The sequence below is a fragment of the Gorilla gorilla genome, chromosome 17, assembly GCF_029281585.2.
Source record: "Gorilla gorilla gorilla isolate KB3781 chromosome 17, NHGRI_mGorGor1-v2.1_pri, whole genome shotgun sequence".
NCBI lineage: Eukaryota > Metazoa > Chordata > Mammalia > Primates > Hominidae > Gorilla > Gorilla gorilla.
In genome coordinates this window covers 73,821,839-74,398,554 of record NC_073241.2, presented here as the reverse complement: position 1 = coordinate 74,398,554, position 576,716 = coordinate 73,821,839, and the positions used below count along the sequence as shown (strand labels likewise).

The window sequence follows — 576,716 nt, the reverse complement described above, 5'->3', positions numbered from 1 at the left end:
AGATCTGACGTGCAGGGCTGTTCTGAGGCTTAATGTTGACTCAACTGAACATAAAAATCAACAAGAATAGTGATATCACTCAGTAGTATATGGTGTGTAGTAAAAAATAAACTGTCAATATGTTTGAAAGTCATTACGTCCCACACTGTCAACATAAAATATATCAAGAGGCTGATTGAGGCAATAACCTCTCTTTATAGAGCACTAGGAAGCAGAGATAAGGATGTTCTCTGAGCAGTTGTCACAATGCAGGGCCAGATGTTGCTAGCTGACTTTTCCCCCATTGACTATAACATCTCCCTAGGAATCCCGAAGGGCAGCTCCTGGTTCCTGACAGTAGCCTAATTCACCACATCAAGAGAGTTATGAGGCCTGACCAGAGAGCCACTGAACCTCACAGAGTCAGCCAGGCTGGTGCTGCCCTCTTTGGGCCTCTTGCCAAACCAGCTCAGGGACAGGGGCATAGGCTTGAGGCCTCGGGGAAACAGGATAAGTAACCACATCTAGTTTAGGGGGCATGAGAGTAACATTTAATGATCTTGCATTGGGAGTGAGTTTTGGTATTGGGAGCCGCCTCTGTATTTGCTGCTTCATTCTTCCCTGTTGTTACGAGATGTTGGCATTGCTATTTCTGCAGCAACTATGGCACATATGGGACTTACATGAACTGCTCCGATGCCACAAGTCTGGTGAGTCCTGAGACTGGAATTTGGCCTCAGTCTGTGGATATCAGAGCAGATCAGCATATTTACTGGGTCCAGCCAATTAAACTTAGAATAGAATCTGAGTCCGGGCCAAGAAAGATCTTGAGGACAATGTGTCTATGTGGTGCAATGTTTGTGTTATATCACATTTTAAAATACAGTTTATGAAAAGAAAGAAAACAATTATAAAAGACCTGAGCATACACTGTGAGTCAGATCATAAGTCCTATTACCATCCTATCTTGGAGAACCTTATCCTCAGACATGAGCACTGTTGCAAGTTTGACATTCTTGAGAGCAGGTTCCAATGCTGGTGAGGGGAATCCAGCCAAGCTGGAACTATCATGCAAATTCACTTCTAGATTAGTTTGTACAGTATTTTAAACTACTTAGGAAAGGCCACTAGAGACCTCCCAAAACATATATTCTCTCCTGCTTGAAGAAACACATGGAGTTAGTCTGACAACTCATTTATCTTGACTCCCATGATAATGTTTAGATGCTTCCTAGACATGTCTATCATCAAATGCTATGTGTTCCAGAAGAAATTTTTCCAGCTGACCTAAATCATGACTGTAGACAGTAACTGTTCAACACACTTTGTGGTTTCAGAAATTTGGAGGATGGTGTGCTCAGGAGCAAACCCTTTGATGGTCTATCACACACTCCATGCAACTCACTAACGAAAGTCAGTTTCCCTCTCAAATTCCCAGATTGGCTCAGTCCTGTTTTACCTGTTGAATCTTCCTGAAAATAGAGCAGAGACAGAATGAGAAACACCTAGACTCAGAGAGGAAGGATGAGCCAGTGTTGAAACAATCCTGCTGACGAGCGTTCTGTAAGACTTTCAACCCTTTCCTTTACGCAGTTTGTTCTCATTTTAATTCCTTTTCATCCTCTTTACGAAAATGTATTCCCAAGTGGCTTGGCATAAAATACTAATTCTTCAGGTGCAGGCTTCCCTGCACATACTGTCTACATGTTTTATCTCCACTATGCATCTGCTTGGTTCCCTCTGGCTTTGAGTTCTATCCCTGTGTATGTGTGCTGCTGCTGCTGAGGAGGGATATGAAGAGAGAAGTGAAAATCTGATTGCTCCTCAGTTTGCAACTTCTCACAGAAGTGATGGGGTGAGAGCATGGGTCAGGGAGGAGGAAATGGGTTTGTGTGTGCAATGTATAGGCAGGACAGAACTCCAGAAGCCTCTATCCAACCCAATTTCACAAGGGATGCTGGCAATTGGTTGTGTCCACCAGGGCCTCAGCAGCTTGTCTCAAAACTTAGGCAAGATTATTCTTTACTTGAAAGCACTAAGAGAGATTGTTTATAAAACATGATGATTTAAGCCAAAAGAATGATTAAAATGAACTATTAATGATAACTATGTATTTCATTACAAAATAAAGTTTATGAATAGTTAGCTATAATGTACAGTGGCATTCTAATATCATCTCCTAATTCTGCCTCATAAAGAGATATGCTGGTTGTTCTCACTCATAAGTGGGAGTTAAACAATGAGAACACATGGACACAGGGAGGGGAACATCACACAACAGGGTCTGTTGGGGCGGTGGAGAGTTAGGGGAGGGATAGCATTAGGAGAAATACCTAATGTAGATGATGGGTTGATGGGTGCAGCAAACTACCATGGCATGTGTATACCTATGTAACAAACCCGCATGTTCTGCACATGTATCCCAGAACATAAAGTATAATTAAAAAAAAGAGAAAAGAAAAACAGACATGTTAGTAACTTTTTCCTAAGGTCACCAACAACATTATTGTTTGTTTTGTATCAGACAGCAATGCCCCTTCTCCTACATCCCATTTCTGCTGATTCATTACAGTCTTTCCTCACTGGACTGATTGTTTTCCATTCCAGGGCTCTTATTAATAATTTTAATTTTTTCCATCTGCAGATGCCCAAACTTCAACGGGAGCTTAGGCTTCTGGAGGGAATGCTGACTTTCCTTCCTCTGTTGTGGAAAAGGCTAGCTGCCTGGTCTTCTTAATTCTAGGAATGACTTTGATGTGCCTGCAGTTCTCTTCCACTCCAGCTTTAGCATTCTGCCCTGCCTATATTCTCTCTGCTGAAATTTTTCTCTCCTCTTCACTGTGATGAAGTCAGGGACAGACTTCCTAATTGTCCTAAATTGGAACAGAGCTCAGGCCATAAAGCATCCTCCCTGAAGCCATCGATGGAGCAAGCATCTTCATCTCATCACATCCAATATTATGAGCTAAATAACAATAGAATCATAAGATTTCCTCAAGCCACATGTTAGTGTTAATAATGGCTTCCCTAAATATATTTTGTTAAAACATTTCAGCATTTTCTAATTATTTTCACACGTATTTCATTGCTTAAAGATACTAAACTAGTCAGGACCCATATTCTCATTTTGCAAATAAGAAAATGAAGTCTCAGAGAGGTGCACTATGTGTTTAAGTTCAAAACTGGTGTCAGAAACACAAGAATTATTGTCTTCTAAAACTTACTTCATGATTCTTCTTGCCAGATGTGCTTATGGAAAACTATTGTGTGCAATGACTTCTGGCAAATAAAATCAGTTGGCCCAGGGGAAACAGGCTATTTAAAGGAGTCCCACTGTGAATCATTTTGTGAAGTAAATATTCTCTAATGCATCCATTTTACAAATCTGGATTTTCAAACAATGTGTATCTGCTGAAAGTGGGGTACCTGTGAGCCTCCACGTTTCAGACATTAAATCATCCTTCACGTTCCTCCTGATTAGAGGTGGCTGTAGGCTGGCTGAGTCTGTGACGTGTATAAACGGCAGCAGCAGAGGGGCAGATAGAGCCTCCGACAGACACTTGAGCAAGTCTAGTTCCTGGATTTGGCTTTCAAATCAGCTGCTTTCTATTATCTGCCAGTAAATGATTCCTCCCAGGTCTGAAGAGCTGAAGAGCTTGGCCCAGGTCAGCACATAGCTTCTGTTCACTACCTCTTTGCTTGACCCTGTCTCACCTTCCTCTGTCTCCTGACCTCCTGGTGCCACCACTCCCAATTCCAATGGGGGATTTTGCTATAAATACGAACCCTTGATCATACTTTCCCCTTCTATGTTTTTGTCTAACCCTTTCCCCCAACCTTGTTTCTTCTGATCCCGCTAGTTGCAGGGTCCTCAGCTCAAATAGATTCTCAGCCCTGGATGTATATTAAACTAATCTGGGGAGCTTTCACAATTTTTCCAACACTGGGGCTCCATGATCAAAATTCCAACTTAATTGGTCTGTTATGGGGCTTGAATGCAGTGTTTTCTGTTGTTTGATTTTTATGCTATGTAGGTGAATTGAACATACAACAAAATGAAAGACTTATGATATACTTGATGGCCTGACCTTGACCCTGACTCCTGATTATCAAATGATCCTTGCATTGGGTTGAATTGTGTCTCCCAAACTTCATATGCTGAAGGTCTAACCCCTTCAGAATGTGACCTTATTTGGAGATAAGGTCTTCACAGAGATCATCAAATTAAAATGAAGTCATTAGGGTAGGCTTTAATCTAGTATGACTGGCACTCTTAAAAACAGGGGAAATTTGGAGGCAAACCCATATGCAGTGAGAATGCCACGTGAACATGAAGAAAGCCATCTATAAGCCAAGGGGAGGAGCCTGCAACAGATCCCTCCCTCACAGCCCTCAGAAAGAACTAAGTTTGCCTATACCTTGATTTTAGAGCTGTGGCCTCCAGAACTCTGAAACAACAATTTTCTGTTGTTTAAGCCAGCCAGTTTGTGATACTCTTTTACAGGAGCCCTAGCAAACAAACATTTCCCTTAAGACCTCATTGCAGTTGCCCTGATCCTGTAGCACAGCTGGAGTGACCAATTTGTTTCAGTTTGCCTAGGACATTCCTGGTTTTAGCAATGAACATTCTAGGTAACAGGAACCTGTTTATTTCTAGAGAAACCAGGACAGTTGATTACCCTAAACAAAGCATAATGATTATGTATGTAGGTTGCAGGACCAGACAATCTGGGTTTAAAATCCATCTCTGCTCATTCTTGGCTATGTTGCTTTCAGCCTCAGCTCCTATAGCTGCAAAACGACCTATTTTGTAGTGACATTGTGTGGATAACATGGACCAATGTGTGTAAAACTCACAGAATATTTCCTGGTACAGCATGAGTACTCAATAATATTTAGTAAGTTAATATTTTATATACAATTAAAATCAGAAAACAGTCATACAAATATATTTCCTTTTGTGATAGTAAGATAGTTAAATGGCCTTGCTTTAAGAGCTGAATGTAGTCAAAGTTACTTGACTTCCATTCACTCATTCCAATCCTGGTTTTTCTTCATGTATGACTGTAGTATAAGACATTTCTCAGTACTTCTGCTCTTTCTTACATGATGCATATTTACCTCAAGACTGGCTCTAGAAATCAAAACAAACAGAAAAAGGAATTGTCTTAACCATTTGGTATGTCTATTTCCCATCTCCTTGCAATACCATGAGGGAAACCACCCATGGGCAACAGGTAACAGGCATGACCTGGTCTGACAGTGAAACTTCTAACCAGTCAGAACCAAAAACGTTCACTCCAGAAAGAAGGCAGCCTTGCAAATGAGGAAGTGTCAGTTCTCTGAGGACAGATAGAGGTCAGGAAGAGAATTAACAGAGGGATGTTACTGAGGTAGAATTGGTCAGGAAGCAAAGGCATTGCTAGGCAGCTATGGAGGGTTGGGGTTAGTTCAGACAGAGGGAGCCACACCAGTAAAGACAGGAAGATATGAAACTGCCTGGCATGTTAGGAGACTGGAAGTAGAAGATCACTCATAAAGGGAAGAAGAGAAGTCATGTTCCTACATTCTGGCTTCTCTGGAGTGTAGGAACATGTAGGGAAACAGCAAGAGATGAATTCAACCAATCCTAACTTTTCCCTCTTTGGCATAAGGCTAAATCACATAATCAACACTTTGTGAGAACTGCCTCCAAAACCAGATTTTTAATTCACTGAGGATAGGGCAGTAATTTTTACTTTTAAAAAATCCTCCTAGTAAAATTTTGGTATAAGTCACTTACTAGTAAAAGTAGTTAATTATGTCAATAACTCTTTCAAGATGGACAGATGTTGAACATATATATATTCTAAAATTATTGTATTTGGAATCTGTGTGTTACCTTGTAGAATTTATTGTGACAACCCCCTTTCACCACCCTTCCCACCCTTGGGCTTATCTGGAATCTGAATCTGTCCAAACCTGCCTCACTATATTCCAGCTACAACTCCAAATTGACTTCCATGAGCCCTGGTAGAATATAAAACTAGGGCTTTGGGGAAAAAGGTCATATTTAGAATAAAGGTTGCATGGTGTTCACATCTAAAGCCATTTTTATAATTTTCCTTAGTTTAGTTGTCTCTTTATTGCTTGATTTTTAATTTTACTTTCATTCCTAGCAATTTTTGACTGTCTTTGATTTCTCTTTTCTGGACCTCTTTGCCTTTCTCCATATTAACTGGTCCCTGATCTGAACTTATGGATTTTTCTGGATGTGTAGTCACCGCTAAAGCCTTTCTATTCAAAAGGTATCAGGGATTCTTGCCCCTGGTTATGCATGACAGTAACATGTGAATCACACGTGCAGTTTGTTGCATAGCCTCTGCCCAGGAAATTTTAATTCAGTAGAAACAGAAGGAGTACAGGAACCTGTAAAACAAACAAAATACCAAACAAAGAACATTGAAAAGGAACAGGAGAAAACCCACAAATCATTCTCATGTGCAGGCTGGGATGAGAAGCATTTAATTGGACATAATATCTTAATTTCCATAGGCCTGCCATTTTCTATTGCTGCATAAATCCCAAATTGTATTGCTCATCACAATGTAGCAAACAGAAAGACAGAGGAGTCCGTATGTCTGCAGGTACCAGATATGGGACCACTACAAATTCACTATTCTTGCAAATTTTAGTGCAGAGACAACATCTGTAAGGAGAGAAGATGCAAACATCTTCTATTTCTATCTAGCCCACTAATTATACCTTGAATAAATATTAGGAGATTTGGGGATAAGGGGAGGGTCAGAACATAACCCTAATAATATAAAACCTGTTTGGAAAACCAGGTAAATTTTTAGTCCTGTGAGTTATTGTAAGCATCATTGAACATGAACATTCTTGGAAATCAGATGCTTTCAATGAAATCTTGAGATTCAAAGCTGTAGGCTTTTAGAAAAGAAAAACCAAAGAATGGTTTGGTTATCATGATGCCTTCAGTGGGGAAAATGGTCCAAGCATGAGAGGCCATGGTGACCTTCACTAAGCACAGCTCATCTCTTCTGCTGCCACTTCCCCTTGGTGTGGCTCTTTAATCTTCGAAGTGTGCTGACATTGTTCATTATCCCAGACACCAACAATATTCAATTGGTTTCTACAGGGATGTCCATTTTATGAAGCTGAATGTGAATGAAAGACCTTGGTGTAAGTGGTGCACTTATCAAACCAAGACTTTACCATGTTATTCATTAGGCAAATGAATTAACGTCAGGCCTCCTTATCTATTGGGCCATCACGGGAGAGGCCAGCTCCTTGACAGGATTCTTTCATGAACAGTTATTTGTGTGAGAGAGAAGATCTTAGTGAAAGCCTGAAGGGAAGTGCCAATGAATTAGAGTATTTTCTGCAGAGCAGATGCTCTATGAACAGGGAAGGAAAGCTACATTGTAAGACTTAATACTTCATGTGCTGCCTTGACAGCTTTGAGCCTCATAGGACCACAAGGCCCTAACTGTAAGTTCCTCTGCTCTCTCCAGAGATGTCCCCAACCCAGCAGAAAGGCTTCCCACCTGGCTAGTTCTACTATCAACTAGACAATCTGCACCCCTCCCAGCCCTTAACCTAATGGGTTTCACCTCCCTTCCAGCCAGCAGTTATGCAAACAAGCCAGTCACATCCTCCTGTGGGAACCAGGGGTCACCTTACCCTTGTTATTACAAAGCTTGCCTCCCACATCCCCTGATGGTTCCCTCTGTCCTGAGTGCAACCCCTAGGTGACCTTACATGACGTGTGGTGTCCTCTCCCCCGGCTCACCCCCTGGACTGTGAGTACACATGACTAATAAACTGCTGCCAGCCTCATCTACATGGTGTCAGTGTGGGTATGCAGTCATCTAGTATTAATTTAGGGTGGGGATGTCTTCCATCACCAAAGGGGTAAATAGGAGGCTCAAGTTCTCTCTGTCTGCAGAAGCACTTTGCCCTTGGTGATCACAAAATAGGCAGTCAGGGCCCTGGTTTCCAAGACAAGCATTTCCAATTAGGTCTGTAACATAAACCCCCTTAGACTCTCAGTTTTTCTGTCTGATACATAGACATCATAACATTGGTATCCACCTGCTGCATAGGTTTTTATGACATCTAATAATGGTGCTTTTGAACAATATAGGCACTAAAAATCTGTAGAGCTATTCTATAATGACTGAGTTGTGTTTTTAGAATAATTTTCTTCACTTAGTCTGGGATGGAATGGGGTTACAAAAGCAACTGAACAGTGCCTTCTGAGTGATCTAGAACATTCTTTCTTAGCCTTCCTATACCTTCCCCTGAGAAGTACCTGGAGGAGGAGGAGTGAGAGGAAGAGGGAAAGGAGGAGGAGAAAGGAGAGAGGACAGTATGCGGCCAAACTGACAGAGTAGTGTTATTTTCCTTTGCAATATTCTAAGAGAAATGTGCCTAATTGTACCGCCTCACCTCTGCATATAGAGCACGGTTTGGGCATGAGGTACAGGGATGAGCAAGAGTCAAGAATTAGACATGCACTCTGACTGTAAAGGACATTATAATATAACTTGGGTGACAGACAGCTTTAAGTGTCTTATAAAACATTTCGTGAACAAGCAAATATTGATATATCTTTTTCTCTCTGCTTTTTTCAAACTCTTTTATCTTTCAAATTTCTACAGCTACATCAAAAGTCTTCCCTAAAGCTCCATTCCTCAATGACTGCACAAATTGCTAGAAGTTTGAGATTGACACAGACTTTAAAGTTCAGTTATGCCAACCCTGATCTTCCCTTTCCAACTTGCATGGTGTGCAGATGTTAAAATAAGCAGGTGTGTGGGGTGAGAATAAAGTACCTATGACTAGAGGCTTGGGGGTGGGGAGAGAAAGTTGCATAATGGACGTCTGGGGGGGTTTGCCACATAATGGAGTGGGGAAAGAAGACTCGAGGGAGAGGGAAGATCACTCGTAAAGGGAAGAAGAGAAATCATGGAAGGCAAATGGCAAGGTCAGGAGGCTTAGAGGGTCAAGTCCATGTGAAAGGGAGCCCAAAAGTAAGATGGAAGCGTGGCTGATCCTAGAATGGCTTATTCTCTTTACTTAAAAAATATTAAATTTATATTGAAGATAATGGAGAAGCTTTAAAATATGTGCGTGCATGTGTGCGTGTTGTGATCAGACATGTGCTTTAAGAAGCTCACTGTGGCAGTGAGTAAAATGAGATCACACTGGCAAGTTGAAAACTAGGGAGGACTATTTAGAGACTCAAAGTCTGAAAGGGGGAGGGATCAATCCATACCTATAACTGCCATGAAAGGAAGAAGTGGGTTTGGTTTATGTACACTTTGTGTAAAAGTAGAATTCAGTGTATGCACTATGTACGGCTGTGTGCTCCTACACCAACTTTTCTATTTTGTACGTGGGTGACCTAGGGCAAGTTCTTCTCTTTCTTTAGGACTCTTCCTCCTCTGTAAAATGAGAGGCTTAAATTAGATGTATTATGATTGCTTCTAGCTCTTAACACTCTCTAAGACTATGATACTGGTCCAATTTGAATGGCATCCAAGGAAATTTGATTAGAGGAATTCCCAAAATAGCTCATTATAAAGTGGTCCCATAGATTACAGTCCCAGGGCAGCTATGGCAAGACTTAAGAAGACTATTACTAAAGATAATAATAGTGTTTTGTTTTTATACAACACTTTCACACCTATAATCAGCATTAATCTTCACCCCATCATTGTGAGGTAAAGTGGTATAATGATCATTATCCACATTTTAAAGAGGAGGCACTGAGTCCTTGAAAGCTCAACAGACCCGCCTGAGGTCCCAAACAAGTCATGTTTGAGCCTGGACTGGTATCCATGTCTCTGAGGCTGTAACACTGCTCTTCACATGCCCTGGAGCTGCCTCGGGGCCCTCCTAAGCCTTCCAGGTGCCTGCCTAATGAAGACTTCACCCAGTCCCCTCCAATGAGCCCTGAGGTCAACAGTCACCTGGGTCCACTTCAGCTTGGTTTGTTAGATTGGCAGGAATGGCCCTGAGTATTTATGACTTACTCACGGTAGAGAAATATTACTGTGAAGAGGTTCCAAGCAGCTTCATTTTGAGAAGAAGGGAACCCTCAATACAGTTACATGCAAACGAAGTCCGAAATGCTCTCATTTTCTATGTGAATTACAAGTCAAAAATGCAACTTCTTGGCATTTTTCCAAGTGGCTCAGAGAGCTTCACAGTTTATTTTCAGCCAAGTGTCCTGGCCTAGGAAATGAGATTTTGTAGGAGGGCGGTTGTAGAAACTTTTAAGATCAAGAATCCTTCCTTGTCCTTTCTTCTGCTTCTCCACCATATTGCAGGGAAGACCCATCAGAGGTCTGTGATGGGAGGTGAGAATAAATTTGTTACAGAATTCCTATTCCTTAACAGATGGGCAAGATCTTGGTAGATTGTTTTCCTGTCCTGCAGACTCTCTGGCTCCAGCTGAATCTATTGCTCACTCTATCCTCTGTCTCCTCCATTCCCTATCACAAGTTCCACATTGACTGATCAGAGATTAGGTGACTTTTATGGAAGGAAGAAAAAGAGGGGGAGGAAGAGGCGTTTATGTATATATAATATTTAATGAGTACCTAATAGGTGCCAGGCATTATGCAACTATTTTAGATATATATTATCTTTTTTAATCTTACAATAATCCTATGAGGTAAATATTATTTTAAAGATTAAATGAAGGAAGTGGAGTAACTTACTTAAGGATACATGGGTAAGTAAAGTGAGAATTTAAACCCAGGAATGTATGACCCCCATTTTTTTCCATCTCGCCATGCTATTTTTCGGTCCCATTGGTCAGCTTGTTGCTGACTTTGAAAATTTATCTGAGCAAACCACTTCAATTTTGCACAGTATGACTAAAATCTTGGAGTCATAAAGGACAGAAGAAAGAAGTCAGTGAAGTTTAGGTAAGAATCTGACTAATATTTATACAGATTTTTCCATACTCTTCAAATAACCTTATCTTGATTCCTCTTTTGTTACTTCTGATGTGAAAACTGAGGCAGGTAAGAGTTATGTGCAACAAAGTCAGTCAATTTCAGAACCAGGATTTGACCCCAAATATTGTGTCCCCATTGTGGGGCTAATTTCCCTTCACCATGCTCTTATCTCATGTAACTCTTTATCCATCCATGGTCAAGAGACAGTACTGGTGGCAAATACAGCTTCTATGACATTTTAATGATTCCAATGATAGTGGTATTCTTTAATTAAGACCTCTATAAATGCTGTTCTTGAAATTTCCCATGATAAAGATAATAACTTCACAGACCAAGCTGCAGGAGTGCATTCATTGGCATTTTTACCAATTTTCTTCTTGTTCCAGAGTGGTTCAAATAGTATAGGATTAAGAAATGTGTTTTTAGGGTAATTTGGTCCAGAAATTTCCGAAGGGATTTATAAGAAATGGTTTCCACACTCCAAGATCAAAAATATCCATCTTACTCACTTTAGGAAGGAAGTGAGGAAATGGCAGGAGAAGCTATAACAGAGTCTTCATGAAAAAGACTCAACCCTTGTAATTAGTGGGAACCTCCAAAATCAGAAGCCAAGGCCATTAATCATTCAACCAGCTCTCCATAAGGTTGGCATCATCCACTCACCCACATACCTGTAATGACTCAATTCACAACAGGCAAACTTGAACTGCAGGAATGGTCCTCAGAACAGCATTTTAAAACTGTTGTTAGTGAAATGTGGATGATCTCATTAAATCAATGAGTTTGTTCTCTTTCTAGTCCATAAATGTGGCTTAAAGGCCATTTTTAAGGCTGGACTTAGGGGAATTGCAATTGCTCTCAGGACTGGAAGTGATAGACAGGGAGATTTTTATCTCAATGTGTGGTAGGAATTCTTGGAGTGAGCTTGATATGCCTAAGTGCCCATGAGGCTGGAGGAAAGGAGTGCAGAAGAAAGGTCACCTATATTGGATGGGAGATAGGATTAGATTTCCTTCCAATTCAAAAGTATTGGTGTCTTAGTTATTTCTTGGCATGGTATAATTAATTGAGAGACACATAATGGAGCAAGCTCCTCCAGGGAGTTCCAGATGGATTGTAAGAGCACTGTGGCTCTCCCTGGAGAAAACTGACAGGAATAGAGGTTGTTTCAAACTAGATGACTCCCCTAGCCCAAGGTATTCTGTGCAAGGGTGGCCAGCAATCTTCTGGTGGAGGAAAAAATCTTGTCTGTTGCATCTGAATACTTCTGAGTTCTTCATTAAATCTTAGTAAGCTAGAGTTCTTTTGACTGGAGTGTTTAATTACATGGGCCTTACTGCATTGACTGAGCATTTAAATTTGTCAGTAAAGGGGAAAAAAATCTAGATGAAGAAATTTTTAAAAATATAGGTTGTTTGGAAGTCAGTATAGACTCAGTCTCTTCTTTTTCCAAAAGACATTTATAAAGCATGAACTACGAAATAGGGTTTGTGATAGATACTTTGTAGAAAATAACTGAAAACAGCATTATAAGACAGTTGTGATTATTTCCATTTTACAGTGGAGGATACAGAGATGCAAAGAAGTTGAATGACAATCCCGAGATGACTCTACAACCTTCTTCATGATTTTAGAAGAAATATTCACTCCTAGGTCCCAAGCACCCTCATTAGTGAGGAAAAATAAATACCGATAACCAACACACTAATTACATGGAACTAACATGGTGGAACCACTGGGATTTTCTACTTGACCTGCAATTATACAAAAAATTAAATTCATCAGGGGAACTCATAGCCTTCTAAGTATATCATGAGTTGGTTATATTTTCTTCAGTTGTAAGGACATTATCTATTATGAGCTAAATTGTGTTCCCTTAAAATTCATGTGTTGAATCCCTAACCGCCCAGTACCTTTAAATGTGACTGTATTTGGTGATAAGGCCTTTAAATAGCTGATTACGTTAAAATAAGGATGTTAGGGGGAGCCCTAATTCAATCTGACTGGTGTCCTTATAAGAAAAGAAAATATGGACAGGCATAAGAAATGGCAAGGATGAACCCACACTGAGCAAAGACCATGTGAAGAGGCAGCACGAGAATGGCCATCTGCAAGTCAAGCAGAGAGGAAGCCTCAGAGGATACAAACCCTGCTGGGTTCTTATCTTGGAGAGGGAGGTACAGAGCACAGACAGCAGTAGAGTTGAGACCACTCCAAATGGACTTGCACCAGTGAAGAACTCACAGCCCATTCATATGGTTTTAGCTAAAGGATCTAAACAAATATAGTCAAATATATTAAAAAACTGTGTTCTTAGTTTTTGCCAGTCATATTCCATATTGTTTACTGAAGAAATTCTGCATTATACATGAAATCTCTCTCTCTCTCTCACACACACACACACAAATACATACATTAGGAGAGATTCTGCTTATATCTCTGGAATCTCAATGATCCAAATAACTATGGCATCCAACAGAAATTTCTGTGATGATAAAAATGTTCTCTATCTGTGCTGTCCTTTGCGATAACTGCTATCCACTGGCTACCGAACCCTTGAAATGTGGCGAGTGTTACTAAGAAACCGAATTTTCAATTTTAGTTTAATTAAGTTAAATTTGAGTAGCCCTGGGTGGCTAGTGGCTATCGTATTGGATACAGCAATTCTAAATCACACGGAAAAATTAAACGTGGCATTGGTTTTGTTTGGAAATGAATAACAAATAAGGCTAAACACAAACCTCAAAAAAAAATTCAGTGTCCAGTAATATTTTAGTACAGACTCCATTGTGTTTTGCAAACACCAATTTGACTTTTTTTTTTTTTTTTTTTTTTTTTTGTTAGTGAGACGGGGTCTTGCTCTGTCACCCAGGCTAGAGTGCAGTGGCATCATCTCGGCTCACTGCAAGCTCCGCCTCCTGGGTTCACGCCATTCTCCTGCCTCAGCCTCCCGAGTAGCTGGGACTACAGGCGCCTGCCACCATGCCTGGCTAATTTTTTATATTTTTAGTAGAGACGGGGTTTCACCATGTTAGCCAGGATGGTCTCCATCTCCTGACCTCGTGATCCGCCTGCCTCAGCCTCCCAAAGTGCTGGGATTACAGGCGTGAGCTACCGCACCTGGCCCCAATTTGAACTTTTTAAGAAATAGAAAGCAAAAAGAAGATGTAAAACCCAGAAAATGTGCCTTAACATGTAGTTATATGCCTAAGGGAACATAAAGAATTATAACATTTTAGACATATAGGACATGTTAGAAAGAGGTAGTTTTGGATTTCTGATTTCTAAAAAATGGACTGGGTACTTCCTGAAATCTTCACTTCTTGCACAAAACCATTGCATATGTAAGAAAGAAATCAATTACTACAAAGCCATACTTTGTAGTATAAACAAAAAAATGAGGAAACTTCCTCAAAGAGATACAGATGGACAGGAGAAAACATGGTGGTGAAATGAGGACAGAACAGTATTGCTTTGCCACTTGACAGGGAGACTTTCACAGATAATGAAAATTTGAGTGGGAAAGTTATATGGAAAAATTTTCTTGAAGCTAAGCATTTAACTAACAGCTACCAATAATATGAAGAAAGCTAACACCATAAAAGGAAACAGAGATAACAGAGTAATTTGAAAGGCTCTTAAAATATTTAAATATCCTCAGAGAGATAGTGGATGAAATAATATTCTTGAAAAAACAGCCTATAAAACAAAAACAGGAGATTAAAATAAAAGTAGGTACCTGAGTGTCCATCAGTCAATGAGTGAATAAAGAAAATGTGGTATATATATGTATATATACCACATATATATATATATATATCAGGGAATACTACTCAGCCATAAAAAGGAATGAAATGATGGCATTTGCAGCAACCTGGATGGAACTGAAGAGCATTATTCGAAGTGAAGTGACTCAGGAATAGAAAACCAAACATCGTACATTCCCACTCGTAAGTGGGGAGCTAAGCTCTAAGGATGCAAAGAGTGATACAATGGACTTTGTGGACTTGGGGGAAGGAGGTGAGGGATAAAAGAGTACAAATTGGGTACAACGTATACTGCTTGGGTGATCGGTGCACCAAAATCTCAGAAATTACCACTAAAGAACTTACTCACGTAACTAAATACCACGTGTTTCCCAAAAACTAATGGGGGGAAAAAAGAGTAGGTACCTATGACAAAAAAAGAGTTTTAAAAATATAAATAAAAAAATATATATAATTAAAAAATCCAGACACAGCTGAAGGGCAAACCAGTAAGGTAGATGTTAGGTTGTATTCACACAGAAGATAGGGAAACAGAAACTACAGACCAAAATTAAGTGGTGTGGAAACTTGATCTAGAAATTCCAAATGCATTTACTAGGAGTTCTCAAAATAATTTCTTTAGCAATCATTATCCCTCCCATAGTTCTTTTTCATATCTAAATATCCTCTGAAGCATCTGAATACTCATGCCCTCTTTTTGACATTCCTGATATCAAGTTTCTATTCCAAGAAAGTGGATTTGCTCACTCACTGTCACACACTACACTTACCCTGATCTCGATGAAGATTCCCCTGCCTAAATTACGTGATCCCAGGTAGATGCTGATCAGAACTCCACCATCCTGCAAGGACCACCTGCAGGCACATCTCCTGCATGAAGTCACATCTTGCTCATAGTGTTCCTCTCCTTGGCTTTCAAAAATGTGATACTTATTTAATACATCATGGCATTTTCCACATTGTCTCAATGATCTCACTCATAACTGACACTAAATGCTTAGTTTGTGACTAATATTTTATATTTGCTTTAAACTTTATACTCAAAACAATGCTGTTAAGTGGACATAATTCTTCCATTTTTCAGGTAAGGAAGCAGCAGCTTAGGGAATAACTTGCTAAAGACCACAGGGCAAACAAGTATCAGAGCCAGGATAGACCAAAGACTGCAATATAGGCACTGTGCAGGTTAGGCACTGTGCAAAGCAGGGCAAGAAGAGGACACAACAACACAAGTGAGGCCTGATAACTTATTCTCTGCTCAACAAGCCAACATTGTGCCCCGCCTGGGGAAAAGGATGTCTTATTCTAATTTGTCAGAGGCAAGCTTGGGATTTTTACTGCAAGAGATCTGAGTCTATCTGCCTCTTACCTGTACCTACGCCCCTTATTTAAAAGATGGCATAATGAATCCCAGAGAAATAAAGTGATTTTCTGAAGCTTACAGAGCTAGTGGAGCCTGAGCTGGCATTTCAGACATTCCATTGCTCTGTCACCCTACTTGAATTGCATTTCACTTACATTTTGTTATACACTGTTTATCATTGCTTTATGATGGTCTGTTTGGTCTATATCTTACACCTACAGTAAACTGTGAACTCCTAGAGGTCAAGGACCATTTCTTATACTATCCCCCAGCACCATATACCCTACACTGAGGCATAGAGAAGATTCCAGCAGACATTCCTCAACTCGAATAGAATGCTTCTCAGAATGAAGTTGCCCCATGGACCTGTAGGTACCTCTGCAACAGCACTTGGTCATAGGGTCTTGAGAATACACCAATCTGTACTCATTCCTCTGGGAGTAAGATGTCACCAGCTCCTAGCCAAGTAGTTCTGTCATGTTGGGGTCTTTACTGTTGCCACTGGCTTCCAAACAGAGGCAGCCTTATCTGGAAAAAATTCTTTGAAAATTTCCTTTATCCTTTTCTTTTTGTTCATGCCCAATTCCATCTTTAAAGCAGTATAAAAAGGTATAAAGAATCACTGTGGAATCAGACCTTACAGATTCCAAGAATAATAACTTACATATGTCTTGAAAGGTTTAGGTGTTAAGATAAATGACATAAGCTCCAGGCATAGTTATGGAGTCAAGAAAAGCAACATTATTTTATATAAATATATGTATATATATATATATCCCCACATATTTATGTAATTTATGTAAGAATAAATGGGAGCTTTTAGTAGTTCTCATGCCTGAGGTTATGTGCTAATAAGTAGAAGATCTTGGAAGGAACTCCTAGTCTATCTAACTCTCAATCCAGTGTTTCCTTCTCTCATCACAGCTGCTGTGCCCTGAGGGGTGAGGGAAATGTGGTCGCCTAAAACACCATCAAAGGTTGCTGGTTAAACATTTCCCTCAGCCATATATGAAGGCTAAATCAGATAAAGATCCCAGGAAGTGTGCAACAGGTAAGGCATCTTGGAGAATTAAAAATAAATTCTTCTAATCGTCCTTTAGAATGTTAAAGGAAGAAATCATATCAGAGCCAGGTAAAAATTCAATAATATCTTCCCCACTAGTGAAGCAAAATGATCAAGAAATTCAGCTCTGATCCAACCCACAGGCAATTGCAGCCATTCTCAAAAGGATCCTGTCTTTCCAAAATAAATGTCTGCTCCACTTGAGTTAAAATTAGACATACGTCCATTCTGGCTGTTGACCCAGAAGCCTCTGGCAAGCAGGGTGGAATCCAGAATCTTCTACAGAAATGGCCAATCTCTATAGACATCCCCCAACATACCTGAGACTGAAGAAATAAAGTGTCTCACTATTTCTTCCACATCAGTATCCCCTATCCCTGCCCCACAACAAGCTACACTTAAACAAGCAGTGTAGTGTGAGAAAAAAACTTCCTCACTCTTTGTGAGTGATTTCTAACATGAAATGGCACAAATATGAGATAGCTTTATTTTTTTATAATGGTATTAATTTATAAGATGTGTAGACTTTTCTCAGCAATGTAATATTCATTGTCTCCTTTATCCATTCTTCGGACGGATATTTACTGATTGCCTACTATTACACATTGTGCTAAGTATTCGGATATAAGACAAGGTCCCAGTTCTCAGTAGCCCCATAACTAAGCTATGGAAAATATTATTATCCTTTCTTTGATGAATAAAGAAATAGACACTAGGAGAGGGTAAGCGACTTTCTAATGTTAGTGTTGGAGGAGAAGAAAAGCCCAAGCCCAACTCTTTCAGAGATGTGAGCTCCCTTTAATCCTCATTCCCTTCAAGGCAGAAAAACCTAATGGCAGTTCATTACTGACATATTCATACTGCTGTTATAGTTTTTCCCCAAGGGTATTAAAGATACGTGAATAATCATGGGAGGAACATTTATTTTTGGACTTGGGACAATAATTTTTCATGTGATAGGAAAGAAAGAAGTAAAATTTAACCAAAATTTCATTTTTATTTTTTTTTGAGATGGAGTCTTGCCCTGTCACCCAGGCTGGAGTGCAGTGGCGCTATCTTGGCTCACTGCAACCTCCACCTTCCAGGTTCAAGCGATTCTCCTGCCTCAGACTTCCGAGTAGCTGGGATTACAGGTGCGTGCCACCATGTCCAGCTAATGTTTTGTATCTTTAGTAGAGATAGGGTTTCACCATGTTGGCCAGGCTGGTCTCAAACTCCTGACCTCATGATCTGCCCGTCTCTACCTCCCAAGGTGCTGGGATTACAGGCGTGAGCCACCGCACTTGGCCCAAAACTTCACTTTAAACTTTTTTTTTTTTTCCTGCATGAGCTATTTTGATATGAAAAACAACCTGCTGAGACAACTCTTTTGGTTTTCTACTTGTTTACCATAATTCTGGTTCCTGTCATTCCAGCCCTTTGTCCTTACAACAGCTTCAGAACTGGTCTCGTTTCTAGTAACTTCTTATGCAAACCTAGACATAAAAGCATTCATATTCCTAGAAAATAATATCTATTTAATTCATTTGCTCAAGGAACTTAATTTTTTTTCTCTGTAGGACAAAGTCTTTGTAAGGGTTGGAGATCAAACTCCTTCAAAATTATTCCAGTAATCAGGCCCAATCTTCCCACTCGTTCAGTCAATATTCATTAAGAATTTAGGCTTGGGATACAACAGTATAAAACCCTGAGTCTTTGTACCCAAGGAACACCTGGGTTGGCAGGTAGGGAGAGTAAACGGGAGCAGAACGGTAAGCAAATAATTACAACACAGTCTGAAAATTCTGTAGTAGGAGCCCCTGGTAGGCAGAGAAAGAAGTCTTCGGGAGAAGTGATTAACTCAGCCTAAAGATGAGTGAATAAGAAAGGCCTCCTGCATATTGCCAAAGCAAATCTACAGATTCAATGCTAGTCCTATTAAACTACCAATTACATTCATCACAGAACTGGAAAAGACTACTTTAAAATTCATATGGAACCAAAAAAGAGCCCAACTTAAGAATGATACAATGGACTTTGGGGACTCAGGGAAAGGGGAGGAGGGAGAGGGATTACACACTGGGTACAGTGTACACTGCTTAGATGATGGGTGCACCAAAATCTCAGAAACCACCACTAAACAACTTATTCATGTAACCAAACACCACCTGTTCCCCAAAAACCCATTGAAATAAAAAAAAAAACAAAAATAAAAATAAAAAATAAAGCAGAAAAAAAAGAGCCCAAATAACCAAGGCAATTCTAAGCAAAAAGAACAATCCTGGAGGCATTGTGTTACCTGACTTCAAACTATACTACAAAGCTAAGTAACACAAATAGCATGACACTCATACAAAAACAGACACATAGACCAACAGAACAGAATAGTGAGCCCAGCAATAATGCTGCACATCTACAACACTCTGATCTTTAACAAAATCAACAAAAATAACCAATGGGGAAAGGAGTTTCTATTCAATAAATGGTGTTGGGATCACTGGCTAGCCATACACAGAAGATGGAAACTGGACCCCTTTCTTACACCATATACAAAAAATCAACTCAAGGTGGTTTGAAGACTTAAACATAAAACCTAAAACTATAAAAACTCTGGGAAGACATCCTAGGAAATACCATTCTGGACATAGGCCCTGCCAAAGTTTTCATGATGAAGATACTAAAAGCAATTGCAACAAAAACAGAAACTAATAAATGGGGCCTAATTAAACTAAAGAGCTTTTGCAAAGCAAAATAAACTATCAACAGAGTAGATAGACAACCAACAGAACGGGAGAAAATATTTGCCAACTATGTATCCATCAAAGGTCTAATATCCAGAAATCTACAAGGAACTTGAATAAATTTACAAGCAAAAAAAGAAACAACTCATTAAAATGTGGGCAAAGGACATGAACAGTTTTCAAAAGAAGACATACCCATGGCCAAAAAGCATATAAAAAATGCTCAACATCACTGATCAGTAGAAACATGCAAATCAACACCACAATGAGACACCATCTCACACCAGTCAGAATGGTTATTATTAAAAAATCAAACAATCACAGATGCTGGATTGTAGTGAGGTTGTGGAAAAAAGGAAACATTTATACACTTCTGGTTGGAAAGTAATTTAGTTCAGCCATCGTGGAAAGCAGTTTGGCAATTTCTCAAATAACTTAAAACAGAATTACTATTCAAGCCAGCAATCCCATTATTGGGTATATACCCTAAGGAATATAAATTGTTCTGCCATAAAGACACATGTATGCGTATGTTCATTGCAGCACTATTTACAATAGCAAAGACATGGAATCAACCTAAATGCCCATCAGTAGTGACTAAAATGAAAAAATGTGGTACATAACCACAATGGGATACTATGTAGCCATAAAAAATAATAAGATATGTCCTTTGCAGCAACATGGATGGAGCTGAAGGCCACTATCCTAAGCAAATTACCACAGGAACAGAAAGCCAAATATCACATGTTCTCACTTATGATTGGGAGCTAAACTTTGAGTACATATGAACACAAAGAAGGGAACAATAGCCACCACAACCTACTTGAGGGTGGAGGGTGGGAGGAGCGTGAGAATTTGAAAACTACCTATCAGATACTATGTTTATTATCTAGTTGACCAAATAATCTGTACACCAACTCCCACAATACACAATAACAAACCTGCACGTGTACCCCTGAACCTAAAATAAATGTTTAAACAAATTAAGTATACAAAAAATAAGTTTTTAAAAAAGAAAAGCTTCCTGAAAGAGGAAATGTTTGAATTCCTCTCCACCTAGTCTTCCTTTTCCGTCAAGCCAGTCTTCTTACTATTCAATGTGCCAGTTGTGTATATTTCTGCCTTTTATTTTGGCTTAATTCAATGACTACTACTTGTTGAACATTTATTATGTCCTAGACACTGTGTTATGGATACAAAGTTCTATCACATCATCCCTCAAAACACTTGACGTCATTGGGAAAACTAACTTTCCATATTCCTCATGCATTTACTCAATACATTTAAAAGACTTAAAATATATACAAAACATTGATGTCTGACATCATCATTTCCTTTGTCCAAATATCCATCTTCAAGGACAGGTCCTCCACGAGTTTATTATCTCCCAGGACTCAGAAATACCCCTGCATGTCTGGGGCCCCATTATATACTGTTTTATTCTCCTGTGGTGTTACCTATATAGATTGTATTTCTGTATGGTGTCATTGGTCAATGCTGAGGGATCTCATAAGAAAAGCTTCCAAGGAGTATGTGCTGTGTCACTACCCAAATGATTTTGTAAAGGGTGTTGTTAATTCTTTTACTCAGAGTCCTCTTTATGATGGCTAGTAGTCCTCTTTATGAGACATTCCTAGCTACTGTTAATGTTAGGAGAGTTCTGGGTATCCTGAACAAGTCATCTTTTTGAACCTGATAAGACACTATATAATTTGCACGATTCATCAGGCTTTTTTCAAGGTAAACTAAATTATGTCTTATAACCAAATTTGTGGCCAACGCATAGGAAGTATTTGTGAAATGTTTGGTTCCCTTTACTTCTTTCCTCTCTCTCTCCTCTTCCTTTCTTCCTTCATTCCTTCTTTCCTTTATTTACCATTTTGCTATTTTTTTTTTTACTTTTCCTGGTAAGGTACCTGAAGTCTCTTCTAGACCAAAAAAAAAAAAATCCCTTCTAAATAAATAAAAACAATATTTGCACTTTTCTTTAGTTATCTAATTCTATAACATAAAGCTATTATGGGACTAGGGTTTCACTGTAACTTTAAGGGTTAGATTTTCTGGGAAATGTCTGGCAGTTTTCCTGTACTATGAATGGTGGAAAACGTAAGCAGAGTTCTTTGTAGGAAAACAGGAGCAAAGCTCTTCTTTTGCTTCGTAATAGGAGCAAATTGAAACAAAGCTGAAGTATAAATTTCAAAGAACAATCCTGAAGTCATTGAGTCTGAGGAGCAAAAAGATAAATTCAGGCCTTGAAGTTCACACCTACTGGGAGAAGGTAGGGAATGGGGAAAACTGACCCTTATTAAGGTTCCTGATCTGCCAAGCTTTAATGATATTCCCTTCCTTAAACTTTATTGATTTTGATAAACTCTTAACTCTGTCTTGCTTTAGGGAAAGCCATAGAGGTATATATTTTTATGTAAAAAGTGTGTAGAATCAACATTTACTCCTTGCTGAAGACCTGCAGAAGATATGGAAAACACATTTATTGAAAAAGGATTCAGTAACCAACATTCAGAGAAGCACAGGGAACCAATGATTAGCTTCAGGCAGTGAGAATCAGGCCAGATCTCAGTAACCTTCTCTGTAGAGTGCATTCCATCTCATTGAAACTCCCAGCCTAGCCACTGAATAAAGTAATAATGCTGCCCACACACAGGTTTCTACCCTCCAGGTTTTAGACTATCTAGCAAGTTGTTGATCCAGCATCCAGCTCTCTTCTGTCTATAGTTTGCATTAAAGTTGGCCTTCTGGGCCAACAGTTACCTGGCTTTGTAAGAGAGATAGGTAGTAAGATAATGGAGGGTTCCGTGGAAGAGTCCCTCCTTGTCTCCCTTTTTTTCCATAGACTACTCCATTTAATAATCTCTGTGGAGATATATTTTATCATAAAGGATTGCTTCTTTGGATTCAAATATTTCTGTCCTTCTAAATCTCCATATGTCTGTATAAATGAGTTTCTCTAGTGTTTTATCCTGAAAGCTTTCCTTCCTGAAAGTAGAGGACAATTGCCTTATTAAAGAGAAGAAGGGAAAAGGGCAGTGGAGGGAAGGAAGAGGGAGAGAGAGAAAGAGAGTTTAATTCCAAGAGGACAGACTTTTATAAGGATATATGTCCCATCTTTTAATCCCTGGGATGATCAAAGAAACCAGAAACCATGCAAGAATAGATTTAAAGTGATTCTGAGCTTATGGCGCCCTGGGGATACAGAAAAAAAGTAAACTTTTTCTAGAGGAAAATATATTCATCCTAAGACTTTGGGAACCTACACAGGTATGTTTTTGAGAGAGAGGACTAGCCCACCATCAAAATAAACAGGGACACAAAACAAGTGAATACATCCACGAAGCAGCAGAAACAACAGAAAGAAAAAAAATATATTCACAAAGACTTTATAGTTGTATAAAATCACACAAATACTACAAAATAACCATGTTTACTACATCTATGTATAAAAATATTAAAAGCTTTAGAAAATATATTTAGGGAATAGGAGACCCCCCAAAAAAGCCTGGCAAATTAAACAATAGCTTACAAATAGCTGGCTTCGGCTTAGGATGCAGAAAACTGAAAAATGTCATCCTCACTCTTAGAATGAAGAAAAGCGGATAATCTATGAAAATATTATTTTTCTCGAAGACATCGGAGAGCTGAGTTTGCAGGACAACTGAGTAGCCTGAAATCCAAAGGAAGGGAGAAGTCTCCAAGGAAAGACAGGACACAGCACTTGCTTATTAGGGGCAGGTGCCAGGCATCCTGCAATCTGGTAAAAAGTACTCAGCTAAAATTTGTAACAATTGCTAAAGAAAAATCATTGCTAAAGGATGATTTAAAATATAGAAACATGGGAGACACAGACATAAAGAAAATGAGTACAAACTCTCAGGATCTTTTCCAGAGACCATACTGTTGACTCACAAGAAAGATGGGGGCAAGGTGAGAAATATTAGAGAAATCCTCCTGTGTGTTGCATGCCTGGAGGAGGGAAGCAGCAATAACTTTAGGAAAGGCAACAAGTCTCACCTGGATTCTACTCTTCTAGCTGCCCTGCAGAACAAAAGGCTTAAGCTGCTGGAGGAAGTACAGAAAACCTCTTACCTCTCAGGGCACAAGTGGAAACACATCATAGCTGGGAGAATAGAAGAGAAAAAAAAATCTTAACCCCTGGGGAAGGAAATAGGTCAGAACAACTTCACTTGGTTGGCGCAAAAGAACTTGTACTATTGAAGGAGAGGCAGGATCATGGAGAAGGACCTGCACATGAGACCCAGGGACAAAGAATTTTCCTAAGACTAAGGCTGAATAAGGACAACAGAGAATTCCCACCTGCTCTTCCCTCTGCAACCAGCCTAGCAAATACTGAGGAAGAAATAACAGCAGTTTAAGGGGAGGGGAGAAGCAAGAACAACCAGAGTGAGCTTCTCTGGGCCTTAGGCACAAAGGGAAGACCCAATACTAATGGTGAATTAGACATTGTCTTAGACCATTTATGTTGCTATAAAGGAATACCTGAGACTGGGTAATTAATAATAAGAAAATGGTTTATCTGGGTAACAATTCTGATGTCTGAAAAAGTTTAAGATTGGACATCTGAGGACGGCCACAGCCTGCTAATCCCATCTCTACTAAAAATTAAAAATTCATGGTCAGGCATGGTAGCTCATACTCGTAATCCCAGAACTTTGGGAGATCAAGGCAGGTGGATCACCTGAGGTCAGGAGTTTGAGTTTCATGGCAGAAGGTAAGAGGGGGCCAGCTGTGCAGGGATTACATGGCAAGAGAAGAAGTAAGAGATAGAGGTGCCAGGTTCTTTTTAACAACCAGCTCTTGTGGAAATGAGTAGAGAGAGTTCACTCATTATCATGAGTACAGCATAGAGGGAAACAAATCCTTCATGGGGGATGCACCCCCATGACCTGAACGTTTTCCATTAGGCCACGCCTCCAACATGAGACATCAAATTTTAACATAAGATTTGGAGCAGTCAGACAAACCAAATTATAGCAGACATTAAGAAAATAACCCTGACAAAACCAGTTTTTTTTTCTTTTTCACGTGCAAGCTAATGCTAGAGGAATTTGAAGCCTATGGTAAACAGAAGGTAAATACAGCAGTAACAAAATCCAAACCCAGGTCAATTCCAAACTAGATTGACTCAACATCTCCACCACCACCATTAAAGGCATGGGCATGATAAAGTTAAAAAGCATATCTATGTCTAACAAAAATACTATTTGTCTTAGCCTTTATAGTCCTACACAAATGCTCATCTTCCAAAAAATATTATAAAGCAAAAATTCAAATGGCACACTATCAAGAAAAAAAGATCAATAAAATCAGACTGAGATATGCCCCATATGCTTCAACTACCTGATAAGAAATTTAAAGTAACTGTAATTAATAGACTAAAGGCTTTAGTAGAAAAGGCAGGGATGTATGAACATATAGAAAAATTTTAGAGAACAGAAATAAAGATGGAAATTATATGATTGAATCAAATGAAAATGCCAAAAATAAAAGAGAAACAAAATATACAAAAACGTCTTTGATGAACTCATAAAAAGAGTAACAGAGAATAGAAAAACAATCAGTGAACTTGAAGGTAGGTCAACAAAAAGTACCCAAACTAAAACAGAAAGAAATAAGAATAGAAAAAGCAAGCAAGCAAAAAAAAAACCAAAAAACAAAAAACAAACAAAAAAAAAAACAAAACGGAGGAGCCAAGATGGCCGAATAGGAACAGCTCCGGTCTACAGCTCCCAGCGTGAGCGACGCAGAAGACGGGTGATTTCTGCATTTCCATCTGAGGTACCGGGTTCATCTCACTAGGGAGTGCCAGACAGTGGGCGCAGGTCAGTGGGTGCGCGCACCGTGCGGGAGCCGAAGCAGGGCGAGGCATTGCCTCACCTGGGAAGCGCAAGGGGTCAGGGAGTTCCCTTTCTGAGTCAAAGAAAGGTGTGACGGACGCACCTGGAAAATCTGGTCACTCCCACCCGAATATTGCGCTTTTCAGACCGGCTTAAAAAACGGCGCACCACGAGACTATATCCCACACCTGACTCGGAGGGTCCTACGCCCACGGAATCTCGCTGATTGCTAGCACAGCAGTCTGAGATCAAACTGCAAGGCGGCAGCGAGGCTGGGGGAGGGGCGCCCGCCATTGCCCAGGCTTGCTTAGGTAAACAAAGCAGCCAGGAAGCTCGAACTGGGTGGAGCCCACCACAGCTCAAGGAGGCCTGCCTGCCTCTGTAGGCTCCACCTCTGGGGGCAGGGCACAGACAAACAAAAAGACAGCAGTAACCTCTGCAGACTTAAATGTCCCTGTCTGACAGCTTTGAAGAGAGCAGTGGTTCTCCCAGCACGCAGCTGGAGATCTGAGAACGGGCAGACTGCCTCCTCAAGTGGGTCCCTGACCCCTGACCCCCAAGCAGCCTAACTGGGAGGCACCCCCCAGCAGGGGCACACTGACACCTCACAGGGCAGGGTATTCCAACAGACCTGCAGCTGAGGGTCCTGTCTGTTAGAAGGAAAACTAACAAACCGAAAGGACATCCACACCGAAAACCCATCTGTACATCACCATCATCAAAGACCAAAAGTAGATAAAACCACAAAGATGGGGAAAAAACAGAACAGAAAAACTGGAAACTCTAAAACGCAGAGCACCTCTCCTCCTCCAAACGAACACAGTTCCTCACCAGCAACGGAACAAAGCTGGATGGAGAATGATTTTGACGAGCTGAGAGAAGAAGGCTTCAGACGATCAAATTACTCTGAGCTACGGGAGGACATTCAAACCAAAGGCAAAGAAGTTGAAAACTTTGAAAAAAATTTAGACGAATGTATAACTAGAATAACCAATACAGAGAAGTGCTTAAAGGAGCTGATGGAGCTGAAAACCAAGGCTCGAGAACTACGTGAAGAATGCAGAAGCCTCAGGAGCCGATGCGATCAACTGGAAGAAAGGGTATCAGCAATGGAAGATGGAATGAATGAAATGAAGCGAGAAGGGAAGTCTAGAGAAAAAAGAATAAAAAGAAATGAGCAAAGCCTCCAAGAAATATGGGACTATGTGAAAAGACCAAATCTACGTCTGATTGGTGTACCTGAAAGTGATGCAGAGAATGGAACCAAGTTGGAAAACACTCTGCAGGATATTATCCAGGAGAACTTCCCCAATCTAGCAAGGCAGGCCAACATTCAGATTCAGGAAATACAGAGAACGCCACAAAGATACTCCTCAAGAAGAGCAACTCCAAGACACATAATTGTCAGATTCACCAAAGTTGAAATGAAGGAAAAAATGTTAAGGGCAGCCAGAGAGAAAGGTCGGGTTACCCTCAAAGGGAAGCCCATCAGACTAACAGCGGATTTCTCGGCAGAAACCCTACAAGCCAGAAGAGAGTGGGGGCCAATATTCAACATTCTTAAAGAAAAGAATTTTCAACCCAGAATTTCATATCCAGCCAAACTAAGCTTCATAAGTGAAGGAGGAATAAAATACTTTACAGACAAGCAAATGCTGAGAGATTTTGTCACCACCAGGCCTGCCCTAAAAGAGCTCCTGAAGGAAGCGCTAAACATGGAAAGGAACAACCAGTACCAGCTGCTGCAAAATCATGCCAAAATGTAAAGACCATCGAGACTAGGAAGAAACTGCATCAACTAATGAGCAAAATCACCAGCTAACATCATAATGACAGGATCAAATTCACACATAACAATATTGACTTTAAATGTAAATGGACTAAATTCTCCAATTAAAAGACACAGACTGGCAAGTTGGATAAAGAGTCAAGACCCATCAGTGTGCTGTATTCAGGAAACCCATCTCACGTGCAGAGACACACATAGGCTCAAAATAAAAGGATGGAGGAAGATCTACCAAGCAAATGGAAAACAAAAAAAGGCAGGGGTTGCAATCCTAGTCTCTGATAAAACAGACTTTAAACCAACAAAGATCAAAAGAGACAAAGAAGGCCATTACATAATGGTAAAGGGATCAATTCAACAAGAGGAGCTAACTATCCTAAATATATATGCACCCAATACAGGAGCACCCAGATTCATAAAGCAAGTCCTGAGTGACCTACAAAGAGACTTAGACTCCCACACATTAATAATGGGAGACTTTAACACCCCACTGTCAACATTAGACAGATCAACGAGACAGAAAGTCAACAAGGATACCCAGGAATTGAACTCAGCTCTGCACCAAGCGGACCTAATAGACATCTACAGAACTCTCCACCCCAAATCAACAGAATATACATTTTTTTCAGCACCACACCACACCTATTCCAAAATTGACCACATACTTGGAAGTAAAGCTCTCCTCAGCAAATGTAAAAGAACAGAAATTATAACAAACTATCTCTCAGACCACAGTGCAATCAAACTAGAACTCAGGATTAAAAATCTCACTCAAAGCCGCTCAACTACATGGAAACTGAACAACCTGCTCCTGAATGACTACTGGGTACATAACGAAATGAAGGCAGAAATAAAGATGTTCTTTGAAACCAACGAGAACAAAGACACAACATACCAGAATCTCTGGGATGCATTCAAAGCAGTGTGTAGAGGGAAATTTATAGCACTAAATGCCCACAAGAGAAAGCAGGAAAGATCCAAAATTGACACCCTAACATCACAATTAAAAGAACTAGAAAAGCAAGAGCAAACACATTCAAAAGCTAGCAGAAGGCAAGAAATAACTAAAATCAGAGCAGAACTGAAGGAAATAGAGACACAAAAAACCCTTCAAAAAATCAATGAATCCAGGAGCTGGTTTTTTGAAAGGATCAACAAAATTGATAGACCACTAGCAAGACTAATAAAGAAAAAAAGAGAGAAGAATCAAATAGACACAATAAAAAATGATAAAGGGGATATCACCACTGATCCCACAGAAATACAAACTACCATCAGAGAATACTACAAACACCTCTACGCAAATAAACTAGAAAATCTAGAAGAAATGGATACATTCCTCGACACATACACTCTCCCAAGACTAAACCAGGAAGAAGTTGAATCTCTGAATAGACCAATAACAGGAGCTGAAATTGTGGCAATAATCAATAGTTTACCAACCAAAAAGAGTCCAGGACCAGATGGATTCACAGCCGAATTCTACCAGAGGTACAAGGAGGAACTGGTACCATTGCTTCTGAAACTATTCCAATCAATAGAAAAAGAGGGAATCCTCCCTAACTCCTTTTATGAGGCCAGCATCATTCTGATACCAAAGCCGGGCAGAGACACAACCAAAAAAGAGAATTTTAGACCAATATCCTTGATGAACATTGATGCAAAAATCCTCAATAAAATACTGGCAAACCGAATCCAGCAGCACATCAAAAAGCTTATCCACCATGATCAAGTGGGCTTCATCCCTGGGATGCAAGGCTGGTTCAATATACGCAAATCAATAAATGTAATCCAGCATATAAACAGAGCCAAAGACAAAAACCACATGATTATCTCAATAGATGCAGAAAAAGCCTTTGACAAAATTCAACAACCCTTCATGCTAAAAACTCTCAATAAATTAGGTATTGATGGGACATATTTCAAAATAATAAGAGCTATCTATGACAAACCCACAGCCAATATCATACTGAATGGGCAAAAACTGGAAGCATTCCCTTTGAAAACTGGCACAAGACAGGGATGCCCTCTCTCACCGCTCCTATTCAACATAGTGTTGGAAGTTCTGGCCAGGGCAATCAGGCAGGAGAAGGAAATAAAGGGTATTCAATTAGGAAAAGAGGAAGTCAAATTGTCCCTGTTTGCAGACGACATGATTGTTTATCTAGAAAACCCCATTGTCTCAGCCCAAAATCTCCTTAAGCTGATAAGCAACTTCAGCAAAGTCTCAGGATACAAAATCAATGTACAAAAATCACAAGCATTCTTATACACCAACAACAGACAAACAGAGAGCCAAATCATGAGTGAACTCCCATTCACAATTGCTTCAAAGAGAATAAAATACCTAGGAATCCAACTTACAAGGGATGTGAAGGACCTCTTCAAGGAGAACTACAAACCACTGCTCAAGGAAATAAAAGAGGATACAAACAAATGGAAGAACATTCCATGCTCATGGGTAGGAAGAATCAATATCGTGAAAATGGCCATACTGCCCAAGGTAATTTACAGATTCAATGCCATCCCCATCAAGCTACCAATGACTTTCTTCACAGAATTGGAAAAAACTACTTTAAAGTTCATATGGAACCAAAAAAGAGCCCGCATTGCCAAGTCAATCCTAAGCCAAAAGAACAAAGCTGGAGGCATCACACTACCTGACTTCAAACTATACTACAAGGCTACAGTAACAAAAACAGCATGGTACTGGTACCAAAACAGAGATATAGATCAATGGAACAGAATAGAGCCCTCAGAAATAACGCCGCATACCTACAACTATCTGATCTTCGACAAACCTGAGAAAAACAAGCAATGGGGAAAGGATTCCCTATTTAATAAATGGTGCTGGGAAAACTGGCTAGCCATATGTAGAAAGCTGAAACTGGATCCCTTCCTTACACCTTATACAAAAATCAATTCAAGATGGATTAAAGATTTAAACGTTAGACCTAAAACCATAAAAACCCTAGAAGAAAACCTAGGTATTACCATTCAGGACATAGGCGTGGGCAAGGACTTCATGTCCAAAACACCAAAAGCAATGGCAACAAAAGACAAAATTGACAAACGGGATCTAATTAAACTAAAGAGCTTCTGTACAGCAAAAGAAACTACCATCAGAGTGAACAGGCAACCTACAACATGGGAGAAAATTTTCGCAACCTACTCATCTGACAAAGGGCTAATATCCAGAATCTACAATGAACTCAAACAAATTTACAAGAAAAAAACAAACAACCCCATCAAAAAGTGGGCGAAGGACATGAACAGACACTTCTCAAAAGAAGACATTTATGCAGCCAAAAAACACATGAAAAAATGCTCATCATCACTGGCCATCAGAGAAATGCAAATCAAAACCACTATGAGATACCATCTCACACCAGTTAGAATGGCAATCATTAAAAAGTCAGGAAACAACAGGTGCTGGAGAGGATGTGGAGAAATAGGAACACTTTTACACTGTTGGTGGGACTGTAAACTAGTTCAACCATTGTGGAAGTCAGTGTGGCGATTCCTCAGGGATCTAGAACTAGAAATACCATTTGACCCAGCCATCCCATTACTGGGTATATACCCAAAGGACTATAAATCATGCTGCTATAAAGACACATGCACACGTATGTTTATTGCAGCATTATTCACAATAGCAAAGACTTGGAACCAACCCAAATGTCCAACAATGATAGACTGGATTAAGAAAATGTGGCACATATACACCATGGAATACTATGCAGCCATAAAAAATGATGAGTTCATGTCCTTTGTAGGGACATGGATGAAATTGGAAACCATCATTCTCAGTAAACTATCGCAAGAACAAAAAACCAAACACCGCATATTCTCACTCATAGGTGGGAATTGAACAATGAGATCACATGGACACAGGAAGGGGAATATCACACTCTGGGGACTGTTGTGGGGTGGGGGGAGGGGGGAGGGATAGCATTGGGAGATATACCTAATGCTAGATGACGAGTTAGTGGGTGCAGCGCACCAGCATGGCACATGTATGCATATGTAACTAACCTGCACAATGTGCACATGTACCCTAAAACTTAAAGTATAATAAAAGAAAAAAAAAAAAACAAAAAACAAAACAAAACAAAACAAAACAAAAAAATAAGCAAGCAAGAAAAAGAAAAGAAAATAAAAGAAACAGAAGCATATACAAGAACTGTGGGACAATGTCAAACAGTCTAATGTATTTACAATTGAAATTTCAAAAAAAATAGGAAGAGAAAGGAGAAAAAAATGTGAAAGATATAATGACCAAAAATTTTTCAAAATTAATGAAAACATCCAAATCACAACTGCAAGAAGTACAGAGAAAATCAATCAAGATATTTATCTATACCCCCCAAAATACACCTAAACAAACCATATTTGGACTGTTGAAAATCAAAGATAAAGAGAAAACTCTAGAGGGAGCTGGTGGAACGTGGGTGGGAGATACATTACATATACTGAAAGAGAGATAAGAATTACAGAAGACTACTCATCAGAAAGTATGCAAGCTGCAAGAGAATGGAGAATAATTTCAAACTGCTAAATTTTTAAGACATCAATAGAGAGTTCTCTACCAAGTGAAAATATCTTTTAAAAATAAAACAAAAATAAAGCTAAAATAAATTTCTTATACAAGCAAAAATTGATAAAATTCACTACCACCAACACTGCAAGAAATGTTAAAAGAAGTTTTTTTGGCAGATGGAATATAATACCAGAGAGTAAACTAAATCTACAAAAAGAAATAAAAAGCAATGGAAATAACATACGGTAAGTATAAAATTTATTTTATTCTAATTTTTATTACTGTGGATATAATTTTCTAAGGCAAAATAGTAATAATGTATTTTGTGTTTATTGCATGTAGTAACAGCATAATGTATAATAACTATAGCATAAAAGACAGATGGAAAAAAGTGGGAGTATGGTGTCATAATGTGCTTACACTACACATGAAATGGCATACTATCATTTGAAGGCAGTCTGTGACTAATTAAAGTTGTGTACTATAAATCCTGGGGCAACTACTGAAAAGAAAATTTTAAGAGAGATATAAATAATGAGCCAATAGTAAAGATAAAATGGTATACAACAGAAACATAAACAAATGAAACAGCATAGAGAACCCAGAAATTAATCTATTATGTACAGCCAACTTATTTTTGACGAAGGCACCAAGAACATACATTGGGGAAAGAGTAATCTCTTCAGTAAATGGTGCTGGAAAACTGGATATTCATGTACAGAAGAATAAAACTAGACCCCCCACTTCTCATCCTACAAAAAATCAACTCAAAATGAATCAAAGACTTTAGTAAGACCTGAAACTGTAAAACTACTAGAAGAAAACATATAGAAAGCACTTTGGGGCATTGGTCTGAGAAAATATTTTATGAATAAGGCCTCAAAAGCACAGGCAACAAAAGCAAAAATGAACAAATGGATTATATGAATCTAAAAAGCGTCTACATAGCAAAGGAAGCAATCAATACAGTTAAAAGACAACCTACATAATGGGGGAAAATATTTGCAAAGTATACATCTGACAGGGAGTTAATATCTAGAATATACAAGGAACTCAAGTATCTCAACAGCAAAAAAAAAAAAAAAAATGGACAAATGATCTGAATGGACATTCCTCAGAAGGAGATATACAAATGGCCAACAAATATATTTTAAAAATGCTTAGTGTCACTAATCATCAGGGAAATGCAAATCGAAACCACAGTGAGGTGTCATCTCACCCCAGTTGGCCTGGCTATCATCAAAAAGACAAGAAAGAACAGATGCTGGTGAGGATGTGGAGAAAAGTGAACTCTTACACACCATTGATGGAAACGTAAACTAGTACAGCCACTATGAAGAACCATATGGATGTTCCTCAAAAAACTGCAAATAGAACTACCATATAATTCAGATACTGAGCATTTATCTAAAGAAAAGGAAATCAGTATCTTGAAGAGACCTCTGCGCCCGCATGTTTATCACAGCACTATTCACAATAGCCAAGATATGGAATCAACCTAGGTGTCCAACAACAGATGATTGAATAAAGAAAATTTGGTATACACAATGGGATACTATTCAGCCATAAAAAAGTGAAATCTTTTAATTCAAAGCAACATGGATGGGACTGGAGGACATCATGTTAAGTGAAATAAGCCAGGAACAGAAAGTTGAACATCATATATTCTCACTCATGTGTGGAAGCTAAAAATATTTGACCTTTCATCAGTAAAAAGTAGAACAGAGGATATTAGAGGTTGAAAACGGTGGGGGAAACGGGAATAAAGAGATATTTGCTAAAGGATTCAAAATTACAACATAATAAGGGGAATAAGTTCTAGTGTTGTATAGCACTGTAGGATGGCTATAGTTAACCATAATATATAGTTTCAAAGAGCTAGAAGGAGGATATCCAGGGCTGGGTATGGTAGCTCGCACTTGCAATCCTAGCACTTCGGGAGGTTGAGGTGGGAGAATTGCTTGAGCCCCTGAGTTCAAGACCAGCCTGGGCAACACAATGACTAAGGCTAAGGCTGAATAAGGACAACAGAGAATTCTGGCCTGCTCTTCACTCCCCAACCAGCCTAGCAAATATTGAGGAAGAAATAACAGCAGTTTAAGTGCAAGGGAGAGGCAAGAGCAAACAGAGTGAGACTTGCTGGGCCTTAGGCACAAAGACAAGACCGAATGCGAATGGTGAATTAGACATTGTCTTAGTCCATTTACATTTCTATAAAGGAATACCTGAGACTAGGTAATTAATAATAAAGAAAAAATGTTTATTTGGGTAACAATTCTGATGTCTGAAAAAGTTTAAGATTGAACATCTGAGGAGGGCCACAGGCTGCTAATACCGTCTCTATTAAAAATTAGCAGCTGGGCGCAGTGGCTCACACCTGTAATCCCAGTAATTTGGTAGGCCAAGGCAGGTGGATCACCTGAGGTCAGGAGTTGAAGATCAGCTTGGCCAACATGGCGAAACCCCGTTTCAACTAAAAATACAAAAATTAGCTGGGCATGGTGGGGGGTGCCTGTAATCCCAGCTACTTGGGAGGCTGAGGCAGGAGAATCATTTGAACCCAGGAAGCAGAGGTTGCAGTGAGCCAAGATTGCATCACTGCACTCCAGCCTGGGCAACAGAGCAAGACTCCGTCTCAAAAAAAAAAAAGTTAGCTTGGCATGGTTGCACATGTCTGTAGCTCCAGCTACTCAGGAGGCTGAGGCAATCCACATTCCTAAGCACCCTGGTCCTAGTATGAAAGAGAAATGCATTAGCCAACATTTTTTCAGCCTTATAGAAATGCTACATAAAACTGGGGGAGTACCAAATGGGCAGATGGCAGCTGATCCCAGTGTCCTAGTATTAACATTTTAACATGTCATACCTTAGCAAGCCTTTGGTATTTATCCCATTCTCTCTGAACCACATTTTGTCGTTGCTAGCTCTGAGGTCTAGATTTAAATCTCAAAAGCTCTAAAGCCTCTTGGGCATCTGTTCTTTTTGACTATTTGACTGTATCTCTAGATGCTGAGCCTGGTGATGATCCACACTCTGCCTGTTCATTCCTATCATGTGTAGGAATCAGTTTCTGCTCTCCTGCTGCCTCCACATTACTTGATATCCTCCCTAAGAGCCAACCTTTCCTCCTCACCTACTCAACTGTGTTGTCCTGCCTCAGCACATTACTCCATATCTTACCAACATTGTAGAATCCAATTATGTTGGTCCTTTTTTGGCTAACATCATCATTACACCACAGTAACCCAGTCCTATTTGAATCTTGAACCACAAGAATATACTAAGGAGAACAAAAAAATTAGGGGAATATAACATCCCAGCAATTTTTAATTATGAGATAATAAGAACTATAACATGGGACAGACAGTAATTCTGCTATTCATTTTTTCTAGGCTATATCTGTAGCAGGCAGTGAAGCATGTCTTTTTTTTTTTTAAAAAATAATTGGTAAGGGTGGGCGGTTGCATTCCCACAATATATCACACTGCAAGTCCCTGACATGCCTTTCTTTCTGGCTGCTCTAAACTGGAAGGAACTCATTTATTGCTATTATTATTGTGATTATTATTGATATTGTTTGTGACTTTATTTTTCTGTTTCATTAGCATTAACTAAAGGGTCCTGGGCTTTATCTAGGCAGAAATCTAGTCACAAGGTAGGCGTGATGTATGCCCCAGGCTCTCTGACAGCACAAAAGCAGAAGTTCAAATGAGAAGACATCAAACATAATTTTTCTAATTTGTAAGGACATAAGAATGCTTTGTGATTGTCCAGCTTCAGATAACAGGTGGGGAAGTCACTTGAGGACCCACCAGGACTGGGCATAATGGGGTTCTCAGCCCTGGTCAGGACACTCATCTATAATCAAGGAAGCTTGTGATATAATTAGCAGGTAAAAGAAGGGTGACAAGTTCAGTTTAGCAGCAGACAGGATGTGGGTGGTCCCGTGTTTCAGAGACATGCAAGAGTGAGAATAACACCCTATTAACCAGAGGAGAAGAAGAATTCCTATAGGATGTGTGAAGGTGAAGAAATAAGACTAAACATGCAGAAACCAGATGAGAATGTATGACCAATATTGTTCTTCACAAGAGATACTTTTGCATCTTGAAGTAGTGGAAAGAATATTTTTTCTAGGAATGAGTTCATCAGGGTTCTAATCCAGGGTTTGTGCTTGCATAATTATATGTCATGGAACAATCTACCTCTGCCCCTCTTTTGGTTGTAGTTTCTTCATTTGCAAAACTAAGAGTTTGTACCACGTGGTTTCTCAGTTCTCACTCCCCTTTCGCATGCTGCCATGCTACTCTCCTGACTCAATACAGTTCTCGAACCTCCCTTTTCCGTGCCTTCAGAGCTTATTTACATGCATGGCCATATGCACGCATGCACACATGGACACACACACACAGTTGAGGCAATCATTTTAGAGATACATCTTGTTTACTCATAACCCAAATTGTATCTCTAAGTCTGGTCATTCACCCTATTTCCATCTTGGCTTCAAGTGGCTTTTAATTTTCCTAGAAATTAAATCAGATATGGAATCAAATACCTTTTACTTAAATGCTTACTATATGCCAACATTCTGCCAGGAAGTTTATGTCCATTTTGACCATTCTCATATTATTAAAGACACACGAGACCAACAATACTACCCCCCCTTAATAAAGGAGGAAAACAAGGTTTAATATTTTGCAAAATTGTACAACTGCAAGGAATATATTTTAAATTATATTTTCTAACTACAAAGAATAAAGACTTATTTACTGATATTTATCAATATCTTAGAAATATTTTAGTGCCTACTGACAATTTCATCTCCAGTATGACATTCTCCCTGTCTATTTCAACTCTCTCTTCAGAAGTGATTGTTCTACCCATTGAGAATGTCTCCTATGTCTCCTACCATCTCAACATCTGGTACATGATTCCTTTAAAAAAAAAAAAACTCACTTCATTACCCAGGCTGGATTATGATGGCACCATCTCAGCTCACTGCAACCTCTGCTTCCCGGGCTTAAGTGATCCACCTACCTCAGCCATCCAAATAACTAGGAGCAGGTGCATGCCAGCAGGGCTTGCTATGTTTTTTGTTTGTTTGCTTTTTGGAGCTGGGGGAGTAGAGACAGGGTTTTGCCATGTTGCCCAGGCTGGTCTCGAACTACTGGCTCAAGTGATCTGCCCACCTCAGCTTCCTAAAGTTCTGGAATTACAAGTGTGACCCACCTAGCCTGGCTGTTACATGATTCTTATTCAAATGTGAGCTCCCTGAGGACAGAAGTTACATCTTACAACTTATCCTGGAGTCCCTAGTACAAATCACAAAACCAAGAAAATTATAGGTACCCAATAAAGAAGAGATGAATAACTGTGACTCTCCAGTGGCCTAGTAATATTCAAAGGTATATAAAGTTAAATTCTATTGTTTCTCATATGTGCTTAGCATCTTTCAATGAAAGCTATAAAAGAAAGCAGAAGTCCCAACATATTCATTGCAGAAACGTGAAAGAAGATATGAAGGTGAAGATTCTGATCATCTCTTTCTCTCTGTTAATGGGGTGGTGAAGGACAGAGCACAACACACTGTACTTAATGCAGATTCTGTTCAGTGAAACAATGATTACAATCAATTTGACTACTAATGTGACTTATCTTGTAAATTGCTGGGTCATTAACTTCAACAACATCAATGTGCTGTCACTATCCAATTCCACCAAATTAGTGTCCGAGGTAATAGGAGGACGAATGTATTAGTGCATTATTGGTGGCTAATAGAGATGGCAAGTCTTTAATGTGCTGCAGAGAGCAGCTGAGGCACCAGGGACCAAGACAACAAGGCTAAGAGAATGTGTGAAGAGATCAGAATCTACGGCATGGTGGTGCATCAGGGCTGCTGCAGGGACTTACCTGCCCTCTTTTCCTTGGTGCCTGAGATGGCAGAAAAGCTGGGTACTGGGGAGATCTCAATCTATGGCAGAAGGAGGGAACATTCCCACTTGGGGCAAAAATGCTAAAAGGCATAGCACTGGATCATCCAAGAATAACGGGCCTGTCTTAAAGTCAGGTTCTTAAAGCGGGATGTTTTCCTACCAGCCCTGCAGTCACAGAATGCAGGGGAGCACATACTCACGCTGCACACTCAGGTGCATTCCTCATAACCTTTAGATTCATAACCTGAATCTAAAGTCGTCATAGCAATACCAAGCTCTATCCTGGAAGTTACCATTTATCCTCCTTCTAGGAGGATTTGTAGCGCATCTGATTTCTGCATCTGAAAGGAAGAGTATTTTCTCCCCAGTTATAAAAGTTTTGGAATCAAGAAAAAGGTGGATAAAAGCCAACATCTTCCATGACGATCCTGAAACCTCACCCTTCTCTACCTGCAAACAAAGATTGCTCTAAAAGTTTGAACTGTTTAGGAATTGTTTTAGATTTTTCCTGAATTCATGTGTTTTCTTTACCTTCATTAATATACAGGGCAGAAAACCATCTTTGTGATTATATTTAGGTTTCAGTTAGTTTATTTTGGAATGTGCTCTTGTCCCTTACCTAAGGAAAAGATCCATTAGTATGTTGAGACTGAACATTGGCAGATGTCAGTATAATCAATGCATTTGTATCATGAGCAATTATCTATATCCAAGACCTATTCTATACAAGGTTTGTAGCATGTGGTGAAGCCAGCTGTCACAAAGTGTATCGCTTACAGTCATTGAGTGTGATAGATATAACTATTACATGTATTGTGGCTTAGGGCTTAAGGTTGATCCTGAATAGATTTTCCACATCCTAACAAAGAATTACCACCACAGAGGCTGCCACAAGGTGACAGATATGGCTCAGTATAGCTACTTGCCACAACGGATTAGACATATAGAAATTATAACACATAGATGCAAAGTTTTATAAAATTATTTATTGGGAAATAGCTATATATTCCAGAGGGCTGCAAAAAAAATGTACAGCGAAGTTCCAGTGCACCATTTCCCCAGCCCCTTCCAATATTAACATCTTACACAACTCTAGCACCATAGTAAAGCCAGAAACCTGATATTAGTATAATCCATAGTTTATTCATATTTTACCAGTTATAGATGGTAAATCTATAACTCATTTGTGTATGTTGAGGGATGCAAATTTATAGTTCTATGGAATATTATCACACATGTAGCTTTGCATAACCACCACCACAATCAAGACACTCGACTATACCATTACCACGAAGATTTCTCTTGTGCTATCCCTTTATAGCCACACTCACTCTTTCCTTTCTCAATATCCCTAATCCCTGGAAACCACAAATTTATTCTCCATCTCTTTAGGTATGTTATTGCATGAAAGTTACATAAATGGAACCAATACATATCCTTCTGAGACTGGCTTTTCACTTAGCATAATTTTCTTGAGGTTTGTCCAAGTTTTATTTATCAATAATTTGTTTGTTTTTCCTGCTGAATGGTATTCCATGGTATGGATAACCACAGTTTATTTAACTATGCACCCATTAAGGGATATATAGGTAGTTTCCAGTTTGAGATTATTATGAATAAATCTGCTATGAACATTTGTGCACATGAAAATAAGACTTTATTTCTCTGGAATAAATACCCAAGACTGAAAATTCTGGTTGAATGTTAAGTAGATTTTCAGTGTTGAAAGAAACTGCCAAACTTCTGAAGTAGCTGTATCAGTTTACATTCCCACCAGCAATGTATGAGTGATCTGGCTTCTTTGCATCCTGGCCAATATTTTCCCTTGCCATTATTTTTCATTTTAGCCATTCTGATAGGTATGTAGTGATATCTCATTGTAGTTTAAATTTACTTTTCACTAATGGCTAATGATGCCTACTATCTTTTCACGTGTCTACTTGGCATCTGTGTATCCTCTTTAATGAAATGTCTGTGCATGTTTTTTGCCCATTTTCTAGTTGGATTTTTAAAAATATTCAGTTTTGGGACACACAGTGTTTTTGCTTTTACTTCAAGCCTTCTATTTGGAAGATAATTTTAAAAAATATTTGTGTACTGCATTCTTGATAAAGTTTAATCTTGACCTGGTTATTCTTTAAAAAGTGATGTACAGTAATAGGCACTCACCTGTTTTCCTTTGCATTCACTTAGTAAATACCTAATGAGTACCCTGCCTACTTTCATAATTAACCATGTATCTAAATTACATTTTGAATCTCTAATTAATTGGTATGTCGCTCTACAATCTACTGCATCCTACTTCTCCAACTTCATCTTTCGCTACTCTATCCATTGACTGACTGTTGTGCTTAATTACCTTCAATTTCCAACTTCGCCTCAAACACTCCATATCTTTCTTGACTCTTCATTTAAACAGGCTGCTTTCTCGGGCTGGGATAGCTTTTGCTCCTTTCTTCATGAAGAAAACTCCTACTTGAACTTGAAGATCCAGTTCATATATCATTACCTCTATGAAACCTTCTCCAAATCTCCCCAGTCCTTTAGTCACTCTTACTCCATTTTGCTTGACCCTAGGTTACAGCATTTACCTAGCAAGCTTTTTGATGTCTCAAATGACAAAATTTTCACAATAACTTCTGGCTTTCTTCCCCTGTAAAATAGCTGACAGGGCACACTGAAAGTAGGAGGCTGGTACCCTCTGCCTAGTGCATACCTTGGTCCTGAGAACCGACTGTGTGTTCCCAGGTTTGGTAGTTGAACTTTTTCATTGTGATTATGTAATTAAATCATGTATTAAACTGATGATATGAGTGTGAAAAATAAGGATTGTTGTTTTTCTGAAAATTATGTTAATTGGTCTGGAAAGACTTGATAAAAGCAAGTCAAATTAGGTATGAGTGAAAAATTATACAAGAGTAGAGGTAAAAATGAAACATCCTAGAGGTATTCAGAATTCAGACTGTGTTGATGCAAATATTTTTAACTTTTCACTCTTCCTCAAAGCAAAAACACTAAAATTAGAAATTGAATATAATGCAGTGTAGACATGGTTTACATAAAAAGACCATGTAAAACACCAGCTATTGAACCCATATGCAAAAGGCATTGATGTTACATTATAATTGATTAATGATCTTTTTAAGCTAAACATACAGTATTTATAGCATTAGCAATTTTACAATTCTTTTTAACTTTCTCAATACACAAAATACTGGTTCAGATTATATCAGTCGACATGGCTTCTATTATGTTTTCCATTGAAGCTTATCATTCAAAAAGCCTTTTTGTTTACATGCTTCTCACTAGATTGAGAGCTCCTTAATGTCAGGAACCTGGCATTTTGCCTGACAAATCATGAGTACTCAATAAATTATTGTTGAATGAATGAAAAGAAATCTGTAAAACAAATTTATAAAAATCAAAAGAAAATTGTATCTTATGATCTTCATGCAATTATTTAATCCAATTCAAAGAAGTTATCAGTTTCAATTATCAATAGTCTGTTCAGAAGAGTTCATTCTCTTCCTTCTTTGCACAGCTCCACATGCCCAACAGAATTTGGACCTCTTTGATGGTGTTAACTAGTCTTGCTAACAGTGTGTGTGTGTGTGTGTGTGTGTGTGTGTAAAATATGGACCTATAAATTTAACTATATCTTACTATAAAAAAATCAGCCTTTCAACATAAAGATATTCTGTTTCTTAACTATTATTATTTTTCTACACACCTTCTGTAAGATGGTCGTGATATAGCTTAAAATAACCTGGATATCTAAAATGAAACATTTTAAAAAGCAAGCCTAAATCCAACCCTATGAATTTCATCCAGAGTATAGTGTGTTACTCATAAGCCAATTTTTAATCTAGACAGTTGCTCCAGGCAGCATCCATAATATCCATGTGCAATCCAACTAGCTATGTGAGGTGTTTTGCATCAGCTTTCTGCTAAGTGACAGAAACACCTTCAAGCTCTGAGGGGTCTCCTTAGCCCCATCATTGGTCCAATTAACATAGGATAGAAAAATTGAGGGTGCCTTTCTTTTTTATCTCTACCTCTGTCCAAGCGATTTGATTAGCCAAAGATTTTTAGGATCTCATTGCAAAAAGCAATTAAAAAAATGAATGGGGCCGTGTATTTTTTATCGTTTTGGCTCAGCTCCTGTTCTTACTTTCTCATACAGGAGAACCAGTGGCACAATCCACCTTGGTATGAGTGTCAGCCATCTTGTCTTTCAACTGGAAAGCTAGAAGTGACAGCATGGTATATTAAGAGGTCTCTGCTTGAATAAATTGATGTCAAGTTTTATTACATATAGACCAAGCTAGAAGGCACAAGACAACCACTCAACAACTATGTATTAAACAATGAAATCAACGAAATGGCATACAGCAGTATTTCAAATTCTTGAAATAAAGATAGGGACAGGCAAAAACTGTATTCTCTAGAAGGCTGAAGTCAGCCAAAGAAAATGCACAGTAAACACAAATCGAGATATTTATAAGATCCTTATGGTGTTAAAAGCAACTACTCTCTTGTCTTTATGGGTTGGAACATGGGCAAGATTCTTCAGAGATATCTCCTAGAAGGACTAAGACTTTCTAGACATTTAAAGAAACATAGAGCTGAAATAGAGTAAGCCTGAGGAAGTGGCTCATACTCATGACTTAGTTTAAGAAAGAAATAAATGAAATAAAAAAAATTTTCAAGTAAAACCATTTCTCGGGATGGCATAACACAAAGATACAAATCAATACCACTAGCATTAAAAAAAAAAGTGTAACTCTTACTAGATTCTAGAAGAATATTTTTTTCAGACTAAGGGTTGCAACCCAACAGAGAATTGCAAGATCACTATTTAAAAAAAAAAACATGAAGCAAAATAGAATAGAAAACATCAGAATATCTCACATGTAATAAAGGTAGATATTTCTTTATTTCAATTATGGGTGTGTGAGGCACTGGATCAGAATATAAAAATATATTCCTATGCACTGTAGCAGAAGAAATTTAAAATATTGCTCTAAGAAGTTCTTTGCAAACTTGGCTAATAATCAAAACTATCTAAGAGCTATAAAAATATACAATTTTTCAGGTCTCCTTGTAAGAAGAGGTCCAGAGATCTGTGGAGAATGCCTCAGAAAATGCTACAAACCATGAGTCATTTACTCTAATTAGAATGAGCAGTGAAAAAATTAACAGTAGTGAGAAAGCATGATACAACCTAAGCATCAGGACCCACAAGCAGCATTAAAGAGTCATGAGTGTGGGGAGAAGTTCATCACAGAAGACCGTTAGAGGAGAGTCAATGAACACCTGCCACAAGCAGTATTTGAAGATATTGAAGGCATTGCAGTTTGAGGAGGAAAAGATGAAACACTTACATACAAAAAGCTTGATGCTTCAAGATATTGTTAAGGTCATAAGTACCAATAAGTGAGGAAAAATAGGATTTCAGGACAGAGTTCACCAGGGATAAACACATGAAGGAGATAAGACTTGCCTTGGCTGAGCCTTGAAGAATGATTCAGACAAAGGTTTCTTGGGGGAAGGGAATCTCTTCCTTAAATTGTACACTGATTGCTGAGAACAAAATAACATGATAAGTGGTGGTGAAGTAGGGAAAGCTAGTGGAGGAAAAATAAGAAAATGAGTCAGAAAGGTAGATCTGGATGGAAAATTCAAACAAGATGAGAAAAATAAATGCAGGCAGGACAATTAAGTTTTCTATTTCTTCTCTTGGATTCTGCAACAAAATTATACATAAATATTTTTTAAAAAAAATAGAGAATCCAAATATATTTTCTAAAATACTTGGCTGGAAGAGGCTGGGAGCTCAGGTTTAACTGATGGGTTTGGAAAGGAGATTTTGTTTTAAGGCTATAAGAAAAGTCATACATATGGTGTTCCAGTACTGGTTTTAATATCCTCCATTGCAGCAATTGTTCTCAACCTAGAAGACGCTGTGAGCTTTTAAAATTCTCAGTGCTTTTTGCACATTGATTCTGTATCCTGAGATGTTGCTTATCAGCTTAAGGAGATTTTGGGCTGAGACAATGGGGTTTTCTAAATATATAATCATGTCATCTGCAAACAGAGACAATTTGACTTCCTCTCTTCCTATTTGAATGCCTTTTATTTCTTTCTCTTGCCTGATTACCCTAGCCAGAACTTCCAATACTGTGTTGAATGGGAGTGGTGAGAGAGGGCATGCTTGTCTTGTGCCTGTTTTCAAAGGGAATGCTTCCAGCTTTTGCCCATTCAGAAGGATATGAACAGAGTCTCAAAAGAAGACATTTATATGGCAACAAACATATGAAAAAAAGCTCATCATCACTGGTCATTAGAGAAACGCAAATCAAAACCACAATGAGATACCATCTCACACCAGTTAGAATGACGATCATTAAAAAGTCAGGAAACAGATACTGGAGGGGATATGGAGAAAGAGCAACACTTTTACACTGTTGGTGGGAGTGTAAATTAGTTCAACCATTGTGGAAGACAGTGTGGCAATTCCTCAAGGATCTAGAACCAGAAATACCATTTGACCCAGTAATCCTATTACTGGGCTTATACCTAAAGGATTATAAATCATTCTACTATAAAGACACATGCACATGTATGTGTATTGCAGCATTATTCACAATAGCAAAGATTTGGAATCAACCCAAATGCCCATCAATGATAGACTGCATAAAGAAAATGTGCCACATATAAACCATGGAATACTATGCAGCCATAAAAAAGGATGAGTTCAAGTCCTTTGCAGGGACATGGATGAAGCTGGAAACCATCATTTCAGCAAACTAACACAGGAACAGAAAACCAAATACCGCATGTTCTTACTCATTAATGGGCGTTGAACAATGAGAACACATGGACACAGGGAGGGGAACATCACACACAGGGGTCTGTCATGGGGTGGGGGGCTAGGGAAGGGATAGCATTAGGAGAGATACCTAATGTAGATGACTGGTTGATGGGTGCAGGAAACCACCATGGGACATGTATACCTACGTAACAAACCTACACATTCTGTACATGTATCCCAGAACATAAAGTGTGTGTGTATGTATGTATGTGTATGTGTGTGTGTGTATGTATGTATGTGTGTGTGTGTGTATGTATGTATGTGTGTGTGTGTGTATACATATATATATGATCCCAGTGCTTAGGCTCCTCCCCAAGGAAACTAAATCACAGTATCTGGGCATAGGTCAGGAGCATACACGCTTTTGAAAACTGCCCTAGGTAACTTAACACGCAACCAGGCTTCAGAACCATTGAAAGTGATTCCTAAAATTCACACTGCTAACACAGAGCAGAGTTTATGCTCTCTTCCTTGCTTTTCAACAGAATAAATGAGACTGACATTTATTTTTTTCAACCTTGCCCCAGGGCATAGCCACAATAGAACCATGGACAGCAATGATTCTTTTCCTTAACTCTGTAGGCAAAACCAAAGATGAGCTTTTAAACTGAAGCTCCTGACAGCTGCTCCTGCTCAGGGCCAATTATACTGACCTAGACATACTCCCCTTTCCAGCTTTATGGCACACCATTGTCAGACTTTCATATTCAGAAATATCTGATGGCCCTGAACTGTTTAAAGGCAAAGCCCAAACTCTTCATCCAGGCACTCCTGGCCCTTCTCAATCTGGCTCCAAACATTTGCTCTTGCTGTGGTCTCAGAATTCTGTCTATAGAGTTGCCTTACTGTTTCCATAAATACCATATCCTTCTATCTGTCTCTTGTTCTTGTCTGCATCTGAAATGACAACAGTTCTATTCTTATACTCAATTTATCCATGTGTTTTTATTCAATGTCAAAATTGAGTTTAAGTTCCTTCTTGACTCTCAATAGTCCAACACTCTACAATTTCTATGAAGCTTCTTTCTACTACTCCCAGCATCAGGAAAGATGTCAGATTTAATGGCAAAAAAAAGAACTTCAGTTTTTTGGCAAAGAAACTTCATTGTATTTGGATTATTATTCAGCTTTATGATTCTGTGATACAACTACTTGGGACCAAACCCTACTTCTTTTACTAGTTGATTGCATGATCTCTCAATTTCTTTGCATGTAAAGTGGATAATTTCACCTTATGAATAAGAGTTCCTACCTTAGAAGTGAGGATTAAATTAGATAATGAAACAAAATTCTTTAGCATAGTACTTGGTCCCTAGTGAATCTTCAATAAATTGTAGCTATTTTTGTTTGCCTGTGTGTTCATGTAGTCTGACAAATACATCTTGTCTGCTTAGTTCATTCTCACATGCTATAAATATACTACCTGAGACTGGGTAATTTATAAATGAAAGAGATTTAATTGACTCACAGTTCCACATGGCTGGGAAGGCCTCAGGAAACTTACAATCATGGCGGAGGGGAAGAAGCACATTTTCCATTGCAGCAGGCAAGATTAAGAGCCCGGAAAACTGCTTTATAAAACCATCAGATCTTGTGAGAACTCATTCACTATCACAAGAACAGCATGGGACATACTGCCCCCATGATCCAATCACTTTCCACCTGGTCCCTCCTTGGACACGTGGGGATTATGGGGATTACATTTCGAGATGAGATTTGGGTGGGGACACAGCAAAACCATACCATTGTCCCTTCAGCAAAACTGGAAGAATGCTTAATGGCAGAACATACTTTGTAAACTTTACCACCTGGATCCAAATACTATACAAAAACAAGGTTTTGAAATCAAAGCATTGAACTTCAAGTTTCAGCTCAGCTATCTAGTTCTTATTTGATTTTGGCATGTTGTTTCATTGAACTGAACCTCGATTACCTAATATCTAAAATTAAAATTATAGTAATAATAGTATTTACTATATTCTGGAGATTAAAGAAGCTAATTTACCAAAAAATTATTTATCTCTCAAGTATTACTCAAAAAAGTATAGCTGTACTTATAGTAGTCTATATGTTTATTGAATTATTCCACAACATCTAAATTTGATATTACACATCAATACATATATTCATTTACTAAAATATTGACTCTGTGTATTTGTTAATTGAAAAATCAAAAAGTGGATGTGAATTTCATGTCTTAATTTCTTCATCTGTAATATAATAGTGCTAAACAAGAAGAAAGATCTTTAAGTTCTTTTTTAAGTCTAATTTCTAGATTTTGGAAAGTGCTTATGCTTTTATCTGAGTTTAAAAATGCAGATAAATGTACATACATATACACACACAAATATCCATCTTATAAAAACTCCCCAAGCTTTTTATTTATATGTTATACATGAAAAAATAAATAGAAAAATAAAGGTATATGCTGTTAGTGGTTACCGCTGGATGAAGGGCTTACAGGTGATTTAAACATTTTCTACCAGTACTTCAAATGTTCTACAATGAGATTATAGTTACTTTAGATTTTTTAATGTTATTTTTAAAAATAGTCATTGAGACATCAAAGTCCATCCTAAATATTAACATATATTTGTCTATGCATGTGCATACAGAAATATCTTTTAGGACAAGCAACTGGCAGCATCCTATGACTGTGCCTCCTCACCAAACATTTATTTTCATTAATTGCTCATTATATTTAGAAAACTGAAGGGACAAAATGAATAGAGCGGGGCACACACTGTAAGTCTTACTTGATGTGTTGTGATGAGGTTATTACAATATCATGGTTGGAAATTTGACATCATACAAAAAATATAAAGCATAAGAACTGTTCCCAGAGAAGCCCAGCATATTACAGTGATTGGCAGGATGTGGTACAGTCACCAAGCTCCCTCAGAGATTACAACTCATAGGTCCATTGACTTTATAACTTGGTATCAAGGAGGCCAAAAGGAGTTCAAAGACAAAAGACTTAGGGTTATATTTGAAAGTATTGAAAAAGTATGAATCTATTTCAAAAGTAATTACTATGCTCTTATAAATAGAACAATATCTAACAATTTTCCCCTAAATGGGAACATGTCTCCCTCTTCAAAATGCTGCAGAAAATAGGTTTTTATTTTCCATAGAAATAAACTTCACAGACATCTTAGTTGGTAGCATATATCAAGCACAGCAAACAGTACCTATGTATTGTTCATCTGGTTTTATTTGGGGGCCTTTGAAGATCGTATTAATTCTTTAATGTGGATGTGTGAGTTTACTGTGCGAGCAACACACTTAAATGGACATGAAGTAATATGGGTCAAGGATTTTTAAGCAGTGATTTTGAATAGGCTATGGGGGTGCCTAATGTCCTAAAACGTAAGTTAAATTATTTCTGGAAAAATTAATTATAGCTTTCATCCTTTTGCAAGGAGTTTACTACCCAAAAATTCAGGATAGCCCTGGTTTATGTCTATTTATCTGGTATAATTTTACTTTTTTTTTTTTTTTGAGACAGGGTCTCACTCTGTCACCCAGGCTGGAGTGCAGTGGCACAACCTCGGCTAACTGCAGCCTTGGCCTCCCTACTCAGCCTCCTGAGTAGCTGGGAACACAGATGCGTGCCACCATGCCCAGCCAATGTCTGAGATAATTTTTGTTAGTATATTCTTTCACTCTCAAAATTGTCCCAGCCTAGATTATAAATCATAAGGTTACTCTATTTAAGGCCCATGGGTTAAGTCGTTGTTTTTTTTGTGAATGTCAATAACAAGTCAGCCATGATTTAACTTGTAAAAGACAGGGCAGCTTTGAGATAGGTTTCATGAAATTCTCAGAACACAAATGACACACACCAACCCTGGGTTTAAACTCTTTCATTTTATATTCTACTTAAATATGGAAAATATGACAGCTCAATACCTTAGCAATGGTGCATCCACCACCCCAGAATGTGTCTGTTCATTTTGTTCTTAGTTACATTTCATCTGGTTAGATACTAGAAATGGCAGGTAAAGAAATATTTAAGTTTTTGTGCATTCATTCAAGTAGCATTATCAAATACCCATTTAATAATAGTTCTGTAATAGTGAACACGGAGAAAATGTAAAACAAGGTTTCATTTCTCCCATCTCTTATAATCTGTGTGAAGAGATACAGCACATTTGTTTAAAGACAAAACATCTAATGAATGATAGACAGGTAATTAGTGATCTCAGAGTTTGAAGGCAGAGCTCACTATAAATTAGAATGGTTAGAAGGACTGAGTGGGACGAGTGTTTGAAAGACCTCAAGTGACAGCCAGTGTTCTGTGGGAAATATTATCCTCCAGACAATGGAACGCCCTTGGACATTTTTAAGCAAAAGCTAGAATGTACTAACATAACTTGAGAAATGACTTTGAGGCATGGCTTCCTGAAAATAAATTAATTCTTTAGTTTTCCAATGCAGAGTCTCAATAATTTTCAGGCATTATAGTGCCTTCCCAGCTCCATAGCACTTGTCTAATTGCTAAGTCTCTCCATTTTGGTTTTCTGTAGTCAGTTATTTAAGTATATTTTGATCTACAACCACTTGGGATTTTTCTGTCTTTCTAGGGAAGGCACTTTAAGGCCAGGGACAGTGCCTAGTTCTATTGTGCTTCTCTACGAAACATATCTATCTCTCTGTATCTGTCTATCTTTCTTTCTCTCAGGCACCACCCATCCCCCCGCCCCCGCCACACACACACACACACACACACACCCCCACCCACACACTAATTGATCCCAAACAGAAGCCATTCCCTAGCCTTCATGCAAGTGGTGGATGGCAGTGGACCAGAGCCTTAATTTCATTTTAGTGGTCATTTCTCACATTCAAATGAGCAGGAAAGGCTATTGATTAGAACCACAATTGCAAATAAGGGAAAAGAAAAGTTGCCTGCGTCACAATGGGTATTCTAAATAAAATCCCTTATCCTAGTAGACTTACCAGAATATGTATCATTTGATAGAGCTGATCACTCTCATCATCCTTCTGACCTTTAAGCGTCAGAGAGTCCCAGGGCTTAGTTTTTGGTCATCTTCCTCATCTATTTTATCTGGTGAATTTATTCAGTCTCATGGCTGAAATACTAGCTATGTGCTGGTGATGCCCAAATTTATATCTCTACCTTTGACCTCTTTCTGATCCCCAGATGCATGGCTATAATGTCCTTCTCCACACCCCTACTTGGAGATCTGAAAGGTAACTCAAGCTTTACATGTTTGAAACAGGACTCTTGATTTGAAGCCTTACACCAAAGCCCTCATGCTCTCACTCTATTTCCTATAACACAAATGGCATCTTCATTCTACCAGCTACTTGCTCAAAGAAAAAACTTTAAGTCTCCTTAATATGAGTCATCTTTAACATCTGTCTCTCTATGATGCCACACATATAATTCATCAGCACTGTTTGTCAGCTCAACCTTGGAAATGTATTTAGATTCCAGAACATGTCTCCCCATTTCCATTGCTGTGCCCTTAATCTGACGCCATCCATTCTCTCCCAAATTATTTAAATTGTCTCCCAACTGGTCTCTCTGCTTCCAGCCTTGCCTTCAGTGTTCTCCACGGTACAGCAGAGTGAGCCTTGTAAAACCTAGTCAGATCGTGGCACTCTTCCACTCAAAACCCTGCAATGGTTTCCATCTCACTCAGAATAAAAGCCCAAACACCTACCTTCCTATAAGATGCTATAATACTTGTCCCTGCCACTGCCCTGATCTCATTTCCCCCCTTTCCTTATTGTGCTCTCCACACACTTTGTGCTCTTAGTTGTCCCTCAAACATACCAAGTATGTCTAAAATAGCACCTTTCCTATTCCTCACTATATATCCTTTTCTACTCCATTTTCAGATTTCTTAAGCTTAGCTCATGTGTTATCTATTTATTATCTGTCACTACTGGAATATTGGAATATAAATCCTATGAAAGCCAGGATTATCTATTTTGTGTGCAGCTATATCCCCAGTGCAACAGTCCTTCATGCTCAACAGATATCTGTTGAACAATGAAGTAAATATGTAAATGATGAATAAATGCACATGTACTCACAAGTAAACATGCAAATAAATAAGCCTCCTGTCATGCTCATCTATGGAATCTCCACATTTGCCCAAGTAGAGTTCTGAAGGTTGCCTCACCAGAGCCTTAATTCTGCTGACATATAAATAACTACACAGATTTTTGTTTGTTTCTTTTTCCAGAAAAGAGTGCAAGAGTTAGTACACTTCCCATCACCACTCCCTGCGTACCTTCTTATAACTTACTACCTGTGATTTTTCCACTTGGAATCATTACATGGAAAGGGTCATTAGAGACTATCTAGTTCAAATAATCATTTCAGAAGCAAGGAAACTGAGGCTCAAGTTCATGAAATGACTTGCTCAAGCTTACAGAGCTGGTTAAGAGCAGAACTATAATTTGATTTCAGGTCTCTAAATTTTTATGCCTCTTTTTTTTTTTTTTACATCACCACAAGGATAAGGAATCAGTCTCTTTCTCTCTCTTTCCCCTTCTTTTTCTCTATCTCTCTCATATGTTGTCCTTGCTACCACTGTTGGTGATCAAAATTCAATAACAACAGTCTTTAAAGAGAGAGCCAGATTTGCAAGTGCTTTTGGAGCTCAATGATGACTTTCTCTGAGTGGGAGAGGCTGGTTATAGGGTCCCCCTCACTTTCACAGAACAGAAGAGGCAGGGACTCATCTGTGGGCATTGGCAGGGCTGGTGCTTACTGACAATCCCTGAGAATGGAAATATCCTGCTTGTCCTTTTAACAGGATTTCAGCCAGAGATTTGAGGGAAAAGTACCGCAGTCTAGTGGGCTGTGAATATGAGTGGAAATGTCAGAGCTATGAATCAGTTAACACATTTTTATTTAGCATCTTCCTGTGAAAGAGGATGAAAAGACATGGCTCCTGGGCTCAAATTCCTTATCACTTCAGGGTACAGTCCAGAATAGTACAAGACCCGGTTAGATCTTAGAGGTCCCAGCACTTCAGACATAAGAGGCATGACTTGGGTGGTAAGAATGGGGGTGGTTTGGGCTGGTGTGGTGGCTCATGCCTGTAATCCCAGCACTTTGAGAGGCCGAGTTGGATGGGTCACCTGAGGTCAGGAGTTCAAAACCAGCCTGGCCAACGTGGTGAAACCCCATCTCTACTAAAAATACAAAAAATTATCTGGGCATGGTGGTGTGTGCCTATAATCCCAGCTACTGGGGGGCTGGGCTGGAGGATTGCTGAACCTGGGAGGTAGAGGTTGCAGTGAGCCGAGATCGTGCCATTGAACTCCAGCCTGGGCAACAGAGCAAGACTCCATCTCAAAAAAAAAAAAAAAAAAAAAAAAAAAAGAAAGAATGAGGGTAGTTTTCATGGAAAACACAAAAACACAATGCTTAATCTTGTCATGGAATGGCTGTGATTTAAGTAGGTGAAGCGTATTGTGGTGCATTACTTGCTCCTGTTCTCTCTGGACTCAAGCAGTACATTCATATATTCTTCAGCTTATGGGATACTCCAATCCTCCCTGGAAGGCAGAAAAACCAAAGAGCATATGTTCCATCTTGCACAGAAAAACTGAGACTCCAAACCATATAATAGCCCAAGTTCTCCCATCTGGTTGGAGCCAGAGTTCCCCACACTCCTTCCCAGGATACCTTTGAGAATGTCCTGCTGGAAGATTGCTTCTCTGTGTTGTTCTCTGCATTCTGGAGATGCAGACACTAACCCAGTCTTAACAACTCTAAAGGAGGTCAAACTTGACTTCTGCCCTAAGTTCTGTGACATAATTTTTAAAACAAAAAAGAGTTCAAGGCATCCCAAGGTGTCAGTTTCCTCTTTGCTGTTCATAACCAAAATGTTTTAACAGCCCTGAGGAGCCGTCCACCCATGGGGCTCTGACTCTTTGAGGCCTATCTGCGGAGGGCGCACAATTGACCTGGCCCTGCTGATGAGAAAAGCACAGATGTCTACCATCTGGTCAGGGGTCCCTGTGCCTGTGCCAATTTCCTGTCACTGACAGCCAACACTTGATTGATGGAATTTAGTACTCCACCATTTTTTTTCCTTCGTACACTATAACCTCATGAATTCAGATGGCACTTAGCCAAACTGAAAGAATTTGAACTCGGGCAGGGTAAAGTTTACCATCAATGAAATGAGGGTCTGTTAAATAAATTACCAACGTAAACAGGATTGTAAAAGGGACAATTTACTTACAAGAATGAATTGTTTTCAAGCACTTAAGTTGCATAAATTTACATACAGTGTGCTAATTACAAATGATTGATATCCAGTCATTCAAACACATCTGGTAGGAGCCCTGTTCTCTAACAATTTATTAGACACTAGATTGCATTACCTGAAATATTTGAAAATGGTATAAATGTATCTTTTATATATGTGTATTCACACACATTTATATAAAAGACAATCGTTGCTTTTCATGGAGTCATGTCATTGGAAACCTCACCACAAAGATTATCAAGCACAGATCACTGAGAACCAAGTAACACTTTTAGGTACGAACAGTGTTATAATTAGGACTGGTGTGCCTGACCCAGGAATCACACCAAGTAAATCATGGAATCAATCAGCCTTATGTTATAACAACTTAACCTACAACAACCATGACTAGAGAAGACAACTAATATTTATTGAGCAGTTGCTACATCTGAATACCTTATGTACGTTATCTCAGTCACCAGGACTTGCCCATTAGGGAGCTACTGCTTCCATTTTGTGGGACACCGCGTTGAAACTCCAAGAGATTAAGTAATTTGCTGTCAACCACATAGCTGTAATCAGAGTTAGAAGTTAAATCTAGCTCTGATTCCAAATCCCATGTCTCCTTTTAGTACTATAGATCTATAAGCCTTCCAAACTGTTAGATTGTACATAGCTATGTGAAGTCTTTGTAATTTACAAAATGGGAATTAATATGCTGCCATCTTCTATGACCTGGATGAAATGTTAGCCCTCATGAAGATGCGATGTTAAAACAAATCCTCCTCCTTTTATGCAAGTATGTTTTCCAAACTGTGAAACTATTCATTACAATATATTAATTTAAATACAGCTGCAGTATCTTCAACATATATTAACTTCTACTTTTTTTTCAATTGTTGAAATACATGTCTTAGTTTTCTGATAGATATTAGGCTCATTAAAAGTAGAGACTAATATCACCAATCTTTATATATATCACGCTCATTTACTACCTAAAGTCTTGACCAGCAGGTGCTAAAATGTGTTTGTTGCCTGAATTAGTAAATGAATACATTTTATCTTATCACAAATTATAATATGCCATAAATTCAAAATCAATATGTGGCTAATAAATATTAGCATTTAATCTTAAAGATTAACTTACATTTTAGAAAGTTATCGCTAGTGGTAATGGGGAAACAAGGTGTTGGGAAATGATTCGGATGTCTAGGGAGTGTGAAAACCGTCTTCTCTTGAAAAAATTCCCTATAGCTAGCAATTCAGTTATAATGAATCCCTTGACTTCAGATTTAACATTCAAAAATTTAAGAAAAACTTTATTAAAACTGTGTTAACACAGAATATAAAATTCACCACTTTAACTATTTTTAAGTACACAATTTAGTGGCATTAAGTATATTCTCATGATGCAACCATCACCACCCTCATTCATCTCTCCAGAACTTTTTCATCATATCAAACAGAAACTCTGTACCTATTAAGCAATAACTCCTAGTGCCCTCTCCACCTGCCTCTGCTAACCTTTATTACACTTTGTGTCTCCATGAGTTTGCCTATTTTGGATACCTCATATAAATGGAATCCTACAATATTTTTTAAACTGCATTGGCATCATCTAAATATTTTAAAGCCTCATTATCGACTTCAAAATTGATACATTGGAGGACATAAATATTTTAACTCTGGTTCTTTAATTATTTATATTTGTTTTCTTCTCTTCTTGTATTTAATAATATAAAAAGCAGGCTTGCTGATAAAGAGTCAACAAAGGGAACCAGAAAGAAGTATATATTTACAAATAGAAACACTTGCCTGTGTGCTAGTTGTTCAGGGTAATGTTGAATATTCATCAATGATTACATGTGTATGACAGCCGGTTTCATATTCACCTTTCTCCTCCAGTCCCTGCCTCTTGTCTTTTCCTTTCCTTATTCAGTCATCATTAAAAACCATCAAGGAAACAGGCAATCATGGTAACGTGGGGTGTAGTCAATAGGCAGTGTTGAATAAGAAAAACAGCAAAAGTGGATGTCAATGTCCTACAAAGCATCAACATTTCTACTCATTCTGACTCTTCTTCCTTCATACTAGTTCACCTAAATCCAAGCTAAAAGGTGCTGAGTGAACCATTAAAAAATCACTCCATGAACTCTGAGCAGGTGACAAGCCACAGGAACTGAAAATGGGACTCAGCCATCAGGTCTAGTCATAAAGTGCCATATTGCTTCAACTCTTCGAAGTCGCAGAGTCTCCATTTTAAGCAAAGCCTTTAAGTTATCTGTTCCCCTCGGTTGAGGAAATGTTCTCTTTGTTAATGTCATCCCATTACTCCTCATCCCCTCTCCTTGTACTAGGTTGAGTAATTCCTTTGCCTCCTTAGAAGTTAAACACTTCAAATATTTATAGGCTGTAACTTGAAAAGTTTTGGGCTAATGGATCATGTTTCTACCTGAGGGACTCCTTCATTTTCCAAAATTACTGTAGGCACATAATCTTTAATCCTCCATTATTTCTGATTTCTCCAGGTTAAGCATCTGTGGGTGGCAGCAAATTTAACTGATATCTCCAAGCTGCCTTTTAAAGATAAAGACCTTTCTTCCCTACCTTTAACATTTGAGCTTTTAAGAGAACAAATTGGCTCTGTACTTTCTGGCATAGGAAGTCTGATTCAGCCAAACCAAACATTAAGACTGAAGAGATGCAGCTGTTTCTTGAACCGGACTATAGGTAAATTTTATTACAAAATATTGCTAGAGCTTTACATTGTTCATTGAATGAGCAGCTGTGACTCATCAAATGAGAGAATATCTATGAAAGGGGTTTATAAAATATAAAATTAATTAAATAAAACATATTAGTATTAACATGAATTGTGTCAGGTCGTTTGAATGTTTGACATTTATTTTATACCTAAACCTAAAAAGTAATAGCATTGGGTATTCGTAAAATTTACTGCACAGAATTTATCCTTTTATCTATAATATAAGGCCATCAAAATGAACATTATTGTAATAAGAGTAGTTCACATTTATTGAAGGTTTACTTCATGGCAGTACAGAAGGCTAAATATTGTACAAAGATTCTATCACTCCTCACAGTATCTCTCAGGACAAGACTTATTTCTCTAATGTACAAAGGAGCAATTGGGGGCTTGTAAACTTTGTTATCTGAAGTCACTTTACTAAAGTGAACTTGAACCCAGATCAGTTCAGTGACAATGTCTAGGTTCTTATAGTACTCTCCTTATGTATATTATGGTGCTTTTCAGTTACTAAATGCACTCAACTATTTCCTTAACTAAATGGGTGCAGCTTCCAGGTTACGAGTTCTTCAGAGAGTTTTGTCTTTTTCTTCCACTGTCAACTATGAGATGTCTCATCTTCCTCCTCTCAGTGACAGTCCCCTCCCTTTCCTAATCTAGTGCTGTAGGTCTCCTAAGGACGTGGAAACCAGATGAACATGTTAAAACTGTGCAGTAAATGAAAGTCAACACACACTGAGTGTGGGACTAAGAAGGCTGTCTGAGCAAGATGAGCTGTTGCATAAAGCTGTTGTTTTAAGCAGAAGCAGCTATCAAAATGCTGAAGGAGGGGTAGGAGCTGCATTAAGTGAAAAGTACGTGAGAGCCTTTCTGTGGGCTTCTCGGTTTAGGCATTTTATGACTATGAATGCAATTCTTGTAAGCCTATTGGAATGAACTATTTGTTCACTGATTCATTAATTCATTCATTCATTAATTCATTTCACACACTTTACTAAAAACCTGCTCTAAGCCAGTAGCTGTTCTGCCAATCAAACATATACTTGAGAGGAGAAAAAAATGGGACCCCACCCTCAAAGAGAGCATTCTCATGGGGAAGAAAGGGCTTAGACCATGACTGCACAAAAATCAAAATTGTTGCTGAAGAAAAATGCAATCTGAGAATGTAATGGAGCATGAAGGGTTATGGAAACCTAAGATGACTTTGGAAGTGAATCTTGAATGACAAGGAGAAGGAAAGATCTGAGGGAAGAGCTGTTCAGGCTCTTTCTTCAAATGAAAACAAAAAGTGAGATTTCCAAGGCAGAAACAAGCTGGGCTCCCAAACAGAAAGGTCAGCATGATTGGAGCTTGGAGATGGAGAGGAAGAAGACAGAGACCAGATCACCAGGTGCTGCTAGTCCAGTCTTCATGCAACAGGAAGACTTTGGAGGCTTTTAAGCTGTGATAAGCCATGATATGATTCACATTTTTAAAAGACAAATTTGACTGCTGTAAGAATACATTAATTTTTTCTTACCATACAGCTTTCTAGGATGTGTAAACACTTTCTAAGATGTATAAATAATTTTGTTAAACTTAGATCAGACTAATCATTTTATCAGCTTTTAAATTAAAAAAACATAAAGAATGAGCACCTCAGGGAGTTTCTTTTTCTCTTCATTTCACAAAGTCCCTTTATATAATCCTCCCTCCCTCTGGGATTGAAAATAGCCTCATCTCCAATGGACCTAGACTCAGAGTAGAATGTCAGGATTTTATCAATCTTGTGTTATTAGTCCCCAAGGATTCCACCATGGAGAATGACTTCCGAGATGCACAAAGACTTTTCTGCCTCCCCCTAAGCTTTGGCCCAATCCTCCTTCACTTACTCTCTAATGCTAGAAATGCCGCCTTTGGAATTTTGTTTCTTTAGCTCAAGGAGAAGATCCTTTGTTGAGATGCAAGTGTCTTCAAGGGGAGCAGATTTCAGCTTAATATCACTGGTTATTCTCACCTCAAATTGAGGTTTTATTGGGAATTGAGGGTTAGAAGACAGAATGGGAAGAATACTGAGAAGGCCTGAATGCTACCATTACTGGGACAAGATCAGATATAGAGAACAGGGAGGATAAGAAATAAAAGCCTCTGAACTGAAAAGTCGCTCAGGGCTGTGGTTCCTTTTCTACTTAATTCCAGCCTTTCCTTCTGGCTAAATGTTAGTTTTTCTTTTTATTCTTCACTCTGCTTGAGTGAATAATAGGCTTTTCTGTTTTGAGAAAGAATTAAAACAAAACTTGCTAAAGCTTATTCCTGAAACTAAGGCAGAGGGACAGAGTGGAATCTCCAGAGTGCTGCCTAGAACATCTCCATTAGCAGTCAATGCTTAGTGCAGCAAAGAACTATGTATCTGTGGAGTGAAGAATAGCAGAAAAAACCAATTCCTTCTTGAGACAGACAATTTGGCACAGCAGGAGGAGCACTGGAAGGGGAATGCAGAGACCTGTTTTGGAATGCCAGTTCTAGCCTTTACCCTTGTGGGACCTAGCTAGAAGGGGAGAGTATTTCAAGGAATTCACAGTAAGGAGTCAATGACTGGTGAACTAACCCTCAAGAAAATCCTCAATTAACAAAATATCTCTCCAATAGACTACCCAGCAGTGGGGAGGAAAATCTCTACCTTCTAACCACACAAAGCTAACTCTGCCTGCATGAATTAATCCTCAATTGCATTCATGTTTGTGTGTACATACTTATCCTCATACATTGTGTATATTTATAAGTAAACCTGTATGCATGTAGATATATAGATATATGTTCATTCATATGTGTGTGCATATCTACACACACAAGAAAACCTGAATGCATATATGCATATGCATACACACATATGTATGTGAGAATACAACTAAACCTGCATATTATGCATGTGTATAAATGAGTTTGAACTTCTCTTTAGTAGGGAGACTCTGGCCATGATGGAGTAACTGGTACTATATTCTCCTGCCTATCAGAAAACTATAAAACCTATATAAATTATATCAAATCATTTGTTTGCAGATATCAGAGAACAACCAAATAAAATGGTGTATTCTTTAAGAGAAGCAGGCATAGGAGATGATAGCCAGATTCACTCAGACTTTCTCCCAATGACTCTTTTGGGATTTGATGTATGAAAGAGGATCCCAATAAATGCTTAAGTGATCTTAACGGACAAAGGAAGCAAAATTAGAGTTTGGGCCTGCTAAGGTAACTGGACTTTTGAAGGTATATTGCCAGAGAAGGAGCATCTCAAAAGTCTGTATGGAAATATGCATCACACCCTAGACCGACTCCTTGCCTGTGCAAGTACAGCATGAGACTATAGGAAGCCTAGAGATAGCAGGTGCTGAGAGGTTGAGAGCTGACCAGTGATTCCAGAAGCCCCGCAGATGGCAGCCAGTGTAGCAGTACCTTGAGCAACACCCTCACCAGTTAGAGGTTCTAAAATGGCCGTTCTATAAAAGTAAGGGCTGTGCCTGAGAATAATAATTAAAAAAAAAAACAGAAATAGCTCTGTTCTACAAAACTTTTACTAGGCTTGAAAAGAATCGAAGGGGTTCATCAGTAATTAACGACCTGCCAGAATAAAATTCAATTTGCCTTAGAAGATAACATAATCTAAAACCTCTGCACTGCATTATAGACAATGTCCACTATACCATCAAAATTTACTAGACATAAAATCAAACAGAAAAAGTGACTCACAATAAAGAGATAAGACGAGTTAGCAGAGTAAAATGCAGAGAAAATCTAGGTGTTGGAATTAACAAACAAGGACTTCCAAAAAACTATGTTGAAGAAAATAGAGTGAAAAATGGGTGGGATAGATAAACAGATAAAATATTTCAGTAGCGAGTAAGAATCTACTAAGAAGTCATTAAATGAACATTCTAGGAGTACAAATATAATATCAAAAATTGCACGTGTTTAACAGCAGACTGGACACAACAGAGGACAGGATTATAGAATCTCAAGAGAGGTTACGGGAAAATACCTGAACCAAAACACGGGAAGAGTAAAAAGAACAAAACAGAAGGGAATATGTGACATGAATTAAGCCATTGAATATGCACGTAATTGTATTCTTAAGAGAATAGGAAAGAAATAGTATTTGAGGGGGAAAAGCTCAAGAACTTTCCAATACTGATGAAAGACACTAACCCACATATTTAAGAAGCTCAGTAAGCCATAAGTGGTAAAAACACAAAAATGTTATATCCAGGCACTATAGAGTCAAACTTCTGGAAATATAACTGAAGAGAAAATTTCCATAGAGAGAAATACTGGCATGAGGGAGGAAGTTTGATTTCTTTAAATAGCCTTTAGATACTGCTTTACTGAGAATCCTTGGCAAATCCTTTGACAATTTTTAAATGCTTGTTTTGATAAAATGGGAGAGCATATTATACACCCCTTTGGAAGTTACTCAATACCTGCCTCAATTTCACTTCCGTAGTATCTTATCTCACCATTCCAGCTCCCCTGAGAGCTGCAACAGAGCCAAGTGTCTCTTTTTCTTACTTCCACAGTGTTTTATGTCTATATAGATCATGCCTCTTCATCTCAATGCTCCCCTCCTTAAGGATGCAGGCTCTCTCATGAACATTTCACATAGCTCCTTCAAAGCTTGGCACAATGCTAGAACAAATTACACTCCCTATGAAATTTTGTCACATTGAATTAATTAAAGTGTATTAGTTCTCATAACACAAGACATCATGAAGTTTGCAAATTTTTTTACTCATATAATCTGTGCATTCTTTCAATCAATATTTATTATGCCCCTTCTATGTGTGAAGCACTTGTATCTAAAAAACAATTACCATTGTTCCATAAATTTTCAAAATGTACCTAAAATAGATCAGATAAATACCAAATTCAGTGTCCTGTTAAACATTATTATCCATTTGCAATATCTATTACCCTTTTAAAATTTCAATACCTAAGTCTTTTATAATCAATTGCGATTGCATAAATACACAATAACTTTTTTATTAAATCTGAATTTAAATATTTGTTGTACAGCCTTAATTTAAAATCTGACCCTCTTTTGAATGGAACGCCTTTATGAAATTTAATAAAACATGAAGGTCATAAAATGTATTAAACTATCGTACTTTCCATTTTTAATTCTGAACAGGCACAAGATTCAAAGGGAGCAGGCTGCTTTCTTGCAGCAAGACAAGGCAAGTTGGAAGAGAGGATTATTTTTCTTCTTCAAAGCTCTCACCCTCAGGAAGATTCCTATCAACTACTTTGGGAAAGAGTGAGTACAAAAAGACAGGGGACATACCAGATGACCTGGAACAAAAAGACAGGGGACATACCAGATGACCTCTCTGGGACCTTTAAGCCTGAAGATTTCATTACACATTCTCTTCTTGTGCAAATGTGCCCAGGGAAATTTTAATAATAGTGAGATCCCAGCTGCTTGTGGTTAAAAGACCATCAACACCATATGAAAGGTTTGTCGGAAACAAATACTCCAAGTGGAGCAAAACAACCTCCTCAGAGCATAACTGACCAGTTTTTGAGACACTGGATTTTTGGGAAGGGCTTTGAGAAGAAAAAAAAAGTTCTTAGTTGTAGCTTTTAAACTAGTGTCTATTCATTCCTTAATGTTCTCTCTAGCTGATTGTTTATGGTACTAGAGAACTTGATAGACAGTGAGTAAGTACTAATTGAAGAAACAGATACGCAGTCCTCTTCTGCAACATTTTCTCATGAGTATGATTCAACCTGAAGTGCTTCCACAACAATTTTGATCCCTTGAAAAATAGTGTTCTTTTTTTTTTTTTTTTTTTCCTCCAACATCTTGTAAAGAATTTCACTGAATAGCTTGGTTCTCAAACTTATGGTCTTGACCCAAATTAAAGTTGCTGATGCTCTACAAAATGGCTTGGAAGCATCCCCAGAAAAAGAAACACTTATCCTCCCTGTTCCCAGCCTCCAGGCCAACTGCAAAAGGGCAAGGAACATGGAGTCTTTACCAGAGGGAATCCCATTCTAGCATGTTCTCCACTCGCGCCACACAAACTGTGGTGGGGGCGGAGAGGAGCACAACAGTTTCTCTTATTAGACAACCACTAGCAGCCCACAGTTGATTGTTAATACCATCTTTTGCTTTTGACCTCTCATCTTGGAGACAGAACAGAAAGGGAAAGAAAGACAGGGTATTATTGCATTCTTAAATTGTTAGTTTATAATATGACAGACATTGTTCTGTGAAATATAAAGATGAGGAAAACGCTGCTGTCATTCACTTGAAGGAATGACTTACTATCTGGCAGAGAACTGTGCTGGATAGCTTCCACTCACCACTCCTGACTCACCATGCACCCTCTTCAGTGTCCCAGAAGGCTGACGGCAAAGACTATATCAAAAGGTTTTTTTGTCCTCTGCTTCCTGAAGGGTTCAGTTAATGAGGAACCTTGCAGTGAGAGAGAGGAGACAGAGAATGGAAAGGAGTTGGAGAATATTTATTCCCCTGGCTCCCTCCCTGCCTGTTCACCTGGGTTATCTGCATCCGTCAAGGGAACCATGGTCCCAATCAGTGGTGCTCTGCACATTCTCCTTATGCCTCCCCTCTCTTCTTCAGGCTTAGTGGGGTAACACCAAGATATTGCACTATCTGCTGTAGCTCACTGCACCCTGCACACACTTTGAAAATACTTTTGTTAGACTATCCTAAACTTATCCAATTTTATTTTGCCATCTGGGACTGATAACAGACTTTGACTTACTTGCAGTGTGACTCTGGCCACATTATCTAACCTCTCCATGCCTCATCACCTTGACTTATAAAATGGAGCTAATGATGTATATCTTGCATATGAATTTTAAAGATTAGAAAAGTGTACAAACACCTGACTCATAGTAACACCCCGTTGTCTTATTCAGGCATTGGACTTCAACTCAACTATATGGGCTTAGCCAAAATAGAGAAAGATCAACATTAAGCTACAAAATATGGTGATTCTGTAGCTCATTCCCCTTCATGAGTGTCTGGTCTGAGATAGTCTCAGTTTGCATGTGACCCTTTTTCTGTGGAAATCTTCCCACATTGACCAGGATTTTGCTGTTTGAGGGTCTTCATTTTTTTTTTCATGTTTTCATTTTGGTTTTGTTTTGTATTCTCAAGGCCCCTAAACAAAAGCCAATCATTTCATTGGTACTCAGCCAGGAAAGATCTCTCTAGTGGAAAAACTGGCTGAGATAAACTTACTAAAAAGTTGTAAGTTGGTTCTCACTGTGGTATTTCCTAAGATATTTCAAGCTAATGTTGATTTCTAATCATATTTTCTGGCTTTAGAAACTACTCCTCAGATAGGATGGCTCTTCGATATAAGTGTTCAACCACAGGGAGCTGTCCCTCTGCCTTTACTTCTTTACAGGTTGGACTCTATCACCAGAGTCCTGTCTCTCCCTTCTCCTTGTAGATCAAATTCCTAGCTTAGGTCTTTGCACAAAGCAGACAGATACTCAATACATATGTACTTCACAGATTTAAGACATGAAAGAGTGGATTATAAAATTCTTTACAAGATCATCACAACTCCTAGGGAACGATTCTTCTCTCTTTTCCCACCAGTGAAGAGCTGAAATGCATGATGAGTCAAGGAAAATCATAGTTTACTGGATGCTCACTTAAAATAAGAAAGCTTCAGTTCATTAGAACTTGTGGATGTGAGTAAGGGGTGTGGGGAATTCACAGACGTGATGAGAGATTTTTGGTGGCTGCTCTACTACGTGCACTAAGCAGATTTTATATATCAAAACTAGTTGGCCTCTCTGAATCCTTGATTTATTATTTTAAAATGGAAGACACCATACCACTTTCATTCCCTTTATTGTTGGTATCATTGAAGTAGCCTGAAGCTAAGTACTGCATTTTGGCACAACTGAGGTGACAGGAAAAGCTAGTGATGCAGCTATGGGTCCAGGCTGCCTTTCCTCCATCTCTTGAAGTGACCTTTCATTTATTGAGGTGTTTGCATCCCCACTCTCTGTCTCCTGACCTTGTGTTCCGCCGACCTTGGCCTCCCAAAGTGCTGGGATTACAGGCGTGAGCCACCACGCCTGACTCCCTTGATAGTTTCTGGCCCCCTGGTGTCATCTCCTAGGGTGGCAATCAGCTCTAAAGAACCTGCAGTTTGTAAACAATGCTAACAAGAAAATCCTGACAGAGGAGATTTTTTATTCACTTTCTTGACTTATTTACAAAGATCTCCTCCTCCCTGTGTTTGTGGTTGTCTGACGGGCATATTGTGTTAGCCAAGTTGTTCTGATGATCTTTCGGTGTTAAGTGCCAATGGTGAAGGAGAATATTCTGCTCTGAAAAATCAGTAGCTGAGCCAATCAACTTGGACTCTCAGTGGCCTCAATACTTTGGGACAGAAGTATTTCAGTAAGTTGATCCTTTAGCATCCTATTCAATTGATGACACTTCCATCTATTTAGAACATAAACTCACTTTATCTGGAAAATTATCTCATTAGCTATTTAAATTAGTTAAGTTAAATTTCTGGCTATGTACCACTCATTCATTCATTCATTCAACAAAGATGAATTGAATTCTGCTGAGTCAGGCCTTGTTATAGGAACTATAGCAGTGAATAGAACAAACAAGTTAGTAAAAGCCCCTGCCCTTATAGAGTTTATGTTCTATGAGAAGCAGATGAGGAATGAACCACACAATTTAAAAATTATGTAATATATTAAAAGATTTTAAGTGCTAGAGTGAAAAATAAAGTGGGAAGAGAATAGGAGTGGCTTGGGCAGAGACTTCTAGTTTTTAAAGGCAGTGCTGTAAAAGTCACCAAGATGGGGTGTGCTTGGCTTCTTACTGGCACAAGGATGCCAGTGTGGTTAAGAAGTGAGCAGGAGAAAGCATTGTTAGAGGTGAGATCAAAGAGGTGATGGGGTCAATGGTATAGGATTTCTGGGTCTTTCTAAATGAACTTTGAGTTTTACTCTGAGTAAAATAAAGGCACTGGAGGGTTTTGGATAAAGAAATGGCATAATTTGATTTATGTTTTAACAGAATCATGCTGTTGAAGCTAGAATGAAGAGTCCAAGGTTAGGAGTAGGAGAAGTTAAGAGAGCTCTACCATAATGTAGGCACAAGATGAAGAGATTTTAGTGGTTTAGGTGAGACGGTAACAGTGTGGGCAGTCAGAAGTGGTCATCTAAGCCAAAAGTTGCTGATGGATAGGATGTGGGGTAAGAGAAAGTGAGCAGTCAGTGATGACACTGAGGTATTTGGCATGAATCAGTACCAGAATGATGCTATCACTAATCAAGACAGAACTGCAGAGGAGTCAGTTTTTGGGGAAAGGTCAGAGCTCAGTTTTTGACATATCAGTACCTTTCTGGTGGATCCAGTGCTGTGTGAGAAGGAGTCCTTGCAAGAGCCTCAGCCAAGGGTTCCAAACTATGAATGAGCAGTTATTCAGTGAGTCAGTCTATCCATCAGAAAATATTTGTTGCACACTTACTGCATTCCAGGCAGTGTTCCAGGCTCTTAGGCTACAATAGTGACTAAGTCAAACAAATCCTCTTTTGTTATGGGCTTACCTTTTTGTGAAGGGATACAGAGGTAAAAGGTAGATGGTAAAAGATAAGATGGATGATAAAAAATAAGAATCTAGACCTTTATTCTCCTTATATTAGTCAGCTATCCTTTGGTTATGAGCACTAGAAGACAGATGGATGGATGGATGGATGGATGGATGAATATAGATGAGTAGATGGGTAAGTAGATAAAGATATAATATGATATAATATGGTAGATATACATGAGATGATTTCAGAAAGTGCTAATCCCTATGAAGAAAATGAAACAGAATGAAAATAAATACACTTTAAGAAGAAGGACCCATTGTGGAAGCCGCTTTAGGCAGGGTGGCCAGGAAAGAATTATCTTAGAAACTGATACACAAACTGAGATCTAAATGACAAGGAAGAGCCAGCTACAGCGAGATCTGGGAGAAAATATTCTAAGTTTAAAAGAGACGAAATCAAAGTCCTGAGCTGATGGTGTCCTTGGTGTGTCCAGGGCACAGAAGGAAGGCCAGTGAGGCTGGAGTGTGGTGAATATGGGACGGAGTGGTAGGAGGATTGGAAGAAGATACAGCGAAATAGGTAGGCAAGCGTCAGATCAGGTAGGACCTTCAGGCTGCAGGAGAAGTTTAGATTTTATTACAAATGTAAAGATAAATCACAGGAGGGATTTCAACAGGAGGGTTTCCTAAGCTGATTTGTATTTTTGAAGATCTCTCCCATAGCTTTGTGAAGACTGGCCATATAATGAAACAGCAGAGAGAAGAGAGGAACTGCTGGGCGGCTGTTGAAGTGGGTTGTAGCATTGAGATAACAGTTGTGGGATTTGGCAGCGTATTCTAGAGCCACTCTAGCCAATACAGTAGCTACGAGAGTGCCACATGTGACTCTTTCTATTTACATTTATGTTAATTAAAAATAAATTAAATTTTCAGTTTCTTAGTCACACTAGTCACATTGCAAGTGCTCCACAGCCACATGTGACTTGTGGCTTTTGTGTTGGCCAGATATAGAACATTTTTGTCATCACAGGAAGTTCTACTGGGCAGTGCTGCTGCAGTGGTAAAGCCACAGTGTCTCCATACCAACTAGCTGGAACAGCTGTAGATAAAGACAATGCAAGATTTTCATATCAGATAGATCATCAGGAAAGCAGAAACAGACCAAATGCTTCAGATTTTTTTTTTTAATCTAAAACAGGCAAAAGTTGATGTTGGTTTGATATCTTTCTTCTCCTATTTCTGTAAGATTATTGGATTATCACAGACTGGTGCTTTCTGACCTCCACAGTCCATATTCCCTCTGTATCTAGCCTTTTATCCTGATAAATTCCTAGTAAGAACCTAGACCTTTATTCTCCTTAGTCAGCTATCCTTTGGTTATGAGCACTAGAAGTCTATTCAAACTAGTTTAAATATTAGAAAGAAGTTATACATGTAAATATATAACTCATAGAACCCAATGGCTACATAATGGGGTATCATAGGACCTGCAGAGTTGGGAGGTACTAAGAATTTCTCATCTCTGCTTCATTTTTCTGTCACAGATGAGCTTCTCTACTTGTGCACTCATCACATAAATCAGAGCAGTACCCAAAAGTGGCCACACCCTTTTAATCTATATAGGTTTCTAGTTAAAGCACTGACACTGATTAATTTAATCTACTTAATCTAGGAGTTCCTTTTTAATTCTGAGAAGAGACATGGATTTCCTGAGCTTCATCTGGTGTAGTTAGCCATGGCATGGCTTGGGGAGCTTCTGGTACTTGGGGTTACATTTCAAAGAGGAGGTTCTCTAGAAGGTGGTGTGAATGAAGAAAAAACAGCAGTAAAGAAATGACTGCCATTTTTGCCAGTGTCCTGTTCTTACTCAGTATTCATGGAACCTAGTGAAGATTATACCAAAGCTACAACAGGCCAGACAGGCACCTATCAGTTATACATGTATTTAGCAATAAGCTCGGCATTCTAGAAGACATGAGTCCTATGCTGTAGGTATTTACTAATTGCTAGACATTCCTTAAGCAGAATCCTTACCTTCAGAGGAAGGAACCAAAAGGAATAAATCAGGCAATCAACCTTTGACTAGTGTTATTACAAGTAAAGGGAGAAGACTCAGAAAACTGGTAATTTCACAAAAGTATTGAGGGAGATAGATGTTCTTGTATCCATGACTACTCAGGCCTTCTCTGGTTTCATCCCTAATTCCTTGCTCTGAATTCAGATGGCTTCTTGTCATCTGACAAGATCACCTATGGTAACTTCTTGGTGGATGCTCATAACTAGCAGCTTGAAGACACAGGCTGTGGTTTCTTTATCCAAAGCACAGTTTCTGGCATAGTAGATGTCCCATAGATGTTAAATGCATGGGTGGATGGATGGATAACGATTAAAGCCTCAGTTGAAAAGTTTGGCATTCTTATGAATTCTGCTTAGTCCCCCTGGAGAGGCCAGATCCTCTTCTTCATCCACATCTTTATCCTTTTTTACCAGTCTTTTTCAAGAGCAGGGAATTTGTAGTGGTATTGAGGACTTTGACATTTGTATTACATGGGAAAAGCAAAAGACTAACAAGGGGATCATGTTCACATTAGCCTGAGGGACTGACTAGTTTTCAGTATTCAAGCTAAAACAAAACACCTTTCTCTAAGGGTGTAAATGCAGCTTTAATTTCAAAAATGTGCTTTTTCTTAGAGGCAGAGGGAGTTAAATAGTTTATAACAAAAGGTGAGGATTCCTGGTATTGAGTTCTAATGGTAATGACCATTACACAGGTCTTTGATTTGTGCTGGATTGTTGCTGAGCATTAAGGACATCCTACCAAAGTCCAGGAAACTGCTAATTAATCCTGCAGGAGACTGCAAAGACACACTTGCCATTCATCCAGCAAGTGCTATTTAAAAGCCTGTTGTGAGCATCTGAGTGCATTTGGGCTAAAGAGCTCATGGACTAGATGCAACAGGAGCTATACAGACTACCAGTGCACCACCAGCGTGCACCAGAATGCATGTCCCAGCAAACAACTCTCAATTGGCCAATTTGCAACAGGGCACCCTTTAGCCTCTTTGGCCCTGGTCATTTCCTTCCCACCCTGCCCTTTTGGAGGCATCAACATTGAGCTCCAAACATGTTCAGTGCATTCTGTGCAGTGTACCATTTGTACCTTCAACAGCTAAGCTGACATTTGTTAAGGTAATATAAGAATGCAGCAAATAGACAGGAAGCATGAACTTCGGGTCAGTGAATCCAAAATGCTCTCTCACTACAGCCTGTTTTCTGCACAGCAGGCTTTGGCTCTAATGACTGTTTCTCATTGAACCCCTAGAAGAGCAGCAGTCTCCCTTTCCTTCAGTATCTTGCCTGTTTCTCCTTGGGGGACAATCAGCCTCTTGTGCTTTTTTCATTCTAACGCAATGAGCCTCTAAGAGTTGGCCTCCCAAGCTCTTTGGGAGTAAATGCATCTTGAAGATATGAAGACACAAGCAACCACCTCAATAAGGAAGAGATACAGAAATGTACTGTGAAGTTTCATGTGACTAGATTCAGTTTAGTGAGCATTTACAGAGCATCTGGGCAGGTGTTCAAGGTAGTGAGGGGGCAAAACCTTTTGAGAGCTTACTACAACCTGGACACCAGCACTGGAGCATTACCTGAGCCAGCTTAATTCATACTTCCCCGCTCTGTGAGGACACACTAGAGGACACACTACAGTCTGAATTTTAGACACAAGAAATGGAGAGGTTCAACAACTGGCCCAAGTCCCACAGGTAGAAAAGGCTTTAAAGCCAGGACCTTGCATCTATATCAAAGCCTAAACTCATTCCACTTTTCCACTGTGTCTTCCTGAAGCTGAAAAGGCACAGGAGATAAGGAGACCACCCCTCATATTGTCTTATGCCGAATTTCTGCCTCCAAAGAAAAAAAGGAAGTAAAAACTAAAAGGCAGAAATGAAACCCACAGGCAGACAGCCCGGCGCCACAGCCTGGGCCTAGTAAAGATTGACCCCTGACCTAATTGGTTATGTTATCTATAGATTACGTTGTATGGAAAAGCACTGTGAAAATCCCTATCCTGTTCTGTTCCATTCTAATTACCAGTGCAGGTGTATGCAGCCCCCAGTCACGTACTCTCTGCTTGCTCAATCGATTAAGACCCTCTCACACAGACCCCCTTAGAGTTGTAAGGCCTTAAAAGGGACAGGAATTGCTCACTCAGGGAGCTCAGTTTTTGGAGACGTGAGTCTGCCAATGTTCCCAGCTGAATAAAGCCCTTTCCTTCTACAATTCAGTATCTGAGGGGTTCTTGTCTGCGGCTCGTCCTGCTACAGAGAGATGTAAGTCCAATCAACAAGTGATGGCTATACACATGTAGTTTAACAGAAAGAAAGGAGCAGAGCATCCCAGCAGGAGTCTAAAGAGGGAGGAAGTTGAGATAGGAGGGGCCTGAGTTTGAGGCTCAGTTCTGCTAATCTCTTGCCTTCCTACAAGGCAGTGTGGAGGTAAACCTGAGTGCTCTGTGAGCTGTCCCCACACTTCATAAAGTCTCCACCCTATGAGGCCAAATTCTCCCTGCACTTAAGGCTCCACAGATGATCTGCCTATCTCTCCTCAAAAGCGTCACCAATTCTTGCATTTTTAACTCAACAAGCATTCATTAAACAATTAATATGCATATTAAATGCATGCTTCCTTTTAAACACAACTGTTCAACGTCAAACATTTTATTTGCATGTGTGAAATAAAATATATCCAATTATTCATTAAGCAGTATCTTAATAACAAAACAGAAGTGGCTAAAATAAAGAACCTCTGTACAAGTGGTTATTCTCCAGCTATTTTAAAAGTTTCAAACAAAACCTTCAAGACGTATTACTAAATGAAAAAAGCAAAAGCAAGATACAGAACATTTAATAAGCTAGTGTGAGTGTGTGTGTGTGTGTGTGTAAAACACAGGAGACCAATAACATTGATTGCCTCCAGGAGGGAACTGGATAGCTGAGGAATAAGAACAAGAGGAAGACTTTCACCATACAGAAGTGCTTTCCAAGCAACCTGTGTGGGAGAAGGACCAATATTTTTCCCCTCATTCATTACAGACCAGTGCATGGTCCTATTATGTATGTTTCTATGCAGATTGCTTTATGTACCACTCACCACATGACTTTGACAATGTTCAAACCCATTTATTCCCTTTTCCTGGGCTAACATCCACTGGTTTTACACTTGGATGTAGAGAAAATGTCACATTGCTACAGAAGTTTCTAACTCTTACTTTTTACTCTGAATTTCTGTTGTGTACAAGAAATGAATGTGTACAATGTAGTTTAACAAAAAAGGAAGGACCTCACGTGAAAAAAAAGAAAACAGTTCCCAGAAAGTCACTGCCATACATCCTCCTGCACTTTTGACTTTGAATATATGATCTTTCCGGAGGAATTTGCTTTATAAAAAAATTGCCAGGGGAACACCCTTAGCAGAAGTGAGGACAGACTTGAGGATCTTCAATTCCCTTGGATGCTCTCTTGCAGCATCAGCTATCAGCAAAAGTGTGAGACTGTTCAAGTCCGTCTGTGGCTCTTTCACCACCTTCTGTAGTAAACAAGATGCTCCGTCCAGTCCTTTCACCTCCTTTCTGGAGGAATCTTATGGTTCCTTCCTCTGTACTCTCTGACACTTAATGTGGAGGCCAACTCACTCTTATGTAGGTACACAGTCCTAATACAAAAATACACTATTTCCCTTTCATGTAAACAGAGGAATTGAAAATATAGTTTTCCAGACTGAAGGAAACAAAGCCTCAGAATTGGATATCAGATTTGAGTATTTTCAGTTGGCCACCACTTACAGCTGGTCAGCTCTCAGGAAGAGTGCATGAAAAATCCTGGGAGTGGGGTCAGGAGACAGGGGTTCTGTAGAACGTTCATGGTAGGTGTGGCACGAAGTTCACAGGAAGGAGACACTAAAATTGGAGATTAAGGTAAATGAGGCTGGCCTTTGCAGGTTCATGTAATTCATTCAAGTAGTGATTAGAACTAAACTGTGCTAAGTCATCTTAAAGATCCAAATAGTCACCAGGTCAAACATAACCAGGCTGAACATTTTGACAGGTCTAAAGAGGGAGAACATGTCTATCAGAAGCATAACACTGTGGAGTTCCAGGGTCATCTAAGCCATGACCAAGGGAGATGTGTCCAGACCTGAGGACAGAACCTACCAGGTCCTGGTGGCACAGCTATTCCTACTGCAGAGATAGTAGTATCAACCTTGAACTACTGCTCACCAGCACAGAGCTCATCCACCCTGTTCTCACGACATATGGATTAAGCAATCTGTTAATACAGGTTGCACCACCATGTGTCTTTGCCTACGGGAGAGAATGTGTTGGCTCTTCTGTTATATGTCTCATTATAAATTACTAAGCTGGCTCTGTAGTTTATATTCCAGGCTCTTATAAACCTAGATAATGTGAATCTATTCTGGCCATACAGATCTACTTTTGGTCAAGAGGAAAACGAAAGTGAATGAGCATATGAGGCTGAAGAACTGACCATGGGCAGGGGTTATTCCAACGTGGCAAAACTACATGAGGCCTTGTGGCAGTCGGGTGGCTAAAGACTGGGAAGCTGGCCTCACAATGCCTCTCTCTCAAAGTCCTCATGTACTTTTGGTAAAAGCAGAAGCTCTAGACATAATCTTGAGGCTTCTGTACTGGTTTTGATTTGGCATGGCTCAACAATGAATAATTGCAGTATGCCTGACATGCAGTTATACAGTTATAATAGTTGTAATTAATGACCAGGTTAAAAAGGCCCCATGTCAAAATGGCCAAGACAAAAAGCCGTATACTTTGTAAACCCTGCTTTAAATGTAAAAAGATTGAGATAATCCATGTGTATGTTTCAAATTTTAACATGTATTTTTAAAGTACTGTGAGAAGTCTCCCACTCTTGCCTTATTTGCCAAGTTTCCAAAGTAATCCCTGTGATTAATTTACTGTCCATTCGTGTAAATAGTTTGGCATATTCAATCCAATAAAATATATGTTTTTATATATTTCTTTTTTTACACAAAGTCCCATGCCCTGGGCTGTCTTTTGCATATCGTGATGATCTTTTGTTAGTATATCTTGGGTGATTTTTCCATAACAATACAAAAACAAAGTTTCTTTCAGGAAGTCATATCATTCTTGTAGTAAACGAGGTAAGAACACAGGATTTGGCATCGGACAAACACAGCTTCAACAGTTACTATTTAAGTGCCTTAAGTGCGTTTTTTAACTCTAGTAAATTTTAAATTTCTAAATCTACAGAACCAGGAGAAAAATATCCTGTTTACAAGGTTTTTATTAGGTCTGAATATATAGGTGGAACCCTTCCCATGTTGTCATGCACAGACAGGGTCATAGGAAAGAAGAGGAAGGAAGCAAGAAAGTGGAAGAAGGAAGAGGATTTCATAGTAGCCTTATTTTCAGGTTCCTGCAAATCAACCAACTGGGCACTGGATAGATCAGTTTCCTCCAGTGAACTTCAGTGTCCTCGTTTTTTGTTGTTGTTGTTTGTTTTTTGAGACAGAGTCTCGCTCTGTCACCCAGGCTGGAGTACAGTGGCACAATCTTGGTTCACTGCAACCTCTGCCTCCTAGGTTCAAGGAATTCTCCTGCCTCAGCCTCCTGAGTAGCTGGGATTATAGGCACGCACCACCACGCCCGGCTAATTTTTTTGTATTTTTAGTAGAGACGGGATTTCACCATGTTGGTCAGGTTGTTCTCGAACTCCTGACCTGATGATCTGCCCACCTCAGCCTCCCAAAGTTCTGGGATTACAGGCATTAGCCACCATGCCCAGCCTTCAGTGTCCTCATTTCTAAGCAAGGAGAATTAGACTGGACAGTTTACAAAGCATTTTTGGTACAACTGTTGCAATTTAATACCGTCAAGGAATTCATTAAGCTTGCCACTTTAAAAATAATATTTAAAATATTTATATATTTCTTTAATGTGCATTTATGTGCCTGCTATATAAATATTTAAGATATTCAACGTGCATTTATTATGTGCCTGCTATATAAAAAGGAGTTAGAAAAAAGATGAGTAGAACATATCACTGCTCTTTGGAAAAATTTACAGGTTAGATATGGGCAGGGAAAATACAAACGAGGGGGTCAAGAAAAAGGGGAGAAAAGAAAATCTCTTAAAGCCTTCATTTGAATGAGATGGACAGAAGGTTCCACTGGGAACAATGAAGTTGGCTGAGAAACCTGTCCCAGTGGGTTTTCTGGCAGCAGAGAAGGCCTGGTTAATGACTTTGTTTTCAACTTTTATCTCAGAAATATGACGAGGGGAAGGGAACACCCTCTTGGATCTAAGGCATTATAAGCAGCAACACAGACACTGAGAAAAACTGGCTCAGTTCATCTTTGAACTCACAATTTAATCCCAATTGATTTACATGTATTAAGCACCTGCACATACTAGTTTTGTAAACTTGGGCGAATTGCCTTCTCAATACTTCAGTTTCCTCACCTGTAAAATAGGAATAGTAATAGAAGTCTACCTCCTGGGACTGTTGATAAGATTAAATTAATATGTGGAAAGCACTTGGAACAGTATTTGGCCCCTAATTAATTCTGCATAAATACTTGCTATCCTTGTTATTGTTATTTGGGGCCAGCAACAGAGCTTATTGCTAGAGGAGATATGAAGATCCATCAGATAGCTTGCTTTCAAAGAGAAGGATCCACATGATGGCTGAAGCTGCTGCTTTCTAGACTTACCTTAGTTACATAGGGTTGGGTTCACTACATTCTCTAAGATAAAGTCTTCTTGACTTAACTGGACAACCTGGGTGGTTAGTCTCTGTATCGTGGACTTCAGCCTAACTTAAATCTTTAGCATTGCTCATCAATCAGCTATTGTCCATGAGGTAGGGAAAGCTGGTTAGTACTTTCTAAAGAGACTGGAGAACTACAAGACAAAATGACTAGATATTTCTGGATTCAATACCAAAACGTTATGATTGCATTTTCACTGGGAGCCCATGAAGATAAAATACTCAGTACATTCCTTTCAAGATCATATAACCCATACCAAGATGGCACTAACCCACGTCTACAGTTTTAGGTCATTTATAAATATAACTCCAGAAAATTGAATAGTGTGGTGGTGGCATTGTTCTGGGGGGAACTCTTCATGGAGCTTTTTCTTGTGGTTGAAATAAAATAACTTTTTGAGCAACTCCAAGACAAATGGCCAATATCTCAATATACAGTGGGTTTTTTCTATCCTCGTATGTTTTTTTCTAAAGAGAATCAACAAGAAAAAAGGATAATTATGCATGTTATCCCTCCTCTGGCCTCCTCCAATCTCTGTCCCCCTGCCTTCCCCAAACCATCAGAAACACAAAAATGATCAGGAGTCAATTGCTGCAAAATCAGCTGAAAGTGAGTGATTTGCAGTTGGGTATGTGGGACCAATTGCTGTGATAAATGTTCTTTTAAGTAGCCAGTTCTGCAAAGGATATAGACTGTTTACAAATGATTAATTAAGAAATAATTATCTTTGACTGGAGGAATATGAGACAATAAATGGACCATAAAATCTAAATAAACACTCAGGCTTCTGCCTTTACTTTCAATTGGTGCCAAGGAGATTTATGATTTGTATAAAAAGACATGATAAACTCCCCCCACCGCCCGCCTGCAATCCACCCACCATTTCCAACATCCAAAGGCATTGTGAAATCACACTTGACACAATTCTTTGTTTATTCCATATTCACTGCCTGCTGGTGCATCACATCAAAAGAGCATAGTAATGCACAACTGCTATGATGCTCTCATTTTCCATGTGTTGAATAGCTGTGTCTTAGAGGTCATTATCAGTGTCTTTCTCCACCACATTTCCATTTGTTTATTGTTCTATAGAAGTGGTCTAGTAACGTGTTCCCAGGATCTAGTGCTCCCCATGTCAGTCCACCTTGCATACTGCTGCTAGTTACATCCACCTTGAACGTGGTACTCTTATGTGCAAAAGCAAGCCAAAAACCTCTCCAAAAGTTCAATGACTTTATGACTTTTTTTCCTTTTTTTTTTTTTTTTAAATCTAGGGAATAAAATCCAGACTGTTTAGTCTTGCCTTCAAGTCTCTGTCTTTCATGAATTCGTGCATTTAACAATCATTGAATCCTCACATGTGACAAGCATGCAGTAGGAATGTAAATACAAGCAATATGTGTTCGTTGACTCTTGGACCTTATACTTCTAATAGAAGGAAGAAGAAAGGTAAACAAACATAAGTGAACCAAAGTTGAGTTCAACAACAGAAAAATGTACAGGGCATGGTGCACGCACACACACAAAAAGAGCATGTAATTGCATTTTTCTTGGAAAAACCTAGAAAGCTTTCTACTAGGAGGTTGATAGTTTCAATGAGTAAGCTGAGCTGATTAATTTTGAATGACAGAGGTTCTCCAGAATACAAGTTAGAAAAGGGAATCCCAAGTGGAGGGTGCAGTGAGAAATAGGGAGGCAAGTTTGGGAGTGGCTAGGAGCTTGATATGGGGAGCAGATAGGAGTACGACAAGAAAATAAGCTGGAGGCAAAAGCAAATCAAACGAAAATGAGGTTTAAAGAGGTAAGAATGATCTCAGTGTGGCACCGATTTTTTTTAAACCAGGTAGTAACATGGACAGGTTTTAAGCCAAGTAGTAATATCCTTGAATTTTTGTTTTATACAAATTACTCTGATTCCATGTGTTGAGGAGAGATTAACAGAACAAGAAGGGCTGTAGGAAGACTGTTTAGAGAAAACATCGGAGTCCATAGGAAGGATGCTAAGATCTCAAACAGCATATTGCAACAGTGCTTTGGAAAGAGCATTGACTTAAGAACTAGATGAACCTGGGATGCTACTTAGAAACTATGTGAACCATGCTAAATCACTTAACCTAACTAAGCCTACATTTTATCAGCTGTAAAATAGAAATAATATTGCCTACCTCCCCAGATTGTTGTGAAGATAAACTAAAATAATCTTCAAAGAGGGTCTAGCTGGACACGGTGGCTCACACCTGTAATCCCAAGCACTTTGGGAGGCTGAGGCAGGCAGATCACCTGAGGTCAGAAGTTCGAGACCAGCCTGGCTAACATGGTGAAACCCTGTTTCTACTAAAAATACAAAAAAAAAGCTGGGCTTGGTGGCAGGTGCCTGTAATTCCAGCTACTCAGGAGGCTGAGGCAGGAGAATCGCTTGAACCTGGGAGGTGGAGGTTACAGTGAGTTGAGATGGCGTCATTGAACTCCAGCTTGGGCAACAAGAGCAAAACTCCATCTCAAAGAAAAAAAAAAGGGGATCTAAAAGCCAGGCATGGCGGCTCACGCCTGTAATCCCAGCACTTTGGGAGGCCGGGGCGGGGAGCAGATCAAAAGGTCTGGAGATCAAGATCATCCTGGCCAACATGGTGAAACCCTGTCTCTACTAAAATATAAAAAATTAGCCGGGCGTGGTGGCATGCAGCTGTAACCCCAGCTACTTGGGAGGCTGAGGCAGGGGAATCGCTTGAACCCAGGGGACAGAGGTTGCAGTCAGCTGAGATTGTACCACCGTACTCCAGCCTGGTGACAGAGCAAGACTCCATCTCAAAAAAAGAAAAAAAAAAGGTCTAACAATATCTCACAATATCTCATATGTAGGGACTCAACAAATAGTAGTTCCTATAAAGACATAGCAATGGGGATGGAGGATGTAAGGATGTGACAGATGCCAAAGAAATAGAGTATACTGGATAGGACTTGGTCTCTGTAGTAGGCCATTTTTATACTGCTATAAAGAACTGCTCGACACTGGGTAATTTACAAAGGAAGAGAGTTAATTGACTCACAGTTCAGCATGGTTGTGGAAGCCTCAGGAAACTTACAATCATGGAGGAAGACAAGACACATTCTCCACAAGGTAGCAGGAAGAAGTGCCAAGAAAAGAAGGAAGAGCCCTTTATAAAACCATCAGATCTCGTGAGAATTCACTCACTATTATGAGAATAGCATGAGGGAACTGCCCTCATGATTCAATTACCTCCACCTGGTCTCTCCCTTGACACCTGGGGATTACATTCAGGTTAGAAAGCTTGAAAGTCATTGATGATACGTGCTCAAGCAGTTTCCTTGGATTTCTAGGGGCCAAAGCCTTCTTATGGGGACAGAGAAGTGAGCAGATGAGGGAATGGCAAAGATGAGTGAAAAATGTTATCTGGAACAGGGTATAAAAAAGAGAAATGCATATGTAAGAGGGGATAAGGACTGACAGAGGGTTTTAAGAGCTGGAGAGAAACCAGTAGATGTGTACAGTCTTTGAGTAAGGATTCCTAGGGAAAGAGTTTATAAATATATGCAAAAGAGAAAATAATTGATGGATGAGGGCAGGAGAAGAAGAATCTAGACTACAGGTGAAAGGACTGGAAGGAGCAGGTGATGAAACAGGTCTTTAGTGTTGATAAAATAGTCCTATAAGCATGCCAGCTGTGACAGGCCAGAGTGAGTTCCCCAAGGGTGTCCACGCTCAAATCCCTGGAATCCTGTGAATATGTCATGTTACATGGCAAAAGGAACTCTCCGCAGGTGCACGTAAGGTTTTGAGCCTTTGAATAGGAGAGGCACCTGGATTCTCCCAGTGAGAACAACCTAATCACATGAGTCCTTAAAGCAGTGAACTTTCTCTGGTTAAAGTCAGACAGGTACAACAGAGAAAAGATGTTTCTGAAATTTGAAGTGTGAGAGGAACTTCACTCACTGTTACTGAAAGAGGCCGCATGGAAAGCATAAGAAATGCAGGCAGGTTCTAAGAGAAAAGATTGGCCCCTGGATGACAGCCACCAAGGAAACAGGGACCTCAGTCACCAAATTGCAAGGATCTGGATTTGGCCAATGATCTGAATGAACTTGGAATCGGATTTATTCCCAGGGCCTTAGAAACACAGCCTTTCTGACACTTTAATTTCAGCCTTGTGAGACTAAACAGAGAATCCGACTGAGCCACATTGTACCCAGACTTTCCCCACACAGGACTGATTGCTAAGTTTGTGGTAATTTGTTATGGCAGCAATAGAAAACTAATATAACAGCTGGCAGTCTGTGGGGAAGAGAGCTGAGGTGGCAATGAATGCCATGCCAGAGGACAACCAGACCCTTATACCCTTTTTTTTTTTTTTTCTGAGACAAAGTTTTGCTCTTGTTGGCGAGGCTAGAGTGCAGTGGTGTGATCTCGGCTCACTGCAACCTCCGCCTCCCAGGTTCAAACAATTCTCCTGCCTCAGCCCCACAAGTAGCTGGGATGATTACAGGCGCCTGCCACCACGCTGGCTAATTTTTTGTATGTTTAGTAGAGACGGGATTTCACCATGTTGGCCAGGCTGGTCTTGAACTCCTGACCTCAGGTGATCCGCCCACCTCCGCCTTCCAAAGTGCTGGGATTACAGGTGTGAGCCACCGTGCCTGGCCTCTTGTACCTATTTTTCAGTTTCTCACCCAGTAAAGCTTTTGACCTGCCCTGGTGGTCTGGGTTCTTGCTGCAGACTTACGGTACAAAATTCAGGCAATGATTGTCCCAGAGGAATGTTACTGCTGGAACAGGCAAGAGCTAAATGTAACATTTTTTTTAAAAAAAATTTATTGTAGATTCAGGGTACATGTGCAGGTTTGTTATATAGGTAAACTTACGTCATGAGGGCTTGCTGAACAGATTATTTTATTACCCAGGTACTAAGCCTAGTACCCAATAGTTATTTTTTCTAATCATCTCCCTCCTCCAACCCTCTACCCTCAAGTAAGCCTTAGTGTCTGTTGTTTCCCTCTTTGTGCCCATGTGTTCTCATTATTTAGCTCCTACTTATAAGTGAGAATATGCAGTATTTGGTTTTCTGTCACTGCATTAGTTTGCTGAGGATAATGGCCTCCAGCTTCATCCATGTTCCTGCAAAAGACATGATCTCGTTCTTTTTTTATGGCTACATAGTATTCCATGGTGTATATGTGCCATATTTTCTTTATTCAATCTGTCATGGATGGACATCAGGTTGATTCCATGCTTTGCTATTGTGAATAGTGCTGAACTGAACCTTTTTCTTCAATTTTACCTCCAGCTGTACCACATATCTCTCCATATTAGTCTCCCAGATATTCTTCACTTGTGGTTCTTATTATTTCCTGAAATCCATATTAACCTCTTGCTCCTACAGTTTTTCAAGAGTTGATCTGGGAGAGGAAACCAAAGACTGCCCAATTTCTCCATCTTGGCAGAATGGAACTGGTGAATTCACTTGATGTACCAGGATCTCACAATCTCATTTAACCAGTTACCAGCCCCACATGATAGGTGATGTACTACTGTTTAACAAAGAAGTAAACTAGATTACAGTTTTTAATAATTGTTGTAGTGTACACAGCTAGTAGGTGACAAGCCAGTTGATCTTGGATGTTTCTAAATATGAAAACTGTTCTCTTAATCATGGTAGCATGCTACCACATGAAGATCTGCATTTCCAGGCCTAGCACTTACTGAAGAAAGAAAGGTGTTGACCCTGGTAAAGGTATTTCAGGGGTTGGACGCCCTGTCGGGCTGAGAAGGTATTCATACCCTGTTGATAGCTTCCTATTTTGCCAACTCATGAGGCTGGCTCAATGAGGGAGGAGAAAACACCAACAGTTATGATACAAAACCCACCAGCTGATTGACCTTTTTCTACACCTTTCTCAAGCCCGGGGTAAAGGATATTTCACTGTTCCCTGCAACAGTAGTCCAGGATGCTTATGGATAAAAGTTAGACACTGCTTTCCACCTGGGATAGAGCTCTGGGTTGGAGCCTGTCGCCCAGCCTTTGTCAGTTGCATGATTATGGCTGGCTCGCTTACACTATTGTGCCTTAGTTTGCTTATCAGGAAATTGGGGATAATAATGGCAGTTTTTCAGCAGCAGAAGTCTGAAAAAGGTGATCCCTCAGGATCCTTCTACCCTTAATATGTGGAGCCCTATAATGAATGATTTAGCCTCGTGAAGGCTCTGCTACAGACAACTGGATTGGGAACGATGCCACAGGAGAAAGTCATCCCAACTAAAAAGTAAACTAATCTTTTCCATTTTGCATTTAAGCAAATCTGAGTTCTTAAACCTTTCCCTATACTTAATTCAGTTTCACAAGCAGGAATGAACTTCCAAGTTACCTCTCTGTGAATAATGTTCTATCACACATCTGCATCATCATTGCATGTCACAGAGGAACTCCATAAAGCTAACGTATGACCCAGGTGTCAAAATACCATTTCAGGAAATAACTCGGAAATGAATTTTGATCACCAGGACACAGTCCATCCATTCAGCACAGGGAGTCTCAGTGCTTCCTGTGGCTCACTCACCTCTTAAAATAGCATCTTACAGCAAATGTTGAGGAAGCAATTAATTGTGTAAAATAACACAAAGATTTTACCCTGAATTGAAGGATCACGTTTACTCAAATCCTCTTGGGACTTTTATAAGCGCTTTCTTTCTCCATATTGAGGAAGTCTAAGCCAGCTAAGAAAGTGACCACTGGTCAAACTGTTCCTGGCCTAGAGAAGTGGAGGAGGGAGGCCCTAACAAAACCTTAAACACTCTTTCTTTTTTTCTCCATGAGATTCTAAGTCCTAGAGAATGCTTTCCTTCTCTTTCTTTGCCCCTTTTTCTTTCCTTTTCATTTTTTTCCTCTTTAGGTTTAGGATTTTTATTCTACCACGTCTACCCTTTTTGTTTTGTTGACTGAGATCAAATCCTTTCCCAAGAGCAAGTTTGGATGGGAGAGACATGGAAGAGAATAGACAGACATTAGTTATGCTTAGGTGAATGCCATAGAAAAAATAAAATGAGAGATGCATATTAAATAGTAATTATGGTAATAAGGTTAATAGTTGATACAGAGTTAGACTAGCAAGAAGTTGGTTCTTTCTGATATCAAGAAGACTGCTACTACTAATGCTACTCCTATGGCAACTCCTAATACAAATATTGCTACTAATGAAAACATATCAAAAGTACTGTAACTTTCCATTTTTCAAAGTGTCCTTCCATTGTTAGTTTCGTCTGACTCTCACACTTGCACGAAATAAGAGAGAAGCTCTGGTTATATTATCCCTTGCTTGGCTGACACTGGAGGCAGCTGGGCTTAGAGATGGCAATGAAGTCACTCCAGTGCACAGTGGAAGACTAAAGACTAAACCCAAGTCATTCGATTCAATGTTTGGCTCATTGCTTTGCATGTCACTCTAAGGCTTCATTAATAATATCAAACTCTCAGGAAAGCAAATTTTGAGGAACCATAAGGGGAGAAAACAACGTTTAGAGGCAGAAGAGAGCAAAGGCATAAAAGGAAGGTTCATGGGCTTGGGGGTCCAATTTTGTTCTCTTGGCCATTTTGACTCTTGGTTAACTTATAATCATACTGCAGTTGAGCTTCCCTGACTAGAGGCTGCTCCTGCCAGTGGATGTTTATGTGACTGGGTGTCAGGGAGACCGCAGGGTAAACTTTGCAACCGATTTCTCCCGGCTCAGCATACCTCCTGTGTACTGTCAGCAAAAAAGGAACAGACAGAGGTGATGTTTTTATTGAAAATCAATTCACCCAATGAGCACAAGATCCCAACTACATGGCACCCAAATGGGCCAATTCCCTGCGATTTTCCACAGAATTACCCTCCATTTGTCTTCACGGTCAACTAAGCTTATCTCTTGGAGGAAACAGAGTACAGGGTGGCTGGGTTATACTCTCATGCCAACTCTAAAATTTCCTGTTGTCCTGACAGCTTGCGAGACAAGGAAAATGCTGCCCATGCTGGAGTCGCCAAGCAGAGCATCTGACATCAAAGCACCTGAAATCCCATGCCAAGCAAAGGAAAGGAGAATGCAGGCCTGGATCAGGCCAACCACCAATTTCCCAGGTGTAACTTAAAGATTGGAGGGAGGCAAATAAAACAAACCCAACCCAACAAAATTCAGTCTTTCCTTGGAAAGAAATTGAAAAATTTTAGGATAGTGCTTGGTGGTGCCCTAAGTAATGGTTACAAACCTAGTTGTCCTACTGTTGACTCATAATTATAAGGGACATGTCTGAATAGTGCTTTTATGTTTCCAAAGGACATGTACCTGCAGGATCTCACTTGGGTCCCACAATAAACACAGGAGCAAGTTATAAGGCAATTCATCCCTATCTTCTTGGTGAGCAAACTAAAACAGAAAAGTCTAGATGGTTGTCCAAGGCCACACATAAATTGGTTATGGAGCCAGGCTCTGAACCAGAACTCCTGACAACTGTACAGTGGCTTTTCTCTCCTGCCTATGCCTGGCTATTTCATCTTTCTGGAACTAGTTTTTTTCTGTTTCTGTAGTTAGTGGAGTTCAGTGGCATCTCTAAGGGTACAGAACAGGACATTAGCATAAAGCCAGAATTCTTGATTTTCAGGCATTCATTGCCAGACTACAATACATAGTACTGTTTTAAGAACACATTCTGACAAAAATAGGGCCAGATTCTATGAAATATAAATCCTACAGATCTGGAGGCAACTCACCCCTCTATGTGCCCCATGGCCCATGTCTACTTGTCTCCAGTCCTGTTCCCACGGCTGAATATTCTTCTATTTTTCAGACTTGAGCATACTCCTAAATTTCTGGATCTTGAATTTGTACTCTCCATAGCACTAAATTCCCTTCTGTCAACCCAGAACCTATTACCCAATTTTACTTTTTCAGCCTCCCTGTATCTACCTGTTAACTTTTATAGTGACTCCTATGAGTTTAGACTTTTTGACTTTGAGTTCCTTCCCTGTACAAGTATTTTTGGCTCTGCATTAGACCTACCACACAGTTTCTTTACCTCTATCCTCCCTAGTTCTTCCCTGCCCTTTTTAACTGGCTAGACCCATGGACTCTTAATTCATTCTGCAAATTCTCACGGGACACCTACTAGGCAATGCTGCATAAGCCAGTGCTGTCTCAGCAATGTTTGAAGGGACTAGCGTCTTTATTCTTGGTCTGGTGGAGAGAGAAGCCACTGAGGCATTGTATCTTAACATCTTGTCCTTATTTCAGCAGTCCCAAGGCAGAATAAATGGAGCTGGATAGCATTTCCCATTTGGAAGGATGTTGGTATGACTGCTTAATAGATCTGGGAGGAGGCTCTATTGCAATTCTTCATTTCCTTTGTCTATTGTTGCAGGTTTTCATTAACCTTTGAGGTTGTCTTCATTTTGTGGTTTGCATTTTAAGCATTTTCTGATTTTGAAACTGCCTAGCAAATAATTTATTTTGATCTAACTGCTTCCATCAATTAATATTATATTTAGCTCTTTTGTAAAATTGCAAACTCCACACTCTCTGCTTATCTCAGGCCATCATCCCACCTATTGGTGGCCCCTGAAGTTCAGGGTTTCATTTAGGAACTGAGCTTTGTGCGCTTGAGGAAATGATCTCCTAATGTTAGATTCCTGCTTCTCTTCTCAATGGGGCTGTTCTCTTTCTTCTTGTAGTCCTAATAGAAAAGAAGGAAGAAACAAAGAAATATGGAGAAAGGAAGAAAGGAAGAAGGGAAGGAAGGGGAAAAATAAGGAAGGAAGGAAAGGAGGAACAAAAGAAGATAGGAAGGGAGGGAGAAGATGAAGAGAGGGAAGGAGAAAGGGAGAAAAAATTAAAACAGATGAAGAGGTGAATAGATGGGTACATTGAATATTTGGCATGTGGTTGGTTAGAAGGGCATATTTGGCTTTTACTGGTTGCTCCTAAGTTGGAAGAAGGGTCAAAAATTAGGGAAAAGTCAGTTATTAATAGAGTCCTGGCCATTTTGGACTGATTGTTACAGAAGTTATTGTTTAGCATCCCAAGTTGTCACTAGAGACAGTGATCTGGCTTCCCATAAGTCTTACACTAGGTGTGTTTTTCCTGGGTTGTCAACAAGGGGTTGGTTTCCGGGCAGGTTACTGCTGGTCATGGGTTAAAGTTTTCCCTTTTTTCTTTTCTTTTTTTTTTTTTTGAGATGGCATCTCGCTCTGTTGCCCAGGCTGGAGTGCAGCGGCCCAGTCTCAGCTCACTGCTATCTCTGCCTCCTGGGTTCAAGCAATTCTCCCTGCCTCAGCCTTCCGTGTAGGTGGGATTACAGGTGCTCACCACCATGCATGGCTAATTTTTTTGTATTTTTAGTAGAGGCAGAGTTTCACCACGTTGGCCAGGCTGGTCTCAAACTTCTGACCTCAGGTGATCCACCTGTCTTGGCCTCCCAAAGTGCTCGGGTTACAGGTGTGAGCCACCGTACCCGGCCAAGTTTTCTCTTTTCATATATGGTCTGACCATTGTCCATTTGTATATTCAATCTCTGGCAGGGCAGTGGCCAAAATGTGGTGGAAGCATAGACTGTGGAAAGGGAAGGAATGGAGGCTAAGAAGGTGTCTAGAAGAACAGCCTTGAGAGTTTGGACTTAATCTTCCAGGCCAGTCATTACCAAATATTTTTGTCTGCACACAACTGTCTGTAAAACAATTTTGAGTAGGCATCTCAAATATATCGATCTTTAGGTATTTCTAAATTTTATACATGTTCCATTGAATTCATATTTTTAAGAAAATAGAAACAAGGATTCTATACATTGTTATTAATTTTAGTGACATTTTGCAAATAATTGAATTATTATATGACACTAAATTTTGCTACAGATTCATAGTTCGACATGGTGTTGTCAAAGCTGTTTTTTTCACTTAATGTTTTGAATAGTTAATAGAGTCATATTGTTCCAAAGTCACTGTGATTTCAGAAGGTATGAAATGAGAAGTCTCTCTCACCCCAGCCCCATCCATTCATCCTCTTTGCCCACACAGTGAACAACTTTTATTAGCTTTTAATATCTATTTATATAAATAAACCCTTTCTAATATTTATTTATGCAAATGAAGCAAATGCATATATATATAAATAGATACATATTATTATTTATCTTTTTCTTTTATGAAATGGTGACTCCTAAGGTTTTAAATGTCTTGTTAATTATCATATGATTATTAGATTATGTTTCAAGGCAGTTCATATGCTCAGGATATGATCTGAAGGAGTACTCTAGTGTTAATCGTGGTAGACATAAACACGCGTTTGGAGCAGAGTTCTCAAGGACTTAAAACGTGTTTTATCCTCCTTATCAGATGTCTTTAGGTTCTTGTTACTTAGGCTATTGTTATTGTTTAGGTTATTGTTATTACTTTGTACTGGAGCAGATGAAGGTCATATAGTGGGATAAGACCTGGGGAAACGACGATTCTATTTTATCTTGTTGTTTACTCATACGTTTCCTCATCTCTTCAACTAGCAAGAGTTTTTGAAGCAGCAAATTGTTTAAGCCAGTTGTTTATGTGTGGAGGCTGGATTAAATAGTTCAAATAGTATAACCTCAAATCCACTGAAGTGCAGTATGTCTCGGGCTCCTAATGCCAATAGATGCCTGGAGGGGGCCATCTTCTGGTATGTGCTACCTCCTTTTCATGTAAAGACCTCACCTGCCCTGATCTATATGTTAGCTCTATCAGTAAAGATTAATTTTTCTTACTTTTTAGGAAAACATATTCAGAGAAGTTCTAGTATTTCCTTCCCAGAGTCCTGGGGCGTGTATACTCCCTCTTGAAGACTGTGCTGTCGGCAGCAGTGAGCCACTGAAGGTTAGTCAGAAAGTGGCAGGCTTTTGAGGAGCTCCAGTGTTACAAAGATTTGCTGCTCAGACAGGCATGAGTTTTAGTAGGAGGTAAGAGGACTGGCGAGAGGTTGTTAGAACACATTGGGCAAGAGGAGGCAAGGCAGTTGTGGTGCAGGGGAGGAGAAAGAGCCAGGTGAAGTTTTAGGAGGGTGAACCTTCAGGAATTACCGAGCTTGGATTTGAGCAATAAGGAGGACTCCTGTCAGGAATGTTTGCATTTTAAGAGACGTTGCCTGGGAGAATTGCAGACTATCTTCAGGGCAAGAGAAGATGTATTTTAGACAGAGTAGGGTTACATCATCCTGTTTGCAGTCACCTGTGCCTGTGTGCAGGAACCCTGCTGTTCCCCTTGCAGGAGCTTCCTAGATGTCTTGGGGGCTTAGGGCTCTTTGTCTTTCAGGGACTCTCCTTGGAGGGCTGTTCTGGAAGTCCAGCTCTCAGAATAGCCATTACCTGAAACTCACTGGGGGAGGGCAAGCCATTTTCACCAAGGGAGAGCCACTGAGTAAGAAGAAGGGGTTCCTTGGGAATTGGAGGATTGTTTCACTACTCATTCCATACTGCCAGGGCCATTCTCTGCCAGGTTGGAGGGAGAATCAATGTACAAGGCCAAAAAAAAAAAAAAAAAAACAGGATATGAGTCAATTGTTCCCTTCTTCCCATTTAATCATATACCTGTGAAACTGTAGTGTTCTAAAAGAGAAATGATAGAAGTGATTAAAAAAAAATGGCTATAGTGATGCAGCATCGCCCTCCCATCCAGGGCCCTATGTAATGGACCATCTGTGAGTGCAAGAATCGGTTTTGTTCACTGTGGTGTTCTCAGTACTTACAAAGCACTGCCTGAGATTCAGAAGGCCATCAATAGACATTGTTATAGAAGTAAATCAATGACTGAATGACTGAAGGCTGTCTGTATAGATGTTCATCTCTCTCCTTTGGCATTTCCTAAGACAATGTCTTCACTGTGTCCTATGATGGTATTTTGCACTGTTTGACAATTATATTAAGAGCAAGTTCTCCTTGTCCTGTAATAAAATAGTTTTTGTTTACTTTCCAGTGAACAATTCTAATTCTAATCCTGATCTGTGGTCTTGAGTTTTTATTGGAGGCACTCGGGACAAAGCCACCTGCTACTCCACATGACAAACCTTTGCATCCTTGAAGATAGTTATTTTCCCACTGAGATGTTTCTACAGTCCAGTACCAGCTGGGTTATTCAGCCATTCCTCTGAGATATGATGTGGTTTCCAGATTCTTCACCTTGTCGTCCGTCCCTTTGATTGGCATATCTGGTAATATTTGCAGGGCTAGTGGCCATAGTCATAGTAGGTGTATCTGTAGCCACATACGTAGTACCCCAGGCTTCTTAGTCATGTTTTCTGCTTGAATAGCGGTGAATAAAGTACTTTCACAGACAGTGTCTGACTTAACTCTCAAGGTAGCACCAGGAGGTAGATACTATGGTCTCTCATTTTACAGAAGAAGGAACTGAACATAATTCTTGCCTAAGGTCTCACACCAGAGAACCTGCAGTTCAGCACCTTGCTGGCACAATGTTTGTGTGTGTGTGTGTTTTAAGTGCTTCGCCAAACCAGAACTCGGTACCTTGCTGGCATAATGTGTTTTTTGTGTGTGCTTTAAAAATGTGTCGCCAAACATCAAATACTCGATGTGTGGCCAGAAACACCACAAATATTGATGAGAAAAGAAGCAGAAAAGGGGGCAGTACCAAGATATCATTGCTGTGGGTGTGGGAGCGTGTGAAGGGGCCTGGGCTAGGTGTCTGGCTTACGAGTGTCCCCACTTCTCTCTTTCCTCTTCCTTCCCTCTTCCTCTATGCCGGGCCCCAGACTTTCCTTCCTCTGGTAGTTACGGGAGAGCCTTCAAAGTGGGCTGGCTGGGGAGTCACTTGCCAGTGACTTGCTACAAATTCCTCAGGTCTGACCTGGCCCCCTCCCTGGGCCCTGGTTTCATCCCAGCTCCACTCTGCAAGCAGCCACTCTGTGTTAATCCCTGGGCCACACACCTCTGGGTCTCCTTCTGGAAAATTCAAGCCATGAATTTATAATACATATTTCAGTTCACTCAAACATAGCACTGTGCAGTGTTGGGCAGCTTGTATTTTCTTCCAAAATTCTGAAAGGCAAGAGCTTTGGAAGCATAAAGCACATCTGACCTCACTGGCTGGCCCATCCTACCTGCGCTGGGAGAAGTCAAACCCCAGTGGCGCCGGATGTTCAGAAACACAATGTTCTCTTGTGATGAGGGTTTCAAAGCGTCCCTTTCCTGGAATAGGGGTAGGCGACCCGAACGGGGTGGCTGGAAAAGGCCCTCAGGATTTATGAGCCTGCCGAGACTCAGCGCGCTTGCTTGTGTAACAAGAGGAAGACAAAACGTCCTGTCACCACATCACGTTCTTATGCACCAGGCCTTCTGGAAATGTTTTCTCAGCCTTGGAATCGAAGGCAGATGGAGTTAAGTTGCTTTGGTTCACTTGCGCCACCTTCTCCCCTTCTCAAACGCCATTCAAATCCAGTGAACCCAGAAGCGGCATGAAGGAGAAAGAGCACAAAACTAATAGACACTTTCTGAGGCACAGCCCACATAAAGGCCTTTCTGATCGCTCCTCCTTTACCCCAGGCTGCTCCTCCACTAGCCCAGCTGCTCCATCAGTCCATCAACGAATCAATCAACAAATGCATGTTGATCATGTACTAATGCGCGTGGTGGCCCTAGGTAGGAGGGACAGAAAAAAGTGCTCAGGAGAGGCTCTTTCCTTGGAGGCGCTCCCCTCAGACTTCAGCAGACACTCAACACAGCTGACAGCAATGAGAAACAGTTCATTATTAATCAGGGCTAGATGATCTGACCTCGCAGCCTAAATGCTCCAGCAGGGCAGAAGGGCAACTGCTTCCATCTGGCAGAACACAGGTTAGGGTGGGATTCTAGAGGCCAGGAGGCTTTCACCGGACTGGAAGCCTGGACACAATTGAAACATTAAGGGGTTAGTGAGACCAGTCTAAATAAATACCAGCTTATGCAAGGAACGAGAAGCCTGCATGATTGAGGGATGCCGAAGAATGGTGTCCTGGCTTGGAAGAAAAGTGACTGAGTTGGAAGGTTATATTGTTTCCTCTCAGGAGCTGAGTAAAATGCTGCAAGGCAAATTTCATAATGAGCTGAATTACGTTAATACAATCTGTGTTTCAACTTTCTAGGGTCCCATGATTTGTGTTAGTCTACAGGTCAGCACCCTTTTTGTGCAAAGGGCCAGATAGTAAATATTTCAGGCTTTCCGGGCTATACGATCTCTTGTGCAACTATTCAAGTCTGTCGTGTCACAAATGCAGCTGCAGATAATATGTAAATGAATAAGTAAGCCCATGTTCAAATAAAGCTTTACTGATGGACACTGAAATTTGAATTTCATGTAACTCTTATGTGACATAAAAATATTATTATTCTTCTGATTTTTTTTCCCCAACCATATGAAAATATAAAAACCATTGGCTTGTGGGCCACACAAAATAGATAGCAGGCTGGATTTGGCCCAGGGGCCGATGTTTATCAGCCTCTGGTCTGGTAGGAACAGTATCACATTCATGTCGGAAAAAGAGAGAAGGAGAGAAAGAGGGGAAAAAATATCATTTATTAAGTGCTGACATCTACTTCTATCTGAGTTTAAACTCATTTGCTCTTTGCTTGCTTCACATATTTAGTGATTCTTGAAAATAACATTTCTTAAACATATGTTTAAAAGGTGTACTTTTTTTTTACGTTAAGCCATACTAATGGTCATTCACAGCCACGCTGATTTGTGAATTTTTTATCTCAACTGTCTTAGACATCATTGGCTATATTTTCCTTGAGGGCCAGCACCTGTTTTATGATCAGTGTATTTATATTGGTTCACAAATACCTTTTTTTTTTTTTTTTGGAGTATACCTACAGTAATTTCCTGTTGTGTAGAATCAGCAAATTTCAGAGCATTGTATGTGCAAGGTATTAGGTATAAAACGGAGCACATAATCAAAATAGAAGACTTGGCCCATAAACCACAAACCAATCTCTCTAGAATTTTGACTCCTGGTTTATTGTTTTTAAAATGTATCATAAATGCTAAGCAATTTCAGCCCAATTTTCTTTCTTTTTAACATTATGATCCCCTTCTATTTATTCACTTACATTCCCCATTGACCCCTCTCCTTCTTCCTTCTGTGGCACTTTACCTTACTAGCCAATCGTGTCTCCTCTCTGTTCCATAATTCTGTGTGGATGACTCCTTATTTTTTTTTTTTTTTCGAGAAAGAGTCTCTGTCACCCAGGCTGGGGTAATGCAGTGAGTGGTTCCATCTTGGCTCATCACAACCTCTACCTCCTGGGTTCAAGAGATTCTCGCACCTTAGCCTCCCATGTAGCTGGGATTACAGGCACCTGCCACCACACCCGGCTAATTTCTGGGTTTTTAATAGAGATGAGGTTTCACCGTGTTGGCCAGGCTGGTCTCGAACTCCTGGCCTCAAGTGATCTGCCCGCCTCAACCTCCCAAGGTGCTAGGATTACAGGCATGAGCCACCATGTCCGCTCCTGTGCATAAATCTTAACCACATATTTGCTTGTATTTTCATCCCCCACCCCACCCACTTCCCTGCATTTTTGGCACATGCCAGGGAATGCCTCACCTTTGCAAATGTTCTCAAGCTCAGTGAGACAGAACAGGCACACCACACGTGAAGCAAAACAAACTTTTCACTCACAGATAAGAACAAATAGAAGCCTAGGATCCCTGGGGAGCCAGACTCAAGGCTCTGGCAAGTTGCCCCAGGCGAATGGAGTTCCGTCTGCACATGCTCTATGTTTCACTGCAGCTGAGGGCCCCAGAAAGCACTCTGCTCTTGGGTTTTATACCCCGGGTGTCTCTTGGTTTGCTGAGCCCAAGTGTTGCAGAGCATCCTGTTTTACGAGGGATAAGGGCAGAGACTGTGTTGCCCTGGACACTTCCTCTTTATTTCAGGATGTCACATTCTTAGAACGTTCTACAGTTATTCTGAGAAATAAGAGCTGGAGGAAGGTGAGCTGGATTGGCCAGGGCCATCTGTAGACCTGTCTGCCTACATTCTTTACTTTTTCAGGCAGTCCATATCTACTCTTTAAGGTCAAACTCAGTTCCGATCTACATCTAGATATATTATTTTTCTCTCCTTAACTCTGCAAATGTGGGCAGTCTGGCCCATTTATTTTGTGTGGCATATCTACAATTAAACTTGGAAAGACCCTTAACTTGTGATCAGAGATGGGCTCTAGGCCGTCTTAACATCTACCAGCAAGTAGCACATGGTCAAGCCTTGAGAATACGCTTAATAGTCAAATCCTCATGTCATTTAAAATGACATAAGAGAAGTTAGGAACCATAGAAAGGATGGAAAGAGAAGGTTCAGATAAATGTGGGTGAGGGAAACAGAGCCAAGAAATCCTAGAAAGCAAACCAACATTTTTCACACCACAGGGAAACGACAGAAGATGGAGTGCTGCAAAATTAGAAAAACTATCTTGGACACTGTCTCTTTCTAAAAGTTTAGGAAAACTAATTTCAAATAAAAATTAGAAACAGAAAAGTATCAACTTCTAAATCCTATAAAAGTTATTAAAAGGAAAAGAGAAAAAGAGACAGAATTAAAAACATATCAATAACTTATGCCCACAAAACAAATCAAAATTCTAATTCACTGTTTCAAAATGAGGCAAAAGATATATGAAAATAATAAGAGACATGAAATAATAGCATAATTTATAATTAGGAAAACTCAGACATAAAGTGACAGAAGACAGGAGAAATTGAAAATGCAGTTGGCCCTTGAACAACATCGGGGTTGGGGTGCCGAGAGCCTAACGGTCAAAAATCTGTGTATAACTTTTGACTCCCCCTTCAACTTAACTAGTAATAGCCTACTGTTGGCTGGAAGCCTTACCAATAATATAAACAATTAACACATATTTTGTATGTCATACGTATTATATACTGTATTCTTATGATAAAGTTAGAGAAAAAATGTTACTAAGAAAATTGTAGGAAAGAAAAAATCTATTTACTATTCACTGAGTGGAAGTGAATCATCATAAAGTCCTTTATCTTCATCATCTTCACGTTGAGGATCCTGAGGAGTAGAGCTGTGAGAGATAACTTTTTACTGCGATATGCAATTTACTGGAGCGATGAACTGTTCATACGGTGATGATTAGTGTCATACGACATTTTAAGTGGATACTTGCAAAACTTGGGCTCACTACAATAGCAATAGGAGGTGGCTATGAAATTATTATAGTAGGCTATCCTGTACTATAGTCAATTTTATGCAGTTGTGATTTAATGCTGCATCTTTACATTTGTTTATATTTCCCTTGACTGTGAATAGTGTTGTGTATGGTCTATAAGTGTGCATAAGATTTGATGAGTTTTAACTTCTTATAATGGATTCGTGTATATTTTATGATAGCAAGTGATAAAATAGACTAGTATCTGCATATGTTTTATGCATTCATAATATATATTTTTGTCTTTTTTGATATCTCTAGGCTACTTGGTTCACCTGTCAGTTTTTGCAAATTGTCACAAATCTCCAAAAAAGTTTCCAATATACTTATTGAAAAACATCTGCATATAAGTAAACTGGCACAGTTCAAGTTCATGCTGTTCAAGGGTCAACTGTATATAAAAATATAATGTCAAAGATGAAGATGAAACCAGTAGGAATACAAGAGTGAATAAACTCAACAGAAAATACCTGAAGAGAAATAGAAGGTTGAATGGAGGAGAAGTTTTAAAATTAAAAACAAATGTGGGGGAAAGGGTGAAAAGAACTTAAGATTCTTAACAGTGACTAAAACTGAAGCCACAAGAAGAAGATCCCTGAAGGTAACAGAAATCCCTGAAGAAGAAAACCAACACAAGAAAAGGGAATAAATACTAAAATACATGATTCAGGAAAATGTTCCTTAACAAATATCGAATTAGTTATCTAAAGAGACCATTAACCAAACCAAAATATTTTCTAGTAAAACTATTGGATTTTAAGAAAAAAGAAAATATACTTTGTGTATCTAAACAGAAAGAACAAGTGACATAAGGGAAAGAAAATTAGATTATAATTAGGTTTTTCAAAAGCAGCATTTCATGCCAAATGAGAATGGAGGAACCTATTTAAAATACTTAAGGAAAGAAGTTGTGTGCCAAGGATTTTATATTCAGCCAATGGACTTTCAAGTATAAAGGGTACAACTCTTATTAACATGCAAGAACTCAGGAAGCTTTATTCCCATGAGCGTTTTCTTAGGGATTTGCTTGAGCATGAGTTTCAGGCAACCAACATGACTTGAAGCATTGACATAAGTCTGGTTGTGAGCACTAAATAGTTACTTTTAGAACTAAGATGAAATGTGTGTTGAAAGGGAGCAGATAGATATGCTCATTATGTTCTGAAAATGTAGATACAGAACAACTATAAAAATGGGAAAAGGCGGAAAACATATGCTATTTTTCTATGTTTTTAGTAATCATATTGATAATTGTATTATGGCTGTTTCACTTTTTATGGTTGTTTTTAAATTACGGTTGTTTATATCTTGTGTATATGATGTGGAGTAAATGAACCAAAAATAATATGTTTTTCTTTTGATTCTTTTAGAAGATACAGATGTAAGTTTTAGTTAAAACTTTTACAATTCCAGTACAAAAATTTAAAATAAATTTGAATTAGAAATATCAGTATGAATATACACATACACACATTCATACTGATATTTACAATTCAAATTTATTTCAGATTATATTTCTATGTATCTATGTATCTATCTATCTATCTATCATCTATCTATCTATCTATCCATCCATTCCTAGGGTCCAAATTGTGGTCTTGAAATACCATTTCCCAGTTAAAAAATGAAATAAGTATTCTTGAAAAGATGGCTCATTTCAGGTCTAACAGAAAAATCATAAGATGAGCTTAGAGCGTCTTGTAACATCATATATCCAAGAAGCCACCAAAGCTTACCAGATTATAAAAAACAGCTGGGATTATGGAAAAACGACTTAGGAACCAACTTGAATAGACTCCAATGTGCCACACATGGACGAATTTAAGCTTCAATAATGACAGTAATTACAATGATTGAAACCCTGCAAACATGGCTAAGTCCATGAGTTCAAGATGAGATTAAAATGAAAAGTCTAGTTGGTCATCTTTGGAGGACCATAGGGAATACATAATCTTGAAAATTAAAGAAAGAATCAAATATTTATCCTGCTCTTCCTGTGAGTTGTACCAAGAGGTAATCAAAGAGTTGACAAGGGGAAGCATCTCTTTATAAAAGCATACCAATTAATGAAAACATAATAATGTTAAAACATCATCACTTTGCAATCTCTCATAAATTAATATACCTAGGCATTAAAACATCAATGGCTGTGAACGTCACAGAGAAAGAACCAGACATATGTGCTACTTGATGTAAGAACACAATGCCACCTATAATCGTGCTAAAGGGATCAAACCTGCGTTTGATTCTATCTCTAGATCCAGGCAATTTTCAAGGAATTCTGAGGACAGAGGAGGGAGCATATTGAACTGCATCTTGAGTATGCATTCAGCAGTATCTACACTGGGGCAACCCTACAGGTCAAATAGTCTATGTTCTTCAACAGGTACATATCAGGAAAAGTAAGGAATGTGGGGGAGATGTAGATTCAGAGACTTAAAAGACATAACACATTTTAAAAGTGAGCAAGACTAACCATTGATGTCCAGGAATTCACTTGGATGATAAAACCATAATCATAAAAAACACATGAAAGCAAGTAACGAGAGAGCCTACCTTTGAAGTGAGGGCTGGGCTGGGATACGATGAGGTACATGGAGGGGCTTCTGGGGTAGTTTGATACGTTCTATTTCTTGACTTGAGCGGTGCTTATTAAAGGTTTACCTTATAATTCATAAAACCACATTTTGTATGGTTTGTACATTGATATTTTACTTTACAATGTAAGGATTTTAAAATAAAATATGTCCCCAAAGATGCAGAGAGTTCAGAGAGCCCTTGAGGGCTTCGTGATTATTTCTAAACTTGCACATTTCCCTGGTCCCCGTGGACAGAACCTTATAGCTTCCTAAGCCAAAGGCTTTGGCTCTGGCAGAATGAGAAGCAAAGCCTTTTCCCTAGCTTTGTGTCATCCCTACTCTACCTCAGCCTGGATCTAGATGTGTGTTTGCCTGGATGTGTGTGGGAAGGTGAGAGAGAGATGGTGGTGGTGATAAAGGGTACAACGGAAAGTATGGAAGTATGGGCATAAATTGCTGAACTGAGGAATAAGTATATTTTAGAAGTTTGAGTCAAGGTGATAGACAACTATTAGGCCTGAAAATACAGGCTCTATTATGATTGTCACAGATATTTCAGGGAAATAAATAACAAATCTGTCTTGGGGTACAGTGATGACATTCACAAGGCATTGGCAGTCCCCTTGCATTCTTACTGAAGAAATCTCTAAGATTCTCCTTGGTGACCACATGCCCATATCACTTCTTTTGGTGCCATTTGCTTTCTGCTGCACTTCTTCACTTTCCTTCACCCTCTCCAAGGTAAAGAGCTCCTTTCTGACCTCCTAGCTCATTATTGTTTTCCTTCCCTAACCTCTTAGGACATGGGCATGCTGGACACTGTGGGATTTGGGAAATACTGAGAAATGTGGTAGAGTAGGGAAAGAATCAGGTGGGGGAGTCCAGGCCTCAGACTCCAGCCTGGGAGCCACTGATAATTGATAAGCCATGTGAGTAGTGCAGGTTCACTTTATGTCCTTGTGCTTCAGTTTTTTCCATTATAAACTGAGGGACTTCAGCTATAAGCTTTCTAAGGTTCCTTCCAAAATCACAGTCTGTTATTAATTGAAAAGCTCTTTGGCATCACGAAAAGGAAACGAATGACCATATGAGATGTTACCAAGATTACTTTGCATTGTAGAAAAGTATTTGACTATGAATGTACTGAGTTCTAGTCCCAGCTATGCCCTTTATAGGTGTGTATTTCAAAAACAATTCACTTCATCGTGATAACCCTGTTCTGTCTCTCACACTAAAATGTGAGTAACATCACCGTTTCAGGGGTACTTTTTGACTTAAAATGTAAATGGAAAGACAAATTACAGACTGAAAAAAAATTTGCAAGTCACATGTACAACAAAAGCTTTATATTTAGCACATATAAAAAATTATCAAAAGCAGTATTTCAAAATCAAACAATCCTATCAGAAAATGAGTGAAATATATGCCAAAACATTTCACTGTAGAGGTTGTGCTAATGGCAAAAAACAAAACAATTAAAGAAAAAAACTGCATGATAACTTCTTCATCATCATTGGCCATTATAGAAATGCAAATTTAAACTACATGAGTTATTACTACTACTATGGTCCAAATGGTTGTGTTTCCCCTGTAAATTTACATGTAAAAATCCTAACCCCCAAGATGATGGCGTTAGGAGGTGGGGCCTTTTGGGAAGAGATTAGGTCATAAGGTTGGAGGTCTTATGAATAGAATGAGTGTTCTTATAAAGGAGGCCTATTTCCCCCTTCCACCACATGAGGATACAGCAAGAAGGCGCCATCCATGAACCAGAAAGTGAGGCCTTTACCAGACAATGAATCAGCTAGTGTCTTGATCTTGGACTTACCAGGCCCGAGAACTGTGAGAAATGAATGTTATTTATGAATCATCCAGTTTGTGCTATTTTGTAATAGCCACCTGAATGGACTAAGGCAGCTACATATCTATCAGAATGATTAAGATAAATAATAGTATTAACATCAAATACTGATGAGGATACAGAGAAGTTGGATCATTCATACATTGCTGGTAGGAATGTAAGATGGTATAACTACTCTGGAGAATAGTTTGGCAGTTCCCTTCAAAACTAAAAATGGACTTAACATATAGCCCAGAAATTACAGTTAGGGGAAATTTTCCAAGGAAATAAATTTTATTTTCCCATAAGTCCTTGTATATGAATGTTCATAGGAGCTTTATTTAAAAGAGCTCCAAAATCAATACTGCCCAAATGTCCTTGAATGAATGAAGAGTCAAATAAACCCTGGTATGGCCATGGTATGGAATACTACTCAATAATAAAAAGAAACCAACTATGGGTGCCCACAACAACTTGGGGGAACCTCAAGAAATTATGCTAAGTAAGAAAAGGATAGATATGTGTCAACTGTTCTGATACTGCTATACTGGAATTAAATACTTACTTAAGTAAATAAATGGCAGATGGTAAGATTTGCGTTTTTCATTATCAAGTGGGAGAGTATAGCTAAGCAAACGGAGGAGGCTAGAATGATCCATGGGGTAATAGACTAGAGTTAGAGGTAGCAGTTTAGACTCATGTTTATAACATGAGTCTAAATGAATACATATAGAAATGAATACATATAGAAATATTCATAGATTTGTGGTGAATATACATGAGGTAGTATACACACCTGTATTTCCTTGCTGTGTCAGCTGAGAGGTCCTAGAAGCAATAATACCCTAGTAGCAACAAGAATACCTGGCACTCAGAACTTGGTTTCTAACACCCTTCTCCCATAAAAAGAATCAGAGCTCTTAGAGAAATGACTAATTCTAGGACTGTCCCAGCATACACACAAAATGATGCTCCTTTGGTATGAGAAAGTAAAACAAAACAAATAAAACTAAAAACCCCACCATAATGATGGGAGTATGTCAAAGGGACAGAGGAATCCACAGAAAAAGCTTTCAATGGCCATAGCTCTACTAAGTTGAGCAACAAAATAGTGTTGGAATATAACCCAAAATATAAAACAGGTGTCCACGAGTCTATACCAATATAAATAAATCATCAAGTAAATGAATAAATGAAGGATAAGAGACAAGCCTCCTAAAGGAAAAATACTATATGATTCTACTTATCTGAGGTATCCAGAGTAGTCAAACTCATGGAGACAGAAGGAGAAAATTGTGGTTTCCAGGGGCTGGGGAGATGGGGAAATGGGGAGTTGTTTCATGGGTATAGAGTTTCAGTTTTGCAAGATGAAAAAGTTCTGGAGATTGGTTACACAATCTCCAGTGAATATAATTAACACTACTGAACTATACACTAAAATGGTTAAGATGATAAATTTTATGTTATGTGTATTTTACTGCAACTTAATATTTCTCCAAATGTTTTCAAAATGGCATAATTGGAAAAACTGGTGAAATGCAGTCTGCAGTGAGGCTAATAGTATTGTACCGCAGTTAATTTCTTAGTTTTAATCATTGTACTATGGTTATATAAGATGTTAACATCAGAGGAAGCTGGGTGAGGCATTAAATAGAATTCTGTACTGTTTTTGCATCTTCTCTGTAAGTCTAAAATTATTTCAAAATCAAAAGTGTTAAAAACCCAAATCTCCTGTGCATAAGAATTCCAAATAATTTATGTATAAATGCAGACCTTGAGGAGGTGGTGCATAACTCCACATTTCTTAAGTGTGGGCTCCATAAAGTGACTTCCTTCCAAAGAATACAGTTTCAAAATGGAGAGGGCCGGGTGCAGTGGCACATACCTGTAGTCTCAGTGATTTGGGAGGCCAAAGTGGGAGGATTGCTTGAGGCCAGAAATTCAAGACCATTCTGGGCTCCTGTTGTAGAACAGCCAGCTCTTGTTTCTACAAAAACTAAAAAAATTTAGCCAGGTGTGTTGGTGCACACCAGTAATCCCAGCTACTTGGGAGGCTGAGGCAGAAGCATCACTTGAGCACAGGAGTTTGAGGCTGCAGTGAGCTATGATTGCACCGCTGTCCTCTACCCTGGGCAACAGAGTAATACCCCATCTCTTAAAAAAAAGAAAAAAGAGAAAAGAAGAGCAACTTTACAGTGGATAAACTGAGCAGATACTACCTCAGCCAGGTGATCAAGGTTAACATCAACAATGATGCATCATATTGATAGTAGGTACCCCTGATAGGAAGTGAGGACAATCACACCTTTGTGGTCTTCCTCCTCAAAGCATATGACCCCATTCTAATCACGAGAAAATCATCAGGCAAACCCAATGGTGGGATATTCAACAAAATATCTGACCAGTGTTCCTCAAAACTGTCAAAGACATCACAAATATGGAAAGTCTGAAAAACTGATATAGCCGAGAGAAGCCTAAGGAGGCATGAGGATTAAATAAAATATGGTATCCTGGGTGGAAACTAAAAAAGGACATTGGCTAAAAACTAAGGCCATCTGAATATAGTGTGGACATTATTAATAATGATGTAATGATATTGTTTCATTAATTGTAACAAACAAATGTACCATACTATTGTATGAAGTTAATACTAAGGGAAACTAGGTGCAGGGTTCATGGGAACTCTCTGTACTATCTTCATAACTTTTTCTAAATCTAAAACTTTTCTAAAAATAGACTTTATTTTTAAAAGGATACATATTGCATGATTCCATTATGCAATACGTATGATCTTGAAATAACAAAATTGTAGAGATAGAGCAGGCATTCGTGGTTGCTAGGGGTTAAGGATGATGAGGGGAACTCAAAGGGAGGTTGCCACAGGGAAAGCTCTGCGGCTACGGTGCAATTGAATATCTTGACTGTGGTGGCTGTTTCACAAGGCTATACATGTGACAAAATTGCACAGATCTCTACACATACAACCACACTCACAAATACACACACATAAATGAAATCATATACATCTGGTGAAATCTGAATAAGCTCTACGGATTGTGCCAATATCAATGTTTTGATTTTTATATTGTACTGTGGTTGTGTGGGACATTGGCATGGGATGCGGAGAGTTGGGAGACACTTGCATAGGACTCAGTATATTCTTTAGCAACCTCCTGTGACTCTGTAATTATGCAAAAATAAAAATTTTAAAAGTCTTTGGAAAATTGAAGACTTGGGATGTCAGATGCCAGCATCTTAGTAAACTGTACTCACTAGGATGTGCCATTGAACCTAGCTGACTCATTTGTGCAGGGCTGTTTTCTGGTGTCATTATTTTCTCCCCACTTCTCCTGGCAGACAGCTGGGGCAATTGTTAAGTTTGGAAATGGATTCTGGAGTCTTCTAGAGTATGGAGTATTGCTGACTATAATGGTGGTGGTAGGATTTCCTGGATTTGTGAGTGGCTATTGAGGTCTTGAGGCAAGGGCAGCATGGACAGTTTGAGTGGGAAGGAGAGGCAGATACCATTCTGCTAGGAGTTTATTCTGCTTTACAAAGACACACAGTAGATCTTGAATTTTTTTTAAAGGGTTCTGTTCTCACAAAAGAAATTTTGTGAAAATGAGAAAAAGATGCCCACTCAGGGTGGACACCACACCAAGGGAGCAGATCTTGGCAAGATAAGTACAGGCTGGATTTTAGCCCTAATTTTTTCAGCCAAGTCCCCTTGTGCAGGGAGCAATTGGTGCAATCTTATATGACAGCCCTGGTTGACAATTATACTCTGTCATATGTGGAATTATTAAGGGCAGTTACCAAATGAGTGGTACAAGAGATAAAGAGGTGTTTCTGGACTGTGGTCGTAAGATTTCCTGGAGAAGGTGAAGTTGGAATTAAACCTTAAAAGTAGGTAGAATTTGGATAGGCAGAGAACGTATAGAGAATATTCATTATCTAGGAATGTTTGCTTGAATAAAATTCAACGAGGTCTTGTCTTTCTTGCTCATTCTTCCATCTTTGGTACCTGGCAATGTGCAAGCAGGGAAGGAAAGAAGGGAGAAAGGAATGAAGGGAGGGAAGAAGGAAGGAAAGATTTAACTGTATGTCCTCATTCTATTTTTTTCATTAACTTCTTTCATACTACCACATTGTATTGCTGGCTTTACACAATGGTGGGAATAAAGTTGGAAATCAAAGATAGGTTCTGTTGGGAAGGTACAAAGATGAGAGAATCAGAGATTTTTGACTTGAAGAACATTGGAGACACCATTGAGGGTTTAACCTCCCATCTTATAAAGTAGGCAGATGAGACTCAAAGAACTTTTGCTCTTGGATACAGTCTTTAGTGACCAAGCAGGAACATATTCCATGTCACTTGACCCTTATTCCAGTGCTCGGTCCCCTAAAAAGTAGAGAATTAAGCTTTAAAATATCAAGCTTTTTATAATGAGAGGATGTAGTTTCCAACTCTTTTGAGGTTTTAACACTTATCATTTGTTACTTCCCAATCTTCCCATATGTGAATGTAACACTTTGGAACTAGTTTTTTCTTTAATTAATCCAAAATGAAAGCCCTTATGACACTTTAGAAAAGTGTATTACCACGCTTTATAATGATTTAAAACTGGGTATTGGCATTTCCATAAAAGTGAAAATGTTAGTAATAAGGAATGGAAATGCACACACCACTGTTTTGCACCTACCCACTCCCTTTCATAGCCATTTGTTATTTCATCTGACCTGTAAAGAGTCTTTTTATGACTGTGGGCAAATCCTTTAGCCCTGAGCATCCCATTGTCCTCACTCCCTATTGCATGTGTGACAGGTTAAATTTTTCCACGTGGCAATTGATTTCCAGCATCCTCACTGTTCTAGTAGTTGCCTCTTCCCAGTACAGGCAGCGAGGTTGGTTTGTGCTTATCCCCTCAGGGCATGTTTCTGACAGCAGAAAGCAGGGAAAACATGAAAAATACTTTCTTTCTGGCTTCAAATGTCTAGAAACTTGGGAAATAGAAAGGAATTGGGCACAGAGAAACAATTTGGAAGAAAGTTGGAGCCAGGCTTTCCAGGATCCCTCCTTCCTTCCCCTTTGGATTAGAAAAATGATTCCCTGGCTCTGCAAGTAAGATTCTGCTATATGTTGGTGGAATGGAGCCTTACAAATTAATAAATATTGAGCTGGAGAAAAATTAAAAAGTATATATTCCTCCCACCCATCAATTTGTAGGCTGAGATTTGCACCAGCCACATGTGTGGATACATCCAACTTTCCTGAGAATCTTTGTCAGCACATTGCTCCGTTATGGACTGTTTAAAAACTTTAGAGTTGAGCCAATCCATTCCTAGGCAACAGCTTTGTCCCTGCATGAGAAGCTGGTAGGAAGAAATTAGGGCCACTCTCGGAAGTCATTGCTGATTTCAGAAGTATCAATGGAATTAATGAGCCCAAGTTAGAATGATGACTATAGAATGCTTTAAATTGTCCTAGTTCAGTGCAAGATAGTGGGAGGAGGAGAGGAGAAAGAAGGCAAGTCCTATTCTACTAGAGGTGGCTGACCAAATTCTCTGAGTCTCAGGAGACGAGCTGAGGTAGGAGTGCTTCACTCCTCCTGCAACGGCTCCCTAATACTCTACTCCTGAAGACTTCCATTGATGTCTATAATTCTACCGCAGGTGCTGCAAATACCGAAAGTCACAGTGGATGTTATGCTGGGTCAGATTCATGGCTAGGAGTGGGGAGCAGCTCATAACATTTCCTGACTATCTTGTTGGCTTTTGGAAGATGCACGTCCAAAGGTAAGACAAAGAAAGAAGGCAAAAAAATATATAAATGCCTGTATGTTCACATACAATTAAAGTATAATGTGCAAAGTGCTTAAGACAGGCTTTTAAAACCCACTTATAAATACAAACGAAAAAGTGGAATAGAATGGGTAGAAAAAACAGGCAGGAAAGCAGTAAAGACTCCACCTTTCTTTTGAGACCCCATCACTCTTTCACAGCTGGCCATATTCAGCTTCAAATTGCTAGTTTCATTTTTCAAATGGAGGCCTAGTAAGTCCCTTTAGAACAAGGACACTCAGCATAGGCACTGGGTAGGTAATCAGTAACTGTCTGTCATTTATTAAGTAGCCCCTCCTGTCACTACAGTAAAACCTTAAGTGCAGCCAGGGGTCCTTCCTTCAGATGTCTGACATCATGGGATATTTAGTAAGAAAGCTTAATCCCTATCTGTAATGCTCTTCTAAAAATTTAGGACAGGGTGGGTCTTCAATATCCTACAGTACCCTTTGATTGCTTTCAGCAGACGCCTAACCGGTTCTATGAATCAGCCCTATCTTGGTGGCCAGTTAGTGCAATACTCTGTGAACAGTAACCCAGTAAATCAGACTCAACTCTTACCCAGAATGTACTTCCCAGTATCATACAAAAGAGAGACGGTTGTTAAAATTTTCTCAATGATTCTGTATCCAGTTGGTGTGAGCAAAGACCCCCAAATGCTATTACACTCCTTAGTGATTAAACCAGATGGAAAATAAAACAAAAGAATTCACAACTCATGTTAGACTGAATTGAATGTCTTTAATTTCACACAATGAATAACATATGAATAGGATTAACTTTTTTTTTTAATAGTTAAGTGCTCTATACTGTGCTAACCTGATCTGGTAGCGAAAAAGACTGAGCTTTCTTTTAGAAAAAAATGTTTAAAACCCAACATCTAAGACCATGGAGGAGCATGACAGTAAGCATGCTAGATGTATCTACGCCTCAAATAACAGCAAGTCCATGTTCATTTTAAATGTACAAAAATGCTTTATGAATAAAAACTGTTACAAAAAGAACATTTCAAACAATGTACAATTTTCTTGCCTCTATATTCAATAAAATACAAATACATTTTTTGTTCTAAAATATGTTTACATACAATCAAAGTAGAACATGCAAATTACACTTTAAAAAAGGCTTTTAAAAACCACTTATGAATACAAACTAAAAATTAGCCAGCACGACTTGTAAGACAATCTTGTGCCCCATTTTTTCTTTTGAAATATATATGTACATATTTAACACATCATGTGCATTTATTATTATTTAAGAAATAGATTTTTTTTTTAAAAAAGGAAGAAAAAGAAAGACACCAATCTAGGGTGGAACTGCCCTTCCACGTTGACCAGTTGGCAGCTCCTTTCAATTTCCCCCCTTTAGTGTTTATTAGACCTGGGCAAGTGGGCAATAGATATCCAGGAAGTTTCTTCCTTGGTTGATATGTGCTTCTAAGACTGTTCCCCAAATGACTGAGTCCAACAGGGAAGGAAGACTCATCAGTGGGGTGAACTCTCCAAGAAACAAGAGGCAGAGAGGACCTTGTATTGTGGAAAGAAACTTTAAGAAACACCAAGAAAATGCTACGGTATATTACAGTTCGAGTTTCTAGGCACTGTGATGACATTATCTGTAAGCTCTGGCATTTGGACCACTGTGATACTATAGGGTAGTGTTAAGAATAACGTCTATATTTATCTACTTTTACATAACGAGAAGGACTGAAAATCCTGCAACGTAACACTTAAATGGCTTTTGAGGCATTTCAGCTTCTGCCACCCCTCTCTCTCCATGCTGCAGTTGGTATTTAAAGGCTTTGGAAATATGTGTGTAGACTTTAGACAGTTCCCAGGTAAATCTTTCTAGTGATAGGAAAAAGATATTCTCCAAAAGCTCATTATCTGAATATTGTTGGGTAATAAGCTAGGAGAGGGATTTTCTACTTAAGTCTTAAAACCAAATCCTTTATGATCTGCATGTAGTACATCACCTTATACTATAATTCTGTCACCACTTGCTTATCATATTTATAGACCCAGCAATGCGCAGAACACAAATTCTGACTGCCATTGAACATGGCCTCCTAGTCCGGACAGCAGCCAAATTAACATTCTAATCTTCTGCCAGCCCTTAGTCACCTTCTCTGGGCTGTCAGTGGCTGCTGTTTCCTGGTCCTGCCAAGTCACAAACCAGCCCCTGACATGCTTTCCCTTCCTTTGACCTTTCTTCTTTGGGTTTTAGCCAGAGCTGGGCTATTTGAGGAAGTTAAACTTCTGCTCCTCTCATTTGAGATGAGGGGCGGAAGAGCAAGTAGCTCTTCCAGACACTTAGTCAAGTGGATTAAAGATCCATCATCACCTTCAAGGAGGCTTTTGTATCTAGATTTCATCCTTTTCTCATCACTAACCAGACTCCTTACAAGTGGGTCCGCATCTGCTTACTGAAGGCAGGTAATCCAGAAAACAAAAGAAAAAGAAATAAAAATCAAGGGGTTTCTCTTATAATGAAATATTTTGTGAAGCTGTATGTGGAGCACCATGTATCCCAAAAGACCTCTTCTCAAAAAAAAAAAAAAAAATGCAGCCCCAGAAGGCAGTGTTGGGGGGCCAGAGACCTCCACGATCAGGGTTGGGAGAGCTGGGTTTTCTTCCTAGCTCTGCAACCGTCTGTAAGCTGCATTGGCCCACGGCAGGGCTGAGTTTGGACAGGTGGGGAGAGGCCAAAGGAATTGGGGGTAGTTAGAGAATAAGAAAATGGTTGTACTGATGAGATGAGTTAGGTTAATGGAAAGCAGAAGAAAAAAATAATGTGATACTGAGGGAGGAACTGGGTGGTGGAGAGAGGAAACTAAGTAGGTGACTGAACTTGCTTCCACCTCCAAGCGGCTGTTTAGCATGCCTCAGCTTTGGTCCTCTGCAGTATTACAATCTATTCCTAGGGTCATACAAGTAGAAGATTCGAATTTAACTCACATGACCACTATAGACCAGAATTCACGTGTAAGTTGCAACTCTGCTGTTAAATCTCCTGAAATATCTTTCAGACCTTTGGAAATTCTAATGTACCCCAAAGCTTTTTTGGAATTTCTCACCTACTAGAGGTTAATGTCAATTAAACTTTGGGTCCTTATTAAAGAAGTTTGCAGAGTGCCAGCTCATCTTCCTCTGCAAGAAGATTGAGTCTGCTTATATACGTGGTTGGAGAGATAGTACAACACAGGAAGGAAGAAGGGCAAACGAAAGAAAAAAGGAAATGATTTCAAAACCCAGTAAGAAGAGAAACCTCTTTATGGCTGAATTGGAATGAAAACGTTGCTGTTTTATAGCAATGGTGGGGTGAGAGGGACTAATTTAAACCTTCCTCTCAGGTGACTTTGGAACCACTCAGATAGGGCTTGGGAATGACGAATTAAAAATGGCTGCTTTGATTTTGCTGTTCAACTTGCGTGAAATGCCAAAGGTCAACCAAGGTCACAAACTGAGTATCTAGGATATAAGCTTTAAAGTAGAGGGGAATGCAGTCATTTAAACTTACATATTGCTAGGATTAAATGTGATTGAACTAGTGGGCAGCAAATGATGTGAAGTCCATGGTGACAGAGCACAAGAGTATGACTACGTGGGTAATTTCAACCAACTCTTGGTGCCATAACGCAGCAGTAATGTTTGCAAGCATATTAACTTAGAATTTAAAAATTTACTCACATAGATACCCCATCACTTATTCTTTTATGTTGCCAACAAAAATCCATCTCTCTCTAAGGAAGTAATATTGTGTTCCGAAATGATAATACAATTTCCAGCTGGTCCCAACTTCCTGTAAAGAAACTTAATTTGGAGGTAAACCAGATATTCTAATTCCCATTAGAAAATTTAATTCTCTCTCTCAGTGTCTCTTTCTATAATCTACCATGCCAGGTGTTTGATGTCTTGGGGAAGGTAAGGGGGAGTGAGGGAGGAAATTGAAAATACTTATTTGAAATTTCCACAATCTGACTTTTAGAAAACATCTACGGAAATGGAATTCTTCATATTCATTCTGAGCCTGCTTAACATATTTTATTCGGGCTGTGGAAATGGATAATAGAGATGGAATATCTGTCCACGCTAAACCAATGGCTAGAGTACAACTTGGATGAGAAATGTACAGCTGAAATTGACCATTTAAAAGACGATTTGTCACACACAGTTTGCATCCATGCAGACTGATAGATTTATAATTACATTATGTACAATAATGTTTTAGTTTATTAAGGCAACCACAATTTGGATACTTTGTCCAAGGTGGCTTGATAAAATTGAAGTGGTGATACCCTTTGAGCATTTTATTTATTTATTTTTCCAGATAAGAACACTTACTCCCATTTGCTTTTAAGAAATAATTATCAAGGGATAATGGACTTCTATTGTGTTTTTGTTTCCTTTTTTTTTTGAACAACCTATGACAATTATTTGAATGAAAAAGATCAGGTACCAAGGCATTGCTAGACACTTGTCTTCTGGTGGGTCTGGGGTTTCAGTTTTTGGTGGTTTGTCAGTTACTCTATTTGCTGTGGGGTATTAAAACCATTTTATTCTGCCTATGCTCTGCTGACATGTTTTAAGTATAAAAATAGCCTGGTTGACATCTGGGTCAACATATCCTTGGCTGCTCTGCGTCACTTATTAAAAAGGTTTTATCAATACTGAGTATGTTTCACAACGATTGGGATTCAAAGCCAGGTTCTTGGAACAGCATGCCAAGGGTGAACTTTACAGCACAGGTTAAGGATTACATTATTCAAATGTGTACCAAGAATAAAAAAAAAGGCAGCAAGTAAGTTAATGAAAAGATATATGGAAGTACAATGGGCAAAGGAAAAATAGGAATAGACAATGCTAAAAATCAGTGTATGTGCAATAGAAGAGGCACACAGAACATGAATGCGGGTCTGAGGTCGCCTATCACTAGAATTCCACCTTCTCATCACACAATTCCATCGAGAAACTGTACGGTTAAGGGAAAGATTCAGGTCACCTGAAGATGACGTTGGTACCCCAAAGCTTAGCAGAGCTTGAAAATCAAAAGAAATAAAAACCAATTAAATGGAACGGGTTACAGCAATGCCAGTTGAGCAATTTGCAGCTTTTCTCCCCTTGGAATGTTTCCTAATTGAGGGTGTTTCCCTTTCGATTTTCCTGGCCAGCAAATGAAATCGGGAGTCGGGGGCGCACCTTGGCAGCGGGAGGTCAGGAGAGCGCCACCAGCCTGCTCCTCCTGGGGGCCTTCCGCTCGCCTGCGGAGGATCCAGCCGTACTGAAGCGCCGCGTGGTGGGAGCTGCGGTGAAGCTCAGACAAGCTTCTTCTGAAGGTGTCTCCCTGCTTTGCTTTCCCAAGAGCTCCTGATGGCTCAGCCCCGTCGTCTGGCCGGATTCTGCCTGCCCGGCTTCTGGAGAGAAGGGCGTGGGTGTCCCTGCAGCGGGGATTCCGCCCCCGCCCCGGCTCACTGCGCTTCCCACGTGTCAGTTCCCTAGGCCCCAGGTGCAGACGCCCAGACCCGCCCTAGGGAAGGACCTCGCTCTCACTCCCTCGGGACTTCCTCTGCCTTTTGGCTTTCACCTCCTCTTCCTGGGGAAGGGGCTGCTGCGGGGGCGGCTGCTGCGGGGGCTGAGCGGGGGCCTGCGGTTTGTGTTTCCTCTTTCCGCCTCGGGGGGTCTTGGGTAGAGGGGGTGGCGGGGGTAGGGGTGGTGGCGGCGGTGGCGGCAGGGGCGGCGGCGGTGGCGGGGGCAGGGGCGGCGCCTCCCGGGCCATGTGGATGACCGCCTCGATGGTGGCCATGATGGTGTCTTGGCTGGCGGCGGGCTCCAGCACCAGCGGGCTCAGGCTGGGCTTCTGGCCCCTTTTGCTGGGCAGGTCGATGCATTTTTCCAGCACCGGCATTTGGTCTCTGGAGTCCTCATCGAACTGGGTTGGCTGCTTCCTGGGACGCCCGCGCCTCTTCTTCACGAAGTTGTTGCCTGTTTTTGATTGTCTCTGCAGCCGCTTGGCCTTCAGGATCTTGTTCACGTGGTCCAGGTTCTTCTTGGTGGACAGGATCTTGGTGTAGTTGCACATCTTCCGCACTTCGCACTGGATGGCTTCGATCTCCCGCCGCTTGAACCTCTTCTTCAGGGAGGAGCCGACTGCAGGAGGGGAAGAGATAAGAAAGTGAGCACAGGATGCAAGGTGCCTTCAACTCAGCCTCTTCACTGACAGCTAGCATTCTACTTGGCTATAAAGATTATGGAGAATTAATGCTATGGGTATGTCTCCGTGCCCAAGATGCATTATTCTTTTTTCTTTATTAAAATAAAAACAAACATTTCTCAAATACTCATTGTGCATGCAAAGTACTTCTATTGACATGATCTCAGTCCTCCCAACAATTATGTGAAATATTGTTGCTTCCGTTGTAAAGATGTGGAAACTGAGGCTCATACTGTGGAGGTAAACTGGCCTAGAGCCGTGGGACTCAATGGCAGAATCACAATATAAATCTTCCCATTATTTCTCTTATTATATAGGTAATTTTTTATTCACCTTTTTGACATTTGATCCGATTCAATTTAGCACAGGATTAGACTTTCTCTTTTTGTAGGTGTTAGATGAATAAAAAGGCACGTGGGCCTCCATATCAAGCAGATGTACTATCAATCTCATAGAAGAGATGCCTTGGCCTGATCAAGGATAAGAATATGTAACTGAACCATTTTATTCCTAATCCTTCTCCACTGACACAGGGAGGCTTATTTCCTGGAGCACTCTAGTTATCATGGCATAATCTCGCTGTGCTTTTCCCCCAGTGTTCTGGACTAGTCAAGTTCCCTGATGGCATTCAGTTAACCAGGTCCTTCATAACCAGTTCATCCTCTGAGAACCTCAAGGGAAGTATCAGCCAGGTGTTTCTGAATCATTTACACTACCCCTACCAGGCTGGCGTTTGCAAAGAGCTCTTTTCATGTCCTGTTGGCCAGCTGCACCTCGATTTTATGAGCCGAACTTCTTGTCTCAGGAAGTCCTGCGCTGCTGCCACTAAATGGCCTTCAGAACTGCTTAGTTTTGAAGTTCAGACACCATAAAGCGTGAATGGCTTCAAGATATAGCCAACCATTCCTCCTGCAGATCATTCTTTCTCCTTGTGTTGGTCATGAGCAGGCACATGTGTGATACCTGTGTGCACATGCACACACACACACACACACAAATGGGCACATACACTCACACAGACTCCATGGCTCCACCTTCAAGGTGGCCACTCCCCCTGGCTGTTTATAAACATAAGAAGTGTGTCTTCACTGAGTTCTTTGCCGCTATGATTTACGCTGCATGTTCAACCCGAAAGGAGCCCACGTGGAAGACCTACGCATAGAGGGGAGTGTGTTGCATTTTATCATTTTGGTTTGTCGTTTCCTCCCATTATTATTTTTGTATCTACTAATAGAGAAGCAGAATAAATATCTTAAGAGAGAGGAGGAAAAAAGATGCTTAAAACATGGATACCATTCTCACTTATTCTTGGGTACTCCCACTTGATTCTTTCCTCTGCTTTGTCCCATTTCTCTCTCATGCTGTGCCCAGCACAGATTGCCAGGAGGGTTTTATTTGAAGTCATTTACACCCCCAGCTTCATGGAGTGGAAAGAGCTGAGTCCCACAGGCCAGGTCAAAATGTTACCGCTTTTGGCCAAAGGTCGGTAAGACTGACCGAGCAATGAATAACTACTGAATGATCTTTAAAATAAGTTATAAAGATCAAAATAGAACAAAGCCAGAGTGAGCTTCTGACTATAAAAATAAAATTTTTGTAGTTAGTTTTGTAAAAGAAAAAGGTTGCCTGGTTGTAAGTTATCAGAGGCAAGAACCAATGCCTATCTGTCTTTATGTCCCTCAAAGGGCCTAGCAGGGTGCCTTGTATATAAAAGAGATTTAAGAATTGTTTCTGGACTGACAAATCAGTCTAATCAGGCCTTGTAGTCGTATTCCCTAGAAGAGTTCTAGTTTGGATTTTTAAAGTGATCATTGCAAATATAGTGATACTAAAACTTAGCCCACCTTCATGTCAGTGACAGGTAATTTACCTTGTCCACATAGTTCAGGAGTCAATGGCAACTAGTCAGTAGTAATATTCCACAAAACTTGACACTATTCCAAGCAAAGCTTTCATTTACAGTTTGCCCTCTCTTTAGTTTATATCAGTCATAGAGGAAGCAAATGCTATGTGATATATTATATAAAATAGCATGAAAGAATAAAGCAAATCACCTTGCTGACATGTAATATAGAATAGAAGTATAAAGTAAATCAATTAGTTGGCAATACTGTATTTGACCGAGTTAAGCTTGATGGAAATACTCCATGAGCTGCAGGTCATTTGGGGAAAATATAACCAATGGATTGTCGCTCTATGTGCTGTCTTTTTAAAGTGAAATGCCAAAATAAATAAGTAAACAAACCCCAAAAACAAAATCTCCAAACCAAAATAAATAAACAGAAACCTAGCAGATAGCAGATAATTCCATATTCAAAAACATGTGCTGAATAATTTATTAAGTCTTTGCATTAAAAAAGGATTATGAAATAAAAATTAATTCTGATAGTGTAAACTACCAAACAATCCTAAAAAATGACATAACCAACTCTTTTGTGCCTACCATTCACATTTAGCAAATGTTAACTTTTTGTCATTTTTTTTTTTTAATAAGAAAACATTACAGATGGAGCTAAGTCATGGCTCCCTTCTCCATTCCTTTCCCTTTTTTCTATGCTTGTTTTAATCCTTTTGTTGCACATATATGAGCTCATGTTGGTAAAAATTAAAAATCTGAATCTACCTAGTATTGGTAATGATGTAAGAAACTAGGAACACTCACATACTGTTGGTGGGAGTGTAAATTGTTATAATCATTTTGCAGAGTGATTGGGCAATAACTGTTAGAGTTGAAGATGTACACATTCAGTGTCCCAGCAATTTCATGTCAAGCTTGCCTGCTTTACTCATATATATCAGGAGGCAAAAGTCATATAAGGATGTTCCTTGAAGCTCAGTGTATGATACAGAAAACTGAGAACAATCTAATTAATCAACTGTGATACATAAAATAATGCAATATTATACATCCATTAAAATGAATAAACTACACATAAATATATCAACATGGTTAAATCTCATTTAAAGAGTTGGGTAAAAAAGGAAATCACAAAAACATGTTTAAGTATACTACTTACATAACTTTAAAAACACACATACATCTTGAACTTTTATTTTATCTTCAGAGTCCAGTTGTGGAGGTTTAAAGTGACTGCTGTGTAGGAGATCAACTGTGAGTCAAAGATTTGGTGGATGACTCACCTACTACTCAACATCTACTTCCCCCCAAGGCAACCTCATAGAGTTTTATTAAGCCACTAGAGTAGGGCTGTCCAACAGAGTTTTCTAAGATGGTGAAAATGTTCTCTATGTGTGTGCTGCCCCATAGAGCCACTAGCCACTTGTGGCTACTGAGCACTTGAAATGTGGCTGGTGTGACTGAGAAACTGAATTTTAATATCACCTAATTTTCATTTAAATAGCTACAGTGTGGCTAGTGGCTACCCTATGGGGCAGCACAGATCTAGAACTACCTACCTTGAACTACAGAGGACAGAAGACACACAGGGATTCATTCAGTAAATTGTGGACTGTGGGAGACTCTAGACAAACAACCTGGTGTCTTCAACAAATAAATCGCAGGGCAGGGGGAAGATGAAACTGTGCATCAAAAGAGACTAAAGAGATAAAGGACCTTATTTGGATGACAATTGGAACAAACTCTTAAAAGAGATCATGAAATAAATGGAAATTTGAACAATGGGCATTTCATGATATTATGTAACTACTGTTAATTTCCGTAGGTGTGATATTTGCATTGTGATTATGCTTTTTGAGTACCTATCTTTTAGAAATGCATACTAAAATATTAATAGATGAAATCACACTATCATCTGGGATTCATTTTAAAATACTAAGGAAGGGAGGAGGTAAGTGGAAGTATTGATGAAACAAGATTGACTGTAAGTTGATATTGTTGAAGCTGAAGTTGATATTGATGGGTACATGAGGTTTATTAATGGTATTCTGTCTACTTTGGTATATGTCTGACATTTTCGATAACACAGTGTTAAAAAAATTATAAATAAGTGGCAATAAAACATCTTAAAATCTTAGGGCTGGACAGTGCTCTAATTTTCACCCTCTTGGGGCTTTATTTCACCTAAATATTTTTTGAAGAATAAGAGGAGATGTTCCCAGTGAAGGTCATGCATCCACCATCTCCCTAGAAGGCTTAGCTTGTAGCTGCCCTCCTGTTTTAATGGCACAGAAACATGAATGACTTCTCTGTGTTTTATGCTTTCACCAACTGCATAAATAAATATATGCCATGAGCCAATCTCCATTGATGGCATCAGGCATTAGGACTTAGTATCCCTCGTTCTTTTGCACATTACAGTCTTTAGGGTTTTTCACATCTACCAAACATCTGAATTTCATTTATTTCTCCTTTATGCTTGTTATCCAAACTTTCAGTTCAGATTTGTCATTCCTCTGTGTGAATAATAGCAGAGTATGGTACAGTAGAAATGATTCTGTGTAGAAGAAGCTGGAAAACAAGGTGAACTGAGATAAACCCCTTAACCCCTCCATCTCTGTTTCTTCATCTGTTACATTGGACGGCTGAACCAGATGCTCTTGGAAGTTCCCTAATATATTTAGTTTGCCGTAATTCTTTTCTATACTCATTATTAATTGCATCCCCAAATGTGGGGTGGCTTTCTAAAACATTTATTTAATCGAATAATTCTAAAATCTTAGTGTGGGGGGAGGAGAACTTCAGACTTGGCAGGGTTTGATATTCACAAATCTTTCCCCTTATTGCTTATGATTTCACTGTCCCTCTAAATGTTTACAGATTTTTCTCTCTTCAAATTGTTTCATTATTGGACAGTCATTTCTGGGCTCTTGCTGCAAGATTGATTCCATATTTGCTCTCCTTCCTATAATTGTCCTATATCTTGCCTGCTCTTTGTTAGTTTTAAAGAATAATTATTGAGTGGCCCAGGCAAAATGCAAATTCATTTCTTCATAACTCGGCAATACAAATTTTCTTTCAGACCCTATCTATATTTGAAATTGCCATGCAAATGGTTGAGCTGGTTTTGGCCCAGATCTAGACATTCTATCTTTTCACTCCCATTATCAGAAGATTGGCTCATCAGCATTCTGTTGATTTTGTCAAGTCGTTTATGGTAACTAGAGAATGGACTTAGCACTGCTTTTTGGATGCAGAATTTGTACATATAGTAGGCCCCCTGAGCCAAAGGCTAACAAGGCTTAGTTATATAGAAGATTCCCAAGAAATAGATACACATGTTTGTGGACTGTACTTTGCCCATGTACAAGACACATCCTATTTTACAAGAAAGCTTTGGGTGGATTGTGGAGGGAGGCAAATTTACTTCTAGATTCCTTAGAATTTTTCTTGCTGTTTGAATGTTCCTAAGGGGAGGTGGAAAGATGTTGAGGAAAGCTGAACTGCCTGGAGTTGGGGTGCATTTCAGGGCAGATACAGCTGGAATATCTTGTGCTTCAATCAAGGCGGAGAGTTGCAGTATGAATTGCTCTGTGTGCTGATACATGTTAGAAGATTCTCTGAAGGCAAAGGCCACATCTTTTTTTCTCTACTTCCAGAGTTCCCAGCACAGGCCCATTGATACAGCAGTACCTGATCTGGTGCATACTATGTGATCAGCAAATACAAGCTCAATGGCATTCAGTTGTCTCATGTTCTCTAATGTAAATCCTGCATTTTATTTATTTATTTTACTTTGTACTTCTGCTTGCCTTGGTAATGGTCTCTTATTTTCCTAATGCTGCTTTTTATTTTTAATGGGGAGAATGAGGCAACCTACCTTGGCATGCAAACCTTCTTCTTCCATCCTTAGAATTTAAATTAACCTTCTACAGTCCTGGCCTTAAAAGCTCTTTTGAAAAAGATGGCAAGTTGCCTCTGCTAGTGAGGCCTCTGCAAGGTAGGGGGCATCTGAGTTGCTGCTGCTTGTTATCAACACAAGTGCTACAGAACTGCTAAGTTTAAAGCAGTAATTTAGAATTAAGAGTTAGCAGATGTGGGGGATTTGTCATATGATGGTGTTTTCACTCTGTTCTTAATATCATCTTAACATACTTTGGGGTTTCTTTGAAAACATGACTAGCTTGTTTAAAGCATAGTAACTGCTTGACTATTCAAACAACAACTTATTCTTAGGGTTTTATTGTGAAAGAACTTTTTATCTCAGTTGCAGTGGCTTGAAGGACTCTGGTCTGTGTTCTGCTCCTATTTCACATTTTTTCTTGGGACAAGGTAGGAGAGGTGGGCAGACTGGCTGATGGAGAGGTGAAGCAGTGGGGTATGTTAAGTGTGAGTATGTTTATGTGTGTGAGCTCTGAAGTGGGCTAGGCCACCAAACAGTTAGTGCCCCAGGGCAGCTCTCTAATCTTCTCAGGAAAGGTGTTGGATTTAGAAATCGGCCTAGTGCTCTCCTGCCCCTGCCACCTTGCCCACACTGTTCACCTCCTCTCTGCCTCTCTAAATTAAACCAGCAGCTTCCCAAGTGGGGTGCACATTCCCTCCAGAAGAAGCCAGACAATTTACTGAGCTGCAGAAAGAACACATTAATAATTTGTATTTACATTATTTATATTTTACCTAAATAATTCTAATGCTTAATAAATGGAACTCCAGCCATGCCCTTACTTGTGCTGCCCATCAGATGACAGGTCACCTGTCACACTTGGGCATGAGATTCCTGGGAGGAGGAGAGGCCATGTGCATTCAAGGGGTTGATGGGGGATCTCACTGGCTTTCAGGGTGCTGTCAGTGTCCCATATTTTAAATTTGTAGCAGGCCAGCCCACATGGTAATTTTAGAAAAGCAAGACTTTTCAACAGAAAAAAATTTCAAAATACTTTGTAATGAGATGAAGAAGACCCATACAATACTTTATATACCACATAGAGTTCTGTTGGTTATTTCACACCAAACTGTACACATGAGTTGCCATTTTCAAAGATGAATTTGGCAGTTTTCTTGTACAAAAAGACAAGGGTTCCAAATTTTCTTAACTCTTCTAGGCTGTCAATGGGCTGTCAGTAATGTTACCCTGCAGATGTTAAAAAACAAAACACTTAATGTCCCTTTACAGTAAACTGGGCCAGAAAGTAACTGCTTTTGGAAAGAAACTCATGCTATAGAAAGAGCAGTTTTAGAAATTTATTGCAAATGTTTCCACCATTTGGCAATTTTGTTGCTGAAAATAATATAACCTATAAAATCCCTTTAATCTGCAAATTTGAATACCTTGCAAACAGAACTACTTTCGAATGAAGAGTTGGACTAAAAAAAAATGGACCATCTAATTGTTAACAAAGAGGATGCTTTGCCAAGTTTCAACAAAAATCTTGTTTAACTGATAGATGAGATTGGAAAAAAATAGTACTGATTTCAGCACAGTCAACAATGTACTTTATTCTTTTGAATCTATGTGTACATGAAATATTCTTTATCCTACAACATCTACTAACAACAAGTATTGAAACAAACTGAATTCAGAAAGAGAACTTTAAATTACTTATCACAAGTGCTTAAAAAAAAACCCAAGATTTTCAAAAACAAGTATACAAACTCAATTGCTTGGCTCTCCTTAAAACACTATTAAAAATATTTAAATCAGTATAACATTTTGATAGTAACAAAAATATTTTTGTTTCATTAATAATAGGTAAAATGAAATTTAAAATTATTTTAAGAATATAATGTATTTCAAGTTTATCTCATCCTGTTAAAGTCTGTATTTAAGAAAAAGAGGGCACATATTTTTAGTATGTATTTAAATGGTGTGACTATTCAAAATTATGTTACTAATATCACTGCATGATCAAAAATCTGGAGCCCACTGCTTTAAAGTTGTCCTTTCTTTTTCAAAAAACTCCTCGAGAGTTTATTCACTCACTTGGTATTTAATCCTCAAAGATCTTCACTTTCTATGGCCTAGGAAGCATTAAAGCTTCTTGAAGACAGCATGTGTTGCCCTTTTTCATACCCTTCAAAACAAAGAACACAGTTCCTGTGTCATAGTAGATGTTTGATTAATATTTCCTGCTAGATTTTTTCAGACTGTAAACTCCTAGAGCCCAAATCCTGGAGAGCATTCATCTTTATATTCCCCAAAACACCTTTAATTGAGTTGCATGCAATTCCATGGCAGTGAGGGGTGCCCTATCCATGGAGAGCTCCTTGAATGGGATTTAATGCTGACATTCTTTATTTGATTAGGCAATTCACAGGTCCTGGTCTATAGGCTTCTCTGACCACAAGGAAATAACGCCAGTTATTTCATGGGCCCACGGGTTAGACAAACCACCTGGGACTTTGGACAGATAATGACAGTGGCGACTCATTCCAGAGATAATCTAAGCTGAGTGAAAACATCGCTAGGTTGCTCAAGGGACTTCTAAGGAGGGCAAGCCAGATTCTGGCAGTCCTGAAAAAACTGGGCAAAACAGAGACCTCAGAAATAAGAGAACCAGCAAAAGATGAGATTATAGCTCCCTGTAAGGTGCATCATGAATATTCATCACAAGGGGTTGCCCACCATGGATGAACAGAGGAGTGTTTTAAGTCTGGGAGATTTTCTGGAGATGCTATTTATTTGTCAGCCACTTATAAATAGTCAGCTGGGCACGGCGGCTCATGCCTGTAATCCCAGCACTTTGGGAGGCTGAGGCGGGCGGATTACGAGGTCAGGAGTTTGAGATGAGTCTGGCCAACATGGTGAAACCCCATTTCTACTAAAAATACAAAAAGTAGCCGGGTGTGGTGGCGCACGCCTGCAATCCCAGCTACTCAGGAGGCTGAAGCAGATAAATCACTTGAACCCTGGAGGCGGAGGGTGCAGTGAGCCAAGATTGTGCCACTGTACTCCAGCCTGGGCAACAGAGCCAGACTCCATCTCAAAAAAAAAAAAAAAATAGTAGCTTCCTAGGCTTTTGGTAAGGAGTGACTTGGGAATGGCAGCATTGGTAAACTGAGAAATACGAGGGCATTTAGCCGTCCTCTGTTTCATTCAACTTTGGCTTTTGTTTGTTGTAATATGGATCAAGTCCCAACACACTGATGAGACAACATGGAAGGCTGGATAGAAATGTAGTTAACGCCAAAAAGTTTGAAGCTACATCTGTTGAGTCTCACAGCATGCCAGTTGGTCACACAGTGGGGGTGGTTGCACCCTCTCAAAGGGTTCTTTATATTTCTTTTTTCTTTCCTCTCAAATGTGGTATCACTTTATCCTTAACCATAAATACCATCTCTTATATAATACCCCAACTATTGTGCATGCATGTTCTTACCTGATTGTGAGACATTTTCTTTGTCTCTTTAAAACTTTGAAAAAAAATACAGGGAAGAACAAAGAACCATATAGCAAACATGAACATAGGAAAATTTCCACATTTTAAATATTTAGGCTCAGATAAAATAAGTCCTGTTGACCATGCTAGAACTTCAAGAATTACATATAACGGTAAGTATCTCTGTTTTGTTTTTTTCCTGGTCTTAATAGTAACTGCATTTGTTTATGTATTAGCTAGCATACTTGGCAATCTGATGGAAAACATATTGACCAGGACATTAGAAGAATGAGGTTCCGATCTTAGCTTATCACCCCTCAGTTCTGTGTCTCTAGACAAATCTCTCAATTTCTTGAAAGGACCCTTGCTTCTCAATAAACATAATTCTACAAAAGTCATATACCTCCAAGTTTTCTGTGCTCTAGGTAAGACATCCTCAAATCCTTCATCTGTGTTTCCTATCAGATGAATTCTAGATCAAAACAAATGTTTCATTTTGATCACTCTCTGGAGATTATATCATCTGCTAAAGTTGATCTGAGATTTTAGTGCCTAGAATTGAACTGATTTTCTAGATATGAAGCGGTTAGTACAGAAAAATTGGTTTGATTATTTTCTGTGATCAAGGCACCACATTTATATTAAAAAAAGCTACATTTTTTAAAAACTGCATTTTTTTTTCCCCAACAACATTCTATGTTGGCTCGTGTTAAATGGAGGCTCAATTAACTCCCTTAAACACTTTCATATAAACAGCTGCCAACACTGGCCAAGGCTATGTGGAATTGGGTGTTAAGCTTAAATGCAAGCCTTCTATTTAAATCTGCAAAGTTTAATTTTATTAACTTCATGAATTAATATTCTAGTCTGTTGTGAAAATTTTGAAACTTAATTTTGTTTTCTCAAAGAGTTCTCAGATTTTTAGGAATTTTCAAAGGGCTCGAATACTCTAAAAGTTAATGCCTGTCCTTTTAACTACCTCTGGGCTGGATTCAAGTGACTAAAAGCCATGCTATCATTTTTTCTTTATTGAAGTTTTTAAAGAAAAAGATGTCAATTTACAAAATTAACTATCTTTGTATTCTCCCTAAAAACAACAAGCAATTCACACCAATTGCTTTCGACTTTCTCCTGTCTGTCTGGTTAGTAGATGATGGATGAACCACAGAAACAATAATTTTGCATAGCCTACAGGTGTGTGTGCCCAACACTATTATTTCTGTAAGTGTCAGAGAGGATATTACATCTGATGTTGAATAGGGAAAAAAGTCTTGCATTTTTCTTTTATCCAGAGGCAACTCTTCTGCCCTAGTGAGAAAAAAATAAAAGAAACAACACAAAGCAATACCAGGCATTGTTCCAGTGCTCCCAAATTTCCACTGGAATTCAGTTTATAATTCAGTCTTAAAGCTTTTCATGAACACTTCATATCTTTGTATATTCCACCCATTCTTTAAAAGTCCAATTAAGTCCTCTTCCTAAAAGCCATGCATGGACTCTCACTTCAGCATTCATCTGTTTGCTCCTCTCTATGTTGCCTGTATCTCTCTGATGGCACTTCACTTAGTCTGTCCTCTATTATGATTATGGGATTAATCTATATTAACACTCTTCTTAAACTGTATTTTTCCTAAGGGACAAGGACCATGTCTTAGCCCTTCATATTCATGCTTGGAATAAACATTGATTCAGGCCCAGTTTTTGCCAGGCACTGTACGGGGCATGGAATCTTGTGCCTTCCCCCTAGTGAGCAGCACAGAGTCTAGCTGACTTACTTGAAATCAATCTATGTGACTTGACTTAAACAGCACTTACGATCTATTTTGTAAAGTCTGTGTTTGAGGCATGAAAGGATGTTTTTGGAGATTCAAATCACTGTCAATTAAATTAGGTCCTCACATATTTCAGCTGTTCCCTACTCCGTTCAGAGCACCATTAACTGAAAGTCTCTCAGAACCAAGTACTGTGAAATATAGACCAACACCTAAACTTCATTCCATAAGAGAAGTGGAGTTTCAATGACAAAAACATGGACTAAAGCAAGTTTGGAATTTATTAAGAGTCACCAAGAAAACCAGCTTGAACATTTAAGGACATTAAGGATGTTAAGAACGTTAAGATTGACTGAAACGATGGGTCCCCTGGAAAAGGAACACATGTACATATTATACATTAGAGAGAGAGAGAGAGAAGCCGGGGAAGGAATGGTCTTTTTTGTTGTTTTTAAGTAGACTTTTATAGAGCAGTTTTAGATTCATAGCCAAATTAAACTGAAGGTACAGAGACAGAGGTTTCCCATATATTCCCTTGCCCCAGCACATGTATAGCCTCCACCATGAATGGGCTTTTCATTGCCAAGCATGTGAATCAGAATCATAATGGTTTATTATGGGAGAAGGGTCATATGCTCTCTTGGCAAATATATATACATTCACATTCTGAGTGCTATACTAGGAGTTTTTTGAAAAAAAAATTGCTTTAACTTTTTCTTTTTTTCAAGTATAAGCTTGAACAGACTCAAGACGGCAAACACTCCCTCCTCAATTTAAGATTTGACAATTTAAGAAGAAAAAGCTCATTCATCATCTTTCCCTTTTAGAGACCATAAATTATTGGCTCATACACCATGTGGCTTGGATTCTAGGAAAAGTTAGTGTAAACAAATCCAAGTTACAATGCGTGGAGTAGGAGAGTGAGTCATAAACAAAACACAGAGATATGCTCTCATATAAATAAGGGCCTGGATCATCAGCTTCCCAGAGTCTGCTTCCCATTAATTACACAACAAAATGAACTTTCCATATGTAAAGCCCAAATCACTTAACTCTGGCAACTTGTAAAAGACAAAGACCAGGATTGTGACTATGTAGGCACTAACAAAACTAGATTTCAAAATAAAAAATGTCCTCTCAAAATATCTTCAGGCATTGGAGAACAAGAAGATGCCCTGGAGGAGAATTTTTGAGTAACAAAACTATCCCCAGGTACTCCAGGAAGACTGCTTAGAGGCTGATATGGTAGTCAGCCTCTGAATTTATAGGTAGTATCAGGCATATTCTCTTTTGTTCTGAGTCCTGTCATTTTTCTGATGCTGGCTATCCCTGGATCCCGGCCACACAGTGTTCACACACATTGCTGGGACCACTGAAAAGTTACCATTCCTTCGATCAGTTCCTTCTCTCTGTCTTTTGAAACTATCCATTGGTAGCACTAACTCACATTTCCTGATTGTCTCATGAAGACTATCTGGTCTCTTTTAGTTTAAAGAGGTATCAAGGAAAACATAATTCCTGGGGAAGAGTGTTCTTCAATAGATCAGACACTCCAAGAGAGAGGGAAAGTGAGGTTTTTCCTTATGTTCCTTTCAAAAGCTGATTCCATAAAATAAACTAACAGAGTTAGTTCCAATGGACATTAAAACAACAGATCTTAAACTTTAGGCGTCCTGGATAGGGGAAAGAGGACGAAAAGGACTTTTACTCTTTACTAGTTGTGGGGGTGAGGAGGTAGCTTTCAACCATTCACAAACTCACGGACTATTTTTGTAACAGCTATGCTTTGTATCATACCTTACACCACACAAGGCAAGTAGAATGCATTGCTCTTGCCCTCAAATGAAGGCAAAGGGGGAAGGAACTAACATTTTTTGAAAACCTACAGTGTATATTGCAGTATTTCACGTATTTCCTCATTTAATTGTGATTACAACCACTTGAGGACCTTGATTAGTGTCCCTTAGTTTCTCTACAGTATAGAGATGAAAACCAAGTATTTTTTTCCTAAGAGCACACATCTCAGAAGTTGTGAAGGCAATAATTAAAGCAACGGCTGCCTCATTTCAAAGCTAATTTCATGCTATATTTCCTTAAGAAAGCAAAGAAGACAGGGAGCTAGAAAAAGACTGATAAAACCTGGGTTTCCTCATTAATTTTTACTCTTGTCTGTATTGGAGTGCCAAATTTCTCCGAATTTCACCATCTCGAAGGCCTTTTCCAACCCCCTAAATTCCATAATTAAATAACAGAAGATATTACTGCAGATGACACATCATTGCTGCTAGATTAACTGTTGCTGCACATTGTTTTGATTCTGCTCCAGTTCAATGCCTTCAATGGCTCCCTGTAGGGAGCCAGACATTCAAGGTACTGAGAGAAGCTGGTCAGGGTTATGAAGAAAGGTAGGAGGCAGGGCATGGTAAACACAAGAGACTATGGCACATTTAATGGGGAAAATTTATCCTATTCCAATCAATTGTTCCCAGTTAAAAATCTGAGCCCAAAGATGACACTTTCATAAAGCCAGAAACCTTGATTATTATGTAAATCTTCTGATGTTCATAAACTGCTAATTAATTTTTTAAAATTTATAACCTTCCATAGGCCAACCAAAACACAAGTGTAGACAGCAATTTGGCCATGGCTGTCATTTTGCTATCATTGCCGGTCAGAATAGTCACCCTGCCTTATTCTAGACTTTTGGGTACTCCATCTTCTGATCTCAAATTTCCTTTCCAGACTCATCTGCCATTATTTCCATATAAATGCTGTATTCCTATCTCCTAGCTTCTGTCTGCTTACCTAATTCAGTTTATCTTTAGAAGTCCATCTTAACTCTTCTCTTCCCAAAAGAGAAATCTCTTAGTACCATTCAGTTGAAAATTCATGACCAACCAATTGCTGAATAATAGTTTTCTTAGTATCTCAGATTGTTATTCGATCTATTCATCTAAAAATACTATTTGGTCATCTCATGTTTTGGAGGCAGGCCTTCCCATGTAGTGTTAAAGCTCCTCTGAGTCAGGGGCTAATCTTCTATTTGTATATATCATTCATAGAATTGAGTGCAGTGTGGCAAGTTCTTAAAAAAAAAAAAGGTTGACAATTTTTAACAAAGTCTTACAGATGTTTGAATAAGATGAGCTTGATATAGCCACTAATGCCCTCGAGGGTAGGGGACTTGGACTGTGTCCTGAGATAAGAGTATTTGGAAGGGGGAGTGAGGATACATATCATTTTCTAAAGGATAGTTAATGGATATTATGATCTAAGTCATCACATGGCTAAATTGTGACTTCACATGATTAAATCCTGACATGAGATAACTTTAGTTCTGACATGAGAGGGTTTCATAAAATACTTACATGTTAAGTTTTGAATATGTGATTGGTGTTTTCATCTGCTATTTCATTTCTTTCTTGCTCCTGCCTAGAAGGCAGAAATCACTTTTCTCATTTCATTGATGAGAAAACTAGAACTCAGAAGTCTCAGTGAGACTTTGTGACTTACCTAAGGGGATGGATTAAAAAGTATGGCAGTACTATAATGAGGACACTGCAATAACCCTGACCCTTGAATTTCAAATCCAGTTTCACTCTGCCTCAATGTGGTGGCCAGAAAGAGTCCAAGTTTCCAAGTTCCCAGTCAGGCAATATTTGTAACCCTTCTGGTCTCAATTTTCTCATCTGCAACATGAAGTGTTTGGCAAAAGTCCCTTGTAGTTTATTGTAATCCAGGTTTGTCTAGTCTGTTCCAATTGAAGCAGCAGGAGGAGACTCCTTGGGAGGATATGTTGGGATGACTCCAGTGTCTCCCAGGGAAAGAATGGAGAGAGCAGACAGGTGAGTGATCTCTCTCTCTCTCTCTCTCTCTGTCTTTGTCACACCTGTCTCACAATCCTTACTCTATTCTCTGTCCCTGCCTCCTTTCTCTCCATGCCTCTTCTCTGTCTCTCTGCTGTCTTAGACTGACTACAGCCTGCCTGGACCACTCAAGATCATTCTTAATGACAGTCATTACATAGTTCTTCTGCATTGCCTGAGACCATTTCTGCAGCAATGAATGGGAAAGATTTTGCCTTATCACCCCCTACTCCTGCAGCTGGGCTCACTATGCCAACTTTATTGGAACCAAGAAGTTTTTCAAAAACTCTCCATTAATTACAGAAAACCCAATGCACAATGCCCCCTTCTCATGAACACAGTTGCTTTCAGTTGCCACTAAATTATCTCGCCACCATGACACCAACAATCTAATTAGACTTCTGGAAATGGAAAGCGCCAGTGAACAAGGCAGGCACCACACTTTCATCTCAAAACTGATCATAAAATATTTGCACCCTTTCATTCTTTGCCACATAAACTCTGCCCCATAAGAGTCTCCTTCCATTGTCTCCCATTTATAAAGAGAAGCTTGAATATTTGATATAAAATGAGTATATTAATAGAAATCGCTTCACGTATGGGAGGTTTTCTTTTCCGAGTGTGAGGTCATTACAATAATCGCACCTGACTCCCTGGGCGTCTGATGCCTCACAGCCAAACCTACCACTGGGCTTCAATGGAGGTGTGAATGATACTATCACTGGGAAGAAGATAAAACGTGTTATTATCATTACTCTATTTTTAAGAGGGTCTGACTGTGGCATGAGGTGGTTGGGAGCATAATCTGTATGAAGCATTCAGAGAAGATAAATTGAGTTAAACTTCTCAAGACACAGCACTTTCAAACCTGTCATTAAACCTCTGTATTTCCTAAAATCTCAGCTCTGGAGAGAAAATAATTAGCTAAGTGAAGTCCAGGCATGTCTATTGAGTATCTTCTAAGCACCCAGCATCGTGCAAGATTCCTGACATTCAAATAAGATTATGAGTTGCTTAACAGCAAGGCTCCTGTTGCTTCTCTTATTTTCATTCCATACATCCCAAGGTTTTGGGAATTGAGATGCCCAATACTTACTGAGTGAGACAAAATCTAAATAGCAAATGGTTGCTGCCCTAGTGAAACCAATACTCTGGCCACAATGCAAGACTAACACATACAAAATAATTAAAGTACTGCATAGGCTGATGCACTCTCCCGTTTTCCATTGAGTGGCTTATCCTGAAACTCTCACAGAACTTCTGAGTGAAGGAAGACACATATGCGTGCATATTCCTTCTTCTCTGAATAAATACACACTTTGGTAGTGCAAGTACAATGCCATATAGGCTGAATCTTTAACTCAAGAATAATCATCTTCAATACGCTGGGGGACTAACTAAGGGCTGGGCTGCTATTAATGAACAAAGGAGGCTGGAGGGCTGCCAAGTTGTTCTAGGTTGCCCCATCTGGTGAACTTTCTTAGGATGGTTTGCTGCTTCTGGATATGATATAGAAACTGAAGGAAAATCACTGCCCCTTAACTCTAATGAATATTAGAGTTCATACACTCTTGAGTGTACCTTTTCATGAACCAAACACGTTTGTGCAGGAAACAGTTGTTCAATACACTTTGGCTAATATTTAGCAATTACTTATTGTTTGCCCACCTCAGTGCTAGGTAAAGTTGAATAAGATCTGGCCACAGGGACTATGCGATCCTCTGGTCCACTGTGGGACACAGGTGGAGCACAGACACTGTATTAAATGTAGGAATCAATGATCAATGAGCTTATAGGGAGCCAGGGAGGCACAGAGGATGTGGCATTCAACTTGACCTTGTTGTGGTTCTCAATATGAGTGTCAGGGAAGGCTCGTTAGAGCTGAAGGCACCTATGCTGAGGCTTGAAGAAGCATCATGAATTAGCCATTCAAAGGGCATGAGAGGTGGGCAAGGGGGAAAAAGATAAAAAAGTTCCAGGGAAGAAAACAGACAACATCAACAATAGCAGCAGCAAAAACAGCACCCACTTATCAAACTCTTACTATGTGTCAGGTACTTTGCTAAACTTTTCCCAAGGATTATCTCCATTATTACTCACCACGATCCTTGACACTAGGTCATATTCTTTTCCCCATTTTACAGACATGAACAGTGAAGTCTTGAGATCACCTAGCTGGTGAGTGGAGCACTGAGATTTCAACACAGGCAATATAAAGCCAGAACACATGCATTCAACCAGAGCATTTCATGGCCCATGTGTGGTGTGTAGAAAAAATGAGCCAAAACTTAGAAACAAGGCAAATGGAAGGAGACAAGTCCTTTTGGGCCTCCCCAAGGATTATTAACAGTCCAGGAAAATGTGCCCTTGTTGGGCTTGCTGTCCACTGCTGATTAAAGGCTTGGAATCTGCCAGCTTCTTTTTGGAGGGGAGGATGGATCTTGCTCTGTCACCCAGGCTGGAGTGCAGTGGTGAGATTTCGGCTCACTGCAACCTCCGCCTCCCAGGTTCAGCAGGTTCAAGTGATTCTCTTGCCTCAGCTTCCAGAGTAGCTGGTATTATAGGTGCCCGCCACTATGCCTGGCTAATTTTTGTATTTTTAGCAGAGAGCAGGTTTCTCCATCTTGGCCAGGCTGGTCTCGAACTCCTGACCTCGTGATCCACCTGCCTTGGCTTCCCAAGTGCTGGGATTACAGGTGTGAGCCACTGTGCCTGGCCTATATTTTTTTATTTTTATTTTTTTTTAGTAAAGACGGGGTTTCACCATGTTGGCCAGGCTGGTTTCGGACTCCTGACCTCAGGTGATCCATCTGCCTTGGCCTCCCAAAATGCTGGGATCAGGCATAAGCCACCGCACTTGGCCAATCTGCCAGCTTTTATGTTAACTTGTGGACTTTTGCCTAGCAAAGAAGCAAATGATTTTTGTTTGGTAGAAGAGATAAACCACGAGGTTATGATTTTATTGCCTGTTAGGACACTAACGGAACAACTTGCTCTATACGCTTTCTCCAGTGCCTGCATTCTCATAATGCCCTGTTGTCTAATTCTCCTTTGGGCTGGCTTTACCACCATGCTGTCTTCTGCATTAAAGAGTTGAATGAGCCTTTGAAATAACTTTAGTTTTTTGAAAATAATACTGTGGCAGTGGAAATCCCAAAGGAGTTGAAATTTGGTTGAGATTTCCAAGGAGATGAAGCTGGGGCAGAAGGCAGGGCCAGATTCTGGAAGGTTTGGTGCTTCCCTGGGCTTCCCTTGGCCATAGGAGAAGCTCAGCTGCTCTAGGAGGTTCAGATTAAATCAGAAAAGAGCTTATTTCTCCCTTAAGAGTGAAAATAACAACAAGTTTTGGAGGTTTTTCAGAAGGCTTTTGGTGTGTGATGGGGAAACACAGAAGCTTCCAACCCTGCCGAGTCCCTTGGTGGCCCAGAGCTGCGGGAGGGAGTGCCTTTCATGCACGTGCCATATTCAGCACAGCTTTCAGGACAAACGGGCTCATTTTGTGAGGCTTCAACATGAGCCCATAGGTAGCACTTTTCAGACAACTTGAACGATTGCTTTAAATTTAAGCTTTGTTTGCTCTGGATCTTCTTTGGGAGGTTTTCTACTAAATATTTTAAGTGATTAGACTGGGCACATAGGAATATATTTTACAATTTGGAGACTTCTTCAATGTATATATTTATGGTCCCTGGATGTTCCAAATCCTATTAAATTGCACCTTTATTTCTCCTATTTTGGTTCTTCTAAAGATAAGATTTTGGCTGACTTGACCTGGTATTTTGGTTAGGGGCTCCAGGTCATCATTCAACATAACAACAAAAGAAGTAAAATAAATAATTGCATCATTCTTAAATTCCTGTTCATTGCTCTTTTTTGTAGCTGGATATTACTTCATTATTCTGGGCCCCTTCCCACAGATGGCAGCTGGCTAAGAGAAAACTCAAGTATCATAGAATTTGGGAGCTGAAAGCAATTTTCACATCATTTTGTTCTAGCTACTAGTATACTGAATTTCATTCTGATTTCATAGTATTAAGAATTCCCACTATTATTTGTAATGGTAATTAATTTTTCAAGCTTAAGGTTTTGCATCTTGACTACAGGTATCAGTTAGTTCTGATTCGACTGATGGCTGGGCTAATAACAAAACGATTTCCCTAACATTAGTCCCTGCCATGAGAAGCAAAATGCCTAAAAATTTAACAGACTTATGAAATTTAAATATTTTTACTTATTCATGGGCTCTGGCAGTTTTAAACATGGTGATAATATAGTTTGAAATAATAATGGATTAGCCTTGATACAACAGATAGAAGCTAAGAGCTGTGCTCACTCTACTTCCTTGTTATCTCAAACTGAGCTATACCTCGAGCAGTTGAGATCCAATGATAGCATGGCTGATACACGTTTGCTTTTTCTTTTTTCTCCTTAGACTTAAGATTAGAGAATGTTGGTGTGTATGTGTTTGTGTGCATGCGTGTGTGAGTGTGTGAGTGTGAGAGAGAGAGAGAGAGAAAAAGGATATACTTGTCTTCCCATTATTGCTAGTCTAGTCTTTCAAGCGCAAAACCATACAGATTTTGTCGCCTTGATGTTTTACTGAGTTCTTACCACCATTTGGATTCTACTTATTCGTATAGACTCATCTTAAATATAAGGGGAAAAAACATGTTTCTGAAATGAAATCACAGATTCTCTATACATTACGTGATCTCCCTGAGAAGTTAGTTCAAAATCTAGAAAATCAGAAAAATCAGCCTGGCTTATTCAGGTATGGATTATCTGATATGATTATTAAGTCACGATTGGGCTAGTGTAATAGAAGTTGTTTCAAATTATGCCTCACTTTGAGCAAACTTTAGTGGCGCTTTTACTGCATTAGCCCTAATTACTCACAATAATGATGCTGTGCTCCCTTGAATCAGACCTCCTTGGCTGCACCAGGGGACTGCAGCTGATCAATAGCTATTGAGCAGTTTGACCACCGAGGCTGATCTGTTTGAGCACCTCCGGCAGCCACTGCCATCCTCCCTCCCAGTAGCTCACAAACTGACATGTTCCCAGCTCGCCACTCTCTCCTGCATCTTCTCGATGGCCCCCTTTTACAAATCAATAATGTCATAATCAGTATGTCTCTGAGACTCTGAGAAGGTAAAAAAATTGCCTGAAACAAAAAAATTGGGGGACCCATATAACACATGCATATATGCATACAAGCTGGAAAACACATATTTGTAAACCCCTGACCCATATTCATTTCTCCCATATTGTATTGTTGATAAAATAAGGTGGGAATGTTCCTTTGTTGTACTTTTACCAAAGATCACCTATTTGAAAAAAGTACTGTTCTTACTACAGGTTGATACATTATTTGGCAAGTATTTTCCAGCAGCCTACAAAGTGCCTGTCAAATGATTTCCATTTAATTGTCATTATGCCTATAATCCTAGCACTTTGGGAGGCCAAAGTGGGCGGATCACCTGAGGTCAGGAGTTCGAGACCAGCCTGGTCAACACGGTGAAACCCGGCCTCTATTAAAAATACAAAAATTAGTTGGGCATGGTGGCATATGCCTGTAATCCCAGCCACTTGGGAGGCTGAGGCAGGAGAATCGCTTGAACCTGGGAGGTGGAGGTTGCAGTGAGCCAAGATTGCACCACTGCATTCCAGCCTCGGTGACAGAGCAAGACTCCATTTCAAAAAAAAAAAAAAAAAGCAGTTTCAAGATTGAGTATGTTTTTCTCAGATGTCTCTCACAATATTTAATGCTGTAAAAGCATACAGCTACTGCCTCTCAACCATTTGCTTCACTCAGTGATTATTTACTGAGCATGTACTATGTGTCAGGAACTGTACTAGGTATTTTTGCATCCACTCTTTTTTTTTTAATTTTTTATTTTTTTTGAGATGGAGTTTCGCTTTGTCACCCAGGCTGGAGTGCAGTGGCGCAATCTCGGCTCACTGCACCCTCCGCCTCCCGGGTTCAAGCAATTCTCCTGCCTAAGACTCCCGAGTAGCTGGGATTACAGGAGCATGCCACCACACCTGGTTAATTTTTGTATTTTTAGTAGAGGTTTCACCATGTTGGCCAGGCTGGTTTTGAACTCCTGACCTCAGGTGATCCACCCACCTTGGCCTCTCAAAATGCTGGGATGACAGGTGTGATCCACCATGCCTGGCCTGCATCCATTATTTCTAAATAAAATTTCTAATTAATTGAATTACTTCAGTACCTTCTTATCTCAATACACGATTGCTTAAATTTGTTTTATAAGCCACCTAGTTTAACACTTCTTTCCTTTTTTTTTTCTCCCTGCAATTGTCTGGGTTTCCAAAACCATTCTGTAGGAATGATAACCTATTAGAAAATAAGCTGATCCCTGCCTTAAGCCAGAAGTAATTCTACCTTGCTTATAGTGAAAGATGAAGAAAGGCGCTCTAAAGAAAAAAAAATCAAGTGAGTTGTTTCATCAGAAATACATATTACTGTACTATATATGTTACTATATTTCAAGCACCTAATTAAATAAGATCAAATCCAGAAACTGTTAACTACCTACTTTGTGCTTGGCTTTGGCTAAAGCTATCTATCTACCCCATCAAATTATGAGTTTCATTCACTGTTCTCCAAAAGAAGTAGAAGTCCATATTTATGGAGAAAAAAAATCTGCCTTTGCTCATGTTGGGACTATGACAGAAGTGGGAATCCACTGGAAATCAGGCAGTAAATCAGGAAATTTGGGTTCCAATCCAACTGTATGACCTCAGGCAAATCTCTGAATCTCAAGAGGCCTCAGTTTCTTCACATGTAAAACAGAGCATTGGCCACAAGCCCAGCCTGTGTGTTCCTAGCTCTCCCAGGTTTGTGGGAAGCTTTTTATCTGTGGGGAGTGAAATCTCAGGAAGGTCTGTCTTCCAGCACCTGGGGTAGATATCTGGCCTATTTCCCCCCAAAAGTCCAGCTCAACAGCCAGAGACCCGGAAATGGACCAAATCTGTGAAATTCTCATGAGGGTCTCATTTAAGTACTGCCAAAAATAAACAGCCCATTCTTGCATCCTGCAACAGGGGAGTCTGGGCTCAGCTCTGATTACCAGGGAGGCAAGTATGAAAGTATAATATCACCTGTTTCTACTGCCCATTTGGCATATTTGTAAATTATTTACTGGATGCACTAGAGGAGGCAGGCCCATATAAGCACGTGATCCCAACAATAAGTTCTCTTATACTGAAGGGAAAGAGTGCAGGGGAGGAAAATGAGGGACCACCTGTCTTTGGCCTCAGAGAAATATCTGTGCATGGCCGGCAAAGGTGGAAACACAAAGGCTAATTTCTCAATCCATAAAGGGAGGTCTCCAGTGCTTAATCGACAAGGTTGAACAACCACTGATCTGGGTGGGTGCAGACCATAGCCCAAATCTTTTGCTTAAGCCAAATGATGTCTTTCTTGAAGTCAGCCACAGCACCAGTTCCCACTTCCAAGACTCTGCCCAACTTGCTCCCTTTGTTTGGACACCCTCCCACCAAGGTGCTACTAATCCATCAAGTCTCAGGAGTAACTTCCTCTGCATTTCTCTGTGACTTTCCCTCCTTTGTCTTCTTCTTGTACTCCTCACTGGCACCATTTACCTGGCCATTCCACCAAAAACTTTTTGTTTCACACCAAGTGAAGGCTCATGATCATATTGGAGAGATGACCCCATTCCTTCAGAGCAAGAGTTTTCAAATGGCTGGAGAGAACACCATTTCCAAGAGATGTTAGGAGACAGTCCCAGAAAAAAGGGTTGTGTGTTCAGATATGATTGTGTAATTCGGTGTCTCCCTCCTGCAACCTCCCAATGCACATTGGTCAACGCAAGGCCCTGGAAAGCCCTGCAGGAAGGAACCAGGGGTAAGGCAGCAGCTTTTCCTACACCTACTTTTCCATGAAAACATCCTTTATCACAAAACACCTACTAGTATTTTGCTGAATTCAATTGGGGAAGTGTCATTCCAAGTGTTTCTTTCTGTTATTTCAACTGGGCTCATTTTCTAATCACCAGTGATTTCCACGAAGGAGGTACGTATGTAGACAAGTTGAGTTCTTTGCTCAAAGCAAACTGCTAAATTGAAAAATGAATTTGGACTAAATATTAAGAATGAGTCTCTTCTTGGGTTTCTAACAGGCCTTTCTAAATGCTGCAATGTGCTTGCCACATTTACATTAATATGTTAATTCAAGAAATATGTATGTAACATTGTCATGCTGTATGTCAGCGAGATAGCAAGAATCTAAACGGTTGACTCTGCCTCTGAGGTATGTGCAATTTTGTTACATGGGAGAAGTTGCAGTCTATGAAATGAGGGGAACTGCATGGTAGAGATTCTGGATGTCCTGGAGGAGCTGTGACTAGCTGGGTTTTAAGGACTTGTAGGATGTGATTAGGAATTGAGTAAGGCTGTTTCCAAGTTCAGGTGTTAAGCCAAACCCAAGGCCTGTCTTCCTGGAGGCAGGGATGAGACTGACACAGTGGAGGTGGGCACAGGGGCTGGTGGGAGGCACTGTGGGGAACAGAGGTGGAAAGGACCAGGCTGTGGAGAACTTGAGATATCTAAATAAGGCATTTATATTTTATCCACTGTTGGCGAGGACTCTGGGAACTACTGAGAAATTCATCAATTCATGGGTAGAATGTATCAATGCATCAATAAATCAGTGATTACTGTCTTTCAACCCTGATGAGCAAGGGAGGCAGTGAAATGCACTGGTTGAGAGCATGGGCTTTGGAATCCTGACTGTCCACAGGTTCTTGGGGCAGGCTTCTTTACTGTTAGCTTCCTCTTCTGAAAATGAGGATACAACTGTTTATTTTATGAGTTACAAGAAATAACATATATAAGGCCCTTGATGCAGAGATTAGTAATTCCTAAGGCTTGATAAAGAGTGATTAATAATGTTAGCATTTAGTTGCTACTCAGTGGACCCATATTAGAATGAAGTGAAGAGCTTTCCAGAGTACCCACCCCTCCATATTCCCAGGAGATCTCCTTCTTTTCTCAGATCTCCTCCCACTTCAAAGAGCCAGTGCTGAAACAGCTCCCACGTTCAGAGTCTAGGGGAGGATGGCAAAACAGAGAACTCTTACCTGTATTCAACAGGCCATTCTCAGTGGGCTTTCTCCACATTCATCTTCCTTTTGGTGAACCCAAAGCATCTGAAAAGTGCTCACCTGCATCCGACGTTGCTGCAGATGCAGCAAGGAGAGATAACACTGGGGCTGGTGGAATTGTAACACTGTCAACTGCGGCTGGCTTCTTCCTGGTCATCATGGTGGGCACTGAGCCTTCGTTCTTACTATGCACCGCTGTCTGGTCCACTTTTAAGTGGGGACTTGGCATCCCTAAAAAATAACAACCCCAAAGCTTTCAGTCACTTTAAGGGAACAGGAAGATAGACAACATGTAACCTGGAAATGATCTGAGGAAATGGTCAAATGATTTGAACACCTCCTCCTGGTACAACAAGAATGAAATTTTAAAATGCTTAAAGATAAAAAATAGCTATGACTGGTTTTGCTTTTGTGGCTGAAGTTAGGAGTGATGTCATTCTAGGTTGGCTGCCTGGAAGTGGTGGGGTCACAGCATAGGCCTAATGAAGCAGAATAATCCATCAGGTGCCCCTTTGCCTTCTGAGGATGTGCATTTCCATCTTTACAGAGGCTGTGCTGTGTACAGCATGAAGGGGAGTTCAGAGTGGAAGAGACATGGCTCCCACCCTAGTAAGACTTCTCATCTCATCCAGCTGGGGAAAGAAGACTGAATGAGAAGTAAAAATTGGACAGCAAGCTCGTGCAGGCTTGTGTTTTACTTATCCTAGGTGTTTGGGGAGTTCTAAGGATGTAGAGATCAGTGTTGAAAGAAGTGAGGAAAGGCTCATGCTGAAGCTTCAAGGATGAAGGAAAGGCATTTTCAGTAAGGGCATAGGCTAAGGCATGGGTGGGGAGTAAACATGATCCAGATGAGGCCAGGATGCCGGAGGTGGAAGATGAACTGTGGGGATTAGTGTGTCATCAGCCTGTAGGGTAAGGAGAGCTGATTTGGGGGCCTTTGAGTGTCTGGTCATAACATGCATCATATGTCATGTCATGATGATGCTGAAAAGCCTGAGGAGTCAGGAGGTGCCCCTGTAAGGGCCTAGAAATTTCCTGTGTAACAAACAGTAAGAGCTATTCTGCATTCCCATTTCCTGAGCTTGAATCTAGGCTCTGCAACTTTCCAACTCTGTGATGATGAGCAAGTTACTTAATCTCTCCAGGTTTTAAACTTCTTTACTTGTAAAAATGGGGTGGTGATGATACTACCTTGTAGGGGCTGTTGTGAGCATCCAACAAGTCAATCCATGTAAAGAGCTTAGAACCGTGCCTAGTGCATATTCCGTGCTATAAAAGTGCTTAACATTATTATTATCCCTATTATTGCGACTATCATTACTATGACCTGCTGCTTCCTCAGAACCAATGGTAACCAGCAAGCAAAGGGTCAGTTCTTCTCCCTGACATGACTAAGAATATATGGGCACCTTCCCTCCAATCCCAATGCAAAAACAAGGCTCTCTAACTCATCCAAATGTAAGTCAAGAGGCTAAGGCTATGTGAATCCATTTCAAATGGTTACCTATTCAGTTTCTTCATCTGTAGGCTACATAACACTAACAGCAGCAACAACAAATTGGGCCTTACCATATTGGTTCTTGACTCATTTTTTCTATCCCAACTAACCTGACTGATCCAGTCCCCTCCCAGAGTAACACTATCTCACATAGTGAGATCAGCTTCTCTTGGGCCTCGTGGCAACCCTGTGAAGCATGTAGTGTGGATATTACCATTTTCTCAATTTTACAGATGAAGAGAACACATTTCTAAAAGGTTAAAGGAGACCTGAACTCACTCATACAGCTATTAATGTCAAAGCTGGAAGTTTCCAGGTAGCCAGACACTAAACCCAGGGATCACATTGGTCCACCTGGCCAAACTCTAATACCTGATCATGACCCCAGTCTGCTGACAGCATGTTTCATGCTGAGGATGAAGAGGCCCAGTATCACACCTGGATAAGGCATCTGTAACTACCTAAGGAAGACAGTCATGCTGACGTTTACCTCCTTCCTTCCTCCTGTTCTCCATTCCAGTCTCTGAAACTCCCAGTTGTGATACCATGAACAAAAATGCCATTTATGCTTTTCTTGGAGTTTATATTTCATAGCACTTTGAAGGTGGAGATAGGCAAACATCAAATTCTATGACAGACAGATTGCAAGGCACAACCATCAAGAAACTAGAAGGTGTAGCAAGTATGTATAATATGCCTTGTTTGTAAAATTTGCAGGTGTGCTCATCATGGGCTAGGTACAGACATATTTAAAATTCATTCAAAATCATCTGTAAAGCGACACATCCAAATAGGTAACAGTGGTTATTCTGAGGAAGGAGAGCTCAGAGACTGGTAAGGAAGAGGGAGTGTTTTTACTTCTTAGCCGTTCTTTTTTTTTTTTTTTTGAGACAGAGTCTCACTCTGTCACCCAGGCTGAAGTGCAGTGGTGCAATCTTGGCTTACTGCAACCTCCACCTCCTGGGTTCAAGCGATTCTCCTGCCTCAGCCTCCCGAGTAGCTGGGACTACAGGTACCTGCCACCACACCCGGCTAATTGTTTGTATTTTTAGTAGAGACGGGGTTTCACCATGTTGGCCAGGATGGTCTCGATCTCCTGACATTGTGATCTGCTCGCCTCGGCCTCCAAAAGTGTTGAGATTACAGGCATAAGCCATGGCGCCTGGCCACTTCTTAGCCTTCTTTATTGTTAATATTTAAAAAACCCACAAATATGTATTAAACTTTTCATTCCTTTCAGAAAACAAACACAGTTTGGAAAATATCCAGAAGCCTATGGGCACTGGGGCAGAATGACTGAGGTATTTTCACAACTTGGCTGCTAAAAAGTCTGATAATGGGCAGAGCAGGCATGAGTCTGATGAAAATTTCCCATTTTGGTACACTGCACCACCATGGCATTCCCACCGAATGGATGGAGGCAGAATTTCCATGGAACACCTCAGGAAATATAAGCGGTTAGATTTCTATTGCATAACAGCTCCTCTGGAAAAACTCACTGATAAGTCTTCTTTATACCTGTGGACACAAGTTGGGAAAGTAATTCTTTGTTCAAATTATGCTATGCTTGGGGCATGAAGGCCATAAACAGGATTAGCAGTCAGATATTTAACTCCCACTTGGGAGTAAACGGAGTCAAGTCACTTTAATTGTACCCATTTTTATGCAAATGCTCACAATCCAAATTAGTCTCAGTCCACATCAATTCATTAGAGTTGATCCAATCAGATCTCTCATGGGTGTACTTTGCTACTCAAGTGTTCATGTTACAGAATATACTAAAAGTAATAAAATGATATTTAAAACATTCTATAATTTAGATGGTCACTATTAGCTCTCTTGAAAACCCTAGATCCTTTAGAATTTTCTAGATTATAGTACGGCTTTCTAGTTACCACCCAATGATTTCAAAAACAAATTAAAAAAGAAAAAGAAAAGCCGGACATTTTTCTCAGCCATTTTTGGATTTTGAAAGGATAATGGAAACAATCCTAGAAATAACACAACAAGAATATTAAGTAAGCTTTAAACAAATGATAATCTATGAACACTCATTAATCCACAAAATCTGTCTGAGGGCAGAGGTGTCAGGAGACGGTGACGGGGTACTGGTCCTTGGGAGAGTGCATTGGGCAGGCTGGCCACTGGAAGTCTCTTCATTACCCTTCATTCCAGGTGGTGACTGATATTCTATGATGAGCAAAAGCAAAGTTGGGGGCGGGGGGGCATTTGAAACGTTTCTTCCCAGCATGAACCAGGCTTCTATCAATGGGAGGGAGATTTTTGATGCTAGAGGGTGATCATAAAGAAACCCAGATTTAACCTTGTACGGACTGGACCATTGAGATGTAGCACCACTGCTCACACAGAGACAATCTGTAATGCCACTGGTGTGCTCTGGGAAGGGATCACTGTCTCAAACTCAGAAAGTAGACTGTATGGATAGCACCCTTGGTAGGCGTGTTCAGAGCATCCCTAAACCCCAACACGAGACAAACTGCACTGAGGATTGCCTATTTGGAGGCCAGTAAGTTTTTAAAGAGGAAAATAACAATGCTAATAACTTTGTGGATCCAACATCTGTTCTTAATTAAAAGACACAGCCGGGAGGAAATACAAAAAATTTAAACCTATAGGAAAAACATTCCGCTATAACCTATTGACCTCTATTGATAATTTCTTTTTTTAAAAAAAAGTCTCTGAAACTGTGCTGTAGCCTATGTAGAAATAGTCACTCATTTTCAAAGGTAATTTCTCATAGACCACTTATCCCCTCAAACCTCTACCTGCACACCGTGTTTGCATTAGGGACTTGATTTATGGATTCCTGCTCCTTCGATGCAGAAGCTGACTTCCTGTTGCCTTGGTTACTTGGAGCTCAGTTCAAGGTTAAACTACTCCCAAATCAAAATCAGTGGCAGGCGCTGCATCTAGCGGCCAGGTTATTGACTGCCCCAGGATGCGAAAAGGTCAGAGACCAAAGCATTGTTTACTACCTTAAGGGTAAGTCAATAGCTTCAATATTTCGATTCTGTTTCTTCCAAAGTAGTAGTTGCTGCTCAATTACCTCTTCCCCAGGTTGCTCAAGGTCACAGAGGTCATGAAGGAAAAGTAGGGTCTATGGTGGCTGACTTTCCCAGGATCCCTTTAATGAGCTCTGCAACCTTGGATAATAAAAACCAGCCTCGCCTTAGAGAAGCTGTATGTTGTTCCATGGTTTATAAAGCTAGTTATCTACTTTATATCATTTCTCTATAGGAAGAAAAACAAACAAAAATCTTTGTGGGATGGCTACTATTTACTACCCTTTCCTAGATAAGAAAGTCAAGGGGTTCAGAGAGGTCATGTGATCTGTCTAAAATCACACAGCTGTAAGAGGTGGGATGATCTAGATTCTCTGATTCCCAGTTGGTTCTTTGTTCTGCATAGTTTCTTTAAAATAAAAGAGGTGATGGAGTCATCACCAAGGGATCCATATGCAATTCATTTTGTAACATCCGCTGCAGAGCACAATATATCTGGCAGATAGTATGTGATTAATATAGGCTTGTTGAACAGTTTAATTAATTTTGTAATTCTAAGATTTGCAAATGTAGATATTTCATGGTGAGAAAACCCAGGCTGGCATGGTGGAAGAGGCTGACACCACTGGGATGGTTGGTCCCTTTAATCATCTTCCTGGCTCCCTTTACACTGCAGAAGACAGATTTTGGCATAGACTGGGAGTTATACTGAGCAGTTAGTGGTTTTTAAGCTTGCAAAGAGCTTTGATATGCATTATGCTATTTGTCCCTTGCAGCATCCCTGTGGATGACAAGAGGCAAATGGTAAAACCTAATTTACGAACAAGGAAATAAAGGCACAGAAGACCAAGTGATTTGCCCAAGCTCACATATCATATGTGTGGACGAAGCGAAGCTGAAATCCATGTTTCTTGACTTAATTCAATGTTCTTTCTTTCCCTATAACAAATAGACTTTTGGGTAAACCAGTAAATGACATAGTTTTCACAAGGAAAAAACTACTTTTGAAAACTTGATAATAATTCCCTCGCTAATATATTGGTTGTCTATTCAGATTATTCTATTGTTCTTTTTTCTTGTTTGCAAATGAACTTCATTCATGGCAATAAGGGGAATCGACATTATAGAATAAAGTGAATCAAGTAATAGATAGCCGTAGGTTTTGGGAAATAATATTTTTTTGTGCCAAAGTCAATAAAAATTTTATTTTTAAATATGGCACTGGTCAAAACAATTAAAGGCCCTTTTCCCCAAGATTTACATTCTAATAATTTTTCTGTAGCATAAGGGTAGCTGTGGCTTTTTATAAGGGCAATGAAAGAGCCTAAAGCACTTTTTAATCATCAGAAGACAGAGCCTCTGCTACTATTCATATGGCATCTTTGGGTGAATTAGAAAAAGGCAAATTCCAGGTGAATACAGCTCCATGGACTCAGAGCTTAGTAAAGAGAGGGCACCTTTGGGCAAATTAGAAAAAGACACAGCTTTCTGTGTGCACGTGAACCCCAGGGTCTCATAGCTTGGGGAGAGGAACACAGGATGGATTTTATCCCCATTCTCCCCCCATGCCAGGCACCTGTGAACAACAAACAACCTGCTTAATCAGAGGTGGTGACCCTATCAGCATTAGTTTTATGTCAAATAAGTTTTACTTCATTCTAGGATGAGTGAAGAGATGAATGAAGGAAATTTATCATCATCACCTTCATTCTAAGATAAATTTCACCTTTTAGGATGAAGGTTACTCTTGGGCAGAATACTATTTACTGAGTCTAGAATAAATCATTTGGAATTTAACAATTATTTGAGAGTTGACTAGCAAAACTTGGAAGTTGTGATCTCTGTCTTCACAGAGATGGTTTAGAAGTGGAGAAGAGGGTAAGACAGAAACACCTATAAAATTGATAAACCAAACAACAAAGGATGTCCAACGAGTCCTTCACAAATTAGGAGGCAAATGAGATCTCAATGGGATCTGAGGTGACCTCCTTTCATCCATTTATTATTTCAATGTTTATTAAGAACCCATAGGTGACAAGCACCATCAGGCCTCAGGAACTTGAGTCCTTTCTGAACAGAGTCAACCATCCACTCAGGAAGATACACACAGGTACAGAACTCTCAATATTAAAAGTTGGGTAGAATTCCACAACTAGAAGCAGAAGGAGGGCCTGCCAGGGCTGGAAAATGACCAGAGCAAAAGCAGAAATTACATTTCTTTGTGCAGCTGCAAAAAGAGTGCTTTGGATGAGTTGTAAAAAAAACAAATACTGAGCTATGCCTGGAAAGGCAGCTGGGAAAAATTAAAACCACATCTTCTTGTCAGGTAGAGTTCAGGCCTCCTTCCCATTTGTCGTCTCACCATCCTGAACATACTTCTGTAACAGAATATACCTCCTGTTTCATACTTATTTGTTCATTTCTCTGCCAATTCTTCTAGGCAACTGTAAAAGTTTTGGGGTTACAAACCATGTCTCACTTCCTGTTGGTTCCCCGGCACCTAGCTTGGTAGATACTAGGTACTTAAAAATGTTAGATGGACACATCTATCATTCTAGGCTCAAACCTTTTAGGAAACTGCACTAACAACTTTAGCCTACATATTCCTCTATTCTTAAACTCTTTTTTTCCATTAAAGTGTGTATAGTATACATGCTATAAAATATAGCAAATAGGTAAAGAATATATTCTCTAGAGTGAGACTGCTGGTCTTACTAGCTGTGTGATCTTGGGAAAGTTACATTAGCTTTCCATGCCTCAATTTTTTTCATCTGTTAATGACGTTGTTGTGTGGATTAAAGGAGTTTACATATTGGGGTAAACAGAAAATAATGTTTCCCCTCCAAAGCTGTCCACATCCTAATTCCTAGAACCTGTGAATATGACAAAGGTAAATTAAGATTGCAAATAAAAATTAATGCTGCTAATCAGCTGACCTTAAGATAGAGCAAGTACTCTTAATTATCTAGATGGTCACAATACAATCACAAAATCCCATTCAAATGAAAGAAGGCAGAAGAGAAGAGTTAGTGAAAAAGAGATATGATGACAGAAACAGGGCAAGAGAAAGCAAGAAAGATCCAAAATTGACACCCTAACATCACAATTAAAAGAACTAGAAAAGCAAGAGCAAACACATTCAAAAGCTAGCAGAAGGCAAGAAATAACTAAGATCAGAGCAGAACTGAAGAAAATAGAGACACAAAAAACCCTTCAAAAAATTAATGAATCCAGGAGCTGGTTTTTTGAAAGGATCAACAAAATTGATAGACTGCTAGCAAGACTAATGAAGAAGAAAAGAGAGAAGAATCAAATAGACGCAATAAAAAATGATAAAGGGGATATCACCACTGATCCCACAGAAATACAAACTACCATCAGAGCATACTACAAACACCTCTATGCAAATAAACTAGAAAATCTAGAAGAAATGGATAAATTCCTCGACACATACACCCTCCCAAGACTAAACCAGGAAGAAGTTGAATCTCTGAATAGACCAATAACAGGCTCTGAAATTGTGGCAATAATCAATAGCTTACGAACCAAAAAGAGTCCAGGACGAGATGGATTCACAGCCGAATTCTACCAGAGGTACAAGGAGGAACTAGTACCATTCCTTCTGAAACTATTCCAATCAATAGAAAAAGAGGGAATCCTCCCTAACTCATTTTATGAGGCCAGCATCATCCTGATACCAAAGCCTGGCAGAGACACAAACAAAAAAGAGAATTTTAGGCCAATATCCTTGATGAACATTGATGCAAAAATCCTCAATAAAATACTGGCAAACCGAATCCAGCAGCACATCAAAAAGCTTATCCACCATGATCAAGTGGGCTTCATCCCTGGGGTGCAAGGCTGGTTCAATATATGCAAATCAATAAATATAATCCAGCATATAAACAGAACCAAAGACAAAAACCACATGATTATCTCAATAGATGCAGAAAAGGCCTTTGACAAAATTCAACTACCCTTCATGCTAAAAACTCTCAATAAATTAGGTATTGATGGGACATATCTCAAAATAATAAGAGCTATCTATGACAAACCCACAGCCAATATCATACTGAATGGGCAAAAACTGGAAGCATTCCCTTTGAAAACTGGCATAAGACAGGGATGCCCTCTCTCACCACTCTTATTCAACCTAGTGTTGGAAGTTCTGGCCAGGGCAATTAGGCAGGAGAAGGAAATAAAGGGTATTCAATTAGGAAAAGAGGAAGTCAAATTGTCCCTGTTTGCAGATGACATGATTGTATATCTAGAAAACCCCATTGTCTCAGCCCAAAATCTCCTTAAGCTGATAAGCAACTTCAGCAAAGTCTCAGGATACAAAATCAATGTATAAAAATCACAAGCATCCTTATACACCAATAACAGACAAACAGAGAGCCAAATCATGAGTGAACTCCCATCCACAATTGCTTCAAAGGGAATAAAATACCTAGGAATCCAACTTACAAGGGATATGAAGGACCTCTTCAAGGAGAACTACAAACCACTGCTCAATGAAATAAAAGAGGATACACACAAATGGAAGAACATTCCATGCTCATGGGTGGGAAGAATCAATATCATGAAAATGGCCATACTGCCCAAGGTAATTTATAGATTCAATGCCATCCCCATCAAGCTACCAATGACTTTCTTCACAGAATTGGAAAAAACTACTTTAAAGTTCATATGGAATCAAAAAAGAGCTTGCATCGCCAAGTCGGTCCTAAGCCAAAAGAACAAAGCTGGAGGCATCACGCTACCTGACTTCAAACTATACTACAAGGCTACAGTAACCAAAACAGCATGGTACTGGTACCAAAACAGAGATATAGATCAATGGAACAGAACAGAGCCCTCAGAAATAATGCCGCATATCTACAACTATCTGATCTTTGACAAACCTGAGAAAAACAAGCAATGGGGAAAGGATTCCCTATTTAATAAATGGTGCTGGGAAAACTGGCTAGCCATATGTAGAAAGCTGAAACTGGATCCCTTCCTTACACCTTATACAAAAATTAATTCAAGATGGATTAAAGACTTACATGTTAGACCTAAAACCATAAAAACCCTAGAAGAAAACCTAGGCATTACCACTCAGGACATAGGCATGGGCAAGGACTTCATGTCTAAAACACCAAAAACAATGGCAACAAAAGCCAAAATTGACAAATAGGATCTAATTAAACTAAAGAGCCTCTGCACATCAGAAGAAACTACCAGCAGAGTGAACAGGCAACCTACAAAATGGGAGAAAATTTTCGCAACCTACTCATCTGACAAAGGGCTAATATCCAGAATCTACAAAGAACTCAAACAAATTTACAAGAAAAAAACAAACAACCCCATCAAAAAGTAGGTGAAGGACATGAACAGACACTTCTCAAAAGAAGACATTTATGCAGCCAGAAAACACATGAAAAAATGCTCATCATCACTGGCCATTAGAGAAATGCAAATCAAAACCACAATGAGATACCATCTCACACCAGTTAGAATGGCAATCATTAAAAAGTCAGGAAACAACAGGTGCTGGAGAGGATATGGAGAAATAGGAACACTTTTACACTGTTGGTGGGACTGCAAACTAGTTCAGCCCTTGTGGAAGTCAGTGTGGCGATTCCTCGGGGATCTAGAACTAGAAATACCATTTGACCCAGCCATCCCATTACTGGGTATATACCCAAAGGACTATAAATCATGCTGCTATAAAGACACATGCACACATATGTTTATTGCAGCACTATTCACAACAGCAAAGACTTGGAACCAACCCAAATGTCCAACAATGATAGACTGGATTAAGAAAATGTGGCACATATACGCCATGGAATACTATGTAGCCATAAAAAATTATGAGTTCATGTCCTTTGTAGGGACATGGATGAAATTGGAAATCATCATTCTCAGTAAACTATCACAAGAACAAAAAACCAAACACCGCATATTCTCACTCACAGGTGGGAATTGAACAATGAGAACACATGGACACAGGAAGGGGAACATCACACTCTGGGGACTGTTGTGGGGTGGGGGGAGGGGGGAGGGATAGCTTTAGGAGATATACCTAATGCTAAATGATGGGTTAATGGGTGCAACACACCAGCATGGCACACGTATACATACGTAACTAACCTGCACGTTGTGCACATGTACCCTAAAACTTAAAGTATAATAATAATAAAATAAAATAAAGTAAAAAGAAAAAAGAAACAGGGTCAGAGAGATGCTATGTTGCTGGCCCTGAAGACTGAGGAAGGAAGTCATGATCACGGAATGCAGATGGCATCTAGAAGCTAGAAAACAAGGAAATGGATTATCTCCTACAGTTTCTAGAAAGAAATGGAGCTCTCCTTGATTTTAGCTCAATGAGTCCCATTTCAGACTTCTGTCCTCCAATACTGAAAGATGATGCATTTATGTTGTTTAAGCCACTAAGTTTGTGAAAATTTGTTATGGCAGCAAGAGAAAACTAACGCACATGTAAGAACACTTCCTTTGGTGCCCATTTATAGTAAACACTCAATTGTGTTAACCATGATTACTTCTTAGCACTACACTTAGTGATTGGCTCATTTTAAACTTATTTCTTACATATGTTAAAGTTAAGTGTGTCCCCTACAAGATTTTAATTCCTAGAAAGCAGAGACTTTATATTCTTTTCCTATATCTTGCTAGCGTAAGACTGATCCAAAGAAATTATTCAATGGATATTTATGGTTAATATCTTATATGAGAGAGAAATAATTTGCTAATATGAAAGTTAAGAGATTGAAATTGTGAGACATTGGGTTATTGCAAGCTCTTCCCCATGATTGTTAGATGAACTTGGACAAGACTTGGAATCTCATTCTGCTTTGGTTTCCTTCTGGTCAGAATAAATCACTATTCTGATTCTGAGCTTTCTAGATTCAGAGAAACCACTATACACGGTCTGGCTAGTTCTTGCCTTCTTAATTCAGAAGTGCAGAAATAGACTGAGGAGATAACATTTTTGTTCATTAGAAAATAATAGATTTACATTAAAGAGTATTTTACTGTATGCAGTAAATTCTAATAATGCAGAAGTCACTCTCTCTCGATTCTATAGTGGAAAGGTTAGGCCAGCTCAGACATGTTCTCTAGAAGTGTCCAATGACATCATTTAGAATGGAGAGGTATTAGACATAAAAATTGCAAAGAGGAGACATCCCAAGTTAAAGGTTTTAATTTTTCTGCATCTCCAACATCAGATTCTATTCTTCCCAGGTCAGTGGTGGTGGGGGAGGGAGAAGCACATATATACACACAGAACCCAGCTTAAAGTTCATAGATATTTTTAAGCTCAGGTTAGAATTCTTGCCTAAGTTGGTTTGTACACACACATACACACATGTGTACACGCACATGCACACACACACACACACATGCTACAGAAGGACAAAGCACAGATAGACAGAACCAAACAAAATGCTGATGTAATTGCAACCATGCTTTAAAAAGTGCAGAGACAATAGGGTGGTAACTATTCTCTGAAAAGTATAACAAACGGAGTTGCAAAAGGTACTAACAAGGAAAAAAACCAATGCGTGCATGTAAGTAAGACCAATTTAGTAGTATAATGTACCAAGTATGCACGTTACATCCTTGGCAATCAGGTAGGTTAAGAATTTGCTATAGTAATAGACATAAAGCATGTTACAGGCTATTGCTGAACATATTGGAGCTTCGGTAAAGTAAAATCAAGGTATGTTAAGGCTGGAAGAAAGCTAGTCCAGTCCTTCCTGGGTATCTGAGTCCCAGAAAGGGGATGTGACTTGCTGTGCCTAGTGTCACATACAGACGGTGGCAGAGGCATGATTCTGACACTAGTCACGTCCTTGGATCGTCTCAGGCCAGCATGCTGGCTTGGTGCTCAAAGGTTATATTCTGAGACTTCAAGAAACCAGTCTTCTTTTACTCCTGGTGTATGCTTGTTATGTCATACTCACAGCATGGCTTAGAAACAGACCAAGCCAAAAATGCCAGATGTGATACAAGCTGTAGGGCCACTGTCTCTAGAAGATTCTTCTCTAGATTCTTCCTAATGTGAAGGACTTAGTAATCAATGCTAGTTAATATAAGCATCTTTTGTAGTGTCTTCCTTTTTACCTCTAGAGCACATAGTCGCAGAGCACATCTGCATGGTAATACAAATCTCAATGCTAACTGGGTCACCTTATTTGCATTTTGATTACTGCTTATTTAGAAGCCACATTGAAAAAAGAGCTTGATATCAGGAGCTTAGTGCATGAGTGCACATAAATATATGTCTAAACAGATAAATGCACATTCACTGGCTTGCGAAAGATTAGCCCAACATGTCCTCACCTTTTATGGGCATATCTGTAGAAGTTTGGCCATGTATTGATGTTGGGATTATAAATAAGGTTATGGAATATAATTAGTCTTCTCAGCAAAAGATCACCCACTGTATATGGCTTGAGAAATCAATTCAGCATACATTCCCCTTGTTAAGTAGTCATGTCTTTTGAGATGAGAAAGTTGCATTGCTTTAAGTGCTTTATTGGGTGTTCTTTCTTCAAACCACCTACTTTATTTCACTGTTTGAATTCCTCCTGTAGAATACAAATACATAGTGATTGTGTGCAGGCATGCACATGTAGATACAGAATGTGTGATAGAAAAGCTCTCCTCTTTGCAATAGAAGTGAAAAAAAAATCAGAGAAACTCAGACCCATCATTAGATAGATCTCCTAATCTTTATCTCTAGTAGTTCAGTCAGACAAGCTAATACCATGATGATGGCTTTGAAATCTCTTAGGAATTGGATGAGGAGAAGCGATAGTGATGAACTCCCAGCTAATAAACACAGAGTGCTTATTTCGGCAGAATGATCAATTTCTAGATGTCCTGAGGCTTGTCTGATACAGTTGATTTACTCATCCTCGCTTACTTCACTAATAAAGCCAAAGTCCACCATCAGATTACAGAGGTGCCTGGGATTTCTTAAAGGGGCAGGAGAAAGCCAAGGTAGTATTCATCACCTCCCTTTAAGCATCTCTGAGCATCTGCAGCCCTTGAAACCCCAGCTGCCTTCCTTGTCTGATACTCTGTACTCAATAGACTTTGGGCTAGTACAGTAATACAGATAATTAATTTGTTATCTTGTTAGTGGAAATTTAATGCAATGATCTAAAAGAACTCTTACATATTGTGATAAACTTTAGTGCCTCCAGGCGGCTCCCTTCACATTGGGCTCATTTCACATCTCATCCATTATGTAAATGAGATTTGGAAATAGTTGAGTTTCACTAATGTAGCTCAACCCTGATGGATTGGAGAGAGCCAGTCCTACTGAAACTAATGAGGTTAAATGCATCTCAACATTTCTTTCTACTTGGTTGATTCTGTAAGCCCCTGTTTAAGAAATGGATGCAGTGCATTTCTTTCAACCCTCCTCTAAGGTAATTTCACTGTTGCCTGGCCCCAGAGTGGTCCAAAGTAAGTCTGATTTGGATGATGTCTGTGTTGGTTCCAACCACTGCATTGTGCGCAGAGCTAATGGACAGCCTGCCATTACATTGTAGCAAGACTGACGAGTTAAGATAAAAGGGAAGTATTTTAATAGTAACTGTGTCTGAGAAGGTCTTTAGGTCATCCAGAGAAGAGTAGTGGGAAGTTTACAGAAGTGTACAGTGAAGATGAAGAGCCCTCGGTGGGGCTTGAGCTAAGAGAGGAAACTGTCATTGGGGAGGTTTGGAACTGGTAGAGAGATATTGCCTGTGAGTCAAAGATTCACAGACTGCTATGGAGGCAGAATGCTATTAAAAAAGAAAGAAGCATTTCAGGAAAAGCAGCCTCACACTATTATTCAGCATCATGGAACCAGAGAGGTGAGTACAGGATGCTAGTTTGAATCAAAAATCTTTTTTTTGATTCTGAACTGGCATCTTGTCTCCAGTCTTTGAAACTCCCATTTCTCAGCCTTCCAAATGAAATCCCTATTACAGAAGTCCTTACTCTTTATGCCTGTCTCAAGACACAAGATACAGCCTGTGAAATTGTTTAGTCTTTATTTTAGAGGGGAGAGAGGTTAAGAGGAGGAGAGTAAAGCAAAGACATGGAGACAGAAGCATTCTGTGTAAGGATCAAAATCCAAATACGTTAGTCAGTAATTGGGAAATATGCCACTTATAAGAAAAGGAGTTTTCAGCTGGTGGATAAGGCCATGCCCCTGGAGCCAGACGGTCCTTGGTTTAAATCCCAGCTTTGTCACTTCACTAGGTATTTGACCTTGTTTAAATGATTTAACCTCTTAAAGCTTCAGTTTCCTTGTTTTTTAAAAGTGTAACAAACCTCCTACCTCAGAGGGCTATCGTAGGGATTAAATGAGATAATGCCAATAAAATGCTTAGCAAAGTGGCTGGCACAGAGAATATGCTCAGAACAGGCTAACCAGGAACAAAGCCAAAGAACTTTGAATATTTAAAAGGCATTTAGGGTGGACACTACCAAATGCCTGACTGGAGGGTTGCAATTTGGATGACAGGTTACTGGCCAACTAATTGCTCCATCTCTGCCATCCTAACTAACTTCAAACTCTCTGAACGCTGGAACCCCAATAAGCCAAGTTTTGTCATCATCTACATATTCAATTTGATGCTACATTCTCAATCAACGGCTGGTGGTTGGCTATAAGGAAGCAGTTTTGTGCACGTGTTAATTTATTCAGTAAAAGTTTCAGTGCCTACTGTGAATACAGCAACTCCGTGCCCTTTGGGGGACTGTAAAATATAAGAAACACTCTAGTCTTTGGGTAGCCGAATATCCAGTTGATGAAACAAGATGCTGGAACAAGAAATTTAAATAAAAATAACAATCTCCCCTGAGCCGAAAAGATCACCCATATTACCTTCCACTGTACCTGGGACCACACTAGAGATTTATGGAGGTGACTTGAACTAGCATATTCTAGCACAATCATTAAAAATGGAATTTATTTACTATATGTCTCAGATACAAACATAAATAATTGATTTGGTTGATTAAGAATCAGAATTTATGTTAATATAGATACCACAGTAAAAGTAACAAGGGAACCAGTATGATAATTTTTATGAAAAAGCAGCATTTCAAAACAGTTAAGAGGATAAGCTCTGAGCCCATTCTCAGTGTTCAAATCACAGTTCTACAAGCTACTGGTTATCCAGGCCTGGGTAAGTTATTTAATCTCTCTGTGCTTCAGTTTACTCATCAATAATAGAACTAATAGTAGTACCTATCCCCCAGGCTTAAATGTGAGGCTACTAAGATACAAAGACACATTTCTGTCTTCAAAGTGCCAGAGGCAAACATGTAAATGCTAATTTTATTTATTCTTATTTTTATTTTTTGAGATGGAGTCTCGCTCTGTTGCCCAGGCTGGAGTGCAGTGGTGTGATCTCGGCTCACTGCAACCTCTGCCTCCTGGGTTCCAGTGATGCTCCTGCCTCAGCCTCCCATGTAGCTGGGATTACAGGCACCTGCCACCATGCCTAGCTAGTTTTTGTATTTTTAGTAGAGATGGGGTTTCACCATGTTGGCCAGGCTGGTCTCGAACCCCTGACCTCACGTGATCTGCCCACCTTGGCCTCCCAAAGTGCTGGGATTACAGGCGTGGGCCACCGTGCCTGGCCTGTAAATGCTAATTTTAATACTCTGTGAGAAGGATCACAGGCTCAGGTGTAAGAGCCATGACTACTAGGAAAATGAGTGACTTCACTGTTGGGGAGGAAGGACATCACTGAGAAGGTGGTTGCACTCAGCTCTTATTTGGAAGCATTCACTGAAAGGAGATGAAAGACTTTCCAGGAAGAAAGGCCACCCAGCATAAAGGCATGAAGCACACAACAGTACCGCATGTTTGGGGAAACACAGAATTCTTGTGTGGCCAGACTGTAGGTTTCTGGGGTGGCCAGGTGAAGTATAACAGAAGACTGGGCTCAGGATCAGACAGGGAATAGTGCCTGGAGTTTGAATTTCACCTGTGGGTCATATGGAGTCATGAAGGATGTCTATGTAGAACCATAAACACTCAGCCATGGAGAAGAGGTGGTTTGTTCTCTATGTGTCCAACTTGGGACAAAATCTGCTCCTAGTAGGTTTTGAGAAGGTGGCCAAGCAATTTTAAGACACTTTTGAATCAAGGGTAGAAACTGAACTTTTGATATGGCATGGTTAACTCGTGTGCCCTACTGTACATCATTCTGACTTGCCTTCCCTTGATTTCCTTTTCTCTTCCTCAACATTTATTGGACAAATTCTACATTAGAAGTTTCTTTCTAGGCACTATGAGGGAAACACTAAGGAATAAGTTATGTTTTTTGCTCAGAAGACACCTAAACCCATGCTCAAATGATTATTTTTGCAAATCAAATCTTATTTGATTCATTAGGACAGCTCATGTTTAGAGAAAGCTGGAGAGGAGGGCTTAGAGAGAGTTATGTTTTCAAGAAAATAAGACCCTCCCTCTCTAGTGTATGTATTCTGCAAATGTGAATTTTTATATATTTGCTCCGGGGTTTTCAATTTTTATTCTTCTCTTTATGAGTTGTGTATCTGACATAGTTTTAAAGGACTTCATTCCCAGCACAAAATTTCCTATAATGCTCATTCTCCAATTATGAAAAAGCTTTGAACACACGAAAGAAAATGGGAGGTTTGGGAAGAGAAGAGAAACAACTGAATAATAATGACAGGGCGTGAACATTTCATTGGCGGTCTAAGAGGACAGATATGCAGATAGAAACCGTACAGGCAGTTTAACCAGGAGAGCGAGTTGGGGAGGCCATCAGACCAGGCTGGGGGATTAATGTCAGTTCCTAAAGAAGCAGATGCATTATAGATTTAAACCGTGGCATCCTAATAACTGATTAAAAATAGTCAAAATAGATGATAGTTGGCATACAGACCCAAAACTAAATTGTTTTACTAATTTCAAATTTTATGCCTTGTTTAATTTGCAAACTGAAGTCAGTCCAGTAAGTTATAGATACCACTGAATTGATATGTGTTGTGATATTTATGTATTTACTCATATTACCTATTTATTTGTTCAACAGATGTCTACTGAGCAACTATATTGAAGAAGGATGTCTGCCAGACCTTAGTAACAATGCCATTGCAAAACAAGATAAAGATGAAAAGAATTGGTATAATAACCAAGAAAGGGCAGTGATGATTATCACTCTAACTAAAGACAAACCACACATACTGAATTTCTGACTGCTATAGAAAGAAGAGTATTGAACATTGAGATTAGTTCAATACACAAACACCCCACATTTGCGGATGGATATGCAATAGAGAACAAAGCACATTGCACTGATGTCTGGAAAGTTTTGCACACCGAGTGATTCATTTACAGACCATGCTGGACAGGAGCATCTCCATACAGAGGTGACTTCAGGTGTTCAGTGCATGGTTTATGGTCATCAAAAAAAACTGCATGGCGAGAGGACAGAGATTCAGGACATGGGATTTCCAGACTCACTTATCTTTAGCTCTATGAGTTTGAGCATGTTACTGCTTTTTGTCCTGAGTTTCTTTATGGCCTCTAATTCCTTCTGATTCTGCATCTTGGGTAGATAGAAGAGTTTCCTCTGCTCCTAAACTGTAGGAAATTCACCTGGCCACCTTAAGGGAAGATCTGAGAGCCAAATGTGGGAAACATTCCTATTTTTTAGAAGATAACAAAGATCTCATTTTTTCTTTAGATAAACCAAATAAAGTGTAATGGGTTTTGGGCATGGAAAGGCCTGGAAAACCCAGTTAGGTCCAGGCTTGTCTGGGTGTTTCTATGATGTAAGTGTGGGTGCCTCATAGTAAAAGTGACTCAGAAGGACATGCCCTAGTGTTGCCTTTGAGGAGAAGCCACTTTTTTTTTTTTTTAAGACAGAGTCGTGCTCTGTCACCAGGCTAGAGTGCAGTGGTGTGATCTCGGCTCACTGCAACCTCCGCCTCCCAGGTTCAAGGGATCGAGGAGAAGCCACTTTTTAACAAAGTCCCTTTGGTTATTTCAGGACCAACTAACTGTCCACGGCTGAAGACCAAACAATTATATGAGTAACTTTAAATCTCAACCTGCCACAACCCTGGGAGGTAGATAATACCAACCACATTTTATATATAAGGAAACTGAGGCCGAAATGTTCAGAAGCATTCAAAGGTCTCACAACTAAATGTTACGAGGAATTTGAACCCAAGTCTCTATGGTGGGTGCTTTTTCTTAAGCAGCTTTCCTTTCCCATGGCCACTGGAAATACAAATTGACAATTTAGCGTGTGGACTCCAAAAACCGGCAGAGAGAATGAGAGGTGTTTTTTATGCATGTCCTTTAGGCAAAGGTATAAAAAAAAAATTCTTGTCAACAAATGGCTTGTTTCTTAATTCTGTTTAGTTAGCCCTGGGTTCAAACAGGTAATGGCCTAATGTGGGATTAAGAAGTTGCAGAACCTGTTGAAAAAAAAATACTAATTCTGACTGAATGTGCAATTAGGCCACAACTATGGAAAACATCCATGTACTCAGAGCTAAAAAATAACTGTCAGGTTTGACAGGAACCTGAGAATTAAGCTTCCCAAAGAGAAGAAAGGAAGCTGAAACCAGGATTCAGAGAGCAAATGAAATAGTCAAGAATTGCCAATGAGGCAAATGCCAGACTTTTAAAGAGATTTAAAAAAATTACTCACAAAAAATGATAAATACATGAGTCAATGTATGTTAATTAGCTCGATTTAGCCATTCCACAATATATACATCTTTCAAAACAACATGTTGTACAGGATAAATAAATATAATTTTTACTTGTCAAGTAAAAAGAAATTCCCCGACTGTATTCCCCAAACCTGGAAATTATTACATTTCCCAACTAACAAACCTGACAGTAAAACATTATTTTTTCCAGCCTTGGTTATGTGATATGTGGAATGTGTTTGTTTTTAAAAGTACCATTTTTAAAATCATCAAAGTTATCTGAGGGCAGCCCTTTTGTCAAGCCAAAAATGTGCTTGAAGGACATCCAGCCTAGAGAGTTCCTGGGTTCTAGGCTTGAGCAGGTGGAGGCTTCCTGTCTCCAGTGGTGTCATCAAAGGCTTGTCTGTTATTGAAGACACGGTGGGGTGGCAAGGCAATGGTTTTCCAGTGTTTGTTTGAAAATCTCTCATTAGGAGTCTATACTCTCCTTCTCACCTCTGGATCAGTGCCTCCTCTCCATTGTCCTAGGTTCCTTCCTGCTCATTCCTAATCAGGAGCAGGTAACCTCCCTTACTCAGAACTTCCACACCCGTGACCTTGCAGGGAGCATGAGCCTACGCCATAGCTCTGTAAATTTTGCTCGTAATCAGTTTAATACTTAGCCACATGACATTTCGAATTCATAGAATCAATCAGATACATCTTTAACCACTGCTCTGTTTTGAGCAGAAAAATTAACTTAAGCCTTAGATCCCCTGTCTGTAAAATGGGAATAAAATGAGATACCTTAAGGAATTTGTTGTGAGGCTTAAATGAAGTAAAAATCTATCCAGTACGTAACACATCACCTGGCTCCTAACTAGCATGCTGTTATTTTAACATTATTACTGTTACACATAACAATCCTGACTTCCCAATAAGATAATTAGTAAGTTGAGGAAAGAGACAATGTCATATATTTCTCATATGTTTCCAAGAGCGTCCACCCAGCAAAGGGCTAGTGAGAGGTCACATGATCAACACATATGTGTTTAATGGAAGTACACAGTGTTTGGTAAAGGGCACAGACAAGAACAGCTCAACACATACAAAACCACACAACTAACACTACCATCTGAAATGAAAACAAGATGGTAATTTTTCTCAGTCTGCATAAGGAATGTTTTACAAGTCTATAAATATTATAAATAAGAGAATTCAATTTTTATGATTTGAGGATTCACAGTAGAAATAAGGGCTATTTATTATTCCATTTCCCATTTAAAGAAAGTGAAAAACAGAGGAGGTGTTTAACTGTGAGTGTCTTTAATTCTGAAATGGAGGGTCAGATGTGGTAAGGGAGAATCACTCAAAAGCTGTAGCCCAGATGTTAGAATCCCAGACTATCAGGACTGGGAACGATCATTAAGTGGATTCCAATATTCCACTGATGAGGAAACTGAGGCTCCCAGAAGTCACACTACGTTGTTGGTGACACTGTCCCAGCTCAGACCTCTGCACCCTGGTCCTCTTACCAACTCACTGAGAGCAGCCAGGCCTTTCATGTGATTTTCTTGCCCAGGTTCCTAACTTTGCAGTTTCTTTGCTTATTTTGCCTAATGACTGTGAAGGCCCCATTAGGGAACGTGCTAAAGTGAGGTAGGGACGCAGTGTGGTGGGCAGACTCCTGCAGAGCAATGTGTGATTTGCTTTTGAGAGTAATTCGAAGACAGGAGGAACACATAGGGGCTTCTGACATCAATAAAAGTCACTGGTCATAATGGAAAAGATCAGACTATGGTTTGCACTTTAAAAGAAAAAAATTAGGTGGCAGTGTTCATTAGTAACGAGGCAGCACTTGCCAAAACATTGATAACCACCTTTACAGCCACCTCTTTGTCTCTGTCACCAGTGGAAAACCATATCCCAGTCCCTAAAATTGCCCTTCCCTGCAATGGTCCCTTGCTTCGGAGGAGTTTCTCAGATGCCAATCCATAATGCAGCTAAGTGTTCACAGTGGGCACAGGACTTTGGAGTTGCAGGTCCTTAGAGCTGGAGGGGTCTTAGTGATCATTTTCCTGCCAAAAGAGGCTGGGGCCACCCAAGGGGACACATTTTGCAGAGTCCACAGTTTTGCCCTATGTTGGCCATATTTACTGGAGGGTGGGGTCTGGAGTTGTGTGCCTCAGGTCTGCTGTCAGCCAGTTTCATCCTCCTCCCACTCCTTCTGAGAAAGTGTGTCGTGCCCAGACCACCTTGGCCTGGGTCCCCCTTCCTGTTTTTTTTTCTAGCTCTCCAAAGCCTGGAGCACTGGCTGTGTGGTTGTGGTGAAAATCAATTCAGAGTCCTTTTATCTCCACATTAAGCCTCCATAGCCAGCTGTTCTTATATGGAAGTCCCCACAGGCTGGGCCCGGTCTAGTGACCATTTGCAAGAAAACAAAGGACGAGACAAAAAGGCTGATGATGGCAGTTTTTAGAGGTGGGTACAGCAATTCCAATGGAGGGGGAAAAATTAAAAGATGGTACTTCCACGCAGCCGTGAAAGGAGACGGAGGAGTCCTTCCTCTCCTTGAACAATAAAAGGCTCCTGCTAATTTTTACCAGAGTCGGCTCTGAAAACCTGCCGTTTACTGTGAGTCACTGGCCCTCCGGGGAATAGGAGGTGGGGAGTTGGGGAGGTAGGGGTGGGGGTGGAGTGAGAGCTCCGTGTGTGTGTGTGTGTGTGTGTGTGTGTGTGTGCGCGCGCGCACCAATGTGTATAATCTCACAGTGCCCAGAGCCCTGGAGATCCTGGAACACTTCAGTAGCACAGGCCAGATTCATTAAAAACCCTGGCTACAGGCCAGCAGTTAAAATTGAAGCAGCATATTTATTGCATTTTGTTCAAATAAATCTGAAAACGTGTGAATCATATTCCTTGGAGAGATTGGGAGAAGAAGTAAACAACATTGGGCTAATACTTACAAGCCGTGGCGGAGAGAGAACAAAGATACAGAAGGTTCCGCCGCGACAGGGAACTCTGTGGGATGCTCCCCCTTCCTAGGTGGGGGCTGAAGGGGTCCACACTCTCCCCCACCACTTTCTCTATGGGCTGGGTCCTGACCTTGGTGTCACTTTAGGGCATGGGCTCTGCTCTCTTCCCTGGGTTTCTCAGTTGCACCCTGGCTTAGCCCGCCCTGCTGTTCTCCTAGACGCTGTGGCTGCCATCCTGCTTTCTAATGGCAGCTGCAGAAATTATATTCAATCATGGGTTTTCCTAAAATAGTGTATAAAGGAAAACCTCCCCCACCCTCACCAGCCCAGTTCATATGAAATTCGGCAACAGCTCAAACTAATTGTTTGCCTCTAGAAAGCAAAATAAAGTAGCTGGTCAGCTCTATCATGCATGGGCTGTATTTTCTTTTGTTGTTTGGTTTCTTTCAGTGATGCTAGGGTGGATTGTCTGTTTAGGAAGGAACCTCCTTGTGGGTGGAGGCTGCATGTAGGACTTTTGGCCTCAGTTTTCTGAAGTGTAAAATGGTAATACTTCTTCTCATATGGTAATTATGAGGACTGAATACATGTGACATCTTGTAAGAGCATGTAACTCAAGAACAGAATATCCCCATGACTAAATGTCACATCTCTTATCCTTCTCTCTGTAAAAGAAATGATTTATGGGCATATGTATGTCATACTTATGATCTATTTTTCTCTGTTCACCCCAAGATAGTTTCTATAACACAATTTTGCCACTGACTCCCTCCCTCATTGCCTTTTATCACACATGTGCTTGTTGGTGTGAAACATTGATAAAGGTAGACGCACAGGCATAAAGTATAATCCAACATTCTTCTCTTACTTCTCACAAACACGTTTGTGAGATGTTTAGACATCTCTAAAAACCCTCTGACCTTCTGCCAGTTTTATCAGGCTTGGGGCATGAGTGGATGTTTGGAGGCATGCTGAGGGTCACCCGAGAAAGGCAGGTGCATGTCTGTTGTATTTTAAGGCCCTGTGAAAGGTAAGTGTGCTTCTAAGCACCTTATACCTATTCACTGTAGTTAGGTTCTTAGGTGAAGATTTCATGGTGATGGAGGTAAAGGTAGTTCAAGACCTAGGCAGCAGTTGCCAATCCATAGATCTGGCAGAGGGGGCAGGTTTCTGAATTGGGGCCAAAATGTGAGATGGCCTGACACACCTCACCTGGTGGAACAACCCATCTTGCCCAGACCCCTAGAGTAGAGAGTGGAAATATGACTTTTGAGAAGTTGATTTTATTCTAGTACCTTGATACCTACTCCATCTCAGTGTTGAGGCTCCCCCTCTTCTGCTCTGGCCAGGCTTGGGGTCATTCCTTTCTACTCACTGTGCCTTAGACCCTGAAAAATCTAGGGCAAGTTGATCTAGCTCCAAGAACATCCTCCCCAAGCCCTGGCATGCTGGCCACTGATCAGGAGTCCCCTGATGTCGAGGCAGAGAGTCCAGAGCAGGCACCCCACTGGCTGTTTGAAGCATGCATTCCAGTTCCTGAAACTCTTTATCTCACACACTGTGCTGGTAATAGGTATAGCCAAGACTTCAATTGCAGGTACATCATGCTAAGGCACTCTCTAAGACCTTTTCATGTATTATTTAATTATTAATTATTATTTATTTAAATATCATTTAATACTTACAACAAGTCTGTTTGTTGGAGCATTATACTATATTATATTATATTATATTATATTATATTATATTATATTCATTCCCATTTTATGGAGGAGGAAACTGAGGCACAGAGAAGGTAAGTTATTCACCCTTTATTACCACAACTAGTAGGTGGTAGGGTCAGATTTTGAATGCACGCAACCTGGCTACAAAGTCTTAACCACTAAACAATGCCATACGGTCCTGGTTTCTTGACCCTGTCAAGAATCAGACATTGAGTTCCCTCGATGTTTTTGTTTCCTGAGTGTGTGCCAGGAGGAAATTCAGCAAGCCGTCCCTAGGCCAGAGCACTTTCCCAGTTAAACAACAGCATATTTATTAACTTATTCCATTCTACATGAACCTGTCTCTGGCTGTATGGGCTTAAATTGAAATGCGCTGCCCTGATCCAACAGCAGGAGGATGTAATCTGAATTATTTCTCCCTTGCTGGGGAATGTGCCCTGAGTCACCAGCACAGATTCCTCCTCCTTTGCTTCTTTCCTGCAGGGTGGCAGGTCAGAGCTAGAGGAAGTCTGTGGCCCACAAACTAAACCAGTCCTAACTAGATGGCCTGGGCTGAAACCGATTCCTCCGATCTCCACCTCCCTGCTATGGACAAGCTTTCCCTATGAAGCTCAGCTGTTTCTTAATGGATGGGCACAGGCTGTTTTACTACCTCCCTCAGCCTACATTCTGGCTGCTGATTGTACAGCAGGCACTGGCTTTCCACAGCCCTCCCACCTTGGAGAATTTGAGTCCCAATGCTCAATGATTCATTTTGCTGTACTGTCTCAGAATTCAGAATTTTTTTTTTTCTGCCGAACATCCTTTGCTTATTGAATGAAAGAGTGAATGGATTATTGAATTAAGGCAGAACCTGAGAAGAAACCAAGTTGTTTAAACACATCTGTGTATTCCCAAGTGTCTTGGACACCGCATGCCTTTTCCTGAAAGTAAATTTAAAAACACAGCAGAAAGAAACATGGTGGGTGAGTTTTGTCTGTCAACCACAACCATCAGAGCTTCAGACTTCATGTCAGGATTGGGGATGCCTGGGAACTGACACAGGGCACAGCCGCTCAGTGGCTGCTGCTCAGAAACAGTCAGGGCTGGGTGTGGTGGCTTATGCCTGTAATCCCTGCACTTTGGGAGGCCCAGGCAGGCGGATCATGAGGTCAGGAGTTCGAGACCAGTCTGGCCAATATGGTGAAACCCCATCTCTACTAAAAATACAAAAGTTCGTCGGGCATGGTGGCAGGCACCTGTAGTCCCAGCTACTTGGGAGGCTGAGGCAGGAGAATTGCTTGAACCCGGGAGGCGGAAGTTGCGGTGAGCCCAGGTCACGCCACTGCACTCCAGCCTGGGTGACAGAGCAAGACTCCGTCTCAAAAAACAAAAAACAAAAAACAAAAAAAAAAAAGAGAAAGAAAGAGTCAGAAACAGTCAGATATAATCCTAAATGGTCTGTGTCTGTGTCTAAGTGGACTGGAGCTCTACAAACAGGCCTTTGTTTGTTTGAGAGCAAATTTCCACTGGGCTGAGGCAACCGGATTTTCCTAGCATCCTTTGTGGTGTGTTATCAAAGGTAGAGCAGGTAGGCAGGGTGGGGGCCAAGGAGGTGAGCTCTGGGTCCCCCCATGTTATCTCAGCCTCCAGAAATGGCAGGAGGCTGCAGGGCCTGGGGCTGGCACAGACCCAGCATCCTGCTCTCTACTGTGCAGACACCACGGGGCTCAACCTAGAGTTTGTGTGAGGTGGTTGTGAGCTTGACAAAGCCATCACCTTGCCTTTCCTAAGTACTGACTCTACTCCTGTCGCCTTCCAGGACTGCAGTGCCAAGTGTATTATGCATGTTTTTTAAAACATTTGACTAAATCCAGGAGTTACAAAGTATAGCTTTATGACATGGCTATACTCTGTAATGGTGAAGTCTGGGATTTTAGTGGTAATTTTTCATCCCTCATCCCTCTCCCACTCACCTACCCTTTCAAGTCCTCAATGTCTATCAGTCCACAATCTATGTCCATGTGTACATATTATTTAGCTGTTGTTTATCATAGAGAACAGGCAGTAGTTGACTTTCTGATTCTGAGTTACTTCATTTAAGATAATGGCTGGTAGTTCCATCCATTTTGCTGCAAAAGACATGATTTTATTTTTTTTATGGCTGAGTAGTATTCCATTGTATGTGTGCATATATACCACATTTTCTTTTATTTTCTGTATTTTGTGATGCTTTGACAAATCCTGCTGATCCTGGAGAGGTGGCTCCTCCCAGGGCTAGTGAATTCCTAGAGCTAGCAAAGGACTCCCTTGAGAATGCATCTTTCACATGCAAAACAACCAATCCAGAGCCCACATCTACCAACCACTTCCTTTATGAGGCTCTCACAGGATGAGTCACTATTCCCCACACTAACACCACCCCAGGGCAAGGTACCAGACAACTGGGGGCAATCTCTACACCCTGGAGGCCCCTGAAATTATTCCAACTAGCCAATCCTAAATCTGCCTCCCCAGCCTCCCCGATTCCATCCCATGATAACCACAATACAGATTTTTGTCCACACTTTCCCTTCATCCTTTTGCCTCTTGATTGACCTAGTTCTTCCCCCAGTGGCCCTGCCTGGTGTGCCATGCCTCCTGTTCCCAGGAATACTGTGAGTATAAAAAACTCTTCCTTCATGACGGTCATTCCATAGTGCATCTCTTACCATATATGATTCAAACAAATCCTGACTGCATTGTATCACACCAGGATTCTGTCTGTCTCTCTTCAACTCCCCTGGGTCAAGCCTGGAGAATTATGAAGAAGTCCCTCTTCTAACATTTCTTGAGCCCTCAATATAAGATAAGATCTTTATTTTACTAGGATCTTTTCTTTTTTTAAAGAAACTTCTCTAGAGTTTCTAACAACATCATCGACAACCACAGCAATAAGAGCTACCAGGTACAAAGTCTTACTATGAGTTGGGCATTTTCTATGGATTATTTTCTTTAATTCGGATTATCTCCATCTTTCATCTTCTGAGACTGATTGCTCAAGATCACACAGCTGGACAGAGGTGGCATTCAGAACTAGGTGGTCTGACTCATGGGGCAGCGCAAAGAGCCAATGCACATGCAGGGGCAGCCACACCTGGGGAGTAGGTTTTAGAAGACTATTGGAACTCACATGCATAGCTCTAGAATAGCACAAAGCCTGGTTAGCAAACTGGCTGTTGGTCAGCAGACAATTACCTGGCCGCTGAGAGAAAGAGAGGCTACACCTGTGTGTAAATCAAGTATTATGCTGAGCAGGCTATTCAGCGCAGCAGTTACATTTTTTCCTAGTGAGACTCTGTGGATGAAGGAAGCAGCATGGTGATTTCCACTGAGACACCCTTTCCTTATCTTGCTGTCTTGGATCAGCACTTTGAATGCACCCTTGCTATAAGATGGCACAGGCTGCCCTAGTCTCTCTGAAGCCCTGGGGCTGCTGCTTTGAGAATTCCTGCACCAGAGAGGAGATTTATCTAGACGATCTTGTTGTTTTATTTGTTTAATCACTGACCAGATCTTTATCGGGGGGCCCATCTCAGGTCTGATAGGTGGTGCATGTTAGTGACACAACATACATCCCTGGAGAACAAGTTTCTTGTACCCTGGGAGTCTATGATTCTAACAACGTAGTCCTGTTCCAATCAAATCAGAATCATCATTTGTGATTTATGTTTTCACGTCTTTATATCTTATTTACCCTTAACAGATTGTAGACTCTTTAATCCTAGAACTGTGCTGCATATTTCCTTGGCATCCCCAAAGCATCCATATCAGTAAATTGTTTGATTTCACTTGATCACATGAATTATGTCTTCTTACTGAATATCATATGTAATCCTATCAATATCCAGTTATAAAATTATCATTTGCCTTTTAAAATTAGAACTTTGCTTTCCTTTAGACTCCAGAATAAGTCCACACCAGCTATGACGGCCATGACCTCGAGAAACTACTTAATCCCCTTAAGCCTGAATTTTCTCATCTGTAAATATTAGTAGTGTCCAACTTTACAGAGTTGTTGTAAGGAATGAATAAAACATGAGTATTTATTTATAAATGCATAGTATTAAGCACAATGTCTGGCTCATGGTAAATGCCCAATTAGTATTTGCTAGTATTACTGTCATTGTTTTCAGTTAGTTGTAAATTAAGAGAAGAGGAGAAATTCTAGAAATCATTTTCATAGTAACACCAATGAGAACCATTAAAGATACAGGCTGCCTCAGCATTATGTTTTGGAAAAATGTCTGCGATGCCTTTGTATGTGCTTAGTTATTTATTTAAGGAATGTAAACACATTTTAACACCTGCTTAATCCAAAAAATGTCATGACACATATCACTGTCAAGTTCCTAAGAAGTTACAGAAAAACGCTATAGGAAGCATTTGTGTGTGTGGGTGCACATATGTAATTTACAAAAGTAACTGGGGATTATCGGCTTTTAGGAATTTCCCAGGCCTATGCTTCCTCTTAAATTGAGAAGAATTAAAAGTTAACCATCTACTAGAGCGTGAATTTACCAATATGATGGAGGCAAAGGCATCAGATGATGTTTAACCAACATGCTTTTGGGTCCAGGAGTTAAGCCACCCTTGATGTCTCACTTAGCCTGAATCTCCAAGAGCCACAGCAGTTCATGTCAAAACAAGCTTCGTGGGGTGGGCTAGAAGCAGATGGAGATGGGGCCCGCAGTGCAGGAGAGCGCATGGAGTAAAGGGGCATGGTGCACAGGCAGAGATGCTTTTATAACTCAGGGTTTTTCCTTTCTTTTTCCTCCAGTTGTGCTCAGTAACAGAACCTCCCAGGCGAGGAACTGTGGTTAACAGGCATTGATCTGTGTACCAAAGGCAAGACCACAACCGATCAGAGGAAAGGACACGTGATTAAACAGTCCACTGCCAACTGGAAACAAAAACACAGGGCTAGCAGGAGGCATGAGCAGCATGGTAGATTGGAAAGAATAAGGCAGTGAGACTCAGAAGATCTGATCTGGGGTCCTAGCTCCAGAACAGGCATGGTATGCAACAAGGCAGGTCACTCTCTGAGCCTCAGTCTACACATCAAACAGAACAGGTTAGCAATTCCTAATCTGTCTATCTCTTGTTCTTTCTATTTCATAGAGAGGCCCAAATTAAGATCCTAGATATGAATCTTCCTGCAAAACATACAAATGCAGACTTGAGTTATCATGTGGCCAGAAGCAATGCCCTCCTGGAGTCATAAAAGTATTAGCCAAGGGCCTGAGCAAACCCATGAATGATAATGAATCAGACTGAATGATGACAACAAAAGTGAAAAAAAATCCCTCGAACAAAAAACAACAAGCATGTTACAATCTTCCATACCCTCTTAAAGCCACTGCTACTGCTGAACCACTCGTTGAGGTTATATAATGCCCCATAAAAACCAGCGCAGTCATTATCTTCCCACCACAGGGAAACGCAGCTCCGCTCCATGCTTTGGGCTACAGGCATCCGAGATGGAGGCCATTTCTCCAAGGCTAAGCTGCTAACCTGGCGTACACTGCGTTGCCACAGGGAACCTGGCAGCCAGCACCTGCCGCTGCAGCTGCAGCCCAAGCTTCCCTGTTGGCAAACTCCAAAAAGCATTTTGTGAGGTTGGCTGCAAGGCTCAGTGCTGAGAGTGAAACTCCTTCCGGTGCCCTGTGGGTACAGTTGGCGGCTGGGAGGGAACACACTTCTTCCTGCATCCCCCCATGTGAGAACACGACTTCTGAGGAGCCCTCATTACAAGGCATGTTGCCACCACAGCACACAGTGGCAATTGCCTCCCCAGTCTCCTGTTCGTTCATCTGTGAAAGCCAGCTCCACGTGAGGCACCATGTCCTGCTCCACAGCCGAGGGGACACTAGCTGTTCTGCTGCCTCATCTTCACTCTTCTGCTGCTAGAGCTGTCCTAAACACTCATCAGCTTCAAACCCAACCTAGACAGCAGAGAGAGTGCAGGGCTGGGCTTCCTCCTCCCCACCTGGCTGGCTCAGTGCTAACCACTAATCCCACACCAGGAGCTGGGGTCTGCTCTTATTAGCTTATAGGGCAGTCACAGCCTTGCCTTTACCTAGAAGAATGAAAACCATGGAGTTCTGGGATTTATTTTTGCTCCCTGCTTCATATCATGATTGTTTCCATTTCTCTGAAGAGGACATTGAGGCTTAGATATCCGAACTATTTTGCCTGAGGTCAGAGCTAGTAAAAAGTTGGAACCCAAAGTAGAAATCTGGTCTATCAAACTGCAAAGTCCTTTTTCTTTCCATCTCTGCAAACTGCTTTTTCTTTTGAGAGAGCAACAGCATGGAATCTTCAGCATCATTACTTCCCTGAGGGCAGACCCTGGGCCCTCATTCTTGGAAGTACATCTGGGTTTAACTCTGATACATTCATGAGAGAAGAGACACAAATCTCAGGGTAAAATTTCTGTCAGATTCATGATGGACATACATGGTCTTCGATGAAGACTACACATCATTTCAAAACTCAGCTTCTGGTCAGACCCCTCAGGATCCCTGTGAGTTATCACTGAGACTTTATACTTACTGATATATACTCAACACCCAAGAGATTGATGAAGAAAACCTCTTGTCCCCTAGGGACAAGATAGAACTGGGTTTCTGCTGCTCATACCACAAGAAAAAGGGGGCAAATCAAATAAGGATATCTAGAGAGGTGTCTTGAACTTTTTCTGAACCCTCATTGCATTAGCATATACTGGAGGGCTGTTGATTTCTTTGGAAGTCCTGGGAGGCTTCAGGGACTCACAGAGATAATGTAAAGCCAGCTTTGGTATCTCAGGAGCTCTGAAGAAGCCCTTGTCAAGTCTCAGGAAGCTCTGGAGGCATTACTGGATCATTCCTTCAGAAGGCTTGGGGCAAAAACTTGCCTTTTATATGACTTCTGGGCTCTGGATGGATAGATCCACTCTGACCTGAGGTGGGTCAGCCCTGGTTCAACTGGATGCATTCTTCATCCTCAGAATAGCTTCAAAGGTTACTGCATCATGTTAGATTCATGAAATGGTTTGGCCTTCACAAAGAGACAAAATATGGCCAGCTGACTCAATTTTGAAGAGGAAATTCCTCATTTCTGAGTGTTCTTAAGTATCAACATCTCCAGGTTAAATGTGCGAATTAATCCCAATGATGGTAGGAAAACTGGGAAATGGAAAAAATTCACAACTGTGAGACGGGAAAGACCAGATGGGAAAGATCAGGAGACTGCATCCTGGTGCAGAGGATTTATGTGGGTACATCATGGAAGATGGTAGGCAAGGTACATAGAGAATGGCCTGGAGGCCTCATAGGCTTTATCTAGTAGGCTCTTGGGAGCCCATGTAAATTTTCACAGTGGAGAATAATAATCAAAATGAGGATTTAAGCATTACTGCAGATCTTTTGTTCCATTTCATCAGCAAACCCTCAAGATGTGTATTGTTTTCTAGCAAGTACATTTAGAAGAAGACAGAACAAGACAAATGAAAAAACACCCATCTAATACAGTATGTGACTGCACAGGAGAAATGAAAGAGATAAAAGTAACAGTTGCATAAAACAAATATGATCCATTGACTAGGAGTGGCTGGAATTGGAAACTGATTCAGGAAGAGATATTGTGGGCCAGGCAAGTCGTTAGCTCAGGAGTGAGAGGACTGAGGGTGGAATGTTAACTTTTCCACTGGCAGCATGGTTGAGTCAGCTTTCCCAACTTCACAGTTTATACTGAGGAGGTTTATAACTGGGGGAAGTGGGGCATATTTTGACAGAACTTCTTAAATGATAATCTCTCGCAAACCAGCCCTCTACAGCTCCATGGGAGATGAGACCCTGAGCTGGACAGACCACATGTTTGTGGCTCTGCATTGTACTTCTGATCAACCAAGAAACTTGTTATGTGCTGTAGAGTTCACTTGGTGCAACAGAGGATGTGCGAATATAAGGCAATTCCTCTTCTTGAGACCTTAAGGTTTAGTTGCTATTGTGGGTTGAATTGTGTCCCCCTAAAAAGATGTATGGTCTTTTAACCCCTATTACCTCAGAAAGTGACCTTATGTGGAGAGAGTCTTTATAGAGTAATCAAAGTAAAATGAGGTCTTTATGGTGGACCCTAATCTGATATGACTGTTGTTCTTATAAGAAGAGAAAATTTTGACACAGGCCTGTACACAGGGCGAATGCCATAAGAAATGAAGGCAGAGTTAGGGGCAATGCATACATAAGCCAAAGAATGCCAGAGGTTGCCAGCAAACCACCAAATGCAAGGAGAGAAGCATGGAACAGCCTCTCTCAATGTCCTAAAAAGGAACCAATTCTGCAGACACTTTGATCTTGGACTTCCAGCCTCCAGAACTGTGAGACAATACATTTCAGTTATTTAAGCCCCCAGCTTGTGGAACTAGGTTACTACATCCCAAACTGATACAGTTGCAAAGACTCTGAACGAACCTACAAGGAACAATTAAAGAACAAGCTAGTAGGAACAGACATATATGAAGTAGGGGTGCTGAGTAAATGGGAGAAATACGCTGGTTAAGAAAGATTTTTGGCTGGGCATGGTGGCTCACGCCTGTAATCCCAGCACTTCAGGAGGCCAAGGCAGGAGGATCATGAGGTCAAGAGATTGAAACCATCCTGGCCAAAATGGTGAAACCCTGTCTCTACTAAAAATACAAAACTTAGCTGGGCATGGTGGCGCATGCCTGTAGTCCCAGCTACTCGGGAGGCTGAGGCAGGAGAATCACTTGAACCCGAGAGGTGGAGCTTGCAGTGAGCTGAGATCATGCCATTGCACTCCAGCCTGGGCAACAGAGTCAGACTTGGTCTCAAAAAAAAAAAAAAAAAAAAAAAAGGCTGGGTGCAGTGGCTCACACCTGTAATCCCAGCACTTTGGGAGGCTGAGGTGGGCGGATCACGAGGTCAGGAGATTGAGACCATCCTGGCTAACACAGTGAAACCCCGTCTCTACTAAAAATACAAAAAATAGCCGGGCGTGGTGGTGGGCGCCTGTAGTCCCAGCTACTTGAGAGGCTGCTGCAGCAGAATGGCGTGAACCCGGAAGGTGGGGCTTGCAGTGAGCTGAGATCATGCCACTGTACTCCAGCCTGGGTGACAGAGCAAGACTCTGTCTCAAAAAAAAAAAAAAAAAAGGAAGATTTTAAGACTTCACGGAGGCAGGAGGGCTTGAGTCAGGCCTGGAGTACCTTTGAAGGCTTATTGCCCGATTTGGTGAATCTGCAGGTGGTTTTGCATTCTGTTCCCTCTGAACACTGTTATAGAGTCTGCAGCTCTTTCCCTGAGTCACATTTCACAACTCCTCTTTTATCCAGTGCATACCTTCTGGATGCACTTAGAAATTCTTTCCCAATTTTAAGAATCTGTTGACCCCATGGTCTTATGACCCTATTACAGGCATCATCCTACACCAAACCCACCTTCTGGCTGGTGGGCTGAATATTCTTCTGTTCAGTTTTCCCACCAGAAAAATGATGACTGTATCTCCTTTCACTTACCTTGTGGTGAGTCTAAGAATGGATTGAAAAGCACCTTAATTTGGGAGACTTTTAAGGGTTAACCATCAAGACTCTCGTTTTAGTAAATGCCCAGGGAACACAATGTGACTATGTAGTATATGAGGTTGTATTTTCTTCCTATATATTATTTTTCTTGTGTAGTGATGATGGTTGGCATCTCTCTTGTCATAATATTAGTTTCATTCCTTCACTGAGATGCTGCGCCAAAGCCCTTATAGGACTCTGCAGATCACTTGGCTTCTTCTACTATTTACTTTGAAAATAACAATCACATCCCATGAAATTCGTTTGTCCCACACCAGCTATATTTCTGGTATGTTCCCTGACCATGATGATGGAGAAGCTTATCAGGATCACTCCCAATGTCAATTAATGATGTTTTAAAAAATGACATTGGGAGTGAAGTGAAGAAAGCAAACCATTCTCTAATCTTGGCAGAAAAGTCAGGGATTGAGCTTTGCCGTTCAGAGACTCTGCAGGGTCCAGCAGCTGAGGGAAATAAGCTCTCACCCATGAGTGAAGCCTGTGATTCACTGCCTAGGCCTGTAAATAGATATGTTATGAGCCAGAAACACTGGGCCTGGCTGGGGCTGCCACGCTCTCTGCCTAAAAGATGGAGGAGTGGTGGAAAGGCTGTCAGGTGGGCACCAGGTTAGATCTCAGGACACCTGGTCCTAACCCTGTTTCTTTTTCATTTACCTGAAGAGTTACCTACATTCTTATAATTCTTGTTTCCTCACAGGTAAGATAATCAGAAGAGACTCTTCTACTCTGATATTCTTTAATTCTGTAACAGGCAGCTGGTTACACAATAGAAAGTGAAGTTTACATAAACTTGGACAGTAGAGATGCTGTTTCTTCTACACAGTGCATGTGAAAGGATCCATCACACGCAAGGTACAATGAGGCCAATCATCACGCCAAACATCGGTGTAGAAAAGATGAATTTGGGATGCCAAGGACAACATCTACCTGGAGTATTCCTGTTTTTATGGCACGAATGGAAGAAAACCACAATAATTGGTCCCCATACTAAGTCATGCTCAAAGAAGGCAGGAGTGCATACATTTTGCCAGGGCTATGTTCACACCTATGCCATATGCTACCTTGGTGTTCATCAGGTGAGATTTATTCTGGTGCAGGATTTCTCCACTTCAGCACGCCTGACATTTAGATGAGATAATTCTTTGTTACAGGGTAGGGTAAAGGCTGTTCCACGCCTTGTAGGGTATTTAGCAGCATCCCTGGCTTCTACTCACTAGATGCCAGCAGAAGCCCCCACTTAGCTGTAATAAATACATCTCCAGACATTGCCAAAAGTCTCCTGGTGGGGGGCTAAATAAACCCAGGCAAGAATCACTGGCGCAGTGGGATACTATCTTATGAAAGGACTACCCACACCTAAGTCATAAAGCACAGTGATAAGAAATGTCACCCTTCCTGGAATTTAGAAGAGTGTCACCACATTTAGATGACGAAGGTCAACAGACATTTGGGTGCCTATGCAACTAGACCTTGTGAAGATTTAGGAAAAGAAAAAAAGACTTTCAGATTACTGCTGTTTTTTTTTTTTCCCATGACATTACTATTCTTCCAGCATCTAATGTGGAAAGAGGAGTGAAGTCTTTTATTGGACTCATATGAGGATGGTTTGGCTATGGAGATATGGGCAGGCTACTCGCTTGTTCACATGTTTACAGTGGGAAGCGCCTCCTGTCCTCGAGGCCATGCCTAGAGTAAATATTGCCCATGTAGCTGGTTCATGACGGCGTTGGGTGGCATAGACTGCTGTCTAATCACGCTCCTTGAATAGGACAAAGGCCCACTGAGTAGGCTTGAACTCACATACATACATTACTTGTAATGGAAGAGAGTAATCATGAAAAGCAAACTACTTACTGCAACGATACTGCCATTGTTCAAATGTCACTTGGAGTTTGAAACCAATAGAACCAGATTGTGAGCCAATCAATAAAGCCCAGGGTCCTGTATGATCATGGATGAGGAACTAAAAAATACACAGATTCCCTAGTATTGTGCACAAGTGATTTTTGAAAGTTTGCATATTTTTGTTTTCTCAGAGGATGAGGGTTTTCTCTGATGAATAATTTTAAAAGAAAATATACCAAAATCTCTGGAGATAATTTCAGAAATATTCCAAAGTATTTTGAGCAATGGCAGCTTTGTGGAATGTGATGTATCCTTTTGAGAAAAAGACCTATTTATTGAGTTTGGCACATATCAGTGTATTTCTTAAATGGATCAATCTATTTACTAGTTTCTCACATATACCAAGGTGCTCAGCTCCCACCTCCACCCCAACAACCCAAGTTCTTAACTATCAATCCTCAAAGAGGCGGTGAGTAGTTAAGAAGACCCACTGTTTCCATTTTTAGCCAAGTCTACACTGTCCCTTCTCAGATTACATTTTCAACTGAGCCCTTAAAACTAGCCTGAAAGGGTAAAACAAACGAACACCTTTCTATATAAAGAAAACAATCTCAATAATGTCTCTTCAGATGAGAGAGGTGCTGAAGTTTGAGCACCTTGGAGAAGGAACTGCAAAATGCCAGCAAAAGTGGAAGCTACAGGTATGAGGGCGAAGGCACCCACCAAAGGCAATAACAGGCAGTGCTTAGAATTCGGCATTGCCCTTGGAAACATTTACATGCTTAAAAATATAATTATAAAAGATCGAGGGTGTGGAGGGAGATAAGAAGGAAAACAGAAGAAGAATGAAAGAACTGTTCCATTCCTGGCCACCATTAATACCACCAAATTAAAATAAATCTCAAATGAATAGGACAAACAGTATTGAGGCAAACACTGAATTCCAGAAGGGACCAGGCCTGTGTTGTAAAAACAGGACCATGTGCTTTAGGAGGAATGCTGTGTGCTCAGCCTTGTTTATAACACGGCAAAGGATTCAAGAATGGAATCTGTTCCTCTTGACAAAAAAAAAAAAAAAAAAAAAGATTCTTCTCAACCCTTGCCCTCCACCATCTTCCACTCTTTGCCCTTTTCAGATCACAGATCTGAAAGCTGGGGTTCTAGGGTGAATTTTTGAAATGCTCTGTTTTGGCCTGTTTTCATCAGTGTAGCTAGAAGGTAGAGAGGGATGGGTGGCAGGGCAGGGAGCCAGGGAACTGAACTGTGGGGGAGAAGGCTTTGTTTTTTTCAAAGAGAGATCAATGTACGGAAGCGAAGCTTTTCTGAAGGAGCTTTCCAGACTTTTTGGATCTGTGGTATTTTCAGGCAGGTTATTATTATGATTATTATTTTGGTGGGGGAGCCTTGGATAATGCATGAGATCTGGAGATTCAAAAAGGAACAGCTCCCTCTCACTCTGTGGGATAAAATCCCACCCTGACTTTATTCTGTCTTAAGTAAGTTTCCTGAGGATCCTTTAGTCTCAGTATGAGTTAACCAAGCATGAAGGTAGTGCAGTGGAAAAAGCATGGATTTAGGGATCTAAGGTCTTTTCTACCTCTTCCTGGTTGTGGCATCTCGGTATGTTACCTGTCCCTGCAAAGCCAAAAGGAGAAGGGTAATATCTTCATTGCAGGAGTTTTGCAAGGCTCAAATTAGAACACATCTATAAAGTAATGAGCAGTAGGCCCAGCACAAATGGTACAAGAGAAATGGTAGGGTCCTTCCTGCTGCTCCTCCTCAAAGATGGGCCTCTTCTACAGTATCCCTAATATTGGAAGTCTAAGTTCTGCCTGAACACAGGCAGAGATGAACAGCTCCCCACCTCTTCGGGCAGCCTACTCTGTATAGGTAGCTCTACTTGTTGTTAAGCTCTTACTGGGAGTCAGTATTGGCTTTCCTCTACTTTCTACTGACATAGAATACTGTCATTTAACTGCAGCAACACAAACAACTAACACTTATTGTGCATTTACTTTGTACACTGGCCTAAGAGCTTTTCAGGCATTATAGAATTTAATCCTTACAATACTCAATAAAGTAGGAGTTAATATTGCCCTCATTTTACAGATGGGGAAACAGGCTTTGAGTGGTGACAAGGCTTACCAAAAATGTCTTACTCAACAAGTGGAAGAGCTGAGACTTGAACCTAAGTCACTGTCAGTTCCAATTCATGCTGCAATTCCAGACTACACTGCTGTCCTTGGTAGGGCAAGCATTTAGTGTGTTGGATTCAGAGGAGTTATTCAGCAAATGGAGAATGAATGAATGAATGAATGAGCAAATGGATGAATGAATGAATGACCATATCACACATACTAAGGAATCATTCTATTTGCAAAGTAGTCAGGACCTGGGCTGTTTCAACCTCTATTTTGTTGGGGTCCCACTTTCAATACATCCTGTCCTCATCTTTATTGCTTAGGATGTCTTCGTAACTCAGTACTGCTTTTAAGGCGACAAAAATGTAAAGCATGCACTCTGTCTAGTACAGAGCTTCCTAGGAGTGTGTGTGTGTGTGTGTGTGTGTGTGTGTGTGTGTGTGTTGTGTGCATTCCCGTTGATGTATGGCTCTAGTCACACAGATTTTTAGCAGCATCTTATTTACTGTTTAAGGTTTTCATCATATTCCCTTACAACTTCTCTGCTTTTTCTTCCATTTTTTCCAATGAAAAAATTATAAGATGAAAAGCTATGGAATTTTGGGAGGCTTCCTTATCAAGCCTAAAATATACATGTATATTTTTTATTTTAAGAGTATATTTAGCACAACTTAGACAGACACATTTTCAACAGATTTGGTGGTGGTGATGGAGGAGTGGGGCTTTGCAATGATCCACAGACCTCTAACTGCAGTCTCCAACCTCCCCCTACACTTACCATGCCCTGTTTCCAGGCAGGAACATGTTCAGAAGACCTCAGGGCAATACATGGGCTGCCCAACATCCTGGCTGCTCACTGTAGCCCCTGTTCTGTCCTTGGGCCTAGCTCTCACACCTGGGCTCTTGCTTTTTCCTTGTGACCCTATCTCTGCCTAATGACTTGATTCTACTAACATAAATGTGTTTTTGTCTATCCAAGTTCAAATGTCTTAGTGCCTAATAACCAAGACCAGCCTCCTCTTTCATCCTCTACTAAGGATAGGTGTCTTGGCTCAAAAGCCCAGTCTAGACAACTTTATGCCAAATCATATTCCTCTTAAACATCACCTGATTTCCTTTGTTGGCATTCATGCCAATGAGGAGGTTAGAGTGCACTGCTACTAGGACAGGCTGGTGTGCCAACAGTTCACTGTCATATAACGTAACATTGGACTACAGATGAGAAAATTTTGGAAAGAATAATCTGTGGTTAAAACAAGAAAGACACATGATTTTTGTGTTTTGCTTATTCTTTCTTTTGATTAAACATCTTAATTCGGCTGTATTTAATTTCACTATGATCAGTCACGAGCTCTCTTAGACTGTAAACTACTGGTGGCAGGGCATAACTATTATCTTATTAGTTTCATTGTCAATTATCCAGCATTACATGATTCAGAATTACATCCTTAAAAATAATTACGTGTGCTGTTGGGGGCTGTACATACACAGAAAAATTGAATCAACTGGTACGAAATGGATTCACCAGGTTTAGCTGACTTTAGCAATGCAGACAACATGATATCTATTACTTTCCTGTTTTGCTATGAGCATTAGTAAGAAGGGTCGTTGCGAGTTATCTCTGAGGTGGTTCTGACTTTGTATCTTATTGTGCCTATATGGACAAAGCACCAACTTCATGATCTATGCCAGTGACATGGATGTACTCTGAACATATCCCAGAGTTTTTTCTTCAGGTATCACTCAGTAGACAAGGTTAAGACCACAGACTTTTCACCTTCCCATCACGCACACTGCATAATATATAAAATGTTAAGAACAAAACAGGAGTGATTAAAATGAGATTTTTCTACTTTCAAAGGGTCATTCTTATGCTGGGTTCTGGAGGCTCTTCAATGCTTAACTGTCAAAAAATCATAACTTCCTGGAAACTTTTTTTTCACATCCTGGGTCAGCCACTATAGGGCTGAAAAGGAATGTGACACATGAGGACTTCAGATTCTAAATAACTAATAACCTGACTAGGGAGACCAGACTATTACCCCTAAGGTTATCATCCGATAACTTGGAATCACACATACATGAGTCTCATAGTGGCAACCAGAGCACTAGGAGTAAAAGAAAAAAAAAATTCTGTGAGCTCAAACAGTAGGACCTGCTTTACAGAAGAATGAGGCATTAGTTGAGGCCAGAAGGATGATCAGGATTGTTTTCTGTTGTTACATAAGAACCAGAAGGTTCTACATCCAAATAAATAAAGTTAACATTAGTAGCTTAAGATATCAGTAGCTCTGATTCCACTGGGTGTCTAGAAAGCTCTGTCCATGTCTTTTTGCTCATCAAGCCATCAAACCTGACATGTCAAAATGGTAGAGTAACAAGTGTTTTCTGTTAGGGCTATTTTAGAACTGTTTCTCATAAAACAACAGTGAATAATATTGTTTATGGAGTTCTAGTACTGTAGGTGGGTACACCATAAACCAACATCCTTGTGGATTTACTTCCCCATATCCAACCTTCCCCATCATCATCCTGAGTGCTTAACTTCAGACTGCTCCACAGCACAGACAGGAGGGCAGAAGACACATTGGTGGGTGAGCATATTTCTACTGCATCTTCCAATTGCGGCCTAGAGCGCTATCTACAGATCTAGCTGTATATGAAAAAGGAATGGCAGTCGTTGAGATCAGCGCTGGAAGCTGTGAATACAGCCAATATGTCTACTGAACGGTACATATGTTTGACTAGAAACAGACACATGGGTTTATGTGTATACAATTTTATTCTGTGCAGGGCAAGTGAAATCTCTGGGGTCTTTAATGCTCACCACTCAACCTTGAAGAGAAAAGCTCTGTAACTGGCCCAAGGTTGGGAAGAGGTCGCCACAGAGTCAAGTATGGGGCAAGTGCCTGGTGTGAGGAGAGATACCCCGGAAACGGGGCTACCACCCCACTCAGGTGTTTTCCATTCACAACTGTGACAGCTAGAAATGCTCCTGTCAAGGGTTAGCTTGGCCCTGGATTCCATGTTGTCCTCTCTGCCCCGAACCATCATTGTATTATAACAAGAACTTTCTCACCACAGTACCCACCCACCACTGGCCTGGCTTATTAAAAGCCCCAAAGAACTGTAACGGTCCCAATCTCCCTTCTCTTTAACTAGAACAGGGGCTGCTAAACGGCCTCTCGCTGCCTTTTGCGTGTGGTGCTAATTAACATGATCCAAGTTACAATATGTGCTAAAGATTCCAGTTTTGTTACTTATTTAATGAGCTTCGTGGGATTTGAACATGAGGCTCAAAGTAGCAGGGGAAACCTCATAATTAGTTTCAATTACAAGAAGTTCCTACGCATTAAGACTATTTGATGAACTGCAAAGGGAAGGAACTACCGACCAGATACAAATCACTAATTTTGTTTCATTTATTATTATACTTATTTTCTTCCTAATTAGTGCTGATTGGCTTATGATCCTAATTAATGCAAAGGAATTTGGAATGGTATACAATGGTATGGCTTAGAAGATGCCAGCATGTACAACTGCTAAATTATTGCTAATTGTTATTTACATGAGGCCTGGAAGACTAAGTAATGCAATGCCTAATTAGCATTAAAGATATGGTATCCATTTCCAATTTACACTAATGCAATGGAGATCAAATCATTAGTCTAAAAACCTCGATCTTTAGATCTCAAGAATTGCTCCATTGTATAGTGACCTCTACCTAAGGGGAAACTGTTTTGTCTTCAGTTGCATCTTGCCAGGGCTTGGCTAGAACTTTGCAGAAAAGTTACACAGGAATACTCAGCATAACACTGGCAATGGGCTGCAGTATTTAAGGATTAGAGCTGGGAGCCACCTGGCAAATAGGCCAAGCATAAGGCCTGGGTTTCTTCCAACGCTGGAAGGTGTGTGTGCTTGCTGGAGAGTGCAGTCCCGAGATGGCAGGTTTCTGGGAAGGCCTAAGGCCATCCTGACATCGTGGTGCCTATGAGTGATATCTACAGAGGACTAGGGAGGCCTATTTTGAAGGGCTGGTGGCTCAGCTAGTATCATAGGAGCAGAGGCTGCCAGCCTGATGGGGGATGCAGTGACACAAAGAACAAAGAGATGCTCCTGGAACTGGGAGACCTACACTTCAACTCTCTTAGTCCAAAACTCTCCCAAGATGTCCTCCTCATCCCTGATTACACCACCTGTGTTATGGCAAGTGTTTCCCCTCTTTCTCATCTGATCTTCCCTAGTCAATAAAGAGCCTTGAAGGAAACACTCTGGGATACCCCCGTCAGCTGAGAGCTGCCTGTACCCATCTCACTGCATTTTGCACAGGAGTGTCCATTATTTTGCCTTTTTCCTACCCTTTTTCTTCCACTAGCCTCATATCTTTTCCCTCTTTCCCTTTGTCTTCTCCCTTGCCTCTGCCTTAATCCAGTGCTCTGTGGGCTGGAAAAGAAGAGTATAGGAGTAGCAGCCCAAAGATCTGCCTGACTTGATGTTACAAGACTCATTTCACCTCTCAGGACTTGAGGTTCTCCATCTTGTAAAATGGAAATGCTAGTACCTACTGCTCTATCCCTTTCTCCCAGAGTGTGTGGAAGCACAAATGGGATAACATATGGGAAAGCCCTTTGGAAATCAGAAAGTTGGATATGAATGGGGAGGATTCTGAGAGTCAGTTTAAAAGTTTTATCTTCACGGGTAGTTTTTCAGTGCCTGACAGAGTTAAAATCCAGTCTGTAAATACTTCCTCTTTCACTGTCAGGCCTACACGTGGACAGAGAAGCACTCCTAGAGGTGACTCCACAGAGCTGAATGGAGCCAAGGAGAGAAAGCTGGCTCCGCCTAGACGCCTGAACTCCACCCCACAAGTTCCTCTTCTCCTAAGTACCTTGTAGATGGAGAGCCTTGCTTTATTGACAATCTGGCCCCGGGTGAGGAGGCTCTAGTCTCTGTAATTCTCTGAGACATTCTTTGGAGAAAACTTTTCATGTGCCCAGCAAATATTGCTCCTGGCTATCAGACTTCATTGAAACATGTATTCTCTACAGCCTCATAAGTATTTTATACTTTTTGAGAGAGAAGAAGAGAAAAGAGGGAGCGAGAGAGGAAGAAACAAGAACAGTAGCTACTTGATGTTCAGTAGACATAAACCCTGTATTGGGTTTTTGGGGTAGCTTCATTTGAATTTCACTGTGGACCTGTTGAAATTTGATTTCTCAAAGTTGGTAAAAACATTTTCCTAAAAAATATCAGTTCAAATCATTCGGTAAGTGTTATGGCCTATATGTGGACCATAAAATCCAGACGTTGGAAACAAGCCCCAGTGTAACGGTGTTGGGAGATGGGGCCTAATGGGAAGTGTTTAGGGCCCTGCCCTCATGAATGGATTAATGCTGCTATATAATATAACAAGGGCTTTTGGGAGTTGGTTTGCTTTCTTCTGCTATTCTGTCCTGTGAGGAGACAGTGTTCATTTTTGTTTTTTACCTTCCACCATGTGAGGATGCACCAAGAAGGTCCTTGGCAGACACTGATCCCAGCATCTTGATTTTGGACTTCCCAGCCTCCAGAACCATGATAAATAAATTTCTGTTTTTTACAAATTACTAGCAGCATAAATGGATGAAGACAGAAATGTTAAATTATCTATGTACATTTTATACACACACACACACACACACACACACACACACTAAAGCCTGCACATGTACATTTAAAAAACATGGTCTTCATATTAAGTCTGCATATTCACATTTAAAATGTACATTAAAAATGTAAATAATGACTGGGCGCAGTGGCTCACGCCTATAATCCCAGCACTTTGGGAGGCTGAGGTTGGCGGATCATGAAGTCAGGAGATCAAGACCGTCCTGGCTAACACTGTGAAACCCTGTCTCTACTAAAAATACAAAAAATTAGCCGGGCATGGTGGCAGGTGCCTGTAGTCTCAGCTACTTGGGAGGCTGAGGCAGAAGAATGGTGTGAACCCAGGAGGCGGAGCTTGCAGTGAGCCAAGATCGTGCCACTGCACTCCAGCCTGGGCAACAGAGCAAGACTCCATCTCAAAAAAAAAAAAAAGTAAATAACATGGTCAGTTGTCTATTGCCACTCAGCTTAAGACACATTATATTGCCAATACCTTTGACACTCACATGTGTGTTACTCCCAACATGCAAGAGGTGCCTTTGGGTAAACTTAAGAAAAGTACCTTTTTCTTCCTTGTGAGGTGAATTCCCACACCTGGGCAAAAGGCTTGGGAGTATCTTGAAGGGCTGATATTTAGCTCTAATTACTCCCTTGGCTGGAAATCCTTGTGCAATATCCAACCATACATGGCAACCCTGCCCAACCTCCCTTCTTTGCAGTTTTATCATACATATGGATCCCTGAATAGTATGTTATTTTTTCATATTTTTGAATTTTGTAGATATTAGGCCATGTATTCTCTTGCTCAACATGCTATTTCTAAGATTCAGCTGATATGTGTAGATGTGACTCATTCATTTTCTTGGATAATAATCTTCGTTTGTATGGATATTCCACCATGTACATATCTACATTATTGTCAATGGGCAACCAAGTTGTGTCTGGTGTTCAGCTATCACAAAAAAAATTTTCCCTATGAGCACATTGGTATTTATCTTCTACACATGTGGGCAAGAGTTTTGTGAGAACAGACATGGAGGAATGAAACTGTTGGGTAAGATGTGGGAAATGTGTATCTTTAATTTTACTATATAATGCCAAATTGTTTTTCAAAATTTTTGTGTCAACTGGTATTCCTCCTAGCAGAATAAAAAGGAATTATCATTAATCCCATAATTCTTTAATCCTTAGTATTCACAGATTTCAATTTTTGCCAGTGTGTGTGATTGTGGCTTTAATTTGGATTTTCCTGATTATAATTTTCCTGGATTACAAGAGTAATCCTATAATCTGATTATAATTTTCCTGGAATATAATCAGGAAAATTACTGAACTTTTTGTTGTGTGTGTTCTCTCATCTAAAATACCTTTTCATTTCTTTTACCCAGGCTGTTTATTTAAAAAAGTAAGGTTGAAAGTCTTTTCTTTATTAAACTCTAGCAGTTCTTTAAATATTCTGAATTCTCCTTTTTTGGTAATATAAAATGCAAATATTTTCACAGTTGATAGGCTATCATTATCTTTTTCATGTCTTTTGATAAATGAGTTTCATTAGGATAGTCAGATTTATTAATTTGTGTGATTTGCCTTTTTGTCTTAAGAATACTTTCCTATTCTGGGGCCGTAAAGTGTTGCTCTATATTTTCTAACAGGACAAAGTTTCAACTATCACAGTTAATAATGTAATCCATCTAAAAGTGGGTTTTGTATATTTTAATATGTGGTAGGGTAAGTCCTCCGCCTTTTCTTCTTCTTTAAGAGTATCTTAGTTATTCCTATAACTTTCATGTAGGCTTTTTATATTGAGTATAGAATTATCTTACAATGTTCCAAATCTGCTTGTTGAAATTTTGACTGGAATTTCATTAAAATCTATAGATAAATTTGAGGAAAATTGGTACTTTCATAATGCATCTTTCTATTCATCAACATATTTTTCTCAATTGTATTTTTTAATAAACTTCAATAAGACTCATTTTTAAAAATGAAATCCTATATGTATTTTGTTAGATGTATTTCTAGGTATCATATTACTTTTTGTTCTTTCAAGTATTCATTTCTATACATCAGCAATAAGTAGAAAAATATATCAAAAGGATTTTCTGTATTTAATCACTTTTAGTCTTATACTTTTATTAATTTTGATAACTTGTTTATATATTATTTCTGGATGTCATTGTAGTCATATCATAAGAAAATAATCAGTTTTATTTTTACTTTTCCAAACCTTTTATTTTTAATTTTCCAAACCTTTTATTTTTAATTTGTTTTACTTTCCTTAGCTTACTGGCTGAGACCTGTAATGTAACTTTGAATAGATGTGAGAACATTGCTCCTCTTTGCCTTGTTTCTGATAGTAAAGAGAAGGCTTTTAATGTCTCATTGTTAGGTTTGGTGCCTACTGCAGGGTTTTTTCTTGATATCTCTTATTAGGATAAAGAAGTTTATTTTTACTCTTAGTTTGCTGAGAACCTTTGTCATAAATGAACGTTGGCTGTCAGTGAATGACTTCTGTATCAATTGACATAATCATTTGTCTTTTTTTCCTTGTTCTGTTAATATGGGGAACTGTATTTATCTATTTTCTAATGTTAGATCAAAATTGCATTCCTGAGGTAAATCATAGTTGAAATGTATTATCTTTAAAATATATTTCTAGATTACGTTTGTTTTTATTTTGTTTGGAATTTTTATATCTATCTTTATAGGTACACTTGGCCCACTGTTATTTCTTTTTTCTCATTCTGTGTTTGAGAGTGATCAATGTTCCATCCTGAGAAAGTTCTTTCTTCTATAATCTAAGCAAGTTTGTGTAATAATGGAATTCTTGGCAGAACTAACTGTAAAACGTTTGGACCATTTTTATTTAAACGATTTTAAACTATTGATTCTATTTATTTAATGATTAAAGGGAAATGTGGGTTTTCTATTTCTCCTTGAATTGATATTTTTAAGTTATATTCTTTTCCCAAGCTATGTCTGTGCCATGTAAGTGTTCAAATATGTTGACATACAGTTGTTCCTAATACATTAGTCTTTTCATCTCAATTGCATTTGCAATTACATACTTTCCATAATACTTTTTCTTTTTACTTCTCTCCCTAATATTTTTCTTTGCATTCTATCCTTTCCCTTGCTCCTCAACTATTATTGCCATAATTTTATCAGTCTTGATCTTAATCATAATTTTAATCTTGATCATAATTTTTTATCACTTGATCTTAGCCAAAAGGCTGAGAAGCAATTTTTAAAAAATCGGTCTTTAAAAAAAATGTCAGCTTTATTGATCCTCTCTACAGCACCTGTTTTGCATTTTACTGATTTGTTTTTATCTTTATACATTCCTTTCTTCTACTTTTTTTGAGTATATTCCTTTAATAAACAATTTCCAATTTCTTAAGTCATATGGTAAGCCTTTCTTGTTTTAGCCTTTCTTATTTCCTAATGTAAATCTTTAAACTTCTAAACTTCTCTCCAAGAATCAACCTAGCTGCAGCCTACATGTTTTGACATGTTGTGTTTTCACTATTATTCAGCTCTAAATTTTTTGACCCATGAATTAAATATAAGTGTTTTCTAACTTCCAATGATTTGGGGCTTTTAATGTTATCTTTTGGTTACCGGGTTTAATCTAATTGTCTTTTGTTAGAGAATACAATCTCTATGACATTGACTCTTTGAAATTTGTTAGGCATGCTCTATAGCCCAGTATGTCATCAATTTTTATTATTGTTCTACATGTGCTTTGTTGTATTTTATATTAGTTGGATGTAGCACTTATGCGTGTTTATTACAATTAGATTTGGAAATTGTTTTTCTTTGATTTGCTATGTTCTTACTCATGTATGTTTTGTTTGTTTGATCCATTACTGAGAAAGATTTGTTAAAATGTTCCATTCGAAGATCAAGTTTGTGAATTTCTCCTTTGTCATCTTTACTTTATATAGTTGTAAACTATGTTATTATGCGCATATAAGTAGAAATTTTAAAATATTCTTGGTTTTAACTGAACATTCTATCATTTCAGCTGTGCTATGACCCTTTTTATAGTCAATAACTTTGTTTTAAGGAAAAAGACATTAAAGACTATTTTGGATGGTATTTATATAAGTATACAAACTTTCTATTCCTATTTATCTATCTTTTTTCATACCTTTTCAGTCATATATTTCCATATATTTTAGGTATATGTTTTACAACAAGCGCATTTCTAGATTATAAATTTGAAGATCCAATCTGGCCTTTTTAAAGCTTTTATGTTTACTGTCATTATTATTTTATTTCATGATTTATATCGTCCAATTTTCCGTTTCTTGTTTCTTCCTTTTTTCTTTCTTTTTTTTTTTTTTTTTGTGAGATGCAGTCTCGCTCTGTCACTCAGGCTGGAGTGCAGTGGCGCAACCTTGGTTCACTGCAACTTCCACCTCCCGGGATCAAGCAATTCTCTCGCCTTAGTCTCCTGAGTAGCTGGGACTACAGGCACGTGCTACCACTCTCAGCTAATTTTTGTATTTTTAGTAGAGACACTGTTTCACTATGTTGGTTTCAAATTCCTGACCTCAGGTGATCTGCCTGCCTTGGCCTCCCAAAGTGCTGGGATTACAGGCGTGAGCCACCACGCCCGTCCCGTTTCTTCTTTTTTGGTTTCATTTTTTTTTTTTCTCTCTCTCTCTGATGGTTTGTAAGTTATACCTTTAGTTCTATCTGTTTAGTGGCTAACTTAGATATTATAAAACCCAAATTTAATGTAACAACATGGAAAGTTAATACCTTTACACTTTTCTAAAACAATAAGGCAACTTTTGAATATTTTAACCTGATTACTCCTATTTACATTATTATTTAGTACTTCTATGCTATTCCTAGTATTACCAATTGAACATTATTTTTAGTGTTTTGTTTTGTAGAGCCAACGTGTGTGTGGGGGGGGTCTGTGTGTGTGTGTATGTTTTTTTTTTGTTTGTTTGTTTTTTGAGACAAGGTCTTTCTCTGTTGCCCAGGCTGGAGTGCAGTGACATGATTACAACTCACTGCAACCTTGAAATTCTGAGCTCCAGCAATCCTACCACCTCAGCCTCCTGAGTAGCTGGGACTACAGGCATGCACAACCATGCCTAGCTAATCTTTTATTTTTGTAAAGACAGGGTCTGATTATGTTGCCCAGGCTGGTCTTAAACTCCTGGCCTCAACTGATTCTCCCACCTTGCCGTCCTAAAGTGCTGGGATTTCAGGCATGAGCTCCTACCCCTGGCCAATGTTCAAATATTTAAATATAAGTTTATCCACATTTTTTTCTATTATTTTTGTTCACTATACCTTCTCACATCTCCAACCTTCTTTCTGGAAAATATTTTGTCTTTCTGCAGTATACGCTTGGGAAAACTCTCTTTAGGTGGAGTCTTTTGGTAGAAAATACTCTCAGTTTCGTTAGACTTAAAACATTATTCTTGCTTTTGAAAGATGATATTGCTCTGGATGTTTCTCTGGCTTCACAAGTTATTTTTCTCTATATACTTTGAAGATAGTTTTTAACCATATACTAGATTTCACTGTTACTGTTGAGATGTTGGCTAAAAGCCTAATGATTGTTTGTTTTGATGGTTATCTTTTCCTCCTGGCTTTTGTTTGATTACAGTGTGTCCACTTAGATAATTTTTTTTAATCCTGTTTGGAATTTCTTGGGCTTTCAGCTTCTGAGGATTGATGGCTTTCATCAATTCTAGAAATTCTTAAGGATTACATATTCAAATATCCTTTTCACTCTATTCCTTTTACTATCTCTTTTCTGGAGCGTCAATAAAATGTATGAAAAATCTGTTTTTTAACTTATGATTCTCTTAACCTTTGTTTCTACTGTTTTCTGTCTATATTACATATAATTTCTTTGGATCTATCTTCCAGTTCAGCAAGTCTCTCTTTAGCTATTCCTAATTTGCTACATCATCCATCATTGTGTTTCTAATTTAAATTATTATGTATTTCATTTTTAGACTTTCTATTTGGGCAGTTTTCAAATCTACCTTGCCATATTTCATAATCTGTTGTACTTATTCTTTTGATGTTCTTCTTTACTTTTTAAAACATATTGAGCTTACTTATCTTGTAGTTGAGGGGATTCATATTTTTCCAGATATAGTGGGTCTAATTTTACTCCTTGTTGCTTCTGCTGAGTCTTATAAAAACTTGTTTCCTCATGTATTTTGCATTATCATATTTTATCATGATTTATGTTTTTGGCATTTCTTCTATGAGAACTATTTGAGTCATGGTTACTAAGTGCATTTTTCCAGAGATAATATGCACTTCCACTTGTTAGGTGCCTAAGGGTTCCACCAAACCAGGAGAATTTTAAACTAAAATTTTCATTTGGTCATTTCTAGTCACAAAGCAAGTATCTATTTTGACCCCGCTCCCCTGCCCCCCTATTCATATGAGAACTGTCTTGAGATTAAGATTTCTCAGAGGTTACTGGCCCCTGCAACTATAGTGAAGACTATGATGGGCTATATGCTATTTCAGTCTTTTACTGAGGGTTTTGCCTTATAAAATACACTCTTTGAAAGGAATTTTTGGTCATACATCCTAGATTGCATGGGAATTACATTTGTTTTCTCTTCCCTATAAGCAACCAAATAAACCAAACAGTCTGAACATCCAGAAATAGGCAGATAGCTGCAGAAAAAGCCCACCAACTTTAAGGCTAGCTACCTCTTTGTATTAGAGGTTTCTTGTCAATTTCAGCATCTCAGAACCTGTACCCACATTTCTAACCTGAAAATGCGTGTAAACAGATATCTTACACCTCATTCAGCTTTTAAACATTTTATATCAGAAAGGTTTTGAAGTATTTCTTGCCTGCTGTATCTTGTAAACAGAAACCTTTTATATTATTTTAATCCCAACGTCAATACACAGTGACCCACTGACTTTTCTCCTTCTCCATTATCATCACTTATTTGTTCTTAGCCTTATTCAGGCAACCTGAAATTCAACTAATTAACTAGAGATGCTATATAATAATGTACAGTGTCTACTGAAAAGTCATTTTTAGCTTAGTTTTGTAAATATATCCTATGATGTGAATTTTATGCCGCTTTTCAAATCCTAGGTCGAAAGTTTTAAACATGATATTTGTGTCCCTTCTTTTCCAAATCGTATGAATGTGTATATATTTCTATTTTTTCTACAAAAGGGTGCATACTTTTCAGCAGATTCTAAAAGAACTGTGTAGCTGTAGCCTTTTAAAAAAAGGTTAAGAATTGCTTATCTTAGGAGAATATCAACAATTAAACAGGTTCACATTTATAGGAGAATTCTGGAAACTATGCCTGGGAAAAGGGAATGAAAAAATATCCCATGAGAAACAGTATATATAGCTGTATCTATATATGTCTGTCTATCTAGCTGTAGATTGATCTATTTACATATAATCAAACACACATGGGCACACTCTCATACATACAGGCACATGCTGCTGTGCTACAACATAATAGTAAATAGGGTGAGAGACTGGGATTATTATCGATATTAAATTTGTTTTAATTATGTGTATTTTTCCACAGCAAGCTTAAAGATAATAAACTGCTTTATCTTCACGGAGAACCAAACCAATCATTGCTGAGAAACCTCTGACAGCGCTCCTATCTAAAATGGGTAATTCTAAACTAACATTACCCATCTTGACCTCCCGGCCAGACTTGGCTCCAAGTGATTTGGCTGTTTCCATAAATCACATCTTCCTTTCAAAGGCAAAGACATTTCAGATATTTAGAAGAATGTGGCAGGGCTTGAAAGAATTTCCAAGAGAGCTCCAAAGCATTTTGAGCAGAGGCAGCTGAACCAGAATCTGCATTGTCTAGTGATTGTTATTGATGGACAGGCAATAATCCTAATTGGGGGTTTGCGTACCACTGACTTCATGAGTCTCTGTGTTTTATGCTATCTTATTGCTGTCTGTCTCAAACATGTGTGACTAGAGAGTGGTCAGCAGGAAAACTCTGGGGGCTCTTCTGGAGAAGGAGCTTTAAATACAGTCACATATGGCATAACATTGTTTTGGTCAATGACGGACCACATATATGTTAGTGGTCCCATAAAATTGTAGTGAAACTGAAAAACTCCTAAAATGCCTGGTGATGTTGTAAGCCACTATAATATCATAGAGGCTATTACACAATGCTTTACGCAAGTGTTTGTGGTGATGGTGGTATAAACAGATCTGTTGCACTGCTAGTCATGTGTAAGTTAGCACATAGGACTAGGTACAGTACATAATACTTAATAATGATAATAAACGACTATGTTACTGGTTTTAGTTACAATACAATACTATACTATACTATACTATACTATACTATACTATACTATACTATACTATACTATTGTTATTTTAGAGTACACTCCTTCTACTTATAAAAAAAAGTTAACAGCCTCAGGCAGGTCCTTTAGGAGGCATTCCAGAACAAGCAAGGCATTGTTATTATAGGAGATGACAGTACCATACGTGTTATTGCCCCTGAAGACCTTCCAGTGGGACAAGCTGTGGAGGTGGAAGTTGGTGATATTGATGATCTTGACGCTATGTAGGCCTAGGTGAATGTATCTGTTTGTGCCTCAGTTTTTAACCAAAAAGTTTAAAAGTAAAAAAAAAAAAATCAAAATAAGAAAAGGCTTATAGAATAAGAATATAAGAAATATTTTGCACAACTGTAGAATGTGTTTTAATATAAGTATTACAAAAGTGAAAAAGTTAAAAACAACTTAACCTTATAAAGTAAAAAGTCACAGTAAGCCACATTTCATTTATTAATGAAGAAAGAAATTTTTTTATACATTTAGTGTAGAGCATTTATAAAATCTATAATAGTAAATGGTAACGTCCTAGGCCTTCACAGTCACTCACCACTCACTCACTGACTCACTCAGAGCAACTTCCAGTCCTATAATCTCCATTCACAATAAGTGCGCTAGAGAGGCATACCATTATTTATCCTTGACACCATATTTTTGCTGTACCTTTTCTATGTTTAGATACTCAAATGCTTACCACTGTGTTACAGTTATCTACAGTATTCAGTACTCTAACATGCTGGGCAGGTTTGTATCCTAGGAGCAAAAGGCTACACCATATAGCTTAGGTGTGTAGCAGGCTATCCTATCTAGGTTTGACTAAGTACACTATGATGTTCGCACTGGGATGGAGAGGTCTGGCTACGCACACCAGAAGAAGCAACATCATTTTGTAGTTGTTCCTCAGCTACTCTCTGTCATAATGTATATTTTTCTAACTCACTTTAAAACTAAAAATCTATAAATTGGTTGCTCTTTCCCTCTGGGAACAAGACTCTAGTGGAGTATTGAGTACTCTGGTTCTTGGCTCCAAATATTGTTTCTAAATCAAAAAGTCTTACATTAGCTTCCCCTGCAGGATCTCTGTGGCCTTCATTGTAAATCTGTGAGGAAATCATGGTACTTTTGGCAATGTAGCTGGCTGAAGGTTGAACAGTGAAAATGAACAATGGAGAATTCATAGCCCTAAAAGCTGATTACAAGTAATCCTGCAGATACTAAATGGTGGATTACAGAGTGGTTACTGACAAACTGATAGACTGGTACCTAGACACTGTAAAAACTAAACAGTTGTACTGTAGATTTAAGTTAAGAACATTTAAAAGAAGAAAAAGAATAGTTACTCAAGTAACTGTGCCCTTGCGTGAGATTCATATGAAATAAATAAGACTGTGCTCCTTGATTGATTCCACAGCTTAAAATACTTCAACATTAATAAGTGTATTAAGCCCAAGCCAGAATTATTATTACTATTACATTATCACATGTACAGTTGTCTGGGCCACTTAAGACAGAGACAGAGGAATAGCATAGCTCTAGAGAAATAAAATCTGAACAAAACTAGACTCTGAACAAGTTACAAGTTTTCTGAAAATGGAAACAATAGTACCTACTGCTTAGCTCTGAGGCACTGCCCATTTCTGGCAAATTAAGCAAGTAAACTTTTTTTTTTAAGACTTTCTTGTCAATTTTAGCATCTCAGAACCCCTACCCACATTTGTAACCTGAAAGTACATGTAAACAGATCTCTTACACCTCATTCAGTTTTTAAACATTTTATGTTTAAAAGGCGACAGTCTCTGTCGCCCAGTCTGGAGTGCAATGGCATGATCTCCGCTCACTGCAACCTCTGTCTCCTGGGTTCAAGTGATTCTCCTGCTTCAGCCTCCCGAGTAGCTGGGATTATAGGTGCACGCCACCACGACTGGCTAGTTTTTGTATTTTTAGTAGAGATAGGGTTTCACCATGTTGCCCGGGCTGGTCTCGAACTCCTGACCTCAGGTGATCTGCCCGCCTTGGCCTCCCAAAGTGCTGAGATTACAGATGTGAACCACTGCGTCCGGCCTAAGCATGTAAACTTTGAATTATGTAAACTTAAAATTCGTGCCTTCTCTGCAAATTAAGCATGTAAACTTTAAATCACTGCAAGGTACATTAGCAATGATAATAATTAGTAACATGATAACCAACCAACTCATAGTGCCTCTTACATGTCAGGCACCATGACAGAAAAATGCTTTAGATGTGTGACCTCATTTAATCCACACCACATCCTGATGACATATAATAATAATGCCAACATCGCTTCAGCATTGTACATCATTCTGTAGTTATAGCATATATGGCAGGGGTCCCCAAACCCAAGGCCATGGACTGGTATGCTGTTAGGACCTGGGCTGGACAGCAGGAGGTAAGCGGCAGGTGCAGGAGGAGTGAGCATTACTGCCTGAGCTCCGCCTCCTGTCAGATCAACAGCAGCATTAGATTCTCATAGGAGCCTGAACCCTATTGTGAACTGCACATGTGAGGGATCTAGCTTGCATATTCCTAATCAGAATCTAATGTCTGATGATCTGAGGTGGAACAGTTTCTTCCTGAAATTATCCTCCCTTCTCCGCACCCCACTCCCCTGCCCTGCCTGTCTGTGAAGAAATTGTCTTCCACAAAACCAGTCCCTTAGCACTAAAAAAGTTGAGGACCACTGATACATGGTTTTTGTTTTTGTTTTTCCCAAGATGGAGTCTTGCTCTGTCTCCCAGGCTAGAGTGCAACCTCAGCTCACTGCAACCTCTGCCTCCCAGGTGCAAGCAATTCTCCTGCCTCAGCCTCCTGACTAGCTGAGATTACAGGCTCATGCAACCACGCCCGGCTAATTTTTGTATTTTTAGTAGAGACGGGGTTTCACCACGTTAGCCGGGGTGGTCTCGAACTCCTGACCTGTGATCCGCCCGCCTCAGCCTCCCAAAGTGCTGGGATTACAGGCATGAGCCACCGCACCCGGCCTATATGGTATTTTGATTCTGTACCTTTTCTAAGATGGCCAGGTCAGGAACAACAATCTTTTGACAAATGCAAAATTGAAGTTGAGAAAAGGTGAGTCACTTGTTCAGTGACAGACAGCAAACAGATATTTAGTCTCCGGGTTCTTCCCAAAGTTCCATACCATCACAGACCAAAGGAATGGAGTGGCAAGCAGGGGGTTATTTAACCAGGTGATGGCTCATGGCTGTTGCCAAGCCTAGAAGAAAGCACTCAGCTGGCATGAGCTGATTACCATTTCTGGTGTTACTCAGCAAGAAAAATAAGGCCTGCTGCTGCAGCAGGAGGGACTGAAAATGAGACTTGAAAATCTGCTCCTACAAGAAGGGCAATGGGACAGTGGTTAGGAGTATGGGCTTTGGAATTGGGCTGGCTTGGGGCAAATCCTGGCTCTACTCCATGTGGGCTCTATGACCTTGGAAAGCTACTTCTTCACTCCATGCCTCATGTCCCTGATTTGTATAATGGGGGTAAGAGTGTGCCTAGTTCTTAGAGCTGGTTGGCGGAAAAATAAAGTTATGCATACGAAACACTTAGAATAGCACCTAACATTTCACAAGCCCTCAAATTAATTATTATTGGAATGAACTTGACCATAACAGAAAATGCATCTGAAGGAGGCTACGTGTACCTGTTTTTCCCCAATCACGTCTTGATACGCACAAAATCTGTCTGCTTGAAGAAATGCATCCAACTCTATGATTCTATAAACTAAAATGCTTCTGTTCATGTTCTCTCTCCTCTCATTTTTCAATGTTCATAATCATGATTTACTCAATTGGCCTGGCTTCCACTGAATAAGTTCCCTACAAGGCCTGGTGGTCTGGAGGTTGAGGGTCCACAGGAAATATTAGACAAGGGTTTTCGGTGACTTCTCAGGGGGCCCACGTACCATAATTGCAGTTATAGTGAGGGCTGAAGTTAAGCATCCCATGACCTTGTCAAGTCCCTTAATTGTTCTAGGCCTTGGTGTCACCATCTATAAAATCAGCATAGAAACACGGCTGCCCTCAGGCCATGGACTGGGTTTAGCAGAGGAAACTAGTACTGAAACCCATGACTCCTCACTAAAGCTTGGAGTGTCCCCCATGATGTCATACTCACTTCCAAGCCTTTAAATGTAGAAGTCAAAAAGGGTTTTAAGATTAGCCTTCATAAACCAGCAGAGATTATATGACCCACTGGGAACAGAAATAAAATAAGAGGAAGCATCATATATTCTGCTGCAGAAGAAATACATAAATGATAGAGCTTTCAGTCTCTATATTTATCTATGTTGATGACTACTTCGCTTATCACTCACTAAATCTGTTATTTTACTTGTATGGATAAACTCAAAAAGCTATGCTCTTGCTTGATTGAATATGCTTTTCAACAACTCATGACAAACTCAGAAGAGGAGGGAAAAAAATGCAAGTCGAACCAGAGCCATAAATTTAAAAAGAGTTTAGGCAGGGAATACCCTAAATGATATAATAATCACAGAATCATCCAAATTAGATGTGGAAGCATGGAGCTCTGGCTCTGGCCCCCTGAGGCGACTGCTCCAGGAAGCCAAGGTGTGTGGATCTTCCAGCCGGCGGCCCGTGCCTCCCCAGCCCGGCACTCTGCCATATGCTTGCTTCCCAGGCTTTTTGCTTGTGCGCATTTCAATGATGCTACCATTTTCCTCACCCAATTTGTATATTTTACACCTGTATCTGATAATGTTATTGGAAGTGTCATTTATTCCAGAGCTATGAAACCACAAATGGTGACTTACTCTACAGCAACTTCAGTTCACACAATCAAGCAATTGAGAGGCTTTTACTACCTTCAACTCCACCCCACCTTCCCCAAACTTTCGCTTTATGGGGTGTTTTTTTATGCTCCCTACAATAAGCTTGCTCTGAATATAAATGCACATTTCCAATATATATGGCACTTTTGAACAGCGTGAATAGAAAATCTTGGAAAGATGCTACAGTGAAGCAACTGCAAACGTTAATACCCTGTTGTTTTTATTGCTAATTAGAAACAAAACACAAGTTCGACCTTATTGTAGGCTAATCAGCTATTAAAACTAAGTGCTTCTTAAAAAAAATCAAATCTGGTTGCCTTCTTTAGACATACGGAAAAGGGGGGGAAAAAGCAACCAAAAGGGGGCACATGCTTTAAAATTCTTCCCTTATTCTTCTCTATGCCGATGTAGATTCACTGAGTGGTTCTGATGTAAAAGGTAAATGTGAGCAAGGCAGCCAGTAGTCTCAGGGCAAAGATGTGGCTGCCATAATAACCCCTGGATGCTCTTCTCTTGCAAAGTCCTGTTATTGTCAGAAAGATGAATTCTAAAACAACTCTATATTGTGCAATCTGCAGATTTTATTGACAAAGGTGTCAAGTCCCACAGAACTGAAAGTTGTTTCCCTTGTCATGAAATAAATAAGCAGGTTTGCTGGTGCTTCCAGCTTTATTCAGTTTGCTTAGATACAAGGTGACTGTAAGCATTGATTCCATGTAAGACTGGATATAGATTTTTTAAGGGAGGTACATGTTCTGGGAGTTAGAGTCACCTCCTGAAGCCAACTGGCTCTGTAGCTTGGCTCAGGGATCCAAGGAGAGACAGAAAGAAACTGCTGGAACCTGAGAGATTACAGTGAGAGTGGGGGCAAGTGAGCTGGCTGCAGTTTTGGGCCTCTGCCTCAGGGATTCACAGGATGTTACGGCTGGAATTGAGGGCCTTGAAGATCACGCAGAATTATGTTTCTCAAACTTGAGGGTGCATCGGTTTTTAATAGATTATTGTTCTCCTGCTTCAGAGGTTCTCATTTAACAGGTCTGAGATGAGGCCTGAGAATTTGCATTTCAAACAAGTTCTCAAATGAGGCAGATGCTATATTGGTCTGGGGACCACTTTAACTTTGGGAACCACTGATTTAATGCAATTCTTTCTTTTTACAGATGCATAAACTGAGGCCCAGACAGAAGTACTGATCTGCGAAGGCCACAACCAACAGCCTGTCCATGAGAGCTAGGTCTAGAAGACCCATATTCCTTGCTTTCAAACCTGGGCTCCTACTGCTTCCCTAAGACTATGCTTTGCAACCTCTTACCCTGCTACACATGACCATAACCTTAACCTAGAGCTGTGGAAACTGCTTCTGAAACTGGCAGCAGGGATGGGCTCTTGTCTTCCTGCTGGAGGCCTGCACCTTCTGTGCCTTCAGTGAAGGTGAGCAGCCCCAGTGCTTGAGAAAAAGGAAAAAGCCTTTCAAGGCTCCTCAACCTCCCTGCCTCTCCCTTCTCTGACAAGGTTTCCGTTTGTAAGAGACGGGAGAGGCACGGGAGGTTGGGGCTATTTAGAACTGAACTTGGTTGTATTATAAAGTAATGAGTTTCTAGAGACTAGATTTTTTTTTTTTTTAAAGCAGAAGAATGTGCGAATCAGAGAAACTACTTGGGGCTGGATGACCTCTAAGCTTTCCTCTAACTTTGAGATTCTATGATCTATGAAATTGGCTCTTATAATACATATTGTAGTAAAATTTCCTCATTTCCAACCCTACTAAACCATGGTTTGTGACAAGACGCAAGTTGTAATCAAATAACGCTGAGCCCTAAAAACAGTTTACTGTGCAAACTAGCTATTTCTAGTCTTATTTCAGCAATCAATTTATAAAATACATGTCCTGACACCACTATCAAAATATTCCCAGCTCACCCAATCACTCTACATCTTCTCAATCTGCTTCACTGTATACTCAGTACTTATCAATATCTGAGATCATATTATAGGCTCCTGGCTTTGCTTATTGTCCGGTTCCACAGAAACAAGAATAGAGAACAAAGCATCACTTCTCGTGGTCACTGTTCTAACCACGACATTCAGACAGTGCTGGGCACACAGTGGCACTGGATCAACATTTGCTGAGTTGACTCCAAAATTTCCATACCTCCAAATTTACATCCACATGAATACATGAACTTAGTTATTAAGAAGGAACTGCTTTTTGTAAATGTATTAAATGAGGAACATGAATGAAGAACCAAGACAGTCACATGTTTCTGCTCTGTGAGCCAATATGTGCAATAGATGGTGTTAAGAAAATATAAGGAATATTCAATTGCATAGAGTGAGTTTTCTTGAGCCTTGACCATATTTCGTTTCTCTGAGAGCCTCCATATGTAAGAGTTATTTGTGATTTTTATAACAGTGTGGACCATTGGTTAGCACTTAGTTCTGGAATACTTTCTTCTCAAATTCTTAAATCAAAATGACCAGCTCAATCAATGACTCAAAATTTCAGGTTCATTCAACACACAAATATATTACCCCTGTATCCCCAGTAGAATCATACAGCTTTGTGATCACTTTCATGAGCCAAGCTTTACTAAATTATCTTTGAACTTATGGAGGATAATACTATACAGAAAATTTCACTGACTACCATTTTATTTCAAGATTGTGGATTGAGCATCGAACTGAACAAAATGTTATATGGATACAGCCAGTAGTACACTGAATTTCATTACAGTAAGGCAGCTCCTTTGAAATTATCCTAGAACAAAGGGCCAGGCAAATATGAAAGGCTTAGGGGCAAAGTTAAAACAGGCTGTTTCCAGGAATACAGTTTTAAAGCACAAAACTTTTAAACATACTGGAGTTGACCTCTCAGATTGCAAAGGAAAGCAAATGCAGATTCGGTGGGTTGGGCCCCTAATGGCCAAAAAGCCCTTAGAAGTCCTCTCAGGGTGTTGTGGTAGCAGTCACCAGACAGGAGAGGAAAAGCCTCCCTGGGCTCTCAGAGGTCTCCTACTCAACCTCTGTAAAATAAGTGAGTTGTTTAAATCAGCAGCTTGGTAGAGGAGAAAAAGCACCAACTCTGAAGTCAGCCAGATTTGAGTTCGAATTCTGGGTCAGCCCCTTGTGAGACACATGATTTTAGACAATTTATTCAATTCTTGAGGCTCAATATCCTCATCTTAAAATTGGGATAATTGTGTCTGCACAATCTTTAAGACATCCGGGATCATTAAATATTTTTTTTCAATGTAAAATGGCATCACGTCCTGTAGCTTTTAAAACTTAGCCAATAGCTCTAACTCACTGCAGGCCATCATGGGCAGCCACCCCATGTCTGCAGTGCAGGAAACAGAACAGGGCTTGGGAAACATACGTCTCTATGTCCATCTATAAAAGACTCACTATGGTTGGTGTTGCTGACTTTGTTAAGAATGACAGTAATGCAAGCTTCCATTTTGACATTCAGTAAGAGCCCCCGTTTGAAATATTGTCTCCTCATTTGTTAAATCTGTTAAATGGAGCTAATCACATTTAACCCAGTCCACCTTGGGCAGAGGCAGATATCATAAGAATCATGGCAGATAAAGCAGGTAAGTATAAATTAATACCAGGTAGTATAATACTATCAGGATTAGATTCCTATTGCTCACTCATTTGGGCTTCAGTTTATTTGGGCTTTGTGATTAATATCACTACAAGATATCATGTAAAATGTTACGGTTTCCCCTGCACGGGCAGACAACTTATCCCTGGGCCCAGCTTCCAGTTTCTCTCCTTGATCACTCTGCAGTCGGAACAAAAAAAAGAAAATGGCAGGAAATAAATGTGATGAGGGGCATCTTGGAAATTGGGGCCCGTGATGGTGAACTCCGTATTGACGCTCTTAAAATATGGGCCTGTCCTAGTGTTTTATGTCATCAATTGTGACTGTCAGTCTCCTTTGCAAGCTGAGGAATAATGGAGCTATGTTTCTTCCTTGCTCTTCCCAACCTAATGTTGGCCTGTGGGCTGGTTGCAACCCTGGCTGGCTGAGGTGGGAGGATGGATCTGTTTTCAGAATATGGGAAGTTTTATGATGCTGTGTAGTTATCTCAGACTCAAGAATAGAAAGAGTACAGGCCCCAGAGCTGAAAAATGCACCATGCCACTGAACTTTCTGATAGATGAAAACTGTTGGGGAAGTTGGGAAAGATTTTACTAATTCACCAGCTCTCCTTATATCAGTAGCAAGCAAAGATCAGTCACTCCTGAATAGATATAAGGGCTCGGAGATGAAAAGGCTGGAGGGCAAAGTGAAAGGTGTTCTCTCCTCTCAGCTGGGTCAGACTCTGGGCAGCAACTTCAGGAACACCCATGTTTATTGGCCACATTGGCCTCTGTGAATTGAGCCTGTCATCCCTAAAATCTGTCCCAGGCTATGGGATTATTCTGGGAAACAAGATTGTAACTTCTACCAAGGAAACATAAGAAGCACAGCGATCTACTAATAAATCAGAAGACAATTAAGGTTAGAAAGTCAATGTTCAGGAAACACTGAGTTCTGAATTAAACCAACATATCAGGGCAATTCCAAGTCTAGTGCCTGGAAGGCAGCATTTTATTCACAATCCTATTCATCCATCAAAAAGCATTTCCCCACTCACGGTCCCTCATTCTACAGAATGATTTGGGACATTTGCCAGCCACATCCAGCTTTTCTGGCAGGTGCTCCTTCTTGATTGTACATTGGCCAGGGTTTATAACCAAAGTTAGATCAGGCTTATCTGCCCTCTCTCCCTTCTTTGCTCCTTTTTTCCTCCTTTCCCTAGAATGTATCCGTTGCCCACACATACTTTCCCCATTTCTTTTTTGATATCTATCCAGAGTAGACCACAGCATGCCCAAAAGACATTTCCATGAGCTCTATCTGGGATCAGAAAGAACACATCTGGTGAGTACAGAAGGAAACCTTTTCAATGCCATGGGGGTTGGCCCCACAGTGAAGGTTAAGGACCATTTCAGGGCTGGAGATGGAGGAATCCTCAGAGGTAGTAAGAGTTGCCATATATTGATGATTTACTACAGGTTAGAAACTCTATATGTTCTTTACACATATCAACTCTTTCAATCCTGACAAGAAGTCCCAGAATAGACACAATTTTCCCCCATTTTAGAGATACAGAAACTGAAGCTTATAGTTCTTAAATTATGACTCTATGACTTACCAACAATAATAAAATATAAATACATGAATACTTTTTGAGCACTTCCTATATGCCAGGCTATGTTCTCAGCATCTTCTATGAAGTCACTCCTTTAATTCTCATAACACATCTACGCCTCTCTATATAATTATTCACATATTACAGACAAAAGGGCTGTGGCACAGAGAAGTAAATAACTCACCCATATCATCCAGCTAGCGAGTGACAGAGCTGGGATCCAAGTCTGGGCATTTGGAAGCCTGTGACTCTAATAGCTACTAACTATAACCATGATCAATTATTTCCCTCCTTGCCCTGAGCAGTATCTTTGCCCTGAGGACATGTACCTGGGTCACCATTCTTAGGCCCCAAACATGGGATGGCTCAGTCATGTGCTTCTGAGTTCTGGTGCCCAGACTAGGCACAGCAGGGTGGATGAGGGCCAGTTTACTTCCCAGCAGCCTGCCTTTCCTGAGTTTACACCAGACCATGCAAATCTTTTTTAATACTGGCTTTTTCTTTGTGGTTTATTTATTTACTCACTCAGGTTCATTTGCTTTGGAGCTTCTTGAATGTCAGAGCTTCGTATCTCAAATGCGAGCCAAGCTTTGGCCTTTGCAACAGCCCAGGGTTAATACGGACTGTAAACAAGGAGCCTCCAAAACCCACAGCGGCTCTCCTCTGCTGTTCCTCAGCACCTGCCGCCTGCTTGCTGCTCCAGCACATTTCCTGGGCCTTGTGCAAAAGGGGACTTAATACCGTCGAGAAGCTCTGGTGTCTATGTGCATAGGAGTATGAGTCTGTGTGTGTGTGTGTGTGAGTGTGAGTGTGTGTGTATCCCTCCCCAAAAGCTCAACTTACTCAACACTGAATATACATGCACAGTCTACTGAAGGTGGCAGTAGGTATTTTGAGAAATAATTCCTTAAGGTAGACAGAAAGTAGAAAGAGCCACAGGCTTGCAGACCTGTATTCTGGTCCAGGCTTGGCCACTACTGCTTCATGTCAGCAAGGACACTTAACCCTCTGAGCCTTGATTTTGGCATTTTTAATTTTAGGGGATTAAACTAGCTTAGTATTTCCCAAACCATCTTCTGCAGAATGTTAGTATTCTTTGATAGCTTAATGGGTGGATTTGGAGAAACAAGAGCTGTGCAGTCAGATAAATTGGGAAAAGATGACTTTTCCTTTATAGATAGATCCATATCACTCCTCATTATGTTGAAAGCTATGCGATGTTATGTAGTAATCATATATTTTTGCTTATTCGAGTATTTAATAATCTGATAATCAAACTCTTTTTTTTTCACAGAACACCTAACAATGCTTCTTGGGGTGCTGGATAATGCTGAATTAGTTTTAGGATATCAAGCTGTCCCAGGTACAGTATCTTCACATTCGAACCTCAGTAACTCAATGGTTACTACACTTATTAAATGATGGAATTGCTAACGTGAGAAAAACTATAACTGGCATTAAAAGTGAATTTATTTTAGTGTAGGGCAATTAATTAACAAGACTGTAGAATTGAAGCCTAAATTCCATCTCTATGTAAGTAGTGAATGGTCAATGGTCAATGAATGTTCCCCACAAGTAAGACTGTTAACAGTGCCCTGCGTCTAGTAGAACTGTAGCAGACAGGGTTTATTATACCCTATTCACAGGTTCTTAACCATAAATTTCTTTCTCAGTGCAGAAAGACTCTTAAGGCCAGAGAAGTGCGAACATTAAAACGGAAGAGGGCCTCTCTTCTTGGATCCGAAAATTTCTAATCATATCTTTGTACCCCTTACTGATCTTTACACACCTTGTGTGGCATTGATAAGACGGCCACGTGTATAGAAGTTAATAAACAGGTGTTGGTCAAATCAGATTTCAAAAAGTGCCTTTGTGAGGTCTACATGTTCACAAAGGGCAAAAGAACAATAACCCAGTGTTTAAAAAGAACCACTCACAGGCCAATTTAGTAAAAATGTATCCTATTTTTACTTAGGTGTCTTTGTTTTGTTGCTTTCCCTTTTCTCAATGTAGCATATTTTATACATAAATGGAAAGTGAAATTCATACAGTGACTGTGTTTTCTAGGTAAAACTGGTCTGCTTTTGACTCGTCTTGCTCTTAATATCGTGAGAGTTTGGGATGTTCTTATTTTGTTTTAAAAAGATGTACTGCCTTTCTCCTCTTTTAAATATATACAAATATATATTTGTGGTTTGTTTGGGTTTTGTGTTACCAGGCTTTGGTAAATCTAGTCACCCACCTGTGCACATGAGTCCACATCAGTCATTTGGGGAGGTCTACTGGATCTGAAGCAGGGAGCCTCTCTGGCTTTTAGTTTAGAACCTCAAATCCTTTTATGCAGTGAAAACACCATAGCAGGTGAGGGTGAATAATCCTAGACTCCTCCCTCCAGCTCCCTCCTCTTTGCCTTTCTGCAGTCCTGCAGTCTCTATCCTCAGCTACTCTCATCTCCCTCCCCTCCTTGCCAACCTTACTTAGCTACCTTGGTTTTGAGCTTCGGAATCTCTCGCCTGGATTATTGTAGTTGCTTCCCAGGTGGTCTTCCTGCTTCCCTCTTCCCTCTGAGATATATTCTTTATTCTTCTGGTAGAGCCATGGTTCTAAAGCAATGCCACTTAAATGTGGCCCATGACCAGGGCCCATACACAGGCTGTTATTGGCCTATGATAATTATGGAAATTGAGTGGAAACATTTGGAAACTTTCCTAACAATGTGATCAAATAATTTTATATTCATACAATCTAATAATAAGCAAATTTGAATTGTATTTTGTAAGCCATTGCACTTTATTTTTACTTCATTTTTAAAAATTTTCCTTTTAATTAAATTTTACATAGGTATTGACCAGCAATGAATTAGGGAATGGAAGAAGAAGAACAACAACAAAATGGTTCTGGACTACAGTCTAACAAGCCCTGTCCTAAGACATGACTCGGAGAATATTATCCCCCACCCCCCCCCCCCGCCAGCTTAAAACCTTTGTGTGGTATCCGAAAATGCAGTCTTAACAGTACCAACTCCTCTGTGTGGCGTGTCTGCCCCTCCTCTGTCTGCCTCTCCACTTACCGCGGCTATCCCTGCACATCATGCCCCAAGAGGCAGCCCTACCAGCATTTTCTTGCCTCTTTCAGAGCTGTTTGCCTCAGGGTTCCTGTCTTTCTTCTCACTGCTGCTCTGCCTTTATCAGCTCTTTTTCTATGTCTAGCCATTGGGCCCTCAAAACTTAATGAAATGCTGCCTTTTCTAGCCTTCCAGGAAGCATTGATGACTCTATCCATTTGCCCCCAATGGCCCCACACTGTCTCAGCACCAAAGACATCACAGTGCCCTTCTCTGTTTCTAAGTGCATCTCTCTCACTTGGAATGGCAGCCTCCAGAGGGCAGCAACTGCATCATTTGGGTCTCCGTGTATTAGATTCCTTGACACAAAATAAGTAGCTGCTTAATACACATTTGTTTGAGGCCAGCACTATCCTGATACCAAAGCCTGGCAGAAGCACAACAAAAAAAAGAGAATTTTAGACGAATATCCCTGATGAACATTGATACAAAAATCCTCAATAAAATATTGGCAAACCGAATCCAGCAGCACATCAAAAAGCTTATCCACCATGATCAAGTGGGCTTCATCCCTGGGATGCAAGGCTGGTTCAACATATGCAAATCAATAAACATAATCCAGCATATAAGGAGAACCAACGACAAAAACCAGATGATTATCTCAATAGATGCAGAAAAGGCCTTTGACAAAATTCAACTACCCTTTATGCTAAAAACTCTCAATAAATTAGGTATTGATGGGACATATCTCAAAATAATGAGAGCTATCTATGACAAACCGACAGCCAATATCATACTCAATAGGCAAAAACTGGAAGCATTCCCTTTGAAAACTGGCACAAGACAGGGATGCCCTCTCTCACCACTCCTATTCAACATAGTGTTGGAAGTTCTGGCCAGGGCAATCAGGCAGGAGAAGGAAATAAAGGGTATTCAATTAGGAAAAGAGGAAGTCAAATTGTCCCTGTCTGCAGATGACATGATTTTTTATGTAGAAAACCCCATCATCTCAGCCCAAAATCTTCTTAAGCTGATAGGCAACTTCAGCAAAGTCTCTGGATACAAAATCCATGTGAAAAAATCACAAGGATTCTTAAACACCAATAACAGACAAACAGGGAGCCAAATCATGAGTGAACTCCCATTCACAATTGCTTCAAGGAGAATAAAATACCTAGGAATCCAACTTAAAAGGGATGTGAAGGACCTCTTCAAGGAGAACTACAAACCACTGCTCAATGAAATAAAAGAGGATACAAACAAATAGAAGAACAGTCCATGCTCATGGATAGGAAGAATCAATATCATGAAAATGGCCATACTGCCCAAGGTAATTTCTAGATTCAATGCCATCCTCCTCAAGCTACCAATGACTTTCTTCACAGAATTGGAAAAAACTACTTTAAAGTTCATATGGAACCAAAAAAGAGCCCGCATCGCCAAGTCAATCCTAAGCCAAAAGAACAAAGCTGGAGGCATCACACTACCTGACTTCAAACTATACTACAAGGCTACAGTAACCAAAACAGCATGGGACTGGTACCAAAACAGAGATATAGACCAATGGAACAGGACAGAGCCCTCAGAAATAATGCCACATATCTACAACTATCTGATCTTTGACAAACCTGACAAAAAGAAGAAATGGGGAAAGGATTCCCTATTTAATAAATGGTGCTGGGAAAACTGCCTAGCCATATGTAGAAAGCTGAAACTGGATCCCTTCCTTACACCTTATACAAAAATTAATTCAAGATGCATAAAGACTTAAATGTTAGACCTAAAACCATAAAAACTCTAGAAGAAAACCTAGGCAATACCATTCAGGACATAGGCAAGGGCAAGGACTTCACGTCTAAAACACCAAAAGCAATGGCAACAAAAGCCAAAATTGACAAATGGGATCTAATTAAACTAAAGGGCTTCTGCACAGCAAAAGAAACTACCATCAGAGTGAACAGGCAACCTACAGAATGGGAGAAAATTTTTGCAATCTACTCATCTGACAAAGGGCTAATAGCCAGAATCTACAATGAACTCAAACAAATTTACAAGAAAAAAACAACCCCATCAAAAAGTGGGCAAATGATATGAACAGACACTTCTCAAAAGAAGATATTTATGCAGCCAAAAGACGTGAAAAAATGCTCGTCATCACTGGTCATCAGAGAAATGCAAATCAAAACCACAATGAGATACCATCTCACACCAGTTAGAATGGCGATCATTAAAAAGTCAGGAAACAACAGTTGCTGGAGAGGATGTGGAGAAATAGGAACACTTTTACACTGTTGGTGGGAGTGTAAACTAGCTCAACCATTGTGGAAGTCGGTGTGGCGATTCCTCAGGGATCTAGAACTAGAAATACCATTTGACCCAGCCATCCCATTTCTGGGTATATACCCAAAGGATTATAAAACATGCTGCTATAAAGACACATGCACACGTATGTCTACTGTGGCACTAGTCACAATAGCAAAGACTTGGAACCAACCCAAATGTCCAACAATGATAGACTGGATTAAGAAAGTGTGGCACATATACACCATGGAATACTATGCAGCCATAAAAAATGATGAGTTCGTGTCCTTTGTAGGGACATGGATGAAGCTGGAAACCATCATTCTCAGCAAACTATCACAAGGACAGAAAACCAAACACCGCATGTTCTCACTCATAGGTGAGAATTGAACAATGAGAATACATGGACACTGGAAGGGGAACATCACACACTGGGGCCTGTTGTGGGGTGGGGGAAGCGGGGAAGGGGGAGGCATAGCATTAGGAGATATACCTAATGTTAAATGAAGAGTTAATGGGTGCAGCACACCAACATGGCACATGTATACATATGTAACAAACCTGCACATTGTGCACATGTACCTTAATACTTAAAGTATAATTAAAAAAAAAAAAAGAAAAGAAAACAAGCCCAGCCGGGTGCGGTCGCTCAGGTCTGTAATCCCAGCACTTTGGGAGGCCGAGGCAGGTGGATCACTTGAGTTCAGGAGTTCGAGACCAGCCTGACCAACATGGTGAAACCCTGTCTCTACTAAAAATACAAAATTAGCTGGGTGTGGTGGCACATGCCTGTAATCCCAGCTACTTGGAAGGCTGAGGCAGGAGAATCGTTTGAACCCAGGAGGTGGAGGTTGCAGTAAGCCGAGATCGCCCCATTTCACTGCAGCCTGGGGAACAAGAGCAAAACTCTGTTCCAAAAAAAAAAAAAAAAGTCCTGTGCATTTGTAATTATACCAACAGTGATGTATTCTATTGAAAACCAACTAGAATCGTTGTAAACAAAATATGAAATAAAGGTTGGTATACTATAGGTGTTCAGTACATTAATAATAATCATTAATAACCACTAACATTTATGGTATATTTTCTATGAGTCAGGCATTCTGCTACATATAGGTACATATGCTACAACTTTATAAGCAGACACACCCCGTGAGTTACTAACTACTGTTATCTCTATTTTGGATTTGCAAACACAGACAGAGGTTGTTTAAATCACTTGCACAAGGCTGCCTGGCTGGATCTCTTTGGTCAGTCTCTTTCTTTTCCCATTTCCTTTCGGTGATAACTCACTGTACTAAGTCAGAGCCCATCATCACCTTTTTGGCTTGAGTCCCTGAGCAAAGCCACTGGGAATGCTCCCTGAGGATGTTATATGAGTGCTCAGCTCATGGGGCTATGATGGTCAAAGGAGAAAATGCACATGAATGTATTTTGAAAAATATGTCACTATCACGGAGCAGCCAAAATAACCAGATAAGGAGAATTAGGATTCTTTGACTCAAGGGCAGCAATAGGTTCAGGACATCTGCTTGCCTATGTGACCTCAAGTGGACATTATTTGGGTTTTTTCCAGGTGTACCTACACCTAAGGCCACACTGCTCTGCCTGCTGCAACAAAGTTTAAGGGGAGTGTTGTGTAGGTGGAATGAGGAGGTCAGCTATACACAGAAGAGGAGGCAGTGCAAGAAGCGGTAGAGTTTGATCTTCAGAATCATTTCACTTTCCAAACAATCAGGAGGATGTTGTGAGGGGTTGGGTAAAACTTCCTCTAGGCACAGAGCTATTAAATCGCAGCTTCCTGGAGTTGGTACTTGGTGTAGGAGGGACAGATGGGGTTTCACAAATAAAGTCAAACCTAGAACCTAGCCATGGAAGTGCGCCTGCTTTTCTTGGGGCTGTTTCTCTAGCATGCCCTCAGCAGAATCAACATGAAAGGGCCCAACCTAAAGTCCCTCCTTTATTTGCATAAGAACGTCTCTAAATGCTGAGATTTATAACTTCACAGGAAAGGCTTGGGAAGGAGGGAAAAGCTTAAAAGAACATTCTGTGTAGAGTTATGATGCTGCCAACAGTTCGCGGGTTGGACAGGGCACTGCGTTCCTAAAGATTAGACATAACTGAGGGCTTTTTCTTCTTTTTTAATAACAAGGAAATACAAATCCTCCCCTCTTGTCAGACTCTCAATTCTTCAGACGTTTTGTATCATTTTCCCCATTCAAGAGTAGCATTGAACTGAAGGGAAATTAGAAAAACTGCAGCTTTCTTCCCCCGCCTTGAAACCAAAAGAATGTAAAGATATCGAGTTTAGCTTTCTAATTACATTTCTGAGACTTCTATTTTTTAATGAGAGAAAGAATTTCAGTGGATATGAGGAGAAAGCACATGTTTTTGTGATTACTAGAATTTTGGTGGTTGGTATTTTATGAAAATGCCACAGAGCTGTAGCAGGAGGTATAGTAAGCATTCAGAGTGAACTCCCACCCCTGACTCCCACCAAAAAGAAATGTCAGCAAGAAATCCGAGCAAAGGAGTTATTTTACTTTTCACATGGAATAGAACAGAGATTCTGAACTGTGAAAAGAAATTAACAGTGAGAAATGTTTTGATTTTACACATGTTCCAAACCACCTCCTCCTAGCATGCAGGCTATTCCTGGATGACAAACAGGTTTTGGTTGCTGGTGTGTCTTGCTAGTGCACTCTCAAGGAGCAAGTCGTTGCAACTCAATCATTCAGGCAGGGATTTGAGAAAAACTCACTGTTGCCTACTTGGGAAGAAAGAATTTATGAAGCCATTGAGACATACAACAAAATTGAAAGATGGTCTGGAACTACTTAAACCATCAAGGTAAGTAACAGTATGGCCATACTAATCAGCATAAGACACAGTGATCACTATGCCATTCCTTTGCTCCTAGTGGTCTCCTCTTGCTGGCAGCGCCCTCTCAACGCCTACTACTTGGCAGTCCAGGCTGTCTGATAAGGCCATGCTTTACTTAGCTGGCTTCCCCCCAGGTCGTCCACACAGATGAATTTACCACTGAAGTACAGCAGATCATGCCCACTATCCAGCTTCCCTTTCCCAAAACTTATCACACTGAACCATTTAATTATTATATTTGCTTTTTCTTCTTCTTGTACATTTACTAATAGACTATAAAATCCATGAGTACAGGAGCCCTATCTTTTATCTTTCTTGTTCATTCTTGTATTCCCAGGAATTGTGTGTGTATGATGAATGAATAAATGCAATATTTTCTCAAAGAACACTATACATATATATTCATATTTTCCCTCAATGGTTCCTCTTTATTCCCAGTGTACCTAAATCCAACCAATTCTTTAGGACCAGGTATGGTACCACCTCCTTCATGGAGCATTCCATATGCTAGTCTAAAAATGAACTGTCCTTCTTTACCATCCTGCTGAGCAATTTGCAGTTCTAGAATTGATGTTTTTTTTCACTGCATTTTCAAACTTATCCACAAGGTAGACCTCCATCTACCAGATCACAGGGAGAAATATACAAAGAACACAGATACTTAGTCGTGAGGCAAAATGCTAGGATCTTCCTCTCTGCAAGGTGTTCTGGGAGAGAGAAATGGCATGTGCAAAGCCAGAAGGTGTGGGAGAATGTGGTACTTGCATTCAGAGAAGAGCAAGAAGTTCCCAGGGGCTGCGGTGTGGTGGGGGAGGAATGTCTAAGACTCACAGTGATTTGACTGTGTTGCTGGACGGGCCACATGGAAAAAATTAGAAGTAATGTGGGCAGCCCCTAGAAGCAAAGGCCAGCAAAAGGCCTCAGACCTAAAACCACAGGGAACTGAGTGGATCAACAATTAGACTGACCTCTGAGGTGGGTCCTTCTCCAGGGCCCCTAGTGAGGAACACAACCCTGACCACACCTGATTTCAGCTCCGTAAGACCATAAACAGAGGACTCACCTGTGCCCACTTGACTTCTGACATAAGAAATGGTGAAATAACACATTTGCATTGTTTTAAACTGCTAAATCTGTGGTTTGTTACGACAACGATAGAGTACCAATCCACATTTCATTATTTTTCTTATCACTGCATTTTTATGGCTGGGGTTAGCAGATACATTGGTCTATGAAACAAGTGCTACTGAATAGTCATACACATTCTTGCCGTGACAGTCCTGAAGCCAAGGGATGGTGATGACTGCCCTTTCCAGAGAATTCCCAAGTTCTACGGATAATGCGTACTCAGTGAGCTTTCCGTTATCTTTGGGTGAAATGTGTATTTTGTTACTTATCCACCATAACGGTATAATCCTGACACCTTATCTTCATCGTGAACTACAACTGTGGTCCAGCTAATTTCTGCCTTTCCCTGTGTGATTCAGAGTTGGATTTAACTTCATCCCAGTAAGAGTGTAATTGGGCAGGAAAGCCTGGTGTTTAAAGAAGACTTCTATACCAATCTGTTGTTTTGTATTTTCTGTTTGAATATATTATCTAAAGTGGAAGTGAAAGGAAATGAACATTATTGACAACTATATGGTAAGTGGTGTGCTGGATGCTCCTGTGTATATTTTACCCTTCTTTGGCTCTCATAAAACTCTGTGTGGTGGGTATTAACGGCTTCATTTTTTGGGCTAGGAAAGGGACATCTAAGAGCCTAAGTTGCCCAGGGTTGCACTATGAGCAAGTGGGATATTTAGCATCCAAATCTAGGTCTGAGTCTTTAACTCCTGAGCTTTCTTTGCTCTACTAAGCTGTGTTAGAAATTGTTCAATTTATTCTTAAGTTAGTGCTTCTTAAAGCATAAGTCAGGAAATGATGGTGGTCTGCAAGGATCAACAATCAGTTGGTCAGTAATATCTGTGCTCAGCACCATCCTAAGAATCGTATAAGCTATGAAAACGGTATGACATGACTGCGATTCTCCTACAACTCAAATTTGATTTGGGTGAATAAGACATCCCTACCTAATATAAAGGTAAACAATATAAGGCCATATAAAAATAAGCACTGAAATGAAAGTGAAAATATTAGTTATATCAGAGACGCAGGGGATGCCAGAATGGGTAAGAAAATTAGTAGGTGAGATTTGCAAGCCAGATGGAAAAGGAGAGGAAGTTTTACATGAAGAAGCCGTGTGGTGATTGCACACTCAGGTAAGGGGCTCATTATGACATTTTCTATAGGATAAGGAGGAGGTTTAGCAGGACTCATAGTGAGGAAATACTTGAAGATGATCAGGAAACAAGGTGAGACCAGCACGAGTGGATAATGGAGGGTCTTTTAAGCCAGATAGTTTTAGACTTAATGCAATAGGAATTGCTATTTCTGCACCTGACATCAATTATTCATTTACTTGTGGCTGCCTTCATAGGTGTTCCATGAAAAAATATTACATTCTTCTTTTTCTGTTCCAATAATTAATGTATTTATTTAGTTAGAGCTGTAAGGAGAGACAGATGCAATCGAGCTTTGTTTGATTATCGCCCAAAGGATCACTGAAATGAAAAATGAAGCAGAGTCACTGCTCTGGACCAAGAAGTTGCAACCCTGGCATGGGGGAAGGTAAGCTCATGTAAATGAAGTGTTTCTGGGGTCCCAGGGACACTGTAGGTGGAGCTGACATTCCAAACTGGGGACTCCAGGAAGCCACTGTTAGAGATCTCATCACCAGGGAAGACATTCAGAAACAGAATTCTCCTCTATAAGACAGACACTGCAGTAGACTTACCTCTATCACAGTTGAAATTCAAAAATAATGGAGGAAGACTGAAAGAAAAAAGCTATTTCAGCGATGTGAGCAAACTCTCTGTGATGCTTGCATTGTCCATGGAGATTTAAGAAATCTCCTGGAAAATTTTGTTTTCTCCTTTACCTGATCCTTTGTGCAAAAGTTTAACTTGGAGGATATATAGATGTGGACTTACTGGTTGAGGAGCAATGGAAGAAAAAACAAACAGGGGAGATGCTTTTTGAAATGGAAACTATTGGCTTTATGATTTTATCTTAGGAATTTCCATAGATATACTAGGATATTTATATAATAAGCAAGCATAAGGAATTCTCTGGTGATAAGCCTAAAATTAATAGCAAGTGCCTTCTCTCTAAATGCTCTTGGTATGAGTGATGGCAACACTGACCAATGAGAGTATCCATAACTTGATTTGTTCTGAGTGATCTGCGTGTGTGTGTGTGTGTGTGTGTGTGTGTGTGTGTTTGTGTGCGTGTGTCTGTCTCTGTCTGTTGTATGTGTGCGAAGTGAGAGTGGTAATTGTAAAAGAAACTGGCTGATTACATTTTACATTGCTGAGGTGAAGTTGGAATTTCAAACTTTGAAAAATTTATTGCCTTCCCCCTTGTCCAATTCTGATCTGAGAAGAAACATTCAACATTCAGTGATATTCAAGAAGGATATTTGGCAATTGTCTTCAGCCCTAATTTGTCTCCTTCTCAGTTAATGTCCTGACACTTGAAATCTGGTGGAGATTTTAGTTAAATAGCATAATCTAGAAATCTGTATGATTTTCACGCCCAGTTCCTCCTGCATTTATTTTTAAAATGTATCCCCGTTTGGGTAATGACACAACATGCAGAAGGAAAGGTTATCATGAGCAAATCTGGGAAAACACTTAAGAGAAAACTGAAAAGACCTGGCAACCATAGTGGTAGTGGAGAAAAGAGGAGGCAAAGGACAGGGTGTGGCCTGGGGGGAGCATGAGTTGGTTTTCCTAAGTTAGGCTGGAGAAAGGGCAGATTGGAACAGGAAGCCAGGTGAGTGCTTACCATCAGCTGGGGACCTGTGCATTTACATTATCATGGTGGCTATTTCTGGGCAGTGGGATTGTAGGTGACTTTAGTTTTTTCTGAATTTTTCAAATTTTCTTTATTAACAGGGGTTTTTTTTTTAAGATAATAAAAACGTTTTCAAATAATTCCATGTTATAGGTTTATAGATGGGGAATCCATTTTTATTGTCCTTGCCATTGGGACCTCAAATAGAAAAACAGTATTTAACACTAAAAAGGTGAATTATTTAGTGGTGGATATACTGACACAGACTTGTAGGACTATGACACATCTACTAAAGGATGACAAGGTGTCCCTTACATATTTAGAGCTGCCCAGGCTGGTTTCAAACTCCTGTTGCCCAGGCTGGTTTTGAACTCCTGGGCCCAGTTTGGTCTCCCAAAGTGCTGGGATTACAGGTGTGAGCCACTTTGCTCAGGACCATGTTTTACAAATATTAGGCACTCAATAATTTTAAAACTGTGATTAGAATAAAGTAAAAATATAACAGCACAAAGAAGCATATAAGAGAAACCTTTTTTGCCTATTGGTCTTACTTGCAATATAAGACGTGACAGATAGGCTTCAGATAGGCTTTGAACCACAGTTTCTCCAGCCTACATCCCAGTTCCTTGTGGACATTCAAACTGAGATGAGGTATCCACTCTAACAACTTCCCAAACTTCTGAAGTGTAGCCCAAACTCATGGATCTCTCTTTTGTTTTTTTTTTCATGGATCTCTTAATGACTTGCTGCTCCACTCCGGTTTTACTTTTAGTATACATAACTCTTTTTTTTTTTTTTTTTTTTTTGAGACGGGGTCTTGCTCTGTTACCCAGGCTGGAGTTCAGTGTCATGTAGTGGCACAATCGTGGTTTCCTGCAGCCTTGAACTCCTGGGCTCAAGCAGTCCTCCCACCTCAGCCTCCCAAGTAGCTGGGACTACAGGCATGCACCACCACACCAGACTAATTTTTGTATTTTTTTTGTAGAGACGGGGTCTCCCTAAGTTGCCCAGGCTGGTTTTGAACTCCTGGGCCCAGGCAATTTGCCTGCTTTGGTCTCCCAAAGTGCTGGGATTACAGGTGTGAGCCACTGTGCCCAGTCAGCACATAGCATTTTTAAAATGCAAGTTTTTGTATGTTTACTAGCAGGTGGGTAAAGCCCCTTAAATTGTAATTAAAAAAAAACAAAGATTTAAATGTTAGTTTTAGTGCTTTGTAATTTAGCAAATAAGAATATTCTTGTGCACCATTTGTGTCTTCCTTGTGATTTTCAGGACATTCATGCTCCATTCAAGTTCTCTTTCCCCAAGTGAGCTAAAGGCTTTGCACACAGAATTGGCATCAGACCCTGGGCTTGGCTAACCCCAGTTCCAAAGAGCTCCCTTTGTATGTAAAATATCCTATTTTTAGCAAAGACTAAATTGCCTATTAGTTAGTGCCTTATTCTGGGCTCCTCTATTTAACCCACTGGCAAGGGTTCTTTAGGGATAACTTGGAAGGTAAGTCATACTACTGGCCTGATCAAATACTTAAGAAATATAGTGGGAAAAATGGCAGTGGGGGTTGGGGCGATGCTAGGAAAATTCCAGGAGACTTGGGATCTAGCACTTTTTCTGAACAAAAAATGGCTTGGTCATGTTGGGTTTTGATTTCCTTGGCTGTCGAGTGGAAAAGCAACACCTATCTGCAGACCCCACTGGATTTTGAAGATCAAATGAAAGTAAGGAAGTGCGCTTTGAAAAGCATAACACCCTGTTCAGATGTATGGGATGACTGTGATGTAGCCTCAGGGAAAGCTTTTTATCTCTGGGTCCTCAGATCCTCCATCAACAAGGTGTGCCCCATCTTCTTCTTGACTCACTGCCCACCTTTCTCCCCAGCCCCCGCACTGAAGATCATGGAAACCACAGCAGAGGCAGCTCTTGGGACTTGCCTGCTCTACTCTGTTGACCTCACTTAATATCTCCTTCTTCTTATCCAGCTTGTTCTGAATCTCTCTGTAACAGGACGAATACCAGTATCAACTTGCATTTACAACATGCAGCTTATTTCACTGATATTAGTTTTGGGGTTTCTTTTTTTGTAGAATGGGTTTTTATTTCTAGTCATTAAGTGCATAACTCCCATTATTCTCGCTGATTGCTTTGTGTACATGTCTATATCCATCTCTTGTCTCCTGATGGCTGTATAAGGTCTTTGAGGACAGGCATGTTTCTTGGTACTTCATCATTCCATTCAGCACCTAGCACCAAGCTCAAAACATCTCACACTCAGCACCCCTGAGCATCAATTGTATCTTCCCTTCCTCTGGGAGGCAGTTCAATCCCCTCTTCACGGCAGCTGTGCCTCTTAAAAATCCATCCCCACTCAACTGCTAACTTCCATCTAGCCAAGTGCCTTCCTGTACCCCTCAAATATCTTCACTTATGCTGCTGGAGCACTCACTGTGAACCTACTCTCCAAGCTTCTGCCGCAAGACTTTGTCTTTCACTGAACACTGTTATCCTTCCTGATCCTGGGTCCCCGCAGCTCCCATTGTTGGCCAATGAGTTAGCATGGATTAAACTTGGTCTGCATTTATTCTCTGGTTGTTTTACGAATGCTAACTTAGTCTCTTTCTTGCTTTTTCTTTCCTTCTGGTCTCCCTAATTGTCCCTGGCACTATGCTATATGTTGGGTGACCAAAGACCTCTCAATCATTTTTAAGAGTGCAAGCTTTTTATGTACCAGCATATATATTTTATTCCACAATAGTAAAAAGCTCTGTAAGACTGACAGTTAGGCTTTCATCTATAATCCTTTGTACATGGCTCAGTAACAGAACCATTTATTAGAACTTGTGATAACTTGTTCATTCTTCCATACATTCACAGACGCACAGCAAACACCCAAGGTACCACAGAAAGGAATTTTCAAATAGTCATCATATGATCAAAAGCTATGTGCCCGTGTGTCTGTGAGGCAGAGAAGGGGGAGCTGACCTGAAATCTCTTACCTCTTTTCAAATACTATAACCTTTACCTTTTCTACACATGGCCTTTTTGGCCTTATACTATGACATGTGGAATGACATAGTATAAGGGAATCTGGCATTGTGTTTCTGCTCCTAGAATTGGAGAAACTTAGACTTAAGGCCTATTGAGAATGGAAGTATCACTTCTCATCAAGGGCTGACTTCACAAACGTAGTCTTCTTAGAAGCTGGGGCACTGCTAGAACCACAGCAATGTTTTCATTTTCTGCACCTGCAGCCCCCATTCTCTCATCATCCACTTATTCATTAACTCCTTGCCATTCAGCCTAGGCACACAGTCCACGAGGCTCCAAACATATGAGACATCAAATACATAATGTTTAACATTTCTGTTGTCTTCAGGGTCACCAATATGTTCACGCATATTTTCATTTGTTTTCATCCTCCATAAACTCTGCATCTTCTGGCTCTGCTGATCACTTCTTTCTTCTTAAATTCATTCTCCAGCATTTCTGGCATTCCTTCTCTGCATCCTTCCTGGTCCCTGCTTCCTCTGCCTCTGTGTTTAAGGTGGGTTGCCAGGTCATCTCTTCCACCCTCCTTCCTTCATTCCCTCTGACTCTCTCCTTGCTGAATCTCTAGGTCTAGCTCTGCACAGCACTGGCAACTGCTGCCTAAGCCCCTCATCATTCTGGACACCAGCTGGGTGTCCGCTCTGATTTCTAGGATTCTGTTCATGTACTCCCACCCTCTCAGTGCCTGGAGGCAACACATTGGAATCACCTTTGACTTTAGCTAGAGAGGGAAAGAGATGAAATCAAGGATGGCTCTTTTTAAATATATTTTTTGCTTGAGCATTTGTGTAACTAATGATGCCTTTATGATTAGTTATAATCTGGGGGTGGAGGGTGGAGGAGGAAGGGCAGGTGGGTACAACCTAAACAAGTAAGTGAATAATTACAACACAGCATGAAGAGTACAGAGATGAGGTAAGTTTGTCCAATTGAGGTTAGGGAAAGGGAGTGGTCAGGGAAGAAAGATAAAGTATAATCTGGTCATTTTATGGCTTTCACTTGTTTAAAAAGTAGTTTCTGGCCAGGCACACTGGCTCACAGCTATAATTCCAGCGCTTTGGGAGGTGGAGGAGGGAGGATCACTTGAGCCCAAGAGTTCAAGACCAGTCTGGGGAACAGAGCGAGACCCTGTCTCTACAAAATTAAAAATTAAAACAAAAATTAACAGGGTATGGTGGCATACACCTGTAGTCCTAGCTACTTGGGGGCCTGAGGTGGGAGGATTGCTTGAGCCCAGAAGTTGGAGGTTTTAGTGAGCTAGGATCCTGGGTGACAGATATTCTGTCTCTAAAAATAAAATGGAACACAATAAAATAAAAAGTGGCTTGCCACTGCTCACTTGATTAAGCACAAGCCTCGGAGTACGGGAAAAAGACCCTCTAGCCCCTGACCACAACGTTCTTTCCTCACTTTATCTGCCAATGTTCCCCAACTACAGATCCAAACCCCAATAAAACGGCACCATGGGCTGGTCGCGGTGGCTCATGCCTGTAATCCCAGCATTTTAGGAGGCCGAGGCAGGAGGATCACTTGAGGTCAGGAGTTCAAGACAAGCCCGGCCAACATGGTGAGACCCTGTCTCTACTAAAAATACAAAAATTAGCTGGGCTTGCACCTGTAGTCCTAGTTACTTGGAAGGCTGAGACAAGAGAATGAACCCAGGAGGTGAAGGTTGCAGTGAGGTGAGATCGTACCACTGCAGTCTAGCCTGGGTGATGGAGTAAGACTGTCTCAAAAACAGAAACAAAAAACCTGCACTATGCATGCTTTCCCAAATATTTCTTGGGTGTTTCCACTTACATACCTTTGTTTGCATGGCTCCTGTACTAGGTCATGCTTCCTACCCCATCTCTCATCACCACCCTTACCATCTCCACTCTCCCACAGTGTCTTGTATCATTCAAGACCCATCTTACATGGTGACTGCTATGAAGAGTATTTCCAGGTCCCACCTCTCCTCCCCCACTGAGAACACAGCAGTGGCTCACAAGTCACTTGGACAGCCCTTGCTCTTTCTCTGTGGCTTTCTGATGGCTCTTGCAGTTGGCTTTGTAACATGAGGAGCTGCTTGCTGGTTTCTTCCCCTAAATTATAGAGGTCCTCCTGGATTGTAGTCTCTTTGAAGGCAAAAACATTGAGTTACTCATCTTTGATTTCCTCCTGGGATTGCAACAAGCCTTATACATACTAGGCATTAAATAAATCATTAAAAAATGTTGTCTTGTCCTTATCATTTTCCCTTGAATTCAGTCAACTTGGATTAAGTGCTATACTGGCTCAAGCCTAGGCCACAATTTTAAAAGTATTCATCACTTGTTCTTTTTATAGAGTGAGGAGATGGTTTTCTGGAGTTTCCTTCCAAAGGTGCCTTGCTTATCTCTGCCCAGTGACAGCCTTCCAAAGGCATGCTTCCTGATTTCTCCAGCCAAGAAAGGATCCATATTATAGCAAAGCCAAGTCTGTCAAAATTGTAACTTCTCTGCACCCACACCTGAATCTGCATAATTTCCCAATCCCACAGAGGTATAAATAAAAACTTTCACCAAGACACGAGAACATTTGCCAACTGTGGGAAGATAAATGGCTTGGGGACTTCAAACTCCAAAGGCAGAATTGCTCCATTTCTGATTTCAATGTAGCAAAGGATATGCTGTGAGTCTCAGTTATTTTTTTTTTGTTACGTTGCTACAAAGTTATGGGTTATATCATTTAATTTGATTAATTCTTGGTTTCCAAAAGGAAACCTTAGGAGGAAACTTGGGAGGCTCAATAAAATAAGTATGTGCAATTGTTAAGACAGGAAAGGAAAAAAAAATGACTTCCATCAGAGCCCACAAAGATCATTTCCAGTCTCAGACATGGGTCCCCAGAGATAGCCTGGAAACCAAATGATTATCAAAGAGATGCTTACCTTTTACAACAGCTCACAGCAAAGGAAAACATATAGCTTAACATCTCTCCCATGACTCACCTTTCTGTTTTTTTCTTGTATTCACTCTCTCTCTCCCTTTCCCTGCCCTTCTCCTTGATGTGAAGCTTCCCAGTCTGAGCTCTTCACCCAATTAAATATGTATCATTAGATGAGTCACTTGACCTTCTTAAGCCTCAGTGTGCTCATCAGCAAAATGAGATGTTTGTACGACATTATTTTTATTTAATGCTGAGTCTAAATACAAATCCAAGTGTGCCCTGTCTGTTCCCATAAAAATGTTCATATTTGTGTTCTAACCTATTTGTGTCTCAGATAGTGACTATGGTTTCAGCCGGTGGGACTCAAGCACTAGGAGTTCTACCTTTCGCAAAGGAGAAATCCAATGGCTAAGTGAAATGGCTGGAGCTAAAGATGAATGGGATGAGTCTCATAGATTAATATACAACCAGTGGTACCTGTTTTCAAACTTCATTGAACAACTAATTATTTGGTCAACATGGTCAATAACTTGGATATTTACTTTGTAACTACTGCCTGTACATGTGTGCAGGGGAGTGGTGTAGATATTGAAATTCCATTGTATAAATTTGAGTCTTTTAGAATCTTCAACTATTAGGTCTGGTCAGAACCTTTATGGTCATAGTCCCATTTTGGAACACTGAAAGTCAAAAAACAGAAGAGGTCTTTCAGCTGGTTAGTGTGAGAGATAAGATTTGGACAGGTCTTCCTAACCCTGCTTGAACTCCACAACAGCCATTAGCTAATTAATCTTTCATTTCCTCCCACAAGAGGACTCAGAATTGGACTTGGAATAAGGTTAAAAAGATTATATTTCGTCAGCTTCCCAGGTTTCACTCTCTTTATTCCTGGTCTTAATTCTCTCCTCCCATTAGTCCTCTTCTTCCTTTTATTCCATTTTAGGGAAATGATCCTGAAACATTTCCTTTGTATAGTTTTCATGACATTTCATCCACGTGGCTAATTCCCTCATCTGGATGACTGCTTGGAGGAGGTTTTTGTATTATTTTTGGCTTGGGCATTCATATCCTGCCAGTGAGTGACAGCAGAGACTGCCTCCTCAAATTTCCACAGTGCTGATAAGAGGAGTTGGCAAAGGGCAAGAAAGAAGCTACAAGGAGAGGTGGAGGGGGCCAGGTGCCAGGGAATCCAGCTACCTACATGGCAGAATTTGGATATCTGAAATGTGCTCTCAGAATCAGTTCTCAGAATCCACTCATCATGAGGACAGTACTCAACATTCGGGGACTTGGGATGGCTATCTTCTTAACAATGGCACTAAACTAAGAGGTAACACATGTAGATTCACTCTTCTCATTTTTTTTTAATTATCTGATAGGAGCTTGAACAGCAGTTGTCATGAGGTCTCAGTATCTGGCATAAGTTTAGGTCAAAGTATGCAAAGATTGTTTCCAAGTGGTCTGAATAGAAAATGTCACTCATCACTCTTCCACCACCTTGTGAAAACTTGGCTTTGAGGGCACATGGCATCATTCTGACTATGCATTGTCACCCCTGGAGTATGCATTTGCTCTTCTGGCCCTCTGCTAAATGTTAGTGTGCAAGAGAAGGCAATGCCTGCCGACAGACAGGCCCAAATAGGAGCTGATAAGGCTTATACCAATTCTGAGATTGCACCTTCTCACTATTTATCCATTTTCTGGTCCCAGGCAAGCATTTTTATAAACGGACATTTAGCAGATGGTATGCATTTAGAAAACAGGCCAAAAGAGCTACTGCATTCTGAAACCAAAAAAAGGAGGCGTAAAATACAGAAAAATGGTCAGAAGTCTGTACTGCATCCTAGCCCTAGGTATGTTAGAAGTGGGCTAACAAGACAATGCAACCATCTGCTGGGCAGGGAGACAAAGAATGAAAGATTTTCCAAGCAAGAAAAAGGAAATGGAGTGTGCAACTGCTGCTATTGCTAAATAGGGTCTCTAATTCCTCTCTCCATAATGGTAATGACTTACGTTTAGATGGTATCTTTCATCAGCTCTGATCTCAGGGAGCACTCAAAGCCTTCTCTTGACTCTGCTTCTAAATCTCATCCTCAACAGGCTAAAGGATGACATCTGTATTTATACTGTATCTATTTTAGAGAAGAATAGCTCATGTGAAATAGGACATTTGGATGCTAAGGAAATGAATCAAGTGTGATGAAGGAAAAGGTGAAGGGAGAGAAGTTGTAGAAAGTGCAGATGCTTATTTCCAATCATGACCCTCAGAACCATCCAGCTGAATAGACACCTCCACTCAGATAAAGTCACTGAAAGCTCTTAATGCATCTAGTAAGCTCAGCTGCCTCCTGTCTTTTCATGGAACTTGGCACTCTTCAGAGTCTATCACATTAAGGTGAATGCTCTTCAGGGAGTCTTGACAAACTCTGACACTGGATTCTATGTGATGCTAAAGATATTTTTCTCTCACTCTTTGGGGGCACAGCCATGAAGGAGACATTCGAGATATAAGCAATGAGAGGCTAAGGCTTGGAAGGGAGGGGAATAAGGGGGAATCTGGTCTGTCTTAGTAAGAAACTTAACAAGATATGCAGGAACATCAGGCATAGCTCATATAGATGTAGCAGCCACCAACAATTATGATTCATTAAAGTTCTGGGAAAAAATAACCTCATAGAGGACAGAGATAGAAACAAAGCAGTGGCAAAAATAACTCAGAGTGCTGGATTTCAGTAAGGACAGAGGTGGAAGCTCTATCCATGGTGTCTCCAGGCTGATATTCAGAAAAGGTAAGGCCACAAGGATTCCTTATACATTGGTCAGGAATTGAATAAACGAGTGTCTTCTTTCCTTAACTATTCTCTTTTGTAATCATCACATAATCACTGTGCAGATGCCTTAGGGAAGGGCATGTGATCTGAGGATGAATGGGATTCTGAAAGCAAGGGCAGAGGTGACATAGAGGAGCACTGGACTGGGCACCAAGAGCTGTGTTCTAAACACAGCTTTCACTAGCTCGGTGGCAGGCAGGCAGTCAAGGTTCAGTGCAGCAGGCAAAGTTCTGGGCTTAGAATCAAAACCAATGGCTTTTTGAACCTGGACAGTTCTCTTCATCTCTTTGAGCCTCAGTATCCTGATCTGTAATATAGGAATAAAAGTACCTGTCTAATAAGATTGCACAAAGGGTGTTACACAAAAATTTATGTGAAATGGCTTTAAGAATGGAAGCACACTATACACAAGAGGTCTGGCCCAACCCCATGAGTTACAGATGGGCAGACAGTACCCCAAAGAAGTGGAATCCCATGCCTAAGGGCACACGGAGAATTAGTAACAGAGTTGGGCCTTGTATCCAGTTCTTCGGGTTGAATCCAGCTTTCTTTCATGACATTGTCATGACACCTATTTCTTCCCATCTCAAGCGGCTGGCTGAAGATGAGATGAGATGGGACAGGGATGAGGAGGAGTTTTAATAAAGTGATGAATGCGATATAAATGCAAGCACATGAAAAGCAATATAACTAGAGTGGGGGCACACAGTGACTGGACGTGAACCCCAGCTGGGAAATTGTATGAAGTCAACCAGCACTCAGCAACACAGCCTGGCCACAGACAAATCCTCGTAAAATCGTTGAGAAACCTAACATGCAACAATGTCTGGTTTTAGCTTCTTGAGGTCTTGCTCCTTGGGTCTGTTAAGTTAGGATTTTTGCGTGTAGGTTCTTAACAATTACCCCTCACCATTATTTTCTAGCTAAATAAGGCTCATGAAATTACAAAAATAAGAACATCTTCTGTCCACAGCTAGTGTAAGTCCCATGAATCAGTTTCATCATGCTGAAAGAGATCAGTTTCTCACATGTCATGCAAGGTCAAGGTAGTACCTCCTGCCCAGGTGGGCTTAGCCTGCACTCTGCATAAAACCAAGCACTTTCAACAAAGTCTGATGATGAGAAATGATGAAGCCCAGATGAGCACATCCACTTTGGGCAGACACAAAGTGTAGGTCATTTATTACCTTTAGTAAATGCAGGAGATGTGACTGCTAATTGGTCTCTTCATTAACCAAGGAGAACATCTACCACTACAACTCACAGGCTAGTGGCAATCTGGGGCGATCTTTAAGTGGTTTCTACCTCATAATCATATTTCTTCCTGAAATCTGCTGGCCTAGAAAATGTCTCTAATTCTTCATGAATAGACTATTCTTGCCTTCAGGAAATATGGGCTCCCTGGGAAGGGAGAGGACAAGTGAGTGGTACACATCATAAACAGAAGTGAAACGCTACACCCAACCTTAAACAAGGATGATTGGTTTTTAAAGCCAGGCTTTGGTTGGAGGGTTTTATACTATTTGGGAACAGAGGGAACACAAGAACTTTTTTTTTTTTTTTTTTTTTTTTTAGCTTCTGCAACTCCTAGGTAAGAAGTTTCTACTATTTTCCTAATAACGAACTGCTCTGGTCTTTATAGGAGTCTTATCATATATGATGTAAGGCCAGGGTCAAAGGGATACTTTTGCAGAAATGTGAGGCCCTAACAGCAGGGAAGGATTTTGTGTGGTTGGGGAGGTTAGCAAGGGAATTCTGCCAGCAACTGACAAGGAGTAGGATACTTCTAGTAGCAACCAGCATTTCAGTTTAAATTAGTGAGCAAAATCCCTTTCTAGTGGGCATGCAAAGAGACACAGTTATAAGGTCTGCTGGAAGCAGGAGGCACATGTCACCTTCCAGCCTGCCTCCTTCCACTTAGTGCACGAAAATGACAAGTATCTGAATGTAGTCAAGTCTTCATTTTAGGGACCTGCCCAGGACAGCTTATCAAATGCCCATGGAAAAAAATGGAAACAATATGGCTCAAGGCTGTGGCTACCTGATCAGTTAGACTTCAGGATTCACTGGTCATCAGCTTCTAATGGCTCTGCAGTAGACTTCTCACATTAGATGTGTGACTTGTGGAGCTGGCATGCCAGATAAATTAGCTAGTCATTTCCTCCCAGGCTTGGCATTCTTGGATCTTATTAGTATTCCTAATGAGTTTTAGAGGCTGTATCCAAACAGCAAACTGTACCATTAGATCAGATGAGGACCTAAGAACAGCATCTTTAATAAAAAGCATAATCATAGTGGGCACGACTGCAGCCTAGGCAGCTATTAGGGTTATGGCTTCACAGTTTCTCAAACAATGGCTCCAGGAGAGAAGGAAGATAGTAAATACCAAGTAAACAATGTATAAAATGTGCAGCAAACTCAAATGTGCAAGGAGACCCATTTTAATTTGATTCCCACCTCTTTGCAAACTAGTGAACACAATGTGCCACAGATGTGTCTGAGGTGCAAAGCCCAGCAATGAAATAACTTGACAATCCAAGTCTGAAGAAAAACAGCCTTACCTGGAGACATGGAGGAGTCATAAGAACTTCTCTCCTTGCGGTTCATCTTGAAGGCTTGGATGTCCTTTTCCCTGTACGTTCCAAAGCCTTCATAGCTCCTCCTTTTACTCCCACTCACGTCACTGTCCCACTTGTCATTCGAAGGGTTCATTTCACTGAACACGTCCAGGTTCTCCGATCTCGTGCTGCCACCATCCCCGCCACTGCCAGAGTATCTTTTCGTGCATGAGTCCACAGGCTCACTGCTCAAGTCTCCTTTTTCCTTGGCCTGTGTCCAATGCTGGGCGTCGGAAAGTGACAGTGTAGACAGGGTGTCCACCTCAAAGTTGTTCTTAGAAGCTTTGTGGCCGACTTCGCTGTGCTGGTGCTTCTGTTTCTCCTTATGCTTGTTCTTCTCACTCACCAGCGGGAGCTCTTTGTCTGCGCTACTCAGCCGCTCGCTCAGGATGTGGCTGGAGAAGCCTGTGGCTTTGCCTGCAAAGAGACCACTCAGGTTGTCATGGGTCCCTAGGATCCGGTCTTCCTTGTGCTTATGCTTGTGTTTGTGTTTCCTCTTATGGAGCCGACCACTGGACAGACTGGCACTGCCTACCTTGGGAGGGTTCAGAGAAGGCTGCATGTCACCAAGGCCCATGCTAACAGGTCCCTGCAGGTGTACTCCATGCTTGGCTTTATGCTTAGCTGCACCGGACATCTTTACGTGGGAGTTTGTGTGGAACTGAGGTGGTGGCACTGTTGGCCTCATGAATGGGGAAGCTGCTCCAAGCGTGTGCGATAGGTACAAAGGAGCTGGGTACTGACCGTAATAACCAAGGTTCATCATAGGCATTGATGTGTAAGGCATTCCATAGGGTGCATAGTAACTTCCACTGGGAATAGGGTAGCTGAACCCTTGTAAAAAAGGCACCTTTGTCATGGTGTCATTGGTTTTTGCAGGCCTACCACGCTTCTTCTTTGACTTCAAGTCTGAAGTCCTACGAAGATAGAGCAACGGGTCATATTGGATATATGGCACCGGGTAATAGTGATCAAAATTAATCCGAAAAATGCTGGGATATGGATTATCGTGGTAGAAGGTGTAACTCCGGTGGGAGATTCTGAACACTTGGAACTTGGTGATTAGCTCCTCCAGGTCTGCCAGAAACTGGAGGTCATCGCGGTTTTGCAGGCTTTTCCGTTTCCTCTTGTGCTTTGGCTTCTTGAGGCTTTCGTGGGCCAGAAAGTTGTCCACAATGAGATGCTTTTGCCGGTGGCCATGCCGGTTCTTTGTGCTGGTGTCGGACGGAATGGCCTCCGGGTTGTCCAGGGAGCAGAAATCAAAAGAGTACCTCCTTCGGGATTCTGAGCTCTTCTCCGCTTGGTCAGAAGTGCTGTTGTTGTCTGTCCCAATGCCGCTGTCGCTGGGGATCGTCTCCTCACTGTGGGACTCGCTCACAGGGGACAGCGTGATTTCCTTTAGGGAGCCAATCTCGCACAGGTGTGAAGGGGAGTTGGCCATCAGTCTGGGTGGAGACAGCTTCCAGGTTCCACTGTGTATTCCCTTTTGGGTTTTGGTTGGAAGAGCACTGATGGGCTGGAGATTTGGCATAGTTTTCAACTCTGAAAAATTGGTTTCAGTGCTGGCAGGGCTCAGGTTGCCATTGGACCCACCTAACTGTGTTGAAAGTGGGTGCATAGCTGCTGGTGAAGACGCCACAAGTGACTGAAAGTTGGAAGGCACGGCTGGAACATCCGGCTGGCTAGAAACAGGCCTGGGGTGCTTGATGGCTGTTTTGGGTTCTTCGGATGGGGGTGGCAGCTCTGCTCTTGGCTTCCTGCCCCGCTTCTTGCCAATGTAGATGGTTCCCCTCTTGCTGACATTAATCTGCTTGCCCAGTTTGCTTTCAATGGCTGCTGCCCCAGGGCTGGTCTCTGGGGGAGCTTTTGCCTTCAGAGCAACGCTGCTGGAACAGGACAAGATCTGATTCAAGATGTTTTTCCTCTTGAGTGTCTTCATCTTATTGATAGTTTTGATGGTCTTCTTATCCAACACGCCGAGCTTTCCAACTTTCTTGTGAAATTTCATCTCGTTCATGGGTTTGTCCTCTCCCGGCACTAGCTGGGCCAACTTCGCTAAATTGCGTCGTCGCTTTCTTTTCTTAGTGCCAGGAAACTCTCGGCTGATGGGACTGACAGGGCTGGTGGAAGTTCCCTCATGAATCGTCTCGACTGTGAGCAAAGGCTGCTTCTTTGGTCGTCCCCGCTTCTTTTTGACTGGAGTGATCACAGTAAGACTGTCTGTGTTGGTGTAGAGAGGGCTAGATGGGGTGATGGGATATGCAGACGGGGGCTCCAGCATCAGTTTATCAGAGGTGGCCATAACTGCCTCTCGAAGCATGGTGCTAGGTTTTGGTTTGCTGCAAGTCCACCTTCGTTTTGCAGCAAATTTTGGATGCTGGATTTCTGGCAGCTTTCTGGATGGAGAGTGATCTGTGCACGTTGGAGGTGTCATGACCATGGGTGGCTTCCGCAGCTTAGACACACCTCCTGGGATAACTTTCTCAGCATTTCCACCAGTTTCAAGGCCAACTGAGGGGGACTCATTCTCTATCATTTTACCCAACTTGGGGACACGGGGATCCTTCTTATTCACCTCAGAGTTGGAAAGTATCCTGTTAACTACTTCACTGCTCATGGTGATTCCAGAAGCCAGGGCTTTCTCTGGCATGATCTTTTCCACCACCGCTTTAATGGACTGTCTCTTTTTCCTCTTATGGTTGGTTGGATCCAGAGAGGGTGCCTTGATGGGGATAGTAATCCGGACATGACTTGAGTCATTTTCAGGATTACTGGCAGAACTCACGTTCTGCCTGGCTGGTGATGCCTCTTGGGCACTATCTGTGGAATAACCTTCCCTTTTCCCTTCTGTATTGTCAAATGCTTTCTGGGCATTCTTGACCCAATCCAGGTCTGGGTTTGGTATGGTCTGACTTATCACATCTTTTTTACTGGACTTTTTCTTGCTGCCCACAGTAGGTGGTTCTGGGGGCTCCTTTGTACCTCCTCCATCTTGATCCACCAAGGGCTGAAGCCCGTTGCACTCAGCAGAGCTGCTGGGTGGGGCTGGTGAGCTGTGGCTGCTTGGGGATGGAGCCACACCTCCCAAGAGCAGATCTTTGTTATTGTTAGACAACTGACTCCACGTGTTCCCTGCACTGCCTTTCTTACCCTGGGCCTTTGCAAAGGAAGCCACGGGCTCAAGAGCTGGGATCTTGCTGGTGCTTGCAGTTTCTCTGCCAGACTCTGGACTGATGAAGCAATTCTGAGTGACGGGTCCGCTGTCAGAGTTGGTGGACCAGTCCATGTGGTTCTGGCTGCTGCTTTTTTGCTGGTGCTTTGGTTTTAAGGTGTCACCGGTGAAGTCCTGTGGGAGGCCCGTGTCATAATGGAGAGTTGAATGTTTCTGGGGCCTCTCGTAAGCCTAAGGGTGGGCGGAGTGGAGAGGGAGAGAGACAGAGAGAGAGAAACAAAGATGAGCATGTTGAAGCTACTTAATATTTGACATCAAAAGTCTCAATGATCTGAAAGTTGGAAATGAATACCGAAATGAAGAGCCACCTTTAATTTTAGAATGTCTTACAGAGGTTTTCTCAATTGCAGTAGTAAAGATGTATTGCACTGGTTTTGAACATCAGTAAGCACATTTTAATTGTTGTCTTTTATCCCTAAATAACAGGAATCTTGACCTACCTTGATTTAATGCAATCTTTAGAGACAGGAGGGAGGGGACACAAAGGTCACTTAGCCCAGTGCCTTTTTACATTTTTACATGCTATTTTACAAGTGAAGAAGCTGAGACCTGAACAATGGAGAGTCCTGCCAAAGATGGCAAATCCCAGGAGAGAATCTGAAATTCCCGACTCCCAGTGTTCTTTCACCTAACTCAAACAGTCTCTTATTTCTGTCCCTGCTTCTCTTCGAATGTATGTCTTTCCTCGCTTCCTCCTGTTCCAGTTCATTTCAGCTTGTACTTTGTCTTAGAACTCAACATCTCTGTACAAGTAGCTCATCAGGAACCACTGTAACCAGTAAAAACAGCCCAGGTTGAGGAATTAAGGAGAGAAGTATGAAGCCTGCATGGGAAAAAGTGGGCCAATCGAGGGCATGGAGAAGAAATGGAAGAAAAGAAACACACAAGAATTGTCCTAAGCCTTCAAATCCTTGTGGACTCTAGGAATGTTGCTCTGCTTGGGGGTTAGCATGCAAAGAAATCCTTAAACTTCGTATTACGCACTTATTGCTTTCTTGAGGAAACTCTTGGATAGTCTCAAAAGCAACCTTGAGTCTACTAGACAAATGTGTCAGGAAAAAAAAATAGTTGTCATTCAAGATCACTCCTCCAAACTTTGTCAACTGTGTTTCCCCTACATTGATTCTAAAGGAATGTCTCCAGAATCTTTCTCAGGACTGACTCTCTCCAGCTAAAATAAAAAGCCGAACATGTTGCTGGAGGCACAACATAATCAGTGTCTACAAAACCACAATGAGAATGGATAGTGAACACATTGTTTGGAGATATTAAAGCTATTTTTAATAAAAATATGCTTTCACTCTTCCAGATGAATTTTAAGTCATGATACTAGTTCAAAGTAGTATTCCTTAAGGTTTATTATAAGCCCAATTTATACATAAAGTAGTAAACTTACAGGATGCATTAGCCTAAGAACTGTTAAAAAGAGAAAATATTAGTAAATTAAAGAACCACTCCAGGAAGTATATGATGACTGGCTTCATGAATTTAGAAAATTTTAGCTGGTAATATCTATCTATCATCTATCTATCTATCTATCTATCTATCTATCTATCTATCTATCATCTATCTTTGTATATCTCATTTTATCTCTATTTTTCATTGAAGCTATAGAACTTAAGCTTTATAGGAAAACATGTCTTACAGCCCCTGTTAAGAGTCAAAACACAGATGGCATAAAGCATTACAGGGACAATTCAATGCAGTCATGAAACCAGGATTTCCTTCACACTAGTTTCTGGAATCCCTAGGGTTATTTCCTGCCTCCCTGATTTTGTGAAATCCTGTTCATACTTACAATATTTTGTAAGCATCATGAGATAGTTTCCTCAAGTGAAGCCTGTAAATACCCAGGAGAAAATTAAGAAAACAATTTAATTTTTTAATTCATCTTGCAACTTATAGTAGAAACACCACCATCATCAACATATAGAGAATTAATCCGACCACTTGAGGGTGTTTACTGGCATTACTGCTGCGGACATAGGCTGCTATTCCGTTTTCAGCAAAAACATAGAAATCTTATTCGTGGCATAAAATATTAAGTGCCACTTACTTATCTTTTATGAATCAGCGCATTGCTAGTTTCTATTTATGCTTTGGAAATTAGCTGGCACTCTGTGTTTACTAACAGGATCACAGGTCTAGGGGAGCTCTTGGAGGCTAAGTTCTCTGCTCCTTAGGGTATCAGTGTATGATTACTCATACTGGGGCACCTTGAAGGTTAGTGGGGGTGATTATTAAAAATAACAGTGGGATGGCTGGGTGTACTGGCTCACGCCTGTAGTTCCAGTACTTGGGAGGCCGAGGCGGGCGGATCACCTGAGGTCGGGCGTTCGAGACCGGCCTGACCAACATGCAGAAACCTCATCCCTACTAAAAATACAAAATTAGCCAGGCGTGGTGGCGCATGCCTGTAATCCCAGCTACTTGGGAGGCTGAGGCAGGAGAATCACTTGAACCCAGGAAGTAGAGGTTGTGGTGAGCCGAGATCGTGCCTTTACACTCAAGCCTGGGCACCTGGGCAATAAGAGCAAAACTCCATCTCAAAAAAAAAAAAAAAAAAGTGGGACAAGCGGTGTGATTGTTTTGGACCCGGGTAAAACAGGACTTGCAGTGGCCTTCTTTTTTTCCCACTTCTACCACCATCACTTTTCTAGTTCTGGGCACCAAAGTCCACAGAGAGGCTCCATGGTGACGCTAGGCCAGGACCTTGGGCCCTAACTCCTACCGTTTTTTTCTCTGCTGTTCCATTATCTTACTCTTGGTACCTAACAGAGTCGCTAATTAATGTTTTTTTCATGTTCTGGCTTCAGCTCAATCCCAGGGAGACACCCCTACCTTATAGAAATACCCCCATTATAAGTTTTCATGAAACCATGTAACTTATCTTTGTTGCACATACCATAGTTTTAGTTTTACATTTGATTTGTGTGCTAACTGAATTAAATGCCTGTCTCCCCTTCTTGCTTGTATACACCATCACAGAAGTACTAGGCAGAGCACCTGGCACACAGTAGGCACTCAATAAACATCCACTGAATGAACGAAGAAGCATACATTTTACGACAGGTATTTCATTTTGTCAATAGTGAGATCAATGATCTATATATTGCAACATGTTGTCTGCAAACACGGTCACTGCCTTCAGCCTAGTTTCTTATTCTCTGTATACCTCCTGTATTTGCCACTGACTCCCATAAAGACATCTATCACAGTCTTTATACTGCTAGGTGGCATTTATTTGTGTACTTTTCTGTCTCCTTTTCCTAGACTATAAGTACTTTGAGGTCAGCGACTTATCATCTTATCCCTAAGGCCTACTACAAAGCCAAGCACCCAGAAAGCTCTCGATAAGTGCTTGTTAAATAAATAAATGGATGAGGTGCCTATTACCATGGCAAAATATACAGCTGCACACAAAAGACAATACACCACTAATCTGTCATTTGATGATGGCTCCTAATGAAACTGGAACACTGAAATGCCTTACGTGCTAAACAAGAAATCCTTCCCAAATACTTAGAGATGAAAGGAGCTTATAAGGTAACTCCCCTTCAATGCAATTTTTACTGTTAGTTCTCCCCATCTCCTAATTGTTTCACTTTTCAATTAACTCTGCCTTTGGAGAAGGCCATGAGACTGTCAGAAGGGTGGATTTCACCCTAGCAGTTGAAAGGTGGGGCCTGCTCACTTACACCCAGGGCAGACCAGCTGAGAGTAATACAGTTAAGCATGCCCGGTCCCTAGTGCTTCCCTGGACCACTGCCTGATCCCATTGTTCCTACCATTTCAGCTGCAGTCTGCCCTGCTGGGAGTGCTCAGCAATCAAAGTGCAGGGTGGACAAAAGGGAAGCACAACAAAGGATCAGGAGTAATGGGGGGAATGGTGCTTTAAGATCTTCACTCAGCTGGGCTGCAGAGAAGGGGCAGGGAGGACCCAGAAGGAGTGCTTTCTAAGAGGTCCAGAGAACAAGGCCTCCTCCAGCCTTGGCTGATAGCTATATCCCATTGCATTGCGCTTCATCTGTCAGCCATGACATATTATATTCACAATAGTGAGGCTGTCATTTCCAATATGTCCTTTGCTGAGAACTGAGCACTTACTCCATCCAGACAGAGATGGATAAGGCAAGCCGCAAGACAGGGGAAGCACACATCACAGCCTCTGCCTCCCATCCTAGTGGTCTGGGGAGATGATATCTTATTGGGCTCTTTGACTCAGGTCTTTATTAACCTATGCACCACATCTCCTTTTTCTCTTTAGATTGAGAGTTTTGGGGTTTGTTTTTGTCTTTTTGATAAGGTCTGAGTCTTTTTAAGCCTTTATACCACTCTCAGCCCTCAGCAGAACTATCTCCTAAAACAGCTAACATGTGAGGGAACAGTCAATGACATTCCATATTGGGCACACAATTCTGGTGGAAAACTTTCGATACCAAACTTAGCTTAGCACGCTTCATGGCTGCCTGGCTGCCTCCCACCTCTCTCCCCATTCCCAAGAGTTGATTGTTTGTGAAATTCATGGCAGTTTCAAAAGTGTGGCTCACTTTTATAAGAAAAATGTTTTCCATGCACATTGAGCCTAGGTCGAATGCTTCAGTGAAACTCTGAAAACACTAGGCAGATTTGTGCTTACAGTATTTCTTCATGGAAGCAAGTTCTTCTGTAATGTAAAGAATTCTTTTGTAAAGTAGATAGCTATTTTCTCCCCTATAAGTTAACTAAATAATATACATTTAAAGTGTGTGACCACTTTTTGATGGGGTTGTTTTTTTCTTGTAAATTTGTTTGACTTCTTTGTAGATTCTGGATATTAGCCCTTTGTCAGTTGAGTAGATTGCAAAAATTTTCTCCCATTCTGTAGGTTGCCTGTTCACTCTGATGGTAGTTTCTTTTGGTGGTAGGGGGGGAGCGGAGGGATAGCATTAGGAGATATACCTAATGTAAATGACGAGTTAATGGGTGCAGCACACCAACATGGCACATGTATACATATGTAACAAACCTGCATGTTGTGCACCTGTACCCTAGAACTTAAAATATAAAAAAAAAATAAAAAAATAAAGTGTGTATAAGTCAGGTTTCTTTTTAAAAAGCACTTTTTAGTTTATTTTTCAAAACAAAATTAGATCACTGAGTAAAATCTTAAAAATCCAAAAAATGGGAAGCAAATGAGTGACCTAGCCTTATCTCAGGCTTACCTAAAGCAAAGTTTATTGCAAGGAGATGAGAAGATGGTGATTTGAATCTAAGAAAAATCACATAACTCATTAAAAAAAAAGAAGCCTGACTTTGTCGAAGATAAACTACTCTTTTGGGTTAGCTATGTCTGTACTACTTTCTGCTGACACCAATAATTTAAATTTACTGTTTGTAAGATATTTGGGGTTACATGAGCAGGAAAATATGCCTGGGTATGGAGCAATGAGGGAGGCCTCATCTCTTAATTTGGAACTTGGCACTTCTCAAGATGTGGTCCTAGATTACCGTATCAGAATCGCCGAAGGTGCTAGTTATAAATACAGATACCGGGGCCCACTGTAGACCTATAAACTCACAATCTCTCAGGGAGAGAATGAGGCATATGCATTTTAACATGCTCCTCAGGAGAACTCTGATGGACAACCAAGTTTTAAAACCACTAATCTAATGTTTTAACACCACATTTCTTCTCTGGAGTAGGGCCCTTCTGTGGTTGCTATAACATTCACAGCAATTTTTGTTGATAAACATGCAGAACCAACCACCATAGGCCTGTTAGGATATGCAAGTTAGCAACACCGAGCATTCCTGTTTTGCTCTCTGAACTCTCCGTAATTTACACAGTATGAAACTCTAACATAATTCCCTGTGTAGGTATTCCAAGTGAAGGTGAGGTGGACAGAAGAATCAATGATTTGAGTGGATAAGAAAGGACCAGACAGGCCAGGTGCGGTGGCTCATGCGTGTAATCCCAGCACTTTGGGAGGCTGAGACGAGTGGATCACTTGAGGTCAGAAATTCAAGACCAGCCCAGACAACAAGACAAAATCCTGTCTCTACTAAAAATACAAAAATTAGATGGGTATCATGGCGTGTACCTGTAATCCCAGCTACTCGGGAGGCTGAGGCAGGAGAATCACTTGAACCCAGGAAGTGGAGGTTGCCATGAGCTGAGATCGTACCACTGTACTGCAGCCTGGGCAACAGAGAGAGACTCTGTCTCAAAAAAAAAGCAAAAAAAGAAAAAAGAAAGGACCAGGAATGCTGGTGTTCATGACCTCCCACTGTGGGATTCCAAACCCCTGGGGAATCCTGGCAGGCCATCACTGAAGCTAGAAGCAAGTGCTCAGACCTCAGCAGGAGCTGAGTGTGGGAGACAAAGAATGCAACCACAAGCTGTGTGACTAGATTAAAGGTTCCCAACTCTGGCTGTATGTTAGCATCAGCTAGGAAGTTTTGTAAAGATCAACATACCTGAGATCTGACCCAGCGTGATTAAATCAACATTCTGGACGTGGAACCTGAACAGTAGTACTTTTTCAAAGCTCTCAGGTGATCCCAATGAGCAGACAGAGTTGAGAACCACTGGATTATATCAAAGACAGGGTCTGGGTTAAGGACTAGAAAGTCTCTGATATTATCAAGAGATGTTCCAGCTCAGTGGCTTTCAAATGTGTTTCACAAAGTCCTAGGATTTTGCAAAGACATTTCTGAACTGTAGCCAGTGAATGGGGCAAGAAAAATGTTTCAGACCTTCCTTTTAACCCCTAAACCCCCAACGGAACAGACCAGCCTAACACGGGATTTCATTTGAGAGACAGAGATAGAGAGAGTGAAACGGTTCTGTCATTTAATTTAAAACAAAACTGAAAAATTACCATTTATGCTCATGAACAGGAGGAATGCACATTCCAACTTTCACTGAAATTGTCCCAAAGCTTATCTCTCCTTAGCCCAGTTCATTCCTGCATTTGCTACTGGTAGTTGTGAGAAGAATGTCACTACATATCTTTTTAGTACCATGATCTCATGATTCTTTGATTCCAATGGACACAGAGAAGCTATCCAGCCTCTAAACGAATATGAAGTTTCCAATTAAATATGTAAACTGAACCCATCCTCATATCCTGTCACCCTGGGAATTCACATGGATGTTATTCCCATAAAATTCATTCTTATTCGCTATTTAGGGGCTGTGGATGATACTAGAGCACTTCTTTTACTGAAGGTGGTAACAGCTCATACACGACAGAGGGCCCTACCATATACCTCTTTGAGTAGTAAATAATTCTGCATAACTCAAAATAATCACTGACTTGATTTCAGCCATGATAGAGTAATAGGTAGTAGACATAACCTTTCCATGGAGATAAATATAAAACTAACTAAACAAAATATATGAAATAATTGTTTTCAGGCACTAGACAATAGACAATACAGGCTGAGATTCTAGAGAAGGGAAACTCACGAGGTTCCAGAGTAGCCCTAGTTTTCTGCCTGGGAGTACTTTCTAAATCTGGGCATAGGGAAGAAAAGCCCAGAGAGCTGTGACTTCACTGGGAAGACAAAACCAAGATCAGAGTTTGGGGCTCCTGAGGGAAATGGAATTTGCAGGTTAGGATACCTGAGAAAGGGGAGCTATGTAGAAAGGAACTCTAGAAACCTTCATAGGGATTATCTTAAGTATCTGGAAAAATTTTAGTCTTCACCTGAAGGTAAGATTTCACAAAGCCTAGCAGAGATTAGCTACTGGGGGCTATCAGCTAAACATAGAGTCCTTAGGTCATATAGTATTGGGCAAGGTTGGATTTCTCACCAGACAGAGTGGAGAGGCTTCAATGAATATCCCAGGCATTCAGCTGAGATCTCAGAAATGGTACTCCTTAAGAGCAGAATTATTCCAGCTCTAGAATAAAAGCTACTCGAGTCCCTCACTAACAAATTCTGAAAAGAACTCTCGATAGCATAAAGCTGATCTGCCAATAAATTAACTGCTTATCAGAACAAAAGTCAAAACTCTTTAAAGAAAAACAACAAAATCAGTTTATATAGCATCCACAATATCCAGAACACAATAAAAAGCTTACTAGACAGGCAAAGAAGCAGGCAAATGGGACCCACAATCAGGAGAGTAAAACCCAATCCAAGGCTCTCCAAACAGCTACTATGAAAATGTGCAAGTATTTAAAAGAAAAGATACACATAATTGATGAACATATGGGAAGTCTCAGGATAGCAACGACTACACTAAAATAATAAAATGAAAATTCTAAATCTGAAAAATACAATATCTCAAACAAAAAAAAAACTCACTGGAGTTGCTTAACAGATTCTAGGACATTGCAAAAGAGAAGTTGAGTAAACATGAAGAGAAAGCAGTAGAAACTATCCAAACTGAAATACAGAAGGGAAAATAATAACAATAATTAATTATAATAATGGAAAAACAGTACTTCACTGATCTATGGTGTAATATCAAGAGGTCTAACAGACTGATAATGAGAATACCAAAAGATTAGTGTATACATATTCTCATAGCTAAGAAGCTCAACGAATCCCAAGCAGAATAAAAACACCCACGAAAACCACATCTAAGCACACTGCAGACAAATTGATCAAAACCAAAAATAAAGAGAAAAAATTCAAAAGCCATCAGAGAAGAAAGAGATTATTTATAGGGGTGCAAAAATAATGTCTGGTCACACCTGTAATCCCAGCACTTTGGGAAGCCAAGGGATGGATCACTTGAGGTGGTCAGGAGTTCAAGACCAGCCTGGCCCAACATGGTAAAACCCCGTGTCTACTAAAAATACAAAAAAAAATTAGCAGGATGTTGTGGTGCACACCTGTAATCCCAGCTACTTTGGAAGGTGAGGCACAAGAATTGCTTGAAACCAGGAAGTGGAGGTTGCAGTGAGGTGAGATCGCGCCACTGCACTCCAGCCTGGCAACAAAGTACGACTCCATCTCAAAAAAAAAAAAAAAAAAAAAAGTCTGACTTCTCATTAATTAGAATATAAATGAGAAGACAATGAGCCAACATCTTTAAAGTACTGAAATGAAAACAAAACAGTCAAATTTATATATCCAGTGAAAATATTCTTTAAAAATGATGACAAAATAAAGATATTCAGATAAATAAAAACCGAGGGAATTCATTTCTCGCAGACCTGAATTACAAGATATGTAAAAGAAAGTTCTTTAGGCCAAAAGGAAATGATACCAGATGGAAACTGAGATCTACATGAATGAATGAAAAGTGCTGAAAATAGTAAATATATTGGTGTATACAAAATATTCTATTCTTGTTAAGACTGTTAAAAGACAAGTGACTTCTTAAAGCAGAAATAAGATTTTAGGATTTATGACATTTGTAGAAATAAACTCCACAACAACAATAAAACAAAGAATAAGAGCGTACATGTAGAAGTATACATTTGTAATCTTCTTATATGTGAAGGGATGTAATATTAGTTCAAAGTAGACTGTAATATTTTAAGGGTATGCATTGTAATCTCTACAGCAATCAGTATTAAAAAAAGTTGCGTATCTAAAATGTCAATACAAGGAAACATATGGATTACTAAAAAAATACTTGATGACTCTAAAAGAGAGCAGAAAAAAAGAATGAAAATTGGAAAAACAGAAAATACAAGCAACATAGTAAACTTAAACTCAACAGTATCAGTAATTATATTAACTCTAGAGATACCAAAAATAATACACTGCAAGAAAATAAAAGGCAGCTTATCAGAGTGAATAAAAAAGAAAAACTGAACTATATGCTGCTTATAGGAGATACACTTTAAATACAAAGACAGCTTAAAAGTAAAAGGAGGGAACAAGACATACCACACAAACACTAAACATAAGAATGCTGTAATGATTTTATTAATGTAAGGAAAAATAGGCTTCCAAGTAAAAAGCATTCCCAGAGATAATTATGGACATTTCAAAATGATATAGAGTCAATTTACCAAGAAGAGACAATCATCCTAAATTTGTTTGTCCCTCACCACAGAACTTCAAATATATAAAACAATAACTAAGAGATGATTCCACAATTAAACGTATTTTAACACTCCTCTCTCAGTAATTGCCGAACAAATTTCCTAAAAAATCAGAAAAAACCCACCAGAGGTTTCATCTGTACTATCAACCAACTTACCCTCACCCAACAACTGCAAAATACGCTTGTCAAAATATGCTGTGCCGGTAACAAGCAGGAATGACCAGTGAACACATATCAATGTCTTCAAACATTATCTGCCATCAAAGAAATGTCAATTAAAACCACAATCAGATATCACTGCACATTCACTGGGATGGCTAAAATGAAAGAGACTGAAAATAACAAACGTTGACAAGGATCTGGAGCAACTGACACTATCATACGTTGTTGGAGGGAGCATAAAACAGTAAAAATCACTTTGGAAGATCTCTCAGCATGTCTTTTAAAGTTAATCCTGAGACCCAGCAATTCCACTCATACATTTACCCAAGAGAAAAGAAAACATACATCCACAATTAGACTTTTATAAAAACTTCATAGCAGCTTATTTAGAGTTGTTGGCACCTTGAAGCGGTTCAGGTGCTGATCAAAGGGAGAACAGACAAACTCATCTATAAAAGGAACAAAGCATGGACACACCCCACCACATGGATAAGCCACACACATACACATAATCATGCTGAGCCAAAGAAGCCAGACCCCAAGATCCACACTGTACCATTCTGTTTATATAAAGGTGTAGATCAGGCAAAACAAATCTATTATGATAGGTGTCAGAACAGTGGTTGCTTCCAGGGTAGAGTGGGTGGGACGGGGGCTGGGAAGGGCTAGCATGGGCATGAGGGAGTTTCCAGTGAGTTATGGATGCACTTTGTGTCTTGATAGGAGTGTGAGTCACACAGCTGTGTACATTTGTTGATACTCTTTGAACTGCATATTTAAGATCTGTACATTTCAGTATATGTACATTTAACCTCAATCATGTTAAAATAATAAAAAATGAGAAATCCATTCAAAAATGATGACTATGAACTCCCTATATCACACACACACACACACAGGCACAGAGACACACAGACACAGACACACACACACGCACACACTCCAAAGCCAAGCAGCAGAAAGCAGGGGCCTTTTCTTTCCAGTGAAACATAGGGCGGCCCGCAAGCCACTCACTGTTTCCCCTTCCCAGATCCTCACTCTCCCCTCTGTGCAGAGATAGCTGATTGAGTTGATCTCAAAACAATAGAGCCCGAATCAAGAAGACAGGTGCTGGTGGCTTCTGTAAACACCATTGTTCTCTCCTCGTCCTGGTGTTGTCCCTAACCTGGGCCACCAGGTAGAAAGGTGAAGCCCGTGTCTCCACCCCAGCCACAAATTCACCTTCCTCTGAGGTAAGGAAGGAAGCTTGACAAGAACCTGGCTCACAAATCAAAGTTAACACTGCCCCGCCTCCTCTGTAAATCATGTGAGATCCATCTGGGTAATGGCTCCTCCAGTGTAATTCCCTATTAAGAGGCTTTATCTGGAGAGATAAGCAGCTGGTTTCCGTGTCACTAATTGCTGTCTGCTGTGATTTTAAAACATCTGCACCATTGTGCTCTTCATTTTCATATTCTAATCACCCTGAAACTTGAAAAAGGTACATCATTGATTGTTTCTATGGGTTAATTAGTACACAGTCTCCTTGTAGAGACAATTTAGAGGCAGCCAGAACCTCAATCAGGAAGTTTGTTTTAAAAATTAATAACATCGGCAGTGGCTGGAGGGACTGTCACGTTCAGGGACGTCTCAGGACGCTCCTGGTGGGGGAGCCAGCCTTTGTTATCCTCCCCAGAGGAGGGAAGCCAATAGGGTTGTGGGGCCAGACAGCAGGGAGTGGTGGCACAGAGGAACGCAGGGACCCAGGACGTGGCTTGCTCCAGAGTGGTCCTGACCATGGTGTCTGCCCCCTCACCTTCTTCCCCTGCTCCCCCACTCCCTGCTTCCAATTAGTGGAGTCCCTTTCCCTGTCAGCACAGATCAGGACTTTGCTGAGGACGAAACAATATCTGGAGGTGAGAGGAATGTGTCGAAGTGATAAGAACGTGAGAGATCATTTTATATTTTAAAGTCTGTTCATTGTTCTCTTCCCCCTCCACACTTCAACTATGGGACGGGAGAAAGAAAGGAAGATTGGAGTGTAGAGGAAAGAGCCAGACCAAACCGTGGAGTGAGAAATGGAACCCAGCACTGCTCACATTCAGAGCGCACAAGAGTCACCTGGGGAATCTGCCGAAACGCAGATTGATTTTGGAAGTCTGAGATGGGGCTGCAAGCGTGCATTTCTAACAAGCTCCCAGGTGGAGCTCAAGGACTAGCATCTGAGATGTGCCGGTCTTCTCCTAAGACCTTGACTAGACTCACTGTTCCTGGGCTCTAAGGAGTAGCTGAAAGGCTGCAGTGTGGTGGGGAGGCTCAGGTTCTGTGCCTGGGGTGGAATCTCAGCTCTACATACCATTCACTAGACACGTCACCTGACCTCTTACACCTGAGCTTCCTTGTCTAGAAACTAGCAGTAGTGCCTACCTTAAAGGGGGAGTTGAAAGCATTAGAAGTTGAAGACTGTCAAGTATTTAACACGGTGCTTGGCCCATAGTAGGCATTATATAAATATAGCTATTTTATTCCCATACTTTTCAGTGAACTGCTTTTCTGAAAACAACATCCAGCAGAAATAGGGTCTAGGGTAGAGACATTAACCAGGGAGTGCCTCATTTAAACTCAGTTGGGCATTTCTAGCAATCATTCATTCTGGTCACCCTCTTGGCTGCTGTCTCTCACCACTTTCTGCTTTCAACCTAGCCTAATGTTCAGAGCTTGAGATCTTCCTGTACAGCTTCCCTCGGGGCTACCTGACAATATGCAGTCATAGAGAGCTCACTTGTGCACAGATTACCTTGTTCTACCTCTTAGATATCACTTTCCTGTTTAGAGATGGAGTCTATCTGCGTGTCCTTGGATAGCTCTGGCAAGCAGAGGAGACAGGCATCCCTTTCTGTGTTGGCTGGCATCCGAGGACCAGGTCACTGCAACTGAGAGCAAACGTGCCCCCAGAAGAGACTTCCCAGCACCCCCTCCTGTGGCTGTTTTTAGCAGGCTTCCAGGGGCTTCCCCGTGGTCGAGACATGTGTACTGGTAGGGGAAAAAATTATAAAAACTGGATTTTCAATTATGTGACTTACAAATAAAAAAACAGCCTCTCAGCAGTAGAGCTGGAAGCTGACTTCAGAAAACTTACTGAAAGAGAGAGGTAAATTGGTGTGGAGCTGCAAGGTGACCACTTCAGAGACAGCCATGGGGCAGGCTTGGAGGGGCTAATTGGAATGCAGTGGCACTGCTGCATCCTTCCAGAAGGGACTTGGTGGCCTCCAGATTTCACTGTTCAAGTGCCGAGGACCCGCTGCCCTGGGATCCCACTACAGCACCACGGCTCTGTCTTTTCCAGCAGCAGCCTCTGCCCTCCCTGCTCAGGCATCTGAAGGTCTCCAGTGGGGTCCTGGGAGCCCTGGGCTGGGCTTCTGAGGGATGAAGCCAAAATTAGGGTGCAGTCCTGATTCAGATACATTCTGCAGTAGGAAGGCATTGAGGGACAACTGCAGGCTCATCCTGATGGAGAAGAATTACACGGAGCAACATTTCAGTTTTAAAAATGTTTTAGCTATTCTTCACTGAGGCTTTGTTCTCCATCCTACTCCTCTCAAAAAAGAAAGAAACATAACACATTCTTGTCTCCTCTTTGAGAATTGGTATCTTACAATGAAGGGGCAAAATTAGTGTGGTGGAACATTCATGTGTGAATGTCCTATCAGTAAAAACCTGTAGCCCCTTGAAAGGCAGGGCATGCATGGCAAGGGATTTGAGAAGCCTGCCTCCTGGAGAAAGTTAAATGAATGAGGAGAGAGGATCATTAACCTGGCCAAAAGTCATTTCCCATGCTTGTTTATGGTTAAGAATCACCAGTGGCCTCTTCTAAATACACAGCTCACAAGGCTCCCCTTCTGCACATGTGGAGTCATTGTTCTGGGTTGGGGCCCAGGACTCTGATGTTTTTAACAGGTACTTCTAGAGAGCCTCTTACTTCACTCAAGTTTGGTCAACACTGTAATGCAAGGGTTTCTACATGGGAGAGCTGAAATGAAATTGTTCAGCTTTGTCTCAGGGTGGAGTGGGTGCAGGGAGACCAGTGAGAGACAGTCATGCAGGCAGAAGCAGGAGAGGGTTCCAAGATTATGCACCAAGATTATACCTAGCCTGTGGGTATTAGAGGAAAAAGAAAAAAATAGATAAGAAAGAGCAGAGGAAAAGAAGCATCCTTTTCCTCTTTACCGCATGTTTCCTTTTTTCCTTTATATTAATGCTTTTTACTGCCAAACTGGTGTTTTTTGCCATTAGGGCTAAAATAACCGTTGATTATAAATCAAGTCTAAAATGTCAAGAAAATGCTGAATTCATCTAAAATTCCAGCTTTTAAGCTTCCCATGGACACTGCGAACTGCAAGCATTTGGTGCCTCACTCATTTAGCGTAAGTCCCCTCTGAAAGAAGTGACGTCACAGAGGCTGGTGGGCAGAGCCAGGATGACAGGCTGGCCTTGTGGGTGGAGTCTGAGCCTTGGATTCATTGCCGCTCCTCCCTGTAGTGCTGCAAGAACAAGTTCATGTCCTGATGGCTTCCCATCACAATGCCTCAGGTGCAGTGGTCACGTGGGTCCCCATGTCAACCCATGGCCACTGCCTTTGGAATCTCCTATATGTGCTCCTGAACTTTCTCTAGGATTCCTGCTGAAGATAGTGTGGCATGTGTCACTTGTGGACTGTCTTCTATCTTTATTCTGAGAGGAAATGGGGCAGGAGTGTACAGCAGTTAGGAGCACAGACTCTTGAGCCAGCACAAATGGGGTCAAATCTGAGCTGAGTCCAAATATTACAAGCTGTGTGACCTTGGCCAAGTTGCTTTACCTCTCTGTGTCCCACTTTCCCTATCTGTAAAACAGGAAACATAATATAGTTACCCTTAAGATGAGATCAACAAGTGAATCAAATAATCTATGTAAAGCACTTTGACCAGTGCCTGGTGGCTGGTCAGGGTTACACTAGAGTTTCCTACACAGTGGGAAATCTTGGGAGTGCATTGAAACTCTGGAATCAGAAAAACAAGTTCGAATCCCAGCTTTGCCTCTTACTACCTATGAGAACTGAGGCTCGTCACTTATCTTCTCTACTTCAAAAATGGAGAAAACAGGCTGGGCGCAGTGGCTCACACCTGTAATCCCAGCACTTCGGGAGGCTGAGGAGGGCAGATCACTTGAGGTCAGGAGTTCAAGACGAGCCTGGCCAACATGGCAAAACCCCGTCTCTATTAAAAATACAAAAATTAGCTGGGCATGCTGATGTGCACCTGTAATCTCAGCTACATGGGAGGTTGAGGCAGCAGAATCACTTGAACCTAGGAGGTGGAGGTTGCAGTGAGCTGAGATTGCACCACTGCACTCCACCCTGGGCAACAGAGCAAGACTCAGTCTAAAAAAAGAAAAAAAAAAAAAGGGAAAACAACAGCACCTACCTGATGGGGTTGTGTTAAGAATTAAACAAGACAAGGTTGGTAAAAATGTTATCACAGGAGGTTCCAAGATGGCCGAATAGGAACAGCTCCAGTCTATAGCTCCCAGCATCAGTGATGCAGAAGACAGGTGATTTCTGCATTTCCACTGAGGTACCGGGTTCATCTCACTGGGGCTTGTCAGACAGTGGGTGCAGCCCATGAAGCAGGGCAGGGCATCGCCTCACCTGGGAGGCATAAGGGGTTGGGGAATTTCCTTTCCTAGCAAAGGGAAACCATGACAGACAGTACCTGGAAAATTGGGACACTCCCACCCTAATACTGCACTTTTCCAATAGCCTTAGCAAATGGCACACCAGGAGATTATATCCCGTGCATGGCTCTGAGGGTACCACACCCATGGAGCCTCACTCACTGCTAGCACAACAGTCTGAGATCAAACTGCAAGGCTGCAGCAAGGCTGGGGAGGGGCGTCTGCCATTGCTGAGGCTTGAGTAGGTAAACAAAGCGTCCAGGAAGCTCGAACTGGGTGGAGCCCACCAAGCTAAAGGACGCCTGCCTGCCTCAGTAGACTCCACCTCTGAGGGCAGGGCATAGCTGAACAAAAGGCAGCAGAAACTTCTGCAGACTTAAACGTCCCTGTCTGACAGCTTTGAAGAGAGTAGTGGTTCTTCCAGCATGGAGTTTGAGATCTGAGAATGGACAGACCACCTCCCCAAGTGGGTCCCTGACCCCCGAGTAGCCTAACTGGGAGACACCTCCCAGTAGGGGCCGACTGACACCTCATACGGCCGGGTGCCCCTCTGAGATGAAGCTTCCAGAGGAAGGATCAGGCAGCAACATCTGCCGTTGTGCAATATTTGCTGTTCTGCAGCCTCCGCTGGTGATACCCAGGCAAACAGGGTCTGGAGGGGACCTCAGCAAACTCCAACAGACCTGCAGCTGAGGGTCCTGACTGTTAGAAGGAAAACTAACAAACAGAAAGGACACCCACACCAAAACCCCAACTGTACGTCACCATCATCAAAGACCAAAGGTAGATAAAACCACAAAGATGGGGAGAAACCACAACTGAAAAGCTGAAAATTCTAAAAATCAGAGCACCTCTTCTCCTCCAAAGGAATGCAGCTCCTTGTGAGTGACGGAACAAAGCCAGACAGAGAATGACTTTGACGAGCTGAGAGAAGAAGGCTTCGAATGATCGGTAATAACAAACTTCTCTGAGCTAAAGGAGGATGTTCAAACCCAACGCAAAGAAGCTAAAAACCTTGAAAAAAGATTAGACAAATGGCTAACTAGAATAAACAGTGTAGAGAAGTCCTTAAATGACCTGATGGAGCTGAAAACCATGGCACGAGAACTACGTGATGCATGCACAAGCTTCAGTAGCTGATTTGATCAAGTGGAAGAAAGGGTATCAGTGATGGAAGATCAAATGAATGAAATGAAGCAAGAAGAGAAGTTTAGAGAAAAAAAAGAGTAAAAAGAAATGAACAAAGCCTCCAAGAAATATGGGACTATGTGAAAAGACCAAATCTACATCTGATTGGTGTACCTGAAAGTGACGGGGAGCATGGAACAAAGTTGGAAAACACTCTTCAGGATATTATCCAGAAGAACTTCCCCAACCTAGTGAGGGAGGCCAACATTCAAATTCAGGAAATACAGAGAACGCCACAAAGATACTCCTCGAGAAGAGCAACTCCAAGACACATAATTGTCAGATTCACCTAAGTTGAAATGAAGGAAATAATGTTAAGGGCAGCCAGAGATAAAGGTCGGGTTACCCACAAAGGGAAGCCCATCAGACTAACAGCGGATCTCTCAGCAGAAACTCTACAAGCAAGAAGAGAGTGGGGGCCAATATTCAACATTCTTGAAGAAAAGAATTTTCAATCCAGAATTTCATATCCATCCAAACTAAGCCTCATAAGTGAAGGAGAAATAAAATCCTTTACAATAAACAAATGCTGAGAGATTTTGTCACCACCAGGCCTGCCTTACAAGAGCTCCTGAAGGAAGCACTAAACATGGAAAGGAACAACTGGTACCAGCCACTGCAAAAACATGCCAAATTGTAAAGACCATCAATGCTAGGAAGAAACTGCCTCAACTAACGAGCAAAATAAGCAGCTAACATCATAATGACAGGATCAGATTCACACACAACAATATTAACCTTAAATGTAAATGGGCTAAATTCTCCAATTAAAAGACACAGACTGGCAAATTGGATAAAGAGTCAAGACCCATCAGTGTGCTGTATTCAGGAGACCCATCTCACATGCAGAGACACATATAGGCTCAAAATGAAGGGATCGAGGAAGATCTACCAAGCAAATGGAAAACAAAAAAAAGCAGGGGTTGCAATCCTAGTCTCTAATAAAACAGAGTTTAAACCAACAAAGATCAAAAGAGACAAAGAAGGCCATTACATAATGGTAAAGGGATCAATTCAACAAGAAGAGCTAACTATCCTAAATATATATGCACCCAATACAGGAGCACCCAGATTCATAAAGCAAGTCCTGAGTGACCTACAAAGAGACTTAGACTCCCACAGAATAAAAATAGGAGACTTTAACACCCCACTGTCAACATTAGACAACATTAGACACTGTCAACGAGACAAAAAGTTAACAAGGATATCCAGGAATTGAACTCAGCTCTGCACCAAGTGGACCTAATAGACATGTACAGAAGTCTCCACCCCAAATCAACAGAATATACATTTTTCTCAGCACCACATCACACTTATTCCAAAATTGACCACGCAGTTGGAAGTAAAGCACTCCTCAGCAAATGTAAAAGAACAGAAATTATAACAAACTGTCTCTCAGACCACAGTGCAATCAAACTAGAACTCAGAATTAAGAAACTCACTCAAAACCGCTCGACTACATGGAAACTGAATAACCTGCTCCTGAATGACTACTGGGTACATAATGAAATCAAGGCAGAAATAAAGATGTTCTTTGAAACCAATGAGAACAAAGACACAACATACCATAATCTCTGGGACACATTTAAAGCAGTGTGCAGAGAGAAATTTATAGCACTAAATGCCCACAAGAGAAAGCAGGAAAGATCTAAAATTGACACCCTAACATCACAATTAAAAGAACTAGAGAAGCAAGAGCAAATACATTCAAAAGCTAGCAGAAGGCAAGAAATAACTAAGATCAGAGCAGAACTGAAGGAGATAGAGACACAAAAAACTCTTCAAAAAATCAATGAATCCAGGAGCGTTTTTTTTAAAGATCAACAAAATTGATAGACTGCTAGCAAGACTAATAAAGAAGAAAAGAGAGAAGAATCAAATAGATACAATAAAAAATGATAAAGGGGATATCACCACCAATCCCACAGAATTACAAACTACCATCAGAGAATACTATAAATACCCCTATGCAAATAAACTAGAAAATCTAGAAGAAATGGATAAATTCCTGGACACATACACCCTCCCAAGACTAAACCAGGAAGAAGTTGAATCCCTGAATAGACCAATAACAGGTTCTGAAATTGAGGCAATAATTAATAGCCTACCAATCAAAAAAAGTCTAGGACCAGATGGATTCACAGCTGAATTCTACCAAAGGTACAAAGAGGAACTGGTACCATTCCTTCTGAAACTAGTCCAATCAATAGAAAAAGAGTGAATCCTCCCTAATTCATTTTATGAGGCCAACATCATCCTGATACCAAAGCCTGGCAGAGACACAACAAAAAAAGAGAATTTTAGACCAATATCCCTGATGAACATCGATGCAAAAATCCTCAAAAAAATACTGGCAAACCAAATCCAGCAGCACATCAAAAAGCTTATCCACCATGATCAAGTTGGCTTCATCCCTGGGATGCAAGGCTGGTTCAACATACACAAATCAATAAACATAATCCAGCATATAAACAGAATCAAAGACAAAAACCACATGAATATCTCAATAGATGCAGAAAAGGCCTTTGACAAAATTCAACAGCGCTTCATGCTAAAAACTCTCAATAAACTAGGTATTAATGGGACGTATCTCCAAATAATAAGAGCTATTTATGATAAGTCCACAGCCAATATCATACTGAATGGGCAAAAACTGGAAGCATTCCCTTTGAAAACTGGCACAAGACAAGGATGCCCTCTCTTACCACTCCTATTCAACACAGTGTTGGAAGTTCTGGCCAGGGCAATTGGGCAAGAGAAAGAAATAAAGCGTATTTGATTAGGAAGAGAGAAAGTCAAATTGTCCCTGTTTGCAGATGACATGATTGTATATCTAGAAAACCCCATCATCTCAGCCCAAAACCTCCTTAAGCTGATAAGCAACTTCAGCAAAGTCTCAGGATACAAAATCAATGTGCAAAAATCACAAGCATTCCTATATACCAATAACAGACAAACAGAGAGCCAAATCATGAGTGAACTCCCATTCACAATTGCTTCAAGGAGAATAAAATACCTAGGAATCCAACTTACAAGGGATGTGAAGGACCTCTTCAAGGAGAACCACAAACCACTGCTCAATGAAATAAAAGAGGATACAAACAGATGGAAGAACATTCCATGCTCATGGGTAGGAATAATCAATATTGTGAAAATGGCCATATTGCCCAAGGTAATTTATAGATTCAATGCCATCCCCATCAAGCTACCAATGACTTTCTTCACAGAATTGGAAAAAACTACTTTAAAGTTCATATGGAACCAAAAAAGAGCCCACATTGCCAAGACAATCTGAAGCCAAAAGAACAAAGCTGGAGGCATCACACTACCTGACTTCAAACTATACTACGAGGGTACAGTAACCAAAACAGCATGGGACTGGTACAAAAACAGAGGTATAGACCAATGGAACAGAGTAGAGCCCTTGGAAATAATACCACACATCTACAACCATCTGATCTTTGACAAACCTGACAAAAACAAGAAATGGGGAAAGGATTCCCTATTTAATAAATGGTGCTGGGAAAACTGGCTAGCCATAGGCAGAAAGCTGAAACTGGATCCCTCCCTTACACCTTATACAAAAATTAATTCAAGACGGATGGATTAAAGACTTAAATGTTAGACCTAAAGCCATAAAAACCCTAGAAGAAAACCTAGGCAATACCATTCACGACATAGGCATGGGCAAGGACTTCATGACTAGAACACCAAGAGCAATAGCAGCGAAAGCCAAAATTGACAAATGGGATCTAATTAAACTAAAGACCTTCTGCACAGCAAAAGAAACTACCATCAGAGTGAACAGGCAACCTATAGAATGGGAGAAAATGTTTACAATCCACCCATCTGACAATGGGCTAATATCTAGAATCTACAAAGAACTTATACAAATTTACAAGGAAAAATCAAACAATCCCATCAAAAAGTCGGTAAAGGCTATGAACAGACACTTCTCAAAAGAAGACATTTATGCAGCCAGCAAACACATGAAAACATGCTGATCATCACTGGCCATCAGAGAAATGCAAATCAAAACCACAATGAGATACCATCTCACACCAGTTAGAATGGCGATCATTAAAAAGTCAGGAAACAACAGGTGCTGGAGAGGATGTGGAGAAACAGGAATGCTTTTACACTGTTGGTGGGACTGTAAACTATTTTAACCATTGTGGAAGACAGTGTGGCGATTCCTCAAGGATCTAGAACTAGAAATACCATTTGACCTAGCCATCCCATTACTGGGTATATACCCAAAGGATTATAAATCATGCTGCTATATAGACACATGCACATGTATGTTTATTGTGGCACTATTCACAATAGCAAAGACTTGGAACCAACCCAAATGTCCATCAATGATAGACTGGATTAAGAAAATGTGGCAGATATACACCATGGAATACTATACAGCCATAAAAAAGAATGAGTTCATGTCCTTTGTAGGGACATGGATGAAGCTGAAAACCATCATTCTGAGCAAACTACCACAAGGACAGAAAACCAAACACCGCATGTTCTCTCCCATAGGTGGGAATTGAACAATGAAAACACTCGGACACAGGGTGGGAACATCACACATCAGGGCCTGTCGTAGGGTGGGGCGAGGCGGGAGGGATAGCACTAGGAGATATACCTAATGTAATGACGAGTTAATGGATGCAGCACACCAACATGGCACATGTATACATATGTAACAAAGCTGCACATTGTGCACATGTACCCTAGAACTTAAAGTATAATTATATACATGTATATATATATATATATATAATGTCATCACAGAACACATTGGAAGTGTTCAACAAATGTCAGGTATTACTAGTCTCCTTTTAAAAATTAATTACTAGTATTGACACCCATCATAAATGCAGTTACCCACTAACAGGGGTACAGGATGCTGCACCATTTAACCCTAGTCATCCCCACATCCCTTTTGGCAACAGTTCTAGTTCAAACTCCTGATCGGTGATGCCAGGTCTGGGAGAGGTCACTGATAACCACAGTGACAATAACTGCTTTGAAGAGGAGGCCAGCCCAGACCTGGCTCTGGTTACTGCCACGTTTTGATTGGGCACACTCACTGGCTGTGATTCTGCAGTTATTCCGGGCCAAATAGCTCAGCCTCAATCTTCTCTGCCTTCCTGGAGTATAGATACCTTAAGATTGTTCATCAGTTATCCAGGAGTTGTGAAATGGACACACCTTATCCCCTTTTCTTAGAGAGTTTTGTCTTTTACTCTATCAAAATATAAAAAGCTAGACATTGTATATTTCTTGAAGCAGTGCTTTGGGGTGAGGGTGCTGACATGCTATAGAGTCATGGGGACAAGAAGAATCACATATTTTCAATGATGAGCACCGGCACCTGTCTGTGGGCAGTTGCTGTCATGGAATGGTGACAGTGAAGTTTGAATGTGGGCTGCAGAGCTACATTAGGTCATAGCCTGAGGCATCTGACTCTCTTCATCAGAGAATCATTAATTAAACAAACATATACATTCGGTGGCACTATAGACAAGACATGGTGCTTTTGTAAATATATGAAATCTTAGTTGTGAAGGACGTTGGAGACCCTATTTTACAGATGAAGAGATCAAGTCTTAAAAGACTAATGGATTGCTTAAACTCACATGGATAATCAGGGCCAGAACTTGAGCCACAGTCTCCTGTCTCCAATCTCAAGCTACCCCTCCTACTTTCCCTGACAGTAGCCCTTCCATCAGGAGACATGTGAAAAGCACCCTCATAAAGCCTCTGGGTACCCTGCAAGCCCATACACTTTGCTGAATCTTTCTTACCTATAGAACCTCTCCCAATAGCTCTGGATTCTTGAACCGACCTCCAAGGAAAGACTGACCTGAACCTGAAGCTTTTGCTTAGCTTGATGGCTTGACTATCTCCTGCAGAATTTCTGGTTTTTTTTTTTTTGTTGTTGTTGTTGTTTGTTTGTTTGTTTTTAAATCAGTTCCTTGAGCATTTCTGGTTAGACAGCTTGGTGTGGATGATTTCGGTTGCTTCTTAAACAGGCCCCTTCTCAGACACCTGCCCTTCTAATCACTGCCCTATTGGCAGTTGCTCTGAGGACCTCCTTCCTTGATTCACTAGCTTAACCATGTTTTGGGATAGGCACTTCTGGGAATGGCATTCAGAAATTCCCTGAATCCAAGAAGAGATGGGGCACAAGGAAGCTGGGAGGGCCCCTGAGGGACCACTGTGTCATGTCACGAGGACACTGCATCCCCAGTCAGGGAAACATCTTTCTGCGGCACTTCCTGATGATGCAGCACTAACCATCAGACAAAATCATGCAGGGAAAAGCTTTCTTCTGTGGCCTTATGGAAGCTTTAGATGTGTTAGGCCTTTTTCCTCCCAGCCTTTGATAATTATGCACCAGGCATAAGGCTTTTAAGACAAAGGCATGTTGCAGCTGCAGGTCAACAGAAACCACCTTCCATAATATCGACACTTCGGCCAGGAACAGTGGCTCACGCCTGTAATCTCAGCACTTTTGGAGGCCAAGGTGGGGCGATCACTTGAACCCAGAGTTCAAGGCTGCAGTGAGCTATGACAATGCCACTGCATTCTGGCCTGGGTGACAGAGTGAGACCCCCCCTCTCAAACACAAGTAAAAATAAATAAAATGTAATATCTACATTCAGAATGGTGCCTCAGCCTTGCCTTACCCTCACTGTAATGTCCCCAACAACTTCCCCCTTCCCAGCTGAGGGTCTTAATTTTATTTGCTCTTTATTTAATGTATCTGCTTTTTACTTTTCACTCACCTCTTAATTAGTGGCATGACCTTGGGCAAGTAACCTAACCTCTCTGGGTATCACTCCTTCTTTCTATAATAAAGAATTGATCACCCTGCTTCTCCAGGTTGCCCTGAAGTCCTAATGGATGTGAAAACATTTTGGAAACCATAAAAAACTATATAAATGGAGGTTATTGCTGTTGTTTGTTATTGCTTGGTTGAGAGAACTCTTCTAATGATTTGGGAAAGCCAAGAATGCTGAATGTACTCCCTGTAAAATCAACATGAGATGCTGGGATAAATTAGGATAATGTTTAGTATAATCTTTAAAATCATATTATTTCTACAGACTTTCTAAGGACTGCTGAAAACTCACTACCTTCCTTTCCTGTCTCAGCTGAAAAGGAGGGTTTGGGAGAAAGGAAGGAGAACAGAAAACAAAAACAACAGCCCTCCCCATTCTGGCAGTAAACTTCTAGCTCCAAAAGCAGGTTTTATTTAGTGTGCTATAAAAACAGTCATTTCTCCCATCATAAAAGTAGCCTGACTATCCAGCCTGGTTTTTCTGCAGTGAGTCTGTGAGTTGAGTGGGTCCCAGCTCTGGTGCAGGCTACAGCCTGTCCTCTCTTCTTGGATCCAATCTCCTTCCCTTGCAGCCCTGTATTTATATGGGGAAATGAAAGGCGATTCTTAAGTATTTTATTATGTGTGAATTTTCAGGGTGAAAAAAAAACATACATTTTTGGAGATGGAACTAAGATTTAGTTGTCTCTTTGCTTTATGGTTACTGCCTCATGGGTATGTACCCAACAGCTTGAGCGCTGTGGTTTGAAAAAAAAAAAAAATCCAGGCAGAACTGTAGCAACTTTCCCAGCCATTAAACGAGCCCTGGAAAATTTAGCTCATTCTCGTGAAAAAAAAAAAAACAACAAAACTCACACAGGATCAAGAAGGAAAAAGAGCATGGTTGGAACATGGAGAGAGGCTGCCCAAGCTGGACATGCCTATCCTGAACTGCTGTCCTGCTCTGCTCTCCCTGATCTTGAAATGTGACTATGCTCTTCTGAACCATCTGGGAACACATTTGATGCCACATAGGAGGTGATTTGCTAATGGGGTATCTAGCTTAATCAGTTATCCCCAAGGTTGGGGGTGGAGGATGAGCAATGTACTTTGGTTTGGGAGTCTATTTGTTACTAAATAATCAGGCGAGTTGGCATGGAAACAACCCTAGGGTCTACGGTGTATTTCTAGATTTCTTCTGAATAAACCCATCCTCTGCCATATTAGCAAATTTGACTCCTAGAATGCAAAGGCAACTCAAAGCACAGGGGGCATGGTAGGAAAAGCATATTAACAAACCTGGTTTCTAGTGCATTCACTGTTCCTCTGAACCTCAGTTTCCCCATTAATATAATAAATAATAAAGTGGCTAATATGATAAAGGGTATACACAGTTCTACTCAGCTCTACCATTATAAATTCTAAAATGCAACTATTCTTAATTTTGGATTAAAGATGGAGTAAAAACTTCAATCTTCAAAGTTCTAAATACAGTACAGGTCATTTTCCCTCTCTAGCCATTTCTTCTAGAGCTCCCCTGCACTGACTCTACACCAAGCCCTAGGCTGTGGATGACATCTGACTCACTGATCCCAGAGCCTGTTTATCAGAGGGAAGGACAGAGTGACAGGAGCCTGGGGAACTAGAATCACAAAAGTGCCTAACCCCCAACCTGGCATCATTTATTAACTAGATGGCAGTTGCCCTCTTAGTGCAAGCTGAACGGAAGCCACAGTCTCAAGGGTCCCACATATACAACTGGGCCATCTTGATGTTTTCCTGTTTGTGTCTGTCTACAGCCAAATAAAAAGATGACTGTAGGGATTTTTCTGAAAAGCAGAAAATTTGGCAAGAGAAGGAAAAAAAAAACGGACTGGAGTGTGGGTCTCCCTGGCAGCCATGGGACTTCTGCAAACGCACCTCAACACCTCATTCTCTTTACCCTTAAGCCACCACCATGCTGGCTCATTTTCTTATGGGCATCTGCTATCTTGTGTCTTCTAGACTGCACACACTCCTCCAGGTAGCATTAGGGCACCGTCAGGAGGAATATTATGAAAGTTATGGGTTTCAATGTACTGCATAGCTCATTTTCCATAACAACCAATTCTCAAAGCTTTGACCAGTCATAAGGGGAGGTTAAGTAATCAATCATGTCCATAGATGGAAGAGAAGCAAAGTGTATCAAGATAACTGTTTAATGTTCAATGCTGAAGCTTCCGTGCTCAGTGGTGTATTAACTGCTTAATTCTACTTAATTTTTCCCCCAAATGGAATAACCCTGACTTTTCAGCTGGTTCATAAATGCATACTCTTGGCCATGGAGATAATTAATTTAAAGAACATGGCTGGCACAGGACACATTTTTCCCAAGTAAATGGCCAAATGCTTATGAATCAATGCTCTACAAAGACTCAACAACATCAGGAGACTTGCCTGCTTGTCCAGGCAATACAATGTTAGATCTCTGGGTGATCCTGGACATGTCTAAACTCCCTGACTTCAGTTTGTTCATTAGTTAAATGGAAATTCTGTCCCCTGCCTATGGAAAACTCAGTCATGTTGCTCAGGAGGAAAGGAGTTAAAAGTTACACAAATGGAATTGAGCTGAATGAAACTCACACCTTTTATGCAAGGGAAGTTCCATGTTCTTCAAATGCCCAGAAGGTCATATTTTTTTGACCCTCAGTGAGTCACTTCATCTCTCTATGTTTCCTCAAATATAAAACCATATGGTCAGATGAGGTGATCCCTGAAGCTGTCAGTACTGCTATTCTAGAGATCTGTAATATCATGACACCATCCTTCTTTGCAACGTAGTAACCAATATGGCAGCTGGCAGATGCAATTAGCCAAGCGGCTCTTTTCAAGGCTAGGTTAATCCATGGTTTGAGAACCAACCTGTGGAATCTCTGAGCTCTGCATTAGTTATCTCCCAGAGTGGTCCCTGACACTCTTCTTCTCATCCCTTGGAGGATACAGTGGTCTCTGTAAGTGCCTATCCTAATGCTTCTGCTTCTCCAGCATTTTACAACTGACACCATCTTAAGTTAGAACCTGAGCCATGTAATTAGATTTCCTTGCTACAGATGCTGTGTCCCTTTAGCTTGAAAGGAGAGAGACACTTCACCCAGAGATGAGAGGTTAGCAATGCTGTGTGTCTGCTCACTAGTGATCACTTCAGCTAGGCAAGAAAAACTCTGTCATTAAAATGGGGCCTTTGTCCTTTCAACAGCTGCTCCAAAGAACTGGAGAAAAGAGATTTTTAACTGGGCCACACAAAGCTAAGATTCTAACCCCACTGACTTGGGAGAGCAGGAAGCAGGAGATAATTACTCCAGCTCTTTATAAAGGTAATTTGCAACATCAACACTTTACATTCCAACAATGACTGTAGCTCACATGGTAACAATGGATGCAGCAGAACACATCTCCCTTCCTAGAACCTCAGTGAAGTTCATGGACATGACCAGAATATAGTTTATTAGAAAGACCATCCGTTTTGCAATTTTGCAGGTGCAAGTTCTTGTTCTGGCTCTAGCTCTATGGTTACTACATGTGAGATTTGGGGCAACTTACTTACCAAAATCTCTATTCCTCTATTTGCCTATATATAAAATGAGCATGAGAATGGCTTACACAGTGAGAAAGAAATGAGATACTGGGAGAGCTAACTCATATTTTTTCCATCTCTTCCTGTGCATGCGCTCCTTACTATCCTAATCGATAAGCACTTGGAGAATAAGGAAACCACTTCAAGCCACTTTATTTTATTTTTACATGCAAAGTAACCGAAATGGAATGTTTGGGTATCTCTTACGCTTATAAGTCTTTGTGGCCACTCTGATTCAGGAATAGAGTTCAAATTCCTCAAGCTTGGCCAATTGGTCCTTCTAATCTGACATCTGGAAATACATGGGTCATAGTAACCACTCTCATCGCAAAAGATCCTACATGCCTGTGACATGAGTTGTGGAGTTCCTTGTGCCCTGGAAAGCCATTTGCTGTGTTACTCTTGCTTGCCTTGTTCCAGCTGGGAAAAGCCATCTCTGATGCCCCCTCCTTCATAAAGCTTCATGCTGACATTTATCCCTCCATCCCCTGGGCCCCCACGGTACTCATCCTGTACATCCTATAGGGCTTAGCACAGTCAGGCTTACAGTACAGTTACTTGCTGCTGCCCTCCCTCCTGGACTGTAAATCTTTTGAGGAGATCCCTTACAACATTTAGCGCAGATCCAAGCAATGACATCTGCACTGACTATGATGATAAAAAAAAATTGCAGAGGCATTTCCAAAGGTATAAAAAAGTACTGAAAGCAAAGTATTTTTGTTCTTTTGATTATGGGTCTCCCCCAGTGCGCTAACCTTCGTTTGGGAGAACTCCATGCTTCCCTTCTGCTCTGCCTTTAGCCTCTCCAACATGGATGATCTAAGACCCACTGCCACTGGAACCTCAACCCAGTTCCAACAGGCAGTGTCCAGCCCCCTGCTCAGGGCTCATAAGGCTAAGCTCAGAGAAATTCAGCACTTGACACCCACTAGTCAGTGATTCTGGAGACTGCTGGACTATCAGAATGAGAGTTCAACTACCTTATGCTTCAAATAGTCTTTGTAAGTTGTACTAGCTGGTCTGGGAGTTTAAGCATCATTTATTACACTGTAGTTAGGTTCTTCATAACTGAACTGCCAGTAGACTTTAGGAATTGCCTCCTAAATCAATGGTTGACTTTATGAAGAACAAAACTATTGTAGAATTTGAAGATTAATTTGAGAATTAAAGTGCTTACAATTGATGTAAACTGATTACCTCCTTTTATGAATAAAGAAACTGAGAACCAGAGAGGTCATCCAGGTAGTTAATGATAAAGACTGAAACCGAGGCCTCAGACTTGTCAGTTCAGCGCTATTCCAATTACACCATATTCCTGTAATTATTACTAATATTTTAGTAGATGTGAGAACAAAGGCAAAAATTGAAGAATGATGGCAGGGCAAGCAAGTCACTTGCAAAGAGGTAAGGTGACTATGCCGATGCCAGTAGCTAGTTTTTAATTAATCTATCAGTATACTCTTAGAGCATAAATTGTGGGGAAGCCTGAGTGGAGGAGCTTTCCATAGACTCCCAGTAAGTAGCTGTTGTTCTTGAGGGCTCTAACTCATGTGATAGGGACTGTTGTGGCCACTACTGGCAGAGGCTGAAACCACAGTGGACAACCACTGATGACTGACAGCCACCCTTATGACGATGGATAAGCACAGAGATTATTTTTAAACCACTGGGCTCTTGTTTTTCTCACTTTTACTAACTCGTCTGATCTTCCTGCACCCCTCACTTGCAGGATTTTCTCTTTCTTGCCGGACTTAGCCGAATTACAATTAGTCTGTAAGTTCTCACACCCAACTCCAGTCCATTTTCTCTAGTAAACATTCTTTTATTTAGTTGTCCATTCAACAAATATTTTTTGAGCAAAAACTAGATGCCAGATCCCATTCTAGGATACACGGATGAGTAGGGCAGTGGTTTAAATGCTTTTGTTCCCTTCCAAACCCAGATATTGGAAATTTAATCCCCAATGCAATAGTATCTAGAGATGGGACTAATCCATTTCGCCCTCATACATGGATTCATACTCCTATGGATAACAGGCATGCGAGAGTGGGTTCACTCTCTCCTACTCTTCTGCCATGTGAGGACATAATGTTCCTTTCTGAGGGTTGCAGCACTCAAGGCACCATACTGGCAGCAGAGAGATCAGGTAACTTTCTTGCATCTTGACCTTGGACTTTCCAGTTTGAAGAACTATGAGAAATAAATTTCTGTTCCTTATAAATTACCCAGTCTGAAGTATACTCTTATAAAAGCACAAAATGACCTAAGACAATTAGTGAACAAAACAGCCTGCCTGCCCTCATGAATCTTACATTCTAGTGGGGAGAAAGGAGATAGGAAAACAAACAACCCAAAAACTATGTTTATATCTATATGTGTGTGTGTTTACACAGACAGAGATATATCTGACATACATACAAACCTATATGTAATATTTAGATACAAATTCATGTATGTATATGCATATGTGTGTATATGCATATGTATGTGTGTATATGTACATACAATACACATATGTATATATATAAAATATAATAAATATATATTAATCAAATGGCACAAATTATTAAGGAAAAACCAGAGAGGATATGGGGACAAGCTTAAAGATGGGGGGATCTAGCCGGGCATGGTGGCTCATACCTGTAATCCCAGCACTTAGGGAGCTGAGGCAGGTGGATCACGAGGTCAAGAGATCGAGACCATCCTGGCCAACATGGTGAAACCCCATCTCTACTAAAAATACAAAAATTAGCTGGGTGTGGTGGTGTGCACCTGTAGTCCCAGCTACTCAGGAAGCTGAGGCAGGAGAATCACTTGAACCAGGGAAGTGGAGGTTGCAGTCAGCCGAGATTGTGCCATTGCACTCCAGCCTGCCTGGTGACAGAGTGAGACTCTGTCTCCAAAAAAAAAAAAAAAAAAAAGATGGGGGGATTTGATTTAGACAGGCTGGCTAAGGATACCCTTTCTGATAGAGTAACATGCAAATGGAGACCTAGGTGAAATGAGCTCTCACATCTCTAAATAGTTTCTACCTGCAGAGTCAGAACCCTATGGTTAATTCCTTAATTCTCTTAATGTATTATATTTTTGTTCAACAAATATTTACTGAGCACAAACTATGTGACAGACCCTGTGGACTAGATGATGACTACATGGCAGAGAATGGAATGGACAAGGCTATGCTTTCGTGGAGCTCAAGGTCTAGTACAGGAACCGGCATCCTTAACCACATGAGTGTGAAAAGGGCACTGGGCCCAGCTATGCTGGCTTTGCTACTTCTTTATCTCCAGCAGAATCCAAAGTGGGACTGCTATAGATATTAAGCCCCAGGAGAAGAGTCTGCTGGAAGTTGACATATCTCAGCAAAGTGCTCCAGGGAAAGGGGAGTTTCCCCTACAGTTCTGTTGAACTGTCATTTGTGGGGTCTATCCCAGTGGCAGTGCACATAAGATCATCACCTCAGATTTAAAGTTGATAACTAGAACACAAATTCTCACATTCTCTTGCCATATTATATAGTCAAATGTTTTTATGTACATCTTCTTTGGTAAACATTCTAGCAATTCTGTGCACTGGGTAGAACTGCACAAGAAGGCTAGAAGTGGAAACATTCACAGTTGGAAAGGACCTTTGAGGATATCTGATCCAACTTTTTACCTACTGCTGGGTTCCTGTCCTCAGCATTTCGGAGCGAGGGCCACCCATCTCTGCCTCAACATCTCTCATGACAAGAAACCTATGATTATGAGGGAAATCTCTTCCATTTCTTGATAGTCCAATGGCTTGTTAGTGGCCAGGTAGGATAAATTCCATGTTTTCTAACTCAGAGTCAAGTGGTCTTTTCACTGGGATCCTCTCCTGGAAGGCCGCTGCCAAGGAAGCCTTTCATGGAGAAGGCCTGGCCTGGGGAAACCTAAGCTCCAGGTCACTCCAGCTGAGCCTGGGCCCCTCTTCCTCAGGATGAGGTGATGGCTCCACCCCAGTGACCCTTGCCCCATAAGTGCATGTTGCCAGAAAGTATAACCAGAGCATTGTGACCAGATCCAAACGTAAACATAGATAATGCAGAGGAACAGGCTGTCCCGAGGATTATTATTTTGAAGTAGACTATATGTGGGGGTTCATTTAATCCAATTGTCTGACAACTGTTTATTGAGAAGAAAGTAAGAATGGCTCGGCAGCACCGGGAAGGATTTTGGCTTTCAGACATCTAATCTACTAAGCCCTCCAAAATACAAACCGAGGGCGGCATGCTGTGGGAGGGCCATGGTGAACAAGTCCATTTAAGGGCACATGAGCACTAGGAGGCTTTTCTAGGTGAGACACAAGCTCACTGCGGTGGGGGCTGACATGCTCAGGGCTTCCTTTCCCCTTCTATTTCCTTCTCCAAACCTGGCTCCCGGAGTCCCAAAAGTCATGGTGAGTAGTAGAGTCATCCCCTTGAAGCCCAGTATCCCAGAGCCCTGCCATGCACGGGCTTTGAGTGCTGAAGCCAAGGACACAGAGCTCCAGGGCACCTCACAGCCTTTGCTGCATGAAACAGACACTGGCAGGCTTGAGGACAAGCTGGAGAGGGTGAGGGAAATGCTGAGGACTCAGAAATCAACAACTCGAGGAGGCAGAGCTCCAACCCTCCTGCTGGGGGTGGATGGGGAGGCATCAGAGCATTGAACCCCTTGCACATAGACAAGGGAAGAAGATGAAAGAAAGACAACTCACTCAGTAACTGTATCAGAGAACCACAAAGTCGGGCATTTAGATATAACTTGGTCCTGGGTTAAAAAAATTTTAAAGCTTTGTAACCCTTGGTTGAAATAAAATCACAGCTGGAGCATAAACAAATAAAGAAAGTAAAAGCTGAGTAACTCTGGGATCAGAGAGCTGGAAACACTCCCAAATATCCTGCACCAAACTGCCTCTCCCCAGGCAGTGACCCTAGAGTGGGCCCTACACAGCACTTGGAAAGCACTGTTCAAAAACTACCAAGTAAGACTCACCACCTTTTCGTTTTACAAATAAGGAAACTGACATGCAGCAAGTAAGGGCTTCCAGCTCACCTGTCTCACAGGCATCCTGGTGCACGCTATTCCTATCCCACACAGAAGGTTGAGAAGGGTGTCCTTTCCCTGATATCTACTCAGAGGGACATTCAGGAGGTTCTCTGGAGAATAGGGCTATCTCCAAACAGCTACACCTATTAGCTGTTCCCCAGAATCAATTAATAGGGCATGGTGAAGTCAATGAATTTGCAGGCTGGACAGCAGCCATGCACTGATGAGGTCTGGGAAACCAGGGAAGTGGCTTATTTGGCAAAATCTGTGTTACCAGGTTCAGGGAGGTGGGGGCCTTCACTTTCTGGTACCATTTTCATTTATGTTATCCCTCATACCACCCAACATCCCAAAGTTCCCAAAGTTCATATGAGAGGAAACTACGAGTCCCATTTTATACTTGAAGACAAGGTAGCAGAAAGAGTTCAGATGACTTGTCTGAGGTTGACAGAATGAATAGCAAAGTTGGGAGTTAAATATAGATTTTCTGACATAGTTTAGGACTCATTCAATCTCATTATGCTGACTGCTCAGAAAATATTCTCTCCGTGTCTGGGCTGTTTCTTGGATACTTTATGCCGTATTCGCCAAATAGGGCAACAACAGTTCATGCTGCCTGTGTAAATAGAAGGTGGTGTCTCAGTCTAAGATTCCATTGTGACCTGGGCTGTAGCAATATTTACACAAATTAAGTTTAGGATATTTGAGAGCTTGAGAAGAACTTAATAAATATCTGTGGAATGAAGGAAAGAAAGAAAAAAAGGAAAGACAGAAACATTCACGGGTGGCAGGCAAAAGATTGTTCTCTATGGCAAAATTCCAAGGAACCTTTCATCAGGCAGCGTTCCTGGTCCCACAAACTCCAGCCAGCCTTAAAATCGGAAATCAGAAAAGAAACAGATGTTTGTTTGGACTAAGAGTAGCATCAATAAGAAGGATGATTTGGAAAGAAAAAGAGAGTAGTTAAGAGAAAACTTTTTTTGAGACAGAGTCTTGCTCTGTCACCCAGGCTGGAGTGCAGTGGCATGATCTCGGCTCACTGCAATCTCCTCCTGCCAGGTTCAAGAGATTCTTGTGCCTCAGCCTCCCGAGTAGCTGGGACTACAGGCGCGTACCACCATGACTGGCGAATTTTTGCATTTTTAGTAGAGATGGGGTTTCACCATGTTGGCCAGGCTGGTCTCACACTTCTTACCTCAAATGATCTGCCTGACTCGGCCTCCCAAAGTCCTAGGATTACAGGCCTGAGTCACTGTGTGTGGCCAAGAGAAAACTTTTTGGAAGAGTCTAGTCTTAGATTTGGAGCTTAACTGACATCCACTAGTGTGTGATATGGAACAAACATCTAGTCTCTTTGCCCCTGCCCTGTTTCCTCATCTGTAAAATGAGGATCATATTATAACAGCCATCTCATGGGGACAGAATAAGATTAGAGAAGTGGAATGCTTTGCCTAGGGCACACAGTAAGTCATAGCAGGTGCCTGTACTTGCCTCTTCCCAAGCATTTCATTTCACTGCTTTAACCACATTCTGTTCAAGTAAAGCCCTGCTCTGGTCCTGCCTGGAACCTTCTCTGAATTCTTTATTGCTCAGCCGTCTCTCATCTTGCCCATCTGACATGTGATTACTATTAACAGTCAATACTGCACATTTGAGTCCTTAGTTGTTAGCTATTATTTTTATGTGTTTTTGTCTTTTTTCTTCTAAACAGTGCTCTGAGCTCCTTGAAGGCTGAGATCATGTTTGCTCTTATATTCCGGTGGTGTTTAGCATAGGGTTGCACACATTGTTAAGTGCCCTGTGTATACTTATTAATTGACTCACTGATTAGTTGAATGACTTGTACCCTCCATTTGCTGCCAAGATCCTTTAGCCTGGAAGAAAAGATTCATAATTCTTCCCTGAGCCACCAAATAAAACCCCATACTTCCTTGGAGAATCAGTCCTTAATGACATTTCTGAAGTCAGGAGAACTGCTTGGAGAGCTGGCGTCCTGGAGCATAATGAAGTGAGGGGAAATGCAGTGAGCAAAGGTTTCCCTGTGATTTCTCCCAAGGATGCCCTATTATATTAGGGATCTTTGATCACCAAGTTGGGCACGCAGTAGGCAAAATTTCTTCATCACGAATTTCCACAGTTATATTCAAATCAATATAAAACACATATTTAAGACGCAGTAATGACATCAGTTGCAACCTGAACCATTAACTTAGTAAATTTTAGTATTTTTAAATAGACTCTTCTGCTTGTCTATGATCTGTGAAAGTATTAAAATAACCGTCGATTTTAAAAGCCACAGCTTACACCAGCAGCCAGCTGAAAAGCACCTGTCCTCAGGACATTGGCTTGGGTGGAGTCTTGGGGTTGATAGAGCTGCAGGAAAGCTTGCTGCCAAAAGCACTGGTCTGGGAATTGGAGTCCTGGGTTCAAGTCCTATTTCTGTTCCTATAGTACTTCATCTATAACATGAGGGGGTGGGTCACCTTGAACTTTCAGGCTCCTTCCAGACATTAACCTTCTAAAAATCTCACCTCAGTCTGAAGGCTGTGTAACCAGTGGTATCCATCCTCACCTCTTCCTACCACCTCCCACCATCATTTGATTACATAGACTATTGCATGAAATGTCTCTCCTTCTATTAGAGTCTAAAAGGTGATAGTCACTCAAAAAGTGAATAGAATGCCAAATCCATTCGTTTACTTCCAGTCTTTGCCTGTCATACAGAGAAACTGTGACTTTGATCCTGACCAGTGAAAACAACCAAAGAAGACTAAAAATAAAACTTCAATCTTTGATGTTGACATGGCAAAGCAAAATATAATGCACAATTTCCCCAATAGCTCACGTACGTTCTGTGTTGCCTAACAGTAGAGTATTTCCTAGATGGCAGGGCATAGCCTCATTAGTCAAGTTCTGTCTTAGGCCAGCGTGTTCATAATCAACAGCTAATGGTGATCCCCACATTCTCAATGACACATATTCCCATCCCAGGTAACTCGCGACACTGCAGTTTACTTTGGGTTGACACCTGTGCAAAGAATGTACAAATTGCAAAGGAAAACACACACAAAGAGTATGAAAGAAAGGCATGTCTGGGAGTAGAGACGATGGGAGTGACTTCTGCAGCTCCAGATATTCTACACTGAGTCTAGGGCCTGTACCCCAGCTAAGGACAAAAGCCGTGGACACTGAGAGACCAGGTCTGAGCCTCATCCTGAGCCCTGCATTATTATTATTATTATTTGGCTCACCAGAATGGCAGTCATGTTTTGTATTGCAAAAGGCTGAGAAAGGAATGGAGGGATAGTGAAAACAAAAAATAAGCCAATGAACCAAGCCTTTTCAGTAACTAAAATTGGAATGAACCCAGCCATGTTATGGCATCAGCCTGATCTTTCCACAGTTGGCTATAGTCACTGTGGGCCATTCAAAGATGCCTGAGAGACCACATTGAAAAGCCAACATACATACAGCTCTGAGCTGCCCAAGGCAGAGATGAACACACTTCTCACTACTCCACCAATACAAGGAGGCTTCAGTTTGGACTGGTAATGGTAGCCAGTGTGAGCTCCTCATTAGAGTGCAGGGAAACCACTTTTGTTACTACTCTAGCCCTTTCCAAGGACATCTCCTTCTGTTTTCCAGGCCCTTTGTGCCCTACATGTTCAAGTTGTACCCAGCTTTAAGTCCTGACTCACCTCTAGTCTCTGCCTTCTGTGAAGGTGGCCCTGCACCCTCTATGCATGTCTCTGCTTTCTCAGGACCGTCACTGCACACACAGTCTGAATCAGAGAGTTTACATTTCAATCTAACCATAAGAGGTAGCCAGGAGGACGGAAGCATTGATCTAAGGATGGCAGAGCAGAAGGACAGACAGGAGAAGACTCAGGCCCTGGTGATGTAATGAAACTGCCTCACCAGTCCTGACATGCTTGCCCCTGTACTTCCATAATCAAAAGAAAACTCAACTTCTATCTTGCCCGAGACTTGTTCTGTGGGCGTATGGGAAGCTGAAATTAACCTTCATTGATGTAGAAGCCCATCAATGTACATTTATGAAGGAAAATTCCCCTTGTAATCTGCTGGATCAGGAAAGGCAGATCTTAGGGCTGAGTCAAAATGGGCTTAGAGCAGTGGGTTTCTCAAAGGACATTGTCTCCTCTTTTAAAACACTCAGTTTCCTAGCTCCAGAACTTGTGGTTCCTGTGGGATAAAAGCCAAAGCTGGAGGGAGGGAACTTTTTGGTTTGTGGTTGCTGACACTGAAGAGAGGTGCCAGAGCCAGACCTCAAGAGCACCGGGACGACACAGGCACCACCTGTCCCCACTGCATCCTTGGTTATTTTTGAGAGACAAGGCCAGTAACCATGAGAGAAGAAAGAAGGAAGGGAGAGAGCGGAAAAGGGAGCAGCTAACTGACTGCTTGTGTACACGATGGTGCACAGAGGAGGGGTAAACATTCTCTGCACATAGAAAAGTTACTGTAAAGAAAAGTTTCTGGCCAGGCACGGTGGCTCACGCCTGTAATCCCAGCACTTTAGGAGGCTGAGGTGGGTGGATCACCAAGTCAGGAGATGGAGACCATCCTGGCAAACACGATGAAACCCCTTCTCTACTAAAAATACAAAAAATTAGCCGGGCATGGTGGCAGGTGCCTGTAGTCCCAGCTACTTGGGAGGCTGAGGCAGCCAGATTCTATCTCAAAAAAAACAAAAACAAACAAACAAAAAAACAAGACAAAAAGTTTCCTTAAAATATGTAGGCAGGTGTGCTCAGTGAGCATCAAGAAATAAAGTGGGCTTTGAGAAGGAAGGCAATCAGTAGCATTTATTTCACAACATATATGGTCCTCTACAGACTCAACTTAATTATATTTCATTATTCCTTGGATGATATTGCTACAGGTTCTAGGAGAATCAAGTAAAATTCAGCACTTTCAAAACAAACATCAATTGAGCTATCATTATATGCCTTGAACATGGTCTTTCTCCTTGAAAACTTTCATGTTTAGTCGAGTCAAAACCCAACATTTATCAAACAATAAATGTTTGATCTAGAAAAAGACTAGATCATCTAGAAAAAGACTCTTATGATAAACCTGAGCTATACTTAAAAGGAAAGTTCAATGCCACTTCCCTCAGAAACAGACTCCATCTTCTCACCCCTGCTGGAGGTTCTCACTTCTCCTCCAAAACCACTAGCATTTTCGTTATATCTGTTATATATTAATTGTCACCTATTGCCTTGAAGTTTGTGCCTGTGTGTGTGTGTGTGTGTGTGTGTATGCAGGAGCACACACGTTTGTACCTTCTTTCTTCCACTACTGTTGAAGTTCCTTAATGGTAAGTACGAAGGCTTACACATCTGTGCCTCTTCCACAATGTTTGTCCCTGTCCCTGGCATGTAGTCAAGTGCTGCTAAATATGGGTTGAATGTCTATTAGGGAACAGGTATGGGGTGGTGAATAGCATATAGAGCAGGACCTTTCTGATGAACGATTTCACTGGAGAGCTCAGAGGGCTCCCTGGGTGAGGTTTGGCAGGGCTAGACCTGTAGTACAATTTAATCAGACAAAGCAGAGTGAGGAGAACATTATCACCTAATGGTGAGACACCCAGAGGGTGGCCATCTTTTCTATAACTTGGATAAAATGCTATTCAACTGGAGACAGGTGGCTGGTAGGCAGCAGAATCAGGGCATCAGGATTTTGGCTTTTTGGGTTCTAATGTGAACGCTGTTGAGTGACTTTGGAGGTCATTTCAGTTCCTCTTATTGGAGAATATCATTTGCAGGATGAAGAATCAGAGTAGTGGATTTTTAAGGACCTTTTCAATTATAGGTTGGTGCAAAAGTAATTGCTGTTTTTGCAACGAAAAGTAATGACAAACCCCACAATTACATTTGCACCAACCTAATATAAATTCTCTGTCAGTTATATACTCTAAGACAGGTTCCACTTATGGAGCTAGTAGTATTTCAATAATAGAAGCCTCAAAGAGCTAAAGATACACCATAGAAAATGAGGGTAATCATATTAGACCAAGATGACTCATCACAGATACAACATTTTCAGGTAAGGGATCCTCCCTCCCCCACTCCAAATTTAAGCCAGGTCCAATGGTCCTTTTATTTTATGGAAACTGTTTCTCACTTTTCCTTTCTTTCCCAAAGAAATTACAGCCTGTGTTACACAGCACTAACGCATGTACATACACAAGGGTGTATGAAAATCAAAGTCCTATATTGGTACCCACAATTTCCCTGGCCTTCACCTTCCATAACTTCAGAGAGTGGCAAGTTAGAATAATGTAGGGTGGATGAAAAGGGTGTGAGGGGCAGGGTGCAACCAGAGGCCTATACACTTGAACACATGGAGGGACCAGAGGCTGATTTCCCTGTGGGGAGGCACTAGAAGAGAGCTAAAAGTAGAAACAACTCTACCCACTATTAACAACATAAAATGAAATCAGGAGTTCTTATGTACGCTAACAAAACAAAGTAAAATAGACAAAACCCCCTCTAGTTTTTTAGTATGACAGGGCAAGAAATTTAGTTTCCTCTGGGGGAAAAAAAAGGGTTGCTCATGAAGATGTTAAGGCCTTCCAATAATGGAGACCCAGGATGCTGACCATGGGCAGGACACTGGCCCGTATCACTGACATCAGGACATTGCTCATATCTTTGCCTGATCTTTGATAAACATGGAGCAGTTTCAATTCAGTTCAACTCACAGAAGGGGAAATAGATTGTACAGACAACAGCTTCTTTCATCTTCCTGACTCCATCAAAGACATAAAGGTTTGGAAAATCAGGTCAATCCAGATTTGGTTTCAGTGGAGCTCTGAGGTAAGGAAAAATGCTAAAAAACACCTTGCTTTACCTGGTCATCCCTCCGCTCACTCCTTCACCATCTCTTGAATGAGTCAGTCATTGCTGTTTGTCCCTGAATGGTGTCCTATTATTATAGAACAGCAGCAGTGTGTATGATGGTTACATCATGAAGGCCATAGGAGGGAGTCGGCATGTCTTTAGTGAGAACCTCCTGCTCCAGTTAACAACAATCTCAGAGAGGAAGAGGCATGTCTCGGCATTGTCAATGATGCCAGTAACCCAGACGGCAGGCAGTTCTCAGCCTTCAGAAACACCCATCCTATAGTTATGGACTCAGGTGCTGACTTCCTGAAAGAATGCAATAGGAATTCATAGACAAGAAACCATAGTGTAATCTACGGAATCTTGGAAGGCGCTTCCTTGAAGAAATGAAATTAGGCCACTGCTCTTAAGAGTCTTAATTCCTGAGGGTTGTAAGCTAATTCTGTGATTCTCCAAGTATCGCCAAATTGAGAAAATGCTATTTGAGCTACAGAGACAAGAAACAGAAGAAAAGAGGGTTGACATGATATAGCATGGTATGTCTCGGATCAATCCTGGACATACTCCCCTTTAAATATTTATAATTTTGACAAAATACACAACCTGTCTGTGCCTTGGTTTTGTCATCTGTAGAATCAGGATAATAATAACTGTGCTGACTTCATATGAAGGTAATGCATAGCATAAGGTCTTACTTTCAGTGAACATGAGCTAAGATAACTGTGACAGTAGCATCGGTTACTATAAATAGTTGGGACAGGAGAAGAGAAAAAGCTGTGGTTTGATTGCTTTCTGCTTTCGACCACTCTGAGCCTAGCAGCAGAATTGGTACGATACTCCCTCCTAAGTTCAGAGGACAGACTGAATGAGAAAACCTCACAGCCTTGGACCTTGGCCAAGACACTCTTCCTTGTAATCTTCATCACTCTGAGTTATATTTGCAGTCAGCCAGGAGAACAAATGACAGCCGAGCAGACACCTACAAACTGGATTACTGGATTCTGGTCCATTCAAATAATGGGGCTCTCCAGCTAGAGGTAGAGTAGCGAGCAGGAACACATTTTCTCCTCAGCCTTGCCCTCCAGATACCAGCCTCTGAAGACAAGCCACTTTCAGTCTAATTCTCTACACACTGCCAGCAGTTAAAGAAGTTCCCCATTTCTCCTTACTCATCCTTCCTTTCAATTGCTCCTTCCTTCTCACCTTTCTGAGAGTAACCACATCCCACCTTAAGGTAGGTGAGGCCATTTTCCTTTACACATCTAGAATTCTTCAATTCTAACACAGGTACCTGGCAGTAGTACCAATCTGGTCCTTGTGTAAGCTGGGAAAGGTCACAGTTTTCAGTGAGTCCAGAGGTGTGACGATGACAATGCTAGGTTAATAAATATGGCAAAAATATATTTTTCCAAAAATGAGGATTAAAATTGGTTGAATTTTATAAAATGAGATAAACAATATAAAATGTGGATTTGAAATTAGTATTTTAAACATTTAAAGTAGAGTTATATTTTGGGGGGCTTCACAAGTACTCTACAGGACATGAATTACCAATCTTTTTAAATACGTGAGAAAATTGAGGCTTAGCAAATCTAGGAGAGCATTAACAAATCTAGGAGAGCCTTTCTACAGATATTGACAAGTTGACCCTAAAATTCATATTGAAATGCCATGGACCTAGAATAGCCAAAACAATCTTGAAAAAGAACAAGGTTGGAGGACTCATACTTCCCAATTTTAAAATTTCTACAAAGCTATTGCAGTCAAGAGTGTGACACTGGCATAAGAAAAGACATATAAATCAATAGAACAGAACTGATTGTCCAGAAATAAACCCTGATACTTATTGCTCATTGACTTTTGACATGGGTGCTAATATAATATAATGGGGAATAAGTCTTTTCAATAAATAAATAGTGCTGGGAAAAGCTGATATACACATGCAAAAGAAGAAAGTGGAGAAGAAGAAGGAGAAGGAGAAAGAAGAAAAGGAGGAGGGGCCAGGTGTGGTGGCTCACGCCTGTAATCCCAGCACTTTGGGAGGCCGAGGTGGCGACGTCAGGAGTTCAAGAGCAGCCTGGCCAAGATGGTGAAACCCTGTCTCCACTAAAAATACAAAAATTAGATGAGCATGGTGGTGGATGCCTTTAATCCCAGCTACTCAAGAGGCTGAGGCAAGAGAATCACTTGAACCCGGGAGGTGGAGGTTGCAGTAAGCTGAGATCACGCCACTGCACTCCAGCCCGGGTGGCAGAGCAAGACCCTGTCTCAAAAAATAAAATAAAATAAAATAAAATAAAATAAAAAAGAAGGAGGAGGAGGAAGAAGAAGAGCTGGAGCCCTGCTTTCTATAATACACCAAATAAATTCAAAGTGGATCATAAACCTAAAGGCAAGAGCTAAAGCTATCAATTTCTTAGAAGAAAACATGAGTATATTTTTTGACCTTTGGTTAGGCAAACCCTCCCCAGATACGACACCAAAGCATGAGGAACAAGAAAGATAATACATTAAACTTAATAAAAAGTTATGCTTCGAAGGTCACTGGCATGAAAGTGAAAAGACACCTCATACAATAAAAGGAAAATTTTGCAAGTCACATATCTGATAAAGACTTCTATCCAGAATACATAAGGAAGCCCTATACAACAATAAAAAGACAATCCAATTGAAAAATGGGCAAAGATTTGGATAGACATTTCTTTTCCAAAAAATATACATGTGGCCAGAAGCACAGGAAAAGATGATCAACATCATCAGCAATTAGGAAAATGCAAATCAAAACCACAATGCGATGCCACTTCATACCTTCTAGGGTGGCCATAATAAAACAGATGGACGACAGAAAATGTTGGTAGGAACACAGAGAAATTTGAATCCTCATATATTATTACTGAGCATATACAATGGTGCAACTGCTTTGGAAAACAGTTTGGAAATTTTTTCAAAAAGTTAAGTGTAAAATTACCACATATCCCAAAATTCTGCTCCTAAGTATATACCCAAGAGAACTGAAAACATATGTTCATGCAAAAACTTCTATATAAATGTTCATAGTAGCATTAGTTACAATAACCAAAAAGTAGAACCAACCAGAATGTCTATCAGCTATTGAATGGATAAACAAAATAGAGTATATCCATATGATGGAATATTATTCAGCCATAAAAAGAAGAAAGTATCAATACATCCTACAGCATGGCTAAACCTTAAAAATACTATGCTAAGTGAAAGAAGCCAAATAAAAGAAGCCACCTATTGTTTGATTACATCTAGAAAAGGCAAATGTATGGGAACAGAAAGTAAGTTAGTAGTTGCCAGGAGCTATAGAAAGAAAATGGGGTGTAACTGCTAATGGGTATAGGATTTATTTTGTGGGGTGATGAAAATGATCTGGAATTAGAAAGTAATACTGATTGCACAAATCTGCAAATATACTAAAAATCACTATTTTGTATCTTTTTAAAAGATGAATATTATGGCATGTAGTCATACCTTTTTAAAGCTGCTAGTAAAAACAAACAAAAAAGGGTTTAAGAGCATTATCAAGGTCATACAATTATAAGCATGACCACCAAAACAAGATTACTTAAACTAGTCTAGTCCTCTTCTTGAGTGCATTTATATCCCCACCTTTGATTTCTTCTGTTGTGTTTTCTTTATTTCTCCTCCCTTGTTGAGTTTTGTCCTTTAAGTCATTTAATATACCTTCCAGAACAAGGGAGGGCTATAAACAAATAAACACATAAAATTAATCTAGTCAAATTGTAGTTCCTGACTCAATTTAGGACAGTTCCTATTACTGAATATTGACTGTTTTTCTTCTTAAAAGAGAGGAGGACATTTTTTTCTGTGCCTTGTCAGTTTCTCTCCTGACGAAAGTGAGCTATGAGGAATGGTTTGTCTAAAATTTTATCTTTGCTGGATATTTTCTCCCTTTGATTCTCACTTGTACTAGCTACACCAAAAGGCACTAAGAACACACAAACACTAAGGACAAACAGAGTAGGTGCTAGTCACTTCAGTGGCTGCTAGGACTACTATCAGAAGAGAAAAAGGATAGCCCCTAGTTTCTTTCCTGGAGCTTTCTACAGAGTTGTCCACAATACCACAATTCTGGTGTTTCAGGCTCCTCTTAATCACTTAAGTTCCAAGAATCAGACCAGTTCTGGACTTAGCTGAAAATGCAAAGATTTCCAGTGTCCCCTGGAGTCTTTACTTGGTATTAGTGAACCTATCCACATAACGCCTGGCTATCTGTAAAATAGGACTGAGGAGTTTTATCATGAAGCAACTGACCTTTCTAATCAGAACTGCTGCTGGGCCATAGGAAATGAAAGGGTGCCCAATAGGTGATTCTGGCCGTTGGCTATGAGGACACCTGTGGTAAGGGATGAGTGGCTAAAAGGTTGTGGAGGTAAAATTCTGAGCCAAAGCTCATGGTAGCACCAAAACTTTCTGGCATGGAGGCAAGGGGCTGGAGTTTTCCAAAGGTGGCTTCCTCCAATTATGAGGAAACAACTCCTCTGACAGTTCTCCCAGTCAATTAATTTTTGTGTGACACCTGTTGATGTTAGCTTCGATGCTGAAACCTGCTGTGACACAGTCATTTCTGAAAAGTTTGCCCTGTAATGAGGAGTCCTTGAATCAGAGGTGGAAGCAACCTTAGCTTAGAGGATACTGAATGCTGTGAATGTTGTGGCTTGTTGCAACATCCCCATTTCTGTCATGGCTGCAGCATTCCTGGCAAGTTCACCCAATTCTTCAGTGCCTTTAGTATCAGAACCCTTTTATTTCTCAGGAAATTCTCTTAGCACCCATAACTGAAATCTGGGTACTGGTAATTAATTTACTAATTAATTCCATCCAGACATAGTTACTGAGTATCTAAGATGTGTTAGACATAGTGCTAGGAGCTATGTATAAAGTAAATAACATATACATATTCCGTATCCTTCCAAATTCTATGGGAGTCACCATTCAAGCTTCTGTAACCCTCCAGAAAAAGTCAGCTTCATCTTCTAAAAGGCTTTTAGCAATCACTGCATATTCCCATATCTTTTTTGCCCAGGACAAACATCTCCAATGCTAGTCATCCTTTCTCCCTGAACATGCCTCTTGGACTCCAGTGATCTTGGTCTGTTCTTTTCTGTTCCAGCTTTGTTTTATTGAGGTTCCCTTTAATATGTGGTACCCGGACACCTGCTCCAGCTGGGTTGTACCAGTATGTTATCCTAAAGCTACTCACCTCTATAATTGTGGTCTCTTATACTTTTATTCATGGTCTACATTTTCCTTTATCTGTTGCATTTTGAGGTCACCTGAAACTTCCTGTCAGAGGTTGCTAGCCCTTCATGAAAAATCCATTTCTTTCTGGAGATACCACTAGATTATATTTGTCAACTCCCATTAGTTAGATGTGGCCACCAGAGATAGTTTCAGTGGCATGTGAGCAGAAGAGATGTGCCTTTTTTCAACCAAGTCCTAAGTCTTTAGAGGAATGAAAGTGCTCTATCATGCTCCCATTTTCCTATTTTGCCAACTTGATGCAAGAAGATAAGACCTAGCAGATGGCAGAACCATGAGGTAGAAGGAGCCTGGGTCTCTGCATCACTGTATGGAGAAGTATTGCTTACTAGCCAGAAACATCAGGCCCTGAACCATCACGTAGTTGTTAAGTCAGTCTAGCCTACCCTAACTACAGATGACCAGGTCTTTTTAAGATAAGCTGTTATCAGGTCAGATTCATTACAACCTGTGCTCTGTAATTAGCTAGTTTCAATACAATCACAGGATTTTGCATTGCTAAGTCTGTGAAAATGAGTTTCCATTTTGGGAGGTTTCTTTTTTTCTTATTGGTAATACCAACTTTATTGACATCTTTGACTATGAGAAAAACACTATAAAGAGGACATTTAAATCCACTGCATTATCCTTACAAGAGCAGGGAAATTCAAAGCAAAATGAACAGAGGTGACATATGCCCAGGAAACAAAAAGGAATATGCACTCACTCCCAGGCATAGAGCAACAAATAGCTTTGTATTTGTTTTGTGTGTATGTATTGTCAGAAAACTAGAAATCTTATGCATAAACAAAAAAAGTTAGTCACAGAGGAGTAATTCATTTTGCCCTTATTTTTGAAAAAGTGATAGTGTCATTGATTTTATAGCATGGATCCACACTAAACCTCGTGTCCAAAATAATTGTATTTCCTGTTTGCAAAATTCAATTCTGTTTAATTCATTCAGTTATTCATCTATGTGTCCATTCATTGAGCAAATATGTATGAGTTGCCTGCTGTAGACTCAGTACCCTAGAAGATTTTATGTAAGATAATAAGAACTAGAAGATATAGCTCCTGGCCTAAAAGACCTTTAATTTAATATGGAGACAAGCTATATATAAGGAAAAATAAATAAGATGTCAATTATTAAATAACAACATCAGACTATCAAATGAGCAATACAGATATTAAGTTTCAAAGAGTTCCCAGAAAGGAGATGAATAAATCAGTTCAATTTAACCACTGTGGTATTTATTGAGCACCTACTCTGTGAAATTAGATGAACTGGGTCTGATGACTGTTTTGTGGTGAATTTCAATAAGCATTTATTTTGTACCTAGTCTGTGCTTATACCCTGGGGATGAAGATACCTGCAAGAAGCTCACTGTAGAGAAAAAGAGATTGTGTGATAGGTGTTACAATAATGATGACAGTTGTATTTGTCCAGCTCAAAAGCCCTGACTGCTTTATCAAGTTTTTGAGGGCAAGGGCTGTGCCTTCCATTTCTTTGTTTCTTTCTCTCTCACCATCTATGTCATCCCCATACTCTCCGTAGATTGGTTTAAAAGCTGTCTCACAGCGTGGCTGGGCATTGTTCAAAAAAGAGTTTTCTTACTCAGTTGGCTGATAAGCGAAAGGGATCTAAGTTGTCAATAACATCAGATAATGATCTATTTCTCTACCTTTTCCCCGACATTTCAGGGCAAGCAAGGAAGACAAATGCTCTGAACTCCTTGTGTGGGCAGCAGGTGTATGCATGTTAGAGAGGCACTGCCCAGAGTAAGTGGGGAAAAAGAGCTTTATTTTATACCTAAAATCTATTTTTTTATGTGGAATAGAATAGGAACAGGTGGGTGTGTTTAGTGTCAGTAAATGCTTAACTGATGTGGAATCAGTGTTTATTTTGTGTGTGTGTGAAAAATGGTGACGTGGTTAAGTAAGGGAATTAAGAAGTACTCACTGAAGTACGTAGCAGTGGATGGTCATGCTTCCTGCAATCGACCTTTCAAATGGGCCAACAAATTTGATAAATTTGGCAAATTTCAGCTATATTTGAATCTAGGTAGAGGTACATAGATGTTCATTGTATTATTTTTTAAAAAATATTATATAATATTTAATAGCCATATTTGACAATACAACATAAATATACAACATGTAAACTTTATCACATATATATGAAATAACTTTTTATTACCAATTTTTGAGATCCATATTTTCATTTATTGCTGAATTAATGAGGCACTAATAATCCCAATAACATAAGTCAGAATTTATTCTGAAAATACCATAAAGAGGTAAAAAGAGTTACTCAAGTATTCTTGTCTGCTAGAGACAGAATATCAATAGCATCTTTTTTTAAAAAACGACATGAACATTTATAAAATTGCAAAACATATCTTATATATTCACATATAAAATCATGAACCAATAATAATCTGGTATTCTTTCAAATTTTCTGTATCTTTTTACATTTTCATAGTAAACATTGGCTAGAAAATGCCTATCTACTGTGTATGATTTGGGGAGGGCCTGGCTGAATGCCATTCCCAGCCCACCCACCCGTGCCTGGCTCCACCTCTCTCTTGCACTAGCTGATATCTGAAATTCCACCATCAAGAGCACCAACCCAATTTAGCTGGGAAGTTTTACTCTTATTAAAAGGTACATACATGAAACAATATTAGCAATTAGACTATATAATGTAGAAATAAATATTTAACACAGGTGCTGGTTAAGATAGCTTTGATAGGAGCAAAAGACATGAGAAGATACTATAAATTGTAAGAGACAGAGAGAGAGAGAAAGAGAGGTATATGTAGTGAGTGGGAACAGAGTTCTAGGGCAGTGCTGTTCAAATGATGGCACTATTACACACCTGCACTGTCCAGCCACTAGCCACGTCGAACTACTGAGTACTTGAAATGTGGCTAGTGTGACCCAAGAACTGAATTTTAAATTGTACTTAATTTTAATTAATTCAAACTTAAATAGCCACATGTGGCTACTGGCTACCACATGAAAGCATACAGCTCTAGACAGACATGAGCCTAGATAGGCAGAATAACTAGATTCTAAAGTAAGTTGGTAACTGGGGAATTAGCACTTTCTATGGGAATTTAAAAGATGTGTTAAAATATATACTGGTGGGAAAGAAATTTAATAAAAAGTAGTGATTCTTAATGGTTTAAGAACCTTAATGGTTAAACATTTCTAAGAATGCTTGTCCCTGGGTAATATTTCTAACTGGTCAAGTCACAATTATTACAGAATGGATCTCCCCAGTATCAAGTGTTTCCCTATAGCTTCTATGTGCAGCATATTTGTGCCCTAAGTGTATAATGTCTGGCTGTAATGACAGGAAAGGTTGGATTCTAGGGGTGGAATAAATCAAATCACTAGAATGTCACCAAGCCCACTGTGTGGGTTAAATGCTGCAGGCAGAGGGTTGTGCCACCCATTCCCCACCTTCCCTACCTCCCATCATACCCAAAGCTTCAGCCAAAAGGAAGAAAATGCCTCCCACATGGCCACAGGCTGAAGTGCTGCCCCTCGGTGGCCAGAAGTCACTCACATGCAGGCAAAGATGATGTTAAGAATACAAAGAATCACAAAAAGACGGAATTCATTAGATGAATCTGTTTGGCTTCAAAAGCTAGAATCTCAAAAGTCTATCTCCTGCTGACTTTATTTTTCTTTCAACTTTTCAATGCCATTGCTCCTGCCTGAACAAAGGACAAGAAAGTCCAGTCTCATCCCAGAATAGATAGAAGAGCACAGAATAGACAGAGCTATACACCACTGCAGGACTAGAGATTATTCCTCATGCTAGGCAGGGTAGGGTAGAAAGAAGAGAACCCATCAAAGCAAGGGGTGGCTAATTCCCCCAACAAAACTAAATTAACAATATTAGCCCAAGTGAGGAAGCTGAATCTTCTCAGGGTGTTAAATTAAACAGTTTGTTCTGTTTTATATATTAAAGACCCATATGTAGTTTATTGTTTTTGTGGAGTTAAATGAATTCACATGTTAAATTAAAAAGGTCGGGGGAGACAGGAGATTTTATTTGTTTCTAGTATTATTTGGCAGAGTATAAAAGTCCCTGGGCTTAGAATTGGAAGGCTTGGACTCAAATCCACACCCTTCCTGGTACCAGCCAAGTGCCCTTGGGCAATTACTCAACCCATTTCCTTCACTGGTGGTTGTGGCAGCCCTTCTCAAGCAGAGTTGGGAGGCCTTAGTTCCCTTACCCAGTGGTTCTCCAACTAGTGTGCGCTCAGAATCACCGGGAGGGCTGGTTAAAACAGTACTGGGACCAATCCCCAGAGTAATCAGTACAGCCTGAGAATTTGCCTTTCCAACAAGTCCCCAGAGGATGCTGATGCTGCTGGTCTGGGGGGCACACTTTGCAAACTAATGTTCTGTGGCATTCATTGTGAATGAATTTTTCTCCTATGAATCTAGAAAGGTACTAGCTATGTATCATCCTTGGGAGAACAGAGAAAATAAATCACTCAAATAATTTTCTGTAAGACTATTTTCTTATGAAACACAGGCTGGTTATGAGGATTAATGGAGAGAAAAGCAGAAAAGCTTTGAGGTGTGTTCACAACTATAAGGCAGCATAAAGATCACTATAATGATCAACAGTCAATTCATGGATTCTTCTTAAGTTTGTTCTCCAATTTAGTTTGACATTCTTGAATTTCTTTAAGAGCAGTGGTTCCCAAACTTGGGCTATGCATCAGAATCACTGGCAGGATGTGTTAAACACAGGTTGCTGGGGCCCAACCCCAGAACCTCTGAGATAGCAAGTCAGGGGGAAGACCTGAGAACCTGCATTTCTAACAGGTACTAATGATGCTGTTGTCCTAAGATCACACTTTGAAACCACTGATCTATTCATCTCAGCTTTCTTTCTCTTTGGCTTTGCTACCTTCTAGTCCAGGGGTTGGCAAATTGTATCACCTGTTTTTTCAATAAAGTTTTATTGCAACACAGATGCACCCATTCATTATTGTATGATCTATGACTGCTTTCAAGCTACAGTGGCAGGGTTGTGTCATTGCAACAGCAACTGTATGGCTTGCAAAGCCTAAAATATTTACTGTTCAGCCCATTATAGAAAAAGTTGGCCAATTTCAGCTCTAGTCTTTCTCCTTTCCTTTAAGCATAATATTTATTAAATATCTTATACTTAAAAAGCATTTAATATATATTTTTGTATTTTGTCATCACAATCATATAAATGAATTTTGGGTCTCTTCTACCTTAGAGGGATGAGTAATTTGTCCAAGGGCACATAGAATCTGAGTTAGGACCAGCTACATAGTTTGTGGAGATCAATGCATAATAAAGTTGTGAGGCCCCTTGTTCAAAGATTAAGAATTTCAGATAGCAAAAACCAAGCACTAAACCAAGTGTGAGATCTTCTAAGTGTGCGCCCTTCATGACTGCCAGCGTGGAATGCCCATGAAGCCAGTCCTGAGCTGAGTGGTGAGTCCAGTCCTGAGCTGTATGGTCCCAAGGCTTGGAGCTCTCTCCTACATGGCTGACCATACAGCATGGCCAACATGCACTGGCCTGGGGAACTATTGCAGTTTTATTTTGGAGACAGAATTGCCTTCCTTTCTTGTTAAATCACCAGGACCCCTTGCAATCCCCGGTTATGATCTCCTTTGGGGAGGAATGCCTCTCTCTATTCCCCAAAAAAGTTTGGCGTCTGGAAATTACTTGACAAATGTGACTATTTATTTAAAAATTTACTTCCTTTGTTCTAGAGAATATTTAGAGAATATCATTTGTTCTAGAGAATATTTAAAATGGCTTTTCAACACGTCATTGGTGGAGTAGTGGATATTAATAAAGGCAAAAGCATAGAAAAACATTGAAGGAATTATTGTTTTAACTCCACAAAAAGAACAAAAAACGAGCAATAAAAACATTATACCTTATCTCACTGTCACTTAAAAATTCATGGAGGACCCCAGACTAGAACCCAGTATCTCCTGATATGAGACCCAGGGCTGTTTTCCAAACTTAGCAGAGAGTATTTCCATTTGGGCAATCCGTCAGTGTTGAGGTGTAAGTGACAGCAGTTAAAAAACACATGGAAAGCCAAGCCAGAGATCATTTTAAAGAATGCAGCATCTCATGTTATTTGATCACTATATTCTCTGAGCATTTAATCCTCTCAAATATTTTACAATCACTTCCTTTAATTACAGAGAAAACACATTGGAGTGATGTGGGTGCTCGGGTGTGTCCCCTCCTGTTTCCTTCTTTCTGTTTAATCAAGAATTTGAATCACCTTTCAGCTTCCTAATCCTCTAATCCTAAAAGGAATTTACTCTGCTCCAAACTCTGCTTGGCAAGACTGTACAGTAGAACTCGAAGCCCTTTCATGAAGACTGGGAGAAGGGAGAGAAAATCCTGGAGGCAGCCTTCCTGGCTTCCTTCCCCAAACTCAGGAAATTGGAGCCCCTTGAGAGAATTGTCTTCCAGCTAGTATTTGAAGATACACATCTGGAAGCCCTCCATCAGATTTACCTGCAGGGCTTATTAAAATTCTAACTTTCTACGTGGCTTCCATTCTAGCCATGCTAAATTAGAAGTTGGAGACAGAAAATTTATCTATCCATCTATATCTCTCTATCTATATTTAAATTTTCCCAAGTGATTCTCCTATGTACCATAAACTGAGACGTGGCTAGCCATTCACATCCTCAATGTACATTCACTGTATAAATATATTACTTCCAGGAAACCCATTGGTGCTTAATAGTGTAACTCAATTTAAAGGTCATGAGTTATAAATATATAGAATCAAGTAGTGGTGTGGCTAAAAAGACCTTTGATCAATATGGGTCACTGCTGTGGGATCCAGAAAGAATGTGGAGGAACAATGAAACAGGCATCTCTCTATGGAAAGGTATGCTGAGTTACAAGCAAAGAGCCCTGAATGAGTTTAGAGTCAGGGTTTCCATTCCTCAGAAGTCTGGGCACTATCACCACAATTACCATACACACCTACCTTTTTAGGACAGCTGATACTTCCAGTATTCTGATTTACTGTCTCTACTGAACACTCTCATATACTGGAAGTCTCAATACTTCAGTAACCAAGGTTTACCAACTCAACACTCCCAGAAGTGCACTAAAAATCCTCTATCAGACCACAGGTCTGTATTTCTGGCTTGATGAATGTGGTCACCATAACCAAGAGAACAGCCCAAAGCTCAGATTGTCTTCCCCCATTAGCACTAGAGCTGTCTTCCTCCATCTAAAAAGATGGCCTCGTTTTGCCCCTGCACAGCTGCTCTTGTTCATATGCTGCCAGTTACACGGCTGCTCACTCTTTTCTATTTACCTATTCTCTGAGAGCTGGAACAGCATTTCCTAATTTTCTCTCCTCTCACAGACGCACCTGCAGTGTTTCCCACACAACTCAATTAATGCTATAAACTGGTAAAAGATGATGGCCCCTGCTTGATTCGAGGAACTCATCAGTAAAATGAGCCCGATGTGTCCCAGACCACATGCTGGGAGGAATACGAATTTGTAACACACCTTCTCATCAGCCCGGGTCACTAAATAGGGCAGGCATTTTTTTTTTTTTTTTTTTTTTGCAGAGCCTCCATATGTTCGACTCACATGGATCAATAGAAGCACCATATTGTCTTCACAAAAGCTTCAGATCCTCACCCTTTCTAATATACAGAAGGTCCAGATTGTTTTTTCTCAAACATAGGGATGCCCCGAAGCTTCAGCTGACAGCGTGGGATAGGGAAGCAGCCCACAGTGAGTTATGTGGCCACAGACTGTGGGCCACACCTCACCAATTTGGGTTTCAAATGGCCCCCAAAGGACCCCACAGAACTTAAAAGCAGAGAGATTCAGCAACTCTGGAGCGCAAATGCAATCTTAACCTCTATCGTGCTTTTCTGCAACAAGGCAGAATATCAAAAGTGAGGAGTGCACAGCTTCCCCACCAGAAGCGAAGCAAAGTCTCAACAGGAGTGAGTCAACACACTCTGGGCGACAGCTGGGTAAACATTTCCGATCAAGCCTTAGCAGTTTTGATAGAACCCTGTGTGTGTGTGTGATGGTACAGTTGGGTGGATTGATGGCTGCTTAAATATCTGTAACCAAAGAGTACAGAGTAAGAAGGACATTGACAAACTGGAGAAGATAAACAGAAACACAAATAATGGTGGTTATCAAAGAAGAAAGATATCACAGGAGGAAAAATGAGGATATTTAGCCTGAAGAGTCAAAATTTGGATGTAGGGCTGGGTGTGGTGGCTCACGCCTGTAATCCCAGCACTTTGGGAGGCCAAGGTAGGTGGATCATGAGGTCAGGAGATCGAGATCATCCTGACCAACGTGGTGAAACCCCATCTCTACTAAAAATACAAAAATTACTTGGATATGGTGGTGTGCACCTGTAGTCCCAGCTACTCAGGAGGCTGAGGCAGAATTGCTTGAACCCAGGAGGCAGAGGTTGTAGTGAGCCGAGATGGCACCACTGCACTCCAGCCGAAAAAAATCCAACAAACAAAACAAAACAAAAAAACTTGGATGTAGAGTGGGGAGGGTCAGGGATGATGTCTGTCTTCAAATATATCAAGGGCCAAGGCACAGAAGAATAATTAGACTTGTACAATATGCATAATTCCAGGAAGAGACTAATGATGGAAGTAGCTGGGAAATAGATTTCCGCAAAATATAAAATGTTTTCTGAAAATCAAAAATGTTCAGAAATAGAGAAGCTGCTGGAAATTTAAGACGAGACAGAATGCCCTTTTGTCAGAGAGTCCTTTATGATATGGGAAGTTAGAACAGTGGACCTCCAAGCCACTTTCCAATACCAATTCAAAGATTGTGTGCTGAGACACTGCCCCTAATCATCTCCCAATACCACCCCTTTCAGCCCACCTGTCAGGGGTAGGCAATGAAGTAAACTGACAACCGGCAATGTTAAGAGGATCAAATGTTACAGGTATGCAATACCCAGGAAGCGCTGCTGTGGCTCTAGATTCCTCTCCAACATTTTCACTGAGGGAGTGATCATGCTCCTATCAGGGAGTGTGTGTAAGGAGGGTGGGGTGAGCATGTGGGCATGGGGAAATGATTTTTACTTTGCCATTGCACTGTTACACCAAATCCCCTTTAAGAAGGTTTTCAGATTTGCCTCTCGATGTTAATAAATAGCTCATAATGCAAAAAAAGTGTTATTTTTTTCTTTGGGTGAAATAAATAAAACTAAATATTTAATTTTTCCTGAAGAGAAGTCATTTAGTTCTCAAATTGCATGCCAAACCCAACATTGTTAAGTTAATAAGTCATCCTAAAATTCTGAGCCACCTGTCCAGTGGGAAGAAAAGATAGTAACTTATGAGATTACATCCTAACACCATTGTCACCTTCCCACTGGGAGGCAGCATGGGGTAATGGAAAGAGCACTTCTCTGTGAGTCCAACTTCCTGCTCCAACAACTTGCTGTGGTACGTTCAGCAGCCATTTCACTTCTGCTGTCAAAGGTCACTGCCATTTTCTAACTCAACCATAATCACTCAACAGAGAAGACTGAATACCACTTGACTACACAATTATATTTGAGGACACACACTCAGGGAAAACGGGTTCAAAATGCATAGTACTCTCTACAGCTCTTAGATTTTCCCAATTCTCAATAACCTGAGTATTTGATGTGAACTCATGGTTTTTCAAACCCACCCTTCCTTCCTTCCTTCCTTCCTTCCTTCCCTCCCTCTCTCCCCCCTTCCTCCCTCCCTCCTTCCCTCCCCCTCCCTCCTCCTTCCTTCCTCCCTCCCCCTTCCTCCCCCTCCCTCCCTCCCTCCCCCTCCCTCTTTCTTCCCTCCCCTCCCCTCCCATCCCCTCCCCTCCCCTTCCCTTCCCTCTTCTCCTTTCTTTTCTCTGCTTTCATTTGCTTTTTCTTTTCTGAGACAGGATTTTCCTCTGTTGCCCAGGCTGGAGTGCAGTGGCATGATCATACCTCACTGCAACCTTGAATTCCTGGGATCAAGTGATCCTCCCACCTCAGCCTCCCTAGTAGCTGGGACTACAGGCACATGCGACTGGCTACTTTTTTTTTTTTTTTAAGTTTTGCAGAGATAGGGTCTCGCTATGTTGCTCAGGCTGCTTTTGAACTCCTGGCCTTGAGCAATCCTCCTGCGTCAGCCTCCCAAAGCAGCCACGGTGCCCAGCCTCAATTAAGTTTTCAACAGTGAATTGGACTTAAATTGTCTTCTGTTTACAATGGCTGAAATCCATTTAAATTCTCTTGGTGGTCCTTTGTTGATTCCTGGAGATTTTTGTACTGTACTTGCCTCATTCCTACACATACTTTAATTGAATAAAATGGGAGAATGCATTTTCCCAAGTGCCTAAAGTGACTGTGGAAATAACCAGGGAGAGTTACTATTTTCAGTCTACAACATATCATATTCAGATACATATCATTGTGGACATAATGGATGGGAATTCTATATACCTATAATTAGTCAACATAATTTTCTTTTCCTCCTTATATAATGATTTTTATCTGAGCACCAAGGGGGTCCTTTAACATTCAAATTAAACTTCATGACAATCCAACAAGCCCAATATTACTACCTCAATTAAGGACATTGCTACATAGAAGGGTGAAAAAAAAAATGATCCAAGTAAGATGATCAGGAATACACATCCCTGTTTACTAGGGAGGCAAACTGCAAGTCTCCTTTGGGGGGAGCATATAAAACAAATTTATATTTACAGTCGCTTCCTGCACTGCTGGCTAAATTGAAGTCATTTTGCCAAGATTCACTCAGAAAAAGAGAGTACCATTTCCTGCATTCTTTGGCTGGTTCTGGCAAACAACTTGGAGAGAGGGGAAGTGACCTGCCTGAGGTGATGAGTTAGGAATCTATGAGGCTGCTGAATGGAAACTCAAATGAAATTGGAACAGCTTTTTGTTTTTTATTTCAGCCCTCAATCATCTCTTTTCACTCTAAGCTTCTTTGCTTGAACTTTCTGCTTAGTTGCAAGTTGTGCTCTTACTGGCTGCAGATCAAGAGTGGAGATTTAAAACTAAAGTGTCCCCTCCAATCCCTGTTTAACCCTAGCATAAAGAAATGGACAAAGTTTGGTATATACAATAGATAAGGCAGCAACTCTCGAACTGTTTTGACTGTAGGAGAGAGATAAGAAATACACTTTTCATCATATTCTGTACACACACACACAAATAGGTATTTTTGTGTGCATTTTACACATGTTAAAATAAGAGTTTAAAGAAACAAAATTCGCACTTACTCTGTATGATGTCTTTTGATATTTCTCTCTCTCCCTCCCTCCTTTCTTTTTTCCTTTCTCTTGCTTGTATTGACCCACTAAATTGAATTCATAATGGGTCATGAATCTCAGTTTGTATAAAAGCAAAACAAAACAGCTTATATAAAGTTCAAAAGTGAAAGACTTGTTACCACTTCAGGAAGGCCACACTGGGGTGAGGAGAGAACATTGATCTATCAGCCAGGAGACCGAGGTTTAATTCCTGTTGACTACTAACTATGTGCACCAGCTAGAAAGCAGGGTGAAGGGTATGGGCTGAAGAGCCTGTGTTTGCATCTCACCTCTCTCAGTTACAAATTGTGTGAATTTAAGCAAGTTACCAAACATCTCCACGCTTACATTTGCACATCTTTCAAATGGAGCATTCATAGAACCTACCCCCAAGGGTTATTATGAGCATTTAGTGAGTTATTGTAGGAAAATTACTCAGAACAGTTCTAATGACTGGCCTTTAGTCAGTGGCCAGTAAATGTTATCTAGTACCACTTTAAATTGAGGTGACAGGATCTGTTCTAACCCTTGAAACTTTTCACGTAGGTTGCTCGTTCTTAAGAAGATGAGAAGGAATTAAATGAGGAGAAATGAGTCACAGTTGTTATGGAAAAGGGACTGTTAATGTCATTTGACCACAAGCTTTTTTTGAGCTAACAATGGTTGCTAAAATAGTCATCATAATCCTAGATGGCAGTAATTGAAATAAAAAATCTCAATAGAGGCTGCTAACAATCACACTATATTGGTCAGGAAACATTTAATATGCTGTGATTAAAGTCATGGAGCTACCAGAAGATTTGATCGCTTAGGGTCATGGAGATGCCAGAAATCTATTCTAGGAGAAGGTGAACAGAGCTAGGAGGAGATGAAGACCATATTAATAAAGGCTTGGTTGAGAAAATGAGAGGTGTTTAGCTTGGAGATGTGAAGATTTAAGGGAGTTCTGATAACTGCTTTCAAATGGTTGAAGTTATTGTGTGGATGAGGAAGAAAAATTATTGTGTAGCAGTTATAATAAAACCAGTAGATAGAAGTTTCAATAAAATATATTTGAACTCTATATACAGAATAATTTCCAAACAATAAAACTGTCCAGCCACAAAATACATTACCTGGCCAACAGAAAGCTCTCCATCACTGGAAACTTTCAAGCAGAGACAAGATGACCTACTAGGTATGCCTAACTGACTTTTTGAATTGGTAACAAGATCAAATCACAACCTATTTTAGAGCTAAAATTCAACACAATAGCACAGGTAAATGGGCTTTAAAAGGGCTAAGCCATGTACATATGCAGGTGACATTATGTCAATGCTGTCTGCACCTGTCTGCACCACCTGGAGTGTCTGTTTAAGTCCTCAAAAACACATTTTGCTTCCCATCCTTAATTCCCATATAAGGCCATTCCCTAAGTTCTATTGCAAAACTTGGGCAGCCATGTAGCTCTCCACCAACGAAACAGCTAGGCCTTTGTGCAACTTCTCATCCATAGTGGAGAGCCAGTGGAATTTTATTTTTGTTTTGCTTACTTCTCTTTCAGCCCTTTAATAGCAAACAAACAATTTGGAGATAATTTAGGCTCCAAATAAACTCCTCACTCCCCCTCTCATGCCCAAAAACTGTCAAAATGTTTGAATGTAAAAGGATTATTCAGGATTCATTTTATAAGACATTTGAGCTTAATTTCTGTTGTTTCTTCTCAAAGTAGAGCACTTCTCCTCCCCTCAACTTTTGAGTCTGGGTTTCTCATCTTGTAGGTGGGTTTGATGAATATATCTGTTGATCATGTGCAAACTCCTTTGAGAAAATAAAAAGCAATGTTCAAATGTTCAAAAATAATGTCTTTTACAGTTCCTATTTCAAGACATCTATGACAAAAATCTCTGTGAAAGACATGTGACCTAAAAAGGAAAAAAATGCCTCCATTATACAGAAACTAAAATGGTTTGGCATTTGTGAAGCAGGACTCTGAATTGGTCAGATAAAGACGGAAAGGAACAGTAGAAGACTAAGCAATAGCCCAGGAAATCTGAAAGGTATTTACAGCCAGTTGAGATCATGCAGGCCTCAAACACATCATTTTTTTTTTCAGGAATAGAACATTTGCAGCCTGAGTTAACAGCATAGTTACAGTAGTCTTGGCTCACTTTTGTGGAACAGACTCACCCATGATGACTTTAGAAGCTGTGGCTGGTGCAAAGCCCCATTATAAGACTTTTACTCATGCCAAGGTTGGCTTATAATGAGGCCCAATATAATCCACCTCTGTCCTGTACTCAGAGGTAAAATCTAAGCACTGCAGTGCCTTACAAGCAATAGGTACTTAATAATGTTTGCTGACTGAATGTGTATAATAAAATGTAGATCAAACCTAGATGATCAAATATATGAGTGCTTCTGTTTCATTTCATTTTGTATTGATGTGCCCCTCTGATATGGTTTGGCTGTATCCCCACCCAAATCTCACTTTGAATTCTCATGTGTTGTGGGAGGGACCTGGTGGGAGGTAATTGAATCATGGAGGCAGGACTTTCTCATGCTGGTGTTGTGATAGTAATAAGTCTTACAAGATCTGATGGTTCTATTAGGGAGAGTTTCTCTGCACAAGCTATCTCTCTTTATCTGCTGCTGTCCATATAAGATGTGACTTGCTCCTTCTGCCATAATTGTGAGGCCTCCTCAGCCATGTGGAACTGTAAATCCATTAAAACTTTCTTTCTTTTGTATATTGCCCGGTCTTCAGTATGCCTTTATCAGTAGAATGGAAACAGACTAATACCCCTTCCTTGTCAAATGTTTTAGCATTTAGTGTTTGCCGAGAACCCTAGACTTGGAATCAGAAGATCCATGTAAATTCCAATCCAGTTTGGTCACTTACTAACACTGTGAGCTTGGGCAATTCATTTAATCTCTCCATCCTCAGTTCCTTAGAGTTAAAAAACTTGAATGACAGTAACTGCCTTCATGAGGTTGCAGGTTTTATTCAAAAATAAAATGCAAAAATCATTAGGAAATTACTTTTTAAGCAACAAAGCACTCTCAAGTGTAAGACTAGGTGAAAAAATTGTAGTCCACAGGTCACCCTCTTATTTTCCTTCTTCCAGGTGTAGGCTGAGGCTATTTTGAGGGATCCTCAAAATTAAATAGAGGAAATGGGCATATTTGTTTTAATAATAACTTGATGATATATGGTGTCCATAGGATCTATACAAACATCTCCAAATACTCCATCTTTGACCTCTAAAAAGATTCCCATGGAAAAGGCTTCCCCATCTGCTAGAGTTTCCTAATCAGGTGAAGAGAAATAGGACAATCTCTTAGATGGAGAAAAACCCAGGACACAAAAGAATCTACTGTTATACAGAACTAACAGCCCCTTTATGTTTCACAATGTCGTTCTTGTCCTGCTTTTCACATAAAGATTTGGCGATACTGCAGTAAGAAAACATAAAACAAAACATCCTTGGGGGTGGGGTGAGGGGTTTGAGGAAATGCTGGTCAAAGAGTTCAAAGTTTCACTTAGGAGGAATAAATTCAGGAAACCTATTTTACAACATAGTGACTATAGTTAATAACAAGGCATGGCATCCTTGAAACTTGCAAGGTATTGTATACCTGGAAATTGAAAATAGATTTTAAATATTCTCATCACAAAAAAAAGAAAAATGTGTTAGGTGATGCAGACGTTAATTAGCTTGATTCAGCCTTACCATGGATGCATATATCAAAACATCATGTCATACATCATAAATACGTACAATTTTAATTTGTTAATTAAGTAAACAAGTAAACAAAAATGCTGACTGAATTTTAAAATCCTTCATTAAATGTTGGGAAAATATACTATCCAATAAAAGGGAGAACATTTTTAGAGAAATAGGGATTGCAGAAGAGTTTCTATTGGCCAATTATTTGTAAAAGTTGTTCACTGGGGCTTCCCCACATAGACGGCAAGGGTTACCAACATTCAAATTTATCTGTTCTTTCTATGTATATATACACATATATCTAAGAAAACTGTCTTGGGTTAATTGTATATCAATAGGTCTCATCTCAATAGTTTAATTTAACTATCTGTTAAGACTTCTGCAGCAGAATGCAACAATTGTGGACCTCAGTGTCAACACTTTCAGGTGGAGAGTCAGTGCAACTCACAGCTAGAAGACACCACACCACTCCCTTAGCAATGCTCTGAGCTCCCTAGAACAGAAGATGACTTGAGCATCCAAAGACAGTATTTCTTATGACTCCAGTCTACACTCCCCACATGACTGGGGCCAAACTGAACTCTGCAGGGAATCAAAACAGTCTAAGCTAACTGATCCAAGTCTTTTAGTTGTTTATGGTTCAAAGAACAGGATTTAGTAGGGATGATAAATAAGGCTCTGATGGTAGCTCTCAAACTTTTAGAGGAAGAGTGGGCAACTTAGTACAAAGATAACTAACTTCCTCTTTTGATTCTTCTCCTGGTTTGGCAAGAAAAATGGAATGTTTTTAAAGCCACGGAGGTTTATGGTTGTCCCTGGAGATTAATGAAGGAATCAGAGAAATACTAAAAGCATCAGCAAAATTATTTATCTCTGTTTTGAAATGCTGAAGAAAAAGAAACCATGGAGGGGACTGACTCTATAAAAATAGGAAGAAAAACAAAATGTTTGCTAGGAAATATATTCAACTTTCAAGTAAATTAAGGCCTACAAGCAAATAAAATTTATTTGCTGCTATTTTTCCAGAATAAAGCAGAATGAGAGAGAAGCTTCCACTTGCTGGAGTGGTCAGGTATGTTGTTATTTGATACTACACTTTACATGTTTGGGAAAAAATAGGTGGGTACCATTTCAAACATAAATCAAGACAACTCTCTAGGCCTCAAGAAGGTATTAAAACTAAAGCAGTCAGCTGACTTGACTCCCAAAAAAGACTGGTTGTCAACTTTTCCTAGGCCCTCTTTGCACTTTTTCTTGCACCTCCAATTTACTAGCAATCAGTTCCCATTCTCTAAACCCCTGGGTAAGCTGTCAGTAGCATCAATGTTATTAATCTCTGTGGCCATGTCAATGACAGTCACTGCTCATATAAGGCCACACAGAGGATTCACATAATAGAGAGGTATTAGGCCTTAGTAGACAAGGTAAGTCTGGGGAAATGAACAGGCTGATTGTGACAGTTTTAATAAAAGCACAAAGCTTTCTTATCTGCTATATAACTTTTTGCTTTGCACCAAATGGGAAGTGCATCCTTTTGGTACCAATTCAATTCATAAGGCTTGAGGGAAGATAAATCTTTAACTAAAGAAATGAGTGAATAGCATCAGCTTTGAAATACTACTTCTTGGGATCCTGAAAAAAGGCTCCTCCAAGCACTGACCTGAGCAAAACCCCTGGCTGTGTGTGCTCTAAAAGTGGTCTGTAAGTGACATTTGACTAGCTGCTAAGAAGGGAACTTCAGGCAGGAGGAACTAACTAACTCACAAGGGACAAATTCCTTGGTTTGAGTTTTATTAGCTCTATTTCTCACCAATTGAGGTGCATGGCTTTAGGCTCAACTTATACAAGCTGACTCACTGGGAACCTGGTGTAGAAATTGATCACCCCTCCTGGCAGAGACCAGGACCAGCACCCTGAAATACTCCATCCAGGCAGGAACTTGGAATGCCTGTCATCTGGGATGGAGATTGACTGCTCTTCTAATGTTTCAGTTCCTTATTTGAGCCCAGAAAATGATTTTCTTGGTTGTCCAGATATTCTTTAGCTTGGCTCTACTGTCTTGCTCCCCAGTGTTCTCTCTGCCTCCCACTGAGCCCTCGTATTTTGGAATCTGGGTTCCAGGTATTTACAATTGGATAACCTGCTGTTGCTCCTTGACATGATCTTTGTTTGACCACCTCTGCCTAGGCTTTTGACTCCTTCTGGCCTTCCCCTGCTCTAATAAGCCCTGGGCATCCGGGACACAATTGGCCACTTGCTCACTACTTTCTGCCTGCCTTTTCCTGTTGTCTGTGGCCTGAGGATTTTACCCACTCTGAGTGGGTATCACTGATGATCCTAGCTTGTCCTTGCTCCTGTATTCTTATTCTGAAGATATTCTGTGGCCCTTGGCCTGAGCCTGTGCACACTACAGTCTGTTTTCCTGCCACTAAGGACTTAGTTGAGAACAGACAAAAGCCCTCTGTTTTGTCATCTCATTATCAGAGCTGCCTTCTCTGCTCTAAGGGTAGGAGTCTCTAGTCCTATCAAGAGGGAAATTCCCAGGTAATCTTGTTCATGCTCAGAATAGCCAGAGATAGCTGTAAATACCTGGTTGGCTGGAACAACGTGCCAACCAGGCAACTGGGGACTTCCCCAGTGAGAACAGCAGCCCAATAGATAAAGGAGTTGTAATTTCTGGGTGTGAATGACTCATGGCCTCCAAATGCATAGTGCTCAGCTTCCTTCAGTCATCAAACATGTCCCAAAGGCCCACTAGGAGCCAGATGCTGCATGAGCGATGAGAGAAAAAGGAAACCTCCTTTTACTGGGCACCTACATTGTATCATGCACTTTACATTGATCATCTCTAATCCTTCCAGTAACACTCAAAGGGAGTTCATGTCCCCACTTGACAAATGAGAAAATGGAAGTTAAGTAATTTTCTGAAGGTCATACATCTACTAAGAGGAAGCACACGATTTTAGAACCAATTCTATCTGACCCCAAAGTCAAAGTTCTTCCTAGATACCACACAGTGACACTACTCACTAATTTACCAATTCATTCACTCATTCATTCAGCCAACAAGTGTTCCTGAGACACTGTTGCAAGCAAGGTCTCTGACAAGCTGAGTGTGAGAAGACCTTTTGCTAGGAATTGGTCACTTTGGAGGAACTCAGTGGGAAACTCTTTGGGACTTTACAATGCTGTTATCTATGTGTGGTATCAAATGAAACAGTTGGCTTCCTTTTAACTAATAATAATAATAATAATAATAATAATAATAATAATAATAATAAAATGTACAGTCCACCAATCTTTCAAAAGGAGAAGTGATTGCCAAACTAATGAAAATCCCAAGGGTGAGTTGTTTCATTATTTCTGATAGGTGCTCATGTTTAAGAGGAATTGGATGTATCTAAAAGGTGGACAGGGCCCTTCCTACAGAAATCACCTGTGCTGACCTAAGGGCTAGAAATTTTAAACATTGCTTTTTTACTTTAAATGAAAACCACCTTTACATATAAATATAAAAGTACACTATCCAACTAGGAAAAATATATCTAATCAAAAAAATAAGAAGACAAGAAAGAGGAAGGCTTTGATCCAAGTAAGTTGAGGAACATCTTGGACAAAGTGAAGATTTAAGTAGTTCATCAAGACGGCTCACTGTCCCAAGTAGTAAGCTCTGGAAGTGCTACACCTATATTGAAAATCTTTCATTTGTACTTCTCATAGCCTCTGGAGGTCTCATCTCTACAGGAATGGGATGGACAAGAATAAAATGCTAGAGGCTGGAAGGCTTCTGAGGCATCATTCAAGTATGCACCTCCCATGTGCTACATAAAGAAACTGAGACACACCGTAGCAAAGACACACTGGCCACATAGCTTAGTCCTTTTCTTGATCCCCCTGAATTTTTATTATTAACTTTATAACATACTTTGGGACATGGTCATGTTGTTTTCTAATTTTCCCGTGCATGAGACTTTTGTCCTTCCCAAACCATCCGACTATATGTTGCAGCCAAGCTATCCAGTAAAGCAGGTATGAAGCATAGTTTGTGGCACTCCACTATAGTTCATTGAGAACTTAGGAAAATAAACTGCATTGAATATAAGACTCAAACACGGAGGATACAAGGAATAGCAGAATTGAAGCAACTCTCACAGGGTAAGTCACCTTGTTGGTTTTTTTTTTTTTTTTTTTTTAATGAAATGGGCACATGTGAAGCTTCAGGACATAGCGGGGGAGCATGTTTTCCCTGTCTACACACGATCCAGGGTTGGCATCCACAAAATCTCAGCCAACATCTCCAGTCCACCTGCACTCAGGTTGTCAGTGACCTTGATATCAGTTGTGAAAGGTTTACTTTCCGAGGTCTAAGGTTACAGCTGTTCAACAATTTTTAACTCCTCGATTTCTCCAAATAAATGGGAGTCAATACCACATGGATTAGCTTTTTAATCCTATCAGGTTCACATTCCAGGGGATCAGTTTCAATGTTCATGTGTTACTAAAAAGTGGGAATCCAGCACATATTGAATTGGAAACACCTTAGTGATTGCGGTACAGTGTGCTTCCCAAGATATTCTGAAGAATATTACTGCTACAACGCACTAACAGGTGTGCCAGGAAAAAAGGATTCTATGGCCTATTAAGTCCCTTTCTTGGGATTCATGTGCTCATTTACTTGTTAAGAGCTCTGAGAATATTGATAATATTCAATGTTGGTTTTTTCTTTAACTCTGCCTTTGCCAAATCTATTTGATTACAGATTCTTTCAAGAAACATCCATAACATTCCAGGAAATATGATTTTCAAAATGTTGATCAAGGCCATTTCACAGATAAGAAAACTGAGAGCTAAGGTTGCAAAGGGAATTTCTTAGAGTCAGCCAGGTAATGACAACTTCAGGTCTAGACGCCATTGTGATATCATGAAAATCTAAGGTGGTGAGCTTTGCCTGGTTTTAGCTCAAAGTGACAAGGTCCCATCTTTTTATGTGTGTTCATATAAAATAAAATCTAAAGACTGTATTCTAAAAGTGTTATTGGTGGTCATTCCTGGGTAGGATTTAAGATGATTTTAAATTCTTTAATTTTAATTTTCCAAATTTTCGACAATACTTATGTATTACCATAGTAATCAGACATATGTAATAAGAGATGCATATTTTATGTTTGTAGTAATATACCTAGACACTGAACTCATGACAAACTGAGAGACCCAGTTACCCATGCCATTTATTTTTGGAGAACAAACAAACAAACAAAAAACTCTTTGAGGTGCCAGCAGGGTCCAGTAGAATAGACTAGAAGAAGTTTTATTCAAACAAGAGTATTTTAACTGACACATTTGCCATGTGTCATCTCTTGGCAATCATCAAAACTATTTCCCTGATGGCATACTTGTGAATTACTCAGTTGCTGGGGATTCCAGTTCCATTTTTCCTAATGACCTTCTTCTGGCTTCTGAATCCAAAGTCAGTTTACAAAAGTTCTGGACCCAAAACTGGAAGTGAAATTCATGGCCCCTGGGCTCCCAATGCTGCCATGAGAAGGTTCTGCTGGGGCCAACTTTCCTCACCCAGGCAAAAGTGGCAAAAGCCTTGGGAAGGGTGGCAGATAGAGAGGACATATGGGATACACTGACTTGGAGAAAGGCCAGGCTGGAGAGGGTTTTACAATTGCATTTATTGAAAAAGCCCCCTGTTCCAGGCAAAGTGCTTGGTCCGTTACATGCATACTTAATCCTTCTTATGCCAAATGAGGTGAATATTGTTCCCTCCATTGTATGCATGAGAACACTGAGGCTCAGAGGAGTAATCCACCTTGAACAAGGTCATTGAGATAGCCAGTGTTGAAGCTGTGATTCAGCCTCAGTTCTCGCTGATCCTGTACCTGCAGAAAATCCTCTAGTCTACTGCCTTGCCTTTGGATGCTACTTAAAGTATCCAGAGATGGGGTGCTAACTAGGCACATGGGAGTGAGCTCATTTCGTTGCTAGGAAATTTCTCCTAAATAAACTAAAATCCGCCTCTTTCAATCAACTCCCAGTGGTTCTAGTTTTCCTTTGGGGAGCAATTAGTTTAGCAGAAGTGCTAAACCTTTTGTACATAAAAGAGAAATGTATGAAGATGCCATCGGTACATAATACACACTTCCCTGTTGTCTCATGACTGAACAAAAGAGGAAAGAGATTTTAGAGTGTGAGGGCCTTGATTTTAAACCCAGTTCTGCAATTTCACCATTTAACAGCTGAGAATTTTTGGAAAAAAATATTCCCTTAATCTGCCTCAGTGTCTTCTTTTGTAAAATGGAGTTAATTATCCTTGCCTATTTCACATTTCTAGTGCTCACCAAGTATAAGAAAGCACTTAAAATTGCTTCATAAACTTAGGCTGTTTATTGTTTTATATCCTGTAAATAAGTTTAGTGAAGGACCCTAATTGTTCCATGTATGTAAGGAAAGGCCCTCTGGCCATAAGTTTTAGTAGACGGTCCTGTACCTAGTGGAGATGAATTAATATGGTGACAGACAACCTGATTAGCTAATCTAGACTGATACATATTTAAGGAAAGTGGAGTTATTAGGATTAGCACAAGGGCCAACTTTCTCAAAATGGCATGCTTATAGCATATACTTATTTTAAAGACATTGTGGAGAAAGATGGAGGAAGAATATTAGTTGCAAGAACAGAATTTATGTTCATGGCTGAGCTACATTAGTAGCCTCTAAAACTGGCCTAGACTCAAGAGGGCAGACAAAGGATCACACTCCACTGAGATTGCTTTTGATAAATTGCATCTCAGAACATCTTTCTCATGGTGGAGGCTATGTTACCAAGTCAGAGATGTCCTCTGAGTTCATATGTGAACAAATGAATCTCCTTACAGACAAAGAGATAAATCACTGAATATTTTCCATTCCATGCTAATGAGAAGGCAGGATGAGGCAGCTCCATCTCTGCCATAGGCGGTGAAGTTACTGATGTTGGGTACGTATGGCAAGATTTGGTGCCCTCACCTCCATTCACTGCTTCATATGTTATCTCATGATTTCTGAGAGTCTTTCCTGTCCCCAGTGTGTGCAGGAGACAAGCTCTGCCTCTTATCTGAGAGCCAGGAACATTATCTGAACAGGAGGTAGCTGCAGAAACACTGGTGTCAAACCAAATGCACTGGCTGAAGTACCTCTTTTTAGGGAAAACATACACATGAATGCACACACACACCCCCGCCTAGAATAAATTATCTGCAAGGTTGCTGAAGCCTATAGCATGAGCCCTGCCATGCTAATCTGATATCCTATGACCTATTCTTCCTGTCTGATCCCATGTCTGCCTTCCCATCTAAAATAGGACCTGACCCATCCTTGCGAACAGGGAGCCCTCAGCAACAGCTGGGGGAAGGAGGGCTTGAGGAGTCCAAGAGTCACTCACTAGGAGGCAATGGCAGCTGCTTTTGAATTTGGAGAATTCTTTATTTGCAGGCAAAGAGGCCTTTATCATAGGTGTGAAGGAGAAAGAGGCAGGTTAAAAAAAAAAAAAGACACAAAGGTTGCTTGTCACACAGCAGAGGGAAGAGAATAGCATCCCATTCTCCTGCAAGCTGTGGCCCCAGATGACAGCTGAGCATAAGTGGAATCAAACCAGCCTTTAGCGCTTCGTCCGCACCCCCAGCAGTCATAGATATAACTTCCACTTGAGCTGTCAGCCTGACCAAAGTGCTCATGATTAGCACCTTCCTGGACTGAGGGTATAAATGGAGAATTGCAGCTCACTCCTCAAAGTAGCGGCAGCCACACACCCATTCATTTCTATGGAGCGAAATGTAAACAAACAAAAAATGAATGTTTCTGTATACTCTCCAAATTTTGTTTTCTCTGCTAAAATATTGGGGACAGCAGTAGATATCTCCCTTTTTTCTGATCTCTTTCCATATGTGAAATGATCTGTATGTTTGACATTCCACCAAATGATTCTCAAAGGGAGACAATGAAAACCCCCGCACCCCCATTTGTCAGTATTTAATGCTTAATGAACTCTTGGCAAGTCTCTCCTCCCAGAGCTACATGTTTGTTATTGCTGCTTAATGGTTATCCGTCCGACACTCCAACATGCCAAGAAGCCTTGCTCATAATCAGAAATATATATTGATTAACTGGTTGGTTACTCTACAGAGAGGTTTTCTGGAGACTGCCACATTTACTAAGAACCACCAAACCCAGCTGTGCTCTTTATATTTAAATCCCAGGCATTCTCCAGTGAGGGGCGGGGGCACTGGGTCCAGCCTGCCCCTGCCTCCATCTCAAAGATAATCTCCCTCAGCTGTGTATGAATCTGGATCTAGCGAAGGACATTCAGAGCTCTAAGCCTTTAGGTGCAAAAGATTCTCTACAAATGTACATTCAGGGTAAACAAAACCCATCAGGCCCCTGCAAGAGTCCGACGCCTGATTGCACTAAACACATCACGATGGAATCTGCAATTGGCAAAGTAATTGGCGTTATTACAGCTGATGGGGAATTTCTGATGCTGCCTGAGCTCTCCTTTGAAATAATACTCAGCCATTTAATTTGTCCAGCTCTTGTTTAGCTGATTGCTCTTTTCTGCTGGAGTTTATCAAGTATGAAATTTGCTGTCTCTCTAGATGCCTGCAGGCTGAGATTTCTTTTTGCCAACACCCTCCCGTCTCCTCTTACCCACCCCTGCCTTAGGTCATTGTTCACAAGATGCCAATAAACCAAAAATGCAATGGGTTTGAGGTGGGTGAATCAAGCTCATTTAATTCAAAGCTGTCCACTTTTGGTCCCACCTCCAGAGGTACCTGAACATTCCTGTTATACCATAAAATCATGGTGAGTGACAAGTAAACCTCCAAAACTTGATGGTCCTAAAACAGGCTCACAAAACTTGTTAACTCCAAAGATAAAATGTGTAGTAGGAGACATTTTTGATATGATCCAAAGGCCAGAAAGCACTACAGAAATGTCAGAATTTGTATACCTGAATTTTTGTTAAGGGATTTGCTTTGACCCCTGGGTATATAAGCAGCCCTAGAATGGGTCCCACAAATATTGATTGAGCATCTACTTTTTGCTGGAAGCACACAGACTGTATTTACACCATGCTTGATATAGTTTGGATATTTGTCCCCACCCAAATCTCATGTTGAAATGTCATTCTCGAACTTGGAGGTGGAGCCTTGTGGGAGGTGTTTGGACCATGGGGGCAGATCCCTCATGAATGACTTGGGCTGTCCTCTTGGTGATAAGCGCACTCTAGCTCTGAGTTCGCATGTGATCTGGTCATTTAAAACATGTGGCACTTCTGCCCCTACTTGCTCCCTTGCTCCTGCTCTGGCCATGTGATGTGCCTGCTTTCCCTTTACCTTCGGCCACGATTGTAAACTCCCTGAGGCCTCCCCAGATGCCAAGCAGATTCCAGCACCAAGCTTCCTGGAAAACCTGCAGAACCATTAGCCAACTAAACCTTTTCTTTAAATAAATTACTCAGTCTCGGGTATTTCTTTATAACGATATAAGAACAGCCTAATACAATGCTCACCCCATGGTCTCTACTTTGGGATTTCTGTTCCTACACATATCAAAGGCGGGAAGCCAAATTTAGCCAGCTGCATTTTCTCACAATACAATTAAGCCTGGCACAGACCCCTCTTTTTTCCATCAGCAAACTACTTGCCCTATCACCACGTCAACAATGGACTATTTGCTGGAAACAAGAGTTCTGCAGCCTGGATGGCTCTTTTTTGCAGATGCCCTCTCACTCCCCCAATGCCCCATTAAATCCAAAACCCATGTGCTTCTTGAATCATCTCTTATTTTTCATATGGAAGCAACTGAATTTAGAGGTGTGAAAGTCATCATATAAAATCCTAAAAAATCCCCAAGTCCTAGTGCAGTCTCTCCAAACATCCAAATGCCCTTTGGTCCAGTTCCTCACTGATGTTTCTGGGCAACCAATCACTGCACGTGTGAATCTTCCACAGGGTAGGAGCCAAAGTGGACCTCCAGAAATATGTGGAGAGGATCACTGGGCCTGAGAAAGTTGCTTAAATGAGGCAATACTCTGTGGTTGAATGATCTACTGATACATTTATTAAAAATCATTTTTAGTACCTTATAGCTATTCCTCTTCCATGAGTGAAAGATAAAATGTTAGTTCAGAAAGTGCTGTAGGTGGGAAGAGAAGGAAGCAGTCAGTGAAGGCAAGTGTGAGGTGTTCCCTTCTCCTGGTCAAATGGCCCCTACGCATCCTTTAGCCTGTTCTCATCAGTCTCTGTCCTCCTCCTTCCTCTCCTAGGGCCATTCTCCCAGGACTACTGTGTTTATCACTGCTCATTTAAAATGGCAAGCATCATAAACAGCCTAGTGAAAGGTTAGGTGAATCTAGGTTTTGTGGGTTTCCTTTATTTTGTTTGTTTGTTTGTTTTTTCTGTTGGACAGTCCCAAACTCTAGTAATATGGTCTTGGGAAGCTGAAATTTGTGCTCTAACCCTGACTTCAACAGTCCAAGATCAATTTCAATTATGTAATTTATAAGAGTAACAAGAATTACAGTGCACATTTATGGAGTGTTTACTAGATGCCAGACACTTTTCTATGGGCTTATCTTTTCAATCCTGTTCAAAACCCCATGGGGTAGGTATCCTTCCTCTACTAAGGACGACTCTGGCCATAAAAGTTAAATAACTTACAGAGGTCACACAGCTAGTACAAGTCCAACCTGTGATTCAAACTTATCAGTTTGGTTCCAAAATCATTGCTGTTAACTACCAAACTATAAAGTAATGGAAAATGTTCTCTGTGCTTGATACTGGATACAGCAAAGTGGGAGAGATTTATGTTTTGTTGCTAAACAAGCATCAATTTTTACTATTTATAGCTGTAAAGATTACAACAACATCACACAAAGCTTTCTCCTCCATGTATCATTGGCTTGGGTCACCCATTAGAAACATGAGTTCTGCCAGTAACTCTGGTGCATATTTTTAGGAAGGTGAGAGATGTACAAAGGAAATCATGGCAGAGCTGGAGGGTGGTGGAAGAGGATGGCCACTATCAGGGAAATATCCAAAAAATGCAGTAGAGGCTGCCTGCAGTCTTAACCAAGCCTCCAAACACAAGCAAGCGGATGTCTGCAAAAAGCCATGTGAGAGCTGCAAGCTGTTCCACTATGAGGGCCCCTCTCTTGTGGAGGTCTCTTGACACCTCTCAATGGATGTCTTTTGTTTGGTACAACATGGTTGGAAACGGGGTGAGTAGATAGGTGGAAGGACAAAAAGGTTAGAGTGGGAGCCAGGTAGTGGGGTTGGAAGGAACTAAAAAAGTGAGCTTGCTTATTTATTGTGGAGATGGGCCTCTTCCATCCTGAAGAGGGAGATTTGGAACTATCCTGATAAAGGAATTAAGAAAAAGAAACCTCTCAAGCTCTAAAGGTGGTTTGTGAATTTGCATTTACTATGCAGGAGTCATTCCTAGACCTAAAAATATATAAAGCACAGTCATGTATCATACTAACATTTTAGACACAGGAAAATATGATGCTGTAACTAAATCTAGTAATAAACACAGACATTAGAGATACAGTACAAAACATCAATAACCCCAGGTCTCAAGTGAGCAGAATTACAGGAGAAGTTTTAAGAAGCTCATCTTTAGGCCACTTTACCAAAAGGATTGAAGAGAAAAAAAAAATGAATGAAAAACTGAAGATGTAAAGACAGTGGAAGGATTCACAGAATAAGGAAATCTTTGGAGTCTCCAGGGATCATAGACATCATCTACTCCTACTCCCTCATTGCTAAGGGTATCATTCAAAGTTAATTCAACCAGTTGGCCTCACTTTGTTTATATTTCTGTTCTGAAAAAATTGAGTTTAAATCAGATTTTGAAATATGACGTCATATTTGAATATACTAGCAGGGATGACTTATATTGATTTCCCTGATCAAGTGGAAAAAATTTTCTGCATAAGAATAACCACCTCCCAAAAACAAAACAAAACAAAAAAAAAGAATAACCACCTCCCCCCCAACAGCCACCTGTCATCTATCAATTTTCTCACACGTGACCTTCTGCACATTAGGTTTGTTTTAAGTCAGGCCCACCTGCACACAGCCCTCAGATGGTCAGAACGTCTTGGAATTAAAAAACAAAATATTCACTGAGGTCTAGAGATTTAGTATCCCAGGAGAACTTAATAAGACTTCAGAATATTCCACGGAAATGCCAGACTTTCTGGAAAACACCTGGAGAACTTCTTTCTCCGGGACCAAATACCAATACTGGTTAAAAAAAAAATCCACTAAAAACACAGTCAAGGCAAGCAGTTCAAAAAATGTATACTTGTGGGAGGAAACTGTTGATTTCATGTAAGAAGAGTAAAAGTGTCAGTTTGGGCTTCAGTGTGAGGTGTATGTATGCACGTGGGCAAATATTTTTATTAAAAATGCCCTGTTATTGTCACGCGTCTGGTAATAATTAAATGGGTTGCCTTAGGAATTATGAGAAAAGATACACATTGTGTGCAGTTATCCTAAAAGTAGCAAGAAAGATACTGTTACGAGTGGAACCATTTTTTTTGGAGGGTGAACATTATTCCTATTACAAATATTGACATACAGGCTTGTAGAAGAAGAAAAAGACAAATAAGGAGTCCAAATCCTACTCTTTTATTAAAACTAGGAAAGCTCAGTGTTGGTTAACTAGAACACAGCTTATCAATCGATCTTTGATGAAGGACCAGATACTTTGTCCTTAATCCATATTATTTGTGTGGAAACTTTGGTAAAATACTATAAGACAAATCCCTAGGAAAACAATCACATGCTTGGATATCACAAAAATGTCAAATTGCTATAAAAGTTTCTAAATGTATCCCATGGTGGACCAGCGACACACACTTGACAGGCCAGCTGTGGCTTGGAGCCCATACTCTGCATAGCATGGGGTCAGAGAGCAAAGATCCATGGCACAGCTGATACAAGGCAAGCTAGAAAAAAGGCCTAGAGAGTAAAGGCATGTGTTTACTAAGCGATCGTCTGAGCAAGCAAACTCATGGGATCAAGCCTGCCCTGGAAGACAGTGAATGCTGCATCAGGGCCGCCTAATGCATTATCTCTTCAGGGCAGCATTGTGAAGCTGGATCTTTTTGGATTATCTTTTAGACCCAGGGAGAATGTCTAGCTAGCAGGCAGAGAAGATTATAAGCCCAAATGCCGTCACTCACTAGTTTACAATCTTGGGCAAGTCTCCATTGTTGAATGGAAAGAACAGGGAATGACCACAGGTGTGGGCTTTGCAGAATCCATGCGAAGTTATACTACTTGTGCCCAGACTGCAGGTTCACTGTGAAAAGGAAGAGTAAGAGAGAGAACCGGGTTTTGTGGGGAATGGGTTCCGGGGGCATGAGAAGCACATGGCACATTCCTGGGACAGGAATTGCTTTTTGAATGGGATGCCTTGGCCTCCTCTTCTCTTCCAGACTTCCTCCTTACTGGAGTCTTTAATCTAGAAAATGAGGAGGCTGACTTAGATTTTGGAGAGCTTCTGAAAATACCAATATCCAGACCCCACCCAGACCAATTCTATCCACACTACAGGGGTTAGGACTGGATTCTTGTATTTTTCAAACTGCCCTGATAATTCCTGTCTGCAGCCAAGGCTGGGAATGGCAACTTTTCTGGTCTCTAGTGTCTCGTTCCATTTTAAAATAGGGGTGTGGGGGTGTGGGAGGGTGTAAGGAAGCAGCAGCTGCAGGATTTCCTTATACACTGCTTTGCTTTGGGATGGCTCTTTCCTAAACAGCAAAGTAAATATTATGTGGAGAAGTCAAAACAAGCAACCTGTATCCTCACTGCTGGCCCTGGCTACCTCTGTCTCATATCAGTTTCCTCCTCTGTGGGAGGGACAAACACCACTATGATTCTCCCTTTGAGAGTTTGGGGAAGGACAGGAATGAGAACAATAAGAAACTATTTGCCAAGTTGGAAGGATTCAAAATGCTATGCAGCAATTCCCTCTATTACTCAGATAAAGAAATTGCTTTTTCATGGCCCTTGTCAAAGATCAAGGAAACTCAATACAATCTTCAAAAATGAAGGTGCAGCCACTTGTCCTGAACTTACCAGTGGTCACACTGGTCTGTGTTCACTGTAGAGACAAATCTAACTCAAGATGGCATAGCATAAGTGGTTAAGAATACAGATGTTGGAGCCATATTACCTGAGTTCAAATCCCACTTCTAGCACATATGGGCTTGGTGACCTTAACTTCCCTGTGCCTCTGTGTGCTGACTTGTAAAATGGGGCTAATGTTCCTATTGATTTTACAAAATGTTGTGAGGATTAAATGACAAAATACACGTAAAATTCAAAGAACACCTTCCGGCATCTATATACACTAAGTCCTTGGCATATGTGTATTGAGCCAAAAGCAGGGTGAACATGCATTACCACAAACTCCAGTTGAGTCTAACGAGGCTCAGTGCCCTGGAAAACCCAGAGCTTCAATTTTACTCCTTCTTTTTTTTTTTTTTTTTTTTTTTTTTTTGAGATGGAGTCTTGCTCTCTTGCCAGGCTTGAGTGCAGTGGCGCGATCTCGGCTCACTCCCCGATCTCGGCAACCTCCTCCTTCTGGGTTCAAGCTATTCTCCTACCTCACTCTCCAGAGTAGTTGGGACTACAGGCACGCACTACCACGCCCAGCTAGTTTTTGTATTTTTAGTAGAGATGAGGTTTCACCATGTTGGCCAGGAGGTCTCAATCTCTTGACCCCATGATCCACCCGCCTTGGCCTCCCAATGTGTTGGTATTACAGTCGAGAGCCACCGCAGCCGGCCCAATTTTACTCTTTCTAAGTGTTGATGCTGAACTTGTAGACAGCTGATGTCCATTTAGAGTTGAGTCAGATAATGGTGATTTTGTTCTGAAAAACATGATCAACCCTAGAAGAACAAGCAACCTGGTAACTCAGAGATTCCCTTTTACAAAATAAAAGAGCTGTCGGAAGACTCTCACTCCTCCACTTGCCTTCCATTTCCCAGTGTAGGAATACCTATCTGTAGCAAACCAATACATAGACCCTCCTTGAAACATCAGCTGCTGTCACAGCCCCTGCCCTGCTTCAGCCTTCCTTTTCTGTTGGGAGATAAGCACAGCCAGGATTTCTCTCTATGCAGAAACTCCACAGTCATACCTTCCTAAAAAGCAGCTTCTCCTCACAGAATACTTGGGGGTTTGGCATTAAAACTTCCGGGTGAGGACTCATGGAACCCAGGATTGTTCTGCGGATGGTTGTGTCCTCTGATGATCTCTGAGTAGGACTAATTGTGGGGACTAAGGAAAGTGGAGTAAGGGTTCATTTGAACAGGACTGAGCCTTCCTCCTCTGAACACTTAATCGTTCTTCCTCCAGGAATGAACACTGCACTTCTCGTGGGCCCTCACTTTGGTTAACAGCATCCCAAATTCTCTAGCTACTGAGAAGCTGCTGATCCACTAATTCTGCCACCATACTTTTTGGCATTCATCTCCTCTGTGATACCCCCACGGTCCTCAGCCCACCTTCATTCCCCCCTACTCCTTGTATGGACCAACAGCACAGGCTGAGTGCTGGATGCCCTCTTGGTTTCATCATGCCTTCTACCCATTGAGAAACCTTCATCTATCACAGTTCTGACTCTTCTCTGCCCTCAAACTTTCAATGCCTCCCATTGTCTTCAGATGGATTCCAAAAATCCAAATTCTGTTTCCTGATTCAGACAAATCAACTAAAACATGACATATTAAAAATGATCAGAAAAGTCTGAATATGGACTGAGTATTCGAAAACATTTAAAAATTACTGGTAATTTTGATAGATGTGATAATGACATTGTGATTGTTCTATAAAAGCCCTTATTTGTTAGATAAGTTAATTAAATTTTTTATTAGTGAAATAACATGATGACTGGGATTTGTTTTAAAGTATACCCCCAAATAATTAAAATTAAAAACCAAAGTAGACGAGAGTATAGACAAGTTTGGAAAATGGTAACAATTGTGGAAGCTATCCCAGTGGCATGCTGGGGTGCAGAGCTGACTGTCATAGACTTTGCCAACAGGTTGCTAAACCACTGGTAGCTTAAAACTGGTCATGATGGAGATATTTACACAACAGAAATTAGCAGATGCTACAAATGTGGGCTTTTTTAGCAGTATACCATTGAAACTGGGTAATAGGTACGTGGGTTTATTATATTATTATGCTAACTTTCGTGTAAGTGTGAAAACTTTAATCATAGTTAATTTTTAAGCCCAATTTATTTTTCAGACTTTAAAAAAACCTATTATTTCATTTTCCAGACCTTTAAGACCTGAAATTTGGCCCCACTTTAATTTGCAAATAATTTCCCACGATGCTCTCCTCTGAGGCTCCACAGTTAAATCACACCAAGCCTCCAGATGTACCTAAGCATCGCCATTGTTGTCTTAGCCTTCATCCATGCTTCCCCTGCTCTGGAATAAGTCCACTGCCTCACTTTTTTCTCACCCATCCTGGCCCAGGTACAACACTACCTCTGCCGGGACGACCTCCCTGCTTGTCCCATAGACATATAATTTCTTCTACATTTGAATTTTTAATTAATTTATTCTGCACTTCTCTAATGGAAGAAACAATACCTCACTGTACATTTCAGGCATACAATGCTACTTTCACATGCATTGTCTCATCAATGCCCATACTCTCTGTGAAATAAGCTGCACAACTCCTTTGCTTAATAAGGTAAATCAAGATCAAAGACATTAGGTAACGTCGTCAGGGTCACAAAGCTAATATTGGTGGCAGAACATTTCAGAATTGTCAACATCTGGGGAAGGGTCTGTGTATAGCTGGGAGCCCTACAGAAAGGTCTTCCATGGATGCCTGTTGAATGAAATGGCAACTAAGTGACTGAAAGTTCTGTTTTCTCTGCACTAAAACATGTTTTCCTATGTGTTCTGGTTTACTCTCTTCTCATCTTCCACCACAGCATGCCCTTGACCATAGTAGCAACTGACATTTTAGAAACTCATTAAAAATAGCCACCCTTCATAGGTGGCCATTACACTTGCCCCACACTTGAAATAATACTCCATTTTGCCTAAAGGAAGTATCCTATTCTCTGAGACAATAGAGGGTTTATGTAGCAGGTGAGGACCAAATCCTTTAGTCTGTGCTTTCCTCTGTGGTGGACGTTCGTTGTCACATCACTGTTCCACCACTGTGCCTGGGCATGCAGGACCTGAGTCTGAATATGGTGCCGATGCTATGGCGATTTCCTTACCACATTCCCGCACCTTGTAAGCATGTGCACAAGCACGTGGGCATCACCCACAGGCACTTTACTGCAAAGTTTAAGCAGCCTGCACATTCTTGTAGGAACTGAGAAATAAAAGTAAATAAATAAATGCCAAGAAGACTTGGATGCTCTTTGCATCCTGGATGAAGGCACTGGATGCCAGCGTTTGCCTTGGATTGCTCCTGGAGATCTCAGCCTGCAAAAGGAATGGGTTGTCCAGCAAGAGGGGGCAGCAAATGAATGATGGTACTAACAACTAGTGCAAGCATGGCTAGCTGCTGGATTTTCCAGTGTTGTGGAAAGCATGCAAACCAACAAAAAATAAGGTAACAAAAAAGCATATAAAATATAACCATTAAAAAAAAACAGATGTGTGTGTCTATGTACAACAAAGATCGGAAGACTATACCCCAAAATGTCATTGTGTATGTTTCTGAGGTGAAATAACAGGGTATTTTCTTTCTGATGGTTTCCTGTATATTCCAAATTTCTACAATGGACACTTACAACTTTTATATTAGAGGAAAAAAAGCATAAAAGAAAAATGCAGAGGAAAGCATATGGTTATTGGGCTTTTACTAAAGAAAATTAGATGTCAGCTCTTATTCCTCTTAGGAATGCAGGGGACCAGACAGACAAAAGAAGTGAGGGTTCTCATTTCCAGTAACCCAAAGACTTAGAAAGGAGGGTACTCAAGTGTGTCTGTTGCTTCAAAAGGCAAGAACAGGATGTTAGAAGGTAAAAGGAGATGTGTTTGGAGGTAGAAGAGTCAGGGTGGGTTAGGTGTGAATTTCAGAAGCTTTTCCATCTGTGCCTTTAAAACTTGCTGAGAATAGTACCGCCTACCAGCACCAGGCCTGACTCTAGAAGAAGCTCTACTCTGTGGCCCGGAGGCCAGGCTCACCAGCCTCTGGGGAGACCACCACCTGCTAAAACACAATACCTTAGAAAACACGGGCTTTCAGGCTCATCCTGAAAAGTCATGTGTTTATTTCCAGGAATGAACATGGCATTTTTAGTAACCAATAACCATGGGGAGAAAGGCAGATAATCACTTCCTTACCTTCCTCTTCTCTATCTGGAAGCAGAGAGAAGACAGAGACAAATCAACAGAAAAGCCAGCTCAACACAGTCACTACTCTACACACTTTCAAAATCATCAAAGATTTTGTAACTATCTTCCTTAAGAGTCTAAAGCAGGAACAAGCATCAAGAAAAACAAACAGAAAACCTCTACATTCAAGTGGTAAGTGGGCACCATGCAAAAGCTGAGAGGACAGATAGTTATCCCTGGGAGGGGTCCTCAGTGAGTCCCCTCCTGACAGTCAATGATGGGTCTTGGAGGGGAACACACCCATGCCTCATTGTGTGGGACTCAGTTTCATCTGAAACCCAAAGAGAGAAGGGGAAAAATAACAACAGAAGCCAGCAGTTTGGTGCAGTGGGGCTGGAGGGGGCAGTGCAAAGCCTGTGGACAGCTTTCTATTTCTGTTTTAAAAAGCACCCAAAAGGATGCTGTTGACCCGAGACACATCTGGGCCTTTCACTAGAGAATTAACTTTGATCTGGGAATTACACCCTGGCCACAAGTTTCCCAGGACTTCCTGGCCTCAAGAACAGGCATCCTGAGGAGTGAAAAATAGGCATTTATGCTTCTAGCCTCAGGGTGATGACACGCAAATGGAATAACATGGAAGGGCTGAACAGAACCACAGGAGCGAGCCATCTGCACTGGAAGCTGTGGGGCTGGTTGTGGGGGAGGCTGGTAGCTGCCTTTCTAGGATAATGCCTTCAAATGTTATGCACGAACCTCAAATATAGCTAACTTCTCCTTCACTGGAAAGTTTGCTCTATTAGTTTAAATCTAATATCTAAAAGTGTAGGTCAACAAACATGGAGAGAACGTGTACAGCTCCGAAGGAAACCATACCAAAACCACGCGCACACACACAACTCCAATAAACCCAGTCTCTACCGGGTGTCCTTTTCAAGCAGTAAAACAGCACCACGCAATTTCCTTTAATGTTATAAATTTTCAGATTAAAACAAAATATTTACCTGGAATTGCCACCATGTATGAGTGTAGGTGCGGAGATGGGTGGGGTAGGCGGTAAATGTTGATTTTCTTTTGTTTTTGTTTCACATTCCCTTAGCCCAACTGGAAGTTTGTGTAAATATGTGAAAAAGTAATTAATTAAAGGTTTTCAATGGTTGACAAAAAAGGCTTACTGGCCATCTCTGTCTAAAAACTCACTACTTTCCAGACAGGAGGATCAACAAGGTGAGATGACAACACCCCACACTGGTGTGTGACTCTATCTTTGATTCTCACCAACAGGGCCCTTGATTCTGTTAATTCTCTTCCTCTAGCCTCCCACTGTCACCTGTTCCTAGCTCTCTGTGTGATCTGGGGCCACTTTGCGTCAGGACTGGGTCCTCACGTTCCTCAGCAGTGAGAGGGTGTGCACAGGATGTGGCTCACATGGGAGAAGGGTAGGGAGGGTGCAGTGGGCTCCTGGATGTGAAACACCTTTAAAGAAGAAAACGTGCCCAAATACATGAAATTCCTGCATTTAGAAAAGCATTTGCTCGACCCCTGGAAGTTCGCTGCCGTTAGCTATAATTTATTTTCCCACAAAGGTACAGCACTGTGAGACCTTGAGGCAGACACTGAGGTGAAGGGTGACAGAAAGTTTCATTTTGCAAGGGGGACAGGGGCAGGGGCCAAGTCCCCTAATGATCACCTTTGGATTTATCTTTCTTTATGTACATGTTCTAACTACACCAGGCTCTATGTGAGCACACAAGGGCTTTTGTATAGCTGAGATTTGTGTGTATGTGTCTTTGTGTGGACTCCTTTTCCAGAGACAGGGAGGATGATGTCCATTTTCACCCCTGCAAAAAAGTCTCCAGAAAGCCCCTGCCTACACCCTCACACAGTTTGCCCATAGTAACCTCCAAACACCACTCTGGCCAGAGATAACAGTGGCCCATTTCCTGACCAAGATCAGCAAACCTCAACTGTCTGCCTCTGCAGGAGTCTGAGATTAACTTGGCTATCAGGCCTTGACTGTGAGGCATTTGCCGCAAAGATTACAGACATGTGAGTGTCCTGTCCAAAAAGAGAGAAATGCAGGGGAGAACCCCAACCCCATCCCACCCTCTGCCGCCTTTGGTTTAACCCTTTCCTAAGCTGAATCTCCAACACTTAACATTCCGAGCATCTTGATCTCTATATATTTTTCTCCTATAGAATATTAGGAACGAAAGAGCAGAAAGAGGTGGTTTTGTCCATGCTAGAATGAGAGGAGCTGGAGGAGGAGAGCAAGCCACCAGGTCATTGTCAGTTAGCTAGGGAAAGAAGCTAGAAATCCAAGGTTGGGGTTTCTGTCCTGGCCCCAAGGGTGCTTGTTGACAACCAAACTCTGGATCATTTTACTCTTCCAAACTTCATAAAAGCATCAGTGGAACTTACCTGTGGCTGAAATCCTTTGAGGTCACTGGCTGCAAGGTCACTGGCTGTGAGGAGCTGCAAAAGAATAAAGAAATTTTCTCAGTGACACTTTTCAGTTTGCATACAGTATCCCCACGACAACTGACCAGCAATGGACTTACCATAGCCTGGATGAGAGCTACAGAAGTGGGATCGCAGAAGGCAAATGTGAGATTTCTGGACTGGGAATCTAGGCTCAATGGCCTTCCCACTTTGTGCTCCATCTCTGACTTCATCACTTCTCTCTTGCTGCTCTCTCTAAACTATTTCTATGTGCTATCAGTTCTTCAGAGGGTCTTAAATTAGGAACCATGGGCTATGGATGGCCTTCATCAGGTCCATGGCTCCCTGAAATTTTAAGTATGTGTGAATCTATAGATGTATATATTTCCTTAGAGATGGGCCCTGGCTTTCTTCCTGCTATCAAAGTGGTCTGTGATACAAGAATTACTGCTTCAGAGACAAAGGTCCATCTCCTCTAAGAGGGCTTTTCCTTCCTTCCTTCCTTCCTCCCTTCCTTCCTTCCGTCCTTCCTTCCTCTCTCTCTCTCTCTCTCTCGCTGGAGTACAGTGGCATGATCTCGGCTAACCACAACCTCCGTCTCCCAGGTTCAAGCAATTCTCCTGCCTCAGCCTCCCAAGTAGCTGGGATTACAGGTGTCTGCCACCATGTCCGGCTAATTTTTGTATTTTTAGTAGAGACGAGGTTTCTCCATGTTGGTCAGACTGGTCTTGAACTCCTGACATCAGGTGATATGCCTGCCTTGGCCTCCCAAAGTGCTGGAATTACAGGTGTGAGCCACTGCACCCGACCATTTTTTCTTTCTTTTTTAAACAAACAAACAAAAAAAATCAGCTCAGTAAAAATGACCCTCTCCTCTTTACAGCTACATGTGACTCAGTTTCCCTTTGTCATATGTTGCCTATGATTTTATACACTATTTAGGATTTTATACACTATTAGGATTTTATCATTTATGCTTCAAACAATCATGTACAACATAAAAGAATAAAAGTCAGTTATATGTACTTTCTGCACCTCTGTGTTTAATCAATATTAAAGACTAAAGTTACAGTTTTAAATATCTTTGCATCCTTTCCAGGGTTTTGCACAAGAAAACATTAAATAAAAATGTATGATTAACTAGCAAAATAATCACATTCTTATAATAAATGCTGGGAAAGTGTGAGATAAAGAGGAAAAGGCAGATGCTTATTTTGATTCAAGGAGGGTGACTGCTAGCTTTGTTAGGCCTGGAGAGCATTTGTGAAAAATAGGAAAGACTTCATGTTTGCTGTAACAATGTTTTGTTTGGGTCAAGAAAGAGAAGAAGTCATGCTGAGCCCCAGGGCCTCCAGCCTTCAGAAAAGCTCAACTGGAATTTTTAGCTTCCTTAAATGACTGCCAAAAATGGTGCTTAAGTGATGTTGAAGCTAGGATCCAGCAGAAGAGAGGTGGAGAAGGTAAAACCTGCACTGTTCCCCACCCCCCCATTCCCCATCCTGCAGGCTAGATCCCCCCATGTGGAAGGTGTCTTGGGGGCAGGCAGCACCATCCTGGTGGAGAGCTGGTTTGACCCCTCTGATGATAATGAAACAGCCAAGCCACAACACATTAGGCCACTTACTAGGAACTAAGGGTGAAATGTAATGATAGACTTAGTCCCTGCCTTTAAGGAACCTATAGTTTGGTGAAAGAATCAGACATGCAGACATGTGTACATCAGTGGGAGCAGAGTGCAGTCAAGTGTGAGCATCAAACTGGGGAAATGAAGCAAGAGCAGTCAGGGTGGGCTTGTTGAAATAAGATGGAGCTTGCATTTGGCCTTGATTTCACATGGAAAGGTGGCAGGGCAACGCACTTCAGGTGGGAGCAGGTGCAAGAGCAAAGATGTGAAAAAGGAAATGGCCAATCCTAACACACCTCCATTTGCATCTGTTAAGTGCCAGCCACAGCCGACCTTAAGGAGAAAGGTAGGGAATTAGGATATGGTGAGGATCACCTGGGTGGCTGGCATACTGGGTGCTGCTTTATGTAATTTTTCATTTTTAATATTCACAACTCCTTCATGAGACAGAAAGTATCTCCTCTTTACTGATGGGAAAATTGAGACTTACGAAAGCTAAGTAACATTTTCTAGGTTTCACAGCTAGTACATGTATTTGGGATTTAAATCCCCAACTATATTTTCCCAAAGCTCATGCTTTTTCTTCTATAATAATATGCCTCTGAATTATAGCACACTGGAGACCATTTGTTGAAGAGATGTGGCACGGGAAAAAAGCTGAGTGCCAGAATATTAGTCAAATGAGCCACAGAAAGTAACATAAAGCATGTATCCTGGTGAACAACCCTTAACTAACTCTTCCTCACAGAGATGCTTGTATTTAATTGATAATGACCATTTATCCATCTGAATTTATCAGTAAACCTTTACCTCTAGCTTGAGCTGGGCATAAGATTCGGATGGAGCTGGAAAGGACAGAAAATAAAAGGCTGGGATGAGGTACGGGCATGAGAGTGACCTGTGCAGGAACACGCCCACCAACATGTGTTAGTATATTGGAACCAGTGCTCAAATTCTCCAGACCCTGGGCGTGCAGAAGGCAGATATCTTCCTAGTTTTGTTTCGTGCTGTTGTGTGTATTTTTACTCGTCTATTTTTCACCTAACAAGAACATGCCCAACAAGACCCTGTCTAAAAAGACGATGGCTTCTATCTTATGTAAATTTTGCATATCTCAACGTGTTGAGAAGAGTCTGGACACAAAATTATCACTAAATAACCTGTTTGTCAAATGACTTAAAAGGAAAGTGGAAATATTGTCAGCCCAGAGGTGAGGACCAGAATACCTAAATTGCTGAGCCTAGAGAACAGAAGTGTGAGAGGCAGGCTTAAGATATCTTCCAAGCCAACAAAAGGAAACAGCACTCAGCGCCTAGCATGTTTCCTGTGTGAAGGAGGCACTCAAATATTTGAATGAATTAATCAACTCAGGCACTGGGGACAAGCTCTTCTCCAGCCACTACAGGTTTTACTAGAAGAATATTGGGTGGTGTTTCAGTGTAGAAATTGGAGGTTAAATTTAAGGAAGAACAGTATAAAATGGAAAGAAGCTGAATGGTGAATAAATCCATCACCAGGGAGAGATAGTGGTCTCACCCCTTGCACTGGTTGAAACAGTAAAATGTTAAATGGGCCCATCCCAGTTCAGACGTGTCAGTGCATCTGATGATGTGTGGGAGGATACAGGGATATAATGTCAGGGATGGAACTCAAATAACTTCTATCTGGATTCCTTTATTTGGGAGATTTGGAATGTTTAACTCACAAACTAGCATGCATTGAAGGTGTTAGCTGACCTGGGAAACAACCAAAGGCAAGGCTTGTGACATCTCACAATGCATCCTGAAAAAACGGTATGTACAACAGTGTGTCTTTCCTCACCATTACGTCACAACCCCTTGCCTTTTTGGCTTTTCTGGCCTTCTGCCTTCCTGGCCTTTCTGGGTTCTAACCACGCTCTAACCAAATGCATGGGCTGTTGGGCCAAACATAAACCCTGCATCTTGAGCACTCCCCTTTTCAAAGCAGATTATTTCCCATAAGTCTACAAATTACACACCAAGGGATGGAGAAACAGCTGAACCTCAGGCACTAATATATGGTGCTCAGGTGTGGATCAGAAATAAAGGAAAAGATCACAGACCACCTACATCAGGATATCGCAAAAGAGTTCCATTCTTAGTGTCAGGGCCTGAGGGAGGCAGTTGGAGGTCCCTGGAGAAGAGGAGAAAATCATTGCGTCCCCAGTGGGCTCAGGAGCCACCTCTGCTGGGAAACTGGGGTGAGAAAATGTGTAGACAAAGGGCCTGCACTGTGCCTGTCTCTCTACCTTCACTCAGAGTGGCTCTGCTTTTCCCTGGTTCTTGTATGCGACTTCAGTTGAAAACCAATGTTTGGTACTAAAACATACCTTAAAACTCCAGACTAAGTCCTTATTTTGCAGAAGAAGCTGATAAGTGACATTTTCAAGATCACATTGCTAGTTAAAAATGGGATTGGTTAAGTCTGCTAACCCTGAGCACCTCTGCAGAAATCTCCACTCGAGATTATATCTGTCCAATCCAGCGCTGACAACCAGACATAACTGGCTGCTGATTTCTACCCTAAAGCTGGGATAGATTTGCTCAGAAATCCAGGGGAAATTGAGGCATGGGGAGGAAGTACACATGTCCCTCCTCAAAGCCACTGCCTTGAAAAGCGCACATCCCAGAGACCCTTCTCTACTGCCTCTCCTGCTTGAACCCTATCTCCACTCCATCCCATTGGGAAACAGTTCACTGCTCATGGTAGCCTTGCTGTGTCTAGGGTTGAGGGGGATCCAAGACAGGGAGGCAGAGAGGGAGTAAAATGAAATCCGCCATGGCCCTAGGGACTCCAATCAGGCTGGAGTTAATGAAAAGGATCCTGTCGTTTCCCAGGATGGCTAAATGTCCGCACCGCTCCCAGCTAGAGGGTCAAGAGGGTGCGGGGTGCAGAGGGCAGACAGAATTACATTTAAAAGGCAAAGGAAGGAGAAAATTCTTTCATCTCCCTGGTGGAGCCCGGCAGTGTTCCTGGGGCCCTGCTCAAACCAATCTCATTCCTGACACGTCTTGCTGCTCTCTGGAACAGTCCACATTCAAAATATTAGGAGGATGACCCTGCCTTCCATTTTTTGAGGAGCTGCAGTTTCTCTCTTGGCATAAATTCAGGTTGCTTTCTTATTTTCTCTCTCTCTCTCTGAGCTTGAGGGCAGGGTTGGAGAACAAGGAGAATTGAAGGGAGATGAAGGATGCTGTGGGGTCCTAAGGAGGTGAGAGTAGAAATCCCTTTAGCTTCCTAAGCAGCAGCATTCTGCTCCCTTGTCTTTTTCAAACTCTGTTCTCTGAATGGGATTCTCTCTTTGCGTCTCCCACCCAAAACTATCCATGGTACAGCTGCCACCAGCATTCCCTTGTGACCTCTGTGAGCCTGAGGCTGTCCCTCCAAACAGCTGCCCTTCTCCCTGCAAACTTCTATAGCTTCTAAACCTTCACACAGGAGGGGAGGAGGTGACTCCATTTTTTTCCCCTCTGTCCTCCTGCCCCAGGAACAAACGTCATGTCCCCTCTGCTGGCCCTTTATCAAAAATGCATACTCCATTTAGATAGAGTGGGGCCTCACATACCTGCACCAATTGCTCTGGCTGAACCCAGATGCTTGCATCTGGGAAGGGGGACACTGACACAAAAGGCAGGGTGTGGGTCATGCTGAACATCTGGCCAGAAGGATCTTATGCAGCTGGACAAGCTGAAGACTGGTGGCCCTGGGGATACTCCAAGTCATTTGCTCTTCCCAGATTATCTCCTTTCTTATGGGCCAAAGCAAAGGATGCTGGCACATGAATGGACAGATGGATTGATGCATAGGTAGCTAGGTAGGCAGGTAGAGAGACAGAGTAAAGATGGCTTTGGGGAGAACAAATGACCCATTTTCAAATTTACCCTCAAAGGTACCATCCTTTTGTTTAGTAAGCCTCCTACTTCACCTCTCCTCTTTTCAATCTGCCCTCATTTCTATTTGCAATGTAGGAAATGAATCTTTTTCTCCCTCTTTATTTCGTAAAGTGTTACTCACTTCTTACTTTGGCTCTAGAATGGAAGTTGAACTCAGGCCCACCCCAACCCTTCAACCCATAAAAAAGTTCAAAACAGCCTACGGGTAAGGAAAATTGTTCCAGCAAGCCGAGGCAAACATCTAATCATATGTGTGCAGGGGGCTGCTTGAGATGAACTAGCCCCACACTCTCCATTGTAAATGGCAACTGAGGCACAGAAAGATAAAGTGACTTACCCAGTGGAGAATCAGAAACAAAAAATCTAACTGTATGTATGCAACCCAAAGAAAGTTTCTAATATTCAGCCATACTGGGTACTGGGGACTCTGAAACAGGCAGGAAGAATTGTAAGATATGTCAGGGGTCAAGACAGAGAAAAGGAAAGGGGTCTAAGGAGGGCTTCTACCAAGCAAAAGGCTCTGAAATGACCAACCATGAAGGAGACCACAAATCCTTTGGGACCACAGAAGGAAATCTGGAAATTGGAAAATAAGGTAGGTAAAATGGAACCAATAGGTTGCTACTCTTTCCAAGGATAAGTGAAACACTGTCATACAAAAGAGCATTGGACTTGGAGGGAAACAAACAAACAAACAAACCCCTGTCATAGTCCTGGTTCTGCAACGACTCAATATGGGATCTGTCATGGGATCATTTACCTATGCAGGTCTCATTTTACCACCTATGAAATGAATGTCATTTTCCCTTTGGCCCTACCCTGCCAGCACCGTAAAGCATCCCTCTCACCCCAAGGCTGGAGAAAAGATGGAGGGACACTATCTCCTCTGTCCCCTGAAAATACACACCTCTAAGAGCTTGTTTACACTTTGTGGAAGAATTCCTATTAATAATCAGAAGGTCTGAGGGGAGGACAATGAGATAGTCTTGTACTATGGATCTGTTATTGGCTTACAAATAGGAATTTGGACAGATGGCCACTCAGACTGCTACGTGAGTTCCCCATTCCAGTGAGGCTGAAGTCAAATCCACATCCTAGCTAACAGTAAACAATCTTCCAATTCAAAAGGCATTAGTTCAAATGGCGAAGGCATTGGGGTGGGGGTGGCAGTGGACGGGTAGTGTAGAGACCGCGGGGGTGGTTTCCCACCAGCCTAAGAAGCAAGTTATATACTCAAAATTGCCATCCTAGCTGAACTGTGTCCTTTTGCTAAATCCTCTCAGCCTCATGAAATTTTAAAGGTTAAACCTGAAATCACTGACACCTCCAGTCTTAATTTTAGGCTCCCTTCTTAAAGAGCAACAAGGATGACTAATAATAACTTTGTACATAACTCCAAGCAAGCCTGGTCTTGATTCCTTATATTTTTCTTTTATTGCTTCTTTAAATGATGGGGTTCTAATATTTACAGGTGAGATCTTTAACAAAATCCCCCAGATATGGAGCCAAAAGAGCTTTTATATATACTTTTTAAAGACTCCATGTGTAACCTTGGCACATACAACCCATACTCTTACAGTGGTGTGTTCATTTGCTTGCTGTCCAAGTCATAGCTATTTCAACTTCTGGGTGGAAATGTCTTTAATCCTCCACCTTTCAGATTGAAGAGATAACTAGAGACCACATGAAAGACGAGACCTCCAAATGCCCTGATATAGACTCACTGAGATGATAAGTCTTGTTTTATGTTGAACTTAATGAACCCAAAGAAACTTATTTGAACTTAATGAACCTACAGAAGTTTGTCCCACCCCTTTAAAACTTGACATATAATTTTTTTTAGATGCAAGAAAACTGGATTTTATGTAGGGCATCTTCTGCGGTTTTTGGGTGAGAAGTTTACATAGGTAAATCTGGTAGAAACTGGTGATATAGATGTTAATATCAGCATTTATTAATCATTTCAGTCAAAAGTGGCTCAAGAGACTAAAGTAGTCTCTGGGGTTCATTCAGGATTAGTAGGTGATAGAATGTATTTGAGCCTGGCTTGGCTAACTCATGTTCTTTTTCACTACATCATAATATCTTATGAGCCTCTGGCTACCTTGGGTATGTATACTGTTGGGAGCTCTATCAGGTTGTCCATGTTGTATCTAACATTCTGAAATGAATGATGAATAAGAAATCCACTTTGGGAGGCCGAGGCGGGCAGATCATGAGGTCAGGAGATTGAGACCATCCTGGCTAACACCTCATCTCTATTAAAAATAAAAAAAAAATTAGCCGGGCATAGTGGCAGGTGCCTGTAGTTCCAGCTACTCGGGAGGCTGAGGCAGGAGAATGGCATGAACCTGAGAGGCGGAGGTTACAGTGAGCCGAGATCACGCCACTGCACTCCAGCCTGGGCGACAGAGCGAGATTCCATCTCAAAAAAAAAAAAAAAAAAAGAAAAAGAAAAGGAAAAGGAAATCCACAAGGCAGTGGTTTTCAAACTGTGCGCTAAGAAGCCCTGGATTTCATGGAAGGGCCTTGGGGATTGTGAGGTGAGTGAGAGGCACTGAGGTGGGAGTTCCAGGCTCTTAACCCCTCTTTATTCAGAATAACATAACTTTTACTGATATATTGTATTGGACTTCCATGTTAACATCTATTTAAATTAAAGCTTTGTAAAAAATAAATTTGGCAAATCCATATTTTAACAGAGAAGGATACTACATACATGAGCAAGCCATTCTCAGTGCTAACAGAATTTACCTGGGGAAAGAGAATTAAGCAGCTTATCTCTTTAAAGATGCTAAGATAGTCGTCTCCTACTAGGAGTGGATTGAACACATGACCAGACCTAATTTTAAGACCATACTGCCTTTAATATGTGCATGAGTTACTCATGGGGAAAATGCCTTCCCTTTCTTTCTTTATACTTTTTTTTTTTTTTTGAGATGAAGTTTCACTCTTGTCACCCAGGCTGGAGTGCAGTGGCACAGTCTTGGCTCACAGCAACCTCTGCCTCCAGGGTTCAAGCAATTCTCATGTCTCAGCCTCCCAAGTAGCTGGGATTACAGGCACGCGCCAACATGCCTGGCTAATTTTACATTTTTAGTAGAGATAGGGTTTTGCCACATTGGCCAGGCTGGTCTTGAACCTCTCAACCTCAGGTGATCTGCCCACCTTGACCTCCCAAAGTGCTGGGATTACAGGCATGAGCCACTGCGCCTGGCCAACCTTGCAGGCAGTATGCCTGCTGTCTTCATCTGAAGTTCTGCAAGCTACGTGTTTTGGAAAGAACAACTAATGTAAGAAAAGAGGAAAGAGCTACCGATATGTTGCTTCTCAGGAGCACAATCTGGGTTGTAGGTCCTTTCCTTCCAACAAAATTAAGAAATCACATTGCAAGCATCTGTGGGCTGTTTCCAAAGTCCGTAAAAAGCCAATAAAGGAGGATTCCCTCCTTGAACATATGCCAAGCAAAGCTGGGTGCTGAGGGAATATCCACCCTCGCTTTCCTCTTCTTCTCATCATTTACGGAATTTCTGCTTAGAACTGACCAGATGATCTGCTCACTTGGCCCAAGATGAGTATCAAAGCTTTCTAATTCATCCCCTTGGTGAATCCCAGGAAACTGATTTAAATCCCTGGGCTCACTCAGTGGCAGAGAATGGGAAAGTCAGAAGGTGCTTGTTTCAGAGAGTATCTGAGCACCGAAGTCAAAAGCTCTGCTCCTCAGCTTAGTGGAGCCAATTTGGCAGAGAATCTGGGTCCCTCGGCCAAATCTGGAGCAATTAATCATGATTACAGGTGGGTATCTGAAAGGGATAAAGCCAGGCAGAACTCAATGAACTGAACCTTGTAGTTGCAGGTAGCCATAACTTTTATAATTGTAAAAGTTGCAGGTAAAATAGGAGAATCTCCTCCAGAAAGCCCACCTTGAACTCTTGGCTATTATAATATGAAAAGTCACTATGATTTTTCAGGACCTACTTTTGCCTGTTCTTCTGTCTCAGGACCTACTTTAGCCTGTTCTTGTACCAGGTAGGTACTTTAACTTCATTATCTATCTTAAATTTCACACTATCAGTGCAAGATAGTATTATTTTCTCCAGTTTATAGTTGAACACACTGAGGCTCAAACTGCTTAAATAACTCACCTAAGGTCATGACAGCAAAAAGTGGCAGAACTGGAATGCGATCATAGCTCTGAATCATGGAAAGTCCAGTTCTCTGTCTCAGCCATCCATGATCCCCTCGGGAATCCCTTCATGGAAGGTTGCTATCTCCCTCCCTACTCTGCCAGGGAGGCAGCCTGGTCCCCAGGGACATTGGTACCACTGCCAGCCATGCCTCAGGTGACTCACCATGCAGGTAAAAGTCAGACTTTCCATTAGCCCCATGCAGCCCCACAAGGTAGGCATCTAAGGTATTGTCTCTGTCATCTTGATCTCCCCATCAAATTTTTCTAAACTCAAGCTGACTTTGTTCAAAGGAGTTTCATTCCTAAATCTGGGTGACCAAAGGATTTTGTACTATACACTGCTATGAACATTGTTAATTATCATGTGTATCTTCTCTCCCTAAACAAGTTTACCCTCTGTCCCTTCCCCCTCCTTCCCCCAATCCTTCCTTCCTTCCTTCTTTCCTTCTTCCCTCTCTTCCTTCCTCCCTCCCACCCTTTTTTCCTTCCTTCCTTCCTTCCTTCCAGCAATGGCATGCCAAGTTCCAGACACCATCACAGATGGTAACCAGTAATGGGAAGGAGGTAGATGCATCCCAAGAAAGAGTGATATCATGATCATATAAGTGGGCAATTATTACTTTTAATAATATTAAAGTGTATTATAACTTTTAATAATACAGAGAAGTAGAAAATCCCAAGTAAGCCATCTCTATTACCACAGGTATGAAACATGCTATTGTTTCATCTTCAAATCCAACACAGCATAAGATCTAGAAAGAGCACAGGTGGCAAGAACAGTCTTGTGCCTGACAGAATGAAGGAGCTGGACAGCAGGAGGCAGGGCCTTCAAGGAAGACAACTATCTTCAACAAAGAGAAGAGAGGTGAAAAGCAAGCTCTTCCTCTCCTTTTCAAAAAACAACCTTCAGAAAATAAATATTTTAAAATATAGTCTTTGTCTATCAAATACTTCTGCTAACAGTTTTTATCAGAAATATTACTGAGTATTTTCAAAGACATTAAATCAGGTTATTTGCTTGTTTATTTTAATTAGCCAACTGGAACTTGCTTGCTTGTATGCTTTGCCATTGGTTGAAATGAAAATATCTTTGAACTGCTATTTGAAAACTGTGCAATCAATTTGCAATCCCTTCCACAGATGGCCCTGCTCTTGCATTAGTGTTACTGGCATTGCAAATGCCAGGATTCGGTCCTGCCACTCCTTAGCATTGGGAGCTCTTTGAGGACTGAGACAGCTGGCTGTTTTCAAAATGATTCTTCACCATTGAAGATACTCTGCAGAATCTGCCACAGCTTCTAAAGATGCTCTCAGAGCATTAGGCAAACAAAACATCCTCGGAAAACAGGACTAGATTCTTCTCATGACAACTTCCAAGGAAGTCTGGCTCCTTGGCATGTATACTTCCTCGTCCTTTGTTAAAAATCTCCCTCTTGTGTTTCATACCTTCTGGAAACAGCTTCTGGAAACAGCTGTGTCGCCAGAAACTCTCCTTTTCTGGGCTATGTATGTGTGTATTTGCGTCTCATACAATCCTGCCTCAACCAATCCATTTGCTAAAAATAATCTCCATGATTTCACTCTCAAGAACAGACTCTGTGCTCATCTCACAGAGGTATCTGGAAATGAAGGTTTTCTTTATGCCAAAACATCTCAGTCAAATATGGATTAGATCTCCCCAGACCTCTTCTCCAAATAAGATATCCTTTCATTATTCTCCCTGAACTCACACGTATGCTTGACTCACAGTCTACCCATTTTTGGCCAAACCTGTCCAGAATTTCTGGCTGATTCAGTTGGAGGATAGCTCTCTACACATTGCCCACTGAGACTGAGCAAAATGAATGTAACACACAGATCCTACATCAGCAGGACCGGAAGTAGCTGCGAAGTTAGTCTGAAAGCCCTTTAGTAATCACATGCCCAAACCCTTTATTTATAGCACAAATGAAGGGCCCACCGAAGGGACTGGCAATGTTCACTTTTGCAGACACACTCAGCAATTCACTAAAAGTGTAACCTTGAGTAAGTCATATCCCTGCAGACCCTTAGTATTCCCCACCTCTAACATGAAGAACTCTGTACAATCCCTTCTGATCTGACAGCCTTTGAAACTGGATAGGCTATGGATGGCCCTGACACTCACCCAAGGCATTATCAGGCTTCATACACCTTGTCTATTACTAAAGGGACAGATTACCTAGAGTCCACTTGAGGAACAGATAACACGGCAAAAGTGGTGGAGTGGTAGGGCTCTTGACGTAACAGGAGTTGGCAAAGCCTATCTGTATCTCTAGGAAGAGCCATGCCCTCATCTCTCACTGTTCTTTCATAGAAGAAGAGGTTTCATGTGTTCTCCACAACCCTTTCTACTTAACTCTGGTTTTAATAAAGAACCCAGTATTTGTCAATTATACCACAAATGCTGTGTAACTATTCTCAGGATTTGTGTTTGTGTTTCACTTATAACTAGATAAGAAAAATTGGAGAACTCAGCTCTTTTGAGAAAGAGAAATTCCAGATCTAGAAAGTAGAGGTGAGGGAGGCTCATAATTTGGAGAGCATAAGAACCACTGCTACACGGGGAGCTATACAAAGCAAGGGTGGCTCCAGGAAAGAAGAACATCAAGAAAGTGGAAAAGAATACCAACTTATTTCCCCTCTCTTACCTTTGCCATATCGCAATGAAAGACATGTGCATGTTAACAGCAGTGGCCATTCTCTCTACTCACTCTAAGGCTTTCCTCAACCTCATAGGATATTAATAAGCATTCCAACTATAACAAACACAGCTTATTTCCACATAAAATTTACAAGAGTTTTGCAATAGGGCTGCTTTAAATAAAGTATTTACCCTTTCAATCTATTGAGTGCAAATGGCAGGCATTCTTGATAATCAAGTCACAGGGAGTCTTGTCCTATTTCAAGATATAAAGCATTTTTAATATAACAAAAGTAGTAAGATATGAGATTGATAAAATAGCTTTACTCCCTCAACCTAGAAACATTTCAAAAGATGATCTCACATAATCATCCCAACAACAATGAAAAACAGGAAGGGCTGGAAACTTCCCTGCTGGTTTGACAGATGGAGGAAATGAGGCAAAAAATCGGGCAGTGACTTGCCCAGGGACATGCTCTTGGCTTTAGAAGTCTTAGCATGGAAGGGATAATCCAGACCAGCCTTCCTCCAATGCAGGAATCCCCTTTTCCACCTTTTCTGACAGATGGGAGCTCAGCTTGAGCACTTTGGGGAAGTGGCACTTGCTATTTTAGTGACACAGCAATAGCCCTTAACAAGTTCTACCTTTATGCATTTGAAATATGCCTCACTGAAACTTGTCTCTATAGTTCTGGGGAGCAGGAACTAATTGCTTTTTTTTTTTTAACCTTCATGATCTTCCTGTGAAATAGGGAATGTGAACCTCATTCTACAGATTGAAAAAAAAAAAAAAGATGGATTAAGCAACAGCTTCTAGGCCCCATGACTGAAGTTAGATCCAAACACCAAAACTAGAGGACTCATCCTCTCCCGTTGCTCCCCAGTCCTGCCCATAGGCACACGCTACAGCCTGTTTATTCCAGTAGCCAGCCTCTGATCCTTTGATGACACGCCCAGGCAAAATATCCCAAGTGCTTTCAACTTTTTCTTCTTGAACATGGATCCCAATGCCATCACTCATCATCTAGCTTATAAAAGCCTTCCCCTCAATGTGGCAGGCAGATCTGAGCACACCATGCCAGTGAGAGTAACTGTAACTAACCAGTCATGTGCTGGAAATTCTTCAACAACTGGCTCTCTGGGTGGGGGAATCACCATTGTGAGGCATTTGCCAATTTCCATAGTGTAAATACTCCCAAGATGTCAAGCTACTAGCCTGAAGTCACTGATTGCAGAGTTGGAAAGAGATGTGCCCATCTGGCTCTTGCCACCTAGCATGAGTCGGCCCCAATGCACCACTGGTGTGTTCATCAGCCCATCCACTTAAGACATCAACTAGTCTGGAACTCAGTCCAGGTAACTTGTATGGAACAGGGCACCCCAACAACTTCAGGAATTACCATGTCCTCAGCGCCAATCCAGGTGTGAGGGTAGTCAGACTTTTGCACGGAGTTCATGTGAAAGATGCCAATGAATTCATTCCATAAATATTTATTTTTTTAGGATGTAGAGAAATAGCAAAATGAAAACAAAAACAAAAACAAAAAACAAACAAATAAAAACCCCAAAACGAACCAAAAAAAAACCCAAAAAAAACCCAAAGTCCTTATTCTCAATGAGACAATGAAGTAAAATAATAACAATAAACTATAACGATCATAACACTATAACCTGTTAATTATAATAAAAGAAGAGAGAAATAAAGCAGAAAGAAAAAGCAGAGTGGGGGATATGCTGCTTTAAATAAGCTGATCAGGGAAGGCCTCTCTAAGGAGGGAATGTTAGAGTGAAACCCAAATGAATGAAAGAAGGGAGTGAGCCATCTGGTATTTGGGAGAAGAGCAATCCAAAAGAGGAAATAGAATGTGCAAAGTTACTGACATGAATAGTACTCAAAGTGTTGGTGGAACAGCAAAGAGATTGGCACCCTAGAGCAGAGAAAAAGAGCAAGGGCAGTGGTAGGAGGTGACAGCAGAGTGAGGCCACATCACGTAAGAGCCGTTAGGTCAGAGCTAAGAGGTATAGGTCATGGTGCATGAATGACTCTGAGAGATATGGGGGGTAATATGGAGGAGAAAAACCAATGTGGGGCACAATTTGAGATACACTGAAAAAAAGTGCCCACTGGCTGTTGTCTTAACAGCCCCCAGTATTTGCTGACTGATTAGCTATGGCATGAGAGGTTAAGACAGGAGTGAAGGATGATGCCAAGGGTTTTTGCCTAAGAAGGTTGAAGAATGATTTTTGTTGACGTTGGGAAGATTGGAGTGGGTAGGTGGTAGGGTAGGCATGGTTAATAGCCCATGAACATCTTGGTTTGGCTCAGTGCTGTGAGCCTCAATGCAGAACACTAACACACAGTGGGTTTGTGGGCTGATGCATAGCTTGTCTTGGCTGCAGCACTACATACATTGAGGATGTCTTAGGGAAGGAGAATCAAAAGGTGTTTGGGATTGACCCACCTTGTAGAACACGTTGAGAAATCTGCATTATTAGGAATTCAAGATGTACCTGAGTAAATCCCAGATAAATGCAGTGAGTCTGCTACACCTGGACCTATTCCAGTGGGTCTACGTGTCTGCGAGTTTCTTTGGAACTGAAGACTCATTTCCCCCTCTCATCTGCTTGCTACATTCATTCTGAATTTCAACTTTCTCTTAGGGAGCCCCTGCAAGTGCCAGGCCTTGTGATGCATTCTGGGGATACACCAATGAACAAATAGTATATAAGCCCTGCTCTCAGGGAACCCAAGAGTCTATTAGGGGAGACAGCATTTATTTTGAATATGAAAAACAAATATAATTTAGAGCTGTGATAAGTTCAAGAAAAAGTAATGAGAAAAAAGGTATGGGTAGGACAAAAGAATTGATGAAGACCGGTCTGATGTGGAATTTGAGAGTGGTCAAGGAAGGCTTTCCTGAGGAAGTGACAACAAAGCCATCCCCCAAAGCATGAGTAGAAGTTGCTAACTGAAGAGCTGTGGGACAGGCACTTCAGGTAGATGGAACATCATGGTGAAGGCTTCTAGCAGGAAAAAGTAATGTGCACATTGGAAGAGCCCCTGCAGTTTATAATGTAGAAAGAGGACTAGACTGAGGTTAAGACTCCTGGATTCTAATCCAAATCCTGTCATGACCTAGCACTGTGACCTTATTCCAGTTACTTATCATTTCATGTACTCAGCTCAATTTATTCACCTGTGCAGTTAGAATGCAGATGGGGCAGTGTGTTCTGCAAAGTAACACATGCTTAGTAGCCAATCATACTCAAGTTCAGATATGAGCTCTTCTTAGAAGCTGAATCTCAAGTTTCTGTTTATCATCCATAAAAGGTGGATAACATTAGCTACCTCATAGGGATGTTTGGATGGGGATGTTTAGATGTCTGTAATGAGACAAAGGAGTCAGTGCCTCATAAATATGAGTTAGTCTTCCCTCCATCCTGTGATATCTTTAAGCGGTATGGCGAGGCTCAACTTAGACCACTAAAATGAGATCATCAGGAGAAGATACTGTACACATTAACAGATGAAATTGTTGGTGTTAAACTTTGTACCCTTTCTCTCCCTTACACCTGGCCCTCTAAATCTCTTCACATGGGAGAGCTGTGGGCAATGCGGAGGGGCTTTGGCTATTACCATGGGCAAGTTGTAAGTGGCCACCTCAGCATAAGGTTGGCAACTTGCCTTCCTGGGCTTAGGGCAAAGGTGGGCAGGAGGTGACTGGAAATGTTGGCTCTTCTATGAAGCTTTTATTAGAAACAGGGAATTCCCCAGTGCTCTTTGAAACTCTTTTGGCCAAACATTAAATGCCCCAAGGTCAAATTTGTTAGTGCATCCACCAGCCCAGAGGACTCTTGGCTTTGGGGTTGAATTCCGCTTATCTCCCTTCCCTCCCTTAAGCCTTGCAATTTAGCCAAGGCAGCTGCTCATACCTCACCAGCCCTTGAGTGGTTCAGTCTGTATACAAAAATAGACACACATGGCAATCACTGCTTTCATGGGGCCACCGTCAGAAATTAGATACACTCAGGACACTCTCCAGTGAGGGGAAGGAGAAGCTGGTAGATGCTTGCATGGCAGAATGACAGAGCTTGGGCTGGTCCCCAAAGAACCAGAATGGGTATCAAAGGCACCCAGGAAAAGCCATTTTACTTGCTTGAAATTCAGTTTCCTTATTTCTGAAAATAAGGTCCTCCAAATCCTGGCTAGCTCACAGGATTTGGGGGAAAATAAAATGGGATGGAGGCCATGAATGTGCTTTATACCTATTATACCAATAAATGATATAAGTGAGAATATTATTATCCCTACCAGACCTGATAGATCACATGGCCATATATGGGGCATAGAGGAGGGGAAGAGCCCCCGGACCCTCTGGGGATTCATTTAAGCAGAGCAGCTGCTGTTTGACCCATCGCTGCACACCCAGCTTCATGGGAATATGGACGGACCAAGCTGCATGTTTGCAGCAATGGTGCAGAACGTGGGGGCACAACTGCCAGAGTATAGCATGTAGGTGGGCCATGAGGAGATCTCAAAAGAGGCTGAGGGCACTGAGGTTACTGATTTCAGGGCTCATGCAAGTTGCCTTAGTTTCCCCTGTGTCTCTGATCACTGCCTACCACTCAGAGGAGCCCCTGAAGGTGGTGGGCTGAGGGCTGGGCGGGGCTGATAGCTGCAGCCTACCAGCCTGTGCCTGTGCATCTCATTATTGAACGGGGCTGAATCAAAGCAGCTCTGTGCAGCTGCTGTCCCATTTAATCCATTTGTAATCAAAAGTGATTAGGATGGATGCCTCGGTGCTGAGGTTATTGTGTGTGTGATCAAAGCTGAGGCTCCTATTCGCTTCCTAGAACCGCCTGCACCTGGGAGGGCGTGGAAGGCAGTGAGCCTGGGGCATGGGGCAGGCAGCTGTTGGCACTCAGAAAGAGGGTGGGCTCCAGGAGCAGAGCCCAGGGATGGCAAGTGTAGCCTCGCCGGTGTGAGGCTTAGCAACCTTGAGGAGGTCCCCAGAGAGGCCCATGGCCCAGGTTTCACCTCTGGAGGCTAGCATTCCCAACCTAGAGAATGGGGCAGATGGCAGACTGAAAGCAAGCAGGACTCATTCAATGTTAGACTCATGAAGGATTCTAACACTCTCTCATCTTATTGAAGAGGACAATGAGATCCAGAAAAAAAAAGCATATTATGTGCCTGGCTGGCACTTGTGTGTGTAAAAGGAAGGAAAGAGAGAGGGGAAAAGGAAGAGACCAGGAGAGAGGAAGGGACAAAGGAAGTCACCTGAAGTGATGCACAGCTGGTACAGAGACCGTGTAGGCTCATGCTGGGAGAAGAAAGAACAATAAAGATGCAAAGGTGGCCAGAAGAGCTGAGTCCAGGTGTTTTAACAGTTTATATGTTTCTTTTGACCACACTTCTGGTAACTTTCTGAGTTGCATTTCCCTGAAACAGCAAGATCTCAGCCCAGACCTCATCCTCTATTTATAAACTCTGCCTGAGTAAAGTTTGATATCCCACTTCTCTGTGCCAATCCAGATCATAAACATCACTACCATCCAAATGAAGACTCACCTCCTACAGGAAGCTTTCCTGGGCCCTCCTTCTCTGAAATAGTCTACCATGTTCTATCTATGCCACTTATTTACCACTTAGCATATACTGTCCTTCAGATGGCTCTTGGGTTGAAGGGTAAATAATTCCTTTAACTTTTGATGATGATAATGATAATGATGATGATGATGACAATATGTGCCCTGCTTCATCAGCCAGACCGAAGGTCCAGAGGACAGCTGTTACACAGTGCACTTCAGGACCCCCTCCACACCTAACAGAATAGATCCCAAGGTTGAATAGATCCTGTGTCTTTGATAGGAGACTGGGAGCTCCTTGAAGGCAGGAGATAGGCGTTTATGAGTATGCACCTGTCTCCAGAACTAAGCACTCTCCTTGGATAGAATAGACAGGTGTCTACCAATTGGTGAATAAAAAACACAAAGGGTTTGGAATGAACATTTACTGTGATTTAATTTTGACATGGTCAGTGAGGCTGCCTAGAGGTCTGGGAAGCAGGAGAAGTTGGGGAACCAAGAAGCCAGGAAAGCTGCTTCTTTATACAAAGGTTTTTCAGAGCAAAGAAGTTGGGGGCTTTTCCACCTATTCCTGATATAAGAAGCCATCTGGTGCCTGGCACAGTGGCTCACACCTATAATTCCAGCACTTTGGGAGGCTGAGGCAGGCAGATCACCTGAGGTTAGGAGTTCGAGACCAGCCTGACCAATATGGTGAAACCCTGCCTCTACTAAAAATACAAAAATTAGCTGGGCATGGTGACTTTCGCCTGTAGTCTCAGCTACTTGAGAGGCTGAGACAGGAGAATTGCTTGAACCAGGGAGGCGGAGGCTGTAGTGAGCCAAGATCCCACCACTGCATTCCAGCCTGGGCAACAGAGCAAGACTCTGTCTCAAAAAAAAAGAAAAAAAAAGGAAAGAAAAGAAGACATCTGGGCCGAATTAAAGCTTTGTACACATGACCTGGGTGCATGTCAATGCTGGGTGGGACTGACGACCCCCTTGAGTGAAGGGGAAGTCTAATCTCTCCACATGGACAAGAGTCCTTTGTGAGTTGTATGCATTTTTAAAGATCCCAATGGGTGACTGGAATGCAAATTCCATGGTATGTCATGAGTTAATGTTGCAGTTTTTACCACCGATTTAGTGCTAAAGAAACATTCCAGATCCAACTTTTGGACAACATTGTGGGGTCCTCTGCACCAAGAATGATCAAGTTTTGGAGGTGAGAGCCAAGGGGGAAGATTCAGGAACAATTTAGAAACATTTGCAATAGAAGCATATACTAAAAGAACTAATCTTTTTCTTGCTGAGTTCTATGTCATGTTGGAAGATAACCAAATACCCCAAAAGAATAAATAATAAATAATTACTCAGTATGGAATAGGTGACTGATGATAATAATAAACTTTTAATAAATGCTCACATGTGCCAGGTGCATCATATAAATCTTGTTTATTCCTCACATTTCTTTTTGTGAGTAGACACCGTAATTCCATTTTGAAGGTATGGGATCTGAGGCTCAGTGAGGTTACGTCATTTGCTCAAGACCACACAGTTAGAAAGTGATGAAGATGAGAGCTGAACTCCTCTCTCTCTCTCTCTCATCCCAATGCTTGTGGACTCTTCCCCATGGCCTTCATCACTTGTGGCTCAGTCACACTTCAGAGAGGGCGTCACGGATGTGCTACTGCCATGCAGCATGAACAGGGCTGACACACCCCGCACCCACCTCACCACTTGCTCACTCACACTTCAGTGCCCTGCCAAATAGGGAAACCATCCCGGGCTCATACTGCTGGAGGAAACATTAGGGCATATTCACATCAAGTCCTCTTGTTTTACAGATTAGTGCACTGGAGTTCTAAAAGGTTAATCACCTGCTCAAGATTGTAAGGCTAGTTAGTGATAGGACCAGCCTTAAAACCTAAGTCTCTAACTCCCAGTTCAGTGCCATTTTTATTGAATCATGGGATCTGGGAATAGAACAGAGGTTGAGAAGTGGAGGTATGGAGGTATCTGTCTTTTTGGCATATCATTACACGGACAAGGCTCTACCTAAAAGGTCCTGAGATATTTTACTAATATGTTGTCCACAGAAGCATATGGGCTCTGTGCCAATTTCCTCCTCCCAGCAGCAGATGGGGGAGGTTCTGGCACAGACATCCAGTCAGTACACAGCATGTTGCATCCCCACAGCCTTTACAAGGCTATGGTATTAGGGACTTGTAATAATAAATGCATGAGAATGGGGAGAGCAGGTGGAGATTTTCTTCCTTGATTTTTGGAAATCCACAATTTCAGCTTAATTTGTAATAGATAGTGAGTGTCAGGAAACTGACAACAGGGCCATCAGCTATTCTGTTAGTAATACTTGAGGCCATAGCACTTCAATATGACTAGAGCCAGCTGTGCAATGCACAGAGCGACCTCTGGCCCCATCCTTGGAGAAATGTAATTCTCTTCATGCCTCTTTCTGTCCATGGGGAGTTAGAAGCCAGACCTGCCGGAATCATCGCGAGGCTTCCGAATGACAATGCTCAAATAAGTGGAGATTATGCATTGTCAGAAATGTAATCTGCAACCCTTCTCATCTGTTTCATTGTGTTTGCATTGTTTAAGTTACCTCTCCAGGAAGAAATGAGACAGTTGGGGGACTTCTCTGTACTTGCACCTATAGATGAATTTATCTTCTTCATCTAAAATGCCAGAGGAGAAATTAAAATTGGTGAGTTCACAGGTCTTCTAGTTTTGTGACTTCTAGCCCACGATATGTGTATACATGTCTCTTCTCAACACATATAACCCAACATGGCTTAGCCATGTGTATTTCCATATGAGCAAAGACAGCTTTTCTGCAGGCCACTTCCCAGCCTTTGATGACACTTACATAGGGAGGGCACAGACCCAGGTGTGCTAATCTGCTCATTTCACCCCCTCCCCCATAAATCTCTAGTGGCCTTCCATCAATTGTAATAATATCTGTAATTTTTACCATGAGCTTTAAGGCCTTCCCCAAACTAGCTAAGCCTTGCTCACCTCATCTTTCCCACCCCTGCATCGCTAGCTTACTGGGCTTCAGCCACACTGACTCTTTGCTGTTCTTCTTACCCAGTAGTTTACAATCCTAGTTACTTGTACTATAGAATCACCTGGTGATTTACACAGGTTACACACACACACATACACACACACACACACATACCCTCACAGAGTAGAGATGTTAATTAAACCTATCTAGGGTGAGGTCTGGCCTTGGAGCATTTCTGAGAGTTTCCAGGGTCATTAAGATGTTGAGCCAGGGTTGAGCTTTCAGGCTCTTGCACTTGCTGTTTTCTCTGCCTGGAATGCTCTTTCCTGGGATGCCTGCCTGCTCCCTCCCTAACTTCATGCAGGTCATGACATGGCTCAGAAAGGCCTTTCCTGGCTAGAATCTCCAAATCAGCTTGTGTTCCTCTCCTCTAGCAAGATCTATCCTCTGGACCCGGTTTATCTTTGTAGCATGATCTCTAACTGGCATTTTATTCTATATTTGTTACTCAATTATTGTGTATCTCCCTTCTCCTACCCAAGTCCCATCCCATTTCAGTGGAAACTCCAGAAGTACAGGGACTTGTCTTGTTTTATTCAGTGCCCTACCCCCACAGTGCCTGACACATTGTAGGGGCTCAAAAAGTACCTGTTGCACAAAGCAATGCATGCATGTCTCTACATCAGGGAGCTCTGCTTTGTGTTTCTAGCCCTGGAGATGGGCTTGCTTTGAGCCATTCCCACTTCCTCACACAACTGCCAAGTTTGGATGCTCAGCCACTGACCCCCAAGTTCTTCTGAGGGTTCTTTCTTTGCAGGTACTGACCAAGAGCTGACCCTGGATTCCTTCACTCATCCCAGAAGGCACGGAGGAAAGGATGGAGATGCTAATGTAATAAATAACCATCCAGGCACCGTGGCAGAACTGTGTAAGGCACTAGGCAGACAGGCATGACCTGAGCGTCTCCTGGCTGAGACTGGCTCCTTTGGAAAACAGAAAGCCTCAGAAGTGAAGAAGCAAGAATTGGACTGCTAAACAGACCCTATGGTGAGCATGCAGACTGGCCCTAAACCATGTTCTAATCACTGTAGTGTCATGCCTATTCTTAACCTTCCCTCCCACAGGGTTCCAACTCTAACATATTTATAGGCTGTGTTTCTTCTCCTCTATCTAATATCAGTCTAGTTTTCATCCTGGTGCATTCAGGAGGCCCTAGTCTGCCCATTTCAGTTACGTTTCTTTGCGTGACCGGGACCACCCCTGCCATTATAGAGCTCTCTGCAAAGGACAGCAACTTTCATGCACTCCCAGCCTCAGCCCCATGTGGAAAAGTTCTAGACAAGTTTGGGAGACGGTAACAGCCCTTGAGACTCATTCAATATATTGATTTGGAAAAGGAGAGACTAAAACTGATTTTGACTGGGATTTCTATAAAATATTGGTGGAATAGTTATTGAAGAAGTTAGGGCTAATTGGTAAGTATCTTTGGAGGCAGACATCCTAATCCCACAAGGCTTTGGAAGATTACTCTAGAATGTGGACTTGGTCATTCAACAAACACTTCCTGAGCACCGGCTGTTTACTAGAGCAATGGGTCATCCATGTGCAGGGCACTTCCCTATTTCTAGCTCAGGAAACTCAAACTCTGGCTGTGCCTAATCACCTGAGATTCTTTTTTAACATATAAGGCTCAGATATTTCAATTCACAGATTCAAAATGGAACTGGGCACATGCTGTATATGACTCCATGTATAGGAAATGTCCAGAACAGGCAAATCCATAGAAACAGAAAGTAGATTAGTGGTATTCTAGGGTTGAGGAGAGAGGGAATGGAAAATGAGTATGAGTTTCTTTTGGGGGGTTGAAAGTTTCTGGAATTAAATAGTGGAGATGGTTGCACAACTTTGTAATACACCAAAAACCACTGAATTGCACACTTTTAAGAGTGAATTTTGTAGTATGTGAATTATATCTAAAGAAAAGATACTATGGGAGCATTAAACTTTAAAAATAAAGGAGCAGAACTAGATATCTGGATTATTTTTAAAAAATTCACAGTTGAGAAGTGTGGCCTGGGCTAAGAACCACTGTTGTTACTTCCTAAGTCATCACCTGGCTTCTCTGAGAGGAGAGACTGCAGCCCATTAAGGATTGAGCCATGGGCAACAGGTAAGAATGTGGTTTTCCATTTCAACATGAGGAGCCTTGAGTTTCCAGGCTGAGGTTCAGAGGCTTCTGCTCTCAAGCACCACCAGCCTTCCCCTCTGCTAGGCATAGAAGGAAAGCCAAATTCAGACACAGCGTCACACAAAGCCAGTTGCCCTCTTCTTATTTACCCTAGGAAGAGGTATTGCTTCCATCAACAGGGCTCGCAACCTGAAGACCTTGATAGAATTTCTACATCGATTCCCTCCCACCATCCCCCAGGCAGGTTTCCCTCTTGAGTGCAGGGTAGGTGGTAATTAATTAGAAGTGGTCTCCCTGGAGAATTTAGATAAATGAGAAAGTAGCAGTTAGGGGCCTGGCCTTGCATGGAACAAGCCCTAGAGAGAGCAGTGAGCCAGCTGCCCATGGGGAAAGGCCTGAGCTGCAGGGCAGAGAGCATCACGCCCCCTGGCAGTGCTGGATGCATGGAAATGGGCCAAACAGATGGGGGCCTACGACCCTAGAGACCTCCAGCAGCAGTCTTCCTCCTTTGAATTCAGTGCACTGTGCAAACCAACAAGGAAATTAATCACCCAGAGACCAGAGACTGAGTGCAGAAGGGCATCAGGCAAAATATCTTGGTACCCTAAATGGGAATTCAGCTCTCTGGCACCATGTAGGTTAATGAGATGAAGTGTGAAGCCTCCTGTTTCCTGGAAAGTTCTCTGTGTGTAAATGACTGCAGTCAGGCAGTTCCAAAGGGGCCGAGGGAAATGAGGAGAGTGGAAGGGGGCTGGATGGTTCCTGAGATTCCAGGAGATGTCACTGTGGAAGAACCATGATACAGGAACATCATTTAACTGAGAGCATGGAAACTAACTTAGGGAGAAGCAGCATCATCTGGCCCAATAACCACACTCAATCAAACCTCTTCGGCTCTGAGTTTTAAAGAAAATGAGATCTCTGTCTCTTCTCTAATCACTGCAAGAGAACTCTGGCAATCACCCCATAGTGAAAGGGAATAGCCACATATCACTCTTTTGTGTCACTCAAAACAACAACAACAACAAAAACTCTTCCTCTCATTATCACACCTTGTCTGTCACTGATTCCCATTAAGACCCTCCTCTCCATCAAGCCAATCTCTCTCCTGGCCCCAAGCATGAATGTGAATAGCACACCGTGTTTGAAAGCAAACTTTTCCTAGACTCTTGTCTACCGGCCTGATGCCAAGCTCAGCCCTCCTCATTGTCTGGTGCAGGAAGCTTGTGTGTGCCTTGAAAAGCCTCCCTGGACAGCAAGAACTTCCAACAATCTCCATTTCTGAACTTGGAAGCTTCAGTCACCGAGAACCCTCATGGAGGCACTTAGCACATGCCGCCTTGCTGAGCTGTCCACCTAATTCATGTTCTGAGCCTGCCCCTCCCGCTTGTTGGTAAGAGCCTGCAGGAAAAATCCCATGATTTCTCATGATCGTGGGTGGAGGCATGATGAGTGGAGGCTTTGGAGCAATCCAAACTGACCTCCAATCCCAGCTCTGGCCTTATTAACTGTGCCTCTCTGAGCAGACAGACTGCAGAATTTCTCTAAGCTTCTGCTTTAACCTCCTGCAACACACTCAGGTTCCACACACCTCCATGCATGGCCTCCAGAGCACACACCACTGCATAAGACAGTAAGAAGCAGGAAGTATGTCTCTCTAGTTGAAGTCAGAGCAATGCAGTAGGGTTTTAATAGTGTGTGTGTGTGTGCGTGTGTGCACGTGTGTGTGGCGGGGGTGGCGGGGTGGGGAGAGAAGGTGGGAGGAGAGACCCAGGAGAGAGAAGGAGGAGTTATATGGGGGAAGGGGGCTGATATTCCTCACAGCACTTGCACAAACTATAAATCAAACAGCACACAGCTGCTGATATCAAATATATTCTCCTTTTGCAGCACATCAGAAAGCTTTAATTAACAACCAATTTATTTGAGGGAGAAAATACGTTCCCTCATCCCAAATAACTGTATTATAAGGCAAAGAATAGATCTCATTTTCCATACACACATGTAAAAAAAATGACAGGAGTGAAAATTGAGCCTTTGGTAAAAAGATAAATAAAAATCTGGATCAAAGACAAAAAGAGTTTGTGAACCTGAGAGGGCAACTTGGCCGAAATGGAGACTTAATTTGTGGAAAATAACATCCTCTGTCTGTCTGTTGGGAGGACACTCTGATAAAGATGCCTGTGGAGTTTAATTGTGGTGGTTTGGTCCTGGATTTACAGAAAATAGTCAGTGAAGATGCACTGAGACCCTCCAAGCCTGACTGTGTGCCTAGCCTCACGTGAGAAACTGATGGATAAACCATGAATCACCTTTCCCGCTCCCAGGAAGCCATACTCCCTACTGCCTCCACATGCCAGCACTTCAAGGGTGGCCCCTTTGACTACAGAGGCATGTGACCCACCAAGAGCCACCTGGGAGGGGTGCATGACCACTGTGGGGACCCTGAGGACTGCGGCTGGCCTGGAAGGGCAAGGCTTTCAAGCAGGACCTGAGAAATGGGTGTCAGGAGAACCCTGCTCGGCCACTAACTTCACCTGGCTCCCCGGAGGAGCAACTGAGGAGACTCGGTTTTCCCACCTGTGAAAGGAGAGAGGCTGCACGTTCACACAAGTCCTGTGAGGGCAGTGGGTCATCAGGGGAGCGGCAGGAACTCCCCAGCTGATGGTTGCCAGAAGCCAAAAATCTAGCAGGGGTGTAGTGTGCATGAGTATGTGGGTGAGAAATCTCTTTATTTTCAAATGTTGACAAATTTTGGTAAAACACTGAGTGGTTCAAAGGAGAGATGTCTGTGGGATGACTGTGGCCCTCAGGCCCTCAGTGTGAGGCCTCTGTTCAAGTTGCAGCCAGAGGTGCCATGCCCCTCTCACAGTGTGGCTGCCTGGGGAGCTGTCTGCTCATCATCCTCCTTCCCAGGTCCCTCCCCTGCAGCTACTGCTTCTGAGCAAAAGAGTTGGCAGGCTACAAAAGGTCTGGCTTACTAGGGCCTGCATGGCATAGGAGCAGCTCTGGGCTGAGTGGCCTGGCTGCTATCGGCTTCTTTGGTTGACCAGCTGTCTGACCCTGGCTTTCCTCGTGTGTAGAATGAAGGGGCAGCCCCAGGAGTACCCCACGGCTCTGCCAGCTCAAGGGTCATGGCTGATGACCTCAGCATCTTCCAGTGGTTGTGACTAAACAGCCAATGGAAATCCACATGAGGGATCAGGGCTGCATCTGTAACAGTTGGTTCCTCAGATGGAAACTGAGGGCAACAGGTAAGCAGGGTGTCCAAATGGAAGTCCACCCACAAAACTAGAGAAGTGTGTACTGTGTGGTCCCTCCTTTCAGCTTCCTCCCACACACCTCCTGTCTCTGCCACCCTTGGGTCTAACCCTAACAATCCATGCATCCATTGGTAAGCTGTAGTGGGTTCCCTTTTGCGAATCTGTAGACCGTGCAGGACTCCCAACCAAAACCAGTTGGCTCATACATGATGGAACTGCCCATTCCCTGTGGGGCACTGTGGGATATTCTTTGGGGAAGGCACCAGATTGATGCCCTTCAGATTCTATGCCCAGGGTAGTCACCTGCTCCACTTTGTAGTAAAGCTGTCCCCAGGGAGCAGGGCTGGGAAGAGTGAAGCTATAGGGCTTTCCTGTTTCAATAAAAATCGACAATTTACAGTAATTTGGTTGTGATTTAACAATGCTTTTAAAAGAGGAAGTGAATGGCTCATAAAGTCCGGTGACCTATTTGCTCCTGTGTGCTTCACCAGGCCCTCCCCCTGAGCTGGTGCCCTTCACATATCCCAGCCCTCCTGGGGAAAGGCTAGAGATGAGCCTGGGGCAAGCACGGGAAGCCTGATGCCCACCATCCAAGTGGCAACCTGCAATGTGCCTCATTTCTCCCTCTGTCTTTCTCAGTCCCTCCTGGACACTCTCTTCCCATTTCCTACTTCCTTGCTCTCTTCTTTCCTTTTCTCTTTACCGAACAATAAAAGTTGAATGGCAATGCAAATCTCAGTCTCTCCTTAAAATCCCCAGCCAGGGAGGCAGCATGTCACCCATATTTATGAGCTTTAAATGGCTTTTATCAAAGTGAGGTCGCACTAAATCACGCCCAAGCTGTCATAAATACAAATGACTCAACATAGGCTGCAACAAGCCTTTGGGGAAAATTATATGATGTGCCGCTGCAGTTATGGTATATCACACAGGGAGCTCATATATTTCCACTGGCAAGGTAATCCGATCCTTCAGAGAACTCTAATAGGTGAAGAGGCGATAAGTCAGAGAGAATCACAAAAGGGGTGAGACGGTCACACGCCTAAGGAATGAGGGGCCCTTCCTTGGATGCTGATAAGCCAGCTTAATCATAGGAAGAAGGTAATTGATGGGATCTTAAATATTTCATGGGGATTTCCTTATTGAGAGTCAATCAATTAATTATGAGACTAGTTGATGAGGCACTGAACTAGCAGTCAAGAGACTTGTAGCTCGGGTACTACATGCAGTCACATGAGTTTGGCCATGGATGGTTTTCAAATAAGTCCACAAATTCTTTGGTACTCTTCCTCTCAAAAGGTGGAGCCTAATCCCTTTCCCCTTGAGTGTGGCTGGCTTTAGTGACTCATGTCTAGTGAATAGATTGTGGTGGAAGTGAGGGGTGTGATTTCCAAGACAAGGTCATAAAGGCATCATGACTTTCTCCATGGATAACTCGCTCTAAGAAAAGCCAGCTCTCTTGTTGTGAGAACCCAACAACTCCATGGAGAGTCCATGTGCTGAAGAACTGGAGGCCTCCTGCCAAGAACCGGGAGGAATTTGCCAGTGTGTGAATGAGCCACCCTGGAAAGGGATCCCATAGACCTATCACACAATCAGATGACTACAGCCATGGCCAACATCTTCCTTGACTACAACCTCATGAGACCATGAGCCGGAATGACCTAGCTAGGCTGCTCCTAGATTCCTAACTGTTAGAATATCTGAGAAGTAATAAATGCTTATCGTTTTAAGCTACTAAGTTTTAGGGTAATTTTAATGCAGCAATAGATAGCTAATACAGGGTGATTAACTTAAACTCTCTAGGTGTAAGTTTCCTTACTTTTATATTAAGGATGAACAAATCATAAGTTTCCAACCCTGGCTACATATTAGAATCACTTAGAAGCTATTAAAAGCATTTAATACTCAGGACCTATTCCAGACCAATTGAAAGTGAGTCCCTGGGCATGGGGAGGCCCCAGCATTGACATTTCTAAAAAGCTCTCCAGGTGATTCTAAAGGTACTGCCAGAATTGAGTACCAATGAACTAGATGGGTTTTTTGTGTTCTAAAATACTTCTTACAATTTTACAAAACCCTTGGCAGTTTCAGGAACTGGGAACGTGAGAGTTGGACCATTTCTTCATTCCCATCTCCCTCTCATTACTCCAGATGCCTGGACACTGTCCAGGAGAGCCAAAGACAGTTTCTTTACTCCAGCTGGTGAAATCTGGCCCAAGACAAAGAAGTGTATTTTAAGATGTAAAATGTCATTACCATAAGGATGAATCTTGAGAAATAGGAAAACAGCCCAGACCTGAGGTGAGCTGGCAATTGATCAATTCCCTTATCCCACTGCATGAAGAGAGTTAAAAGTGGGCCATGCTTGGCTTAGCAGAGTCCTTTTGCAAAAGAGGTGTGCTATGCTACTAAGCATGAGCCCCTTGCAGAGGTAGCGCCATGTCACTGCTGGGATCTAGCAAGGGTAGTCATGCTGGTGAATTTGAGCCAAAAGGCATGCTGGCTCATTGGCTGTGAGAAACTAAACAAGTCAGTTCATGTCTCCAACTCAGGGTCCACATCTGTTAAAGATGGAAATTATATATTTGCCATGTTGACCTTGCCAAATGGAGGAATGAGACAATAAAGGTTGTAAGCCTCATAAAGAGAAGTGTACACATGGCAGGGTGCAGGGTGCTCTGTCCCTAAATCATGAACAGCCATGGAGAGAATTCGACCATGCACAGGCCTCTTCTGGGGAAACAATAAACACTAAATGCATAAGTCAAATAAAATAAAAAGCAATGTGGATCAAGAAGACAACTTGTTCTCAAAGTGACCTCCTTCTTACGTTTTCCTGCTCCTGCTGCTATCAAAAATTACATATCAATATGATTGTTCTCCACCTGCTCTTCGTAAGGAGGTGCAATCACATCCCTCTGTGCTATTACTGGGCATTCAGCAAATATCAAGTCTGAGTCCTCCTTTATCTGTCCATCTATTCATTCCACAAGTGTTTATCCTGTGCTTACTGTACACAGGTACCCTTAAAACCCATACAGGGAAGGAGAATGCTTATCCCATCTATCTTTCATCTCAGACCTCCACTTATCTGGATGCCCCTCTTTGGTCCTCTACCTGTTGTTATGCTGTTAGAGCCTAAGTAGTCTGGACACTTTGTAATACTGCACATTTACCTCAACCTTGGTGTTATTTCCAGTGCTGGCAGCTCATTCTGCACAGTATACAACTGGACTGCCAAGAGAATGGAAGATTCATAGCAGAGGGCATGTCCCATGGTTCTCCATCACATCTGTAACAATAGCTGAGAGTCTGGGAGATACTCAAAGAGCCAGTGCGGGCTAAGGGCAGCCTCGCAGCAGCAGCAGCAGCAGCAGCAGCAGCAGCAACACCCAGGTTTGCCTAGCATGCTGACTCATTCTTCTTCCTTCCCCATTCACACACCAGTCTGCCCATCCCCTGGGGTGACGGAAGTGGAGAGACAGATTAGACTTTCTATTTTGGCAGAATGTCTGCTACTTCCCTGGTGGCTATTCACCCTGATCCCACCAAGGAGCACAATTTCTGGGGTTCATCTACATTCGTAAACTGTTTAAGACACTGCCAGCTGAGCATTTCAGGCCCTCCAGAAGCAGTGCTTCCCAGGTCTCTCATCTGTCTATCCTGTAATAGTTAATTCTTTAGAAGGAAGCAATGAGAAGGCTGGGTTTTTTTTTTTTAAGATATTAAGAGAATCATTCATTGCTGAGAAGTCACATCAGGGTCTCATCCTTCAAACCGACAGTTGAGTGTGTATCAGCCTGAGAGAGAGCCTGATTATTAGTTTTAAAGAGCTTATTTCATTCTCTTAAAAATGGGATCAGTTCATCTTTGTCACATCTGTCTCTGCATGGCTCCTGCATGCCACAACAACTGTCAGCTCCAGGCATTATGTTATTAAGGTGTAGTGTGGGGTGGGGGCTGAGGCGGTCATTCTGGGTGTTCCTGTTTTCCGAAAAAGTGAGCAATGAGATTCAGAACATAAGTAATTAAAAGGGTTGATTTGCTCACGTGCATTCAGGAAAGAGCTGAGAAGACAGTTTCTATCCAGCCCACCCCATACCCCATTGGTTGGAGAAGGGATGAACTGGGGCTGAAGCACTCTTCTCTTAGCAGCAATAAGCAGGGCCTTGGAGTAAACTGTCCTAGTAAGGAATGCTGTAAATGGTACACCTGTCATAAGCATTTGTCACCTTCACACCCCAAGGGCTACCTAGCTTTGGCCAGGTGACAGATGTACAACTGCAGCAAGGGACCCAGATGTTCCCAGTATCTGGATAAAGAGCATCTTCATGGTGTCCCAGCTCCTTCCCATTCTGTCATGAATTACAGTAAGGGCTAAGCTAAAGTATCAGATCAAAAAAGGGTAGAATCTTCCACTGCTCTGGCATATATTGAAGGCTGTCATTCATATCCATAAGAAGACACTGCACAGGGTGTGAAGCGAATACAGCTCAATACTAAACATCAATACAAAAGGAGTAGATAAGCAGTAAGAGACTCCTACTCTGAAATACAGGATGGATAACATGGAGTAGATAATAAAATGCTAAACTGAATATAGCTGGGTGTTAAATGTGGCTCACAAAATGTTTTAGAAGTGACTGAGGAAGCAAAAGGGCAGAGCCAGGCATGGGCTGCTCCAGGCTGAAGGACGTAGAAGAATCCTTAAGCCTGGGATCATCTTCATCACAGAAAGGAGGAGGGAGACTCCACCAAGCATGGGTCAGCAAGAGAAAACAAGCCACAGTGGGAACGAGCCCTGAGAATTGTGGAAACATGGCCCACCCAGTCAGTTCAAGAGAATGGTGGGCAATTCAGCTGAATTCCTCCAGTGTGACTAGAGGAGATGTGTTTGCATATGTCTCTGTATACACCCACGACTGTAGGGCAGATAATCTGAAACGACAGATAATCAAAACATCCTTTAGTATATATCTATGCCCTGGAATTGATATGGATGGGTCAGAAAATGTAAGGCTTGCAACACTTCCCAAGAAATAATGAAATGCCTCTAAAGACCCGAGTCAGGAAGAGCTGGGCAGCTGTCATGTTCATCCTAGGAATGCATGTGTCCCTCCCAGCTCCTTCCTGCAGCAAATGGACCGCATCTCCTCTCAGGCTGAGGCAAAACACCTGCATTTTCCAGTGTGCTGAGGCTGAGCCTTTCTCCCACCCCATCCATGTGATGCAAAGACAGCATTTATGTGATGACTATGTACAAGGGCATATACTCTTAGTTTCTGCGGGACTAGAACATTCAATAGTCCTGTATCCGTTATCAAATAAAAACGATTTCATTAAATTTATTTTAATGCATTTAACGTACTTCATACATTTATAAAGGTATTTAAATAGATGATTTAGAAAGAAAAAGGCTTGCTATAGATGAAATCACAATGTTGATAATTTACTAGCAAATAATTGAGTGTTGATACAGGGACTAAGACTAGCCTCCTCCAGGAAGCCTGACTGACCCTCTTCCAGCCAGAATGAAGCACTCTTACTCTGTGCTCAGTTCACACTCTCTACTTGCCTTATATGGACAGTGTCAGCTGAAAAAAGGAGTGCATAGCAAAGACTGCCCACCTTGAACAGGGACTTGTATCCTTGGCTCTTACGTGGTGTGGTGACCACCAGCACTGCTGGTTATGAAGATGTCAAACAAAGTCCTTAGCCCATGGAGCAGAGCCCTTCCTGCCCTTTGCAATCCTTGGTGAGGGCTGGAGTATACAAACAACTCAAAACATTAGCATGAAAAGTTTCTTAAAGAAGAAGTGGAAAGAAATGGAGATAAAATCATGGCCCCATACAGTTGCAAAGAAAAAAAAATAGGGATGTAAGTGACAGGGCCCCAAAACTGCAGTGGCTCAAATAGAAATATAACAAGATGTCCTTGTTCCTCACAGGCTGGAACATGAGCAGAGAAGCTGCTAAGAACAGATCACAGCAAAACCAAACTGTTGCTGGAGCTGGAAGAACCAAGGACAAACACCTGTCCCATACTGCCCCAGTCCTCGGTAAGTTCATCACTGTGGAGTCCTTTTTCTCAGCTGCCAAATAGACAATTATATACCTGTGTAAGCCTAGAATTTCCCAGACTAGTATTGAGAAGCATCAAAAACCATGACGAAGAATTAATTTGAAAAAGTGGGCAACCCATGATTGTCCAGAAACTTCAGAGCATTCTTCTAGACTAGGGAAGAGTCAGAACTCAGAATCCTAAGGAAAGAGTGGAGTGGAGTAGAGCAGAGCGGAGTGGAGTGGAGTGGAGAGGCCCCTGGACTCTGCAGTTCTGAGCTCCAGCACTAGCTTGGCCTGGCTGGGCCTAAGGGCACTTCCGGTTTTTCCATTCTATGGCTTTAAACAATCTGACATTTTTTCTTGGGCAGCAATAACGTTGAACCAGAGGTATGCTAGACAGAACCTAACTAGGGAAAAGGCATGAGACTCTAATAAAATGAAGGCAGCAGGTTAAGAAGAGAAAATAATGGAAATTTGACTGCAGTGTGTTTATAAAAAGCTGATATACAATTCAGTGTTTGTGGATCAAACTTTCCTGATTCGCTTGGTGGCAGAAACCAAATTGGAAATATGGAAAGCATGTAAATATCATTTACAATAAAAAAAAAAAGCTTATAGAGAGTAAGGAAATGATGTTTCTGAATGCACTCTGAAAAGTTCAAAGTATCGTTCCAATGGACAGGATCGTTGTCCGTGGCCAAATGCTTCACGTGATTAGTTGCTGGATCAGAAGGCCAGGCAGGCTCCCCTGGCTGCAGAAAGAGGCCTTAATTCCAAGAAAGCTCCAGGACAGAATGCCTTTCCTCTTGAATAGGACTTGAATTTTCATTCTTAGACATTCTTACTCTAGGAGTTTTTGCCCTCAGGCCTTCTTTTAAAAATGCAAATGCTTCTAGGAAGTCTGCCACATTTAACTAATTCATTCCTAGGTACAGAGAACAGGTTGCCAAGTGGACACAGAGTTGGTCTGGAAGTCACAGCTTTGCTCTGGCTTGGCTGTGTGAACTTCACAAACAAACCACTTGACCTTTAGGGGCCTCAGCATCTTCCTATGGGAAAGAAACATTGAGCAGCCAGACAAGGTGGATCCCTAAACTCTAAAATGAGATTCTTAGACGTATTAAATGTAGGGTTGCCAGATAAAATACAGGACAATAGTTAAATTTGAATTTAAAATACTTAAAAATTCTTTTTTAGAACTATTCATGGGACAAAAAAAGTATTAGTTGGAGTCCTGTATTTTTACTTGCTAAACCTTTGCTTAAATCTTAATCAGATGGGCTTTTATCTGGAGAGAGATTTCAGCATGAGCACAGGCAGGGAATGGGAAAAAGCTGAGGGCAGGGAGCAAAGAGGACACAGTAGAGAGACTGTCAAACACGACGCTGCCTCCTTCACAATCCTTTGAAGGCTGGCTTAGTTTGATGATATTGATAAAATGCACCTCACCCAAGGGCCTCTTCGAGATGCAAGAGCTGTAGAGCCCCTCCCTTGGAGGGGAGTGGCCCCAGGGAGAGCTGTCCTGAGCACTGCATGGCCACTCCTCTGTGACCTGACCCTGTGCTGCTTCTCCCAACCCAGGGACCTTCCTAAAACACGACTTCCGTTACCTCCCCTTCATCCTTAATACTCTTCAATGGCTCCCTCTAGCTGGTCTGTAAAATCCAGTCTCCCTAGAAACTCCAAGAAGGCCCATCTGCTCTGATAAAGATCCCCCTCCCCAGCCTAGTCGCCTGTCTGTCCCACCTCATACTTCATAAGCCAGCCATGCCCTTTCCTCTTTCCTCTGCTTAGAAAACTGCTCCTGTTTCCCAGTACCTACAACTGCACTCTTTCCAGAGAACTGCCCTTGGCTCCTCTCTCCTTCCTTTTGATTTAACTCATATCCTTTCTTTTCCCTACCATGTCCATGTGGGCCTATGTTGAACAAAGGTATCTGGTTGTATTTCTAGTTTCTGTCTTGCCCCTGTTGGTCACTTTCTACACAACTCCTTGAGGGCAAGTAATTCTATCTTAATTCATCTCTGAATCTCAGTCCTTGCCACATCTCCTGACATTTGATGAGTGTACAGTAATTATTTGATTGATTAATCATTACATTTACTGGTCCCTGCTGATGGAGGACATTTGGAGAACAACTGATTAACCCCTTCTTCTCCTGCTCTGTGCCTCTTCTATAGCTTCCGGGGGCCACAAATCATCTCTGGGATTAGCCACCTTCTACCCATCCACATATACTCTTCCTGCTTGACAAACACGCAGGAAGCCCTCCTTTGGACTCACAGCTCTGAATTGGCCATTACCGTTTTATAATCTATACTGTCAGTCTAGTTCATACGTACTTAGCAATTAACCATACATTCCCAGGTGCCATGTCTTGACTTATTCACTGTATTGTCATTCCCATAAAGAGGTATCTCATTAGTACTCTCTCTATGCAAGGCTTAGCACCATGTTCTTGCTGAGGAATGAAGCCAGTAAATGAGGCCCCAGCCCTCTTGGGAGCTTCTGTGTGCAAGGTAAAACTGAAAGTAACCCATAGCATAGCTGAACCATCCTTGGAGAGCTATATACAATGGATCCACACCCATTATCTCATGCTAAATGAGGAGTTTAATGCCTTCCCTGAGTTTCTACAAATTCCTGAAGTCCAGTCCTATGTTCTTATTTTTGATTCTCTATTCTGATGGAAATAAGATCTTCCCCCTTCCACAAACCTTCTTTTCAGTTTTCTACTCTGCCCACACCTACATTAAAATTTTCAATCATTTCTTATGCAGAACAATTTATTTTCTTTCATGCCATGCCTTGCAGGCCTCACCTTTTATACCCAAAACCAGGTATTTGTTTAACAAAAGAACATACATTGTCCAAGAAGCAGAATCAAAGGCAAATCTTGTAATTTAAAAGATCCTTTATCTTTTCCCCTTTCCACTTAAAATAACTACTGCATGAATTGCTATGAGCCAGGGGAGCTTGGAGTAAAAAGTGGCCATTTCTGAGCCAGGAAATGCAGCATTTGCAGACCGTATTCTCTGGATTTAAGGAAGCTGACCCACCTTTGCATGTCTGCCTTGTGGGCAGGAACCACTGGGCATACTTCTAGCTCTCTCCTCGAAGGCATTGCTCTCTGTCTTGACCATTGTTTCCTGGGCTGTAATTAATAATCATCCCTATTTTGTCTGCAACTTCTGGTCCAGTTCCCAGGCCCATGTAATGCAGGAAGGCCAAAGGACAGACATGGGCTTTGGTACCCATGCCTGTACTTCCCAGTCTTCCAGACTCCAACATCCTCCCACTCCCAGGGACTCTCCTCATTCTTCCAACCCTCTGGTCACAGCAAATCATCACACTCCTACCTCTCGGAACACTGGAGGAAAACCAAGCTCTGCTAGGCTCTCAGAAGCCTCCCTTTCTCCAGAAAGATCTTTCCACCTTAAACACAACTGCTGCTTCCAACATTCTAAAAGTAAACTTGAACATGTGTCAGAAATACCTGGAGGGCTGAGCCCCACCTCCAGCATAAATCGGAAGATCCCAGGTGAGGCCTGAGATTTTGTACTTCTGTCAAGACTCCAAGGTGATGGTGATACATAAGTGCTAGCCTAGGCACTTGGCTTACGTCACGCCCAGCTTGTGGGCTCTTAGACTTACCGTCCAGTATCTTAGGCCCCTAATCAGAGCAGACACTTCCCATCCACCTCCACTGTCCCCAGTAAGACACAGTGGCACAGTGGCTGGCCTTGGACCCAGAGGTGATGGGTCTAGGGTGAGACTATGCTCTAAGGTGCAGCCCTGGCCTGCTGCAGACATTTGTCCAATGTGATTAAAAATCAAATATGAAATGCTTCAGGGGCCAGAAGACTGGCAGAGCTGAGACCCGACTTGCAGAACAGCATGCATTTTGTGTAACTAGCCTAGATCGAGTAGGGTGTGGGTAGACAGCTGTTTCTCATTCAGGGACCAGCAGGGCCCAAGGAATGGGAAGCTAAGAACAGTGCTGCCCAGCCAGGCCCCTGTAATGAGAACCTGGTGGGCCCATCAGCCCTGCCTCAGAGAGGCAGGAAGAGATGAGGGAGGCTGGGGAGGGGGATCCAAAGGGCACCGAGTTTGGGGATGTCAGCTTTACCTAGCAAATATCCTGATGCTAAGTGAAAAGAATAACTATGTATATCTAGTTCTGCCATGACTAGTTTGCATCCTGGGATTTGGAGGAAACTCAGCCATACCAAACAAAGAGCTAGAGGGGCTCGCCCTGACTGCCATGTTTCTCTGATGATGTGTTTCTGAGACAGTGGTCAGACAGCCAGGGGCATCAGCATTTCCTGAGCACATAGTGAACATGCAGATTCCCAGGCTCTGCCAGGTCTTCAGAGTCAGAACCTCTAGGGGTAGCCCCGGGCCTGGCCTGGGATGCTGCATGCTACAAAATCTCCCTGAATAATGGTTATGTTCACTGATGTTTGACCAGGGTATAACTGGTCAGTGGCTTGAATCTGACCTGTGCTGGAAGCCTACACCTTTTTCAACTCTGTTTTCAAATTTATAAATGATGTCTAGCGTCATCTGATGGGCCTGACAGTCAAAAATCATAAAAAAGGGCTCATTCCTGTCTACTGTATCCAAAGACCACCTGTTCTCCAGAGCCAAAGGAGGCATGTTGCTTCTCATTCTTAGCATTTTAAAAATCAACCTATTTAATAATCAACAAATATTTATTGAATACCAATTTTGTGCTTATCAGCCTATCAGGAGAATGCAAAAATTATGAGCCATGATCCTTGACAGCAAGAGTGAAAACACAGCAGGATAAACACAACTCAGTCCCACACAAGGTCAACGACACCCTAAGGCAGAATGCACAGCAAGTGAATGGGAGGGCAGGTCATGGGGGGATTTAAAATCTGTTACAATCAGTGTCACAATCACCTAAATAATATTTATTTTAATTCAGGAAGTCTACATGCCTTGTGTTACCCAGAACCAATAATAACAATAGCCTTCATTTATAGAACATGTATATGGCACCAGACACGAAGAGTGTTCACCTTATATTACCTTACTCACTCCTCTTCATAACCTGAGGCGATAAGTACAATTATTTTTTGATTATAAATGAGGATTCTGAGTCATTTGGCTCTTAACTATTTGTCCAAGTTCACACAGCTAGTAAGAGATGGAGTCAGAACATAGTATTTTCACTGTTAGTCTTATGTTTGAAAATCATGAATATCTGAGTCTAATGTAATTAAATGTCAAACCTTGGCAAGATCATTGAAAGGCATAATGGTATCTACCCCAAAGGAAGAAAAGGTCAGCAATGTTTTCAAGGTTAGGAATAAACCTCATGGAAGAGATGGACCTTTGGAGGGGAAATTCTGAAACTTGCTAACCTTAGATACCCCTTAATCACATGTCTGGTTTTATACAGGATAGAGGTAGAAAAATCTCTGGGAATCTCTAGGGAAAGTATTATGTCTAAAATAATCCATGAAAGCAAGTCAAACTGAGCTCACTGTCTATGCTACACTACTCCACGTCAGTTGAGGCCAACATAAGAACGGTTCATCATAGGCAATGTTCACAAACAGGCCTTTACTGGATTTACAAAGTTTACAACTGCGCTTATTTGTCCTTTTTTTAAAAAGAGGGTTGCGAATAAAAACAGAAAAGAAAAGACAGCTCTATACAAGGCCTTCAGCACTCTGGGAAGTCACTGAGCAGAAAATTGAATTTAAGTTTCTCCAAATGATACATATTCCCCATCCTCCCAATGCTTTGTGGAATGATCCACTCCCTCTATAAGGCAGTCATGAAACCAAGGAAACACTTCAAACCGGAGAAAACACAATGTACTGTTTTGTGAATCCAGACTTTTGGAATCAATTCAAATTCTCAATGTATAGGGTTTCTACCCCTCCCCTCCCCTCCCCCAAATAGTATACGGTAACCTTCAGTCTTTGTGCAACAGAATGTTTAAAACTTGTGTGTGGTTTTCCTGTATTCACTGTTTACAGAGGATGAGAATAAAATTGTATTCTGGCCAAGGAAGCAGAACAGTATCCCTAGTAACTCTGCTCTCTGAGAGCTGTCCCACCCAGCTTCCATCTGATCAAATCCCAAAAGTTTGCACTGCACAATCAAATAAGCAGAAACACCCTTCGTATAGGCAAAAAAGAGACGGGAAACTCCTCAGTGCAATTAGAGGACTTCCAAACATCTCCCCTACACATCTTCCCTTAGCCTAAAATTCTCCCCTTAGAGATGCTGCCAAGATTTTATAATAAAAGATGTGTAAAATTACAATCTGGAAAGAGCCTTTGAGATCTTCTAGGCCAGTCCTCAAATTGTATGGTTGAGTAAAATACCACCTTACATAAGGTTACTGTTTTGCATAAGAATTTAGTTTTTAAACTGCAGCAGCACTTCCCAAAGAGAATGTGTTCAGTAAAATGCTGGTCCTTTCTGACTTTGGGTCAAAATAAACGTCCCATGGTCAAATTAGTTTGGAAAATGCTGTGTGGATTACATCACCTCCCCTCTTCTCCCTTTTGTGGATTCTCAATGAAGATTAGTACACTATTAAAGATTCCAATAAGTTCTACCATCAAGAACCCAATTATTTAGTTTTTTTCCCCAAACTTATTTACCTACTTAAATTTTTTACAATATAATTTTTACTAACATGCAGAGGAATGAGTGTCTCTGTGTAAACCATTTGGAAAGTATGACATTATATCATAGTGTGTTCTCTCCTTTGTGAGAAAAAAACCTCAAGAATACTATTTTATACTGATTCACATTAAGTTATTTAGAACTCATCAAGTCTCATTTTCCCCCTGACAAGAAGGGTTAGGCAATGGTAAATAATGTGGATACGTAGAAGGATCTGAGACATGCAAAATATACTTTGACAACAATCTGGCCTTGAGCATGGCCAAATTTTATAAGTGGGACTGTGCCACATCAAAGAGATTAAAGACAAGGACTCAATCAACTGACCGCTTTGCCCCTCTGTTATAGAATTTCATCCTGATTTGATTTTTAGAAATCTTATTTGCCCCAGACCACTAATTTCTACTATAAGGTTCCTTTCCCACATTTTTTATGAGCAAAATAGCAGACACACAGTAGGTGCCTAATGATGAGTTGAGATTAAAAATGTCATGTTGCCAAAACAGAACTGATCATGGTTGGCCTTCTTCTTGATGGAAACCAGGATATAACTAGACTCAGGATTTCATTTTACTAATTTTTATTCATCTTAAGCAGTTTATTTTTTCAAAAAACATTTAAATATTTTCCGTTGTTCAGCTGACTTACAAGTCTAAATAAACTCAGTTTAGATACACTTTATCAGCAAAATTTAGTATTTTCAATAGAATTATACTTGACCGAAAAAAATTATTCACAGGCATCAATGCAATAGGGCAGATCAGTAACATGTATACGATGTCCTGAGCTTGCAATCTTGAGAAACGAGAAGGTACACCAACAACCAAGTTTATAATAACACCTTAACGTCTAATCTGCGGATTCAGAAAATCCACATGGACCCAAACAGGGCTTGAAGTGGGAACCATTTCTCTTCACTCTAAGTCACTCCCACCATTAAATGGAGATTGACCTTAGGGAATTGGGAAGGAAACTTTCACTGTTTTTCACTCTTTTCCATTTATCTGGTAGATGTAACCAGAAAAATGTCTTGTTTTAGCATGAGCTACTTAACAAAATACCACAGACTGGGTGGCTAAAACAACAGAAATTAATTTTCTCCTAGTTTTAAAGGCTGGAAAGTCCAAGATCAAGATTATGGCAGGGTGTAGTGTCTGCTGAGAGTTCTTTTCCTAGCTTGCAGACAGCTGCCTTCTCCCTGTGTCCTCACATGGTGGAGAGAAAGCAAATGAGCTCTGTAGTGTCTCTTCTAATAAATGCACTAATCCTATCAGCTCAGGGTTCCACCCTTATAACCTTACTTAACCGCAATTACTTTTTCACTCTGAATACAGTCACATTGGGAGTTAGGGCTTCATTGTCTACATTTGGGTGGAAGGGAACACAATTTCCTCCACAGCAGCCCTGTAGATACAAAGCACAAGTCAGCAGAAGCTTCTTCTCTTTTTGTCTCTCCTTCCATCATCCACCCCCTTTCTGTACGACCCTTCATATTATACAGGATAGGAAAAACAGTCAATGTTCAAGAAATAATTTTCAAAATAATTTAAAACAGATTGGAATAGATAAAAAATATCTCATTCCCTCAGCTGCCCCTGAAATCACCATATTCAAAGAGACATCAAGTTCAGTAGTATCTGAATTTTCATCTACTACATTGAATAATGACTGATGGTTCAAGAACCATTGCCAGAGCTGTCAAGACAGCACATGTGGCAGCTCACAGATCCTGAGTCCCTTTGTTTTCATTGCCATGTGACAAGGCCATGGATAACCTGTTTCACCACATTTCAACATAACGGAACTTCCTAACTGGAGATCCCTGGGGCCCTGTCAAGAACAATCAGCTACATAAATTAGAGACCACTGTGCTGGTCTTTTTTTTTTTAAAACCAGTGACTTGAAGACAACAAAGGGACATTTCAATCATAGTTTGAACAATGGCAATATTAAGTGCATAGTGTCACGAGAAGAACACTTTGAGAAGTGAATACACTTATGTGAATGTATAATAAAGTCAAGTTTGTGTTTTGAAAAGCTAGTCTCTTAATCTCTCTTGCTTTGGACAGCAGTGTTACCACCCTTCTTAATTTCAGGTCATCAATAAAAGGTTCTGAGCATGACTAGGTTTGAATAGGCACTGGTTGGCCATATTTTGCTTTTCTTACTTTTCTTCATTTCCCACCTAGGGAACTACAGGGAAAGTGTGTGTACCCATGGCGGAGCTGGTTGAAGGCTTAACAGGGTCAACAAATGTGGCACGTGCAGAGTGTACAATGCTAAACCTGTGCCATTTTCAGAGACTATATTTTGACTATAATGCTTTGATCGCCTAATGTTTCTATAAAGTATGCAGTTTCTCTTTTGGTATGAACTTCCTCACCCAAGAAGAATAAGGTTTGTTAACTCTTGCTGAAAATGCCAGCCCTCCATGGTTTGATTGATAAGGCTAAGGCCCAATATACCTGCATCTTCCCAAACCCTAGCATAGGGGCAAACCACAAAAGACCGTCAATGATATGCATTCGATAGTGAAGATGTATATGTTGCAATGAAGAAATGAGTGAATGAGCTATCATGGGGGCTGTTTGACATGTCAGCTCAATATTCAGAACCAACCTATTCCAAAGTCTAAGAACAACAATCAGTATAATTTCCATTAAGAAATTTAGAGCAAAGAGAATGAATTGAATAACACAAGCGTGTCTGTAATGACACGTCTACGGGCAATTCTAGTCTAGTGAGGAAGGGGATGCAGTTAGAATCCAACTGTCCCACCATCGTCACAAGCTTTCGTTTTTGTTTTGCTTATTTTTCTTTCGGAAACTATATTGGGAAGTTCCTTAATTAGAAGCTCCCTGATTTCCTACCATAGAATCTAGGAGAGCATTTTTTTACAAGTTTCTTTTCTTTAAAAAGAAAAAGACATTTGTCATCAAATAGAACATGTCATCACCACTAGTGAGCCCTATGCATATGCTACCACACTGACTGCATCATGAACTGAGGTCCTTCAGTAAGCATTTCTGGGGCCAATCAAGTGAGGGAGAGAAGCTCTCCCATGGCATTCTTAGCCTGCATTGGATATAAAGAAGAAAGCTCAAGAAACTGTAGTTTCCCTCTGTGGCCCTTTTGTGGGCCCAAAGCAGCTATTAAGGATCCTTGGTGTTCCTGGATTATGTGCTAAACAAACCAATGTTTGAACCACAGAAGGGCCAGGCTGAGGCTGGTCTGGTCTGCAGGGGCCTCCTTTGTTTGGGGGTTGGAATCATTCCTTGGTTCCTTTTCACTACTCCTCCCCACCCCCAGCTCCTTCCCCTCTCCCAATTCATTCTTTAAGAATTTATCCTGCTGCTTCTTTAACTCAGCATGTGTCTGGGCAGATGTCCAAGAACGCTCCCTTCAACAACGACAACAACAGGAACAGGAAAAAAAAAATCCTCCACTTCAATTCAGTCCTCCCTGCTCTTGCTAGCTCTCCCGTCTCTCTCCTGGCTTTTAGCAGCTCATGATTGATAATGCCCCCAACTCTCTCACCCTGGGACTCCACATGCCTTTCTGCTGAACAACACCTTCTCTGTGAGGGGACCTGGGAGCTCAGCCACTGGGCCCTGGAACCCCCTTGGGGTGTTCTGAGAGAGAAAAAAAGAAAGGCCAAAAGGGGGCCCTGGATGGGGGCAGACCCAACAGGTACAAAGCCACCAAAGAGCTGAATGCAATGAGCTTTTGTGCGAGGGCCAGGGACTGGCGGAGGTGGAGAGAGGCAGGAGAGGTGAAAAAGGAGTGAAAGGGCAAGAGGGTCTTTCCATACCTCTTTGCCACCCATTTCTTTGCCCCAATGAATGAGAAAGGCAACCACAGTGAGCCTCCAAAGGACCAAGTATATTTTGAACCAATGAAAATCATAACACTAGAACTTTCCTTTGAACTCTATTGGCCTCTCTTGACTTTCCTTGAGATGCGACATGACATTTTCAATCACATTTAGTTACAAAAAGATTCATCTAATATTTATTGAGAACCTACTAAATTCCAGGTATTATGCAAGTCGTTTGCTTATGCATTTAACTCTTGAAACATCAAGGTACTAGTCACTCTTTATTAGCAGATGAGAAAATCGAGGGGTAGAGAGATTAGTTCCCTTATCCTGTATCACACAATTAGTAGGTGACAGTGTTGGGAACTGAACTCAGGTCTTGTAATACCAAGGACCATACTTATTCTGCACTACTCTGCTGCTACAGTAAACTTTGAGAAATAAAAGAAAGATTGAATGAAGAGCTCCCGGCAAAGACAAGAACATTATTATTATTCTAGTATTTTTATTTGTACTATCCATTAATTCTGCATCAAGAAATCTGCATCATCCATAAAACTACTTTTCTCCTTTCTCATCATAACTATCTTGGAATACAAAGGTCAGGTGAAGATTGTCCCAATGTTGATAAACCACATTATCTAATTTTACTTTATAAATGTTTTCTTGGATATCCAATTTAACATTATATCCTTTACATTTCAAGAGGGGCAGTTTGAAAGCCTTTGTCTTTTTTAAAACTGCTCTTAAAAAATATTGTCTACTATATAAGAGACAATTCTTTTTTAAAGATACTTTTAGAAAAATTGTGTGCCTTTTTCACTAGATGAAAAAATATTCTGATAGATAAACCTGTGCTCTCGGTTAAACAAAAACTGTCATATAAGATGGATCCCTTCTCTTTCTGGCTTCCAGCAAACACAGCCCACATCAGTCCTCCATGTAAAAGATCAGAACCTTGAAGGAGCCAGGTAGCTCCCAGTCCTTTTAGATAATCTCTGCTTTGCTTTCCGCCTAATTGCTGAATTTTTATTACATTTGCAAACCTCTGAAATTCCCTTGGAAACAGGCAAGACATAACTCCAAGATCTATCCCAGTCTAACTCCAAGTCTAGCACCATAACTTGAAACATTAACCTTAATGCCCCCAGGTGGGGATAGAGCAGAATAAGATACAGCAAGTTCCTAAGCAGAAGTGAAAAAAGTAACTCTATCTGTTTAGGTGAACAATGTGCAGGAGAATCTGCACTCCACTCTACCGGGAGCAGAGGTGGGAAGCAGCTACTCCAAGTAAGAGCAGGAGAGGAGCAGTCGCCATGGCTGCAGCAAGACCAAGACTTTGCTCCTTTATCTTCCTGTTTCAGGATTTCCCTCCCTTACCTACTTGCTACGATGACCCACTCCCTTTCTTCATCTGCTTCCCTAGGCAATCACCACTTCCTTCCCTTCCTATTGCTCTCTTTCTTCTGCCCTCCATTTTCCTTCTCTCCCCATCCCCTTCTTTTTTTCAGTTGCATTAAAAGGGCAATTCCCTGGGGAAAAGAAAAAGAGACAGCCAAAAGGTTGTAACTTGTCATTTAGAAAATTATTCTGCTAATGTTGAATATTAATGGGTCTTTTAAAATGAAAGATACACACCTCTGGCAGTGTTATGTTACACCCTCAGAAATATAGAGGCACAATCAGGAAATCCATCAGCAAATACCTTTGGAGCATTTACTTTATGCAAGAACTGGGTTAGTGAGGTGATTAAAATTATGAATAAATTTTAATGTGGACCCTTACCACAGAGAGAATAGAATCGAGTGAGATATACACATATGCCACATTCAATAACCCAAGTGAATCATACAAAACCCTATATAGATCCCATGTTATGTGCAGTAAATAAGCAGGTATCAGGGTAGAGTGCTAGAGACTAGATGGGCACCACCGAACTCTCAGAGGCAGGGTGCACTGTTGGGTGGGCTCAAGGAAGGGTAGCTTGAGATGAGCTCTGAAGGATGGTTGAACTTTGCAGAGAAGCAGCAGAAGAGAGCTGCAGCCTTAAGATTTATGCCCCTGCCCTACCCCCACCAAACACAGACACATACACAGATGCATGTGCATGCACACACACACAGTCAGCCACTTCTCAAGTCAAGGTAACTGGTCTTAAGATTCGGGCAGGAGTGAAAAGAAGTTTGAATGGAGGTTGGGGTGAGAATGAGTAATGTCTCCTGTCAAGACACTGAACAGTCATCCTCACAGCCACCTGGGATTACTGCCATGGTTGGTATGAAGCCAAAGTGCTCATACATGAAGGATTCACCAACTATTGTTTTCTCTTAAATTCAACTAATCCCATAACCAAATGGTTGTAACCTCACTGCTCACCTCAAGAACTTACCACAACTAAGCAGAACAATGAGGGTGGGAACGAAAGGAGTAAAATCATTTCTTATTTGTGAATCAAGGGGACTGATCTCACAGATCTTTGGCTGTCCTATATATGTCATCCCCCTTTCTACTGCTTTGCCACTGTAGCTAATGAAGATTATTTCTATTTCTTTATTGCACAAAAGCCCCAGGTCTCATAAACAAGGGGTCTGCTCTGCATCGAGGTTTGAACTTCCTTGACCTGAGCATAAGTCCTGTTCTAGAATATTTTTCTCCCGGTATGTGGTACCTAAGTCCCTAAGTCGGCAGCTCGTGAGCCTGAATAGAAGTGAGTCCTCATCACAGAGCAAGTGTTTTCAGCACCAAATGATAGAGCTAGGCATAAGAAATAAATGCCACCTATTTCCTGCTGAATCATTTATTTGCTTTCTGAAAATATAACTGTTTATTGTTAGAGCAGAGAGGGAGAAGCTATCATTGGTTTTTGTTTCATTTGGTATTTTCCTTCAGATGGATGAAAGCATGGATCTTTTTCATTAGTATCACCTGTAAGAAAACAAACCCAGGGATATCTATTTCTTTTTATTATGTTAAATGCTAAAAGCTTGCAAGTAACCAGTATCCACTCTAAGATTTTGACTCTGCTGGATATTTTGTGTAAGGAGTAGTCTATTATAATTAATAAGTCATGAAGAGCTACGCAAAGATAAATTCTCTCTTATTCCTGTTTTTTTTGGAGAAGAAGTCTCACTCTATCGCCTAGCCTGGAGTGCAGCGGCATGATCTAGGTTCACTGCAATCTCCAGCTCCTGAGTTCAAGTGATTCTCCTGCCTCAGCCTCCTGAGTAGCTGGGATTACAGGCTAACACCACCACATATATTTTTTGTAGAGGTGGGGTTTCCCCAATGTTGGCCAGGCTGGTCTCGAACTCCTGACCCTCTGGTGATCCGCCCACCTCGGCCTCCCAAAGTACAGGTGTGAGCCACCATGCCCAGCCAATTCTCTCTTATTTCTATACTCCATTGAAAACAACTGTAATTGTTGACTTTCAACTACATGTATATGTGTACTAGTGGGGAGGTGAGATTGTGGGCACCTAAGTCAGAGGCCTAGGTTTTCAATAGTGGTATAGCCATTGTCATATGCTACCTGTCAAAACTATAGCTTCTCCATGTAGCTGCCATAGGGAGCAAGTTTCAGTTCAGTATCTTTAGCGGAGGCAGTTGAAGAGTGAGGCTAATTGGTGAATAGGGTTAGCAGAACGAGCTGCAAAGAGTTGCAATCCAACTTCTAACCTAATCACCTACGCATCTTCCCTATGGCAGGTGGTTAATTTCTAAAGGAAATTTTGGGATGAACAGCTAAGGAATTTAAATACCCTTTACTCCATGACATTTTGATTGGAACTTATTTGCCAGTCAGTGGTTAAATGTCAACTATCAATAATTTTAGAAGGCAAATTTAAACTGATGAATATTTATGTGCAAGACACCACTAGATGGTATGAAAAATAGAGAAGGGGATAAGACATGGTCACTCTCAGAAACTTCTAACTTCCCAAATACTGCCTGGACTGCTGATGATGAAGGACTTAGGGATAAACCGCACTGACCTTCAATAACTCTCTTCTCAAAATGGGAGTGCTTGGTCAAACTAAAGGGCTACAAATGAAGACAGCAAACATTCTCCCTAAATCAGACATGGAATTCGTGTTCCAGACTGGATTATTCCATTCTGCAGAAAAAAAGTCACTGTTGTACAAATAAACAGAGTCACTCAGTCAACAAATGCTGATTGAACACTAGCAGGAAATCAAAGAAATAAAGGGAGAGACAAGTGAGAATTTAATCAGTAGAGAGGAATATCCTTTAAATAATGGCTTCAGAGAACCCCAGCCCCTTCTGCCTTCCTGCTCCAGCAGCACCACACAAGAGGGGCTGTGCTGTCACAGATGTGGGGTACAGCTCTTGACAGCAGGCTTTCCTAGCTACGGACAGCACACAAGTCCCCAGGTACACCAAGGGGACCCAGGTCCTTGCTAAACAGCTCTGATTCTGAGGAAATTCTTTTGAATACTCAGCTGAAACCTGCTTCTTTGTAGCTTCCACCCATGAGTCTTTCTTTCCCGCTGCAATAACAGATATTAAGGAATCAGTCTATGTTGATACATTCAACTACAATACAAGCACTTATTTAACACTCAGCTGTGTCAGGAACAGGGGATAGGCAGGGGTATATAAAGTCTTTGAGAAACCAGGGGGAGAAGAAAGGTACATAAACAAGACAATAAAATAGAATTAATACTCTGTTAGAAGGATGCCTAAGAGGCATGGGTCCAGCCATGGGTGAGGTAGTGACCATTCTGCACAGGGGAGAAAGTGCCATTTAAGTTTAGAAAGTCTCTGGACAAGCCAATTCTGAAAGAGCATTTGAGGCAGAGGTAGGGCCCCACAAGGATGTACAGGGACACAGAAAGACAAAGAATGTCTGAGGAAATCCAGGACACTGATGTGACCATAATGACAGATGCAAAAGGAAAGAGACACACCAGCAAGAGCCTCAATTCCACCTTCCAGAGTTTGGATTTAATTCTGTAGAGGACAGGGAGCCAGTAGGGCCTGTTAAGCAATGCCTTTGCTGGAAGGCGGGCAGAGAAGGAGTTAATGTCCTGATTTCATGTATGAAAACAACAGTGGCACAAAGAGATTATGCCTGAGGCCACTCAGCAAGAGAGGTATGGAACACAGGTCTTCCTACCCCCAACCTAGACTGCTTTCCACTAACCCATGCTGTTTCCAGAGTCAATACATCTTTGTGGGAAGCAATATATTTCTTTGGATATCCTGTGGGGAGCAAGATCCTTACCTGCCAATAAGGAACTGTAATCCTCTTACTTCAATGAAAGGAAATGTTACTTTGATGGCTCCCAAGCTACCAAGTATCCATTTCTATCAAGTCACTTACCACAATGTCACTGTGACTCTTTATCCATCTTCCTTTTCCCACTAAATTGTGAGCTCCTTGAACTCAGAGACTACATCTTCAATCAGTCCATAAGACAAGTGTTAACTGAGCAATTTCCATGTGCCAGGCACTGTGCTAGACATGGAATATTTCTACCGTAAGTGATCAAGACATGATCTCTGCCCATTGTGGAACTGGAATCATTCCAACCCTGCATTCCCAGGAAGTGTGCACAGGATTGACATTTCAGAAAATTGTGTGGATGACGAAGTGAGGGAGCTAGTAGAGTTGCACTATTTTCCTCCAGTATGGAGGGTCTCTGAAGCTGTGCCCTGTGCCTGCACAGTTTGTAAAGGAGAAAAGAACCCCAGGTCTCAATCTTGGTCCCCATCCCCCACCCACCACCATTCAGAAATATAAGGCTTAGGACAGAGACATACACCAGGTTGGACCTCACAGTTCCTGCCCACATAGAGGACCAGCAGGTGCTAGATCTCTCAGCATTTGATGGCCAGGAAAGCACCCAGTCAAAAGCTACAAGAGTTAGGAAACAGATGATGTCTTCACTCCATTCTAGTGTCCTCCCCCAGAACATTTACACCTGTCAACCACCTGGTGTGATTGAAAAAATGAATGCCCTAAAACAGGGAGATGACTAGGCTGTAGGTTCAGCACTGTGATTCCAAACCCAAATCCCAGCCATGTGACTGCCTGCCCGCCACGTGGCGCTCAGCTGGGTGGCTCCAAGCCCAGCCTGGGCTGCCCTGGTGAGGAATGTCCCCCTACTGAGCTGGCCAGAAAGGGCTGCCAGCAAGCGCTGCCACTCCTCATAACCAGCCAGTCTCCCAAAGCTGCCAGGACAGGCAAGCCTAGTACAACTTCCAGTTGTCTGTTCCTTCCACCATCAGCAATGATGATGTGTACAGCAAGGCAACTTTTTTTTGTGTGTGTGTGTGTAAAGAATGATCCTTCTTTGCCCTAACCTGGTTGTTGAGTCCTTACTTTTTGCTGCTGGTTTGGAGATCATTACAATTTGCCTTGTCTTCAAGAGGTGTCCATGTAGGTTACACGCAGTCCCAGTTCATATTGAAACAATCATTCTCAATGGAAATTGTTAGGGTCCAATTGTTGCCTGATTTTAACCTGAGGACAGGATTATCATGTAAGCCAAAGCAGACCAAGATAGTCAAGCCATGTGTGATCTCAGTGGGGGCACACAATTACACTTCCTTGTGGCGCTGTGAAAAGATGCTAAATATGCAGTCACAGGGCCTGGATGGGAGTCTCCTTCCTCTGCCCTGCATGGGACCATGAGCAGGCTGCTGACCTCTGAGGATCTAGTGTCCTCTGCTGTAATACAGGGGTACCCTCTGCCACCACTTCGGATCTTATGAAGATTAAGTGAGAGAAAAAGCTTCCATTTCCATGTGCACCTCCACCTACTTTCAAAAATGTTTTTGTGACAGTCTGCAAATGAAGGAAACATACACAGTAAGCCTTACCAGAGAAGGAAAACATCCAGTGATATGCAGAAGGAGGACGAAAAGGATAGAATTATACCCACACTCTCTCGGCTGACAGAGTGACAGATAAACATTCAGAAGTTCTGATGAGAGAGAAAATGAATTTTGCGTGTATCTGGTGTCTGGTACTACTGCTCAAAAGGAAACCAGGTGATGGATTGCCCATCTCCAACCAAAGGTAGCATTTTGATTCCTATATATCTTTTGAAAAACAGCGTGACACATGTATCAAGAGGAAAAAGGGAAGTCTACTCCCACTCTCAAGTATCTGTCTGAATGAAACAATCTCAGAGGATAAAAAGCTACATAAAAAGCTGTGCAACTGCTTCCAAAAGTAGTCCAATAATAGTAAACCATTAAAGTAAATGTGTGCGTATACACACACACACACAGACACACACACACACATACATTCAGTGAAATATTGTCCGGTAATTAGAATCACCAAGAAAACATGGGGAAATACTTGTAACCATGGTAAGCGAAAGCAAACTCAAAAGGATATGCAAGATGATGAGTGTATGGTAGCATGTTTTCACAGAGGGAGATGGTGGAAGGGCACTGGTTAACCGCTAAATATAATCCTGTTATGATGGTGAGGAGTGTGTGTGTGTGTGTGTGTGAGTGTGTGCGTGTCTTTTCTTTCCATAAAAAGAAATCTCAAATTGTTTTTATAAACTCTTTTGTGAAGATAAGTATCACAAATAGTAGTTCATGCCTTTTAGATCTCTGTAGACCTTTAACTTTGCATGAGGTAGGCAGGCATGATTTCAATCTTTTTAAAAGGTAGTTAATATCGATGGGGGATGGGAGTGGGAGTTAAGACATTAAACAAAGCCCACAAAAGACTCTGGCGACCTTGGCAGCCTTTGGCCACTATCCCACTGGCCATGGTCACTGGTTTTAAACCCAAGGAGTTCCCATGTCAGAGTGGAAGGCACACTCCACTGGGAGTCTTGGGTTCAATGCAGCCTGACCTTGGCCAATGTCACTGCCCGGCTGGGCCTCACTTCCTCATCTGCAAAACAAGTTGGTTGAGATCAACGAACTCTGAAGTCCTTCTTTCTTTAAGGTTCGGTGATTTTATGATCCTCTAAATCTCGACATGAATAAATTCCTTTCTGCATGTGAAAAACTCTGCAATGAAACATCTCTCCAATTAAAAAAAATGCTTCTCAAAAGGCAGCACAGACTAAAAGAGAGTGCAGAATGTGGGGTTAGGCAGACAAAGGTTCGAATCCTGACTTGCCGCTTCCTGGATGTTTACTCTTTCAGGAAATTATTTAATCTCATTGTAATAGAAGATTAAATATGGTGATTTATGAAACTCAAGAGTGGTGCTGAGTGAGTTACACCTGGTGCTGAGTGAGTTTAACACCTGGTTAAAACAATGTTCAAGCCATAAGTCAATTATATAGCAAAACACGTAAGTCTGGAAGCTTATATATGTCCAAAGACAGTAAGTGCCAGACTTTTTGAGACAGCTCTAATTTCCCATACTCTGGTTGCCCATTGTTCCCATAAGGACACACATGTTTTGATTTCAGTTTGGAAAGTGCAGTCATGGTGCACCTCATCGTTCAACAGAGACCCACGTTCCTCCTCAACCAAGAAGACTTTCTGATTTTGAAGAGTGTTCGTAGTCCCCGCATTTTCCCTCCACGAGACAACACTCACATGTGAAGCCTTTTTTTTTTTTGAGATGGAGTCTCGCACTGTTGCCCGGGTTGGAGTGCAATGACAGGATCTCAGCTCACTGCAAGCTCTGCCTCCCGGGTTCAAGAGATTCTCCTGTCTCAGTCTCCCGATTAGCTGGGATTACAGGTGCCTGCCACCATGCCCAGCTAATTCTTTGTATTTTTAGTAGAGATGGGGTTTCACTGTGTTGGCCAGGCTGGTCTCAAACTCCTGACCTGGTGATTTGCCTGCCTCGGCCTCCCAAAGTGCTGGGATTACAGGGGTGAGCCACCTCTTGAAGCTCTTTACTGGGCTAGATTCTTGCCTGTGTTCTGCGTGGAGGTAGTCTGACAAAGACAGAGACTGGGTGTTCTATTTCTGAGGCCTCAATATTTAACTGCGTGACCCTAGGAAAGTCACTCGCCCAGTTTGGGCTGTGGTTGCCTGGTGAGCTGGCTGGTTTGGAATGTAATGAAGCCTGCAGCTTTCAAAAGTAATGCTCTTCTGTTAGCTACCTGCACTTTTTGTAAAGTCTCTTATTAAATGCTCTTCGTTCTACCCTAATCACTACATAAAGTCATTTGGATCCAAGCCTTCCAGGTTTAGGAGCAGCAGGGCTGTGCCGCTGTGCAGATCTGCCTCCTGTCGATTGAGGGTATGCACCGTACCAGCTTGGAGATCCCTCAGTGCTGTCTGGATTTAACCTAAGGGGCAATATTATCATCTGACCCCAAACACAACAAGCCCCAGAAGATCGTCAATTTCCCTAAATCGCTGGCTGGATACATGTTTAATGCATTCTTGTCAACTCAGAGTAAGACACACAGTATCCTGGGTCAGGAAAAGGCAAGAGGACCCACGGGGGAGGAAGGGAGGTGCAGAAAGTGACAAATTTGAAAGGTGTTTTTTTAAAAATCCTAACTGCTTCTTTGTTAGAACTGGATCCAGAAGAATAAAATTTAGGGGAGGGTATGATGTGGGGGTGATGAACTGCGGTGTTCTATTTCGTTGAACACAGGCCTCTGACAGGTTGTAAAAGCAGCATTTATTTCAGCAGGCAGCTGAGGACTCATTCACGGAGAGGCTACGCCCCTTCTTTTGCTGATGCTCTGGTGTGCAAAGAAAGGGCTCCCGTCCTGGCTTGATAACTGGATTTTGATGGGAAATTTTCCTTCTAGTAAAGGCAGAGGTAGGGGAATCACACAGGTACAAAACTTACCACTTGCCTTTCCCAGAGTCTGGCCAACCTCACCCCAAAGGGCTCCCTCCCTTCTCCTCCTGCACCCCTTCCCCTCAGCCAGCTGCTGACCTCTCTCTGTCTTCCCAGTATATGCTGCACAACTGCCCCTCTAGCCTGGCCCCTCAGGCTTTCCTGAGAATTTGCATTGTAGCCTTTGCTTGCACCTGCTACACAGCCCCTCCCCTTCGCTCTCCTCTCAGGGGTCTGCCCTAAACCTCCTCCCACCCATGAGCAGATTCCCAGGCAGATGACTGCAGCACAGAATGAAAAAGTCTTGTGGAAGCTGCTGTCCCCTTCCCCACCTGCCTTGCACTGGCTTTTATGGGACGCTCCCTTGGAGCCCATCCCTCACCTCCCCCTCTGTCTCCCAGGCCTCCTTCTTTCATCTATTGTCCCTGGTTCCCAGGGTCTCTCTACTGTTTCTCTAATTTGTTTATTGATTTGGGGAATCAAATCACTATTGTTCAGCAAAAGAAACAGTGTGGTGTCACAGAGGACTCATTCATGTGGCCTCAGAAAAGCTATATTATAGACTCTGGACATTGAAGCTGGGAGGGTCCTCCAAGATCATCTCTTTCAAGCTTGTCACTTCGAAGATGAAACAGAGGCCAAGAGAAGCTGCAGGCCCCAATTCCTGGGCATCCATATGTCCTCAGGCTGTTGTTTTGCCTGTCTGAGTCTCAGTTTCCTCATCTGCCTGGCAACAGAAACAATGTGTTGTAATTTCAAAGAAAATTTGACAATCCCAATTGTGTTGGTTGACGAGAGCAGCTAATGGGTAATCCTGGCTGCAGCCTCACTGTTAATACATGAGTCCTATCACTCGCTCTGCATCCTCCATGGGACAGGAACTGGAAAACACTATATGCATGAATAGCAAAGGTAACAGTAGCATCAAAAAAACATGTCCAGAAAAGCTCCAGATTTCTGCCACTTGTATATCTCCAGCCCCAAGAAAATGACCAAAGTAAATAGTAGCCAAAGAGGAGTCTAATAGACTATGTCTCATTTGATAATTCAAATGTCTATTGCCCACTTCTCCCTGAAAAGTAGATATGGGCTGCCCCGTACAGCCTCCTCTTCAAATCCAACTCGCACTTTAAAGTTCAGTTCAAAACTCCTGCTGATAATTCACATCTCGAAGTCCTAAAGTCCAGATGGGTTTTACCACACATTTTAATGTAAGACTGTGTGCGGTCTAACTTTGTTTCCTCATCGAAAGAGTTCAGTTCCTAATGGTGGGAACAATACTTTCCTCTATTACTCCTTAGTGCTCAACATGCACTGGAAATATGATAAGAGCTTATCAGGTGCTTGATTTCTGAATCAAGGAGAGAAGAGGAATCCAAGTCTTCACTTAGTTGCTGGCACAGGATGTGCCAAGGCCAGCAGCTATATATCTTCTCACCTCACCATCAGGGTCTGTCATATGAGGCAGTCCTCCCTGCCCAACAATATGCTTATGATATTAGAGGGAGGCTACATAGCCAATGTTATGAGATTTCAATTGACACCAAGTACAGCTAAACAGGATTCAAGGACCCCAAATTCCACATACTTTATCTTCATAGCCACCTCTACACACCTGTCCTTACGATATTTCACCTACCAGAAAATGCTCATCACCAAATCTGATTATCAATCCAAGCCAATTTTTAAAAACCTGTTCAGATTCTGACATTCTGGAATACTATGAATAGCTGCACAAGTTGTGCACTGCCCAACATCAGAGGTTACAGCTCAGAGTGCGGCCAGCCTGCATCTATCTCTTCTCTGAAGCCTTAAAGATCATTGTTCATATGGATCTCTGATTCTTAAAAACACTTGTCCTTGTCATGTGGGGTTTTAATCAAACATTCGGTTACATAGAGAAGGAATTTTATTTAGTCTTGGCTTATCACTAGAAGCTCCTACTTCCTAGGCCACCTAAAATTTGCCGTCATTTAGACTAACAGACAGTATGTCTGCTTTGCCAATTCTAGATGTGTAAGAAGCCATATATAATGTTTGCCCAATTTATTGTAATTAATTCAATTTTAAAAAAATCAGCAGCACTCAACCTGGCCCTTGGATCTGGCCTTCTGTTTAATTTGCTATCTGTTTTCTTTGGGCCAAAACTCCTCCTAACCCCACCCAGCAACCTCCATTTCTACCACAACTATCTTGCATCTAGTGCAAGTTTTGCATGAGGCAAGTTCTTGATATATTCTTATACAACTGTGCAAATTCAATAAGCTAGAAGTAGTTTCTAGAAGATTCTACTCTCTGTTCATGAGTGTGGTTCTCTGTACCAACCTTCCCCCATCACCCTACTCCCACCGGCCTAGGTGCATTTTCTCTACTCCTTCAGCCCTTGCCTCAGCTATAGATCACATTCTCAGGTTATTTTTTGCCTGGGTCCCCCACTAGATTGGGGGTTTCTGGAGGGCAAGGGCCCTTGTCTTTATTTATCATTATTTCCAGCCTATAGGACTTGGACTGTATCACGGAACAGAACCGAAGGACCTGCAGATTCAACCTGGCAGACAGGGCCTCCAGCACTCTCCTACAACTCCAGGAGATTTGGGGGTTCCAGGGTTATTTAACAACAAAAAACCCATCAGGGTTCCCATGTCCAGAAACAGATGCGGTCCATTAGTGTGTGAGCATTCGGAGGAACCTGAGTGTCTGACTCAAATCTTACATCTGCAGCACTCAGGACAGTGCTTGGCACGTTCTGCAGAATTACTATGTGTTTCTTGCATAAATTAATTCCTGAATACAAGCTGGATCCATCACCATGTTCTCTGTCTTTCCTCAGAAGGCAAAAGCTGCGTAAGTTTCCCTTTTTAATGATGGCAAAATCATAGAAATGTAGAGCCTAGATGGAATTGGGGAGCTGGTTCCAGCTTCTCATTTGCAGATGGCAACTCTGAGGTCCAAGATCTCACAGAAGACACCCTGCTCCCAGTCTAGCACGCACTCAGCTCTGTCACACTGTCACATTTTGCAGGAAATCCAAGCCTCAAGAGCTTGCAAGGCCAATGGCTGAGTGGGCTATTGGCTTCTTTCTTTCCAGCCCTGTCCAGCACTTGTCTCTCCATAATGAAGAAGAGTTTCCTTTAGGAAAGGGGAAAAAAAAGCCCTTCTTCTTCCCAGGAAACAGCCAGAAGTTTTTATATCTTCTGCCATGTAAAAACATGGGGAGGAGCCATCACCATAGGGTATCTTCCAAAGGTAATGCCTCCATTTCAAAGATAGCCTGAAAGGACATGGCCACAGAATGGAGTGTTCAACTTTAATTTTGTTTAAGTGTAGGACATCAGTGGGAAAGACTCTCAGAGAAACACTTGTGGACAAAGTCACAGAGAAACCGCATTGGTTTCTTTCTTTCTTTTTTTTTTTAAGTGGACTCATTCCTTTTTACCTTTTTACAGCCTGTCTCCTCTCTGTTCTGTGGACAACTGATTCTCAGAATGAACATGTCACTGATGTGGCCCCAAAGAGACCTCTGAAGTCACCCATGGCTAATGCCATGGAAGGGACAATCTTGGCACCACTTCTGGCCTGTGAGGTTTTCCCACCAAGGAAAATAATCTTGAAATAAGAGAAATCCCAGGCCTGCTGAAGTGTAGCATTTTCTCACATTTTAGCCCTCATCAAATTATAAATGCTAAGAAAATGCTGCCCCATAAGGTATCCTTTTCCAGCTTACATATTGGCTTCATCCCAGTTCACAAGGTGAAAATCAACACCTTGATTTTCAAGGTGTTGGCAGGAAGCAATACAATGAGCAATTGGGGCACAGATATCAGTGCTGCCACAGAAAAGGCAACTCTCCTGGAGTCCACAGGAGAGAGGCAGAGATACCCAGCCAGGGCACCAACAGATCCCTTTTGCACTGCCCACATGGACAGTGCTCCATGCCAAACCAATGAGCAAAAATATCTCACATGCAATCATGAGGAGAATAATTAATTATTGTTCATTTAATAAAATAGTGCAACCCACAAGTGCTTGAGAAAACATTTTTTTCTTGCTCTCTTAAGGCTATTTTATGGCCCTGAAACTATTTTCTAGAGGAATCTAGGAGCACTAAAAATCAATCCAAATTACAAGCAAATCATAGATGGCCAAAGGGAAGCTGTGTATCAAGAAAAAATTATTGAATTTGCAAAAACATAAATTTATTCAAGTATTTTAGGAATGACATCATTATCACTGTGGTATAGTCTTAACCTCTGCAGGGGTGTATGTGGTGGTGGGGGGCAAGTGGGGGTGTGCATGTGCCATGGGATAGCAGGACTGGGAGAACAGAGGTAGAGAGCCATGTCTGCAGAGACTTACATGCAGCTCTCCTCATGAGAGTCTCCTCATGAGAGCCCCATACCAACACTGCCTCCACTTCTCTGCAGGCTCCTAATTCTACAAGCCCTGGGTATGTTGATGGGGCAGCTTCTCAGGCCACCCAGTCAGATGCTTCTGGGCCTCCTACAGCTAATTTCTATGGGGAATGGGATCAAGCTGTTATTCTCTGGTGAATCAGCTGTCCTGCTCAGAAAAGCTGCCACACAGGTCTTTAAAGCATGAAAAGCCAACTGCCTCCCTTCCAGTGTCAGCATTGAGACCAACCACCTCAAGAATTCTGATCTCTATGGGGGATCCCCAGAAACAGGCCTTGACTTGCGGCCTTTTGCATACCCAGAGCCATGGCAGGCTTGTACTCCTCACAGGGACATGAGCAGCTGTGTTGCTTAACTCCTCCTCATGGTAGGGGAAGAAAGGCAGATGTTGACATTCAATGTGAACTCAAAAGTTTAACTGCAACTTTCAATAGAATTGCTTTCTACCCCCTTCATTCCTTAGTTCTGTTGTTATCTTCAGCAGTCATAGTTCCACTTAGGAATGTATACTTCATACCCACGCAGGTACAGGTTACAGAGTCATATGACTGCACAGCAGCAGAAGGGCAGAGAATGGTCACCCTTCCAGAAAACCCATTCTCTTTACTGCAGTCAGTACAAACAATTTGCCAACCTGTAATTACTTTCATTGATATCCCCCTCCTTTGGCAAAGCATGTGGAGCAGTATGGAAGAGACACACATGACAAACAATGTGTGTACACACAGGTGTGAGTGAGCACACGCATATGTGTGAGCACGTGTGTATGTGTATTCATTTAAACATCTCTGCCTGGATGAATGTTCAGAGAGGGATGGGCGGATGGATCAAGGTTGCAGCCCGGAAAATGTTTTGCAAGGCTAGATTTGTCTCTTCATGAGTAAATAAAGTATGTTATGTTTTCAAAGAATTTCAAATTTCAGGTCTGGCCTAATACCTTATGGCAAGCTGTCTGCAAAAGACTCAAGGAGAATAAGCAATAGAATTGTTCTCAAGAAGTCTGTGTTCAAGTCCTGACTCTTAGATCAAACAGGAGGTCTTCAGCACCTCCCCTCTTGGAGTTTCAGCATTCTAATCTGGAAAATGAGGAAAGTGAATCTTTACTGAGTCATGAGCCCCCTTCAGAATCTTTTGAAATTTACATGGTTCGCCTCAGAAAATGCATATGTTCATATGTGGATATCATTCTGCATGACATTCAAAGGAATTAATCACCTGAAGCCAATTTCTGGGTGAGGCAACATCCAGTGTCCCTTCAGGCTTGAGAAAAATCTCTTTTTTAATATTTCTGAGCAAGAAAATTGGAGCCTGTGGGCTTCCATTTCAACTTCTCTTTTCCTAATTCCCTCAACCCAGTGATCTACACGGAAATTTACAGCAAGCTTTGAAGCGCTCAAGTTCTAGAAAACTACTTCCCAAACCCAAGTGGACATGACATGATAAGGAACAAAAGATACTACAATCAGGATCTCCAGACCCTAAATCAAACATTATTCACTCAGCTGTGGCAATGATCATTTGGAAAACTTTGGGAATGGAATTCTCCTATGCTGTTTGGGGGTTCCATTATTCAAATGTTACTTGAATCTGACTGTGAATGGACACCAGGAAACCATAAAAAGGAAAGAGGCATTTTGCTTTCAGCCAATACTGTAAAGTTACCAACCCTCCATCTGTATTAAGGGATTCTAGAGCACTTTTCATTGTGTTCCTTAAAAATGACATAATGTTAGAGCTTAGGAGGCACCTTATACACTGTCTAGTTCAATTTTCCCAGTGTTAGATGGGTGTTCAGGAAGGAGGGCCTGCGCCAGGTAGAATTGAGGCCCAGATCCAGTACTATCGATTCTCAAATCTTGATTTTTTTTTCCTTGTCCTTTGCTGCCTGTTTTGGAGACCCCATATGGGAGAATAAAGCAGACTGAATATGTTGGGAAGAGAGGAAAGGTAGGAATATTTTGAGAAATGAAGAAAAGGGTACCCAGGATAAGAGCTCCCCACTGCTTTACTTTCTAATAAATGCAGTGATAAAATCCATTAAATCCACAAGGACCTGCAAAAATGAGGGAGAAAATAGTTCTTGCAGGGAGGCCCTAAGGACAACTTGCCTTTTGCAGGGCAGATGGGATAAGCCTGGAGAACGTGGTGGTCTCAACACTAGCTATTCTAATGGGGTGTAGGGACCCTTGCTCTCTGCATTAGATTCTTTCCTAAAAAGGGTTATTCTGAGTGTTTCAACCTCCTAATCTTCCTAACCTCTTATTGTCCAATGACCCACAGGCTTCAGAGCTTCTCATATATAACTTGGATGGATCTCCCATGAATCAGGCTTCCTAACACTTCGGTTTGAGTTTTCTCTGCTCCTTTCACCCCTCACCTCCTTCCCCAACCCTAAGGTAATGAGCTGTGGCCAATGAGACCAGAGCTCTTATTAAAAGAACAACATCATCTGTACTGAGATTGCATTAGGGACAAATTGCTTGACAGAGCCTCTTCCCTGGATCCAGAAAAATACTAAAGGCCATGGGTAACTTTTCAACTTGATTTTTATGGCCTGGTTCCCCATATATCCCTTCCCCTCATAGTTCCAAGGAGTATTTCAGGATTTCAGATGAATTTTCCTTTTAAATCCTAAGGTCAGGAATCAAATGTACACATTACTCTTCTCTGAGACATGTATGTCCAGACTGGGGAAATGAGAGTAATTTCTTGTTTTGAATTTCTTTTTTTCTTCATTTTGAAATAGGTTCTTCCTTCGTCAGTTTCTGAAGTCTCTTCCCAGTCCTACTACAGAGAATGCTTGGGGTCAGCTTATTCATGTAATTAATTTTTTAAACTTTCATCTTTGCTGGATTTGCCTTTATAGGAGAGTGAAGGGAAACCTCATGTTTCTAGGATCAAGCTGTGGTTTGAAAGATTCATCCAACTATTTCTCACATATTCCTCTTTCAAAAAATCAAGTTCCCAGAACTTCTGCTCTGTTTTCTCTGTTGACCACACACGAACCTTCCAGTAGTTGAATAGAAAAAGGCACTATTCTCACTGGGAAAAGAAAAGGCACCCAGGCCAAGAATTACCTTTCAGGATTCTGCTGCCAATGATTAAAACACAGAAGGAATCTGCACCATTGGATGTTATATACTGCTGCGGGAACCTAATCCTGCTTTGCGTGAGATTTGTACCCAATTGGTGATTAGGATGAGGGAAAGCAAGGATTTGTAGCAACTCCCAGTTACTCATAAGTAGCTGGTTAATGGTATTTTTGTTTGTTTGTTTTGTAAGTCTTCCTTGATCAATTTCTGAAATCTCTTCCCCAGCCCTACTACAGCAAATGCTTAGGGTCAGCAAGAATCATGTTAGCCCGGATCAAATGTAATTAGAAGGGGAAACAAGCTCTGGAAGGGAAATTCGGTTTCTCAAATGCACTTCCTGCTGGTTCCTCCTGCAGCTCACCAAGTGTTCCAGAAAAGCTGATCTCCTCAGTGGCCCCAATGAGGGTCCTGACCGCTTTTCTGTCGACGCATGTGCTGTGTTCTTACAATTATTCTCCTTTCACTCTATACATCCCACCCAGCAGAGGCTTCTCAGCCCACCTCAGGTCTCCCCTCTGAAGACTTCCTGAGCTACTCTCGTTGGCTCTGACCTTTCCCAACTCTGAAATGATGGCTTCAAATGAAGCTTAATTGGTAAATGGTAAATGTCAGTTGAACTAGTGAAGACTTGAAAATGAAACACACATAGATGGGTTCTGCTGTGGATGCTCAGGGGCTAGTGGAGAGGCAAACAAAGAAACAAAGATTTATAAAGACATGTGAAGGAGGGTAGATCAGTCAGGGTCTGAACAGGAAAGAGATGGCACATCCAAATCATGATTGTTAAGGAGGACTAATTTACAATCGTGTGGATAGATGAAAGGGAAGCACAGGAAGTTATTAACAGAAAAGCTGTTACTGCCTCTTGGCTTAAAGCACAAAGAGGAAGGTACTGGAACGATAGGAGCCTCCAGAGTGCTGGTGGGGTTTTGATGTCCTTCACCTCCAATCTAGTTTCCATTCTGTCACCAGAAAACCTTTCTAAGAGCCAGGTATGAAGATTCCACTGCCTATTCGTAGGTTCTGATGGCTTTGTTGACCCGGAGAGTAAAGTCCAAATTCCTTGGTTTGCTCCTTCTGGCTGTGCAGCCTCAGGACCCAGCCCACATGTCCAGCTTGTCACTTCCCCCACCCTGAAGCTGCCATCATCTATACCACCATGCCCTTGTGAATTCCATTTTCCCCCCTAACTGGAACACTGTCTTTGACTAGCCAAGCCCTACTTGTCCTTCAAGATCCAACCCAAATATTTCTTTCCTTGTTGGTCTTGCCTAACCCCTGAATGGAGGTATTTTACTTTAGCGTGCAAGCTCTGTATCACCTGTATCTCTTATGGCTCCCAAAAAGATGAGTCTCGAAGAGGGTCTCGGTTTAAGCAGGGCCAGAAAGACAGTGACCAACGAGACACGTATCCTGTGTCTAAATCTTGGACTCCCTTCCCAAAACCATGTGGTCATGTCCCAAAGGACCCATTTCTTCTTTTTGTGATCAGAAGGTCAGGATAATTCAAAGATGATTCAAAAAATAACATTTGTGTCTACTAGAATTGGCTTTATCCATACATCAACATAACAAAAAATATGGAAAACAACATTATGAGGATAACTCAAGGAGAACAAATGATAATGGGAGCAACGATAGTTATTTTGAGTCTCTTCTTCTGAAGTGCTCCCATGGCCTCACGCCCTTCAGTACAATGTTCTCCTCTGAGGCTGGAAAAGATGTTGGGTTCCAGCAATAGCACTGTGCAGGACACCCTAAATTAGCAATATAAATATTTCTAGAAATGAAGATCCTACTAGTTCTCTTACAACAGGAATAATTGAAAAATTAATCAAGGAGGCATAAATGGCCTTCAGCAAATAAATCCAAATTGGTAAGATGTTGACTGGCCCAGGGAATTCTATATCATTTCCATTTGGGAGCTTCTGTTGGCTCTCAGAATCAAAGTGAAACTGCTAAGTACTCTTGGCCAGAAACATCTCAAAGAAAAACAAACAAACAAAAAATCCAGCACCAAATATGAATGGAAATGTCTCTACAATGGCACATGGATAATTTAAAATAGGATAGAAAAAGTTTTGTGATTCTGAATTGAGTAAAATAAATTTGAAATGCTTACTGATAGAGTACTTACTAATACTTTAGCAGAAGATGAAAAAAAAAAGACTCTTAAGATGGAAAAATGAAATCAGTGGCCGTAAACTTTAGATTTACAGTGCAAATATACAACCAAGAAATAAACTATATGTACAATCTATAAAATGTGGTTTTAATGTATACTGTTCCCTGTGTTCTGAGCCTCAGTCTGAGCTCACATTATATTGCCAAGTTTGTGCTATGCAAAATGATTGCCACAGAAAAAAATATAAGATTCCCACTGTCACCCTCCAGAGCTTACAGTGTAGTTAGGGGGTGAAGATTAACACACTCAATGCAGTTTTGAACCCAGTTCTATATTAGCTCTCTGGGGCTTACTGAGAACAATAATGGAATCCTGAAATGGAAGCTGCTGGTTCAGGCTGGGTAAATCTACATGTAAAGTTAGACATTAAAAGATGAGAAAGCAATGGCTAGGTGGCATGCAGGAGGGAAACTGAGTCCTAAACATAAGGACACTATGTTAAAGCACCATTACCAAGCCAGATGCAATGGCACATGCCTGTAGTTCCAGCTATTTAAAAGGCCGAGGTTGGAGGATTGCTTGAGTCCAGGAATTAAATAAGGTATGATCACACCTGTGAGTAGCCACTGCACTCCAGCCTGGGCAATGTAACAAGACCCTATCTCTTAAAGAAAAAGCACCATTACCAAAAAAAAAAAAAAAAAAAAAAAGAGCTCATTATGAGCCAAAGTCTACCACGGAAAAACAAAGTTCAGTCAGAAAACGTAGGCTAGTTTTCAGCATGTTAAGAGTTTAAGTGTTACTAGTAGTCACATAAGTGAGAAAATCAAAACAAACTGGTACATAAATATATAGATATCTTTGTGATAGCAGAAAGACACACACATACAGCGAGAGAGAGAGAGAAACTTAGAATGAACCTTTCCTGAAAGATATGAAAAGGAGAAAATATTACACAGAAGAATCAAACATGATGCATTAGCAGGGGACAAGGTCTTGTGACCACTCCTGCTAAAATATGCCAGTGGCAGAAGACAGATTCACAGGCTTTAAGAAAAGCCAAAAACAGAGTTTGAAAGTTATCCATAAGGGAAAATAGATTTTTAAAAAATAAACAAAGATCTCTTTTTCTACTTTCTCCTAGGTAGATTAACTTTTCTTCCACATTTTTCTATTTATTCTCAGCTTCCTAACGTGGCATTTCCTTCATTTAATGGTAGGCAGGTGCATGTATGCACACATGGTACTTCAGGATAACAGAAATATCAAGAAGTGTGTGACAGAGGCAAAGAGGAAAAGAAGGTCTGAGGCATGACTTCTAGACCTTCCAGCACACTTTCCTGCGAAGCATGGAGGATCTACCAGCCTTCTCCCCTGAAATTTAGTTCAGATACCTATAATTTAGCATAGAACAATGAGGCTGGATGAGCTAGTGCTCCCCCTAGCCCTACCACTGCCTTATCTGATTAACCTTAGCTGAGTGAAGTGTTACTTCCTTTGCTGAAAAAATGAGTTGTGCCAGCCAAGCTCTCTTTGGATGCCCAAACCAAAGGTGCTCTAGCCCTACAAGCTCAGCGCTGAGCTCAAGGCCATGCTCAGGCTATGGTGAAATCAAGAAAAAGATGACAGTCTCTGCCATCAAGGAAATAACGATCTAGCTCAGAAGAAAAAGCAAATGCCTGAAATAAAGAAAGAACAGTTTAACAGACCATGGAAATTCATATGAAGTTATAAGGACAACAGAACATAATCAAAGTTAAAAAGGAGATGTCCAGGGTAAAAACACCTTTGGAGAAGTCCAAAATTGCTTTGTGAAGGGGTTGAGATTTGAGCATAGAATTGAATAACTGGTAGGTTTTGAGATGGTGAAAGAAGAGAAGTACACATACAAACACACCCACACACACCCACACACACACACACACACTTACATGTGCATACACATGGACCCACAGCCATCCCCATGGGTGTCTGGCCACTGCTAGACACACAGAACAAGTTAATCCCTCAGACATATGGCTGAGCAGCAAATAAGCAGGTTCCCAATGTCACCTTTCAACATGCTAGGAATACTTTTATTATTTTATTATTTAATTACTTGGAGCCTTAAACGGTTTCTCATCTTTAAAGTCTTCTGATACATTTAAATCCCTAGAGAGAGAAAAATTCCTCTATCAGCTCTCCTTAGACTTTAGTTGTATGGACAAAGTGTAGGGACTGCAAACAGCCTGAGATCTTGGGAGAAGCTTGAGTCCAGGAGTTGAAGCACACACAGCGCTTATTCCAGGGGAGGCCAGGATCCTGCAGCAGCCTTGTGCCTAAGGCTTACAGAGGAATTTCCCATCATCGTTTATGTCTCACTGTGTGTTCTGTGAAACACATGTCACACAGACTGATAGGTGACATGGCCTGGAGGAGTGGAAGCCTTTGCACAGGCCCCTTAAGAATGTTTCCCCATATCCGGAGAAAAAAACCATGAGAGTGTAAGAAACGATGCAAGCTCTATCAGAAATCACCATCCCACGTTGAGCTCATTCTTTTTACTAATAAGAAGAGGGCTGGATTTAATGGTCCCCAAATCCCTTTATAATACTCAAGTTCTCTGTTTGTGTGCTTGGGGCAAGTTGAACCATATTTATGGGCTTTTGCCTTCCTCATAGTGGATAGAACTGCATGTTCTCTCACAGACCATGAGAATTATGAAAATACTTTGGGATCCTTTAGTAAAAGCATTCATTCTTTTTAAGGTACCCATTAAAAGGGAGGGGAAAACCCAGATCCCAAAACCAAATCTTGCAAAATAAGTTAGCCACAGGATTACTTTCGAACAGCTCTCTTACCGTATTCTACCTGTCATATTCTGCCAGAATGTTCTCCAGGCTCTCCACGGACTCTACAGTTTAATTTACAAAAATTCATATCCCTTCAGGAAAATGTCTGCTGCTTGATATGAGGTTCACCTGATTTGAAGCAGATTAGAATATTCCATGATGAGGAATACATAACATTTTGGTCAAAATCGCCTGGCCTAAGCCAATCTACATATTCTCCTCTTTCATCCTCATAACCTGAATGGAAATAAATGTCACACACTGACTCACAGACTTGCACAACCATGCACACACTATATCCTCCACTTTAAGACATAAGAGATTAACTTGTTCAATTTTATAACCTCTTGGTTTCCTTTCTTTGTTTCAAGTGCCTCTCTTTTTTCAAAATCATGTGTATTTGGGCAACTGGTTTGCCAAAAGATATGGATGGCTAAAAACAATTTACTTATTGCAGACACAACCTCTTACCTTGTCCTGATAACTAATTAGCCAAAAGAGTAAGGGATGAAAAAGGAGAAAAAAAAATAGTTCCAATAATATGCTATTTTACCTCATACTTCTCTGTCATTTTGCAACAGACCATGAGAAGACATCACTACTTAATGAAAAAATATTCAATTGTCTAAATCTGAGTTTTCTTCCTGAAAACAGTAAATTTTAACTAGATAGGAGAAAGTTTCTTTTAAAGAATATACCCTGTTTAGAGGTGGATAAAGTGAAAGAGTTATAGAGAAAAATTAAGAAATGTAAAGAATGAGAAAAATAGTGAAAAAGAGGTGAAGAGAAAAGAATACAGAGAGAAAAGATAAATGTAAGAATTTAAGAATGGTAGTTTAAAGATGCCCAACTCCTTGTTTTCACTACTGAGGAAGTGAGACCTAAAGTATGGAGAGGGGAAGAACAGGAAAGCTGGAAGAGGAAAAGTGAAAAGAAAGAGTAATCAAGAGAGAAAATAAGGGAGGAAAGGGAAAGGGCAGGAGTCTCGAAGCAGCTTCTGGGAGACTCAGTCTAAGAAGTGCACGTCTCTAAGAAGCACATTCTGTCCTGGCTATCAGATGCAATCCTGTGGACATGACTGCACCAGCTATATTTAGCTCCGATGTAACTCAAGTCAATAGTGTTCCATTAGGGCAGCTGCTGCAGAGTCCTGAAGAAACGTTTTACTACCTACCCTGGAACAGCCGTGCCAAGGGCCTGGGCCTTCACAGCTACAGAACTCCACTGTGTTTATATACAAAGGAGCAGCATTTTGAACATAACTGATATGACTGTTAACATAGTTTAATGGCCTGCTATATAACAGAACAGCACTTTCAGAAGACCAAAGTCATTACTCTCGGTTCCTAAGGATGTCCCTTCCCCCAATCCCTGCAAGCAAATATTGGCCCTTACCTTATATGGTGTGTTCTCTCCCGAGACCTTCTCTGGTTTTCTGATCTTTGCTTTAACTCCGCATGGGGCTCTGTGCTTTGGAAGAACACTTTTCAACGTCTACTCAAGGACACCCAGGCCCAAATGACCCACAGAAATACCTACAGGCTTCCTCTGATGCCAGGGGAACATAGCTGATTCCTACTGAAAACAAAACAAAAACAAAAAACAAACAACAAGCTTGGTTCTTGAAGGACTGGCAGGTCACCGACGTGCATACCCCATGGCCAGAAATGAAGACCTGCTATTACTAAGGAGAAGTGAAAAGTCTAGGAATAGTTGAGAAAGCCATGCTTGACCTGAATAATTCATTAAGTAACTATGAGTCATCGTTCTGGATATGGCATCTTATTAGATTTTGTGAGACAAACCACACATAGGCATTCCCTTCTCTCTCAAGCAGATTCAGTTATGATGTGTGCATAAAGCAATCACACGGGTGGGACAAGGAATAGATACATGGGCTCAAGATGAATGCTGAGGAAGGAAGATACAGCTGGAATCTAAGAAGTCCAGGAATATTTTTCAGAGGAAGACACTTCTTTCTTGAAGAATGAATGGGGTACTGACAAGCAAGGAGAGCATTCCAGTTGAATGAGATCAAATAAGCAAAGTTGTCGCTTATTCTTTGGTTGTATATAGTCAGACACTTTTACAAAGCTAAAGTCCCCAATCCTGTGCCTTGACAAGTATCAGTGGGTCTTCATAATTGATTCCTGGAACAAAAGCCATCTGCACAAAGGTTCTTTCCAAGAATCAACCCACTTATCTATGAATCTTTCTTCCATGAAACCAGACTAGGAAAGGTGAGCAGAAACTATCATAGAAAATATTTGGATCCTCAGAAGAATGACTGTCTCTGTTTCAGGAAAAGATTCAGGGCCAGTGACATTGATGCAAAAAAAATGATGGAAGCACCAGCTCTGATCTGAACCTTGAAAAGGAGATTCCCTGGAGGACGGTGTATGCCAATTATTTCTGCCTGGCAGAGGAGAGCAAGAAACGAGGCAAGTGCCAGGTGGGGTGAGAAATTTACTGTAGCCGGAGTTCACCTACAGGCTGTCTAATTCCTTTAACCTGGGCTGGACTGAAGGGCTGAGAAGAACATTCTCATTAGGGTATGAAATGGATCATTTCCAGTGGCCAGATGGTTCCCCATAAATACATTAATGACTTTATAGGCATGTCTGCTTGGAAAAGGAACAATTTAACTACCACAATGTAGGAAGTGCTCCTTTTGGATTCTGGGTAAACTAAATCAAAGACCAAGAAATTACAAAAAAAAAAAAAAGTCTTTGTTAAATTACTGCCTTTCGCACACCTCATTCTTTTTATATGGCAAGCTCAATAAACAAGCGTAATATTTGTTTTCAAATTAAAAAAATAAAATTCATCTCAACCTTCAAAAGTCATTCAACCATGAATGGTCCCAATGTTGAGAAACACACACACAAATCCACACACATATGCAAACCTGTGCACATGCACACACATACTCCTCATCAGTAACAAAGTCAAGGCTTCTACTGCTGAGTATGGCTGTGTAGTGACAGTACTCATGTCACACTTCAACTGGATGACTTTCCAAAGGCAGTCATGTCCCTGTCAAGAAGTTCCTTTCTTCTACCTCGAAACAGATCCCTGTCTCATTCTCTGTCTAATCCCCCATCCTCAACCCTCACTCAAGCTACAAGAGTAGCTTCCTATAACTTCCAGAAGGATCTCTTTACAAACAAATCTGATCTTGTCCTGCCCCTACTTAACCTTTTTTTTTTAAATACTTTAATTTCTAGGGTACATGTGCACAATGTGCAGGTCTGTTACATATGTATACATGTGCCATGTTGGTGTGCTGCACCCATTAACTCGTCATTTACATTAGGTATATCTCCTAATGCTATCCCTCCCCCCTCCTCCTACCCCACGACAGGCCCCAGTGTGTGATATTCCCCTTCCTGTGTCCAAGTGTTCTCATTGTTCTATTCCCACCTATGAGTGAGAACATGCAGTGTTTGGTTTTTTGTCCTTATGGTAGTTTGCTGAGAATGATGGTTTGCAGCTTCATCCATGTCCCTACAAAGGATGTGAACTCATCCTTTTTATGGCTGCATAGTATTCCATGGTGTATATGTGCCACATTTTCTTAATCCAGTCTATCATTGATGGACATTTGGGTTGGTTCCAAGCCTTTGCTATTGGCGAATAGTGCCGCAATAAACATACGTGTGCATGTGTCTTTTAATGGCACCCACTGCTTTTAAGCTAGGGACAGTAATTTTCTCTCCTGGTCAACAAGGATGGGGCAGGTACTCACTCCAGTCTCATTTCCCACTGTTTCTCATCAGTTCATTGGACCTACATTGATCTTCCAGTTCCTCAAAATTTCCTCAGCCATAACTGCTCCCTCCTGGGGTCTTTTGGAAAAACGTCCTCATTGCTGGGCTGCTCTTCCCTTCTCCATTCACTGGCTCACTCCTGCTCACCCCTCTGCACAGATGCATCGGGAAAGCTTCCTGCCCTTCCCAGCACCACAGGTTTTCTTCAAAGTTCTTGCCATTTTGAAACTGTTTATTTACATTTTGATTGTCGGATCCGTGCTCAGAAGGCCACCAGGGTTGGTGTGAAGATCAAATCTGAGAATGGGTATAGATATCCTTCAAGAATTATAAGCAGAATCCCAATATAAATCCCTGCTTTTTTCATTGCTGCTTCTAAAGGACTCCCAGCCCCCAAAAGAAAGTGAAAGCAGAAGCATCACTTTCCCCAAACATCAAAAGGAAATGACATCCAAAGCAGGCATTTTTAAAATTTATGTTGGGCTAAGACGGTAGCCACCACAACTTGGTGAATAATTAGCCTTGAGGTCTCCTGGCATAAAATAAAAATCCACTTCCCTCAGGCCAGAGAAACCACTGACAACCACCAGCCTGAGTTTTGACAATTTCCCTGCCCATCACACACCTGGTTCCTAAGGTCCCAGTAGCCAAAGGGGAGTAAATATTAACTATGGTAGGGAATGATTTGTCAGTCATGAACAGCTGTCCACAGTTTCCAAGGTACTGACCTGAAAAGGAGATGAAAGGAACAAAGACTGGGGTAGCTTCCACACTGGGCAGGACATCTTGCCCTTGCCTCTTGGTCTGCTATCTAGCCAGTGACGCTGATTTCTATACCTACACATTCAGGTTCCTTTACCCTTTGGTTTTAGCCAAGAAGGGGCACCAGCAGGAGATCACAAAAGGGAGGTGAGCGAGGTCAGAAGTATTGTTTTCCCAGCTTCCTCCATGCTGGGTCACCCCAGGCTAGCTGTGTCCTTAACCAAAGGCCACAGCTCCTATCAAGTATACCTCCAACAGAGCTTGCTTGTGCCCTCTTTCTAGCTCGCCATCCCCAGCAAACCTACACATTCTGAAACTGATCCTCCTTCTTCAAGCCTAGTGTGATCATGGTTCATCTGGGATATTACTATCCCTGTGATGCTGCAGCAATCTTTGTGGTTTCCCTACACCCAGCTCACAACCTGGAGGTAGAGAGACATCATTTCAATAAGCACACACATGAGCAAGAGTGCAGTTTTAGGAGACGAGTTTTAGGAAGTAACGAATGTGTTTCTATGCATGCCTGCATTTCTGTGATCTGGGGTGGCTGCAGGATCTAATAGGCAAGACTTCTCGGAAAAAAACCTATACTTGATCTGACTTCAGAACAAGGCCAAGTTTAGGTGGGGCATGCATAGGAGGCTAGTGGAGGGAACAGGAAAAATCCCAAGCAGAGACAACAACCTATGCAAAGGCCCTGTCCACTCTTACACAAAGGTTCTCACCTGTCTATTAAAGCTATTATGGGGAACACACAGACATTTTAAATGTCTACACAAATATAAGATGTTAATGACAGTCATAATTCTGTTCATAAAAATCCTCAAGCTTTGATTTTACTTCTCCAACATATAAAAGTTTCTTGTAGCCAGATCTTGTCCACAGTGCCCACCACAATGGCTAATTAATATACAGCTGAAGTCCAATAAACACAAGCAAATAATTGATTGATTCATTGAGGAACCAAAGGATGGAAAAAATCCAGCAGAGACCTAGCACTGCCTATCAGTGGAGGCAAGTGCATGAAATGTGGATGAGTTGACTTCAGGCTAAGTATGGGGCTGACCTCGGGCAAGTTACACTTACCTCTACATAATGTTTGTTCAGGTCTCAGGCTCCAAGATAGGAGATAAGCGAGAGTTATTTTGGTCTTTTGAATGCTTAGGAAAACAGCTGAGCTACACGTAAGTGACCTCCATTCCTAGGGCAATATGTTAAGTTCAGTCTCAGTGTGAGGTTTCCAGGTCCCCACAAATTAAAAACACAGCATCAGAGAAGAGTAGAGGTTTCCTTATAACCCAGAGATACCATTGTGGAAAGCCCCTGTTGCCGGAAAAATGATGACTTTCCTCATAAAGGGGAAGTGCTATTTTAGATTCAGCCACTTTGGTTTTTCTTTCCACCCTGGGGTGTAAGTTTGATTCCTGGGTATCTTCCTATACCTCAAGGAGTTATAAAGAACCCAAGAAAAAGCCAAGTAAGTCCACCTTCACTTAGGTGGAAGGATTTCATTGTTCCAGAAAGAAAAGATGGTCAGAGGGACATTTCCATTTTTGTAATTAACCTCAGTGTGGCCTTAGGGAGCCACCTTCCTTCTCTGGGGCCCAATTTTCTCATGAGTAAAATGAATGGCTTCTACTAAATGATCTATGAGATCTTCAGATTTCATGATTTTTGAACACCATTTTTTTGTTATGGTTTCAGCAACTATGTCTTGAAAGTCTACATGTTCTCAACACTATGTTATTTCTTGGGAGGGAACAGTCCATCCCTGCACCCAGGGATTCTTATTTTGTGATTATGGTCCTCCTAAGAGGGTCTATGAATCTCCAGATGTTGCATATAACACTTTGTGTCTATGTGTATATTTCCTGGCCTAAAAGCATCCATAGCGTTTGGGTCCACAAATGGATCCTATATGCTTTTAGTAGAACAGCATAAATGTGACTGCTTAGATGTCAGGGAATGTGTTCATAAGACACCAGCATCAAGAGCAAGCCCAACATGAATCCACCTGCCAAGCACTATGACAACCTGGGTTATCTTCCGGAACAGGATGGCTCTGGATTTGAGATGAGATCAGAGAGGTGGACTGCTAAAGAGAAAGAGAGTTTGGGAAGTCAATGCAAAAGTATAATTGTGGGCAAAATATGCTGTGTTCTCAAGAAAAGAAAAAAAAATCTCTAATTGCTGTGGGAGTGAGCTCTCTCCATGGTGCACCTGGAGGTTCATGCACTTTCTGTTTTCTACCTGTCCTCCATTAACATCAGCCCCCAGAGTACTGGGTTCAAGGAAAGAGCAGGACTCTGTTTTGCAGATGGGAGGTGGCGCAAGAGAGAGCTACCATTTTCACCAAGAGAATTCTAAGAGATCCGGAACCTGCATCTTTGACTCAGCCTGGATGGGGCCACCTCTCACCAGGCTATACCAGGGGTAGGGACAGGGTAGTGGCTTGGTGCTTTTCATCATGGTTAACAGAGAATAAGTCATGACAGCTAACAGTATCATATTGCTCTGCGATTAATGCAAAATACATGACATTCATTGATTTTAAGGTAAATTTAAAACATGTAATGACAGAGTGAAAGCTATGCCATACACAGTTACACATGCATGGGAGAAAAACACGTATAAATTGAAGCTTAGGAGTTATAACTTACACAGAAAGTGCTATTATTCAAAAATTTAAACATATGTGAGACAACATATAGCAAATATGCTGACATATGGCATTGAAACCACTACGTCAACACTTACAAGTAAGAAAACATCTATAAAAATACAATAAGAACAGTTCTCTCTTTACATTGAGGCCACAAATGAGACCACTGCTGAACATCTCTGGTTAAGCATTAACACACACCAGGATCCGCCTGTAACCTGTTCGTTAAGGTGCAGTGCCCCAGCTAATTAATACATCACTGGCAGATCAAGTTCAGAGAACAATATTGAGCAAGTGCATTCCTGAGGCCTCATTTACCCCCCTTCAGGTAGGTGGAAGTCCAGAAGGGAAAAGGGGATAAGGGAGAAGAGAGAGAGACAAAATAAAGGAGAGATTATTATTTTGCTACAGTAGAGCATCCCACAGTTGATAAAAGTGGTGTGTGTATGTGTGTGTATGCATGTGTGTGCGTGTGTGTGTGTAGCAGGCTTGCATGTGTTGGCCAAGTTCTGAAATCATGTCACTTGAGAAAAAGCTGAAGGAATAGGAGCTGTTTAGACAGGGAAACCCTACATTGAAAGAAGGCTATCATAACAGTATTCTGCCATGTGCAGGGATTGCTGCTGACTGTGGGCATAGACAATGCTGTATTGCCTGTCACTTCCACTCCCTGGGCCTCAGACTATTCATCTGTAATGTGAGAGACTTGTATGAGATGCCTGATTCTCAACTCATGCTGCAGTTGGAATCACATAAAGAGCTTTTAACAAATACAGATTGTGGGGCTCCGCCCCAGATAAGCATCTCTTTAGGAGGGAAACAGGCATTGGGATTTTAATAGTTCCCCAGGTCATTCTTACGTGCATTCAGTGAGGATGGGCAAGCACTGGTCTAGATTACCACTAGATAATTCTAGATTATCCTGGAGGTCTCTCCTAGAGCAATAGGCAGGAACCGTTCTAGCTCTAAAACTTTACTTAATTCAGTCATATATATATAACTCTTTTCCCATTTCCTCTGTGACTCTGGAAGGAATCATAATCCTAAGGGAAATTCAATACATAAAATATTGATGTTCATTTTGCAAATACCCGATAAATAAATTCACTGAGCTGACTGAAAATGAAAAATCTGTGGAAAGAGAACTCCATTATAGAAGATCTACTTGAGTCTTAATTCGGGATCAGTTTGCTCCAACATTCAGCACATTTTTCACCAGCTTGATTATGTCGTATCCCATCCACAGCAGATTAGAAGCACAAATTGGAAGGTTAGTTTGGTGAAAGAGCTGGTTATGTTTATTAACAGTGGAAAAGGAGAAGAGCTAGCATCTTCACAGTGAGAAAGAAAACTCAAATGATATAAAAAGACAGCACAGGAACCAATGTAAAATCATAGTCTAGGGATGTTTAGTGTAGGGCCAAACTGCTCTACCCATTTTTAAAGACTGACAATATCTCTGTGTTACTCTCTAACAATTAGAGAGAGAAGAGCTTATGTTGACTGAGTTCTATTTAACAAGGCAAGGCCACATGTGTATGTATGTATGCTTTTGTATCTGTATGGTGATTTTCTAAGCAATGATTTTAAATGTTCAAAATTTGAGGGTTAGCATAAAACATTGTATGTATAAAATACATAAAATACACGTATTCTTGTCAGGCTTTTAAAAATACACCTGGTATCTATAGCCTTTTCCACCTTAAAAACATTCTTCAGGTTTTCATCAGACAATAATCACCCTGGATGTAACCAGTAGATGAGTTTAGAAACCCCAGAATCTATAGGTGGGCAGCATGAGACACAGTTTCCCCTGCTACTCTTAGTCAGTAAACCTGATCTAAAGCCGCTCAATCACTCCCACTCTACTTCTAATAACAGCTATAGCTACCGAAGGAGACTCAGGCTATGAGGAAGAAGACTTGGTGTTCGATGTGCCAAGCAGCAATGAGTGAAATATAAACCGGTCAGGGTTCCTGACACTATGAGGATCTAAAAGGAACCTGAGACCGAACAACTAAGAGACCACCCATGCTATTTCAGGGCTCATCACCATCACTGTGGCATTTTAATAAGTCATGGTATTTCAAGAAAAAGAGAAAGAGAGGAGTGGGAAAATATCCATGGAACTGGTAGACCATCGACTATGGCAAGCAGTGACCTTATTCACAATAACATCCCCTCATAAGACACTGCTATTTTATACTAGATTTATTGCACTTAGGTAGAAGCAGCACTTTATCAACTTACTTTTCTGGAGCACAGGAATCATATTTTTCTTGAAACTAGAGGGGAGGGCCTCTGCCACATTTTCAAATCTGGGTAAGCCTTGATCCTCCACTGCATCTGAGCCTTGTCTATAATATTAGGTAGAATGTCTTGCATCCATGAATGTTTCCTGCTTGATAACCCAAGGAAGAATTATCACATACAAATCTCAGATCCTAAGACACATTTTGCCACCAATAGTCATCCCTAAAGAAAATGAATCACGATCCCAAGTCACATCCCTACCCAATACCATTTACTGAAGAGCCTGCAGTGGTATGTGAAGGTAGGAGGCCCAGCAAATCTTCCTGTTGTTTATTTGAGTGACTTTAGACAATGAGGTGATATGTTAGGGACAGCACTGGATAAGAACGACACCAAGAGGGCTGGGGTCATTGCAACCTTTTGTGACTTCCCAGCAGGTTACTTTCCTCATCCAAACTTCAATATCCTCTTCTATAAAATGAGAGATGCACTGGGCAATGTCTAAAACTCCTTCTATCAGCCCTGGGAGCCTCTGAATTACGATCTCATTGCCTCCAGTAATCTCCCAAGTTTTGTACACGACCATATCTTCCTGGAAGTCCCCTCTGCTCTTTCTGACTCCAGTACCTCAGCCTGAGCATGAGAAGAGCAAGCTTCTAGTCCCAGTTCCACCTCTTGGTGGTGGGGTGCAGCATTTATCTCTAGGACAACTAAATAAAATGATCTCTTGGTGCACCAAAATTCAGTCCTAAAAGTCATTCCTGTTTAAGAATATTTTTTTCAAACAGCTGTATCCATCACAGACAGTGCATTTTACAAAATGCCGTATGATGGCTGCAATCTTAGCTATTTTAGAAGAGCTAAAAGTGTTACAGTTGTGTCCCAAGGGAAAGGTGCTGCTGGTGTCCCATTCCCCCTCTTATTTAGCCCTCCCCTGTTCATACTCTGCAGGCTGTTATTATCTTTACATTTACCTGCCAACCAACCTCCAAAAAATCTGTTCAGTCACAGTAGTTACAGAAACCAAAGAAGCGGCCAATAGTCCAGCTCTGACTAACCCCTTGTTAATGGCTAAGAATTAAAGAACAATTTCTTTTTGCAATTAACATACTCTGTACTGTAAGTATATCATGAACTAAAAATAACATGTCCTCCACAATCCTTTGGCCCACAAGAAGCTCAACAGAGGGAGGGAGCGAGGGAGGGGAAGAGAGAGAAAGAGAGACTGGAATGACATGCCATGAATCCTAAACATCTTCCTAATTGGATAATTAAAAGAGTTCCGGATAGCAGTTCAAAAGGCCTGGATTCTGGTAAGGGCTCCCCTACATATTTAGCCATCTGTGTGGCCTTGGCTTGATCTTGTACCCTATCTAGGCTGTTTATAGGATTATGTTTAAAACCTAGTAGGCACCCCTTAAAAAGTTATCCAATCTATTGTTCTTTTCAAACTGTCTCATGCATAAGAACCACCTGGAGAGCTTAACAGAACACACAGGGGGTCCCCACCACCCGTCTCTAATTCAGTATGTCTGGGGTGGGGTCCAAGTATAGGCGTTTCTAACAAGTTCCCAGGTAATGCTGCTGCTTCTGGTCCTGAGACCACACTTTGAGAAGCACTGATTTGGCCCAGTGATGTCAACCAGGGCTGGAAATTAGAATTCCCCTGAGGAGGGGCACTGGCAATATGCCGGTGCTCAGTGTGCACCAGGCCTTTTCAATCAGAATCTCTGGTTGTGTGGCCCCAGCATCTCTATTATTAACAAACTCCCCAGATAATCTTAATGTGCAGCAAAGGTTTAGAACACTGATTCCACCCAGCTGCCTCATTTTATAGATAAAAAAACTGAGGTTCAGCAGACCAATGACGGCTCATTCAGCACATGCATCTGCAAAAGGGGAGGTTTGGACACAATAATTTGGAGACCCCAGATTTTAATTCTATGGCTGTCACACTCTATAGCTGCATTTCTGCTTTTTCTCTTATCCCATGATTCCCAAATAATAATAGTCAGGGAGACTTTCTTCATCTGGCCACTCCATGTAACCAGAAGGAGAATCCAACAGGACCACTCGTAGTTGGAAGGCTCTTGCATTCTCAAAGCTCTCCTCCGGGTAGTTTCTAAATATAACAAGCAGTCAGACACTCTGAATAACTCTCGGCTGACTTGGCTTCCCTGGGATAAACTTTTTTTTTTTTCTCCTAGATTATGCTATACCAGGAATAGAGCCCTAAGGGGAGAAATTCCTCTTCAAAGTCAGAGCTAGATAACACTGTGTGTGGTATTCAGGTTGTTCTCCTTTGGAAAGAGAAAAAAAGGTGGGAGGCAAACTTCTAAAACCAGCCAACATCAAAAAGCATATTCCTACTTTGTCTGTGTGGTGTGCATGGAGGGGAGGCAGAGGAGAGGTGGAAGTGGCCGGGCAAAAGACAATTAACACATCCTGCTCAGCAGGGGGAGGAACGTGGGCATCCGGTCCAGGTACTCCAGGCGGTGGTGGGCAACAGGAAAAGTACACATGCCAGCTCTGGCAACTGCCCTATGCTGGCTCTACCACCAAAGACCCAGAACCAAAGTTGGGTGCACAGTTTGCTCCCTGAATGGTGGGCTCAGGCATGGCTCTGACTTCATTTCTCAGGCAGGCAACAGACACGTTTACCTTGCGCTCTGGCTCCTGCTGTTCCTTGCAGCAAGGGGGAATTCGATGGGACCTAAAAATCATCTGGAACATATACAGACATGGATATCTTCTCTCTCACATAAACACAAAGACCTTTCCCCATATTTCCGTGCAGGCCAAGCCTCTGTATTTTCCAGCATGACACTGTATTTGCGTATTGTAGTGGATGGGACACTGGGGATCTCCTAGTCCTGTACTCCCCCTTTGCTGATGGTAACAATTTTAAATGCTGCTATTTATTAAACATCTATTATATTATATATCAGGTACTTTATACAAATTAAATCTAATCCTCACCCAAAGCCCAAAAGCAGAATTGTTAGATCACAGAAAACGGAGCAGAGGCAGACAGAAATGAAATGATGAGCCTGAAACTGCACAGCCAACTGTGTCAGAACCAGGACTGAAGTGCATGGTTCTGGCTCCAGATGGATGCCTTCCCCACAGTTGAGTAGGAGGTCATGAAGAAGAGATGATTCCTGCCTTACCCCTCCCCGAGAAGTTAGGGCAATTAAGCGGCCGCCTCAGCTGACATCACTCTGTGCTTTTCAAGACTTGAGCCAAAATTCTATTTCGAAATTCTAAATGTCCAGGGAGGCGTTTGTAAGCGCTCTCTCGCTCTTGCTCTCTCTCGCTCTCTCTCTCTCTCTCTCTCTCTCTCTCACCCCCACAGGAAAATACAGCCTTTTGGTTTCAACCTTAGACAGGGAGAAGCCCAGCTGCTATTAAAACTGAGCAGGAAATTGCATGGATGACCACACAGCGATTCTTCTTCTCCATGTAAATTTCTCCTAAATGCTGAAAATTCAGGGAAAGTGAGTGGTTTGGGACAGGTCTAGAAACCCTGAATGTGTCCCCCACCACTGGGAGATGCAAGTCTCCTCAGAGGCTGATGTGAGGCCCACAAAGCAATGCACTGATTTGTCTGTTTTATCTGTGTGGGTGTGCATGTATATATGTGTGTGTATGTGTTTTGTGTTGGAGTAAGAAACATTACAGTAAGAGAATTTTCCTGCAAAAAGTCCTTCTCCCATCTTCTTTCTCTACCTCTAGGACAGTTTTCCCAAATGCAGTGCTTTTGACATTTGGGACTGAATCATTGTTTTTCGTGGGAGCTGACCTGTGCATTTGAGGGTGTTTAGTGGCATCCCTGGCCTCTACCCACTAGATACAAGAGCGCCTCCGATCCAATTGTGACATTAAAAATGTCTCCAGACTTTACCAAATATCTCCTGGAATTGAGGGCAGGACAAAATCCTGCCTTCAGCACACCTCTTTCGCAAAGTAGCTCTAGTCCATTGTCAACTTAACTGTCCTTGAACTTCTCTAAACTCCAGGCAGGCAGACTCCTCACCAGCTAGCCTGTGTATTCCCAGGGTCTACAATAGTATTGGGAACAGCAGGTATTCAATTAGTATTTCTGAAAAAGCACATTTTTAATAATTTTTTTTTAAATAAACAAATGCTCTCATAGTTTATCTAGGTTTTGTGTTTGTTCAGGGTGGACTCTTTTAAGGAATGTACATTTTTATCTCCCCAAACAAACTTTAGGCTTCTCTAAAGCAAGAAGGTTGGCCAAGCAATTTCTGAGCCCCTAGGACAGTGCTTCTCAACTTGGGCCACACAACTCTTAAAAATCCCAGCATCCAGGCAGCACCTCCCAGACCAAATAAACAGAATCTCTGGGGGTCAGACCAAGGCATTTTGGTCTTCAAAAAGTTCCCCATGCATTTCTGTCATGCAGCCAATACTGAGATCCCATGCCTTACAGGCCTGTGAAGGAATCCTGGGAATATACTTGAAAAAGCACAGTGAAGTTTTACATTTTCTGGGGATAAGGCTGCCCATGTTAACTAAAAGAGTAAGGTTCTCAGCTTGTGAGGGTTTGCAGCACCTCAGTGTGACGGCACTTGCTATCATGGCTCAGAAGGTCTGGCTGGTTTTAACTCATGAGAAAATTAATGTATGATTATCTAATAAATACCTTCTGCTCAGGCAACAAAATCTTTGTAAACGAGAGTCCATGTGGTGCTAATACATTGGAAGCGGTATCTTAGAGTTGCCTTTTATCTTTCAAGGTACCCAGCAGAGAAAAAAACCTGAATAATACTTCTTGACGAACAGTTTGATTTGGTTGAGATTTTTTTTTAATTGTTGTGTTATTTTTTAAGTTGGGCCAAAAGTACCCAAATTCTCCTCTCTGGAGCAAAAGTAATCACAAGAAAAACTGACAGGGGGGCATGTGGCTATTTTTTTCCACATAAAACACAGCTTGTTCTTCCTGCAGGGATCACAGAACTGTAATCTGTGCAGCAGCTACCAGGATTCAAAGGAGAAGTGAGAAAAATCTTATGATGGGTGGGGATTCGGTTTAAAGAATAGATCTGGGTAAATGACATCATTCCTGGGTTTGTCCAGTGAATTGGATCACACAGCTTGTCACACAATGACTTCTGACTCTCCCGGGGCCAGCAAAGCAGCCCCGGGCAGGCCTTATCAGGAGGAATCAGTGTGGAAAAGTACTTTCTGAAATAAAACTAACATAAACCAGGCATGTCATGGTTGGTTTTGCTAAATTTCAGGAATGTGGGAGGAGTGAGTTTACTATGCACACAGGTTGGGACAGACTCCGTTTACTAAAAGCACAATATCCATCCTACTCCCTTCTCCGTTCATAGATAAGGACAGAAAAATCATCAGAAAATAAAATCTTTTACTGTTTGTTTTTTAAGAAGAGAAGCAGAGTAAAACAGGAGCGAGAGCGCAGGGAGGTGATGGACTGCTACCCAAATAGGAATATAAATTTCAACAGTATTTAAGTTAAACGGACACAGCCTGGAAATAAATTCTGCTGAGTGATCTTCCACGTACTGCTCGGATGATCACTTAGATCCTGTCTTATTTTTTTCTATATTCTTCAATAAACTGAAAGAAGTCAGATTCAAGAGGGCATGTTTGTACTTGCTGAAACACAGAGCAAGGAAACATTATTACAATAAATCAATTTTATGCAGCTTTAAAGTTTAGAACCTTAGAGATGTTGAGCTGGAAAGTATACCAACAACCATTTTGTCTTTCATTTTACAGAGGGAAAAGTTGAGGACTGGGGAAGTTAAATGATTAATCTCAGGTCACAAAGCTATTTTGGTAAAGGATCAAATCTCATGTTTTCTTCTGCATGATCCTTTTCTCCTCTTATCCACTGTCACTAAAACGAGTCAAAAAGTCCATTAGATCTAAAAGAAATAAGACACTTTAAATCATGTTTTAAAACACGAGGAAGCCGGGTGCGGTGGCTTACACTTGTAATCCCCACACTTTGGGAGGTCAAGGCGGGTGAATTACTTGAGCCCAGGGATTCAAGACCACCCTGGACAACATGTTAAAACCCTGTTTCTATAAAAAATCAGAAAATTAGCCAGGAGGAGTAGTGTGCGCCTGTAGTCCCGGCTAAGCTACTCAAGAGGCTGAGATGGGAGGATCACCTGAGCCCAGGAGATGGAGGCTGCAGTAAGCAATGATCACGCCAGTTCACTCTAGCCTGGGTGACAGAGTGAGATCCTATCTCAAAAAAAAAAAAAAAATTAAAAAGGGAAAAAAAATCAGTTTCTCTGAGTGGGGAGTTGTTCTTACATTTAAATGATCACTTTCATGACTGATAGTTTTACTAATTAAAACAGTACTAAAACAGTACTCCATGCTTGCCTTTCCATAAACAACTCTGCTCCCTTCTTAGGAGTGTTTGTAACAGAATAAACAACACCATAAGTGAGTGGAAATACTGCAAAGATAAGGTCTTGAGCCTCCACAGACTATTATATGAGCAAGGCCAGGCTTCCAAGCACCTGTTCTCTTCACTCTGCTAATGGCCTCAGCCATCTAAAGTTAACACAACGAGAACCTTCCACAGGGTCCCCATCAAGATAAAATACAGAGACATAGCTTAGGAGGTTGTGCATAAATAAAAGATTCAACAGGGAACAAGCCAGCTGCTGTCGGGTGACATATTAATTTGCAAATGTATCAGAAGTGATATCCTGTCTCCTGAAGTCATAGGACAAGCCCCCCAAAGTATACCTTCCCTCTCTACCCCCGCCTCCTGCTGCTGGAGGAGTTCAGGAAGCAGTTCAGAAAGGAGGCAGCCTTCCCTCCTATCTGCCCAAGAGAAGTGGCACCATTTCTTACCACCATCAGGAATGGCTTTTCCCAGGAGCCAGCGGAAACTAAGATTCTACACTCTGAGGATGAACTTCTTTCAATCACTTGAGAAATTTTTCCACCTAACATCTGGGGCATTACCTTCCGGGGCCACATTTTATCTTTGATCTCTAAAGCATAGCTCTGCTCCTATTGTGAAGAAAAAAAAAAATCTCCAATAAACTAATGTATACAAGTCCAAATAAGTAAAACTAAACAAATCAGAAGGTCTTTATTTATGTTTCATGAAGTCTTTTGTTTCTTATTTCCTTTTTTTCCTTAGAGAACAATTTTCTTTTAAATGACCAACTACTACAGTACTGGGATTTTGTTTTTAATTGACTTCCCCAAGAAACTCCATGTCTGTGTATTTTTTTCAGTAATTCATCTATCTCATAAAATGAAGAGCGCCTGCTCCCATTTTTTTCTACCACAATAGTTCATTCAGTTCTGTATTTAGTTAGGGTTCCTGGAGCCTGCCTCAGTTCCATCTTCAACTTAGCAGCATTTTTTTCTGAGAAGGAAAGCAGTTCGTGTTTGTGAAGACTCTGAAGGTACTTCAGGCTGACAGATGCTATATAAATGAAATATCCTTTCAATTACCGCTACTGTATGATATTGAATTAAGCTATATCACCATAAACAAGGAAAGAAGCCTGCCTACACACCGGCACCCTTTCTCATCCTAGTTCCACTCATGCTCAGCTCCTCATAAATAAAATTATTCCTAAAGAGAGAAATCTAAATTACCTTTGAAAGCATTATTGTCCCTTCTATGTTACTACACACCATCCGAATAAAACTGACAGGGCATCAAAGTCTATAAATGGATTCCCAGGTAACTGCTCAAAATGTTCTCCCTTCTTGATACCCAAAGCATCTTTCGTCTCCTCTTCAAATAGACAGCAAATTTGAGAGAAAGATCAGAAACTGAAAGCTACTGACAGCCTGATAGGAGCAACCTCAGCATGACAGCTGATGGAGACGATCACATTTCCCCCGACAAACTCAATTGCTTGAGTAAATCAAGTGAAAGTCAATACAACTCCTCCCTCCTTAGGTCCCGTGTGGCTCTCTAAACCCAGGCCACTAAAACTTGTTCTTGGAGGAGGACAGAAAAAAGCAAGATCCAAATATTCAGGCAATGTTTAACTAATACCCAAAAATGTTTCTTTCTGTCCGGGCAGTTTCTCTTTGCCCAAAGGAGCTGCTGATGTCTCAGAGAGAGCTTCAAATGCATTCACCCCTCCCCATAGTCCTACATGGAATCTTTCCCTTCCCTGTTACCCTTGATCTTTACCAAGAAGGCATATTTATCCAAAAGTACAACTTCCAAGTTCCATATAACATATCTGCATCTTTGCTTTGGCCAGTGACTTCTGCTTATGACTATAGAACAGTACACAGTAGTGCCATAATTAGGTGGCATAGAAAAGATGTAATTCTTGGGGAAAAAATCAAGGACCTCTCAAATCACGTATTTGCATTTCTGTGTGTGCTAGAGCTTAGGACTAAATCTGGGCTGTTGTCAATATTAAGCCAAAAAGCCTGGGGTGTGTGTGTCTTCTTTATGCAAATCAATAAGCATGTACACAGGAAAAAATCTAGGATGTCAACACTGTAGCTTTCAAAAACTTTAGAAAAAGTATCAACCATAAATAACTAAAATATTGCATTTCCAAGGGAAAAAGGAGATGCTCTGTCATAGACAGGAAGTTGACTTAGAGGCCAGCAATAAAAGGTGGGAGAAATGGACACATCTCTGCTAGTTTCATCAATGGCCTTTCTGAAAAATCAATACTGAGATTGATAGAAATGAACTAGAGGAAGAAGCACCCCATGAAACAGAGAAGGTCATATGTAAAAACAGAGGGGAACAGCAGGAAACTCTTGGGTGATGGAGTGAGAAAAATAAAAGAGTCAAATTAGAGCTTACTTGCACAAGATAATACTTTGATTTATGGTGGGGGGTTAATAAAATGTACTTATAAGGCAATGATACCATCCTTTCAGGTCTGAGCAGGTCCCATAGGCAAAATCGCAAAGTGGCAACATATAAGAGAGAAGCTAGTGCTTTTACAAAATCATCCTTGGCCCTAACCTGAAACGCCATGTGCTGTTAAGCATGTTGTGGCTCAATCAAGAGATAACGAAGGGGAGGAACCAAAGGTAAAATCAGCAAGGAGACGGAACAATGGTCTTAAAATGACAGATGAATAACACTTGTTCTCTAATGGGGAGATGAGGGCTGACAAGTCTAGGGACTGGAAAATCAATAAACATACTCCTCTTCACCAGCACTCAGACATTTGTATCCAGAGAAAGCTTCCTTAATGCTCAAAAGAGAAAACATAGAGCAAATGAAAGCCAATTTGCTTCACAGAAGAATAAAAAAAAGAAAAACAATACAATTAAGAGGTAATCTAGGTGACATCCACTACCTCATCCCTCCAAAAGTTCTAATAACCGAGAGATTCATGATGGGTAATTGAGAGAAAGTAGGCCATCTAGAAAATACCTGCAATGCAACTTCTGGGGCTGAACTTAGAGGGAATAGCCATGTCCCCTGGCAACTTCACATGCTCAACAGTTTCACCCATAAAACCCTTTCAGCCTCTGTCAGAGAGAAAATCTCTGCAGTTTGACCAAGAATCTAACTGGCCTGTCACCTGTCACTGTTTATATTCTCTCCTGATTGTGTGTACGTGATGTGTATTTATTTGTTAAAATTCAAGTAGCATCAATAAAAAATATTGAAAATGCTCCTAAAATGGGTTTCCTTTAAAAATGAATTAAACAAATATGGGATGATTGATTCCCAATATACAAAGTACATCGATTATAAATTCTGTTGTCACAAGCTGAATGGTGTGAGCCTTAGGGAGTTCCTTATTTCCCTTAAGAAATGCATTCAGTTTCACATAAATGTCTCACAATCACTCCAGATTTTATCAGTAATTATCAGGAACTCCCATGTATAAATACATATACATTTTGGCAGCATCATATCAGTGAAAGGAACAATAAACTAAGAGTTGAGAGACTGAACTCTGGCCCTAGTTCAGTCCTTCATTGACTATGTACTCTTGAGCAAGTTGTTAAATTTCTCATAAGATGTTTATTTCGGTCAACATGTACTAACCTCCTACTATGTGCAAAGCACTGTTCTGGGTGTTTGGTATACAATGTAGAGCAAGAAAAATAGGTCTATTGGAGCTTAACTTCCAGCAGGAAAGACAGACCATGATAATGTAAACAAATCAATAATATGCACAATTAAGATGACAATAAATCCTATGAAGGAAATAAAACAGGTCAATGTGATAGAAAAAGACATGGCCTGGGGACCTTAACTGCAAGAATCTGCAAAGGCCCTCTGAGGAAGTGACATGTGATCCAAACCTAAGTGACAAGAAGGGGTAGGTCATGTGAAGGCAGAGAACAGATCATAGCAAGTGCAGACCCCTTGGGGAGGCACTGGGCTAGGCTTGTCTAAAGAACAGAAAGGCAAGAATAGCCAGAGGAAGTAAAAAAAGAAAAAAAATCCTTTGTCCAACCTTGCTAAAGAATGTTATAAGAATGAATGAAAAAAGATGGGGACATCCTTAAAAGTAATGTAAAGCAGTCCACAAAGTAAAATGAATTAATAGAACCTGCTTATTTTACATGAAAGAACTCCTATTTTCTGCATTGTATCTTTAGGAAAGTCCACAATTAGAATATATTTCATCCATGTATCTCAAAACATAATTTTTAGTGCAAGAGAGAATTGTCTAACCCCTTCATCTTCCAGATCGGAAGACAAAGGCACTGACTTACCCAAGTCCCTGTCAGTGACCTTCCAGGACCCAGCCTATCAGGCGAGGGTGGCCTTCTACATTAACTGCTTGGAAGCAAGGCTTCCCACTTTTTTTCTTGAGATGACTTATTTCACTACAAGAAATTTGCGATATAGGCATAATGAACCATTTGCCCAAGGCTTAATATAAAGAATTAGTGCCATTAGCACCATGGAGATAAGAATTTGAAGTCTCAACATCCAGGCCTGACTCTAGACTCACCTCTTAGAGGTTTTTCAACCTTGGACAAGTCATGTTAACTCTCCAGGCCTCATGTTCTGCATTTAAAATTTAAGGATAATAAAAACACCTTCCATCCCTATATTATAGGATTGCTGAAAGAATCAAATATGCTGATATACACGAAAGTCTGTGGAAACTGTAAAGCACAAAACAAATATCATTACCCTTGTCATCTGTTTTTGTGCATAGGCTCTGTTTAGGTCATTGACTCTGCACTACTGCCAGCATTCTACCATGTTGCACAATTACCATTACCCTGGATAAGCCGTGGGGTATCTTTCTATTTTGTGAATTAAAGAAATTGCAACTAAGGAGCTCCACGGACACTTGATGATTTATGAAATCTGCCTCATGAATATACTTCTTATTGATTTCCTTCCTTTTCTTCTGATTTCCTGCAGTAGAAGAAGCAACCCCAGATTATAATGGAAATACCTCCTGGATAAAGATCCATGAGAAAGATTCTGCTAAAAACAAGCTGTGGCACTTTGAGCAAGTCTCTAACCATTCCACTACCACAGTATGTTTTCAATCCCAAAATGTGCAGGGCACTTCTTATCTGTCCCCCAAAACATGCAAAATATCTCATAAATGTTGATATCCTTGAGTTCATGGAGCAATTTCAAATCCATTATTTTATTTGATCCCTTTAGTAACTTTGGGAAAAGTGAGAACAGGGATGAGAAAGGCAAATTTATATAGGAGAAAATAAACCTTTTGGGGTTATGTGCCTAGTCCAAATTCCCAGAAATCTAGATATTCAGACTTCAGTTCAGTGATCCTTGAAGTTTACTAAGCCTCTTCCAGTGAGGATCTAGTGATGATAAATATACACACCTACTACGTACCCACAAAAATTAATTTTTAAGAAAATGGGGTCGTGGATATAAATACTATTAGGGCTTCCCAGTGGTAAGATATAATTATCACAAGGACAAGATCACCCTGGCATGCTGTCTTCCTCTGCCCGTTTCTATTCCCTGACCAGTTAGTGGTGTATGCCCACCTCGAATACAAGCTGGGGGAAGTTCCAGACTGACCTAGACACGTTTGCAACCCCCAGGATTCCTGGAAAAGCAGACAATGGGCTTCTATCAATCCCTGTGGGTTGATTGAGTTTACCCTGAAAGATTATCTAGTTCTCTCCATTGGAACCATCCCAGGTTTTTTAAGAGAGAAGCCCCCCTCTGGAGTCCCAACAGGGGGAAAAACAACACACCCCACCTAGATGATTTCCATACAGCCAGGAAACTTTCCTTGCTGGAGCACTCTTGACAGGGCTTTCTTCATCTTTCCTCCTGGCTTTTCTTTCCTTCCTCTATGAGGTAAATAAATACTTTAAGAAGAAAGTTGTGAGCTCTTTTGTTCTTTCTAATCTACATATTAGAACCAAAAGTCTATATTTTTCCCCAAAACCAGTCACGTAGGCTACGTAGCAAAAAATACATTTCTTTTTGGAAAAAAAAAAAAAAGAGTTTATTTTACATGTTGTAAATACCAGGAAATTCTTATCAGGGTGTGAAAGTTCAGGTCTTGTTTTTCCTTTCATTCCCTTTCTCTCTCCTTAACGTGGAGAAAGAAGAAAACACATCTACAAATCTCTCTTTATAGTGGAATCCCTTCTTTCTACTCATGTCCTGCTGGAAGCAGTGTGCCTCTAAGTGGCTTCTGATGTTCTGGTTGAGGTCGTTCTGCATTCCTAACAGCTACTTCATTTTCCCTAATCCCCAGACCAGAAGGGAATAATGCAATACCCAAGATAAAGTAGGCCTGGTTTTCTGACATCCTTCTAGCAAAGGACATTTTATAACAAACTCAAAACGTTGAGGGTTGCAAATAGTGAGAGTTGTGTTTGATTTAAACAGTATTACAGTCCCTTAAGTCATAGAATCACAAAAACCAGTGATTAACAGGCTTTCTCTGGCCTGACTTCTTCATTTTACACTTGAAGTAACAGGGTATCAAGAAACTGCAGCTTGGCTCCATTTGCTCAGCTTCTCAAGGGCAGACATGGGAAGAGAACCCAGGCTCCTAGTTCAGTTTTTTGCATTGTGGCACCATCCTCTCTAACACATGGATTCAAAATCTGGGAAACTTTAATGGGAAAATTCTTTCAAGAGAGGAATCTATGAGGGATTACACATTTCTTCATTCATTCATTCCTCAAACATTGATTAGGCATTTTTTATGCCTGGAACTGTGTTAGGCAATAGGGATACATAAATGAAAATGATGTGGACCTCTCCCTGAGATACAGAGAGAGAAAGAGGTGGGGGCGGGGGGGAGAGGGAGAGAGAGACAGAGACAGAGACAGAGAGAGAGAGAGAGCGAGAGAGCGGTGCAAAGAAGCACAACAGCTCTATACTGTTGCTTTGGTGGTAAGAGGTTACATTAAAAAATATCATGGTGGGAGTTATGCCAATCAGAACACCATGTGTGAAATCTTCCCTGTCTCTAAGAATTTTAGTTAAGTGGGTATATCCTTGCATAGCCACCGTCAATGCTCTATAATCCATTCTCTGCACAGGAGCCAGAACAATCATTTTAAGAAGCAACTAAGGTCATTTCATTCCCTCGCTTAAATTCTTCAATGATTTTCCATTGTTCATGGGAAAAATTCCAGAGTTCCTCAGAGGGTTGGGAAGACCCCTACCTAACATGCACTCCTTCATACCCTGTACCCTGTTCCTACCTGCCTCGCCAGCCCAGCAGGCTGCCCACTCGCCTTGCTTGACCCAGGCCTGACATATTGGTCCTTGTCAGTTTCCCCAAAGCACTGGATTTACCCTTGCCTTAGGGTCATTTGAATAAGCTGTTCCGCTTCTCAGGAACTCTTTCCCCGCCAGCCAGATTTCTCATCACTCTGTTCTAACTCCTGTTCACCTAGCTGACTCGTCATCATTCTTCAGCTCTGAGCTGGGACACCACATCTTTAGGGAGCTCCATGACCCCCAATACCAAGTGACAGCCCCTCTGTGTGCTGCCACAGTATGCTGGTCCCTCTGCCTTACATTCAACAGCTTTATTATATTGCCTTGTTAAGGTCTCTATTCCTCAGTAGACCATAACTATGAGGGCAACTATTATTTTGGCTTTGTTCCCTGTAAGGCTGGGGTCTAGTACAGAGCTTGGCAATCAGCCAGTTTTCCAAAAACATTTGTTGATTGACTGGATAAACGAATATATGAAGGTGTGTCCATGGGCATCTCAAATGGGGAATGCCACAAAACCATGACTTGGATGAAAAAGTTCCAGCGTGAACTTGATCTGTCAGTTTTGGAACTCAAGAACAAATGAGCATGTCCTAAAGTAAGGAAAAGCTGACCCCTTCAATGGAAACAAATATTTACGATTTATTATCCTAAAAAGTGGCTAAGGTACATTAAAATCTTAGGTACCCAAGGGATGAAAGAGATACAGAAATGATAGCTCCAAAATGAGAAGTGTGTTATTCAGAGGGGCAGGCTCAGGAAGAGGAGTCAGGGCTCAGGGCTCCTCAAAGCCCAGCTGTATGTTTCCTTCATTTGTAAAATATTAGGAAAAGGCAGGGGAAGAGAGGCTGATTTCTGGAACCTTGGGGATTTGGGGCACAATAGAGTCTCCTACAACACATGCCTCCTTGCAAGAGTTGGAGGAGCAGGGCTTGTCTGTTTTTTGTCTCCGAACACCCAGATGACTGCACAGTTGGGTACAGGTTGCGCTGGGAGCAGGCAAGCTGTGAGTTCCCACTCCCAAACAAGGAGGGAACTCTCTTAAGTAGTCCCAAAGTGTTGGCGGGAAAGTGCAGAGTGTGTGTGTGTGAGTGTGCACATGCGTGTGTGTGTGTGTGTGTGTGCGTGCGTGTGTGTGTGTGTGTGTTCGGGGCTGCAATTTAAACTTTATTAGACTATTAAGACGAGGGAAGAAAACACAACGGCAGAGGAACAGAAGGCAGCAGGCAGGAGGGAAATGTGACTTCTGAGATTGATGCAGCAGAGCAGAGGGGTAAGAAGCTAGAAAAGGAAGACGATTAAGGAGCCTCCCCTTACAGAGGGCGGATCAGCTCACACATAGACTCCAAGCGTGTCAGAGTTTTCTCAAGGCCTCCCTTTGCACAAAGTCTTCGACAGTTAGCCAGAGGCAGCCTAGGTAAGCCACCTTTCTCTCTCCCTCTCCGCTCTTTTTCCCTCTCGCTCTCCCTTTCTCTCTTCCTCATCTTCTCCTGCCAACTGTTTGTCCCCAGTGTAACCACGAACAGGCCATTATTGTTATAAAAGAAAAAGAAACTGCAAGACTCACCCTAGCCACAAAAGGAACCTCATACATGCTGAGGCAGTTTATATATGTTGACATCTGTACTGCATGACATGTGTTTCTTGCACTCCTAAAACGTCTACTGCTGGTTTGGAGAGAGTACTATGCTCTATCAGAGGCAAGTATTCTCTAGCTCTAAGCAATTTTGTGAGGGCTCAATGCATGGTCCTCAGCCTTCCAATACCCGCACCAAGTGCAGGGCTCTGAAGATGATGATGCAGTGTATATGAGAAGAAAACAGAAGCATCACACATACCCTGCCTCTCTGACAAGGCTGTGATTTTCTCCTGGTGGAAATCTGGAAACCCAGCCTCCTCTAACCTGTCTAGTGACTCTCTGAAGTCACAAAAGCAACATTGTCCAGTCCTGTCTTAAGGAAGATTAAACTGCATTTAACAACCCAGGAAAGGTAATGATCTCACTACAAAATCAACACACGGCGGTGGCCAGAGGCTGCTCCAACCATTGCTCAGTGACCACCCAACACCTCAGGCTTTAACCAGCCATTTATCCTTCTCCTTCCACCCGGCTGCTCAGCTCGAAGGCTCTGACCCAGTGACACCACCCCACACTGCGCAGGATTAAATGCTCTGGGGCTGAGTAAATAGACCTTGGCAGGCAGTTTCCTGCAGGGGCTGCAGGGGAGAGATCCCTGGTCTGCCCCAGCCCTTGGGCTACAATGACAAGTTCCATAATTCTCCACTCCATGGAAGCCTTCCGCAGGCTCCTCACTCCTCCTCTGAGCTAAGCTGAAAGAGACAGGAACAGATGCAAAAAAGGAAGGGGCCAAACACTGAAGTAGAATCTTTGAAGAGTACTAGAAAAGAGTCACTTAGTGGAAAAGTTTAGTGCCTTACCACTGAATTGGCCAACTTAAGAAAATTACATTTTGACCCCAGAAAAGGGAGAACAGAGGCTTTTTGTTTGTTTGTGTTCTTAGTAAAAACCATAATGAGATAAAGAAAATCAGATGATAAAAATAAACTATATGTAGGATTTGGTACTTGACAGTTCTTTATGAAAATGTTATGCAAGTGACATCAAAGCCTCACTGATAAAGCTTTTGATGAACTTCTTAACGCTAAGTCCAAGTTTACAAAATACCCCGAATAAAACTCAGAGAAAAAATGGTGAGTGATTAGGTGACCCCCCTCTAGCTCCAGGTTTTTGAGAATAGGTCCCCCTAGGCTGAGAATGAGAGGGGGATGGGAAGGAGGGACTGTTCTCTACTCCAGAGGATCTTACATTTTTGACTCTCAGACAAACAGGACCAGCAAGTGGGTTTCATACAAGGCCAGCTCAGTATCAATGCCTCCAGACTTGAGCCAAATGAAACAACTCGTCTTGGCACTGGCTCTTTCAGGGAGAAGAGAGGGAGGGGGCCCAGGCAGATAAAGACGCTTTAGAGAACACGCCAGCCCATCCCGCAGCCCATCCACACACACAAGAAGCTTGATTTTCATGCCCCAGGGAATCTGTCAGTGAAATTCCAGAAATTTGCTTAGAGATTGTAAATAGAACAGTCGGGTTCAGAAATGGGAAGGCGGCTCCCCGTCTCTGCTTTTGCACAGAAAGTACTAATCAGTGCCATTCTGATCCAATAGACAAATAAAGTGCTTGAGAAATCAGACTTTTATCATTGGCCCCAAAATGGGCCTATTTCAGCTTGTCAGAAGTTGTGTGAAAGTCAGATTTTGAATTTGGATTTCCTCTTTTGGCCTGTTTTTATCAGACTACAGAGGCAGTGCCAAATATGAACTGATACGGAGCCCAGAGCAACATGCATCCCTGCTTTCCTCCTTGACGGGTGTCCAGGAACCTCCTGTGTCCTCAGTTTGCCTGCATAGAAGCCTGGGGAAAGGGTGGTGATGTCTGCTCTGAAGGGGTGAGCAGAACAGCCAGAGATATACAGGTGCAACTCTATCCACCAGATGAGGGGATGGCAGCCCCAGGACATACGCGGAATGGTGCCGGGCCAGGAACCAGTCAGGTCCACAACAGGAGCATGCATAACTGTGACATTCAAAATGACAGCCACAATCTAACAGTTAATGCTGATGGAGAGATTACTAAGTGCTAGGGATTGACTCTGAGTTTCAGAGAGAGACTGAGTTGAGTGTATAACCCAGTTCTGCCACTTAGAATGGTGAGATAGTGGCCAAGTAATTTAACTTTTATTTTTTTGAGATGGAGTTATGCTATGTTGACCAGGCTGGATTCAAATTCCTGGGTTCAAGGGATCCTCCTGCCTCAGCCTCCCGAGTAGCTGGGACCACAGGTATACACCACCATGTCCAGCTAATTTTTTAATTTTTTGTAGACACAGGGGTCTCACTATGTTGTGCAGGTTGGTCTCAACCTTCTGGCTTCAAGGGATCCTCCTGTCTTGGCCTCCCAAAATGCTGGGATTACAGGCATGAGCCACCACACCTGGCCTACCTTACTTTATTGCCCACATTTTGGCCTCTAAAGCATCTCTGCCTTCCTCATCTGAGTTAATCCTCTCCACCTCCTGGGAGGTAGCCTAAGGGAAAACTCTTCTCCCTATTCTCCCAGTGTGGAAACTGAGTCACCCAGCGACAAAGTAGGAGCAGAATGCCCAGGACAAGACCTCAAGCCCTGCTGATCCTACACGAAGTATTAACCTCTATTAAACTGATCAGCCTCAGAGATGGGCATCTGTGAACACATGTGTGCTCCATAGGAACACCTAAGCCCTAAATTTCCTAGGATATTATCTCCCTGGGGCTTATTATTTAAGGTGTTTTATATTTCTTTACTATTTTTTTGTGGCTAAAAGATTAAAAGGCAAGACTTCTTTAGGCATAAAGGATAAGCCCAAATGGCACAGCTCAAGTGATGAATACGGGGAATTAGAGGGAAAGAGGAAAGCTTCTTAACACACACTTTCCAACTGCACTGGAGCCCAGGAGCTTAAATATTTACCATGAAATTTCCTGTCCCTGTGCTTTTGGGGAGTTTCTAACTTGCTAGATGGAGTCTTATCCAGACAGTTCCACCTCACGGTGTCACTAAATGAAATGAGAGGAGATTCTGTCTGGTTTTGAAATCATATTTTCTTTGGCCTTTTAGAAAAAAAACAATCTAGCCTGGGTTTAAATCGGCATCCATATGGGCTGTGCTATGGAGCGAAGAGAGGGCTCTATAGCCTGATGTCAATCAGGAACAGTAAAATATGAGCTCTAGGGGTTGGGTGCGCAGTGGAGCCCTGGAAGAAGGTGGGGGGAAGAAAATACCAGGGGAGAAAGTATCCTAAAGAAAAGTGCTTCTTGCTTGACATTCAGGCCTCAACTGCCTGTCCACAGTACCTTCAGTATGGGTACCTGTTCATAATACCCTCCCTCTCACCTGCCAGGGCAGCTACACACAGATAGCCACACCTCCGGACTTCATAGGAGATGAGAGAGAAATACAAGTCAATTACAATTACGTTAAAATGGCTCTGTTCATTGAACACTGAAGGGCAATTAAGGGATAGAGACAGGATAGGGCCATTCAGAAAAGAAAACATGATCCCATTTGGACAGTTTATGTAGAGATCAAAGTGCAAAGAAAGTGGCTTGAGCAGGGATCTGCTTCTCTGGACCACAAATCCATCATGTATCTATGATCTATGCAGGCAATGAGTGACACGGCCCTTAAGGTCCCTTCCAGCTCAGGTAGTCTTTAATCTCGTTATTCTAAATCCAGTCTCTATGACTCACTGTTTTTTAGTGTTGGACAACGAAAAAAAAAAAATGGTGCTCTCTACACTTGGAAATTCCTAAACTGACCTAAACATGAAAAGTACGCTCCATCCTAATCACCTGAATTGAGTGAAGGAATTAAGCAGTAAAACAAAAAACTATAGAAAAAAAACAAATTAGAAAGTAAGGCAGACAAAATTATATTTTATTCATTTCTTGAAAACAACACTATGGAGGAAGTGATGGTAGGGAAAAAGAAAAAGAAAAAAAAGTAGCCAGAACTCAAGTACTGAATTCTTACAGGAACTCAGTGAGAAAGAGAAAAGATTCTAGACTTCATAAACCTTATGTTACTTCCCTGGAAACCTTCCTGCCTTCCCGGGCTATGTTACTGTAGCATCTTCTACATCCTGCTAACTGCAGGTATCACATAGAAATATCCATGTTGACTGAGTTAACTGTATCTCCCAGAAGATGGTGGACACCTTGAGGACAAGGAGAACATCTAATTCAACTTTGTCAGTGTAGGACCTTGCCCAGAGCCTCTATAAAGTAACTGACCAAAAAATATTTTGAATCAATGAGCCATGAAACTATACCCCCAATAGCAATTTAAAGAAAAAAGGATCCAGGACACAGGCTAAAGGTTTTGATTTCTGGTGAGACCTTTAGTAGCAACGCAAGGTGCATTGATTTGAAGGTATCAGCATTTTCATACTTTTCATCAGCATTTTCAAGAAAGTTTAAAAAAAAATTCTAAATTTACCTCTAGGAACCTTTCCATTAGCCTAGCTCCAAAGCATTATATCAAATTTGAAGTGATCTGACTAAGGAAAAAGAAAAAGAAAAAAAAAACACCAAGTAAAAGCATAGAATCTCAGGAATCTATTGCTAAACTCCTAGAGACCTGTAACTCACTCAAATTGAGAGGGTACAGTCATTTGTCTCGATGAGGGTCGACAGTATGTGCTCTGGGATCAGGTGACCCAGGTTCAAATCCTGGCTAGGACCCTTCCAGACTGTATAACTATTTTCAGGCTGAGGTTGAAGAATATTTTCCAGAGTGTCTATAGAAGAGTTAGATTAGATTACTCACAAGTGACCTCCAACTCTGAGTTTTCATAATCCCATGTGCTCGCACCCTATCCACAAATCATCTACTGCCAAGTCACATTCTACATGACAACTCTTGCCAGTCTCGTCTACACGTCCTACTTGTGATCACCACCTATAGCAGTGATCCATCAGAGGATGCTCATGCTAGGAGGGATAAAGATCCAAGATGGGTCATCAGCATGTCTTTGCATTTATTTTATAAGATGCATATATCTAAGCCTCCTACACCCACACACCCCCACACTCACACCCACACACACACACACACACACACACATACACACTCAAACACATATACTCTCTCCTGAAGGGTACTTCCAAGGATCAAGGTCAGAAATGTATGTTTCAATAAAGTTCCTCAGATGGAACAATTTTCTATGGCTTCGCCCCTCACTCTGACTGAGACTCCCCTGACTGTGCTGGGATCCATGCCTACATCAAAAGAGGTAGTAAAACCTGTCCTAATTTTAAGATTAAAATCTTCAAAGTCACAGGGTCAGCTCATAGTAAACCAAACAAATTTCTAGGAGGAATTGGTGTATAAATCTTGGGCCTCCCTTCCTCTTTCGCACATTGTCCTCAATAACTATAATCTACCACTGGCTCAAACTTTTGTTTTCAATCTGATTGAATGGCCATGTTGTCCCCAGGCACCTATAAGTGGTTGTGGTAGGAAACTAGAAGTATGTTAACATGTCACCTAGGAGCTATGCCTTTTACCTCACCTTGCCATGCCAAAAAAGGACATACACTCAGAGAGGGGGAAGAAAGACACACACACACACACACACACACACACACACACACACACACACACAGAGAGAGAGAGAGAGACAGACAGAGAGAGAGAGAGAGAGAGAGAGAGAGAGAGAGAGAGAGAGAGAGAGGCTGGTTGAGATTAATACTTGGAACCTAAAGTATGAACCTACTTTTATCACATTCTCTTCAGCTAGCCTGAGATATTCTGCAGGCCCCCAGTGGTTAGACTGGGTTTTTGTTTACTTGTTTGTTTGTTTTGGTTTGGGTTTTATTTTCCATCAGTTGGGAATACACACTTGAAGAGTGGAACTCTAATATCCCACTACCACTTCTCTATATTCTAGGAGCAAGAAGACAGTTTGTTTCTATTGACATTGCAAAAATGTGTTAAAAACATAACTTCAGTGCTCTGTTGTGAAGGAGAGGGGAGGGAGGTGCCCAGCAGACCCCACAGTTCTCTGGAGTCAGCTCTGCAGTGTCTCCTGGGGTTCCTCTTTACCTGCTTTCCTTGTGCTTGTCTGTGAGCCAAGCTTGCTATGATTCCTTTGGGGCCATGTCTGTAACTAAGGCCCACTGGTAGGTGTCAAAGCCACAGAGCACTCCCTCCATGGCCATCCCTCAGTTCCAGGAAGATCACTCACAGCACAGGATCTCAGGAGAGGAAAAGTGTGCACGCCCACTAATCAATAGTGCAGAGGTCTAGGGCACCTTAGCGTATATGCTATGCTTCCTCTATGGACGGTCTATACGTTTATTTTTTTTAATTACTGTAGGTTTTAGATGGATAATTATGAACCCTTATTCAATAGGAGTAGGTGGGAGAGGAAGATAAGGTAAGCAGCAACAATCCATTCAAGGATCCACATGAACAAAGCGTCTTTGGTCTTCAATGAATACCAAGAAAGTAAAAGGAATTTAGAGACCAAATTACCTTTGCTAGATATTTCTATACAAAAAGGCACAGTTCATACCTCCAAAAATCCAACTGAATTATGAAAATATGAATAGAATAAAGGATTCTTTCAGGTAGAAGATGCTTAAGGAGGAATCATATTAAGATCTAACATGTTTTGAGGGTCTACACTCTGCCAGGCATTATTCCAGGAATTTCTATATTGATTACTATATTTAATTCTCAGAATGTTCCCCACGAATCCCATTAAACAGATGAGAAAACTGAGGTGCAGAAACATTTAGAAACCTGGGTAAGGTTATCTGGTAGTATCTAGTGGAGCTGGATTCAAACCAGTTCAGTCCAAGTGCAAAGCTCAAAGCTTAAGCACGGCACATAATTACTTGGGAGGATGACCAAAAACAGACGCATCACACTGCTGAAGAGTGGAATTTTCCTTTAGCCCTGGGGTTACGCTCTTATGAAAATACCCCCAGGATCTGAAGAAGCCTCAGAGCCAAGAATGTTCCTCTCCCTGACGGGCACCAGCATTCCCAGGGATGCGGTTCCCAGTCCCTGCTGGGCCAGGGCAGGACTCCAAAGGAGGGGATGCGTTCTCCAGCCAGTGCAGGAGGCCCAGCCCTGTGCTCTCCAGGCAGATGTGGGTCCTCGAGGTGTTTTCTTTCCTTTTTCTTATTTAAAGAAAAAACAAAACTCTACACACTCCCCACATGTGAAATGGCGCTCGCACTGCTGCCAGACAATAATTTTACAGTCACACGATGACCCTTGAGCAAAGAAAAGAGGAAAAGCCTGCACCCCGCCCAATCCAAACCCAGGAGAGTCAACCTTTGGAAAAGCCCAGGTCACAGAAGATCAAACTCACATGCTGAGGAACAACAGGAGGTGGGGAGGCTGGGGCGGGGGAGAGGATGGGGAAGGAGGAAGCATAAAGTTTAAAGGTCAAAACAAATGTCAACCTAACACCAGTACTGTATGAACAGCACACAGCCTCACTGCTAGACAAATAAATGCAGCCGGGGAGGCAAGGTATCAAGAGGTTTTATTAACTCTCTTCCTGGAATCGTACACATAGGAAGTCTGTTCCATCATATAAGCTGCAAAGCACAATATTTATCCCTTGTGGGGGAAATCATGGAGCTGATATTGAATCTACAATACAGAGTTTCTCCTCCATTCCCTTCCCAGCCAGCCTCTGTTCTTGCTGCACCTCCAGGGGCCTGTGAGCAGGAAATACCCACGTTGATTTTGATAAGAGTGGAAAGGGCTGCATGCTGATGAGAATTCAGGGCACAACACCGCCTCCACCTTCTGCTCTTTCCCAGGCATAACATGGTCCCTCTGAGCCCAAGGGAGGCCCGAGATCAATGGCATCCACATGTCCTCCTCACCGTGGGTGTCTCTGACCCTGTGTCTAGTTCTGTGGGGATCCCAACTCTGTCTTAGGGACTTACATAAAAAATGTCCTTTTGCAGAGCCCAAAGCAGTTAAAGAGAAACCACTGGATGGATGGTCTGGGCCTGGCCCCTTTGCAGGGTCTCTTGGATGAGCTCTCTGCCTATTCTCATTGTGCTTGTTATGTTAGCTGCTCATCTAACAGTTTCACCCTCAGAAACTCTGCTGAGGGTCCTCTTTCAGTAACGGGACCTGACACCACCTGTGCACCCATGCACCATCTAGATCAGGTAGACGAAACCACACCAGCCTCTGTGGGGGCTCACAAAGACACTTAATTGTAGAAGTCCCAGAATTCTCACTCTCAATCCTACCATCCAAAGAATGCTCTAGACTGTCCCTAACTCCTAGTAGATCCTAAAGTTTCACCCTCAGAAGTTCTGAATCAGTGGATCTGGAGTGGGTCCTGGGAATCTGTATTTATGAAAAATTCCCAGGTAATTCTGGTGCAGCCAGCAACCCCAACAGCAGGCTGAAAATGAGTGACATAGGCTATCAGAGATCATGGTATTGGCCTCCCTGCAAGGTGAAATCAATAGTCTAGAGTGGGCAGCTCAATATGCAGCAGGCCACTGTGATGGCCATGATGAACCTCACATGACCCAGAACCCTCATTCTAAGGGCCACATAGTTCTCTATATTGCCTTCCGGTGACAATCCTGGGTCTGGAGTCACACCTCCACCTTCTGTTCTCAGGCATTCTCTGATTCGAAGAATGCCTTCTCGAATCCAACTTTTCTTGCTACCACCCTACTGTCAGGAAATATCTGACTCTACATTCTAGTGCATAATGCCTCCCACACTTTCTGATAAGATTTGGTTTACTGAGCTCCCAGACATCTGTATAGTTATCACCTACAATTGAAGACTTTTAAAGGAATGGCGCTAAATCTTTTGTGGGCTGTTCCTGAACAATTAAGGCTGAAAAATGTTTTGCTCTGGCAAGTGCGAAAACAAAAACAAAAACAGGGTGAAATATTTGTCATGAAACATCCAAGTGCAATAGATGAAAACACGAATCCACTGCATATCCCAAGGACACTTCAAAAATACCAAAATTCTAGACTAAAAGGATAAATCAAAGGTGAAAATAGATAAAATAGGTTAAAAATAAACCAAATAAAGGAGGTGAACTTGGAAGATGTTTGATGTCTAACTGATCAAGAGCCAAGAGCCACGGAAGTAAGGACATTAACCCACCATCTCACCCAGGATCAGCCTCAGGCAAACCAAGGAGGTGCTGTTTTCTTCCAGGCACCCAGCCAATACTCAGCACATCTTACTTATGGCTCTATGCTCTCTCTCATCCAAACATGCTAGCCATAGGGTCCTTATTCTCTTTTCAATTGCTTCCACAGAAACTCTTCTCATTAACATATCAGTTATCAGTCATTAATATTTCAGTTTGAATAGAAATCAGTATTATCTCTCCTGTAGAATTTGCATTCTGTGTTTGATTTCTCAAAAGAGCTGGGAGGAGGGGAAAGAGGAAATGGAAAGCAGCGTTTTCCTCTTCCTTTTGAAAGAATTTCAGGATCCACTAGGAGTCAGGGACAGCCTAGGGCTTTCTTTAGATGGTTCGGTTGAGAGTGAGAATTTGAGGATTTCTGCAATTGTCTTTGTGAGGCCACACAGCAGCTGGTGTGCCTTCATGTACATGGACTAGATGGCACATGGGTACACAGGTGCTGTCGGTCTCGATGCTAAAAGATGACCCTCAGCACAGCAGGATATGTATGTGAGTGGCTGAAGATGTCAGCAAGACTCTGCCTTTTCCCTCCATGGCCACAGAAAGGTGGCACTTCATGAACTTCTATATAGCATAATAGTGGTTGTGCATGTGAATTCCTTTTTTGTTTGTATTTGATTTCCTTATAAGAATAGTTATGGGAAAGAATAAAGCTTTGAATTCTCTACCCTCCATTCTCAACAAGTAGATACAGAAATACACTCTCAATACTCACTTCTGGACCCTGAAATGCACCTAACATAGAAGAAAAGAAGAATGAATTTAGACAATCAGAATGTATTGGAGAACTTGGCTTAAGCCAAGGCAATCTAAATAGGTATCTTTTAATGGACACAGTCCTAAGAAATCATCATTCAGTAAGAGCAGAGATAAACAGCACATTCTGAAAGGAACTTCTTGTGGTCTGAAAAAAATATCAGGACTTTTGTATTTTGAACCTTTTGCTCCCAAGGGACTTGCATTTGTTAGAACCAATACTAAAGAGTAAAGACTTGTTTCAGGCTAAGTCCAAAGCTTCCCGAGGTTGAGCTACCATGGAAAGAAATAAAAAATGGCATCAAGACGTAAAAAGGGACATGTGTTAAGTAGAAAGTCTCTAACCAGATTCCCATGGAAAGTCCAACTGCTGGGCCCCTTGAATTCATTGTAGATGAGAGTTCCTTTTCTAGACCAACCACCAAACCAAAAGCAAGCCCCAGCACCCTCTCCAGCCTCCTTGGCTCAGCCCTGAGCAGTTAGCTGACCCTTCACCTTGTTTTTTTCTCCTCTCTTCCCTGCCATTTTAGTGTACCTCCCACCTCTGTTACTGAAGAAAAACCACAAGCAGGTATGTTATACCCAACAGGTCCCACTGTCCAACTCTCTTCACAGGGCTGTTGCAGAGACAAAAGAGTCTATCTGCCCATATTCCACTCTATCACCCACTGTGGGTATACAGAAAACAACTGCAGAGCAAGCAGTCTTTGTCTTCTTATGAGGATTTCCAGGAGGTTTTCTTGAGCAACCAAGGGCAACTGTCAAAATAACAAAGTCTTTAGTGAAACAGATCTCCGTATATACTTTATGAGGTTTGCAACAATTCAGGAATTGTAGGTTTCTTGTGTAATTCATTGTCTGATATGGTTAAGCAATGATCAGTATAAATCCACTAATGGGAAGCTCAAATCCTTTTAGAAGGAAAAGAACAAAACACCCGGTAATCACCAAAAATCTTGGTGAATATGAACAAAATCCTCAGCTAGTCTTGACAGATCCTTAATGGAACAACTTGTATTGTAACCAACCCAATTCCTCCAAAAGCGGAGAAACATTAATTGAAGAATTAAACTGAATAAAGAAATCTGAAAACATTTACACCTTATCCTAAGCTCTGCCACACACGACATACATACCAGACACATACCACACACACACACACACACACACACACACACACACACACATACACCATGAAAGCATTTACTAAGGTTTTAAGTATCTGTGTATGTGTCTTTCAAAATATTTTTAGAGAAAACTTCACTGGAGATCCCAATATGTAACATAAATGAAAAGCAGAGCTTGTATGGTTAGAGTGGGGTCAGAAGAACAGATTCCTCTCACTTAACAATCTCTTGGCAATCAACATTGGACTTTGAAGCATCAAAACCTCCCAAATCACACCTTAAAGACCACCAGCCCAGACTCTACAAGATCTTACATTACTAACAACAGGTGCCCCTACTGTGCTCCTACACAGAGACACCAAAGTGAAAGAGACAGGAATCTTGATTCCAAGGAGCTCAGTCTATTACGGGAAAGAAAAGTCATCAGAATTTTCTAACCATTAGAACAAGTAATGTGATAGAGGCAGTCACAGGATGCTATGGGCTTCCAATGTTCATCCTACCAATAGTTCTCAGGACACTGTTTCAAAATGGACTATCCTTTATCAGCTTCCTAACTTTGGGGCAGAAGATTGGGTGCTGAGAAAACGAGTATATCAAAGGCTTGTTTGAGAAAGACTCTATGAAATGTCTATTTCGTTTTATTCCCACTTACTATCTACGCTGTAAATAAGTGATGATGTCAAACATTTAAAGACATAAGAATAACATAATTTTCACATGATATCAAACAGCATACATCTCCCCCAGGATTATAATGCTGCAGATGGTATGGTGGTGGCCTATGTTGACCCTAATCACAAACATGAAGCTAATAATGCATATCACATTTAATGCAATTTACTAACCTGTTTAATCCTTTTTTTACAAATATATCATATAACCATCTTAAGGAGGTAAGGAGTTCCTAAGCTGAATACCAATTTGGTGAGTTGAATTTGCTGACATCCTTTCCTTTGCTGAACTAGAAACTTTTAAGTTCAAGACCCAAGTCACAGGTGGTGACTCCTCTGAGAATAGTTTTCTAATAAGTTGGTCTGTGCCCAGATAACTCAATTTACTCCCACGTAACCTGTGGAGTCCTTAATAGCTGCAGGATTGTGTTTTTCTTTGTAGTAATGGATGCCATTATTTTGGGGAATGAAAGAAAACACTCACACTAGTAAGAAGGGAAAGGAATAAAGGACTGTAGAACCTTGGGAAGGAGGACAATGGCCATGCAGATGACCGCATCATCTGTGCTTGGACATCCCCAGGAGAGGGAGATGACTACTTCCTGTGGGAGCTCATTCCTCTTGGACAGCCTTTTTAAATTTTTATTTGCAAATACAAATTTTCTTAAGTTGATACAAAGTTTTTCTTCCTGTCACTCCTACCTATTGTTTCTAAATTTGCTCTGTGAAACCACAATGAAAGGAAATTCTCCCCCTTCCGTGGGACAGGCCTTCATGGGGTCTTACAGATTGCCCTCCAGTGATCTCATCACTTTATTCCCCAGCACTCTGAGGGACTATAATAGATCCATACTCAAAGATATAAGTTTTTAGAGATTATTACCATTTCATTTTACATTTTTGAAATTGCATAAAATACACATAACATAAAATTTATCATCTTAATCACTTTTTTTTTTTTCAGAGACAGGGTCTTGCTATGTTGCCTTGGTTGGCCTTGAACTTTGAGCTCAACTAATCCTCCTGCCTCAGCCTCATAAGTAGCTGTGACTACAGGCACCCACTACCACCCATGGCTCATTTTCAACCACTTTTAAGTGTATAATCAGTAGTATTAAGTACATTCACATTGTTACGCAACCATCACCACCATCCATCCACAGAACTCTTTTCATTGTGCAAAACTGGAAGTCTATATACATTAAAAGAAGAACCCCTCCTTCCCTTCTATCACCCACCCCCTGAAACCACTATTCTATTCTGTCTCTATAAATGTGACTACTCTAGATACTCGTATAGATGGAATTGTACAGTGTTTGTTCTTTTGTTCTCATTTCACTTCATATAATGTCCTCAAGTCTCATCCATGTTGTAGCATGCATTCAAATTTCCTTCCTTTTTAAGGCTAAATAATGTTCCATATCATCATTCCAATTTACAGATGTGAAAAATCAAGACTACAAGAAGTTAAGAGCTTTCCTAAGGTCACACAACCAGAACTGAAGCCAAGCCCCACGACCTGTTGTCCACTGCCTGACCATGTATCATGCTCTATTTTCCATATGTCCTGTATTTCAATGTGGACTGAAACTGAACAGTAAGCCTCCTTTACCAACTTTCCCTAGGCAAAGAGCTTATCTTGTTCTTGGAAGCAATTCCACACACACACACCCCAGAATGGGAAGTACCTTTCAGATAGAAGTGAGTTTAAAAAGCTTAGAGATTGCAACTCTCAAGATCCAAGCACTGGCAGAGGAACTAGGTGAGGAAGCCTGTGGATTTAGTCCTACTACAGGCTGGCTAATAAACACCACTTCCTTAAGTATAACTCTAATTACTATTATAATCATTTATTCTGTTCCTTTTGAGGGGCAGCATACCGCAAAGCCCCTTTTCTTTTCTTATGCTGGAACTTGAGTTCTCGTCATAGGTAGTAGGAAGAGGGAGATGCTTCATGGGTGCTTGTTTGTTTTTAATTCTTCCTTTTCTTTTCACTCTGGATGTGTGTTGCTCTCCCTCCTGCTGAGAAATAGGGAAAGGCATAGTAGAGTGTAACCGGAGTAGAGCTCAGTCATTCCTCACAGCTATTACTGCTTAATAAAGAATAGCACTTCTGCAAGGGATGAGGTTACTGTCATTGGGGCATGATTAATAATGATTAATTTGATCTGTGCCAACATAAACTGGATCCGCCATTCACTAAATAATTATTCCGTAGCCTGGATACCATTTCCACAGGGCTCGGAGAAGTTGCTGGCCATTTATCACACTAAAACAAAACAAAAAACCTACATAAACAAGAGAAGATAAAATTAGAAACCATCACCAAAATAAAACCAAATGCCTTCATATCCACCCACAAAATGCCTGCTTAAAGCTGGAAACAACAATAACAACAAAACCCTTGTGTCGCTGTCTTGTTCCAAAGAGAGAGAAACAAAATCAACGGGACAACTTCTTTCCTTCTGCAAGGAAAGAAGAGGAACCAAATCTGTTTTTTTTTTTTCCTACAGAGGGAAAGGTACATCTACCTACTCAATTGATCTTTACTTCTATCTTATAGGTAAGATATCAGCACCCATTCAACACACAAGGAAAGTGTGGTTTGTGAGCTCTAGGTGAATTTCGTAAAACGGAGCAAAACCTGCGGCAAAACCTGGTCTCAACCCAAGGCTTCCAACTTAAGGGCTTTCCTTTGCTGTGGCCTTTAACAAAGTTCATCCTGGGCTAGATCCTAACCCTGACTGTCTCTTCTGAGTTCTATTTTGAGAGGGGATTACTTCACAAATCATTTTACAAATATTTGTTGAACATGCACTCTGTGCCAGGCACTATGTTCCAGGCACAAGGACACAATGTGAGCAGAGCAAAGTCCCTGCCCTCAAAAAGCTTCCACTCTAGCACAGCATGGCAGGTAATAAACAAATAAGCAAGTAAAATATGTAGTATGCATTTACAGATAAATGCTAAAAATAAGGCAGGTTAAGAAGAACAGAGATGGCCGGGCGCGGTGGCTCACACCTGTAATCCCAGCACTTTGGGAGGCCAAGGCAGTCAGATCACGAGGTCAGGGAGCGAGGCCATCCTCACTAACATGGTGAAACCCCATCTCTACTAAAAATACAAAAAATTAGCCAGGCGTGGTGGCAGGTGCCTGTAAGTCCCAGCTAATCAGGAGGCTGAGGCAGGAGAATTGCTTGAACCCAGGAGGAGGAGCTTGCAATGAGCCGAGATCGCGCCACTGCACTCCAGCCTGGGTGACAGAGCAAGGTTCTGCCAGGAAGAAGAAGAAGAAAGAAGAAGAAGAACAAAGAAAGAAGAAGGAAGAAGGAAGAAGAAGAAGAAGGAGGACAGCCAACAACAACAACAACAGAGGCAGTTAGAAGGAGAGAGATCTGTGACTTTTTACAGGATAGTCAGGAGAAACATCATGGATAATGAATGGATACATAAGCAGAGGAATCAGGGGCAAGTACTGCAGGTGTCTGGGGGAGAATCTTACAGGCAGAAGAAATGGCAAAAGCCAAGTGCTTGAGGTAGATTTTGGTTTAGAGTATTCAGTAAGGTGGAACACAGTGAAACAAGGCCAACAGCTAACGGACCAGGTCACGCAGGACTCCGTAGGCCATTGCCAAGAGTTCACTTTTGCACGAAATGAAATGGGGAGCCATGGGAGGGTTTGGAGCACAGGAGCATCCTAATTTGACTGATGTTTTAAATCATTACTCTAGCTACTATGTGGAAAACAGAATGGATATTAGTTTGGAGTCCAGCTGTTAGGTCCAGGGTATAGATAAACATTTGGTGTTCTATGTGTGTAAATGATATTTAATGCCATGAGAAAGGACAGAGAAGAGAAGAGGGTGGAGGACTGAGCCCTGAGGCACTCCAATGTTCAGAGGTCAGGGAGATAAAGAGTGACCAGCAAAGGATTCAGAAAAGGAACAACCAGTGAGCTATGGAGAGAATAAAGAGCAGTGTCCCAGAAGCCAAGGGAAACATATTTTAAAAAGGAGGAAAGGATTAATATGTCAAATGAGACTGCGAGGTCAGTCAGTAATTAATGTTATCAGAAGCGTAGGGATATCTCTCCAAAGATTATTTAAATTTTGGCTTTCAGCATAATTAGAAGAGTACTGGAGAAAGCGTTTCATAGTTTTAAATGACCATTGCCATTTACTATCTCTCTTGAGTTTCCAAAATGTGCACAGTGGGAGTTTAGAGAGTCAATACAGTAAACATCAACTGCAAACAACCCAGCTCCATGCTGTAGCTGGTGGTCCTTCCTTTCACCAGACACGCAAACACCTTGATGTCAATTGCCTCTCTGTTTCTCACCACATGCCAGGAAGCCTAGAGGGAGTGATCAGTTTACCTTTTCTTATTGTAGAGGTGAAGACACCGGGACACGAATTTGAATGATTTCTTTCGATTCTATGCCACATTGGTTTGTACCATTAACATATCCCCTCTGCCCATCAAAGTTTGACTTCCATGACCTTGCATTTAACGTCTTCTATGACCTACTATTTCATAACTTCAACTATTTACTCCAGCCTCTGTAGTTACTCATTGTTCCCTCAACACCTGGAATGATGTTTTACTTATGGACTGGCATGCTTCCCTCCCTATCTCTATTTAATTTTTAGGCCCAGTTAAATTCATCAGTGAAGACTTCTGTAAATGAGGTCTCTTCAAAGTCTAGAATAATTTCTCCCTTGTCTTTGTGCTGCTCATATAGCACTTATTATATACATATTAGTGTTTGCCTCCTGCTAATGATATCTTTTGGATGACAGGCACTAAATCTTTACCAAGTCTTTATTCTATGTAATACTTGACACCATGCCTTACACCAAATAAATACTCTGTTTCTATTTAGAGAATGAATGAATAACTCATAAAAAGAATGATATAACTTAAGTGCTAAAAGCAAGTCAATAGTCGAGTTCAGTTCAGGACCTTTAAATTCTGACACTTAGATTCACTTTAGAAATGGCTGTTCCTTTTTCTGCCAATGCTAATCATTGATGGTGACAGAACTGTTAAATATGCTTTGAAGGACTTGGCTTTTTCACCCCAGACATGGTCTTGCATTGCCTTTCCTTCCCTGGGTACCACTCCCACATTCCCAGCCTCAATGGGAAACTCTTGACCCATATCTGTTTGAAAAATAATTACATCTTCCCTTTCTGCTTCACAATATACCCTGTCAACCATTGAGATAATACTATATAGTAAACAAGAGACAAGTCAATGGTTATCTGTTCTAAGCACTGCATGCTTTGAACTATGCTAGCACCACTCCCACCTCTACCTCCATACCTGGCACACAGAAAAGAATGGATAAATACCTCTAGCTTTACATGTACTTGAAGATCTGAACAAAATTTAAACCTATATGTGCTACTTGCTTAATGGGTTGTACAGTCCAGATAACAATATCTTAAGAACTCAGGGCCTAGGGTAATACCAAGAACAGGCTGCTGTCAAGGAAGAGCTCCTGAAGAGGTGTGTTCTGGGCTGGGCCTAAAGAACTGGAAGAATTTGCTAGAGTGATAACTCCAGAGAGAGCACTCCAGAAGTGGGAAAAGAAGTCAGGAAAGCCTGAAGCGGGAAAAAGAAAAAAAAAAGTGTTTAGAAGCTTAGTAGAACTGTGAATTGGCCAAGTGAGAGGTAAACCTTGAAAGACCAGTCTGGCCAGCTGGCCCAGTTCATTACATAATGGTCCTAATATAGCACCCTCTGTGCATTTAGATGGCCAGGGTCAGCCAGGGTACAACAATGGGGCCAGGTCATGCACAAAGACCTACCATGAGTCACAAGTCATGGAAGGACCACTGGAGCAGGAGTCAGAAGGCCTGAGTCCAGGCCCTGGCTCGGACATCAAAAAACCTATAAACAAGGCAATTGATTTCTCCTTGCCTTGATTTTCTCCCCTTAGCAGGAAAAAGGAAAGAAAAACAATTGTTCTGCCTACTTCCTTTGGTTATCACGAGGCTCATATACAACAATGATTACCAAAGGTCCATTCAAAAGCAATATGTGCATGGCATAAATCTCTAACAAAAACATACTAGGTTGTCTTAAGAAATACACTGACATAACAACATAGATCCAATAAGAGCACTGTAATCTATGGCTGTCCTTACTCAAGAGGACATTCTCTTGATAAGGAACTGTAGTCAATTCTTCAGGATTAGTAGGGTGCTGTAAAGAATGTTAGGATCAACATGGACTGATCTAGCTGTGCTATGATCTATCATGTATGACCCTGGGCAAGCTTTGTAAGCTTGCTAACCCTCAGTTTTTGTTTAGTTTTACTTATCAGTAAAATTAAAATGTGGGAGAGGGGACCAGTAAAGGTTGGCCAATTGGTACAAAGTTATAGTCAGACAGAAAGAATAAGTTGTGGTGTTCTATTACACTGTAGGGTGATGATAGCAAATAACAATGAAGTGTATAGTTCAAGATAGCTAGAAAAGAAAATTTTGAATGCTGTCACCAGAAATGATAAATGTTTAATGTAATGTATATGGTAATTACCTCAATTTGATCATTACACTACATATATATCCATTGAAAACCCACATTATACCCTAGAAATACGCAAAATTATTATGTCAATTATAAATTTTTAAAAAATAAATAAAACTTGCTTTAAAAATAAATAAAGTAGCACGGCTGATTTTGTGGTGAGAATTAAAGATGACCTCAATGTAAAAGTTCTAAGTGAATCTCTGGTACACAGTAGATACAAATGTTGTAACCATTTTTATAATCATTTCAATATGAAAGACATTATGGGCAACAGATACTATGTCACATTAACCAGCCATATGCAAAGGATTGAAATGTCTTTGATATCATAAACATAACTTAAATCTTATTTGAGATTCCTCCCTTCTTTTTGTATGTCCTTTATTTCTCAAACTGAAGACGGCATGGTGGAAATCACCATTCGATGCTATTTAAATATATTTTACTGTGAGTTAAAAAACAGTATATACACCTCTATTTCCATACACGTCTTATTAAAAAAAATCAAATTCTAGGTCTAGTGATTGCAAAATAACTGAAAAATGTATTGTTATCGCATACTACACTTGAAATTTGAATTTGATTTTGTGCTTCTGTCATGTTTGGATTGGCAGGGGCTAGAGAGAAGAGAGAAGGAAAAGGAAAGAGGAGGTGTGTCAGCCAGAATGGTTCTGAATAAGCATTTAAACTTAAAGGTAATAAAATGCACTGGGCTTCAGTCAAAGCCTCACTCCTTCCTTTGATGACAGAAATAAGGTCAGTTGACCAAGATTTCAGATTTGGCTTTTGCTGGCCACTGCTGCATTGAGATCTTGGGTAACCAAGGCAGAACTGGGCTTCTATACAGGTCCTGGCTGATAATTTATAGGTTAAGCTGAGCATCTTCAAGTACAGACACATTTCAGGCCTCTGCAGTGCACCCACGTAAACCAGCTTCCTCCCTTCCCCATCCAGAGAGAGATTTCTGAGACCTGATGAGAGGAGGCCTCTATCTCAACAAGGAAGTAGTGAGAAGTTAAAGGTGAAAATATTCTATATGGCCACCTTTAAAACAAGGTCTGTTTCAGCAACAGTGTTTACCAAGCTAAGCAAAGGTCTGATAGGAAATGGAACCACCAGTCAGGGACATGTATTACCCTAGTACTGTTACAGCTATTGTAACAAGAGTCTCCACCACCACAACTCCTGACAATGCTCAGCTGAGAAGGAGCCCAGGTTCTCTGCAAGCATGCAGGCCAGAAGTTCCCAACCTGGCCACACATACAAATCACCTGGGGAGCTTGAAAGAAATACCAATGCCTAAAAATCATCTCTTGATTTTCTGGTTTAATTGGTACAGGATAGGACGCAGACGTCAGTTTTTTGGAGTTTTTTGGTTGCTGCTTTTAAAATTTCCTAGTGATTCCAACATGCAGCCAGAATTGAGAACTAAAATCCAGTTTAAAGCCATTGCATACAGCACAGGAATGTGAGGCTCAAAGATTTGCCATGAGTGACTTGCCTAACATCATAAAATGTGCTAGATTAGTTCTTCAATCAAATTGCCTTTCTCTCATTGTCCAATATCTTTGTGATATTTCAGGGAAATCTTTTTATTTTAGACTGAATTATAAAGCTTCTCTCCCCACCTCACCCCACACACACTGTTTGGGGAACTGAAACTCTGTAAGGCTAAGATGGAGGAGGGAACTGAAAGGTGAAACTAACTTTAAATAGGAACGAAACTGACAAGAGTCAGCTCAAAGGCCAAAAGAGGAGAAATGAAGCAAATGAAAACAATCCACCTCACTGAGAAAAGCCAGTTAGACCCGGAAAGTTCTTTCAGTTTAGATAATTTAAGGTTTCAGGGAGGGATTATGCTTTACATGTTGAACGTATCACCTTCGCAGGAAAGCTTCGCAGACGCCACAATTCTTGGGGGCAACTGCAGAGCCATAAAGGTCTGCTGATTGAAAACATACCTCCTGATATAAAACAGGAAGACAGTGCTCACGGCTCATGGACCACTATGGGTAAAATCGAGAGGCTGCCACCATCCCATGCCCTGTAAAAGCACATCTAACCCCCACAGCAGCACATTTTGATAACTGAAATATTGTCCCCTTGCCACATCACAAAAAAACTGACTCACCAATTATGAACTAAGGGAATAAAAATGATGGTTCTCCAATTTGGAAGAGCCCACATTTAGATTTTCTCATGGAGAAACGTGTTATTTAGAGAGACTAGTTTTGAAGAGAGTTTGGGTGTAGACCATGGGCCAGCATCACACACATACAGCATCTGTGGTGGTCCCTGCAGGCATCCCAGGGACACATGGGGGGCTTTTCCATCAATGGACAATGGAAGAAATGCTCCTTAATCTAAGTTGGTATTTTCTGATGTGGAAAACATAGGTGGGAATCCAGGTCCGTCATTTCTCACAAGACCATCCTAATGATCAAACCAGGAAAGAAAAAGAGGCAGTCAGGAGAACTAGATTGTCAAGGACATGCAATTGTTCATTGATGTGATTTATGAAATCAGCAGCAAGATCTTTTTAAAAACCTTTCAGGCCGGGCGCGGTGGCTCACGCCTGTAATCCCAGCACTTTGGGAGGCCAAGGCAGGTGGATCACGAGGTCAGGAGATCGAGACCATCCTGGCTAACACAGTGAAACCCCCTCTTTACTAAAAATACAAAAAATTAGCCGGGCGTGGTGGCGGGCCCCTGTAGTCCCAGCTACTCGGGAGGCTGGGGCAGGAGAATGTCCTGAACCCGGGAGGCGGAGCTTGCAGTGAGCTGAGATGGCACCACTGCACTCCAGCCCGGGCAACAGAGCAAGACTCCGTCTCAAAAAAAAAAAAAAATTCTTTCAGCTCTGTGACTTCTGGAGTCTCAAGATTTAGGTCCTGAGATCTATTCTCAGCTGTTTTATTTGCTCCAAGGAAAGTGCCAATTAGTAAAGAAAATGATCTAAGAACAGATTTATTTGATCAAACTTCTTAATTTGGCTAAAGCTCAGGAGTGTGTGTGTACTCTCAGTCTCTGAGCTCTGGGGTGTCCTGACATCAGCGGCTGCCTCAGTAATCTATGTCCAGACTAACCTCTCCCTGCATCAGTGGCAAAATTAGAGCTGGACGCTACATGGATAATAGATGGGACGGATGGAAGCTGGGCTTTCCCTGTTCTCCCTCCTGATAAGAGAGTCCTCCACCCCTCCTCAACCTTAGTACTCTCTGAGACAATGTATAAGAGACTCATCTCCAACCAGAAATGGAACGGTCAGAAACACATCTCTCTAACAAACATAAATGATGTACCTGAGATGTCTTGGGACTTAGACTTTCCTCATTATTATCCTTTGACACATTTTGAATTGTGATAGGTTTAGCAACAAATTAATGTTACTTGATTAATAACACAGCACTGCGTTATTTATGCATTGCTTCCTATAATACTTTCAAACAGAGTTCTTAAGAGTCTGGACTCAGGAGTCAGGATTAAATCTCGGTGGTGTGAAATTGAGACAAGTCGTTTAATCTCTCTAAATCTCCAATTTCATTATCTGCTAAATATTTCCGTCAGATTTGTTAGGAAGATTAAATAAGATAGTATAGATGACGCACACAGTAGAATGGCACATAGCAAGTGTTGAGTAAATGTTCACTATTGCTACTAACATAATGTTCTTTAGACCTTACAATAATGCAATCCAGTTAACTGCAATGGAGGCTGGCAGGGGATACAGAGCACTCAAATTCAGGCATATATAAGTGTATGCGTGTGTTCATGCATCCTTGGCTATAGGTGGCTAGTGCGGATTGATCCTGTCTAGTCAGCGAGCATTAGCAGTGAGGCAGGCTCTACAGAATGCCATGCTTGCTATTCCCAGCAGGGGTAGAGCTGTTATATGGACCACACAGATAGTTGGTAAACCACTAATGGAGGCTAAGCGTATTTAATTCAGATCATACATTTTTCACTGACAAAAATGATCAGAGAGACCAATCTTGGCCTTAAAGCCAAATTCAGGGCAGAGGGGGAGTGGCCACTGAAGGGATTTTGGAAATAATCTCCAACCTTCCCCACTGCCCTAAATCACCTGATGCTGTTAACAATATCACAGGGGCTCATCCTAACAACTGTATCTTATCTTGGATGGCTGAGGAGTCAGATACGTGAACTAAATTATACAGCCGTTCTCCCCTACCAAAAAAAAAGAATTTAAAATGCTAAATCTGCCTTTTGTCAAATAAATTTAGAGTATCCATCTGCAGGGCACCAAAATGCCACATTTGTGAACCAGTAATGTCATTTTGAAAAATCAAGAAATCCACAAAACTGTTCCCTGGTGCTCTCCTAAGCATGTCCTCACCCCAGAGACAGCATGCCATTTATTCTCCCCACATAGAGGGGTGCCAAGTTCCAATTCACAGAGCAGCCCAGGAGAGCAAGCTCTCCTCCTGGGAAGCACTGAGAATGGCAAATTTTAAGGACAGAGGTTTATATGAAAAAAGATACTACATCATTAAGGAGGTTAATGAGCTTAGCAAGGCAGAAGCCCTGAATGCTGAGGAGGGGAGGGAAGAGAAGGGAAAGGGGTGGTGTGAGAGACACATCCAAAGAATTGCTTCCATTCTTCAATGTCTGGTGTGGTCAGGAGGCACCCTCCTCATGGTGGTCATTACAGCAGAAGGACAAGCACTCCCCGTGTGCCCTGGAGCCTGGCTTGTGGCTGGGCAGCAATCTGCCCTTTGCGTCCAGCCCTGGGCTCTCTGAGTGAAGGATGTACTTGACAGCACTGTGATCCCAGAAGGCTCTGTGAGAAACCAACTAGTTCAGTGTTTCTCAAAAGCGGTGCCAGGGAAAAATGTGTCCTACTTGAAAGTGTTCCATGATCAAATAAAGTTCGGGAAAAACCGCATAGCACTTCTCACATGTGGAGACTCACGAGGCACATTAGCAACATTAGCATGTGGAAGACCCTGAGAAACGCTTTATAATGAAAACTGTTTAACTTCATTTTTCTTTTTTTTTTTTTTGACATGGAGTCTTACTCTGCCACCCAGGCTGGAGTACGGTGGCACGATTTCAGCTCAGTGCAACCTCTGCCTCCAGGGTTCAAGTGATTCCCCCTCCTCAGCCTCCGGAGTAGCTGGGACTGCAGGCATGTGCCACCAAGGCCAGCTAATGTTTTTTGTATTTTTAGTAGAGACGGGGTTTCACCATGTTAGCCAGGATGGTCTTGATCTCCTGACCTCGTGATCCGCCTGTCTCGGCCTCCCAAAGTGCTGGGATTACAGGTGTGAGCCACCGCGCCCGGCCAATTTTGTTTTTTAATTGGAGAAAAGGAACACAAATTTTATTAAGATGTACACAGAAGAACCACAGAGTGAGTACCCTGTTTAACTTTTTTTAACCAAGCTGTATTGGTTAGGATCTTCCAGAGAGACAGGACAAATGGGATATATATAAAATGGAACTTATTAAGGGGGAATTGGCTCACATGATTACAAACACGAAGTCCCAAGAGAGATTGTCTGCAAGCTGGAAAACCAGAGGAGCCACAAGCATGTCTCCCAGGGAACTAGTAGTGTGGCTCCCAAAGAGGCTCAGTCCAAGTCCAAAAGCCTCAGAACCAGAGAAGCCAATAGTGCGTCCCCTAGCCTGAAGCCTAAGGCCTGGGAACACTCAGGAGGCTGCTGTAAGTTCCAGAGTCCAAAAGCCTACAAACCTGGAGTTTGATGTCTAAGGGCAGGAGGAAGAAAAAAAAAAAAAAGGTGTCCCACTGCGAAGAGAGAAAACAAGAGGGAGCTGAGTATCTCTCTTCCTCCTCCTACCTTGTCCTAGCCCACTCCCAGCTAATTGGATGATGCCTCACATTTACAGTGAGTCTTCCTCTCAGTCCACGGACTCATGTCTCAATATCCTCTGGAAACACCCTCAGACATGCCCAGAAACAATGTTTCACCAGCCATCTGGGCATCCCTCAATCCAATCAAGTTGACACCTAATATTAACCATCACACAAGCATTTGTAAAACTTTTTTAATCACTGAATTTCCTCCCTTCTCATTTTTTAATCTAACAACATTTCATTTTGGAAAACATTTTCTGAAAAGCTGTTTTGTCCAAGATCCTTCATTTTACAAAGTGTGAAATGGGTCTGAAGTTTTAGTAACCTACAAAGGGTTAGAAACAAGTTAGTAGTTCATATCTTTCAGTGAGTTAAGGGCATAAGATAGTTTGGAGACAGATTCCAGAAATTTGGTCAAAATGCCAGGACAGAATAATGATTAGCAAATCAATACCAACCTATTGATTATTCTCTCCCAAGAGCACTAGGCTGAAGGAGTGTCTTGGACCCACTATGTTGGGGCTTTGGGTATACTAAATTCCAGACTCATTCCTGAGAGAGGATTTTAAGTGTAAACAGAATTCATCATCAAGCCCAGCAACAGATGCATGAAGGTGAGATGCAAGTCCAGTAGACAGAGAGCCAAAGAGAACCAGAGTGACAAAGTCCACATTGGTGTGGGTGACAGAGTCTAAATAATTTATTAAGCACTTTAGATAAATTCTTGAGATGAAGCTCCATTCTCTTGACTGGGTATCTATATGGTCTCATGTGTTAATATGAGTGTGTGGTACTTATTTTAAGAGGCCAAGACCACAGACATAAAGGGACTTCTCTATAAGAATGCTCCTGACTTTTAAACTTAACCCTGGCCTATTCTATGATGTCATCTAAGACATTTAAAAAAAATTCAAATCCACTGATGATACAAAATAGAAATAACCAAAATGATGGACAAACTACATCAAATTTGAAATAATCTCCACATTCTGGGATGCCAATCCAAAATCAACTTAGCATTGATGAAACTACTGAGGTTTAAGTTCTCATAAACACAACCTAAGAAGACTAGGACCCTACATAAAGTGCCCTACAGAAGTCTCACTGTGTTCTACATCTGGAGGAATAGGTTCTATTTTATTCATATTTAAGGTATATTTAAATATGACATGCATAAAGAGAGTAGCTCTCACTTAAGAAGGGTTACTAGGAAAAACCTGCAGAGTGATTGGGAAACAGATTAAGACAGAGAGGCCTAAGGCACTGCATCCAAGTCATTTTCAAATACTGGGGAAGCTGTCTCATAGAACAGAGGATAGAACTGGTTTGTAGGGTTTTTAAGAAACTGAACAGAGGCGATCTATGGTGAATGCAAGGAGAGAGTATTACAGTGCAATATTAGAAATAACTTTGCATGAGTTTGAGCTGTCTACAAATGGTAGGTAGCCAGATGTCAAGCTACCTTCGAACAGCCAACTCTAACCAGACTTTGCCAGAATTAGGTGAGATGGCTTCAACTATGCCCCAAGAGTTATGCCATCCTTCTTCACCTTGTCTCTTCCAGATTCCTGACTTCCTTCCCATTCACGACTATGATTCAGTCTTTTTCCTTCCTCCCTCACCCTGCTGTCACTGGTCCACCACACACCACCTTTAGTGTTCCACTATTCTTTCCCTAGACACTTGACTTGATTTCCACCCATGTCAACATTCCGTACCTCCAACATGAAACTCATGCTCACCTAAAGCATTTCTGTCTGGGTCATTCATGGTCTCGGCAGGCATGGGATAGGGTGGCCAATGCCCATACGTCAAGAACTTGAGAAATGAATTTCCTTGGGTGTGGGAGACTGAAGCAATGGCCTAGAAAGGCTCCATAATGGTGTATTTCTATTATTTGTTTAGGTAGCACTACTTCTAATACACAAGTCTGTCAAAGGTTAGGCAAAGGCATTTCTATGACATTAAGTAACCCAGGCTATGTCTCTAGTTCCTATGCTTAGGACACCTGGGGGCCAGGCTCCTTAAAATGATGTTTCCCACGGATGAAGGAGTATTCTCACACCAGCCTCCTAGGATCTGTCCGGATTATTGTTCTGGGGTTTTATGATTCGTTGCACAAAATCCCCATTCTTCTGTGATGAACCCATGGTGGGTTCAAATTGGTCCCAACGCAAGAGCAGCCTCAGTGGATTAGAGGTTCTGGCAGGAAACTGATCTATAATCTCTTTAGTAGCTCATCTTTCTCTGTAGGGTTTTGGAAATAATCTACAAGCAAAGTGACCTCTTGATCTTTCAGAGAGGAACAGTAGAGAGAATATAGCAATGTAACATAAAAAAACCATAATTGTCCCAGCTTTCAGTAGCTTTGAGAAAGTTACTAATCCTCTCTAAGTCTTGGTTTCCTCATCTGTAGATTTGAGAAGCTGGAATCAGTAGTAATTTCTAACTTTTCTGGGTCACAGACCATCTTGAGAATTTGAAGAATGTTGTAGGCTCTTCCAAGAAAACACTTAAATGCACATACATACAAAATTGGGCATCCAATTCCAGAAGGTTAGAGGAGAACCTGAAGGCCACTTATGACTATTGACAATGATCTTGGAACCTAGGTCAAAGGCCCCATGGACCAGTCAGTGATAACTCTATGCTGTCTCCACTTCTCCATCTTATTTCCTACAAACCTTCTTTGTAAATGTGAGATTTTATTAAGTATTTTTCTGTTTTTGAGCCCCCAGTCAGTTACACAAGAGTTCTCATCATACCACATGTCCCTTAAAGTAACATATAAAATATATAAAATTTGTCCAGTATACTCATTTCTTTAGAACTCATTTCTTTAGATGACATAGAGACAGCAATTGATAATCAGTCAAGTCCACAGTTGTCGCTGCTGGAGTGCAAAAACATGCTGCACATTTCCCTACTCAACTAAAGATTTCAATACCCACCAGCACTTCATTTAGGTCATTCCCCAAGAACTGCCACATTCCTCGAAGTGTTCCTGTTGCTTGACTAGGTCTCTAACCATGACATATATACTTTCTACCTCAAGACCCACAGACAGCTATCTAGGTTCTCTGTTCATGAAGAAGATAGTCCTGGGCTCATCCCAGCACTGACCACCAATCAATGTAATGATCAATCATTCAAGAACCACTGGAGTCCTGTAGTGTCTCACTCTATAATTGGTAAATCACCTGGATTGGGAGGGTAATTCATTGAATACATAAAAATTAAATATACAAACGTGGATTGTTCTTTCACTTCTTCCATATTTTTTATTTTTTCCCTGTATTTAAATGTTGTATCCTGCTTCTATAGACTTCACTGTGTTCTTCCAGAATCCGTATGTTGAAATCCATATGTTGAAAGGAGATGGTACCTTTGAGAGGTAGTCAAGGTGAGATGGCTAATAAAGGTTAGTGAAGCCTTTAGAGAAAGAATTAGTGGCTTTATAAGACGAGGAAGAGAAAGTCTCCACCATGTGAGGACACAATGAGAAGGCAACTGCCTGTAAGCCAGGAAGAGAGCCCTCACCAAGAAGTGAATTGGCCAGCACCCTGATCTTGGACTTCCTAGCTACCAGAACTGTGAAAAATTTATGTCTATTTTTTAAGGCACTCAGTCTATGGTACATTGTTATAGCAGCCTGAGAAGACTAATATGCCTGCCTGGTTTCCAAATGTATTGAAGTTACCTTTATTAAGGATTTACTAAGAAAAAGAAAACTGTTTACACTTTGAGAAATACGAAAAAGCATAGTTCCTCCTTTCAAGTTTCTGGCATTACAACAAAAGAGAAAAGATATGAATGAAATTGCAAGAAACAAAATGACAAATAAAGGATAAATCAAATAACAATAAAACCTGCAAATAACTATAAATAGTAATAAAAATAGAAACCACAAGTTCCATATGATTCGTTGTCAAATAGTGGTAGAAAAAGAGAAAGGGGCATGGAAAGTAAAGAATGGACACAAATCAAATTAGGAACTCCTTGCCCTTGCTGATCTGATAACCTCTCTCATCTACTTTCTTACCTTCCAGCTCTCTGCTCTATCTCTCAAACTCTCTCAAAATCTTGTCGCTAGGTAAGCTGTGAAGGTCTTCCAGCTAAAGAATGTGAGTTTGTGAACTGTTCTCCTAGACTAGCAGTGGCTAGCTGTGGGGAACAGAAGGGTGAGGCTGATGTGGAAAGCATGTTTAACTCTCCCTTACCTTCCTGCTTCTTTCTCCTCTCTTGCCTACCCTTTTCACTGTCTACACATTCCATAAAAACAAACAAACAAAAAACTTTACTTTGCCATGTCCTGCAGGAGATAGGTAAGTGCTAAAATAATGCTCTTCTGTCCACACCTCTCCATGACCCCCAAATACCATGCTGACCCTTGTGCACTTAAGTTTGCTCATACTGCTTCCCACTCCATCAGCCTCATCATAACCACAGCCCATAACCTCAAGGCCCAGCACAAATCTCACTTGCCCCAAAAAGCCACGTCCTACTCAACTGGCCCACAGTGGTCTCCTATCTTTTTATATTTATAACACAGACTGTCAGTACCCTACACACTTTGCATCTTAGCTAGTTTTGTTCTTAAAATCTTTCATAACTTGGTATTTTTTATGACCTAGCTAAGCCTATTGAGAGCAGGGGTCATGTCTTCCCTTCCCTTATATTCTCTACAAAGCAGAACTCTGAAAGAGCAACGAAATGGAGACAGGAAACCCGGAAGAAGTCTGGTGGTGTCTGGCGTGATTAAATGCCAACTCAGGTGGCCATATGCCTTCAAAACATCCATCGGATGACTGCCATACTTGGACCCTAAAACATCTCCCAAGTTTGTCCAATGATTTAAGTTCCAGAACCCAAATCTAATTTAAATTGGTTCCCAATTGTTATGGACAGATGTTTGTGTCTCCCCCAAAATTCATGTTAACACCCTAACCCCCAGTGTGATGATATTAGGAGGTGGGGCCTTTGGGAGGTAACTGGGTGTAGATGAGGTCAGGAGGGTAGAGCCCTCATAATAGGGTTAGTGTTTTTATAAGAAAATGAAGAAACAGCAGAGCTTCCCCTCTCTGCCCTGTGAGGCTATAGCTAGAAGGCAGCCATCCACAAACCAGAAAGAGGGCCTTCACCAGGAACTGAATCTATCTACTGCCACCTTGAATGTAGACTTCCCAACCTCCAGAACTGTGGGAAACACATGTCTGTTGTTAAAGCCAGCCAGTCTATGATATTTTGTTATAGCAGCCCAAGTTGACTAATACACCAGTATTTTACTTCTCCTATGAATAAACCAGTTTCTCCGAAGTCCTCTTTGGCAATTAAGCCCAGAGCTAGACATTCCCCGTCACACCTCCCTCCTGCCTTCCCACTTGAAATCTTTCCTGTTCTTCAAGCCTTAACTCAATCTTGCATCATTTATGAGTCCTTCACTTTCTATCCCACCCTGCTCCCACCCAGGCATCCTTCTTCATTGTTAGCTCAAAGCAACAACTGTCAGTACCACTCATTGGATGCTTCACCATGCATTGGCATATCAGAGAAGTCAGAAAACAACAAGTGAATGAACACATATGGCTGTAACAACTCTGGATAATTAACTTTCATTTTTATGTACCTTTTGTGTTACTACCATATCCCATGATTATAGGATGCACAATTTTTTACTTCTAACTTCTTTGAAACTGTCTTGTAGTTTATGATATCTTAGATTTGGTGAGAGATGGTATTTTAATTTTCATATGTATGTCTGTATGCAACAAACCGCAAGCTCTTTTAGAAAAGGACCCACATGTTGCAGATCAATTTTCTCTCACTTGCCTAGCAAAGATGCTGTGCACAGTATCAGTCCTTCATACTTTCTTGCTAAAAGAAGAAATTGCTTCCCTGGAATCCAGGGAAAAGCTCCATCTCCCAGGGTCTGGGTTTCCTAATTGTTGCCTTTCTCCCAAAAAAGAATGGCACAGGCAGAAAGCAGCCAGACTTGAGTGTGTCCAGTGATGAGGGAGCTTCATCCTTGGTCCCTTCTCTCCCACAATATTCTAGAATTCTAGAATTGGAGGCACACTCTGGTTCCACTGTAATTTTTCTCTCTGAAGGCCAGAGTATCACTTGCATCTCTGCGCCTCACTTTCTCTTTTATAAAATGGGTCCAATTATTAACTCCCCAACAAGGGGTAAAGAATGTAACAGAACTAAAGGATGATATCTTATAAGTGCTGCAGAGGAGGTCATAAGTATGATTATGCATCTGCCTTGGGAGAGTGTTGCTTTGAGTGATGGAAAGGGGGAAGAAGGCTTGGAGATCCTAAGTTGCTGCTCTTTGTAGACAATGTGCATTAATGCCTCCCCTTAAGCTTGCCCCTCTCATAACTACCCCAGAAATCACTCTGCTGACAAGCAGGCAAGCCTCTGTGGTCATAGAGATTACAACAGAGTAGAAATGATGCAGACAGCCAGCAGAGTGTTCTGCAGCAGCCCCTGGGAGACTTTTGCTTACCACCTCTCTTCACCTGTCTGCGAGTCAACTTGTGTGTCCTGCCACATCCCCACAGAGAATGTGCAAATATGTCTCGTTGCATGATCCATCCTGCATTTCCCAATAAATAACAGACACAATCTAAGTTGCCAAAAGCTGCTTATCTGAGACTGATCTTTATGTCTGGATCTGAGGTCCAGAAATACCAAGCCAATGAGACAGAAGCTAAGTGGACACTATTCCCTTTACCTGCATTGCTCCTGGGATGTGCATGCACAAGCACGCACATGGTGCCTGCACACGCACAACCCTCCTTTCAAGGGGCATCTCAAGCAGTCTTGGATTGAGTTCATGATATCAACTGACCCACTGCATAAAGCATGACCTCTTGAGCTACTTGAAGTTTGACCACGATCAGGAATCGTCCTGAAGTTTTGTTAGGAAAAGCAGTGAGACTGAAGCTGATAAAACTATCATGTTCTGCTCTTCCCCATGCTTGTGTGCTCTCCTCTTCCTCCTCTGGAAAAGTAAACCAATGTTCTTGTTTGCTCTCCTTATTTTCTTTGCCTCTCTAGGCCTACATGTCTAAACATTTCTTCCTAAGTAAATAGGAAACAGAGAGATCATCTTTGATACTAACTCTGAGAAATATATTTGCACCCCTACTTCTTGTTAGGGCATGAGGATCCTTGAGAGCAGTGAAACGGCTTCCTTCCTTCCTTCCTTCCCATGCTTCCTTTCCATCCTTTCCATCCTTCCTTCCTTTCTTCTATCTTTCCCTCCATTTCTTCCTCTAGTGGGAGGGGAGCAGGAGGAGTGACACTCAATGGAGTTGGTGTTTCAGGATGCTTCCTTCTCCAGAGTCCTGTACTCCAGTGCAGTCAGGGTACTGCCAGCCTCCCCACCCCACTCAGCCTCCCAAGGCAGAAGCATAGATCCATGCAGCATCTTTACAAATACAACCTGACCTATGCTCTCTGCCAGGGAGGCTGTCTCTACACAAGAATCAGAACTAGGAGTGCAGTCTAGGGATAGCTGATCTCCTAGATATCAGCTTGTGACCTAATAAATTTGTGAAACAACATAAACTCAACCACACTTGAAGATCTGTGATGCTTCTTAACATTAAAGGCTTTGAGACATCCTACTGCAAAGACATCAGATTAGCTTTGTTGAACCAGTTGTTTCCCAATGTTTCTTGCTCAGAGAATTTTTTTGACCTCTAACACCTCTTAACATTCTGAATAACTGAGTTACACAGACTGCATATTGTAAAATACTGACTTTCATATTTCTCATGGGAAATGCAGGAAACAGACAGAGGCATCAGCGTACTTAATCTCACACATGCACAGCAATGTGGAGCAGTGCATAAAAAGTAGAGCAAGCTCTGGATTGGGAGGCCAGGATGTCTGGGTTAAAGCTCCTCCCTGCCATTCTCGAGGTGTGTGGCCTGGGCCAGCACCTCTCCTTTCTAGAATTATTTTCACTCTTAATAAAAGGAGAATTTTTTTTTTCTTCTGAGGATTTCTAATGCTCTTTTCAGTTCCCTTTTCCTGGGATGCTGAATGACTCTAGTCCTTACTGTAACACCTCCTGGAGCAGGTCCCAGAAGTGTGAGCCTATAGTTGTTCTAAATATAAACTTTAAAAAGCTCATGAGATTGTTAACCCACATGAAGGAGAACCAAGAGCAAAACCCCTGGGGGTCATGAAGGTATCCCTGAAAGGATGCATGGGGAAGAAGCAGGGCCTTGGAGACCTGGTCATCACCTGTAGAAGCCTCAGAGTAGATATGATTGATGCTGGAGTCACCAGGAACCTCCATTCACATGCAGCTTCCCTAAGTGCTTGCAGCACAGCATTAAACAGCAACCAAGGCTGGGGCTGGCATGTGACTAACTGTTGGGCCAAGGTCTATCTCTGGCCATCACACACTATATAAAAACATGAGGCTGGTTCAATATAACTTAGGTGCCATATGCATCCATAGCACACCCTACCTGTTCCTCACCTTTACCTGAAGACAGTGCTTACACACTCAGAAACAATATGCAGAATCGTCTCCAATCACATGTGCATGTAGCTTTCCTATTGTCCTCACGGCCATACCAGACCACAGACTCCATGTTGGCACAGACCCCACCCGCTTGTTCTTTACTGTGTCCCATGCATGATATTAATTGCCACTCCCTTAATATGTGAGGAATAAATGATTATTTCTAAACTGATAGTTCCTGATTGTTAAGAGTCAGAATATACATTAATCCACAAGTTCATCAAACATCTATTAAATGCCTTGCATGTTCTGAGCACTAAGCTAAACATTATGGGGGAACAAAGAGATATTCCAACTCAGACGCCACTCCCCAAATATCACATTTGATAACCCCTGTGTGAACTTGATTCTGTTCAAAACATATCATCCTACTTTTCTTACCACCTCCCCCTTAAAAAATATGTTCTTTTTCCTGTATTCCCCATTTTGGAACATGGCCTGAAGGCAACCACTCACTGGATCACCTAAAAAACACAGTAATATTCATCATGATTATTTATCACCATCACTTATTGAGTGCTTATTATGTGCCAAGCTAGCAATGCTATGAGTATTGTACTATCATGTATCCTATTTTACAGAAATGTGGGCATCATTACAGATCCACTCCTTTCTCTCCAACTCCTTACATCCAATGATTCTCAAAGGCAGTCCCACTACATAAATGTCTTCCCTTTCCACCTCTGTCATCTCTCCTATGACGCCCCATATTTTAATCACTATTCTTGCTTGAACTATTACAGCCACCTTCTAAATGGTCATCTGCCTGACTGACAACATAGACACCTTCAAGACATCCCAACAGAAATGGCAGAGTGGCAGAGTGACCCCTCTACCCTGCATATTTGACCACATCTCCCTGCCCCAATTCAAGCTCTCTCTTCACTCCTGGGTGTGTGTGTGCCTTCCAGATCAAGGAAGGGTGCCAGAGAAGGGATGGTCACCACTACACTGGACACTCAAGTTCTATGAAATAATTTTGCTCACCCCGCCTCTTACCAACTACCTTGAACATCAAAACAATCCTGCACCACCTCCTCCAGGAGCCTTTCCTGATGGCCCTTCTCCCTCCAAGGCTTCCTCCCGCTCCCTCCTTTGATGCTCACTTAGCACTTCCAAGGCTCCATGGCCCTAGTCTCCTTATTGACTCTCCATTTTGAGATCCTCAGGACAAGACAGAGTCTGAACCCTGCCTCCCCAGTGCCTGGCAAGGTTGAGCACAAGCTCGTTTCCTGTTGCTTCTGGCTGTATTTTTCACTGAATAATGCTTTACAAAATTGTTAGAGAGTAATAGGACACTCTCTTTTCTATTTTTGTCATAGCTTTGAAATACTGTAATATTTCAAGAAATACAGGCATGCCTTCCTTCTATCAAAAATAATGCTCTTATTTTTTTCTGGTGAAGAAACTGGGTCTTTGAGACATCAAGTGACTGACCCAAGGTCACACAATGAATCAAGGACAGAACTGAGGCTGCGATCTTCGTCATCAGCCCCTAGCCCCGCAGCGTTTTTCCACCTGCTCCCTACCTCAGCTCAGGGCCCTCTATTAAAAAGAAACACACCAAAAGAATACACATGGGTGTACGTGTATGTGTGTATATACATACCTAGGTGTACATACACAAGTATATAATATGAATATACACGAATGATTATAAATCTACCTTAAGCATTTAAAGAAAGGGGTGGGGGCTCTGAGAGCTTCACAAGGAGAAGAGATTCTACCCAAAAGGGGGCCGGGCAGGGCGTCGCAGCAGCCGCAGCACAACAGACAGCTGGTGTTTGGGTGGTAGTAAATCACGCTGAAATGAGCCTCTTCCGTGGGCTCAATGAGGCCCCCACAACAAAGGGAGGCCCAGCTTGCAGCCGGACAGCCTGCCCGCCAGCCCCAGACGCGCATAACAGCTTCATTCAGGAGCCCCACGTCCACACAAAGGCCCCGAAATCAATCCGACATCCCGCCACCCTGGACAATGCCCTGAATCTTCTCAGAATCGAAGCCTCGAATGAGGGGACAGCATTCAGGGGAGATCAAACCGCCGGCCTGCCACTGAAAGCAAGCACGAAGAAAGCGTTTTTTTTTTTTGTTTTGTTTTGTTTTTTTTTTAAGAGGAGGGTTGGACGATGCAGGCGACTCTCCCTGCGCTCCGGCGCGCGTGGTGGCTGTACTTCGGCTCCCACAGCCAGGGCCACACTCATGCAAAGACTGCGTTTGGCTCGGCTTCCAGCAGTCGTCGCGCCAGGCGCTGCTGCGAGAGACTGGGTGCGCGACATTCGCCAGCCAGGGCCACCGTGCCGCTTGGCCTTGAGGCTTTGTGCAGCAGTGCCCCGTGTGAACTGCCACCGCCGGCATTTCCCACTGGCTCTTGGGCGCGTACAGTAGGGCGCACACACATGCAAATGCCCTGCAGGAGGCAGCGGCTTAGGGTGTTGACAGTGGCAGCCCTCACGCCAGGCCAGGGAGCCCCTGTTCCCAGGCAGGGCCCCTCAGGGTACTCATCTGCCCCATTCTGCTGCCTAATCCGGTTATCAGCTGCAGAACAACGGGTTGCCTGGTGGAGCTGGGGAGGCCCCTGCAGGGAAGGGGGGAGCAGGCGTGCAGCTCCAGCAGATGAGCCTGGATTGTATTCTCCTTTCCTAGGGTAATTGTTAAGGCTTCTGGTCTCTTCCAGTCCCCAGAGACCCAGGAGCCTGAGACTCAACGCTGCACTGGGTCACAGCTTTTCCTGGATGTCAGAAATCCACCTGCTCTCTGAGAGTGGGGGTTCGCCAGCAATGGCAGAGTGGAAATGTTCAGGGGTGTAGCAGGCAGTATTTCGTTGATCTGTGGGAATGGCACACCAGTGAGACCAAGGCATGTGCCATTATATGTGGCCAGAATCTCTCCAGAAACTCCAGCTAATGTAGCCTTAAATTTGACATTCTTGGCAGTCACCATGAAGGTTAAATACATTTTGGTTGAAAACAAAAGGCTTCTGCTAGAGGGCCATTCGGTGACATCTTTACACTCACTTCTCCGAGATCCTGCCTGCACTTTTCCAAGTATGCAAAGGGAGCAGACAATGGCAGCAGAGTGAGGTGTGGCTACGTTGGGCAGCTGCCCATGGGTAGAGCAGAATAAAATCGAAACAAAAGGTGCATCAAACCAAGTCAGACAACTAGTAGAAAAAAAGAGGTAGGTTAAATGGGGGCTAGTCTTCCCTTGACCCCTAATTTTAGCCACAGAGCTATTTTCTTTTTCCTCTCTCTCCTGGAATTGATCCACCAACACACAGCCATATCCCATGTTGTATAAGAAACTCTGCCCATGCCCACTGCCCCTGGCAGACCCTTCTCCCAGAACCAGATCCTTGGGCAATATGGAGCTGGTACAAGTGAGGTCTGTTGTAGGTTGGGGGTTGGGGGCGTGCTGTACCTTTGAAATTCAAAAAGGGCACTTTCTACTTTCGATTCAGTTCATTCTCAACTGCTTCTACTGGCCAACAATAGTAAATTGAATCCAATTTCCCCCTTGGAAGGGTCAGTTGTTGTTGTTGTTTTTCTTTTCTTTTTTTTTTTTTCTTACCCTTCCCCTTTCCATTTTCTGCTTTTGTAGCTCACCTCCTCCAATCTACTTCCCTACAGGAGCCGAAATTAAACAAGCTCCCCATATGCCATGCCTCACTTGTTGTCTGTTCCCCTCACCACCATCTGGCCTATTTGCTCAGCCAAAAAGAGAAAGAGAGAGAGAGAGAAAGAGCAAAAATAGGGAGGGGGAAGGGAAGGCAGGGAAGCAGGGCTAGGAGAGGGAAGAGGGGAGAGAGAGAAAGGGAGGAAGGTGGAGAATAAGAGAAGGAGGGAGGAAGAGAGAGGCAGGCAGGAAGGGAAGGAGGAAGGGAGTGAGACAGAAAGGGGTAACGGGACAGGGGGGGAGAGAGAGAGAGAGAGAGAGAGAAGGAGGGAGAGCCAGACACAATGAGGAGGCAGGGGTGATGATGCAGCCTCTCCCATCTGCTCCTTGGCCAGAGTCCCGGATGGAGCAGTAATGGAGAGCAACAGAACCAGTGATAATTAACCCAAACACAGACCTGTTTATTTAACCTGTTCAGATAGATCAACTCTGAGGCAGAGCTCTAGCAGAGGGCCCTGGGACATACTTAGGGAGACACCCTGCAGGTTGCTAAGGACACAGAGGCAGGCTGGCCCTCCCCACAGACATCCTGGGGCTAATGCGTACTTGGTGAACAGGAAAAAAAGAGAAGAAAGAAGACTTTCTGAAATAAGTCAGTAACAACCTCCCAAATCTTCTGGTAGGGATTCCTTTGTCATCTTGCCTTTTCTCCTGCCATTATCTTCTTTCATGGCAATAGCTGCTTCTGGATGGTCAAATCATGAAAAGCAATGCCAGCCAATGAGCTATACTTTTGTGCTCCGCATCCTCCTGCCCCAGCATCCTCTCTGCCACCCCATCTTGGCATAAGGACCAGGGCCAGGAGACAAAAAAGGGGCTAACTAGAGGACATGAAACCAGAGCAAAATCTCCCAGAAGACCTCAGACTGAGATGGTCAGTAGCCAAGGAGCAAAGCTAATGGCACTGATAAGGGCTGAGTGTGAAAGTCAGGAGACCGGAGTGCGGGGCTGAGATCACCCACTTTTGCTGCATTGCTTTGTCTGCATAACTCTCCTCTCTTGGCTTTAGTTTACCTATTTAATGGAGACAGCAAGGTTGATCCCCCAAGATGTTTCAGTCTTCAAAAATTAAAATGTAAATGGTCATTGTCATCTGCCTATAGTTCTCCAAGTTAGAAAGAAGACAAGACTTGAGCAAGACCACCAGGGATTATGGTCTGTTTGAAATGGGTAATGTGCACTGCCCAGACGGGAGTCTACAGACACATCTGTGCATGCTGCACCCCCCTCCACCTCCATCCTTAGAGGCCAGAAATACAGGGCAAGAACATTTCCAGGGCTGAGTAGCAGCAGACAGAATAGGAGTTGTGAGTCTGGGAACTGGAACCCAAGAAAGCTCTCTCGGCTGAGCACTGAGGGTTAGTGAGGGAGTGCACTGGCTGGGTTGAAAATAGGAAGCGTCAGGGGTGGGTGAGGAGTTGGCAGGCACCGGATTCCAAGTGGCTTCACGCTCCTCAGTGGAAGAAATGCAGAGATAATTTGAACATGGCTATTTTCAAGCTCCACAGCTGAGCTCCCTTGCTCTCCCACCCCACACCTCCCACCCAGCCCTGCAATTTGGCAAACCCTTTCTGCTGGCTGCTCTTATACCCAATATGTTGGGTTGCCTTAGCAACTAAGGCAATTATCTCCTTGGAGCAGTTAAAACAATGACCGTCATAAATAATAACAGTAAGAAAGATGATGGTAAAAAATAGATCTTCGGCATCTAGGGTCATGGGTTTGCATGGAACTGAAAAGGAAAAGGGGTCCCGACGGCACAGGCAATGAAAGGTGATCTCTTAGGAGTCTAGTTGTATTTTATTTTTCTAGATGAAGAGATAGGAAATAGTTAGCCTTTCCTCACAGCCCCACCCCCACTCCCAGGCAATCTTAGGACAGTTCCTATTTGCTGTTGATCATCCCTCTTATCCTCCCATCAGCCAGACTTGGCAAGGAGCACAGTGAACACTACTTGTTTAATGCCTATCTCCTCTCTGGACCATGACCTTCTTACAGGCAGGCACTGGGTCTTTGATCTTGGTGCCCTTAGCACCTAGCTCAAGGCTTGGGACAAAATAGGTACTCAAAAATATTCACTGAATGAATGAAAATATACTGAATGAATGCCCAATTTTTGCCTTAAAGTTTTTTGTTTGTTCATTTGCTTCCTCTAGCCCTCTGGGCCAGTTAATTATAATGTCACTTTTAGTTTCTATATTTGATGATCTTATAATCTACTAGTCCACAATGCAAGATATAGCAGGCCTCCATATTTCCGAGAGAACTGAGAAATCAAGATGTACATTCAAATGTATCCAAGTGCAGGTTCCTTTTTCCCTAAAGAGCCATCCATAAAATTTTGTGAATGTAGATCATCACTTCAGACAAAACACTAAATTAAAACCAATTAAAAATGAGAATTAAACTAATAATGGATCAAACAACTTGTACTCACCCTACCTCAAACATACACACCCTCCATTCTACACTCTACAAACTCATCCCACAAATGCTTTTCCACAAGTAAACTCCAATTAATGCACAGTATTTGTGATTCAAAGCAAAAGGCAGCATATCCTTTTCCCAGTGTCCACGAGAAATGTATGGAAAAGCACAGGATCAGAGAGTTGAATTGCATCATTTCACCTTAACCTAGAAAGGCTTTCTACCCCTATTTCTCTCTTTTAAAGTATTGGGAACTCAATAGCCACTAGACACTTTCAAAGTGCATTTACATCACACGTCGTCTTCGTAATAATTCTTGAGGCAAGTTGGGCAGGAATCATTATTCCTATTCCGAACATGAAGAACGGAAATAACTGATCACAGGTGTTAAGGAGTGCCAGCCCTCAGCTGTCCTGATAACCACTTTCTTGCTGTCTCCTCCCCTGGTGTGCACACTGTAATGGCCACAATGTGTAATAGGTAATATCATCATTAGCGTAAAGGTAAAATGGGCAACCTTCCCAAGCTGTCAGCAGAGTAGTAGGCAAATACCTATGCTCACTTTGCAACGCCCAAAGGAGGTGACGTAACTCTGCCATTGAATCCTTGGAGCCCTATGACTCACAATGCCCACTCTAGAATAATAACCCAAACCTTAGCACCTGCAGATTCAAGGCCAGCCAAATCTATCAGTGCTTCACCTTGGCAGGTCCTGGTTCCTTACCAGGATTTGGGAGGTGAGATGAGGGGAACCGTGACAACTCTTAGTAAACAAGACGATCTCATCCTCTGGCATTCCAAAGACACTCTAGGCAGACTTTCTATTCTTCCAACCAAAATCTATTCTTCAGGATTTCTATTCTTCTGATTTTCATAGAAGGTCACATGGGAACCCCTCCACTTCCCACATATGATCCTGCAACTCTGTGAGAGTCAAGTCTTCACACAGTAACCATAATCACTCCTACTCGGACATCAGACATCTGCCAAGACACAGTTAGCACTTGCTGGATGATAACCCAGTATACTGGTTTTTGAATTTAATGAACACATTGCCAAACTCTTCTGTATCTGTCATTCATTTGATACTAGTTGAATAACCAAAATTATCCTTTCAGAGTATTTTAAATGTGAAAGACCTGAATCCAAATTCAGATATCACTGATAATTAAAATCAGATTTCCCAGAACCTCAGATGAATGAAAATATTTAGTCAGACTCTTTTACAAATATACAAGTATCTTTTTATTAAAACATATCTTGAAAGCATTATGACTCCAACAGTTCTACAAATTATAGCAAATTGCTTTTTGTTTAAAAAGCAATTATTTCATTCCCCAGTATAAAGAATTGTGCTTGGAGGAGCAGTCACAGATCAAGGAGATAAAGGCAAGGTAAAGTTGTTTGTTAATGTTTTATTAATCCAAGTTATTAGCACTACTAAAATAAGATGTGATAGGCAGAATAATGGCCCCACAAAGATGTCCTGTGTCCTAATCCCTGGAACCTGTGAATATATTAGATGGCAAAGGGCAATTAAAGCGGAACAGAATTAAGGCTGCTAATCAGCTGACCCTGAAATAGACTGTCTTGGATCAAGCAGGTAGGTCCAAATGTTTTCACAAGAGTCCTTAAAAGTGGAAGAGCAAACAGAATAGGTAGAACCAGAGAGATGGCAGGTTGAAAATGATTCGACTTGAGTTACTAGGTTTAAGATGGAAGAACAGAGCTAAGAAATGACAGCAGCTTCTAGAAGCTGAAAAAGAAAAGGAAACATTCTCTCCTAGAGTCTTCTAAATGAATACAGCTCTGTCAACACCTTGATTTGAGCCCAGTGAGGCCCATTTCTGACTTTAACCCCCAGAAATATAAAATAATAAAATTTTTGTTGCTTTAAGCCACTAAGTTTGTGGGCAACTGTTACACATAAAAGGAGACTCTGTGTGTGTATGTGTGTGTGTTCGTGTATACCGTCTTCCTTTTTTCTTTTTTTTTTTTTTTTTGAGATGGAGTCTCGTTCTGTCACCCAGGCTGGAGTGCAGTGGCATGATCTCGGCTCACTGCAACCTCCGCCTCCTGGGTTCAAGTGATTCTCCTGGCTCAGCCTCCTGAGTAGCTGGCATTCCGGGCATGTGCCACCACACCCAGCTAGTTTTTGTATTTTTAGTAGAGATGGAGTTTCACCATGTTGGGCAGGCTGGTCTTGAACTCCTAACCTCAGGTGATCTGCCTGCCTCGGCCTCCCAAAGTGCTGGGATTACAGGTGTGAGCCACCACGCTCAATCTTTCCTTCTTTCAAGCTGCAAATAAATTTATGGAAAATGTGAACACTCATCTTCTAATGCTTCCAGAAAAATGAAATTGAGTAAAGTGGAAGTGATGGCATAATTCTTCTTTCAGGGCTATGGAGCTCTTGAAGAATTTTACTGTTAATAAAGATCACTGGCAGCATGGACACCAGAAGAGAATTGCAAAGAGTAAGTGGAAAGAGATGTCAACATAGGCACATATGACTACAGGGTAGATGTCGTTCTTCAAACAATGGCAATTGGAGCATTAAGTGCCACTGGAGACCTCAGCATCTGAGTCTCTCACAGAGGGACACAGCCAGCACAGGGCACCCAGTCTTTGGTTTGGTATATAAAATAGCAGTTTATATGGGCAAGTCACAAAGAACACCACATGCTAGGTTCTCAGAGGAGGAAGACCCAGAGAATGAGCATGTGACCATGGGGATATGCACATGCCCTAGGATATGCAGATGTCCAACCAATTGACAAGCCCAAAAAAGATAATTCATAAATGGTAGACAATGGGGGTGATGTTGTTGCTATCAAAATAGTGACATGGCAGGTCATTAATTCACTTATAGGTTGTACAGAGTAAACAATGTAATGCTGTGTCTGTCTCCCTGCTGACGTCAGTTTGGCCCATGCTGATGGGATTCCAAATCAGCTGAAAGTTACTCAATCGGGTTGGAAAGGCCCAACACAACTACACTTCTAAGGCTAAGAATCCCTGTTCTGGAACTTCCAGCCAGCTATTGGAAACTCACTGCCTACAAAGGCAACTCATTCCAGCTTTGGAAATTTCTAGCTTTAAACTCTGAGATTATGTAGCCTAATGCCTTCATCCTACAGACAGAAGTCAGGCCTAGTGAAGTGACCCTTCTAAGGTTACACACTCAGGGCAAACCAGAGTTGGAAGTAGAATCTGTGTCTTCTAAATTCAAATCTAGTGGGTTTTACACTCTACATCATGTGCCTTCTCATAAGGTAATCTGGTCACCAGCTTGTACAATATTAAGTAAGCACAGTGTACTCCCAAGGCAAATCAGTAGTTGGGTGTGTGTGTATATATGTCTGTAGCCAGCCTGTGAGTCTATACACCAGGGAGAAACCAGTCCTCTCCCCAGGGCAGGTAACCAAATACTGGGCATCTGTATCCAAGTGGGCTATACTCACCTCAGACACCAGTCCACTCCACTTCTAGAGACTAACACGTTGCTCTTTCAGTCAGCCAAGAAGTTTGTGCCTGACAGTGAAAGCTGTTACTGCTGGATCATAGATGCGAGTCTTCACAGGAGGCCTGTCCCAGACAAACTCAACACAGGCCTCTAGCAAGCCAGGCCTGCTGAGGAGTTCCAACTGAGCCACTTGCCAGACTTGCAACTGAATTTGCCTCTCTTTCTCATCCTGAGCTTTTAGACCTCAATATCATTCATTCATCATTTATTATTTTACAAAGATGTACCAAGTGTCTACGGTCTACCAGGCCCTGTGTTCAACACTGGAGATATACTGAGGAAAAAAGACTGAAAGAAGGAGGGCAATGAAGTGTGTAAGAGAGAGAGAGTGAGCACAGAGGACACAGTGGCTAAGTTTGCCTGGAGCACAATGGAGATAAGAGTAGGCTTTATGAAACAGTTCCAGATAAAACTCCCTTTCCAGCAATACCTCTTTTCCAAAGAACTGCAAAGTCATGCAAACTGTATGAGCAAGTCAGTCAACAAATAATGCATTAAGTATTCTAAGTGCACTGTGGGTTATGAGAGAACTGTACGTAGAAACTTCTGTTTTGATCCTTTTTCAGTAATTAAAGTGATAAAATATATACACAACATCATATTGTATATAATTGAAATATATGCTGATTTCAAAGGAGCATGAAAAATGGAAAGAGTGAAGTAGGATAGAATCTACATTACCAACCATGTGGCACAAAAAAGAGAAATATCACAGTGGTTTGATGTTATCAAGGTAAGTTTTCTAGACGAGATGACAGTATCTTCCCAACTTAGGGTAATGACATCCTTATGTCTATAAAACTGATCTCTACAATAACAGTGTCAATTTTAAAGACTTGTCTTGTGTTCTTTTGCATACCCTACAGAGCCTAAGTAAACAGACGTGATCTCACTCTGTTGCCCAGTATAGAGTGCAGTAGTATGCAATCATGACTTGCTGCAGCCTCGACCTCCCAGGCTCAAATGATCCTTCTTCCTCAGCATCCTGAGTAGCTGGGATGACAGACGTGCACCACCATGCCTGACTAACTTTTTTCATAGAGAAGGGATCTCTCTATGTTGCCCAGGCTGGTCTCAAACTCCTGGGTTCAAGCGATTCTCCTGCCTTGGCCTCCCAAAGTGCTGGGATTACAGGCATGAGCCACTATGCCCAGCCTGACCTTCTTAATGATATGGCATTTCCTTTTGTGGCTATTCCAAAAGACCAGTAGAGTGACCTGCATTTGGAGGTAAAAATGTTCTTCATGATTCTAAGGCAGCAACAGCTGATAGTGACTAAAACAAGCCCCACAAAATGTTATCTTTCCCTCCCATCACAGCAGCTGAAGATAGCAGTATATGTTCCTCAGGCTGAAACTGCCCAGATGTTTTATGAAAAAGGACTCACCAGAAGCCAACCTGGAGCATCCTTCCGATGAGTTTCCTTGAACACGGGAGCAGCAGGTAAGAAATATCTTATACCATTCTGTCCCTGGCAGAACTTGCGTTAAGTCATGGACTACTAGTAGGTGTAGGTGAGACAGGAAGGGGCATGCATCCTTACAGTTTTGATCTAGAATCTTTTCTAAAAGTGTTCCTGATCCTTTTCATTTTTATCCCAGGAAGACTGGGCCACTCCAGCATCTGACCCTCCCTGTGCCCTGGAGCACCTATCATAGGCACCCCCGCCTAAGCCATTGTCTGTCTCTCTTCTTAATGTTCAGTCTTGCAGATGTTTGGGTGTTTGTTACTATCATGTCTGTTCAGTTGAACTTTTATTTGCTAAAATGTATTGTGCAACGGCAAGCAGAATTAGTCTCATTAAATAATAGAATCAAAGAACTTAGAGATAGAAAGGAAATTTAATAGATCATCTGGTTCAGATCTCTAACTACAAGCAATTGATGCAACCTTAGTTGTAAGGAAGAAACAGCTGAGCCCAGGAAATTATGTGACTTACCCAAGGCTAAACTGCCAGCAACTGAAAAAAGAAGAACTAGAATTCAGGTCTCCTGCCTCCTAATGCAGAGCTAAGCTGGGTCTGTATCCTCAATTGATTTCAGCACACATGACCACAGATGAATCTTCAAGCACATTTTCAACAGGATTTAGCAACATGGACTAAATCCTCTGCACCTATACCAACACTCTTTCTTGGGATTAATGACTATTGAGAAACATCGTTGAGGTGTGGCTTTCCAACTTTACAATATTATATTAGTGAATATCTCTAAGTAGAATTCTATGTAGACTTATAAATAACTCTCTTCTTACTTACTGGATAGCAAAACTCCTTAGGAGCAGAAATGGAACATAACACACTTCGATATTGTCTAAAACTTAATCATATAGAGTCAATTTGTATTTATTGAGTACTTCCTATGTGATATGCTGTGGGAAATGCTAATAAATTAAACCCTTTATCCCCAAGATAATTTCTAACCTAAATAAGAGAAAGCAACATAAAATGTAATAAAATAAGTGAATTTTAAATAGTCCAAAAGAAGAAACGTAACAATGGAGGGACACATTTTGCCAGGAAATGACTGTTACTGGGGAGAGGTGCTCTAGAAGTTTAGAGGTAAGGAAGGCATGAGCTGAGGACACCAGGAAGGAAGGGGATTCTTCAAGGAGAGGTAAGTATTGACTAGATAGGGAGAGAGAGGAGGCATTTAAGGTCAGAGCAATGTAAACAGAAGTATGGAAGTGGGAATTGGAAGTGTGGTCAGGGAATTCACAGAAGTCAGAAACTGATAAGAGATACGTCTTTAAATAACAGTTCAGGTGAAATGGGAAGATCCTAGAATGTCAAACTAAATTTTTTCACTTTCTTTTTATGTCTTGCAAGAACAATGGTATTAACAAGGGCCTAAGTTGATTCATACACACTCCCAGAATATACAGGAGAGCTGGAATAGCAGACAGCTAGGACACACATGCAGTCTTCAGGAAGGCCCAGGGAAGAAACGAATACTAGCAGAGAGTACGAATTTAATTAATAGCTCATGAATGACAAATCCAGATACACTGAAGGGCAAAGAAATCCTCTCAAGCAATAAGCAACGCATCTTACTCACCCTTATAGCACATTTACCATTTACAAATTCTTATACTGCCTATCTGAGATTTTATTCTGTTATTTCCTTTTAGAAATGATCTCAACTAGTGTACTAGAAAGCCCCTGGACCAGGCCTCAACAGGCTCTGATTTTCAGGGCTTGTCCTCATTTGCTTCAGTGTGTGACTTTTGCCCCCATCATTACTCACTCCCCCAGCTCTGTGAAGGCCCTGAATTGTGATGGGAGAAGGGAACTTTTGGACAGGGCAGATCCTGTGATGAATGCCCTCAGGGTCTCAGCCACACATCTGTGGATTCGCAAATCATTCATAGGCTGATCAATTTCCTCATCTACACATGAAGATGGCAGCCTGGTCAGAAGGAACAGAAGTGGAGACCTGCTACTCCCTAACGGACAGGAATAGGGCCTCTCCCAGCCACTCCCCCAAAAAGCTGATTAATCTTTAAAATTTCTCAGGGACACCGTGCAATTCAAAGGCCACAGTCCCCTTGATGGAACACTGAAAGAGGGTTTTTGTTTTCCACAAAAAGGGAAATTGAGGTTTTTGTGGTGAAAGAGAAGGATGTAAAATCAGCCACGTAGTGGTTTATTCACAGCCTGACCCCTCCCCAAACCCACAGGGATACTGGAGCTGCGACTCATCTCTTCTCATGAGTCATGTGGACTTGCATGGGCCTGGTGGATTTAGGAAAGAAAACACCAGACTCCACAGTGTGCACAAGCATTTGGGGACAGAGATGTGATCCAAAGATGGAGAGATACAGTTCCTTGACTTTAATGGGGAGAGACAGGCCGGAAGACAGGACTGTCCAGATCTAATAGAACCGACAGGTCGTCTCTCAAAGGGCCAGAGAGTGGCTATCACATTTGGGGCTTGTTATTTGAGCCGTCAGAGCCGACTTTTCCACTGACATCCCCAACTTCCAAATTAATTATTTACTTACCAGAGATTCAGCTCGGCCATGTCAGACAGAAATAACAGGGGGTGTTGTGTAGCTCAGATGAGCTGGCATTCAAACAGTAAAAGAGGACATCACTCAGATCACATGCCCCTCTCTGGTTCAGAGGGAGCCACTTGTGAGATTTAGAGGTCTCTAAGATCCCTACACCTTCCCTCATCTAGGTCTGGAGCTAGAAACAGATTGCTGTGCTGATCCCAGGACTTCTTGTGGGAGTTGTTTTTCTGATTATTTTTTTTTTCCTGGCCCAAACCAGAATCCTGAGGGAGAATTTATTCTCTGACTCTGGTTTTTGAGAGTTTGAAATCCTAGGTGAAAGGTGCGAGCTGCCAGTAGGGCCAGGGCAGGAGGGGCTCAGCCATCACTGTAAGCTCTGTTTGCCGCAGAAGGACAGGTGTTGAGTTACACACTTGGGGAATGTGAGCGCCAGGAAGGGACCTGGTGGGTGCCAGCCAAAGTAGCGAGGTCAATACCTCCTTCTGTACTGGCTCTTCCTGGAGACCAAAAAAACAAACCATCCCTTGGCTTCAGGTTCCTGAAAAGACCTGAACTGTTCTTGTTTACTGTTCTAAGGGGCTGCATAGCACTTCTTTTTAGAGTAATTTATTTCATTGACTTCAAGACCTCAGAAAGGCAGCAGTATATGCATTGAGGGCTAAACAGGGCATGTTTACAGAGCACTTATTCTCAGCAGAAGGGTCTAAATAAATGCAACATACAATATGGCTGCTCCTGTCCATTGCAAGGGTGAGAAATAGCACTAACGTCTTGTTTTGACTAACGTCTTCACTTATATATCCGTCGGGACACAGGCTTTGGGTTTCCTCCTTTACTGGATGTCTGCTCAGCACAGCAAGTTCCCGGAGCTAGGAATTTTTGATCGTACATGCAGAAGACATCAGGGGTTTAGGGCGTCTGCAGTCAAGTTGTAGCATGTTAAAGAAAATATAATTGCATAGCCCTGCTCAGCTTCAAGGAGCAGTAAGCTAAATTCCAAGAATATCATATTTAGTCACAAAGTTCAACCAATTCAGGACTCATAACGAGGGTTTGTGATCGTCTATCTGAGTGGTAATCAACTTTCTTAGGTCAGCTTCTATTTTAAATCCTTCATGCAAAGAGTCCAGCATATTTGCATACTCACACAGACACATTGCTCATCAAATAGAACTAGACAGCCTCAACACAAAAACTGAGAACATGCACCTCACACACACCAGCCACTGGGTATTTCATAATAAAGAAAAACGGGATCAAACAAGGCATTAGGAAGAGAAAAACAGGTTCAGCCAGATGCTATGGAAATCCTGATTCTTATCAGGGCAAACAATCAGAATTACTAAGATGCTTCTTAGGGAGAGTCTACTCTGAACAGACACAGAATATTGAGAATATTGTATTTCATACTGTCTTCACGTGGACCAGGTAATTAGAATTATGCCCATTTGATAGATGAGGAAAGTCAGGTTGAGAGAGCACGTGTTTGTCGGGTGGCAGAAACAGGAACTAGACCAATGTCTGTTTAATTGCAGTCAGTCACTCAACTTCAGGTTATGGAGCATAAAAGGATATGTGTGTGTGTGTGTGTGCGCGTGTGTGTGTGTGTGTGTGTGTGTGTGTGTGTGTGTAAAGAACCATTTTCCTCCCTTCTAAAATCAGAATAATTCCATTAGCCCCAGGGTCTAGTAGAATAAAATATAAAACTATCATGACCAAGATTTTTATTCACAAATCCAAACAATTCTAAGTTTGGTTAGATCGAGATGAAGCCACAATCACAACCCAGGTCTCTTGGCTCCTAACTCAGGGCTCTTCCAGACAGTAGACAAAAACCCACATGGATTCTGAGAGTCTCATAAACTTCTCTGCGGACCCTGTTTTCTGTCAGTTTAGTGAGTGGTGCCTCTCCCGCCTGTGGCCATGTGGAAAAAGCACAGCTTCTGCAAAGCCTGATCATCTGGGCTGGCCTTAGTGACTGTGCTTAGTCAACAGAATGTGGGGGAAGGGATATTTGGAAATGCTGAGGGTCATACATAAGGGGCCTTGCAGCTCCCGCCTGATTCTCTCTGAATGATACCATGTGTGAAGTCCAACTACCCTGAGACCTGCCATGCTGGATGGAAAGTAGAAGTCAGCCATGTCAAGAGGTCAGAGTGGAACCCAGGCAGCCCCAGCTGTTGCATCCATCCCAGCCCAGTCACCAGGGTCATACAGCAGACAAGACATGGAGAAGAGCTGAGAGACTCTGCCCACAGCCACAGCCAGTCACAAGTGGGGCAATGTCACACTATCACAGCCACTCCAACTGAGTTCCTGATTATGGAGGAACTATCACTACTAGGCCGATCCACAACACTGACAACATGACAAAATGGCTCTAGTTTCAATGCCACTGAGTTTTGGGGTAGTTTGTTACACAGCAGTAGATAATTAGAACATCTTGTGCCTCGTCTATAAAGGGCTCCCAGGACAATCTTATCATGTAGAACCCCTGATGCCATTTAAGCTTCCTCTTTCTCCCACCCCCACTGTAACTCTTCTAGCTGCTCCTTTTGATGTCTCTCTTAGACCAGTGGGGAATGATGAAAGCAAGAAGGATCTGCTGAGGGTCTGAAAAAGAGGACAGGCACAACAGGGAGCATGTGTCAAAATGCTTTCTTCTTGGTAGGCAAAAATGGTACATGAGAGCCTCTTGGATGGAAAGACCAAGCAACACAGGAAAGTTCCTGAAAAAAGAGGCTGGAAAAAGGCTAGGGTCAAGAAAAGAGCGAGGTTCCTCACTGCCTTCTTTCCCTGACTCCTGCATACCACCCCATCTACATAGCTGTATAGCAGATCACATGTTCTCTGAATCCTCCGTGGTTCCATCCTTCAGGATAGAGTTTACTCATTGCATCCCAAGGACTCCAGCAAACTCTTACCTCCCCAGTCTCTGACAGCTGAATTATTGACCATTTAGCTCATATTGACTCTTAGTTTTCCATGTTTGTCTTATCTAGAATAGACAGAATAAAACTTGTTTGAGGGCAGAACCTATATTATATAATTTTTCTTCATACTCCATAGTAAAATGCACAGAACCAAACAGAATAAAGCAAGTCGTATTCAATATGTATCTAAGGGAATTTAGTGCTACTCATATAACAAGGGCAGATAAGGTCTCAGCCGCACCACTCTAGGCTTCTGCAGATGTTCCACGCTGAGTTTTCAAGAAGTTGACTCACACAGATGCATAGCTAGACCTCACGTCACACTCAGGCTTCTGCAAAGATTAGTCTACATGACAGTTTCTGCATCTTCTTCACTGGCTTCTGATCTCACAGCTCCACAGAAAACACTCTCTCAAAAGTCACAGTGACCCTGTGGTGCAAAAGCCTGTGTGACATAAACCACAGCCTCCCCGGGACCTCCTGGGGTTTCTCCTGCTCTAGCCAGACCACTCTTTGCAAACATTTTTTTTTTCGCCTCTGCTTATCTTTTAAATGCTTGTAATCTCCAAAGATCTCTCCACAGCTCTAAGACTTTACAAGCTATCCCAGGCAAATTAAGCCACACCCATGGTTTTACCTATTAACAGATTCCAAAGCCCACAGTAATCTGCAGAACTCAAATATTCAGCTGCCTAACAAGTATCACCACATGGGTGTCCCCATAGGCCCCTTTAAACTCAACAGGAATCACATTGACTTGCTGCAGCATCCTCTTTCCAAGGCCTCCCTTCTTTATGAATAGTGATATCCATTTACCTAGGAGATATCTTAAATTCCGCCTTCTCATTCAACAACTAAATCCCATTAGCCACTGAGTCATGCAGATGCTACCTGCTTAATGCCTTTTATATCAATTCCCTTCAGATGCTGTCTCTGTCACCATGTGTTTCAGGTTTTTCTCACTTCTCACCTACATTATGTCAAAGGCCTCTAGCTGGCCTCTCTTGTTCCAGTCTCTCTCCCCTATGAACTGCTCACTGCATGGTTCTCCATGTGACCTTTCCAGAACATAACTCTGCTCATGTCCTTCTTTGTCTAAAATAAGTCAGAGTTTTTGGGGATAATGTTCAACCTCCTAGGACACGGGGTCCAAAGAACAGTGACTCAAAGTGAACTGTAGAGCCAGATTTCATGGGTTCCAATCCAAACTCTTACTAGCTACCTCTTACTAGCTCTGTAACAGGCAGATGACCTACCGTGTCTATGCCTCAGTTCCCTGATTTGTAAGGTAAAGATAACATTAGTAGCTACTGCCTAGGGTTTTATGGAGACTACTTGAAATATACATGTAAAGGGCTTAGAACTCTATCTGGCACACAGTAAGGATTCAATAAGCACTAGTTAGTTCCTAGCTGCATTCTTCCCACTGCCTAGTTCTTACCTCTGCTCCCAACCACCTTTGGCATCATTTATTCAAATGGATCTACTTGCATTTCTTCTAGTCAAGTCTATCATTTCATCACCCATGCCTTTGCATATGCCATTATTTCTTCCTGGAATGCCTGCTCTCCTTCTTCCTCTAGCTGACTCCTCTTGTTCCTCAAAACTTGCTCCAAGACTACCTTCCCTCCATCCCAGAGCTTTCTCTCCCTGCCCCCAATCTGAATTGGAGGATTATACTTTCTGTTCATTGAATTTGATTACATTATTTTATAATTACCATTTTATTTGCCTATCTGACTCAAGCTTGTCTGATTCTTAAAGGCAAATGACATGTCTTATTTGATTTTATATTCTTAATGATGAGTACAATGACTACCTTAGAATCCACACTCATCCACTGTTAACTGAATGAACAAATGGTCCCTATGGAACATCAATAACAGGTACCCAAACACACTTAAATTTGATTACCTGCACTTGAAACAAAACAGTGACTTTTTCCCGAGACCCGCATGCCTTGTGTAGTTTTTAATAGATTGCAAATAAACTTAGCACAGGGAGACGTGATCATGTCCAGGGAAATGATCAGCTCTGAGAACCACCAGTCTCTGACAGTGAATAACTGCTAAATCTCCAGAAGGTTTCTACTTCTGCCTGTCTCTTGATTGTCCTGCTCTCTGGAATAAATCAGACAGTACAATACAGGAATTTGAATAAAGTAGCCAAACTGTGCAAAAGTGATCACAATGGAGTAGAAGTGCATTATTCTGTCTCTCAGAATTAGCATATTTCTAAGTAGTGAGTCTTAAATGAGAGAAGACTTTGCTTTTCTTCCTGAGATAGCCTTCATTAATTCTTCAGAGTGAACGTAATAAGTGACGGCAGAGCAAACAGGGCATAAATGGTACGTGTAAGGACCTCCCCTCAAATTCAGTCTCTTTTTTTTATTGGATACAATTGCTCTGGGTTTAATTTGGGTTCTGAGCAAAGTGTCACTAACTCTCTAGCACAGCTTCTGTGTTTGAGGGTTAGATAAGACCAAGAAGTGGGGGCTATAAGAAGAATTACTTGTTGGATTACTCTGACCCAACAAGGGAAGCAGCATCTCAGCCCAGAAGTGTTCAATAATAGAAAGGCCACCCACAAAGCACCAAGGAGATTGGCTAAATGTCTGTGAGGAATGTCAGGATAATTCTCTTTCACCTTCGAGAATCTGATTTTATGATGGTGGTAGAGATTTCATATTTAAGGTGTTTTGAGAGCTTGGTGAAGACACAGTAGGGGATGTGTAAATGATTGTTGTTCCTTTGAGGTTGAAGGGAACATTCTGGACATCTCAAACCATTCAGTTGGCAACTTACTACAGGGCTCATACATAGACAGTGTCCACCTACTGTCCATCCCCCCACACTGAAAAGTGATGCTGGCCACTCACTGAAAAGGCTGCCGTGAAAGCAGCAAGTTTAGAATGTCATCTGAATGCGTCTTTGTGGACCACAGGAAGATAGGCATTCAGCAACAAATCCTTAAGATGCTTTCAAATGAGAAGGAAGGCCCTGCCTCAAGACAGGAACCTCTGCAGATATCACTTATCCTAACCTCTCACCCCAAAGTGAGAGGCAGAAATAAGGACACTGAGAGTAAAACCTTAAGAGTTTGTTTTATTTGGGTATCAACACACACACACACACACACACACACACACAGTGATCAAATATTTCAGTCAAATGCATGCAACTCATCCAGAGAGTTCAAACACTGAGTTATCCAAATGTTCCAATGCTAGTTACCCAAACGAACATTATGGAAAAGGACTTCAGAGAGAAGAGTCTGAACAGCAAAACTGAAACATGTTTATAGTGTCAAAAAAAATAAAAAGCTGTCCACCTCTTTTATTTTGCATTTGGATAATGCTTTAAACTTTCCAGGATCCTCTGATAACCACTCCACCCTCACGATGGTAAGATCAATGGCAAATGGATTTATCTCCCCAGTTGACCCCAGAATGAAAAACAGAAACAGAGTGTGTGCACAACTGACACACAATAATTTAGCCAGCCCTTTCATCTTGGGCTCTTCTCCACGTATTATTACAAAAACAAATTATGTAACGAAGCACACAGTTGTGTGGCTTGAGGCATTTATTAAAAATAGGGCCTTTATGAAGTCTTTGTGTACTTTACATATTTAATAAACTTCAAGTTCATGTCACTTAGAATCAAACACGTGATGAAATTTAAAAGTAATATTATTACAGTTTATGACCTCTAATCTGCAAATGGGAGGCGGTCCTATATAGCTTTGTGTTTAAGAATATGAACTTTGAAATCAGACTAACTGGACTTCAAACACTACCTCTTTTATATACTCTCTAGATGCCATTTGGCAAGTTATTCAACCTCCCCATGCCAGTTAACTCATCAGCAAAATGAGAACAGTAAGATTTACCTCTTAGAGTTTTGGGGAGGATTACATATACATTTGCAGGTAGTAGGCTTAGATTGGTGCCTCCCATACAGAACTCAAGAGATAAGTATTATTATTTGATTATTCATAATCTCTTTCAATGATTGCCAGCTTTAGTTACTACAACAAAACAAAGTCCCTACCTTCCTTGAAAAGAATGTATTATGTATCTAGAACTATTGGAATGAAAATCAAGAAGGCTTGAAATGTCACTTACAAGCTATGTGTAACAACTCACATGAGTTAGTTGTTAAAGTTTAAAAATTATGTGAGGGTTTCATGAAGCTTTAGGAATGGTCCCTGAATTGGTGGAAAGGAAATTCCCTTCTGAACTTAAAAGTCAAAAAACTTCAGAGGGAAGGAATCTTTTAGAGATCTACTCAAGGTCATATGAAGGTTCTTGGTTCTAATTCCATCCAGGCCACCAGAGAGCCAGGAGATGCCCATCCCCTTTGAAGCTTGTCATGCCTCCCTCCCCACCCCTGGCCACTATTACCACCCTGCACCCTTTTCTAACCATAGATTTCTAAGTAAAAAAGGAAATTGTCTAAAACTGAAACTGCCTTAGTCTATTATTGGCTTTGGTGGCTGTGGGAAGAAAACGGAGTTGGAGGGGGGAGGTATGTTGATGAAAATAATCTGAGTCATCACTTCCTGGAAGAGGTGACAGCACACCCAGAGCCGCTGGGAAGTCAGGGGGCCGAGGGGGAGGAGTTCCCAGGTCTGCCACAACCTCACATAGCACCGGGAGGATGTCCCTTAACTTCTGTGGGTTCCTATTGGCAAAATGACCCTAAAGGCCTTCCCAGCTATATGCCCCTATAATTTAGGAAAGGTCCTGGTGAATAAACCATCAGTGCTATTCACTGTCAGCCTAGAAAACAAAATGAACCTGTGCTCCTAAAATATGAAAGCCATATCTTTCAAGCAAGGGCAGGCTGGTTATGGTTGAGTCAAGACATAACTGCTTTATTTCCTAACTACTTCCCCAAACCCAGACTCTGCCCCTCCACACACACCCCCCAACCCAGTTTTGCTACACAATTCCTTGGACAGTACAGGGTAACTCATTAAGAACAGAGGCCCTGGGATAGCCAGACTTAGTGCAGGAATCACTTTATAGTCTCTCTTAGATGTGAAATTATATGAAATTATTCCCCAAACTGTGAGCAGATACAGATGATTACAAGATTTAGGTGTTGAAAAGAAAAGAACAATAACAGCATCAAGATGGGAGTCTCACGTGTTGCAATCACCTGCTTATGTGTCTCCCTAGCCTTGGGAGAGAAAACTGGCCCCTTTTACATTTATCTGATGGTAACTCTATGCGCAGCTACTAAACCCTCCTTTGAAAGTAAACCCCCATTGCCAGTGACCATGTGCTGAATGAGTGAGTGAAGAAATGAATGCTGTGCATCCCAAATTAGGAAGCAAGGAAGGAGGGCACATTCATACAACTCCTTGAACTCTGCACACACTTTGGCTTCTTGCAGTAATTTAATAATATTCTTGCTCATTCATATTCTTTCTTTCCACTTCCAGCCCCACCCCCACTCATTATGTAGTCTGACTGAATACCACTCAAAATATTTTCTCAATTAGAGGAGAAAACAGGAATTTGCCACTTGTCTGCCTCTATTCTGCTGCCTGTCAGCCTTCAGCAAATATTTCAATCCTGGGCCTTTGCCTGCTGCTAACCCCTGTCCTTTAACCTTTGACCCTGTCCTCTTCAAATCCTGTAGGCTTTACCTTCTCATCCTCCCAGCCCAGACACTCCACTCCAGGGCTGGTGTCACAGGCTACTATGTTTAACCACAAGAGGTACAGTGATGCCCCTAAAGCAATCAGAACAAGAGCTGTGCTTCTGAGATTTGCTTATCTGATCAAAAGATGCTCAGAAAAATTAACATATCACAGTGGACGAGAGACAACCTGTAAACAGACTCCCACTCTCACTTACCTATCTCTGGTCTTCAGAGCCTCTTCTCTGGTCTAGGCCAGCTCCCCTCCCCCACCCTATATCCTAACTCCCTCAAATGGGCATGTCACTGAGATTAGAGGCTCAGGGGTTGGCTGTAAGATGTGGAAATAAAATGGAAATCATGTCCGCTAGAGCAGTAAGATGCAGAGCTCCTCTTTGACTTTTCCCAACATTCACATTCAGCCAAACCACAAGATAATTTGCTTCTAAACCCCTGTCCCAACTTCCTCTAACCACTGCAACTTCCCTGGCTCTAGCTAAACCCCCAGCCCTGTGACATCCAACATTAGAACCACTGGGACTCATCATTTCCCCATCCTTGCCTGTGTCCACCAACATGTGAGCTGTGCCACTTCTGGGTGTTTCTGTGAGTATTTGAGAAAGGTGTGGAATATTTCAGGACTGTTTCATTGGCAATGACTAGTTTGCTCTCTGATAGCACTCCTTCCCATGTAATTAATAGTGCTGTCTCTTGGCTCGTTAAAAACGAGACCCTCAGGTCCCAGGCAGCATTATGCAGGGTAAATCATGTTTAAGTAACTGCATAACTAGTGGGTCAGTTTTATCTTTTGTCTTGGCTGCGACCATTATTTAGCTGGGTTCTCAAAATGCCCGGCAGTGAAGCTTTCATGTCAGGCCAGTATTGAAAGACAAATGTTTTCTCCCCTCCCCACCCCCACTGCCAGCCCCTCTTCTCTGAATGCTGCATGCACAGGGCAGCTGGGAAATAAAAGGCCCCTTTATCTGATTATCCTGGGCAAAGGCGTGGTGGGTTCAGGAAGGTTCAAGAGAGAAGTGCCAAACTGTAATAAGATGGGCCAAGCAAATAGTTGGGGCAGACTCCCATGCAGTGGCAATGACCGGCCACAGCAATTCAGTCTCCTGTCTCATTTTTAGCTCTCAGCTTTGTGATGACTAAAAAGGGTGTTGTTTTTCCCCCTGCCGACTGTCGCTGATTGCCATGTGATCTTGAACAAATCACGAGACGTCACTGATCTGGGCTCTATGTCCTCATCTGTGAAGGGAAGACAGCTCTGATGATCTTCAAGGTCTCTTTCTGCTTTAACATTCTTTGTGTGTATCCATCAAGCAATAAAAAACAGTGTGACCCTCTCAAATAGCTATGGAGAATACCGCCTGACAGTATAAAAAGAGGACTTCTGAAGAGATGAAAGCAGCAACTTTCTTTATAGGCAGAGTTTGTCTCATATAAAAGGAAGTGAGAGGAAGAGAAGGAGAAGGAAAAGGCAAGATTACCCACTTCACAAAGGAGAAATTAAGGGGTAGGGAAATTTTGTCCAATTAACCCAGTTATGCCTAGTGTTCCATTATTGGAACACTAAGCTTGTGGGAGTTATTTATATCCTACTGCTCAAGGTCATCACTAAGGTCTGATTTTTCACACCCAAAAATTTGCAACCTCCAGCCTAAATGGGTTAAATTACCAATGTCATACAATTAGTTATTGGTGCTGTTAAAAATAAAACTCAGAAGGACTCCCATTTTTGTCCTAGATTCTAATCCTATTACATTATCCTTCCCATAGGATATTGTGATGATGGAAAGAAACAGTATTTGTGCTGTTTAATTTTTGCAGATTTGCATTTACCATTTTCTTTGGCCAATCTGGAATCCTAGAAGCCTACTAGAGAACCGTCCTGATTACATGCCCTTCACAATCATCAGCCTTCTACAAGCACTCAGATGGGAATCCTTTAGTGACCATCAGAACCCAATAACCAGTCCCTTCACGCGCGTACTCCCGAATTTTGTTCATCCCATCCACAGAGCACGTGATGCTCACCACTGGAAGACAGAAATCATGGTGGCCATGCAGCCTTTAGACAGCTGCAGCACCCGAATACTGCTGCTCTGCAGGAGGGTCTACAATAGGTCCCCATAAACACTGTAGAATTAATTGAGACAAAACAACAGTATCTTTGACACAGAAGGATCCATTGGTAGCAAATACTACTCTAACATCTCCCTTAGCTTATAACAAGCTGCCCTAAATACGTTCTGCCTCTTGCTCACACACACCACCCATTAAGCACAAGAATTGAGGCAAAATTGTGTGAGAAGGTAGGGTAGCAGGGGACTCATGGGAGAAGCAAGGGAAGAGGGCACAAAAAGGCGACTGGAGATGGTGACTAGGAATATCCCAAAATAATATAAACAGGTTCCCAGGATTCCTTCCTCTCCTACTGAGCTTAGAGCCCAGTCAAATCCAGCCCCCGCAAACACCTATGTCAATGTCATACCAATGCTGGGCTCTTTTCGGTACACACATGCATGTCCACGCAGATGCCCTGTCACATACACATGTCCAGATACCCTCTAGTTGGCAAACAAGTGACAATATGCAAATTATTAGAAGCCACAAAGATTTGCTTCGGTGGGGAGCCTGAACAAACAAGGAACAATTTTGCAAGTGGCCACAGATGGCTTAGTTAGCTTCTCTGCTTACAATGGACACTAACAAGATTTGCCAGAACTAATTCATTCTTTCACACCATTGCCCTCTTCCCCCACCTTCTGAGGGTAAGGAAAAGTCCCCCTCATGGCCATATGCATTCTTGTTCCTTTCCAACACAGAAAAAGTGCAACTCGTTCATCCACAGTGTGAATGGGTCATATTTAAAGTGGGTAACATAGATTTAAAAGGAGATACGGTGGAAGCAAACATATGCTGACTTCTCCCCCGCCCCCGACCCACCTACACCATTTCCCTAAAACCCTTATTTGGAGAAAGGGGTAGAAAAGAAGAGATTTATGGAGTCCCGCGCCGAGCTGGAGAACTCAGTAGCAGAAAAGAAATGAGTGGCAAAGAATAGACAAAACAAAATGGACTAGAAACAGACAGTGAACCTATCAGATGAAATCCAAACCTTCTCACATGATGGGTTACAACTGGCCTCATATACAGAAAGTAAACTTTGGCTTTATGCAGCAAAGGAAGAAACACTTGATGCAGTCTTTCCTCTGTGCATTCCTATATGAGGCATAACTCCTGGAAACAAAACTCCAAGACAGAGGCTGGATTCAGGACCTTTGTGCATACCCAGAGCTCTTCTTCATGCAAGGCCCTTTCCAGTGAGCTTTCAATAAGTGTCAGTAAGATGCTTATGAATTCTTAAGAAAAGAAATCAATTACTTCTTCAAAAAAAAACACCTGAACTTCTCTAGGTCACAAGAATAGAGACCTTAGAGGTGGCTCCTTTCCACGTCCCAGAAGGCTCTCTCAGCCTCTTCTCTGTATGTGATGACAGAACTCAAGGCCACTCATGCCCTTCGCTGGGTGCTGCCATCAATTTCTAGCCAGTCTCTGGGCTCACTCCCCACCAATGCTGGATGCAGTATGATGTCCTAAAGCATCTCTCTGCACATTCCTTCATTCTCTTCTCCCCAAGGGGTGGGGGGGTTTGGAGGGCTCCATTGTTTTCTTAGTGCACGTAGGAAAATGTCAAATCTGTCTGATCTGGCCTACTGAAGCTTCCACTCCAGATTTTCCAGGTCAACTCTGCAGTCCAGCTGGTCAAGGCTGCCCACCATGAGCACTCTGCCCTCTGCACAATGTTCAAGCACACTCCCTATACCCCCTTCCCTCCCACCTAAATCCTATGCTTTCTTCAAGGCCCACTCAAGCTTCTTCCTCCATCCCTCCCTGTACTCTCTCACATGTTCCAGCATTGGGTACAACATAAGCACCATGTGTGGGCCTAACCTCCCTAACAAGGTAGACACTGGGAAGCTTCCCCGAAAGCCAGACAAGTCAGTCTAAACTGGGAGCGATGGCTCTGCATCCTGTCACCTGCTCAAGTGCCCATGTGGTTCCCCTCTTCATTCCCAGGCATCATTCATACTAGGTGTAGCTGAATATGTCTACTTTTTTTCTCAAATATATATGTTGGATACCTACAGCAGCAGCTATTGAGAAAACTATACTGTTGATTCGATAAAATTTGTTTACATGTACATAATCATGTACGTGTGAATACTTAGTTACAGGAATAGGTATTTCTATGGTGATGTCCTGGAATATCAGAGTTGGAAAGGACTTCAGTGTCTTCTGCTTCATGGCCTTCATTTCAAGAGGTGACCTCTGAGAACAAGAGGCAGGTGAGGAAACACAGGTGGTTAGGGACAGAGACTAAAATTCTTGCTTCTTAAACCAGGGCTGTATGCAATATCTATCATCCCAGAGGCTATACATGCTCACACATATGTGTATGAGCACACAACAGTGCACTCTCTCTAACATGCAAACCAATGCGCGCCACCCTCTTCAGCTGAGGTCCTCAGAGAATCATGAAGACAGGATGACACAAATGCCTGAGGATTCCCCGGATGCTCTTCAGATTTGACATCTTCTCATATGTTTGTCCTCCCATCCAGATCTTTGCCTCCACTGCCAGCAGGCTGTGTGCTTTGACCCCTGACCCCCACAGCTGGACTGTCTTCTGAGGATGACAAGCTCCAAGGACCAACAATTATCTCCCAGTGTTAAATAAGATGAGCAGAAGTGGCCACTGCTGCTCCTGCAATCAGGGCCCAGCCAGAGAGGAATCTGCTGCAAGTCTAAAATTGGGAGCAAAGGTCAGCTGTCATTTAGAAATGAAGCCAGAAGGAAAGGCAGGTATCCAGAAGTTCAGCACCTGCTCTTCCCTGGAGGTGGAGTGGGGCACAGCTGGCCAGACTGGAGCAGCCCCTCTCTGCTTATAGGGTATCTGCAGCAGTTCTGACACCAGTGGGAAGCTGTCAGTACCTTGGGTGGAGGAGCAACAAGCATTTTTGAAAAGGTCCCAGAATCACAGACCAGGCTCCTCCAGGGTACTCTCCATTGCTTCTCGGAAAAGGTCATCTGAACTAATGGAGACTTTCAAAGGCAGTCCTTCCCTTCAGACCTTGAAATACTGGTGCTGCCCATACGCACGTACCATTCCCCTGCCCTCCACCCCTTGCACACATTCTCTCTCGGATGCAGTTTTTACCTTCCTCCATGAAGTGGTCAGCTCTCACGTGGCCTCCACTTCTGAACCTGATTTGCCCGAATACACTGGGCCTTTCAGGTGTTTTGACCTTCCCCTAATTTATCAGATTTCTGCTTCTATTTCCTCTGCTACTTTTTTTGGATTCTGTTCCGTCTTCCAAAATGTGTGACGCATGATTTTTCAGGTTTCTTGTCAAGCTTACTATTCTACCTTCCTCTTTCTATGCTGGGACTTTCAAGGACATCCCATAGATTAAATATATCAGTACCATAAAATCCCATGTGTCTTCACATAGACATCAGAATGGAAGCTTTCAACTAACATCTCACCTTGTTCTGCTTGAAGGTGTTTCTTGACTTTCCTTCCAATTAGGCACAGACTGTCCCTATTACTCAGTCAAATTAATCGGTCAATTACAAGTTATTTTTTGGGAAGCTCTGACATCCTCTGTCCTAGTTGAGATACTACAAGGCGCTTTCTGCTTATAGAGTATCTGCAGCAGCTCTGATACCAGTGGGAAGCTGCCAATACCTTGGGTGAAGAAACAAACATTTGTGAAAAGGCCCCAGAGCCAGAACTACAGACAGCTTTCTGTCTGTAGCTTATGAGTCAAATAGACAACGGTACCCCACTTGCAACATCTGAGGGACAATACCCACTTACATCTCCATCTCTTTATTGCCTGGCATGCAATAAAGAGTTACTGAAGAAAGTATATTTGGTTGAATGAGTGAATAAATGAATGAATGACTCAGTTATGCTAAGGAAGAGAGCAGTTTAAGTGGATAAGCAGCATTAGCAGGGCCATCCTGGTTCCATTCAGCTTAGCTCTGTCTCTCTCTCTCTTTGCTACTAGGACATCTTTCTCAGACGCAGTAGAGCCCACTGTTCTGAAATCAAATTTTGTTTTTGACACTTCTCCCGCTCCTCCTGCTCTCACAGCTCTGGGATCTGCAGCTTTTGGTGACCCTGGGCTCTGAAGAGGGACCCTGGTTAACCCAAGGTGCAGCATGAATCAGCTGGCAGGGCTGAGTGTGAGGGCCATTCTTGACTCCAGGTCCAGGGTCTGCCCTGCACCTGCTGCTACCCAATCTGTGGCATCCATCACTTTCAACCTCCCTCACCTAGTCCAGTGTTTCTAGATCCTATCTGCTATTTCTCCCTCATTGCTTCAGGCAAGACTTGTTTTCATATCTGGATTATATTCAAAAATGAAGAGGAGACAGCATTTACTAAAAACCAGATCATTCCATATGGTAAAGTGCTGAGCAAAAACTCTATTAGTTTCAGGAGTAAAGTTGAGTTCATTACTCAGTAAAGTTGCTACATTTCTTATAATCCACACTATTATGAACCTATGACATATTTTAAGAAGTTAAAATGCACACACAAGCACACACACACACACACACACACACAGATGCATATATGCATTTTAAGTCATCTAGAAAAATTCTATGTCCTTAGGAGGAAGAAACAGAGAAACCTTCAACCTCTCTGACCTTCTGTCTCTGTCTTTCCTTTCTCTTATCTTTGTTTTATTTTATATTCTATTCTAAGGGAATCCTCAGGTCCTTCAATGCTCTGGGTCACAGGCTTAGTCCACCAGTGAGAGGAGGGAAGAAATGGTGTGCTTAAGAATAGCTTTTTGGATTTCATGTATTTTTACCAATTTAGTGCATTCATCATATGTTCATTCCCTGACCCTTTCTCTCATCACTATAAAGGATCAAAATATACCCTTTTGTTGGTAAAGGGCCAATCCCTTGCAATGGCCCCAAAGTAGACATGGGAGTATGTGCAATGAGGGCAGACCCTGCAGAGCCAGAGGCCAGCAGAGCCCTGTGTCTGCAAAGTCAGAAGACAATCTGAGAGAATGTGCTTGAGCATCCTAAATCTGTGGAGACAAGTTTCATCAATTTTGTGGAACATGACAGAAAAAGAGGACAAAAGCATGAAGTTTGGGAGCAGATCTTATACAGCTTTCTCAAGATTCAACCCAACTGTCTCTCTCGTTTCCCTGGCATCTAGCTATTGTGGTCTCATTTTACAGAGAGATTAATGGAAGGACCGGAAAAACACCTCTCTGCCAGTTTTCCAGAAGGCAGAGTCAGAGGTGAGAAACTCTGATTCCAGCCTTGGGTTCAACTGCCTGAGCACCGCATGAGGAGCCACGGTGGCTGCCTCGGAGCTCAGAGGGTGTGGCACCGGTATCACAACCTCCTGGCTGCCTCTGAGACCCGGGGCAAGTTCCTGGAGCTCTCTATGCCACATTTGAGTCATCTGTAAAATGGGGATAGTAACATCACATTGCGGTTGTGGGGAAGATTCGGTAGCAATGTGTGTCACGTGCTTGGCAAAGTTCTCAGCTCCTCTAAGTAGCAAAACGGCAGCTGTTGTTATGTCCAGGAAAGCAACCTGCACAGCCAATTGGCTTTCTCTGTGATTCAGGGGTTCCACAAAAGAATGACTCACCTGGATAAGGGCGGTGGCTAATGCCATAATCCCAGCACTTTCGGAGGCCAAGGTGGGTGGATCACTTGAGGTCAGGAGTTCAAGACTAGCCTGGCCAAGATGGGGAAACACCTTCTCTACTAAAAATACAAAAATGAGCCGGGCATGGTGGCAAATGCCTGTAATCCCAGCTATTTGGGAGGCTGAGGTGATAGGATCGCTTGAACCTGGGAGTTGGAGGTTGCAGAGAGCCGAGATCGCACCACTGCACTCCAGCCTGGCAACAGAGTGAGACTAAGTCTCAAAAACAAACAAACAAACAAGAAGAATGACTCACCTATGCTTCTGATACACAGTTCCCATTTTTCAGAAATAAGAAAACATAAAGAGCCTGGACACCAAAGAACCTTCAAGAAAACCTCCAAGGACAGCAAGGCCTCACCTTTAGCAAGCAGTAGGATCTGGGTGTGACTTATGGGACAGGTTGGACACAGAAAGAAAAACTTCTGTCAGTGGTGGATTTAATATTTTCCCTGTTTTTTTTGTTTTGTTTTGTTTTTCTCCTCCTGCCAAGGGATTAACGTATAGGTTCTTAAACAAGGGGATCCCCCACTTACAGCTGACAGCAGCAGCTGCAACCGCTGACTCTCCTGCAGAATGGCAGGGAATCGAATCAAAAAGAAAAGCAAGTGGACAACCTTTCCTCCGGGAGCATGAAACACAATACCAGCCTTTCGCCAAACCCGGCAGACACCAGCCCTGATTGGAGGTTGCCTCGGAACAAAGGAAAATTGGTATTTAAAAAAAAATCTTCTGAAAGCCAACTCAGCAGATGGTTTTTTCCTGGGCTCTAGGAGAAGGGAGGGAAGGTGGGGGTAGGGGAAGGATGCTGGGATAATACAACTGCCACCAGGATACAGATGACTGAGAAGTGACAAAGATGGGCAAAGAGGGCTGACCTCTCACCCCAGAATTTCACAAAGGGCAATTACACCATGTGGTGGGTATCTGGACGCGCCCACTTCCAACCTGCAGCTGCTGTCCATCACAGCCACATCTGGGGGCTTTATTAAGAGCAGAGGAGGAGAGAGGCCAGGGAATAAAAGGATATTGAAGGAAGTGATGGAAAAGTTTAATTAGCAACGATAGTTTGTTGGAAATCTACTATACAGTAGTTTTAAAAAAGAACACTTTCTATTTCCATTGCACTGTTAACATTTCAGAACTGTTTTATAGCCATTGGCTCAGATTATCTTCAGAATAATGTGGAAAGAAGAGTGACATTATGACTCCCTTATTAAATATGAGCAAACACAGATGGACTTGTTAAAGGCAGAACAGGGACTTGGACCCAGAACCCTTGACTGGGGAAACTGTTCCCCTCAGGCCTCAGGCTAGTCAGCACTCATGGAATCTTATTTTGCAAGGGCCTCAGCTGAATCCCACATTCTCAGTCCAAACCAGGACACTTTAGAATACCCTGTAAATAACTTCTGGATTAAGTCACAGCGAGCCTATTATCCCACAGCCCTGTGCTGCTGCCAGCCCATCACTTCGTACCACGCCTCACTGCCGCTGTGACCTGCCCAGTGTTTTCTAGCAGGGATACGGCTGTGGGCAGTCAAGAAAGGCGCTGTGGATCTCCAGGGTGAAGCTGCAGTGCTGGAGTTTACCCACAGCCAGGGCCAAGCCCCAGAAACAACCAGGTGAGTTTCAAGAGACTCAACTATTCTCTTCTTAAAGATGCCCCAGCAGGGCAAGGCAGGGTGGAATGTTTCGAAGATAGCTTCCTACTGCTTGAAACCAGGAGACCTGAGGGTTTGAGTCCCAAACACCCCCCACCCCACCAACCTCAGTAATTAGCTGTAAGCTCGGGCAAGCCATTTAAACCCTCAGAGTCCTTTCCCTAGTTTATAAAACAGGGAGAAATAACAACAACTTTGCTTAACTATACGAAGAGCAAACCCAGAAGAAGGAACAGCTGGGCAGATGTGAGTACACTTTATCAAGGTGCTGAGCAGATGTGATTGTCCACACCATGCACTATCATCTGGATCACATATTTTGACAGTTACTTATTAAATACAGTGCCCTGGGTTTTTCCCTAAATGTCCTGAGATCAATACTTCTTAGCAACATCTTTCTATACCCTACACAGCACTTAGGCTGAAAACCCCATTAAACTCTGTAGGTACTTCTAGAATTAAGATGCTTCAGCTCTGTTACAGTATATCTGGATAGGAGAGCGCTCACACATGCATGCACACACACACACATACACACACCCCGAGAGACACAAGATTTCAGATGTTTCTAACTACCAATGCAAAATACACAGAGCTGACTAAGCAGGAGCTGTCTTGATATTAATAGAACAGAAGAGCTAAGGCCAGGCGTGGTGGCTCACGCCTGTAATCCCAGAACTTTGGGAGGCCAAGGCGGGCGGATCATCTGAGGTCAGGAGCTTGAGACCAGCCTGGTCAACGTGGCAAAACCCCATCTCTACTAAAAATACAAAATAAATTAGCCCGGTGTTGTGGCACGCACCCGTAGCCCCAGCTACTCAGGAGGCTGAGGCAGGAGAATCACTTGAACCTGGGAGGTGGAGGTTACAGTGAGCGGAAATCGTGCCACTGCACACCAGCCTGGGTGACAGAGCAAGACTCCTTCTCAAAAAAAAAAAAAGAAGACCTAAGAAGAACTTGTTTAACATCTAGGCTGGAAAAATAAAAATAAGTGAATATTGCATTAAAAGATACAATTCCTGTCCTCAGGGAGCTTACACCATAATTGAGAAGAATAGACTTTACCTTTAACAACACACACTTAACAGCCCTTTCATTTAGATAAAGGAGGTCATTATATAAATGAGAAACCAGGTTCGGAGAAGGCAGATAGCCATCTAGAGATGTATCTCTACAGAATACATAGAAAAGGATTTCTGACTGAGTTGGGCAACTACATTTAAAAGTGCCTTGTTTCTGTGCCTTCTATGTAGTCATTAGACCCAAACCAGACCATCTGTATAACATTCGATTCACGTCTCTGCCCAGAACTGTGAACAAAGAGATGATAATAATGCAAACGCCTGAATTTTAGCCTAGAGAATCGACTGACTATCGGATGTGATAATTTGTACAGCAAAAGTAGCATAAGACAATATTAGTTTGGCAGGTTTCCTTGACCTTGAGTTCAGTGTATATGAACAATGACATAGCTTCTAGAAAGCTGGTACAGCTTGGGGTCATGTTAATAGAGATACTGTGTCTAGAACAGAGGAGGTTACAATCCCCTGGCATAATGCAGGGCCAGATCACCTCCCAGTATTGTACTCTGTTCTGTGAGCTCTCCCACTTATACCTTTTAGAAGAGACACTGAAAAACTAGTATTCCCAGCACAGGAACCAGGGTGGTTTGGCACCAGGAAACCATGGAATACAAGGAACACTTTCAGGAACTGGAAATATCTAGGCTATAAAAGGGATGCCTAGTGCAATATAAGAAAGAGCTTTCTAAAACAAGGGCTGCCGCGAAAGGTGGGACATCCCCTCCCTGAAGGCCTTTGAGCAGCAGTCAAATAACTATGCCTTAGGGAGTTGGAAAGGGGTGTTTTGTTCCATTAAGGGGATGCTGAGGCCGGGCGCGGTGGCTCACACCTGTAATCCCAGCACTTTGGGAGGCCGAGGTGGGAGGATCACGAGGTCAGAAGATCGAGACCATCCGGCTGACATGGTGAAACTCCCTCTCTACTAAAAATTCAAAAAATTAGCCGGGTGCAGTGGCAGGCGCCTGTAGTCCCAGCTGCTTGGGAGGCTGAGGCAGGAGAATGGCCTGAACCTGGTAGGCGGAGCTTGCAGTAAGCAGAGATCACACCACTGCACTTCAGTCTGGGCAACAGAGCAAGACTCCGTATCAAAAAAAAAAAAAAAAAAGAGGGATGCTGAAAGAGAAATGCTCAGAGGCTCTTCTAATTTCTAGCAATATCCACGATTTTGGAAGTGTGACTCAGTTGTGGACCTATGACTTTCTTTTGACACAGAGCTTCTGTTGTCAGCCTTCTCCTGCCTAATGACCAGATGCCTGATTCTCACCTGTGTCCTCAATGAATTCAACTTCTCATTCGAGGACCCTTTCTGGATCTCCCAATCTTGGCTTCCTTCATGATCCAATAGCACGCAAGCCCAATCAGAAACACTGCCCTGCCATTTATCTAAATGGTAGGAATCAAGCAGGAAGACTGGGTTAGTTCAGGAACCTGATGACACAGGAAGAATCACACACCCAAATAAGTTAGTTTCTACATAATGCTGCCCCCAAAGGATAAGAATGGAGAGATCATGGAGAGTCCCACTGTATACTACAAAACCCATGATCCACCATGAGGAGCTACTGCTTTAAGTTGGTTCTGCAGGGGTACTGTGTGTTGTAAAAAATGCTGAAATTCCTGAGCTGAGTTCTCATGAACAACCCTAAACAAATGAACTAACTGGCCTGGCATAAAAGGCTGTCCACACTCCTGGGCAAGTTTATATTTGCAAATGATTGCTTCTTATTGGCAAGACATGGTGGGTGGCCCACCTGAAGGGACAGAGCTGCTCTCTATCTCCTTTTAAGAATTTCCTACCCACCCCCAACCTCCTATCCCCCACTGTGAAACTGGCTAGAAACTTGTGGGAGGCAAAGACGACCATCTGGCGGGGGAGGGAGGGAACCACAATAAACAAGGTCTAGAAAACACACCACAGCAACCTGCATTTGATACTAATGATGATTATCAAATGGCCTCACAGGCCACGTACTGAGGTGGGAACTGCTCAGACTTCTCAGAGTAAATAAAGGTCTCCATTGTTTCCCGTGTGAGGTCACAGGCTGGTGGGGAGGTGAGGGAAGTTGGCCCAGGGAAGAAGGGGCAGGCAGGGAGAAAAATACAACAACCTGGGAATTCAGAGAGAAATGCAGACTCAAGATATACAGGGAGGCCCTTGCCTTCATAGGGCAAGATCCACTGGGGTATTATGGAAAATGGTGAAGTGCCCTAGAGGTTGTGTAGTCAGCCCAGGCCGGTGGCCTGTAATCCCAGCACTTCGGGAGGCCGAAGCGGGAGGATTGCTTGAGGCCAGTTCAGGACCAGCCTGGGCAACATAGCAAGACCTATCTCTACCAAAAAAAAAAAAAAAATTTAAAGATAAATCAACTAGATGTGGTGGTGCACACCTGCAGTACTAGCTACTCAGTAGGCTGAGCTGAGAGGATCCCTTGAGCCCAGGAGTTTGAGGCTGCAGTAAGCTATGGTTGCACAACTGCACTCCAGCCCGGGCAACAGAGCAAGACCCTGTTTTAAAAAAAGAAAAAAAAAAGCAACAAAGAAAGAAAGAAAGAAAGGAAGGAAGAGAGGGAAGGAGGGAGGGAGGGAGGGAGGAAGGGAGGGAAAAGGGAAGGAAGGGAGGAAGGAACGGAGGAAGGGAGGGAGGGAGGAAGGGAGAGAGGAAGGAAAAGAAGGAAGGAAGGAAGGAAGGAAGGAAGGAAGGAAGGAAGGAAGCAAACGAGCTGTGGGTCTCCCAGATGAAGCTACAGTGCTGGAGTTTACCCACAGCCAGAGCCAAGCAGCAGAAACAATCAGGAGGGAGGAAGAGAGGGAGGGAGGGAGGAATGGGGGAGGGAGGGAGGGAGGAATGGGGGAGGGAGGGAGGGCGGGAAAGAAAAGAAAAGAGAAAAAAGTTGCATAGTTCAAACCTCTTGCAATATAGGGCTCTGGGTGTTCCTATTCAACGCACTCAGATGGCGGCCTCAGCTTGCACTCCCTCAGCAGCGGGGGCTCACTGATCCACCAGTTAATATATAATTCAGCCTCAGGCAGACTCCATACGACGTGGCGTGGCTAAAAATCAGTGAAGGTGTTTGCATGTTGTGTCTGTCTGTACGCCTCTTGAGGACCTGGGTCTACTTAACTCCTGCCCTTCTCTCTGGCAGCCTCTTCCTCTGGCCACTGATGGCTCCATAGGGGAGTGACCAGAGCCTTAGTGCCAACCTTCCAAGTCAAGTCACTCTGAGGACCATGCCGTTGAAACACTTTCCCCAAAGCAGTTTGGCTGTGTACAAAGTATAACACAAATTTTTAGTTTATTGCAGATATTAGAAACTTCCTGGCTGGGTGCGGTCATTCACTCCTGTAATCCCAGTACTTTGGGAGGCTGAGGTGGGCAGATCACGAGGTCAGGAGTTCGAGACCAGCCTGGCCAACATAGTGAAACCTCGTCTCTACCAAAAATACAAAAGTTAGCCGCGTGTGGTGGCATGGGCCTGTAGTCCCAGCTACTTGGGAGGCTGAGGCACAAGAATTGCTTCAACCTGGAAGGCGGAAGTTGTAGTGAGCCGAAAACCTGCCATTGAACTCCAGCCTGGGTGACAGAGTGAGACTCCATCTCAAAAAAAAAACTCCTAAAATGCATGGCTTCAAGGCCTTGTGCTGTGTATTTTCTATATTTAATGTTGTCAGGAACCTGAACCAAGGCCTCAGACTCTGAGACCCCACCCTGTGTTCTCCACCTTGACTATCCTTAGCTCCTTAGTTCCCAGTAACTTTCTGAACAAAGCCACTTGTGTCTAATAAACAAGCAAAGCAGGTGAGGGATGTCCTGGGATGTGCTGCATTTTGTAGCTTGAAGGTAGGATGTTTTTAACTTAAACTTGCAGGAATCAGAAAAGTCAAAGATGTGGTAGGAAAAGGCAAAAATGGATTGTTTCTCTTGCCTTTTATTAAAAAGAAAAAAAGGAAATATAACTGCGGGTCAACTAGCAATGTAGCAATGAGAGGACTTTTTGAGGATGTAAAATTGCAACGATGAGGAAGAGGGGCCGACTTTGCAAATGCTGGAAGAGTAGCAGCCGCCAGCTGAACCCCACTTGATGGTTCCTTTGACACTGCTTTGAAACTTTCATTTTGAGTCATCCTTTGTGCTCAGCAGTAATCCCGGTTTGGCAGATAAATGACCACAGAGATAAAAGACCTTTGAACTATCTCTAAATAAATCCGTATAGCAATTCCTACCACCAACACCAAAAAAAAAAAAAAAAAAAAATCATTAGTGATATGCTCAGCTAATAGAAGTTTCTCCAGGCATCAGACATCAGGCACTGGTGCTGCCCCCCAGCTAACATAATTCAACACAGCCCAGGCCTCCCAAGTGCCCAGCACCACTGCAGATCACTGTGTGCCCACTCTGTGCCTCAACTAAGGAAGCTCCTATGGATGGTCAGCAGGGAGAGATGCCAAACAGCAATGAGAGCAGGACGTACTAAGCAAAGGGCTGTCCTAAGCGCCCAACAGACAATTTCAACCTCACCACAGTGACATCAACAAGGAGGGGCTGCTGTTATCCCTGATTTTCCAACTGTCAGGAAACGTTTCAAGAGGTTAAGTCTTGCCTAAGATTATGCAGGCTGTCTCTGTCCAGAGGCAGAGAGACCATGTTCCTGGAATCAGGGTATCTGAGTTCTAATCCACTTCCAGAGTGGAGGCTCTTTCTAATAGACCCTGTACTCCTCATCTAGAATTTCACATACAGAGCACACCAGCCATGCTTCAGAGAATAAATGACTTTCTGTCTGAACAGAACACAGTTTTTGCTGGTTACTCTGCCAGATGCATTTTCAATGGCATAGAATTCACCAAAAAACCTTCCTTGGGGGGGTCCAAAGAGAAAAAAACAAACAAGAGAGCACCAAACCAGGAGGAAACAGCCAAGCTACATGTTTTAAACCCCCAGAGAATCCCAAACACAGGAAGAAAAAAAAAAGAAAAATAGAAGACGGGGTTGAGGGATAACCAAATATTCCCAAAATATACTTACAGAACACAAGTTTGGTAAATCACCACATTTTAAGCTCAACTCTGACCCTTGCTCCCATGATTTTAGATCTTTTGACATTTCGGGCTAAAAGGAAACAATTTGATGACGGAACAGCGGGTCCAAACAGAGGTCAAAAATCTGTTTATAGTAATGAGCGTTCTTAAAGAGAAACACTTGCCCTGCTGATGAAACAGAATGGCCCTTAAAGTTTCTAGATTATAGAACAGAAACAAGACCTCAGAGGGAAAATGCTGCTTTGTTTTTCTTCTTCATCTTTTTCTTTTTCTTTTTTTTGAACATGTAGAAGCTGAGAAGCAGGGAGGTAAAGTATGCTGGCCGAATGTGATTGTGAGTCACAGAGGCAGAGCCGGTGCCCAGGGCTCCCCATCTCCAAGGCCAAGGTTCTTTCTCTCACACTTTCAGCTGACATGTCCAATGCTCCCTGCTGCCCTGCAGAAAAGGTCGTTCCCCACCTTCCCTGCTGCTTTAGCTACAACATAATCAGAGAGAAATCTATCAGGAAACAAAATTTCCAGGCATTCTAATGAATACATAGAAATGTGGTACTTAAAAATGTTTTTCAATCTCAGGAGATAAAAACTAAAATGAAACAAGAGGGGAAATTCAACCTCTTGTGTAGAAATGCTATGGAGACCTCATCTCCAAGTCAGGATGAGGGTGTTGTGGAGGAAGAAGCTCATACTCCCAGGAGTTTGAAACACCACATTCCCACCCCCAGAAGAAGAGAGGCCAAGTCTTCTGTAAAGCAGTACACTTGGGGGTGACCAGAGAAAGTGCTGACAAAATAGGATGGCAAGGGAAGGACACTTGAACCACCAGGAGGGTAGAAGGCTCTCTGAGCCACCCACTTGTGTGGAGGAGAAGAAAACCATGGGTGCAGCAGCCAGAGGTTAGGCAACCTGCACCCTTGGCAAAGCAAGCCAACCCTCACCCTCTGCCAAACACCTCCTCTCATAGACCCCTCCTCACCCACGTGTAAACAAAACTGCTACAACCATTAAAGGTCAAGAGAGAAATGTGCTTCTCAGGACATGCCAGGAAAAGGGAAGAACCCTAGACCAATCTCTCCTTGCTGAAAACTGTGTTACCAAAAGGCTCCCCTTTCATGTCTCCCATTTTAAGCTCCTCTGCACAGAGTCACTCTCACCAAGTTCCCCAGCACCCCTGCAACCGTTCCTTCTCCCTGATTCAAAGCCCTGTGAGCACCCCTGCTACTTACAGAATTAAATCCAAACTCATTTATTTGACATTCATTGCTCTCTGCAATCTGATGCCAACCTCTCTTCCCATCAACAACACCTAAGAAACTTTTTTCCTATCCATACTTTGGGTGTTTGCTCTTTGTGTAAGGAGGAAATAAGTGCATGATTTATTTGGCTTCTCAAAAGCAGATTGTGAATGCTCAGGACGGAATACAAGAGTCTTTCCCTAGGCATATGATGATGGTCTAGACCAAGACGAATCCTGAATGTGCTTCTAGGACCATGGCAGGCACCTGATGGGTATAAGGTTGAAGTCCTTGCAACAGGAAGAAATAAGATCTCCCAATAGAACTGGAGAGGAGGAAAAATTAAATCCAAAGAAATGAAATGGAAGTTGTATTTTTGTCAAAAGCAAATAAAATTTGTAAGTACAATGAATAAAAAAAAATAGGGCTTTAACTAGTGAGCTTTGAACACTCTCTCAAAACCATGGAAAACTTAGAATTAGGGAAAATGTGCCAGATTATGCTTGTGCCACCCCAGCTATATGAGAAAGTATGGAAAAAACACACTAGTGATCCTCACCTTTCAGAAATCCTTTACTTTTATAGGGTGTGGCAACTAAGGGACTGGAATACACATTTGCTTGGAGTCTAATAGAATTGGCTTCATAGGAAAACCTCGCCCCTTCCAGCTCCTCCTCCTTTGAAGCAATCTGAGCCTCAAGTTCCTGTAAATAAATAAGATCTGCCTGGCAGGATTGTTATGAGGACTAACAGATAAGGTGAGTAATGTAAAACAGCTAGCAGAGGGTCTGCCATGTAGCTCAAGAAATCAGAGTTATTATGATGATGTTTGCTCTGTAAATTATCCATTTTCTTCTAAAATCTTCCTCTGAGTTATATCATGTAGAAATCATCACCTGTATTTGGCAGGTGAGGAAACTAGGGCTTCAGCAAATTCATACTGCAGATCCAGATTCACAAAGCTGCTTGGTGTCAGACTATCACACCACATCTCCTACCCTGAGTCACTGTATGGCATCCATTTGGAACTCCCATGCCCTTATCTTGCTGTTGAATCTAGACAGGTGTCCCTGACTCCCAACATCCTCACGAAAGAGAAGAGCTGCTAAGCCTTGCCCAGCTTGGAAACTCTTCAAAACCCTGTCACTACTGGAATTCTTTTTTTTTTTTTTTTTTTTTTTTTTTTTTTTGAGATTGAGTCCCATTCTGTCACCCAAAAAGGCTGGAGGGCAGTGTGCCACCATCTCGGCTCACTGCAACCTCCACCTCTTGGGTTCAAGTGATTCTCCTGCCTCAGCCTCCCAAGATGCTGGGATTATAGGCATTCACCAACATGCCTGGCTAATTTTTGTATTTTTAGTAGAGATGGGGTTTTGCTACTTTGGGCAGGCTGATCTTGAACTCCTGATCTCAAGTGATCCACCCACCTCAGCCTCCCAAAGTGCTGAGATTACAGGCAGGAGCCACTGTGCCCGGCACTACTGGAACATTCTTCCAGAGACTCATCTTCATGGTCTCTGTTGTTTTAATCTAATCACCTAGAAGCGAACCTGAGGAAGTGTAAGTTATTAAGTCACTTACCTGAGTAAGTTTAAGTTGCAACCATGTTGGTCCCATGATAAAGAACAAGTTACATGTGTGGGGTCTATCTGCATAATCAGACCTGTCCAAAGGAGAGTTCGGAGGCCCCGAAGTAGGTTCTGAGCTCTCCCCTCAGCCTCTACTTCCTACCAAATGCTGCTTTCACACCTCATGTAAAGCATGTAAATCCATCATAGGCCCTCTCCCAAATAGCATCTCAATTCCTATCCTAGTTTTATATGAAAGAGAAAAGAGACTTCTATCCTGGTTAGAAGAGTCCGTGCATCCTTGAGCCAGGGAGGTAGTACTTTCATGGGCTCCTCCTCACAACTTACCACTTAAGTGGTGATGTTCCCTGACCATCTATAATCCTTCTCCAGTTTGGAGAGTTAGCCCTAGGTTTAAAATTTGGAACAAGGCTGTTGACGATGCTACACATATATGCCTTCATCCCAAAGCAGTGGACCATGTATAACTAGAGTTAACATCACAGAGAACTAGCCTATGATATGTAAGTCATGCTACCCTTATCACACAGAGCTTTCTTTTGGAACAATGAAAACGGAAATCATTTGGGATCCCATATAAGCTGTCTTTGCATGGAGCTATCAAGCAATGACTTCAGCAAAATTAACTGGTTCACTTAAATAACAACAACAAAAAGCAGCACATAATATAACACCTAATTCCCCCCAGCCTCCAAACTTGGAGGCTGAATTATTAAAGCAAAACAAAATAAAACAAAACCTTTATTATCCTGAAATTCTATGTCCTTACCCTAAGTTAAGGATCAATGCACATTTTTTGTAAGGATCAGAGAGTAAATAGTTGAATCTTTGAAGGTCATAGTACCTCTGTCACAACAACTCAACTCTGCCACTATAAGAAAAAGCAGTCAGAGACAAAACATAAACAAATGAACTTGGCTGTGTTCCAATAAAACTTTATTTATAAACACTGAAATTTAAATTTCATATGCCTCACATATTACAAAATATTATTATTCTTTTGATGTTCTCCCAACCTTTTAAAAATGTAAAAAACATTATTTGCTCAGGGGCAATACAAAAACAGGCAGGGGGCTGGATTTGGCCCACAGGCTACAGTTTGCCAACCCCAGCTCAAAGTCAGCACATATATTCAGATGACTCCCTAGTAGGAATCACTAGCAGCTCAAAGATCAGCTTAACAGGGCTTCCTTTCTAGCTCCTAGTGTAGGACCTGCTTCCCAGAGGCCACTCCATGTCCACTTCTTCAAAGAGTGGTACAACTTATAAAAATAGATTCAGAAGGTGATTTCAGGATTAGATGCTGGTGTGTTGCTTACGAAATCTCATCCTCATCCATTCTGAGCCAAATTACTGATCACATATTTCTCATTCATACAAATAAGTAAATTCTGCAAGTTTATGCCACTAAACTTTTCCACACACATAGTAGGCAAGGTTTCTACATCTCACCCTCAGCTTTAGCCTTTGCTTACTCTCTGGTTGCAAAACAGCAGGAATTAAGGGTAATAAAGTTAACATTCTCATCCCATAGAGATCAGAGGATGTTCCTGTCATCTATCAAGTAATTGAGACTCAGTGATGATAGCTTTATTAATTCATTTCTGGAAAGTAACAGTGCTAGGCATAAATAAATGTAAGAAGGGTGGAGAAGTACCATATGAAGCAAGCTTCTAACAATTAAAAAGTTTTGAAGGGTATTCCCATCACAGTGTCATCATAAAGAGCACTGTGCATTGAATTTCAGCCCTTCTTCTTCCTCTCTGTCCCCTCCAATTGCTGAGGCATAAAAATGCTTACTTGGCAAATCACATATTCAAATAAGCAATTTTATTTCTTTCCCATAAAGTCCACAAAGAGCATCCAGCTTCTTGGGTGAAAATGACCAGCCTAAGAACTTCAGATATGAGCACCAAAGTCCACTGCACATTTCAGCTTTGAAATCATCCCGATGGTACAGATTCCAAAACATTTTTCTGGTGTGTTCCAATGGGGAGAAAGCTATATTTGGGAACAATCAGTGGCTTTAGGAAAAGTGGTACCTAATCAGGACAATGTATTCTCTTTTTAGGGCAGCGAATTTGGGTTTGAACTCCCAAAACTGTGGGTTGCTGCTTAAATCCTGGCAGTGAAGGTGATGGAGACAAAGGGTAACCATTTCTCAAGACAGCCCGCCCACACAAAAATACAACAACACACAAAGAACTGGCCAACTCAATGGCCAGAAACAAAGATACTCATTTTCACATCTTAAGAGACCCAACTCCAATGCAAAGCCTCATTTTCAGAGCCTGATTTGAACTGTTGCATTTTCTTGCGTGAATCTCAGAAGTTTCTGTATGTGTGGAGATTAAACCTTTGGTTTCACGACAGAGTATCCAGAAATCACTGCAAAGTTGTAATGGGGGAGGAGAGAGCACGACCTCTATGTTCTGGCAAAACAAACCAATTTCTAAAAGTTCCTTTGTCTTCCAACATGTTAAACTAAGGTGACCAATCGTCCCAGTTTGCTAGGAACTGGGGCAATTTCTGGATGCAGAATTTTCAGTCTTGAAACCAGGACAGATTTTTTGGGCAAACTGTGAGGAGTCAGTCACCCTAGAAAGTCTCTTCTAGCCCATTCTTTGGATTTTAAATGCAACAAAATCAGCCACAACACCCGGTATAAGGATGGACACAAGCCCTGTGCTAAAGAAATAATATGATTCCTAGTGGTTTTATTGAAAATAACTGCCCCAAAGCTAAAAAAAAAAAAAAAAACCTAATGGTAACAGAAATGCTATGGATTATCTTTGGGCTATAGAGAAGTTCATTCATTTGTGCCATTTTTGGCTGATCCACATATCTAGAGCCCAAATAAATGATCAAATGTCAGGGAGAGAGTGACAAAGATTATGATTAACACCTACAACCTAGAACCCCAAAACTCTGTCAACAAAAGGGCTTCTTCCAGAGCCATCCCCAAGTCCCAAAGATTTTCGAAGACAAAAACTTACTATACTAAGGCAGTCCTCTGCTATCACAGCTGAGTGCCACACACAAGAAGGGAGGTCACTGTAAGTCACTGTAACCCCCTAAGATATAAAATAAATTCAATGAAATATGAACTCATTCATTCCCAATCAATCGACACCACCAACCACCTGTCTAGCTACTTTGCACATCCATGTTTGACTTTTAGGAGGAAAATGACAACTAACCAAGTTGAGTCAATGTCCAATCTTAAAAGTCCGTGATGTGTTGGACAGAGATTCAGGCCAATCACTTGCCCCCTTTTTTGTTTTTCTACAGTTCCAGTTCTAATGCTCATCACTGGCTTTCACAATGATGATTTTTCAGCTCTGTGAGAGTCTCAGTTACTACAAAGACTGGGTTTCCTTAGTCAGGTGAGTAATTCATCTTAGGAAGATTTACAGTAGTAATGACTGAAATCAAAAGGAGATTTTAACAATTCTTGACTGTTCTGATTAACTCAAATTTTTTAATATCTCACTCCTAACTATGAAAACTAATGCAAACAAAGAAAAAAATACTAAAAAGTTTGTTATGGCTTAGCTCACCCAGACACTTGGCTGTTATACAATAAACAGGAACTTTCCAAAATTACAATTCTATAGCTATTTTTTGTCAGATATGCAGAAGATATGATAAAGAACTAGACATTATACCGAAATTATGGCAGAGGTGTTTCTTCTTGAGTCCCTAAATATTCCATCAAGGAGATTGGTAATTAACGAGTAGATAAGTACAGACGACACTTGAACAACACGGGCTTGAACTTCAAGAGTCCACTTACATGAAGATTTTCTTCTGCCTCTGCCACCCCTGAGATAACAAGACCAACCCTTCCTCTTCTTCCTCATCCTCACCCTACCCACCATGAAGACGATGAGGATGAAGACCTTTATGATGGTGCACTTCCACTTAATAAATAGCAAATCTATTTTTTCTTCTTTTTGATTTTCTTAAGATCGTTTTCTTTTCTCTAGCTTAATTCTGGAAAGAATACAGTATATAATACATATAATATATAAAATAAGTGTTAATCAACTGGTAATACTACCAGTAAGGCTTCCGGTCAACAGTAAGCTATTAGTAGTTAAGTTTTAGGGGAAGTCAAAAGTTACACACAGATTTAACTGTGCAGGGGTCTGAATCCCCAACCCCACGTTGTTCTAGAGTCAAGTATAATATATAAATAGACCCTAAGAAGTTGAGGATAAAATGGCAAAAACAGAGAAACAAACAAAAACAACCATAAGACAGGGCTTCCTACCTTCTTTTTGGAGTGGCTTCTTTCTTCCTCCTTCGTGGCTTTGCTATTTTTTCCAGCACGGGACACCTTCTGGTCCCCAGACTGCTTGATGGTGATCTTGATCTCAGGTGGACATATATAGTTCTCCAAATTCTTTGGGGGTTTCTTAGCCCGCTTTGTGGTCTGAATCTTTAGCTTCAGACTTCCCTCTGTGAAGTTTGCCTCCTTGATAGAAAATTCCTGCTCTTCCAAACCATCTCCTGCCACCCATTTCTCACTGTCCGCGTTGGAGTTGGAATCCACATCCCGCCCTGAGCCTAGTTCATCCTCCTCCTCTGGCTCCATGCGCTCTCCGCCCACCGGGATCCCCTTCCCAGGTCCTGGAGTGGAGAGCAAAGGTTCTCCTGCACAGCCAGGAGCAGCTGGGGGCTTGGCTGAGGAGACCGGCAGGAAGTCTGACTCGCCCCCTCTTTGCCGGGAGCTGCTTAAGGTTTCCCTGGACTCCATGACAATCTCTACAGTCTTCCGGAGTTCTCAGGAGGGGGAAGGGGAAAAGGGAAAAGGGAAAGGTGAGAAAAGAGGACACCCAAAATTCCAAGAACAAAGTGGTCCAGTTGCTAGGGTCAGATTCCCAGGGATGGAGACACGATGAGGTGTTCAGAAGAGATCAGATCTGCAACTGAGAAGCAAAGAGACAGTTAGGCATGGCAGAAGGGAAAATGACCCCCAAGGTTACTCAATCTAAGTTCTAGAGGCCCCCTTCCACTTATCTATGGCATCCGGAAAAAAGAAATGATGGAAAAACAGCTAACCAGAATAAGCACATCCCCAAATTGGATTTTACTAGAGCAGAGGGAAAAACACATTCACACACGCCTTCATAATGGATTGCTATTAATTTTATAGCTGTAGGCCCAAGAATAAAGATAAGAGGTGCGAGTTCTCCAGCCCGGTAGCAAGCGAGAGGTTTCTTTATACTGAAGCTTCAGCTGGCTGAGTCACTGTTAAAACCAATCATGACGAAAGGGAAGTCTGAAGTGTTGAGGCTCAGGTCTGCTGGAACTGTATTTGGTTGGCTTTTTGCACCGCTTCTCTGTCACATGTGAAGAACAGTTTGCAAAGCTGAGCACAACCCCCAGGCTGCCTGGGCCAAGCTCTCCACCCACTTGGAGGAGGGGCATTCAGCCTATCTCTTAACCATTTTACCTTTATCATTTTTCACTATGCATTATTTCAATTATGCAAAGACCTCTCTATTTCTTCAAGCAAATGCAAAGCTTAGGTGTGAGGCTCACAAAAAGAAAATAAAAAGAGTTCAGTGGCAAATCACTTATAACACTGTGATTAATGGAAAACAACTTCAACAAATGTTTCTACTGACACAAAAGAGAGAAATTTAATCATTATCAATTATTTAGATTAAAAATAGCCTTTCTAGACAGTTGTAATTCCCTTTCTGGTTTCTTAAATGAAGTAGTATTGTGTCTCCATAGCAGCAAAAGAGAAAAAGGGAGAGAAGGAGCGTTTTATAGGCCTGTGGAAGTGTCAGGAGTCCCCCCAGGATCTTCCTCTCTACCTTCCTCCAAGATGAGAAGAGAAAAATCAGTTAGGCTCTCTCCAAACTGTCACAGGATCAGCTAAACTCTCCTTCACCCTTCTTCACCCCACGTTCTATTATTCCCAATTTCATACTCATAATTTTCAAAGCCCAAAAGGAAGCCCAAATGCTCAGTCTCAGGAGAAAACCAAGAGCCCTGGGGCTGCAAACATCACATCCTCCCACCCTTAGGCTGTAGGCTGGATCACACTCAAGCCTTCTCAGCTGCTGAACACTTAAGTTTCCCAGCAGAAGACATGACTGTACATCTTAGGTTTCTACCTCTGAGCCCATCAATTTAAAGTGGCTGGCAAATGTGCCCACCAAAAAATGCCCAACAATGCCCGCAAAGACATATTCAGAATAACCAAGAACTGGAAGCCTGAAGACCAGACGTTTGTCTTCTGTCTCCAGAATCAGCACATTTTTAGCTGACGCCCTGTGAGGAAGCCAGCCAGGAAGGCAGCCCCGGCTCCAACATGGACCCTGCTCCCCAGAGAAGCCCAGGAGCATATTCAGCTACTGGAAAATGCTCAGCTTTGCAGAAAGACACATTTACAACTGCTTCCACTTCGGGGAAGATTCAACGAATACAGCTTTTCTGAAAAAGAAGAAGCTGCCCTAGTGAGAGCATGAGCATCTTCACTGACACTGTTGAGCCAAAACTGAAAACAGCCACCTGTGACCCATGCTACAAGATGGACAAAGTCTCCACTTTGGGAGGTGGGGAGAAGTTAGACCAAATGACACTTGATGTTTCTTTTACTGATAAGACTTTTTTGTCTCATCTAGATTTATCTGCCCAATAATACACATTATTTTTAAAAAGTTATACTCAAGTTGACTTTACGGAGGCCTCTCTTACTCGTGTCAGGCACCACCCCAGCTGTTGGAGACATCAATGTACCTTAGGAAATTTCCCCATTTGTCAAGCGGTAAGAATCCAGTAGGTCTTTCTCAGTGTGTATCCCAGATCCATGCAAATTGCAAGCCATGTTTTCTTATGGCAGTAATGTTCACAGTCTATTCCCTTTGGCAGGAATCTCCAACGACATTTTAATTCTCTAATACCTACCTATAAAATCTCCCCAGGTCAGGAGAAAAGACAAAGCATATACATACAAATTTCCTAAATGAAATCCATTTGGACCTTTGAACCAGAGTAGGGAAATGTATGTTACAGATTCTGTGATACAATAAAAGAAGGTGAACTCTAAACTTTAGATGAATTGATGGGCTTATACACTGAATATATTATTAATATTAAGAAAATATCTTCCATTAAAAAAGATTCACTTCAGAGTGAAATAAATGAAACAATCATTTCTTACATTTTACTACGTGTACAAGACAAAGTTCTGAAACTTAAAATTCAAGTCATAAAAGATCCACACAAAAAAAATTCAATACAAAAAATTTTTTTCTGTTCTCCTCAAATCAAAATACTAAGGAAAATACAATCTTTTTCCTCAAGGAAGTTACATTTTTGATGAGAGATTTGACAAATCACTCTAAAACAACACAGAACTTTATATGTACTGTAAGAAAGGACAGAATCAAAAGGAAGAAAGTTTTCTCCACTTGAGCAAGGTGTAGGTAGCTAGGAAACTACACAGAAAGGCTTTGAGGAGAGCAGAAGACAGATCTTTGATCTTGATGGGGGTTTCCTAGGTAGAGCAGGAAGAAGGAAGACATAGCAGAGAAAGGGAAGGCATGAGGCCACGTCCTGGGCAGGCGTGTGCAGGGTTATGCAGAAGAAACAGGGAACTGATGTTTGGCAAGGAAGTATGGTAGAAACTGGGAATGTGTGAGAGGTAAGGCTGGAAATAAAAGGTCATGGCAAAGTCATGAACTTCCTTGAATGTTGTGCTAACGAGTTTGGATTTTATCTTACGGGTAATGGGAAGCCATTTAAGGAACGGCAGTGGAGAAGGAATAATATCAAATCTATGCTTTAGGAAGATAATTCTGGTACATGGTGTGAGGGTTGGATTAAGGGAATCTGATGTTAGAGGCAGGGGGCCATAAGAAAGTTCAGCTGAAATTTCATTCACATTGCTTGAAGACCCAAACCAGGGCAATGTGAGTATGTCATAATAAATACTGTAGGTAAAACAGTAATGCAGTTTCAAATAGCCTTAATCTTTAGGAATTCATCTATTCCAGACTTTTCATACTGATCTCGCCTTAAAAGACCAAAGCAAATTAGCCACCAACTTGCAGTAACTACTCAAGTCAAACCAGTCTCCACAGCAATGTTATACATAGTTCTTTCTGTATTTTTTAAAATACACAGAATCTGTTCTTATATCCACTTCCTCTCATCCTTGCAATGCCGGGCATGCAATTGGTGTTCCCCGAATGTTTGTTGCATGAAGGAATGAATAAACAAATGAATAAAAAGATCCCAAGCCTTTCCATATTTCCAGGTCATGCCCAAGTCTTCAATTCTCCATGGCAACATTCTGTAAACTCCAGACCGTGGTGCTCACTCCTTGGCCGGACTGACATTGCACCCAGCTGTACAGTTCGCCACTAAATACCAGCCTTGTATTGTCTTCTAGCTGTTCTGGGCACATAAATCTTATTTCTCTAACATGATTGCAGCTCAGCCTCAGGTTGAGCCTAACTGTAGTTGTATAATGCTGACATTACCTATAGCATCCACTGCAGGACTGGGTGCTTGGAGGATTTCAAGTTTTTTCTGAATGAAAATGGCTTCGCCCTCTGACAGCTATTCAAAGTCGTGTAGTTCAAATTACTCCCACTGCAGCTCCACCCACCCAGGCAGCAGCCCCAGCCAAATTTGCTGCGTATCCTGAGGATTATAATCCAGCCCCTGGTGTCCATATGTGACCCTCATCTTAGACAAATAAAATAAAATAAGCTTTCAAAAGAAACAGCAAAGAAACCTAACCTGTCTGTTTACTTCATCAGCACACAAAGCTGTTGTTCTCCTTTAGCTTTCTTTCCAGCACGTACCTGCCTCACCAAATTCACAGTTCAATTTTTTGGTGAGTCTGGGTATCAACTGCGAGTCCTCTCGTGATTCAGCCCTGCCAAAATGCGCGTGTGAGCACACGCACAGGCTCACGCACTCAGAGTTGGGGAAGCCAAGGCAAGGTAAAAATGTTTTGCCTTGTCACATTCCAGCAGTCAGTGACTCCTCCTGAGGGGGCGGGCACACAATGGACACTCTGTACTTGGCTCAGGCCTTCAGTCCAACAAAAGTTAACCCTTCTATGACTGCCTGCGGGACTTGGGCAGGGGTGGCAGTGGGGGCTGGGAGTGGAGGAGGATTGGAAAGATAAAATTGCTTAGGAGATAACAGCCTTGTCGGCCCCAGGCAAACAAAAGGGCAAGGAAAAGAAATAGATGTATTTGGAAAGAATACTGAGATAGGAGTCCAAAACTTTGTCTTTATTCCTAGCTCTGCTGTTCACAGGCAGTCAGATGCTAGACAAGCCACTATGAGTCTTTTACCCACACTTTGTGGATCTCTTATGACCCACACTTGCCTTAGCAATGAATGGGTTGGGACCAAAGTCTGTTTCATACTCAACACTTTGTAATTTTGCCCTGCAGAGCCATAGACCTATGGGTACACTCCAAAATGAACAGCATGAACCTAAAGAATTATTTCTCTGAATGGCCACGGGAATCCTGCTTGGCTAGATGTGACTTATACCCAAATAAGTTCCAGAGTACATCCTCCCTCCCCTCCAAAACTGCTAGATAGAATACTTTTCCCAGTCTAAAATACATTCTCCAACTGGGAATTCTTACTTATTCTGAAGCCTGGTGGAAATGCAAGTTCTCGAGCTCCACTTACTGAATCAGGGCTCCAGAGCTGGGACCCAACACGCCAGCTTTTACCAAGCCCTCTCGGTGGTTCTGATGGCCTAGAGTCAGAACCAGTGCCTTAGACTGTGCCTGGTCTATATGATTGCCCCTGTCAAGTTGCTAGATCATAGGCATTATTATTGAGTACATGAGGGTATTTCTCCCTTACAGCAGTATTGTGAGTCTCTTGGGAACAGGCAGGACTTGTGTCGTATTCATCCACAAAATCCTAACACCTAGCACCATGGCCAACACATAATCAACACTCAAGAAATGCTGGATGGCTGAATTAACAAGTGAACAAAGCAACTCAAGCTGGGCTTCCCAGCATCATTTATTCACCTCCCTCTTCTGCTTTGCCCAGGTGCCATGCACATACAGGCCATTGTCATCCTGACTGTTGCTTTCCAAAAGGACAAGGTGGTAGAGATAGGGCCCTTAGTATATTCAACAGGAGTCAAAAGAAATGAATTCCTGGCCTAGTTCTGCCACTTAGGAGCCTTCATAAGCCTCTTTCAGCCTCAGTGTCTCATCAACAGAACAGAAAAAAAAAAAAAAAAAAAAAGATGGTTTCCCAGCCTACTTCACTAGCTTATTATTTTTACTTTTTAAAAAATTTTTACTGTATTTCTTCGTAGTAGAACTCCATGCTCCTTATTACAAAATAAACACATGAACAACACGTGCACCTCTCAGGTCTTAAAGGCAAACAATCCCAAACACAGGAAGAGTACTCGGCTTCATTCCCGAACTTTTGCAAAATTCCCCAAGCTCTTCATCCTCAGTCCTCCCTCGGCTCTGGACTCTGCAAATTCCCATACCACAAGGCATTTCTTTCATCTTCACACGTAAAACACACTGGGCTGACTAGATAATTCTCAGACTAGAACTTTTTGCCTCAAAATTTTGTAGCATGTCTTTCAGCATTTAAACTAATGAAGGGAAAACAGAGGCTGGCCTGGTTTGGTTTCCTCTGTAGGCAACTTGCTTTATGCGTTTATAATTGAAGACTTTCTTTTTCATTATGTTAGAATTTTATTAATGACAAAATGAGTGTAGTGTGGAGCTCTCTCCCTTTAATTTTCCTGGAACATAATGAGCCTTTTGGATCTGTAGATGCAGGTTCTTTCTAGTTCAGGAATGTTCCCTTCAATTATTCCTTTGGTAATTTCTTCCATTAAATGGTTCTGGCTTCTTTCGAAGTTTTTCCTGTAATTCTGAGTTTAGAGCTCTCATCTCTGTTCTCCATTTCTATCATTTTCTCTCTCACTGCTTTTCTTTCCTTCTTTTGCCTTGTGGGAGAGCATACCGCAATCTGTTCTCCATAATACCAATTTGATTCTATTTTCCATGCCCCCTTTGCCTTTATTGACTTCACTGTGGATTTTTTTTTAATTCTGCAATTGCACATTTTGTATCCCTGCAATCTTTCTTTACTTTACGCATCCACTTTTCAGCTGACTCTGATGTCTTTTCATCAGCATGCTCCGCCCTTGTTTCTTAATGCTCCTTTTCCATGGGTCATACTTCTTGTCAAAGATGCCAGGTAGCTTTCTGAAACTCTAATGTTGCTGTTGGATTAACTAATTTTCCTGATATTGTTCCTTTTACCTCGTTTTAAGTGTTTCTTCCACCTCAGGAGGCCTTGTGTTGGGTTCTGTTTCTTTGCTCACACTCTGATGAGGAGAGAGTCTGGCCTACAGAGGAAGTACTGGACTACCTTCTACCCATTGTGAAGCCAGTCACATCCTCCTCTTCGAGCTACTCCTCTCATCAGAGACCATATCAAGTTCCAGTGAACAGTAACCAGGGATGCAATGAAGCTAGTGCCTATGGGCTCATAAGAGCCCACTGTGTGCATCTCTCCCCAACTCCACATTCAGTGGCATTAAGTTGGTAGCTTAAAACGCAGCCATGGAGTGCAGTGGCACATGTCTGTAATCCCAGCACTTTGGGAGGCTGAAGCGGGCAGATCACCTGAGGTCAGGAGTTCGAGACCAGCCTGGCCAACATGGCTAAACCCCATCTCTACTAAAAACACAAAAATTAGTCGGGCGTGGTGGTATGCACCTGTAATCCCAGCTACTCAGGAGGCTGAGGCAGAAGAATCACTTGAACCCGGGAGGCTCAGGTTGCAGAGAGCCGAGATCGCACCACTGCACTCCAGCCTGGGCAAGGGAGCTCAGCCATGGTGGGAGTGTTTACACCATAAGAACGAGCAAACTTTACAAGTCAGTGCTTTTAAAAAATCTGGAAAACAGGGTGTTAAGCATATACTAGAACACCACTGAGAGTAAACATCCATCTACTATTGTTTTGCTGAACTGAGAAGAGTCTTTTCTGTTGGATTCACAAAAACAGCTGAACAGCTAAACTTCACAATATGCTCTATGACAAAGACTCCATGCTCACCTCAGAACTTTACTTGAAGCAACATCTCTGCCCAGAAGTCAATGCCCTTCTTCCACTCCTCCCAGAACTCCCCTTCCCACTCTTGCCCATTTGTCTTCTGAGAGCTATAGTCTTTGAGAATATGCATAATGATGTCAGGGAGGGTAGTCTTTAGCTGGTTTTGTTCAAGCTGCCCATACAGTAGACTTGATGACTGCCTGCTTTTCTGGTTGACAGAAACTGATTAAGAAAGCAAATGGTGTAAAAAGATGGAGTGTGATCCTACTTAATTACAGATGAGGAAGAAATTGTATTTTCAACCTAGACTCATTGGCCTATAGTTATAAGAATCTCTTGTCAGGTTCTGGCAAGAGACTGACTGTCTGACTTTGGCTTTGGGAGTGGTTGATTATTCATCCTTCTTTATGTCTTCTAAGGTATTTTGGTGGGGAGTCACAAGTGACTTCATGGGACTTTGCATGCACCTGGAATCTTCCTCTTGCTCCCCTGGAGTTAGCACTTCTTCATTACTCAGGCTGAGGTTAAATGCCTCTTCCCTGAGCATCGCAAACCAGATCATAACTCCCCATTTTGTGCCTTTGTAGGCCAGAACTTGTCTTTCCTAACATTAATTATATAATTAAATATTTGTGCCATTCTTGGTTTCAAACTCTGCCTTCTCGACTAGATGATAAGCCCTTGAAGGTAAGACCTGTGCCTATTTGGCTCACCATGGTCACCCCCAGGGCTTGGCACAGTTTCTAATACAGAGAGACACTCCAAATTACTCATTCGGTGGATGTTGAATGAGAGGCCAGACAGACACCACTTGACTCAGATGCCTATAACTGGGTAATCTTTCCGGAATTCCTTCCTGCTGTAGAAACACCCAGAGTAAATGCTCCACAACACTGGTAAATCTAGCAGGTGACCCAACTCTTACCTAGCTCTCAATCGGCAAGAGCAAGGGCAGCTCTACACCATGGTTCTCTGACCCTGAAGTTACATCACCTGTCTATAGCAAAGGACAAAGCTCCTACTCAGTGGTGTTTTTATACTCTGCACTTGTGTGGTATGTTCCTGATCACATTTTACCTCTTCCAAGCAGCATCTCCAGACTACTTCACCTACCACATGCTCTAGCAGCATCTCGTAAGCTGCAGATCTCCCAAGTCCCACTGATGGGCATTACTGTATATGATTCCCTGATAGGTCCTCTGGTTAGCTGGCCCTTTCTCCTTTCTTTACTTGGTTAACTCTTGTTATCCTGCAAGAATTGGGTCAGATTTCACCTCCTTCATGGAGACTGGCTGGACCCTCCTTTTCTACCTCTTCCTGCATACACATGTGCACAGACACACACACACACACGGTCTTGCTCTCACTTCCCTGGTCATTCTGCTATCACAAAGCATTTGGCAAGCTCTGTTTCAACATTTTAATTACCTGCCTCTCTCTCCCACTAGACCACAAGCTCCATGAGGACAAGGGCTATATTTTAAATGGGTCTCTGCACAGCTCCAAGCATAGAGAACACTGGGAGTAACTGTCCAACAGTAAGTGTTCAAGCCATGTTTCTCCTTAAAAAGAAGAATGGAAGCAGTTCTGACTTGATGACATAGGTTTAGATTTCTTAGCCTCCCTTTTCCACTTAGTAATTGTGTTCTTAGGAAACATTTTTAATCTTTTCAAGTCTCATTTGGAAATGGGGTAATAATCCTACCTCAAGGATTGTTTCAAGAAATAAAGATTAAATGAGATAATAATTATGAAAGAACATACTGGGATCACCTTAGTAAGTGTGCAAACTTTTTTGTTACATTTGATTTACTCCCATAGTTGATCACCAAGCTAGCATTTGGCTAAGTGCCACCCTCTCTTCTAAGACTCCAAGTCAAGCCCTGAGGGACAGGAGTTGAAGACCAACCTCCTCCATCTTCCTACACAGTGAGAAGCACAGACAACTTGTTTCCTTTGCATCTGCTAACCTGACCATTTAGCTGTTGTTCGATTATTGCTCTTCTCTTGTTTCCAGTTTGTCTCATGGAGGAAATAATACTGGGTACAGTCAGGAATTCCACATTCCAATCCCTCCTCCACCATTTAGAGCTGGTGGCCTTGGGCAAGTTCCTTTTTCTCCCTGAGTCTTCCCATCATTATATGTAGAATTGGGACCAGAGAACATGAGTTCAACCCTGTGGCCCCTTTCAGCTCTGATATTCCCAGGTACTGAGCCTTGTCTCCTCAACCAGAAGCGCTTCAAAGCCAGGGCTGGTACCTTCCACCTTTTTATCAGATTCTGCTGACTCTGCCGCTCAGCCTGGCTGGGCTGGCTGAGCCTAAGACAAAACTAAGCATATGCCGTTAGTCTCTGTACTCAGGGATCTCTATGATAAGGAAAGGAGATGAAACTTCTGAGACCTGAGGTCTGACATACTATCCATTAACCAACAGTTCCAGCTGTAGCTGCAAAAAACAGTGTCTCCTCTGGGAACCAATAACACAACACAACAGCATGACCCTTGTGTCTTTGCTCCTTGGTGAAAAATCTCTACAATCCTGCCTGGGCCAATCAAGTTTGCAGGTTGATCTGTGGCTTTGATGCGTTACTTGTGCCTGTGTTCCTCTGTGCAGTCAAGGAAAAGTGTTCTCTTGTAGTGAAAGGGTTGGGGGGCGGGGGGTGGTTAAACATTACCACTAACTTGTGCTGAGCTCTTTACAGTCATTACCAATTTAATTCACACAACAGCACTGTGATGCAGAAGATCTTGTCCTCATTTTACAGACCTGGAAATTAAGGTCCAGAAAGGTTAATGATTTACTCAAGAGCACACGCTTTCTGTGCCAGATTCACAATCAAATCGAGGTATGTATGATTACAAAGCCTCTTAGTTTGACATCATGAGGTATCTAAAACACAAAGTGATGCCAACTTTTGACCAAAAGTTGTTAGTTGCTTCTACATACATGAGTTCTAAAACCAGTGTGCCACCTGAATTGCCACGTCACTTAAACTCTCTTGGGCATCAGTTTTCTCATCTGCCTTTTCAAATTCTCTTCACAGAATCTTGCAGGAAAAAAAGGTAAATAATATGTGTAGCACAATACCAAAATAGGTTAAATACAGTAGATTTGAAAGAAGTAATTGTGACCATAATATTTCCTGTCCAAGCAGGGAGGAGAAATTCACATCGTAAAGAAAATAATCTGAATTGTTAACATACATCAGGTATTCTCTAAGTTTATTTACATTTTTCATCTGATTTAAGTTTATTATACTATTTAACCCTGATTTATTATCTGATTTTAACCCAGAGACATATCCATTTTACAGATAAGAAAATTAAAGTTGAGTGATTTGTTGAAATCACAGGGGCAGTTGTGTCTGACTCCAAATGTTATTTGAACCATAGAGCCACCAGTCTTCAAATACTCTGTATTAGTGGTCCCTGAAAACTCTGGTCCTCCACCACACCATTTACAAATTGAGGAAGGAATTGGTAGACATACTTGGAGGCAATGAGGATAAACTGAACCATCTAACAGATAATAATAAAGACTTTCAAAGTTCTCTAACTTTCACCTCACTACCTGTTCAGTTTTAATTCAAATTCCTTGACTTCTCAACCGTCTGATTAAGCCATTGTTTTGTTCATTGTCATTTGAACATAAAGTGTAATCTGGCCCGTATATGTTTGTGCTTCTGCTGCAAAGGAGATGCTAAGCATACCAGAGAACTAAACAAATATTAGCTCCACTACCCTTTCTCCGTGATATATCTCCTCTAGCTACCTTGTACTGTCATTAAACATTGCCTTGTTACTGAATCTTGTATATTTCCTTCTCCAATTATACATTAAACACTTGCAAATAAGTACCAGTATCACAAGAGTTTTATGTTCCCCAGAGTGGCCCATCCCCATTCCAAATGCTTATATACAATTTCATTTCTTGTTCTAAAGATACCTCTTTTGAACCCCAGGCTGAAGAGCTGGTAGCGGACAGGACCTAGCAGCGGGAGGCAGAGTCAGCTGTCAGCGTTCTTTCATGTGTGGTATGTGTGGAAGTCTCTGACAGGCACACCCACCTGCTCCCCAAGACTGCTCTCCCTGCACTTGGAAAGCTGTGGGCATGCATCCCCATTTCAGCTTAGGGGAGATGAATCCTTGGCCTGTTTCCTACAGGACACCATCCCATCTGTCTTGCTGCCTTACACTCCACAGAGCCCTATGCTGAACTGTTCTCCTTTCTCCCTCTACATTCCCAAGTGGATGATCTTCCCTGCTGCTCCATACCTACCCAAGACTATTCCATTGTCAAGGACTCAGCTCAAGTTCCACCTACTCCTCAAAGCTTTCTCTGATCCGACTAACCCTTGGAGATACTAAACCCCTCGGGCCCCCACTACAATTCAGCACTTAGACCTACATGGCTGGCTGCTGCTACTCCTCCCCTGGTTTTCATGGGCTCTTAGAGCATCTTTCACTCCATCTCTTGGGATCCCCATGGCACCCATCAGAGTCTGGTCACAATCAATAATAATGTCAATGAACAAACCAATTTTTGCTAAATCAGAGAGTTGGAAGGTTGATTAGTTTGAATTATAACAGGCACATTAAGTCCAACATAGAGGGCCCTGGGTTTTATCCTTCTCACTGTGGACAGAAGACCTCAGACCAGAAAGGTGTCTGCTATGGGGCTGTCTGCCCCTCAATGTCAGCCTTCTGACCTTCATCTTCAGGGCCGTGCTGCTTCTGCCAGATGCAGTAGATGTTCGAAATAAGCATTTGTTTCCTTGAGGCAATTCTCAATTCACATTTGAACTCTGTCCCACTGCTGCCCCTATGCCAAAGCTATTCTACCCGCCAAGAATGTCCCCTTGTTCTACATCTTCCATTGAATCCTAAACACATACTCTTTGAAATCTTTCCTGACTATACCCTAGGCCTGATCACACAAATAGCAAAATTCCATTTGGGATCATGTTCCAACTTTGGCTGCAGAAGAATGCTTTCCATTTCAGCAAAGCACGTATCCGTAGATACACTGCCCACTCTCCCAGGGCAAAAGCCACATCTCAGAGCAGGCCTTTCCCAACCAAGTGTACCAGGCACAGTGGCTCACACAATCTGCAATGCTGATATTTTAATAAATATTTGTGGATCAAAACACCAGTCGTAGTAGAGCTCTAAAGTATAACGAGTAGAAAGGTTCACAGAGATTTCACATCAAATCATCCCTTTTAGTCAGTACTATTAATCAATACTTTTTTAAAAACCAAGGTCTTGGCCAGGCGCGGTGGCTCATGCCTGTAATCCCAGCACTTTGGGAGGCCGAGGCAGGCGGATCATGAGGTCAGGAGTTCGAGACGCAGCCAGGCCAACATGGTGAAACCCTGTCTCTACAACAAATATAAAAAATTAGCTGGGCATGGTGGCGGGTGACTGTAATCCCAACTACTTGGGAGGCTGAGGCAGGAGAATTGCTTGAACCCAGGAGGTGGAGGTTGCAGTGAGCAGAGATCGTGACAGTGCAAGACTTCATCTCAAAAAAAAAAAAAAAAAAAAAAAAATCAAAGGTCTCATTGCTCAAATAACAATAGGTCACAGAAAGAGACACCAACAACTGTACAGGACTTGCCAAGCAGATTTCATTAGTCTGCTACAAGCACATTGGTGCTCCCACTGCTTCTCATGGGCTACTAAGTTGGTTCCATCAAATTCAGCTTCCCCATCTCAACCTTTCTCCAAGCCACAAATTCAAACTCCAAGAAGCTCCTTTCCACTGACAGAACTGAAAATCATTGGCAGATAAAAGAAATAATGAAGAAATTGCTGTTTACTAAATTTGGCTAACAATATTGCATGCTCCTTTTTCATCCCAAATCCTTTACTAGATCCTGGGTTAAAAGCAATTGCAGCATTTCAGTGGCTTAAAGAGGCTTCCTCTTCCTAAATATCCAACCAGTATGCTCCCAGGTGCTTCATCAATCCCACAGAACTTTTACAGTACCTTAGGCCAAAGCCCAATTTCCTTGATCCTACTCCAACCCAAATCAAAGGCTCTGGTTTTGCAGACTGTGGGTCACCATATCTGATCTCAGAATCCACACAAACCAACCCATTAGCTATTATTGAACACAGGCTGCAATGTGGCTGGGCAGACCAGGTGCTATGGGGATGGAGAGGACACCTCAGGAACCCAGGCATGGCCCTAGACTTCATGATCTTTAGAATCTACATGGAGAAATGACATCCAGCCCACTAGATCCATGACATGAGTGAAGTATCCATAGCAGGGTTTCCAGATGCCACCTGACAGGAAGCAGCAGCAAAGTTCAACTACAGAATATATTCTGGACTTCCTAGAAACTGTCTTTCTCTGTTCCATCTCCCTTGATTCAAGTCAGTTATTTTACCAAAGAGAACCAATTCAAAACAGATGTGCGTAATGTAATCCCTTTCTTCCTTCCGCATTGCTCTTAGTGGTATGTCCTCACATTCAGCTCACCATTGCCTCCTCTCCCCTTCCCTGTAGTCCAAGACTGACTCCACTGTTCTAATAAGTGCTCCCCCCAATTCTATTTACCCCAGGGCACCACCTTCCCTTTCTGTAACTCTTTCAACCCATCAAACATTTAGCAAAGTGCATTAATCCTCAGTGGGATTGGTTTGGACAGTTGTTGGCTGCGCCATTAAAGGGGTTTGAGGAGCTCTGACCTTTAAGAAATCCTTAACATTCCTAGGACACCTCTAGCTATACAATCACAGAATTTTAGAAGGGACACTCTATACCACTCCAAACTTTTTTACTGTACAACAGTAGAAAGGCAATGTAGCTTGTCCCACATCATATGCTAATAGATGTGAGCCCAGGCTGCTTTCTGCCTCAGCCTTCTTGACCTCTTAGGCCAACTAGTTGCACCCGGCCTCCTCTGCCTTCTCTGTTTTCCACTGTGGCCAGGCTCACTCCATCACTGAAGAGCGGAAAAGCACTTGGACTTCAGCAACAAAGATGACTGTATGGTAAAGTGCCAAAATGAGCAAGATGGACAAAAAATACAATTGGAATTTTCAGAGAAAGTCAAGGGCTATGTGTGTTAGAGTCACAGTGAGACTCCAGTAGGCACTATTATTATTAACAAATATTTGATGATTGAATGAGTGAATCGGTGACTGAAAGGATGCACATGTGGTAAAATATGCTTAACTCTTAAACTTGAAGGGAGAAACTTTTGGGTGATTACCCCTGAAAGGTAGCCAAAAATATAAAAAGCAATTATTATTGGCTTAAAGTAGTTATTATTCACACTGTCTAAGGGGCCCTCACTGTGTTGCTTCATAATGCAGAGTGTTAATACACCTTAAACAACATTGACTTTCAATATTCTATCTCTTCATAAATGCTGTGATTCATTCAGGAAACAAAAAATCATTCATAAATAAGGTTCAGGGCTGTGTGGGAAAACTTGTCCCCTTTTTCAAGGGCTCAGAGCTTGGAGGGGGTAAGTGATAACAAACAGCAAGGCAGCACAAGCGGGGTGCCTTGCTCTGGGAACTGGGGATGAGGAGCTGAGAGCTGGGAAGAAGGAACTAGTTAGCCCCCACAGAGGAGGCTGGGTGCAACTAGCTGGCCACCTGGAGGTGACAACACAGAGACAGCTGAGGTGTGGAGGCAGGAAGATGTTCAGAATGTCCAGAGTCAGTGAAGAAACCAGTCTGACAAGACAGCCTGGGGCATATTGCATAAAATTGGGGTTCACTCGAGAACACTGCAAGGTGCCTGCTGCAGGCTGCCAGGCAGGGCAAACCAGCTCTCATGAGAAAGGGTAAAAGGAGGGACACAGAAGAGTCAGGGAACAAATGAGCTGTGAAGAACTTTCCTGATTCTGGAGAACTTACTGGATTTGCTGGGACAGCGGCAACGCTGCTATTAGTTCTTTTCTTTAGAGGGGCTAGAAATTCTGTCCTGAATGCCATTGCTTAAGTATTGTGGTTTCTTGATGGAAAACCTCCCCCTCATTCTCTCCACTTCGCCTCCCCTCCCTGTGTGTTTGCACATCTTTTTCCTTTTCTCTTGCTGATCCTTAACTCAAAGAGCATTTCCTGAGCACTGGGACATCTTTGAGTCCAACTGGATACCACCTGAGACTTTGAGTCTCAAAAAGCACATGGCATAGTAGGCATCTAATAATTCAATATATACAGTTATATGGACATCAGTTGAATTATTAGAACACGAGGAGCCCTTGTGGGCATTTCTGACCATTCCAAGGGGTTATTAATTGCTGGGCTACGGCAACAATAATCCCAGGCACCAGTTTCCAGGAGGCAGCATGGAAATCCTCCCAGAGTTCAATTACAGAAATTAGCTGGTATTATTTAATCCTCATAACCCCCATGAAGTAGGCAGGGTAAGCATCTTTATCTTTATTTTACTGATTAGGTTCTGGAGGCTCAGAGAGGTTAACTGACTTGCCAGGGGTCATTTAACTGGGAAGTACAGGGACACGATCCAAAGAGGATCTTGTCACTTCAGATGTGAGGCTCTTCACACTTTGCCACAGCCGTCTGGCCCCAGGTTGGCCACCAACTTGTGTCATTTCAGACAACCCAGTGTATCAGTTGCCTCATCCTCTAAACGGAGATAAAATGCTTATCTGGCCTTCCTCCTTAGGAGAATCAAGGGGGCGGAAGCCATATAAAGATATTTTTGAAAAGAACAAAATGCCATGCATATGAAAGGGGGTATTTTTGGTGGGAAAAGATAAGTTGGATCAAGGAAACATTTTCCCAAGCTAACAAAGTTCTAAAACTCTTATCTGCTCACCATTCATCCCCTATTCCTCCTCAGCACTTGGAGTGGCAGAGCCTCTGCCTACCTGAGGGTCAGCTCAGCTGGCTTTGCCTACACTTGTTCTACCTGGGTCTGCTGATCATTAACCATCATGGGCTCCTGGGAGGGGGTGGCAGCTACCTCCCAGAGGATCCTGTGGACTTCAGGGCTGCTCACATTCTTTACCTGGTATCATTTGCTATGAACAGGGTAGGAAGTCAACTGCTGGTTTCTAAGCTAACGGCCATTAAAAAAATAATGGTTCCTCGGTCGGGGGCGGTGGTCCACACCTGTAATCCCACCACTTTGGGAGGCTGAGGCAGGTGGATCACCTGACGTCCGGAGTTCAAGAGCAGCCTGGCCAACATGGTGAAACCCCGTCTCTACTAAAAATACAAAAATTAGCCAGGCATGGTCGTGGATGTCTGTAATCCCAGCTATTTGGGAGGCTGAGGCAGGAGAATCACTTGAACCCAGGAGGCAGAGGTTGCAGTGAGCCAAGATCACGCCACTGCACTCCAGCCTGGGCAACAAGAGCGAGACTCTGTCACAAAAAATTAATTAATTAATTATTTAATGGTTCTTCAACCTTAGATGGTACCCTCTAATGGGCAAAAAAAAAAAAAAAAAAAAAACCTTCTAAAAACAGCTGTTCTGGACTGAACCTACAAAACTTCTAAATCAGAACAGTAAGGACCAGAAGCTTCAACTCAGTGATCTACAATTACAGTCCCCCAAAACCTTCTCCAGCCCCAGTGTGATGTATCTCGGGGGGGCATCAAAATCTAATAGAAAGTTCAGTAAAAAGGGAAAACGAAAACTCAGAGCTAAGCAAAAATGTAGATTGGCATCATCTTTCTGCATTCACGAATTATAGTCTGTGGACATCCTGGTGTTTTCTTTCCCGCACTTTTCAGGTATATGGCAGGCCAAAGTATGTGCAACTTCATGAAGAGTTTGTAAAACACCAGGGTTGCCTTTAAAAACCACTCTAAAAGAAGCCCAAACTTATGGCCCAAAACCTTTTGGGAAACTCACTAGGTTTCAATATATGCCACAGGATAGGAATGGAATTGGATTGTTTTGCTCCCTTCACAGGAACCCCAGGACCAGACAAAATGATGTGCAGCAAGACCTCTGTGAGGCTTCCTTTCTTCAACCCAGTGCTGCTAACCCTCCAGGGCAGCCTCCTGTGCTCCCACCACCAGCCTCTGGTAGGGCTCTCACATACACTGAGTCCCCGAACAAACTCAATAACACCATCCCATTTTTAAAGCACTGCAACTCCTCCTTACAATACTAATGTGTTCATAATAATTTGCCCCATTCTTCTGGCAGGAGCAAAACTGAAGCAACTTGAAATGCCATCAGCAAAAAGTTATTTATTTCCCATTCCTGAGCATCAGAGAAAACAGGGTTTCATTGGCTGGATCTGCCTTCAATAGCTTTCTGGTTTCAATTTAAACTTCAAGTCTCCAAGGAAAAAACTGGCATTCTGGGAGGTCCAGGCCCAGCCAAGTTTCAGTGTCTCCACAGGAACCCAGAAAGGATGCCCCATCCAGCTAGCTATTTCTCATCTGCTTCCTTTTGCATACTATATAGAAGCTTTGGAGCAGAGATTGAAGTACAACTAAAAATAATGACCACATTGAGAGAACTTTCCTCTCCTAGAGGTACACTTTTGTGCCAGACAAGTATCGATTCATCCCCTAGAGGAACTCAAAGTTAACAGGAGAAATGGAACAGGGAATCCAGGGGAAAGTACCTACCTATTTATTTCTTCTTCAGCAAAATCCTGCCTCCTGCCTCTCCCCACTCACCATTTTCAACTAAATCCTAAAACACTCCCAAGCACTGTTTCCTTTTTCCCCAACCCTCATTTAGGTCAGGTGATTTACAAAGTAGCTCACTCTGAGCAAGGCAAGTCCATGACCAGAAGCCCTTATGGCAGCAGGGGCTGTTGGGTTAACTTAAAGATACCTCTAGGTTCCCCTGTGTGATGTCCAAAACTGGGCCTTCCAGCAGAGCCTTCCTATGTAACATTCTGATGCTAACGTACAAAAGATCAAATTACAGCCCTTCACTTGCCTAGCCCTTTCATGAACATATAAGGCAGTTGATATTTTCTCCCAAGCTAGAAGTGGCCCCCTTCTTAACCGACGCTACTGCCTCTCAGACACTCCACCTTATGTTCACTGCAAGCCATCCCCTCCCCCACCTCCAGTTTGTTTATTCCAGAGATACATCTATTTTCCCAGCTAAGAGAGACGAGTCCCTTTCCCTCCTCTGGCTCCCGGTGGTGCATTCGCTCACCACCTCCTCCCCCAGCTCAGCTCAGGTTACTATAGTGGCTAGCAACTCCCACAGCCCAGGTCTAACACCAACTCAACTTCCCAAGACCAATAGTTTGTTTTGGTTTTGGTTTCGTCCCCTTAACGGGGGAGGAGAAATCGTGTGCCAAGCAACACTCTGGGTACCCGGTCTCCATATCTTTTGGGGCTACATTCCCTGCCGTTTGCAAATACTCTGTTTAACCACACTTGATTTCTTCCTCCTCTTCCGACTTTCCCCCAAACACTCTGTCTTAATACCCTTTTCTGGGAACAGGCAATGAGACTAAGCACAGGGGAAAACACAGCACCTCACCTTCGCTCTGACACCTGGGAATCCCTCGTCAGAGCAAAAGAGCTCACGCCTCCCTCAGGGAGTTTAAGGATGGTAGAAGCCACAGAAATCAGAAAAAAAAGGGAGGGAGTGACCTGGGATGGTAAACTAGCTACATCTTAAAGTGCTACAAACTTTCTCCTCCCTCACACGCCCCTGTCTGGTTGGCTCCGCCTTCCCATCCCAGCTGGGGTGTGCAAAGGAAACTCTCCCCGGAATGCCCAGGTCTGGTACAGTGTTGAAGATGTGGCCTTCACACAACACCGCCCCTCCTCTCCAAATACCTCTTCTCTACCCCATCCCCTTTCTCCCACGACACACACATGCTTTGCACGTGAAGATGAGTTTGGATGGGGCACAGGAGATATACCTATTTACTAAAGGAGGGTAAGAGATGGTGCCAAATCGGCAGATAGTTTTGGTGACAGTACAGAGACTTCAAGAAATTAGTTTTTAGTATAAATCTACAAAAAAAGAAGAAAAACAGGATGAAGAGTGAAGGAATGAAAAGAAAAAGAAGGAAAAAGATGTAAGAGAAAAACAATCAACGCCAGTGGACTCCAACTAAACTTTAAGGGGAAAGGTGTGGATAGTTGGCAGGAGGTGGAGTGTAGGGGCTGGAAGGGAAAGGTATCTGCTGTAGAATTCCAGAATAAACTGCCCTTTTGGAGGAGAGTTTCTGCAGGGATAAAGAGACACACAAATTGCCCTTTTAGCGTTAGATGTCAACCGTGAGATTATCAGGACAGTTTATTTGAAACGGAAACGAATCGGAAATCCTTCCCACAACAGTCCTTTTAGACAGATACACACCCTGAGAATCCAACACAGACACACATAAAGAATAAATGCAGCATCAGGGGGCAATAAGAACTCCCCTTCCACACTCTCAATACCTCTAGCCTCATCTATTTCCAATTGCACAACTTTCAATCTCCAATGAAAATATTTCCAGTTGGATCCGATTTCAGACTTGTAGTAAGCGGTCTGGATGGGGGGGGGGGCGGGGGGAATAGGTGCTGTACTGTGCAGGGGAGGGGGGCTGGAAGACAGTATTTCGGCAGTTAACTTATTTTTTTAGAACCAGCATGCTCTACCGATCAGAAATTGCTATTACCCAACAATGCTTCCATCACAAACAGACACTGAAAACAGCATCCCCGTTATCACCATCTTGCCAAAGATCTGCCCGGTCCAGTTTACCTGACTTTGTCCCTGCGGAACTTCTCAGACAGTATTTCGGTCAAAGAGATAATGGTTTGGAAGACAAAAACAATAAATCGATACCGAAGGGTTCCCTTTCCGGAGTGATTTCCCACTGGAAACCACCGAACGGGGAAGCCTGCCGTTCATTCCCAAGCCCACGGCTCCTCTAGAAACGCACACAATGCGTGCTTTCAAAAAGGCGTTCGTCTGCTTTTAAGGGAATTCCTATCTTTTCAGAGTCCCAAAACCAGAGAGCATAAGAAAGAGACTCAAATCCATTGATTAAGATTTTTAAGAAAAAGACTAACACACAGGCACAACACAAGCACACACCAACCTTCGCCGGCTGGACCACTTCTTGCCTGTTCTTCTTTCTATTAACGACACGTTAGATTCTGATACATTCCCCCCCCAAAAAAATCCAACTAGGTTACAATGTAGCTCTCTAGCTCCACTTAACCTGCAAGTTACAAAGAGAGAAAAAAAAAAATCCTGCCTTCCCACCCCTTTCCTTACCCCCTCCCCCTCCCGAGTCCACTCCACCAACGCCAAACCCGCCAGCCCCGCCAGCCGGCGGCAGGACCGAGGGAGGGTGCAAAAGGCGGGGGGCGGAGGGGGGGGGGAGATCAGATTAGGCGAAACTCAATAAGCTCCCAGCCCTCCAGCCCAAAGCTTCCACCATCGCCGCCACCAACGAGCCACTCCAATTGAGCCAGCATCGCCGCCCACCCGCCGGCCCGCCGGAATCGCGCCCATCTCCTACAACCTCGCCCGGACCGGCATCCCGCCCCCTCGGCCCGGTCTCCCCCTTCCCGCCGGGTGCAAAGTCAAAGACCCAGCAAGGCGACGTGAACTTTTGCATGCAGGGCACACACGTCGCCCCCGGTTCCGGGAGTGCGGGGGCCCGCGGCGCGGAGGGAGGCTGGGCGCCCGGGCTCCCGGGCCAAGGTCGCCGCGCGTGCTCACCCATGTCCCGGCGGCTCCGGCTCCGCTGGCCCCGGCGCTCGCTCAGATCCCGGCTCCGGTCGCTCGCCCGAGCCCCCAAAGGTGCTGCTGCGGCAACTCCATGGCGATGAGCATCTGTCAAACGGCGAGCCGCGAGCTGGCCGCCCTAGCTCGGGGGGCGCCGGGGCCCCCGGGCGCGCGGAGGCGGCGGCGAGCGGCGGGCGCCCCGGCTGGCCCCGCGCTTCCCGCCCGACTCTGCCGCCTCCGCCGCGCCACCGATTTATGGAGAGAGATATCAAGGGGGAAAATGGCGTCTCCGGAGCCCGAGGAGTCCTGGAGTAATCACATTCACACACACACGCCCGCACGCACACACACTCGCACACACTCGCACACAGGCGCGCGGCGAGCCCTGCTAATTTTAGCAGGAGCCAAAAAAAATTTTATATATATATATATATATATATATATATATATATCCCCGTCTCTCCGATCAATGCTTTTTTTTTTGCTTTTTTTTTTTTTTTTTTTTTTTTTTTTTTTTTTTTTTTTTTTTTGCTTTTCTTCAAAGGATGGGTTGGAGCGTTAAAAAATGTTGGTGGGTTTGGGCTCGCAGGAGGCGGCGCGCGGAGGGCGAGGGCGCTTTTGCTGAGCTGTGCAGTTCGGTCCGCTGAGCCCGGCGGCCCTGCCCGCCCGCTCGTCCGCCCGCGGTCGCTAGTGTTGCCGCCGCCGCCGCCGCCGCCGCCGCTGCTGCTCCATGGCCGCGCCCGCCCCGCGCCCCCGCCGCGTCCCGTCGCCGCCCGCCCGCGTCCCCGGTGAGCGCTGGAGTGGGGTCGGGCCCGTGTGCCTGCCTCCCGCGCCCTCTCCGAATCCCGGACTCCTAGTGAAAGGAAGGGGGAGGGCGCGGGCGCGGGAGGGAGGAGGATCGGAGCGGCAGCGCGGCCCAGCCGAACGGGTACCGACCGTCACCCCGCGATCTTCCTCGCAGGGGGCGCCGGCGCCCAAGCTGCTCGCCCGGAGGGCCCAGAGCCGCTTCCCAGACCAGAGCCGGGGAAGGCGCAGCCAGTAGCGAGCCCTGAGCGACCTCTCTCCCCACCCACCCCCCTGCCCCAGTGAATTTCTGTCAGTTGAAGGGAGCGGGGCTCTTGCCCAGGGAAAAGGGAAACAGTTCGTGGCCGGGGATCCGGGACCCCTTGCCGCCCCCAGCGCCCCTCCCGCTCCCCGGCGCCCTTGCGGCCCAGTGGCTCCTGCGCGCCGGAGTCCGCCGCGAAGACTGAGCGGCCGCGGGGACCGCCGCGGGCTCGGCGCGTATTCCTGGGCTCAACACTGCCACTATCTGACACAACAGGAGCAGTGTCGGGGGGGTTACTGCGCGCCCAGACGTGAGCTGTGATAGGCTCTCGAAACTGGGCGCATTTTTTTTTTTAACCTGGTAATTACATTTCACTTTCAGGGTTTTTTTAATTATTATTATTATTTTATTGTTGTTGTTAAGCGACTTGCATGCATTCAGATCTCATGTGCATTTTCTCGTTATTCAAGAGAATTGGACACTTGATGAAGGGAAGGACACGGAGAGATGACAAACGCACACTGGCATGCAGTTGTTTTCAGGGTGGGAAGAACAAAGTGGAATGTCTTCAGTTCTTACAAAATATGGTGGCATTTGTAATCTCTGAGTTTTTGTATTTGGCCTACAAAGGGGGTCTTTTCAGGGAAACAGGAATGGAACCCTTCAGAGACATGTCTACATTATAAAACAATATAGGATAGATACGGATTCGGGAAGGTCTGCAAATGGTTCCGCTCAAAGAACTTGGGGTAAAGTTGACCGAGGACTCGGATTCTGAGAGGACTCCTGTCACGTTCTTCATGAGAGTTTTAGGCTATTTGGACTGAGGAATGATTTGGAGGTACGTCGGGGGCGTTCCCTCACTGAGGCCATCAGAGGCTGCCTCCCTGCATTGGCTGCTGGTTTGAGTTCCTTCACGGAACTTCTTCGTCAAGTTTTTCATAGGAAAGCTGCAGTGAAGTGGAGTGAAAGAGACTGGGGATTGAAGGGTGAACCCCTTCCAGCCCCAATCCCATCCCGATTCCTGTCTGGATGCAGATTCAGTCTGACTCAGAACGGATAGTTCACTCTTTTACTGATCCAAGTGCTCTGTCCTCTTTTTTTCAGAGGAATGTTCTGACTGGCTAGAAACTTTTCCTCTGTCACTGCAGGACCTCCCGTGGAGCAATTTTCGATAGGTCTTCTACTATGCTTTTTTACCGCGTCATTGTTATTGCTGAGAAAATGATGCTTAGTTAGGAAAAAAAAAATAGCAGGGCACATGAGCTGATGATAGAAGTAGAGATCAAGGCACAGAATACAATATCAAAACAACTATTCTCTGTAATCAAATGACCTCTCTCATTTGCTTGTACACCCAGATTTCTGAAATCCTACACCAAAGTCCACAGAGAACTAAGATAGCATGTGGCCTATTCCCCGCGCTTTTCCAGTGGAGAAAGTAGCCCCAGAAATCAGAAGAGTTTGTCCACAAGCATATGGCTGTCTGATGTCATCCAAACCAGAACTAAAGCCTATTGCCCTAGTCGTTTCCCTTCTATAACCTAGGCATATTTACAGAGTCTTCCTTCCTATGGTGTTGTGTGGATTAGAAAAGTAGCTAAGAAAAGCACATACCTTATTAAAATTCACTGCAATAGATGATAAGTCTGTAGAATTATAGTGCAGTAGAAGTTTACCTGTGAGATCATCTATTAGAATCCCATCTTTTTAAAACTGAGGAAACGATGCACTACCCCAAGCCACTAAGTTAATTCAAAGCCAGGAATAGATGCTATGTTCCTTGACTTCTTATCCAACGTTCCTTCCTTGTATGTAGCCCATCTTTGAATCATGAGAGGGGAGAGGAGAGAAAGGAAAGGAGGGATATTCTCACTCTCTTACATATATATGAAAAAATATATATGCCTCTGTGTGTGTGTGTGTGTGTGTACAGTCACACACCCATAATAATGTTTCAGTGAACAACAGACCACATATATTACTGTGATCCCATATAATATAATACTGTATTTTTGCTGTACCTTTTCTGTGTTTAGATACACAAATACTTACCATTGTGTTACATTTGCCCACAGTATTTAGTACAGTAATATTCTGTACAGGTTGGTAGCCTAGAAGCAATAGGCTACCCCATATAGCCTGAGTGTGCAGTAGCCTATATCATCTAGATTTGCGTAAGTGCATTCCATGATGTTTGCACAAAGTCGCCTACTGATGTATTTCTCAGAACACATCCCCATAGCTAATTGAGACATGATTGGAGATATATATATATATATACACACACACATAAATATATATACATATGTAAAATAGATACAATAAATATTTTATACACATTAATATTTTTGGTATATAATAATATATTACAAATATAAAAATTTTAATATATGATAATAAAGGATTTCTGAAAACTAAAGCCCCATCCCTAAACTGTACATCTGTTAATAGAATGGGACCTATATTCAAATCCTAGGTGAATGTCACAGGAATTCTTCTCATTTTCTTTCTCAGTTAGACCACTTTGTGATCATCTGAGAAACAAACCTTGACACACAGAAAGTCTGCACTTGATCTAGCCTGAAAATAGAGTCAGGCAATTTTAAGATACCCATTTCCAGGGCCCAGGAGCCCTTGAAAAAATCAAAAGGCCATCCGAGCACTTGATGGGAATGCACAGGACACACATCTTTTAGTCCCACGCAGTCTCCAGTATCAGAATCATGCGGGCGCTCAGCAAATATTTATGGAGCATGGTGATGTGCCAGATACATTAGTAGCAACTGGAGATATAAATGTGACCAAGACATAGTCCCCATCCTCACAGAATTCATGACCTAGTGGGAAAGATTGACATGCGAAGCTCTAACTACAACGAATGCACAAAAATATCAGGAAGAAGAGGCTTACAAAGTGTGTGGAGTACAGATGCTGAAGTGGTAGGAGGAGAGTGGGGTCTGAAATCATGTCTTCTTAAAATTGCTGCACATTTATTTTCTATGTGTATTTAACATACACTTTTCATTTTCCCCTTTGCACACACATGTATTTTTTTCCATTACCTGTTTTCCAACCAAATATAAAACTTATCAGGACTAGGCTGTGCCTTGCATGGACAATGTCAATAAATGTAGTTGAGAATAATTGTTCCTCTGATATCACCAAATATCTGAATTGCTGCCAACTGGGCTATAGCTCTGTGCTCTGGGCATCCATGTGCCTAACCTGTAAAATGACCATAATGATAACTCCTTTTTGTCCAAGGCCCTATGCCAGATGTACTCCAAGGATCTGCAGAATGATCATTTGCAGCAGGATTTGAGGAACAGAGGGATATATACAACTCAATGTTTGCCTCAAAGCACAAGAGCAGCTCATGTCATTTTCTTTCTCTTTTTCTTTTTTTCTTTTTTTTTTTTTTTTTTTTTTTCTTGAGATGGAGTCTCGCTCTGTCACCAGGCTGGAGTGCAATGGCGCGATCTCAGCTCGCTGCAACCTCTGCCTCCTGGGTTCAAGCGATTCTCCTGCCTCAGCCTCCTGAGTAGCTGGGACTACAGGTGTGTGTCACCATGCTCTGCCAATTTTTGTATTTTTAGTAGAGATGGGGTTTCATCATGATGGCCAAGATGATCTCGATCTCTTCACCTCGTGATTCACCAGCCTCGGCCTCCCAAAGTGGTGAGATTGCAGGCATGAGCCACCATGCCTGGCCCAGCTCATGTCATTTTCATATCTCTGAAGCTAAAGGTAAAAAGAAATGAGACAAACCCATCCTTTTTTCCTTTATAAGAAGTTGAGATCAAGCAGTGTAATCAAATGCTCAGAGCCAGTCACCTTCTATGGTGTTGATTCTCGCCTTTCTGGGAAATGGGTTAGTAATATCTAATGTAGTGATTCTCAATACTGATTATGAATCAAAATTACCTGGAGGAATTACTGATGCTTGGGATCCATCTTTATTGAACTGGACTTGCATAGACCCAGCATCAGTACTTTTAATAAAAACCTAGATGCTTCTGATATGTAACCAGCATTGAGCATAAGTACTTTTAGTAAAACCCTAGGTGCTTCTGATATGTAACAAGCATTGAGAATCACTGATCCAATTGAAAGCACATGCTCCCACAGTGTGATCAGGATATTTACAAAGCTCCTACTCTCTTAGCTAATATAGCATGCATAGGTGTCCCTAAACAAAGGAGGTGATAGCCACAAGGAACTATACAGTGAATAAGTCACATTTGGAGTTTAGGGGCCATTCTGGAAATGTAGAAATTCAGAGTATGTTCTATGCTGCAATAAAAAAGACCATAGACCAGATCATAAAGGAGACTTAGTTATAAACTTATTTGACAAGTCTCCTCATCTCTCTGCCCCACTGATTCCACTTCTGAAAAAAACAGGAGTATTTGAAAGTCTCTAAGGACGAAACCAGCCCTAAAATTTTCTCAATTTTTGATTCTAGGTCACAAGAGAGTCCCAGAAGAACAGTGAGAGCATATTGGGAACAGTCAGATTGGATGTGAAAACTTTTCTTAAATATAAGAAAAGCATCAGGAAAAATAGAAAAGAGATTGCTTGACTCTGCTCGAGGGTGGAGGGGTGGGTGATAACAAGCCCTGGTCAGCTGAGGTTATGAGGAGGCAGACCTCAGCTCAATATAATGAAAAATACTGTTATTGAACCTACATTGAGAACAAATCATTACTTAAATAATATTGAGCTCCCTGTCTTGAGAAGTATTCTAGAAAAAATTTGGGGTCTTTATTTTTTTATTTCCTCCCAACTGCAGATTGAGGGGAAAATTTTTAAAAGTCCTTGAGATCAAGGACTTTGCATTGTACTTCTGTATCTTCCCTGGATAAGATTGTACCTGGAGCCCAGTATATGCCCAGTAAGGACTGGTGGAATGTCAAAAATATTTGACAACCAACCTGATATGGAATCAATCCATAGAATGGACGCAGACCCATGGCTCTGCTCAGCCAAGTGATTTCCTTTCGGTTATATGATCCTGTGGAGTTCAAGAGAGACAGAATGTCAGAATGAGAGGCATGGGGGTGAGTTTAGAGCAGTAATTATTTTAAAATTCCAGTATTTTAAGATCATCATGCCTATCTATGCATATGAGATGAACGTTAGTCTTGCTTCATGAATGCATGAATGAATCAATCAAGGATATTGTGGAGAGAAAGAAAATGAGTGTTGGAATGTAGTCCTGCTCTGCCATTAACTGTCTGGGTGAAGCTGAGCCAATTTCAGACCTCTCTACCTCAGTTCTCTATAAGGTGAGAACTTACAGTCTTGCCCTAAGATATTAATGATTATGAGGCTCACAGGAAATATCAGATGTACGGTTACATTACAAAGTTAAATAATTCTGTTCAAATACTAGTTTTGATTATTAAAATATCGTGTGGACATGACTCCTTCCTGATGCAGCCTAATTTTGCCACCTCTGGGGTCCATAGCATATCTTTTTCTCTCTAGGAAATGAGAAGGTAATTTCCATTCCTGATTCCTTCCACTCCAGCCCCACTTTGGAAAAGACTCATCTCTCCAGTTCCTTCCCCTGATACTACTGTGGTTGCTAAGCAACAAGGCGCTAAGGAGGAGCACAATGTAATTGTCCCAGGAAGGGAATCCCAGGTCCAACAATGACTAGATTTTAGTTTTGGAAACTTTGCTTTCCTGGCTGCAAGAAATTCACTAAAGGAAGCTTTCTTGGCACACTTATCCTTGTGAGCATCCTCCAAGAGACTGGCTTTCACTACTTGAAAGGCAACAAGGTGGAGAAGAGCATTCTTCTGGGTTTTCATTTTCTGGCTCTTTGGTAAATTTGTCACTGTGACTTCAGAGTGCTCCAAATATGAAGCAATATTTGAAATGTTCCCAATTCCTAGCAGGACCTTAGGAGCCCTGCCGTCAGGAGTTTATGTTTATATCACTCTGTTGGCATAGGAGCCAAAAAGAGATCTCAGAGGAATACCACAGAATCGTGGAGGTTCTTCTTTCTCCCTAAAAATCCCACCCACATGGGCTGTAACAGAAAAAGGGATGCACAGAAAGGTCATTGTAGGGATGGCTTGTTTACGTTAAAAGGGAATCTATTGAAAAGATAAAGGTGAACCTCCTAGAAGGCAGATATCAGAAGTATAGTCAGGCCTCATGGGAATTGGGAAGTTGCCAGGCAGCTCCTCTGTCTCCCTCTCCAGGGCCATACTGACTCTTGCCTGCCTGTGTTTCTTTTTATCCATCTGGAGACAAATTTTCTTTGCAAGATTCTTGCTTTTGCTCCTATATAACTTTAGCTTACATCTGACTTTGGTTTTCCTAACCCTCCATGATAACCTCCAACTGTTTTGGCAATCTTTTCTGGAATACAGCTTCCTCATAGGAAAATATCTGATTGCCTTCAGTGCATCAAAGGCACATTCCTGGTACCCATGGCTGAGGCCAAGAAGATGGTACCCCCGTGGCCCAGTAGCCCCAAGCACTTCTTCAGCAGGACTACAGGGAATGTGTCAAAGATGGGGCTGGCCCTCCAGGTCGATTTAGAATGAAGAGTAAAGACTCTCCGTGAATTTACATACTTGCAACACAAGGTCATCTTGTAACAGGAGAAGAATTTGGATTTGAAGTTAGACAGGTTTGAATTTGACTCACCCTGAGGAAAACTAGTCAAGCTACCTCTCTGCGTTTTAGCTTCTTCATCTGAAAAAAATGAGCTTATAGATAGTAGCACCAACTCTTTAGAGTTTCAATGAAGATTAAATGCAGTTAAATGAAATAATGTATGAAAAGCACCTATGTGGCCAAGGTTATGCTAGGGGCTGTGAGAGTACAGGAGATACATAGCATATGTATTTGTCAATAAACATTCATTAGAACTTAGTATATTTGACCTGAACTTGGTACTGCAAATATAAAAACTATGATGAAATGTTTTTCACCTTGATAACTTTTAGTTTTTAAAAGAGACTCATGCAATGTATGTGAACCCAATCTGTCATTCTACTGCTTTCATCTCTTAGTGTTTGAACCTGAAGAACAGAGATTACTGCTTATTCTTAACCTCATACCCAAGGCCAGCTCTAGCTATTAGTAGCAGAATAGTCCTCCATACACAGCCCTTCCCTTGTGATATGGTTTGGCTATGCTCCCACCCAAATCTCATCTTGAATTGTATTAATAGTTCCCATAATCCCCACGTGTTGTAGGCGGGACCACGTGGGAGGTGATGAGATTATGGGGGCAGTTCCCCCATGCTGTTCTTTTGATAGTGAGTTCTCATGAGAGCTGATGGTTTCATAAGGGGCTTTCCCCCTCTTCACTCTGCACTTCTCTTTCCTGCCATGTGAAGAAGGATGTGTTTGCTTCCCTTTCTGCCATGATTGTAAGTTTCCTGAGGCCCCCCAGCAATGAGGAACTGTGAGTCAATTAAACCTCTTTTCTTTGTAAATTACCCAGTCTCAGCTATTTCTTCACAGCAGTGTGAAAATGGACTAATATGCCTATCTCATGCAGCTTGCAATTTTGTCAGACAAGACTACATGTAAACAGTAAGAAAAAAATACAAGACATGATATGGAACTATATCTGCTATTGACTAATGTGAGCATATAGAAGGGATTATCTTATAGGAAAGAGCTTAGGTGAGATGACCTATAAAGTGTTCTCTATCTATATGATACTATGAAGCTAAGAGATGGAAAGAAGAGAGAGATCCAAGTAAGCCACAGTTAAGATGCAAGCTTTTATGGACAACTTGAACTGCCCTGAAAAGAAGCAAAGGACATAGATAGAAAGGGACCTGGCTAGTCCTAGCTGGATCATTCAGGTTTACCATGGAGTATTTTAGAAACATGTGAACTTGTCAGCCTATTATTGCTAAATAGAGTTGGTTCTTAGTTTGGTGAACATCATATGAGCATTAGAGAGATCTGGGTAGAGGACAGTTTTTTAATGGTAGGAGGATGGCCATGGGAAAACATTAATTTGAGCTCTGCTTCCTGAACGTTGGGTTCATTTCAAACTCTGAAGTTGAAATCCACAGAGTCACTCTTTGTTCCTTGATAGTTATTTGCATCAGTGCACCTATCAAATATAGTACTGTGGATCTTGACACTAGATAGATCTTTAAAAATGTCATTTGGTTCAACCCCAGCTCCAAGTGATTCAATACAAGATCCATGGAACTGAACCAGTTGGGAAACTGAGACAAATTGAAGAAAGTTTTACACCCAGTAGTTGTTGGAACTGGGATTTAAAGCCCGGTAATTTGACTCCAGATCCCATCCTCTTATCCATTGCTTCACATAGCCATTCTATTGCACGACTGCCTAGCCAGAAACCAGCAAAGAGATACCTGGATGCTCCTTACATGGCCTCTTTAGTATGTATTGAATAGGCTTGTTGATTTCAGCCTTCTAAACTAAACAAATCATTGAGACTTCAAATTAAAGAGCTGGCAGTTTGTTAGAGATCACTTGGACCAAAACAATTCATTTTCTTGATGAGAGAAAACTGAGAACCAGAAAGATAAGCATGCAGGTAATAAAGCCAGATTTAAAACTAGCACATTGGGCTGTAGTTTCAGAGTCCTTCCCATTGTATTCAGATGCCAGGTCTTGGTTACACTTTCTGCAGACCAATGCACACCAGGAAAAAGAAAACTAGGAACTAGGAGGTTCAGCAAATGGCCATCTCAGTGAGCCTTCAAAGGAGAGATATCTGGGCAGGATCTCTTTGAGAAAATAATTTGACATACACTTTGCAGTTGTTCATTTTCCATTTAAAAGGTGGTCCAAAGAAAGCAAAATTGGGTTGAATGTTTCATTTAGACCAATATTCTCTCAGCCAATTACTTAAATTTTTGTCTTGTAATAATTGAAAGTAAGAAAATGTTTCAGAGTAAAAGTAAAAGTAAAAGAAACAATATTTTGAGAGGTTAAAAACAAGCCATAAGTATGAAATATGTATGAGGTATTTCTGAAAATGGTTGGCACACTTTTTGCAAAGTAAAATTGATAATTACAATGTCATATATTCATATTGAAAATGTGGGATACATCCAACCTTAATATTATAAGCCACTGGACACAATGGTAGGGACTGTGGAATATACTATGAAAGGTAAGATTCCATCCTAGCCTGGGAGATACATTTAATCCAGATAGATGCTTAAATCCCTTAGTTTCAGGTCAGCAGAGAAGTTGATTGAAGATCCCTCTGAATTCAATAAAAAATGATGATTGAGTACAATAACTCACAACTTTGCTTATCCAGATCCTCAGTCAATTTTACGAAAGTCATATACACCTGGACATCTCCCATAGTATTATAAATGAATACATTTCCTTATGGACAATATTGTGGAAACCCATAATATTGTCTCTAATCACTCTGTATCATCCATTATTTAAAATTGGGGAAAAAACTTGTATCTAAAAATAATTTTCATCAATCCCTGTCTGACATTTTTTCAATCGATTAAATTATATGTGTGTGTATATTCATTTTCATTTTATTCCTCAACTTCTCCACCGTCAGTTCCTTCTCTCTAAACAATGAGATGATGTGTATAAAACAGTAGAGCACAGTGTCTGACACATAAGATGGCAAGCAAATGAGAGTGGTTTCCACATCACCTGGATTATATTTATTTTTTGTATCATTTTTTCAAGTCATTTAAAATTCTGTTTGTGGGCTAGGTGCCGTGGATCACTCTTATAATCCCAGCACTTCGGGAGGCCGAAGAAGCAGGATCATTTAAGCCCAGGAGTTTGAGACCGACCTGGACAACATAGGGAGACCCCATCTCTACAAAACATTTGTTTTTAATAGCTAGGAATGGTGGTACACACCTGTGGTCCTAGCTACTCAGGAGGCTGGGCTGAGAAGATTGCTTGAGCCTGGGAGGTATAGGCTGCTCTAAGTTGTGACTGTGCCACTGCACTCCAGTCTGGGTGGCAGAGTGAGCTATCATCTCAAAAATAATAATAATAATATTGATAATAATAAAATTCTGTTTATGGTGATGTAACAACTTTTAGATAGTATTACTATCTGTATCTAATGCTTTAACCACTGCAGCAACCTGTATATGGTTGCAGCATTGTGATCTATAATGCAATTACCTCTAACCAATATTCTCAAGTTTGAGAACAGAAAGGAAAAATAAAATGAACAAGCTAATAAAACTTAACTTTCTTAAACCTTCATGCATAAGATAAAATGTTGACTTGTTTGTGTATGCTAGTCTTTCAATAAGAATGCCTCTTTAATGAAAGTAGTGACTACGCCTTTTCTCTAGCATAATAAAACACAAGGCTGATAGAAGGCAATTATATTCCTTATCTTAGGATTTATATATTTATTAGTTGTGCCAGAGCAGGTGTGAAAAGAGTTGGAACTTAATGCTGTGTCTGTGAAGAAGGTGTGACAGACTTTGGGTAAAAGTCATGGCTGAAAGCCATGGGTCAGCAAGATAAGCAGGGCAAGCCTTCCCCCGGCGACACTAAGTTTAGACACAATGGAGATAAAGAGTCAAAGATAAAGTTGTGGGTGTGCCAATAAGTAGACAGGACACTGTGAGAGTAAATCTAGGGTGGCAACACCCTGCCACCAGCCTCTGGAAGACCTGCTCATGACCCTGGGAGAAGGAAGGAGATTGCAAGACTAAGGCAGGGACCTACATCTGGCAATGGGGATACAAGGCAAATCAGACCAATGGGAAATGATGGTCATAACAGAGATTAAAGCAAATGGGGAGTTCTACGAATCCACAGAGGGGATGTCCAAGAAGGTATCTCTGTTTCTGAAACTTCAGTGGAGGGATCCTACTGGTCAGAATGGAACCACTGTAGGGCAGTGAGTCATGTCCAATGATCAGTACAGAAATAGGCTATCCTGGCAGGAAATTAAATATTCAGCACCAGATCATGTTAGGCTGCTCCAACAAGACTTGTACAAACCAGTTTGTTTGTATCACCCTATTGGTTAAAAGGGAGATGAAAAGATTACTTAAAATTTTTCCTTAAATCAGATTGGTTTGAATGGGATTTAAGTTTATGTGGAAATCAGTCTGTCTATTGTGAAGAGGGAGGGAAGACACCAGCAGGAGAACTGAGGAGGCAGCATGAGAGATGCTGCTGAAAATGTCCTCATACATTGTAAAAACAGTTTCTCTTATTTACTCAGTAGCTTTTACTCAAGGTCTAGTTTTCAGTTAGTTAGCTAAATCTGTTAGCTTGGAAAAAAAATCAGAAGTATTGTATCTCTAGTATAAATACAAGTGTTCTGTCTTGCCCAGGGGATTTTAAGTGAAGGAGGGAAAGAAGCACTCTGCTTCAGTGATTTCAAAGTATTTATTGGATACTAACTACTACTAGGGATTTTCCTTGCCATAGATTTCTCCATGCCACAACTCATCCCTAACATTTGATATCTCCCCACAAACAAACATCTGCATAAACTATTTTCTGTATTTATCATCAAGCTTTCCCTATAGTGCCTAGATCAGATACTTATCTGTTTAGCCCTTGTGATTCTGAAGAGGTACTGCAAGGAAGTCAAAATGTAAAGTGCAAGATTCTCTCAAAAAGGAAGATGCACTGAGGGAAACCTGATATTCTACACTATTTCTTTCCTTAAGGCATTTGCTGATTCAGAAAACCCACATGGAGCAAGCGTCTGAAACAGCAGGTAGAAGGTAGAAGCTAAAAGGTAGAAAAGCTGAGCAGAGTTTGACAATATCAGAATCTGAGAAGGAAAAAAAATGCACCATAGGGCTTTCAAGGCAGCTAGGACTTGAAGGGCCAAAGTCACAGAGAAGGAAAACACAAATGGGGTCCTACCTGGCCATACACACTAACATTCAGGAGACTCTGGCCTTGGGGGGAAAGAGACCTAGAGAAGGGAAGCAGTTCAGCTGAAGACATACAGGAGTCCTGGCCAGAGGAGGCAACAACTGATTGGATCACCTTCTCAGGAGTAGTTACCACATTATTTGCAAGCTCCAACCAGATCCTTCTCTACCGTGATCTCCCTCTACTCTGTTATTGAAATTCCCCAGCTCTCTGTATCACTCTACATGACTTTGCTGGCTAAGCAGAACTTGAGGTTAACACTAAGGGTAACTTATAGTAGGTTTTTTAGTTATATGGAGAAATAAATAGATTTCTGTTTCTGGCTACAATGGAGTAACTTGCATTGTACCTACTCACCTGCTTAGAATAAAGCACATCTCTTCGAAGGCATTTGAGAACAATCAAGGAAGTCAAAACGTTAGGTGCCAGGATTCTCTCAAAAAGGAAAATGCATTGAGGAAAACCTGGTAGTCTTCACCATTTCTTTCCTCAAAGCATTTGCTGATTCAGAAAACTCACATAGAGCAAGAGTCTGAAAAACCAAGTAGAAAATAGAAGCAAAAAGGTAGAAGAGCTGAGCAGAGTCTGATAATATCAGAAATTGAGAAGAAAAAAAAAATGCAGTTTAGGGCTTCCAAGGCAGCTAGGACTTGAAGGACCAAAGACACTGAGAAGAAAAACACACATAATTAAACTCTTATACCGTTTTCCTAGTGAGGAGTGTGATGGTTCCCAAACAGGAGATTGAGAGGTCAAAGAGAAAACACACTAACAGGCTAAAAATCTAAACAGAGTTTTTGTGCAGACAAAATATGTGAAAAAAAAATTTATAGTTCAGGCTCCACCAAGAAAGAGGAGTTCTGATAAGTATTCCCAGGCTTTCATCTAAAATTCCTGAAGCCTTCCTCTTAAAGGTAAGGGTAACCTAGAAACACAATGATCTCTGATCAAAATGGAATAGGCCTTAGAGTGATAGAAGTCCAGCTCCAAATCGGTTCAATATCTGACTAAATTAAGGTAAACTGCTCATAAAGATCAAAAATACATTTTTTCCAGATGAATGTGACATTGACCAGAACTTCTGTAATTTTTGTACGTAATATCTAGCATTCAATCAACAGTACTAGGCATTATGAGTTCCCCAAGGTTAGGACTCATAGGAGAGGAACGAAAAGAGGTTTATTAATATGTACAAATACACAGTTAGATAAAAGAAAAAAGACCTAGTGTTCAATAGGTCAGTAGAGTGACTATAGTTTACAACAATCTATTGTACATTTTAAAGTAGCTAAAAGAGAATAATATGCATAAAGACATATATTTGAATATACTAAATTATCACATATACTCTGAAAAGATGTACATCTATTCTGTGTCAAATTAAAAAACTTAAAAAGTTACTAAGCATTTAAAAAGATGAATAAAAGAAAGAAGAATAAAGCAGTAAAATGTTATCCAGATTTTGGAGTTATCAGTTATGGATTGTAAAATACCTGCTATTTACATATTTAGAAAAAGAGAAGTTGCAAAAGTTAACCAGATGCATACCTCTTATTAAAAAGAAAAGAAATAGAAATTCTAGAAGAAAAAACTCAGTGACAGAAAGTAAGGGTTTTATAAATGGGTTTATTGGCAGATTAAATACAATGAAAGAGAGGACTGGTAAACTGGCAGTTAGGGCAATAAAATATATCCAGCCCCAAGCATAGACAAATGGAAAGACTGAAAAGATGTGCATGGCTCATGAACTATAAAGCATGATTTAACGTATTTCAAAGGATTAAAACATTTTAAAAGTCACAGAATGATCTCTGATCAAAATAAAATTAACTGGCCGGGCATGGTGGCTCACACCTGTAATGCCAGCATTTTGGGAGGCTGAAATAAGAAGATCGCTTGAGCCCAGGAATTCAAGACCAGCCTTGGCAACATAGGGAGACCCTGCTTTTACAAAAAAAAAAAAAAAAGAATAAATAAATAATATTAAATGTACCTACTATGTACCCACAAAAATTAAAATTAAAAAATGGCGTTAGCTATAAATTAGTATCAAAGAGGTAATCCATTAAAATCATAAAATCCCTATCTGGAATTAAGCAATGTACTTCTAAATAGTTCATGAGTCAAAGAAGAAATCACAGTAAAAATCACGATGATAGATTATAACTAAATGATAACCGAAATACAATATAATGAAACTTTTGTAATGCAGCTGAAGTCATGATGTGAATAAAACTTGTAGCCCTAACATATATAATGGAAAATTGTAGAAGCTAAAAAATACATCAATCAATCATCTCATTATCAGTTTACAGAAGTTAGGAAAAAGAACAGCAAAATAAATCTATACAAGCAGAAGAAAGGAAATAATAAATATTTTAAATAATAGCGGAAATTAATTAAAAAGACAGTAAAGATACAATAAATTAATAAACCCAAAGACAATATTTTGTAAAAGGTTAAATAGTTTCTTAAACACTCATATGTAGGTACATGATTCACAAGTTTAAAATGACTTTACCAGTAAAATATAACTATTGTGTTCTTATCATTGACCTGCATACAGGCAAACATTTCTGAGCTGCTTCCAGTCATTGTTTAAATAAGTACAAAAAATTTTAAAATTTGGTGTTCTGCAATCAAATTTGTTTATGAGCCTATTTTTAATTATATATATTTGGGTTTGCATTTATATGTGTTACACAAGTAATATTCTTAAATGCATACATGTACATATTTGTGATTAAGATTTCAATTCGATTCAGCAAATATTTTTGCATTTTCAATTTGCTAGGCACTGGAAGTAGAGCAGCAATGAAGACAGATGTAGTCCTGGCATTCCTCAAGCTTAGTCTAATGGGAATGTCTACACTGAGAAAGAAAAAAAAGAAAAGAAGGAAGAAAAGAAGAAACCCTTCTCTGACACTTCATAGACAAAAAACAAGAGGAGATGATTATTTAAGTTCATCAGGTTTTTGTCTTTTATTTTTAACCCTATAATCCTCTCCTTTCTATTACCTGGTTAATTCAGATTAATTATTGATTTTGATTCTGTTTGGTCTACATGTCTCAGCTCTTTTCCACCATTATTTCACCTGATTCTGTACACTAAGCCTTATATAATTTTATATATTTCCCTAAAATATTTATTTGAATAATTTATGTGGTTCTCAAGGAAAGGGTTCTGAATGGAGTCATGGCTCTTAGGTGCATGACTCTTAGGTATTAGATGCAGACTGGGCATTAAAGAAGTATTTGTAACCAGGCATGGTGGCTCACGCCTGTAATCCCAGCACTTTGGGAGGCTGAGGCGGGAGGATCAAGAGGTCAAGAGATTGAGACCATCCTGGCCAACATGGTGAAACTCCATCTCTATTAAAAATGTAAAAATTAGCTGGGTGTGGTTGTGTGTGCCTGTAGTCCCAGCTACTCAGGGGGCTGAGGCAGAAGAATCACTTGAACCCGGGAGGCGGAGGTTGTAATAAGATGAGCTTGCACCACTGCACTCCAGCCTGGTAACAGAGCAAGATTCTATCTAAAAAACAAAAAAAGAAAGAAAAGAAAAGAAATATTTGTATTAAATAAATATTTGAAATGACAGAAACTAAAAATGAAAAATGTTTGTCTTAACACTGTGCAGCAGGGATATTGTAGCCGGATTAGACTTACTCTTCTTTTTATGCCATTGCTTAATATTCTATGTCCCTTCCCTGGTCTTTTCTTCCTCTTCTCTGCCTACTTATGAATGTCAGCATTTTCAGGGGCCTTCCTCAACCCTCAACTCCTCCCAGAAGCCTACTACTGAAGACTATAGTAAAACCTGTATCCTCTGAAGAACCACTGCACATCCCATTTCTATCACTCATTGGCTCTTCTGGTTTCCCACCTGTATCTCTTGATATCTTTCCCCACATGCATGTCTTGTCTCTTGAGTAGAAACCCATCAGCAAAGAGATGTCTGTTATAGATGCTATGAAAAATACAAACAAAACACACACCTTCTCACCCATCCACATGCACACATTGAGCTCTGATGGCTTCTCTTCCAGTTTTTGCCTAATTCTTAATAGAGCTTGTGGTAAATAACCTGATGTCAATTCACTCATTCTTCCCCCAAAATAATAGAATTTCCACATTTTTTATGAATACTGGGAATAAAGATTACACTTCCAGCCTCCTCTGCACCAAGGCATGGCCGAATGATTCTGGCCAATGTCATGATAGTAAAAGTGGTATATACAATTTCAGGAAACGCCTTTCCTGACATTTCTTTTCTCCATACTAACACAGTACCTAGAATGCAGTTGCTGCCACTTGGACCAAGAGATTGAGACTATGCACTAAAGGAGCATGGTATCTCAGAGTACTATGTCAGTCCAGGATCATCTACCTGTATTTTACATAAAAAATCAACACTCTTGTAGTTTCTAACTGTTAGGTTAGAATTTTCTTCACTTACTTTCACTCTCTGATCTACTCCTAACTAATCAAGGCTCTTCAACAGGATATCATGTTAATATTCCTGTGGCTCAATAAACTAATAGTGTAGTAATAATGACCACATTATGCAGAGTAAGTAAGGTTTCATTGTGCTTGAATTCCAAAGTCAATACACATTACATACTTTTGATTGGTTCTTAAGAAGAATTTATATTACTATATGGCCCTTCCTAGCCAAACTTATGTGCCTCATTAAGTGAAATGACTATCCATAGACTGATTTTATTGTGTTATGACATTGTTACCAGAGGTTTCCTGTTAAAATATTAGTTTGTACCTGAAATGAAAATCTGAAGCTTACACATTTATGGTTAACACCTCAAAGGGTGTAAAATTGGCAAATAGGGAACACCGATTTTAGTTTTTGTTCTACAGTAAAGTTTTAGTTCTAGAGCAAAGATCATCAATAGGTGAAGACTTTTTCCTTAATGATTATTCTATGTGCAAATCATGAGTTAATCTTCAGTGTTCCAGGCAAAACCAGGTTAAATTGTTTTTTTTTTCAGGCAACATGAGACCCACTCCTGAGCCCTCCAAGATCTGCCAGGAGTTACAGCACTTTCCAAGGCTCCATGCTTTTAAATAGCCTCTTTCTTCAGATAATATTTTTCTACTTTCTGGTTTTTTCCCCCTGAGTTTAAAGTGTTCTGCTTTTTAGGGGAAAACTAGTAATTGCCTTAATTAATTCAACTTAGACTATTAATGGACTGCCCTGTATATATGTAAGGGTGTTAATTTCTTCCTCTCATTGCATGTACCCTACAGTGGGAGTGGCACCTGCCCTGTTCTACTCTGGTTACTAGGGAAGTAACAGACTCCTTGGAAAAAACAACGTTGAGATGGAGAGGGAAAGGGTGAAACTGGGAAATGCTAAATCTGAATTCAGAGTATCTGGCCTCATCATTCAGGTAACACACTGATCTTTGTGAATCCTTAGGAAGGGGGAAATAATTGGAAGTCATCTAACTGTAGTCCTGAACAGGGCAAAAAGGCCTCTGGAGACCCCTGGCTGACTTGGATTTATCATTTAACAAACTCAGAAGGTCTTAGGTGGAGGTTAAGTAGTCTTTGAAAGTGATGGGGAAGATGGATTTGTGCTGAACCTCTTCTACCATTTACATTTTGTGTTTTAAGCTCACAGGTATTTTAAGGAATAAAGGAAGTTGACGGGTGGAAATCTGAAGGTGAATTAAATAATTGGAAGTTATGATGAATTGCCATTCCATCTGTGTATTGCCTTTAATCTCTGGGTGAGTATCATACAACCTTTATGGAGACTAACTAAAAGAAAAGCATTTTTGGCCAGGTGTGGTGGCTCACGCCTGCAATCCCAGCACTTTGGGAGGCTGAGGTGGGTGGATCATCTGAGGTCAGGAGATCGAGACCAGCCTGGCCAACATGATGAAACTTTGTCTCTACTAAAATTACAAAAACAGTAGTTGGGCATGGTGGTGGACACCTGTAATCCCAGCTACTTGGGAGGCTGAGGCAGGAGAATCGCTTGAATCCTGGAGGCAGAGGTTGCAGTCAGCCAAGATCATGCCACTGCACTCAACCCTGGGCGACAGAGTGAGACTCGGTCTCAAAAAAAAAAGCATCTTTTGAATTTCCACAGACTCATTTGCATCTTAGAAATAACTTGGCATAATAATAAAAAGACGTTCTTCAGGGCCATGTAGACCCAAATGTCAATATTAGCTTTGTCCCTTTGCTAACAGTACGACCACAAGCCCATTATGTAAAAATTTGTGGAGTCAATTTATCTTTCTGTAAATACATATCTGCCTTCATCGTTGTTATAAAGTTTACATAATATAGACAAAACATTTCTAGCACATTGTTAATTTCCAATGCTATTATAATGTTAGAATCTCAGCCAAAAGCCGTTTGGAGCAGATATAGAGTGCTCCCTTTATTTTATCACCAACCCAATAGCCAGGGATATGCAAAGACACTGGTATGATGTTAGGAGTTTTCACCACAGTTCTGAGGCTGGAACATCCAACATCATTATCTTGAAACCCAGAATTGTGGTGAAGGCAGACGTCTCTCCGGGTACATCTAAGGCTCGCCTTGGTGAATAATAGCATAGATAGTCTCATGGGGTTTCATGTGTCCTATAATTCTTTGCACAGCAAGCTTTTGTCTTTGTTATTTTATTCCAGCCACTGCAGCAGATCTGACCCAATTTAGCTGTTACTATATCCTTTCTGCAAAAAAAATGAATCTCAGAGAAAGCCAGGGCTGTTGCATGACTTCCATAACTCGCCGCATGTTTGCCTGCCATTTCCCAGCTCATGAGCATCTATGGAGCCAAGTTTTATCCAGGCCCTTTCAGTAACTAGTTTGGGTTGGATTTCTGGGTTCTTTTATCTATGGCTTTCATCATCTGGCAAAAGAAGCTGACTCAGTGTTAGTTGCAACAAGTGGTTGCCTATTTAGTGTGATATGCACGTGCTACCAAAGAGTTCTCGGTTGGGTTCCACAATGGCTATTTCCATTGCATCAAGCCTTACAGCTCCAGAAGGCATCTCACAGCTAAAACATACAGATCACCCAGGAGAGAAGAAAGGTTGGTGTGATTTGCATATTTGTATCCATTAATCAACATGTTGGCACAAATTGGTTACCAGAGTAGCTGGCTGTATTCTTGGAAATCTGGAAACCAAGCCTGGAGGGGAAAGAACAGAACGCAAGGCTTCAGTGGTTAGATAAGGGCAGACAGCGAGGAAAGCTTTTGGGTTTTCAAGTCCAGTCCTGGGTGAGTCTGCTGTGGGACACATGGAGGAACCAGTATCAGCATCAGGGAACTGATTTGTGGAGGATAGGACCCTAAAGACACCAAGGTGTCTAATGATGGGTAGGAATATGGATGAATGTTCCTTTCTTCTTTGTACTTTTCAAATTCTTTAAATATATGTGATGTGACAAATGTCATGAGAAAAATATTAACCATACAGGAATTTTAAAGGTCGAAATTCTATGATTCCATGCCTGACATTTCATGGTTGAAAGGAGCAACTAAGTGATCATTACAAGTATGGTTACAGCCCATGTAGGGTTTGATGCCTTCTTCATGGTTTTCTTGTTACAGTCACTTTATTTTATTGCCTCTCTGACTTATTGTGTATGTCCATCATCCCACTTTTCACCCCTAAGATCCCACTTTAGCATGACTCCTTCACTCTACCTTCTCTAGTGGCATTCATGGTACAATTGTGGCTATTTAATTAAAAGACTATTCACAGAACATTTCTTTTTCCAAGGAGAAAATGCCTATGTCTATTAATGGAAGCCAATCCTTAACCAAATGTTAGTGGTTCAATGCAGTTAGGACCCTCAAGTCAGAAATTTATAGGTAACTGATTTAGTTCCTCAGTATCTTTTTGCTCTGTATAGACACAAGTTGTCTGAACCACCTTGATCCAATAATTCTGGGAATAAATAAATTTGATCAGACTTGACTAGTGTAGCTGTCTACATAGATCCAAGGCTCCTTTTTCCTTTCAGCAGCTGTTGCCTGAGGCTGAGTTTCTGACTGGCGGTGGTTTGGTCAACCATGTCATTTCAGCCAGCTTCAAGCTGAATTCAGGTAGCACAAGCCAAAATGATCAATTAAGTCAGGATACCCAAGACATGAACTAGACTTTCAGCTTGGACACCATAAATCTAGACTTCTCAGGTCCTTAGTTATGTCATCTAGAAAATGAGGATAAAGGTTTTAGCCTAGTTAGTTAACTCAAGCTACTATCAGGATAAAATTAGGTTGTAAATATTGCAATCCTCTGAAAGTTAAAGTGCTGTATACATGAGCAGCACTTTCATTAACAGACTGACCACTGCATAATCCAATTAGCTCAGTCAAGATTTAACCAGGCCTCAGAAGGAGAGAGCGTGTTACTGTGTGAGAACAGCCTGCTTAAGGGCCATCCCTGGCGTCCAATTTGCCGCTTTTTCCTGTTTTTACTCTCGTTTAGCCCTAGAAACACTGCAAGTGATTTCCATGTGATTTAGGAAAGTAATGGAGCAAAGAGACTATCTGTAAACATAAAGAATACAATGGGAAACATTATGTGTGTATATAAAGAAAGAGAAATAAAACCAGGCAAAAAAAACTTTATTGCTTGTCTCAGAAGAATTATGAAATTAGTGGATGAAGGGCATGTTGTTACTTTTTTATATTTGCATTTTGCCAGTGAAAATCCTCATGATATTTTTACTGTACTTGTAGTCTGGCTCTTCTACCTGCCACATGAATTGAAAACTGAGTTTTTGGAGCCGGGGATTTCTGGAAGGTGTGGAATGGGAGAAAGCCTGAGGTGGTGATAAGCCAGCAGCTTTCCCTGGTGCAAAGCTGAGCAGGTGCACAGCATCAGGCCTGATTTGGGCTGCTCACATCCAAGCTTCAGACTCTCTTAAGATGCTTTTCTGGGGAACACATTCTTCACTCTCCACTCCCCTCATCTGTACTTCATTGTAAAAAAGGAAGTTAAACCAAAACAAAATAAATGTTAAGATAGAACCTCAGGATTCTAACCATGATACTTTTGCTTTACTGCTCTGATGTGATCATTCTAATGCTTTTGAAAGATTCATGTATTGATGTTTGATCTATATTTGAAGGAATTTGCTTCTACATTGCAAAGTTGGTTAATTTGTTTATCCAGTTTGCTATGGATGGAATTAAGCGCCCCCTTCCAATACCCACATTGAAGCCCTAATCCCTATTGTGACTATATCTGGGCATAGGGCATTCAGGAGGTAATTGAGGTTACACGAGAACATAATGGTGGAGCCCTAATCTGATAGGGTTGGTGGACTTCTACGTAGAGGAAAAGGCAGAAATGTCTTCTTCCCTCTCTTTCCGCCACGTGAGGACACAGTGAGAAGCTGGCTGCCTGCAAGTCAGGATGAGAGCCCTCATCAGACATCCAATTCACCACCACACTGATCTTGGATTTACCAGCCTCTAAAACTGTGAGAAAATAAATTTCTGTTGGTAAAACCGTCCAGTCTTGTTTTGGCATCCCAGGTTTACTAATATGTAATTTCCTGGGACCATTTATTCTCAATTTAGGATGAATTTGGCTATTTAGTTTCGAAGCCATTTCTGTTTCTCTCATGAGCTGACTGCTTATACTATTCAGAAAACAAGAGGATGGATAATGGTTGATTCTGTAGCTGGGTGTCCACCAGAGTCACATCATTTGACAAAGTTTGCCTAGTGATAAGTGTGGACGTAGGCCTAACACTCTAGCCTGCTGAGTCCTATCTAATGTGCTTGACACTATGCTACAAACTTAGACATCATCAAATCCAGAACTCTGTCCAATGGGTGAAAAATAGTCTATATAACCACAACTCAGAATCCAGAGAGGATAAATAATTATGATTGTGCTAAAAAAAAATGATTTCTTCCTATAAAGACAAAACAAAGCCCTACCATCAGCAGAGTCAAAAGGCACATGACAGGTTAGAAAAAAATATGTGGCCTCTTAGACGAATAACCTGACAGGAAAAAGGGCAAAGCAAATGAATAGGCAGTTCACAGTTATAGAAATGTGAATATCTTAAATATATGAACAGATTATTTGTATCCCTCATAATAAGAGAAGTAAGTACAAATTTAAATTTTACTGAGATGTTATATTTCACTTGACAGATAAGCAAAAATCAAAACATTTGATCCATTTTACTGCAATGTTGTGGGGCAATGGGCACTGTCACTCATGGCAAATTGGCACAACTCTTTTGGAGGGCAATTGAAAAATATCCAAAATTACAAATGTATGTCCTTCTGACCCAGAGTTTTGTTTGTGATAATTGATCCTATGGCTTGCATAAGTCCAAAATTACTTTTGTTCGAAGTAATTCATTTAGGCTTGGTTTAGAGGAACAAACAAATGGAAACAACCCAAAGTTGCATTGAGAGACTGTTCAAATAAATCATGGTATCATCATAAAATAGAATACACTGAAACCAGATAGAAAAGAATGAGGATCCTCTCTATTTAGTGATATGGAAAAACCTCCAAGGCATATTGTTAGTGAAGTAAACAAAGGATATATATTATGCTATCTTTCAAAAACACAATGCTTACATCGACCTACACAAATACTGGAAAGATATCCAAGCTTGTCAGTGACCTATGAAGGTTGTTGGATGTGGGGCCAAAGAAAATAGGGAAGGGAAGGAGACTTTTAACTCTATACATTTTCTCAAATTTTTTGTTTTCTTTTTGAACCATGTCAACATTTACCTATTCATAATTCAATAAAAAATAAATAAAACACGCACACATAGGGCAAAATCCATGAGGGGAATCCAGAATTTCCTCAGTAACCTGTGCTACTCTGTTCTATTTCCTGATATGAAGAATTTCTTCTATTTCTGATATAAAGAATTATTCTTCAGGAGCTTCAGAATAATAGCTTCACTTGGCAGTTATAAAAAATACATATAAAATTTTTCCAACATAAGGAAATGACAAATGTTTGAGGTGATGGATAACCCAATTACCCTGATTTGATCATTACACATTGTATACATGTGTTAGGATTTCACAGGTACTCCATCAATATGTACTGTTATTATATATAAACTAAAAATAAAATCCATATACAACAGTTACTGCATATTCTGAAAGTATAATGTTTAAAAGAGGTTTGGCTAAGAAACTGGAAAATACAATCCCAAATCTTGTCACAGTTTAAAATGTTTTCAATTACTATGTGTGGCATCGTACAATGGAAATAACACAGGCGTTAGACACAGCCACATTTGGGTTCAAATCTCATTTCTGCCCCTAACAAGCTTTGTGATCTTCCATGAATATCTTCATTTCCAAGAACTTCAGTTCCCACTCTTAAAAGTGTATTACCCATAGGAGCAGTACTATCTATTGAAATCATTCAGGTTGAAGAGCTGGCATTGGCAGACGTGTCATGGATGGTAGCTGTTATTAGATGATTACTTTCTTTATTGTCATTGTGAGAATTCAACTAAGTCAGTAGGTGCATGAAAAAGAAAGATAGTTTACAGAGGTCGGTTACATCTTACCTATCTGGAATTTTACTGTCTCTAATCTCACTGTCAGAACACAGAACATAGAAACAGAAAGAAGCAAACAATTGTTCTTGGTAACAAAATGGATTGCACAAATATTTATATGAAAGTTTGAACACTTGACTTTTTAGAAGCCACTTGAAAGCCCCCAGATAGCTGGTTAGGCTTGGATTTCACGGAAAATATGAGTAGAGTTAGAGGAGGGAATGAGTTAGTTAGATATGCTACTTAGTGAAAGCGACAGATCATGGCCTGAGAAAAGAACCATATAAAGTAAACACAAGAATGTAGAGCATGGTAGCTGAGTGCTTTTCTCCAGAAATACACATCTACATACCCAATAAACTGTGATGACTTTGCTGTACCAGACTGCATCCTTAAAAAATACTTATCCAACAGGTTAGAAAGGTAGGGAAGAATAAAGATTTTCATAAAAGGGTGGCGAAAATAAAAATAAATGATGTTTAAATGCCCAGTTATGTATAAGATTCAACTGTCTTGAACTCTTCATTCCTCTCATTTTTTCATAAATAGCTAAAATTTCACTGTATTCAGTACCCAAATGTTCGTTAAAAACAGAAACTCTAACAGAAAAATATGGGCTGAGATGAATAAAAACATTTAAACATAGCTTGAAACAAGAAAGCTGCACAATAAATGGGATATTGTTCCTATGTGCTCATGGAAACCCTGGTAAACAAACAACCAAGTTACCTGTCTTGCCTTTGATTTAAGGCTTATGTATGCATGGAGTATAGCCTGTAATATTTTCCAGCAGGCTCTCTACTCAAGTTATTCCAACTTGTTTAGATTTGGTGAAATCCAAGAGCTAAACAATGACTTTTGCAAGTTGCAAATTGCTTTTAAGAGGAAACTCTTCAGTTGTTGTCTGTGTAGCTTGGTAAAGGGTACTCTCTTTTGAAGCTGGGGAACAGAGGTCCTAATTCCTATTAAGCTTTTGTTTGCAGAGACACAGGCGTGATGAGGGGACTTGTCCCCCAAAACTTTGCTGCCCTCTACTTGGGATAAGTACAATTCTCCTCAGCAACAGAACCACAAGGTATTCTGTCACACTTCCCAAAGAAGCAGCAATCGAACTTTCCATGCGCCCTCTGCATCACATATTTTGTGGATGACATAGGTAGCTGTGTTCTTTTGTGTCAACATTCCTTCTTTATTATATGGCATGCCCTAGTCTCTCTGTAGTCATGCCACTACTGTGGCTACTAGCCAGAAAAATTACAGAACCATATCTAAGAAACTTGTTTATACTGGAAAGAGACCAGTCATTTTTATTATCATCATACTAACAAAATAATAACAAAGAATCAAATCATGCTTGTTGATTAATTCTACTTGAAGAACTGAGTACGGTTTGCCCTCTGTATTTGTAGGGGACTGGTTCCAGAAACCCCAGCAGACACCAGAATCAATGGCATAGTGCAGTGGGACCTCTGTATCTGTGAGTTTCCATCTGCAGCTGGATGTGAAACCTGTGGATATGAAGGGCCAACTGTACTGACCCATATTCTTTGGGGTTCTTGATTTGATGGTAGGGGTTATATGTGTGTCGGAGGCACTGGTGGGCAGGAAAAGGGAGATGTATCTGAATCATCTGGAGACTTATTCAATTCAAAGTATTTTTGCACATTTCTATGTCTTTCTCTTTATTTTTGATTTATTCAATTATGCCCTTGAAGGAAAGGTTTGTGGATTTTGAAAAAAAAAGCTTCTCAGATGATTCTGATATAATAAATGTATAATAATAATAATAAGTAACATATAATGGAAAATTGTTTGTTTGTTTGTTTGTTTGTTTTTGAGATGGAGTTTCGCTCTTTCTGACCAGGCTGGAGTGCAATGGTGCGATCTTGGCTCACTGCAACCTCTGCCTCTGGGGTTCAAGTGATTCTCCTGCCTCAGCCTCCCAAGTAACTGGGATTACAGGCACCTGCCACCATGCCCGGCTAATTTTTTTTTTTTGTATTTTTAGTAGAGACGGGGTTTCACCGTGTTGGCCAGGATGGTCAACCAGGGTGGTCTCGTGATCCGCCCGCCTCGGCCTCCCAAAGTGCTGGGATTACAGGCGTGAGCCACCGTGCCCAGCCGTAAAACATTTCTTGAATGCTTTCCGTGTGCTGGACACTGTCCTAAGCCCTACTCTTTCCTGTGGTTGAGACCTTTTCTCTGTGATATGCATGCAAATTGGTACTATAGTCTAGAAATTAGCTACATGAGGTCATCCACATTCACTTTCTTATACCCTTATAACGTTGTATATTTTCCATGAGAAAAATCTGTGCACTGAAAGAACAATTTCCTATGTGCCACCATATGTGACTTTGGACAAAAAATATTATTCTGAGCCTCAGTTTCCTTATTGGTGGCAAATAGGGAGAATAAAAGCTTCTTTGTCTATATTGATATATTAATGTTTACTATAATGAGATGGCTAATTCAGAGTGTGGTTAAGAAAGATAGAAACTTAGGACATTAACTGGAAATCAAAATTTACAATCCAAGAAAGTTTAACTGAATCTAATTTGGGCTAAACACCATGAGGTACAAAGAACTCTATAGTATTTCCTTGCTTCTGTATGTTTTCAGTGATAAACTACATGAAATAATCAGTGAACAAGAGACCTTTGTGTAACCAATATGGTGCTAAAATATGGGTCAAAAATTAGGGAATAGACAAATCTAAGACACTATTAGCAAAAATGTTTTAAAAAAAGGCAGATAGTAACATGGACTAGATTCATGAGAGAGGTATGATGTGAGTTAGGTCTTGAAGGTAGCAAGGTGGAAAGAAAGAAAACATATTTTTAGTAGCTGTACTGGTAGAGGCAGGAGGGCAAATCTGGAGTCCTAAGTAATCCCAGTATTATGCTATAACTCTCAGAGTCAACCCGATACACAAAAATAGGGAACATAAATTCATCGTGACATTATGCAGTGAGCATCGTCTTGTGAGGGTTACAGTGTAAGTAAAGTATGTGCCTCTGTGTGATTTGTGTCTCTGGAGGAAGTCTCACCAGAGGCAAAAGGTCAGAATTATGTCATGTAATTCCTGTGTCCTCATAACATCCAGTATGATTCCAAGTATATTGGGAGAAACTCAGTTCACATTTTAAGTGTGTTGGAGACATAAGGAGGTTTCATAGGGTTGGCAGGTGGGATAAGGTGATAGACTTGGAACCAGAAGTTGGAAAAACAGGGCTGTGCAGAAGGGGAGTGAGAACCATCACAGAAAATTAGCTCTCCTAAGCTATTTTCCTAAGACAAGGCCTCTGTCGCATATCTCTAAAGCACCCACCTCAAAAACTGGAAAGTCTGTATCTTTTCTACCCACCCCTCCCCCAACCCCAAATTTCTCTCTTTAAATGTAGACAAAAGTTGAGGCTGAGCTCGTGTGATTAATACCAGCCTGTCTTGAGTGCACCTCCATCACCCCACGGTCTTCCCATTTTTCTTAGATGCTGAGAAAATGCTTTTCACAGCTATGATGACACAGCCAGAAATATCACCTTTTGAAGACATCATAACCGTGAGATATGACACTCTTTTGGCCCTTAGAAGGTTATTTGCTGTAGCCATTAAATACAGCCCTGTCATTCCCACTCACCTGAGCCATAATTCCTCCTTCAATAGATTATCCATAAATATAGGCTCAGGTACAAATAGAAATAATGAACATTCACAGCTAAAGAAGACATGCTCAGCCAAATCCTGCCTGAAGATAAGAGAACAGTCCTCCCTAGAGCAGGCTCAGCAGAGCCCAGAGGCCAGGTCTCCTGGAGGGGTCCCAGGGACTCAGGGCAATGTGGCAATGCAGAGTCCATGCCTGCTAAATTCCAAAGATGTTACAGACTGCCCACTTGGCACTCCAGCCTACTTTGTTGACATTTATTAATTAGAATTAATTATTAGTAGCAGTGTGTCCAGAATTTAGCTTCAGTTAATATTAGTATTTTTAACAAGACATTGTGTTGTTCATATAGATTCTATAATTTCCAAAGGACTAAACAGGTTTACTCACTTAATCTAAGTAATTTTACATATTCCAGTACAGATGCCTTATTATCTTCTGTGCATTCAGCACTTTCTTAAGAACCTGGTGAAATAAAATAAAAATGTAAAAAAAAAAGTGACAATTTAGCATCAAACTATGCCAAAACTTTTGGCCTTATGCAAGAGTGAAACAACAACACTAAAACTAAATGCAAGACTGAGTAGCACAGGTGACTAATTCTGCAGGCATTTGTAGAGAAAGATGACCAATGATCCCCTGGGACTGATAGGACTTTAGCTGGGCCTTGGGAGTGGCAGGTATGCAAAGGGCCTTTATCTGGGTTCTCAAAACTGGGAACCCTGTAGAGAGTTTGGCAGATTATCAGTAGGAGTGAGTGGAAATTTGAGAAGGGAGGAATATCTCTGAAATGAATGGGAATATTTGCTGCAAAGTAATATAAGACCTAAATTGCTCACGAGACTTCTAGCATTGAGGAAGATAACCCTGGGCAAATTAAGTCTTGGAAATAATTTGTAGATTTGTGTAATACTGTGATATAGCGATTCCCAAGGATGATCTACAAACACAGAAATAACTTCTTCATAAGTGTTTGTGTACCCCTCCATCATTAAAAAATATGTTTCACCCAATGAGAGAAAACCCAGGGAATACCATGACAGGTATGGGATTAGTGTCATTTCGTGCTTCCAGATAGATTTGTCTACCACGGAGCAAAAACATAGTGGCCTATCTACAAGTTGTATTTTTGTCTATCGGCCTATGCACGAAGTTGATGCATTTGATTGGCCAAGAGGACTTGCCTCATGCAGAGGCTCCCAGTAAATAAAATGAGATTGTTTTTCATAAACATGCATTCATTTCACAAGCTCATACCTTCAATTAGTGAAATATTTTCACGTGCTATGCCTCTGTTTTTAGAATAAAGTGTAATTAATTTTTAACCCTCAAAGTACATGACACATTTATATGTAGGTTAAGTGTTTTATGCATTTTCAACAGCTTCCAGATCTTTAGTGTATCATCTGAAGCTATAACATACACATAAAATTCATATACATATGTTTATAAAAGTTCTTGCAAGGACAGAGAGAAAGAGAGAGAGAGAGAGAGACAGACATTTCTTCGTACACATATTGAAAGCAATTTTAGTTTGAGATCTGGCCATAGGCTGCCAGGATTGGAAGAGAGCTACATACAACAGTGTGTGAAGAGATTGGGTTGGCTTGATTTTGACCCTCAACAGTCTGTTTGCACACAGTAGCTGGAAAGGTGCTTTTGAAAAGTAAGGCAGTTTTGTTAGTTGCCTGCTCAAGGCCCTCCAATGGCTTCCTATTGAAAAGGAAACAATAGATTAGAAAACAACCTGAAGTCCTCATCTCAGCCTACCAGACCCTTCTCCAGCTGGCCCCGGTTACCTCTTACTTACTTACGATCATTTTTGTTCACTCCACCCTCACTGACCTTCTCGCTATTCTTCAAAGAAGCTTAGTGGGTTTCTGGCCCAGAGTCTTTTTCCTTGATGCTCTCTCTGCCTGGAACACAATTCTCTCAGACACGCACATGGCTGACTTCCTCCCTCCACTCAGGTCTCTGCTCAAAGGCCACCTCTGCAGTGAGTCCTTCCCTCATCACCCCATTTAAGATTGCCCCCATGTCTTCTCTGGCCCATTGTCTTGCTTCCTTTTGCATCACAGGAGTTAGCACGACCTGACATTTTATAATACATCTATTTGTTATTCCTTTAGTTTATGTTTCCTAAATAAGCATGGCAGTTCCACAAAGGATGGCTTATGTCTTGTTTTCAGCTGTATGTCTGGCACATAGTAGATACCTATTAAAAGCTTGTTGAGGCCGGGCGCGGTGGTTCATGCCTGTAATCCCAGCACTTTGGGAGGCTGAGGCGGGCAGATGACCTGAGGTCAGGAGTTCATAGAGCAGCCTGGCCAACATGGCAAAAACCTGTCTCTACTAAAATACAAAAATTCGCCAGGCATGGTGGCATGTGCCTGTAGTTCCAGCAACTCAGGAGGCTGAGGCAGGAGAATCACTTGAACCCGTGAGGCAGAGGTTCCAGTGAGCCGAGATTGTGCCACTGCACTCCAGCCTGGGTGACCAAGTGAGACTCTGTCTCAGAAAAAAAAAAACAAAAACCAAAAAGCTTGTTGAATGAAAAAACAAAAATAGCAGAATAGTATTTCTTGGCTTATTTACTTACTTAGTAATTCATTTATTATGGCCACCATATGCCTACAACCCAATCTGAGAACTGGAATATGATTAAATGTATCAGAGAATGTCATACCCCTATGTCGGCCCTTCCTCCCTCACTTGGTCTCCCCCATCCAAGGTAATATTTATCTTAGGTTTTGTGTTATAATTTTCTTCCTTTTAAAACATAGTTTTATTTATATATATATATGTATATATATTATACATATATATGTATTTAAATTGTATTTTGCTTTGAATGCATTTTTCATTTTATTTGATTTTGAATTTCATTTAAAAAGAATATCATTCTACATGTAATCTCCTGAGACTTTTTCCCACTCAATATTTTTGGTTCCTCAATATTGTTTTGCTATTATATCACTTTGATATTATTTTATTCTGCTATTTCGATATATGGCTACAGTCCATTCATTTTGTGTAGCTGTATTCTATTTTGTGACTGTATCATGATTTATTTTCACCTTGCTGTCAAAGAAGTGTCCTAGGATGGGGCTCCCATTCAAGACTTGAAGAAATTCAGGCAGGGCACAATAGCTCACATCTATAATCCCAGCTTTTTCAGGAGGCTGAAGCAGGAGGATCACTTGAAGCCAGGAATTTGAGAACAGCCTGGGCAACATACAAAGACCCTATCTCTACAAAAATAAATTAAAAAAAAAATAGCCAAGCCTGATGGCACATGCCTGTAATTCCAGCTACTTGGGAGGCTGAGGAAGGAGGGGAATTGCTTGAGCCCAAGAGTTCAGGGTTGCAGTGAGCTGATTGCACCAGTGGAAAAGAAATTTGTCAGAGTTCTTAAGCAATGTGTCCAAGGCCCCTGGAGTAGTTGGTGGGGATCTGGCTCAGATTCTCTAATGAGGATTCTTTCCAGTTTGTAAAAACTTGTTAGGGGGCATTTTGAGTGTAATGTTTCATATTCAGTCAAAAACAGGCCCTGTTCTGCAATCTCTTGCCTTTTTTTCCTCTAAAGCGGCCTCTCCTAGTTTTTTAGAGCTGGGCTCACTTTCACATTCCCATCTGTAGGCTCAGCCCCATGTACACTCCCAAAGCAAATATGGTGGAAAGATGAAGTATCTTAATGGCACTGGCATGGAATTTCAAGTCAAGTCCCCTCAGAACCCAGTGTAAGAGTCTTTGTTGCCAGAAGACTTAGGAGCAGTGCCCTGCCACCCTGTTCCAGTACTGGCACTGTTAGGTTGCTATTCTTCCCTGTTGGCTCTACATCATTTTCATGTTTTTGTGAGTGCTGTACTGCTATCCTGTCCAGGATTTTGGTTTTCTTTCTAGAAATAATCCTTTTCCATGAAATGCAGCCCAGCTTTGTAACCTTGCCTTGCCTTTCCCAGTCTTATTCCTTAAATTCTAGAAGGGAATCTTTTCCCAATATGGCTGCCAAGATCCAACAGCATATGAGTCCTCTACCGTGGAGCCATGCTAGCTTGACCTGACCTCTAGTGCCAGTCACCCTCGGACCTGTGCTGGAAGCCATTGTGTTTATGGAGACAGGCTTTTCCTTTCAGCTGCACACCAGGAATTTGTCTTTTATATAGCTAGAATAGATTCTTTGAATTTGTGAAATAAATGGCTGAAATCAGAGGTGGGATTTGTGACCAAAGACCAGAGAGCCTATAACTAGTCTAGCTGGGGAATAAAACCCACGTGATATAATTTGAGGCAAAAATGAGCATATGTAATATTGACATAACTTTGTGATGCAAGGTCACTCGTTGGAGACAGTGTACATTTGTATAATATTTTGGAGAACAACTTTATAGCATGTATCCTTCAGATAGCCATGGATTTTGGCCCTACATATCCACTTCAGAAAACATATGCTAAGGAGATAATTTTAAATACAGAAAAACTTTATGCATAAAGATGTTCTCCAGCATTACATAGCCACAAAAATGTAATAATCAAAATGTCCATTAGAATTATGAATAATTATAGTACCTCCATCAGAAGAATGGTATTCATCTTAAAGCTTTCATGCTAACTTTGAAAAATATCAGCATTATAATATTAGAATGTTTTACAAAAAATTAAAATTCCACATATGGTATAATTACAAGTGTGAAAAACAGTCCTCTTGCCCCATTAAGTATGCCAGGAAATAAAGGTAATGAAGATCCTCCAAAAATTTAAAAGTGGTGGAATTATAGCTGTCCTCTAGCTTTCAAGGTTTTGTTTGTCTTCCTTGGAAATATGTATCACTTTTATAGGGAGAAAAAAAATAACCAAACTAAAACAAATTAAACATGCCACCTTGTCAATTACGAACACACATAAAAGATATACAATAGAGTGAGAAAACTAGCCTCAAAGAGTTTTAAACTGCCTCCTTCCTGCATAGATCTCTCACCCCATTGAGCTCAGAGGATGGAAGCCTTTTCGAGCCGCTGGTGAAACACCTACTTTAGAGATCAAATTCAGGAGTAGAAATAGACCCAAGACATCAAATAATTTACTCCATGGTAAAGGTAGCCTTTGGAATCCAGGAATCAGATAATTTGTGTAAATGCATTTAGAACAATGTCTTGGCACATAGTAAATGCTTTTAAAAAGGTGAGATATTATTACTGTTGTCATTATTCAGTACATGGTATTGAATAGGTACTATCAATTTAGGAAAATACATACCAATAAAACTCCGAACATTAGATTGTATATGAAAACAAATTTCGAACAGATGAGAAATTCAAATACCAAAAAGTAAATCAATAAGCCAACCAGAAGAACATTCAGAGTACAGAAGTCCCTTCTCAATATAAACACCAAAGGTAGGGTCCTTTAGGGATTAGAAAGATAATCACTTTAACCATAAGTCATTAAAATTGTCTGTAGGAAAGGAAATTAAGAAAATGATAATCTGGGATAAATATTTGCAAAACAGCTATTTTATTTGGTTTCATAATTTTTAGAATATTATGCTTATTTTTCTTTTTTTCCCATTACAAAAGAGTTAATAACCTTATGGAAAAGTTCTCTCAAGTCAATAAGAAAAGAGACAGGTACTCCAATAAAAACCATAGAGCAAAGAATAAAAACAGTAAAATAAAGTGTGTATGTGTATACACACGCATTGTATAGATATATATCTACATACATATATATTTTATATATTTTACCTTCATTAGTAATTACAGAAATGTGAATTAAAATACCATGAAATACTAGGCATTTTTTTTCTCAAGTGAATTGGCAAAAATAAAAATAATGTCTGATATTTTTGAGATAAGGGCTTGCGTGTTGTTTTTGTGGGACTTCATAGTGTACTTTTCTGCGAAACTGTTGTGCAAAATAACGGGAACCACCCTGGTTTACCTCGTGCCCGTGAGAAATATATTATTTCTTTTATATTAGGAAGCGGGGAACCAGGAATATGGATTCCAAGGAGATGACACACAATTTCTGGTAATATTTTTCCATTTCATTTTCTAAGAAAAAAAGATATTCTTTAAAAAGTAGTTTATCTATTAGAATCTTCATTAATAAGCATGAAATTATTCAATTAATTAAATGCTAATAAACCAGCTAGTTCTAAAAATTAAACATCAAATTAAATTAAAATCAAATAATTAAGTCTAATAGAAATATAGAAGGATTGTGGTAGGCTCCAGAATTCTTCCTTCCCTCTCCCTTTCTCTCTCTCTCTTCAAAAGAACATTAAAGTGCTGCTCATGATTAAGGGGAAACACGCACTCTCATAGGAATGTAAATTAGTAAAAGCTTGTGGCAGAGTGTTTGGCAATATGTAAAGTACTTAAAATTGTAAATATGCTTTGACAGAGAAGTCTCATTTTTATGAATTTATCCTAAAGAAATAATCAGACAAGTGTTCAAAGATGTTTGTACAAGGGTGTTCATTGAAGTGTTGTTAATAGTATTGAGAAATTGAAAATAAACTAAATATTCAACAGTGGGGAATTAGTTTAAAATTTATGCTATGTGGAGTAGAATATGCTAAGTAGAGTGAACCTTTGAGTATTTGAATTTAGATGTATATTGAATTTGAGTTTATTAAAAAATAAGATGTTTATAATATATTAACTGAAAATCACCTACAATATAGTATGCTTAATATGATTCTTTTAACATAAAAATTATATAAATGCACATGTAAAAACATACCCAACTAGTATCAACATCCAGGAAAAAAGTATATATCAATAGGCTAACAGTGTCTACCTCTAAATGTAGAATTACAGATAATTCTTTTCCTCTTTTGTTTTTTATGTTTCTACAATTCATGGGTATTATTTATTCAGCTTCAAAATAACTTGACAACTTTTCATCTGGGCTATCACCCTTGTTCAAGCCTCTGTGACCTTTCACCTGTCATCATCGCTTAGATCTCCTTGAAAACAGACTTCGAGGTAAGAAGTGAAGGGCCAGTAATTGGTTTGGAAGGTCATCCCAGGAAGCAGGAAATCCAGAAAGGGAGAAAAGGCGGTAAGGTATATTAATGAGCTGTGTGCAGCTGGGGCTCAGCCCCACCGTGGTCCGTGTGAATGAACCTGAGAACAGTTCCGCTGAAGGATGGGAAGAGGCATTTATCCATCAAGTCTCAGCTCTCCCTGGTAGAAGGTTGCCCCAGGGTGTTAAATGTTTGGTAGCTGTTAATTTTAAACTGCCCTGTGTGTGGCCTGAACAGACCGCCCTAGTTCTGGAGGAAACTCCTCAGGCAGAGAAGCACAGAACTGAGCATGCTTGAGACGGGAGGCTGGTGGAGGGTCATCCTTTGGGGCTGCAGCCGCACTGCTGTGGGGGTCCTGGGAGGTGACACAGAGCATCAACTGCATGGTATGCTTGCCACCCCTGGGTTTCTGTCACGACACCTTAACAGGCTTACCTGTGTCCACCCTGACAGTTTGATATAGTTCGGGTGCTTGTCTCCTCCAAATCTCCTGTTGAAATTTGACCCCTAAAGTTGAAGTGGGGGCCTAGTGGGAGATGTTCATGAGGGCAGATCTCTCATGAACAGCTTGGTGCCATCTTCATGGTAATGACCCAGTTCTCACTGTATTAGTTCCCATGAGAGCTGGTTGTTGAAAAGAGCCTGGACCCTCCCTCCCCTCTCTTACCGTGTGATGCTGGCTTCCCTTGCCTTTCTGCCATGAGTGAAAGCTTCTTGAAGCCCTCATCAGAAGCAGATGCTGGCACCATGCTTTTTGTACAGCTTGCAAAACCGTGAGCCAAATAAACCTGTCTTCTTTATAAGTTACCCAGCCTCAGGTATTACAAACAGCCTACAACCCACCCTTAGAGCATATTCTCAGCACATCACCAGAGTGCTTATTTAAAAATGGAAATCATATCATGCCACACCTTTGCTCAAAACCTTTTCATATTACTCACCGACACAAACAAGCAAACAATCAATCAAACAAACAAACAAACCAACAAGCAGATATAGTCCATTAGGCAATACGTGATCCAGCCCCCATAGCCCAGTCTCTCACAATTCTCCTTTCTGGCCTCACTGCAGTCTCTTTGCTCTGCTAAGGATGCATGCACCCAGGCCCTTAGTGTCAGCTTCTTCTGCCTGGAAGTCTTCTCTATCCAGCTATGCAGTCACCTATATCTCACTTCCTTCTGATTTCTGCCCAGATGTTCCTTTCTCAGAGCAGCTTTTCCTGACTACCTTTTGTAAAATAGCAATTCTCTGACTCTACTGCCTTGTCTCTTATTTTTTTTCTATTGAGCTAATCATCATCTGACAAATCATATGTTTTTCTTTACATTTCAGCATTTTATTTCTGTTTTCCTACCAACAGTAGACTGTAAGCTCTGCTAGGACAGAGCTGTGTATTTTTTGTTTTATTATTATTTTATTATTTCCCCCATGTCCAGAGTATTGCAGACACCTAACCAGCACTTAATTAATGTTGAATGACAAATGAATGAATGACCAAAGGTGTGCTCAGCTTCCAAAGGAAGTATAGAACAAGGAAGAGAACATTTCCCCAAGTCATACTCCTTCTTTGGTGTTTTCTGCTCAATAGAGCTCCTTTTCCTAACCCTCCATGACTGTGACTATTCTGCTGAGTCCTCCTGGCTGCTTTGCAGCTGACATCCTGAAATGCATCCTTTGGGTTGCCTCGGTGTGTAGTATCTGCCAGTATTCACCTGGTTAATCAGATACCAATGTCTCCAGGTTGTCTGCTCCTAGGACCGTCTATGATCTGAAGTATAGGAGGACTGGAGCTCTAGGCAAGATAACCTGAACTTGAGGATCAGTTCCCAGAGGGTAGGACCAATGTTCTCAGTACATTCTTGGAGCAAGTTCTGATTGAATCTGTGCTTGTCTCCTTGTCAGGCCAAGGGAAAGAACCTGCCATGCTGGCACTTAGCCTTGTAGCCCAGACTTCTTGACAACACACCCTCCCATAAGCCAAAACCGAATCATCCTTCCATCAGCACCTTCCCCAGTTTTGCTGGTCCTGGATCCCTGCCCCAACCTCCACCCTGCCTTACTGCTGTGGTTGCTTATGAAATACAGGATCCACCCACAACTCTCTCCTCCCATGATTCACCTGCATTAATAACAGGCTTCCACTGAGAAGTGATAGCATCTTCCCCTCAAATAATGTGAAGTGTTTGGAAACTTGCCTGGGCAATCCATCCTCAGCACCCAAAGGCACCAGAGGTCACTCATTCATCCAGGAGAGGAAAATGAAGTTGGGGTTGGAAGTCCCCAGTGTGCCTCATGGAAGGGAATTGCAGAGCTGAAATTTCTGTGTAAACCAGTGGCATTTAATCCCATTTGGTGACATGTACTTCTATTTGGATCTGTTCCATTGCATCTCGTCTCATTGCATCCCATCTCATTCCATAGGTAATGAATGCACACCTAAGAATACATAGCATTGGTGCCAAGATCCATTTTCAAATATGTTGTGTTACATTTTAGTTTTAGTCTGAAGGTATGAGGCTGAATTTGCAAGAGATTGCTAGTATGATTTGTTTCTTTCTCTACATTTTATAACTGGATTATACTTTTAACATAAATCACATAAAAACACTGTAAAAAAATAAATATTTGTATACTTGTTACTTAACTACAGCTAAATGCCTGAAGGAAGTCTTCTATTGTGCTCCATGTCTTCCTAATATACGCAAGTAGAAAGTGATCAGTGGATTTCTACTTAGGACTGTCCTGAAATAATTTGGTGTTTGTACAAAAGTCATTTCATGCATTTTATTATATCTTGGCTCCTAAGTAGATTCCATTTAGGGAATATTATAACATTTCGCCATTGTATGCCAAGTTTGTGACAATGAATAAAAAGTGAATGTGTATGTATGAGAATAAACATTCTCTCAACATAGATTCAAAACCACAAACACTATATCTGTCAGAAATAATACATCACAATGGAATTAATTACTGGCATTATCTACATTTTTACTTCTGTTTTTTTCTTAATATTATTCAAATAAGTTTTCCTCTTCCCTATCGTTCCACACTTTCCACAGAATGCAATTCACTCCTCCCTACCACTATGTGTGTAAGACTGTGCTTGAGCATTTGAGGCATAGACCATGAATCAGACGCAGATTGTGCTTTTGAGAAAGCTACTTCCTCTCTGTTCTCAGAGACATGGTTTGTTGTATCCACTAAAGCCATTTTGTGTAGCGTTAACAGTTAACAATGAAACAACCCACCGACTATTAAATGCTTATTTTGTGCTAAGCATTTTGCTAAATATTTTGTATGTGTTATATAATTCAGTTCTCATAAGGTCTATATGAAGTGAGCAATAGCCTTCTTTAGCCCATGAAACAAGTAGGGATCCTCCCTGTTTCATTTAATCAGGGGAATTCAAATTCTATCCTTCCACATTTTGATATAGCTGTGTAGGCCTGGTCTGAATTCATCGGTTTGCATTTTTATTGAAATTTTTTTTTTTTATCTTCTACACTCTGCAAGATGAATCAGGAGCTGTGCTGGGAGCTGCAAGAATCACAGAGAGAAATAAGATTTAAGTCCTTCCCCTAGGATTCAAAACATAGTTTTATTAGGTGAAACAAACTTCCAAAACAGTGACATCTTAAAATCTTAATGACTTAATTCAATAGACGTCCATTTCGTCTCACCAGTGTTCAGTAGCCTGTCTTCCACCTCATGTTTTCAGGATCCAAACTCCTTTCATCTTGTAGTTTTTGCCACTCTTTGTGTTTTAAAATCCTTCTCTTCTGGATGTTCAATGGGGAGAAGAGACATGAAATGGGCCAGTCCAGGCTGTGGTGCACATATTCTCTTCCAGTGGCCAGAACTCAGAACATGACGCTATGTAATTCCAAAGATGGCTGGACAGTACAGTCTCCCTATGTACACAGAAAGAAACCGAAATTGTAATAGTGAGCATGCAGCAGTCTCTGAATGGGCTTGCACTTGGGGCATCAAATAACCATGCACTCCTCCATAGAACACTTGTCCCCATTCCCATTCCCATTCCATGGAAGACAAATCTAAAGATACATCTATTCAGTGCATCCAGGTCAGTGTTCAGGATTTCCAGGTGATGCAAGTTCTCTTCATGAGGTCCCCATTCGACTCCTTCTGGTCTGGTGACCGATAAACTCAAGGATAAGTTTTCTGTCCTCCCACCTCTGTCCCCCACACTTCTCTGCCCCACATCTCATTCCCCCGCTATACTTTACAAAGCAGGGACAGGATAACAGCTATAAAAACTCCCATCTACAAAGTTCTCCAGCAGTTGTGGAATCCCTCTCGGCAGTCCTTATGAAGAATCCTTGTACCAGGAATTGGGAAGTTCTGAATGAGACCCTGAATATGCCTCTGGAAGAAATTCCTGTGTGTGCTGTTTTTGGTGGCTCCTCTTTGAACATTTTCTCTATGGCCACAGCTAAAGCAGGTGTGAGATAATTTGCCTTACTAGAAGACTACTCAGCATTTGTTGCTTCTTTTCTGCTGGTGCACATTTGGTGGGTCAAAGGTTGTACTAACTCTTAAGTAGTCACAGTTTTCTTTCCAGCAAAAATGTGATGAGCTTTGCTATCAGTAACTTCCATGTGCTAGAAGCCAGTCTCTAATCTCTTTTTTTAGTGATGATTTTCAAACCTGAGTTATTTCTACTCCCCTAACCCCTATATAACTTCCTCTCTAAATGGACTAAATGGACAGTAAGCTTGAGAGTAGGGTGGGAGGGAGGATCTAACACCTTCAATCTGATATTTAGCGGTTGTCTGAGTTACTTTGAGTTACAAAAAAAAAAGACTTATTGGTCCTTTTAAATCAGTAAGTATTTCTCTATACACAAAGCACAACAGACCAGAACAACACAAACAAAAAAGAGATATTGGCAAAGTTTAAAACCAGGGTGTTCTCCAGTAGATGAAGTAACCACTTTCAAAGAAACATGCATTAATGTTGCTCCAAATCTTTCTTACCTGCAGTGGGAAGGGCGAAGCCTACCTTGTTTCAGGTAAAAGCCATATGAAATAGTTGAAGTTACTGAAAGCAGGAATTCAGGACTTACTGAATAATTTTAGAAATTATTCATTCTTATTCATCATCACATTGCAGCATTTTGCAAGCCTGTAAGTAGAAGGAAGCAGTCATTGTAGGAAAGAGTGAATAAACAAATCCTTATTGAAAGCACCTGGAAAATTCAATGCTTATGTTAGTAATTCACAAATAGGAGTCTACTGTGTCTTAATCTGGCCTCTGTGCAGCGAAAATGCTTTCCCTGCTAAATTCTCTAAATTTCTCCATTAGTCATTTGTTTGCATTTAGGCAGACAATAGGCTTTTGGAAGGTAAAACCTGGACATATTGTCATCTAAAAATGGATTATTAAAGAGAAAGGACTCTACTAGATGAGCTCTTAATCACAGACACTTGCTTTGGAAGTGAATGTGATCAAGTTTATACATTGCATATGACCAGCTGACAACTCCATTGAGCCCCTGGTCAGGAGCCTGGGGAAGCTTGGGTGGTAGGGCATGGGCTCAGAAGGTGTAGGCAGTGGTGATGGAGAATTTGACTTTTCTCTGGAAACGGTCCTAGAGACGAGTTTCTGAGTTTTGGAAGACAACACAATGCAACAGAAGGAACACTAATTTTGAAGCTGGTAGGTTTTGTTTGCAGAACTTATCTGCTGTTTATGAGAGATATAAAACCCTGAGCAAGTTACCTACCTCCCTTTAGCTCATTTTCCTCATCGATAAAATGTGGGATAATGAGGACACATTCCCCACAGCATTATTAGAAGGATCAAATGGACTAATGAATGGGAAAGTGCTTTTCAAATGGCAAAGCAGTTGCAAATGTAAGCTGTTATGATAATTGGCCCTCAAGAAATGCTCTTTGATAGTAACAGTCGGTGTCTAATCCCATTCTTCTTCCATGAAGGACTCCACGGGAACAGGGCTTTCTGTTGGCATCTTCTCTACCCGTCTTAGAAGATTACTGGAGAAGTGGATGCAGGACTCACCTCACCCTGGCACTGTTTCTCTGGGCAGTATTTTACCAGGTTAGAATTTTTTTCTGACACAGAAAATGGTATCAGTGTGGCTAAGTGGAAAACACACGGCACTGAATTTCAACACATGCTTTCATTACTTCGTTATTTTGTTCACTCATTCACTTACTCATGCAGCAGGTATTATTCAGAGCCTATGACATATCAGACACTGCGCTAACCTGCTGTACTTGTGAAGTTGAATATTTCAATCTCCTTGCTCATTTTAATGGGAACTGAGTCACTTAACTTGTTTGTTTGTTTTTGAGAATCTCATTCTGTTGTCCAGGCTGGAGTGCAATGGCACAATCTCGGCTCACTGCAACCTCTACCACCTGGGTCAAGAGATTCTCCTGCCTCAGCCTCCCGAGTAGCTGGGACTACAGGTGTGTGCCACCACACCTGGCTAATTTTTGTATTTTTAGTAGAGATGGGGTTTCACTATGTTGGCCAGTCTGGTCTCGAACACCTGACCTTGTGATCCACCCCCCCCCCCCCCACTTGGCCTCCCAAAGTGCTGAGATTACAGGTGCGAGTCACCACGCCCGGCCCACTTAACTTCTTATTGCATCAGTTGACTCAACTGTCCATAGTGACCATCCCTGTCTGGTCTTTCTTGTACAGTTTTTATGAGAGAAGGGCTTGAAGAGTGCCTTATAGAAATAAAAGGGCTGGACAATTATGAGGCGCAATGCATTTATTGGCATTTTTTGAACACTTATTGGCATGTGAAGTGGCTACTGTGCTCACATAGGACGACCACTAGGGAAAGCTGGCCGTAAAGCAAGAGGAAAACTGGTTCTGGTTTAATGGCATTTTGTGGAATGCCAATCACTGAAGCAAAGATTCTTTCATGATTGTGTATGAAGTGAAGTGAAGCCATAAAGAAAGATGAAAAAGTGAATCAAGAAGAACAGGAGGAGTAGGTGTGGGAAAAATAGGTGTCACGGCTGGTCAGAGTTTTTACATGCCACCTTGCAGGAGTGGGTAGGCAGGGCAGGGCATGTCCAAGGAATACTCTGGGAATCTTGATATGAGATAGTAACACAGAATTAGTTTTGGTAATAATGTTAGTTAGCATTTATAACACACTTGTTTTCAAAGTACTTTACAATGGTGAATTGGGTAATTATATCCCTGTGAATTAGGTCAGCATTGTTATTTCTCTTTCACTCTATTAATCCCTTCTCCTCAGCTAGCTGAGGCTCTTAGTCACAAAGTTAAACATTCAGCCATCAGTTACATGTGTCCCCGTGAAACAATGTGTTGGCCTTAAAGGGCAGACATAGGAATGGTTAAATGTTACCCTAGCATTTTCTCCTTAATGCTAAACAGAATTCTTTTTTTAAAAATCAGATCTTAGCTTGTGGAGAAGCTGGTTATAATACTTTCAAAGTCACTGTCATTCCTCCCCTCTGCTTCTCATAAGAGGTATGCCAATTATTCTCAAACTACATGAACTATGAGAAAAACCCTCGGATGTGTGACTCAGAGAGGTGTGTTCTGGTGTGGCTTCTGCCACTTCCAGCTTACTGGGTCAGATCATTTCAACAAGCCATCTGAGATTTCTAAGTTTCTGAGTTCACCTTTGTAAAACGTGAAGAATAATACTTGGCCTGCTTTCCTGTTTGGTGGTTTTTGAAAGTGACACAAAAATAATAATTTAGGAAAGAATGTATGGCTGAATTTAGTAAGATATGCTAGACTTATTGGTTGCCAAGGTTTACATGACATGAATGAAAAGATGTCAAGTGCACAGTGCCATCACCTTTGCTCTTTTGCTTATGGTGATCACAGCATTCTTCCCCTCACCTCCCCACCCCAACCTGAGCTAGGTCTTAGCATTGGGCTCCTCAACACAGCTCTCTCAGCCACTACTGACTGATTGGAGTTGTTGCAGACAAGGAAAACTTTTGGTAAGCCCAAATCTAAGTGTCTTCTGCTGTTCATATTTATTTTATGTTATCTTGAATAGGTTATATGTATACACCGAGCAAAATATTTTCTAGAAAGTGAACAGTCTCCCCCTTAGTCCTCTTACCTTCTGCTATTTCTAAAGTGAAAATCTTCTCTGGTTTATTTACATGCTCTGATAAATATTCTCTCAGGAAGAAGAATTAACGGACATCTTAACGTCAGATGGATTAGGAGGTAAGAAATTATGAAAAAAAGAAAATTGATTTCATTGTAATTCTTGGCAATACGTTGGCTGAAATCTAATCTTTTTGCTTCTATCCCATGCCAGGTGAACTTTTTATAAACAGAAAATGCTCTTGAGTCTAGTTGAATTGAATGTAGGTGCTCATGTGACTTAACCGTGTTCCAAATATTAGCTCCTGTTTTAAGCCTGTGGATGCCTTTCCATTTTGAGCTGAACAATGAAGATTCACTGAAATACTATCATCGTCACCACACCTGGGATGACTGAGTAACTTTTTTTTCTCCCCCCACAGCGTTTCTCTTTTTCAGTGTTTCTCAGGGTGAGTGGCCAAGAAAAATGCCCACTTTCAATGGGAGTGCCTGGGTAAGGTTTAGGCAGATGAAACAAAGTCAGTGGAAACTATAGGATACAGTATCCTTTTCTAATTCATGGTTTAAGGGTCTATCACATAAAAGTGCTAGATCATTGTGTTGGAGTGTCCTTAGCAAATTTGATATTACCACTTTCATCTTTGGTGTCTTCTGCGTTGTAAAGGGGAAGTGAGAGACTCCTTTTTTCAGAATCTTCTTCTCTATATGGTGTCAGGTTTGAGTCTGTCAGTGAGAGGCATTTGCCTGTCATCTGGAAATAGGAAAAAGGAAGAGAAGTCACTATTCTTTGGAGGTCACTGCAGCCAGATTCATGAACAGAAGAGTGGCTCACAGTAACTTCTTGGTGAGTCCTAGAGAATCACTTGGTTCACTGCTGACAGCAAAGAGATACAAACTTCTCAGGATTTTTTAAGAATAGAAACAGTGTTCCAGAGAGCTCTCCAAACTTTCTGCTTTGGTAGTTCAGGTAAGATCTTTAGTGTCAACTTCCCCAACCTGTGCTTCCAAGTTCTTCCAGTAGTTAAGCTACTATTCCCTGATTTAAGTCCTTTATACTTGAAATAGAGTGACTCCTATTGCTTAATCAAACTTTAACATAGATAGTTTTTTGTTTGTTTGTTTGTTTTTGTTTTTTAACTGTAAGTGGTTTGGGGCTATTAGAATGCTAGGGATGAAACTGACAAATTGATTCTTTGATGTGATCATAGTGGAAAGCACTAACAATTTCAACAGCAGTGCAAAATGGGTCACTGATAGTACACGCATGGCATGCAGCAGCAAAACAGCTATTTACATTACCACTTCTGATTTCCTGGAGTTATGTAGCTGTAGAAGGCAAGACTTTGGAAGGCAAAGTAGCAATAGCAGTAACTGAACTTTATGATAGAAATAAAGAATACCAGGAATGTGGGGTGGGGTTGGCTATTTCTGAATATAATGTAGAACTTGGAAAAAGAAAGACAATGTCACGGTTTTAAATTAGTTATTCAAGGAATGCTCTAAATACTATAGAGTATGACTTCAGTTACTGTGTTGAAGGAGTCTTATATTTCTCATAGCCATTGGGCAAATATTTCCAAAAATCAATTAAAAGTATAATCCTGAGAGTGGGTAAATTTATATTCAAAATGAATGTGCAGACTTATTAAGTCCCTTATATCAAAGATACAGAATTAATCAAGAAAGACTGGCACGTTGGAAATATAGAGGAGAAACTTGGGCAGATTTCAATGAATCCAAATACCTTGAACACCCCAAACCTGCCAGGCCTCTGTTGCCAGAAGAAGCTGTGGTGCTTCCTTTCCTGCCTGACCACCCTGTAAAAATATCAACTCAGGCATTGACCTTGCAAAGGAATCATGATTCTCTTGAAGGCCCACCCATCACTGTTCTTTGCTTCCAAACCCATAATCACACTCAAATCCTGATAAAACCTGGGAGAATAAGATAAAATTTAACTTCTTGTTAGGGCCAAAGTTCCACTCATACAAGAAGAATCAAAATATTTTGTCAACGTATAGTGGCTTATGTGTGGAAATGGACTATAGGTGTTAGACCAGAGAGTAAAGCATGTAATGTTGAAGTTGAGTAACTACAATAGAAATCATGGACTCTCACAATTCTTAGACTTCGCTTCACAGATGCCAAGATTCCTAAGTAAAGGGAAAGCTGTGGCATCTTGAAGAAGGACTCTGCTCCACTGCCAATGTTTATAACATGACTCTTCTACCTGCTTTTCCTCAAATTGACTTGTAGTCATTAATAAAGGGTTCTCTGCCTTGGGGAATACCAAGAATTCTGAGTGATTACTTAACATCTGAATTGATGCTAATTCTAGGGGATTCAAAATGCCAATTTATTCTACAAATTTAGAGTAGAAACTAGCAAAAATTAAGCAATGAATGCCATTTTGGCTTAAGTCCTATCTCAGAATGTGTTTGTGATTCCCCAAAACACCATTAGTTATTTTCCCAGTTCCTGAATAAATAGTTGGAATAGACATACTTGGGAAATGACAGAATTTTCCTACTGGTTTCCTGACCTGTGAAAAGATAGCTACAGTGATAAGAAGGACCAAGTAAGAGTTTATCCCTAACAAAGCAGAAAACCAAAATTAGTATAATGTACTAGGGGAAATTTCAGATTAGTAGTATTATCAAAGATTTGAAATATGCCTACTTGGCCTGTCTAAAAGACAGATGAAATTTAGAGAATAAAATAAATATTTCTGAACTTGGGTGGTAGCTCTAAATATAGCTGCTGTTTTAGATTTAGTATTTTGTTGTTTGCTTTGATTTGTTTTTGTTTGTTTTTTTACTTGAACAAACCATCTAAATTCCTGATGCCTAGTATTAAGCTATTGCTCTGGTGATTTTTTTTTTTTTGATTCTGTACCTGTTAGCAAACATTTTTACAGTTTACTTTTGCTTGTCATGGATAGCAATATACATTCACTGACTTACTTCAGGCTGTATTAACTCTTTATCATGATTTAGTTCCCAGGGATCTTGATTGTCTCACCATCACACAGGGCATGATGATAATCTGTAAGATTAATTACATCATGCTGCTTGGAAATGATGATCATGATATAGACAATGCCCTAGATGTCTTGGAAGTAATAAGCATGCCAGAAGTTGTTAGAAAAATCAAACCCGTAAAAATTCAGGTATCATCCATCTTGAGGAAGTTTTCAGACATCCAATGGTCTGGATTACACAGCCTTCCCTCTCTTTCCCTGCCAAGTTTCCCCGCCATGATGAAGACTAAATTTCTGAATCTCGTACATACTATCTTTAAGAAAGGAGCACAGGGCCAGGTGTGTTGGCTCACGCCTGTAATCCCAGCACTTTGGGAGGCCGAGGCGGGCAGATCACAAGGTGAAGAGTTGGAGACCATCCTGGCCAACATGGTGAAGCCATATCGCTACTAAAAATCCACAAAAATTAGCTGGGTGTGTAATTCCAGCTACTCGGGATGCTGAGGCAGGAGAATCGCTTGAACCCGGGAGGCGGAGGTTGCAGTGAGCCGAGATTGCACCACTGCACTTCAGCCTGTTGACAGAGCGAGACTCTATCTCAAAAAAAGAGAGAGAAAGAAAGAAAGAAAGAAAGAGAGAGAGAGAGAGAGAAAGAAAGAAAGAAAGAAAGAAAGAAAGAAAGAAAGAAAGAAAAAAGAAAGAAAGGAGCACAACATGGTGTGGCAGGGGGGCCTCTTTGGATCCTAGAAACATCATATGCTAGATGAGCACACACTATCCTGACCCCTTTATTTGATGCCAGTTTTGAGTTGGGTCCCGATAAAAATAAGGCTCTGTGGCAGACACCAGGTTTTCTGATTATTGAGATATAGGATCAAGCAGATCCAAAGTGCTCACAGTATCGTTGAAAGATAGGGAAGGCTGTGTGATTCCAACAAAAGAATTATAACTCAAATATATACAGGTTTGGAGCAAAGCTATGCTGGTTTTTTTGCACTTAGCTATAGTTCTTTTGAAAGCAGCTTCTGATTTCTACAGGGCCCTGATTGAGATGAATACTTAATTATAGGACACAAAGTTGCTATGTGACATGAACTATTCATCTTTAACTGGTTACCATATGACCCACAAAGTCTTGAATCTGGGCACACACAGCATTCTGTCATTCCGTGGAAGTAGGATATACAAGTTTAGGCTTGAGAAGGTTTTTGGATACATAATTGAGGTGTATGAGCACATGGCTGACTCTATATCAGTTACCTAAACTGAATAGCATGCCATTTCAAATTTAATGGCTTAAAATGCAACCATTAATTTATATTATGATTTCCACAATTTGTCGATCAGTTAGATCATTCTTCTGGTCTGTGACAACTTCACTTATCTCTGCTAGCTTGCTCATATGTCTGGTGTTACCTGGAAGGTCAGTTTACAGCTGGCATATTTAGGGTGATCTCACTCACATGTGTGGCTGTTGACAGGCTATCAGCAGAGGCAATGGAGGTGACTGGATTATGTTTCTACTGTCATGCAGAAGGCTAGCCCAGGCTTTTTTCACATGGACAATTCAGAGTTCCAAGAAATATAAATGTAGAAGCCGCAAGGATTCTTAAGGCCTATGTTCAGAATTCAAAGTTATCTCTGCCGAATTCTATTTAATAGCAAGGGTAATAAGAAGAGCTCAGATTCAAGAGATTGAAAAATAGATTCCATTTCTTAATGGCAAGAGCTTCAAAGGATCCTTGCCAAATTTAATAATATATATACACTTCCATGGCACTTATTATTGCTGACTCAACCAACACATGGCTGTATGGGAAGATTTCTATTACCATCGACTAAAGAAGAAGAAATGGACCCATTTTCCTGATAATTCTGTCCAATATGGTGGCATCACCCCCAAAATGAATGGCTGAGTAGAATGGCCCCACTAAGGACAGCATTGAAGGATAGTGGTGAAGAGAAATTCTCTAAGGGGGCAGAATTTTGAGCATTGAACTTTTTTGTTCATTTTTGCTGAAGAAAAGATGGCTAAGAGCACACAGGGATGATTAGGCTAGGTGGTCACGTACTTAGTAGAAAACAAGATTAGCACGTTAGTGATAACAAATTCTGGGAACAAATTTGTGAAAAGATCTCACAGAATAAGTAGAAAATATAGGGATATATATGTCCCACTTAAATGTTCAGTAAAGAGCTGACATGGTTCTTAAAGTTCAGGTGGAGAAGAAGACATGTGCCATGTATGTCAGTTAGCCTCCTTCCCCAGATACTCCAGCCATAGCTCGATGGTTTTTTGCCCATAGTGGGCCCATGATGACAGGGTTGGGGTTTTGCACAAGCATGACAACATGGGCTTTCATTAAGGCTGATCTGGCCATGGTGCAGCTGAATGCCAAACTTGCTTGTAGAAAAGACCAACAATGCCCAGTAATCCCACTACTAGGTATATGCACAAAGGAATACAAATTGTTCTATTATAAAGACATATGCATATGTATATTCATTACAGCACTATTCACAATAGCAAGGATGTGAAATCAACCTAAATGCCCATCAATGGACAACTGGATAAAGAAAATGTGATACATAAATAGCATGGAATACTATACAGCCATAAAAAGAATGAGGACATGTATGTCCTTTGTGGGAGCATGGATGAAGCTGGAGGCCATTATCCTTAGCAAACTAACAGAACAGATCACCAAATATCGCATGTTCTCATTTATAAGCAGGAGCTTAATGATGAGAACACATGGACACATAGAGAACAAAAAACACTGAGGCCTACTGGAAGATGGAGGGTGTGAGGAGGGAGAGGATCAGGACAAATAACTAATGGATACTTGGCTTAATACCTGGGTGATGAAATGATCTGTACAACACACCTCCATGACACGAGTTTACCTATATAACAAACAAGCGCATGTACACCTGAACTTAAAAGGTTAAAAAAGACAAAGAAAAGAAAAGACTAACAATGAAACCTGTATATGGCTCCATTCCTTGGGAGAAAAATATGTCACTTTGTGATTAGATTGAATCTTTTCCATCATAGAAAGGGCAATAATTTATCTTCACTGCAATAGATAGAGCCTAGATTTGTATTTGCTTTCTATGGCCTTCAATAGCATCTGAAATACCACCATTCTTGTACTTATCATCATGGAATAACCTGCCAGGTAAAGATTCATGACCAACTAAATTGCTGAGGGCAAAGGAAACATAGAATATGTGGTAGAAGAAGGAAATTATTAAACTAACTCTGGCAACATGATCAGTTGCAAAAATGAGAACTTTCTGATTATGCATGTTTTTCTCCATTGCTTTTATGTGCTTTGCATGTCCGTCAGTTCTTCCTCCCACCTCCCCATCTTCTATTTTGTAATAAAAGATGCATTAATTATAAATGATCCTATAATTCAGGGCTTAACTTATAGTACACCAAAGAAAATTTGGTGTGCACCTCGAAATGAAGGACATTGCCAAAAGTTAAAATAATACAGAGGGCTTTGTGTCTACACATTGGGTAGAAAAAAAGCAGGTCTTTGGTTGTATGAGATATAGTTGTGTCATGTTAGGTCAAAATGATGGTAATATCCTATTTGAAGGTTAAAAATGGGTAAAATGGGTGTGTGGAGATGCTGAGCTGACAAAAGAGGTAGTCCATGCCGCTGGCTATTGTAAACTTCCCATCAGTACAACCCTCCTCTAATGCCTAAGCCAAAGTTTGTGTTTCAGTATTCTTTTTCATATATAGTTTTAGTTTAGTGTTTACCACTTACATAAGATTGGGAAGACAAAAGAGAAGGGGAAGTCACTATTCTTTGAAGGCAGTTGCAGCCAGGTCTGTGAGTAAATGTGAGATTCACAGGAATTTTCTGGTTATCTCTGGAGAAACACTCTTTACTGCTGCAGACCAGGGCTGGTTGGTGGGGGCTTCATACAGAATCTTGGGGATTGAAGGTACTTTCTGGCAAGTTCTTTTGAACTTTAGGGGTTTAGGCTGAAATCTTTAGCATTGACTCTCATGAACTTTGCCTTCCAAGCTCTTTTAAAAGTTTGATAAGGACCTACTTCTAACATAAAACCCTATATACCCAGAGTAAATTCTATTTTCTGGCTAAAAACAACTGAAATGACCTAGAGGGATTTATTTTAGACTGGCAATTCTCAATATTGATAAATATGGGCGTGTCTGTACAGTTAACATCACATAAAGAAGAAAATGAATAATGGCAAATACTCTAAATTTGGCAAGACTTTCCTAAGGCGATTTTGTATTTAGTTAACCATAATAGAATCTATGTATATTAAAATAGCTTGTATGAGATGCTATGCATTCATCTAATTGGCACATGTGAATTTAAAGACTCCTTATAGTTAACCCCATAGCTGTCCCTGTACCACCCCATTTCACAAAAAGAAAAGAAAGACTGTAAATTTGAAAACTGCTCCTGTGGCTCAGTGGCAGCTGTTTTTCAATAAAAAGTTTGAGATCTAGGAAAAGGAATTGCCTTTGATTATGCAGCTGGGACCAAAACAAGGCCTTCCTCATAATAGAAGTCCTTTTCCAATAAAAAGCATCTCTAGCCAAAAATGTCTGAAATTCTTCACTACTATTTGTCCCATCTCTTAAAATTTCTTCGGGGCTAAGGAGTTGTTTTTTCTTTAATTTATTTTAAATGCAGACACTTTATAAAATTAAGTATAGGCCTGTTAGTTATACATGCTTCTGTGTTAATTATTTTATTTCCAAAACTTAACTGAGCTGAGCTAATAAAAGAACATAATGCTCTCACTGGGCTGCAAGAAAGCAAGTGTCTTTTTGGAGTAGTGATCTTTCACTCAATGTCATACTTTATAGGGTAAGGTCAGCCTCATATAGGGAATTTGTTTATGTAGCCAGATTTAAAGCCAGAAATACCAGATACTGGGCTGTTAAGAAAAAGTACACAAGGAAAAGTTGGAGAACCTTCCCAAAGGTTTATTTAACCTAAGCTGGAAGTTTGTCAATTGGCTTTGAGAAGAAATATGAATCAATCTAAATTATCAAGTCAGGAAAATTATATACATTCAATAATAAGAATATATCCCTATGCTACTACGTTTATACAACAAATGTTTGTCTAGCACCTGTCACATTTCAGGAAGTGTTCTAAGTCCTGTGACAAGCCTGAGAAGAAGACCCTGACATGAACAGAACAAAGTCCTTGTTCTCATGGAGTTTATATTTTAGTGAAAGACATTGTCCCTGCCTTCAAGAGCTTACACTTTTGGGAAGAGACAAGAATAATATACCAGAGCAAAAGAAAATACAAGATCAGACAGAAATAGTTACTAAATTTAATTATTCAGATGACATGAGAAAGACAAAGGCATATTTTCCCAGAAGAAATGTTGTTCAATAGTTCATTAAAAAAAAAAAATAAAGCCTGTACAGGGCACATCTGACATTTCTAAAACTGCTACTGGTGGGGATGCCTTGGTTTTCATATTAACCATCTTGATCCTGTATATATTGGGGGCAAACTGTTTTAAAGTGGAAACTGAAGTACCTTTCTATGAATAAAGTATACTTTCAGTACATTCTATGTAACTGTCAAAGATGAATTACATATCAGGAGCAGAGGTGGCAGCTTTGAGGCTCTGCCCGATCTGGAGCTCTTGCCTAGATTCTAACTTGGCAGCTTGGTATAAGGGTCTATTAGGTAAGAAGGTGCACCCAGAAGAACTGGGAAGGCTGAGAATCCCTTTCCATCTCATAGGTGAACACAGAAGAGAGATCAAGTTCGTTGAGGACAGAAAAGACATAAGCTGCCAAGAAGTTATTATCTGGCTATCCAGGTAAAAGCTAGAGTCCAAGAGGCCAGGTAATGTGTGAGAACATCTCCAAGATGCAGGAAATACTGGAAATGAGTTGATAACCTTGACTGAATTTATTTCATTCATTTGTTCATTTATTCAGTGACTCAAAATGTACTGGGCACTGTACTTACTGCTGTGAATACAACTTGGAGTAAGTCACCGTGCCTGCTACACCATCTGTTGGGAGAAACTGAAGTGAAACAGATACATTACCCTGTACCTCCATAGCACCTACAGTGGATGTCTGGGCAGGGAGCTGTGGGAGCTAACTGGTGCATGCTATCATTCCTCCTGCTGTGTGGGTGGGCGAGGAGGCTCAGGTGTGAGCATTTGCCAGCAGATATACAGATAGAGCCCCCAGGTGTTCATCCTCCTGCTTAAGGCTGAGGCCAAGGGAAGGCCTTCTGGGGTTTTCTTTTGGTAAGTAATTAATATATGTTTTGTATATTAATGCCAAGTTAAATGCCAAGAACATGAAAAGACCTCGCAGGTGCTAAGTGTTATTATAACATTAAAATAATGAGAGTCTTGCTCATCTTGCTCTGTCTACCTTAGTGGTTATTCTCAACACTGCCTGCAGGTTAGAATCACCTGGGGGAGCTTTGTAAAATGCTGACGCCCAGGCCCCATCTCCTGAGACTGAATTTAATTGACTTGGGATGAAGTCTGAGTAGCAGGAAGTTAAAAAGCTCCCCAGGTGATTCTAATGTACTGCCAGGGTTGAGAACAAATACAAGCAGCTCAAATCATTCTATTTCCTTTATCCTTACCCTAATAGCTCCCTGAGACTCAGCTGAATTCCCATATCCTCTATGAAGTCCTTCCTGCAAGCTTCAGCTCATTCCATCACACCATGACTAATCACTTTTCTCTGATCCATCCACTCCCCCTTTTTGACGTTTACTTCCCCAATGACTTTCTCAATTATGTAAGGTCTAATTCTTTTAATTTCTTTATTCCATGATACTGATGGTAGTAGTGCTTCCACGACTGAACCCTGATTACTATAGCCCCATTTCACTTCCCTTCCCAAATCCCCTCAATGCAAAGGGTCCACTGAGGTGGCCACAGTTCTCCACAGAAAGAAAGCAATTTCTGTAATTATTGGTGTCCAGATCTCTCAGTGAGTGCCAGAGAAGGGTAAGTAGAGATATTGCTTGCAACAATAAGGACTTCGAGGCATCTCTTCATTTATAGAGGGCTTAGATTGAGACACTCAGGCTGCAGGATGATTGTAAAAGCTGTTGAGTCATATGACTATCAGTCACCCTAGGCCTGGATATAGGCTCGGAACACTAGGTGAGGAAGCCAAGTGACAAGCAAGGGACTGTGTTACCAACAAGCCACCCAGACAGAGAAAGTCGCTTTGGAGGAGTGATTGCAAACACAAAAGTCAAAGAGACTTCAAGTATAAAAGTGGTGACTTAAAAAATAATTCAAGATGCTCCAAAGCCATAAGGAGACCCTTATAAAGCAGATAACATATTTCTTTTCTTTTCCAGGGGACTGGAGATTTTAAGTGTATCCTGTTCATGGCTAGAGGAGACCTTGGAAAATTTACATTCTGAACCAATAATATCAATAGTTGAGGTTCTGGGAGAGTCAAGAGTCCCACCGTAGTCAGTGGCAGTGCCAAGCAAAATGAGCTTTTGCAGAGCTCAAGGCCATTCAGCATTCCACCCAGATAGAGGTTAGATGAACAAAGAGAGTAGAAACAGTCACACCTATAACTGGTGTCTCAGTCTGTTCAGGCTGTTATAACAACATACCTTAGACTTGGTAATTTATAAACAACAGAAGTGTATTGCTTACAGTTATAGAGGCTGACATGTTCAAGATCAAAGTGCCAGCAGATCCCATGTCTGATGAGGGCTCACTCTTTATCTCAAAGATAGCACTTTCTTGCTTCATCCTCACAAGATAGAAGACATACACAAACTCTCTCAGGCCTCTTTTATAAGGGCAATAATGTCACCTCCCAAACATCCACTTCTTAAGACCATCACTTTAGAAGTAAATTTCAATGTATGAATTTTGGTGAGGACACAAATATTCAGACCATAGCAACTGGACTTTAGGTTATTTCATAAAATACCTATTTTTTTCATGAAGGTGTTTGCATGCTTTTCATTTTTCATTTGTTTCATAGAAAAGTTCTATGTGAAGATTTTTAACCCTACTCAGGCTAAAATAATGAGGAAATTTATTTTGCCAACTTCAGACCCATGGGTATATGGAAACTGTTTCCTCCATGAAATTCTGGGGAACAAACAGCATCATCTCTTCATCCTAAGACTAGCAGGTAGCCTGGCAGCAGAGCTATGCATGCAGAGGGATGGACATTCAGACTCAGCAAAGGAAAGCTGAGGGTTCCTGCTCCTTCCTACCTTGTGTGAACCTCACAGCTTCCCCTTCTTCACTTCCTTTCAGAGGCTCTCCATGGGAAACCTCTCTCCTCAACCTCTTCCAGCAAGAAAAAGAACCATTGTCATTGTCACTTCACAGAATCTGAGGGATTCACTTGAGGTCTCATACTATGTGCGGACCCTTTTCTTTAATTGCAGTTGCCTCCCACCCTGCTGCCTCACCAAATTGTCCCCAAACCTGGAACATATCTCCAAACCCCAAAGGCAACAGTCTTCTAAGCAGCTGGTTAGCTGAGGGCAGCAGCTGGCTGAGCCTGGCAGCTGCACCTGGAGGGGTAAGATTACCCTGTGATAATCACACCTTCCTCTCCCAGGGGCACTGGAACTTGTAACTGTTGTGCTTCTTTCTGCTTTACATGTAAATAAAGGGAGGGAAATGCCTTGATGCCCTTAAGCTGTCAGTTAAAATTATATTTTAACTGGGAGGTTGAAGCTTCCAGGTCTCCTTAAAATGCTAATGAGCTTCCTGAGCAGTATGATGGTAGAGGCGTCCCAGGTGAGTTCTTCCGGAAACCCAGTGTCCATGGCTGCTGTGTATGGTACAGAGCTCTGTCGCTATATTAAGGTGTCTTCTTCCTTAGACCTTTTGATTTATCCTGAAGGTGGTAGAACTCTTCATCTTATTCAAGCATTCTGGTGCCACCATGGGCAGGCACACTACTCTAGCCTACCAGGTCCCTAGATAATCTCATGGAATTCTTGTTGGCACGAAAACCATGAGGCCAGCAGTGTTGATTTCTGGTGCATTTCCATCTGAGCTCATGGAAAGAAATTCTTCACAGAGAATGGGCCTTGCAAAACCAAAACTAGGAAGTGGAAAAAAGCATTGGAAAGTGGAACCTGGGAAAGATAGCAAAAGTTACTCTAGAAAGAAAAAAACCAAAACGAACAAACAAAACAAGGATGGAAGCTCAGGTAAGGTCAGACCCTGATGAGCACAATGAGACCCTGATTTCAATGAGTATTGTCATTTCTGGAACCGCAGGGGCCAGAAGTAAACTTGAATTTACAAGTAGAAAGTCATGGAAATTTAGGCTGGTGATCTCCTAAAAACAAGTCTCTTGGCAACATTTCCCTGGGGCAGGGCTTCCCTCCTGAATAAATCTCCACCAGTCTTAAAGGACCAGTTCTCAGAATTCTTCACAATCTTCTTATAGATTTCTTTTTTTTTTTTCATGTTATCTCCTACTCATTGTTTTTTTTTCTCAAATATTGAAGGACTAAGACTGCTTTTGCTTTCTTTCACACAGCCCTGATTTTCTTTGAAGATGGTTTTCACACTCTCTCTCTCCCCTTTCACCAGTTAATATTTACCTTGGGCGTGTCACTTTGTCCTTAGTGTGCCAATTAGCCCAAGTCTCAGACTGGGGATTCACTAAAAAGTGTTAAGGGCAGGTAGTGAGTTGCTATTTCTCCTTTATTTGTATTTCAATAGAAAATTTACTTTCCCACAAATCCTCTTTTATGAAGGAAAAACCTGTTCATTTGCCACCTCTCAGATAGTGTCCTTTGGGTGTCATCTATCCACCTACTAGCCCAAGGACAAAAGTGACAAACAGAACCTCACACTCAGCTTACAAAACTTTTTCCAGGCCAATGGAATCAAGGCAGTTGGCAACTCCCAAATCTGTTTGCAGACAGTGATGAAAGTTGAGATTAGCCTAGCTGCAGGATTGGATTCAGCCTTTGGATTGCTTTGCCAAATATTGGGTAAAATGACTTTGGCTGCTGTAAACTCCTGCTTCAATGGAGACAGAAGAAACCTCTCTTTTTCTCATCTTTTCTGAACTCCTGGGGCCTAACAGTCAGTGTTTGGTTTAGAATGGGATTCAGTATCTGTTTATTATAGTTTTAATGTCAACCCGAACGCCACATGGGAGAGCTTCTTATGTGCAAGGGGCAGCCACAAGCAGAGAACAGCAATATGTGTGTTTTTCTGTTTCTTTTTTCTTTTTTGGTCCCTGGGATAATTTTGAAGGAGGTAATGTTTGTGTTTCCAACTTATCCCTCCATTTTTCTGTTTCTTTTCCCTTTCTAAGTGCTTCATCTCTCATTTTTCTGGCCCTGTGGTCTTAGGCTGTCCTTCTTTATAAAAGAAAGTAATCTGATAATCAAACCTATATTAAGTATTCAGAACTTTGGTATTCTTTAAAGGCTATTTAGATTTTAAAGGATGTTACAGGAAGAGGGCAATACTTAAACCATATTTGTCTTACATACAAGAACATTCTTTGACCCAGAATATAGGTATTATTTCCCATAAGCCAAGAAAACTTAGACCTCTATAATAAAGTCAGCGCTCACTTCATTGAAGCATTAGTTCACTGTAGCTTCAATTTATTTTGTTAGTATTACTGCTAACGCAATAATGGCTTCCGTGGATTATCTTTTTTTCTTGACAATACAGAGGATCATAGAACTTGGGTGGGATATTAGAATGGGAGAGGGAGAGTTTGTAGAGCAATAAAGCAGAATTCCGGGAAGCCCAGAAGATGAGCAGCCATTGTTTATATGATCATTGGTCACAACGGCTGCTTGGTGGTAAAGGTATGGTCAGCTCTGATCTCCACTAACACCTTGAAGTCTTTAGTCACTTTTAGACATCTATGCTGTTTAAAAGATAAATGTAGAGGCCGGGCATGGTGGCTCACGCCTGTAATCCCAGAACTTTGGGAGGCTGAGGCGGGTGGATCACAAGGTCAGGAGTTCGAGACCATCCTGCCTAACACGGTGAAACCTTGTCTCTACTAAAAATAATAATAAAAAAAAAATTAGCTGGGTGTGGTGGTGGGCACCTGTAGTTCCAGCTACTTGGGAGGCTGAGGCAGGAGAATCTTTTGACCCAGGTGGTAGAGGTTGCAGTGAGCCAAGATCGCACCACTGCACTCCAGCCTGGGCGACAGAGCAAGACTCTGTCTCAAAAAAAAGAAAAAAAAATAGAAAGATAATAACCATGACATTCTATGAAGTATAATCATTTTGTTGGAATTTCAATATGACTATGAGCATTTATGGCAATTTCATAAGATATGATTGTTTTAGCTGTGTGTGACAGAACACAACGCTGGTGAGATGCATGGCCCCGAGTTGAAGTGTTAACTGTGTTCAATTTTAAAAAGCAAAAATGTTTCCACTGCAAACATTTATTCCTGACACAGAAATGTTTGTTGAGAGAATCTTTTCTGTAACACATATCACAATGGTGGTTGACATTTTGAGCAGGAAGAGAGAACCCCAGTGTGTGTGGCATGAGAAATGAACACATGAATACTAAGAATACTGCTTTTTTTGCTCAATTGGCATTGAAAAAACCTTGATTTGTACATCTACAAATATTTGGATTGTTTTAGGTGATCGCGTGCTAAGGCAGCAAAGTTGTAATAATATCTTATGTTAAAATAAAACAAATCGTTTAAAAGATGTGTTTACTTTTTTTAACAAACAAAGTTCTTTCTCTGAACTCGTTTCCCAATTTACCTTTTGTGAATTTCTTTGCCATATCTCATATTTGTTCCTTAAGTAAAATTTTGTTGAAAAATATCATACGTATGGAAAGGTACAGAAATCACAAAGTAAACATTCCCCTGTCACCAGCATCCAGTTCAAATAACAATATTATGAGCACAAGAGAAGTTCTCTCATGTCACCAGTCATGGCCCAATGATGACTATGATCTTCCAACATCACAGAGATTACTCTAGCTGCAGAAATGGATTCAGCTTTTGGATTGCTTTGCCAAATATGGGATAAAATGACTTTGGCTGATTTTGCTTGATTTTAAAAGCTGTATAAATAGCATCGTGGTTTTATTTTATATTTATAAATTTATATTTAAATTTATACAAAATATCTGTTCTTCTTTCATTCCGTGTTATAAGATTCATCCATATAGATGTGTGTCATATAAGTTGAATCATTTTCATTGCTGTATATGAATAGTTTATTATTAAATGGACATATATCATATATACTCATTCATATACATATATCATACATATATCATTATATACTCATTGACTTTTTGGTGGTTTACAATTTTTGGTTATTATGAATAGTACTGATATGGACATTATTGTACATGTGTTTTTATAAACATAATGTTCACATTTCAATGAGTATGTTTTTTGGTGTGAAAACACTGGGTTACATGGTTTAGCTCTAGCAAATACAGTTCTTTCAAGCTACTATTAATAACTCACACGTCCATCAGTAGGCTATGAGAGTTTCAGTCATATCAATCTGCAACTGGTATTACTATCTGCACTGATTCATTTTAGCCATTATGTTTTGTTTTATTTTGGTTTTAATTTGCATTATTCTGATATCGAATGATTGAGCACCTTTTATATGTTAATTTGACATTTGGGCATTTAGATTTAATGAAGCTTCTCTTCAAAATTTTTGCTTATTTTCATGTTGTCTTTCTTCCTGATGCAGATGAGATTTCTTTCTTTTTTTCTTTTTTTAAGATGAAGTTCTTACTATTTGACCCAGGCTGGTCTCAGACTCCTGACTTCAAGCTGTCCCCTTGCCTCAGCCTCCTGAGTAGCTGGGATTACATGCACAAGCCACCCCGCCCAGCAGCCTAGGTGTGAGTCTTTTTTTGGACTCTAGTATTGCCAATATCTTCTTACTCTTCTTGGGTTTCCTTTGAATTCTTATTGTCCTCTTTTCATAAACAAAGTTCTTTAATAAAAACCAATTTATCAGTAGTTTTTCAAAAGTACTTTTTGCATCATGTTTAAGCAATCTTTGCTTACTTCAAGATCATAAAGATTCCCCTATGATTCCCTCTGAAATAATTACTGGTTTTTCTTTCAAAATGTAGGTACAAAGTCCATCTGGAATTGATTTTTTTGGTGTAGTTTTTGTTCATAGCATTATTGACTGAAATGTCTATCTCTTTCCCAAGGTGCTATAATGTTATCCTTGTCATAAATTAAATAACCTTATAGATATAGGGCAGTTTCTGGATTCTCCATTCTGTTCTTCTATCTGTCTGTTTTGCCACCCTTTTGTCAATAGCATACTTTTTCAAGTACTATGACATTATACCAAATTTTGTCATCTGGAAGTATAAATCCTTCAGCTCAAGTCCAAGAAGAGGATTTACACTTCTTTAAGATTGGCTAAGCTATTCTCAGCCCTTTGCATGACCAGATAAATGTTAGAATAAGCTTGTCAATTTACACACACACACACACACACACGTTGAGATTTATATTAAGATTGAGTTGAATCTCTAATTAATTTTGAAGAATAAATATCTTTACAATATTGAGTATTCCAATTAATGGTCATGGTATATATGTATATTTTTTTAGTTTTTCTTTTATGTCAATAATATAGTTTTCAATGTTTGTGTCTTATACATGCTTTGTTAGATTTATTCCTATGTATTTGATGTTTCTGATGCTATTATATAATTTAAATGTTACATTTAAAATATTTTTATTTGTTTGCTGCTGGTCTGTAGAAGTACAGTCGATGACTCCTCTAAATATTGTTTTGTCCATCCTCTTCTTTCTCCTGTTCTGAGTCTCCAATTACATTTGTTCTTAATATGTTTATATGCTTCTTATGCATTTTTCTGTATGTTTCATTCTTTTTATTTTCTGTGCTTCAATTTGGATGATATCTATTTATATCATCTGTATCTATAGCCATCTCCATCTAACCTACTGCTGTTTTGTTGGTGTTTTAACTCTTTGGTACTTATTTTCAGGTAATTTATTTTTGAGTTCTAAAATTCCTATTGATTCTTTGTTTTTTCCTAATAAGTTCTCATGAGATTTTCTACCTTTAACCCATTTTACTATATCTTTGACTATTTAAAACATCAAAAAATAAAAAAGTTATTATTTTAACATCAAAGTTTTTGCTGTTTCCAAAGGCATTCTCTAGATTATCTGCTAGTTTATTATTATTGTATGTTTTTCTCTTTGTTTTCAATTATATTTATCTATTCCTTTTTTAATTTTAATTTTTGTGGGTACAATGTAGATGTAAATATTTATGTGGCACATGTGATATTTTGATAGAGGCATGCAGTGCATGATAATCACATCATGGGAAATTGGGTATCCATCCTCTCAAGCATTTATCCTTTGTGTTATAAACAATCCAACAGTGCTCTTTTAGTTATGTTTAAATGTACAATTAAATTATTTTGACTGTAGTCACGCTTTTGTGTTATCAAATACTAGGTCTTATTCATTCTATTTTTTTTTGTACCCATTAACCATTCCTACCTCCCCCTCACCCCAAATCACTACCCTTACCAGCCTCTGGTATCTATTCTTCTGCTATCTCCAGGTGTTCAACTGTTTTGATCTTTAGATAGTACAGATAAGTGAGAACATGTGATGTTTGTCTTTCTGTGCCTGGCTTATTTCACGTAACGTAATGACGTCCAGTTCTATCCATGTTGTGGCAAATGACATGATCGCATTCCTTTTTATGGCTGAATAGTACTCCATTGTGTGTAAGTACCACATTTCTTTATCCAGTGATCCATTAATGGAGACTTAGGTTGCTTCCAAATCTTGGTCATTGTGGACAGCACTGAAACAAACATGGGAGTGCAGGTATCTCCTCAATAAACTGATTTCCTTTCATTTGGGAATATACCCAGCAGTGGGATTGCTGGATCATGTGCTAGCTCTATTTTTAGTTTTGCTGAGGAACCTCCAAAATGTTATTTATAGTGGTTGTACTAATTTATATTTCCGTCAAGAGTGTACAAAGGGAATAGCATTAGGATAAATACCTGATGTAGATGATGGGTTGATGGGTCAAGCAAACCATCATGGCACGTCATGCCTATGTAACAAACCTGCACATTCTGCACATGTATCCTAGAACTTAAAGTATTAAAAAAAAAAGAGTGTACAAGTGTACAGGGGTTCCCTTTTCTTCCCTTTTCGCCACATCCTCACCAGCATTTGCTATTGCCTGTGTTTTGGATAAAAGCCATTTTACTTGGGGTGTGATGGCATCTCATTGTAGTTTTGATTTGCGTTTCTTTGATCATCGATGATGTTGAGCACTTTTTCATATGTCTGTTTGCCATTTGTATGTCTTCTTTTGAGAAATGTCTATTCGAATCTTTTGCCCATTTTTAAATTGAATTGTTAGATTTTTTCCTATAGAGTTGTTTGAGCTCATTACATATTTTAGTTATTAATTCCTGTCACTTGGATAGTTTGTAAATATTTTCTCCCATTCTGTGGGAGAAAATTCACTTCACTGATTGTTTCTTTTGCTGTGCAGAAGTTTTTTTAATTTGATGTGATCCCATTTGTCCATTTTTCTTTTGGTTGTCTGTACTTGTGGAGAATTACTCAAGAAACTTTTCCCCAGAACAATGTCCTGGAGAGGTTTTCCACTGTTTTTCTTTAGTAGTTTTATAGTTTGAGATATTAGATTTAAGCTTTTAATGAATTTTGATTCCATTTTTGTACCAAGAGATAGGGGTCTAGTTTTATTCTTCTACATATGGATATCCAGTTTTCCCAGCCCCATTTATTGAAGACATACACTCTCTTTTCCCCAGCATATGTTCCTGGCAACTTTGTTGAACATGAGTTCACTGTAGGTGTGTGAATTTGTTTCTGGGTTCTCTATTCTGTTCCATTGGTTTATGTGTCTGGTTTTGGTATAATTGGGTAATATTGGTCTCATAAAATGCGTTTGGAAGTATTCTCTCCTCCTCTATTTGCTGGAATGGTTTGAGTAGGATTGGTATTAGTTCTTTAAATATGTGGTAGAATTCAGCAGTGATGCCATTGTGTCCTGGGCTTTTCTTTGCTGGGAGACTTGTTATTACGGCTTTAAGCTCATTAGTTGTTATTGGAGACTGCTCAGGTTTTGTATTTCATCATGGTTCAATCTTGGTAGGTTTTATGGGTCTACAGATTTATTCTTTTCCTCTTGATTTTCCAATTTATTGACATATAGTTGCTCATAGTAGCCACTAATGATCCTTTAGATTTCTGCAGTATCACTTGTAATGTCTCCTTTTTCATCTCTGATTTTATTTATTTGTGTCTTCTCCCTTTTTTTCTTCATTAGTCTGGCTAACAATCTGTCCACCTTGTTTATATTTTTGAAAACCACCTTTTTGTATCATTGATCTTTTGTATTGTTTTCTTCATTTCAAATTTATTTATTTTTTAATTTATCTTTATTATTTCTTTTCTTCTCATTTTAGGTTCAGTTTGCTCCTGTTTTTATAGTTCGTTAAATGCATTATTAGATTATTTATTTGTTGTTTTTCTTCTTTTTGATGTAGGCACTTATAGCTACGAATTTCCCTCTTAGTACTACTTTTGCTGCATTTCATAGGTTTTGATATGTTGAGTTTCCATTATCATTTGTTTCAAGACATTTTAAAATTTTCTTCTTAATTTCTTCATTGACTCACTGGCCATTCAGGGGCATATTGTTTAATTTCCATGTGTTTTATAGTTTCTAAAATTCCTCTTGTTGTTGATTTCTAGTTTCATTCCATTGTGGTCAGAGAAGATGCCTGATATTATTTCAATTCTTTTCAAATGTTTTCAGGCTTGTTTTGTGACCTATATATTCTTTTTATCATGTCTAATAATTTTTAATTGAATGCCTGATAGTGTATAAAATTTGTTGGTTACCCCAGATAATTTCTTCCAAGATTCACTCTTTCCTCTGCCAGGCAAATTCAGTGATGACTGGTCATCTTTATTTCAACCAAGCACTGAGTTCAGTTGAGTCTGGGTTCTAGTTTTTGGAAAGTTCAATCAGCCCCATATCATTCTGCTCCTAAGGTGTATCCCTGGAGAATTTTTAACTAAGTGGTGTTTTCTGGACTCTAATCTTTCTGTCCTTAGGACTGCCATACTATTAAAAGCTCTTCTCTCTTTGCAGAGGCGTCTGCTTCTCCTTTAACTTTTGCTCCCGTGTAGCTTCAGATTTTGGCATATATCTTGAGGCAAAAAGCAAACACTTTATACATTGAAAAAAAAATCTTCAATATAACCCTTCAATCCTATGAGGCCACCAAATCTGCTGGCTACCTAGGCCCCAGAAGTGGTCTTATCAACAGGCAAAGCCTGGCCTGGATGTTCCTCCTCATCTGTTTCCAAAATCAGCCAGTGCTCTTAGAGAAAGGCAGCGGCAGATAATCAGCTCATCTCTCTGTAGTTCTCACTCTATAATATTGGTTCATCAAATCATATTGCTTCAGCAGCTTTCTGATGTCTTTAAATATATGCTTTTGATATTTTATAGCCATTTCTAGTTCTTCTATGAGAAATTCCACATGCTACTCTATCCTGCTTGGAAGAAGTCCCTCCACTGGTTCTTAACTGAGAACATTTACTTATGTTGCTTATTCTATGGGCGTTCCATATTTCTTTCATTCCTTAACTTCTTCTTCTATTGGCATAAAACTCATGTTTCAAGATTTACAGGTCACAACCCACCTTTTTCAGAATTTCCCCTTGAATGCCTCAGTAGTCATTCAGGGTAATCTTATATCTTTTCTGAACTTCTTTTTTTGTTGTTGTTTATACTATATAATCTCACTGTTGATTTTCTCCATCTATTCTTTAAATTATAAGTTAATCTATGTGTGTAAGCTTCCTGAGTGTCAGAATATGCTGGACATATTTTGGGTACGTTTTCTAGATTTCACAACATATAGCATGATTCTGATAAGCAGTGCATCTTTTATTCACATGCAAAAAAAGGACATTTTATAGTTGTGGAATCTTCCAGATCTGATACTCTATCCTTCATTTGAAAGTGGCAAAGAGAGTTAGTGATTGCAAATTTTCTCCCTTAAAAAGGTATTGCATTTAGAGCGAAAAAGAGAATGAACACAAGGGAATCTAAATATATTGTGTGTGTTTTACAAATAAGTGGAAAGAGGCTGTTTGTTAGTTGTAACCACTATGATTTTATGTCATACTTGTTCTGTTTTTATTGCACTCACAAGAACTTCTCTGGTATCTTTGAACTGCAATGGCAGTTTTTCTCTAAACTGAAACACAGGCTGAGAAAGGAGCCCTGTATATGATCCAATATTGTCTATTCCAGGAAGGATAGAGTAGCTTGTGAAATTTCTTGGAATAAATAGAAATGCTATAAAATATTAAAAGCATATATTTAAAGCCATTGGAAGGCTGCTGAAGCAATGATGATTAGATGAACCAACATTACAGAGAGTGATTTATAGGTGACAAAGCTTAGAGAGCAAAACTTACTTCCCCCACCCTCAAAATGGCACATTGATAGAAATTGAGGTAAAATGCATTCTCTTCTACACATTTGTCTTATATTTCAGTGTTTTCAGACTGAGTATTCTTGGTTTTATGAAAGTGATCCAAAAAATCTAGGATTAGATAAAACTTAGCAGTCATATAGAAGCACAAACTTGAATCTTGGACAATACCAGTGCTGGGAGTGAAGTTATCCCATTGTCAAGCCTCGCTTTTCAGAGTCTTTTGTTTTACATTTGTCTTTGTTTATTCACTAGTTCTTATTAATTATATACATTATCATGTGTGTAAAATAATATCTGCATGGAAAGTAATTTTGCTAATTTTATTAGAATTAAAGAGAAAGCGATCCAATATTGTAATGATTTTTAGAAAAGAACAATTTGAATGCATTTAAGAGTTGAACGTCTTAGAATTATGAGATCATTAGTGATCTGAAGAGTATAATTTGACATTTTCAGTCATGTTGAAGAGGAAATTATGTTCTATCCTGTTGTTGTAGAATTAGGGGTTTAATATTCCTTCTGACTGTAAATGGTCTTCACTAAAAGTAAACTCTTATTGTTCTTCTGGATGTTCTGTTTCTCCCAAAAGATTACCAGGTCTTTGAGGGCAAAGATTAGATTGTATTCTCCTCCCACTCTTATGCCCTTGGTGTTAAGTTCAAGTTTATAATAAGACATTTGTTCATCTTTTCTGGCTGAGAAAGTCCTTAGTGATGTTTGTTACTATTTTAATCTCTTGGCTTTGATTAAATGTGCTATTCCCTCATGGTTGGATGGGAACATGTGACAAAATCTAGCTAATGAGTTGTTAGAGAAATTGTATGTCACTTCCAGGCTAAAGCATTTAATTACCAATGAGACCCACCAGAGCACTCTTTCCCAATGCTACAATGACTGCCAACATCCAGGTAGTGACTACTCTATCAACCTGGACCCTGAAATGACCACGCAATGGAGCAAAGCCCTCAGCCCAGTCAACATGGATATGCAATATGAACAATAAATAAATATTTGTTGCCCTAAGACACTGAAATTTTTTAGGTGTTTGTTATTGTAGCATTACTGACTCATTCTTATTGATTTCCACTGAGGTTTCAGCGGCCAAACTGCTTCAGGGGAAAACTGGACATGCAGGGACAACATCACTCGCTCATTTTCCTGGCATTGGTTACCCAGACAGAAGAGACATTTGGTACCTTCCTCTCCTGACCAAAGATGGAGGGATTGTGGGTCTACCAGCAGCACATGCATCTAGAAAGATGTGGTCATGACACATGGAGAATCAGAATTCATCATTGGGGCCTTCAAGAGTGTGTGCTTTAGGTTACCGGAGTATCTTTACTATGGACTGAATAGCATATAGTATTAGTGATATAAGACCTGATTAAGTATTCCATATAGGAATATATCCTGAATCACTTCCTGGCTTCAGATATACTTTCCAGAGGCTGTTTATGAATTTCATATTTCTCCTATATGCATTTGAAAAATACCTTCCCTAAGTTCATTGTGTGATCTCACATCCTGTGGAGTGAATACATTTTCAAGAAAAGAAATAACCAATTTTCAAGGAGCATATTGCAATGTTGAATATCTTGGTCATATCCTCTTAGCCATTTCTTCTGCTGTGATTAATATTCCTATACTTTGCAATGTCCTCACCTTTTCAGTTACTCTCAGCTTGGTACTTGTGGATCTCTGGGCCTCTGTTTAAGCCCAAAGGTTTCCTGGTTATTACATCTTTTTAGGTTTAGGCCACATGGTACAGTCTGTTCAGGTCTAAAGGAGATTCCCCAAATGGTGATGGGCTGTTCAGATCTAAAAGGTCTTTTCTGTAGATTTTCCTGGAAGTTTTTTGATGAATAAGAACATGTTGGAGGAATACAGGCAACTCCAGAGGGAAGACGGGCAACAAAAACATCTAAAAATTGCATAGGAGAGAAGGGAAAATGCCCTTTTTCAGATTTGTATTATCAGTTGTTATTTTTCTTGGTTAAAGTCATGGAAATCTGAGGCTAATCAAGAAAAATATATAAGTTGGCTGCTTGGCAGGTATTCTTTTTTGTTGTATTCATTTCTTAATTATTGAGAAGAAAAAAAATACTTGTCACATGGTGAGGCCCTGTGGAGAACACATGTAAGTTAGAAGCTGTTTTAATAATTGCAGCACATACAATTCATTCATTCACTCATTCTTTCAGGTATTTCTTAATTTATCCGTTAAACAAATAAATATGGAGAACAATACATGGTGTTTGATAGAAACCATGAAAATAGAAAATTAAAAATAGTAACAATAATAATTACTAATGCTAACATTTATTAGGTGATTTTATGTGAAAGATAACTCTGTTCAAAGTATCTTATAAGAATTAGCTCAGTGAATTCTCAGTGCCTCAGTTTCCTCTGCATTTCAGAGAGGAGGAATTTGAGGCCAGAAAGGCTCTGTCAATTGCCCCAAATCAACACAGCAGATCAGCGATAGGATTGTGAGGATCCCAGACCATTTGACCCCAAGCTTGTGCCCCAAACATCCACACTATGCTGGTTTTCCTTGCCCTCAATGGAACTTATCATGGAGAAAATGAGAAGAGCCATGTAACTGTCCCATTCCTTGAAAGACTTTGGGGTTTAGGGGATATTGATGGAGAGGGTAAGAATCTGGCTTCCTCTAAGCTTCCCACTTTCATTTGTGTCTTAAATACTGGCATAGAAGGCAGCATCTTCCTCACACTTTTTAATTCATGAAATTATGAAAAAGCAGCTAAGACTCTTGGCAAAGGAATTGGGAGTCTTACAGCTTTCCTTTGAGTTCATAGTTATTAAAATATGTCTGATGGTCTAGGGTGGCCTGAGCATAGCCTGGGGAAGGGGCAGGACATACAAGGTCCCAAGAGAAAAAATAGATCAGAGCTAAGGAAGCAGTGCTGCTGGGGAGAGATCATGAATTATTGACATTATGCAGGACAGGACTAATCACTGGAGAGAATATCCGGTTCTAGGCTTTCTTGAGGCTTTCTGAGCTTGCTGCTCTAGGATCATATGGGGAAAAAAAAATGAACGTGAGCTAAACGTGTTGTACTTGTAAAATTCTGCAGCATTTGAGGCCTGGTGGATTTTCTATGAGATGTTTCTGACTGAAACCTGTACAGGTAGCAGCAGTGGTGCTGAAAAAGTGCTGAAGCCCAATGGGCAGCATTGTGTTACATCGTCAGCCTGTGTCTCTTGGCCACCAGGGATATGGCACTATCATCAGCAATAGCACCACTCCACCAATGAATGTCCAGAGCCTGTGGTGGGGAAATCAAGCCTCCAGGGCAGTGGCCTCTGAATTATGTCATTGTCTATCCCTATTGGAAAAAGAAACAAACAAAACAAAAAACACCGTATAAATATTTATTTATTTATACATTATAAAGACTCTACAGTACAGATAATGAACAATAGAAACATAACCAAAATATAATTTTTAAATGATGCAAGATACAATATACAATATTATAAAATGTCTCCCTACATATTGATGGCTTCATAACTACCAATAGCTATAATCTAAGGCTTCACCTATGCTAAGATGAGGTTAAAAGTCTATCCCGCAATAGGTCTCATTGCAGAATCCATTGTTTTTGCCATATAATGTTCTTGATGAAGAGCTTATACTACTCACAACTATTTCAGTTGTACCATTTTCTGGCTATTCATTTGTGTTTACATTATTATTTTTAACTTTAACTCATGTGTTATTCAATGAGGGAATATTTTAAGCTGGTTTACCTTATTGTGGAGGTAATGTAGTCAACAATAGACAACATGACCCACAAATATTCTTAATAAGACAGAAATGAACTGTAATACACAGCCTTACTTGGAAAGCAAAGCAAAGAATGAGGCTTCCACTTTCACTTTTTTCTTTGAGAAATAAATTTTTTTCTGAGGATTCTTATGTATTACATGGGACATGAGACCTTTTCACACAAGGTTTAGTGAAGGCCATTTGTTTATTAAATATGAATAAAGTTAATTTTCCAAGTTTAAGTTAAATTTAAATGGAAATCAAATAGTGTGTGTGTGTGTGTGTGTGTGTGTGTGTGTCTCACTAGATCTCATCTTGCAAAACTCACTTTGGAAACAGCTCTCCTTAAGCTCCTTTATCATTTGCAAAATGGAAGCAAAATATATCACAAAAGGTATTCATGTTGACTTTGCACAAATCACTGGTTTAGATACTTGGGTAACAATTGGAATTACAACATATTTTAGAAGTTGGAAAGATACTTGGGTAACATTTAGAATTACAATATGTTTTAGAGGTTGGAAAGATACTTGGGTAACATTTAGAATTACAATATGTTTTAGAAGTTTGAAAGAAGCTGGGGCCACTTTTTAGATAAAGGGATCATGAGTCTAAATTGAGGAGATGAAATTGAAGCTGATCATTGAAAGTAGAAGGGATATTTACAGAAGTGTAGGTATTCTGGGGGAAAAGAGAATGAGTCAAGCAAGTACTGATGGACAATATAAGGAAGGAGAGTTTAGGAACCATAATCATGAATGTAATTTTAAATAGAATGAGTTTGAAGTGCTGGTCAGATATACAGGTAGCAGTAGCTTTAGGGCTGGTCTTTTGGAACGGTCTTGGGGCTAGAGACATTGACTATGGAATTATCTTCATAAGGATATTTTATGAAGTCATAAAAATGATTCATTGAGAGAGTGGTGAGGACATAAGGCCTGCTTTGGTGCAAAATGAATACATTGAATGTCCTTTGGAAAGCCTTTTCATCTACTCTTTGGGTTCGCTTCTCTTTCTGGAAGGTTGAGGTTATTGGAAGAGTGATTATCACATTTGTGAGTCTTTGGAACAAAATGAAGGTTGTCAAAATCCCAGAACTGTATGTAGACACCCACAGAAATTTCCCCCATTGGAAGGGGCAGGCTGGTCCTGAGGGTGGTAGAGCTAGAACCAGACTGAAACTTGAATTTGAGAAGGTGGGTTAGGACCTCTCAGCAGCTATGAATAATTAAAGAGATGCAATCATGAAAGGAATGGCTTATGTATTACTATTGAGGCACAAGATCAAGAGGGCATGCCTTGAAGCATTAAGGAAGTAATTAAAAATTAAAGCAAGTCCTACTTAATTGACAAATTAAATACTAACAGCATTTCCAACTTTAGCTAGAATAAAAATAACAGATGACAACACAATCCTTTCCTAAAGTAATTTATACTTTTTGTAGAGAAAGAAGAGATAGAATAATTTTTTGATAAAATGACAAACATAAGATGGCATAATTAATTGTCTATGTAATAGAAGGGACGACTGTGGCCACAGGTATTTTTGAAATGATTTGCTCTCAATTTTTGTGATTCTCAAATGCAGTTGAGGAGGGATGTAGGTGGACTCTTGGTGCATTCCAGTTTCTATATCAAATCTAAAATATTTTATTTATAATCACTTTAAATGTGCACAAAGTATCTTTATTGTTCAGTTTGAATATTTATAGTGTTGAAATGCATAGTATTTTGTATTTCAATGCTTTTAAAGAAATGTTTCTTATGAAACTTTAAAAATGCATACATGTTATAGAAATAACCTGCATGTATATACTCAGAGGAATATCACTATGGTATAGTGGAGGGAGTGCTGGATTTAGAATCAAACTTCTATTTATGTCCATTTCCAGACTGTGCAATTATAACCTTATATCATGAAAAAGAATCTTCATTTTCAAAGTAGAGGTCCTAGCATCTGCTCTATTACTTCTCAAAGTTCTTGAGAAGATCCAGTGAGATCAAGCACATAACACTAAGAAAACTGAAAGGTGTTAAACCAACACCAGGCAAGATGTCGACTTTTTGGCATCTTCCCTTATATAGAAAGTAATATGCATATTTTTTCTCTCTTAAGAATTTTTTTCCCATTAAACTAAATATTGTTTCTAGCAAAAGAAGCCTTTCAAGTAAGATTGGCATTATTATTCCTTACAAGTTTCATCTTGATTCATAAACATTTTATGCCAAGAATAATGCTGTTTTAAAGACAATAAGTGCCTGTTTTTGCCTGGGGCCACTGGAAGCCCTGCAAAAGAGACAGGAGGAATTAAAGGTCCTGAATCATATTTCCCCATTTTTAACTGTTACTTTTTACACTCTTGAGCCATTTCTCTCCTCTCACTGGGCCCTACCGAGGCCCATAAATCTTAATTAAAGATACAATTTTTTTTCCTATGAAATCTGAGCTGCAAGAAACCTTTCATTTTTTTTATTTTTAAGACTAGCTCCATGTGTTGGCTCATAAAACAAATAAGACTTTTACACTCAAAGGATTTTGAAAGCTGTTATTGCTGCTGTCATGTGGAGCTGGTCCCATAATTATTATTATTGTTATTTTATTTTTTATACACAAGCTTCCGATTTTCTTGTACAGAGCACAGTGAAAAAAATGAAAATTACAGCAGGCTTATCTTGGTTCAGAAAGTGAAGGTATGGCCTATAAAACATGAAAGAAACATGAGTCTAAGGCTCCAGCAGAGAAAGGAAGACTCTCTTGAGTGCATCCAGGTATGAGGGCTTCCCAATGAGGTCTCCACTAAGGAATATTTCTTTAAAAGGAATAATCTATTGGCTGCAGTCTGACTGGTAAGACGAGCAAACGTGTCTGCAACTGCATTCCTTACCCCTTTACATTGGAGAATGGGCCTGACATCTTTAGACCTCTGGACCTAATATCTTAATGGCAGGTGCCAAAGTGGTTTAATCACAGATAACAGGTAGCTTGGAGGTCCTGATCCTGTTCTAGATACAGTTACTAATAAAAAAGAATGATTTTGATAATATTATGTAAATATCTAATGAGGGTCAGGCATGGTAGCTCATGCCTGTAATTCCAGCACTTTGGGAGGCTGAAGTGGGTGGATCATTTGAGGCCAGGAGTTTGAGACAAGCCTGGCCAACATGGTGAAACCCTGCCTCTACTAAAAATACAAAAATTAGCCTGGTGTGGTGGTGTGCACCTGTAGTCCCAGCTACTAGGGAGGCTGAAGCAGGAGAATCACTTGAACCCGGTTGAACCCGGGAGGTGGAGGTTACAGTGAGCCGAGATTACACTCCAGCCTGGGTGACAGAGTGCACTCCAGCCTAGGTGACAGAGTAAGACACTGTCAAAAAAATAAAAAATCTAATGAAGCATGAGGCAGTCACAGAGATTCTTGTGATACAAACCACCAGACTTCTTAGGTGTCAACTTGCCTGTCTTCCACTACCCCTTCAAATCTTCAGTGGTCTTCTAGCAAATATCACCATCCCACCTAGCCACACCTCTTCTCCTGTTCATACAGAGAAAGCATAGACAATGCTTTCCAAAGAAATCTTATTCCTTTGCAACTCTGTGGCTTTGCATGTATTGAGAGTTGTGGTGGAAAAAGAGCAATCATGTAATGGACTCGGTGTAGGCTTTTTCCTAGCTGAGTAACTATGGACAAATTATTTAATTTCTCTGAGCCTCTTTCTCCTCATCTGTAAGATGGAGATAATAATCACATCTTGGTAGTGATGTGAGGATTATATACAATATATGCAATACACCCAGAACAACAGTATTATATGCAACAGGATTATATGCAATATATGCAATGCACTCAGAATGACATCCATAAAGTTGATGCTGTTTCTCCTGTTGTTTTAAGTACAACAGCTTCACCTTGGTTGAGTTTCTACCCATCTCTTAAAATGCTGTCAAGTTAAACCTCATTTGGGAAACCTTGCGTAAGATCCCCCAGACACATCAGGAAATTCTTAATTAGGATGAACAATTTGGCAACACTGGCAAGATGGTTGGTAGGAAGGAAGGACTTAGGATAAGCAGGCCAGCAAAAACCCTTTTGTTGTGGCCAAAGCACATTTTTCTGCAGAAGGGGCCTTCTGGTCCTTTGCCTGGTTTGGTTTCTTCAAGCAGCTCTCAAGTTTCTTTAAAGGTTTGCTTGCCTCCGCCTTCCTCTCCCATGCTCTCTGCCTCACTCCTTATCCCAAGTCTACCAGTCTCATCTAGGACTTCTTCCAATGGTCTTGTTGGCTTGTTGACAAGTCTTTCAGACTCTGCTTCACACCTTGACAAATAACAAATGTCATTATCCCTTTTACCTCCTTCAATTACCCAAGTCGTTTTTGCTCTTGGATTTTGTATGATTCTGTTCTTCAGCACTCTTAGACCAAAAACTGCAAATCCCCTTCGCATCATAAACTCACAGTATTAGAAAGAGGGATTCAATATGTCTTTACCCTCTTTGTTTTATACATGAAGAACAGAAGGTTCAGAGAGGTGAAAATGCTTTATTGAGTCAACACTTAGAGGATGATTAAGGCTCTGACCCAGGTCTCCTGTGCCTTGGCCAGTGCTTTATCCTGCAGTACACTGATTCTTTGACTTCTTTGACCATACAGCATTTCGAAATATCCAGAAGGCTCCCAATGTTGGTAATTAGAGTGCCAAAATAATGCTGTCTAGCTGTGTAGGGTCCAGCTCAAAGCCAAAGAATTTCCTTTCTATACTGATAAGCCACAGGCTATTTTCAATCAAGTCAACTAGGATGAGGCGTCAATGACCAGGTGGATGGAAGGAGGTGAATTTTTGAAGAGAGGCTGCTCCTGGGGAAATCTGCATATAAAGCTAGCTGTCCCATGGAGTTGGGCAGAACAGGGTTCAGAGAAATGTCAGGAGTATTCAGCAGACAATCCTACCCCACTGAATTTCCTACTCAATATGATTTTCCAACTTAATCTTTTCCTAGTTCCAGATGAATATTGAATAATTTTTAGAGATTCATATTCAAGGGGACTATGACAGTGTGACTGAATTTCTTGAAATAACAAAGGGGAGAAGGAAAAAATGAATATTTATTAAGCACTTACACAAGATCTGGCAATTTTGCGTATACATTCTTATGCAAATCTTCACAAAAAAACCTTAATGAGGTTTTGAGAAATGTTCTTGTTTTATGGATGAGGAGGCTGAGACTTAGGAAAGATAACTAACTTACCACAGGTTACCCAGGAAGCTGGACCCAGATTCCAAGTTTAGCTTATCTGACTTAGAGAAGGTGATTAATATAAAGACCTTGACTGACATTTTGTAGAACGAATTCTTAGATTTTAATTTTCTGTTTGTGTTGATTTCAACAAGACTCTTGCCTCTTACCTATACCTCTTTTCCCTTGTCTTAAAACCAAGCATTAATTCGGCTTTACTTTCTCACGGAGATGTTGAAAAATCAAATGAGACAATGCATTTGACAGTATTTTAAAACTTATGGAGTATTATGCAAATATAAATTTCATGACAATGTAAATATTAACTAGATTTTTAAAAACCTAAGGAGTGGACAAATTTCTCCTCGTTTTTTTCAAGTCTTTTGGAAACTAATCAAAACCCATAAGGTCTTTTATAATGTATTCTATTCCACTGGTTGATTAATAAATACTCTGGCACAATTAACTGTTCTTCAACTATAAATTTAAATAAGATTACAAAATCCAAAACCTATATTTTGTAGTATTCAAAATGATCTAAACTCTTGATATTCTGTGCTTACTAATTTGTTTAAGGTGAATGAAATTCTAACATAAGTTGCCTTGTCATTGACACTTTTATACCCTGTTTAAATCTTTTTTCTTCAGAAATTAAAAAATAAAACCAGCAGTATCAGTAGTATCAATTTATAAATTGGCTATTTATATGGGCAAGGTAAATTGGTGGTGGTTAGAATACCATAATGATGTATATAAAGCAAATTTTCTATTTATTAAGAGAGAAGAATAAACAATATATTCATAACAATGAACAAACTTGGAAGAATAATTTTCTTTTCTGACTTATTTTTCCACTTCTCCACTTGGATGATTTCTTCTTCAGCACATGGGGCCTAAGTGATATGCTTTAGCATAGCCACATACACGTATTCCTGAGAATAACAATATGAAGGCCAATAAAAACATAAAATTCATTTTTGTGGGAAGCTTGAAGAAGTTTTCATTATTGTACAAACAATTCGTGTCTACTGTTTGTTATTACATAAGTGTAAAATGAAGTACTTAACAAGGTACCTTAGCTGCATTCATGGAGTCCGGTAATGAGAAAAGAGGTAAGTGACACTCCTCTCTTAAGTGTTCATTTGCATGAATGAGTAGACACAGGGGTTGAAGAATCTCCTGAGAAAAAGTCTCAGGGAATGAACATTCTGGATCCAGTGTGGTAGCCGAGGCTGGGGTTTCTTGCGACCCGCCCCTCTGGGAAATGGGGTGGGGTGTGTGTATGAGTTGCGAGTTTTGTCACTAAAAGTCACTGCACTTTAGCGTTCATGCCTCTTGCTTTGCGATCTACTGCTTCCCCACCCCTATCTTCAGAAGTGCTATAAAGTAAAAAGGGTGATCTTTCGTTAGAGGAGTTGCCACATGGGTTTTTGGCTGGAAGGTGCAGGAGGTCTGTACTAGGTCCAGAAGCACTGGGGCTGGGCACATTCCCACATGTCCTCCGGCAGCATCAGGCGCCAGAGCCTCATCCAACTCAGAGAGGCCGCTCTGGGGAGCCACTGGGGCCTGAAGGCTGTGGATGATCTTGATCTGGCTGGCGGATTCTCGACATGGATAAGCCTCTTTAGTGATTCCAAGAATGACTTGAGGCAGGGGAACTCTGGAAAAGCCTGGGCTCCTAGCCATGACGACTGAGTTCTAACTGTCAGGTTGTCTGTAGTGCCCCATTGCGTTTGCGGGTTAAGAAAGCCACTCAGATTACCGGTAAATAATTAAATTATTCATAAACTAGCATATATAGAAGTAAACATAGATTCATTTCTACAAATCATTTAAATAAAATTATACATTCGGAAAATTTCAAGACCGCATCCTACAATTCTCTTTTAAAACTGTGCCAAATGCATGCCATTGCTAGTAATAGTACTTTTACTACCGGGTGCCATTATTAACTGGAGGTGCCAGGGGAACAAGAGAAATGGCAACACAAACATTAGTGGTAATACAAGCTGGGTGAATTGGGGGGAAGGGAGAGTGGTGTAAAGGGTGAGTACGGCTACAGCTAGGATCAATGTTAGAGTGTGGTTGTAATAGGAGTGGTAAGAGCTTGGGGGCTTTTTAGTTGTTTCTCCATATCAGCTACAACTTCCTAAAAACCATTCATGTCTGGAAACATAAAAGAGGGATAGATAAAGGAACTATATTGAAAATGATGTTTTATTGGTATGGTTGAAGTTAGAAAATCTCATTGGTTAAAATTCATAGTTCATAGCTACCCTCAGTCCTGAAGAGCCAATGCAATACTAACAGCTCAGTCAGTTTCTTCCAGGGAAAGGAAAGAGTTTCTGCATTACTGGACTCCACGGGCACCTAGGACCACTGCCTACTATGCTTCACTCACCTGTCCATGTTTCTTCTGAAAATTGTGGAACAAAAGGTAACATGGATTTCAAATTATTTAGGGTCTAATAAGAGGGAAACTACCAAATCAATCACTATACTGTGATTATACCCCTAAAATAAAAAATATTCAAAATAAAGGATGTGGTAGTGGAAGAATTTCAAAGCACTGCTGGAGATAGATGGGACCTTTGTGTTGACACTGGTTATAGGATTTCTCCTCGTAAAAAAAATGTCATGAGGTTCACAGATGGGCTTCTGGAATCTGCACACCAGCTTTTGTATGTATGGACAAATTTGCATTGTTCTGTTATGAGCAAACATGTCTTTCATCATTTGTTCAAAGAAGTTTGTATTAACCTTTCTAGCTGCTACAACAAACAACTCCCAAAATTTCTGTGGCTTAAAGATGTGCTTTTCACTCATGATCAGCTCAGTTGAGTTGAGAAGGTCCTGCCTTTCACCATGGACTCCAAGTTCTTCATTTGGGCTGGGCATGGAGGCTCATGCCTGTAATCCAGCACTTTGGGAAGCCAAGACAGGCAGATCACTCGAGCCCAGGAGCTCAAGACCAGCTTAGGCAATGTGGTGAAACCTCCTCTCCACAAAAAATACAAAAATTAGCCTGGAGTGGTGGCATGCACCCGTGGTGTCAGCTATTTGGAGGCTGAGGTGGGAGGATAGCTTGAGCCCGGGAGGTCAAGGCTGCAGTGAGCCATGATCACGCTACAGCATTCCAGCCTGGGTGACAAAGTGATACTTTGTCTCGATACACAAATAAATAAATAAAGTCATTTTTTTGATACTCTGCATCCAGACAGCTAATGATAACAGACATAGAGTGGGGATGATTCTGTAGGACACTTTAAGGGCATGGCCTGGAAGTGGCTGATATCAATTTTGCCCACCTTTTACTGGGCGGAACCCATCACATAGCCTCATATAGATTAGAAAAAGTTAAAAAAAAATAGTTTTCCTGGTGCCCACAGGGAAAAATGAAATGTTTTGGTGAACATGTAGAATGATTTCTGCCATAGGTTTTATGACTCATGAATGGTTAGGAAACATTGCCTGGGGCATTCATGTGTGAAAGGGTATGTTTTGCAGAGTATCATGATTTAGTTTGTCAGGCCAGCTGGGTCACAGGGGAATTGTTAGAAAGGAATCAGAGTGGTAGCATATTTCTCTAAAACAATCTTGAAAGATTCTGATTTCTCTAGGAGATCTCTCCAGCAAGATTTGTAGGGCTTAGCATTCTATATTCTCCCAACACCTTTCATCACTAAAACTCTGGAGGAGAAAAAAATATTGGGAAGATTCCAAGTACTTGCCACTCTCTGGGTGAGATTAACTACCTTGAGGAACATGAAGAAGACATCTTTTGCAATATTTTTTTCTACAGTTTTGGAGGGCAGGGCGTGGGTCTAGAGTTAACTCAAACTTGAAAATGAGAATTGAACCATGCTTCTGAGAGCGCTGCCTAAAGGAAGTGAGGTGTTGTAACTTGGTTACCTGGCATTTGGTATTTGTCTCTGTTTGTTCCATAAAAACTTTCGAAAGTGTTGGCGGATGTAGCTAACATTTGGTCTACTGCTATAAAGGATGTCAAGACCTCCAGTCAGATTTGTGGTTTTCCATTAGCCCTTAGGAATGTTTCTTTTGAATGCTGGTAGCATATTCCACCCACTCTCTTTACACTGATCATAGTAAATATGAATTTGCTTTTATAAAGACAGAGTAGAGACCTAGGAAACTGAATTAATTTTAGCAAAATCAAATTAATTTTAGCAAAATCAAATTAGGGAATGAGGAAAATAACAACATTAATTTATAAGTGGGTATATATTTTCTATTTTTCTCATGTATAATGGTGAAGATTGTTACTTAGCTACTGCTTTAAACACTTTCTAGTCTTAGGATTAATATAAACCAATGATTTGAAAACGTTGATCACATACCGTAGCTGTAAAAATTGTGATCATAGATCTCAAATATATGCACATTTATTCATAAACCATACTCATGTGCAACTTCAATGATATATGCATTAGAAATCTATATAAAAGCTGGGTGTGGTGGTACACACCTGTAATCCTAGCACTTTGGGAAGCTGAGGCAGAAGAATCACTTGAGCTCAAGAGTTTGAAACCAATCTGGGCAACATAGTGAGACCCAAACTCAAACAACAACAAACAAACAACAAAAACTCTATATAAAGATAAAAATTCAAATGGAAAAGATTACATTACTATATAAGTTGAAATTCCAGTAATTTCTTTCTACATTTCAGTGAGTGGTCTTGCCTACAATCTGGGTGTTTCTCACTTAAGAAGTTTGTTAACATAAACAAGACACTTTATGTAGTATTCTTTGAATCAGAGCTTCCTAAGCAATGAGCTAGTTGTTACTGTAAAACTTTGTTTTATGGGAATTCCATCTACATTTGTAGGATGCTGGATGCCACACAGTCATGCTGTTGAGATGGCAAGTTGCCAAATAGGCTCCTTTCAAGTCCTGAAGAAAAAAATCTTTCTTTCCCAGAAGGCTTTGTCTTTGACTCAGCTGCTGTCAATTCATCACATCTCTAAGTCTCTATGATACACAGAAAAATTAAGACCAACAATTTCTACTCCACCAAGGATAATTTAGAGAATCATAAACAGATTTCACCCTATTCACCTGAAACACTGATGGAGTCTGAAGCAAAAAGATGTGAGAGGTTGGAGAGGCTCTGTAAAACAAAACAAAACAAAACACAGAAAACACAAGAAGAGACTAATAAAAATTTTAAGAGCTAACACTTATTGAATACCCATTATGTGCTGGTAATTGCCATTGCTAAGTAGTTCATACACATCATGTATTTTCATCCTTAAAATAAACCAAGAAATATGTGCTAATTATTATCCTCTTTTTACAATAAGTAAACTGCCTCTAAGATGAATGGATAATGGAAAAATGTTTTGTTTCTGGAAAATAAAGAATGTTTAAATGACTTGTTAGTTGTTAGGTGTGTCCCTTTGTCGGAAGGGTTTCCTGTGCTATGTAGGAAGTTGGACTTGTTTATCTTTTAGATCCTTTTTGGTACTCCATTTCTGTAAATATTTTTGGACGTTTACTTTGTTCTTAGATCCTTCGAGATGCTTACCAAGCTCAATCTTGATCAAGTCACTTAATCTCAATGATTTTTAGTTTGATCATCTAAATTGGGGTTGCCCTAGCTGATTGGCCTGTCAGAAGTTCTCCTAAGAGTCCAACATGAGTGTATGTTTTGAGGACCATCAATGGTCTGTCTAACGCATCATCATCATTATTTTTTAAATGTGATATAATTTCTGTGTTTCAGGAATTTTCAGTTCATGAAGATATTTTACTTACAAGATAAAGACATGTTCATAAACAGGGAACAGATAATTCTCTTCAATTTTTTCCTATTTGAGTTATACAGTCTCAGGTTTGGGACAGGGAAAGAAACCATGAATGGATGAGAGAAAGTGGTCCTAATTCCTTCATAGTGATTGTAATAATACATATTGTAATAATACAATAATACATGGAAATTGTAATAATCCCTTGTATTTATGGACACTTTAAATTTTCAAATTACTTATACATTAGTGATATCACCTGATCCTCCTTTTGTTTCTCAGTTCCAGGATTATTTTTTTCCTTTAACTGACTGTATTGACTATTCAGACACCTGCGTCTGCTGTTAGCACAGTTTTTGGGGACCTTGATAGCCCACTTAGGTGTCCCATTTTACTCCCTCAGCTTTCACTTTCATTACAGTAGTCCCTTCAGCCTACCCTCCTAAGTCTTTCTTTCCTTCCTTTTCCCTTCCTTCCCTCCCTCTTTTCCTCCATAAACGTTTAAGAATTCAATGGTGTTTCATATGCCAAGCACTATGTTAGATGCTAGAGATGAATAGTTAAGAAGGGTCTTCAGTCTGAAGAGATCAATCTTATTGAGGAGATGGAGAAAAAAAAGACAGACAAGTATGCAGTGATGGTGATATAATAGTGGTGAACAAAGGAGGTTCTGAAGAAGGTCAGGGCAGGGACCTGATTCTAACATAAAGAGGGAGGTCAGGGAAAACTTCCCGGAGGAGGCACACCCTGGGTTAAGTTGATCAGGAAGATTGGCAGAGGGGACAGTGTGAGTAAAGCCCAAAAAACCTGCTTCTTAGCTGCTCTTGGTTTCACTGAGGGCAAAGGAAAGAGTGCAGTGCTCTTGAGTTACAATGTTTCTGTCCTCAAGATCAGGGATTATTTAGAGTTTTGGCTTTAAAAGTCAAGCCATAGATCCTGTGAATTCTGAGACTGACGCCTTGAGCTTTCTAGACCACCCTTCTCTTTTGGTCAGACCTGAGGTGCTGATGGAGCCACTGGCTCCTGCTACATCTCTGGGTTTGCCAGTGATTAAGGGCATTTTTGTCTGAGTGCCTAAGTGCTGGGGCAGACTGCCCAGCTTCAATGAATCGATGGACTAAAAATTGTCTTCCCAGCAGGCATTGCCAAGCAGCCTCCAGCCAACACTACAAGCAACTGAGAAAAGATCCATTGAGCTCAGCAGGAGGCTCTGTTTCGGCTGACTCAGCTCCCTGGAAGCACTTCTCCAGTCATTTATATCTCTACTTTTCCTCTCTGAGCTCCGCTCTGTATCTCTGCTCTTTGTGCCAAGCTGGGAGGCATCCAGGTTTCAAATGGCTATGCATTATCAATATTTCAGTGTGCTTCTGACAGGGCATAAAGTAGACCTGACCCAATAGTCCATTTTTATTCTCTATTAGTTTAATTCACATTGGGTTTGGCCCAAGTCATAAAGATTTTAGTTCAAGAAAAACATTTTACAAGGTGACGAATGAGATTAATCTCGCAAAGATCGTGGAAAATAAAATATTTGCATTTGAAAGCCAGAGTTTAAGAAACATGTGAAAGGTCATACAACCAGCTGGTGGAGGAACTAGGTCTAGAACCTAAAATTAGGTAGGGCTTCTGGCGAACTTCGCTTTTCTACAAATTACTATGTTTTCCTTTTTTTCTAGAGAGTATTTTTGAAAATAATATTCTATTATAACTGCAACACTATGAAGTCATTAGGGCGCATGGCAATGCTAAAACTTTGTTGATGAGGAAAATTGGGCAGACTTACCAAAGGTCACTCAAAGATAAGCAACAGACCTGGGATAGAATTGTTTTTCTTTCTCTTTGGTGAACCACATTGTAGAATGACCTAGTTCAATAAATCAGGAGATCTGGTTTGAGAGATTATTAAGTTGGGGCCATTTTGGCCTCTAGTAAGCCATCAGTTTTGAGCAAGTCTCTTGTCACTCTGGTTTCCAGGATGTTCCTCGCCTGTAAAATGTGCAGATTTGCCCAGCTGTGGGCCTACAAAAAGCAGAATACTTAAAGCAGCCGGGCCTTTGGTGCTTTCTTCTAGGGGGCACCTGTGAGTCGGTTTAGCTGATGGCAGATACTCTGGAATGCTGCTCCACAACAGGGAATCCACAACAGGGATTGTTTCAGAGAACTTAGAAATAGATATTTTTATGTAAAATCTCTTTATTTTTAATTGTTGATGAGACGTACAAAATAAAACAAACAGTGTTTGAGCCAAAAAAAAAAAAAATGCCTGAGGGCTAGAAGTAGCTTATAAATTGTCTGTTTGCAATGTCTAAATGGCAAGTTCTGCAGTCTTGGTGAGCGTTAACACTCCGTGACTCCATACACCTTGGAACTCTTTCTAAGTTGTGTTCCTTCGAGTAACACAAAAAGATTACTTGATTATGTAAATGAGTGCTAAATTTCCTTGGAGCTCATTGTCATTCAAATATATCTTAAATACCTAGTAAATTGCTTTGAAGGAGTTTAAGTAGTAGGTCTTAAAGATATGTAATGAAAAGAGAAACCTTAAAGTCCTCCTTTTTTTTTTTTTTCCTTTGGTGGGTTCCAGTGAATAGATTTATTTTGGCTTTGAAATAACATTGCTCCTGCATTCCTCACTGTTGTCCTATGTCCTGGTCTCAACTGGACGATAGATTTTTTTAAAGACCAGAAACTGTTCTCTATATCTTTTCCTTTTCTCCTTGGCCAACATCATATGTGAACACAGTCTGAGCCTGGATAGTCACTCCTTTCCTTCCGGCCCTCTTTCATCCATTGGTGATTGTTCCTGAATTATACAATGGTTCTCTTGAGACAGGAATAATACAGGGTGGTCACAGGAGAATAAAAATTCTAGGCAATAGTTTAACATGACTAGAGGCTATGGGCTGATAAGACTCTGAAAAACAGGGTGTGGACCAAGTTGGCTAAGACTGACTGGACCCAACATGGCCGTGGATTCTACCTAGGTTTCACCTGGGACCTCATTATATGCCCATTAACATACAAATCACACACCGACCAGTGACATGAGAGTTCTGAGACCACACATATTTGGTGTAAAAGTGGGTAGCACCATGTTCCGAGAAACCTCTACCTTTTTCCAGGGATTTTCATAAATATTCAGCTCCTTGGTTAAAGAAACACATAAAGGTAGCAGTCCTAAACTCCACTGCGGGATACTCTCTTGAGTACACCCTCACTCCCCATTCTTGAATATGTACTTTCTTGAGTGTATTTGTTTTGCAATAAATCGCCATACTTTCACTATTTTCTGACTCATCCTTGCATTCCTTCTCACGATGGTGTCAAGAGCCTGGATGTCGGCTGAGGTCTCTCCCAGCCCCCTGATATCAGTCTCTGTGACTGATTTCCTGACTCTTTTGATAAAGTGCCTCTTTCTCATGCTCCTAAGCATATTCTCCTGAGTTCTCTTCTTGACTTTCTTTTTTGCTACCTCAAATATCACTTTCATGCAGATAATATCAATATCTTCCTTCTTTATTCTACTCCTATATCTACCTACATACCCATCAGAAAAACCATCATTTAACTCAGTGAAATCAGGACCACATCCTGCCTTACTCACTTCAACTAGCTATACCACCATGGAAAAGAGAGGGCAGGTGTGAGACACACTGTTTGGTCAAATGTACACAGTTTTTTTTTTGAGACAGTGTCTTACTCTATTGCCAGGCTGGAGTGCAGTGGTGCAATCTCGGCTCACTGCAACCTCTGCCTCCAAGGTTCAAGTGATTCTCCTGCCTCAGCCTCCTGAGTAGCTGGGACTACAGGCACCTGCAACCACGCCCGGCTAATTTTTGTATTTTTAGTGGAGTAGGGGTTTCACCATGTTAGCCAGGATGGTCTCGATCTCTTGACCTCGTAATCCACCCGCCTCAGCCTCCCAAAGTGTTGGGATTACAGGCGTGAGCCACCGCACCTGGCCAATGTACACAATTTAATGCCTGAAGTGAATGTGAAGAGTAAGACAGAAGGAATAGGCAAAAATGATTCTAAGTTACAAGTCTAGGTGATTTGGTGTGTGTGGATACTGGCAATAGACATGAATAACATATCAAACCAGGGTCAGAAACGGATAGTGGTTTAAATCTGAATCATTAGTATTTAGAAAAAACTAAAAGTACCTTGAAATTTAGACTAATTTGGAAGCTGAGGCTAGAGTTAAGAAGGTTTTCATTTGAGCTACTATAAATTGCTATTATTATTATGTATTTATTTATTTATTGAGACAGAGTCTCGCTCTATTGCCAGGCTGGAGTGCAGTGGCATGATCTCAGCTCACTGCAACCTCTGACTCCTGGGTTCAAGCAATTCTCCTGCCTCAGCCTCCTGAGTAGCTGTGACTACAGGTGCATGCCACCACACCTAGCTAATTTTTTTTTTTTTTTTGTATTTTTAGTGGAGATGGGGTTTCACCATGTTGGCCAGGCTGGTCTCTAACTCCCGACCTCAGGTAATCTGCCCACCTCAGCCTCCCAAAGTGCTGGGATTACAGGCGTAAGCCACCACGCCTGGCCGCCTATCATTGTTAATACAAAGAATTTCTTCATCTCCTTATCCCAATCCAGTCTCAGTCTACCATGCCAGTGGATTCAATCCATTTGTCCCCAGCTCCTCAACCCTTTCTCCAAATGAAAGTCTGTGGAAATGTGTAAAGCAGAAAACTAGTAAATAAGAAGTTGCTTTCCTAAAGTGGAGATGGAGGTTTTCACAGTCTCCACTCCAAGTCTCAAAGTCCCTAAAGGGACGCCTTTGTGACTGTGAAATAGGTTACCCTTCTGAGTGACTATCTAAGGAATGGGGCAAAAGTTCTCAGTATTTTTTTTTTTTTTTTTGGCTCTTGGTACCCTGTATGTCCTAGAATTTTTTTCATGGAGAGCCTAAGCCAAAAGAAATACTTAAACCTTATGTTTATTTTAAAAAAGGAGAAGTATTAAGTATTCAGTATCTTAAGTATTAAAATCCAAATGAATAAGTATTTGTCCTAACAACTTAGAAGCCATTTGAAATGCTAATATATATTTATGGAGAGAAATCATATTTTACTTTCATTCTTAAATAAGTACAATTACCTGCTAATGGGGATATGTGTGCTTGCTGGGCTCTACATACACTCTCAAATCTTTGAACCAGATTGGACACCATCATCTCTACATCTTGTTTCACATTGATTTCTTTGCTGTACTTACTTTTCATTGCATGGAAAGATGAAAACCCAGCTTCATAAAGATAGTACATCATCAAAACAAATGTAATGCAATCTAATTTTAAAACTGTGAACTATCTTGAGCTAGTAGTTGGTGTGGTGTCTGCCAAATGTCAACTATTACTGTTTTCCTAGAAAATTTAAAATATCTGACAGCAACCTTGTGTGAGCACTGTGGCACTTTGAGGCACCTCTGCTAATACAATTGGGAAATCTAGGAACAGGGCCAAGAATCAACTCTTTGAGTCATAGGCCTGGCTCAGTTAACTAGCTCTGTAACATTGGGTGGTCATGTCAGCACACTCTATCGCAGTACCCTTATCACAGTGGAGGATAGCTGAACTTGTTAATTCCTTTCTAGCTTTCATGCTTATGATCGAAGGAGTTTTAATTCTGTCAGTGTTACTAAGAAAGCTTGGAAAGAATTTGCTACCTTAAATAACAAATAGTCATTTTTCTGGGTCCTTGTTTTGAAAGTGAGGACGGAACTTGTTTTGAATTCAGACATCTCATCCCTGCTACTCACCCCAACCTGTTAGTTCTGCAAACTCAGAATTCTCTTAGAGGAACTATGTAAGGAATTCTATGTACGCTTGGTGTCAGATCTGGGAGAGAGAGAGAATAAATGTTTGTATGATTTGATGCTTTCAGAAGAGCAAAATATCTCTATGAACACAGTTTTGCTTAATACATCAGGAAGCACTTGTAAGATTCTCTTTTCCTTTTGGGGGATACTAGCTTGGGGTAGATTGAAAAAAAAAGTGATGTCTTTCCATTCAATATTTATAAAACCATGCAGGGTTTAGATAGAATGAAAACTGATTTGTTCATTAATTTTGACCAGAAAGAATGAATGAGTATTCTTTGGAATTTGGAGCAGGTCAAGTGAAAAGGAGCCATATGAAACAATTTTCTGTTCACTATCCAGGTGGAAAGAGAGAAAATAACTTTTTATATCTGTGGTTTTTATTGAACAGGAATTCTTACTTAATTATAAATCAAATTTTTCTTGTCTTACATTTGCATTGTGAAGTTTTATTTTAAAAG

The 576,716-nt window shown here is 41.2% G+C and overlaps 1 protein-coding gene and 1 long non-coding RNA gene across 3 annotated transcripts; one reads left to right on the top strand and one right to left on the bottom strand.

Moving 5' to 3' along the window:
* Positions 1-103,493: 103,493 nt before the first annotated feature.
* On the bottom strand, positions 103,494-490,955 carry SETBP1 (SET binding protein 1). 2 transcript variants are annotated; one of them, XM_031003701.3, is made up of 6 exons: positions 490,820-490,955; positions 469,339-469,996; positions 301,855-301,908; positions 218,021-221,480; positions 133,064-133,234; positions 103,494-108,918 (listed from the first exon to the last, which is right to left on the bottom strand). In XM_031003701.3, the coding sequence occupies exons 2-6, from the start codon at positions 469,822-469,824 to the stop codon at positions 108,299-108,301; spliced, it is 4,791 nt and encodes a 1,596-aa protein (XP_030859561.2). In that variant the 5' UTR covers positions 469,825-469,996; positions 490,820-490,955; the 3' UTR covers positions 103,494-108,298. The 2 variants fall into 2 exon arrangements, with proteins under 2 accessions (XP_030859561.2, XP_055224676.1); XM_055368701.2 differs by lacking the exon at positions 490,820-490,955 and adding an exon at positions 490,191-490,507.
* An 18,053-nt stretch (positions 490,956-509,008) lies between these two features.
* On the top strand, positions 509,009-512,192 carry LOC134757373 (uncharacterized). The gene is made up of 3 exons (XR_010131233.1): positions 509,009-509,151; positions 509,378-509,493; positions 510,409-512,192. It is a non-coding gene; the product is annotated as an uncharacterized lncRNA (long non-coding RNA).
* Positions 512,193-576,716: the final 64,524 nt, after the last annotated feature.

Excerpts from the sequence above, each read along its gene's own strand:
- SETBP1 (XM_031003701.3), bottom strand. The coding sequence starts at position 469,824 with ATGGAGTCCAGGGAAACCTTAAGCAGCTCCCGGCAAAGAGGGGGCGAG. Across the intron at positions 301,909-469,338 it reads GAAGCCACTCCAAAAAGAAG|CTCCTCACAGCCAGTGACCT; the intron begins GTAGGAAGCCCT and ends ATTCTTTTGCAG. Across the intron at positions 221,481-301,854 it reads TCAAAGGATTTCAGCCACAG|GCTTACGAGAGGCCCCAGAA; the intron begins GTAAGTTCCACT and ends GCCCACCCTTAG.